Raw genomic sequence first — 576,716 nt, forward strand, 5'->3', positions numbered from 1 at the left:
TCTGGAAGCAACTGGCTTAAGTCGCTCAAGGAACACTTTGCCATTAACCAGAATCTTACCTGAGGACAGTTGGAGATTAATGTATGAAAATCAACCAAAAAGGCTTTATATTTTCAGCCTTAACCAGAAGTAATCTGCCAATTAAACTGCTGGTAGCTTCAAAGAGCTTGTGAGGTAGAATAGGAGTGACCATCATTCAGTTCTAGGTAGTCAAAATATGGTTGAGGGTGGTGTGCACAGCTTTGAAATGTCAGGGCTGGCATAGATCAGCACTCTACATGCTGCTGAGCACTGCTGGAACCAGTGTATGTCAGAACTTGCTGGGATCTCTCGGGCACTTCTCATAGGATGAGTAAATGGTGTCGCAGCCGGAGCTGCTGTAATAGCAGTGCTACTGCTGGTGTGGACCCACGGAGAGCGGGGAGTGGAGACACTGTGCCCTCCCCCCCCCCCCCCCACCGCGGTCCAACTGCCGTCAGCTCCGTGCAGGCTTTAAATGGACTGAAAATGGAACCAACGGTGGTTTTATTTATCATGGATCTATGTCCATGATTGGCAGCAGGCCATGAGGGGTTGCAGACTCTGGGGAAGCAGAGGACTAGTGGAAGGCACCAGAAAACACCACCACCACCACCCCCCCCCCCCATCATTTTGAGAAGGAGAAGCAGAGGAGATAACCCATGGGGCAGCAGGCTGTGTGGTTGTAGGCAACTGCAGTTGAGGGATTCAACACCAGGCTGCAGACTGTTGACGACTAGCTCAAAACTGGCTGAAGGGGTACCAGGTATTGGAACTGGGATGCAAGAGGGTTCCTAATTGTGTCGGAGGTTCGGATCTGGAGCTCAGGCTGCTGATGGTTTGGACCGGACTCTGTGGCTGCAGGGCTGTACCAGTGTTAATCCAAGGGTGACTCTGGGGAGATTCTCTTTCTCTGACTGTAAGAGGCACTTCAGGCAATTTCTGCTGATGAAAAATCTCTCTGCCTTACAGCAGGCAAAAGCAAATTCTGTGTAATATTGCACTGTGTTTCATTACCCGAGAATAAAGGAGGCTTGAATCTTGAGTCTTGCATCTTGAAACATCATAAATGCCTTTCTTGGTTACTTGAATGCCCATATATCAATCACAAAATGATTACTGCAGAGTTCAATTTCATAAAAATCCTCAGAATAAAATAATCATCACCAGTGACATCGGTTGCATTCTTAAGAGTGAACTGAAAGCAGGTTTAAGCCTTGGAATTTAAATGCTAGTTTCATTTTGTATTCACATAATCAGCATTGATTACGATGAGACTTTCAGTGCCATGGGAGCCAGTTATCGCCAAACACGCTGATTAATATAATCAATCTCACTTCCATCCCGTTCTGAATATCCAACCTTTACATCAGGAAAATACAACCCTTTTTAGTAACTGTGAAATGCTTTGAGGTTACAGTAATTTAAGCTCTTTTTCAAGCAGAGGGCATTTTTAATAATTTTATTTTTATCTTTCAATCTCATTTGAGATTATAGTGAACCTTCAGTCATTAGTTTTCAGTTAACTGAGAGCGTGTATGTGCTTCCATGTAAGTATATCTATGAACATGTGTATGCTTGTAGGAAATGTATATCCAATTGCTGTTATCTGTGGGTTTGTTTTAAACTGAGAAATGAATTGATTTTTAAAGTCGTTCCATTTCTTACACCTCCTCTTAGATTTGTAAATTTCCCTATTAGAACAGAAATCGTCAGCAAGCTTGACCACACCTGTAGAGAGAGAGGAGTGAGTCAGAAGTTCCTTGGAGTTCACTTAACTAGTGACCTATTATGGCCACACATCTCCTCGCTTGTCGAAAATAATTTGTACTTGAGCAAAATGCTTTCATAAATTAGATTTACTTCCAAATCAAAAATCATAAAATTAGCTTTAAGAGTCAAGAAGAACTTTACTTTCTTTAGGGCTCAAAAATTACATTTTTAATAGCTCTAATTAAAGTAAGTATCACATTAGACACTTTTACACAGCCAATGAACAGCAGGAAATTTCCAGAAAATTTTTGCACTGGTGGCCGTGTAAAAATGTTGGGGATGGAATTTCTTTATGCAAATTCCATCCCCTACACATTTTGACAGAGCGGCTGCAGTGTAAATTGACCACAGCCACTCCATAAGAAACAGGCCTAATGAATACGATGTTTCCCGTCCGATAAACTCCGCAGCACAGGAAGGCTGTGTAAAAGTGCCCCTGTGTAAACAACCACATTGGGACACACCAGAGGTAAGTATGCTAATTTTTTGGGGAATAATTCTGAAGTCTCTGTTTAAAAATGCCCAGTGACTCCACTTCCTTAGTAGATTGAAGTGGACAAGGCTACTGGCTCACCCCCCACCGCCCCCAATCCCTCAATCCCTCCCACCCCAACCCCCCCCCCCCCCCCCCCACCAATGACATGATCTACCGGGATCATTGTCTGAACAGACAGCACAAAATCGTGGAGGATGCCTTCCACCCTGCACACAGCATCTTTCAGCTATTCCCATTGGGGAAAGAGATACAGTGGGATCAGCTTTTTCCCATGGGCAGCGAGAATGCTAAACAAAGGAACTCCTCACACTGACCATCCGAGATTCTATGAAACAGCATTTATCTATTTATTTATTCATATGAATATTTGTCCTGCATATGTATTGTTTGTCTGTATGTGTTACGTCTGGCTATGTCTGAGTGTTTTGCACCGAGGATCAGAGAACGCAGTTTCATCGGGTTGTACTTGAGCAATCAGATGATAATGAAATGCAAAAGATGAGCTACGAGTTCCTGAGCTTATGACAGATTCCACTGAAGCTGATCAAGAGGCCAAAAGACACAGATAAGGCCGCAGAATTAAAGTCAGTTGAAACTGGAAACTTTCCCAGTTATTTAAATATCTTCTGCATTTTACTGTTCATTAACTTTTAAATGTGTGAACATGTAGAAAAGACTTTGTTTTAGAAAACGTTGACATTTTTGAACACAGTGGTGTAGGGCCACAAAACAAAGAGACCATGTAATGGCAGTTTGGCACAGTTCTTATTTACTGATTGTTGGATAAAGAACATCTAAGCTGGGGACAGCTTTATCTGTATTTTTATCTTTGCTATCTAAAGTACCCTATTTGACCTGCTAAGTTTCTCCAGCATTGTGGTGAAACATGAAAGTCTGTAGATGTTGTGATTGTAGTAAAAGCACACAGAAATGCTGGAGGAACTCAGCTAGTCTCGCAGTATCCATAGAAGGTAAGGATGTATTATCGACGTTTTGGGCCTGAGCCCTTCTTCAAGGTACCTGAAAAACCGGATGAGTTCCTCCAGCACTTATATGTGCTTTCCTCCAGCATTGTGTTTTTACTTCAATCATGGTGTCTGCAAACTTTCGTGTTTTACATCTCCAACAATGCAATTATTAAACTTGCTGGTGCACAGTGTTTCACACCATTAGGTGCTCCTTTGGTTGCATTTTGCTTTATTTGGAATCACACATGGGCAATAAAGATCATTATCCACTGACAAAACATTCTGGTTTAAAGGAAGCCTTTATTACCAGAAAGCAATGATCTGTCAATGTTCAATTGAGATGAATGCTGAGAAAAATGGTTGGGCAATTTATTTTCTCTCCCATCACTCCAAAATCAGGAACCATTCCAGCATGTTTAGTGACAAAGCAAAGGCATACTGATGTCAGAATGGGGTTGTGGTTGGGGGAGGGGATAGGAGTGCAAACAAAAGCCAGAGGTATACAATCCAGTGATCATTGGGAGATCAGTGGTGGAGAGAGTGAGCAAATTTAAGTTCTTGGAATTACTATCTCAGAAGATCTTTCCTGGACCCAACACTCCAATGGTATTATGAAGAAAGCACGTCTGCACCTCAACTTTCTCAGGAGTTTGTGGAGATCTGGTATGACACCAAAAACCCTGGCAAATTTCTACAGACGTGTGGTGAAAAGAGTGCATCACAGACTGGTATGGGGACTCCAAAACCCCTGAGCGTAAAGCTCTCCAAAAGGTAGTGGACACAGCCCAAGACATCACAAGCAAAACCATCCCAACTATTGAGAACATCTACAGGGAACGCTGCCATCAGAGGGCAGCAGCAATCATCAAAGACCCACAACACCTAGCACATCCTCTGTTCTCGCTGCTGCCATCAGGAAAGAGATATAGGTGGTACACCACAAGACACTCACCACCAGGTTCAGAAACAGCTGCTACCCTTGCACCACAAGACTCCTCAACAACAAACTCAGAGACTGATTTAAGTACTCTTACTTGTGCACTTTATTGATTTTCTTTTTTATACTCTGGATTCACTGTTTTCAAGAATAAGCTGTGTACAGTTTTTTTTTTGCACTATCAATTAGTGGTAATTCTGTGCACCTGCAGGAAGAAGAATCTCAGGGGTGTATGTGATGTCAAGTATGTACTCCAACAATAAATCTGAAATTTGAATCTGAACTATTTCTGGAGAAAGCTGTTGGATGAGGGTTACAGTGTCCATGGGCTCTGCCTGCTGAAGCAATGGATCTGATGGCAGTGGGAGATACAATTGTGTTATGGTGTTGAAAAACAAGGATTAAGTTTTACTTCTTGTATCACACTCCAGAAAGACGGTACCTTTCTGAATGCAGGGAACATCTTGCTGGAAAGGTTGCCCTGGTGTATACTGTAATTTCAAGTATTCAACAATTTGGAGTAGTTTATGGAACCCACATCAAATTTTGGAGTTGTAGTGATTGTGACAGAGTATTTAGAGGTGTTTTGGGAAGATTTATTAGAGCAAGTTGAACACAAACATTTTAAAACACAGAATATTTGCCGGACTTCTGCAGAGTGCTTTTTGCAAAAAGAGCAACAAAGTTGCAGCATACAGTTTGCCTGGGAGAGCATGTGATTTTTTCAGGCAGACAGAATAGTTTTGCTCTCAGAGAGGTAGGGTATGAAACAGAGAGAAAGGAGACAGAAATCAGTTCCAGAAGGACAAAGCTAGCAAACTTTTGCGTAGAGATCAGACGTGTAATCCCTGTCCTCTCCGGTCAGACTTTTAAATGCCTGTGTTTTAACCCTTTATTTTTAATTTTAAAACTTAAATTTTTAGTTTGATATTTTGGTGAGCCATTATGGCTACTAATGTAAAAAAAAACTAAGTCTCAGTTACAAAAGAAAATACAGTTTCGAAGTGCAGAAGAATTGGGGCCTAAACAACTTGGAACAGCCTCGGACCCGTTTTCTGCTATTCCCAAGCTTCAACGATCGCCAGTGGGAACAAAAGCAAAGGTAACAGTTACTCACCAGTCTCAAGACGGTGCTGGTTTGACCCGTTCTCCGGAAGGATCACGCTCCCGAGATGTCGGGCTCAAGCCTGGAGGCTTGCTACAAAGAACTCTCCCGTTGGAAGAGATGGGAGCACGGAGGAAGAAGATTCCAACGGCAGACACGCAGTCTGCAGCGACTATGTGCTTGGGTGGCACTGTTAATTACGGAGAACTCCGTAATTTTATTTAAAAATGGTCTGCAGGGGGACAGCAGTGACGACCCCCCTGAGGAAGTCAGGGGATCGTCATTGGGTGTCCAAACTCGCAGTAAAACAACTAGAATGCTACCTTTTGAAGAGCAACAAGAAGAAGACTTACCTTACTCTACTGCTGTACAGGAAATGGAAGAAGAGCTGGAAGAAAGTGTGTTACAAATTATGGAACCAGATCCTGTAACTCAAACTGCACTTCAGCCTGTCTACATGATGTTTGAAGGTATTGCTTCCTCTTTGGATGTTATTACTGGTCAATTGAACCAGGTAGTTCAAATGAATACTGATATAATTTCAGACTTAAATGTGATTAAGGCAGAAGTTAAAGAAAACAGGGAAATCTTTAAAAAATTTGAAGCTTCTCTTTCTGAATGTAAACACCAGGTACAATCCAATACAGAAATAATAGTAAAGGTGGAAAATTCAGTTAAAGATTTAGGAGCCCGGGAAAAAGAGTTAATAAAAAAAATGGACTATTTGGAAAATCAAAGCAGAAGAAATAATGTGAAAATTGTGGGTTTGCCAGAAGGTATAGAAGGTCAAGATCCCATCAAATTTTTTAAAAATTGGATTCCCAGATGTTGGGGGAAGAGTCCTTTCCTGACGTACTGGTATTGGAAAGAGCACATAGAGCTTTAAGAAGACCGCCTTTATCTGGTCAGCCGCCAAGAGCTGTGATAGTTCGTTGTTTGAATTGTTTGGATAGAGAGACAATTCTTCAACTTGCAGTTCAAAATGCAAGACAAAGGCAAGCTCCAATAATGATTCAGAATAGGAGAGTTTTCTTCTATCCTGATCTGCGTCAAGATATCATCCGATGCCGACGTGAATTTAATCCAGTTAAAGATGTTTTATGGCGTAAAGGTTATAAATTCGCTTTTCGTTATTCTGCTGTGTTGAAAGTGTTTTATGGAAATTATCAGTTTCAATTTTTGAGAGTGAGCATGAGGCAATGGTTTTTGCTAATTCATTACCGGATGTCAGAGGACAAAGAAAGAGTTCACCATTATCTCCTAAAAGAAAATCTGATAGACTTGGAAATGGACAAAATGGCAGAAATGGAAAGAACGGGAATGGAAAGAGTTCATCTACTATTGAAATGAGTTCACCATCTGGACTGGAATCTCAAGGTTGATTTTTTTTGTAATATGTTAATATTTCTGACTAGCTGGCTGGGGAGGAGGGGATTGCATTAATTTCTTTGTTTAGTCATCAGTCACTAGTGGGTAATCCACACCCAGTTTTTTTTTAGGGAGTTACTACCTTTTGGTAGTTTTTTTTGTTGTTTTATTCTCTCTTATTAACAAATATTATTTTTATTTGGAGGGCCTATATATTTTAATTTGACAGTTCTATATATAACATTTTTTTTCTTTTCCTTTTTTTTCCTTTGTTATTATTAATTTTGTGACTATTTTTGGTATCTAGCAATTGTATTAGATATGGTAAGCGAGTTTTGGCTTACCATAAAAAGATGAAGATTGATATTGCTTTTTTACAGGAGATGCATTTGAATGAAAAAGATTACATTGGAAATCTAAAGGTATAAAAAACTTGGGGAATTGTTTTAAAGGATCAATTTTTATCATTTAATCAAATGAGGGAAGATTTTGGTATTAATGAGAATTTTTTATTTGCTTATTATCAACTTCAATCTCTAGCAAAACAAATATTTGGTAGAAATATGATTTTACCTAAATTGACTAAATTTGAATCTTTTCTTGTGATTGCATCAAAGAAGGGATGTATTTTATTGATGTATCAAATATTACAGGAAAATATGGAAAAAAAGGGATGGAATAGATCTAAGATTAAATGGGAAAGGGATATCAACTTTACTTTTTCTGAGGATGATTGGTTAGATATTTGTCATGTTAGTGTTACTAGATTGATAAATGTTCGTTATGTAATGGTTAATAAGTTCCTCAACATGGTTATCCAACTGCACGAAAACCAACAAGGTCGGGTCAGATACAGCAATGAGCTCTCTGAACCCTTCTCCATTAACAATGGCGTGAAGCAAGGCTGTGTTCTCGCACCAACCCTCTTTTCAATCTTCTTCAGCATGATGCTGAACCAAGCCATGAAAGACCTCAACAATGAAGACGCTGTTTACATCCGGTACCGCACGGATGGCAGTCTCTTCAATCTGAGGCGCCTGCAAGCTCACACCAAGACACAAGAGAAACTTGTCCGTGAACTACTCTTTGCAGACGATGCCGCTTTAGTTGCCCATTCAGAGCCAGCTCTTCAGCGCTTGACGTCCTGTTTTGCGGAAACTGCCAAAATGTTTGGCCTGGAAGTCAGCCTGAAGAAAACGGAGGTCCTCCATCAGCCAGCTCCCCACCAAGACTACCAGCCCCCCCACATCTCCATCGGGCACACAAAACTCAAAACAGTCAACCAGTTTACCTATCTCGGCTGCACCATTTCATCAGATGCAAGGATCGACAACGAGATAGACAACAGACTCTCCAAGGCAAATAGCGCCTTTGGAAGACTACACAAAAGAGTCTGGAAAAACAACCAACTGAAAAACCTCACAAAGATTAGCGTATACAGAGCCGTTGTCATACTCACACTCCTGTTCGGCTCCGAATCATGGGTCCTCTACCGGCATCACCTACGGCTCCTAGAACGCTTCCACCAGCGTTGTCTCCGCTCCATCCTCAAAATTCATTGGAGCGACTTCATCCCTAACATCGAAGTACTCGAGATGGCAGAAGCCGACAGCATCGAGTCCACGCTACTGAAGATCCAGCTGCGCTGGGTGGGTCACGTCTCCAGAATGGAGGACCATCGCCTTCCCAAGATCCTGTTATATGGCGAGCTCTCCACTGGCCACCGTGACAGAGGTGCACCAAAGAAGAGGTACAAGGACTGCCTAAAGAAATCTCTTGGTGCCTGCCACATTGACCACCGCCAGTGGGCTGATATCACCTCAAACCGTGCATCTTGTCACCTCACAGTTCGGCGGGCAGCAACCTCCTTTGAAGAAGACCGCAGAGCCCACCTCACTGACAAAAGGCAAAGGAGAAAAAACCCAACACCCAACCCCAACCAACCAATTTTCCCCTGCAACCGCTGCAACCGTGTCTGCCTGTCCCGCATCGGACTTGTCAGCCACAATCGAGCCTGCAGCTGACGTGGACTTTTACCCCCTCCATAAATCTTCGTCCGCGAAGCCAAGCCAAAGAAGAATGGTTAATTACAATTTTTTACATCAATTGTATTTAACATTTGAAAAGTTTTTTAAAAAATATGGTTTTAGTGAGTCAGATTCTTGTTTTAGGTGTGGTAATTTCGTTGGAATTTTTTAAAATGCTGTTTGGTTATGTGTACATATACAATTTGTTTGGAAAGCAATTCAACTGTTTTTGGAACATTTGTATAAGATCAAAATACCTCTGGATCCGACAATACTTTTGTTGGGTGAGTTGAATCCTTTGAAAGATTTGGGATTAGATAAATTTCAGATTGCTTTTGTGTATTTAGCTTTATCTGTTGCAAAAAAATGTATAGCAAGTACATGGAAAAATGCTAAAGTGATTGATATTAATAGGTGGTATAATGAGATGAAAACTTGTTTAGTAATGGAAAAAATTACTTATGATTTACATGATAATTTTTTTTAAATAAGTGGTCTTTATATTTAGAATATTTACATTTAGATTTACCTTGATTAGATTTTAGTAAATATATTTCAGTTTTTTTTCTTTTTCTTTGGCTGAGAGGGGGAGGGTGGGGGTTCTTTTTCTTTTTCTTTTTTTTATATATATAATGAAATTTTTAAATCATTCATAATATGTATTTTTCTTATTGTATGTAATAACTTTGTTGAACGAATAAATAAAGTTATGAAAAAAAAGAAGGAGGATCATCTGGAGAACCCTGAGGGGGCAAGTTTCATCAGCAAGACTGATTGAGAAGGAATCGGGTGCGGATGTCTCTCTGAAGACCAACAAGGACCCTCCTGAGTGGCAACCATTTGCCTGTTAAGCACCAAAGACTGGTAACTTTGTTAATGTTAACTTCTGTGCACAGTACAAGAATGGCCTGCAACCAGTGAGATTGGACTGTGATCCAAAGAACTTTTCTAATCTTAAATACACATTATACACACCTGTGCTTAGTATTAGAGGGGGAATTAAGTAGGTTAGATAGGTTAATTAAGTAGGTTAAGTAATAAGTATAAAGTTTAATTCTGTTTTCTTGTTCAAATATAATTAAAAACTACTGTTGTTTAAGTAACTCTGTGTTGTGGTGCATATCTAATGCTGCTGGTTTTGGGGGTCCTCTGGACTCCGTTACAGCGATCCCTTCATATTTCAAAACAATTTACACTCTGCATTCCTCCAATTCTGGACACTTCACCATTCACACTAACCTTTACAGAATCACCAGTTTGTTGCTTGAAGCTTTGGAGTTCCTTCTCTAAATCTTCCATCTCCCTCTTCTCCCTCAAGATGCTTCCTAAAACCGAACACACTGACCAAAATATGTTCATTTTCTTTTGTATCTTGTGGCTCAGTACATTTTATTTAATGGGGCTCCATGAGCTTCCCCTGCATTATTTTACTGGGCTTTTTCCTATCTCCTGCATTTTGTCCAAGTGACCCTATACTTAAATACAGCGGGTAGTGGAATTTAAAAAGATGCTGGGTTTAGATTTCAGATTTATTTTCATAGAAAATACATGACATCACATACAACCCTGAGATTCTTTTTCCAGTGGGCATCAGAATTACCACTTAAAGCAGCAGTATGTTGAGGTACCCCACTAGAGAAGGGGCAGTGTTGGATCTACTGTTGGAGAATGAAAAAGGGCAGGTTACTGAGGTGTTTGTTGGGGAGCACTTTGGATCCAGTGATCATGGTACCATTAGTTTCAACATAATTATGGAAAAGGATAGGACTGGTCCAACAATGAAGGTTTTTGAGTGGGGGAAAGCTAGATTTGATGAAATGAGAAGGGATTTGCAGGGAGTGGTTTGGGTTGATTTGTTTTTTTTTGTGAAGGAGATAAAGGAGAATTGGAGGTCATTTAAAGGTGAGATTTTGAGGGTGCAGAATCTCTATTTTCCTGTTAGGAAAAAAGGCAGGGCCAAAAGTTCAAGAGAACCGTGGTTTTCAAGGGAGATTAGGAAGTTGGTTCGAGATAAAAGGGAGGCCTATGTTAAATACAATAAGCAAGGTATGGACGAGATGCTTGGAATATATATGGATTGTAGAAAAAAGCTTAAGAAGGAAATTAGGATAGTGAAAAGAAGGTACGAGGTGGCTATAGCGAACAGGGTGAAAGTAAATGCAAAGGGGTTTTGCAAATATGTGAATAGCATAAGGAGAGTGAAGGATAGAATTGGTCCACTTGAGAATCAGAGAGGACGAATGTGTGAGGAGTCAAATGAGATGGGGGGAGATATTGAATGAGTTCTTCTCGTCAGTATTCACTAGGGAAAAAAATATGGAATTGTGTAGGATAAGTGAGGCAAAAGGGGTAATTATGGAAAACATAGGGATTAGGAAAGAATGGGTGTTGGAACTTCTGAGGCATATAAAGGTAGATAAGTCTCCAGGTCCAGATGGGATTTTCCCCAGGACTTTGAAGGAAGTCAGGGATGAAATAGCGGGGGCTCTGACAGTGATTTTTCAACAGTCACTGGAGGAAGATGTGGTGTTGCAGGATTGGCATGTTGCAAACGTGGTTCCTCTGTTTAAAAAGGGGTACAGGTGTAGGCCCAGCAATTATTGGCCAGTAAGTTTGACGTTAGTGGTTGGTAAACTAATGGAAAGTATTCTTAGAGATAATGTATATGACTATCTAGAGGGGCAGGGATTGATCAGGGACAACCAACATGGGTTTGTGAGGGGAAGTTCATGTTTGATAAATTTTGTTGAATTTTTTGAGGAAATGACTAGAAAGGTTGATGAGGGTAGAGCAGTAGATGTAGTCTATCTAGATTTCAGTTAGGCTTTTGATAAGGTTCCACATGGAAGGTTGGTGAGGAAGGTTCAGGCACAAGGGATTAATGTCGAGATAGTCAGATGGGTTCAACGGTGGCTAAAAGATAGGCACTAGAGAGTCATGGTGGATAACTGTTTGTCAGGATGGAGGACAGTGATGAGCGGTGTGCCTCAGGGATCGGTGTTGGGTCCCTTGTTGTTTGTCTTTTACATTAATAATTTGAATAATGGAGTGGTAAATTGGGTGAGTAAGTATGCTGATGATACAAAAATAGGGGGAGTTGTGGATAGTGAGAATGGTTTTCGGGGACTGCAGAAGGATTTGGACTGCTTAAAAGAGTGGGTGGAAAGGTGGCAGATGGAGTTTAATGTAGATAAGTGTGAAGTGCTTAATTTTGGGAAGAATAATCAAAATAGGACATATGCAGTGAAGGGGAGGGGATTGAGGAATGCAGAGGAACAGAGTGATCTTGGAGTAATGGTTCATCCTTCTTTGAAAGTGGATTCTCATGTAGATAGGGTGGTGATGAAGGCTTTTGGTATGCTGGCCTTTATAAATCAAAGCATAGAATATAGGAGCTGGGAGGTGATGTTGAGACTGTTCAAGGTATGAGTGAGACCAGGTTTAGAAAATTTTGTGCAGTTCTGGTCCCCAAATTATTGGAAGGATATCAATAAGGTAGAGAGGGTGCAGATAGAGTTTGTTTTTGAGGAGTCTGATGCTGGAGGGTTAGCAGCTGTTCCTAAACCTTGTGATATGAGTTTTGTGGCACCTATACCTTTTTCCTGATGGTAGCATTGAGAACAGAGCGTGTGCTGGGTAGTGTGGATCTTTGATGATTGCTGCTGTACTCCGATGGCAGTGTAGAAATTTGCCAGGGTTTCTGGTGTCATATCAAACCTCCGAAAACTCCTGAGGAAGTAGAGACACTGATGTGCTTTCTTCATGATGCCATTGTGTGTTGTGTCCAGGAATTATCCTCCAAGATAGAAACTCCCAAGAGCTTAAATTTGCCTACCCCTCTCCACCTCTGACTCCCCAATGACTACTGGATCATACACCTCTGATTTTCCCTTCCTGAAGTCAACAATCAGCTCCTTGGGTTTGGTTCACAATTCAGCCAAGTTTTCAATCTCCCTTCTGTATGTTGACTCATCACCCATTTTATATAATCTTGTAGCATGTTATTGTCAGCCAATTTATAGATGGTTTTGTTGTACCAAGCCACACAATCCTAGGTGTACAGCGAGTAGAGCAGGGGTCTAAGAATGCATCTCTGTGGTGCTCCAGTACTGATGGAGATTGTGATGGAGATGTTCTTACTAATCCTCAGTGATTGTGGTCTGCAAGTGAGGAAATCCAAGATTCAGTTACACAGTGGAGTGTTGAATCCCAGGTCCTGGAGTTTGCTGATCAGTTTTGAGGGGAACTGTTTAAATGCCGAACTGTGGTCAATAAAGAGCATCCTGGTGTATGTTTGCTGTCCATGACTTTGTGTAGAGCCAGTGGGAGTTTATACCCTTTAATGTTAACACTGTAACCTAAACCCAGTTCCTTTGTTATTAGTGTACGGCCTACTTTATTAAGTATGGGTTGAGTTGCCTGGATAGCATGAAAAACAAAGCTTGGTTTGTACATGACAATAAATAGTTCCTTTCAATACTCAGGGCATTTTCCCATTAAAAAAAATGTCATAAATGCAAATTGTTATTGTATTACCTAATACAAACTGAGAATTTACTGATTGAATTAGCATTGAAATTTGAGCATGAAAGTAATACCTTCTGTTTGGTTTTAATGTTAATGAAGTTATTCAGGTCACATGAGGCTTTTCCCAGCAAATTTGTATTGCAGTAGGAAAACTTACTGGTGTCACAAGAACAGGATTTTTCATTTTTCATTAATGTAGATAAAAAAAAACAGTATTTTGGCAAAAATCAAATCTCATTAATGGAATAATATGGTTTTTTAAAAGAAAATCAAAGCTTACTAATTATTTCTCATTTTTCTTACCCCCTTCAGAGTCTGAGATAATGTCACCTCTATCAAATCCATGCCCATGTCTCCTGCAACTTAGAACCATGGAAATCGTAGAATATTTATGAGATAGGCCAACTTTTTTCTCTTAGTCAAACAATACCGAGTCAGTCTAATGCCACCTTCTAGTACTATATCCTTGGCCAGGCAGGTCATGGATTTTCAAATGCACAGGAAAATACCTTTAGATGAAATTAAGGTTTTTTTTTGCCTTGATCACATTTTCAGCCAATATGTTCTAGAACTCTACTGCCCTCTGAATGAATTCTTCCTCCCATCCCTCTAATTCTTTTGTCAATGAGTTTGTCTTGATGAATGACCCTGCCTGAAATATTGTCAATTCTTTTTCTCCATTTGCTGCTGCTTGACCTGTTGAACTCTTCCAGCAGATCGTGCTTTGCTCCAGATTGCAGCTTTTGCACTCTGTCTTCAGTTTAAATCTACACCTGATAGTTTTCACTCTCTCTACTGAGCGGAGTAGGTTCTTTTATTTACTCCATCTTTTTTTTTAAATTTTTCACACCATAAATCACATTAGCCATGATATACACTATTTCTTTTTCACACATATACATTGACTTTTTCTCCCCCCCCCCCTCCTCCCATATTTACTCCATCTTGACTCCTCATAATTCCAAATGGAGTATGAGAATGAAGAGATAAAGAACATTGCTGCCTTTCAAGTAACTGAAATCAAACTCTTGCATCACAATGTGTGCATCTACGATACAGCACAATGTATTTCCTTATTCCTTCCCCAATGACTATGGCAAAAGTAATTATATAATTTCTCCCCAACATCTCTCCACTTACTCACTTGGTGTGTCCTCCAGTTACTTTTATCTAATCAGTTCTAGTCTAAACATCTGTTATAAGATTGTGCTTCTCCTCTCTGAATTGTTGAGTCTGACTTCCCTTAAATTCTTCACTTGGGGTATTCTCTTCCTTATCTGAAGATTACCCATTTCATGCAATCACTTTTAAGCATGTTGTTATTATCAGCTGAGAGAGGGCATTGTTTGTCTCTGATTTTACATCAGCCTATTTAGATGTGAAACCCTTATCCATAGATCTCAACATGACTATTCTATTGCAGACAAAGCAAATTGGACACCATCCATGGTTAGAAATGGGTTTTCCTTTTTCTAACTCTTCTTCTTCCCTCCTTCATCCTTATGTGTTCTCCTTCCACCTGTTTCTTTGCCACTTCATCTTCTATCTCATCACCTCTGTGCCCTTCCCTCCCTCCGGCTATTTTCCCCCTTTATATTATGTAATATTACTTTTTGTTAATCTTCGTCTTGACAAAGTGTTCTGACTCAAAATGTTGACTCACCACGTCTATCCATGGACGCTGCCTGATCTGCTGAGTTGCTCCAGCAATTCATTGTCTCCTCGAGATTCCTGCATGTGCAGCTTTTTGTGTTTCTCTCTTGATTACCCTGTTCCACTTTTACCCAGCCACACATCCTTTACTATTTTCAAGCTAACTTATTCAATACTTACTGCTTTTCTTTTGGATCATGCTCCAAATTCTGCTCGTTCTTGTGCCCTCCATGTCCTTTAAATCCTCTAATCTAATGCCTTAATAATTCTTCTATGTAATCTCTCTTTTTAAAAATTATTTACAGCATGGTAGAAGCCAATTCCAGCCATTTAAACATGTGCTGTCTAATTACAACCAAATTAACACACAAACCTCATACATTTTTAGGGGGTGAGAGGAAATCAGGGTAAAACCTATACAAACATGGGAAGAATGTACAAAGCCCTCCCTAACAGACAGGACTGGATTCGAAACCATGTCGCTGGCACTGTAATAGAGTGTTGCACTAACTACTGTGTGCTGCCCAATTTCTACAACCTTGTCCAGCCTTGTGACCACCTACTCTTCTGAACTCTCAAGTTCTCTGAGGAACTTCACCAATGGAGGCCATACCTTCAGCTAAGAGACCACACTTTGAAATTCACTCCATAAATTCCTCTGCTTCTTTACATCTTCTCCTTTAAGAACCTTCCTTAAACCAACTCAGTGATCAGATTCTTGATCTTCCTCTCTTAATCTCTTCTCTGACTTGGCATCTGTTTTTCCTTAAACCTTTCTGTGAAGCATCTTGAAATGTTTTTCTACTTTAAATGCGATATATAGCTAAGTCATTGTTTGTTGTCGTTACATTGAATTTATATATATAAAAGTGAAATTGAGACATATGGATTGGAAGTTTACTCTGACCTGTGAAGGAAAATAAGTAACACAATATTTATAAGTGTGCACAGGTCAGCTTTAGTTCTGTGTTTTTTATTTCTTTTAGGTGAAGTGACTTGGAGCACAATATGTTCAATGTTAGACAGTGGGGGAGGCGGAACAGAGATAAGACTGCAAAAATTAAAATTGGTTATCAGATATTTCACTTCAAATTGAGCCATTTCAGTTACGTTCTGTGGTCATTGATAGATTGAAGCATGAATTGGATTCATAGTTATTTGGGCTGCTCTGAGAAATGAGGAGAAAGTCCATTTGAAAGCAGAAGAAGAGTTGACAGGAAACTGAAGTGAAATGTGTATAAATGGAAATTAACAGATTAACTGCAGTGTTCGTGAGAAATTGAATTATCTCAAAAGAAATGGCAGACCAGAGATTTCAAAAGAGAGAGGCTTGATTGTACATTGCCATAAACTCAAATATTTATATCAAAGTGTTGGATATTTAATCTTCAGTTAAAGTTAGGTGAAAGAATTACCTGCAGACCATTGTTGAATGAATTAAGAGGATATGGGTGGGTTGGGGGGAGGGGTAAAATTGCACTTGTCACCCGATGATAATGAAATTATAAACAGTTTTTAAAAATGCATTTAACATATTGTGACACACAGCTGATAGGATAACTCTTAGCCTGGTCTCCTGAGCTTTATGAGCTGCTCTTAATCTCTCCCGGATATTCCAAATTCTAGATCAGTGACCGAGCTGAACCAGTAGCAAAATCCAGGTCACTTAATAGGAGAATGTGTTGCACTCACAAATCCGATGCAGCTGATAATTGGCCACTATATACCACTCAATAACATGCCCTGAAGTGTTTGGCTTTCATCTCTTGCAAGTCTCTATTCATCCCAAAGCTACATGAATTCTTTGTTGCTAGCTGGTCAGTAAGCCAAAGAAATCCCAGGTTTAAAAATAATGAAGTAGCTGTGCATGTCAGTATAATTTTAGTGTTGCTTGGGAAAATCTTAATCAGTTTGTGTGGCACGGTTCCTGTAGTGGTTAGCACAAACCAGCAATCTGGGTTTGAATCTGGCACTGTCTGTAAGGAGTTTGTATGATCTCCCTGAGTCTGCGTAGGTTCCCTCTGGGTGTTCCGGGTTCCTTCCACCCTTCAAAATATGTGGGGTTTGTAGGTTAATTGGTGTATTTGGGTGACACGGACTCATGCGCCGGAAGGGCGCATTACTGTGCTGTTTCTGAAACGATGATTCCATTTAGGTGACTGCATTTCTGAAAAGGGAATCAGCCTCTGTAGAACAGCAGTGTATGCCTTGGCTCCACCTGCTCCATCAACATTGCTTATTAATCTTGTGCAGCATTACCTGGGCACTGTTGTCATTCCTTATCACTCAAGTCTCAACCTCTCTTGTTGCCATCTTTTGTCAAATTGCAATTAATTTGAAATTTCTCTGGACACAGCCTACTTCCAGGATCTCCAACTTCTCCAATACTTTGCTCTCCTTACTCCAATAAAACTTGGTTCAAAATTCTTCTACTTGCTGTAAAATTCACTGTGCTTTTATGAGTTCTATGGCAATTATTAGAGGGGCTATCTTACAAATAAGTAGATTAACCTGATCAGGTGAATATTAAAATCCCTTTGTCAGTAATTCTAGCGCAATAAAGCTGTTCTTCCTGTGTATGACAACAAATATCTTTCAGTGAATCTATCCAACATCAGATTTTCTTGTCATTTAACATTGTTATTGTATGGCATTATAATACTATGTTCGTTTTTTTTAAGGACACTATTATTTCCTCTTGAAGTATTCATTTATTTTGAGCCTGCACAGGTTCCCAGATGTGTAATAGAAACCACCAGCATTTGTTTACATAGGGCTCACCCATTAGTCTGTATATTTCAACATGTACAAGGGGTGTACTGTCAAAGTTGGTGACAAGAATGAAGGACCTGAGAATGCAATTGCCATCAGTGTGAATGTGTGAGCATCACCTGCTGGTATTCGCTTGATCAAAAATCCCATACATGGAATTCTTGCTGGTGTGGCAATGTCCGACCTTTAGCCCTACAATTGACAAGGAGACAATAAGTTTTCACATTTTGATCTGAATTTGACCAAGTCAATCAAAATCAAAAATGTGTTTACCCAAGCAGCAATAACATGAAACAGTGAAGATTTTGCTTCCTGAACACTTTTGGGTGTTTTTTACCATATGAATTTTTGGCTGCTTATCATGGAAATCACCTTAAAATTTTCCTACCATGTACTGTTTTTAGATATAACCTCTTTTTGTGGTTTTCTGTCATATTTTAAGCCTACTTCAAGTATGCAAAACAATGAAATGTAACGTTATTGAAAATTAATTTTCTTCATTCGCACTTGAACTTCTTCCCTGCTGATCTTGGAGCAGTCAGTGAGTGACGAAAATAGTGAAAGGCTTCACCAGGACATTGTGACCATGGAAAAGTGGTACCATGGCAACTGAAATCCATCAGTGCTAGTTGACTATTGTTGGACTGACACAAGAAGCATCAGATGAAAATCAGTGGCAAAACATTTTTAGGTCAGTTGAACTAACGTCATGAGTCAGCACCATTATGCGATTAAATATGCTAAATTCAATAAAAGTTAATTTAATATTTCCCCAACTTTCTGCATGATACAGCAAAGCTGAAATTATCTTTGCGTTCATCTTGAAATTGTCGATCATGATCTCCAATTTGTTTTTAGGAAGCAGACCTTTAGGAAAAAAATTGTTGTCTAGTGTAATCTGTTCATTCAGTGCCCTTGGATGAAAATACAACCCAAGTGTATTAGAACTCATCTGTTCATGTAACATGTTGAAGCCAAAACTGTGATTAAAATACCAAATGAAAATCAAGTTATTGTCACGTGGACATTTACCCCTCCATAAATCTTCGACCGCGAAGCCAAGCCAAAAAAAAAAAAGATTGTCACATATACTGAGGCATAATGATAAAGTTTATTTTGTGAGCAATCCATTTGGTCAACCCATAAAGTCAAGTTTATTGCCATCAAATTGTACAAGTACAACCTGAAGAAACAGTGTTCACCAGTTCTCGGTGCAAAGTATGCAGACATACAACCAGCTGAAAGATGCTGTGTACAGGGTGGAAAGTGGTCCTCATTGATTTTGTGTGCCCTCTTCAGACAATGATCCTGGTAGATCACATCGATGGGAGGGGCAGGAGACTCCAGTGATTGTCTTTGCCACTCTTATGGTCCTGGGGATTGACCTCCAATCCATTTCTCTGCATCATCTGTACCACATTGTAATGCAGCCAGCCAGGACATTCTCGATAGAGCTCCTATAGAAAGTTGACATAATGGTGGCTGGTAGCTTTGCCTGCTTCAGTCCTCTCAGGAAGTGCAGTCATTTTTGGGCCTTCCTGATGAGTGAGGAGATGTTGAGTATCCATGATTGGTCACTAATTAAGTGAACTCCAAAGAATGTAGCTCCATTCTCTCTACTACAGAGTTGTTGATGTATAGTAAAGGGTGGTCGTTCCTGGTCCTCCTGAAATCCATGATCATCTCCTTCATCTTGTCCATGTTAAGACTCAGGTTGTTACTCTCACACCATTTCACGAGATTTTCCACCTCTGTAGAGCAACTCATTGTGATTGCTAATGAGGCCAACTACTGTTGTGTCATCTGCAAACTTTATGACATTGTTGAAGATGGATCTGGCGATGCAGTTGTCAGTAAGAAGCATGAACCAGAGAGGGCTGAGCACACAGCCTTGAGGTGCAGGTGACGGTGCTCGATGTTCTGCTATCGACCCGGACAAACTGTGGATAAAGTGCAGAATTACAGAGTTGCAAAGAAAGAGGAGTTAGAACAGAGCAAAGACATTATTTTTACAATGTGACGTTCAATCTGGAGTCTGATTATAGCCTGAAAGAAAATGTTCTTGAATTTGGTGGTGCCCAAAACATAGTGGAAACAAATATGACCTCTTCCACAGAAGTTGCATAGTTGCAATAAAGCAATGAGGAGAGATCAAAACCACGAGCCTTGCATCTCAATTTCCATTTCACATCAGCACAGTATATTTCAGCCAGGAACCTTACCATTCCCCTGTCTTTTGGGGTGAAAAATTACTTGGTTCTTCTCAGTTACTTGGCCTCATTAACAATCACCTGCTGCAGGTGAGGCAGGAGACAATAATAGCTCATGTCTTTTTTTTTTATTAAGGCTTCCACGTATTTCGAATACAGAGATTCAAGGTTCCAAAGTGCCTTCATCAGGACTCCTTCCCAAGGTCTTTGAAAGTCAGTGGGGTGTAAACATCATTTAAAGGAGCTCTGTTACCCTCCTTGTAGCCCTTGCTTTATTCCCATGGGCTTCTCTTGCTATGATGGAGCTCAGAGCAGAATGACTACTTTGGGCCATCTGAATGATGTGGCCCACCCATCAAGGCTGCTTGAGTGTAATTAAAGGCTCAACACTGGGGATATTCACTAGTGTTGGTTTTCTCATTTTTCCTTGTTGATATGACACACACCCTTCTCTGTAAATCAGAATATAATGAGACCCTCCATCTTATCTTTATTTGAAACTAAAGTGATGCTTTCATAGATGTAATTATGAATGTATTAAATATGTACATCAAATGTAAAGTATTAGATTCTAGATTTTGCACATATTAGAATATGAGTTTTTCAATGTAGTAAAAACTGACTTTTTTCTTGAGATGCCAATGGAGGTTCATCTGAGTCATGAGAAAAAACAAACAGCAATTAACTGACAGGATTCCAAGTTAAATCTTAAAAATTGTTGACAGAGTTTGAAAAATCTCTTTCCAGAATCTCTCCAAATTTGGCCATTCCCAGACAATATGAATTAGAAATGCTTCAAAAATGTTGCATTTCTCACAAAAAGGATCAATGTCTGCATAAAGTAAGAAAATGTAAGTTTAGACAAATTAATTCGGTGCACCACCTTAAATTGTAATAAGCAGTGTCTTGCACAAAATGAGGAATCATTAATCAAGAAGATTGATACTTTAAATCTTCATCTGAAAAAATTATATACAAGTTTCTTTCCCAATCTGTCTTGATCCCAGCCATTAGAACTGAATTTAAGTCCACTAAATTATTATAAATATGTGCTATTAATCTACCATGAAAATAAAATCGTATGTTAAAAAGCAGATCAAGAATCTTAGAATTAGATATTTGAAGGAAAATATGAAAGCTTGGAGTGAGCAAAATGCCTAATTTGTAAATATCTAAAGAAATGCCTATTGGAAAGATTAAATTTGGCTGATAATTCTTCGAAAGATGCAAAATTATTTTGAATAAAAAGATCCTTGAAACTTTGAATACCTTTTCTTGAAACCTGCATCTAACAAAGACGGTTGAAATAGATGGTTATCTATAATTGGACTAGCCAATGGAAAACCCTTAATTCCAAATAATTTCTGGAACTGAACCTAAATGATTATTTGTTAATTTGGAAAAGGAAAATGGTAAGAAGGAACCTAAAACTGCGAACGTAGAGGAAGGGCGATTCACTGATTTATCCAAATGTAATAGTAAAAGTAAATTAATTGCCCAATGGTATAATCTAAATCTGGAAATGATAATTCTCCATTTAATGTAGTTTTGTGAAGGCAGGCTTTATTTATACACGGTTTTCCCCCTTGCCAAATATATGCAAAAATAGCCGAATCCAATGAGCTGAAAAAGAATTTGGGGATAAAAATTGATAATGCTTGAAAAAGATACAAGAACGTAGGTAAAATATTCATTTTAATCAAATTAATACATCTCATCATTGTAACAGATGAGAGAGACCAACCCGATAATGATTGTTTATTCCTATTAAACAATACCCATAAATTCTCTTTCAGTAAGTTTTAAAATTTTTTGAATTGTAATTCCTAAATATTGAAAATGTTCTTTCACGACTTTGAATGGAAAATTGGAATATCCTTCAGAAGCACCTTTTGAGGGCAAAAGGTCACTCTTGTGTAAATTTAATTTATAACCTGATAACTGAATGAAACTACAGGATTTGAAATAAAGAGCAATAAATCATCCGTATAGTGATACTTTATGTTCAATTCCTCCTCTAATTATCCCATTAAATTCTCTACACTGTCAAAGAGAAACAGTTAATAGTTTCAATACTATATCAAAAATGCAAAGGACTTAAAGGACAACCCTGCCTTGTTTCCCTATTGAGATTAAACATAGCCGATTGGTGTAGATTAGAGCGGACCGTCGCTTTGGGACTTGAATATAATGATTTAATCCATTTAATAACATCTGGACCAAAATTAAATTTACTCAATGCAGAAAATAAATAGCCAGACAAGCTATTTTATTGAAATGGAAAGGAGATGCATCTCCTACGCATATGCAGTGGTTATATGATATAATGTCGTATTTAAATTTAGAGAAAATCAGATAGAAAGGTAGAAAGTGTCAATTTATGAAGTTATGGGGCTCATTCTTAGAATTTTTTTATAATTGGAAGAGTGAATAAGTATTACACGTTCCGGTAATTCTTTGTCTGTTCTCCGGGGGTCACCAGTGATTCCACATCATTATTGATTTCTTTTTCTTTCAAAAAAGTAACCTTGATTAGGGGTAGGGGATTAGTTTAGTTTAGTCTTTTAGGTTTTTTTTCTTTTGTTTTATCCTTATTAAATTAATATAACAGCCTAATAATGGATCTGACATGGTTGCATTCATTATGTTTATTACCAGGTGGAGTTATTACAAGTAACTATTAATGAAGAAATCTCATTTCATTATTTACTCTTTTTTCTCCTCTCCCTTCTCTGAGACATTTGCTTGTATACGACTGATTCATTATGTAATTATCATTTATTATGTATGCTTATTGTGTTAAACTCAATTAAAATATATTAGAAAGAAAATACTTTTTCAGACATGCAGCATGGTAATTGTCCATTTTGGCCTGCGATCCCTTGCCGCACAAATACACCCAAAGGACCTACCTGGAGGAAACACGTGCAGACAGGGGGAGAACGTACAAACTCTATTCAGATAGGGCTGGATTCGAATCTGAGTCACTGGCGCTGTAATAGCATTGTAAGCACTAGGCTAACCATTCCGCCCCCTACACTGACTGTGCCACCCCATTTAGTTTTAGAGAGGTCTAATTTAGTGAGTGTAATTGACTTTAACACACAATAAAAATGACAACAAATCTCTTTACTTGCCGGGCTCGTGACATTCTGTCACCCATGTATTTAATACAACATAACATGGTAAAGGAAGGACTTTATATGACGCATGTCAAGTCTTTTGGTTCATAAAATGATATTTATTTATTTTGAATTTTTAATGAAATATGGATTTTGCTTGAAAGGCCAGCATTTATTTACCAAACTGTCATGTGTAACCTTGAACCACTGTATCTGCTGAAGAGACTTGCTGTTGGATTTAAACCCAAAGATGAGGTTGTGACGGCCACATATTTCCAAGTTAGCTTGTGGTGTCCCTATGTACTAGCTGCTCTTATTTAAATGGTAGAGGTAAGTTGTTCGGGAGGTGCTATCAAAGACTCCTTAGGAATAAGTGGCCACTTATTGGTAACACAAACGGCAGGCACATTGCAGTGGGGTGGAAGTAATACATGTTTGTGATGCTGGCTGGTGTACTAATCGACTGTTTTATCCTGAATGGTGCTGAGCTATCTTCATGCATTCCACCAATCTCGAGTGGCAGGCAAAATAGTGACAAGTGACTCAGGAGTTAACTCATTCACCCTAGGATACCCATCTTTTGACCTGCATAGTGTTAATGTGGCCAGTCCATTTAAATTTATGGTCACTTACTTGAAAAATTATGATGAGAATGGCCGTGATACTAATTCCATTGAATGCAAGTGATGGGGTCATTGTTGAAGAGGGTACTTATGTGGGCCAATATTGGTGACCACCTTTCACTTTGTCCTTGAAAGTTGACCAATGTCTTGCTATATGCAGGTATGGAATGTAACATTTTCTGAGGAATAACAAATGGAACATTGGGCAATCATCACCTCCATCAGTTACAAACATTGTGCTATCTTCAGTGTTACCAGGGCTCTCGAACACTCAACTCAGCTCTTTTGCCTTGCATCATGTTGGCTGATGATGGGAGTAATTATTCGGCTTGGATCTTGTTTTAGATTTTGTTGGCAAACAATTTTCTACCAAGCTAAGTTGATGGCCAATATTGTATCCTATTTTGAGGCTCACTTCAGACATCAGGTGTGGTCCCATAATCTTTGCAGGTGCTCTCTTAGCTGTTGGTTGGTACTATTTAGAGTGATAATAAAACTATAATAGGGCCTATTATAAATTAGAATAATACTGCGCCTCTCATTAACGCTTAAGTGATTTGTCAGGTGTTCACGTTGCTGTGGTCTCATCACCTGCTTCAACCTCAGTGGCAACCTCATCACCCTGCCCTGCCTCAGCTTTCCTACTGATGAAATGCTGATCCATGCTTTGCAACCTGTAGATTTTGCGATGTTAGCTCACCTCCCCTACTATACTCCTATGTTTCTTTCTTTGGCTTGGCTTCGCGGACGAAGATTTATGGAGGGGGTAAAAAGTCCACGTCAGCTGCAGACTCGTTTGTGGCTGACAAGTCCGATGCGGGACAGGCAGACACGATTGCAGCGGTTGCAGGGGAAAATTGGTTGGTTGGGGATGGGTGTTGGGTTTTTCCTCCTTTGCCTTTTGTCAGTGAGGTAGGCTCTGCGGTCTTCTTCAAAGGAGGTTGCTGCCCGCCAAACTGTGAGGCGCCAAGATGCACAGTTTGAGGCGATATCAGCCCACTGGCGGTGGTCAATGTGGCAGGCACCAAGAGATTTCTTTAGGCAGTCCTTGTACCTTTTCTTTGGTGCACCTCTGTCACGGTGGCCAGTGGAGAGCTCGCCATATAACACGATCTTGGGAAGGCGATGGTCCTCCATTCTGGAGACGTGACCCATCCAGCGCAGCTGGATCTTCAGCAGCGTGGACTCGATGCTGTCGACCTCTGCCATCTCGAGTACTTCGACGTTAGGGATGTAAGCGCTCCAATGGATGTTGAGAATGGAGCGGAGACAACGCTGGTGGAAGCGTTCTAGGAGCCGTAGGTGGTGCCGGTAGAGGACCCATGATTCGGAGCCGAACAGGAGTGTGGGTATGACAACGGCTCTGTATACGCTTATCTTTGTGAGGTTTTTCAGTTGGTTGTTTTTCCAGACTCTTTTGTGTAGTCTTCCAAAGGCGCTATTTGCCTTGGCGAGTCTGTTGTCTATCTCATTGTCGATCCTTGCATCTGATGAAATGGTGCAGCCGAGATAGGTAAACTGGTTGACCGTTTTGAGTTTTGTGTGCCCGATGGAGATGTGGGGGGGCTGGTAATCATGGTGGGGAGCTATGTACACTTATCCAAAATTGCGGTTCCTTTCCTGACACACCAATTTATCTTAACCCATCGCTCCTGTGCTTGCTGGACTCATTGGTTCCTGGTCTCGATTTTAAAATGATCATAGTTGTTTCGAATCCCTTTTGTGGTTTTAGTTCTCCCATCTCTGATTCCTACACCTCTTTATGCGCTGAGACATTTGAGGTGTTGTTCATTCCTGAATCTAATTGCTCCGTCATCGACAGAAGTGCCTTCAGCTGGAATGACATGAAAGGTCTGGAATACATCACCAAAATTTCTTATCTATCTCCTTTTTCCTTTTTTAAGATATTCCTCAATGGCTGCCTTTTTAATTAACCCTTTCATCATCTGCCTCTAATCATCTGCCCTTGCACTAAATGGTCAGAGAGATTTTGTGATCAAAATTCTTGGGTACAATCACTTCAAGTTAACATGCAGTGGAGCATGCAATCAGAAAAGCTATAATAAATAATGGGTAGAGTATGAGTCCTTAAATGAATGAGTCTGTCCTTGAGGAGTCTGATAGTTGAGAGTCTGAGAGCAACTATTCCTAAACCTGGAGGTTTGGCCTCCTGATGGCAGCAGCAAGAACAGAGATCGCCCTGGGTGGTGTAGATCCCTGATTATGGCTGCTGCTCTCTGACAGCAACGTTCCATGTAGATGTTCTGAATGGTGGGGAGCGTTTTACCTGTGGTGTTCTGGGCTATGTCTACTAACTTTTGCAGGGCTTTCCACTCAGAGGTATCTGTACCTCCATATCAGGCCACTACACACTTGCAGAAGTTTGCCAAGTTTCTGATGATATTCTGAACCTCCACAAACTCCTGAGGAGGTAAATGTTTTCTTCATGGTGGCATTAGTATGATGGGCCAGGTGTTTAAGCATATCAGCTAATCTCTGAGCAGTGACATTGGGTCTGCATAAAGACCTGGAACACCTGGACAGTAAAGATGTATACATCAGGAGGTTCTTTATTGATTACAGTTCAGCATTTAACACCATCATCCTCTCAAAACTGATCAGCAAACTCTAGGATCTGGGATTCCACTGTATAATTGGATCATGGATTTCCTCACCTCCAGACCACAATCAGTGTGGATTGTTTAGAACATCTCCTCCACAATCTCCATCGGTACCGGAACACCACAGGGCTGTGTTCTTAGCCCCTTGCTCTACTGATCTACACTTAAAAATGTGTGGTTTAGTACGACAATAAAACCAATTACAAATTTGCCAACGATACCATGGTAGTGGGTGGTATAAAGAAAGGTGATGAGTTAGCATACAGAAGGGAGATTGGAAACTTGACTGAATGGTGCACCAACAACAACCTCGGTCTCAATGTCACCAAAACTAAGGAGTTGATTGTTGAGTTCAGGAAAGGAAACCCAGGGGTATACAATGCATTGATCATTGGAGATCAGAGATGGAGAGGGTGAGCAAATTTAAGTTCTTGGGAGTCAGTACCTTGGAGGATCTTTCCTGGACTGAACGTACTAAGGGGATCATGAAGAAAACACGCCAGTGCCTGCACCTAATCAGGAGTTCGCAGAGGTTTGGCTTGACATCAGAAACCCTGGCAAATTTCTACAGATGTGTGCTGTTCGGCTGCATCACGATCTGGTATGGGGACTCCAATACCCATTAGCATAAAGCCTTGCAAAAGGTAGTGGACACAGTTCAGGACATCAAAGCAAAACCCTCTCCGCTATTGAGTACATCTACAGGGAACGCTGCCATCGGAGATCAGCAGCTATCAACGATCCACCCCACTCAGCACATGCTCTATTCTCACTTTTGCCACCAGGAAAGAGGTCTAGGTGCCACAAAACTCACAGCACCAGGTTCAGGAACAGCTGCTACCCTCCACCATCAGACCCTTCATTTAAGGGACTCATTTAAGCCCTCCTGCTTCTGCACTTTTTTGTTCTTTTATTCTCTATGTATGCACAGTCGATTTGTTTACATTCATCATCTTTTCACAGTTCTTTATTTACATGTGTACACTGAGTACAGTTTTTTTCTCTACGAGTAAGTGGTAATTTTGCCTCACCCACAGAAAAAATAATCTCAGAATGGTATGTGATGTCATATATATATATATATATATATATATATATGTATATACACTCTTGACAATTATTCTGAAATCTTGTTTGGAAACAGAAAATGTAATGTGATTTTACCAGAAGAATTTTTAATCTCTAATCCTGGAAATCTCACTGTAATGATCAAAAGGCTAATACTTCATTTTTTTTTTGTGCAATGCTTCTTGTTACCCTTGCCTCCAGTGTGGAACACCAAAAAATGTTTTCTTTCCACCAGGCCAGCAGTCATGCATTCTAAATGAAGACAGATACTATTATTGATGCCATAAATAATGTATCAGTTTTGATTTCTCACTGCTGTCGGCATCCAGCAAGTTGATGAGTGACGGTACACCATTCAACTGAGTTTTCAATCTCCCTCCTGTATGCTGTCTCATTGCTTCCCTGTCCCCCACTTTATACAGCCCACTACAACGATACCATCAGCAAATTTGTATAAGGTGTCATTGTACTGAGCCACACAGTCTGCTTCTCCAATGCTGATAGAGATTGTGGAGGAGATGTTCTTGCCAATCCACACTGACTGGGGTCTGAAACATGAGGAAATCCAGAATCCAATTGCATACTGAGGGCCATATCTTGGAGTTCGCTTATCAGTTTAGTGCTGGTGTTGAATGCTGATCTGTAGTTAAAAAAAAAGAGAAGCCTGATGAATGGATCTTTGCTGTCCAGGTGTCTACATAACCTCCATTTGTAAAGCCTAGGATCCCATTTCCTTCACCCACTCTGCCACTTCCACTGAACTGCGCACAAAACTCCTCACAACTATCGTGCTCTCGAGTTTCCATTACCTTTCCTACTTTCCTCAAAAGTGCAATGTTTTGCATTTATTGATGTCACCTGCTACTTTTCTACCTATTTCTCCATCCTACCTATATCTCCCTGAGGTCTCTTACTATCATCCTCTCAGCTTGCCATGCCTTTAAATTTTGTGTCATCTGAAAACTACCTCATGCACCCAAGTTCAAGTTATTGATATACATATAATAAGTAAATCAATAATCCCATTACCGATCCCTTGGGGATTCAACTTTATACTTCTAGCCTTAAAAACAATCTTTCACCCCTGCTCTTTTTTCCATTTTACTTTGCCAATGTTCTATCCATGCACCTACAACCCTTATTATTCCTGGTGCTTTAATCTCAATGATGACATCTTTCTGAAACTTCTTTCGGAAGTCTGTTTATACCATATCAATTCTCTCTGTCACTTCAGCAAAAAAGTTAGTTGCACACAATTTGCCTTTATTAATTTGATGGTGACCCTCTCTAATCATTTCACATTGTCCAAGTAACTGGTACTTCCCCCCCCCCCACCCCCGATGATTGTTTCTGGAACATTCCCCACCACTGAGATTAAACTGACAGCTTTGTAACTAATGTTTATTCCTCCAACCATTTTGAGCAAGGGTGCTACAGCTACAATTTCCCTTCCCTTAGGCCCTGCCCTCAATCTAATGATGCTTGGAAGATTGTAGCCAACCCTCTGAAAGTTGCCCCATACTTGCCTAGGCAATTTGAACCAGATGTTTCTTCCACTTCATCTACCTTGCTATTATCAATCTCTTACCTATCAAAATCTCAATCTATGTTTTCCTTTGTTCACACTCCAGCACCATCTTCCTCAGAAAAGACTGATGTTAAGTATTCATGTACAGTACTATCTCCACTGTGTCCTATGTAAGGCTGCGTAGCTTTTCTATTTGTTCTTTAATTAGTCATATCTCTCTGACAACTATTTCTTTCAGAATATTTTTTGATTCATCTTTACATTTTCAATAAGTTTCCCTTGTGTCTTGTGTTTAACTCCCCACTGAACTTTCTGTAATTGTCATGGCTGTCGCTTGTGTTGGTGTTTGTTAGGTGCCCTTATAATTCTCAATCTTACATTCTTATTTTTTAATTATGCAGGGCTTCCAGCTTTCACTTCTCTACTCATCTTGCTTATGGGACTGTATCCAAACTGTACATGAAACATCTCCACATTAAAGGCCTGTTTAATTACATGGGCCAGTTAAGTTCTCAATACCTTTGAAGTTGACCTTTCTCAAATTGTCTCTCTTTAGGTTATGCTTGTTCTTTCCTTGAAGCTCCCCTACCGATTGCTCCACTGGGCCTGGCTCATTTCTGTGGATCAGTCCAGCAATAGAATCCCTTATCAGGCCAAAAATACACTATTCGAGAAAATACTTCTTTAACTATTTCAGAAACTCCTCCTTGTCTCTGCTCCCGAGCTGATTTCTATTCCAATTTCTATTTGAATAGGTAAAGTCCCCTATAATGACAACTCTTCTAGTTTTTGAAAATTTTTCTTTTTCCTTGGAATATTCTCCTCAATATCATTCTCACAAATTGGCCACCTGTAGAATAGTGACAATAATATAATCCTGCCACCTTGTTTCTTGACTCTAACTAAAATCCATAGAGATCAATTTGGTGAACCTTTGTTGTACCTCCTCTACTCCAAGTATGCCTCTGCTCAGGTGGGGAGACCAAGCCAGCAAACAATGTTCAGGTGCAGTCGTAACAAGGCTCCATTTAATTAGTATGAGACATCACCCTGCATCCCAAGACACTGCACATGGAGAGGTAATGGGTGACAGTAGCAAAAAAGAGGAGGCAGGAAGGTTAGACTCTAAAGAGTGGAAGCTAACAGATTCTGTCCTTGAAAATTCCAAGACATCCTCTATCACTCTCCAGTCCTGCAACATTTCCCCAAATAAAATAACAAAAATGTAGATGCTACACACTAATATAAAAATAGAAAATGCTGGAAACACAAAAAGGCCAGGCAGCAACAATAGAGAGAAAAAGGAATTAATGTATCAGTTGAAACACTGTCAGAACTGAATATAAAACAGTTGATGTTTCAGGAACTTTTTGTTTATTTTTTCCTTAATTAATACTGCCATTCCCTTTTTTCCCTTCCCCATCTTTCCTGTACACCTTATCTCCAGAAATATTTAGAACCCATTCTTACCTTTTTTAACTCTACCTTATTGACAAGGCTTAATGGTTAGTTGCTCCTGTTTAACATTATTTAACATGCTTTTTGTGTTTACGTGCTTTGTAGACTTATCAAACAAACCTCATGTTCTCATTTTGATTTAGTCCTACCTTTAAAAAAAACTTTATTTATTCTTCTGGTGTCACAATCTCTCCCAAACATCTTTAATTATTTCTTTTCAGTGCACACTTCCTGATACCATCCTTCTGCAGAATTAGTTTCTATCTCACCTCAACCCACCGAACATTCACACTGATTCTAACTCTGCTGAGGTGCCATTTTTCCAGCTTGTGCTCATCGCACCAACCCCAGCTCTGGTTCCAATACCCTCAAAATTGTAAACAATTCCTCATAACTAGTCCTTCAACCATCTTATTAATCTAAACTTTGGTTTTACCACAGCCACGTAGAACAGGGAATAGCCTAGAGATTACTTCCTTTGAGGTCTTGCTTTTTAATCTCTTTATTCTCCCTATGCTTTTGGCACTGACTTGGACCACAACCATTATTTAACCACCATGTTGGAAGTGCCTACAGCTGCTCAATGATATCTTAACCATGGCACCAGGTGGACAACATATATTCATGGAATTATTTCTATAACCATAGAAAATGCTACTTAAACTATGGAATCCCTTATAACAAGCATCTGCTCCATTCCTGTATGATAGAGCTAACCCTGGTACTATGGCTTTGGCTCTGGCTGCCCTCCCTCATCACTTCTCAGAGGTGACTACTGGAATCATGAAAGACTCACACCTCCCAGCACATACTCTGTTCTCACTGCTGCCATCAGGAAACAGGTTTCGGTGCCACAAGACTCATCACCAAGTTCAGGAACAGCTGCTACCCCTCCACTATCAAACTCCTCAATAACAAACTCAGTCAGAGGCTCATTTAAGGACTCTTACTTGTGCACTTTATTGATTTTCTTTTTTATTCTCTTTGTATTGCACACACTTTGTTTACCTTTGTTATCTGTTTACAGTTCTTTATTTGTTTACATGTATACACTGTGTACAGTTTTTTTTTGCACTACCAATTAGTGGTAATTCTATTGCACCCGCAGGAAAAAAGAGAATCTCAGGGTTGTAAGTGATATCATGTATGTTCTCTGACAATAAATCTGAATCCAGAATCTCTTCAACAACCCAACTGTATTTTATATGGCTTATCCAGAATGGAGGGTCACAGTTTCAAATAAGGGCTGCCGTTCAAGGCTGAGATGAGAAACATTTCTTCACCCACTGGGTGGTTTGTTGCTCTCATAGTTTTAGAGAGACACAGCATCCAAATGGAATCTTTGGCCCACTGAGCATCAAATCACCCATTTACACTATTTCTACATTAGAACAGAGAACAGTATATGCCCTTCTGCCCACAATGTTATGCTGACTGATATAAACCTACTCTTCAGTTAATTTGCCCTGTCAGCATCAGTGATGGGGATCTCCCCATGGCCAACCATTTCAATTCTGTGCCCCGCTCCTTTGCTGACATGTCTGTCCATGGCCTCATGCATTGTTACAAATCAAGACCACCTGCAAATTGGAGGAACAACACCTAAGTTTCTGGCTGGGCACTCTCCTTCTGGATGGCATGAACATCAACTTCTCCAGTTTCTGCTAGCTCATTCCTCATTCTCCCTCTTTTCACCATCCCTGTGTCTTCTCTCCTCCAGCTCTCCAGCCCTCCCTTCTCTATTCACAGAACCATCTCCATTTCCCCTCGTTTGCTGATATTAACTCCCGCCCATGAGAATGTGCTCCTCCACCCCACCATTTTGTTCAGACGCCTGCCTCCATTTTGCTCATACCTTGACGAAGGGCTCAAGCGTGAAACATTGGTTATGTATCTTTATCTTTCCCATATAAAGTACACAGTTTGACCAGCTGAGTTTCTCCAGCAGTGTGTTTTTATTTTCCACAATTAATCTAACCCTTCTCTCCCTCACAGACCACAACTCACTATTTTTTCTTACATTCTATTTGCATATCTAAGAGATTTTTAAATGTCCCTATTGTATCAGCCTCAACCCCTAACCCTGGTAATGCATTGCAGGTACCATCCACTCTCTCCACCTCTGACATCTCCCCTAAACTTTCCTCAACTCATCTTAAACAGATATCCACGGGTATAGGCAATTGTTGCCCCTCACAATCTTAAACACTGATTATTCCTATTTTTTTTTCCAGTTTTCCTCACATTCTCTAATAACTCTCCAATTTCTACCATTTACGTACACACTAGGGGCCAAATCACTATTAGCCATCACTAAATCATTACTTTGGGCTGTGGGAGGAAACTGGTGCATGCAGAGGAAATCCATTGGCTCCAAGGTAGAATGTATGAATTCCACAGAGATAGAGACTAAAGTCAGGATCGAACCCATGTCTTTTGCACTGTACGATCTATTCTCAACCCAGGACAGGTATAGTAGCTCAGTCATGAAATTCAAAATAAATTTATATATAATTTTCAGATATAAATTAAATCGAGGAAGGTCAAGGAAAGTGAAATTGAGAGAATTGATCAACCATTACAGTAACTTCTGGGTAAAATCAATGGCCAATTCCTCCCAGAAATTGGTACAATTCCTTCTCCCATCTGCCACATTATGGGAATAATTTGTGTTTTGCTATCGTTCAATGGTATGGGTTATCACACAAGAGGCACTGTATAAATTAAAGTTGTTGCAGAAGCTTGCTGTGGATAGATTTAACATTGTAACCTGCACTTTTAGTTTGAGACATTTGTGACATTGCTTTTATTTTTTCACTGCCAGCTGCACTATGAATAGGCTGACTTGTCTGGATAGCATGCCAAGAAATGTTTTTCACTGGATCTCTCTACACGTGACAGTTCAACAATTCATTTCACGTTGGCTGACTCACTTGATTCTTGCTGGCTGACATGAGCTTTATGAAGAACTTAATTTGCCTTGGAACTTGTTAGTAATGGGGAAACGAATGGGTTCTTCGCTTCTCTTCGACCTATTTTCTTCGGTGCTTTCCTTTGGCTTGAGCGCGTTCATCCTGTTCCAGGATTTTGTGTGCGCAGAGTGGCGGGGTGTCCGCTGGACGGTCGACCCCTGCCTGTCATTCAGGCAGCACTGAGCCAATGGGCGCTTGGTGCCGCCTCCTGGAGGCGGTGACTGGAGTTTTGACTCCTGCCTGAGAAAGGGCTGTGAGCCTGGAGACTGAGAACTGCTCGCGTTCTGGACGGGCTCATCAACCAGCTGCTCAAACGTCCACCCCTCGTGTTACCCTGGCATTAGATGGCTCGGTGCAATGCACTGGCTACCCGTTTGGCACTGGCCCTGTGGATTACAGCCGGATGGAGCTGGGCTGGTCGCAAGCAAGAGGAATCGCTCACCACCGACAGTGTTTGCAAAGCTCGATGTACATCGCGTTGTCTGAGCCTGCACATCACTCGCCTCTCAGCTTTGTTCAAGAACTTTCAGGTAGAACAGACATCCCACCTCTTTACCCTCAAAGACATCCACACGCCCACGCATTCACAGCTCTTGAGGGCTCTTGAGGGCTTCGACACAACACGAAGTTCTGAGGAGCTTTCGCTGTGAACTAGTAGCCCTGACAGTGTACTCAGTTTATCAGGTGCTGAAGACAGGTTCAGGTATGATCTGAGTTCTCCTTCTTAACACAAACTATCGCTTAGATGGATTTGATCGGCGCCGTTTCGTTTCACTTGCTGGTTCCACAAGATTCCCAACTCAACTCAGTGAGAACCTTGCACCGTTCATGTATTAAACAGTGGAGTCGGGATTCGAAAGTTGATGGGTGGTTTTACTGGCTCGGTGCTTTTTAGTTAAATATCGAGTGTAAATTGAATTTGAGTTGAAGATGCCCGTCCTAAATCAGGTGAGCGAACCGCCACGATGTCTGAGTTCTTTCGGGGGTTCGAGACAGATTTGGGGCGTTGGGCATAAATATATTGGGGAATGTATTCTGGAAATAACTGCTGGAAATTCCATCACATCACATTGCACAGGGCCCCCCATAGAAAGCATTTTTAGTCAACACTTATCTCTGATATTGGAATTTTGATTTCCTAATATTCGCCCCATGTCGGATTCGATTTGAATTGCTCTCGTTCCGAAGGATGTGATGCAACTGTACCTGGTCTCAACATCGTGGCGGGCTCTGCTTTCTTTTCCTCTGTTCTGCAGCAAGGACAGTGGGTGGAAGTGACCTGTTTCAACGACACAAGTCGCATCTGTCGCCCTCCTCGTAACGGCGGGTTGTTCAGAACGAGGTGGGAACACAATGCGGAGGTGGGGGATTTCGAAGTGATCCGGAGCGATCAGGGTCGGCGCTTCTCACCTCGACGTTCTGTCACCTGTCGCTCCCGAAATGGAAAATAGAAACAAACAGCAAGAACTTGAATGCCAGGAAACATCCAGCGGGGGGACGGGGGGGGGGGGGGGTGGGGGGACAGGGGGGGGTGGGGGGACAGGGAGGGGACACGGCATCTGCTCACAGTGAGAGAAGGGAACTATTTTGTACGTGGGAAAGATAATATTGACCTAAAAGTCGGTCCTTTCAAATAGCGATGTCGCTAATAGGACAAGGCAAAGAAAAATAAGGACTCATTCGTCCCACTGCGTGTGTAATCCCGGTTCTTAAAGAAACTTGTGCCGCAGAAGTTTTGTCGCAGACAACAGGTTTAAAAAAGTCACTAAAAACCGACTTCGACCCTGCAAATCAATTAGCCAACGTTTAAAAAAAAAGTTAAAATCACATTTTATCTCTGAAAACCCTCGCTGATGGAGAATCTCCCCCCCATTTACACTGCTGTAATTGGGTGTGCGAGCAAAATCACCCTCGCCCGTCCCAGCTCACACACATGTAAAATGAAGCGGGCGCCGAAAATCTCCAGCAGCGTGCACCCTGTGGGACTAAAATATTATTCATTCGGTTGGGATGAAGCGAGTGTGCTTGACGTTACGAGACCCCAAAATGATAATCCGTGGAAATGTGGCAAGGTCGTGGTAGTTTTATGGAAAGCTGTGTGGTGTGCAAATTCACTTAGTGCCTTGCCTTTCCAGTATGCAGTCGCAAAACCATGACTTAGTGGAGAGGGAGTTATTTCAAATCATTGAATGGTACATCCACAGGGAGCGGCGATTCGGCTCAGCCTGATTGCAGCTCCTCCTTCCGAGCACTGTCTCCGTTTTAAAGGCTTTAATGGGTTTTGTTTGGACGCGGTTGTTATAAAAGCAGGAAAAAAACTGGAAGCACTCAGAAGGTCAGTCAGTGGATGTGGAAATAGAAGCCTCAGGTCGAAGGCAAATCCTCACAACAGTTCTGGTTCCCGTTGTCAAACTTCAGCAGTTCAGTGAGACTGGAACGAGAATCCTACATGAAATACACACACAAGAGGGAGGATGTCTTGTCATTTTACTCGGTCTGCCTTGACCAGTGTTGTGGGGGGGGGGGGGGGGGGGGGTGAAAGGAGATAAATAACGGCATGCTCACAGATTCTGGCCACCAAAGAGCCTGCAGATGCTGAAATCTGGAGCAAAATAAACCTCTGCTGGAGGATTTAGAGGATCGAGCATTTTCTGTGGTTAGGAAAGGAATTATTAATGTTTCGGTTCCAACCCCTTCATCCACTCTGATCATGGAGTCTCTTCCAAATTCACCCTTCGCGCTCCTCATCTGTACTCCATCCTTCGCCCCTTCCATCAATCCCCGAGAGTCTCACCCGTCCTCTCCACTCTCGACCCACCCACATGGACATAGCCCCCCCCCCCCCCCCCCTCCGCCGACAGCTGCAGGTTAAAGTCACGACTGACTTGCATATTGATAAGCGTCCCTCCAACGGGGTCTCAGAAAATCTTCTGCGGGGTTTTCTCGTCATTGACCCTGCACAGATCCGGAGGCAGCTTAAAGCCTACCAGAAATGCAGACTTCTGGTCACCGCGTTTATCCCCCTTCCCACCCAGCGCCGGCTCGCCCACTAAGCAGCTCGCATGCCCCCCGCTCGGCTCAGCTGGTGAAAGTTGTCCCGTGGTCTGGCAGTCTCCAACACGGAGAGACCGCCACCCACCCCGCATTCACCGCCTTCCCAGACCTCACCTTCTTCTTTACCTTTTGTAAAGAGTGGCATTTCAAGTGATTTTGGACGGAATCTAAAATAGTGAAAAAAATGTCTGAGAACTATCTTTTCAATTGCCAATAACCACAGAGTCATAAGCTGCAGGAACAATAGGCTTTAATGCACACAACTCTTTGGCTGGCCCGGATCCAGGTACAGGACTGCCAGAAAGGGGGAGTAATCCCCTTTTTTTTCGCGTCCATGGTCCTTTATGGCCAGGGCAAAAAGGGAGGAGACTTAAGGGATGAATTTTTAGTGGACGGGCCAGCCTTGGATAGACAGGAACTGGTAAGAGCTATACAATGGAGGAAAACCTATCAGTGCAAATGGGAAAGTGCAGGTTTCTGGTGGGGTGGAGTTTACTTTCCCTGAGATGAATGTCTTCTGTGAATTTGGGCAAACATCAACAGGGGAACGGGCACGACTTCGCCGGGGCGGTGAAGTGGAGGCATTGGTAGAGACGAGGAAAGAAGTTTCAAACGTTCCCCTCTGGAGGTTCAGGCACATAAATATACCCGATGGATGGGTATATTCATGAATAGACTCAATCCAATCAAAATTCAGGTGCATTCCCAAATAGTGGCCGATGCCAGAGAGGGAAAATGACCACGATAATTATGGTGCAAAGACTGTTAGTTAAGATCATCACAGAAGATGCCCAATTCAGAAGCAATGTATTTTTAATGAAGAAGGGGTTTGACAGGATGGTTGTGAAGATGTTTCGTCTTGTGGCAGCATCTAGAACTAGCGTTCACTGTTTGAAAGTAAAAAGTCACCCATTTAATAAAGTGATGAAGTGATTCTTTTTCCTCTCAGAGATGCCAGACTTTAAATATTTTAAAAATATTTTTAAAAAATAGCACGGTAACAGGCCCTTCAGCTCTGGAGCTCACCCTGCCCGATGTGACCAATGAATGACTAACCCTTTTGGAACATGAGAGGAAACCAGATCTACATCACAGTACAGTCCCTTTGGCCTCCAAAGCTGTGCTGATGACTTTCACACTGCCTACCAGTGGTTCTCAACCTTTTTCTTTCCACTCACATACCACTTTAAGTAATCCCTATGCCATCGGTGCTCTGTGATTAGAAAGGGATTACTTAAAGTGGTATGTGAGTGGGAAGGAAGGTTAAGAATCACTGCTCTAAACTCAATTGTTACTGAAATATTTTACTTGAGAAAAATTGCCATTGGCCCATTTCCTTTGGAGTTATGAAACCGTGCACATAATGAGTCAGTTAGGTACGATTAAAATAGTGGTTTTCAATCCTTTTCTTTCCATCCACATATGACTTTAAGCAATCCCTTGATAATTACAGAACACCTTTGGCCTAGGGAATACTTAAAGTGGTATGTGAGTGGAAAGCAAAATGATTGAGAACCACGAGCCTAGAGTTTTCCTACTACATATCCCTTGGTTTGAATCTGGCACTGGCTGTAAGGAGTTTGTACATTCTCCTTGTGTCTGGGTGGGTTTCCTCCATGCGCTTCGGTTTCCTCCCACCTTTCAAAATGTATAGGGGTGTAGATCAATTGGAGTATTTGGGTGGCATGGGCTCGTGGGCCACAAGAGCCTGTTACTCTTTGTCTGAATTTAAATTTAATAACCCTCCACTTTTCTCAATTCCATGTACTGATGTAATAGAACAGACAGCAGTGGTGTCGCTGGCACAGTAATACTGTTGTGCTAATCATTACACTACCAGGCTTCCCACTCAAATGGCAATGGAAATGGAGACTGAATATTTTTAAGGCAGAAATAAATAGATACTTGATCAGCAAGGCAACGAAAGGTTATTGAGGTAGTTGAGAATGGAAGTGGAATTTACAACAAGGTGAGATAGGATCCTGTAAAAACACAATGCTGTAGAAACTCAGCAGGTCAAACAGTATCTTTTATAAAGCAAAGATAAAGATACAAAACCAATGTTTCGGGCTTGAGGCCTTCATCAAAGTATGAATGATTTCCATACCTTGATGAAGGGCTTAAGCCTGAAATGTTGGTTATGTATCTTTATCTTTGCTTTATAAAGGATACTGTTTGACCTGCTGAGTTTCTTCAGCATTGTGTTATTACTTTAACCATTGTGTCTGCAGGCCTTCATTTTTACATCTTACTGAAAGAGCTCAAGAGGCTGAGTGGCCTACCCCTGAAACTAATCAATCTCTAGGCTTAACTTAGCTCTTCTCATGCAAAGGAATTTCAAGTTCAGTTATTACAAATACTGTTGGAGGGAAAAAAATATACAGAACTCAACACACGGGGAACTTTTTGGGTAAGATCAATCTTATGAAATCTCTTTGTTGATGACATGACCTTGCTTTGTATGGGCAATCTCCAGATGTAAACATTTGTTCCTGATTACCTGAGTTCTCGAAGGCAAGTGTCCTTTTTCAACAGGAGCCCATATTGTGTTGCTCTGTATACACCTGCTGAACAGGTAGTCCTCAACTTACCACCTGTGTGACTTACAGCCATCCATACATATGGCCAAAGAAAGTAAAGAAAAAATATAAAAATTACACTTTTACGGTGAAAGTCGGGACCTATCTATGGAAAATAATGCCTCTCGTGCAAGTTTGGCAGGGGTGGCCAACCTCCTGTGAGAGCTGGCCTTAGTGACCACCACGTTGTATTTGTTGAACTATAACACGGATACAGTGCAATTTCAATATACGTTCATTTCGAGATATGACCGGTTGGTCAGAATGGAACATGGACGTAAGTTGAGGAGTACCAGTAATTGTTTCATTTAATTGAATAGTTGTGCTTGCACTACCCATAATTAAGCAAATAGACTATAATGCACCCAGTCTTGAATAAATACAGTGGTTAGTATTAGTATCTTAAAAAATGCTTTAAAATGTATTGGATAAAGTCAAATTTATATATTTCATCTGTAATCTGGGGAGCCTCTGTATCATATCCGCTCTATCCAACTGTGTATTTGCTCTCTGAATTTTTTTTCCTGAAGAGGGAGCCAGATTATGATTGTAAAGTTCAACAGTTTTCTTTAAAGACAGACCATCCACTGGATCCAGGACTGTCAAGACTGTACGTTCTGCAGCAAGATGGGTTTGCTCTCGGTGCACTGAAGCCATGCAAGGAATCGCTTAAGTGCATATCTTGTTTGGTTTACCCCCAATATTAACATAAGCTCACACCTTGTAAAACTCATTTTGATAAAGCACCCTCATTAGCCTTCTGAGCAAAGTGGAAGCTCATTGGACCAAGGAGTCAGCAACATAATTAGCTAAGGATTAGCCACTTTTGGTCAAATGATACACAGTGGATTTATTCAGATTTTCGGAGTAGGATTATTTTTGCTCTTGATATGTAGGAGAATATGGGACAGAAGTTTCAGATTTACATGTGGCACAGAACTTAGAACTATTAAGTGGTGAGAAAGATAGAAATAGACACAAACAAATTGAAATTCAATTAGAAGAAGACAAGGTAATATTTTTGGTGAAAATAAGATGAATGGTATAACTTTAAATGGAATAGAAAATGACTTGTGCCTGCTGAAGAAATATTTGAAGGAGGAAGTTTTGTTAATTAACCAATTAGTAAAACTTGTTCTACCATTGTTAAAAAGGGAACATAGTGGACCTGGAGACTAATGATACAGTATATTGAAATAAAACACCACTTGGCCTTCACAATTTAGAAATGTCATGGAGGTTTCAGTTGGAGCACAGAGATTTGCTGGAAATATTCTGATGGCAAGGACTTATATGTGGATAAGTTGGGGGATATTTACACTTGGATCAAAAACAGTGAGAGGGAGAAGGAAAACATCTGACCCACTTTGCTCAACATTTCCCATTCTTACTTTTCTCTCTAATACTCCCCCTTCCTCCCAGTGGTTTCTTGTTTCTAACAAGTCTAATACTCAAATAATCTCTTAGCCCCTTCCCCCCCCCTCCACCCACTTGATATACTTGATATCACACTACTTTAATCTTGAAAAAGGATCCTGACTTGAAATGTTGACTGACCATTTCTATCCATATCCATTAATGGCCCTTTTTCCCCTGTGGTTCCATGCCCTTCCCTCCTTCCCAAGTCCTTTTATTCAGGTGGCTGTCTGCTTTTTGCTCATACCTTGAAGAAGGCCTCAGGCCTGAACTTTATAAATCTTTTTCTCCTATGGATGCCATATGACCTGTTGAGTTCTTCCAGGATTTCTGTGTTTTTACTATTCATGGGATGTTGCCTGGTTCTCTGACTTCCACCAGCTTCTCTTTGTTCCAATGGCTGAAGGTTTAATAGACCAAGGGTGGAAGATGCTTAGCAAAAGAAACAGAGATGACGTGAGGACAAACATTTTTATGGAATGAATTATTAGGATTTGGAATCCATTGCCTGAGTAAGTAATCACTTTCAGAGGGATTTACATAAATATTAGAAGGAAAATCAAAATCATAGGGAAAAGACACAGGAATTAGACAAAGTGCATTTCTTTAAAAGAGATGGTTCAAAAATCAATGGGCATCTTTTGTTTCCTTTGCTATTCTAAGATCTTAATCAAAGTTTTTTTCTCTGGGCTGCAGAGGATAATGACTTGTCATTACTGTAGTTGTCCCTCAAACACAGTCATTCAATATAATCTGGTCATTATCTCAAAGCTTCCCATTTTATATCATTTGTCTGTGGTGTTTCTTGCATTACAAAAGTGGCCACACTTCAAAAGTGCTTAATTGTTGCAAGGTACTTGGTGCTCCATGAACAATTCCTTTGTGCCTAGTTAAATTGAGGCCAGGTGCTGAACATGCATCAGCGACCCAGATTAAAAGAAAGATAATGTGTCTCAGGTCAAGTCTGGGATTCTTCCAATCCACATAATGTCTAATTTAAAAGGGCTGCAACCTCAACCAACTATTTGATTATTTTGCCTCACCAGAAGCATGATACTGGGTGGCACCAATCCAGTCAGTCCAGCCTGCTGCCTCACAATGTTAATGACCTGGGTTTAATTCTGATCTCCAATGCTGTCCCTGTGAAGATTGCAGGTATCCTTGATGCCCAAGTTTCTCAAATATCTCAGTATGTAAGGCTGTTAGATTAATTGACCATTGTAAATTGGCCCTAGTGTACAGGTGAATGGTAGAATCTGGAAGGACTTGAAAAGGAGGTGAGAAAAATAAAACAGATTAGTCTAAACGGGTGCTTGTTGTGTGCACAGACTCAGTGGGCTAAAGGGTCTGTCTCTATTCCTATTCCTTTTTGGAAATGAATTAAGATAGAGTTTATGTTGTGGATAATAAAGATGTAAATTGATCATACATTATATTTCTACCTCCAAACGTTGAACAGCCATATCACAATTGAAGATCACAAGTGAAGCAATGCATTATTATTATGCCAACTCAAAGTTTAATGCAATAATACCCCAGAGGCAGGTGGAGAAGCTGTCCTCGCTGGGTCTCGGCACCCCTCTCTGTAACTAGATTCGGGACTCCCTAATGGAAAGACCACAGCCTGCTCCTGTTCATGCGACTGACTCACGACTGCATCACCAGATCCAGCTGCGACATTGTCATCAAATTTGCAGATGACACAACAGTGGTCGGCCTCAACAGCAACAATGAGGAGTCTCAGCACAGAGAAGGGCTTGAAAATCTCATGATATGGTGTGAAAGTAACCACCCGACTCTCATGATGGTGGGCGTCAGGAGGACCCTCCACTGCACATCAATAACTGTAATGGAGAGAGTGGAGAGCACGAAGCTCTTTGGAGTTCACTTAAGGAGTGACTTATCATGGACACACACACCTCCTCACCTGTCAGGAAGGCACAAAAGCAACTGCACTGCCTGAGAGGACTGGAGTGAGCAAAGCTACCAGCCACCATCACATCACCTTTGTACAAGAGCTCTATTGAGAAAGTCCTGGCCAATTGCCTCACAGTATGGTATTGGTAGTAGCAGAGAAATGGATCGGTGGTCAATCCACAGGACCGTCAGAGTTGCTGAGTGGGTCACTGGAGTCTCCCTTCTCACCCACTCCCTATCGTCAACGTGATCTACTTGGATCATTGTCTTAAAAAAATATTGAGGACTCCTTCCACCCCGCACACACCATTTTTCAGCTGCTCCCATCGGGAAAAAGATACAGGAGTATCAGAGCCAGAACCACCAGGCTGAGGAACATCTTCCCATGGGCAGTGAGAATGCTGAATAACCAAAAGTACTGCTCATACTAACCATCTGAAAATCTCATATTCATGAAACAATATTTGTTTATTTGTATATATGAATACTTGCCCTGCACATGTATTGTTTGTCTGTATGTATGTGTGTTATGTCTGAATGTGTGTCTGTGCTTTGTACTGAGGACTGGAGAATGTTGTTTCATCAGGTTGTACTTGTGCATAAACTTGACTTGTATTCTGTCAGTAATAAAGGTGTAACATAAATATGAGTCAGATTCCAGTGTGTTAAAGATATAAATTGAGCAACTTGTGTTGAATTGCATTGAAATATATTGTTGCAAGTTCCTTTGTAACTTAAAAAGTATCATAAAAATCAGTTATATTTTTTCTTTAATTTTCTAGAAAGTAATGGTTGTTCACTACAACTCATCTAGAAAATGGTACTGATATAATTTGATAAATTATCTAAAAAATGCACTTTACTTTTGAGTAAATGATAAGGCCTTTACGTTCATCAAACAAAAGCCAACATCACACATGTGATGATCTTTCTCCTTCCTGTTGTGATAGGGTAATAAGTCTTTAGGATGTAAAAGGAAATTTAAATTAGAATTTCTTTAATTATCAATTCAACTTAATTCGTCTCCTATTTGAAAATTGAGTCTTTTGTTTCTATGTATTGATTCTTAAAGGAATAGATGTTAATTTACAAGATGGGAGAAATAAAACTTGAATTGGAAGCATTTCATTGAAGACATTTGAAGTATTCCTTAATTCCCATATGTGTGATTTTCAATAAATATGTGTGCCCCTTATTTGAATTTGGATTGTGTAGAATGCTGGTTATATCAATCAATAAACTGTAGGCATGTAAATTAATTATTTTATTGGAAAATAGGTATTATTACATCCGGTACCGCACGGATGGCAGTCTCTTCAATCTGAGGCGCCTGAAAGCTCACACCAAGACACAAGAGCAACTTGTCCGTGAACTACTCTTTGCAGACGATGCCGCTTTAGTTGCCCATTCAGAGCCAGCGTTGTCTCCGCTCCATCCTCAACATTCATTGGAGCGACTTCATCTCCAACGTCGAAGTACTCGAGATGGCAGAGGCCGACAGCATCGAATCCACGCTGCTGAAGATCCAACTGCGCTGGGTAGGTCACGTCTCCAGAATGGAGGACCATCGCCTCCCCAAGATCGTGTTATATGGCGAGCTCTCCACTGGCCATCGTGTCAGAGGTGCACCAAAGAAGAGGTACAAGGACTGCCTAAATAAATCTCTTGGTGCCTGCCACATTGACCACCGCCAGTGGGCTGATATCGCCTCAAACCGTGCATCTTGGCGCCTCAAAGTTCGGCGTGCAGCAACCTCCTTTGAAGAAGACCGCAGAGCCCACCTCACTGACAAAAGACAAAGGAGGAAAAACCCAACACCCAACCCCAACCAACCAATTTTCCCTTGCAACCGCTGCAACTGTGTCTGCCTGTCCCGCATCGGACTTGTCAGCCACAAACGAGCCTGCAGCAGACGTGGACATTTACCCCTCCATAAATCTTCATCTGCCAAGCCAAAGAACAAGGAAAGTGATGTTTTATTATTTAAGCAGAGTTTCTTATAATTGCATTTTCTTGTAGTGGAAATAAGTAATAATTTCCTCATTTGCACTGTGGACGTGCAAAATCCCATTTCTTCAAATTTGATTGTTTTGTTTCAACTGAATATTATCAAAATTGCAAATACAAATATCACCGACTTCCCAGACCCCAAATGCCCACCAACACTGATCTTCCAGAAGTGGGTTTCCAACCTGTCCCAGCCACTCACAGGCCAGCTCTCCCAATGCTTCTGATGTGGGTATCCACCTTGGCCTCGGCTGCTTGCAGGTGGAGCTCCTGATGCCTCTGACGTGGGTTTGCATCCTGGCCCCTACTGCCCACTGGCAGTATATGATGGCTTTCATCACCTCCAACATTAACCCCCATCCATGCAACCATGTGCTGGAGCCACTGTTACCTTCGCCAGTGACTCCAACTTCCAACTTACCGTAGCCACAGTGCCTCTAGTGCCTCAGCAGGGGCCAGGATGCAAACCCACGTCAGAGGCATCAGGAACTCCCAACTAACACCATTCCGGTGCCCATGCCGACTCCATCACTAGTTCCCACACCAACCTCAGCAAGAGGGAGCAAGTGAATGGGGAGGGGGGCAAGAGTGAGTGAGTGAGCAAGAGTGAGGGAAAGGGACCACAGAGAGTCAGCAAAAACCATTCCCGCTGCAGTGCACTCGTGGAATATCTTTCAGTTTAAATTTTAAAAATGTGGCCAACCTCACACCAAAAGAAATCCAAGTCTCATTGGTTGAAAATGACGTTTTGAGGCCTGATGTCTGCACTGCTGTCATCAGGCCTCAAGACCCAAGTTTGTTTTGTTGTGGTCGAGGCAACTGTTTCCTGCCATCACAGAAACACAGGGATTTAAAATCACAGTTAAAAAGTCACTGAAATAAAAGCTGTTATTACTAGTTACAGTTATTGTAACCTATTTCTTCCATGGAATTCCTACACCTTTCCGGGGAACCCAGTTTGAGGAACGCTGCAATGTTGGGAAAATCACGGAAAAAATTAGCATAATTACTGCCTGTGTGGTCATTGACATTGGGCACCTTTTTAGACTGCTAGTTCCTGATTGCAACATTCATGGTGGTTGGTCATGCAGTAGAGGGGATGACTGTCAACACATTTTTCTGGTATGATTTACACTGCAGACTTCCTCCAAAAAGCTGTAGGGGTCCTGCAGGATAAATCGCGGTGCAGAAATTGACTCAAAATTCCTGCACATTCCTTTTCAGATTGCCTGTGTAACGGCAACATTTCCTTGACATGTCTGCAGTCTGAAAACCATATTAAAGGAATAGGCTACAAGTACATGTTCTCCTTCATATTTTTCTGTTTTGGAAGTTGCTTTTAGGTGCCTTTACATTTCTCTTTCTGCCAGAACTATGCCATCTTTAGAAATTCCTTCCATTATTTTAGCTTCTAGTGATATAATTTAAATGTAGTTCTGTGAGAGATTCTGTATCTTCCAGATTCTGTATCTTCCAATACAACTTTTGACATGAGATTTGTCCTTTACTGTGGTAAACAAAGTTGCAAAAAAACTTCAATTGGGGATTGCAGTTGTAAGGTCTTTTCAATAGCAGGTCGTCAATGGTAAAGTGATAATGTCTTTTCCTCTTGAGTGAAATTATTTGTTAGGTGATGTATCCTAATTGCAAGGGCACTTAAGAGTCTTTGAATAATGTCAGATCTTTCATAAAATGTTCTGCCCTTCCTTTATGAATAATTCAGAACTCTGCTATGAAGCCCTTTTTGTTTAAAGTGATACAAGAAGTTGAACCAGAGACTGCATTGCTTGAGGCTGGAAGGTGCCATGAAAACTGTTACACTTTCCTCCTGCTGCACTTTAAACAGTAGATCTGATGGTTCAGTGTAAGCATGTTCAAGACTCTTCACAAATCTCTCACCACAGTAAAAGCAACACGACTGAATCATATCTAAGGAATGATTCTATGTAATATTGTGGGATCTAATTTGTGAATGAATGGTGTTCAAAAAGAAAGGGATGGCAATAGAAAGAGGTGCCTGGTGGTTGATAAATGACTACTTAAATGAGATTACCACTAATTAAGTTATGGTCATGTATCTTACTTCAATATTGGAGTGCCAAGAGTATTCATGTCAATTAATTAACATTGGGAAATGAATTGCTAATTTGAGGAAAACGGATGGATTAACAAGTTAATCAGGAGATTGTTGGCTGGCTCTACTAAATTGCCTCTGAGGTCCTGTTTGTCATTGGTCTTCTTTATCAGTACAATCTTGCATAATTTTCATGATTTTGGCAATCTCCTTGTGTTGAAACCAAGCCTCTTCACTCTATTTCCCACTAGTATTCATCCTTAAGAAACGTTATGGGATTTCACCTTTTTTTTCTTCATATTGGGATTTAAAATCCAAATATAACACTGTGTAAGTTAATCTAATTAGAAATGCAGCACAGTGATAGGCTTTTCCAGCTCACTAACCCGTGTCGCCCCAAATACACCCCACGTAACCAATTAATCTACTAACCCTGTATGTTGAAATGTGGAAGGAAACTGAAGTTCCCAGTGGAAATCCATCTTCTGACACTTCTTACAGACAGTTTTATATTTTGATTCTCTTTGATATTTGCTGTTTTTGTGTTCAGCTTTGGAGGCATCTGGGAGAATGGACTTTTGTGCCAAATGGCCATATTGCACAGAAACAGGCCCTTGGGCTCACTACCTGACCTAACTACATTTGCCCTCATGAGGTCCTCATTCTTCTTTTTAAAGTCCTTTAAAAAACCACTTCTTCTTTTCTCCTTTGTTTCCATACCGCACAGAAAGATGACATTTGGTCCATGCTGGCTCTCAGAGCATGCCCATTGCTCCAATTCCCCCATTTATCTCCCTGCAAACATTTTCTTTCAAAGTCATAGATTAAGTCTTGGTTCTCCTGCCACCGACCACACTTGGAGCAATTCCCCGTAGCCCACCAGCATGTTTCTGGGATACAGGAAGAGCACCTACCAAGCCACAGATGAAACAAACTCCACACCGACAGTAGCGAGATCTGGAATGAACTGGAGAACCCATGAGATAGCAGCCTCGTTCCCTGCACCACACTGGTGCCTTTAGCAACACCATACACCATCCACCAGCGTTGTCTCCGCTCCATCCTCAACATCCATTGGAGCGCTTACACCCCTAACATCGAAGTACTCGAGATGGCAGAGGTCGACAGCATCGAGTCCACGCTGCTGAAGATCCAGCTGCGCTGGATGGGTCATGTCTCCAGAACGGAGGACCATTGCCTTCCCAAGATCGTGTTATATGGCGAGCTCTCCACTGGCCACCGTGACAGAGGTGCACCAAAGAAAAGGTACAAGGACTGCCTAAAGAAATCTCTTGGTGCCTGCCACATTGACCACCGCCAGTGGGCTGATAACGCCTCAAACCGTGCATCTTGGCGCCTCACAGTTTGGCGGGCAGCAACCTCCTTTGAAGAAGACCGCAGAGCCCACCTCACTGACAAAAGGCAAAGGAGGAAAAACCCAACACCCAACCCCAACCAACCAATTTTCCCCTGCAACCGCTGCAATCGTGTCTGCCTGTCCCGCATCGGACTTGTCAGCCACAAACGAGCCTGCAGCTGACATGGACTTTTTACCCCCTCCATAAATCTTCGTCCGCGAAGCCAAGCCAAAGAAGACACTGCACCACTGCGTTGCCTCATCTTCTCTGATCATTATTTGGGATTGAGGAAGACTTAACTTCTACGCTGATTCTGCGGATTTTGAGCTGTCGGATGAGAGCAGCATGAGAGACATAAAGGCAACCACACCTGGGCAGAAGATACCTGACAGGATGGCTGGAACATGTAATTGCTTCCACTGAGTTTCAATTGCATGATCTAACTTAACCATTGGCAAACCTATTTTACCTCTCATTGTTCTCATTTTAAAGCACAATTCTTGAATTAGTGTGTCATAAAATGTAAAACTTGTGTTTTCCCTCTTGTGTGCAGTTCCTTTACTTTTAATAATCTGGTTTGATGAGCATCTGTACATGTGTAAAGAGGAATCTGAGCCTGTCATTTGCCACAACAGATTGGATTTCTGTTTTTAGCTAAGTATGCAACACTTTTCCTCTAAAATAGCAATGCTGTCATTATCCCTAGTTACCTCGGGTGTGTGTTATGTTTCCTCTCTTCAGAGAGAAGGGAAGGCGATGCCTTCTGTTACATTTTTACTGCTGTGGGAAACCTGCGTGTCCATCGTTCCTCATTCCACCCTTTTGAAAGCAGCAGGAAACCAACTGGCTAGCTCGTAGTCAGCTGAACAAATATGTTGGCCCTTTCAGCAGTAAAATGAGAGCCTGACGAGAAACCCGGTCGGTGTGCAGAGGTGAGGCAACCTATTCAGATTGTGTTCTTTTCATTTTCCTTTTGGCAAGTCATTGGATAGGCAGGACAAAAGTCCTTTTTAAAAATTGACACACAATATAAAATATAAAAAAGTAATTTATATAGGATTGTGACAAGGTTATTTTCAATTAATTATAATAAATCTTTGTCTTGGCATTAAATCATATTTAATCAAAGCAAATATTTAATGAAATCAAATATGAGCATCTTGCTCTGACAGACTTTGGATTTTTTTCCCCGATATTTGTAAGGATGATGCAAAACCTCCCAAAATAAAGCAACACTTTCATTGCAGCATTTCTCATTGATTTCTCTCTGAAATATCAGGGAAAGTGCATGGTATGGTAACGTGTTTCGTTTGTTGCCACCATCTGTCCTCTGACCTTGGGAAGCAAGATTGTCTAATTAATGACAATTTCTAATTTGTTCTTTACAATAGTATCCATGGGGAATACAGTGAGAATATTGAAGCTAATTTCATTTGTTACCCTTAGGATTCACTAGAAAGAAAAGATGCATGGCCTGTTTGCTGGTTGCATTTGAACCCAGGTCTCAGGAGGTGAAAAGTACAAGTTTCTCAATCTCTTTCATTTAAAAAAATGGGATTCTGCAGAGACACTTAAAAGAATCATCTGTCACCTTCATTGTATTGCTAATTGTAGTTTTCACAATCTCCTCACATTACAGAATATCATTTGTGACATGCTCACAAATACCGTACACTATTGTCTTATTATTGTCATCAGGTGGTTAAAAAAGCAAAGCAAAACAATTGTTGCTCAACCTCCTATCAACGTCCTTTCAGCATTTTTATCAAAACACCATAGGTTCCTTTGAAAGTCTTATTTGCTTAATACCAAATGAATGATATTTAACTGGAGAAGAGAACCTTTATTCAAGGAAAGGGCACTGGAAGCCTTTGCGTCGAGAATTTTGATTTTTTCTCTCTCTCTCATGCGTAGGAAGCTGGCACTCTAAGCAATTAAAAATGGGTAGAAGAGGCTTGATATGGTGGACAAAGCAAGATCTTGTGGAAATAATGTTCATTATTCTACAAATTAATTAAAGATTTGTCGAATACACTCAATAATGCACTGTTTGGACAGCCATATTCCAGAATATAGGAAAAAAAAACTTTACTTCCCGAAAAGAATGAAAATTTGAGCCATTCAACTTGACTAAATTTAAGCAGGAGCGAAGTCATAAAATGCCTAATGCTATTTCAGTGCTTCCCATTGTTTTGATGGTGTTAATGGAGTCCCCATTCGACACAAAACATCTTTTCTTTTCAACATGACAAATATTAGTTTGATGAGATTTGTTCTCTGCCCATTTGAGAGTGTTTACCAATTACACAGGATCAGATAAAGAAGTATTTTGCTTGCAGGAGGATGTTCTAATTGAGAGATGTGTGCATATTTGAAGTAGGCTTAAAATGGTCTCTTCAGTTTGCCCATTCATTGTTTAAAATAAAGTTAGTTTGTTAATTAACACTTATTTTATTGCAGTGTAATTCTGACACATTCACTTTTATAGGGGAGTTTAATTTCATGCCCAAGGATTTTGAAGTTTACAATTGAAAACCTCTCAGTCAATTGGCATTTTTTCACAAAGAAACTTTGGAATTATTCTGAAAAAAATTAGCATACTTACATACTGGTGTATCCTGATGTGGTCGTTTACATAGGGGCACATTTAGGGCACTTTTACACAGCCTTCCTGTGCTGTAGCGTTTATCAGAGGGGGAACATTAGACCTGTTTCTTACGGAGTGGTTGTGGTCAATTTACACTGCAGCCATTTTGTAAAAATATGCAGGGGTATGAGTGGAAAAATTATGGGATAGAATTTGCATAAAAATTCTGACCTGACATTTTTACACTGCCACCGGGAGCAGAAATTTTCCTGAAATTTTCTGCTCTCCATTGGCTATGTAAAAGCGCCAGATGTGATACATACTTTAATTAGAGCTATTAAAAATGTAATTTTTGAGTTCTTCTTGACTCTTAAAGCTAATTTTATGATTTTTGATTTGGAAGTAAATCTAATTATGAATGCATTTTTCGCAAGTACAAATCATTTTTTAAAAATTTAAAAATAGGGAAACACAACAGCTTCAGATGCTGGAATTGTGTGCAAACAAAGAAATGCTACAGGAACTCAGCAGCTCAAGCAAAAATGCTCAGTCAAAGTTTCAGGTTTGGGTCCTGACAAAGGATTCAGACCTGAAACATTGACTGACCAAAGTGGTTTTTTTATATTTTGAATCTAAGATGTATAGCTGCTCTAATTATCTCATGTTGTCAGGCTTTAAGAGTTTGTTTCATATTCTGCTTAATTATATGACTGTAGCTGGATGTCACCTTGGTTTGTGTCCCTGGGCTAGACAAGGAAACAATTAACTGTTTTCACTCTTCTGATTCCCATCCAGTGACCCCTCCATAAAAGCAAGTGTGAACATGCATGTGTGTATGAATGAGATCATGCTTGGCTATGATACTCTCCACAGCCTGCATCACTGTGCAACCTCCTGTGTGACATGCTAGGAGAGCTCTGAAACAGTGTCCTAATAAAAGACAACATCTTTGAGGTGAGAGGAATAAATTGAACATTTAAATTTGACTACTAATTCTGTACTTAATATCTACTGCAGCCATTCTGCCATCATTTGATGTAGAAATCAATCTAGACCAGAAATGTTACAAAACACAATTGAAAAAGAGAGATATTTTTCACTGTTATATTTGTCTATCACAGAGCGAGTGCAGAAATTCCACTGTATATAATTGTATTTGGTAGTCACGATTTAATTGAAACTAATAGCACTCATTAAGTGATAACAAGAAAGTCTGCTGATCCTAGTGTCGAGTACAATATACAAATGAGCCGCTCCAAGATTTTGACTTAATATTTCTGACATCTTGTGATATTAATTTGCATTTCTCCATCATGAATTTAAAGAGGTGCCACTCTGCATCTCGGGCTGTCAGTTTCAAAATAATTAACCTCAAATGTCATATTGCCTGGTAGGGTATTTATATCCACATCTAGTATGGTCAAAGCAAAGTGAAGGGTACACGTTACAGTCTGAATTATCTTTTACTGGGATGCATTCAAGTGTGCTTTGAACATTTAAATAGTTTTAGCTAATAACTGGTTATATATCGAACTGCCAATAAAGCAAATTTTTCAAAATATCTATCCAGCCTTTTATCTCTTTTATTGTTTCGTGACATGTTGTGGAATTTTAATTTATACCAGCAAACACCAGAAGGCATCTGTTTAAGGTGAGTAGAGGAAAGTTCAGGGGAGATTTCAGAGGTTCATCTATGACTCAGAGAGAGAATGGTGGGTGTCCGCAATGCGTTGCTGGAGGTGGTGGTGGTGGTTGAGGATGCTGCGAGAGCAATATTCAAAAGATTCTTAGATGGCACATGAATGTAAGAAAAATAGAGGGTTACAGGTGTGAGGAAGGTTTGTTGTGAATTAAGTTCAAGTACAGTAGGTCAGGCACCATCTGATCTGTGATCTGAAGGGCCTATTCTGTGCTGTGATGTCATGTTCTAAATATTATAGTTGGTGTATCTAACATACTTGTGTGGCTGCAGCTAGTAAGAATTTCAGAGCATAGTTACACATTACTTATGACAATAAATACTGACACTAATACAATAAATTATTTATAAGTAATAACATTTGTTTTATTTCATTGCAAAAAACTCAAAATACTTTATATCGTGAAGGAGAGCTAAGTTGCCTCCTGTGCTCTAAATTTGGGAACACCATACCAGAACTTGCAAATTACAACCTACCCATTTGCCCAAAGTTTTTGACACATACCTTTCTACGGCTCAGTGTCAAAATTCTTTGGAACATTTTACCGCATTATAAAAGCGGTAAAATGCAATTGTTCTTCAGTAGCTAGCAGTGCTTTCCACAAATATTTGGGGTTGATCTAAACTAAAAATTAAGAATTTCTAAACACATAGCAACTTGCTTATCAGCACAGAATATTGTTTGAATTTGTATATATTGTTAGCAGTTACCTCTTAAAGGAAGTTCATTTTGTCACATTTTAGCTATGTTGCTTGAAATGGTAATACTCTATCCAGGCTTCACAGGTTGATAGACACTTTACTCTGCCAGCTGTCACCTACTTGGGAACCACTACTTATGGGTTTTTAATAACTTTTGTCATGTATTGGTTGTTAGTCCTGGAGAACTAAAAGCACAAAGCTAAATGCTTCATCTGAAAAGTTATATCTCCACTTGTTTGGAATGATTCCCAAATGCATTATTACAATAAGGTAGCAAACTGTTTGGCCCATTGAGTTTACGATAGCACTCAAATTATTTCCTCATTTATAACCCTGTAACCTATTTTCTCACATATCTATCAACTTCACTCTAATTCTCCTGCCACCTCATGATATAACGGTGCAATTTACAGTGGCCAATTCAGATTCAGATTTATTGTCAGAGTTCATACATGACATCATGGACAACCCTAACATTCTTTTTCCTGTGAGCAAGGCAGAATTACTACAAATTAATAGTGCAAAAAAAAGTCTACAACGTACACACGTAAACTAGTAAATAAATGTAAATAAACTGACTGCATAATACAGAGGGAAAAAAATCAATAATTTGCAAAAGCAAGTCCTTAAAAGAGTCCCTGATTGAATTTGTTGTTAGGGAGTCTGATGGTGGAGGGTAGCAGCTGTTCCTGAACCAAGTGGTGTGATTTTTGTGGCACCAAAACCTCTTTCCTGATGGTGGCAGTGAGAACAGAGTGTGTACTGGGTGGTGTGGATCCTTGATGAATGCTGCTGCTCCCTGACGGCAGAGCTCTCTGTAGATGTTCTTGATGGTGGGGAGAGTTTTGCCTGTGATATCCTGGGCTGTGTCCACTACCTTTTGCAGGGCTTTATGGTCAGGGGTATTGGTGTCCCAATAACAGATGGTGATGCAGCTGGTCTATGCCAGGATGCATTCTAGGATGTATTTAGTATATCTTGGAGATGTGGGAGGAGTAGGGCCATGGATAAATGCACCATTAAAAATAGATCCACAGACATGATCTTTTACAAAGCATTTAAGTATGCTTTGAACATTTAAATAGTTTTAGCTAATGACTGGTTATATATCGAACTGCCAATAAAGCAAATTTTTCAAAACACCAAACATCAAACATTACCATTCAATTCAAAGCTATTTAATTCTCCTCACATTCCCAACAGCTTTCTCCTTGATCTTAAACACTCGGGGTGGTGAGGGTGCAATTGGTAGTGGTCTACTAATCTAACATCCCAAGTGATTTGGGATGTTAGAGGAGACAGGAGCAGGAATGGAAAACTTAAAGCAGCACTCATTTAGAGACTGCACAGATAACACTGGTGATCAAGACTGAATCTGAGCAGCTGGTTAAGAGGCAGAAGCTTTAACTGTGTTCCTCTGTATTGGTCTTGGCATAATTTTATGGTTGGATTAAAGTGAAAACATATAGTTCATGAAGTTATGCTTTTGGATACAATTGGTGTATATGCAGATGTATCATTATTAATACTGGCAAGGATCCAAATGACTTTCAGTTCACAGACATTCTATTTCTTCTAACTGCTGGAACAAAAGTCAGAAGTATGTTTGTTGGAGAAGGGTTTATTTAATATTTGAGAATGGGGCCCAACAATAAGATTGTTCATATGCATTTTCTGAATTGTTCACCCTTTCTCATATTTTGTTCCTTTTTTAAAAGTTTTTTTTTCGTGACATCAAATACGCACAAACTTATGTCTCAACAAAATCTATGTGAGCAAATAGCATACGTGTGTGTAATGGGTTTTGTGACAAACTTTTGTTGAATTACCGCATATGCTCTCGATACATTTACATGCCTCCCAAGAGTGGTCAGAGTTTATTCCAGCACTTAAGTAATATTTCATCACCAAATTGAATCTTTGCAGTGTAAAGCAAAATGTGTGTAAGATTAAAGAATCTCTGGAAAAAAAGATACACATTTAAAATAACACGAAGTATTTCATAAGAAACCATTGCCCAGTTTTAAACCTTCTGAGATTTGGCTCTTAATAAAATGATCTAGAGTACAGTATATTTTTGAGAGGATGGAGAGGGCGATGCTGTGATTTTATCAGTTTTGCCTCAAAATATAGCATTAATGTCTCTTTGTATGGACACATTAAAACAAAATCCTGGTATTTTAGCTGTGTTATAAATCCAAAGTAACGTACTTAGCTGTTACATTTGTGTAAAAGGTATGTATCATGAAAATCTTTTGCATTTATCACTTGAAGACTATATGATCTGAACGCTTACTGTCATGTACAATGTGCAGATGCACCAAAATTCTTACCTTCTGCTGTCACACAAGCACACCAACAACACAGTATACATTAAATTACCACAATGCACCACAAGACAAAAACAAATGAAAGATAGATAAATAACCATTCACAGTTGCATTTGGTGCAAATGAAAAGTAACGTTTCAATAATGCAGACAGATCTATTTATGGTGCTGGAGGTAGTTTGTGATTAGGGAGCGACAAGGAGGATGACGACCATTTCACAATGAATAGAAGAATAAAACATAACATTAGCCTCTGTAATCTTTAGAAGATTTAATTTTCTCACTTCTTCCACTGTCGGCTATCATTCCAAGGGTATCGACAGATGTCTGAAGTTAGTGGAGGTTATTTTTATGGGCTTAAATAGGACTTATTCATGGAATAACCATCACTGGAGTTCACCCCAGCCAAGACCAATAGTGTTTTAATCTGATATCTCTGTTTGCATTCTTAGTATCCTAAATCACTGAGTGGTAATCAGATTTTTCCCTCTCCTGAATGTTGTTGCAGTGTTTTTATAAAAACACAATTTTTCCTTCTCTCGTTTCACACAATTGTTCTTTCTCTGTTGGTTGATTTGACACCTTCCTTCCTACTTCAGGATTGCTGAGGTTAATTATGTCTGCTATGGCTCTGGGTGAACACACATCAGCTTCAAACCAAAGATTTTGCTGATCCTGTGGTTCAGCAAGAGCTGCAGGTGAACATGTCTTTTTTTAAAATTGCACTGGTCATTATATCATTGCTGAATGGTTTTAGAATTAAGGGTCATATCTCACCTCTTGTGTTCCAGATGTGCAGCCTCACTCACTGGGATCACATATTAAGGCCATTGAAGGGCGCAGGTCTCAATTTACAAGTGGCAAAATTATGAGTTCTGCCTGTTCAATGTTTTATGATATGGCTTTAGGGCAAGAGCAACACAAGGGAGGAAAAATTACTCTGCAATGTCAATGTTATCTGCAGAACATTTAGTTAGTATCTCCAGGCTACTGCTGGTATGCTGAACTTTGCAAGAACTGAACTAAAACTATTGCCTGTCCTCTGAGTAGGATGCTGTCAATCATGGAAACAATTTTCTTGCTTTGCATAATTACACCAGATTTGTCATTGATTTGGGATGCAAAGTTGTACAGGATTTAACAGCTTCTCTCCTTTTTTTTTGCAGAACAATGGATCTTTGAATTGGTGTCAAAATCACAAGCAATGTTCAAAGGTGAGTGCATGAGAAACAAAACTGTGCAAGTAATTTCCATGTTCACCCAGCTAGATACTAAAAGAAACAAAACTCACAAGCTGGGAAGATGTTTACTTGACCTAACCAGATAAGATCTGGTTAAAATCTTTCTCCTCTATGGACTATGATAGAGGCCTTCATTGCCTGCCATCTCTCAGACCCACATTAAGTGTGTGAGCATAATGATTGTTGGTAGGGCATTTGACTTCAGTAGGAAAGTACAGTCAAGTTCCACTGCTGATCTGACCCAGTATTAAAAGCCACTGCATCCGTCACAACAGTCAATTATTTTTTACATAGATTTTATGTTTTTTTATGTTCAAAATTTTTTTCCTACCCTCTGGAGTGGCCAAATGACCAAAACTCGAAATCTCCATCTCCTTATACTGAATACTGGAAGTGTGGTAAGTAAAGAGGCGGGATTTGCAAGTACGAGCTATTCATTAGCCCATTGTTGTGGACAACATGCAGCTCAGTTTAGACAGGGGTGCCACAAGTAAAATTTTGGAATGGGCATGAGTCACTCATTTCTGTTCCGATCTTTTTACACAGACTGCGTACTGTGAATTTGGGACACAGCGGCTGTGTTTAAAAAAAAACATAACTAGTTTCTGTCCATGGGTAAGAACCATTGTGATTTATAAACCCCAGCTTTACTACAGCTCACAATAATTTAATTTGAGCATGCAAGCCATTGATTTTGAGACCTTGCTGTTCTATATAATCTGCTTCCTCAACCTTTCAATTCATAGCATTTTGGTATCATTTTTTTTAAACCAATAATATATGTTATAAGATTAGTCATTGGTACTTACAGGATGTGAAAAAAGGCTTTTCAAATCAAATGATTGGAATTAATTTGCACGGTAGTAGAGACCTACATCAGATACTCTGCGTCTGGAACTTCCTCGGTAAAGTGTTTACCACCTTTTGTCCTGATCCTTGCTGACTCTTTGACCCCAATAGGTCACACAGTAACAAAGCTTGTATCTTCCTGGTCAGGTTGTGTTCAAGACTCCTGGTGAGAGGGGACAATGTGCCGGCAGTGTGCAAGGTCAGAATAACACTATAAGATGCAGGCCTGGATTGTTCCTTTCACACAGAAACAAAGGGGGATTGCCCTTCTCCAGCTTCTGAAGGTTATTTCACTCAAGTCTGTGAAGAATAAGTGAAGACAAACTGTCAGCTTTGTCTTCATATCAGTTGTGTAGCTCAGCACATCAATGACAACCGTGGCAGAAGCTGTTATTCAATTATTCACCTCTACTTTGAGGAGTTCTGGTAAAGGATTTATTATTTTATTTAGTTTATATCATATATTTGAGCTATAATTTTACTAGCTCTCTGCTCAGAAATTAGATCAACTGTTAAATTCGGCATGATCAGTTAACATGGCCTTGGAGCAAGGTGAAATGTGATAGTAAATCTGGGTGGTTTTGCATCATTTTGATTATTTGACCCAGTACTTCACAATGTTTACCATACTTTCTGTGTCAGACATTCATCAAGTTTCCAGTGCCATGCTCTTTTTGGAATGCTGCTGAGAATTACAGAACTTGTCCTGTATCCCATGTATATCTTTTAGCCACTTTGCCATCACTGCTCCTTCACTCACTCCTTTTGCCACTCCGAGCCCACTGATCTCCCATTATGTAGATTTTGAAGCCATTGGCGGCACGGATGGTGTAATGGTTAGCGTACGCTGTTACAGCGCCAGCGATCGGCACCAGGGTTTGAATCCCACACTGTCTGTAAGGAGTTTATACGTTTCCCCGTGTCTCTGTGGGTTTTCCCTGGGGGCTCCGGTTTCCTCTCACCATTTGAGACATACCGGGGGTGTAAGTTAAATGGGTGTAAATTGGGCGGCGTGGACTCATGGACTGAAATGGCCTGTTATCATGCTGTATGTTTAAATTTAAATTTAAAATTGTTCTCCATTCAGGATTCTCTTGACTCTCTAATTCAGTCAGCGACTCTCCAAACACACCCTTTCCCAGAGAGAGAACCTAGTCTCCAGCACCACCCCTCCCACCTCAACCATTTCCCTGAAAGCCAGCCGTACCCTGGGTCGCAGGACTTGGGTGCATACTTCCCCCCAGACGGCTCATTTTCATCCCCTAGAAATGTGCAGTGCTCATGCCTTGCAAGGTCATGAGGATTTTTGAAGTTTGCATTGGAGGACCCGTGTGTGTGTGTGTGTGTGTGTGTGTGTGTGTGTGTGTGTGTGTGTGTGTGTGTGTGTGAATACATGCTCACAATAATTTAATTTCAGGTACCATAACATACAATGGGAACAAAGTTTTAAAACATCTATGCATATATAACAAAAAATAATTTGCTACCATTCAGAAATTTAGCTAACCATTTGTCTGTTATGATTCAAACAGAGACATTGAAACAATGGATAATTTTATCTGTGGGCCTTATCACCAGTCTCTTTAAGTGTAAAACTACGAAGTTGCTCTTAGTGAAAATTGCGTTGAAACTATTTAGAGAGCTAGAAGAATACTACTCGTGTTTTTGGCAATTATTTTAGCATTAATTTTAATGAAAATATTTTTACTATCTCGTTACTCATTTGAGATGACAATCGCAGAAGAATGTTAATTGTTTTATGTTTATATAGAAGTCTGTGGTTTAGTTATTTCATATACATCTGAACAATTTATTTTATGCAGCATTTTGGGATTTTGTTGCTTTTTCATAAGTTTGAAACTTTAGAGCTTGAATAAATTCCTCAGATTGATTTTTTACATGCACCAATTGTATTCACATGTTGATAACACTGGTTCATCATAGAACCTGCCCTGCAGCATGAACCCAAACTAATCAGTCTGCAGCAACTTTACCTCTAGAAACAATGTCTGTTCATGCAGAGCCACCACCCTGCACTTTGAGCACTGTGGGGCTCAGTCAGTAGAACAGTTCGCAGGAAGCACCATATGTTGCTGAAGCCTTGATGAAGTAAGATTGATGTAGTGTCTGAAGCCAGAGAAGAGGTGGCAAAGATCAAGCCTTTGAGTTTGAGTTGAAGAATGCTGAAGCCCACAGGAGACCAAAGAATCCAACTTTAAGAGACTGAAAGGAGACGTTATCTTGTAAAATAGCAGAGCCACTCAAGAGTTTGCATGTCTACTGCTCCTACATCTTGTGGAGATTTTTTAAAATTAAGAAATAGATTCAGAGTACTAGAATTCCAGGTATTCCAGTTGTTGCTTGAGATGATATTGGCGTGTGATCGGCGCATGCACTTGTCACAGTGTTTGACACATTTATTTTATGTATTGTCATAGATGTAGTCAGACAGGCGATTGAAAATGTAACGTCTGAGGTAGTATGCTATTATTAAGGAAAGGATCAATCTTTCTAGACAGACAGTACAGTAACAGGCCCTTTCAGCCCATGAGCCCGTGCCGACCAATTACACCCAATTAACCTACAACCCCAGAATGGTGGGAGGAAACTGGAGCCCGTGAGGAAATGCACGCAGACATGGGGAGAACGTACTAACTCTTCACAAGCAGCGTGGGATTCGAAGCCCAGTCCTGATCTCTGGTGCTGTAAGAGCGTTGAACTGACTGTTATGCCTACGGTGCAGCCCTGTGCCGGTCTGTTGTAATGAAGAGTGTTATTTCAGTGACCTTTGACAGAACTGTGTCCTGCATTATTTTTCACACCATGTCCAATCTAACGCTTTAGTTTTGACCTAAAACTGGAGAACAGAAGTCCTGAATTCAGAAAAAATCTCTGAAGAGATCATGTTCAGTCTTTGACTAAACCACAAACAATGCCAAGTGTGCTGACCTCAGTGAGGTTGAGGTTTGCAAGCAATTCTTTAAATTACCATTTACGTTTGTAGTCAATATAAACTGCAATTCTGATAAAGCAGGAAGTAAAAACAGATACAATTCCGATGTTGAAAATATATCACTGCCTATACACAAAATTAAGTCCGATGCAAAAATAAACATAAGAATGGATTCAAATATGCTGACTGAGGAGGATTCAAGAGATCATTAGCTGCTAAGTTATAAAAGCAGAAGTGTCAGCCTGCATTTCTCATCTCCTGTTTTTCTTTGGGCTACCAGTTGACTTGCTGTGTTGATCTTCTTAGAATTTTTGATTGGAAAACATTACTTTGATATACAGTGATAGCTGAGAAGTGAAATAAATTAGTAAGGCAGTCATTAAAAAAAGTGTCAGCTCTCAAATTATACCTGCCTCAGCATTTGTGGAGAGGTGTTTTCAATGAGAAACTGACAAAGCCCTCAGCAAACAATTTAACTCTTTAGGACTGTTATGTGTAACACCTAAATCACTGCATCATTTTATTAATAGCTGCCACCTGTACATGTTTATATCTTATTAACATCTATGACATCAATATGAAAGATGCACATTAAATGTGTTGATTGTTATTTCTCGAGAGTTTTATACAGTCGTTATCAAATGACACAAGTTGTTGTTGAATTGTTTGCCCTTCGTCGTCAAAGATGACCATGACTTCAAAATCAAACGGGAGATTGGTGGCTGTGGGTCCGGAAGTGACTGACGAGACCAGTCCGTGGGCCCTGAAGGCTCGCCCACATGCGGGACACAAGTGGGTGGGTGCCGTTGTGGCAGTGGATGCTGCTCGGGCCTTGCGCGCAGGACGCTTTCTTTGTACCTCAGTGATGCACCTGACTTCAGCTGCACGGGCTCCTGTGGTGATCTTGCTGTGCCAAGCTGGGCGGTCGAGGGCAAGTGTCTCCCACGTGTTGATGTCGACACCTAGGCCTTTGAGGGACACTTTGAGGCAATCTTTGTAACGTTTCTTCTGCTCGCCCCCCCGCCCCGTCCAACTGAGCGCTTGCCCTGACACAGCTCTTCGTAAAGCAGCTGCTTATACAGTCATTATCAAATCACACAAGTAGACTGAACCTTCTGACTGAGAATTACACTCAAAGGGATTTTGTATTGAAGCATTTTAAAGCATCGTTGATTCTTCCAATTAGTTGAAAACCAATAGATTAACTGGACCTGTGCTCTTGTGTTTTTTTGAAAAATATTCTGACTTCAATGTGCATTTTAATAATCATTCCCTGAGTTAATTTATCACAGATTGCTCAACCCACTGGTCCAATTTCTGTATCGAGAACACACATTGCCATTTAGTTTAGAATATAACAGGATTATCAAACTTGAAGTCTTCTATCTTTTTCATGCTTGTGGACATTGTTAATCAAATAATTTGACAATCCCTTCTCCTACATTTCCAGCTTGACTAAACGGATCTAAACATATGCGCGATATCATTTCACTTGCCCTGGCCATGAACTCTGACTTTGACCCTTTGGTAATCACCACCACCCCTTCCCTAATCACCTTAATCAAAATGGATACCAAATATTTAAATGTTACAGCTGCACTAAACAAAATCCACAAGATTTTACCATATTCATTGCATCTGGTTGATCATTATGTTTTAAACTTGTTTGAAGAGCGGGAGTTATATTTCGGGATTACGTGTTGTTCTTACAATTTCTGTATGCTATTAAATGGCCATCATTACAAGACTAATTTTGGAAATCTCATTAAATGTCTTTAGTCTTACACATAAGCAACAGCTGGTAGGGAGCAGATTGCTGAAGTTCCAGCAATTCCTTTTTATGTTTTATCACGGTCTTGGCATCACCTTCACATCAACTTGATCCTCACAAGATTTTCCACACATCAGACATGTACCGGGTACTTTTACTTTAAATACTCCTCTGAAACCTTATGGTTCATTGGTTATCATCTCTGTTCTTCTGAGAAATTGTTGGCAGCATGAAATAGACTAAAATATACTTGGTAAAAGGGCTACCATCAGTCAACTTCAATGTCTCCAATTTGTTTGGAATGCAGAAAAGCAAAAACACGGCCAAGTGAATCCATCAGTTATGGCTGTGAAAGTCTGTCAGCATTAATCCAGTCAAGGGGCGGATTCTGAATGGCAGCTGTCTGCTTGGAGTGAGAAATGGGCAAATCACTGTCCATCTCTGTCTGTTATTTCTAGGGCAGAGGTGATTAACTGGCTTTCGATCACTGTCACACTCAAAAAATAACTCTGTTTGCAGTGAGAATTTGTAATACACAGTCCATCTGCCTTGACTTATTGACAAAATGAAAAGCTTCTCATTGCTGTGTTAAACATGCTGTCACTGATTAATTTAAAATATTGTTGAGAATGAAAACAACCAATTTGAAAATCTTTGCTAGGCAACAACATGCAACGTAGATGTCTAGATGAATAACAGCCAATGGGTGTTTAACATGATCAAGCAATGTATCTGCAAAATAGTTTAAATGCAGATGATCTGAACTTTCAAGTTTGTCATTGATATGAATGTTTTATTTATGTATATGTTTATGAATAAAAGATATGATATTCACAAGCTAATTTCTACTATTATTGCAAGAATAATGACAGATGCTTTCACTCAGAGGTACATTTCCAGACAGAGGAAGCACGGTTGGAGTATGCGCATCTTTCCTGTGTCACTCATTTTTATTTAACTATATATTCCTGGTAGAAGAACCTCTGAGAGAAGAAGGACCTGGACCCACTACAATTTGCCTATTGTCACAATCGCTCCACAGCAGATGCAGTATCACTGGCTCCCTACTACGCTCTGGATCACCTCAAAAACAGCAATTCATACCTACAGCTGCTCTTCATCGACTACAGTTCACCCTTCAATGCCATTATTCCCTCAGTGCGGGTCTACAAGCTATAGGCCTTTGTTCCCCACTCTGCAAATGGATCCTCGACTTACTCATTGGAAGACCTCAGTTAGTACTAATTGGAAACAGTGTTTCCTCCTCACTGATAATCAACACAGACGCACCCCAACGATGCATGCTTAGACCACTGCTCTACTCATTATACACCCATGACTGTGTGGTCAGGCACAATTCCAATGCTATCTACAAGTTTGCCGTTGACACCACAGTTGTGGGCAGAATCACAAATGGCAATGAGGAAGTGAACAGGAGAGAGATAGATCAGCTCGTTGAATGGTGTAACAACAACAACCTTGTGCATAATGTCAACAAAACCAAGGAGATGATTCAGGAGGAAGTCAGGGGAACATAACCCAGTCTTCATCGAGGGCTCAGTAGTGGAGAGAGTCAAGAACTTCAAATTCCTGTGTGTCAACATCTCTGAGGATCTGTCTTGGAGCCTCCGTGTTGATGCAATCACAAAGAAGGCTTGCCAGTGGCCATACTTTGTGAGGTGTCTGAGGAGATTCGTTATGTCACCGAAGACTTTCGTAAACTTCACAGGTGTTCTGTGGAGACCATTATGGCTGGTTGCATCACTGCCAGGTATGGAGGCGCCAACTCTCAGGACAAGAATAAACTCCAGAGGGTTGTTAGCTCAGCCTGCGACATCACAGGCACCAGACTTCACTTCATCGAAGACAGTTACATGAGGGGAGCCTCTATCCTCAAAGACCCCCCACCATCCAGACCATGCCCTCTTCACATCGGGAAAAAGGTATAGTAGCCTAAAGACGAATATTTAGCGACACAAGGACAGCTTCTTCCCTGAATGATCATTGAACCAAAGTCACTGCCTAACTTTTTGTGCACTATTATTTAATTATTTTTATAGTAAGGTCATAAGATGGTTATAACATGAATGTTTTCTCTATGATGCTCCCGCAAAATACCAAATTTCATGACTTGTTGATGACAATAAATCCTGATTCTGATATGGATTCCTTCGAAATATATGCTGCTAAGTATTTTGCACTTTTGCAGTTTGGTCTTTTTGAATATTTTCATTGATGAAGAGCACAAACTGAGTTTTTTTCCAAATCATGCTTTTTCATTTGACTTTCTACCGTATTTTAATTTGCTCCTTTCAACTTTGCACAAAGGTTTTCTAGTCTCATGTTTAGCCTGTTGACATTGCCTAATAACCTGGACTGATTCAACCATTACATTTTAATCCTCCAGCTACAAAATATGAGAAATACGAACAGAAATAGCCATTTTCTTTGCCATTCAGTATGATCATAGCATCCTCTATTTGAAGACTCTTTTCCAACTTGATCTTCATATGCATTGATTCCCTTATGGTACAAAATATTATTAGTATTATCCATAAACTTATCATCCATGGCCTTCTTGAGCAGAGAATTCTTAAGTTGCGCAGCCCTGTGAGTCAAATCACTTTGTCTCTTTCCAACCATAAATGGATGACCACTTTATCAACACAACTCTTTCTACACATTCTAAGTGGAGAAAACACCCTATAAACATTAAGATCTATTAATTCCTTTCACCCTTCAGTGAGCTCATCTCTCAAATTTCTCTTGACTTCCATGGCTTTAGACCCCTTTCAACTCAATTTCTAATCATAGGACAACACTGCCATCTCAATCTAAATCTTGTGAACATATTAGTGGGTCTTTGGGTAATGATAACTGCACTCAATCTTCTCAGCTAGTCTCACAGGATCGAAGATGATTTGCTTCCATTATTGTTCTTGGGTGACTAACATGCACTCAATACTTCAGTCATGATCTCACCAAAACTCTCTCCAACTGCCAGAACATCATTACTATTATGTAAAGGCCAAGATATATTTTTAATCGTTTCCCTTATCAATGAGATATTTTTCTGTATTTTGTCCTTCTGACCTTCCAGGATACACCGTTCATCTACATTTATACATCTTTTAAATAATATTCTATTTTTTCTCTTTCACCAAAATGAATAATATTTTATTAAGATGGAAGGAAGATATATAGGTCAGCAAAGAGATATAGACAGGCTAAGTTAATGCAAGAAGATGGTGGTGAGGTAGTGTGGTTAAAAGTGGCAAGTCTGCTTAATTGGCTGTTAAAATTAACAGCAACTATTTGGTGAAATACATCCACCATCTTCTTCCATTAACTTAGCCAGTCTACATCTCTTTGCTGACCTGTAATATCTTCCTTCCATCTTGATATCCTTCTCCACCCATTTGAAAGCATGGGGTCTACAATTTATTTTAACCTGGTCTTCATCAGAAAATTTTTAAAAAAAGCAGGAGTAAGTCAGATGACCTTTTTTTTAACCTGTTCTGCTATTCATCAAGATCACACCTGATTTTCCTCTCAATTCCATTTTCATTCACTATCCCTGATATCCATTCATTCCCTTAATATTCAGAATTCTATTCACCCATGTTTTGAGTTAAGTCAGTGACTAAACCTCCACAACCCACTTTGGTAGAGCATTCCAAATCTTTACTATCCACTGCATGAAGACATTTCTCCTCACTTTCTCCTCATGGGGTGATTATGACCCTCAGTTCTAGACATGTCAGTCAACAGAAGCATTCTTCCTGCATCAAACTTGTTGAACCCTGTAAGAATTTTGTAAGTTTCAATGAGATCCAATATTGTGGAAAACTCTAGAATATGCAGTGCTATTCTATTTAACCTCTCCTCATATGGAAAAGCCATCGTCACTAGAACCAGTCTAGTAATCTTCCTTGCAGTCCTTTTGAGGAAAGAATCCAAAACTGTATGCAGTACAAGACGTGTGGTCTCAGTACGGCTTTGTGTAACTGAAGCAAGACATCTTTTCTTATAATTAAATCCTTTTGTAATAAAGGGATTTTTTCAAGTGCCTTTCCAATACTTCTTTCCCCTCCATGTTGGCTTGCAGTGACTAAGAACAACAAGGTCGACCTGAACACCACATTTTAATAAAATATACCATTACTTCCTTTGCTTCTACACCAGAAAACATCCCATTTCTGCCCATCATTCTGCCATCTTTTTCCCTGCTAACTCAGCCTATGTGCATCCCTTCGGTCATTCATCTTTACATCCTCCTTCTTACTCAGAATCCCATTAGCTTTATATTATCATCAAACTTGGAAATATTGCATAAATAAATTCTAGTGTGGTAAGAAGTGGCACGTCTGTTTAATTGGCTGTTAAAATTGACAGCGACTGTTCCTAAGCTGTGGTGAAATACATCTAATATTATACCTGAACCTCATTTCTCACATGAAAAGAGGAAAAATTTCAAGAGACTTGCTTACTTTTTAATTGATTATACTCTAATTAATATACCTTCTGTAAATTATCCATCAGTTTTAAGGATTGTTCCTAGTAAGGTGGAATCAAGCCAAATATAATTGTAGAGCCTCCCTTGTTTGCAGCGAGGTTATTAATCACCTGGAATTCCTCAGGAGGAAGGAAGTGTATAAGTTTGAAAGAGCAGTTATTAAAACATTTTTTCAGATAGTACAGTTTGCAGCCTCTGACACTAAATCACAATGGGAGCCATCATGGTTTTGAACTGTCTCAATTCTGGCTTCTGAGCTGACTGATTCTTGAAAATCAAATGATTTCCAGGCAATTCAACAATCCAGTCACAATATCTCTCTGTCACTGGAGTGGCGCAGATGCAAAGGCAAGCAAGATGATGAATCTGTCTGAGAGCGGGGACTGCATTGTTTGAAATAGATTCCTTGATGATCAGAAATTGAGGCCACATTGGTGATCCAGTCTTCCAGACTGCTGTTGATAACTTGAGCAAACAAAGAGGAGCTGGAGGGACTCAGCCTCCTTGGAGAGAAATGGATAGTCAGTGTTTCAGTGCAGAACTCTTTATCTAGGAAGGGAAGAGGAGATATCAAACAAAAAAAAGGGCATTGGGTGGAGGGCTGAGGCGAGGCCAAGAGGCAATGCGATATTGGACAAATGAAGGTGGGAGAAATGGTGAAACATCAACACTTCATTCTTCTCCTTGGATGCTGTCTGACCTGCTGAGACCCTCCAACATTGTTTGCTTAGGATTCCAATATCTGCTGTTCTTGCATCGACAGCTTTCCAGTTAGCATGGTTATTAGTGCTGCACGGACTGGAGATCTCTTCCCTCTGGATTTGGCACTGTCATTTGGCCTCAGGTTGCTAGCAACAAATTTAGTTTACCTCTCTGCCCTTCTGGCCAGTCCTGGCTCAGTGACTTGGGTGCATTCTGTGCCTGTGATCTCTGTGGTACGACCTTGATTATCTCCCGAAATACTGCTATATATACGTTTTATAGTTTTATCTCGTTTTATCTCAAATATTTGTTCTAAAAATTTATACACATTTTTTCTGAATCTCAGAAATCTTCTTTAAAAGTCAAGCTGCCAAACACAATATGGAGCCCAATTTTCAAAAGTTTGGTTTGGATAAACTCTAGTAAGCATGGTACATTAGACCAAATTATGTTTGGATCATTGTCCTGGAAGACCGTCTTCTAAAACAGAACTTTCTAGTAACTGGCCTGACTGAGTCTCTGGTTATTTATTTTTTTGTCACTGTTAACAGCTGACTGTTAAAGCCTTGCAGTTGTAGAACCAAGCAGCGTGAACACAGCTTTGCAGGGAGTTCCTCTTTAAAAAAAATGTCCAAGCTTATTTTCTGACCTTTATTCCAGCAGCCAAACCAAACGAAAGTCAATCCCTCTCGTGCACCTTCCCCTTTGATTATTTTAAATGTTTGCGTAGCCCCTGTCCTGTTGGCATAAGCCAAAGATTTGCTCCTGGAACATCAATAAAATCAGCTTGATTAGAGTTGCCTATTGTCCCTCTTTCATTGAGTTTTATTACCTCTAGCGGCCTCTAAAGGACTGCAACAATCCAAGTTTTTATTTAGATTAGACTGGAGAGTGATTCATTTAATCACCGGTGGCCCAGCAATGGCATAGATTAAGGCCGCAGCATTATTAATGTCCTTTTAATATCTCTTCGGCCATCACCTAAAGCAGTCAGAGGATGTGTGATCAAATTAGTTAACTGAACAGCTGCTTCTGGGTTACTTTGTGTTTCCAGCCTCCAGAGACGTAGCTTTAGCCCCTGACCTGAGAGGAAAGGCAGAGAACTTGAGGCATCCATTAGTGAGTGCTTTGGCAAGAGTTTAGGTGCCGCTGGCCGAATTTAAATCCCCACCGATTTCCTCCAGTATCGAGTACAGAAATAGGCATAACTTTTTAGAACTGCACCTGCTGAATACGAGTCCCAGTCAGTTTGGATCCTTTCCTTTCTGTGACTATTGCTGGAAAGGGGATTGTAGTATCTTAAGAGAGTAGCCATCTCTTGACATTTTTGGGTATGTTTGTATTTCCAAATTTAGTGTTCATGTGATACAGTTTTAATTTTACACTGATGTGAAACTTATAAGGTTCTGATGTTGAACAACAAAGTGAAACTCCTTCCTCCAGGCTATCATTTGCTATGGTGTCAGATCAAAAACACTGACATTAAATTCAAACTGCATTTACAGACTGACTGCATTAGTGGTGTGCAGTGCTTCAGATCTAAGGTACATGTACTGCCATGTTAAAAGAGGATTGGAATATGCCAGAGATTCATAGGTAGAAACATGGCTCATTGCTATTTGCTGGACTTCATATTTTCAACTCTTTCATTTGTACTATTTAAATATTTAAACATCTGTGCCAAAGAGGAATCCCAACTTTGAAAATTGAGAGATACACTTAATACAGCAGTGGAGAAGAAGCTTCATGGAGAGAAGTTTAATAGTTTGCCAACCACCCTTCAGATATCTTGGAAATAAATGACCAAGGCCCAACTTTAGTGCAAACAAAAACAATATAAATTAGAGGGGCAGTTAACAATACCTGATCCTCATAAGAGTTGCTCTGAGTTCTTCTCAACAGTTTATTGTTAAAGTCAGTTATGAGATCCCCTTTGCATTCATTGGTAATGATAGTTGGTAACATATGCAGCATTTGTTACCTTTCACCTTATTTAAGTAGTTTTGTTTATCAGTCTTGGAAATATCCAGTGAAGAATATGGTATGGATAGTTCAGCCCAGCATATATTAAACATTAGACAATTGTATCCATTATCTTACATGATGGACTTCCTCCCCATCTGCCCTGACCAAATTCAAATTAAGTATCTTGCCTGAGAGGTACCTGGCAAGTTGGCTTATTTGGGAAGTTAAATAAGAACTGTTCTCATCTAGGTACATAACAATATGTTTCTTTGGCTTGGCTTCGCGGACGAAGATTTATGGAGGGGGTAAAAGTCCACGTCAGCCGCAGGCTCGTTGGTGGCTGACAAGTCCGATGCGGGACAGGCAGACACGGTTGCAGCGGTTGCAAGGGAAAATTGGTTGGTTGGGGTTGGGTGTTGGGTTTTTCCTCCTTTGCCTTTTGTCAGTGAGGTGGGCTCTGCGGTCTTCTTCAAAGGAGGTTGCTGCCCGCCGAACTGTGAGGTGCCAAGATGCACGGTTTGAGGCGATATCAGCCCACTGGCGGTGGTCAATGTGGCAGGCACCAAGAGATTTCTTTAGGCAGTCCTTGTACCTTTTCTTTGGTGCACCTCTGTCACGGTGGCCAGTGGAGAGCTCGCCATAGAACACGATCTTGGGAAGGCGATGGTCCTCCATTCTGGAGACGTGACCCATCCAGCGCAGCTGGATCTTCAGCAGCGTGGACTCGATGCTGTCGACCTCTGCCATCTCGAGTACTTCAACGTTAGGGGTGTAAGCGCTCCAATGGATGTTGAGGATGGAGCGGAGACAACGCTGGTGGAAGCGTTCTAGGAGCCGTAGGTGGTGCCGGTAGATGACCCATGATTCGGAGCCGAACAGGAGTGTGGGTATGACAACGGCTCTGTATACGCTTATCTTTGTGAGGTTTTTCAGTTGGTTGTTTTTTCAGACTCTTTTGTGTAGTCTTCCAAAGGCGCTATTTGCCTTGGCGAGTCTGTTGTCTATCTCATTGTCGATCCTTGCATCTGATGAAATGGTGCAGCCGAGATAGGTAAACTGGTTGACCGTTTTGAGTTTTGTGTGCCCGATGGAGATGTGGGGGGGCTGGTAGTCATGGTGGGGAGCTGGCTGATGGAGGACAATTTAATATTTACCTCATGGTGAAGGGAAAGAGTAATGTAAGTAAGGGGCAGCCACAGTATGTAGCAAAGTTGGCAGATTACAGTAGGTTTAGAATTGCCTGCTCCCCAAATACAAAAGAGAGGATATGTATGAAACAATTTAGTAGGAAGGTTAAGGCAAAAGGAGGTGCTGATTAGCACAAACAAAAAGAATCCTGACAGAGACTGTCAGAAACAAAGAGAATAGAATCAGTAAGAAAGAAGCTAAGACAGAAGGAGGTGTTGAGTAGAACAGAAGAATATGGATGAGAACAAAGAAATAATTAGAAATATCTGGGGTATGAATTGATTTCTGATCAAAACAACAGGATATTCTGGCCTTGAAGATTAAGATGGGAGCTCTTTTCTTTTCTTTGGCTTGGCTTCGCGGACGAAGATTTATGGAGGGGGTAAAAAGTCCACGTCAGCTGCAGGCTCGTTTGTGGCTGACAAGTCCGATGCGGGACAGGCAGACACGATTGCAGCGGTTGCAAGGGAAAATTGGTTGGTTGGGGTTGGGTGTTGGGTTTTTCCTCCTTTGCCTTTTGTCAGTGAGGTGGGCTCTGCGGTCTTCTTCAAAGGAGGTTGCTGCCCGCCAAACTGAGGCGCCAAGATGCACGGTTTGAGGCGTTATCAGCCCACTGGCGGTGGTCAATGTGGCAGGCACCAAGAGATTTCTTTAGGCAGTCCTTGTACCTTTTCTTTGGTGCACCTCTGTCATGGTGGCCAGTGGAGAGCTCGCCATATAACAGGATCTTGGGAAGGCGATGGTCCTCCATTCTGGAGACGTGACCCATCCAGCGCAGCTGGATCTTCAGCAGCGTGGACTCGATGTATGTAGAATATGTAGAATAGGTATGTGCTAAATTGGTGAAACAGAATGATGCAAATCCTGAGGACTCTATTCAACCCATGAGGTATATGCATATAAGTATTTCAGTGCGTGTGCATGTGCATGTGTGTGTGTGCACACCAAACAGTTTAACATAATTTCACATGGCTTCCATATTTTAGATCATACAATAATAGAAAACCTGTTATAGTTTTTTTTATCATATGTATGTAGTTTCTCCCTATTGCTAGTTAATTTTCTTATATTTTTGTTGTCATTACACTTTCATTTTTAAATGGTTGTTGATTCTGTTTCCCATTTAAAATGGTTGTTGGTCTGTTTCCTGTTTAAAATGGTTGTTGGTCTGTTTCCTATTTAAAATGGTTGTTGGTCTGTTTCCTGTTTAAAATGGTTGTTGGTCTGTTTCCTGTTTAAAATGGTTGTTGGTTCTGTTTGTGCTGGATTTATTTTGAAACTTCTGGCAGAATGATTTGGCTCAGCTGTAATTCAAAGCAATTGGGAACATATGGCTCAAGACTTGGAGTCAATGGTCAGGACCACAGTATTTAACACTAACCGTGGACAGTAATGTTGTGATAGACTGTAGCTAGCAATTAGGGTCACCTCCCTTGCTGATTTTAAAGAAAAAAGGGTGTGAAAGAAGAGCTATATACGATTACAATGCCTTCAGCAAACGATAAGATGCTGGAAGAACTCAGCAGGGCAGACAAAATCTATGGGCAGAAATGGTCAGTCAGTGTTTCAGGTTGGGACCCTTTATTTAGACAGTCTTATTTAAGGATCCTGACCTGAAACATTGACTGACCATTTCGGTCCATGGATGCTGCCTGCCCCATTGAGCATCTCATTGTTTGCTATTGTAATCCTATATACCTCTTCTTTCACACCCTCTTGCTTTTTAATCAGTAAGGGAAGTGGCCCTTTCTTTATAATGTTCAAGAAACCTACACAGCATAGACTTGCTTTCCAGGTTGCAGAATAATGTAGTGGTCTCCATGTTCTTTTCACTTCCAGACCACCTTTATTTCCCGCGGACCACCGATTAGGTGGCTGGCCAGCTCGCGTTTTTTTCCAGACCACCACTTGGATTTTTGGTTTGTCGAAGTGTTTTGCATTTTCTCTTGTTTTTCATCAAATTTAGAGCCTTGTTTACACATTACTTGTTTATTATATCAGCAGTAATATTTACCTTGACTGTGTCACGTGGAACTCCTATAAGAAACCAACAGACCACAGTTGAAAAATACTGATGCAGTTAGTTTTCTGCAATTGGTTTCACAAGTTATGTCATGGTGTGAAGTGTGTTAATTATTGGCACAAGTGTTGATTTTCCACACTGTGCCATTTGTTAATTTGATTTGTAAGTGTTTCCACATTTGAAGCTTGTGACCCTGTGAATGGGCCCATACTGGGCTGTATGGCCTACACTTAAACAATCAATGGATTAATTGTGAGGACAGAGATGCCAGAGACTACAGGAATGTGGACAAAAAAATGCTGCTGGAGGATTTCAGCAAATACTCAATGCTATTTGTTCCAGTTCACACTCAGATGATAGAGTGGAGTCACACAGCACAGAAAAGGAACATTTGATTCAAAGTTCAAATTTATTGTCAGAGTACACACATGACACACAACCCTGAGATTCTTTTTCCTGCAGGCCTGGCAGAATTGCTACCAACTTGCTTTGCAAAGGACTGTATTCAAGAAAAGGTACATAGACAAAAGAGAGAAATTTAGATAAAGAAAGAAACTTAAACGAACTATGCAATACATACAATAAATAAATATTCTCTAATACACAAAGTAAGAGTCCTGAAAAGAGTCTCTGTTTGAGTTTGTGGTTTAGCAGTCTGATGGTGCAGCTGTACCTGAACCTGATGGTATGAGTCTTGTGGCACCAATACCTCTTTCTTGATGGCAGCAGTGAAAACTAGGAGGTGTGAATCTTGACGATTGCTGCTGCTCTCCGATTGCAGCATTCCATGTAGATCTTCCGGATGGTAGGGATAGTTCTGCCTGCGATGTACTGGGCTGTATACTCTACCTTTTGCAGGGCTTTCCACTCAAAGGTATTGGCCCCCGTATCTACGCCTGTAGATCTATATATCTGCTATACATCTGTAGAAGTTTGCCAGTATTTTCAATGTCATACCAAACCTCCACAGACTCCAATCAAGCATCCATTTTATGTTAATCCAACACAACATTCCCATCAAGTCCAGAGTCTACCACTCAGCTATCCTCTAAGGGAAATATCTGTGGCCAATTAACCTAACAACCCTACACATGTTCTGGGATGAAACCTGAGCATCCAGAGGAAACCAATTGAGAAGGCACCAACTCTACCCCTGGACTGCACTGGAGGTCTGGAGTAAAAGCATAATGATGAAGGAACTCAGTAGGACAAACAGTGTACTTTATATAGCAAAGATAACCAACATTTTGGGCTTAAGTTCAAGGTATGAACACAATGTAGACAGATGCCTGAACAAATTGGTGGGGGGGGGGGGGGGAGGAGCACAGTCTCAGATGGAGGAGGTAATAGGTGCACTAGGGGAGGAGGGAAGGCTCTGTGAATAGAAAGGGAAGAGATTGCAGTGCTGGAAGAAAGGCAGATGGAGAATAGGCTAGCAGATACCCGAGAAGTAGATGTTATTACTATCTGGTTGGAGAGATTTCAGATTTATTGTCAGAGTACATACATGACATCACATGCAACCATGAGATTCTGAATCAATATTTATTGTCATGAACAATTCATGAAATTTGGTGTTTTGCAGCAGAATTATAGTTAAAAAATTCATAATATGAACTATCTTAGAACAATAATATATAAAAAGATTAAAGTAGTAGTGCACGAAAAATAAGGCAATGTCTTTGGTTCATTGATCATTCAGGAATCTGATGGCAGTGGGAAGTAATAAGTGGTAATTCTGCCTGGCCTGCCATCAGTTGTTTCCTGCGGGCCAGGCAAAATTACCATTAATTGGTAGTGCAAATAAAACTGTACACAATGTAAAGAAATAAACAAATGCAAATAACTGACTGTGCATTACAGAGAGGAGAAAAATAAACAATAAAATGCAGAAGTAAGTAAGAGTCCTTAAATGAGTCCCTGATTGAGTTTATTTTAATATTTTATTTATTCAATATATAATTTCAAGAATTAAAAATATTATACCATAGGAACATAATAAAATGTTAACAAATATATGCTGAAACTCTATATATGAAAACTAAAAACTAAAAAAAACTAACTACTACAAAAAACCCCTAAAAACCCATCCTCCCCTGGTTGAGTTTGTTACTGAGGAGTCCTGACCCTGGTGGTGCGAGTCTTGTGGCACCTATACCTCTTTCCTGATGGTAGCAGTGAGAAAAGAGCATGTACTAGGTTGGGTGAATCTTTGATGGTTGCTTCTGCTCTCCAACAGCAACGTTCCCTGTAGATCTTCTCGATGGTGGAAAGGGGTTTGCCTGTGATGTCCTGGGCTGGGTTAACTACCTTTTGCAGGGCTTTATACTCAGGGATATTAGTGTCCCCATACCAGACCATGATGCAGCAGTAAACCTTCCACCACACATCTGTAGAAATTTTCCAGGATTTCCAATGTAATACCAAACCTCCTGAGGAAGTAGAGACGCTGACATGCTCTCTTCAACATGCCATTCATGTGCTGGGTCCAGGAAATATCCTCTGAGATAGTGACTACCAAGAACTTAAATTTGCTCACCCTCTTCAACCCTGATCCCCCATTGATCACTGGATCATACACATCTGGTTTTCCCTTCTGAAGTCAACAATCAGCTACTTGGTTTTGGTGACATTGCCCAGATGGATAATTAAGTTTTGGTGCTCCAAATTATGAGTTTTGTAAATGGGACAGTATATGAAGCCATTGACAGATATGTCAGCACGGGAGTGGGGAGTAGAATAGAAGCAGTTGCCCACTGGAAGATCCCTGTCACTGATGCATCCAGTGTCTCCGATGTAAAGAAAGGCACACTGGGAGACCTGGATGCACTACATAAAACCCGCAGATGCACAAGTGAATTTTGGTGAGGGAGGAGGCATTGGAGTAAGTGTGGTACTTCCTGCGGCCGCAGGGGAAGTGCCAAAGAGGTGATTGGTAGGAAGGGATGAGTGGACAATGGAGTCACAGAAGGAGCAGTAAGATGGGTCTGGTGGTGGGACATCAGTAGGAGGCAGAAATTATAGAGGATAATGTGTTGGATGTAGAGGTCAAGAGTCAGGTCACTGTATCAGTCCTTGTCAAGTGTACATTATGTATTTCACAGTGCTCAACTAGCTGACAGGGCATATTGCTGTATTTTTGTCGAGTAGATGGAAACAAGTTTGAATTCTTTTGTGATGGTGGAACTGAATGTGAAGCTGTTTAGGAAACCTTACTCCTAGGGGTAACAATTTCTGCTTTTGCCAGTGCCTAACTGGCGGTATCAGTCTAGGAATCAGGGTTTGGTGTTAAACAGCACACAGCCCATGTCTCTGGGTAATCTCACACAGCATTGGCTTGACATGGGCCAGATATCTTGAAAGAGCAGGGATTTTCCCCTCCTCATTTTACAAGCACTAAAATGTCAAACATTTGGTTGGCAGCTCAGTCCAAGTGTGAAAGTTTCCTCTTCTAAATAAGGCGGCTCAAGCTCCCGCCGAGCATAATCCAGGTGATTTTAAATCTGTCGCTGCCTGGCCACAGCCCAAAATGCAGCAACTCATCTTACAGATGGTGACTACAGGGAATATTTCTGTGGGAGATCTCACAACACTTGACAAAAGCTTACCAGGGTGGCTTGCTTCATTGAGCAGTAGAAAATAGACATTCCTTTGCCAAGCCCTTTCCACGTTCTTAGTATGTACAAAGCTCATTACAACAAGTTAATATTTTCCTGGCCTATTTACTGTTGTAATATATAAATACAGCAGTCAAACTTCACAAAACTGTACTGACAATAACCACACCAGCAGTGCAAGTATAAGACAGCTTTAATAAACTAATATGTAGACTAAGAGGTCTTGTCTCTCTGCAAGATGAACCTGGAAGGTTGGACTGTAGCTCTGGACTGCTTTATATACAAGGTCATCGAGATGACCCCTGGTGACCTAGAAACATAGAAGATAGGAGCAGGAGTAGGTCATTCGGCCCTTCGAGTCTGCTCCGCCATTCAATGAGATCATGGCTGATCTTAAAGTTCAGTACCCCGTCCCCGCCTTCTCTCCGTAACCCCTAATTCCCTTATACTGAAGAAATATATCTAATTCCCTCTTAAATATATTCAATGAACCTGCCTCTACTGCTCTCTGTGGCAATGAATTCCACAGATTCACCACCCTCTGGGTAAAGAAATTCCTCCTCATCTCGGTTCTAAATGGTTTGCCTATTATCCTCAAACCATGGCCCCGGGTTCTGGACTCCCCCACCATTGGAAACATCCCTTCCGCATCCATTCTGTCCAGTCCTGCCAGAATTTTATATGTCTCTATGAGATCCCCTCTCAATCTTCTAAACTCCAGCGAGTACAATCCCAAATTGCACAATCTTTCCTCCTAAGTTATTCCTGCCATTCCAGGTATCAGCCTGGTGAATCGCCTCTGCACTCCCTCCATTGCAAAAACATACTTCCTCAGATAAGGTGACCAAAACTGCACACAATACTCCAGGTGGGGTCTCACCAAGGCTCTGTACAGCTGCAGTAAGGTATCCTTATTCCTATACTCAAACCCTCTTGATATGAAGGCCAACCTACCATTTGCCTTTTTAACCGCCTGCTGTACCTCCATGCTCGCCTTCAGTGACTGGTGCACAAGAGCCCCTAGGTCTCTCTGCACATCCCCATCTCCCAATCTATTGCCATTCAAATAGTAATCTGCCCTCCGGTTTGGATTCCCAAAGTGGATAACCTCACATTTATCCACATTGTAGGGCATTTGCCATGAATCTGCCCAGTCCCCAATTTATCCAAATCACACTGGAGCTTCCTGACCCCCTCTACAGTGCACACAACCCCTCCTAGCTTAGTGTCGTCTGCAAATTTGGAGATATTACATCCAATCCCCTCATCTAGATCATTAATGTAAATTGTGAACAGCTGGGGTCCCAGTACAGATCCCTGTGACACCTAGTGGTGTAATTACATATCACCACAAAAACAAAAGCCACAAAACGAATTATTCTGATATTGATGTAGGGACTGATTTGTTTATGGGCACTTGATAAGGAATGTTGGTTTCACATTTCCACACATTCAGTACTGTACCACTCAATGCTCCACTACAAAAGTCTTTGGAGTGGAATGAGGACCTTTTGCCTTCTGAATCAGAAATATAAACACTATCTCTGAACTACGCAAACTCCAGGATAAATATCTCACAGTATTGCCATTAGACAGTTTGAAGAGAATAGCTGTCATCTGATGATACAGCTTAGCTGTTTGAATGGAACATAGATAATGAAGCTTTCTACTATGAATTAACATCATTGCATTAGTTAGTATGTATAATTTGTTAAAATTTAGAATTATCTGCATTTAAACAGGATTAGTTCTTTCAAAAGTGCTCATGAAAGCTCAAGCAGATTCAAAATATTTTTTTAAAATCTGGAGTTCATCAGTAACTGGCATGCAGCTGCCTCACATGAGTATGTTTCACTGAAACTATCACATCATAAATTAGGCTGCTCTAAGTAACCTATTAAAATGACACTACCTTCATATTGTGCAAGCTGTGTATTTATATCAGAAAAACTACTGTACCTGACTTAGTTGTGACTTAGTTATACAGGCTTAAATTAGATAGAATATCAACTTGATGAAAGGAGTTGATAATGTGGATGGGCAGAGGATTTTTCCTGGGGCTGAAATGTATTTCCTGAAATACAGGAAAGATGCAAGACGTTTTTCCACAAAGAGGGGTGTGTGCATGGAATGCACTGCCAAGAACGATGGTGGAAAGAGGTACAATAGAATCTTTCAAGATAGGTACATGGAATTGAGAACGATGGAGGGTTATGCAGTTGGGAAATTCTAGGCAGTTGTTAGAGTAGGTTATTAGGTCGGCACAACACTGTGGGCCAAAGGGCCTGTAGATTTTGATGTTCTATGTGTACAGTGAAATTGACCACTTCTATCTGAATAGTATTCAGGCAACAACAGTTTACATAGAAATTAATGCTTATTTGAAGGCAATTGATCAAACTCGTTAGAGGTTTGATGACCTATCCTGTCTCACCATTTCCAGTCACTTTGCAATTAATGACATTCCACATGACCCCTCATTCACCATGTTTCATGCTCCAAACTAAAATCAAGATCACAAGATACAAGACCAGAACAAACTGATTCTTATTACTCAGGCCTACTCCCCTTGATGCTCTGGCTAATCAAATACCTGTCAATTTCTGTCTTAAATGCACCCAACAACCTTGCCTGTGGCAACAAGACTCATGACCCTCTAGCTCAAGAAATTTCTCTGCATTTCTGTTTGAAATTGACACCCTTTTTTCCTGAAATTGTGGTCTCTTGTCCTAGACTTCCCTACCATGGGAAACAACTTTGTCACATCTACTCCGTCCAGGCTTTTCAACATTCGCAATGTCTCTATGAGGTCCCCGCTCATCCTTCTGTACTCCAGTGAGTGCATTCCAAGAGCTGACAATGTTTCTCCTATGGCAACCCTTTCATTCCTGGAATCATTCTAGTAAATCTTCTTTGAACCCTCTCCAATGCTAGCATATCCTTTCTCAAATAAGGTATCCATTAATTGTACACAGAATTCTAATTGATGTCTCACCAGTGCCCAATAGAGTCTGATCATTACATTCCTTCTCTTGTATGTTATTCCCCTGGAAATTAATGCCAATATTGCACTCACTTTCTTCATTCCCAACTCAATCTGGAGATTAATCTTTGGGAAATTTGTATGAGGACTCCCAAACCTCTTTGCACCTCTTAATTTTGAATTTTCTCCTCATCTAAGTTATAGTCTGCCTGTCTATTTCTTGTACCAAAGTGTATGACTGTATACTTCCCAACATTGTATTACTTCTGCCATCTTTTCCCATTCTCCTAATCTATCCATCTCTCTGCAGCCTTTCCATGTCCTCAGCACCACCAGCTCTACCACCTATTTTGGTGTTATCTATCAATGTAGCCACAAAGCTATCTATTCCATTATCAAATCATTTATATACAACGTAAAAAGATGCAGACCCACCTGGACCCCTGTGGAACATCAACCAACCCGAATAGGATCCCTTTATTTCCACTGTCTGTTTCCTGTCCATTAATCAATGCTCTACCTTCCTGTAATTGCATGATCTCTCATCTTGTTAAGCAGCCTCATATATGGCACCTTATCGAAGGCCTGTTGAAAGTCCAAGTACACAACTTCTCCCCTGTCTATCTTGTATGTTATCTCCTCAAAAAATTGTAGTAGGTTTGTCAGGCGGATTTTCTTTTAAGGAAACCATGCTGACTTGGACCTATCTTGTGATGCTCCTCTAGGTACTTTATAACCTCATCTTCGACAATTGATTCCAGCATCTTCTCAACTACTGATGTCAGACTAATAGGTCTATAGTTTCCTTTCTGCTGCCTCCTTCCCTTCTTAAACAGCAGAGTGTCATTCATAATTCTCCAGCCCTCTGCAACCATGGCAGAATCCATTGATTGCTGGAAGATTATTACCAATGTCTCCATAATCTCTGCAGCAACCTCCTTCAGAACCATCCAGTCCACGAGACTTACCTACCTTTAGAACATTTAGCTTCCTAAGTGTCTTCTCTCTCGTGATCATTCAACATTCTGACAACTCTATTCTATCCTGAACCAAGTCCAGAAGAGTTGTCACAAACCTAAATTTTTGAAGTTTAAAAACCTTCTCCTTGCCCACTAGATCTTTTTTGTGTGATTTCCCATGCTTTTGCTTGTTCAATCCTAGATTTCATCAGACTCTGTGTTCCTGGGTGTCCCATTTCCCTGTGGACTATTTTTCTTACTATAACTTCAGCGATCTGCCCCATCCTTTAGAAATTAACTTACTTTGTAAGACAATGAAGGAGTCCTATTGCCCACATAGTACTGATCCCAGCAGAACAATCCCATTGGTCTATTCCTCCTCTCATTTCCCTATCGCCCTTATACTTCTCACATGTTTATCAAATCCCTTTGAAATGTTTGCCACTCACCTATAGTCAAGGTAACATATTATCTGATTAATCTGCCACCACGTGCAATGCACAAATGTGCTGGAGAAACTCAGCAGGTTATGTGGCATCCATAGGGAGTAAAGGGTAACCAATGTTCCAACCTGATGAGGGGCCCACGCTCAAAACGTTGATTACCCTTTACTTCCTATGGATGCTACGTAACCTACTGAGTTCCTCTACCACATTTTTGTATTGAACTCAACCCCAGCATTTGCAAACTTCCTTGTTCAAAACCTACCAGCAAATCTTCATTATGGGGAGGAAACCAAAGCACAGGATGAAATTTATGCAGTCACAGGGCGAACATGCAAAGTCCAGTCAAACAGCAGCCGAGGTCACGATTGAACCGTGTTCTTTGGAGCTGTGAGGTAGCAGAACTAATTGGTGTACCCAACACTAGCACCAATGCATTCACACTACCTTTACAGCTGTTTTAAAATTTCTAAGACCAGTTTTAATGTGGTTGTATTTTTTGCCACTTGCATAAGCAAGTTGGGATGTGTTTCAGCATTAAAAATACAATACAATACAAGTTGTTTTTAAAAAAAACTGTGTTTCTCCTAATAAAACAAAATGATCTTCTCTAATTATGGTAATTACAGAAATAACCCAAGGATACAACATTTGACCAACATTACTTTTGCGTTATAACATTAAATTAACTGAGTTCCATGCTTTAGATTTGATGTCAGCTTTATTCCTTATTTGAAAGATTTATGTCATTGAGAGGATTTGTCATAAGAAGAATAAAGAGGTGTGATGGGAAGTGAAGGGGTTCTTTGCTTTTTACATGCACTTACTTAAATGTGATGCTTGTTAAGACTGAATTCAAAAATTAAATTGAATCTCAGGATTTCTGCAGTAGTCAATATATCTGCACTGACATCAAAGCATGATATCAAATTATAGGGTCAATTAGTATGTTTGTTGATAGTACATCAACAACCTGAAGGACTCATTGACACATTTTAAATTGGAAGCAGTGAGAGTTTTACTTGCCCAAACATTAACCCTTTGTGGATCCGGAGTGCTCTATCCTTACTAATAAAAAGACTCATTTGTAAACCATCTGGAAAAAGTTGTTTTCTGAGACCTGTTCACTTGCACATTGTTGAAAATTTCTATAATTAGAGAGATCAAATTTGAGGTAATTGATAAAAAAGGAAATAATATTAGAAAAAGAAAAAAACCAGAAAATCAACAAATGCTGGAAGTCTGAAATTAACATGAGAGATGATCATCCAACCAGGCATCACCACTGCAGAGAGAAACAAAATGTTACTGGTCAAAATGTGGAGGTGAAAACAGATTAAATAAAAAAAATTGCAAAAGGGATTTGGGTAAGGGGTGAAACATTAAAGTCTGTAGAGGCTGTGATCGTAGTAAAACACACACAAATGCTGGAAGAGCTCAGCAGATCTCGCAGTGTCCACGAGAGGTAAAGATATATTAAGGGGATTCATTTGTGGCAAAATGAGGAAAGTGCAGAGAATGGGAAATGGAATGATTGGATGATTTGTTGGAAGCGTAGTCAAGAACACATTGGCCTAAAGGCCTCCTATTCTGCTTTGCAGTTCTATATTTGTGTAATTTTCTGTGGGACAGTGCCCACAATATTGTCTAAATTTACAGTGTAGTAGGATTTATTAGCAATGATTTATCACATTCTATGGAAGCATTGGCCAGGACTTTATTTGGTGGGCTGAATGTGTGAGTTAAAATTTTATGCATTATCACACAGGCACAGAGAAAGTGCACGATTTTATTCAGATCAAGGATGTGGGCTTGCAAGCTGAGTCAGCATTTAATTGCCCACCCCTAATTGCCCTTGAGAAGATGGTGGTGAGCTGCCTTCTTGAAATGCTGAAGTTCTTGATGGGTCCCAAGATTTTGACATAGTGACAATAAAGAAATAGCAAGATATTTCCAAGTCAGGATGGTGTGTGGCTTGGAGGGGAATTTCCAGCTGGTGGCGTTCCCATGCTTTTGCTACCCACGTTCTTCTAGCTGGGAGAGATCATAGATTTGGAAGAAGCTCTTTAAGAAATCTTGGTGAGTTGCTGCAGTACAAACTCTGCTACTGGTCCTTGGTGACAGAGTAAGTGAATGGTTGCAGATGGGGTGCCTATCAACTGGTCTACTATTACCTGTATGGTTTCAAACTTCTTTAGTGTTGTTGAAGCTGCATTCATCCAGATTATTGGACAACATTGTATTACAATAAAATACAATCTAATAACATAAACTTCATTATAATATATAGCTCTTGGCTATGGCTGGAATCACATTCTAAGTTGATTCATCCAGGTAGAATATATCACATTTGAAGACAATTAATCTAATCTAATCCAAATATATCTGATCACCTGCAGTCTCTTGTATATCTCAATGATCTAACATCTATCTGTTGAGTCATAGAGCACAGAAATAGACCCTTTGGTGCAATTTATCCTTGTTGATTCACTACTCCCATTTAGTAGCCAATCTGTGAATTCTCTGCCCGAGGAAGCAGAAGACACTGCCTCATTAAATATATTTAAGACTGAGTGAGATAGATTTTGGCATAGTAGGGGAATTAAGGGGTATGGGGGAAAGGCAGGTAGGTGGAGCTGAGTCCATGGCCAGATCATCTATGATCTTATGGAAAGTAGAGCAGACTCAAAAGATGGCTGACTCCTGCTCCTATTTCTTATGTTAAGAGACAACCTTCAACCCACTACACTCCAGGGACAAATGTCTCAACCAATCCAGTCTCTGTTGGTAACTTATGCTCTTCATTCCTTGGAACATTCTGATGAATCTTTTCTGCATCTTTTCCAGCTTATGACACCATTCCTTTAGCTGGATGAGCAGAACTGCTCACCCAGCTAATTGAATGCTCCATGTATGGTCTTACCAATGTCTTGTACAGTTGTACCATGACCTTTCAACTCTTCTACTCAGTGTTCTGACAGATAAAAGCAAGCTTGTCAAACAGTTTCTTCACCTCCCTGTCTACCAGGGTCATCACTTTCAGGGAACTATGAACTTATACCACTAGGTCCCTCAGTTCTGCAACAATCTCCGGAGCATTTACTATGTAGGTCCTGTTGACATTTAACTTTCCAAAATACAACACTTCATGCTTGTCTAAGTTAAATTTCATCTGCCATTCTTTGCCCTGCATTCCCAGTTGATCGAGATTCTGTTGTAATCGCAGATATCCTTCTTCGCTGTCCAATATACCACTGATTTTGGTGTCACCCACAAACCTAATAACCATGCCATCTACATTCACATCTAAATTGTTATAGAGATGATGAATAGCAGTGGATGCAGCACTGATTACTGTTACACACTACTGGTCGCAGGCTTCCAATCTGAAAGCAACCATCCTCTACTATCCTCTGACTCTTACCTTCAAGCCAATTTTGTATCCAGTTGACTGGTTCACCCCATATCACATGTGATTTAACCTTCTGGACCAGCCTAACATGCAGGACCTTGTCAATTGTCTTGCTAAAGTCCCTATAGACAACATCCACTGATCTGTCATTCCTTCATCAATCCTTTTGGTCACCTTTTAAAAAAAACTACATTAAATCTATGAGACATGATTTTCCAGACACAAAGTCATGCTGATAATCTGTTCTTGCCTTTGCAGATAAACCCTGACTCTCAGAATCCCCTCCAGTAACCTTCCCACCACTGATGTGAGGCTCACCAGCCTATAGTTTCCTGCCTTTTCCTTGCAGACCTTTTTAAATAAAAGTACAACATTGGCCACTATCTAGTCAGTGCAAGTACAGTTATTTCTCACATTCCTTAAGAAAACATGTCATGGATGTTATCCTTCTAAACTGAGTTTATGATCCCTATACTCATCTATCAACCACCTTGAAACCTCACCATCCTCCATTCCTTGTCACCTTTAATCTTGATAATGCTAATGCTCCTGGCCAGCATCTCATCTCTTTCTTAGATAAATAGTAGACCAGTTGTTCTTAACCAGTGGGTCTTTAAAAATGTTAGGTAAAATACTTTGTTAGATAAAGATGTATTTCTTACAGAGCTGCCTTTGACTTGAAAATATTACTCAATCTTTGCCACACGTGGGCAACTGCATATTAGTCCAGATGCCAGTTGGGCCTTAGACTGAACAAGGTTGAGAAACACTGTACTAGACTATCTAAGACATTGCAACAACATCCATCCTCCCTCCCCTTGCCTTCCTACATTGGCTGAAAGTTCTTCAACACCACACATTTAACTGTGCATTCTTGTGTTTGATTGGTTAGTGACCTAGCCTTTTCCTACCTCTGTAACTTTGTTCAGATCTACAAACACTTCCTCACATTCTCCATTTGTTTCAGCCCCAGCCACTTATGCACGTGTTCTTTGAAAAACATTCTCCAAACCTTGCTTCAAGTACGTTACTTCCATTCAAGTTTAGTGTTTGGTTTTTTAAAAATGTATTAAAATGCCATGCAAATACAGGATGTGGCAACCTAGTTCATTTTCTCAAAGTATTCTTGTTCTGTCTCATTGCATAATATCCTAACATTCTCCTGTATTTGGATCATATCTCTTTGGCAATTACACTGAGACTCAATGGGGTATTAGAAGCCTGTCTGTCTGCCTTCGGTTTTAGTGCATCTTCAACGTTGTTAATCCAAAAGATCTCTTGGGGAGACGTCTGTGCGGTCGTGCAGGAGAACGTTTAAAGGTTCCCTTAAGGCTAGCACATTGAAGCCTGATAAATTCACTTTATCTGCATCAGTGAGTGCAATGTGTGGAGTCAGGGAAATACACAGAGTTAACTCTTTTTTTTAATTCAGCTCTTTCATTGACTTTCAATTTACCCAGTCAGAAGTCATTGGTTGAAAGCAGTCTGTACTCATGGATCTGAACAAATTAATCAACGGTAAATTCTAGTCAAATGGCATGAAGCTGTTGACTAGCCAGTGCTGAAGTACCTGCCAAAACCTTTGGGATTCCTTCCCTGCACTCCCACCCATGGCTGTGAAGCTTGACAAAGAAAGCTCATTTAATGGGTACTTACAAAAATAATTATGATGTGTCTAAAACTTCCTTTCATATTCTTTTCAAAAGGTCAGAGAAGGAAAGCTCCTTCCTCCAGACTTATTAGGGACTTCAAGATCAGTCTCAGCCAAAAATGTTTATAGAATTAGTGATCACAGTTTCATAGAAACCATTTTTTGTGCAATCTCACAATGGAGCAGAAGATTTCTTTCCCAGTATGTCTTTTAATAAGAACGATACCTGAGGCTGGGGGCAGGCCATACATGGGTTCAGAGAGGGACAAAGAATCAGTCAGGGATTTTGGACTTTCCATTGGTTCCTGCTGGAAAGAAGGATTAAAAATGAGGTCAGCTTCAGAAATGAAATTGTCTGCCCAGTACGCATTGCCCGTACTCACATATGCTCGATTGTCACTGTGTTAGGTATCAATGAACAGTTGGCACATACCAGCGCCTTTAGGATTACAGAGGAAAGGAATAAATCTCTCTTTGCCTTGTGACTATTTTGCTTTTATCTGATTCTGTTTGAGGGTCACTTGCTCTCAGTATGTTTCTTCCCTTCAGTTCTTTCCTGGTGGATACTTGACCTATTTTAGAATACTTTAATTTCAAAAAGGCAGCAGCGATTAAACAAAGTAAATGCGAAACACCAGAACTGCTGATACTAGAATCTCAAGCAGACAAAGCGATGCCGGAGGAAATCAGTAGGTCAGGCAGTATCCATGTGTATCTTCGAGGTACACATGGGCATCAGCAAATGAGAACCAGCACACCAGAGGGCAAGTTTACATGGAAATACACACCCAGCTGTAGAAATGTTTTGAGGCATTTGGAAGCTTAAATTGCAGCACTTCCTAGGTTGAAATTATATTTAATTTTTAATGAAATTCTGCGTAATATTTAAATGTGTTTCAAATGGCTCTGCCCCTGTTAAATTAAGAGAAATGGAATTTCATGTGAACATGTTGACGTTCATGAAATTTGGATAACATTTCAACCCCTGTCATTTTACCTGGATTAAAATAATGTCAATTTTACGACTATGTAACTATCTTAAAGATGGCAGGATATTTTTCAGAATTCCTTAAGCTTACCTGTCTCTCCTCTGCTACTTTCTTCAAGTCCAATTCTTTAACAAATTCAACAATCATACTGCCTATTCATCCATTTTTGTTTAATTCCCTTTATCTTGAGTTACATTCTGATATGTCTTGGACTGCTTCCTTTATTCAAGGAGCTCTATGAATATAAAATGATGCTATTGGTAACACCGAAGATTTTAAAATCCTCAACATTGTCCAAACCTGGGGCATCAACCTGTTGCCTGGACTTAAGGGTCTGAGCTATAGGGAGAGGTTGAGATGGCTAGGGCTTGCAGGAGGATGAGGGATGATTTCATGAGAGCAATGGATTGGGTGAATGCACAGAGTCTTTTGCCCAGAGCAGGGGAATTGATAACAAGAAGTCATAGGTTTAAATTGAAGGGGATGGGAGAGATTTAACAGGAACCTGAGGAGTAACTTTTTTACACAGATGGTAGTGGGTGTATAGAAAGGGCTGCCGGAGGAGGCAGATAAGGCAACGATGATTGCAGTGTTTAAGAAAAAGTTGAACATGGATAAAATGGATTTAGAAGGAAATGAGCCAAACGTAGGCAGTTGGAACATTTTGGTCAATGTGGGCAAGTTGGGGGAAAAGGGCCCGTTTCTTCGCTGCATGACTCTAATTATCCTGCGGTCTCTACAAATATTGCCTGACCACCTGAGTTTCTCCAGCAATTGTTTGTTTTTGGGTGATATTTTCCAATTATTAATGTGACATGATTTGGAGGAGAAATTGTAGGAGATGGTGTTTCCATATATCTGTACCCTTTTCATGATAATGAGTTTATTGTCATAAACATTGTGCAACATACACATCAGTGGTTTTCAGACTTTCCCCCCTAAACTCACATTCCACCTTAAGTATTCCCTATGCCACTAGGTGCTCTATGATTAGTAAGGGATTGCTTAAGGTGGTATGTGAGTGGGAAGGGAAGGTTGAGAACCACTGCTCTAGACCCAATTGTAACTGAAATATTTTGCTTGAGAAAATTTGAGGAAATTGGCCCATTTCCTCTGGAGTTCTGAAACTGTGCACATAACGAGCCAATTAGGTACGATTAGAACAGTGGTTTCCAAACTTTTTCTTTCCACTTACATAACATACCACCTAAGCAATCCCTTACTAATCACAGAGCACTTATGGCATAGGGATTGGTTAAGGTGGAAGGTGAATGTAGGGGGGAAAGTTTGAAAACCACTGGTACAAATGAACCATAATTCTTACTTGTTGCAGCTAACAGACACTTTGTAAGAAAAATGACAAATGTGTACATAATTGAGTAGAAAAGGGACAATAAACAAAAATGATAGATCATAAATATTCACAGTTAAACCAGAGCAATGGTTCTCAACCTTTTTCTTTCCACTCACATCCCACCTTAAGTAATCCTTTAATAACATCCTATGAGATCAGAGCATCCTATTAATTGGTGCTCTGTGGTTAGTAAGGTGTTACTTAAGGTGGGATGTGAGTGGGAAAAAAAAGGTTGAGAACCCATGTCCTACTGCTAAAAAGGTGACTTTGTGATGTCAGACTAGTCCATGATCAGTATAACAAGAGGAAATGATTTTTAAAAATTTAGTCATGCTTCATGGTAACAGGCCCTTCCAGCCCACTAGCCTGTGCCACCCAAATACCCCAATTAACCTGCAAAAGCCATACATTTTAAAGGGTATGAGGAAACCAGAGCACTTGGAGAAAACCCACACAAATATGGGGAGAACGTACAAACTCCTTATAGACACTGCTGGATTTCAGGTTGCTGTAACACTGTAACAGTGTTATGCTATTTCTGTTAGAAATAAACAGTTCTTGAATGTAGAGGTGTTGGTCTTCAGACTTCTGTATCGTCAGCCTGAAGGTAGCAGTGAGAAGAAGCTGATAGGAATTAAAGGTTTAAGAAGCCCTGGCACTCCTTCCTTCCCATCCACCAGGGATGAAAACAACCTATCTTTCTTCACTTGTATTTCTTCCAATCCAATGTACTGCATTTAGAGTTCTTATTAGTGTTTAGGCAGGTTGATGGAGTAGATGGTAGGAAACTTCTCTCCAACACAGAAGTGTCTAAAGCAAGAGGGCATAGGTTTATGATGATGGGCTAAAAGTTTGGAGACAATCTGAGAAAGAATCTTTTCACCCAAAGTGTGGTGGAGTCTGGATCACACTTTCTGTGTAGGTGTTGGAAGCAGATACTCTCACAATAGTTAAGAAGCACTTCAATTGCCAAAACTTCAAAAGCTATAGATAAAAGAATGGATGGGTCTTTGTTGGTCAGCATTAACATGATGGGTCAAAGATCCAGTGGCTGCTGAATATCTTGCATTTTGTATTCTCTGCATTGTAATAGAAGTATTGAATGTTTAAGATGGTTCTTTTTTTAAAAAAACTTTATTTATTCATTCAAAAAACAAATAATATATGACATATACAGCAATTAAACATGAACATGAATGTTTTTTTAATATATATATAGAAAAAAAGAAAAAAAAGAAAAGAAAAGAACCCCCCCTTCAGCCAACTCTCCTAAGGAGAGCCATAAAAAAAGAAAAAATAAAGAATATTATAAAAGAGTTAAATATACATATTAAAATCTAATCAATATAAATTGAAATGTAAATATTCCAAATATAACAGCCACTTATTAATAAAAAATTATAATTATTATGCGAAACATAGGTAATTTTTTCCATTATTAAATAATATTTAATCTCATTATGCAATTTATTAATATCAATCATATTTGTATCTTTCCATGTACTAGCAAGACATTTTTTCGCTACGGATAAAGCTAAATATACAAAAGCAAGCTGGAATTTATCTAATCCCAAGCCTTTCAGAGGTTGCAAACTACCCAATAAAAAATACTGTTGGATCTAAAACTATTTTAATCTTATACAGATATTCTAAAAACAATTGAATTTTCTTCCAAAAAGTTTGTATGTGTATACATAATCAAACAGCATGAAAAAATGTTCCAACCGTATCACCACATCTAAAACACAAATCTGATTCATTAAAACCATATTTTTTAAATTTTTCAGGTGTCAAATATAATTGATGTAAAAAATTGTAATTAATCATTGCAATCTAGTTATACTATCATAACTGATATCTAACCAATCATCTTCAGAAAAAAATAAAACCAATATCCGCTTCCCATTTAATTTTAGATCTATCCCAACCCTTTTTATCCATACCATCCTGCAATATTTGATACATAGATGAAATATAACCCTTCTCTGGTACCTTCATAAGAAAAGTTTCAAATTTAGTCATTTTAGGTAAAATCATATCTCTACCAAACATACATTTTACCCAAGATAATAAAGAAATAAAGAATTCTTATCAATACCAAAATCTTCCCTCTCCTCTGATTAAAAGACAAAAACTTACCTTCTTTAAAACAATCTCCCAAATTTTTCACACCTTTAAATCTCCAATGCAATAAACTTTGATTATGTATTGAAAAAGGAATAAGTTAATTATTATACAATGGAGTCAAAGCCAATAATTTATCCCTAGAGCCTATCATTTTATTTTTCTTTATCCATAACTTCATTAAATGTTTTAGTATAGGCACATTATATTGTTGTAACAAATTTATATTCCACCTAAACAAAAATTGATGTATTTCAAATTCAGAAATACTTGCCAATTCAATTTTAGCCCAACTAGGAGGCCGTACCAAATCCATCAATGAACTAATAAATTTAAGTTGGGCTGCCTCATAATAATTTTGAAAATGTGGTAAGCATAGTCCCCCTAATTCATATTTCCAAGTTAATTTATTCAAAGCTACTCTCGAAAATTTACCCCTCCATAAAAACTCCATAACCATTTTATTTAAATCTTGAAAAAATTTTTTATCAAGTAAATACGGAATAGATTGAAACAAATATTGTATACGTGGAAAGATATTTATCTTAATTGTATTTATCCTTCCCATTAAATTAATAGGTAAATCTTTCCATTTAATCAAATAAGTTTTAATTTTTTTCATTAACGGAGCATAATTTAATTTATATAAAGATTGATAATTAACATTCAAAATTATACACAGATATTTAATTCGATCAGTCCACTTCAAATTAATAATAGTCTTATAAACTGAATAATCTCCTTCACTTACCTGTAATATTTCACTTTTTTCCCAATTAACTTTATATCCAGAAAGATGTCCATATTATATTAAATATTCCTTCAAGTGCAAAAGTGACTGAGCTGGGTTTATTAAATACACCAATACATCATCAGCAAATAAATTAATTTTATCCTTCTCATCTAAAACTTTCATACCTTGTATCTGTGTATTTTGTCTTATCAACTGTGCTAAAGGTTCAATCACTAACGCAAACAAAGCTGGTGATAAAGGACAACCTTGATGAGTTGATCGAGTTAACTTAAAAGATTCCGAAATCAAACCATTCATCAATACTCTAGCTATCGGTTTACTATATAGAGCCCTAATCCAACCAATAAAAGAAGGACCAAACTTAAATTTCTCCAAAACTTTAAACAAAACATTCCATTCAACTCTATCAAATGCTTTTTCTGCTTCTAAGGATATCACCATCAAATGATCTAAAGATTGTCGAAATCTATTAATCAAACTAATCACGCGCAAAATGTTATCTGAAGCATATCTATTCTTTATAAAACCAGTTTGATCAATATGAATCAACTTTGGTAAAAATTTAGCCAATCTATTCGCTAATATTTTAGCGAATATTTTATGATCTACATTTAACAACGAAATTGGTCTATATGAAGATACTTTCAAAGGATCTCTATCTTTTTTAGGAATTACTATAATTAAAGCACTAGAACATGACTCAGGTAATTCATAATGTTCTCCAACTTGACATAATACATCCCCAAACACTGTAGATAAATCATCATAAAAATTTTTATAAAATTCAACTGAAAATCCATCATCACCAGGCAATTTACTGTTCGGCATTTCCAGCATAGCCATTTTAATTTCCAAATCAGTAAATGGTTCTTCTAACTCCTGTATATCTCCATCCTCTAATATCGATAAATTCAACTGTGATAAAAAAGATCAATCGATCCAGTTTTCTGTTTTCCTTCCGATGTATATAACTTTTTATAAAATGAATAAAACTCATCATTAATCTCACGAGGTTTATAAGTTATAGTCTATAAGTAACAGCATTAATAGTCCTCGATATCTGTTCTTTCTTTAATTGCCACGTCAATACCTTATGTGCTTTCTCTCCCCATTTGTAATACCATTGTTTAGTCCTATTAATCACACATTTAAATTGATAAGATTGTAAAGTATTATATTTCAATTTCAGCCTAGATAATTCTATTTTCTGATCTTCTGTAGCATCTTTCTGAAATTCCTTTTCTAACTCATCGATCTATTTCTCTAATTCAAGACTCTGATTCAATCGATTCTTTTTTATTTTAGAAGTATAACTAATTATTTGTCCTCTCAAATAGGCTTTTATAGCATCCCATAATACAAACTTACTTTGAACAGAATTAAAATTTTCTTTCAAAAAAATTAATTTGTTTTTTCAAAAAATCAATAAATTCCATATATTTTAACAATATTGTATTAAATCTTCAATGATAAGCTATTTGAATTTCCTCAGAAGTCTCATATGTAAAATATATCAGATCACAGTAATTTTATATTCCGCTTGTTGTATTTTCCCTTGTAAATGTGCCGATACTAAAAATAAGTCAATCCTTGAAAACAATTCATGTCTAGATGAATAAAAGGAAAAATCTTTCTCTGTCAGATTAAGACGTCTCCAAATATCTACTAAATTAAGATCTTTCATCAACTCTTGGACCTGAATTGCCATCTTGGATTTTTTAACTTTCTTCGGAGATTTATCTAATAAAGGTTCCAAAACACAATTAAAATCACCACCAACTAAAATATTATCATTAGCCTGACTCAAACATAAAAATGCATCTGAAATAAATACTTCATCATCTGCATTTGGAGCATAAATATTAAGTAAAGTCCAAAATTTACTAAAAATCTTACAATTCAATTTAAGAATACATCCTGCCTTTTCCTCCATTGATTGTAATTCAAAAGATAAATTTTTATGTATCAAAATTGCTACACCTTTAGCTCTAGAATTAAATGAAGAAGAATATACATGCCCTACCCAGTCCCTTTTTAATTTCACACTTTCCTTCACATTCAAATCTGTTTCTTGTAAAAAGGCAATATCAATTTTCATTTTCTTAATATACGGCAAGACTCATTTACGTTTAATCGTACTATTTAATCCTCGAACATTAAAAGTAGCAAACCTCAACTTTGACATATCTACTATAATTACTAAATACCAATAATATTGTTATATAAAAACTCAAATCAATGTATATAGGCCCTCCAATAAAAAAAATCAGAAATTAAAAACTAAAAAAAAATGAAGAAAAAAAAAAGAAAATCCCTCCCCCCCAAAAAAACTACGAAAAGGTAGTAATCCCCTAAACAAAAATTGGCTGATGACTAGTAAAGAACTTAGTGCAAATCTCTCCCTCACCAGCCAAACAATCAGTAACATCCAAGTATCATAATAACAAAAGAAAAAATAAAATAAGAAAATTCTTCTTTTCATCCAAAAGACTCCAGTGTTGAAGATCCCACTTCGGAAGGAGGTGGACTCTTTCCATTCCTGTTTTTCCCATTTCTGCCATTTCTTCCATTTCCAGAGCAACCAGATTTTTCTTTAGGAGATAATGGTGGACTACGTCTTTGTCCTCTTATATCTGGCAATGAATCAGCAAAAATCATTGCTTCACAATCAGTTTCAAAAAACCAAAATTGATAGTCTCCATAAAACACCTTCAACACTGCAGGGTAGCGAAAAGCAGACTTATAATCATTACGCCACAAAACTTCTTTAACTGGATTGAATCGACGTCGACATTGAATGACCTTTTGACTCAGATCAGGATAAAAAAAGACTCTGCTATTCTGAATCAATAATGGGGTTTGTCATTGTCTCGCATTTTGTACTGCTAGTCGAAGTATTGCTTCTCTGTCCAAATAACTCAAACATTGAATTATTACCGGTCTCGGTGGTTGACCAGCTGAGGGTGTTCTTCTTAAAGCTCTATGGGCTCTTTCCAGTGCCAATCCCCCAGAGAAAAATTCTTGCCCTAATATTTGCGGAATCCAGTCTTTAAAAAACGAAGAGGATCTTGTCCTTCTATACCTTCTGGCAAAACAAGAATTTTCACATTATCCCTTCTGCTTTGATTTTCCAAATAATGCACATTTCTTGCTAGCTGCTTCTCACGTTCTCCTAATTCTATGACTGATTTTTCCACCTTCAACACATTTTTTGTGTTAGAAGTCACTTGTTGTTTACAGTCCAAAAAAGCAGTCTGAAATTTTAAAAATTCTTCATAAGACATGTGTCTTAACCATATTTAATTCTGAACTTATACCAGCATTTATATGAACCATTTCATTCATTTGAGATGTCAACAAAGGTTTTATAATAATTGCATTCAATTGCATACACTGTAAGTCAGTGAAGCTCAGCTCTGCTCTCTCTGACATAGTGGCAGAACAAGGTAACTGCAGCTCCTGCTGCAACTCAATAGAAGGCATTTTAAAAGATTTACTGAGTCTGGACTCCCAGCGACAACACCCCGACTTCCTCAGGGGGTCGCCGCTGGTCTCCCCCCGTATCTCGTTGTTTTTTCCTCAATTCACGAAGAAAAATGATTTCTTCAGATTGAAATGCTACCTGATGCATTTCCAACAATGGTGCCGTCTTCCTGCGTGCTCCCTCCGTTGAAATCGAAAGGCTTTCCAAATCGGGGTCCACTTCTTGGGAACACCCACCTTCTTCCGGAGAACGGGTAATTCCAGCGCCATCCTTCATTTGTTGAGCAATAGATCTTTGGGGTTTAGACAATGAAGAGATTGAGCCTGGGGCTGTACCAAGTCGTCTAGGCCCCAAATCTTCAGCACTTCGAAAATGTAACCTCTTATAAACTTGAGGTTTAGTCTTTTTACCATTAGTGGCCATAATAATTCCTTAATACTTTAAACTAAAATTTAAAAAGTTTAAACTTGAAAACAAAGGGTTAAAAAATGGGTATTTAAAAGTCTGGCCAGAGAGGTCGAGATTGCACGTCTAGACTCTACGCCATCTTGCCTCGCCCCCACTTAAGCTGGTTCTTGATACTTTATTCAAGTGAGCTGCATCATCCCCAGTGCTGTTGATTGTTGTTGTGGATGCCCTCAGCTAAGGGTGATTTATGGATATTCTTTCTCAGTCAAGTTTTGCTGCCCATTTCATGTTTTACACCATGGGTTTCCAAGACAGGTGAAGATTATTAATACCAGGTTGAAGGGATGAGGGGTCTTACAGAAAAGGATGAATGCAGAATTCGAGGGAGGCTGCAAGACGAATGGAGTTTGCAGGGGTGAAGAGTAAGGGTTTGATGGAATGATTGAGAGGCAAGGAAGAAGATTTTAAATTTGAGGCACTAAGCTCAGAGATGAAGGGCATCCAGTATAGATTATGAACTGGACTGGAAGGGTTGAATTATATGGAGTTATACGGAAAAGAGTGCTATTTTTCTTTTGATTTTAGAGGCTGAGGATTGACCTTCTCGAGGGGTTTAAAATCAAGAGGAGGATTAAATAAGGTGAATAGCCACAATCTTTTTCCTCAGGATAATTAAATCCAGAACTAGGGGGCGTAGGTAAGACAAGGTGGGGGTGATTTTAAAGAACTTAAGGGGCAAATCTTTCATACAGAGGGTGTGGGATATATGGAATAAGATGCCAGAGAAAGTGATAGAAGTGCAATCATGATGTTTAAAAAGACATTTGGAGAGATACAAGATTCGGAAAGGGTTAGAGAAATATGGGTCAAGTGCTGGCAAGTGTGGCTAGCTCACATGGGCAACTTGGTTGGCATGGATAAGTTGACCTGAAAGGCCTGTTTCCATGCTGCATCTCTCCATGACTCCATGACTATATGAACTGTGGTATTTTGGACAAGCTAGAGTTAATGAAGGCTAAGTAATCAGGTAAAAGCATGGTGTCTGGAGCTCAACTTTTATAAAATACTTCTAGAGATTTCCTGAAATAATAGCTACAAATAAGATAATATCAGCCCCATGGACGCTGAGTTAGTGGCGGGGCAAAGTCATTTATTTTGACAACTTGCTTAATTGTTGCATAGATATATGCTAGGATGATGTTGAATGTTGTTGGGAATACCCTCTTTCTGGTAAGAGTAATACATATACACTGCTGGGATTTCTTCTTTGATGTTCTGGTCATTTGCAGGCTTTGAGTTTGATACCTATTTTCATGGATCCACCCCAGATGTGCTGTTCGTAAGATTGGGAATTCTATATATAACAGCATCATAGAGGACTTGTTTAAGCTGAAGTGCCTGGCCTTGTGATGGAGTCCCGTGGTGAGCTCCATTAAAATTGAAGAATATTGGAAAGGATGTTTGATAGGTTGGTGTTGATTATTGAAAGCTGGATGAAATTGGCTCACCTGTATGTGAATGGAGAGAAGAAATATGATCTGGCCTTGTTACCTAAAGGACGTAGAGAACCAAAGAAAGGTCTTGTCCACAGCATGCCACTCAGAATCAGGGACAGCACGGAGGCACAGCAAGAAGAGACCTGGGTTCAATCGTGACAAATCAGAGCTTTCTGTGTGGAGTTTGCACATTATCCCTGTGACCACATAGGTTTTCTCCCGGTATTCTGGTTCTCCTCCCATATTCCAAAGATCTGCAGGCTAGTAGATTAATTTGGAAGTGTAAATTACCCTTTGTGTGATAGGTAGAATTTGGGGTGATATCTTATGTTTGTACACTGTAGAAAAGATCGTTTCACAATTTAAGGTAGTTTTTTTTTCAAAGCAATTGTATATAAATTTCATATTAAGAAAATTGATTTTTCTAATATATTTTCAGTTTTCAAATTTACTGTGAGACTACATACATGACATCACTTAAAACCCTGAGATCCTTTTTCCTGCAAACGAGGCAGAATCACCACTTACTGGTAGTGCCAACAAAAACTGCACTGAATATACACATGTAAACAAATAAAGAAATGTAAACAAATTGACTGTGCAATACAGAGAGAAAAATAAATCAATAAAGTGCAGAACTAGATTTAAAGTGGAAAATATAGATTAGAAATGCCACTTTGCATCATCCACGGTGCCATTCCTATTATTTCAGCTATTAGATATTGAAGTGGCATCTCTTCGTGATATCATTGAGATGTGCTCGGAACCAAATATTCTTCTCTGCAGCAAAATAGCCCAATGCAGTAACAGGCAGCAACGTATCTGGAAGTTTCAACACAAAGGGGAATGGACTCAACTTGCACTCCCTCCCAGAATGATGAGGCAGTTCTACTTCTGGGTGGTTTGAGTGCTGATCGGAGGCTGTGTGAATCCCAGCAGGAAGACCTGGATCAGGTTACGCTTGTTAATTTTCATTTGGTCTTGGGTTTATTGCTGGCTGATATCTGTGAGACTCATTATTCACACTCTGGGAGGTGGGCATGGGTGTAAACGGTGAACCCTGAAGACTGGAATAAAAAGTAGGGCTAGAGCTGGGGAGAATGCTCTGAGGAAAACAAAATAATTTGGAAGTTAAAGCAAAAATCCATGTGTGCTTTCTGAATGTGAAAATTGACTTGTTCTTCAGGATAAAAATAAACTGTGTGTGAAATCAAATGTTCACAAATGTTGCTTGGAGAAAAATAGAATTTTAGCATGTCTATGAATAAGGTGAAGCTTCACATAGAGAACTCGCTAAAACAGATCAGCAAGTATTTCACTTTCAAGTCAGCTAGGTGTATGTAATGAGGTATTGACCTTGACAACAATTACCATATTTGTCAATGAGCAGAAAAAAAATCTCCATTTTGAAAGCATTATGGAATATACAAATGAGATCAGAATTAATTTTATGGCACCATTTTATTGTATAATCACAAGATCCTATCATAATTGTTTATGTATGAATACTTTCTGTCATTAATTTCATTCTTGTGTGGTGCACACTAAACCACAAGTTACATTGAACTAATAGTCTTTGTAATCTGCAGATTATCTCAGAAAAAGACGATGATACTATTTGGGAACAGGTTCCTGATGAAAGCCTCAATCTTTTTTCTTTAAAATGCTGACTGGCTTTGTACTTCAAACAGATTTTGTCTGAGCTTCTGTCTTCATGTGAGAAATGTCTGCAAATTAATATGCAGTTAGCCGCTGATTTACAATCATAATTGGGACCCAAGGATTGGTCGTATCTCGGAATGGATGTAAGTCAGAATTTACCCGTGTGTGTGGAGTATCAAGGTCTTAAAGCAAAAATTTTAATTAGATGTGGTATTGGTCAAACTATAGCAAGGATGCAGAGCATGTAAGAGCCAAAATGTATGTACTTACTGTGTTAGTCAGCCTATGTCCATAGGCTGGGCATGGCCATCTTGATTCTTGCGCACATGCGCGATTCTTCCATTGGTGCATGCACGGTGGGTTCGTGTATTGGAGTTCGGTTGGTGCATGCACAAGAGTTAAGCACCCTGATGATGTTGAATTTGTGCCCTTAACTCTCGCGCATGTGCCAACCGAACTCCAATACGCGAACCCACCACACATGCACCAACTGAAAACTCGCACATGTGCACAGGAATCAAGATGGCTTTTCATTCTTGCAGAACCTTTTGCAGCCTCGCATATTTTCTCTTTGTCTTTTACATTTGTTGAAACGGTGGAATGAGACCATCTATCAGCAAGGGATAGATTTTTCCTCTTGCTTTCCATCTTTCTAGCGCACCTATAGAATGGCGAATGCGCGGCAAGCACTACATTGCACTATATTGTGCATACATGTATTTTTAAAAAAAGTTGTGGTTATATGTGTGTATGGACGTAAGTTGAGGTTCCAAAAAGTTATAAATTCAAGATTGTTAGCCCATGAATGATATCTGCAAGTACTGGAGAGATGTTTCAAGATCTTTGAATTTAGGGATGTGTGTACTGAATAAATACAGTGTTTTTTGAAGTAGGCATTTTACCAGGTAACTTTAAACATAACAATAAAAACTTTCATTGGTCTACATTCATTGGTCCCCAGTACAGCTTCAATATGTTCATCCAGATGCCTTTAAAATATTGACTTGAGTTTACCCCTCATTGTGGGGCAGGATGAAAGTTTATGTTCAAACTGAGCCAAGGGACAGATGCCTGGCAAACACCAAGGGGGTGATAACCAGAGTTTGAAGATATCATTAGCCACTGGTGTCTCAGCTGCCTGTTAACAGCAAGAATTCTGATAGCTCTATCAATTCTCTGAAACAAGTCATGTTTTATACTATTTTCCAATGTGAAATTGGCACTACATCCATGACAATGGCATGCTTCATTTACACTTCTGGCAAAGTTTACCCTGGTAAACCTAGGATTTTCAAACTGGACTCAATGCTGGCCTTTCTTTGCAAGGAGCTACATAATTTCAGCAAATAAAAAGCTGCTCCCAGCTGCAAGAGATTTAAAGACTGAATTATGCAATGAAATCTTTTAACACTTGTTAAACTCCAGAGTCAGAGTGGAATAAACACAGTCTGATTCAGTGGGGTCAACTTGGGTATGCAAATTATCTTGGCCTTTTAACTCTGCCTTATGTGCGCTGGAAACCCTACTGTCAAATTACCCAGACCATATTATTTATGGGGTGCACTTTGAACATTATTCATCATGTTTCAATAACCAATGGTGTGAAAAGATCACTTCCTTTTAAAGAAAATCATTTAAGGCAAGGCCAGCCCAGCATACACACCATCATGATCTAGATGTAGATTTACACACAGGCCAGAGCAGATAGAGGCATTTGCATCCCTGAACATAGACCAGATGGATCTTCGCAAAGGTCTTGTGGTTCATGGTCATGATTACTAACACCTTTTTAATTCCAGCGTGATGTAATTAACTGCGTTTAATTTCCCAGCTGTATTGTGGGGTTTGAGATCACATCTCCAACTCATTATCTAGAACCCAGGACTGGAAATTTATAGCTATGCTGCAATTACCCATCAAGCCTAAACAGTGGCGGATTAACCATTAGGCTGAATAGGCTGAAGTCTAGGGGCCTGGAGGTTAAGGGGTCATGAGCCCTAGGCCTCAGCCTACTCAGTAGCTTGGTCTCGATTTATCATTTCACACTTACTGCACAAGTGAAGCTGGTGACTGTGGAGTGTGGACCAAAGTCGGCGTCACACCGTTGCCGGGCTGATGTGTGTGGTGTTTGCTGGGAGCTGGCGGCAGCACCGTGGCGGCACGAAGATTTGTGGTGTGTGAGAGATCCTCCAGCTTCCCACCAAACGATTAGATTTTTAGCGTCCAATTCAGTCGGACAGACATTAAAAATCTAATCGTTTGGTGAGAAGGTGGAGGATGATTGTGGGGTGGGAGTTGAATTAAAACAGCTCACCCAGAATGCCTGGAGGCAGTTAAATAATTAGTGGTACTGTAGTGGGGCTGGTGAGTGCTGCTGGGTGATTGACTGAGAGGCCACCTCCGCCCCTCAATCAATCACCTAGCGGTGTCCACCATCCCCACCATAGTGCCACTAACTACCTATGGGCTCTCTGGGAAAGCTGCTTTAATTCAACCCCAAGAGCTTAGGAGCCCCCCCTTGATGAGCACGACACGACCAAGGCTGGTGTTCTGATTTAAAAGGCTTTGAGCTGAATGGAATTTGAATGGATGTGTGGCTTTATCTTCATTGCCTGATGCCACACTCACAGATCAAATTGGCCTTTGCCCCTGTGTCCAGTTTGAAAGGAATATCTGCTCCGTCTGCATCCACTTGTCCTGTTCAACTCTATTTACAATTGCCTGTTCAATGTCTGTTGGTTTGAAACCTTCCTGCACTAATATATCACTGAAGACAGTTTCTTCTATAGTGTGCACACTTTCACTTCTGTTTTGTTTCCCTTTGGAAAAACATTGCTTTGCATAGTGTTTCGTATTTTGCACCTGTTATGGACTTTTCCATAGGCTGTGCATTGTTTTGGTGCATGTTGAGTGTCTCATTGCTTACAATTGAATTGTTGTTTCCTATGTCTTGTTCTCTGTTAATATGTATGTTCAGACACTGTGGCTACAGCTAATCCTTAGTTTTCACTAGCCCTTGCACTCTCACTGAACTTTTTTTGTGTGCCGCAGAGCTAATTTACTGGCATGGCAAAGGTTCACAGTTCCAGCTAAGGTAAGCTCCATCTCTCGTGGCAACCTCTCTCACTTTCTTTGGAATAATTCCAAACACAATTTGATCATGGATCATTGAATCCAAAGTTCCATGTTCTTGCTTTCAATTTTGTCCATTAAAAAAGTATCAAAGCTCTCTGTCCACAGCTGTGGGTGTGAGTGAAACTGTACTTCCTGAACGTTTAATTTTCTTTGGTAAGCAGTGTTCATCAAACAGCTTAATAACCTTGTTGAACTTCCCTGGTCATCTGCCTTGGCAAAAACAAATGTATTGAAAACCTCTAATGCTGGAGGTCCCACCACAGTAAGTAGCAGTGCAATCTTCCGTGGATCCAGTTTACAATCAAGTCCAATGGCTTGTAGATACAGCATGATTCATTGTTTGAACAACTGCCACTCGTGATCAACATTCCCAGTCCAATTCAAGTGTCAGGAGGCTTTAAACATTCTATGTCTCCTGCTGATGTTTATTTTATTGTATTGAAGAAACTTGGGTTCTTTTGTATTAATTATATTTTATTAACAACTCATGACCTTGTGGGGCATCCATTTTGCATCTAACCCGAGGTGGAACATTTGTCTCTTACTCCCTCTAATGGCCAGGTGGATCACCAACTCCCAATCACCACAGGGAGAACTTCAGGAGAGGCATTGCTTGAAGAGATTTTGCAGTGGATTAGCTGAACATGAAAGTCTGCAGATGCTGTAATTGACATAAAAAACACTCCAAAATGCTGAAGGAACGTAACTTGTCCTGATAAGGAGCAAGTAACTTGGTTGAACGACCCACCGTCAATCACCCAAAATATTAATTTGTCACAGAACCACGTGGGTTCCTCTCCAAGTCACTTACTGTCCTTGAAATTATTTTGCTGTTCCTTCATCATCTCTGGGTCTGAATCTTGTGTTTCCTATTGGACATAGCCATGGCAGTACCATCACCGCAGTGATTTACTCATGAGGTCACCATTTTCTGAATCGTTGTGTTGGGAATGGGGAATAAATATTGGACTAACCAGGACAACAATTTCCCCAAAAAACAAAAAGGAACATGGGCATGAATATATCTCGTGGCCCATATGGGACACCATGTGAATTCATTTTAAAATATTGTTAGTTTGAAGTTCCTTTTGTACATTGCCTGGGTTATTTGACACTGATACTGCCTGAAAATAGCCAGCAATAGCCCAAACCCTTTCAGTAATTTCCTGGAATCAAACACAGAGTGCTTGGGTTTACATGAAGTCTTTCATGACAGATGCTTGCTTTTGAGTGCTGATCAGATAATCAAATAAATCGCTGTTTTAATGACAGCCCAACTGTACATGAGAAGATCCCGTACACAACTGAGGAATGACTAATTTGTTTTAGTAATATTTGTTGAGAGATAAATGCCAGCTCCATCTTCCTCTTGGATGTATAGTGTGACAGGATTACAATGGTCAATCCCTCACAGTAAATATATTCAGTGCATAATGTTGATGTACATCATGTATTGTTTGGTTCTGCTCAACATTGTGACATGTAAATCAGAAGTTTTTTAAAATTTCGATTGAGTGTTCCTTAAGGCAGTTAGCCTTAAGGTGGAATAAATCTGATGACCTGTTCGGTATTCTTTCAGTCAGCTAGATCATCCAGGTTTCTTGGACATAGGGAACATTAGGTAATTTGTGCAGTGTGTATGCTTTTATTTTTAATGGCTTTAAAAAAAAATCAATGGATGTAGCACTGCTTGATAAAATATTTTAAGTGTGTTGATATCAGAAACCTTGTCAGTTTCCAAAGCAAATTTCTTAAGTGGCCCCCTGCTGTGAGCTGGCAGCTGTGTCTTACAGGACATTGCATCTATTTGATTACTGCAGGGAGGTTACATGTGAACATTTTTTTTGAAGACTGTTTGTCTTTTAAATTAATTGGCTGCTAACCTTATTCCAAACTCCTGAAGATGTCTGTATTTCTGTAACTAATTTTCCTGACTTGAAAAATGCTTTAAAAATTCATGGGAGAATTTGCATAGTCGAGTTTCCCTCAGTTTAGTCTTCTGTAACCCGAAGAGCCTTCTACTTGGAGCTTAACCCTGGCCCAATTTTAGAAAAGGCAGCCTGCTCATTCGAAGAATGGATTTGAGAGCCGGCCAGCTCTTGCCTTCATAGTTACTGCTTGTAGAGGTACTGAATCTTTTATCTGAAAACCGTGCAACCACACCACTTTTGGGAAATCGGAATTTTTTGGATAATCTTTGGCTTGGCTTCGCGGACGAAGATTTATGGAGGGGGTAAAAAGTCCACGTCAGCTGCAGGCTCGTTTGTGGCTGACAAGTCCGATGCGGGACAGGCAGACACGGTTGCAGCGGTTGCAGGGGAAAATTGGTTGGTTGGGGTTGGGTGTTGGGTTTTTCCTCCTTTGCCTTTTGTCAGTGAGGTGGGCTCTGCGGTCTTCTTCAAAGGAGGTTGCTGCCCGCCAAACTGTGAGGCGCCAAGATGCACGGTTTGAGGCGTTATCAGTCCACTGGCGGTGGTCAATGTGGCAGGCACCAAGAGATTTCTTTAGGCAGTCCTTGTACCTTTTCTTTGGTGCACCTCTGTCACGGTGGCCAGTGGAGAGCTCGCCATATAACACGATCTTGGGAAGGCGATGGTCCTCCATTCTGGAGACGTGACCCATCCAGCGCAGCTGGATCTTCAATAATAGTATCAGCGGTAATTGCGCTGATTTCAGATTTGCACAAAACAAAGGCACACTCCAACTAGAAGGGTCTCTGGGTGGCAGGGAGGGGGGTGGCACTGGACAGGAGATTTTGCAACGGTGCTGGATGGGTGGGTTACGACGATGCTGGACGTAGCTGTTTGTGGCGACCATCTGAGCTCCCATCACTTGACAGTGGATCTTTGCCCCAGCAGTCCACTAACCAGGACTGGCACCCACCCATCCAAGCTCCCGGCTGTGGATCTTCACCCTGGACACCCTCCCATCTGAACCCCTGACACCCTGGCTGTCCGCTCATCTGAACTCCTGACCGCGGATCCTCACCCCAATCTACTACCCGTCCGAGCTCCTGATTCAGATACTGAAAGTTGGGGGGAGGGCATCGGGGCAGTGGGCTGTTTATGATGAATCGGGCATCTGTATACGGCAAATTGGAGATGCTGAACTCTGTTTTTCTGCTGGCACCTATAAAGATTCCCTAGTGTTCCATTAATTACCGATATGGGATATTTAGGCGCAAGTTGAATGTGGGTTTGATGCCAAACGTGAGCTTTGGTGTGCAGACGACATGCATGGAAAAAATGTTTACTTGTTGGGTTTCATAATTTCAGATAATAAAAGATTAGTATATAATATAAATGTCTTTCAGTGGTGAATGGCTTTGGTATTATATGAACATTAAAAACAATTTGGAATTTATTGAATATAAAGAGCATTTTGAAAGATCAAAATATTATTTTTGTTTAACAATTGATGTATTAAAAGATGTGCATTGAAAAATAAGTGTGTGACAAAATCATATTAAATTAAGGGCTTGGGAATCACGTAGAACATCTTAACTCAATATCGAGGATCATATGTTAGGCACTGTCGACTTCATCATTTTACCTTCGGTGGAGTTTCTGAGGGTGGCAGACCTTTGTGGACATGAATGAGACAAACTTTGGGACCTGGAAAGGTGGGAGTGAAAGAGATCATATTAGATTAATACAAGAGACTTTTTACATATATTTTGCCAATTGCAGAAATAACTCCTGGCTTGAACCTTTCATTGAGAACAAGAAACGCTTCCCATTCTTGCCTCCATAAAACAATGTTTTGTTCTTCATAATACAATGCCCAATTTTCTGTTCTCTTACTTTCAATGTGAAGAACGAGAGAATATGGTGAGCAAATGTCTCACACCATTTGTCTCTGTGTGGATATGCAACAAACCTGATGTAAACAGCACCATAACTTTCCTCAAATCAATATTCGATATATTCCTAGGGATATCCAGTGAATCCACCTGATCTTGGAGTAATGCTTAATCCTGATCTTGCCTTTGGTAGGAGAAGTGCATAGACATTAAACGGATCTCCTTTTACCGATCTGGTTGCCATCACTTGGCAACCATTGCTGCAATTAATCTGCTGACAGTCACTAATCTCATACAAGAATAGGTATTTGTCGGTGTTAAATGTGACACGTTACCTTCCTTCCAGGAAAGTCTCATGGGAGAAAACTGATGTAAAAATTTCTATTCTGTACAAAACTATCAGAATTGGTGCACAAGGATGAAACCTATCCAAGGACCTAGTCTGTGCTCCCAGGGATTGGATCACTTCAAGAAAGAGTAAGGAGTTTCTCCTTGTTATTCTGGGTGATATTTTTCTACAATAGTAACGGAGATTTTCTAATTATTATGACAGTGCTATTTGTGGGAGCTTGTTGTGCGTTAATTAATTTGTAGCCTTGTCAATATTAGACCAGTTGCTGTGCTTTGAAAGAACTTCACTAGCTGTCTTTAAAGGAGATGTGAAAGGCAATCTGTGAGTGAAGATTTTTTTTAGATCAAAGTAGTGGAACTAACAATAGCTGAATGTGAATTGCTACCTGTAGACCACTAAGCACGAGTACCCAAGAATATAACCATCCTACTGATTTTAGAGTACATTTTTGTTCATGTTACACAATCTGAGTGGACTCTCAGCATCAGATTACAACAACTATTCTGAATGCATTGACTGCTTATTCTCTACTGAAGCAGATTCTTGAATGCGATAGGAGTTCTCACCCCTCGCATCTTTGCACTTTATATTCTCGTAGTGTTTGCAGATGTGGAGACATTGCTACTTACATTAATTTAGCAGTGTATTAAGGTGCCTGACAGCCCAAGGCTGTTTTAAAAGCTTTGACTCATGATGTCTTTACACAGAAGGTCCAGGCATGATTTCAAAAATCAGCTGCAAGAAATCTCAATGGGTCATGAAATGGTGCATTCCATCCAATTCAAAATGAAGCACTTGACCTCGAATGCAGTTCAGGTATCCATGTGTGAATCACAATAACACAGCAGAATTCTGAAGCTGTTTTATAGCCAACAAAACCTCGTAGTTATAGAAGATGACTCGTTTCATCCTGAAGTACATTATGAGATCCAAGAGGACATAGAAACAAATGTGGAAAAAGCTTTGAAGTAAACTACTATTGGGAAGATGATGAAGATAAGTTCATTTAGTAGAAGTCAAATAACAGTGAATTCAAAAAGAAACAGAACAAATCGGTAATGGGAAGCATGAGAAAAAATAAGGCCAGCGGGACACAGAGCCCTTGATGAAGCTGTTTATTATTGGTGACTATACTGGAAACTCAGAAATGTGTATGTTTAAATTGTGCAGAGCTTGGCAAAAATGAGCACAGTGGATTGAGGTTCTGCTGAGAAGAAATCATTCAAGATTCAAGATTCCTTTATTGTCATGCACAGAACATATATTATACAAAATTGCCTTCAGCCTGTTGTAAGACAAAGAAACAACCATTAGTGCTGTCCGTAAAGCAGGCGAGAACAAAAGAGAGTTCCTTCAGAACCACTGATTGTCCATTGATTCGCCTCCAGGGCTCCTGCAGCTGGACAGACTCCTGTTTGATTCAATGGCAACCCGAGCTCCAGATCCAAACCTCCGATACAATCAGGAAGCCTTCAGCACCTGAGGCCCTTTGGGAAGGCATCTTGGCCTCAGCCCCTCTCGTATCCAAGTTCCAGTATCTGGTTCCCCTGAGCCAGGTGTCTGCAGCGTGTGCAAGTTCCCTGACAACCGCAAGATGCCCGCTGCTTGTGTGATTCCCTCAGCCATGGAGCCCCTTGTTGGTTTGCAGCCATAGTCACTGTCCTGTAGGGTCATCAAATCTGCTTCTCCTTCTCAATGAAGGGTGTTCTTCCCATTGCTGGTGCCTGTGCCAGTCCGATGCTCCCAGAAACCTGCAACCCCTTGAACACAAATGCCGCCAACTTCGGCACAAACCTTCACAGTTGCAGGATTTTACTTACAAATGCCATCAGCACCATTAACAGGCTGTTTAAAGCCTGTAGAGAGCTGCCAGTATTAGGAACAGGTGGTTGAACCCTTCGGACCAGTACTGTGTCTCTGCTCTCTGCTCTCCTGGTTCTGCATCAGTGGCAGCGCTGCCGATACAACACCTCCAGCAGTGCTGCCATTCTTTCTCGTGAGGTTCACTGTTCCTTTGTTAGCAAGGCCCTAAAGTCTTTGATTCAGGGTAATTCTGCAGCTTAGCAATACCAACTGAAGAATTGCAATCAGTTCTGATCATCACACTTCCAGAAGGATGTGAAGATCCAAGGAAAGCTGGTGCAGAAATGATTCACCAGAATGTTTGTTGCGAATGGAGGATTTCAGCTGCTGACACTCAGATAATTTTCTCCTTGAGGTAAAGAAGTTTGAGAGGGGATGTGATGGGGGAACGTAAGATTATGATGCCACAAGATATTTAAAGAGACGAGGAAAAGATAGAAATATGAGGAAAACAATTCTTGAGGTGACTTTGCGTTGAATTTGTGTGTGGTTATGGTATGAAAATGTCTTCCTCTAGGGTGGTAAAATCAGAATCATTCAGGGCTTTCAAAATATAATTGGATAGGCATGTGAGACTCAAAACGATGATGAATGGAATGACCCTAGAATTTTATTGTATTATTTATTGACGTGAGTCTTGTGTAGAATGGTTCATTTGCGTATTATCCAGTCAAATCAATAATAATAAAATATATCAAAATTCGGACTCGAAAGGCCAACATGGCCTGTTTCCACTCCGTAAATGGTTATATGGTTATATGGTTAAACAACAGTGCAGTTTGTTGTGTTACAATAAGATAGAGGTACAGTCCGGAGGATTCTTAGGAAAAAAAGTTTTGAAATGAGGTTTTCATAATACAATCTGCTCAGTTCAGAGATAAGCAGCACAGATTAACAATTTGGTATCAAATCCATGCTAATTCTGAGTTGCCATTTCGTTTCGATCTAATAAGGTATTGTTCATTCACTCAATGAATGGTGAAGAGATCAAGTGATATCAGAGAATGAGGAACAGGATACTGAGTTCAGATAAGAATATCACTGTAGAGGAGACCTACAATGGAAAATAAAGTGGAAAATCGCAATTGCCAGGAATTGTCCGCTTGAAACCACAATTTGGGTCCGTACAGACAAATTTAAGTGGAATTGTTAAATATTTACAATGTTCCTTGAAATATTTTAAAATTTATGAATTGGTGACACATGACAGACAAAAATAGGAACGTAAAAGTCAAAGAGCCATGTCACTCAGCATCTGCCTTCTAATCCTTTTTCATTATTGACTCAGATACTTTTTGTTAATTCAGTGAATTGCTGGCTCAAATGGTCATCCCAAAGGAATTAATTCCAGCAGTCAGTAGCGAACGATAGCAATAGATCACCATTGAAAATGTCTGGGACTGCATAAACTAGTGAAATCCGAGCCAAAGTTCATAAGATTTCCTGCAGAATCCAAAAGGAAATACATAGAAATTGGTGAGTTTTTTAATGAAAATATTTATTCGTAAATTATGGCATATATTTGAAGAGATGATTGTGGGTGAATGCACATATGAAAACAAAATCATGAGAAAAGTTTCTCTCTGATATTTTAAAAAGGATTCACTCATTTGTTTTAATTAGATTCAAAACCCAGTTTGGATTGATGAGAAAGAAATGTGCTGATGTGTCAAACATTCAGATCGGATAATTTTCAGGAGTAAGAATAGAGATGTGCAGTATTTTTGAAATTTTCATTCAATATTCATAGAAGCTTTGTTTATTTTGAATCAGCAATAATTTCATTACTTGTTTTTACTCATGAGTAATCCTTAGCCCCTTTTCCAGTAGCACCTTGTCCCAGGAATGAACTGGGACAGGGTCCAGTGGAAAAAGAAAACTGTCAGCATGCCGGCATCAAATGACACTATTTCACACCGGGAATTAACCACCGCGACCCTTACTCATATCCCTGGCATCAGCTGTCACCGGCGTGCTGATAAAACCAGTAGAACAGGGACAGCAGAAAGTCACCAGTTTCCAGTTGAAGGAAGAACACTCCAATCCCTGATGATGAGTTGTGTCCCAGTTAAGGGTGGCCCAGTGGAAATGGAACAAAAGGCTGCCTATCCCGGGACTCTGCACAACCATTTTAACTGGGATGCCAGTGGAAAAGTGGCTTTTCCTACTTCATTGGGTTCCAGCAAGCTCCATTCAAACTCCATTTTCTTCTTCCAGTGGCTCTCCATACGACAGTGCTGTCGTATTCTCCAGTCTCTGTCTACCATTCTCATTTGGACCATTGACTTCAGTTGCTGTCACATCCCACCTCCCCACTGCTCCTTCCTATAAATTTCTTCTCATTCAATTCATACATAACATATCAAATAATTGAGAAAAAAATGCTCAAAATTTACTTTGCCAATGCACTGGTTCTTCAAAAATTTTGATTGCTTTGGGAAGCAACTCGAGATGCTTACATGGAGGCAAATAAGCAGATAGAACCAGAAATACAGGAATATAATTGCTATGTCAACATCCTGGGTATCAGGAATAATGTAGGCATGTTGAATATGCTGAGAAGTGACCGTATATATTGGACAAGTACAGAATTACATTGTTCTTGGAGCTGAGAACATTCATTGTTTGTAAATAAAGACTAATTATTTTGCCACAAAAGTTGATATTTATAATTTGACAACATTGGCACAAGTACCCATCTCCAAAAATAAACCAGTGGAATGGAGGTTTAGTCAGTAACTAGGAACATGGATTGGTTTTTAAAATTTAAACATTTTAAATTTAGACATACAGCACGGTAACAGGACTTTCCAGCCCATAAGCCCATGAGCCAAATACCCAAATTAACCTACAACCCCCGTACATTTGGAAGGTGGGAGGAAACCAGAGTAAACAGAAGAAACCCACGCAGACATGGGGAGAATGATTGAACTCCTTACAGACATTTCCAGATTCGAACCCAGGTCACTGGTGCTCCAATAGTGTTGAACTATAACCACTACTCTAACTGTGCCATGACAAGACCTTCATTAACACAGAACTTCTGTTTACTCTTCAAGTTTGATAATGGACTTTTGTTGCCATCCATTTTCCTACTGGCATTCCGGTCTGGAGGACGTTGAGAGAATGCTCCAAAAACACCAAGTCCCCTGAATTCTACACACGGAGCTTTATTACTCTGCAGAACTACCTAGAAATTATGGAGCTGGAGCAGTAACATAGTGTTATCATGTTTATTGTTGGTGATAGATGGTGATCTGGAAAATTAGGGATTAAAGTTTGGCAAGCTTAATTAAAAGAATTCATTTGAGATACAGTTACTGCAATTCATCACCTTTCAATATTCTGCATATTTTTAAAGAGCTATCTTTAATTTCTGTAGAAATGTAACGGGAATTAAGTAATCTTGTTTTTAGTAAGTTTTGAACCTTGAGATGTGCTTCACATAAAATGAACTTTTTACATGATAACAAAGAAGGATTTTGTTGTACTGGATAGTCTAACTGAATAAGCAGTCAAATCTCTTGTTTTCATTTTGCCTTTTGCAGGATGAAATTTGCTGAATGACCAAACCTTTCAAACTTAATAGTGTGTGGTCAGAAACAATGAACGTTCTCAGGTCCAAGAACAATATAATACTGCACCTGCCCAATATATACAGTTACCTCTCAGCACATACAACGTGCCTACATTGATTCCTGATACTCAGGATGTCGACTCACAGCATTTATCTTCCTGCATCTTTGGTTCTATCTGCTTATTAGCTCCTTTCAAGTGAAACGTGAAATTTCCATCTGGTCCATCAAGAACAGACATTGTATTGTAAATCAATCTACAGATAAATATTGAAAGAAATCTTTTATGCCCGAAAAACCCAGGAGCTAACAGAAAAACATGCCATGTGTGGTCAATACTGTATTACACTGAGAAAACATACTGCTTTTTGTTTCTTCTATAATAACAATGATACTTCTGTAATGTATATAGCAGACATAGGAATTCCAAAAATCTAACAGTGGATAATTGAGGAATGCCACTGAGATTGTCAAGAGTTTAATCATGTTTGATATTAACTTGGCTTTGAGTTTCAGCCATGGACAATTTCTCAATGAAGCTCCAGTAATCACTCTGTGGTTGCTTATCCTGTGGTGGTCCATTATCATGTATCAAGGGCAAGAATTGCACTGACAGCTAGTTGGCATGCTGACAATTATGGCGAGCACACAATCTGTTCAGAAGTAGATCGACTGTTCCAAAATTGAACAAAATTTAATTCCATGAGGAGCAGTAGAAATGTCAGTGAGGGTTTTTAATACTCCAAACTAATATAAAGGTTGCAAGAATAGCTGGAAGCCATTGGAACAACCTAACAAAGAAGCACCAGTCATTTGGCTGGAGAAACTCAGCAGGTCACACAGCATCCAGAAGAAGTAAAGGGTAACCAACCTTTCAGGGCTGGGCCTAACTCTTTAGATGCAGTTTCAGATTTATTGTCAGGGAACATCACATACAACCCTGAGATACTTTTTACTGCAGACAAGGCAGAATCACCACTGACTGGTAGTGAAAAAAATGTACACAGCGTATACATATAAACAAATAAAGAACTGTAAACAGATAACTATTGTCAACAAACTGATTGTGCAATACGGAGAGTACATAAAGAAACTTCCTATCAATGCTGCACGATCTGCTGAATTTCTCCAGTACCTTTGTGTATTGTAAAAACCCAATGCTGGAGAAACTCACCAGGTCAAACAGTGCACTTTATCTAGCAAAGATAAAGATACAGAACTAACATTTTGGGCTTGAGCCCTTCATCAAGGTATGAAAAAAATGTGGACAGGTGCTGGAATAAAATAGTGAGGGAGGGGCAGGGGAAGGTGCAGAGGCCCACAGACAATAGGCAATAGGTGGAAAAAGGAGGGAAGACGCAGCAGCAAATTAATCTGATTAATTTCACTGTTTTTTTTTAATTAATTTAATTTTTAATGCTGAAGATATATGGATTCTATTCTCCTTTGTAAGTCTCTTCAAAAGAAAGGTAGCTGTTATAGGGGAGACCAAACTAGGAAGTTCAGTTATGTGATCCATTAGTCCAGATATCATCCATTCTGAACATGAATAAAGCTGCTTTGTTTCAAAAGCAACATGTAATCATATAATAATTACAACATGGAAACAGGCCATTACGGGCCTTCTAGTCTGTGCCGAAACTCTTACACTCTTCTCGTCCCACTGTCCTGCACTCTGCCCATAAATCTCCATACCCTTTCCATGCATATAGCTATCCAATTTTTTATTAAAAGATAATACTTCCACTGGAAGCTCGTTACACACAGACACCACTCTCTGAGTAAAGAAATTCCCTAAACTTTCAGCTCATGCCCTCTAGTTTGAATCTCCCCTATCCTCAATGGAAAAAGTCTATCCACATCTACTCTATTTATCCCCCTCAAAATTATCAAATCCCCCCTCAACCTTCTACGCTCCAAGGAATAAAGACCTAACTTATTTAACCTTTCTCTATAACTTAGGTGCTGAAACTCAGGTCTCATTCTGGTGAATCTTCTCAGTACTCTCTCAATTTTGTTCACATCCTTCCTATAATTTGGTGACCAGAACTGAACACAATATTCCAAATTTTAACATTACCTCCCAACCCTTATACTCTATGCTCTGCTTTATAAAGGCCAGACTTCCAAAGGCCTTTTTCACTCCCCTATCCACCTAAGATTCCACTTTCAGGGAACTATGTACCATTATTCCTAGATCTCTCTATCCAATTGCATTCTTTAATGTCCTACCATGTATGTCCTATTTTGATTTGTCCTACAAAAATGTAGCAACTCACATTTGTCAGCATTAAACTCCATTTGTCAACAACTTTCAGACACTTTTCTAACTTGCCCAAATCTCTTTGCAAGCTTTGAAAAACTTCTTCATTACCCACAGTGCCACCTATTTTAGTATCACCTGCATACTTACTAATCCAATTTACCAGCCCATCATCTAGATCATGAATGTATATGACACTCAACAATGGACCCAGTACAGATCCTTGAGGCACACCATTCATCACTGGCCTCCAACCCAACAAACAGTTATCCACCACCACTCTCTGGCATCTTCCATCTAGCCACTATTGAATCCATTTTATCACTTTAATATTCACACCTAACAACCTTCCATGTAGGACCTTGTCAAAGGCCTTACAGAAGTCCATATAGACAACATCCACTGCCCTATCCATGTCAATTTTCCTGGTAACTTCTACAAAACATTCAATAAGATTTGTCAAACATGACCTTCCACGCACAAATCTATGTTGACTGTTCCTAATCATACCATGTCTATCCAGATAATTATATATACCATCTGTAAGAACACTTTCCATTAGTTTTCCCACCAATGATGGCAAACTTGCAGGCTAATAATTGCCCGGTTTACTCTTTGAACCCTTTTTATAGAATGGGACAATGTGCTCAATCCGCCAATCCTCCATCACCATCAGTTCTATAACTTCCTGACTTGTTTCCCTTTCCTTACACAAATCAATATCTTTCTCCTTAGTAAATACTGAAGAAAAAAAATCATTCAAATTCTCCCCCTTGTCTTTTGTGTGCAAATATTGCTCCAGGAACTTGACTCAGCAAATAAATTTAACAAGAAAGTCTGCAAATGCTGGAGTTGAATGCAAAACACAAACCTGCTGGAGCTTAGCAGGTAACACTACATACCCTAGGAAGCAGTGGTGTAATGCTAATTTTTTTAGGTGCCAGAGCTCATAAAAATGGTGACAAGGAGGTCTCTCGAGACCTGGCCTTGGTGGCTGCCATGTTGTATTTGGTCTCGTAAAATGGAGAGCAAACAGTTGGACAAGGAAGGAAGATGTTTGTATCGATCAAGGAAGAAACAGGTTCTTTGTATGACCAGAATAGTGCTCAACAGAGTGGGGGAGGGGGGTTGGAGTGGAATGGAGTGGCCCCATGAGGTGCTGGAGTGGCGGTCCGGCAGCACTGCACCCTGTCAGAAAGTAAAAGGTAACCAACATTGCAGGGTGGGGCTTTGGCCAGGTCTACCTGATGACGGGCACAGGCCAGAAACATTGGTTACCCTTTACGTCAGCAAATCTAGTACCTATTTCAGTACTGATTTGTACATTTAATCTTTGTAAATCTAGGACCTTTACTTGGCGAACTCATGTTTTTTTTACACAGTCGCTGCATTCTGGAAAATCTTTCCCAATTTTCCAGAACACAGTCTGTGTGAAAAAATTGCAACGGGAATTCCCGTTCTGAAATTTTACCTCCACGACTCCTAGACATTTTCACAGATCACCTACACTCTAAACTGAACTGCAAGCGATCCACGAACAGCGGGCTAATGAATAGGACGTAAATACTGCACAAGGTATTTTGTCTAAACTCATGGTGTGATACGTTTATTTGGAATTTTGGTCATTCCTGTGTGAACGGCCACTCCCAGAAGGCAGAAAGACACTTCAGAACGGAAAAAAAATGTAAGTTTGATGCAAAAAAACATATATGGCTTTAAAATAGTGCTTCTTCTTGCTGCATTTGAACTTTTATGGTCTTTTATGAATGATATTCATCTCTATTTAAGAAGTGAGCCTTATAACAATGGTTTTAGTTTTCAGCATTCACGATGAATATACTGTGATTGCAATACACATTTCCGGTGACCACAAAAGAAATTGTGCATGCAGTGCAAGTAGTGTGAAGTTTAAACTCTATTTCTAGCTCTTTCTCAGTTTCCTGTAAATTTAATTAGAGTAAAATCAATTGCAGCTTTTCAGAGATGAAGTGATTGCTTTGCGAATAGAGATATAGAAGGAAAACAAGGTCAGAAGGGGCAACACAGTTGTACACAGTCTTGTCTTGTGGTACAGGACTCATTATAAGGTGATATTGGAGGACAGCCTTTACCACTTCAAGCATTAAGAAAATCTTTCATGAGTATTTAACATATATTATAAACATCAAGTTGATTATTGGAAAATTTCCCATATTTTGGCAAATGAAGCAAAAATCCTGCTGAAAGCCACACACACTTATTATTACATTCCAGAATTTGTGCAATTGAATGTAATAATTTTTTCAGTCACTGGAACATGTCCAAAATCCATGACATTATCAAAAATCAGCTTCAAGACATCACCGACCATAAGCAATCTCTCGACAGTTGTTTGGACCACACACAAATTAAAACCGTGTAGTTTCTGAAAATGATATACATATGAAAATATCGATTGCAAATGAAAGTTGGCCACTTGGCCCCCTTGAGCTTGCTACATAACTCAACTTCATTTTCCTGACTCCCTTCTCCCCCTATTTTACAGAACATAGAACAGGGCAGAACAGTATGGGTCATTTGACCTATCATGTTGTACTGACCTATACTAATCTATTCCACATTAATCTGACCATTCCTTCCCTCCGAGCAAATAACCCTTCATTTTTCTTACATCCATGTGCCCATCTAAGGTTCTTTTAAGTGCCTCTGCTTCTCCCCCTCACAATGCACCCACTACTCTCTGAGCATTAAAAAAAACCCTACCTCTGACACTTCCCCTAAACCTTTCCACCACTCACCTTAAAAGGATGTACTCTGGTATTGACCATTACTCTCTGGGAAAAATATGCTGGCTCTCCACCCATCTAGGCCCCTCATAATCTGTTACACTTCTATTAAGTTGCCTCTCATCCTCTTGTGCCAAAGAGTAAAAAGCCTAAGCTTGCTGAACATTTCTTCATTACACATTTTCCAATTAAAGGAGAATCCCAGAAAATCACTTCTGCACTCTCTCTAAAGCTCCACATTCTTCCCATAATGAGGTGATCAGAGCTCAATATGCTAAGAGTGGTCTAAGCAGAGTTTTATAGAGCTGCAACATCACCTTGCGGCTCTTGAACCCTGACCAATGAAGGCAGCACACCATGCTCCTTCAGGAGCCTATCAACTTGTAAGCAACTTTGAGGGATTTATGGACTTGGACCCCAAGATCCTTCTGTTCCTCCACACACCTAAGAACCATGTCATTAAACATGTATTCCATGTTCAAGTTCAATCTTCCAAAGTGCATCACTTCATAATTTTCTGCATCTGATGTATTCCAGTATTTTCTTTTGTTTCATGTTTCTAGCATCTGCTACATTCCAGCACATTTTTGAATCAGCCATTTCTCCACCTTTTCATGCTGTCTGTATCCTGTCAAACCCTATGACCACCTTCTACACTATCCACAACACCCCCAACCTTTGTGATATCTTCAAACTTACTGACCCACCTCTTCACTTCCTCATCCAAGTCATTTATAAAAATACTTCTAGTTACCCAACCTCTAAGCAGAATGTGCTCCATCTACTATCACCCTCTTCCTTCTTGGAAAGCCAATTCCAAACCTGTGTAGCCAAGTTTCCATGGATCCTACACCTCATGACTTTCTGAATGAATCTACCTTAGGAGACCTTGTGAATCACCCTACTAAATCCTTCTACACCACATCCAGCACCCTACTTTCACTAATTTCTTCTGTCACATCCTTGAAAAATTATTGGGCTTGTAAGACATGCCCTACCCTTCACAAAACCATATGAACAATTTTGCTTATCTAGAATCTGTCCATCAACTATGAGCTAGCTTCTTTTCCCTCAGCAGTGCCTTTTCTACAACTAAAGCAAATAGGTGTCTCCCTTTCTTTCTTACACTTGAACCTAGGGGTAATTTCACCAATCCATGCAACAAACAACCTCAAACAACTGGAAAATTCACTTACCTGGCATCTATCAATCCCTATAGGTGCCGGAGTTTTTATTTACTATGTACATAGGCATCAACATTCTTACTTGCTACAGCTGAACAGGTACTGGTGGAATGTACATATTCAATAGATTTTACCATGGCCAATTACCCAACCAACCTAAACATTTTTGGGATGTGGGAAGAAACTAGGGTACCCAGAGGATGCAATTCCAGACAATTAGCCTTGTTGTCCACTCCTAACATTAATGCAGTTTCTCTCTCCCTCCACAACTGTTGCCTGTTCTGATGGGTATTTCCAGCATTTTCTTTTGATTCAGATTTCTGGCAGGTGTGGTGTTTTGCCTCTTACAGTTCAAGCACACATTTGTTTTAATTCTCTCTCTAATTGGCCTCATTCATCTCTTTCATCTGAAAGCATTGGATTATGTGGGCAACTTTGATCATATCTGCCTGTTCTCCTCTCAGCAGCTTAGAACTCAATTGTTTTGAGCATTTTCTGGTTCTGGAGGAAGGTTGTTGACCTGCTGGGTATTTCTAGAACTTTCTGTTTTGTTTTCAGGAACCAATCTACTAAATCATCCCTGAATGACTTTTGTTGCATTTGCGTTCTTCCTTAAATAAGGAGACCAGTGCAATACACAGGACTCAGATGTGGTCTCACCAATGCGCCATTGAACTGAAACATAGCCCCACTATATTATTAATTTGATCCTCTATGAATAAATGGTAACATTTAACATGAAAACAATAGGGACCAGGACACATGCACCTTTTTACACTCTACATGTCCCAAATTGAATTCTTTTTGGACTAATGAATTAGATTTTCTTCAACAGGTAATAGGTGTTAAACTCCCAAGAAACCCAATGTTATTTCTTTTGGGGGATATATCAAGGATTGGTTCAGATTTAAAACTGGATTGGTTTCAAAAAGAATTTTTAAAGGTCGCGTTGGCAGTTTCCAGGAAATGTATAGCTGTTTCATGGAAATTGGATATGGATTTGGTATTAGATAGATGGTATAGTGAAATGTAATATTGTATACCCTTGGTATACAAATATGATAATTTTTCAAAAATTTGGTTCCCATATATGCAAAAGATTGGTGTTATAACTTTATAAGTAATTACATTATGTCAATTGGTAGAAATGTGGTGTGAACTTTGTCACTCTCTGGCTTCACCTTAATGTTTCCTATTGTATTTTATTTTATTAGATATTGCATGTGAGTGTATATATATTACACAGTAGTGTTTTATTTTACTATATACTTTATATTTTTAAAATATAATGATAGCTGTAAGTGTTAGAATAATTAGGCCGTAATTTATCCATAAGGTAATATCCAGTGTTGTTTTAAAATTAGTCTATTCTTTTTTTTCTTCCTTAATTCTTTCTTTTTTCTTCCTTCTTCTTTTCTTGTTTTGTTTGGGGGATTTCTGTGTAGGTGGGGGGGGGGGGGGAAAGAGACATTCATTTGATCTATAGAATATTTGACTCTGTATGCAATTCTGCTACATGTGCCAAGAAAATAAAATTTGAAAAAAACCCAATAGGGGTGGCATGGAGTTTGGAGTAGCGGTTAGTGCAACACTGTTTCCGCGCCAACAACTGGAATTGGAATCCAATGCTGTCTGCAAGGAGTTTGTATGTTCTCCCCGTGCCTGCGTAGGTTTCCTCCAGATGCTCTAGTTTCTTCCCACCATTCAAAAATGTACTGGGGTATAAGTCAATTGGGTGTAATTGTGCCACACAAGTTTGTGGGGCGAGAGGACCTGTTGCGGTGCTGTATGTCTAAAAAAAATTTGGATGCCTTTCCTAATTGGTTGCTGTGCATGAGTGCAAGCCTTTTGTAAATTGGGCACTAGGACACCAGATCTATCAATGTAGAGCTCCGTTGAAGTAATATACTTTTGGATGTTTCTGCCAAAATAAACAATTTCACAATTCCCTGCTTTCCCTATCTGCTTTATAGATTATGTAACAAAACCTTCATATGGGGCAAGTTGCACAATATAAGAAACTCTTTACTTGTTTGCACAAATTATATTTTAAATGACATTTCTGCCGATTTTGGACCCTTAATGTAGTGAGACTGTTTTCAGTTGTATCATTGCTAGTGAGTTGACTGTCAGTGTCTATCAAAACCAGCTGAAAATTACATTGCAGTTAAACTTGACCCAGTATGGACTTTTTAATGTCAATGTTAGTTGAATTGAACTTCTAAAGATAGTAAGGGTCTGGCACTCACTGCCTTGGAGGGTTGTGAAGATTTTAAATGATTAGTTATATATAAAGTGGAGAACTGGCAGAGAAGAGGATTGCAGGCTAGGGGTAAATAATACAGTAAATATGATAATAATGATATTCAGATTTTCAGATATATTGTCAGAATACATACATGCCATCACATACGACCCTGAGATTCCTTTTCCTGCGGATGAGGCAGAATTACCAGTAATTGGTAGTGCAAAAAATGAACGCTACACAGAGTAAAACATGTAAACAAACAAAGAACTATAAACAGATAACAAATGTAAACAAACCAACTGTGCAATACAGAGAGAACAAAAAGAAAATCAATAAAGTGCACAAGTAAGAGTCCTTAAATCAGTCTCTGACTGAGTTTGTTGTTGATGAGTCTGATGGTGGAGGGGGAGCAGCTGTTCCTGAACTTGGTGGGGCGAGTCTTGCGGCACCATAACTCTTTCTTGATGGCAGCAGTGAAAACAGAGCGTGTGCTGGGTGGTGAGGGTCTTTGATGATCTCTGCTGCTCTCTGACGGCAGCATTCCCTGTAGATGTTCTCAATACTGGTGAGAGTTTTGCCTGTGATGTCCTGGGCTATGTTGACTACCGTTTGGAGGGCTTTACATTCAGGGGTATTAGTGTTCCTGTGCCAGACTGTGCTGCAGCTGGTCAGCACTTTTCCACCATACCTCTATAAAAATTTGCCAGGGTTTCTGATGTCATACCAAACCTCCACAAACTCTTGAGGAAGTAGAGGCGCTGTTATGCTTTCTTCACAATGCCATTGGTGTGTTGGGTCCAGGAAAGATCCTCAGAGATAGGGACTCCCAAGAACTTAAATTTGCTCACCCTCTCCACCTCTGATCTCCCAATGATTTATGGATTGTATAACTTTGGCTTTCCTTTCCTGAAGTCAACAATCAGCTAGTCTGGAAAAACAACCAACTGAAAAACCTCACAAAGATTAGCGTATACAGAACCGTTGTCATACCCACACTCCTGTTCGGCTCTGAATCATGGGTCCTCTACCAGCATCACCTACGGCATCCAGAATGCTTCCACCAGCGTTGTCTCCGCTCCATCCTCAACATTCATTGGAGCGACTTCATCTCCAACATCGAAGTACTCGAGATGGCAGAGGCTGACAGCATCGAATCCACGCTGCTGAAGATCCAACTGCGCTGGGTGGGTCACATCTCCAGAATGGAGGACCATCGCCTTCCCAAGATCATGTTCTATGGTGAGCTCTCCACTGGCCACCGAGACAGAGGTGCACCAAGGACTGCCTAAAGAAATCTCTTGGTGCCTGCCACATTGACCACCACCAGTGGGCTGATCTCGCCTCCAACCGTGCATCTTGGCGCCTCACAGTTCGGCGGGCAGCAACCTCCTTTGAAGAAGACCGCAGAGCCCACCTCACTGACAAAAGACAAAGGAGGAAAAACCCAACACCCAACCCCAACCCACCAATTTTCCCTTGCAACCACTGCAACCGTGCCTGCCTGTCCCGCATCAAACTTGTCAGTCACCGACGAGCCTGCAGCAGACGTGGACTTTACCCCTCCATAAATCTTCGTCCGCGAAACCAAGCCAAAGATATACAATGCACCTACTGTAGGCACCAAAATTCTCACTTGCTGCAGACAAACAGGTATGTACTGTACAGCAACAGCAATGGTACACGTTAAATTACCCTGGTATGGAAAGAGATTATGAAGGATAGATAGATAAATAAATAAATATTCACAATTACAATTCATACTCTTGGAGTACTTTATAGCTAGGGTATTATGGGAATGTTGAAGAACCTGATAGCTGTTGGATAAAAACATGTTCTTAAAATTGGAGGTACTGGACTTCAGGCTTATGGATCTTCTTTTTTTTTAAAATTTTTTATTTTTCACACCATAAATCACGTTAGCCATGATATACACTTTTTCTTTTTCGCACATATACAGTGACTTTTTCTCCCTCCCCCCTCCCTCCTCCCAAGCCACCCCCCCACCCCCCCCCCCCTCTCATCCATTTTAGGTATACAATCTAGGTTGCATTAAGCCAGTCAGACAATGTTGTCATTCAACAAAAATACACCAGAAATTCTACTGAGTCCATTCTTTTCTTCTCTTCTCCTTCCATCAACTTAGGTAATGTTTGTTCCCGGTAGGTTTTCGCTATTGTATTTAATGTAAGGCTCCCATACTTGTTCGAATATTTCAATATTATTTCTTAAACTATATGTTATTTTTTTCTAATGGAATCCATTTATTCATTTCTATATACCATTGTTGTATTTTCAAATTATCTTCCAATTTCCAGGTTGACATAATACATTTTTTTGCTACGGCTAGGGCTATCTTAATAAATCTTTTTTGTGCATCCTCCAAGTCAATTCCAAATTCTTTATTTTTTATGTTACTTAGGAGAAAGATCTCTGGATTCTTTGGTATATTGTTTTCTGTTATTTTATTTAATATCTGATTGAGATCATCCCAAAATTTTTCTACTCTCTCACATGTCCAGATTGCATGAATTGTTGTTCCCCTTTCTTTTTTACATCGAAAACATCTATCAGATACTGTTGGGTCCCATTTATTTAACTTTTGCGGTGTAATGTATAGTCTGTGTAACCAATTATATTGTATCATACGTAGCCTCGTATTTATTGTATTTCTCATCGTTCCAGAACATAATTTCTCCCATGTTTCCTTTTTTATCTTTATATTTAAATCTTGTTCCCATTTTTGTTTAGTTTTACCATTTGTTTCCTTATTCTCCTTTTCTTGCAGTTTAATATACATATTTGTTATAAATCTTTTGATTAACATTGTATCTGTAATCACATATTCAAGGTTACTTCCCTCTGGTAAACTCAAATTGCTTCCTAATTTATCTTTCAAGTAGGATCTCAGTTGGTAATATGCCAGCGCTGTATCTCCAAGGAAAGGTTGTCTATTGTAAAAGGGAGTAGCTTATTTTGCGTCAATATTAGTTTTGGTAATTGATAATTTGTTTTATTTCTTTTTACATGAAACTTTTTCCAAATATTGAGGAGATGGTGTAATACTGGAGAAGTTCTATGTTGTACCAATTTTTCATCCCATTTATATAATATGTGTTCAGGTATCTTTTCCCCTATTTTATCTAATTCTAATCTTGTCCAGTCTGGTTTTTCCCTTGTTTGATAAAAATCTGATAGGTATCTTAATTGTGCGGCTCTATAATAATTTTTGAAGTTTGGCAGTTGTAAGCCTCCTTGTTTATACCATTCTGTTAATTTATCTAGTGCTATCCTCGGTTTCCCCCCTCTCCATAAAAATTTCCTTATTATTTTCTTTAACTCTTTGAAGAATTTTTCTGTCAGTTGTATTGGCAATGCCTGAAATAAGTATAGTATCCTTGGAAAAATGTTCATTTTAATACAGTTTATCCTTCCTATCAGTGTTAGTGGTAGCTCTTTCCAATGCTCTAAATCGTCCTGTAATTTTTTCATTAGTGGATTGTAATTGAGTTTATATAATTGGCCTAGATTTTTGTTTATTTGTACACCTAGGTATCTTATTGCCTGCATTTGCCATCTGAATGGGGATTCCTTCTTAAATTTTGAGAAATCCGCGTTATTCATAGGCATTGCTTCACTTTTATTTACGTTTATCTTGTATCCCGACACTTCTCCATATTCCTTCAATTTCTTATATAATTCTTTTATTGATAGTTCTGGTTCTGTTAAGTACACTATCACATCATCCGCAAAAAGATTGATTTTATATTCCCTGTCTTTTATTTTTATTCCTTTTATATTATTATCTATTCTTATCAATTCTGCTAGTGGTTCTATAGCTAGCGCAAACAATAACAGTGATAGTGGGCATCCCTGCCGCGTTGACCTGCTTAAGTTAAATTGCTTTGATACATGTCCATTTACTGTCACTTTCGCTAACGGTCCCTTATATAATGCTTTAATCCAATTAATATACTTCTCCAGTAAACTGAATTTTTGCAGTACTTTGAACAAATAATTCCATTCTACTCTGTCGAAGGCCTTCTCTGCGTCTAAAGCAACTGCTACTGCAGGTGCTTTATTTCCTTCTACTGCATGAATTAAGTTAATAAATTTACAAATATTGTCTGTTGTGCGTCTTTTTTTGATAAATCCAGTTTGGTCTAAATTTACCATTTTCGGTACCTGTTCTGCTAATCTGTTTGCTAATAGTTTAGCTATTATCTTATAATCTGTGTTTAGCAAAGATATTGGTCTATATGACGCTGGTGAGAGTGGATCTTTCCCTTGTTTTAGTATCACTGTAATTATTGCTGTTTTACATGAATCTGGTAAATTTTGTGTCTCATCAATCTGGTTGATTACATCCAGGAGGGGCGGTATTAATAGGTCTTTAAATGTTTTGTAGAATTCTATTGGGAGTCCATCCTCTCCTGGTGTCTTATTATTTGGTAATTTTTTTATTATCTCTTGTATTTCTACTGTTCCAAATGGTTCTGTTAATTTATTTTGTTCCTCTATTTGTAGTTTTGGTAGTTCAATTTTAGTCAAAAATTCATCTATTTTCCCTTCTTTCCCTTCGTTTTCAGTTCGGTATAAATGTTCATAGAATTCTCTGAAGTTTTCCTTAATTTCTTTCGGATTATATGTAATTTGTTTGTCTTTTTTCCTTGTTGCCAATACCATTTTCTTAGTTTGCTCTGTCTTAAGCTGCCATGCTAAGATTTTGTGTGTTTTTTCACCTAGTTCATAATATTTCTGTTTTGTCTTCATTATATTCTTCTCCACCTTATATGTTTGTAATGTTTCATATTTTATTTTTTTATCCGCCAATTCTCTTCTTTTAGTTGTATCTTCCTTCATTGCTAATTTTTTTTCTATGTTTACTATTTCCCTTTCCAACTGCTCTGTTTCTGATTGTAGTCCTTCTTCATCTTGGTTACATAACTTATTATTTGCCCTCTAATGAATGCTTTCATTGCGTCCCATAGTATAAACTTATCTTCCACTGATTCCGTATTTACTTCAAAATAAATTTTTAATTGTTTTTCAATAAATTCTCTAAAATCCTGTCTTTTATGTAGCATGGGGTTTAATCTCCATCTATACATTCTTGGAGGGATGTCCTCTAGCTTTACTGTCAGTATTAAGGGTGAATGGTCCGATAGCATTCTCGCTTTATATTCTGTTTTTCTTACTCTATCCTGCATACTAGCTGATAACAAAAATAGGTCTATTCTTGAGTATGTTTTATGTCTAGTCGAGTAGTATGAGTATTCCTTTTCTTTTGGGTTTTGTTTCCTCCATATGTCCACAAGTTTCATTTCTTGCATTGATTTAATTATAAATTTGGTTACTTTGTTCTTCCTGTTAATTTTTTTCCCCGTTTTATCCATATTTGGATCCAAATTCAGATTGAAATCCCCTCCTATTAGTATGTTCCCTTGCGTATTAGCTACCTTCAAAAAGATATCTTGCATAAACTTTTGATCTTCTTCGTTAGTAGATTCCAATGCTCCAAATATATCTGACATTTTATCATAACATATCTCCCTGCTGGATCTATTATTTCCTCTTCTATTTTAAATGGCACATTTTTGCTAATTAATATAGCCACTCTTCTTGCTTTTGAATTATACGATGCTGCTGTTACATGTCCTACCCAATCTCTCTTTAATTTCTTGTGCTCCAATTCAGTTAAGTGTGTTTCTTGGACAAATGCTATATCTATTTTTTCCTTTTTCAGTAAATTTAGTAGTTTCTTCCTTTTAATTTGGTTATGTATTCCATTAATATTTAAAGTCATATAGTTCAGCGTAGCCATTTTATATTTTGTTTATCTTCTCTTTCCGTTTTTCCATCATTACCTTTCCTCCTTTTCCATTTCTGTTTTCTTATTTTCAACTCTTTACAAGACAACATTCCTACAACATCCAACATTTTCCTTATTCTCCTATTTCTATCTTCTTTATCCCCAATCTCCCCTTCCCCTCCTGAGTTGTCCTTTATCCCTTGTCAGACAACCACATCTCCCCTCTCCATTTGGATTTGCGAATCCACTCGCAAGCGTCAACTGATTTTGCAGTGACCACTATTTTCCCCCACCCAGCCCCCCCCAGAAAAGATTTCACTTTTCATATGTCACAAAGGTCACTCTTTTAATTCCCTCCTTATTCTCTCTATTCCATTACCTTCCCTTATTAATTCTTGTCTATACTATCTATATTTTCCTCTAATTACAGATACATTCACGTATGCACATTGTCTCTATTCACTCTTATACCTCTTTACCCGCATACTTATCAATCGTGGTCATTTTTACCCTCATTACCCGTCTTCATCCCTCAGTCTATTTTTGTCTTTACCCACATACATATCAATCGTGATCATTTTTACTCTCATTACCCGTCTTCATCCCTCAGTCTATTTTTGTAATTGTTCTGCAAATTTTCGTGCTTCTTCTGGATCCGAGAACAGTCTGTTTTGTTGTCCTTGAATAAATATTTTCAATACCGCAGGATGCTTCAGTGTAAATTTATATCCTTTCTTCCATAAAATCGCCTTTGCTGTATTGAACTCTTTTCTCTTCTTTAGGAGTTCAAAACTTATATCTGGATAAATGAAGATTTTTTGCCCTTTATATTCCAGTGGTTTGTTGCCCTCTCTTACTTTTTCCATCGTCTTCTCCAGTACCTTTTCTCTTGTAGTATATCTTAGGAATTTTACTACAATAGATCTTGGTTTTTGTTGTGGTTGTGGTTTAGAGGCCAATGCTCTATGTGCCCTTTCTATTTCCATTTCTTGCTGTAGTTCTGGACATCCTAGGGTCTTAGGGATCCACTCTTTTATAAACTCCCTCATATTCTTGCCTTCTTCATCTTCCTTAAGGCCCACTATCTTTATGTTATTTCTTCTGTTATAATTTTCCATTATATCTATTTTTTGAGCTAGTAGTTCTTGTGTCTCTTTAGTTTTTTTATTAGATTCCTCCAATTTCTTTTTTAAGTCTTCTACCTCCATTTCTGCTGCTACTGCCCGCTCTTCCATCTTGTCCATTTTTTTCCCCATTTCTGTTAAGGTCATATCTATTTTATTCACTTTCTCTTCTGTGTTGTTTATTCTTCTTCTTAAATCATTGAATTCCTGTGTTTGCCATTCTTTAAATGACTCCATGTATCCTCTAACAAGAGAAAGTATATCCTTTACCTTGCCTTTCCCTTCATCTATTTCACTGTATTCTTCCTCTTCTTCTTCCTCTAGGTTGGCCATCTGTTGTTTCTTTGTTGCCCTTTCCTTCTCTTCTTTCTTGTTTCTATTGTCTTCTGTGGTCTCTTCTTGCTGCAGGTGTTCTGCAGCTGTCGTTGCCGGCTGTGGAGATCGACTCCCCAGCTGGTCCCCCCTCCCGTCGGTGTGTTTTTTTTCATGCGCGGTTGCGCACTTTTACTCGGCTCTGCGAGCCATTGTTGTAGTTCTTTTTCTACTGACCTGAGGATGCGGGCTCCTCTCTCCACAGCGGGCCTCTTCGGACAGGTAAGGCCTTCACCTTTTTCCTCCGTTGTCTTCTCTTCCTCTCTTCTTTCCGTTGATTTTGATTTTTCTTTTTTTGTCTCCATCTTCTTTCCACCTTTATACTCACTTTTCTTTAACTTTTATTTCTGTGCCTTTGTATTTTCTCTTGTTTTTCCCGACTTTTCTGGAGAGGGCTGGAGTTCTCCGTCCGGCCACTACTCCATCACGTGACTCCTCCATGGATCTTCTTCTTGAAGGCGACAGCAAGAAGAGTTTGTGACAACATTGATGGGGCCCTTTATGATGCTAGCTGCTTTCTTGAGGCAGTGCCTTATGGAGATGCTTTGAATGGCAGGGAGAACTGAGTGGTGAACACATGCTCTTATGACAGCTGAAATTGTAAGAAGCTGGAGAAAGGCAACAGAGATGGATGGAGTGATAACAGCTGGAAGGAAAATCAACCGAGACAGAAAGAGTTAGGCTAAGGTGTAGAAAAATAATAGAATTTGGCATGTGTCTAAGAATTACAGTCAAATGAAAACTGGGACATGGTGGAAAGCTGGGATAATTCTCAGCTCTGATAGAATTTTACAAAGATATTTAATCATGGTGAATTTAATAAGCACAGATAACCAGATGCTTCCAGAATGGAAAATAAAAGCCGAAAGAACAGGAAATAGTCAACAGGTCAGGCTGTATAAAAGTTAATGTTTAAAGTAAAAAAATGACTTTCCATCATAAAAATTAGAGGTAAAATGAGTTTTAAGATGCAGTAAGATGAGAAGGTTGTTTTGTTTTGGTTGTTTTTCCAGACTCTTTTATGTAGTCTTCCAAAGGCGCTATTTGCCTTGGCGAGTCAGTTGTCTATCTCGTTGTCGATCCTTGCATCTGATTAAATGGTGCAGCCATTGTCATACCCACACTCCTGTTCGGCTTCGAATCATGGGTCCTCTACCGGCATCACCTACGGCTCCTAGAATGCTTCCACCAGCCTTGTCTCCGCTCCATCCTCAACATTAATTGGAGCAACTTCATCTCCAACATTGAAGTACTCGAGATGGCAGAGGCCGACAGCATCGAATCCATGCTGCTGAAGATCCAACTGCGCTGGGTAGGTTTTGTCTCCAGAATGGAGGATCATCGCCTTCCCAAGATCATATTATATGGCAAGCTCTCCACTGGCCACCGAGACAGAGGTGCACCAAAGAAGAGGTACAAGGACTGCCAAAAGAAATCTCTTGGTGCCTGCCACATTGACCACCGACAGTGGGCTGATATCGCCTCAAACCGTGCATCTTGGCGCCTCACAGTTCGGCGGGCAGCAACCTCCTTTGAAGAAGACCGCAGAGCCCACCTCACTGACAAAAGACAAAGGAGGAAAAACCCAACACCCAACTCCAACCAACCAATTTTCCGCTGCAACCGTGTCTGCCTGTCCCGCATCGGACTTGTCAGCCACAAACGAGCCTGCAGCTGACATGGACATTTACCCCTCCATAAATCTTCGTCCGCGAAGCCAAGTCAGAGAGAGAGAGAGAAGATGAGAAGGAAGGAAGGAAGGTCTGTGAATAGACGGAGACTGGAGCGAATGAATGAAGAAAGATTGTTCGAGTCAAATGAAAGATGTTTTATTGTAGAGCTAGGAAGGTTAAATAGAAGACAAATAAAATATGAAATTGCCAGCAAAAAGTGAGAACAACTGTGAATTCTGCGAAGTGATGTACAAAAACTGATAAAGCTGATTATTTGAAACAGTGGAACTCAATGTTAAATCCAGAAAGCTGACAAAGCATGTGACATTTTCTCTGGCAACAATTAGAGGGGTGTGGAGCTAACGGAATTGTTCTCTGAAGAGCTGGAATGGACCTGTTGAGTCACATTGACTCCCACTGTGATAGTTATTGATTCTTGACCATCGAACTTCCAGCAACAGGCATTTGAATAGGCAATTTAGGTTCTTGTCCCATAATTTGTTAATGACACAAATCCCTGTCATGTTAGTCTGATAACAAATCTTGAAGCACATTATATAGCCAGTGTCTGCAGTTTTGTTAATTTTCATTTACTGTTGAATTCACTGTTACCTCTCTTCCAGGGATCCAACTGTTGTAAAGAGCTTCTCCTCTGCTCTCCATTGGGACTTCCATCTGTTCCCTTCTCTGCCCCATCTCTTTCCTATCTTTTCACCCTTTGAAAATGATCTGGTTTTTCTTCTCTTTTCCAGCTTTGGCAAAACATACTAGATCTGAAATACTAGATCTCATTCCACAGATACTGCCTGACTTGATGGGTGTTTCCAACATTTGGTGTTTTTAATGCAGATGTTATCAGTTAACACTGACAGAACCTATATATGCAATAGTGTGTGGTGTTTCTCGTCAGTAGCCCTTGGTTGCTCCCATTCATCAATCTGTCTTAAGATTTGCAAAAAAAAAAATTTGTACGCAAAAAGGCAGAAAGAACCAACTAAGGCTACATAACCAACAGATACTACGTAACTTGCAAAGATTCCTAAAACACATTTCAGGTGATCTGTGTGGTGAGTGTTGACAACATTTCACTGAGAACTCGCCTTAATCATCAACAAACTTTGGGCTTACCCTTTTCACTGATTTCTTACATTTTGAAAGCAGAATGGGCATTGATGTTTATTATCGATCACCCAGGATCTTAGGCAAAAACAAATGAGAAAGGTTCTTCAGCCATCAATTACTTTTAAAGTCACTTGTGGAGTCAGTTGAACCTAGCAACAAAAAGAAGATCATTTTGGGTATTTAAGGAGGGAGTTGGAAAATTTATTTAAAAAATTAGGGAATCGAAGGCTACAGGGAACTGGCAGAAAAAAGGAGATGAGGCCTGGGGACATTGGCTGGGATGGTATTGAATGGCAGAGCAGGTTTAAAGGGCCAAATGGCCTACTTCTCCTTATGTTCTTACTGTATGTACTCACTTGGGCCACTACTCCTCAGCAAACTCTTTGAAAGAGCTATTTAAATTAGTCCCAATATCAAGCTTTCTCTTCCTAATCCCAATGTAATTGATAAAAGGTTCATATCCAAAATGTTGACTGACCCACTGAGCTTGTTTGGTCACAGAAAAGGTAATGTGACTTTGCCAGAAGTGTTTGTAGTCTCTCATCATGGAAATCTCACAGTATGAACCAAAAGCCGATGCCTCTTTGTTTTCTTTCTCTACCAGGACAGCAGTCATGCATTCTAAATGAAGACAGATACTATTATTGATGCCGTAAATAATGTATCAGTTTTGACTTCTCACTGCTGTCGGCATCCAACAAGTCGATGAGTGAAAGTGCAAATATTTTTAACAAGTGTTTTGCATAAGCCCTTAAGGAAATAAGGAACTCATTCTATTCCTTTTTGAGTAATTTTTAAATACATATTTAACAGCTTCCAAAGTGAATTCTTGGCCATGTATATTGGCTTTGACGAACCAATCTTCAACTCATTTTGCATTCGAAGTGCTGAATGGGTAAGTGGTGTGCCCTGGCACATGCACACATGTTGGAAATCATCACCTGTTTTCTCCCTTGTGACCACTTGTTGTAAGGATTCTCATTTCAAAGAAGACGCTTATTTTCAGAACATCAGACTCCCCCTAGTGGACTCGAGTCCACGCTGCTGAAGATCCAGCTGCGCTGGATGGGTCACGTCTCCAGAATGGAGGACCATCGCCTTCCCAAGATCCTGTTATATGGCGAGCTCTCCACTGGCCACCGTGACAGAGGTGCACCAAAGAAAAGGTACAAGGACTGCCTAAAGAAATCTCTTGGTGCCTGCCACATTGACCACCGCCAGTGGGCTGATAACGCCTCAAACCGTGCATCTTGGCGCCTCACAGTTTGGCGGGCAGCAACCTTCTTTGAAGAAGACCGCAGAGCCCACCTCACTGACAAAAGGCAAAGGAGGAAAAACCCAACACCCAACCCCAACCAACCAATTTTCCCCTGCAACCGCTGCAATCGTGTCTGCCTGTCCCGCATCGGACTTGTCAGCCACAAACGAGCCTGCAGCTGACGTGGACTTTTTACCCCCTCCATAAATCTTCGTCCGCGAAGCCAAGCCAAAAGAAAGACTCCCCTAGTTTATATTTTGGCAACTGTTGAGGATCTTGCTCCTAACTGGGATTGTCGATGCCTTTGTCAGAAAAAAAAAATGTCCATTGAACTTCCAGTCAATGTTTTGATGTCACAAAGTTTAAAAAAAAACACGGTGGTTTTCTGATCAGCGAACTCATTCCTGCTGCTCTCTCTCTCTGATCCTTTTCCAATCATCTTTGCTTAGGCTTAACCGTGTAGGCTTAACAGTAGTATTCGGAAGGGTTCTGGGTTTAGGTGGGAAACAAGGTGAGCAGATGGAGGCGGAGCCGGGAAGCAGGGCCAGCCATCAGCTCAACATACTACCAGTGAATCCCAGTTCACTGCACTGTACAAAACAGAGAGAATAAAAAAATCAATAAAGTGCACAAGTAAGAGTCCTTAAGCGAGTCCCTGATTGAGTTTGTTGTTGAGTTTGATAGTGGACTGGACCTGGCGGTCGACCTGAGCCTGGTAGTGAAAGTCATACCCATACCTCTTTCCTGAAGGCAGCAATGAGAACAGAGCATGAGCTGGCTGGTGTGGATTTTTGCTGCTGCTTTCTGATGGCATCATTCGCTGTAGATGTTCTCAATAGTGGGGATGGTTTTGCCTGTGATGTCCTGGCTGTGTCCACTACCTTTGGGAGGGTTTTATGCTCAGGGGTATTGGTGCCCCCATACCAAACCATGCTGTAGCTGGTTAGCACACTTACCACCACACATCTGTAGAAATTTGCCAGGATGTCTGATTTCATACCAAACCTCTGCAAACTCCTGAGGAAGTAGAGGCGCTGAGGTGCTTTCTTCACAATGCCATTGGTGTGTTGGGTCCAGCAAAGATCCTTTGAGATAGTGACTCCCAAGAACTTACTGTTAATTGCTCACCCCGATTCCCCATCGATCACTGGATTGTAACCTCTGGTCAGCTCCATTTGATGACATTGAATGCGAAGTTGTTGTCGGTGCATCATTCAGCCAAATTTTCAATCTCCCTCCTGTGTGCTAACTCATAACCTTTCTTCATACAACCCTTTATTAAAAAAACAATTTAATTTGGACATATGGTACGGTAACAGGCCATTTCGGCCCACGAGCCCATGCCGCCTAATTACACCTAATTGATCTACAATCCGCATACGCTTTGACGGGTGGGAGTAAACTGGTGCACCCGGAGGAAACCCATGCAGAAAAGGGGAGAATGTACTAATTCCTTACAGACAGCATGGGACTTGAACCCCAATCCTGATCGTTGGCGCTGTAACAGTGTTGCCCTAACAGCTACGCTAACTATAGTGCTCTACCGTGGAATCGTTGGCAAATGTCTAGATGGCGTTATTGTCATATTGAGTCACACAGTTGAAGGTGAAAAGTCAGTCGAGCGGGAGGCTAAGAATGTAGCCCTGTGGTGCTCCTGTACTGATGGAGATTGTGGAGGGGATGTTCTTACCAATCCTAACCAATTGATTGTGGTGTGGAGGTGAGGAAATCCATGATCCAATTACACAGTGGGGTGTTGAGTCCAAGATCTTGGAGTTTGCTGATCAGTTTTGAAAGGATAATGGTGTTAAATGTTGAACTGTAGTCAATAAAGGGCATACTGATGAATGCATCTTTATTGTCCAGATGTTCCAGGGCTTTCTGTAGCCAGATCTCAATGACCCGAATGCCTGAGCTCATGAGGTTACACTTGATGATGAGTTGGACAAGACAGATAGTGAGAATCTGATTGGGTGGTTCGAACACAACAATTTTGCCCTCAATGTCACCAAGACCAAGCAGCTTATTGTTGATTTTAGGAAGCAGGGATGAGGACTATGCCTCTGTCTGCATTAATGGGAAAGTCAGAGATCTTCCCTGGAGAAAACACAATAGGCTTCTTCAGGTGTATTCTCTGCTAAGAATGCACCTGAAGAAGAGAAAGCGGCCCTTTGATTTGCCATTCAGGTGGCCAGCGCTAAAAGCGCAGCGCACATCTGAGTGCACATCTGAGTGCACTCCGGCTCCTGTCCTTTTGGCTGTCAAGTTAAGATGGACAGCCAGCGCGGGCTATCAGCGCAGGGATATCCCACGTGGAAGGTCCCCACACTGATCACTCTGTTCCCCGGTGGGGGAGAAGGGGACTGGAGTGGCCAGCGGGGGAGAAGGGGTCTGGGGCGGCCGGCGGGTGAGTACAGGGGCTGGAGCCGCCGGCGGGTGAGTACGGCGCTCGAATCGGGAACCGGCATTGTTTTGGCCAGCCCCCTTCTCCCCCGCCGGCCGCTTCAACCTCCTTCTCCCCCACCTACTGCTCTAGCCCTGCAGTCCCCACGCTGACAGCCCAGCCAATTGCCCCTGCCCCGACATCCTGCGATGGGTCCACTTTCTAAGGAGTCTGAGGAGATTTGGCATGTTGAAGAATACTCTAACAAACTTCTACTGGTGCACAGTGGAAAATATACTGTCTGGTTGCATCAAAGCCTGAAAACCAGCATCTTTATGTTCAGGAACACTTTCTTTCCAACAACTAACAGACTCTTGAAACTCCCCTCGTTGCACGAATCATAGACTTCTCCTACAGCACAAAATAACTATTTGTTCTATTGCAAGTCACTTTGTTTTGTACTTGGATTACTGTGAATATTTATTATCTCTTTTTTTAAATTACCTTTGTCAATTTAATTCAATGTGTTTACTATCATAGTTTTTCTTTACAGTACCTGTTTGGCTGCAGCAAGAAAGAATTTTGATACATCTGTACATTGTACAATGTGTATGACAATAAACTCATCATAATCAATAAATACATCAATGTATCCAACACCTTGAAATCTTATTCTATTATAGCTTCTAGTTTTGGCCTGGTTGTTGCATCTTCAAAGAAATGTAATAATATTTATTATACATGTTTTCCCACATGTAAGTTCATCTTGTCTCTGCTTAATATTGTTATCCAACTGCTACTTTAATAATGGATTGCAACAATTTTCTGATAATGGGTGTTGAGAAACTGGTCCATATTTTCCTTCTCGCACATTTCTCATACCATGGAGTTACTACATTTGTGCTTTTATAATCCCCTGGAGTCTCTCGAGAATACGGAGAACTTTGGAAGATCATAATCCAATGCATCGTTTGTCCTTAAGATTTGTGGATCCAGGTGACTTAACAACCTCTTGTTCCGCTGAAAAGGTCCTGACCTGAAACGTTGACTGTCCATTCTCTCCAGGAATTCTGCTTGGCCCACTAAGTTCCCCCAGCGTCTCAGGGTTTGCATATGTTCCATTAGTTTGCCTGGTACATTTTCCCTCGTGATAGTGATTTTTAAAGTTTTTCCCTTCCTTTTGCCCTCAGATTTTTCTTTGATATTATTTGAATGGCTTTGGTGTCTTCTTCTGTGAAGATTCAAAATATTTGTTCAAATTCTCAGTCATTTTCATGGCTAATCCTGAGTCTAATCTTCATAGGGACTTATTTACCCAAGTTTTTTTATGTAGTTGTGGCAGTTTTTCCTGTTTGGTTTTATATTTCTTAAGAGCTTGAGCTCATCATTATTTAGTTCTTTTTGATTTAGTAGTTTTACATTTTTTTAAATTTCCCAGGACACTGAAATTGCAACCCAGGAAAAAAAAAGTCACTTTAATTTCATTTTCTTTGAATAGTTTTGTCTATTGTCAAAGTATTGGAAATGGGGTGTGGGAAATTTGGTGTGTGCCCAGCAGTCAATCAGGTCCCTGTTTGTTTTCTAATTGGTGGATGAAAAATGGTGCACCATGAGGATTGACCAATAGGAAGAGTGTACTTGGAGGTGGGAATGATCCTGAGGTTGGAGCCAATGCACTTTGTTGGAATATGTTTGGAAAACATTTCACATATATCTGAAGAGGAACACAAAAGAATTGTTTAGTCCACCCACCTCCAAGAGCCACTGCTATTTGTGAGTAATTTTAAATATATATTGGATAAAAGGGCTAGAAATACCTATTCTGTAAAGACTTGACCTCTGTAGCATGTGATACTACTGTGTATTATTTTGTACATTTTGTATTCTGTTTCTGAAATCCAGTTCTATTGACTGCAGTTAGCAAGCTTGGCTCTTAACCAATTGCCATGGTGAACATGTTGTTACCCCAAGGACCCCAAAGGCCTCTATTGCTGAGCAATTATTGCCCATTCTTAATTATCCCTGAATAGAATGTCTTGTTGGGTTTTTTCAGACAATGTTTGAGATTCAACTAATGAAAGGGTCTGGAGTCACATGCAGACCAAAGTGGATAAAGACAGCAGATATTGATGCCAATTCTGGGTTGGAAGTAGAACAATTGATCATTTTACAGATTCAAACATCAACTACCAGGATTGTAGAAGACAGACTTGATGTGTTTTGCCTTTTTCAACTTGCTATTCCCATGCAAGTGTCTGCAGTGATTGAGAAAAAAAGAATCAATGATATCCAAATCTAAATTTATTTGTCAGGATGTGGACATTGCTGGCAACTGTGAAGTTAATGCCTATTCAAATTGTCTTGAGATTGAGTGGTTGTTTAGGGTGTTTTGAAGTATTGGTGGATCTGGAGGCCTGAGTGAGATAGGACAGCAAATGTCCTCTGCAGGAGTTTTTGTTGGAGCCAGTGAGGCGTTAGAAACATTCAGAGTTTACTGGTCATCATTGAACTGAATCTTTAAAAAAAACCTGGCTAACTAATTACATTTAAAGTACATTGTTGTCAAGATGAATTTCTGCATATAGTAACAACCATTACACCATCACCACACGTCAGCACCAAGTACAATTATGTGTGCTTCATTTGTAAAATCCTGAAAAGATAAGGAAGATGAACGTGTTAACTTGCATTCTTTATTTGAGGAAATTGAGGACTTTGCTCTCCCATTAAATATTTGTTTCAAGTTAATTAATGTTTTGTGTGTGTGTTCAATCATGTTTCTAATTACACCTGAGGCATGGTTCCTGGTGACTCCCAGTCCCTGCCTCCTCATTGATTTCTTAGATGGACATTGACACTTTGTTTTATTAGTGGTACCAACGATCTGATCTCATGGGAAGGGAGAACCAATTCGTCATCCAAATTCTCCAGGGTCCCTCTGCTTTTGCACTAATGTTGCAAAATTCAAAAGGCACAAAATGATTCCTAAAGGCATTTTTGGTGATTAGGAAACTGTATTTGTACTAATTCAACCAGGAACAAACACGAGAAAGATTAAATTACATATATACTGAATAAATAGAATTATTTGAAACCCATTGTGGTGCAAATGTTGACTGACCACATTGGTTCTATCACCAAGACCAAATTCTAGTATTTAAATCTTGCATCAAATTACAATAAATCTTTATTACATAATTAAATAGATGCTATTTTGGAGATTCTGACGCTCTTATTGACTTGATACTTTATAAAGACTGAGCAATGGGATTCAAGGAATATTGTTCAAGAAACCAGAAAATAGATTTAGATTTCAGAGAAGAGGTGGACCAACTTGTGAAATAGTGTGAGAATACCAACTTAGGTCTCTTCAATGACAAAGCAAAGGAGATAATTGTGGACTTCAGAAAGACCAAGGATGACCAGCCTCCACTACACATTACTAAATAGCTCAGTAGTGGAGAAAAAAGGGAGCACCATGACCCTCGGAGTCCACTTTAAGTATTGACCTATCTTGGACACATAACATATCCTCACTTGTCAGGAAGGTGCCCAATATACAAAATTTACACTTATTGTTACATTTTGCTAAGTTAGCTGACCATCCTTCATAGGTAGGAATGGAATTGAATTTTTCTAAAATTACATCTATGTTGGCTATTTTAGGTTCATTTTTGCCTTTTTGTTTTCCTGAATTAACTAAAAACCCAATTATGAGATATAGGCTGGATATGGAAAAAAAATAGGAAATTTTTTGCTTATTTGTAGTTTTTCTCTTGCCATTTCTATTGTAACAAATCATCTTTTCTAACCCTCATTGTTAGATATAGGCTTTAAGGAATGGGCATTAAAAGCTTGAATGTTCTTTTTTATTCAAGGTAATTTTACTTGAAAATCTAAAAGCAAAATTTAATCTTTTTAATAGGCACTTTTTTAGATATTTACAAATAGGTATTTTGTTCAGTCTAAGCTTTCTGATTTTCCTTGAATCTCTGAATATATTCTTGATATATTTTTTGATTTGCAATTTTCTCATGGAGGATTAATATTGAATATTTATAATAATTTAATGGATTTAAGAATGGCCTCTCTGACCAGGGTTAAGAACAATTGGGAGCATGATTTGAATAGAGTATTCTCAGGTGAGGATTGGGACACCTGTGGTGTCCCACTGCTGCAGTGAGCACGCCAACGCTCCGGGCAGTAGGTGCAATGTAAAGCCAGCAGTCTGCGCAGCACCACTGGCCCTAGCAAGTGAACCAGTGAACAAATGGCTAAAGCAGCCTAAAGGGCCAGTGACCCTAAAATGGCGGGGAAGAAGGTATTGTCATGTGTACCCACACGTGGGAAAATACACCTTTATCATACAGAATGTCAGTCAGTCATCAGGGCAAACGGAGGGAACTTGAACAATATAAAAGTCGGGCTTGAGCCCTAATAAAGCAGAGCTTAACCTGACCACACTTGTGAGTGTCGTTCTTCTGTGTAGTGTGTGGCTAATTTGATCAATGAGTCTTCATTTGTTTGCATGATATTGTTGCAATTTAAGAGGGTTCACAGAATTCATATGTATAAAGTTAAATGATCTCGTTTTTATCTGATAAGGATCCATTATGTGATCATTGTAAAATTTTTGAAGCTTCATTGATTCATATGTTTTGGGAGTGTCGCAACTTAGAACATTTTTGGAAAGAGGTTTTTCCAAACTTTATTTAAAAAATTTTAAATTATTATTATTTTTTAAAAGACTAAATTAGAACTATGTCCTCAATCCAGAAGAGAATCTTAGCTTTTGCTTCATTGATAGCTAGATGAGCAATTTTGATGAAGTGGAAAGACAATATTTCACCCACTCATATTCAATGATATTGTGTCTAAGTATGAAAAAAATAGGTATCAAATACAGACTCTGCATCTTTAATATTATAAGCTCCACAGCACTCTACCGTCCAATGTTCATCAATTAAAAATTGTTGCATGGCACTGTACTTAATCATTGTGGTAGCATCAGGATCAGAGAAGCTGCTGCAGCCACTGCCGCACCGCCATTATCTGGAAATGTACATAAAAAGGTAAGAAAAATAAGATAACAAAGTATCTTGGATTGCAGAGAGAGATGTTGTGCAGTGCAACTCATCAGTTCTAACATAAACATATAGAGGAGGATACTGGGGGAAAAAAGGATATCACTCTAAATTTAATCCCATTACCTGCATATATGGGCGTCAGATTTATTTCTTAAATTATAAGCAATTTTTTCCAAAGGAATACAACTTTGAATTTCAACATGCCACAATGGCAATATTAAAGATGTATCTGATTTCCAAGTAATTGCAATACATTTTCTCGCAACCGCTAATGCTATTTTAACAAATTTTTAATTGGTAAATTGATAATTTAAATTTAAGGACTGTACCTTCCATACTTCCTAATAAAAACAACTCCTACAATTTGTATTAATTACTTATAGACACCCAAAAAGGTTTCACATTTGGACCAGACCATGTTGAATATGTGAAAAATTCTACTTCCCCACCACATCTGAAACATTGATCTGATAAATCTGACTTCAAACTGTTCAACTTTTGTGGCGTAAGATATAATTGATGTAAAAAACTTGTATTGAACTAATCTGTACCTTACACTAATAGAATCAGTCATAGAGTCTTTACATAAATTTTCTCAAATTTGTAGATCCATCATAATATTTAGGTCTGTTTCCCATCTTTGTCTAGATCTATACAATCAAAATTTAGAATTTGTGTAAAGGATTTTTGTTAAACTCAATAAAAATATTTTAATAAGAAGGAGAGGAAGGTGAGAAACAGCCACTGCACTTCCTTGGAATGCTGAGACGGCCAAGGCTACTGGTACAGGAGCTCTATTGGGAGCATCTTGGCCAGTTGCATCATGATGTGATACGGTTTCTGTAAATTATCAGACTGGAGGCTAATCTACAGGACCATAAAAACAGCAGAGAAGATCACTGAGGTCTCCTGCATATGTGTGTAGTTGGGCGGGAACAGGAAGTGACATATGATGGGGGTTGTGGCTGGAAGTTGGTTGAAGCAGCTCAAGAAAAATAATGCCGGTTTACTGTTAGACCCATGAAAAGTTGTTCTTCTTGAAAGAACAAGCAAAACATGATGTTAGAAGTGTCTCAGTGAGTAAGAAAACACAATAGTTTATAAACATGGATCAGTTAAGTCCTCCCACACTGATGCAGTTTACCAGCAATTCTAGCTTCAAACAACGATTCAATATTTATTTAGAAGCTGGTAGAATGAAGAGTCCGATGAAAAACAGAAAGTGACTGTGCTTCTACATGTGATAAGTGAAGATGCCTTGGACATCTATAATAGTTTTCAAATTAATGAGACAACTTTCATGTTGGGCACTCTGATGACAAAATTTAAAGAGTATTTTGTTCCAAGTAAAAACATCACATTTGAGAAATTCAAGTTTTCATTTCACACACTGAGTAAGCCCTGTGAACTTGGAGATTTGAAAAATTCACTAATTAAAGACAGAATAGTTTGCGGAATCCCAGATTATGGACTCTGAGAAAGACTGTTGCATGAAAAAGATTTGACTCTGGAAAAGTCTGTGAATTTGTGTGGGGCAGCAGAGACCACACGAGCACAAGCTAAGGACCTGCACAGGATAGACGCAACATTGCATGCAATGAAAACAGAGAAACAGAGCAGCAGGAGTTTTCCAAAGCAACAAGAAGCAAACAGCAAATGCAGCAGGTGCAGAGGTAGACATATTCCAAAGACATGTCCTGCCTATGAAAAGTCCTGCTATAAATGTGGGAAGAAGAATCATTCTGCAAAGTGCTGCAAAGCAGGGGCTACCAAGAGAAAGGTGCACACAGTGGATGAGGAAATGGAGGAATTCATCAAGGATTCACTAAAGACTGTGGTTGGCAAAATGGAGTGGATCATTCCAGTGACTGTGAATGAGACAGTGATTCTATTTAAGCTCGACACTGGAGCCCAAGTGAATTTGTTATCTATGGACAATTACAAGACCCTCACCGTAAAGAGCAAGATTTATCCTGTGAAATTAAAAGTGACAGGCTACACTGGAGAGAACGTTCCAGTAAAAGGGGGTTGCATGGTGACCTTCAAACACAAAGGGTGGCATCTAAAGTCACAGCTACTGATTGTAGAAAAGAGAATGTGAATGCATGTGAAAAGCTTGACCTGGTGAAAAGAATTTCATAATGGCTTCGCAGACCAAAGATGAGCACACAACACTCATGGAAGGAAGGATAACTACATTGGAGAAGTGATACCTTAATCTACAGGGAGAATCAACCTCATTACATGACATGAATGACAAACTGGATAATGAGTTGGCAAATAAGGATGCCTTCTAATGCCAGCTATAAGACAAAAATAAACAGTAACAGGAACATCTGGAACTAGCTGAACAGAATCTGCAGCAAACAATGAAGTCATCAGAAGTAGAAGCTGAACTTGCTCAATGAATTGCATCTCTGACAAAGGCTGTAGAGCAGCATGGAAGCATAGAAGAACATTTGAAACATTTAGAGACTCAGCTTGAAGAGAAGAATCAGGATCCAAGAAAGCACATAGCAAATGGTACAAAAAAAAACCCTTCAGTTGGTGGGTGTTAATGGAGAATATGGGACAACATCCAGTGATGATTCCAGCTCAGGGGAAAGTTAATCTTCTGAATCAGAGGAGGAGTTTGAAGATCAACACAATTGTAAAGATGAAGTCAAGGTTAATTGTGATGTGTGACCAGATCGACCTAGTGGGTTTAGGTTGGAAAATGCAAGCATATGAAATCAAGAGGTTGCCAAACTGGAGAGAAATGAAAAAGAATTTGGCAAAGTGGAAATGAGAGAGAGGAACAAAATGAGTGAGAAGGTGTTGTCCGTATGTTCTGAAAAAACAGCTAAATGATCCAAAGCCAATGAGACTCTGCCCAAACAAAATCTAGCATGAATGGTTCCATCATAGTGGAGGATTACCTGACTGGATTCTAGAGATTTCACCAGAAGCCCTGAAACACGTGGTCAACATGACTGATGGAAATGGCAATACTGCCCTTCAATGTCAATGTTAACCAGCAGCGCAAAGCAGGCTACACGCCCACCCTGCTTTACAGCAGCGGAAAATGAGAAAGACATGAAAGTTGTGGATGAACTATTTAACCAAGGAGATGTGAATGCCAAAGTCAGTCAGGCTGGTTAGACAGCGCTGATGCTTGGAGTGAGCCATGATCAGTTGGATAGGGTGAAAGTCCTTCTTCTCCGTGCTGGTGATGCTGTTGAGGTGAATAAACCTGCTTCATTACTCAACAGGGAGAATCAGAGATACAAAATGCAAGTGTCAGATCTTTCTCAGCAGAATCGGGTGCTTTCGATAGAACGAGAAGATGCACAAGGAGACCATATTTAACTTGAGGTTAGTTCTGCTGACATAAGCAGTCCCTCTGAAGTGATCTCTCAGCATCTGGTAATGTTGAAGCGCTGCAACAGCAAAATCAACAGTAACTGTTGACTGTTTGTGAATTTGTTGATAAACAGGAAAAGGATAAAAACCTCCTCACGGATTTCTCAACTTCAGCTGAATCTTGCGAATGCCCTGAATGAACTTGAACAACCTCGTGAAGCCAGAAGTCATCAGATGCATCTGCAGGAAAGAGACTGACCACAGAATGTAGATAAAATTTTCTATGTAGACGTGATATGGTGTTTGTGTTTTTGTTTTACAAAGGGGAAAGATATGTTATGTGTGTAAATAAGAACTGCATTTCCCAGCATGTAATGCACATGTTTGGGAAGATACAGGAAATGACCTATGATGGGGGGGGGGGGGGTTATGGCTGGAAGTTGGTTGAAGCAGTTCAAGGAAAATAAAGTTGATTAACTGTTAAACCCATGCAAAATCATTCTTGAAATGACAAGCATAACACGTGGATGATTGTAGGACGAGGGCTCGCAAAATCTGTAAGGACCCCCCAACTACCCTGCACACAGCATCTTCCAGCTACTCCCATTGAGAAAGAAATTCAGAAATATCAGAGCCAGATTCATCAGGCTGAGGAACAGGTTCTTCCCGCAGGCCGACTGACTGTTGAACTGCTAAAACAACTCCATTTATTTGCTATTTATTAATGATATTTACTTTTTACCGCAGGATACCCAGCATTGCCCGGGAAGGGCCTGAGCACTGAGGCAGGCCTGGCTTTGCTGTTCTGTTTCCCGCTGCCTGCTCCTTGCCTGACTGGAGGCCCAAACACTGAGACGGGCGTATTGCTGCGGTTCTGTTTCCTGCTGCCTGCTCCTTGCATGCCTGGAAGCATCAACCGTGAGGCAAGATTGATGTTCCTCTGCTGTCTCTTGCTTTCTCCTTTGTCTAACTCTAGGGGCTTGTGAAGAGCTTCTGCCAATGTTGCTTCACTTTTTTGGGCCCATATTGATCTGGGTTTGGCCACTTTTTTTTATTCTGAATGTACATTGATGCACAGCACTGTAACTAAATGAGGTGTCCTTGATGCACGTTCATATTTTTTTGTTGAGCTATTGAACTTCATATGACCTTCAAGGTTGAATTCAATGTAGTCATGACATTCAGCATCAAATGTTAGCACAATTATAGTAAACAGTAATGCATGTCAGTGCTAGTAAATACTTGTATAATAAACAGCAATGCAAGTAGTATAAGCTAGTCAAAAAATAATTGAAGTTGACCTTAAAGCTTAAACTAAATGTGGTCATGACATTCAGCATCAAATGTTACCCCTACTTGGACATTTCTAGAGGGCTCCATATTGATTTGCATGGAGAGCAGACAAGCAAACAGACATACATGCACAAATATATATTAGATATATGTTTATAAGACATGAAGGACAAGTTTATGTGTGTCTGTGTATATATATATATATATAGTTTGTCTGTATGTGCCATTGGGCTGATATCGCCTCCAACCGTGCATCTTGGCGCCTCACAGTTCGGCGGGCAGCAACCTCCTTTGAAGAAGACCGCAGAGCCCACCTCACTGACAAAAGACAAAGGAGGAAAAACCCAACACCCAACCCCAACCAACCAATTTTCCCTTGCAACCGCGTCTGCCTGTCCCGCATCGGACTTCTCAGTCACCATCGAGCCTGCAGCAGACGTGGACATACCCCTGCATAAATCTTCGTCCGTGAAGCCAAGCCAAAGAAAAGAAAAAAAGCACTATGTCTGTATGTGCTTTGCACTGTTTTAGCACCATGGACTAGAGAATGCTGTTTCATCGAGTTGTACTTGTACAATCAGATGAGAAATAAACATGAACTATTGCACAAGCCAAGTAAGCATTTTACAGCTGTAGAGGGGAGGAGAGCTGATATGGTCACTAATGTTGTGTTTGTAAGACCCTGCCACTTGCTGGATACTGATTTTCATGATTAGCATGTGGAAAAACAAAGCTGACTTTTATGGCCTTGGTATTAAGTCCAACGCACTTCTGTAATTCCCCTGCCAAACAGATCTCAAGAAGGTAGCACCCAGCCTTTGTCTTGTGCTGCAGTCCTTAAGCTGAAGATACTCTCAAATGTTGCAGAAGGGTTAGGAAAACTTTAAATTTAGACATACACCCTAGTAACAGGCCATTTCGGCCCACGAGTACGTACTGGGGTGTAGGTTAATTGGGCGGCATGGACTCATGGGCCGAAATGGCTTGTTACCAGCTGTATGTCTAAATTAAAAATTAAAAGATTGTCCAACCCATAATGTAGAGCTTAGAGCCAGTAATTATGAATGTATTTCCAAGTCACTAAAGCAACACGTTATCAAAGTGAGTGTGGTAAACCTCTGTTATGTACAATTGTCTTGTCAGGCACACCTTTTGGCCAATTGTACCTGTGGCCCCTCCCCACAGGCTCCCATATAAAGGTGGCTGTCCCACAGCCCCCCTCCTCAGTGCAGGACAGTCAAACAGAATGGATGTGACCAAAAAAACTAGCTAGACCCACTGACCAATTCTCATTCCATAAACCCCCCACCCAACACCACTCCTATACATGTATTTATCTTTGAAACTCAAGATTGAATCTTCATTCACTACTTATTCCAGCTTATTCCACACTCCTACCACTCTGAGTGAAAAATTTTCCCCTATTATTCTCCTTTCAGTCTAAAGCTATGACCTCTCATATTTATCTCCCCCAATCTAAGTGGAAACATACGACTTCCATCTACTCTGTCTATAACCCTCATAATCTTATAAACCTCTATTAAGTCTCTCCTCATTCTTTTTTGTTCCAAGGAGTATAGTCCGAACTTGTTTAATCTTCCCCGGTAACTCAAATCCTGAAGACTCGGCAACATCTTAATAAATCTTCTCTGCACTTTTTCAACCTTATTGATAACTTTCCTGCTGCTGGGCGACCAGAACTGCACACAATATTCTAAGTGTTGCCTCACTAATGACTTGAATAACTTCAACATAAACATCCCAACTCCTATACTCAATACATTGATTTATAAAGGCTAAGATGCCAAAAGCTTTCTTTACAAACCTGTCCACATGCGACGCCACCTTCAGGGAACAATGTGTATATATTCAATCCTCAATCTTTGAGCTCTGGCTGGGCTGTTTTGAAGCATTCCTGCAGGCTACCTCCACCATTGTGCGAATAGAGACTGATAATCTACAAGTGCAGCACTCCTGGGTCGGCACCCTGGTGTATTCCATAATCAGGGATGCTACATCATACGATGAAAGCATGGACATACACAAAGGACAGCACCTGCGTAAGGGTTGTCTACGCCAAACACCTTCTTGTGACCTGCAAACAATGACCTGGTGAGTCCAATGCCGAATATCTGCAGGCCCTGGAAGCACTCGACAGGGGCTATGAATCCAAGGCCGTGTCCACTGCAGAGTACACAGAGGACTTGATCCGGGATGCTTACATCACGGGGATCAAGTTGAACTACAAGGGGAGCTCAGTCTGCCAAGAGCAGTCCAGCTGGCAGGTAGACTGGAGGTGGCTCTCCAGATCATGGAGATAATGTGGCTGCCTCGTGGTTACCCTGGGCGTTGGCCTCTTGGGATGCTCTGCCATCTCTTCACTCCGCTAATGACTCAACCTCGCCAGCAGTGCTCTGCAACCACCTCCTATCACTTTTGTCTGGGTCCGGTGGTGACCTGACCACAACTGTAGTGGTACTGGAGCACCCAAAGTGCAACTTCTAAGGCCCGGGGAAGCATCAGAGGAAGATTCAACTTGCTCCAGCTGTGGGTAGAAGGGACACTATGCCAAAGTGTGTAAGTCAAAACCTCTTCCTAGAAGTGCTGTGTGCGGATCTTGGAGGCCTCCATCCTGGACACAATCATCACTGGGGGACAACAGTGCCATATGCAATCTGTGGGGGCTGCCATCTTGGGCATCATTTTTGGGACCCAGCATTGCTGTGTGCGGGCTCTGGAGGCTGCCATCTTGGGTGCCATCTTCAGGATACAGCAGCGCCATATGGGCGCCCTGGGGGCTGAAATCTTTGACACCACCGTCTTCCATAGCAGTGATGTGCAGTGACCCAACACTGGCCTCCATCACACTCAACCAGGACGATGATGGATAGTCAGGTAAACGGCCATGAGACGAGTTGCTTATTTGATAGTGGGAGCACCAAGAGCTTTATACACCTGAACACAGTGCGGCGCCTTTCCCTTACAGTATTGCCGGTGAACCAGAAGGTCTGCGTGGCATCCAAGTCGCACACAGCGGACATCCGAGGATTCTGTGGATATCCTAGGCTTCTGTGTAGTGACTCTAACGGTGCGGTGTACTGAATATAAAGACTTTAGACTGAAGGTAATGCTGCAGTTCCGTGCTTCTGTGCTATTGGTCCTGGATTTTCAGTGTTACTTTAAAAACATGATGATGGAATTCAATGGGCCCCATCCATCAACTGGCAATTTTTAAACTGACCACTGCACGCCACCTGCCCTCCGCAAGCCCCCATTGTATATGGCCAATAACTCAACTGCTCACTGCCCATGACCTGTAGGCTCTCCACACTCCCTCCCCCCACCCCCCCCATCGTTATTCGCCAACCTCACTCCCGACAGTAAAGCCGTTGCCAACTAAAAATAGGCGGCATAATGCCGGGGACAGGGCCTTCATCCAGGCAGAGGGACAGCGCTTACTCAAGGAGGGGATTAGTTAAGGCAGCACCAGGCCCTGGAGAGCGCAGGTAGTGGTAGTACAGAATGGGGAAAAGAATAGGATGGTCATCGACCACAGTCAGACCATCAACAGATACACATATTTGAATGGATCCCCCCCCCACCCAACGCATTGCTGAGATGGTCAATCAAAGTGCCCAGTATTGGGTCTTTTCGACCATTGACCTGAAGTTGGCATATTACCAGCTCCCTATCTGCCCAGAGGAATTCAGTACGTGGTGCTCGAGGTGGATGGCTACCTCTACCACTTCCTGTGAGTTCCTTTCGGTGTCATAAACGGTGTCTTGGTCTTCCAGCGGGAGATGGACCCAGTACGAGTTGCGGGCCACTTTCCCATATCTCGATAATGTCACCACCTGCACCCACAACTTGCAAGACCATAACACCAATCTCCAGTAATTTCTTAAAACCGCCAAGCTCCTTAACCTTGCATATAATAAGGCCAAGTGCATGTTTTGCACAACCTGTCTGGCCATCCTTGGCTGTGTCATGGAGAATGGACCCAGACCACATACAGCTGCTCCCTTTCACACAACCTGAAGAGATGCCTTGGGCTCTTTACCTACTATGCTCAATGGGTTCCCAGTTATGTGGACAAGGCCCTCCCCTCATCAAATCCACATCCCTCCCCCTGGTGGCAGAAACTTGTGCAGCCTTCAGACACATTAAGGCAGAGACTGCCAAGGCCACAATGCATGCTGTGGACGAATCCATCCCATTTCAGGAGAAAAGTGATGCGCCAGACCACGCTGGCAGCCACCCTTAACCAGGCAGGCAGGCTTGTTGTATTTTTTTCACGCACCCTGCAGGGCCCCGAGATTTGCCATTCCTCGGTCGAGAAAGAGGCCCAAGCCATTGTCGAGGCAGTGCAGCACTGGCGCCATTACCTGGTTGGTAAGAGATTCACCCTGCTGACTGATCAACATGCAGTTACGTTCATGTTCATCAGCAGTGGGGTAAAATCAGAAATGAGAAAATACTGAGGTGGAGGATTGAACTCTCTATCTATAATTACAATATCTTGTTATGGCCGGGGAACTTAATGAGCCACAAGATGCCCTGTGCCATGAGACCTGTGCCAACTCACAGATAAACCGGCTGCAAAACCTCCACAGCAATCTCTGTCACCCCAGAGTTACCAGGTTTTTTCATTTTGTCAAAGCACGCAACCTGCCGTATTCCATCAATGAGATCAAGTCCTTGATAAAGAACCTGCTACCGGCCAGACAGGGCACAATTAATTAAACCACATGCCCCATTGAGCAATTCAGTGCTGATTTTTAAGGATCCCTGCCTTCCATCGATGAATACTTCTGTTTTCCATTTGCCACTCCCTGCACAGACTCTTCCTCTTCTCTCTGTTTGGCTTCCCTAGTTATATCCACAGTGACCGGGGGAGGGGGGGGCCTTCCTTTATGAGTGATGAACTGCACTAGTACCTTTTGGCCAGGGACATTGCCACTAGCTACAGTGGAGAGGGAGAGTGCGATGGTTCGGAAGGCAGTCCTCCTAGTCTTGCAGTCTAAGAGCCTCCCAGGTTCCCGCTGGCAGGAGGTCCTTGTGGAGGCATTCCACTCCATCAGGTCCCTGCTGTGTACTGCCACAAATGCCACACCACATGTACGTATGGTTTCCTTTCCCAGGAAATCTGCGACAGGGACCACACTACCAGCATGGCTGACATCCCCAGACCCCGTCCTATTCAGGAAGCATGTGAGGAGACAAAAGTCAGACCCCCCCCCACCCCCATCGAAAGGGCCCACCTCCTCCATGCCAACCTCCAATATGTCTAAGTGGCATACCCTGATGAATTTGAAGATACCATCTGTTAAGGTCTTAACTCCCTCAGGGGCCCTGGAGACCACTGCTGATCAGCCCACACCTCATTCACCATTGAACACACATATCAGCCCCGAGGGAAGATGCACTGGACTCATCGGTGCCTACCCACCAGCACAACACTGATGAGTACATACAGACGCCTGAGACCATCCAGGACCCCGCCGCTGCACCGTAGCCACAACTGGTACTGTGAAAGATCCAGTGAATGACCAGACCACCTGAAAGACTGAGCTTGTGACTTTGAATTGTAACCTTGTCAGTTCCACTTTATCCCGCGGGACTTTTTAAAAACAAAGGGTGAATGTGGTAAACCACTGTAATGTATAATTGTCTGGTTAGGCACACCTATTGGCTGATTGTACCTGTGGCATCTCCCCACAGGCTCCTGTGTAAAGGTGTTTGTCCTACAGCCCCCTCCTCAGTATGGATACGCTGGTGATCTTAAGTGAATAAAAGCCTATTGGCTTTTCAACACAGTCTTTCAAGTAATTGATGGTGCATCAGTGAGCCTCATGTTGATTTCTCCCAAAAGCACCTCAGTAATTGCACAATGGTAATCCATGACCCAATATTGTAGATACACACTTCCAGACAGTGAGCTAAAGGCAAATACACAAGCAGCCCAGTGGATCACCTCATTGTGCTTTCAGCATGTTGTCATATTGCTTTAATAAAGCCATGCCAGGAAGTCTGAAAATTTTTCACCATCACATCAGTGTTTCTCTGGCCTTGGGGGAAAAAGCTTGCTGTCCATGCCATCTTAGATTCTCAGCCCAGTTATTATTTGTCCAGTACACTGCTTGACCTGTTGAGTTTCTCCAGCATTGTGTTTTTATTTCATGGAGAAGAGAAGTGAAAAGGCACAATAGAGTAAAATCCCCATTATCCTGACTTCAAGCAACTGGCAAGCTCAAGCAACCGGCCAAAAAAATCATGGAATATAAATAGGTAAAAAATGTGTTTAAAACTGACGCATCTCATAATTAGTTCACCAATCACAAAACACTGGAAAGTAACTGGAAAATTCAGTTTTCCAGCATCAACCAATCCCCGTGGGTGCCGGATATTGGGGTTTTACTGCATTTAGTCCGTCTGATGTGACTCGCCAGAGTGCTAATTCTAACCGTGCCTTTGGAGAAAAGGGGGCCTGTAAGTGCGCAGCTGGTACTTCACCTTGGCACGACGAACCCATCATTCTGCTTCACTGCAGGTGTTTCTGAAAATGATACCTCCAACATTCCTACGTGAAGACACCCGCTACTGCCTTTTACTGATGTTTAGGGGTCTCAATAGTCAGTCCTCAGTCAAATGAAACAGCAGATGCTGGGCACCACATTTCCATTCACCATAGTTTCACTTGCTATGCCGTTTGCAATGGAAGGCACCAGTGTTTTCACTCGAATGGAAGAATATAATTGTAGCCCCATGAGAAGCGTACTTGGAGACAGCTGCTCCTTCTGGACCGTTGGTATATGAAGAGGCACAGATGCCTGCTGCCACGATGTATCATTTAATCTGACCATCAAACTTAATTTACATAAGGCACCATTCACATTCCTTTCAGGGAGGCGACCTCTGCATTTTGTTGTGGTGTGAAAACCAAAGTGAATAACCTCCTTTGGTTCTTACTCCTTGCTAATACAGAATTGATCTGAGATAAAAGGAGCAAATTGCGTGCTAATTGTGGACACACTCACTTGTGCCTGGTGGCATGATAAAGCATGAACTGCATTTCAGCGCATTCCAATTGAAATGTGTGGAATTAACAGACAAACCAAAGTGTCAGGGCAAATGATGCAAGTGCCTGCTTTAGACTCGAAGTGTCATCCTGCACAATGAAGGCACTGTTTTATGGTTTGTTTGCTTCATATTTACTCTGCATGCAGAAGTTTTGAAGTGTCTACAACAATGGTTCTCAACCTTTTTCTTTTCACTCACATACCACTTAAGTAATCCCTATGTCATCGGTGCTCTGTGATTAGTAAGGGATTGCTTACGGTGGGATGTGAGTGGGAAGGGAAGGTTGAGAATCATTGCTCTAGACCCAATTGTTACTGAAATATTTTGCTTGAGAAAAATTGTCAATGCCCCATTTCCTTTGGAGTTATGAAACCGTGCACATGACGAGTCAATGAGGTACGATTAAAACAATGGTTTTCAAACTTTTTCTTCCCAGCCACCTCCGAGTACTTTGGTAAATTTGTCAAACAGGACCTGCCTCGAGTCCAGAGAATTTTGTTAAATTACTACAGATATATCTCGCATAACATCCTGGGGGCGTAAGTCATTTGGGTTTAATTGGGCAGCACAAGCTTGTGGGTTGAAATGGGTTGTTACTGTACTTTATGTTTAACATTCTTTTAGAAATTAAATTAAAAAAAATTATAACTGTAGCATTTGCGAACGGCAGCATACCAAAATGAGAGACGGTGACATAGCATGAGGTGAACCAGTAACTGAACTCCATTTTCAATTACTCATGCTGCTTGAGGAGATTGCCCACTTCCTGCAAGGGGTGCACTGGCCTAATGAAGTGACGTCAGCGTGTCGCAGTGCCACTCCCCATCCAGCAGCACCAAACACAGAAGCGGTGCCATCCCCCGGGCAACGCGTGTCGAGGACCGTGGGCTTCTCCTCGGAAAGGAAAGGGGACTTGAACCATCTTGTGTCGGATGACTGGGGCGGCGATTCGGCCTGTCTAACCGCGCGGTCACTCAGCCACCTGCACCACCCCAACCTCCAGAATCGCTGTGACCCTTTAAGCAAGTTACCTTACTGCCTTTGGGCGGGTGGCCTCTGTATCTGACCTGGGGATCCGGGGTAGTCGGTCTGAGTCCAGATGCATTGCCTTGAGGCAGTCAATAGTAAACCTGTCCTGCTGCCTGCCAATGTCCAAAGTGAAAACGACACCATCATGCTGCATCACCTCGAATGAGCTTTTGTAGAAGCAAACATGGCCTGTTTCCGCTCCATATATGGTTATATGGTTATATTGTAAGGGTGTCCCTTGCTGTCCTCTGAACGAAAACAAAATTTGGTGGACTGCAGGTTTGCCAGAACAAGGCAGGGTGGAGAGCTGTGTCGGGAGAGTGGCAGAGATTTCAGTTTACCCTTTTGTTCCCTCAATTGCTGGAGGACATCTAGAGCACTGAGTTGTGGGCTGGGAGGGTTGAAATGAATGTCCACTGGGATGGTAAGTGGAGAACCGAACACCATCTCGGCTGAGGACACTGGAAGGTCTTTTGGTGGTGTGCGAATTCCTAACAGCACCCATGGGAATTTGTCCATCCAATTCAGGCCCTGTAGCTAAGATTTCAAGGTTGCTTTCAGGTGGCAGTGGAAACACTCGACACGGCCATTTGCCTGAGGATGGTAGGCCAAGGTGTGGTGTAACTGGCTGCCGCAGAACTTTGCTAGGTTGGCCCAGAGCGAGTATGTGAACTGGGCCCCTCAGTCCGAGGTGCTGTGGGTTGGGACTCCAAAGCGTGCAACCCAAATGGACAAGAAATTTCTGGTGCAAGTCTCTGTGTCACATGTGGGCAGGGGTATCGCTTCCGGCCAACGAGTAAAGCGGTCGATTACTGTGAATAAATAACACAAACCATGGCTCACATGAAGCAGGCTAACGATGTCCACGTGCATATGGTCAAAATGGTGCGGTGCCAGGTCGAAGCTCTGGAGCAGGGCTTTGGTGTGTCTGTGCACTTGGTACGTTGGCAGTCCAAACATGTCTTATCCTACAGGGTTACATCGTGGCAGAGGCTGTGCCACATGAACTTGTCAGACAGCAGGTGGACCATGGACCTTATGGAAGGATATGACAGTGTATTTGGCTGAACAACCGCCGTTGCCAGGTCGCGGGTAGGATGGGTCTGGGAAAACCTGAGGAAATGTCACACAGTAAAGTCAGGCTCCCTGGTGAAGGACAGAAATCACTAACCTTCAGGCCTGGACGTCCGCATCCTCTGCTTGGTCTTTGACTAGCTGAGCAACATCGAGCCCTCCTGAGGTAGTGACGATGGCCGGTTTGGACAGCTCGTAGGCCACCACATTGGATTTGCCTGCAATATAGTGAATGCCCATTGTATACTCCGAAATGTAGGAGAGGTGTCATCATTGCCTTGCTGACCACAGGTCCAAGACTTGCTGAAGGCATAGATGAGAGATTTATGCTCTGTGTCGGTGACAAAAGCCCTTCCTTCTAACATGGATCAGAAATGTCGTATTGCCACGTACAAGGCTAACAGTTCATGTTGAACTTGCAATACTTGAGTTCTGGTGTCTGGAGATGTTTGCTGAAGAAACCCAGGGGGCACCACTGTTCATCGACCCACTGCTCCAGCACTGCACTGACCGCTCTGTCCGATGCATCTTTTGTAAGGGCCAAAGGGGAGGAAGAGTCTGGATGGGCTAAAGATGTGGCCTTCGCTAGTGCTGCTTTGGTTGCCTGGAATGCTTTGATAGTTTCGCATGTCCACTGGAGCATCTTGTTGCCGAGTTTGATGTGGTCGAACAGGGGTTGAAAGATGGTAGCTGCTCCCAGGAGGAAATGATGATAAAAGTTCACCATCCCCAGGAATTCTTGTAGGCCCTTCTTTTGTGCTCAGCCTGGGAAAACATTGGATGGCTTCCACCTTATCCGGCAGTGGTGTGGCCCCCTCTCAGGTGATACAGTGTCCTCGGAAATAAATAGTTTCCAGGCCAAATTGGAACTTAGCCAGGTTCACCATGAGTCCAAACTCCTGCAACCTGTCGAAAAGGCAATTCAGGTGTGCCCTGTGTGCTCTGGCATCAGGGCTAGTGATGAGAATATCATCCAGGTAGACGAAGATAAAATCAAGGTCCCTGCCAACCATATCCATGAGGTGCTGAAACGTCTGGGCTGCATTTTTTAGTCTGAAAGGCATCTGAAGGAACTTGAAAAGGCCGTAAGTGTAATTATGGTCATTTTTGGGATGTCGTTGGGATACACCAATGCCTTGGAAAATATCCAGCAGCCCTGGAGACTCATGGCAAAATCCTGGATGTGTGGGATGGGGTATCTATCTGGGACAGTGATGTTGTTGAGCCGTCTGTAGTCACCACACGGGCGCCAACCTCTGGAATTCTTCTGGACCATGTGCAGTGGTGACGGCCAGGTGCTGTTTGAATGGCGGACGATATCCAACTCCTCCATGGCAGTGAACTTGGCCTTGGCTTGGAGGAGTTTGTCCTGCGAGAGGCGCTGTGCTCGTGTGTACACTGTGGGGCTCGGTGGTCTCGATGTGGTGCTCCACACCATGTACTCATTTAGCTTCGTGAAAGTTGACCACCAACGGTGACGGGTAATTAGCCAATTACGGTCCAGAGTGTGAATTCATAACGGTAGAAAAAAATGTAGTCATAGTGTAAGGGGGTATGACTGGAACGTGGTATTGTTGTATCTGTTCATGTCCACCAAGTGCTCGTGTGCCCGGAGGTAATCTGCTCCGAGTAGGGCTTGTCCCATGGATGCAATCATACACCCAGTGGAAAACCGTTTCCACGGCATGGATTGTGACCAGGCGAGTGCTGAAACTTGGAATGGAGGAAGTGTTGGCTGTCTGTAGGGGAAGGCCCTTGGAATTGTGTTTGAGTTCGAAATATGTTGGCAGAATGAGGCTTATCTCTGAACCTGTGTCGACTAGGAAATCCCTCTTTGTTCCCTGGTACCTGAGGTAGATAGGCCTTTATGTGTACCAACCGCCAGGGCCACTATTGGCGGCCATCCTGTCCATTTCTCACCACCGCACAACTTGCGTTTGGGTACGAGCATGGAAGGACACACCACCAGCAGTTATGCCCCCATCTGAAGTGGTAGAAACAGTAATCGCTCTGTTTGAGTGTTCGTTACATTGTGACTGGGCCGAGGCTACTGTGAGGGGCCTGGTGAGTGGGCTGAACTGGCAGGGCCAACGGTGTATATCAGTTGCACATGTACGGAGCTCTGTTACGAGGTGCAGAAAAGTTTGTCTGCTTCTTTGGCTACCAGGTGTGGGGTGCTGAAATCCATGTTGGATATTGCTGAGGAAACGTGCACCAGTAGCTTGTAGAGGTGTCCGTCCGCTAAGGCCACCATTTCGTGCATGAGCTCAGAGGGGGTTCCTATTGCCCAGGCCTTGCTTATTCAGGATGCGGACGGCATGTTCATGTCAGCTGAGTTCCAGGGAATCGAGGGGGAAATGCCGGAATTGTGCGTACTTGCGCTCCAGAGGAGGATTTTCCACGAAGGAGCTTACTTTTGGTGCGGTAGTCGTGTCCAGGATGTTGACGATGTGCTAGAGCTTGGTAACCTCTGAGACAATGGCTCTGATCTCGAACTGTGACTAACCAGCTGTAACTGATTCTTTGGCTGATTTGCCCAGAAGGGCGGCAAATGCATATCCACAGCATTGGTCGCAGCCGTTGCGACTGTAACGAAGGTAGCAGCCTGCATTTTGTCGCTTTCAAAGTGGGTTCCAAAGATTTTGGAACCGCTACCGAAATAAGAGACGTACACACAGCATGAGGTGAACCAGTAAATGAATTTCATTTTGAATTCCTCGTGCTGCTCGAGGAGACTGTCCACTTCCTGTGAGGGGTGTGCTGGACTAAGGAAGTGATGTCAGTGCTTCACGGCGTCATTCCCTGTCCAGTGGTGCGCAACGTGGAAGCGGCACCGCCCCCTGGGCAACGCGTGTCGCCAACTGCGGGCTTCTCCGCGGAAGGGAAGGGGGGGCCTGCATCATCTTGTGTTGGATGACTGGGACGGCAGTCTAACCGTTCATTCGCTCGGCCTGCTACGAAGCGTCCTCTGTTTTCAGTACATTTGGGATTTATTCCAATAAACAAATGATGTATCTACCTTTATCCTCACTAGTTTGCCTAGCACTACCGTTTTAATGATAACAATTTCATTGAGGACTTCACCCCTTGTTACCTTTGAAATATTAATGCTTGGCACATTATCCTATTTTCCAGTGTGTTTCAGTTTCTGCAGCATGTCATACACACCATGCCACAAGCAGCTTTTTTCACATATATACCAAGTTTCCCTTTGCATCTCCTTTAAATCTTTCCCTTCTCACCTTAAATTTATGCTGTCCAGATTTTGGCATCGTCTGTGAGTCCTCCACCCCTCATGTTTTATTTTGCTATGTAAAGTCACCCAGAGAAAATCGCCCCCAGCCTATCCAATCTCTCCTTATAGCGTAGATCCTCCAGTCTTGGTAACATCATTGTGAATCTATCTTTTCTGCACTCTTTCCAACTTAATATATCACTCCTATGACAAGATGGCCAGACGGGACACAATAATAAAGTGTGGTCTCAGGAACATCTTGTACAGTTGTAATATGATGTCCTATTTTTGAATGATGAAGGCAAGTGTGCAAATGTATCCCTGGGACGTTCTGTTCAACAATATTCTAGTGCCCTGGCATTTACTGTGCAGATCTTGCCTTGGTTAAACTTCCCAAAGTGCAACATCTTGCACTCGTCCAAGTTAAATGTCACTTTCCTCTGCTGTAATCTTCGTTAACTTTTCTCACTGCCCACCAGTTACACTAACGACACCATTTACATTCTCTTCCAAATCGTTATAACAAAAATGGGAGGGAGAGACATTCATGTTACTTCTCGACTTTTCAACTATTTTGTAGTTTGTTTGTTGCATCAACTGTGATTAACTAACCTTGAGATGACTGAGAATCAAAACTGTGGCTTTGCTGCTCATTACCAAATTGTATCCACGGCACCACTGGGATTCTACCTTGGGTACATTGTTCGGTGTCAGATTGATGGGAAACACCTCAGAGTTTCTCAGGCCATTTCTCTGATACTTGACCTCAATACAGGTGATTAGCTCCTTAAGTGTTAAAGAGACGTTAAACCTTGTCACAAACCTTGTTGATGAATGTCAACTGTTGAGCTCACCAGAGGCTTAAAAAATTGTTTTAAAATGATCCCAGGGTGCTCAGAGGAACAGTTGTTTAATGCTGGAATTCAAGTTGATTTTAGACTCATTTTTGGTTGTTGAAAATTCCTCTGTATCCATTTTTTTGGAAAGAAAGGGCAAAGTTAACTCAAACTAGTCCAAAATTTACAGCTGACTTTATATCTCAAGCAATAAGATAAGTAGCCTTCAAGTGGTATTTGTGTGTACATTTTTTATACAGACCTGTGCATTTGTGTGTGCGGGACATGTCTACTTCTGTGTGACTAGCCTGAATGAATGTGTATGGATATATACGTGGAAGAATGTATGTGGTGATCCTCTATTGTGAGTACTTCTCTGCTCTCTTAACATGCAAATTACATGGACAACCTCGTATATGTTCATAGAACAATCCAACAAAATAAAGCACATATTGAATTAAAAGTTTTGCATGATAAAAAGGACAGAATTATTCTTTACATAAAAATTGTGTAATAATTGAATAAATTGTACTTAAATATAGACAACAACATTTTGTGCAGAATTATATCTGTTCCACATCTGTGTGGGGTTAGTGCCAACTTGTACATTTAAAATTGTTTCCCTGAATAGAGTTGTAGAGAATTTAGCCATCAGCAAAATATTACCATGAAATAAAACAAGAACTTCGAGGAATTAACTTGTCAAGATGGTAGTCAACAAAAAAATCCGAACTGCCTCAGAGCAGTTGGGGAGTCTATAGTTACAGTTAACATACACATTAACATTAAAACTGACATGTTCAATTATTCCTTTATTAGTTGCTGTCAAAACAGTGGTGTCGTTGAATTGGATCCATTCGTTTTGTTTTGGACTAGAGGTGCTGTTTTCCATGTACGATTCAAGTATATACTCTAGCCTGTTAGGTTTTTTTTTAAAAAAAAGGTGCTAATTTAGCATGTTGATATTTTTGAAATGGGCATCATTTGGGAGACAACAATATAGACTGTGGAAGGGATAAACATTTTTAATATGTATATTGTAGTCAGGGATATAATAATTCACAACGTTCCACACTTCATCAATCTATGAATACTTTGAAGGGAGAAAATGTATTAGTCAAATATATTTAAAAAAAGTAGCCAAATAAAACTCAAGTTAGAGGTTCAAAAATACCTAAAATCGATTTGAAACCACAGCTTGGAAATAAAGAGTGAGTGCATTTTGAGAACCTACGAAAGATTTAGAAAGCCAGAATGAGTCATGGGATTAACATTATTTCTGTTTGGATACAGTTACAACTTTTTAAAGACCAACTTGTATGTTTTTCAAACATTTACTTAACTAATGGAACTAATTATGCATAATCCTTTGGTTATAAAATAATTTTGTAAAGAGTAAGCTTAGTTTTGTAAATGTGGGGCTCCTGGAACGATGAGATCGAGGGCTTCTGGGCTATCACTGGGCTATCACTGCTTTAGCTGCGGTTCAAAAAGCTGCCACAAGTTTTATCAAAGATTAGTAAATATCCATAGAAGCCACTGGTGGGAAATATTACTTCTCCAAAAGTCTAGACTCTAAAGCAGAGCTGGTTATGGCACTTGCTTTCTCTGAAGGAGTAGTAAAGCACTTGTTCCTGTCGTGCGCTTTGAATTCCTGAAACTGAAGTCAGATGGTGTCAGTAAAACAAAAAGTGCAAAAGATCACAAATGACAGAGGAAAGCTCCCACATCGACCCAACCCTCCCTGATTTGTTTCTTGCGTGATCTCAAAGTTTTGTTGGTCTACTAATCCATCTGAAATACCAAACCTGTTTTGTATATAAGAACATAAGAAATAGGAATAGAGTAAGCTATCCGTCCCATCAAGACTGATCTGCCATTCAATGAGATCATACCTGATCATCTCCACCTTCCTGCCTTTTCCCTATATCCCTTAATTCCCTTACGATGTAAAAATCTATTCAACCTTGCCTCTGCTGCTTCAATGGGCAGTGAATTCCACAGATTCACCACCCTCTGGGATAAGTAGTTCCTCTTCACCTCTGACCTAAGTATACTACCCTGAATCTTGAGGCTGGTCTCCCCTACCAATGGAAATCTTTTACCTACCTCTTTCTATGCCTTTCAGAACTTTATATGTTCTATAAGATCCCTTCTCATTCTTCTAAATTCCAGTCAATACAATCCCAGACGTCTCAATCCTTGTACAATTGTACAGGAAAGGATTATCTGATATTCATCCTCAAGTTAAAGATAACTTCTGTTTGATTTCATCTTTCCTTGCTCCTGGTTTAAAGTAATTGCTTTGTGAGAAAAGCCTCTGGTTTTGCCACCCTTTTGCGAGCTCAGCGACCTGACATTAGGGAACATCCCTGTGGCCCTTCTCTGAACTGTGCCCAATGTCTTCAAATGTGAATGCTGGAAACCTGAAATAAACTTAAGCGCTGAAAGATACAGCAGGACAGGTGGCATTTGTGGACAGAGAAATAGAGTGAACATTTCAGGTTAATGATCTGTCATCAGGGTTCTGATGAAATGTCATCAAGCTGAAACATGAACTCTTTCTCTCTTCACAGCTGCTGTATGATATAAAATTTTCTGTTTTTAATTTGTATGTTTGTCTTCAAGATTACATGCTGACAAAATACTCAAGGTACCATTTGGACATAAAGCTGGATATTCATTCCATATTTTATTCTGCCATTTCACAATTTAATAATCCATTGCTTATGCCCTTTGATGGTTCATTGTACATATTTGAAAGCAAATGTCTTGAGGCTCCTTAATGTACTTCAACATGTTTGCTTCACATGGTGAACTAGTCTTGAAATTACTTTCCCTTCATGAAAAAAATGGTGGCATTGCCGATGGTGCGAACCTGCACAGCCCTCCCTTGTGGGGTCCAGCCACCTAGTCTGACTGCAGTCGGCTCTGTACAGGCTTTAAGTGGCCTATTAAAGGAGCCAATAGTGGTTTATTTTAAAATCCTGTGACCAAGGAGTCTGGGCCCAGGATGGTGGCACCCATGATCGGCAGCAGCCATGTGCGGTTGCACTCTCCGGGGAAGTAGGCACCGATGCGGGGCTCCAAAAAATGGGGAGACCACCCCCTGTTTGAGAAGGAGAAGCAGAGAAGATGACCCACAGGACTGAACATAGTGGCGGACCACTGAAGTGCTCTGAGGCTGAAGAACACACGAGCGGCAGGCTGTTGGTGACTTAAGGTGAAGAACTCACACAGATTGCAGCCGCTGATGGCTGCAGTCAAATAACTCACACCAGCTACGCACTGCTGGAGACTGGCTTGAAACTGGCTGAAGGGGTATCAGGTATTGAAACCGGGACTTGAGATGGTGCCAAGAGTGCTGGAGACTTCCCGATCGTGTCAGAGGTATGCATCTGGAACTCGGGTTGCTGACGGTTAAACTGAAAGCTGTGTGGCTGTGGAAGCTGCGGGAACACTGGAGGCATAGTCATGGACATACAGTAGCTCTGGGGAGACCCTCTTTTGCTTCTCTTTCTCTGGCTGTAAGGGGTGCTAGGCAATTTCTGCTGATAGTGAATCTTTGTCTGCTTTGTGGTAGACTAAAGGAAATTTCATGTAATATCACATTTTCTGTTTTATTACATGACAATAAAATAATCTTGAAAATGATCTTGAATCTTTCTATGACCTGGTATTGACACAATCCAGGACATGGTTCTTCATGTTATTTTTGAAAACAATTAAGCATTTTTACACCCTACATAAAATAATTTAGACTGCATTGTACTATTTTATGTCTAGATTCAGTCATCTGTTGCTTTGTTACATTATGTTTGGCCAATTCTGCATTGTTCACGTTGCATATGCAGATTGAGCTTCTGAATCTCAGATACTGATGTAAATGAAAACATAGTGGCTCATTACTGATTTTAGGACATTTGTGTCAGTTCTTTGCCCATATTATATCTTCATGTGATGCCTCTAGCTCCTTTTTCCCTTTCTTTAACCAATCTCTTACCTGTACTCTATCTGCGCTGAACTAATTCCACTTCATGTGGAACTTGAAGCATTTGGTGGTTGTTCATATTTTATCAATAAGACATCATTAAAAAAAAAGCTTGTTTTTAAACTACAGACCATTTCCTCTCCATTCATAAATCCCGAAAGTAGGGTCTTTCCACTCACTGATAAAATTGCTAGCGAATCTTGATAGCATTTTGCATTCAAGATTGGCAGAGGAAGTGGTAAGAGGCAGGCAGAATTGTGACATGGAAATAGATTTTGACAGGTACAGGGGTTGGCAAGCTTTAAAGGCACATGGGCTGAATGTAGGCAAAGGGTTCTGGCTTGGGTAGACAATTTGGTTGGCATGAGCAAATTGGGCCAAATGCCCATTTTTATTCTTTAAAAATCCATGACTATTTTTAGGATTTATCAGTTTTAAAACCTTTCACATCCTTACCAAATTTATCGGAGGAATAATGCCATGTTATTCAACCCGTGCGAATAATTGGAGGAAGTCATTATTTGATATCCATTTATACTAATCCACTTACCAGCACTCAGTACATCGCCTTCTCTACCTTGCCAATTCAAGTGCTCGCCTAGATAAATGTTGCGAGAGTCCCTCTCCACTCCCACCCCACCCCCCATCTTCATTCCAACCACCAATCTGGTTCCAAAATTCTTCTTCAGTTCACATCAAAATGTTGCCATTTACCTTAAACTTTGCCCTCTAGTTTCAGCCACATCTGTTGCCTACTATCTACCATATAAATTCCTTTATAACTTTGCATACCTCTATCAGCTTTCTTCTCTGTGCCCTGGGTCCCTCTGTTACATCATGTTCCCCAGTGCCCTAATACTCATTGCGTATGCCCCATCTCTATTCTTTCTCCTGATGCTCACACCTTTTATTTTTCAGGAATAAGATACACCTGCCACTGTTCTACCCAGATCAACATAATCTTATAGCCTAAGATTGTTCTGGCTATCAACATGACTTTTGTTCTCAATTTAGCTTTCTTAAATGAGTTACTGTCTATTGTAAAGAAGTAGTAATAACTTGTACTGCAACTTCAAATAAAATTCTGTGTGAAGATGATTTTTCTTCAGGTCAGAATACAACCACATGTGGCTGATATTAATGAATAAAACTGCAGCTGGGAGGCTCCATTTACCCAAGGCAAGCTTGTACATGATAGAAGTACAGTGTGTGCCAAAGTGGATCGAAATAATGACCTATTAAATAATAAAAATCCTACAAGGAGAAATAATGATATTAATTATAAATTAAGAAAGGTGTGTCGTGTAGCTGCCTGTGCCAAAGATTGTTAGGCTTTTGACCAGGTTACTGCAGAAGCCAACGCACTTATTGTTGCACTCTTCAGTGAATATGGGATTGAAAATTATTTGTTTACACTGGAGTTCTAGGGTTTCTCAGGTGCCTGATGAGGCCAATTTTGAACCTGTTCTGTTACGGGTGGACCAAGGCTCACTGACAGGGGTTGGTGGGTCGTTTCATCTGGGAGGTGTTGTCTTTGCTGAGTTTGCGCACCACTTGGGCAGCATGGTTGGAGTAACGGTTAGCACAAAGCCTTTACAGCGCCAGCAATCGGGACAGGACCTGGGTATGAATCCTGTGCTGTCTGTAAGGAGTTTGTACGTTTTCCCCATGTCTGTGTGGGTTTTCTCCGTGGACTGTGGTTTTCTCCCACCCTTCAAAAACGCACTGGGGTATAAGTTCATGGGGTGTAAATCTGGCGACAAGGACTCAAAGGGCTAAACTGGCCTGTTACAGTGCTGTATGTCAAATTTAAAATAAAAATTAAATTAATAGTGACAAAGGGACATCAGCCCTCACCTGAAATGAATGTTTTCCAGTGTTTGTTTTTTTTCTGGGAAAAAGATTCTGACTTGCCTATCCCATCTATGCCTTTCAATATTATAAACTTTCATCAGTTCTTCCCTCAACTTTATGACTACTCATTATACACCCACGACTGTGTGGCCAGGCACAATTCCAATGCCATCTACAAGTTTGCTGATACACCACAGTTGTCGGCAAAATCACAAACGGCAATGAGGAAGCGTACAGAAGGGGGATAGATCAGCTCATTGAGTGGTGTCACATCAACAACCTTGCACTCAACATTAGGAAAACCATGTAGATGATTGTGGAGTTCAGGAGGAAGTCAGGGGAACATGACCCAGTCCACATCGAGGGTTGAGTAGATGTCAATAGAATCAAGAAGAATTTATTGTCTTTTATAAATGAAACCCCACTGAGTATCACGGTAGATGTCAAATGGAAGGTTACTGCATTCCATTCATGCACTGAAGGATTACGCAGGCAACAGTCGTGGAACTCGATCAGGTGTGAATTAATGGGAAATAACATGGCACTGTGGCGTAAGTTTTATGATGTAGCCATACTGCTTCAGATAACAGGTGTATGTAAGAAGAGCTCAGGCACTGAGATCAGTGGGTATAATACAGTAGTTCTCAACCTTTTTCTTTCCACTCACGTACCACTTGAAGTATTCCCTATACCATAGGTTCTCTGAGATTAGGAAGGGATTGCTTAAGGTGGTATGTGGGTGGAAAGAAAAAGGTTGAGAACCACTGGTCTAATGCATTGCCCACTACTTTATATTTAGAATAGGGAAGTAACTTTAATGCTGCCATTTTGTCACATAATGGTTTCTGATATAAGTTGAAGAGAACATGAAATAGTTAAAGGCAATGCAACTCAATATCATAATTTGTATTACTTGCTACATTATGAATTCCACCAATTGTTCTCATAAACTTTCCTTTAGCATCCCCCTCCCCCCCCACAAAGATAAATTGCACAAACATCTGGATGTCAGTCTGTCCATATATCCTGCAGCATACTTTCTAAAACTAGTTGTCTTCCCTGGCATGACATTTCTGTGGTCCTAGAAGCTCCAGTTCAAACACGTTCCAGACAGATTTTATGTGTCCTCTGTATATAGAACTTTCAGGATACATAAGCTCTATTTAGAACAATATTAATCAACATGGGATTAGCTGTTTCATTTGGGAATCTTTGAGTCTAGATGGAAAGGAAAAACCTTCTCATCTCAGACCTTGCCCAATGCTTGATAATTTTATACTTGTGTCCTTTAGATACACTAAAGTCCTCCAGATGAGTTTTATGAACGGCTTTAGTGCTTTACATTGTCACTTGAACCTTCCAATTTGATTTCACCATGCTAACTTGCTCAGGAATCGAATATATTCAAGGCCTGTGGCATGATCATTTGCAATCCCAGTCCAAGTATTTCTTGACTCTCAAATGTCCATGTAACTCAGTGTCAGGAATTAAAGATGCCCAGCAACAGGACAGAAATGGTTTACAATCTTATTGAGCTGTATTGATCTACTGCAATCAGACTAAATATTCACTTTATGATATTTTTTCATTTCTCTGAAGAGGCATTGGCAGCCATTTTAATACTCAATCAGTTTGACTGCAAATCTAGATAGTGAGCATTGCAAGGCTGTTTAACTATGATGACCAATCCATTCCTAATCTCAGCTATTATTTGTATACTTTCACTTTAAATTGTCACAGATTGATATACTTGTTAGGAAAATTGAATGTGCATGTTATATATCCGTGTATAATAATCAAATTTTGAGGACCAATTTTTAGGGTTGTTATTTAGGGGGCCAACTATCACATGCATACTACTTTTGACCATTTAAGCACTGGTGTCGTTTGAGGCATAGCTTGAGCTATGGTCAGGACCGAGCAGTAAGTCTGCGTTTGGGGTGCGCAGGTTCAGATGGTCAGGCAGCTGGCCAGTACCTGGTGGTAAGATTGTGTTTGGGGCATGAAGAACTTAGATGGGCAGCAGGGACCAGGTGATAAGTGCACGATCGGGTGTTGGGAGATTGGATTGTCGGGCGGGCAGCCAGGGGTGTGGGTGAGATACGGTAGTCGGGGTATCAAGAGCTCAGATGTCTGGGGCCAAAAATAGAGCAGTTGACTTTTACATTCGATATATAGAAAATACCAGATTTTTGGGCCAAAAATTGGTGGTCAACTTTTACATTGGTGGTCAACTACTGCACATGTAATATGATAATAAAGATGGAGGCTATTTGTCCAATGTCTAGTGAAACAATAGATTCTGATTGAATCCTATTCTCTAGCATGTGGAGGTCATGGCCCTTCAGCCACACATGAGGAGAGGGACTGATGCCCTCTTCTATTGTCAAGAGCAATGGAAAACTTTTAGCAGCCTGGTGAAGATCTGGAATCTAGGCTGACCTTTTTGCTTGTCTTTTTAGATAGCTTGGGGCATCTTGAGGAGAGCTGCAAAATTTGCACAGATTGTGGTGTGAAGTTTCATTGTATGACCCCCTTTGCTTGGATCTGGTTACACTTGTGGCCTGATATTTCTCACTCCTAAAGACTGCACTGTTTTTGCAGCTGTCTAATGATAGTAAATGATAAGCAGAAAATGGTGCTACCAAGATCAGTTATTTTTATCTTGTCAGAATGCAAAGTAAATCCAGACATCAGGAAGCAATAAATCATTGATTGACATTGTAAAGCAAGCTCCTTTGATAAAAATAATTTACTGTAAAATGAATCTGAGTTATTCTAGAATTATTTCCAAAGTCTTACTATTGTCACTTTGCCTTAGTTCTTGGGTTATACCTCCAAATAGATGCTGGAACTTTTGCAGATGTTTTACTTCAGAAGTTGATTGGAAGTAATCTGAATCAGAATTTATTGTTATGAACACGTCATGAAATTCGGTTTTTTGAGGGTTCATAGTGCAAACATTCATATTATAACCATCTTACAACATTATTATTAAAAAATGTAAATAATAATGCATGAAGAGTAAGTCAGTTTCTTTGGTTCATTGATTGTTCAGGAATCTGATGGCAGAGGGGAAGAACCTGTCCTTGTGCCATTGAGTTCTCTCGTCTTTAGGCTCCTGCACTTTTTTTCCTGGTGATAGCAGAGTGAAGAGGGCAAGGGCTGTGTGGTGGGGGTCTTTGAGAATAGAGGCTGCGTTTTTCAGACACTGCCTCATGTAGATGACCTCAATGGAGAAAAGACTGGTGCCTGTGATGTCACAGGCTGAGTTAACAACCCTCTGGAGTTTATTCTTGTCCCGCCTCCATAGCAGGCAGTGGTGCAACCAGCCAGAATGCTCTCCACGGTACACCTGTAGATGTTTACGAAAATCTTCGGTGATATACCAAACCTCCTCAGACGCCTCACAAAGTATAGCCGTTGGGGAGCATTCTTTGTGATTGCATCAATGTGGAGGCTCCAGGACAGATCCTCAGAGATGTAGACAACCATGAATTTGAAGTTCTTGACCCTCCCCACTACTCAACCCTCGATGTGGACTGGGTCATGTTCCCCTGACTTCCTCCTGTACTCCACAATCATCTACATGGTTTTCCTAATGTTGAGTGCAAGGTTGTTGATGTGACACCACTCAATGAGCTGATCTATCCCCCTTCTGTACGCTTCCTCATTGCCGTTTGTGATTTTGCCAACAACTGTGGTGTATCAGCAAACTTGTAGATGGCATTGGAATTGTGCCTGGCCACACAGTCATGGGTGTATAATGAGTAGAGCAGCGGGCTAAGCACACGTCGTTGGGGTGTACCCATGTTAATGATCAGTGAGAAGGAGACGTTTCCAATTAGTACTGACTGTGGTCTTCCGATGAGAAAGTCAAGGATCAAAGATCGAACCCCCTAGAGGCGTGTGATGTTATTGCATCTCTAAAACCCTGACCTATCCGGGATGTGATCACAACCACATACATGCACTTGATTCCACAGCGGTTAACTCCATATTGCCGACTAACTCACTCGAAATACTAAACAACCCCATGTTGTTTAATATTGTATGTTCTCTTTTTGTTATAGATCTTTTAAAATATATATAGATCACTTATAGGTTAAACTCTCCTCACTATTTAAATTCTCTCAAATTTTTTTCCAGTTACAGTTAAACTCCTTCTATCGGATAATGTATTCACATGTCAACCAAAGAGTCAGCATACACCTTTGCTTCATTCGGTTCCATAAAGAATCTATTTCTCCCCTCTGGGACAAAAACTTTCAAAGCAGCTGGATACCTCAAGACGAAGGCACATTTTCAGCTGCATTAAATTCTTTTCTTTTTTTTTAAACAAATCAAAACTTATATCAGGATAAAAAAAATCTTATTCCCATTATATATCAAAGGAGACTGTCTTTCATTCACCTGCTTTGCTGCCAGTTCCAGAAATCTTCTCCCGTACTTCGTAACGAAGAAATGTAGCCAAGTTCGGACGAGACCTTGGATCAGGCTGTGCCTTTGGTCTCAATGCTCGATCTGCTCTCTCAATCTCCGGGTCTCCTTGAAATTCGGCAGCAAATGATTCCGGTATCCAACATTGATGGAACTTTTTCATGTCCTGACCTTCACACCTTCTTTTAAACCAACGATCTTGATGTTATTTCTTCTACTAAAACTTTCCAAAATGTCTATTTTCTGCATTAACTGATCTTTTGTTGCAGCTGCTTCAGCTTGGACCTTTTGCCTCTGTTCTTTAATATTTTGAATCTCAAACTCATTTCCTTTGAGTTTTTTTATCTACTTTTTTTTTTGAAACTTTATTTATTAATTTTAACATATGAAGAAAGTAAGTAATTCACGTACAGAAAAAATACAAAATAAAGTTATACAAGTACAAAGTAACATAGTTAATACAATACCAATCTCGGCATCTCCCCCTAACAACTAAAAACTAAGACTAAAAAAAACTATTTTTAACCCCTAAACCCCCCCTCCCCACCCCCACGATAAAGAGTGAAGAATTGATACTATTAGTATAATAAAAAAAATATATCTTAAAAAAAGATCGATATATATATAAAATATTAATTAAATATTAATTATTAATACAAAATTTTTTTATTATATAAGAATATATATGAAAAAACAAAAACAAAAAGAACTTAAACAAAAAAACTAACTAATAATAAAAAAACTATAAAAAAAAGAAAAAAAGAAAAAAAAGAAAACATATATAGAAAAAATATATAATAAAAAAAAGTTTTTTTAAAGAAAAAATATGATTAATTCAAACTTATTTAAATTGTATATAATCAATAAATGGGGTCGACTTTAACTCATAAGAAGACATGTGCTCTCATTTCCAAAAAAGGGTTATATATCAGGTTTGTATCATATTTTGTTGGGAAGTGAAAGTAAAATAGATTGGGATAAAGATAAAATGAAATGGGAAAAAGATTTAAGTTTAACAATAACTGAAGAAGATTGGTCTGAAATCTGCCGTAATAGTGTTCGAAAATTGATTAATGCTAGATTGGTGATGATTAATTATAGTTTTATACATCAATTATATTTAACACCCGAAAAATTGAAAAAAATTGGTTTTAGTAAGTCAGATCTTTGTTTTCGTTGTGAACAGGTTTCTGGTACCTTTTTACATGCTGTTTGGTTGTGTGATCGGTTACAACAATTTTGGAAAGGTATTCAATCTGTATTTAATAATCTATATAATCTTCATATTGTATTAGACCCTGATATATTTTTATTAGGGAATATGCAACCGTTGATTGATTTAGAATTAGATAATTACCAAATCTCTTTTATTTACTTAGCGCTGGCAGTGGCCAAGAAATGTATAGCGATTACTTGGAAGAATAGAAATGTATTGTCTTTAGATAGGTGGTATTCAGAGATGGTTTTGTTTGGTTATGGAAAGAATATCTTTTTCTATACAAGATAAGATGTCTTTTTTTCATCTACTCATTCAAATCTTTTATCCACCTGCTGCATCATCTTTTCAATTTTTTCTCCATTCTCTCGAACTTTTTCCATTAATACCACCAAAGACTGTTGAAAAGTGTCCAAATAATTTTTTCATTTCAACTGTAGAATTCCTTAGCTTTTTCCTTCTTCCGCACCATAAGTCCATGTTCAAAACATAATTCTTGCTCTCCTTGCTCTTCTTCTGATCCTCCGCAGCTGGAAGCCTCTAAAACTTTTTAAAAAAACTGCCTCCGTTTTTTTTTGTGTTCTGTGCACGCGCAATTCCTCACGCATGTGCAAAGTCACAGCTTCACCCAATGTGAGCAGTCATTGTGGGGGAGACCGTGTACAGCAATGTCTAAGGTCTCCCCAGCTCCAAGTTTGTTTCCCCGGGGCAGCTCCTGGAGCCGCCTTGTTCTGCTTCTTGTATTGCTGTAACTGCTTTATCCTTCTTTGGTGACATTTTATCTTGTACTGTATAATTTTAAACACTTCTTTCTTCTATTTTAGTTAACTTTTGCAACCTTTTTTTTCAACATTTTCGAGGAGAGTAGGGATTCGTAGTCTAGTCCCATATCATCTCCTTGGTTTTGCTGACATTGAGCACAGGTTGTTGCCTTTACACTATTCAATGAGCTGATCTATCTCCCTCCTGTACGTTTCCTCATTGCCGTTTGTGATTTTGCCGACAACTGTGATGTCATCAGCAAACTTGTAGATAGCATTGGAATTATACCTGGCCCCACAGTCATGGATGTATAATGAGTAGTGCAGTGGGCTAAGTACGCATCCTCAGTGAGGAGGAGACACTTCCAATTCATACTGACTCTGATCTTCCAATGAGAAAGTCAAGGATCCAGTTACAGAGGAGGGTACAGAGGGCTAGGGTTTGTAGCTTCTCGACCAGCCCTGAGGGAATAATAGTATTAAAGGGGAGCAGCAGTTGATGAAGAGCTGCCGTATGTATGATTTGCTGTCTTCGAGGTGATCCAGAGCTGAGTGGAGAGCCAGTGATATTGCATCTGCTGTAGAGCAGATAGGTGAATTGTAGCAGGTCCAGAGCTTAGGTACGTGTTAATATTGGTCACGACCAGCCTCTCAAAGCATTTTATCACAGTAGAAGTTGGTGCTACTGGGTAGTCATTGAGGCAGCTCACACTGCTCTTCTTCAAGGATGATTGATGCCTTTTTGAAGCAGGTGGGAACCTCTGACTTCAGCAATGACAATTTGGAAATGTCCGTGAACACTCCAGCTAGTTGGTTGGCGCAGATTTTCAGTACCCTGACAGCTACGCCGTCAAGGCCTGACACCTTGCGAGGGTTCACCCTCTTGAATGATGTTCTAACGTCGCCCTCAGAGACCGATATCATAGGTTCCTCAGCCTTTTCAGGGATTCTAGTAGGCACTGTTCGGTTCTTCTCAAAGCAGGCATAGAAGGTGTTCAGCTCATCGGGTAATGAAGTATCACAGCCATCTATAGAGCTCGCCCTCGCTTTGTAGACTATAATGGCCTGCACACCCATAGCTGGTGTGTATCTATCTCTACCTTCCTCCAGAATTTCCATTTTGTTTCAGAGATGGCCTTCCACAGGTCGTATACCTGGACTTCTTGTAAAGATCCCGGTCCCCAGCTGTAAATGCCCTTGTTCTCACCCTCAGCAGATTGTGAATTCTCTGATTCATCCAGGGCTCCTGGTTAGGGAACACGCGGTATTTGCGCCTGGGCACACACTCATCCACGCAGGTCTGGATGAAGTCGGTCACACCCATTGCATATTCATTCAAGTCTATGGGTGAGTTCTTGAATACATTCCAGTCCCACCGATTCAAAGCAATCCTACAGACACTCCTCCGCCTCCCTCAACCACACCTTCGCCGTCTTTGCTACTGGTGCTGTGGCCTTCAGTTTCTGCTTGTACACTGGGAGTAGAAATATAGCCAGGTGGTCAGACTTGCCGAAGTGTGGTGGTTGTATGGCTCGGAATGCGTTCTTCATGGTGGTGTAGCAGTGGTTGAATGTGTTGTTTCCCATGGTCTCGCATGTGACGTGTTGGTGGTAGTTTATCTTCTTCAGGTTGGCCTGATTGAGATCTCCCACAATGATCAGAAAAGGCATCAGGATGTGCTGTGTCATGGCTGTGAATCCAGTAGAATGCTTTTATTTAAGATTTAAACCCCCTGCCCCCCAAGTCAATTTTCAGTTTCTATGCTTCCCTTGTTTTCTAAGGTATTTGCAAGAATAAATGGCCTTCATCCACCTGGTGGTTTATTTGTCTGTATTTGTTCAAAGATCTAACCTGTCACCAAGAATACAATCTTGGCTGTGGAGCATACACAGATGGGAAAGAGATGATAGCATATGCTTCTTTTGAGTGAAGAACAGTTACTAGGTTGCCCCACCACAAACAAGGGAACAGTCTCAATCATAGATTGCCAATGGGCTTTGGATACACAACATTGAAATTCTGCAACATAAGGTTGTTTCATTGGCATTAGCATTGCCTCTTTATTTAACTGCTTCAAGTCAAGTCAAGCCTCCTTTATTTATCGTTCATACCATGCTCGCATGGTAAAGACGAGGTAGTGTTTCTCCAGGACCACAGAGCTTATTTACATAAATATAAGTTAGAATAGAAGTTAAACACTTTAAAATATTAAGACGTATACAGTAAAAGTCCACGGTACACTATCCACATCTGTTCTGGGAATTCAGGAGCCTGATGGATTGGGGGGGAAAAACTGTTGCCCAATTTGGACGTATGGGCCCAAGTGCTATGGTGCCTCCTACCAGATGGCAGAAGGAAGAACAGTTTACATGAGGGGTGTGTGGAGTCCTTCACAATGCTTATTGCCTTTTGCCTGCATCTACCACATTCTGATTTTTGTCTTTGATTAGTATCAAATAGATGGCATTTTGGATGATATTTTAAATGTAAATGTTTTAATTTTTTGTGGAGTTTTGTTAATTGAAGAGTCAATGAAATTCTTTTATCTAAATTTCATGGTTGTTGAATAGCTCTGGGACTATTTAGTATGAATGGAACACATTCAGGGTTGGAGAAGTGTATAATACCTGTTTACCATGACTTCAAGTTAAAGATTATATTTAAAAAGCAGTAACTCCTTGGATGACTAAGAAATTTCCAACTTTTCAAAAAGCCAAACAGACATATTCCATCACATTGCAATAATTCCCATTTGATTTTAAAATTGCAGGGGTTTTAATTATTGTGTTTAAACCATTAGAATTTTTTCATGGAAAATATGTGTCGAAGAAAGTACCACTGTATCTGCAACCGTATCAGATTAAATTTGATATTTGAAATGTTCAAATATAATTTATGTGACTTTTGAAGATACCATTTAATTTGTTTAGGTAAATAGCTATTCCATTGTGTGAGAGGAAGCCAAAGGCATGGCCAGACATGGACTTTCAATTGTTCCTTTGATGTGGCTTTTGACACTAATAGACACTTTGTTCTGCTTTACAGTGCCTGGAGCCCTGCAAAGGATCCTGGAATATTCAGGAGACTCACTGTCAAAGCAAGTGTGGGGTAAGGTCTGCCCTGAGGCAATTTCATTTAGTTTTTAACCATCTTTGAAAATGATCAAATGCTGTCTCAATTTGTAGGATTATTGAACTTAAACGTTTTAGCAACAGAGAGACGGATGTAAAAACCACAGTCTAAAATTGATGATGGCATGGCAGGTTTAATAATTATAGATCAATGTCCTGTGGAGCTGCAAATGTTTAATAAAGAAAGTTCAAGCTCATATTATATCTGGTACAGTAAGAAGGGCTCTTTCATAAGTCAGGTGTGCAAAGTAAAAGAGCAAGAGCAGAACTATAGAGTACATTGTTACAGTGACAAGATCAGTTTGCAGCCAGCTGATTTGGTGAGGTTCCCTCAGGAGCCTGATGCCTATGAGGAAGAAACTGTTTATGTGTCCTGATGTGTGCGATCTCATCACTTTGAACCTTCTCCTTGACAGAAGGAGGGTGACTAAAGCGTGTCCAAGATGGGATTCGTCCTTCAGTGAGTTGGCTGCCTTTCCCAGGAAGTGACAGGTGTAGATGGAGTTATTTGTAGGGGAGGGTTGTTTTTCAGCATCTTCTGCAGCTTAAGATCACGAGAGGTATAGATAGGGTGGACAACCAGCACCTGTTTTCCAGGACAGGAATAGCAAACACCAGAGGACATATGTAAAAAATGAAGGGAGGGAAGTTTAGGGGAGACATCAGGTCTATGTTTTTTTATGCAGAGAGTTGTGGGGACCTAGAATGCTTTTCCAGAGATAGTGGTGGAGGCTGAAACTTTAGTGGCATTTAAGAGACTCTTAGACAGGTGTATAGTTGAAAGAAAAATGGAGGATTACAGGTCAGGGTGGATTTAGAACTTTTTAAAAGAAATAATGGGTCAGCACAATATCAAGGGCTGAAGGGCTTGTACAGTGCTATAGTGCTATATGTTCTATATATGTTCTGCAGACCTTGGGCAGATCTACTCCAGTACCACACTCTGATGCATCAGCTGGGATGTTTCCGATGATGACCCTGTAGAAGGGACATGGGGCTCATGCCGAACCCCATCAAGCTTTCTAAGAAAGTAGAGGCATGGGTGTGATTTCTTGACCATTGCAACACAAATGCATAATTGTAGAATTTCTCCAGCTATAGAATTTATAACCAAGTTTTATGTATTTTCTGATTCTATCGACAATTGAGAATTTTTATACAAATGAAATTCTTTTATTTTCATTCCAGTTTCTTTTTCCAAAGAAACACTACGAGTGCCTGACAAGCTGCGAGTTCCTCAAGTCCATCCAATCAGCAAAGCAGGGGGATTGTCCTGCTCCGGAGAAGGCGAATGGATTTGCTGCTGCCTGCGTTGAAAGTTGTGAGGCCGACAATGAGTGCTCTGGTCCGAAGAAATGCTGTTCCAATGGCTGCGGTCACACTTGTCAAGTACCACGCAACCTGTTTAGAGGCAAGCTCCTGTTCTTGAAAAAGGCTTATGCTGCACACCAAATGTTTTTCTTTTCCCACTGTGTGATGTAAATATTCATGGTGGCACAGCTTTAAAGTGTCAATTAGCAGTCAAATTTAAATTTGGACATACAGTATGGTAACAGCCCCTTTCGGCCCACAAGCCCATGCCGCTGAATTACACTGATTTGACCTACAACACAGGTATATTTTTGAAGGTTGAGAGGAAAGTGAAACACCCGGAAGAAACCTACATAGACATAGGAAAAATGCACAAACTGCTTATTGACAGCACCCGATTCGAATGCCGGTGGCTGCCACTGTAACAGCGTTGCGCTAATCTCTATGCTAGATGTGCCACTAACCGTGCCAAATCAAAGATTCAATTATTTTTGCCACATTATCCAGCAACTTGCTCCAGATTTTGTCACTGATCTACACAATTTACAATAGCCAGTTGACCTAACAACCTGCACATCTTTGGCATGTAGGAGGAAACTGGAGCCCACAAGGAAAACCCACACAGTCACAGGGAGGAGCTACAGGGACAGCACCTGATGATAGGATTGAACCTGGGTCACTGGTGGTGTGAAAGCAGCAGCTTTCCAGCCTGTGGCCCAATTCTTTCCTGCAAAATATAGTGTCAGCAACTTGCATTTGTATAGCACAAATAATATCCCAAGGTGTTTCATGGTGACGTTAACAAAATTTTATATTGACGTAACTAACAAAAATACCTATCTTATTATTCAAGTCACTATTGAATCTGCTGAATGGTCTGCTCTCCCAGATCTTTGTCTCCTTGTTCCTTCACTCGTTCCTTCCTTTCTCTGTGTATTTTTCCATTATGAATGTTTCCTACCAGACAGGATCCACTTTTTTACCAAGCTTTTGAATGCTGATTATCTGGAATGGCCTGAGATGATTGCTTCCTTCTGTGAGGAACTACATGTTATTGACTCTTCTCAACACCTTTCCACTGACACAGCAGCAATACCTGCTCTGTGGAATTACAGACCACAAACCTCTTATCTGTTGTTGCAAACTATATGGCAAGTTTATCAACCTACCAGACAGCATAGATTGAAGGTAATTGGTGGAAGCATTAGAGGTGAGATAAGGTATTCTTTTTCACCCGAGCATAGTGAGTGTCTCAAATTACACTTGCATCCATCACGTTGCCATCACACTTAAAGACTGCTTGGATGGATACTTAAAAAAAACCATAACCTGTAGGGCATAGTCCAGGTGCTGAAAGATGGGATCAGGCTGGAGGGTTCCTACAAGCAGCATTGATATGATGGACTGAGTTCCCTATGATTCTAGAATGTCATTAGCCAAATAATAGTGTATTTAAGGATGTTATAAGTATTGCAGGATGTTCACTAGATGTTAATCTTGAACTCCATTTTAATTTCCTATGTTGGATATATATAAATTAATAGCACAGAAACTAAGATCTTGGGTAAAAGTCTACATGGATTCTGCTGTGCAGGGCTGAGGAAATAGTGAATTACTGGAGATGCTCTATCTCTCAGGAGACATTATACATCTTCTGCACTTTCAGGTTGTACTGAAAGATCCCATTATACTATTTTATGTAAGGGCAGAGAACTCTGGAGAATATTTAATTGGCAATAATTACAATTAAAATCGATTATTTGGTTAATAACTCCTTGTTATTAGAGGGAACTTTTTGCTACACAAAGTGGCTGCGGCTCTTCCAACATAGGAACATAGGAAGTAGGAACAGGAGTAGGCCAAAAATGGCCCATCGAGCCTGCTCCGCCATTCAATACGATCATGGCTGATCTAATTTATGACCTAACTCCACCTACCTGCCTTCCCCCCATATCCCCTAATTCCTCTATCATGTAAAAATTTATCTAACCGAATTTTAAATACGTTTAATGAAGTAGCCTCAACCACTTCCCTGGTTAGAGAATTCCAAACATTCACTACTCTCTGGGAAAAACTATTTTTCCTCATCTCTGTCCTAAATCTACTCCCCCGAATCTTGAGACTGTGTCCTCTCATTTTAGTTTCCCTGGCCAGCTCCAAAAACCTTCCTACATCTATCCTATCCATACCCTTCATAATCCTATATAGGTGTATAGATGTATCTCGTCGTGTCTGTATTTCAAAAGTGGGGTTTTGAAACAAACATGGCAGAGGCCTTATAGAAACAAAACTTTTTTGTCAGTGCTTATATAACAGAAGATTAGTTTTGTAAGCTTGCAGAAAGGTGAAGAAGGCAACAACTCTGTAGCCTGATTCTCTAATCTGATGCTATCTACCTGGAACATGAAATCTCAGATTTAGACCTAGGGTACAACTATGCATTTAAACATATGAAGTCGTTGGTCATTTTGACACCAAATCCACTTTGCTGTCAGTGCACGTTTATGTAAAACAAAAAAGAGGCTTGGAAATGAAAATGAAAGTTAGGAATTTAATAAAATATTAGGGAAAAAAGCAAAATGACCCCATCTATAAGGACATTTAAAATATGACAAGGTAAATTAGTGGAAGGAACTGTCAAGATGGAACAATATTCCTTATTATCACAAAATCATTTAAAAAATATAATCTTCAAATTTTATGTACAAAATGCAATAAATATCTGGGTGTTCCCTAATAGCTTGTTTGTGTTTAGCAAGTGAATACCTGTACCACGTGATCAGAAATGATACTTCTGTCTAAGTTATTCAAGAGAACTGTAGGATTGGGACTTGGAGCCAATCATTACAAACTCTTCCTAGAAGTTCATTGACATGGACAAAGAGGTGGCACTTCCTAATACTGGAAAGATAAAAATATTAATTGTTTATAACCATTCCTACATTACACTTTCTAAAATTATATATTTTTAATAATATTTGGAAGAACTAATTTTAGGAAATAATTAAGGTGATTTCAAGGGCATTTTGTGCGATTGAGACCTGCAAAAAATGATGGATTGGAATAACTGTTTACATTTCATGGCTGAATTGAACATGATCATTTATCAATCTTCAACAGTTATTGGCGCTTCTTGCAAATGTAAATCATTTAAATGAGCTGAAATGTTTTTGGGAACTGTTCCATGTTGATATAATTAACTCTGAATGAGAAATTCCTTTCACATTTATCATAAGAAAATGGGAGAATGTGGAAAAATATACAATGTTTGCAGCTTGATTCTGAGACTCCTGCAGTATTATCTTCTCATTATGACTAATTTTTGTCACAGACATCAATCACTTTTGGTGAAACCAGAGTTGTAGCGTGTCTAATTACTTCTGTTCCTTATCCAGCAGACCAGATCTTCTTTCCTCAAGACTTAACCATTGCAATGAATAAAAATGTAATCAGTCAAAAATTGACAGAAGCAAAGAAGGGGAAAGAAGTGACTGAAGCTTGATCACAGGGATCTGGTTAATGTTATCCCTCAACTATTGGTAAAACTCATCCTTCCTTCATTGATTCTTGTGGGACTGTGCTGATAGGCTGGCACATTTTCCTACCAAATAAAAGTGACTGCACTTCTTAAAGTACTTGGGGCACCCACAAGTCAAGAAAGCCACAGGAAAGAAGTCTTGAGTCTCAGATAAGCTTGGAGAGGGCATCTGATTGGGAAGATACCAGAGAAAGTTCTACATTGGCTTGTAGGGCAGTTGGAAGCAGGATATGGTGAAAGCAGCTAAATGGCTGGTCTTAAAAGTCCACAACTTTAATATTACACAAGTAATATAGTGGACTATTGCCTTACAGTAAGCTGACAAAGTACCATATTTTTGCACTATTAATTCATATTCAATGATGCTAACTTTCAAATGGATTCAATGTCACCAAAAAGGTGAATTAAGCAGCCACATTGAATACACCGTACACCGTCAGCTTATAATGGGTGATCTGTTCATATTGAATTGAATATGGCCTTATCTTTATACATATCCCTGGGTTCCAGACTCTTTATCTCCAGGATGAACCTAGAGAAAATCCAACCTGTCAAATCCTCTCTAAACCTCCATGCTCAAGGAGATCACATCTCACTTATCTATTTTTGAAACTTCTTAAGCCATGTGGAGGTTATTTTATTGAGCTATCTTTGCGGATTACATTTATTCCAATTGTCATTGAATTTGATTATATTGAATGCGGATTACAAGAAATGTTCGTACCCTGTGTGAACTTGGAGACAACCTTTATAACCAGATAAATGACATTAGTATAGTATATAAAAGCAGAAAACACAAGGGGATACTCAGGAAGTGAGGTAGCATTTGTGGAGGTAGAACCAGAGTCGTCTAAGTGGTAGGGTCAAAGTCCTTCTGAACATCCCAGGCAATCAATGACTTCATTACATCTGGAATTCTTACCACTTAAAGGTGTCCCTAAATGACTTCCAGCCTTCTAGTTCATCATCGATTTCCACAACATTATTATTCAACTGAAATGTTAACTTTATTTTTTTCACAGTTGCTGTCTGACTTGCTTTCAACGTTGTCAGTTTTAATATCAGGTTTCCAGCATCTTTCCTTTCTGGGATTTGTGCTACATTAAGATGTTAGGAGTAGTTATAAGAAGATATGAGCAAACATTGTTTCCTTCTTGATCAAAATATTGAATCTGTTGTTGAAGTTAACAAACTTAAGTAAACTTAGATGGAGCCACAAGATTTGACACTTAAGTTTCTCCCATTACTTTTCCACATCTTGCTCCACCTTCTTCTCCAGCAGTCCCTTGGGTTTGAAGGTGACTCGTTTCCATTCCAGTTCTATAGGTTCTGAGTTGGTTGGTGGCTGGGTTTAAGGTTCCCAGTCTCTGCCGTAAATTGGACCAGGCAGTGTTTGATGGGGTGTGCAGGTGAGTGCTTTGATAGGAACACCTGCCATTTTTCTTCTTTTTAATTAAAAAAAACATTAAAGATATAGCTCATGAGCTCGTGCTGCTCAAATACCCCGATTAACCTACAACGCTCGTATGGTTTGATGGGTGGGAGCATCCAGAGGAAACCCATGCAGACACAGAAACATGTATAAACTCCTTACAGACAGTGTAAGGAGTAATGGTGTTAGTGTTGCACTAATTGCTATACTAACCACTGTCTTTATGTGCCTTCAATTAATGGTCTTGAAGTATTCAGAGTTATTTTGAATGCTCCTTATCCATTTTGAGAGATCAGGAACCCTTGTGAATTCCTGGGAATGTTGAACTTTTTCATGACTGCTTTAAGAACCTTCTTGTATTAATTCATTTATCCATCTGGTAATCTCTTGGTGTGACAGAGATCTGAGTAAGATGCTTATTTCAAGAATGTGACGTCAACCTAATTTTAGGATCCAGTATTGGTGATGTTAACTTGGAAGAGGCCCCTGATACTGGTTTTCTTATGATACAACATGGAGACAGCATGGCAGAATACCCTTCCAGCCTATTAAACTCGTAGCCACCCAATTAACCTACCATCCCCATACCTTTTGGAGGGTGGGAGGAAATAGGAACACCTGTAGAAAACTCACACAGGTCGCGTAGAGAACATACAAACTCCTTGTAGACAATGGCCGATTCGAACCCAAGTCACTGGTGTTGTGTTAGCATTGAATTAAATGTTATGTAACCGTTCCTCCCACGATGTGGCAACAGTACCAATTCCTTTGAGGCATGGAAACACCAGCTTATTCTCCTAAAGAAAATGATCATGTATAACAGCATGGCTCAAAATGAAATGCAAGATATTTGTCATTTAACCTACTGCCATTTATAATTCCCTTGTTACTTTAACAAATCTTAGCAACCTCCTGATTCTAATTGCTAAGATATAAATATCTCTTCCTCACATTACTAAGATTTCACTGACAATACCTCTTATCCACTGGCGGAAAGAGAACGTGCAACAAATTGTGCCACTGTAAAAACTTGTTAGCTTCAGATGGTATACTTCTTGAATATTTACAATCAGGAAGTTCTGGGCTATTTTTGAGATCAGTTAGTATTGATGGAGCGAGTTAATGATTCATGTTTCACTTTTCTCTCTTAAGAGAAGGTGAAAATATCTGGCATGTCTGTTTTCATTTCAGATTTACAGCCTCTGGAAAAGTGTTTTACTTTATATTTGTCAGGACTCCTTTTACAACATTAGAATCTAATGTCAGCCTTTATTTTGTGCTCCCAATGGGGTTTTTCAGAATTTTAACCAACAGCAGGGAGTCTCCGCTTCAGAAAATCTTATATGAAATATGGGCAGAAGTGGCACATGGTTTTCCCTACAGCCAGCAGAGACGAACAGTCAGCTCCAAAGAAATTAACCACGATACAATATAACTCAGCAGTGAACGGAATCCAAATTTATTTTTTCTTGAACAAGACTGTAGCATCCGCTGCTTTCTAGAAGCGTAAGTTTTGACTTTTAAAGATGAAGGGTCTTGACCCAAAAGCGTCAACTCTCCATTTCTCTCAGAGGATTTCCTCCAGCAACTTGGTTTTTGTAAAAAAAATACTGGTAGTTAAATACCAACAATGGAAAAGAAAAATCTGATGAAAAACTTCCAATAAAAATGTGCTGCTCTTTCACACGTAAAGTAGTTTAATTGCAATTAAACTTTTTATTTGAAGCTACAATTCACGTTAACAGGAAGGCTAACACAATAAAGATCAACTCAAGGCAGTTGAGTTGCTTGAAATACAGTTTATAATAGGAAATGAACCAAAGTCTATCAGACAGAAAAAGAAATGATCTGTCGAGCTAGAATATCAGCTGTTTTTGAGGATTTGTGCGGCTTGTATGCATTAATAACTGGAACTTAACCGTTGGTAAAGCACAGGATTCTGTTAACACCATGGTTAAGTGAAAAAACACACAAATGCTGGAGAAACTCAGCAGGTCAAACTGTGCCTTTATGTAGCAAAGGTGAAGATACATCACCAACGTTTCGCCCTTCATCAAAGTGGTCGCATACGAGCTTCAGTCCTTTATCTTGATGAAGGGCTCAAGCCCAAAACGTTGGTGATGTATCTTCACCTTTGCTACATAAAGGCACTGTTTGCCTACTGAATTTCTCCAGCATTTGTGTATTTTTTTGGCACTTAAACTATTTATTTGTTTGATGCTTAATATGAAGAATTGTAGCATGTTGTGAGTGAGCGCAGCGAAGGGACTGAGACAACAGGCTGTGAGCATGAGTATCACAACTGCTTTATTTTGAATTCTCTGCTGCAGCCTTTAAGCCTGTCCTCAGTCTTGCTCCTAACATCCCGGCGCATGCGTCCCAATGACGCAAGCACGACCTTCCAGTCTGGACCAGAAGAGATGGTCCAGCGATGCCATCCTTGCTGCGGCTGCTCCACCAACCGGCCAGCTCGCCGTTGCAAACGTGTGTCGCTGCAGAGGGTGAATTAGCATATCCCGAAAGGTTCTTCCAGCAGACTACAAATCGCACCATCAAGAATGGTTTCATTTTCCTGCTGAGAATGCATCATTATAATGCATGGAGGGAAATTATTCTGTGTATTAGTGGTAATGTTTTGCTCATGTAAATACCTCTAATAATTGTACATGTATGTATTCGTGTGCACTAATTTGAAATATTTGGATTACCAAAATATTAAATATTGTTGCTGACCATTCCAAATTGAACCAGATGAACTCAATTCAATTAGGTTAGTGTATTTCTCTGTTTGTTGATGAGGCTCCTGAAGTACAAATTGAAGGCAAACCTGCAAATGCTCTTCTGCTTGGCTGGTAAAGTAATGTCATGTCATCATGTCATATTCATGTCATTATCAATGGCAAAAGAAAATCAAGGAACTCCAGGTCCTGGAAACCTGATGAAAACAGAAATATTGGAAGCACTCAGCAAGCAGATCAAGTAGCACTAGTGGAAACAGGTTAGTACTTCAGGTTAAAGACCATTCATCTTGACAGCAAGATGGTAAGGCAAGGGATGTGCAGCTTAGGAGATTTATTAAGGGTATTGAACTATTTTAAATTGCCCGGCATTATCAATGGAACAACATCATGCATTGATGTATTTATTCCAAAAGGAAGAGGGAGATGAGTAGTAAATGATAGCTGGAAAAGTCTGAAGAAACCCAACAGCATCTAGAGTGGTAGAATAATAGATCTGTAGAGTTAGACAGCATGGAAATAAGCCACTGAATCAACCATCCTTTCACATTAATCCTATACCAGTCTACATTCCCATCAACTTCACATTTCACCATTAGGGGAAATTCACAGTGACCAATTATGTAGACCTCTGGGATATAGGAAGAAAACAGGTAACCCGGGGAAGCTACTGCAGTGAAAGAGGGACCATATAATGCTATTGTGCAGAGTTTTCTCCTCCAGTAATAGATGAAACTTAACATAGATGAGCTCAAATATGTGAATAAAATCAAGAGGCAGCAGAAAAAGTATGGATGAACTCTGTATCTCTTGCAACCCTATCTGCTGCTGTAAAGCAATATCAACACTGTGATATGAGTAGAATGTTTGCAAATATATTAATGCCACCTAACAACCAGCAGGGATAGGAGAGCATGATTGTTCAATTAACCTGCCTCCTTGTGCTGATTCACGGCAATCATTTTGTGAATTCATCTGGCTAGCCCTACATCATTAATGAATTCAACTGATGAAAACAGAACTGCCAGTCATCCAAAACTTTCTTTCTATAGTCCTCTATCTTGTTCCAATCCTTAAAAGGCTTCCTTAGTACCAATCTCTAAATGTGCTGCTAGCAGATTCTTGGGTGAATGCATGTTTGCTATGTTAAAAGAATGCAATGAAAACATTTGCTGCCATGTAGGTTTCTTGCAGATATTTTTCAACTGATCACTCAATATGGCTTTTACTGTCTATTCTAAATGAATGGCCTGTTTTAAGGTACTATTGTGCATTCCTACAGGTGCCTCTCATAAAGATGTGCATTCCTGCAGGAATTTGTTTATATAATTAAATATTGAGTAGATCATATGACCTTAACACATGGGCAGAACTAGGCCATGTGCCTGATGTAGTTTTGCTCTTGAGGAGAATTTTATGGAGTTGATAGCATTTTGATTTTTCTTGTTTCATATTAGAATTTTAGCAGAATCCATTTATCCATCGACGATTGCTCTCTATGTGTACGTCAATATTTTCTGTATGCAATTTCTAACGGCTCTGATGATGTTGAATGCTCATGCAGGTGTTCCTCTAAAACCGAGAAAGGAGTTACGCTTTACTGAGCTACAGACTGGGAATCTGGAGATCAAATGGTCATCGAAATTCAACATCTCAGTTGAACCTGTTATTTATGTGATGCAGCGGAGGTGGAACTATGGCATTCATCCCAGTGAGGACGATGCTTCTAACTGGCAAACCATTGCACAGGTCAGCAATATAAGAAGTTATTTATCCCTCGAATAACTGCTTTATATATTTAGCTGGTCCATCAGTTACATCCCAATGGAGAAGCAAGGTCCAGGTGTGTCTGAAGGCAACTTCCCAAATGCAGCAAATTTCTGCATCTATTGTTGAGGCAAAATGTTCCACGTGGTGGAAATCTGAAATTTAAAAAAAAGAAAATGCTGGAAATTTTCACTCGATCAGCAGAGAGTGGAGCAGAGGTTCATGTTTCAGGTTTCTGACGAGTCATTGCCCTGAGGAGAGTGAAACACAGAAGTCTGCAGACACTGTGATTGTTGTAAAAACACAGTAATGCTGCAGGAACTCAGCCAGTGTCACAGGGTCTGTAGGAGGTAAAGATATATTTCTGGGCCTGAGCCTGAAACATTGGTTAGATATCTTTACTTCCTATGGAAGCTGTGAGACCAGCTGAGTTCCTGCAGCATTTCGGTCCATCTTTACAAAGGACCTGTAACATTTACTCTTTTACTAAATGGTGCCTAAGCTTGTTGAATATTTCCAGCATTTTCTGTTTTTATTCTAGGCCTCAATTCTGAGGTTAGGCTCACTTTTTCTTAGTGTCTTCAGATGAACCCTATTCTATTTTTTATTGATTTTGAACACTTTGATTAAGTCACCCTTCTAAATTAAATTGATCATCCCTCTATACTCGAGGAATGCAGCCCCAGTTATGCAATTTAAGCTCATAATGCAACCCTTTGGAATTCCAGTGAATCTGTTTTGGATCTCTTTCATGGCCTATTGCTTGTGCAAGAACAACATTGAATGGAACCATTCTGATATGAGTTAACAAAGGTAATGTACCAGAGAATGATCCAGTCAGAATTAATCAATTCTGATTTCCAACTCCTTTGAGAGAAAACCCTTCCAATAGTCCCTCAGGTTGTGCTCTTCTGCTTTAATTGTTGAGCTGGAAAATCTTCAGTGATGTCGGGAATTTTTACATGAGGCAAGGCTGAGAAACTGCAGCTTGCCAAACTTTGCCTGACTATTTCTGGCTGTGTTAAACTGAAAGAAATTAAGAAACAGTTTTGTGTGAGAATTGCCTCTTCTTTGACTTCCAACGATTGATAGGGTCTGTTAATATAGGGTGCCAATGAGCACCTTTTATCATTTAAATTTTAATTTAAGTGTACAGCATGGCAACAGGCCGTTTCAGCCCACAAGCCTATGCCATCCATTTACACCCAAATGACATGCAATCCCTGGTATGTTTTGAAAGGTGGGAAGAAACCAGAGCCCCTGGGGAAAACACAAGCAGACACGGGGACAACATACAAACTTCTTACAGACTGTATGGGATTCAAACTCTGGACCTGATCGCTGGTGCTATAAAGGCATTGCGCTAACCGCTACGCCAACCGTGCCTCCCTTGATTGGGATTTCATTGCATTTGGTCTTTCACAGCTTTCCATTATAACAGAATACCTAGACCTGACAATATAATTCCCACTTAGTAATGTTGATATTTTTTAAGTGTTAATGTTATTTCATTCACATTTGGAATATGGTCCCAAAATGTTATTTGAATTGCAGGCACACATATGTGTATCTGCCCTGATTATTTCTCTTACAGTCATTCTATGCCCAGTGATCCATGAACCTCCATCTAGTACCTACTCTTTATGGAGCCGGAGAGTTAGTGTATATACCACAGAAACAGCTCCTTCAGCCCAATCCATCCATGTCGATCTAATTTGCCTTCCTGAGCTAGGCCCATATGTCTGCATTTTCCCCCTATCCTCTGTCCATCGAACAAATTTTACCAACTTTTTTTCTCCAACCACCGATTCTCTTCCTGATAACTCATCTGAGGCAACCTCAGTGTCACATCCGACCCTGAGATAAGTGTAAGACCTTGTATCCATGTCATTGCTGAAGTCAGTAGTTTCCCCTCTGCCAGTATCTGTAGTCTTCAACAGTGGAACCTCAATTTATTCCCAATTCTCCTGGCTGGCCTCCACATTTTGTCATCCACATATCTGAGGGCATTCAAAAACTTTGCTGCCCGTGTTCGAGTTCAAAACAAGTTTAACTCTACCTTCATCCCTTTGCTTATTAGCATCTGAATTGAAAAACTTTCAGTTCTCTCCACTTCCGTACCCTATATGCATCCCTACAACCCTCCCAATATTTGCATTCCTCCAGTTCCACTATTAATCACCCTCAGTTCCAGTTGTTCCACCACAGGGCCTTCTGCTATATAGGCCATTCAGCCAGAATTCCTTTTAAGATGGTAATTGTCTCCTTATTTCTCAGTCTTCTTTGCTCCTTAAAATGTATAACTTTGTCCAGTGAAGTAAATACAGTAAAACCCCTGGTATCCGGCACTTATGGGGTTTGATAGATGCCGGTTAAATGTAATTTCCGGTTGCTTGAGACTTACTCTTAAGTGCCTAATTAATACACCTTAAGAATAAACAGTTTAAAAGACAAAAGAAAAAAAACCCACTGTATTTACACTGAACAAATTCACTCGCATTTCACTCTATTTTTAGTCACATTCTTTGAAAACATTTAACCGTCGCTACATCTGCAAGTTCCTCCCTCTTCACAGAGCTGCTCAAAAGACGAACAATAACATAATAGATAATTAACCCCTCCCTCTCACAAATTTACAAATAAAGCCTTTGATCAGGGTGACTCTTACTAAACAGGGAGAAGGAGACACTTTAAGAGAGTCACCCCATCAACCAGCTCTTCATCCTGGGCGACGTCACTGCTGTTTCGCACAACTTTATAATAACAGCTGCTATGAGCAAAGCACGAACAAGGCACCCCACTGGCTGAATATTTGCTCCCATCTTCACCAAAGATTTATGAGTTACCTCAGAGAACATTTACTTTTACAATTTTAAACTTAAGTATTTTTTAACCAATTATTTTAATTTTTAAAATTTATTTTCCTCAATTCAAGCTGTTTCTTGAAACTGTCAGTGGCTTGAATTCTGCATACCAGGGATTTTGCTGTATTAATAATGAATGTTCATGTCATAGACTCATACAACACTGACACAGGTCCCTCTGCCCATCCATTATATCCTTTTACACTCATCACATTAGCACATTGGCTCCATGGTCTTTTACTGGTGCCTGCCACATTGACCACCGCCAGTGGGCTGAAATCGCCTCAAACCATGCATCTTGGAACCTCACAGTTCGGCGGGCAGCAAACCTCCTTTGAAGAAGACCGCAGAGCCCACCTCACTGAAAAAAGACAAAGGAGGAAAAACCCAACACCCAACCCCAACCAACCAATTTTCCCTTGCAATCGCTGCAACCGTGTCTGCCTGTCCCGCATCGGACTTGTCATTTGTACGAGCCTGCAGCTGACACGGACATTACCCCTCCATAAATCTTCGTCCGCGAAGCCAAGCCAAAGAAAGAAAGAAAGAAAGAAGAAGATTCAAATACTTGCCCAGATGCTTCTTAAATGTTGCACGAGTGTCTACCTCCACCTCCCCTTGAAGCAATGTTCTTCACCCTCTGTGTAAGCTTCCTACCTCTCAACATAAGCTACATTTTCTTCTTTTAAACAACCCCATGATGGTTAAAGATTTTTACTATTTCCCCACTCCATCCTATTGATCATTTTATGCACCTTCATCAGATCATCTCTGCCCTAGGAAAACAAAACCAGTCCTTGTAGTTTCTACTTATGACTGAAATCCACCAATCCAAGCAGCATTCTTGTTGAGACTGTTTAGCTCCGCGATAGCACTATCATTCATCTTACCGTCTTGAAATCAAGTGGAGAAAGAGGTCATCAAGTTTCTTGCCTCAGTTTACGCTGCATAGAGTCAGCATATTGAGAGAGTGTAAGATTGGGTTTAGGTTCACTGACAAATAGACTCCTGCTCCTCAGTACTTGGCTGCACAATTGATATGATAGGTTTCAGGGAAGTTAACAGTTGCCGGATTGCATTGAAGTGCCAATTATGTCCATGGAGAAAGTAAGGGGAATAAAAATATATGTCAAGTGCAGAAAGTCTGTAATTTACTGGACACAATGCTTGTAACAAAGTTATGCCATTTGGACAGATTGATTCGATTTTATTTTGGCTGGAAAACATTTGATTCTGATTGATACTTTGGGGATCATAAAACTGTTGCTCTCAAAAATAATTTCTGTGTTACCAGACCACAGAGGAGCGAGTCCAACTGGCTGACATTCGTCCCAGTAGGTGGTATCAGTTCCGAGTGGCTGCCATTAATGTTCATGGTACACGGGGATTCACGGCTCCCAGCAAACATTTCCGCTCCTCAAAAGGTTTGTATTATTTCTTACCTTCCCCACCAGCCCAGAGCTTGGCTAAAGATAAAAGCAGCCTTCATCTAGTTGTTGAAACGAAGTCTCAAAGCAGGTGGAATTCCCAGAATTAGCCAAGTACCTGAAATAACTGTGGTTTCTGTGGTACATATAGTTTATAGTCTAGCCAGAAAGGGGCATTCTTTTCAACTGTGCTCATAATCTTCAGTAATTCTACTATATACAATGAAAACCATGTGGTTCCGTTATGGTCTTTGTGAATCGCACTGTTAATCATTAACCTTTAGAGAATGAGTGAGTCCAGAAAAAATTGAGATTCCTTGTCTACTATTTTAAAAAGATTTCAGTTCATAAATGTTTGAAGCTGAAATAATAATATAAAAATAATGAAGTAGATGAATTTCAATCTATTTCAAAGATTAGTGTAATTAAGAATTTGTGACACTTGCTCAGTCTGCTTTTGAGAGCAGGTAATATTGGCTTGCATCAATATCCTTTATATTATAAATGATCTTTGCTCAGAATAAAGGATCACTTTAAATTCAATGCACCTAGCATTGCAATGAAATAAAACTTGAGTTATGATTTTTGACAGATTTGCAACACATCAAAGAACTTGGTCTGCTTAGAAAATCTGTAAAGTTTTATTTCATAATAGATGCACTGAATTCATTTTCACTGACTTGCGGGGCTCATGAATCAATATATGGAACCCAATGTTAACCCACAAGCTTAAGAACAAAGAAATATGTGCAAGAGTTGACTATTTTGCCCCTTAAACCTGCTCTGCTATTCAACATCATTTTCTTGGCCTATCCTCAAGCTATCTTCTAATATCCAAAAATATATCAAAGTTTTGATAAAATCAACAACCAACCCTCCACAGTCCTCTGGAATATAAAATTCCAAGCATTTACCAGGCTTTGAGAACAGAAATTACAGCTCCTTATTTGGAGACAGCACGCTCTTTCCAAGTTCCTAGGTCAGGAGAAACATCTCCATCTCAATCCTGTTGAACTGGGCATGAATTTGGTGTATTTCAATGAGCTCCCATTTTCCTAAACTCTACATGATAGAGAACTATTCAAATCAATCTCTCGCAGGATCCAATCTGTTTGACCATCTATAAAAAATATATCTACTGTTGGGAAAGGAGACCAAAATTTGAACACCTTCATTCATGTGTTTTCTCACCAAATAATTATGGTTTTAAAAAATTAATCATGCAATACTTTGGTCTTCAAATGACATTGCAGTAAAAGCCATTGAACCACTTGGCATGAGAGCTGCATGCTATCTTGTGGTGGTTTGTGCACATTCGTAGCTCTTCGAACATCTGCATTTCCCAATCACTAGCAATTTAATAAATACTCAGCATTTATGCTTCTGTGAAAAAGAATTTATGCAGCGAAGTGACGTCAAGGAGGCAGGGCAGCTCTTAATCCAGTCCTCATTTTGATAAATATTCAGGACTAATAAAGGCCAAAGCTGAACTTTAAGAATGAAATATTGTTACTTCAGGAGAATGCTCACATCATTCTTTTTAAATTTGAATTTCAGAAAACTCCCATTAATTAGGGGAATATTTCCTCTGAGCTTTACATATAACAAAATTGTAATTTTATAGAGAGGCATATATGATCACACAAACTGCAAAGCCAAACTTCACAACATCCTCCCACCTCCCCCATACCCTGTCCAGCTGCAAATTCCATCAATACTGTCGATCCATTCATAATATTAGGTTTCTTCTGTTTAATGTTGAATTCTGCTAGGACCTCTGTGCGGACACATGGCAGAAAAGTTAGGAAAGTTTTGAATTGAAAGGGATATGGTCGCAGGCAAGTTTGCATCTGGGGGTCCTTAAATAGCTCTGTGAAAACACTTACATTCTAGAACAGGCATTTTTGAATTTAAGTTATTCACAATGTTTCTTTTTATAACTGAGAAGACTAATAACTCTCAGCTAGTTGAAAGTCTTTATCTTGATTGCTTTTGTGCCAACTAATTACTTTCTTTTGCAGTGTACTATATGGAAATATTTTATGTAATTTAAGAACATATTATGCCAATTGTATACAGGTGTCAGAGTTTTCATACACAAATATTGAAAGATTGTTGAAAAAATTGCACATACCTGTTTGAACTCCATGTGAATCATATTACACTGTATGCTGCAGTGAATTTCACCCTAGACTAAGAACTCTTATGTACCTTACCTTGTACTCATCTTCCCTGTTTTTCATAGAAAAATTGGTTTGATGCAGTCATATATCTTCCACTGGCATCCCAGTTAATTGGCCATGCAGTGTCCCGGGTTAGGAAGCCGTTTGTGCTGTTTCCACTGGGCCACCTTTAACCAGGACACTGACTGCTTTTCCACTGAACGCAGTCATCCCCGGGGATCGAAGTGTCCTACCTTCAACCGGAAATGGGTGACTTTCTGCTGTCCTTTTTCCGCTGGTTTAATCAGCACGTCATCGTCATCTGACACCAGGGATAAGAATAGGGGTAGAGGCTGTCAATCCCCAGCGTGAAATGACATAATTTGATGCCGGCTTACTGACTGTTTTCTTTTTACACTGGACCCTGTCCCAGTTAATTCCCCGTTAATTCCTGGGACAATGACCCAGTGGAAAAGGAGCTTGTGTCACTTTTGAACTCTGATCTTTATAGTGGTACTGATGTTATTTGTGCTAATCTTGCAGATTCTCCTTCTGTTAGAGCAGCCCTCAACTTTGGGCTCATTGATGTTTACTTCTCTTGACTCTTGTGCAGTGTGTTGGCTCTTCTTCAACAATGTGCGATTCACTTCAGGAACATCTGTAATCATAAGGTCTTCTTTGTTCTTCTCCCAGTTGTGTGCTCGGAATGCACAGACTCAGCAAACTTTTCTGAAACGCTCATCAATCCTTATGTGATCATTTTTCAGAACCAGGTATCTTCTCTGTTTCCTTGATATCCATCTCTTCTCCGACCCGTGGGATGTTTCAGGATCCAAGCTCTGTGTACAGACTCAATCTCTTCTCCTCATGGCTAATGTTGTATGCTTACACACTTTCAACTGTTTTTCTTTTCTTTTACCATTCAAGTTTGCCTCATCAAGACTCGGTCGTGTTCCACATCTCCAGGGCATTGGTAATAATCCTGGAACATATCCTTTGGGGAGATTCTTGTTATTCTACAGTATAGGAGAAATGCTACAAATCAATGTCATTGATCAACTTTTCATAATCTGTTTCTTCATTACTTTTCACTAACCTTTCTGCTTCCCCAATTAAAATTAAGTGTTAAAGAAAGCTCATCATAAATTGAGAAAGTGAAATGATCTAAGCTATGGACAACAACTTAACATCCTAAACAGGTTCTTCCAAGAGGCAGTCTGCAGTAAAATCAGATGTTAATTCATAATTCCTATCTTACCTATTCTGACCTGCTGCACATGATTTATTTTAACCACTTCAAAAAGCTCTTAACTCTGAGAAGTTACCCACACCTAATTAGCGGTAAGTTATTTGCACTTGCTACTCAAGTTGTATGAACCGCTTTCACACCTGCAGTGAAGCTTTGGGAAGTTGTGTTCTGGAATGTTTTGTACATTTAGTTACTTGATCTTCTAAACTTTTGTCAAAACAAAGTGTAATGTGCGTCGAAAGAACCAAAGACTTGTTGATCCAAACCAAGGCTTTTATTAACTAAAAGACTGGAGCATATCACAAGTAGATCGACCAGTCCAGAATGACGTGGTCTGGCTAGGAGCAATCCTTTAAGACCTGCCAGTAGGTGTGGCTATGCTCTCAGCCAATCACAGTCATCCTACACTACTATCTGTACATATGTACATATACACCTTGGTGATAGAATCTGTACTATCACACAAAGTCAATAGACCTATCCCGAGTAAGCCAATCTCCTGCACGAGTTCTATGATAGTGAAGTGAATATTTCTTGTTATCGCTATTTAGGCAATCTGAGTTGGTACCTTCATTCTGCCAGCATGAAAATGCAGAATTTGTCCCTGAATAGTTAACAAAGACTCGTAGTCAGTAGCAAGGTTAGTAGTCCCAACATAAAGTGGTGAAACCTTGTAATTCCTTGTGATCAGTATGCATTTGACAAAAGCTATGGAGTTTCACTCTCTTCATAGTTAGAAACCCAGTAAGCAGTTTTTAGCGTGTGCTTAATGTAATGTATGATAAAGGACTCAGGGATGAAGCACTTTTTGCACTAATTATATGATAAAGGACTCAGGGATGTATCACTTTTTTGCACTAATTATAGGCTTTTGCTCTGTTTTCTCTGCTGCCCTTGTTTGCTTTACTTCAACTGTTGATGAAATGGGGTCAACCAACCCTGTAGTGAGGTTTGAGTAGCTTTTTGGTGCAGGATTACATCATACCTCAAAATTCTAGAACTCAATCATCTTTTTGAGATTTCTGGTCCCAATGATGGCCTTATTCTTCCCTTAAATGGGCTGTTTCCCATTTACAGACACTTACTCACTGACATAAAATCACTTCCTCCTGCATATTCTTTTTCAGCATGACATCTCCTTGACAAAGTCTTCCAACAACTCCTCAAGCATCCCAAGAAAAAGAACACCGCTTGACAATTAACATTCACAATGTCCTCCACGGTGGTTGTTTTAATTGAGACATAATTGTGATTGTACAGAGAGCATTGGACTTCTTGTAGAATCATATCCATTCAGTGCCTTAACTATTTTTTAGTGGTTAATGTAATCATCTGGTCTTTCACTACACATTCCCAAACAACTTGTTACGTGTTAATGATAAGTACTGTGATCTTCTTTCATCTCTGTTAAAATGGGCACAATGGTAAATCAAGTCTAATTTAGTAAACACCCCTGTCAATCTGGCCTATGTTCCTGAGATGCAAGACAAAGCCTTTTGTTCATCATCTGCTACTCTGCAAGAATTTTTATTCAGCTTTTTTCTGGTAGATGTACTTGCACCTCATGGAAACCATTTGATCAATTGGATCTATGGTGGGTCTCAGAACATTTCTACTCCCCACTGACATAATTTTCCCTGCAATTTTTTCTCCCTTCAATGCTCCTGGATTTTCCTACCACTCACCTACACCAGGAGAAATTTATAATAGCCATCAGCTCATGGGAGGTAGCTTGAGCACCCGTTGGAAACCCAGGTGATCACGGGAAGAACTTGCAAACTCCATAGGTGAGGTTAGAACTGAGCCTAGGTCATTGCGTTCTTGTCTGTCCTAGCTAAGACCATGAAAGGTATCTCTTAATTATTCTGTGTCACTTGAGTTATTCAAGTTTGACAGTTCAGCGCATAAGGTTTTAGATATGCAACAGGTCATTTTGGTATTTGGTTGAGTATGAATATGAGCTGGTGCCATTTCACATATAAACATGCTTTCAACTAAATGCATTTTTCTAATTCAACCTCAATGCTATAGAACTTTCCTTCCCCTAGTGGGTTTTGGCCAATTCATATAATCAGCCACAATAATCAGCTGCCTTGCCTCTATCCCATTATGGAGGATAATTTTCCATTCGTCCTAATGTTCTAAAAATCTTTCCAGGACATGTTCTCAACTTTAATGTGCTTCTCACCAATAGCATCTTCCTAAGCATCTGGCCACAATTATTCCATCTTTTAACGAAGCAGGAAGGTAAATATAAATATAAATATCTTGATTATTAATCATTTCTTTATCATTTTGAAATCACAGTTTTTATTTAATATATCACCTGTGCACTATTAAAATTCACTCCTCTGTTTTGTCAATCTCGTTCTGACCAGACAGTAATGAGGGTGCACCTCCCTTTGCTTCTGCATGTTGGATATTCACCAATTTACTGTGAAATCCTTGTTTAAAAGTTACTTCACAGGCGAATCTAACTTGTATATGCATTTGAAAGTATTTAGTCATTTTGCCTGAATATGACTTAACTTATTGGTGATCAAAGAATGCAGTATAATTACAATGCCTAATTTAAATGTTTTCAAACAATTTATGATCATTAATTTTTTTTCTTTTGTCTGATAATGGATTCCAAACTCTTAACTCTGCATTTTCCAACATTGGGTTGAAATGGCTTTGTAGACTTCCTACAACTTCATTAAATCAGACATTGATAATATAATGCATTTCAAGTAAAACTGCCAACATTGAACAAGTACCTGGCTTTAGTTCTACTGAGTCGATTGCCTTCCTGTGTAAGGGCTTATTCCAATCCGTTATCCCAATACCCTCAATTTTGACGATGCTGTTTCCCCAATAAACATTTCCATCTGTTGGATTGGTTCCTGTGCTTTGTTATAAAAACTAAAATTTCTAATTTATCTGGTCTCAGTAGTTAAGCTCCATGGTACTCAGACAGAAAACGTTGGAAACATTTAGCAAACTAGGCAGCTTCTGAGGAAGGAGAAATGATGTCAACTTTAAAGATTGAAGATCCTGTCAGCTTACATTTTTTTCCATTGATGCCCTATAAACTGCACAGATTTTCGAGCATTTTCTGTTATTGCTTCCTACATCCAGCATTTGCAGTTTTTTAAAACTTCCTGTGTTATTTTGCACTGTCTTCCACTTCAAAGACTGGGCTTGATTATTATTCACAGCAGGTATATTTTCTCAAATCTGAAATACATAAGAGTGCTGGAAGAACTCAGCAGGTCATGCAGCATCCATAGGAAGTAAAAGGCAGTTGACGTTTTGAGCCTGAGCCCTTTGTGGGAACCTTCAATGAAGGGCTCAAGCCTGAAATGGCCTTTTAATTCCCATGGATACTATGCTACATGCTGAGTCTCTCCAGTACTTTTGAGTGTTGCAGTCGACCCCAGCATCTGCAGATTTTCATGTTTATCTTTCCTCATTTTGTACCTGCTATGATCTGTACTTGTGATTAAACCTGAGCTTCTCAGGTTCATGCTAACAATATAACCATGTGCTCATTCATTCCTCTCAATGATCCCTTGGCTTTTGCCTGCTGTGATTCTTCACTGCCCTCTCTTTTTCATCAGTACAATGTATATGTAATCTGTGAGTTGTTAACTTCCAACAAATACTTCTGTACGGTGCTTAGGCTGACCTGCATGACTTCCAGCAATTTCTAAACAAGGTGCATATAATTTATTATGGTATTCTTCACAGAATGCCCACAGTACACAAATAAAATGCTACGAATGATACGGAACACATGTACAGGTTGCAGTTATAGATGATTGGAGTAATACATGTATGGGACATTGTCCAATAAAAATAAAATAAATAAGCACATTGAATACTAGATAGAGCATATTCTCATTGCTCAAGACTGTTATAGGGGCTAAATTTGTTTTCCTTAAATGTCACCTTAAATGCCCACCTACATAAGAGCAATGTTGAACTAATTGTAACCTCAATCTCACCTAACCCCTGTATCCTTTACCTCCTCACGTATCAAGAATGGGTGCCTTCAAAAAGACATGGTTTCCAATGTTGTTTGAGGAAGACTCAAGACTTCGATAGGAAAAAGAATCTCTGCCTTAAAAAAAATCTCTGCCTTTTATACTCCGATAGATACTCTCTTTCTAGATTCTTCCATTTTAACTACATCTAGACTTCTCATGATCTTACGTGTTTCAATTCAATCGCAGCTCATTCTTTCAAACTCCATTAGGTATAAACTTGTCCAGTTCAACCTGTCCTCGTAAGATTACCTGCTTATTCGAGATAATGCTTGATATAATATTCGAGATAATGCTTGATATGATTCCTCTAAATTATTTAAATATCTTTAAATTATTGCACCTTTACCTCAAAATTGGACTGGTACCATGCAATATTCTGGATGTGGCTTCCCAATGATTCAAGATGAATGAAGAATTACTCTCTTACTTTTACATTCAATTCTATGACAATAAATGTTTACTCACTACCAAGTATACAAACCACTTGTGAAAAATAACAAGTGCAGCCATATCCCTCTGCAATATCTCGCCAACCAATTGATATGATCATTTTCATTTTTTTTCTGCCAATTTCACATTTTTTGCACATGAGATTACATTTGCCAGACCTCGGGCCACTCATTTAACCTCCTTTACCTCTTCCTCAAAATTTGCTCTCCTATGTCTTTGTTGTGCCACCATCAAATTGAACAAACCTATCAGGCTCTTCATCCAAGTTATTTACGTAAATGATAGAGTTAGAGTTCCAGCATTGAACCCTTCACTATGCCAAGCATTACAAATTACCAACAAGAAAAAAAACATTTATACCTTCCTCTATTTCCTGTCAGCCAGCACTCTTCTATCCATGCCAGTTCTTAATGTAAAAAGCAAGAAAATAAACTTTAAAATCACAAGTTCTATTTCTACAATCACCCCTGTATTACAGAAAGTAGATACAGCTCATTGAAGTCATCTCTGAGGTTTGAGAGGTGCATAGTTGGGAACCTATGACAAATTACTAGAGCAGGACACTGTGCACAGTACAGCAGTCATTTTTAATAAGGCTGTAAAGATAGAGGCCTCCTGGATTGTGCTTATGGGTTGACAGATCTTACACTGCCAGAATAAGGCATGTTCTGGCAGTAGGCCATATTCATGTTAGCCCCAAACCATTTAAAATCTTATTTTTATCTGCACTTATTTTTTTAAGCCTTTATTTTTTTTTTTTGCCTTCAATAAAACCACAATGTTATTGTTAAAAGGAACGACTTTTCCCTGCCTGTCTCTGAAGTCTTGCAAACTTCTTGGAAGTTTTTGATGAGGCGACTCTATGAGATTGTTGTCAATCTAGATCAAGGATAAATGGTCTTAACCATTTGTGAGACAGTCAGAGGAAAGGAAGAATTGATGGCTTCCTGAATTCAATATATATTTAGAACTGTCATTGTTTGTTGATTCATTGTTTGCTTTGAGTGATGCACAGATTTTGGATAATATAGGATATTCTTTTTTTTCTGATTTGAATTGATCTTTCATTGAGACTGGGAAGTTTTCAAATTGAAAATACTTGCGGTGCCTAATTCTCAACTACCAGAAAGGATAATGTATTAAATGGTTAATGGATTTATTTTGTTTAAAAATATCCAGCTCAGATGTTCATCAAAGCTTCTATTCACTATAATTCAAGAAGATGTATTTGTCCAATTTTCAAATCCATTAATGTCATGGAACACTCAAAGGTTCTTTGTTAAGGCAACAGCACATTTAACAAAGAAAATAGATAAAGTAGGTTTTAATTAAATCAGATTTTTTTCTTGCAAAGGTGCTTTTTATCAGCACATGGAGCTGTGTGAAACAAAAGGTATGTTTCCCAGGCAAGAATCAGATAAACCAAAGCACTGTTGAATTTATTTTAGTTCAGAACAGGAATTTAACACAGTTAAAAAAAAACCCAGATGTTTTGGCAGCTTCAGTGTCCACAAGTTAAGTCAAAGCTTGGATGAATGATACAATGGGTTAGAATTGAGAGCTGAGACTGACAAACTAAGGTGATGTTCCCCTTAAGGGTAGTCCACAAAATAAAGGCTTACTTCAACACACCCCTCCATTCTATTACTTGAGGCTAAATTCATGATAAGATTAAGTTAATCCTCTTATTTTCTCTTCATTGAATGGATTAACAGACTCCTAAATTTCAGATCAACTCTAACACTGAATGATAGCTTGGAGGTTTTCTTCTACGCCCACTAACGATCTAAGGCTCGAAAATTTTCAGGACTTCTGCCAGTTTCCCACCAGGAAATAAGGTTGTGTCATATCTAGGAATCACGTGGTTATTTTATAAGTGGCAGAATCTCAATTTCTGACCATAGAGGTCCAGGTGTGAGTGTAGAAGTTGGCAAAGAGAAGCTGTACGCAAGGAAAAATATACTCAACAAAGAGTTTGCACAAGGCTGGAAGGAGTCCTGACATATCCGACCTCCAAGCCAGTTCATGTTCCAACTGGTTTTTATTTGGCCAAATGCTGGATTCTGACCAAAGATTCAGTTTTCATCTTAGCGAGGTCTTCACGGACATCTTCATCACTGAACAGAAATGGATTGGAGGTCAGATGTGGCAGAGAGGATCATTATAGCCTCCCCCACCCCCCCCCCTCCACACCACCAGCATCGACATGATCTATGAGGATCATTGTCTGAAAAGGACGTTAAAAATCATTAAGGACCCCCTTCCAACCTGTACACGGCATCTTTCTGTTGGGATGCAGGAGGATCAGAGCCAGCACCACCAGGCTGAGGAACAACTTCATCCCACGGGGAGTGAGAAGGCTGAATGACCAAAGGAACTGCTCACTCTAACCACCCGAGACTGTCATATCCATGTAACAATATTTATTTGTATAGATGAATACTTGTCCTGCATGTGTACTGTTTGTCTGTATTTGTTGTATGTCTCTGTGTTTTTACACTGAGGACCAGAGAACGCTGTTTCATTGGCTTGTACTTGTAGAATCAGATGACAATAAAGTTGACTTGACTTAACCTCCTTGCTCTTGGAATTGAGGAGAATACGGCATGTGTTTTGGAGGGGATTTGTGGGGTGTGAGAGGGTGAGTAGAGGGTGTTAAGTGGAAGCAGGAACTGGTCAAGCCATCTTCATTTGCAGCATATGAATATTTGAGTATTTGTTTGGATACCTGAGATACTGCCAAAGGATCCCTAGCACTTTAAATGAGAGATGTTCTCAGTGTTCCCCACAGAGGGACAATGTTGGAAGGCATCAAATGATCATGTATGTATGTAGTGCGCGACGAAAGAACCGAAGACTTGTTGATCCAAACCAAGGCTTTTATTAACTAAAAGATTGGAGCATATCACAAGTAGGTCGACCAGTCCAGAATGACCTGGTCTGGCTAGGAGCAATCCTTTAAGACCTGCCAGTAGGAGTGGCTACACTCTCAGCCAATCACAGTCATCCTACACTACCATCTGTGCATATGTACATATACACGTTGGTGTTAGAATCTGTCCTATCACAATGTAGAATCTGCTTTCCTTATGTGTGCAGATTCTCAAAACTCGAGTAATCTATTGGATTGTTATGAAGAACAATCACGGTGAAAATCCTTTTGAGGCAATCTGGAAATTCACTCTTCAGATGAGCACCTGGCCTTCTGTTTGGAGTGCTCAATGAGGGAAAATGTCCCACTCCTTGCCTTGAGATAGGACAAAACAAAAAAAATCTCAGTTTCTACTTTTCAGAGAAGCAAACACAAGGGAGATTTTTATTTTGTGACCAGATGTCAGAAGGAAATATTGAAAATCTTGGTGCGAGTTATGCATAATACACAGTGGCTGCCAACTTTATCATGTACATTATCAATTATAAAGTCAAATTATGCTTGTATTTAGTTGATAGAACATATAACCATAGCAGGAAAAGAAATTAATTGCCCTCAGTAAGCTTAAATAAGATTGCAATTATACTTTGATGTCATATGCTCTTTGGGAATTAATGGAGACTTGAAGCTAATACTGGAAGCTGGATTTTTAGAAAAAGTTGCTTCTGTGTCCCTCTGCCCACTTAAAGAAATCATACCATTGGAATCAATTGGGGTTCACTAATACCCTCTCTGCTTGGTTTCAGACCCTTCAGCTCCACCCGCCCCATCTAACGTGAGAGTCAGCAACTTTACTGCAAATAGCGATGGCACCATTACCACAAGGATCCTCTGGGATGTGTTGGAAGAGCCTGATATTCCTGTGCACCATTATAAGGTTTTTTGGAGCTGGACGGTCAACACAAAGTCAATGGTGCCAGCCAAAAAGAAAAGAAGGAAAACTATAAATGGAGTGAGTGGACTAATGATTGAAAGAAAGTACCTGTAAATGCTTTGTCTGGCAAACCAACTCCTATACAGTGAAACACAGAATGTAACAGACCTCCAGAGTGCAGCTGTTGTAAATCCAACTAACACAGGAGCCGCAGCTTACCTTGTCTGTCCTCTCTTCATATGAGCTGTGCTGAAAATGGGGAATATTATTTCACATTGTTAATTATTTGGGAAAGATGCAATTTATCATTTTTGTTTTCTTTTTACTCAACTCTGCTGTAACACTTAGCTTGAAGTTTGAAGATTCCAATTTAGTTTAGTTTGCAGATAAAGGCTGAACATATTGGGTAAAGCACAGGCATCCTGCTTTCAAATGTCGGTGTTTGAAGTTACTGCATGAATTCCAAGTAGGAAACCGATCTTGGAAGCTTGTGATATTGTATGAACATCAGTGATGTTTCCTATTCTTCACAGTCTCAAAACCATGTGGTCCTGGAGGGACTCCAGCCCAACAACAGCTATATGGTGGACCTGCAAGCTGTCGCATATTGGAGTCAAGTTCGTCTAAAAAGTGCCAAAGTCTCTCTGTATTTTGGCACCCCTCGAATACCCAGCACGAGTAAGGAAGCACGTTTTCTGTGATTATTGTAGCATTAATAGCTGTAGTGACTCCAAATGAAGTAGTTTGTAATTTAATACCCAGTGTGCTAAATGATTCAATATTTTCTTTAACTTTGTAATAACTTCAGCTTGAATCATTAAGTCAAGGCCCCATGTTGTCTAACTAGCTTCCTCTCTCTGCTACTTCAGCAAAGACGATATCCCATTTAAAATGAACCGATTGAAATATCACAGGGAGACATTTCATACAAGCCTTTCAAATGTTTTTCACGATTTCCAATTTAATTCTCATTTCCTCAAAGTGTAGACTGTATCAGATATTAATGTGTATTCTCATAGTGGAGAGATGAACGATCTCATCTTATCCTCCCTTTCCTTATATGAACTCTCCTCAGTAGGATCATTTCAATCCACTAACAATTTGGGAAAATAAGAAATTATAACTTCTACTTTTCACTCATCATTATTGTAGTTAACTCGGGGTTTCGAAGAAGCAATATTCTTTGAGACCACTGACCACTGCTCCCCATAGTTATAGGATATTAATTACACAGGACTGACCTCTGCATTTTGGAGTGGAGGAGGAACTGTGGATGTGCAGCTCAAATTTCCTGAATATCCAACAGTTGTCTGGTTGTCATTTGTCCTGGTGGGTGGGGCTTTTTAGAGTAGAAAGATACAATGGAGGAAAGTCCACCACGGAGAGGGAAAGTTCAGGAGGGAATGTGTGTAATGGTTTGAAGAAGTCACAGAGGAGCTGAAGGCAGAGAGGCAGAGGTGATAGTAGGGTAAAGTGGGATCAGAACAGATTACAGGCAGAAGGGTTCCAGGTCAGTCTCCTTAGCTTGTGCTTCCTAGTCCACAAGCAGTTCTGTAAATGCTTATGGGTTAAGTAATGTTCACTTTGTATATGATGAATCACAGACCTAGGAAACCCAGGTCATATTCAAGTTTGAAAGTTAATTTGGGTGTAATTGGGTAACATGGGTTTAAATGGCCAGAAATGGCTTCTTCCATTTTGTAAATACATTTTAAAAATTATTACATTATTTAACATCTCATAATATACCCTGCATAAAGGAAATAGAAATAACACAATTAAAATGGTATGTCCATTATTTATCAATCGATTGTAACAGTACAACCTGACGGAACAGTGTTCTCCGTCCACGGTGCAAAAATAGTGCATGCAGACAAATGGCACATATAAACAGATACATAGAACCTATAAGTTGCTTTAAAAAAATTTTTTTAGACATGCAGCACGGTTTATACGCTCTTCCGGCCACAAGCCCCTGCTGCCCAATTATACCCAATTAACCTACAACCCTGTACGTGTCTTAAATACATAAACTAGCAATAAATATTAATGAGCCATGGGGAGCTATTTCAGCATTCTTGCTGCCTGTGGGAAGAAGTTGTTCCTCAATCTGGTGGTTCCCAATGGGAGTGGCTGGAAGATTCTGTATGTGGGGTGGTAGGGGACCTCACAGATTTTGTGTGCTCTCTTTAAGCAATGATCTCAGTAAATCACTTCAATGGGTGCGTGTGTGTGTGTGTGTGTGTGTGTGTGTGTGTGTGTGTGTGTGTGTGTGTGTGTGTGTGTGTGTGTGTGTGTGTGTGTGTGGGGAGGTGGGGGGGGAAGGGAGACCTCGATTATGTTAATTACAAATGAAAGGACACATTAACATGGAAGCACACTGCCTCCTTTGAACCTAATAAGTGACTTCTGGGTGTTTACTTGCTGCCTCCAACCCCACTGGAAGAAGGTGGGTTTGATTCTTACCAGAGTCAGGCTTGGAATTTTTCAACTTTTGCCTCCTCCGACCCAAAACTATTGTTTTTGGTGATTAAAATCAACTACTGCCTGCTTCCCATTCTCCTTCCCATAACACTGACAGCAAAGGAAGAGTCTGTTTGCACTGTTTGTAACTGTAGTTTTATATGTACCCTATGCTATTTGACTTACTGAAACACTTCTACATATACTTCTTGCTCATTCTTTGATGAAGTGCTCAGGCCTGGAAAATTGGTTATTTTTACTTCCTATAGAGGCTGTGTGATCTACTGTTTCTCCAGCACTTTTATGTAGAGAACTCAACCTCCGTGTCTGCAGATTTTTTTCCTATTTAACTACATACACTGTTGTTTTATTTATTTATGTTTGTTTGTTTATTTATTTATTACTATATTTGATTACCTGCTGCATGGGCTGACTTGGCTGGATAGGAAGCAAAACAAAGCATTTTACTATATCTCAGTTCACATGACTGTAAACAATTCAATTCAAAAGGATGTCAGACCCAGCAGATTTATTCTTTACAGACGCCTGATCCCACCTTATTTTCACCACATCATCTCAATGTCTCCTTTCCTCTAAGCACATGTAACCAGCTTTTCCCTTTTGCCACTTTCCTCATTGTTCTGATCTGGCAACAATTGCTGCTTGTGGGAGCCAGTAAAAATAAGTTAATCTCAAAACATTAATTCCTTCATAACCAAATACAGCTTGCCAGGCCCAATGGGATGTGGCTGTGTGATTGTGTAGAGTTTTTGGAGGTTGGCATTTGGACTGTTCTGAGGAATAATGAGGTTCATGCTACACTCATTGCCTCACAATTTTCTCTTCTACTTGTCTCTAGTTTCCTTAAGTTACTTTTGTTGCACTTGACAGACTTTGTTAGGAAGCCAGCCAACATCTCTTCTCGCTGCTTGAAGATCAGTACCTTGAGGTTCAAGAACATTTTTTTTCCAACATCTATAAGGTTGTTGAACCTCTCCTTACTACCCTATTCATAAATTTCTCTGAAACTTCAAAAGGACCTACTTGCTCTATTGAAATGAACCTTTTTTGCAATTCTGTAATTGTGAATATTTATAATCTAGCTTTTATGTTTATTATATCTTTCTATATGATCATTTTATGCATACCATTGGTGTTTTTCTTTTACAAAGTACCTATATACCTGAAGCAAGTAAGAATGTTGGTATGTATGTACATTGTACTTACACGTTTGATAGCAAACTCATTATCTTAATAATTTATTGCCCTCTATTTTTCCTTCAGTGTTGGTTTTTGCATCTTCCCATTTTTGGACTTTCTCTTCCCTCGAAATCTCCTGTTTTTGTTTCACTTGGGTATATTGTGGCTCTGTAGGAAGGATGGAACTGACACTAACATTGGGTCTGACTGAGTTGGTTGGCCATGTGAATTGGCTCTCTGGCGAGTGTGGGTAGAGTGAGGCACAGAGGGACATGGCATCAGGTTTGACTCAAGTGGCTGTGCGGAATGAATCTCATTTAGTCTCGCAAATACCTATGGAAAGTCTTTCGTTTTCATGAAAGGTCTCGGGATAAGAAACTACAGAATTAGATAATCAAATCTGCTTAAACATTACAGATTAAACCAAATTGGATCTAAGATTCAACTTGTATAGTAACAAGCCTCTTTGATGATGAGCAGCCCAACATCACCTCTCCCATGCATTCCCAGTATGAGAAGACCTTATTCAGATTTCCCTGTTTTGACCAAAGTCATTCCGATTCAAGTTGACAAAATCTTTACAATCTGAAATAACTTATTGTAGATGATTTCATTGTATACTTCTGGCCTTTTTGAATATTTTATTTAAGAATTTTAAAACCAAATCCATATATACATATTCAATAAAGCTACAAAAGAAAGAAATTACACATGTTGTGTATATGTGTGTGATATATATCTGCAGCAGGGCTATTGTGGCACTACAACATCCAGAAGGAATCAAACCAGCTATGCATGATGACATCAATGCATGTCAGGCATGCGATTTGGGCTTTTAAAAGATTGCACAAGTTTTGAAGAGTAAATCAATTTGATTTGCTCAAAAAACGTCTTGTGTAGTTATTTCATCGTGTCCACTATGATTCCAGTGGCCACAGTTGGTGACCCCGATGAGTCCAAAAATATATTTTTGGGAAAACATGAACTCTGCAGCTGTTGCTGTGAGGCTACCACCTTTCTGGGCAGCTGAGCCTGAACTGTAGTTCCAACAGGCTGAAGCGCAATTTCACCTTTGCAAAGTTGAGTTCGACACCACTCGTTATTACCATCTCATCAGTGCCCTGGACCAGGCGACTTCCTATGGGATCCATCACGTACCAACAAGTATAATGCTTTAAAAGTACTTTTATTATGGGTATATGGCATGTCCCATAAGGAAAGGGACATGGGTTGGGAGACAGGGCCCCTTCAGAACCAATGGACAAAATGCTGTTCCTGGCATCTGGTGAAAGTCCCAATATGTTATTCGATCAGATCTCTTTGGAACGAATGTCAGATGGTATTAGGGTCTTGTTATCCAAGTGTTCATTTGAAGACCCAATGGCTGTAGTGGAGAAGGCAGACATCCTATGGCTGCCTAAAATGCACAGTGAGGAAAGACAAGTCTGCACAACCAACCGCTCCAATATAGATCCCGAGTCACACTCTAGTGCTTTTAGTACATCACTCCCTACAAGCATGTAATTCCCCAAGACAAACAAGCAGTCTGTGGACCTCGTCTTGGTGATATTATCACACCCAAGCGTTGGGGCATAAATGTCTGAAAATGCCTTCCACTTTGCCTGTTTGCGGGAAACATCCAGGCTATCTGCTAGTAAGGGCTGCGGCAATTGACAAGAAACCTGCAAGTCTACTGCATGTATGGGACCAGTTGTCCCAGTAAAAATTTCTTGTGCACGTGGGTTAAGAAATTAGTGTATCTCCACCCACTGGTTTTGATACACACTATTTTACCCTGGACCTGCAACTACGAGCAGTTAACAGTTCCCACATTCCAACCCTTGGCACCAGGAAGAAGAATGTCAAGTTCAAGAATCACCTTTACACTTGGCCATTCATTATAGTAGCAGTATCCCGACCTTTGCTTGGTGCAGATTTTCTTTGGGCTCATTCATTCCTCATCGACTTAAAAGGGCGTCGGCCAATAGATGGAACTACTCTTCAGACCATTCCTCTGGCAGACACCTCTACCCCTGCTTTGTGCCTCCAAACATTAAGTAAACTAGTGGATGAATTCTCCAAGCTGTTGGAAGATTTCCCTGAGATTACTACTCTACAATTTTCTGCCTCCACTGCAAAGCGCAGTGTTACTCACCACATTTGTACTAATGGCTCTCCTATCCATGCGAAAGTGCGCCACTTGCCTCGAGAAAAGCTGCACTTAGCTCAGGAAGAGTTTGCCAAGATGGAGGAACTAGGCATAATTCATAGGTCCGACAGCTCCTGGGCATCCCCATTACATATGGTCCCGAAACACAATGAAGGTTGGCAACCATGTGAAGATTACAGGCGGCTTAACGATGTCACCATTCTGAATCGTTATCCGATACCTCATAGTTAAGATTTTTCGGCTGATTTGCATGGAGCGAAGATCTTCTCAAAAATAAACTTGATGCGTGGCTGTCACCAAGTACCGGTAGCATTGGAAGACATTCCAAAACAGCAATAATGAGCCCGTTTGGGTTGTTCCAATTTTTACAAATGCCAATATGGATTAAAGAATGCTGCTCAGTCATTTCAAAGGGTGATGGATCCTTTAGGACATGGTATGACCAATGTCTTCATTTACCTCAATGACATGTTAGTGGCCAGTATGGCCAAGGAAGGACATCTTCGTACACTTTTTATTCATCTTCAAGAATTTGGACTGACCATCATTCCAAATAAGTGCATTTTTGGACAAGAAACAATTGATTTCTTGGGGCATGGGATTATTCCAGATGGTGTGACCCTGATGCAATCCAAAGTTGAGCCCATTTCCAAATCTCAAAACCTGCTACCATTAAAAGCCTACAGAAATTCTTGGGAATGGTAAATTTTTACTGTTGGTTTCTTCCGGGAGCTTCATATCATGAAGCCTCTTTTTAATTTCTGGAAATGCCAGAACCAATCATTGGACCGAAGAGGAAAACAATGCCTTTTTGAAGACAAAAGAATTGTTGACTCATGCCATTATGCTCAGCTACCCAGTTTTAAATGCAGCCACCACCCTTTCTACAGGTGCTCCCAGTATGGCTGTAGGAAGTGCACTTCATCAATATAGCAACAGGCAATGGAAACTGTTAGCATTCTTCAGCCGCCATCTTCATGAAGCAGAGAAGAAATACAGTGCTTTTGATAGGAACTTTGGCCATTTACTTGTCTATTTGACACTTGTGTTATTTTTTTTGGAGGGCAGAGACTTTACTATGTACACTGACCACAAGCCCTTAACATTTGCATTTCCAAGGTTACTACATTGTCAGTGCGACAGCAATGGCAATTATCATTCATTTCAGAATTTTCCAAAAATACTATATATTTCAGGAAAAGACAATGTAGTAGCTGATGCTTTGCCCTGTTTTGCTCCACTCGAGGTTTTGTCTGTAGATCAAGGTATTGCTACACAGCTTTGGCCGTGGCCCAAGAACATGACCATGAGATGAATGCTTATTGGTCTGCAATCATGAACCTGCAATTGAAGGATGTCCACATTGGATTTCTGTGATATATCAATGGGACACCCATGCCCAATAGTTCCAGCATCATGGAAACATTCAAATATTCGACTCTGTGCATGGTCTCTCACATTCATCAATTAGATCGACTGTTCGTATGGTTTCAGACAGGTTCGTGTGGCACGGTCTTAAAAAAGACATTACACAAATGGCAAGGTCCTGCATTGCTTGCTAAAAAACAGAGGTTCAGAGGCATACTGAGGCAATAGACTCTTGGTCTTTCCCAAGAGTTACTTGTCATTTTGCTCATGCCCACGTGGACATTGGTCCATTTCCTGTATCAAGAGGATGCTGTTATCCTTTTACAGTAATAGATAGGTTTATGCAATGGCCCGAGGCCGTGCCTTTGGTAGATGCTGCTGCAGACACTTGTGCTCGGGCGTTCCTCAGTTCCAGGGTGTCTCATTTTTGTTTACTGGTGCATGTTACTTTGGATAGAGGATCACAATTTACTTCCTCGCTGTGGACAGCCTTGTCTCGCTTCTCAGTACAACAATTCAGCATGCAACCACCTATCATCTCCAGGCCAATGGAAATGTGGAAAGATTTCATCAACATCTCAAGTCAGCTTTGATGGCTCGGTTAGAGGGCCTGAACTGGGCTGATGAGCTGCAATGGATATTACTGGGCATTAGAACAACTCCAAAGGAGGACCTCCAAGCTTCATCTGCTCAGCATTTAATACTATCATATCTCAAATGCTGGTGGATAAACTGTCCTTACTGGGACTCAAACTGTCCTTACTGGGACTCAATATGCCTCTCTGAATTTGAATTCTGGATTTCTTGACCAAAAAACCACAGTCAGACTGGGTTAGTAGCAAAATCACAAGTCCCATTACACTGAGCACTGGTGCTCCATTGAACTTATCACAGGAATGTGTGTTTAACCCGCGACGGTTCACGCTGCAGACTCACAACTGAACGGCCAGATTCAGTTCTAACAGAATCATCATTTGCAGATGATACAACAGTATTTGGCCTCGTTGGCAATAATACCAAACCAGCTTACAGTGAAGAGGTTAAGATGCTTGTAAAATGGTGCAAGTGCAACAATCTGAGTTTCATCGTGGACAAGAAAAAAGATGATTGGATGACTTCAGGAGGACAAAGGATGAACACTCTCCATTACACATCAACATTTCTGACATGGAGAGAGTGGAGAGCACAAAGCTCCTTGATGAGCATAAAAGAACAACCTATCCTGGATCCTCATTAGTCACGAAGGTGCAGTATTGTATACATTTCCTAAGGAGGTTGAGGAGGGCAAGGTGGCTGGCCCCCATGTTGACAACATTTTACAATAGCAGAATTGAAAGCGTCCTGCCTTGCTTCCTCATTGCGTGGTATTGTAACTGCAAAGCATCAGATTGGAAGTCAATACAGTGGATCATCAAAATGGCTGATAATGGAGGACTCCCTTTCCTCTTTTGATGATATTTACTTGGAATGTTGTTTAAATAAGGCTCAAAGAATTATAGAAGACCATTTCCATGCATCACCCAACACCTTGGACTCACTACCAGAGGAAGGAGGAACAGGAACATCAAAATCAGGACTGCCAGGCAGGGGAATAGCTGCTTCATGCAGCCTGTGAGATTAATGAATGGAGTAAATTATCTGAGTAACTGTTACTGAGTAAATTATCCTAAAATATTTATTTTAAATTATATGTTTATTACATATATTAAAATATGTGATTATTACATATTTTGTATATTTGTTTGCACCATGATCCAGAGAAACACAGTTTTATATGGTTGTATAAAGCTGCCAGATGATAATAAACTTGAACTTCAGAGTTCAACATGGTCTATGTTTGTCTGATAGCATTAGGCTGGTCGGAATTGATATACATTATTTTAAAGAGTTGTTGCTCAGGTGACAATAGCAATGCAATACAGCTGGCTTAATGAGAACATAAATATAATGTGGCCATTATTCAGAATTTCCCTTATCTAGCAGATTTGGAATCACTCTGGTCTGAAAAGAAATGAACAGGGATCATGTAATCCATTTGGATTTGATGCACTATGTTGAAGGAGTCATTTTAACATTGATGTTATTTCTTCAAAGGAGACTTTACAGCTTCAGCAACAAAATCCAGACATGGTGTTGTCAATACCCTCCCATCATCTCATGGGAAAAGAACTATACGTCTCATTGATGTCGGGGCTCCTTTCTATCAGGACAACCAACTTCAGGTTAAAGTTTACTGGAAGAAAATGGAAGGTATGCCTTACTGTATTATTCATATCTTCAAACTGAACTACTATTATTACAAGTTTACTTTCAAGGTATATTTGGATGGGGCAAGAGAAACAGTGTGCTTGTCTAATAAAATTGGCCTGCCAGAAATTGATCTTCAAATACTTGCTGATGTCTGTATTCTTATTATCTTCCTATTTTCCTAATTTTGAAACAAATTGGGTTTGAAACAATTCCTAATTATTGATAAAGCTTGAGTTGAAAGCTAAATGTGTTTTAAACACCAAAACAGATGTTTTCTTGAATTGAAGACTCCAAAACTGGGTAGCATCAGATGTATGCACTGAATGGAGGAGGAGTCACGTGATGGAGTAGTGGCCGGACGGTGAACTCCAGCCCTCTCCAGAAAAGTCGGGAAAAACAAGAGAAAATACAAAGGCACAGAAATACAAGTTAAAGAAAAGTGAGTATAAAGGTGGAAAGAAGATGGAGACAAAAGGAGAAAAATCAAAATCAACGGAAAGAAGAGAGGAAGAGAAGACAACGGAGGAAAAAGGTGAAGGCCTTACCTGTCCGAAGAGGCCCGCTGTGGAGAGAAGACCCCACTACCTCAGGTCGGTAGAAAAAGAACTACAACAATGGCTCACAGAGCCGAGTAAAAGTGCGCAACCGCGCATGCGCGAGGAGTCGCGCATGCGTGATGCGCATGAAAAAAAACACACCGACGGGAGGGGGGACCAGCTGGGGAGTCGATCTCCACAGCCGGCAACGACAGCTGCAGAACACCTGCAGCAAGAAGAGACCACAGAAGACAATGGAAACAAGAAAGAAGAGGAGGAAAGGGCAGCAAAGAAACAACAGATGGCCAACCTAGAGGAAGAAGAAGAGGAAGAATACAGTGAAATAGATAAAAGGAAAGGCAAGGTAAAGGATATACTTGCTCTTGTTAGAGGATACATGGAGTCATTTAAAGAATGGCAAACACAGGAATTCAATGATTTAAGAAGAAGAATAAACAACACAGAAAAGAAAATAAATAAAATGGATATGACCTTAACAGAAATGGGGAAAAAAATGGACAAGATGGAAGAACGGGCAATAGCAGCAGAAATGGAGGTAGAAGACTTAAAAAAGAAATTGGAGGAATCTAATAAAAAAACTAAAGAGACACAAGAATTACTAGCCCAAAAAATAGATATAATGGAAAATTATAACAGAAGAAATAACATAAAGATAGTGGGCCTTAAGGAAGATGTAGAAGGCAAGAATATGAGGGAGTTTATAAAAGAATGGATCCCTAAGGCCCTAGGATGTCCAGAACTACAGCAAGAAATGGAAATAGAAAGGGCACATAGAGCATTGGCCCCTAAACCACAACCACAACAAAAACCAAGATCTATTGTAGTAAAATTCCTAAGATATACTACAAGAGAAAAGGTGCTGGAGAAGACAATGGAAAAAGTAAGAGAGGGCAACAAACCACTGGAGTATAAAGGGCAAAAAATCTTCATTTATCCAGATATAAGCTTTGAACACCTAAAGAAGAGAAAAGAGTTCAATACAGCAAAAGCGATTTTATGGAAGAAAGGATATAAATTTACACTGAAGCATCCTGCGGTATTGAAAATATTTATTCCAGGACAACAAAACAGACTATTCTCGGATCCAGAAGAAGCACGAAAATTTGCAGAACAATTACAAAAATAGACTGAGGGATGAAGACGGGTAATGAGAGCAAAAATTATCACGATTGATATGTATGTGGGTAAAGACAAAAATAGACTGAGGGATGAAGACGGGTAAGGAGGGTAAAAATGACCACGATTGATATGTATGCGGGTAAAGAGGTATAAGAGTGAATAGAGACAATGGGCATATGTGAAAGTATCTGTAATTAGAGGAAAACATAGAGAGTATAGACAAGAATTAATAAGGGAAGGTAATGGAATAGAGAGAATAAGGAGGGAATTAAAAGAGTGACCTTTGTGACATATAAAAAGCGAAATCTTTTCTGGGGGGGGCTGGGTGGGGGAAAAGAGCGGTCACTGCAAAATCAGTTGACGCTTGCGAGTGGATTCGCAAATCCAAATGGAGAGGGGAGATGTGGTTGTCCGACAAGGGATAAAGGGCAACTCAGGAGGGGAAGGGGAGATTGGGGATAAAGAAGATAGAATTAGGAGAATAAGGAAAATGTTGGATGTTGTAGGAATGTTGTCTGGTAAAGAGTTGAAAATAAGAAAACAGAAATGGAAAAGGAGGAAAGGTAATGATGGAAAAATGGAAAGAGAAGATAAACAAAATATAAAATGGCTACGCTGAACTATATGACTCTAAATATTAATGGAATACATAACCAAATTAAAAGGAAGAAACTACTAAATTTACTGAAAAAGGAAAAAATAGATATAGCATTTGTCCAAGAAACACACTTAACTGAATTGGAGCACAAGAAATTAAAGAGAGATTGGGTAGGACATGTAACAGCAGCATCGTATAATTCAAAAGCAAGAGGAGTGGCTATATTAATTAGCAAAAATGTGCCATTTAAAATAGAAGAGGAAATAATAGATCCAGCAGGGAGATATGTTATGATAAAATGTCAGATATATTCAGAGCTTTGGAATCTACTTAATATATATTCACCTAACGAAGAAGATCAAAAGTTTATGCAAGATATCTTTTTGAAGGTAGCTAATACGCAAGGGAACATACTAATAGGAGGGGATTTCAATCTGAATTTGGATCCAAATATGGATAAAACGGGGAAAAAAATTAACAGGAAGAACAAAGTAACCAAATTTATAATTAAATCAATGCAAGAAATGAAACTTGTGGACATATGGAGGAAACAAAACCCAAAAGAAAAGGAATACTCACACTACTCGACTAGACATAAAACATACTCAAGGATAGACCTATTCCTGTTATCAGCCCACATTCAAGGGAGAGTTAGGAAAACGGAATATAAAGCTAGACTATTATCGGACCACTCACCCCTGTTATTGGCAATAGAGCTAGAGGACATCCCTCCAAGAATGTATAGATGGAGATTAAACCCCATGCTACTTAAAAGACAGGATTTTAGAGAATTTATTGAAAAACAATTAAAAATGTACTTTGAAGTAAATACGGAATCAGTGGAAGATAAGTTTATACTATGGGACGCAATGAAAGCATTCATTAGAGGGCAAATAATAAGTTATGCAATCAAGATGAAGAAGGACTATAATCAGGAAACAGAGCAGTTGGAAAGGGAAATAATAAACATAGAAAAAAAATTAGCAATAAAGGAAGATACAACCAAAAGAAGAGAATTGGCGGATAAAAAAATAAAATATGAAACATTACAAACATATAAGGTGGAGAAGAATATAATGAAGACAAAACAGAAATATTATGAACTAGGTGAAAAAACACACAAAATCTTAGCATGGCAGCTTAAGACAGAGCAAACTAAGAAAATGGTATTGGCAACAAGGAAAAAAGACAAACAAATTACATATAATCCAAAAGAAATTAAGGAAAACTTCAGAGAATTCTATGAACAATTATACCGAACTGAAAACGAAGGGAAAGAAGGGAAAATAGATGAATTTTTGACTAAAATTGAACTACCAAAACTACAAATAGAGGAACAAAATAAATTAACAGAACCATTTGGAACAGTAGAAATACAAGAGATAATAAAAAATTTACCAAATAATAAGACACCAGGAGAGGATGGACTCCCAATAGAATTCTACAAAACATTTAAAGACCTAATAATACCGCCCCTCCTGGATGTAATCAACCAGATTGATGAGACACAAAACTTACCAGATTCATGTAAAACAGCAATAATTACAGTGATACTAAAACAAGGGAAAGATCCACTCTCACCAGCGTCATATAGACCAATATCTCTGCTAAACACAGATTATAAGATAATAGCTAAACTATTAGCGAACAGATTAGCAGAACAGGTACCGAAAATGGTAAATTTAGACCAAACTGGATTTATCAAAAAAAGACGCACAACAGACAATATTTGTAAATTTATTAACTTAATTCATGCAGTAGAAGGAAATAGAGCACCAGCAGTGGCAGTTGCTTTAGACGCAGAGAAGGCCTTCGACAGAGTAGAATGGAATTACTTGTTCAAAGTATTGCAAAAATTCAGTTTACCGGAGAAGTATATTAATTGGATTAAAGCATTATATAAGGGACCGTTAGCGAAAGTGACAGTAAATGGACATGTATCAAAGCAATTTAACTTAAGCAGGTCAACGCGGCAGGGATGCCCACTATCACCATTATTGTTTGCGCTAGCTATAGAACCACTAGCAGAATCGATAAGAAGAGATAATAATATAAAAGGAATAAAAATAAAAGACAGGGAATATAAAATCAGTCTGTTTGCGGATGATGTGATAGTGTACTTAACAGAACCAGAACTATCAATAAAAGAACTATATAAGAAATTGAAGGAATATGGAGAAGTGTCGGGATACAAGATAAACGTAAATAAAAGTGAAGCAATGCCTATGAATAACGCGGATTTCTCAAAATTTAAGGAGGAATCCCCATTCAGATGGCAAACGCAGGCAATAAGATACCTAGGTGTGCAAATAAACAAAAATCTAGGCCAATTATATAAACTCAATTACAATCCACTAATGAAAAAATTACAGGACGATTTAGAGCATTGGAAAGAGCTACCACTAACACTGATAGGAAGGATAAACTGTATTAAAATGAACATTTTTCCAAGGATACTATACTTATTTCAGGCATTGCCAATACAACTGACAGAAAAATTCTTCAAAGAGTTAAAGAAAATAATAAGGAGATTTTTATGGAGAGGGGGGAAACCGAGGATAGCACTAGCTAAATTAACAGAATGGTATAAACAAGGAGGCTTACAATTGCCAAACTTCAAAAATTATTATAGAGCCGCACAATTAAGGTACCTATCAGATTTTTATCAAACAAGGGAAAAACCAGACTGGACGAGACTAGAATTAGATAAAATAGGGGAAAAGATACCTGAACACATATTATATAAATGGGACGAAAAATTGGTACAACATAGAACTTCTCCAGTATTACACCATCTCCTCAATATATGGAAGAAGATTCATGTAGAAAGAAATAAAATAAATTACCAAATACCAAAACTAATATTGACGCAAAATAAGCTACTCCCTTTTACAATAGACAACCTTGCCTTTAGAAAATGGGAAAAAAAAGGGATTAAAAGAATAGAAAATTGTTTTTCAGGAAGTAGATTCTTATCCTTTGAACAAATGAGAGATAAGTACAATATAACTGGAGATACAGCGCTGGCATATTACCAACTGAGATCCTACTTGAAAGATAAATTAGGAAGCAACTTGAGTTTACCAGAGGGAAGTAACCTTGAATATGTGATTACAGATACAATGTTAATCAAAAGATTTATAAAAAATATGTATATTAAACTGCAAGAAAAGGAGAATGAGGAAACAAATGGTAAAACTAAACAAAAATGGGAACAAGATTTAAATATAAAGATAAAAAAGGAAACATGGGAGAAGTTATGCTCTGGAACGATGAGAAATACAATAAATACGAGGCTGCGTATGATACAATATAATTGGTTACACAGACTATACATTACACCGCAAAAGTTAAATAAATGGGACCCAACAGTATCTGATAGATGTTTTCGATGTAAAAAAGAAAGGGGAACAACAATTCATGCAATCTGGACATGTGAGAGAGTAGAAAAATTTTGGGATGATCTCAATCAGATATTAAATAAAATAACAGAAAACAATATACCAAAGAATCCAGAGATCTTTCTCCTAAGTAACATAAAAAATAAAGAATTTGGAATTGACTTGGAAGATGCACAAAAAAGATTTGTCAAGATAGCCCTAGCCGTAGCAAAAAAATGTATTATGTCAACCTGGAAATTGGAAGATAATTTGAAAATACAACAATGGTATATAGAAATGAATAAATGTATTCCATTAGAAAAAATAACATATAGTTAAAGAAATAATATTGAAATATTCGAACAAGTATGGGAGCCTTACATTAAATACAATAGCGAAAACCTACCGGGAACAAACATTACCTAAGTTGATGGAAGGAGAAGAAAAGAAAAGAATGGACTCAGTAGAATTTCTGGTGTATTTTTGTTGAATGACAACATTGTCTAACTGAATTAATGCAACCTAGATTGTATACCTAAAATGGATGAGAGGGGGGGGTGGGGGGGTGGCTTTGGAGGAGGGAGGGGGGAGGGAGAAAAAGTCACTGTAAATGTGTGGAAAAGAAAAAGTGTTTATCATGGCTATTGTGATTTATGGTGTGAAAAATAAAAAAGTTAAAAAAAAAAAGATGTATGCACTGAATTTCATGGTAACACTTGATATTTTCCCCTCTTCTATAATCAAGGTAATTCAATATTATAGTTCAACCTGAGGTTTATCAGCTAAGGTGGGCAAGAGCTGGAACCGGGAAATTAATTTTGGAATGAAACTATGTGACTTTAAGGTTCACTTCAATGGTAACATTTTTCATTACCATTTATTCCCTTTCAGTACAGTAAAATTCTCAGTATCTGGCACAATCTAGGGATTGTGAATGCTGGATATATGAATTTTACAGTTGGCTGAGACACACTCTTACAATGCCTTACTAATGCATCTGCATTAGGAATAAACAGTTTAAAAGATGAAAGACAATGCAAAGTAATTTGAAAAATATTAGTATTGTTGTCCTTAATTACCATATATTCCAACATATAAGACGAGCTTCAGATAAGAAAGGTCCCCATTTTCAGCATGAATTTCATGGTTTTATCATATATTGGGCATATAAAAGGACCCATCAATTTTCTGCTTGATGCCTCAGAGCGGCTATAAGGAATGTTCCGGATGGTGTCTGGGCCTTCCAGCAACCCAAACTTTGTTACAACACCCCAATCGCCAAGTAACAAATCTGTAAATTAAACAACCAAGTGATTACAATAACAGGAAAAAAAAGTCCTTTACTTCTGGCCAGGAAGATGTCAAACGGTGCTGGTCCAAGTCTTCAGCATTGGGTGCAGCCTGATTCAGCAATGGTGACTCCATTCTCAAAATCGGGTGCGGTGCCGTCCACGTCGAAGAAGTTTTCTAGCTGTCCAAGTGTGCTCGGTGCAGGAACCACAGCTACATGTAGGCTTGGGGGGCACTGGTTTCTGGGTAGGAGCTTGAGCTCCCAGACGGGAGCAGGGACCTCGGACTCTACAGTTGTAAAGTATCTAGCTGGGTTATGCTGGGGAGGTGTCAGGACTGGCGGCGGTGGGGAGGTGTCAGGGACTGGGTGGTTGGGACTGGTCTGCATTTCTGACCAGAATTTTTTGTAGGGTGGGGTCCTTTTGGTGTTTCGAGGGTCATCTTATATGCTGAATATATATCGGGCAGTTTTTTTGAATAGAATTTAAGGTCTTGATTTTGTTTCTGGCCTATAACATGGCCCCACTTTTTTTTGTATGCATTTCGGGTGTTTCAAGGGTCATTTTATATGCTGAAATATACAGTGTGTAAAGTTCACTCTAATCAGGTAATTCCCATAATTTACAACATTTATATTTGAACCCCAGTCACTGGTGCTATGACAGCGATGTGCTAATCAATACACTAACCTTGCCATCATCGTAATTATACCCCCCCCCCCCGTTTACAGATAAAGCCTTACTAATCATACTTAATCATATACTAATAAAGATAAAGACTGTAACTTAGCAGGGATAGGGATACACTTTGGGAGAGTTGTCCCAGTGGTGAATGGCAAGGACAGGCTCTTCATCCTGGGTGAGGCTATTTAATTCAAACACAACTTTATTCAAACAGCTGCTTCGGGCAGGGAATGACTAGCTCTGCCAGCTCAACGTTTGGTCCCATCTAAACCAAAGGGTTATGTGTCGTTTTGGAGAATATTTACCTTTACAATTTAAATTTTTTATTTAAACTTTAATCTAATCTGTCTGTCTGATCATTTATTTATCTATCTATCTATCTATCTCTCCATCTATTTATTTATTTCCTCAATTTTTGGCGGTTGTTTGAATCCTGGATATCAGGAATTTTACTGCACTTGCTTTTTTAGCATGGTGACTTGTTGTTTAACAACCTAACCCAGTGGTTCTCAACCTTTTTCTTTCCACTCACATACCACTTTAAGTAATCTCTATGCTGTAAGATCTGATTGCTTAAGGTGGTATGTGAGTGGGAAAGGAAGGTTGGGAACCACTGCTCTAGACCTAATTGTTACTGAAATATTTTGCTTGAGAAAAATTTGTCATTGGCCCATTTCCTTTGGAGTTATGAAACTGTGCACATAACAAGTCAATTTGGTACAATTAAAACAGTCGTTTTCAAACTTTTTCTTTCCACCCACGTACCACCTTAAGCAATCCCTTACTAATCACAGAGCACCTATGGTATACAAATTACTTAAAATGGTATGTGATTGGAAAAAAAAGTTGAGAGCCACTGACCTAACCTTTCATCTCTGAGCTATGGGTGTATCTAAGGTGAGATCATTCCAGGTTACAAAGGTCAGATAGCCTCCTTCAAGATTGAAGCAACAAAGCAGCAACAACTTCTATTTATCTTGCACCTTCAATCTACTAAAATGTACCAGCTAATTCAGGTAGATGGAGTTTGATTCCAGACCAAATGTCAAAAGCAAAATGATGTGTGCTCTGAGATAGGCTTTAAGGAGTAATCTTAAAGGAAGATTAGATGAACTGTCTAGATAGAGCACTAAATAGAAGTATAATTTAGACAGAGAGAAAAAATTGAGAATTTAAGCTTGAAACTGACGCAATCCCCTGTCCCTCATAACCAACCATTTCATACAGGCACCTGTCTATATTTTGCTCATACCTTGATGAAGGGCTCAAGCCCAAAATGTTGGTTATTTTTCTGTATCTTTGCTACATAAAATACACTGTTTGACCTGCTGTGTTTCTCCACCATTGTCTTTTTACCAGACCAGTCAGATATTTATGTGAACACAAATGAATGCCCATGACCCTAAAAGGGTGGGTGGCTCTTCTGGCTCAACTTCATTTTCTGGACCCTTATGACCAATAATTTATGAAAAAACTAACATCAGATAAAATGTAATGAGGTCACAGAGGAGCATGATGGGAAATGTTATGATGACATTGAATAGTAAAGGCTGTATTAATCCAGATTAGGAGATTCATTTGTCAATGAGACAGTTCAAACTGAAAAGCTGGATGCTATCTTTTTTAATAAAGTCTCACATTAATGCGAATGATCTGACGGTGGTGATTAACATAGAGGAATATAATTTTGTTGTTTTTATAAAGACATAACTGAAAAGAGCAGGACTGGCAAATTTGTGGGTAAAGAATCTTTATTTTGGATAGGGAGTCAGACAGAAATGCAAAATGTGGAGCTGCAATATCAAATTAAGAATCTATTACTGTAGCCGTGGGGTACCTTGGAAGGTTCTTCAAATGAGGCCATACGCGTAGATTTCAGGAACAAAAATGGGGCAATCACTTTGCTAGCTGTATACTGCAGGTCTCCTAACAATTAGCAGGATTCAGAAGAGCAGGTATATGGAGAGTTGATTTAGTAATAGGATGGTAGAAAAGGGGCATTTCAGCTTCTCCAATGTTAAGTGAGATTTACTTCACTGTAAAAAGTGTAGAAGAGAACTTTTAAGTGCATCAGAGTTCTATGCAATATCAGATTTAATCTTTGAAAATGTAGCCAGCCAGTGGGAGCACATTCTGGAGATGGTGACCATAACTTACAGTTTTAAGGCTGTTGGCGAAGAAGGAAATTAAGCTCCAGAACTGTAGGAAGACTGATTTCATTTGATTATACATGATTTGTGAGAAGTGGACTGGGAACAGCTATTTGCTGGTAGGTTTACAGGCAGCTGGTAGGGTGCATTCAAAATGAAGAAACTGTATATGAAAGGGATAGATAGAGTAGATTTTTTAAAATTAAAAAAGATAGTCAAAAAGATCATCTCATGAGAGGGATATCAAACACAAAAGGGTGCAAGTTTATGAGGAGAGATAAACGTTTGAAAAGGTACTTGTAAGGGAAGTTCCTTTTCATTCAGAGAGTGATTGATAATGTGCTGCCAGAGGGAACAGCAAAATCTTTATGTAGCAAAGATAAAGATGCAAAACTAATGTTTCAGGCCTGAACCCTTCATCAAGGTATGATTAAAAAGCAGGTAGGCATCTGAATAAAATGATGGGGGGAAGAGCACAGGCCGTCAGGCAGGAGGTGGATATGGGTGGGAGAGGAGAAAAGAAAAAAAGCTGAAATGTGTTAGGAAGAGATGACAGCTCTCTGAATGGGGTGGGGAGCTGGAGGGAAAGAGACAGAGGGATGGCACCTGCCTGCTTTTTGCTCATACCTTGACAAAGGGCTCAGCCCCAAAATGCTTGTTATGTATACATAACTACATAAAGAATGTTGATGACTTGCTGAGTTTCTCCAGCATTATGTGTAATCTGCAATCACAGTGTCTGCAGGCTTTTTTAGTTTAACTTAAGACAGGATCTTAAATAGGCAAGGCAAAGAGGTAAATAGGTGAGGCCCTACGGGAGTAAAGTACATGTAGGGGAGGTGATTAGGATGGCAAAGAAGGTACAAAAAAAAAGGTTATGGAAATCTCAAAACATTTCATATTTAAGGCAAGATCAAAAGTCACAAGTGAAAGACAAGTCCAAATGGGACCAAGGAGTCAGTCAGTGTGTGGAGTTGGAACACAGAGGCGAGGTAATATGTGAATATTTATTATCTGTATTCAGTGTGAAGAAGAACTTTGTTGTTGGAGAATTCAGGAAGGGGGCTGGTTGAATTATAGAACTAATTACTATTGAAAAGCAAGAGATATTAAATAACTTACCAAGCTTAAAGGTGGTTAAAACCCTTGAGATATATCCCAGGCTATTGTGGGAGGTGAGGGAGGACATAACTAGGGCTTAGATGGAAATTGTTGAACCTTCTCCAGATGTCTGGAGGTCAGTAAATGCGAGATATTTATTAAAGAAGGATAAGCGAGGTAACTGCAGGCCAACAAATCCAATCCCCATCCCATTCCCTTGCTGATATGTCTGTCCATGCTCTGATGCACCACCAGACTAAAACCACCTGCAGATTGGAGGAACTACACCTTATCTTCCAACTGGGCACCCTTCAAATGGATGGCATTAATATCGACTTTCATTAAACTACCCCCCCCCCCCACTTCTTTCCCCAGCTCTGTCTCTCCCCCATTTCTCTGATAGATGATCAATTCTCACTTCTCCCCTTATCATGTCCAATCAACTCCTTTTGTTAATCTGGAATCCTCCCTCATTCTGAGATTTCCTGTTCTTTGCTTATTCAGCTTATTCCTTGAACAAGGGCTCTGGCCCAAAATGTTGGCAATATAATTTTGCCTACATGGATGCTGAAAGACGGGCTGAGTTACTCCAGCATTACAGAACATTTATCACAGCATTTGTAGGTTTTCATGTTTCATCCAACGTCAATGTTTGAGAGACTACTAGAAGAATTCTGAAGGGCGGGGTTGGTACTGGGAGAAGCGGAGATTGATCAGAAATGCTGACCAGGACTTTGCAAATGGGATGTCCCATCTGACTCATTTGATTGAATTTTTCATGAAGATGACTGAATGTGTTTATAAGGGTCACGTAGTTCATGTTGTCTGCGTGAATTTCACTTGTACCTTTGACAACACACCATATGAGAGATAGTCCCAAAGGTAAGAGCTCATGGAATCTATGGAGATTTGGTAAATTGGATGAGAAACTAGCTTTGAGTTAGAAAACAGAGACAATTGAAGGTTGTCTTTACAATTGGGAACTTACAGCCATTGATGAATGTTGTTAGTTACATTCATTAATGCATACATTAATAATCTATGGGAGTTATGATTTGTAAGTTTATGGATGGCACAAAGATAGATGGTGCTGTGGATAATGCGGAAATAGTCTTTAGCTACAGAACCATATTGGTAAGGTGGGCAGAGAAATGGAAGATGGAATTTAACTCTGAAAAATATGCACTTTTACATTTTGAAATGATGACAAAAGCTAATGATGGGACCCTGGAGGTTCTGAGGAGCAGAGGGTTCTTAGTTTACATGTCCAAAAGTCCCTGAAGGCAGCACCACAGATAAACTAAGTAGTTAAGAAGGCACACAGGATGCTTGCCAGCATAAAATGTAGAAGGCAGGTTACAGTACAACAGTGTACGACTTTAGTTAGTACTGAGTACAGTTCTGGCCATCACACTGGAGGAATGCTCATTGCATGGGAGAGGCTGCAGGGGGGATTCACCAGGACATTCCCTGGGATGAACTATCTCTCTGAGGAGACACTGGAAAGGCTAGGCTTGTTTTCTTTGAGTGGAGAAGGCTGAGAAGGGAACTGGTTGAGGTGTTCAAAGTTATGGGATGCATGGATAGGAAAGGTAATAAGAAATATTTGCTGATGGTATGTTTAAGGGTTAGGAGATTTAAAGAGGATGAGGATTTTTTTTTAATAAGCAGAGAAATGTTGAAATCTGGAACTCTGTGCAAGTGGGTGGTGAAAACAGGTGCACTCACATTTAATAAGTATTTTAGATGAGCATGGAAGCTATGGGCCTAATGCTGGGAAATCGGAATACTTGATGGCTGGTGTGGATTGGATAGGCTGAAGGTTCTCTTTCCATGTTGGATGACCCTGTAGCTCTAATATGAACCTTTAAGGGTGAAAAGAAAAATCGAACAAACCTCTGATGCAGAATTTAAAACAGTACTCTCTGTGATTTACTTACCATTCTACTCGGCCGAACAGTTTAAGCACACCTGATAAATGTTCTTTTACGGGCTATATAACATTGAATAAATGTCATTGGAAGCCTGGGAGGGAAGGTATTTAAAAAAAAAATGCCTGTTCAGAGCCCTCACTGTTGTAACAGCGTATTAGTGCTCCAGCTCATTCAGGCTGATCCGATAATTGTAGCTTCTAAGTTTGTTATCCTCCATCTCAATCATTATTCATGTTCTTTCATACCCTTGATTACAATTTAAAACTTGGAGAGCTGTGTAGAGAATGCAAATAATGGAGAGATCGAATGCACTTTGAGTGCAAATTCTTTATTGCACTTGACATAGAAGGACATTTCAAAAAACTGCATAAAATGAGAATACAATACACTGCAAATTACCTGTAGGTCCAAAGGAGAGAGAAAAAAACAAGCTTATGCTGTCAGCCTTTAAACAATACCATCTGTGGTTTTCTTACCATTGACTGAACAGTTTAAGTACATCCAATATGTTTTTTTTAGTTTATTTATATTCTAGCATGTAGTTAACATTCACCATCATCTTCTGTGACAGATGCAAAATGCCTTAACTTTGCATTATTTAGTTACAATTACAGTCATGTACATCAGAATATCCAATAAACAGTTATATGTTCACAGGTCAGATAATTGGCCATCCTGTCATAACAAAAGATGGGAATGTAATTGGCCAGATCATCTCACCATTGCAGTAACTGACTAGCTTACACCAAATGAACTTTCAATATTTCCCACATTATAATATTCACGTAAACTTCTTTTGGGATCTTGTAACAGTATTCAGTTGTACATCTTTAATGAGGGCTGCATTTATTATTTGGAAATTCCATTCCCATTAACAATATCTCCTTCCAGATGTGCCATAGATTTTGAATCAGTTCTGTGACTTCTTTTATAAGCCAAAGTAATACATTCTTAAAGCAGTTGAAAAGCAAAAAGGAACACACACACATGCAGACAATCTAAAATATACAAAACAATAACAGAAAATGTCAGTGGGATAAGCAGCAACTGTGGAGAAAAAGAATTTCAGAATGTTTCACAGAAACGTCTGTCGATTTCCTGCCAAACTAAGCAGGCAGCTTCCCTTTTTGTTTAAAACTGGAAGATGTATTTAATGCAGCTAAAGGTAGCCCTTTCGTTCACAAAAGAATGTTCAAGCCATGACTTCCCCACGTGCCCTGCCAGCACCAAATAGTGAGGCCAATGTGTTTGTTGGAACTGAGCTACAGATCTTGGCTCAGTCTCTGTCATGCGCAGGAAGAGTTTTAATTGAATTTCACCTTTGCTGGGCAAGAGTACTCGCAGATGATTTTCACCCAGTTTGGGGTTGATAACTAAGTGCAGAGAGCAGAATCCTCAGTCTGCAGATATCAAAATCAAACCAGCCTTCGAAAGAAATCATGCCCCACGGGAAATGTGACAAATCATTAACCTAACTTTTGAATCTCAGTTGTATCAATCATCATTAATAAAGTCTTCAAAATCTTGTCTGGAAATTTGGGATAAAAGCAATTACTTGTTGAGAGGGAGGTTATTATACCAGGGATTGCTGCAAACAATATTCTGCAGCAAGAGACTCACCCCCTGACTCCCAAAGCTTTCTCCCCCATCTGCTAGGTACACGTCAGGAGAGCCATGTAATATTCCCCACTTGGCTGGATGGCGGAAGCTCCAACAAGAATGAAGAGATTGGAATTCCATTCAGAACAAAACAGTCTGTTTAAATGCCACTCTATCCACCAGTCGATGTATTCACTGGGTTCCACTACCAATGCACCACGTAGTGTACCACTGACAATGCATTGTAGCAAGTCCTTCAACAGCCCCTCCCTAATACAGTGCCCCAACACATCAGCGTGGTGCGTGACCTAGAGGGGAACTCGTAAATTCCTACATTCCTTGTCCTTTTTGGTGGGAGAGACCACAGGATCAGTAGTGCTGAAGAAGCACAACAAAGCCACCACAATGCATCTTGCAGAGAGTGCAAGAACAAGGATGCACTGGAGTGAATAGTAAAGTGCATGGCTTGTTCCTGGCTGGCGTCGAGCTTCTTGAGTGCTGTTGGAGCGACACTTATCCTTGCAAGTAGCTTGTAAACAGTGCTAAGGGTTTGGGGCGCAAGGAGTGTTTATTTGTAGCTGGATATCTAAACTCTACATTTACTTTATTTGTCAATTTCCTTGGGCGTTGCATTCAGAAAGCATCAGGTCCATATCTTTTGGGCATGAATTGAAGACTATAATTAAGGGTTATGAACAACCTTGGCATTCAAAAGTCAATTGCTTGAATGGAGTACTGAACATTGTTCAAAGGATCCAGTTGAAAACTGGCAAGAATTATTATTTGTGGAAAATAATAAGGATTCAGCAGATCAGGCTGCAATGTGGAGAAAGAAACAGTGTTAATGTTTTGAGTTGGTAACCTTTCACTGGAATATCTGGGCTGGAGTACACTCAGTATTTGTTTCATTCGCCACAATAAAATCCAATAAATCCATTATAATTTTCAGTTATGACATTTTCTTAAATATGTATTTCCTTGGATTGTATTATAGCTGGCTCTCCCCCTGTGCGAATAATACCTATTCGCACAGGGGGAGAGTCAGCTATAGAATAATACCTAGTGTCGCCGAGAATATTCTCCCAGAATCACAGTGCGGCTTTCGCGCAAACAGAGGAACCACTGACATGGTCTTTGCCCTCAGACAGCTCCAAGAAAAGTGCAGAGAACAAAACAAAGGACTCTACATCACCTTTGTTGACCTCACCAAAGCCTTCGACACCGTGAGCAGGAAAGGGCTTTGGCAAATACTAGAGCGCATCGTATGTCCCCCAAAGTTCCTCAACATGATTATCCAACTGCACGAAAACCAACAAGGTCAGGTCAGATACAGCAATGAGCTCTCTGAACCCTTCTCCATTAGCAATGGCGTGAAGCAAGGCTGTGTTCTCGCACCAACCCTCTTTTCAATCTTCTTCAGCATGATGCTGAACCAAGCCATGAAAGACCCCAACAATGAAGACGCTGTTTACATCCGGTACCGCACGGATGGCAGTCTCTTCAATCTGAGGCGCCTGCAAGCTCACACCAAGACACAAGAGAAACTTGTCCGTGAACTACTCTTTGCAGATGATGCCGCTTTAGTTGCCCATACAGAGCCAGCTCTTCAGCGCTTGACGTCCTGCTTTGCGGAAACTGCCAAAATGTTTGGCCTGGAAGTCAGCCTGAAGAAAACTGAGGTCCTCCATCAGCCAGCTCCCCACCATGACTACCAGCCCCCCCACATCTCCATCGGGCACACAAAACTCAAAACGGTCAACCAGTTTACCTATCTCGGCTGCACCATTTCATCAGATGCAAGGATCGACAATGAGATAGACAACAGACTCGCCAAGGCAAATAGCGCCTTTGGAAGACTACACAAAAGAGTCTGGAAAAACAACCAACTGAAAAACCTCACAAAGATAAGCGTATACAGAGCCGTTGTCATACCCACACTCCTGTTCGGCTCCGAATCATGGGTCCTCTACCGGCACCACCTACGGCTCCTAGAATGCTTCCACCAGCGTTGTCTCCGCTCCATCCTCAACATCCATTGGAGCGCTTACACCCCTAACGTCGAAGTACTCGAGATGGCAGAGGTCGACAGCATCGAGTCCACGCTGCTGAAGATCCAGCTGCGCTGGATGGGTCACGTCTCCAGAATGGAGGACCATCGCCTTCCCAAGATCGTGTTCTATGGCGAGCTCTCCACTGGCCACCGTGACAGAGGTGCACCAAAGAAAAGGTACAAGGACTGCCTAAAGAAATCTCTTGGTGCCTGCCACATTGACCACCGCCAGTGGGCTGATAACGCCTCAAACCGTGCATCTTGGCGCCTCACAGTTTGGTGGGCAGCAACCTCCTTTGAAGAAGACCGCAGAGCCCACCTCACTGACAAAAGGCAAAGGAGGAAAAACCCAACACCCAACCCCAACCAACCAATTTTCCCCTGCAACCGCTGCAACCGTGTCTGCCTGTCCCGCATCGGACTTGTCAGCCACAAACGAGCCTGCAGCTGACGTGGACTTTTTACCCCCTCCATAAATCTTCGTCCGCGAAGCCAAGCCAAAGATTATAGCTGGCTGTGCTTAAAGTTATTCTGGTTCTAAATGGTCTGAAAAAAGGGTTTACATGCTCATCCAAAGTTAATCCTGAGCAAGAGTGGGAACAGGCAAGGACAAGTTGAATTTGACTGTTACCAATAACTTCTATTGGATTGACACCAGACTGTGTGTACAGGCAGTCACACAATCTACTGTGTCTAAAGCAGTGGTTCTCAACCTTTTTCTTTCCACTCACATACCACTTTAAGTAATCCCTATGCCATAAGTGCTCTGTGATTAGTAAGGGATTGCTTAAGGTGGTATGTGAGTGGGAAGGGAAGGTTGAGAATCACTGCTCTAGACCCAATTGTTACTGAAATATTTTGCTTGAGAAAATTTGTCATTGGCCCATTTCCTATGGAGTTATGAAACCGTGCACATAACGAGTCAATTAAGTATGATTAAAACATGGGTTTGCAAACTTTTGCTTTCCACCCACATACCATCTTAAGCACCCCCTTACTAATCACAGAGCACCTATGTTATAGGGATTACTTAAAGTGGTATGTGAGTGGAAAGATAAAGGTTGAGAACCACTGGAAAAAATAGTTGCAAACACACTTCACCACTGTTTTAGGGATTGCTTCAAACCATGACCATTTTGATTTTCATTTCTTGTCCTTACAGGCCAACATAGATATGACATCAACAGAAAAAAAAACAGAAAAGAAACTGGAATTAAAAACAAATACCACTTTAAAATTGAGGGAGAGGCATTTGTCAATTATGTTCTAAATTGAAAACACTTGTGCTGAATCTTAATTCCATTGATGAAGGACAGAAAATTGGAGTTTGGTTTCTGTCGAGAAATTAAAACTCCTAAAGCCTTGAAATGGGAATTTGCTTCATTCTTGGCTTTTCTGCTTTCCTTATTGTGGGGTGGATAATCAATTGATAGTCCTTTAAATATTGTAATGAGGCAGTCCACATTCAGTATAACAGTCCCAACTTTTTAAATAAAAACTTTATTTAAAAGATTTTTGAACAGCTTACAATCGAACAACAGAAAGAAATCAATTTTTATATATATATAAAAAAACAAAAACCCCTCCCCACCCTCCCACCTCTTCAGCCAGCCCCCTTAAAGGGAGGCAAATATAAAAATAGAACAGAGTATATACAATATTTCAAAGTATTTCCAAATTCATATATTCCAAATAGGAAGACCACATTTTAACAAAAAAGGAATAATTATCTTGAAAGTTACATTTAATTTTTTCCATAGTAATACAAGCTCTCAATTCATTATGCCAACATATTATATTAATCTCCACATTATCTTTCCAAGTACTAGCTACACATTTTCGTGCTACAGACAAGTCTAAACAAAAATGCAATTTGAAATTTATCCAACCCCAATCTCTTCAAAGAGACCATATAGCCCAACAAAAAAAAATCGATGGGTCTAATGGTAATTTAATTTTAAATAATTTTTCCAAAACCAACCTGATTCCTTCCCAAAATGGTTCTACTTTAACACAATATAATATAAGTTAAATCACTTTCCCATTTAGTCCTAGATTTCTCCCATTCTGGTTTATCCATACTTTCTCGTAACAATTGATACATATCCGAAATATAGCCTTTCTTTGGTATAGAGGAAATCAAAGATTCAAATTTCATCAACTTAGGTAAATTTATCTCTTTACCATAATTATCTTTTATCTAAGCTCTGAGTTGATAATACACAAATAAAGAATTTACAGATATATCAAATTTCTCCCTCAATTGATTAAAAGAAAGAAACGGACCTTCTTCAAAACAGTCCAGAACTATCTTTATACACTGAGAATTCCATCTCTTTAAATGATTATTGAACATTGAAAAAGGAATAAGCTGATTATGATATAATGGGGTTTGAATTGATAATTTACCCTTCGATCCTAAAACCATATTTCTTTTAACCTTTATCTTTAACAAATGTTTTAATACCGGCATATTACATTCCCGCAATAAGTTCATATTCCACTTAAATATAAACTGGTGTACATCAACTTCAGAAATACAAGCCATTTCCACCTTCGTCCAATTCAGGGGTTAGTCAATATCCATCAATCTACTGACAAATTTCAACTGAGCAGCTTCATAATAATTTTGAAAATGAGGTAACTGAAGTTCACCTAATGCATATTTCCATGTAAGTTTATGCAAAGCCTCTCGTATTAATTTTCACTTCCATAAAAATTCACGCACCACTCTGTTCAGATCCTGAAAAAACCCTTTGAAAGTAAACATGGTATTGATTGAAATAGATATTGGATTTGAGGAAAAATATTCATTTTAATACAATTTACTTGACCAATTAACATTAACGGAAATTCTTTCCATTTAATCAAATCCATTTTAATTCTTTTTAATAAAGGAAAATAATTTAATTTATATAAAGATTGATAATCTCCATTTACTATTACTCCTAGATATTTAATTCTATCTGACCATTTTTATTTTATAATATTTTTATACTTTGAATAATCTCCTTCTCCACCTGGCAGTATTTCACTCTTATCCCAGTTTACCTTATATCCAGATAACTCTCCAAATTTCAACAAACAACCTTGTAAATATTTCAAAGACTGCTCCAGGTCTGTCAAATATGCCAACACATCATCCGCAAATAAATTAATCTTATATTCATCATCCACAATTCTCATCCCTCTAATCTTATCATTCTGTCATATTGTCGGAGCTAACAGTTTAATAGCCAATGTAAACAAGGCTGGTGATAGTGGACAACCTTGCCAAGTCGATCACGTTAATTTAAATGGTAAAGAAATTTGACCATTTGTCACCACCCTAGCAATTGGATTTTTATATAAAGCCTTAACCCAACCAATAAAATAAGGGCCAAAATTAAACTTCCCTAACACCTTATATAAAAATTCCATTCAACCCTATCAAAAGCTTTTTCTGCATCCAGTGGTTGGGTTGCTGTCTCGATGCATTGACCAGTGTTATCAATCTAAGTATATTGTCAGATGCATTTCTATTCTTAATAAAACCTGTTTGATCTATATGTATCAATTGAGGTAAGTATTTAGCAAGTCTATTCGCTAACACTTTCGCTATAATTTTATAATCTACATTTAATAAAGAAATAAGTCTATACGAAGATACTTTCAATGGATCCCTGTCTTTCTTTGGAATTACAGTAATTATAGCACTCGAACAAGATTCTGGTAACAACTGATCCTCAGTTATTTGCTCCAATACATCTCCAAATATAGAAGATAAGTCTTCATAAAATACTTTATAAAATTCAGCTGAAAATCCATCATCCCCTGGCATCTCCTGTATAGCTTCTTTAATCTCAAAATCTGTAAATGGAGCTTCCAATTCCTTAACCTCCTCCTCCCCTAAAACAGGTAATTTTAATTTAGATAAATAAGATTTAATGGAAACAACATCCTGCTTTCCCTCAGAAATATAAAATGAATAAAAATGATCATTAATTTCCTGAGGTTTATAGGTAACTGTTGAATTCTTCTTAACAGCATTAATAATTTGCAATGTCTGTTCCATTTTTAATTGCCATGCTAATGCCTTCTGAGCTCTCTCACCCAGTTCATAATAATGTTGCTTAGATTGGTGTATTAAATAAGTTTGTAATGTATTATAATGTAATTTCAACTTCATTAAAGCAGCTTTTTAAAAATCTTCTGTAACATCTTTCTGAAATTCCTTTTCCCACTCAGTAATTTGTTTATCCAATGTTAAACTTACCGCCACATATTGTTTTTTAACTTTCGTAGTGTAACTAATAATTTGCCCATGCAAATATGCTTTCGAAGCATCCCACAGTACAAAATTACTATTTACTGAATTAATATTCTCAGCCAAGAATAAAGCAATCTGTTCCTTAACAAAAGTAATAAACTCTGGTTTCCTCAGTAACATTGTGTTAAACCTCCATCTATAAGACAATTGCACCACTTCTGGACTTTCACAGGAGAAAAACAACATCAAGTGATTCGATATAAACCGACTTTTATATTCAGCCTGTAGTACTTTACCTTGCAAATGTGCCGATACCAAAAAAAAATCTATTCTAGAAAATGAATCATGTTTAGATGAATGAAAAGAAAAGTCTTTCTCTGTAGGATTTACTCTCCTCCAAATATCAAACAAATTCAAATCTTTCATCAGAGCTCCTAGTTGCATTGCCGTCTTTGAGTTCCTTATATTTTTCGGAGATCTATCTAATAAAGGATGCAAACATAGTTCAAGTCTCCCCCAATCAAAATACTTTCATTGGCCTGATTTAACAGTAAAAAAGCCTCCGATATGAACCGTTCATCGTCTACATTAGGTGTGTAAATATTTAACAAGGTCCATGATTCAGCAAAAATTTTACAATTCACCATCAGAACCCTCCCAGCATTTCCTTCAAATGATTCCAATTCAAATAGTAATTTCTTATGAATTAAAATCGCTACACCTCTTGCCTCAGAATTAAAAGAAGAAGAAATCACATGACCAACCCACTCTCTCTTCAATTTCAAATGTTCTTTTTCAGTCAAATGTGTTTCTTGCAAAAAAGCAATATCAACTTTCATTTTTTAAATGTAAGCCAATACTCATTTATGCTTAAGTGGATTATTCAATCCCTGGTCATTAAAAGTTGCAAAGTTCAAATTAGACATTTCTTCAATTTAATCATATATTTCACACTACTATAAAATATTGCTCCCCTTTCTAATTCCCTTAATATTCTAAACCCTCCCCTATATAAAAATTCCAAAAAGCCAAAAAAATAGAAAAATTATACCCTCCCCCCCAACAAACTACTAGAAAGTAGTAACTCCCTCAAAATCTGGGTGTGGTAAAACCCACTAATGGGAGATGACTATAAGATCTCAGTGTCATCCAACCCCCAGTCAAATTTTCACAAAGTACTTAATCAAATATATTCAACCCAATGATTCCAGTCCCAATGATTGTTCTGGGTCCTCAATATCAAGAAGACTGTGTCAATTCAACTTTCTTTCTATTCTTTCCGTGTTTCCCATTCTTCCCATTCCCATTTCCATTTACCCTCCTTTTAGGTGACGATGATGGCAACCGTCCACTTCCTCACAAATCTGGCAATAAATTAGCAAAAATTAATGCATCATTAGTCATTTTCAAAAAATTGAGATTGAAAATTCCCATAAAAAAAACTTTCAATACATCCGGGTAACGAAAAGCGAATTTATAACCCTTTCGCCACAATACTTCTTTAGCTGAATTAAATTCTCGGCACCTTCTAATAATTTCTTGACTCAGATCTGCATCGAAAAACACTCTGTTATTTTGAACCATCATTGGAGCTTGATTTTGCTACGCCTTCTGCACTGCAACTCGTAATATAATTTCTCTCTCCTGATATTTCAAACAACGAATCAAAACTGCTCATGGTGGTTCACCTGGAAATGGTTTTTTCCTCAATACTCTCTCTATGTGCCCAGTCTAGCTCCAAACCATCTGGAAAAAATTCATTGCCCAGTACCTTAGGAATCCATTTCTTAAAAAAACTTTACTGGATCTGAACCTTCCATATCTTCTGGAAGACCCACTATTTTTACATTATTTCTTCGACCTTGATTCTCTAATGAGTCAATCTTCTTCAATAATTATTTCTTCTGAATCCACCAATCCATGAAAGAATCCTCCACTTTTTCCATTTTTTCTCTATTACGATCCACTTGGTTCTTACATTCAAAAAAAGCTTCTTCAATTTTTTTAAAGATTATCCTGTACAGTGTCTACTGTTTTTATACATCTACTAACATCACTTATGACTAGTCATATCTTTCTTCGTAGAAGTAATCTCTTCACACGTATTGTTCATTTTAGTTTTCACTTCCATGAATCCTTGATTTATCTGAGTAGATACCTGCATTGACATGTTTTCTATTTGATGAGCAATCCCTTCCAATATTGTAAACACAGAATCCAGTCCAGGTTCCATCACTTCCCCTTGAGGCCTACCTTCTCTAGTCCTAGTCCCCATATATTCTTCCTGTGTGGGTTCCAATAGTGCTGGGCTCTCTTCCTCTTCTGACACAATAATTCCTCTTCCAGTGCGGCTGCGGGTCTGGATACCCACCGACCTCATCAGCCTGCCATCTTCTGGGTTCCCCCACAGCCCACATCTTCTCTAATAATTCCCGAACTCGCGATGCACCGCGCATGCCCGGAAGAGTCACCCACCGTGCAGGTGCATCCTCCGACGCTACACTGCACATCCCTAGACCATAAGGCACTACTGCGGGTTCGCGCATCTGTCCCCGCTCGGCCGATCCACCTGGGCACACGGGGGTGCAGGTCAGGGCCAACCGAGCGCATCACAGAACTGGCGCCATCTTGCGGATGCTCAATCGCAGCCGAGCAGGGGTCCTTTGAGGTTTGGGAACTCCAGTCGACGACTCTGTGGCTTCAACTTGGTAGGTAGGCCTCAATTCTTCAACACTTTTATAGGGTAAATTCTTTTGCAACTGAGTTTTTGATTTCTTCACATTTGTAGCCATTTCAATCTTCCACTATTCCAAAGTCTGAAAATACTATTTTAACCACTTTTACAAGTTTTAAAATCAGGTATTTATAAGTCTAACTGGGGAAAGGTGGAACTGCACGTCTTCCCTCAACGCCATCTTGCCACGCCCCTAACAGTCCAATCTTTAAGTCATTCCTGCCTTACTAGCCAAACCTCAGGAAGCTGGGGAGTTGCAAGGAGGTGAGGAGGGATGATCAGCTCACTGATCAGAACAGGAATAATTATTAAAGACAATTTTTTCTTCCAACTCCTTGATCTCCCTGCTACCTATTGCCCCATCTTAACACTGCCAACAGTAGATTGCAGTCAATCACTAAAGGTCAGCTCCCTTATCTATCTTATGTTCAGCAATGCATGGCTGTGTCCATCTGACCTCAATCGTCAAGTGACTCCCCAACTTCCTTATGGTTTGTACCATTATCAGATTACCTTTTACTGACCCACCATCCATGGCTTCTATCTTACCTCTACTACCATCTGACCTCTACCTCAGTTTTTAATTCCAGATAGCCCCATCACCCCTGACTACCATAGAGACCAACTTTGAGACTGGGAATGCCCAACCAAAATTTAATCATGATATGAAATGATAGTGGTAGGTAGACCCGCCTGAAAAACTGTACCTCTTGGTTCAAAAACAATTTCTTTCCAACAGCTATCAGACTCTTGAACCTTCCCTGATTATAGACATCACCAAAGCACTGTCTGCACTATTTCTCGCTACTTTTTTGCACGAGAATTACTGTGAGGAAGTAAGAATTTTAGCACGTATATGCATCGTACAGTGTTTGACAATAAACTCATCAAATACGTAAACACAAAGCAGAGATGCACTGAAATTCTTACTTGTTGCAGAAATAACAGGTACATAAGAAACACTAATTATAAAAGTATATTAAATTATCACAGAGTGCCATGAGACAGAAAAATAGTGTAAATATAAAAGGATATAAAATAAATATTCAGAGTTGTAGTTAGTCCAAAAAAAAGTAATGTTTCAAAAGTGCAGACAGATCTCGGAATATGTTTATTTTGGGGGATAGTTCAGGGCAGTTCAAAAGCCAAATAACTGTTCAAATAAAAACCTGTTCATGAACCTAGAATTGCTGCTGTTCCAAACTAACAAGCCCTTAACGAGCTCTAAACATAGGAACAACAACGGAAATGTCACCTGAAAATGGTAAATTAAAAAAAATCTTTTAAACTATTCCTCACACAACTCTCAATAATTCTAAACAATGCTAAATTAACCCCCGCTATGCGCAAGTGTAAAGTGTGTGTGAGTACACGCGTGTGTGGTTTCAAAGTCCAGACCATTACAAGGGCTTGCTTCTGGAAATGTCAGTTTTAAAGTCCTATTTCAAATCTCTTGTCGAACCCAGGGTCTTTTCTTTAATTTATGTTCCAGCAGTTTTTATAAAGCAAGTATGGAGCATCAGTTTTTTCTTACAAACTCGCACGTCTTTCGATGAGTTGGCTTTTAGAGAGAATTCTTCTCGCTGGTGTATTCACATGCTTTCCTCTAGCTTTTTAGATAGAACAGATTTTTCTTGATGATAGAACAGCAGTCCTGCCTTCTCAGAGATTGCTGCTTTCACCCTGCCCTGCCCTTCATGAAGGTCAGGTTTTATTCAGGTTTGTTCAAATATCACTGCTTTTTACCCTGCCTTTTCACAAGGGACAGGCTTTATCCACCCTGCCTTTCACAAAGGACAGGTTTTATTCAGCTCCCTGTGCTCTGCCTCAAAAAACAATGTCCTCTAGCCTTCTTTATCCTGCCTCTCTTCCCACGTGACCTGACATAACACACCTTCAGTCTGCTTTGCAAAACTTCTCCTGTCCCAACATTTGATTTTTCAGTCTGGCATCTGTCAGTCAAATGGATCTGGGGTTTGCAGCATTGCCAGCGCAAGTCTGAATGTATCCAATACTGTTCCCTTAAAGCAAGCCTTGTCCTGACATCCATGGTGATCCATTATAATTCCATTATTGGCTTGTCTGCCATACTCGGAGTTTCCAAGCTAACATCTTCACAAGATATGATAAAGGAACGGAAGTAGGCCATTTGGCCCATCGAATCTGTTCTTGTTCTCCCTTAGTGTCATAGTGTTTGTCAAATGTGCTGTGGTGTGTGAATCCCTGTAACCAAGCCCATGACATAAGCTAAGATATTATAATTCTATGTCAACTTCAAATATTAGCAACACATCCATTACACTGCGCTTCAGGCTTCTGTACCTTCTTCCTGAAGGTGACAGTGAGAAGAGATCATGACTGGGGTGAAACTGGTTGCCTCAGGTTGATTCATCATTCACTCTTCGGTCCAGTTCCTAGTTCAAAGCAAAATTTCTCCCTCTTCCCACCACCACCAGCCCAACATCATCTGGATGCAGGACACGCTTGAAATTCTCCATCCCTACACCTGCACCCCAACTATCACCCGAAATTTCTTAATCTCACTCACCTTTTCTATAACCACCTAAAAAAACATGACTTTCTAGACTTACTATTTAAGTAGCTTCAAGCCTTTGAAGCAGCCTGAATTTGCCAGGAAGTTTGGTAGAATACAAGATCCCTGCTCTGGATGCCTCCTATCCTTAACTGTCTCTTCATTTAAAACACTTTCCCTTTGGCCAAGCCATCCTCTCTGGAATCACTATATTTCAGTCATCTTCAGACTCAATTTGGTAACACTTCTATAAAGCATCTTGGGTTGTTATACCATGATTTTGGTGCTGTACAGATCCAGCTTTTTTTTAAGGTCTTTCAGAGTTGCTTTGCTCTTGCTTCAAAGGCACATGAACAGACTTCAAAACCTCAAATGCATATTAGGTTAGTAAAAGCATTAACATTTGGTACATTTTTCCCAGCATTGGCGTAAGGCTTCCGTGCACTGCAATCCAATTATCTGGCACCATATCCTCACAAAAGTTCCAGCAAAAACATTCAATATTTTGAAAGATTGTTTATAACGATTGATCTAAGTTATTGCCAGAGAGAATCTATCATGAACTTTGTGCCCGCTGAGGATCCTATTCATAACCCTCCTCCCTCATTATGTCAATAACCAGTCCAAATGACCACAGAGATGAAAGACTGAGATGCAAATCTGCATATTTATATTCACATTTCCAGTGTCCATGTTGGAACTTAAGTGATCAGCCACAGATAATCAGCTTGAATATTCATTGCTGACATGTGAATGGAATATCAATATTCAAAGTTAACATTAGTGATATCTTGAACTAAAATATGCAAAATATGAAGTTTGAATATTATGCTTTTCACAGAAATGTACTGACTGCACCCCTCAAAAACTGATCTTGAGAGAGGAATAGGTTTATTTGCAGTAATTTTTCCAATCAAAGAGAATTATCCAAAAACGAGCATCTGCAGTCTCTTGTGTTGCCAAAGTTATCCAAATTATTGGCAACACCAGAACAAGTAATATTTCCTGTCACATCTGATTAACATGTGGTTGGCATCACCCTTTTGTTGCAGTGTGAACTATGTCAAAAGTATTTGCTGATAGTAATATGCGAGTTACATTGTCCCCAGATCCTGGTGGCATGGCAGAGCGATATCTCATCCAGTGGATGCCAGAGACTTGCGTGCACAATGACACGAAGATTTCCAGGAAAGTCATCACCCACGTAAGTGCCATTATTTCTCTTTCCTTTTTTTAAAAAAAAATAATTGATTCTGTGAACATCTTTAGCAAGCTTCTATGATAATAAGTTCAGTTGCAAGTGCTCATTTTATCCTCCACTTCAATTTTCTCTCTTTCACTGCTTTGGCAGACGCCTGGGTCTTCCAGGAGCTTGTCAAACAGTCATCAAAGCAGGAAGGAAGAGCAAATCCAATTTAGTCTTCTGGTTGCTTTAGGTAGGGTAACTTAATAGAGGGGAACTATCCTTAAGACCAGGTGTAATATTTATACCATCAATGTATAAATATCGCAATGAAGCATAAGTGATTTGAAAAGAAAAAAAGAATACTCTAATTGCAGAATGCCAGAGGAAAGTAATAAGATTTATTGGAGGCTGGCTGATGCTATATGGATTTTATTTTCAGTTACAAAGAAATCAAGCTGGATTACTTTTTACTGTTATAGTATTAAAAAATATCACGATTCAGTTGCAGCCTATCTCACAGGGGCAATTACAAGGCTAATCCAATACATTAAATTTCATGCTTTTTTTTCATAGGAAAATTACATCATCCTCCGAGGACTGATATTTTCTTGCAAATATAAAGTTGTAGTCCAACCAATGATGGCCAGGGGCCAGGGGAAGGCTGAGTCCGTGATCTTCACAACTCCTTCATGCTCATCTCCTCGAGGGAAAGGTCTAAAACATGGCAGCTGTCCCAGTCATGGGGGTGAGTGCAGCCTCAGGAAGGAATTTTTGTCTTCCACCCAGCTTGCTATTCTATTTACAATCGTGTTTCAATGACGAGTAGCATAGATCATCCCAAAAGATGAAGCAGTATGAATTTTAGCCTTTAATGAGAAAGCTGTGAAGGTTGAATATTCCGATTTCAATTCATTGTCAGACTACATGCATGACATCACATACAACCCTGAGATTCTTTTTCCCGCAGGCAAGGCAGAATTACCACTTATTGGTGGTGCAAAAATAAAACTACACAAACTGACTGCAATATAGAGAGGAAAGAAACAGACAATAAAGATCAAAAGTAAGAGTCCTTTAATGAGTCCCTGATCAAGTTTATTGTTGAGGAGTCTGAAGGTGTAGCAGTTCCTGAACCTGGTGTGAGTCTTGTGGCACCGATATCTCTTTCCTGATGGCAACAGCGAGAATAGAGTATGTGCTGGGTGGCGTGAATCCTTTGCTGCTGCCCTCCGATGGTAGAGTCCCTGTAGATGTTCTCGATGGTGGGGAGGGTTTTGACTTTAATGTCCTGGACTGTGTCCACTACCTTTTTTAGGGCTTTACATTCAGGGTATTGGTGTCCCCATACAAGACCGTGATGCAGCCGGTCAGCACGTTTTCCATTACACATCTGTAGAAATTTGCCAGTGTTTCCCATGTCATATCAAATCTCCTCAAACTCCTGATAAAGTAGAGGCGCTGATGTGCTTTCTTTCATTAGTGTGTTCGGTCCAGGAGAGATCCTCCAATTATAGTGACTCCCAAGAACTTAAATTTGCTCACCCTCTCGACCTTCGATCCCTCATTGATAACTAGATTGTACACATCTGGTTTTCCTTTCCTGCAATCTACAATCAGCTCTTTGAATGTCTGAGCTTATACTGTGTGAGGCAGGTTAGATGGGCAAGATTCTTAGATAATGGGGTCATTCCTTCTTTGCATAAATCATTGAATTTCTTGAGTTCTCGAATTCCTGAGCATCCTATCCTAGAGAATTTCTGTTCCCTTAACTTAGTTTATATGAAATAGTTTGGTTGAGAAATATTGACATACAAATCAGACTTAGCAAAATTTGGGGAAGACTAAAGTAGCAAGACCACTTGATTTCACAAAAAAAATCACAAGATCACGAGCATGTAGTAGGCCATTCACCATTCTATCATGAGCTGATCTACCCTCCCAGTCAGCCCCACTTCTTTGATGGCCTTTTCCCCATAAACCTGACTAATCAAATACCTGTCAATCTCTGCCTTAAATACAGCCAAAGATCTTGCTTCCACAGGCTCACTCCTTCTGGCTGAAGAAATTTCTCTGCATCTCTGTTTTAAATTGACACCCTTTTATCCTGAAGTTCTGCTCTCTTGTCCTAGACTCTCCTACCATGGGAAATAACTATGCCACATCTATTCTGCCCAGGCCTATTGCATTTGAAGTGTCTCTGGGGTCTCCCCTCATCTTTCTGTACTGCATTGAGTACAGTCCAAGAGCCAACAAACTTTCCTTATATGCTAACCCTTTCATTCCTGGTATCATTCTTCTCTGACCCCATCTCTAACACCAGCACATTCTTTCTCAAATAAGGAGCCAAAACTGTACACAGTACTCCAAGTGAGGTCTCACCAGTGGCCTATAGAGCCTCAACATTACTTCTCTGCTCTTAAATGCTATTCCTCTAGAAATGAATCTCAACATTGCATTCGCCTTCTTCACCACTGACTCAGCCTAGAGGTTATCCTTTCGGGCAGGGTTTCCCAAACTTTTTCTTTCCACTCACATATCACCTTAAATAATTCCTATGCTATAAATGCTCTGTGATTAGTAAGGGGTTACTTAAGGTGGTATGTGAGTGGAAAGAAAAAGTTTGAAAACCTCTGCTTTAATCATACCTAATGGACTCGTTATGTGCATGGTTTCATAACTCCAAAGGAACTGGGCCAATGACAATTTTTCTCAAGCAAAATATTTCAGTAACAATTAGGTCTAGAACAGTGATTCTCACCTTTTATTCCCACTCACATGCCACCTTAAGTTATCCCTTACTAATCACAGAGAACCTATGGTATAGGGATTATTTAAGGCGGTATGTGAGTGGAAAGAAAAAATGTTTGGGAAATCTTGCTTTAGGATGTCCCTTTACACCCTGGAATTTTGAATTTTCCACCTATCTATTTGCCCATCTATTTCTTCTACCAAAGTGTATGACGGTAAACTTTCCAATATTGTATTTCATCTGATGTCTCTTGTCTCATTCTCCTAATCTATCCAAGTCTCTCTGCAGCCTATGTGTATCCTCAGCACCATCCACCTTGCCAACTATTTTGGTATCAAGTGCAAATTTAGCTACACATTCATCAATTCTATAATCCAAATCATTTATAAACCATGTAAAAAGAAGCGGCCCCCAACACCAACCCCTGCGGGGCATCACTAGTAACAGTTAGCCAATCAGAATAGGTTCCCTTTATTTCCATTCTTTGTTTCCTGCCCATCAGCCAATGGTCTACCCACACTAGCATTCTTCTTGTAATTCCATGGGATCTCATCTTGTTAAGCAGCCTCATGTGTGACACCTTGTCGAAGACCTTTTGGAAGTCCAAATATACAATATCCTCTGTCTGTCCCCTTTGTGATCTCTTAAAAAAAAATTGCAGTAGGTTTGTCAGGCATGCTGACCTGGGCCTATTTTGTCATGTGTCTCTAGTAACCTCATCCTTGACAATCGATTCCAACAGCTTCCCAATCAGGCAAATAGATCTATAAATTTCCTTTCTGCTGCCTTTCTCCCTTCTTAAACACATTTGTGATTTTCCAGATATCTAGAACCATGCCAGAATCCATTAATTCCTTGTAGATCATATCCAAGTCAGAACCCGAGGGTGTATTCCATTCGTTCCGGAAGACTTACCTATCCTTAGCTTCCCAAGTACCCTCTCTCTCGTGATCTTGAGTCCACTCTCTTCTCTTCCCCGAGACTCTTGAGTGTTTGATAAACTATTAATGTCTTCCTCAGTGAAGACTGATCCAAAATATTCATTCAGTTCCTCTGCCATCTCCTTGTCTCCCATTACAATTTCTCCAGCATCATTTTCTATCAGTCCTATGCCTACTTTTGTCTCTCTTTTACTCTTTATATATTTAAAAAATGCTTTTAGTATCCTCTTTGATATTATTTGTGAACCTCCTTTCGTAGTTCATCTTCCTAATCACCTTCCTAGTTGCCTTCTGTACATTTTTAAAAGCTTCCCAGTTCTCTATTTACCCACTGTTTTTTGCTTCCTTGTCTGCCCTCTCTTTTGCTTTTACTTTGGCTTTAACTTCCTTCATCAGTCACAATTGCCTCAATTGTCCATTTACAAATTTCTTTCTTTTTTTTTTGCAATGTGCCTGTCCTGCACTTTCCTAATTTCTCGCAGAAACTCCAGCCATTACTGATCTGCTGCCTTCCCCATAAATGTGCTTTTCCAATTGACTCTGGCCAGTTCCTCTCTCATGCAACTGTAATTTCCTTTACTCCACTGAAATACTGACATATCAGACCTCAGCCTCTCCTTTTTGAATTTCACAGTGAACTCAATCATATTGTGATCACTGCCTTCTAAAGGTTCCTTTATCTTAAGCTCTCTAATCACACATGGCTGCATTAAATTCCATCTACCATTTTTCAGCTCATTTTTCTAGCTGGTCCAGATCCCTCTGCAAGCTTTGAAAATCTTCTTTGCTGTCCACAACGCCTTCAATCTCAGTGTCATCTGCAAACTCGCTGATCCAATTTACCACATTACCATCCAGATCATTGATATAGATAACAAACAACAATGGGCCCTGCACTGATCCCTGAGGCACATCACGAATCACAGGCCTCCAGTCTGAGAAGCAATCATCCACAACTAATCTCTGGCTTTTCCCATTCAGCCATTGTTGAATCCAGTTTGCTACTTCACCAAAGGCTTGTGGATTTGTGGAATTTGTTGCCACATACAGCTGTGGAGACTCAATCAGTGGGGGAGTTTAAGGGGGTGATTGATATGTATCTATTTAGTCAAGGTATCAAAGAATATTGGGAAAAGGCCCGAATTTGGAACAAATGTGAGAACAGTTTAGCTCAGGGTGGGTTTATGGAGCAGACTCGATGGGATGAATAGCCTACTTCTGTTCCTTTATCTTGTAATCTTGTGATCATGAATACCTAGCATCTGAACCTTCTTGACTAACCTCCCATGTGGGATCTTGTCAAAGGCCTCACTAAAGGCCATGTAGACAGCATCCACAGCCTTTCCTTCAACACCTTTTCTGATAACCACCTCTAAAAACAATAAGATTGGTTAAACAGAACCTACCACACACAAAGCCACATTGACCATGCCTAATCAGTCCATGGCTATCCAAATAATTGTATATCCGATCTTTTAGAACACCTTTCAATAAATTACCTACTACTGGCGTCAGGTTCACCGGCCTATAATTTCCAGGGTTATTTTTGGAGCTGTTTTTAAACAATGGAAAACATGAGCTACCCTCCAATTCTCTGGCACCACAACTGTGGCTAAGAACATTTTAAATATTTCTCCCAGTGCCCTTGCAATTTCTACACTAACCTCCCTCAAGGCCCGAGGGAATATCTTGTCAGAAACTGGGGATTTATCCACCCTAATTAGCTTTAAGACAGCAAGCACTTCTTCATCTTTAATCTGTATAGGTTCCATAGCCTAATTGCTTGTTTTGCTATATCCCACAACTCTGTGCACTTTTCCTGAGTGAATACTAATGGGGAAAAAAAAAACATTTAAGAGCTCTCCCATCTCTTTTGGCTCCATACAAAGCTGACCACTCTGATATTTGAGGGGACCAATTTTGTCCCTTACTATCCTTTTGCTCTTAATACACCTGTAGAAACCCTTAGGTGCCTTCCTGATTTCTTTCTCGAGGATTTTCTTGCATTTTTTTAATACTCCTCAAGTTTTCTCCAAGTTGCCTGTACCTGTTATATCTTCTTCTGAACCAGATCTCCAATATCCCTCAGAAACCAAGGTTCCCCATATCTTCTAAACCTTGCCTTTGATCCTGAAAGGAACATACAAACTCTGTACTCTCAAAATTTCACATTTGAAGGTCCGACACTTACCTCGCACATCCTTGCCTGAAAGCAACTTATCCCAATCTATGCATTCTAGATTCTTTCTCACTTCCTCATTTCCTTTAGTACATCACTCTTGTCCCTTGAGTCAGATCATCCATCGATTTATGCCCCTCTTTGGAGATTGGATCGCATAATTCTGAGGGAGAAGAGCAGTGTTGGTGATGGCACCTTTCAGATAAAGCACTTTACCTGAATAAGATCTCTCCTCTCCATGGATATAAAAATAAATTACAAAACAGTATTTGAAGAATACGTGCTGGACAATATTTATCATTTGATTAACAAAAATATAACATAACCTGTATCATTATACTCACAGATTGATGGAAAACAGTGGCTACACAAGAAAAATAAGTAATAATGTCAGAGGTACTGTAGAAGAGAATTAGGTCCTTTGCACCAATGTGACCATGAGAACTATCAAGTATCCATTCCCATTAATCCCATTTACCAACACTTAGTACGTCTTGGCGATTCATGCAGTTCAAGTGCAAGTTTATTTGTCATCCGATTGTACTAATAACAACCTGACGAAACGGTGTCCGCAGGGCAAAACATGCATATAGACATAACACACATACAGACAAACAATATACACAGTTCATAATTATATTAAAATAAATATTCTTAATTAATAGTAGAGTCACGGAGAGTTGTTTTAGCAGTCGTTCAGCAGTCTTACTGCCCATGAGAAGAAATTGTTCTTCAGTCTAATACTCCTGTATCTCCTTCTTGATGAGAGTAGCTGGAAGATGCTGTGTGTGGGCTGGTAGGGGTCCTCCCTGATTTTGTGAGCCCTCTTTAAATAAGATGGGGGTGGGGGAGGACAAACCCAGTGACCCTATCTTTCACTTTTATGGTGCTGTGGATTGACTTCCAATCCAATGCTCTACAGCAATTGTACCACACTGATCAGCTGGCCAAGATGCTCTCAATAGAGCTCCTGTAGAAAGCTAATGGTGGCCAGTAGCCTTAACCACCTCACACTTCTAAGGAAGTGCAGTCACTGTTGCACCTTCCTGACAAGAGATGTTGTGTAATCAGGATAGGTCACTATCTAAGTAGACTTTGAGGAACTTGGTGCTTTCCACTACTAATGGGTTGTGGAGGGTGGTTCTCCCTGGCCTTCCTGAAGTACACAATCATCTCCTTTGTCTTGTCCACATTGAGACTCAGATTGTTTTTCTTGGACCATTTCATGAAATTTTCCACCTCTTCTCTGTAGTGCAACTCATTGTTGTTGCTGAAGAAGCCAACCGCTGTCATGTCACCTGCAAAAGTAATGACTCTGTTAGAGCTGGATCTAGCATTGCCGTCGCCTATGAGTAGCATGAATAGGATTAGACTGAGCACACCACCATGAGGTTGCACCATTGCTTAGCGTAATGGTGCTCGACGTTCTGCTGCTAACCCAAACAGATTGTTAGGAGTTAGAAAGAGAAGTGTTGAGGGTGTTAAGGAGTATTGATTTAAATACAGAGTGCTCACTTTTCACTCTGCTAGGATGCTTCATTATTGACTGTGAAAGATCAAGTAGCTTGCCTTATTAGTTAGAAAGGGACAAATGACATGAATTTGTCAAGGAGAGAAGCTAGGTTAGAAACTTGTATAAATAGAAATGAACTAATAAAAATCACAAAGCTAGTCTAAACTTATGAAATGCAACTCAACAAGAAGTATGATTGATGAAGAATATTTCCACCCAAGATTATTTTTTCTGCTACAATAACTATCTGCAATTTTTTTTTTTCTTAACTTGTGTATACAGGCACACAAGCTAAAAAATTTGATGGCACCTGTGTGACTCATACATCATTAAGACCTCTCTAAGAATGGTATCTGGAGCTAGCAGGAACTGTTCTTTAGGTGGCAATTTTCAGATGCAGTGGAAATTGCTAACTGGCAAAACCCTAATGTACAGTTCCTTTTGTAGACCTTATTGTTGTAGATCCTTCCTAAAGCCCATTCATAATGAATGATGCACTTGATTTGTTAGGGCCTTTACCCTGGTTTCACCGGCCTATACACAAAATTCATTCCAGACCATATTAAGTTGCTGCATAAATATTTATTTCTGAATCTTCCACTTATGGAATTTTTCCAAATTATCATTGACTCTCATTTTACTGGAAATTGTCTCCATTTCAAAGGCCTGTCTGACTTTGAACAGCTCTATCAAATCCCCACTCATCTTCACTTGGCCTCTCTTTTGTGTGCATTGTAGTTAAGGCCTTGAAGGCTTGCTAACAGTGTGATACCTAGAAATGGCATAAGCCAAGCATTAACCATAATATATTTACTGGAATATTGAGATGTACGTCTTGTTATTAAAGCTGGTGAGTTGCATGCTCTTTTTAGTAGGGTGTGTACATTTATATTTAATGTAGCCTCTCTCATTGTTGTAGGATTTCTTAGCTCCTGTTTATTTTCAAACTTTTATGATCAGACATCACAGTTTTAGATGCAGTACTATTAGCTTGTGGAACTAACTGTTCCCTGAACATTGAAGGCAATATTCTTTGTTTCAAAGCCCCAGTCAATTTGTAACCACAGGAACAATTCAACAATGTCCAATTTACATATTTTTCCAATGAAAATGATCTAGAGAAAACATGTAATAACAATTGAGCTTGTTCTAAAGTGGACTGTCTGGTCAATATGGATATCTGCCAACTCTAATTGTGGGTGATATTAAGTAGCGTACAACACACACAGAATGGGCTCTGTTTCTTATATATTGGATTATCTTTCAGGAATAAGACAGCCAAGGCATAGACTATTTGTTTAGGTGGCTTCATTCATTTTTTTTCTTAGTGTAATGGCCCAAATTTGAAATTTAAACTAAGAGTACATATTTTCCTTTGGGTTAAAAATGTGGTACTGCATTACTGTGTCTGAGTAGTAAGAAAATAAGCACAATTAAGATTTATTGAAGCTTGCAAAGAAATTGTCAGCTATCTGATATTTTATTGTTAGTGACAGACAATATTTTGAAAGAATCTATGAGCACCAAAGTTTGACATTTTTGTGGACTATGCTCCTCTTTTGCAGTGACAACCATTCCAAAAGTGCTTGTCAAACCCGAGAACTTGTCGGCCTCATTCATAATTCATGCAGGGAATATTACAGGGCACTTCCACTGGAGGATATCTAAAGTAGAACTTCTTCAGCCTGTAACGGGATTTCAGGTTACTTGGGCAGAGGTGACTACAGAGAGCCGTCAAAACAGCTTACCCAACAGCATTATATCCCAGTCGCAAATATTGCCACCAGTAAGTCCATAATTTCAAACTAATTTATATTTGTCAAATATATTTATATATTTCAGGTATATTTTGCTTTAAGCTATGTTCATAATGACAGCCATCCTGTTCTAATGAGAGAGAGAGAGAGAGAGAGGGAGAGAGAGAGAGAGAGTGAGTGTATGTGTGTGTGTGTGTGTGTGTGTGTGTGTGTGTGTGTGTGTTAGTTAAGGATGGGCAGATTGAATTGGGACAACATTCCAGGCATGAGCAGTATGTAACCTGGGACAAAGCTTAGGAAGTATGATATAGAGGGAAGGTCCTTGTATCTGTATTGCCCTAGAGGATTCGGAGGAAGACCATGGTTGGGATGCTTTCACGATCAGGCCATAATCTCACGTATTGCAGTTAAAGACAAAGAACATTAAGGAATGAAGCAACGACTTTCCATTATAGTCCCTCGGATGATAAAAAAAAAATGCTGTTATCTATGACTTGTTCAAATGAATTCATACTAGAGTTGAGTTTTCCAAAGTTTATTAAACAATATTAAACATTGCTAACATTGTTATAAGTTGTTAAATGGTCAATAGAAAATGTTGGAAGAAGCTTTTACCATCCATTCTGCAGAACAAAAGAAACTAAAATCTTATCTCCCAAGTAAGCAGAGAAAACTAGTTATGACCCTGAAGCAAAAATGTTAAACACAAACCAATAAGTCGTGAGCATGAAACACATTTTAACCCTACAAAACCCACCCATAATTATTATAAAATAATAATGACCATCATAAAGAAAATCAAACGTGGTACATAATAGTGCATTATATAGGATAAAATCCAAAAGAAAATAAAAGTAAATTATCAAAACTTTCTGCCTCTTGTAAAAGACAGATATTGATAATTGGTCTGTTCAGAAAGTCACTTTTAGTCTTCTGAACTTGGTGTAGAAATCCTCTTTTGACCTGAATGGTATCCACAATCTTCATCATAAACAAGGAATTTTGAGGTGCTGAATTGCCCATGACATGTCCTGGCCTGAAATTGCACCCGATCTTAGATCATTTCTGTCATTCTTGCAACAGGGAACAGAGGAACATTTTTTTACCCACCTTTTCCAGAACATTTCCGATATAAATTGCACTTGCTCGCCTGTGGCAAAATATATTGTCTTCATTCGGAAACTGCCCTGGTGGCATTGAAAGCATAGTCTAAAGGAGTAAAGGTGGTTTGGGGGAAGTGCCTCAAGATCATTTGGATCTGTAGCGGCCTTAGTGATTGGACGACTGTTGAGGATAGCTTCAACTTCACATAAACTGTGTGAAGATGATCCTCATCGAGACTTTGCCCCTTTAGGGTGGAATTAAGAACTTTTTATACTGATGGAATTAATCATTCCCATACACTTCCATGGTGTGAACCAGCGGTGGGGGGTGGTGGAAGATCCAATTGATTCCTTTCTGGAGCAGTGTATTATGCAGTTGAACCTGATTCCAGCTGCAATTACCTCACTCAACTTGCACTGAGCTTCCACAAAATTAGTGCCATGGTTCCTTCACTTGACCACATCTGGCAATAAAATGCCAAAGAGCATTGATGAAAGAATCTGTATCAAGTGATGAGGCCACTTCGATGTGAATCGCTCTTACAGCTAAACAGGTGAAAATAATGCCATAGAGCTTCACAACACACCTTCTACACTTCTCTTCAAAAGGTCCAAAATAATCAACTCCAACACATATGAAAGAACGTTCATCGGAGAGAAATCTGCCATTTGCTGTTGTCCAGTATGAGTATTTACATGTTGATAAACAACACATTTCAACATAATTTTTCTGATTGACCCAGTGGCAGCAGGAATCCAATCTTTTTGGCATAGTTTGGATAAGATATGATTGTGACCACTATGGCCCACCTCTTTGTGAATATGCCGAAGAATCAAGTCAGAGATGTAAAGATCCTTGGCCAGTATGACAGGATGTTTCATCTCTTCTGACATTGCTGCTCTGCTCAATTGCCCACTAACTCTTAATACACCATTCTCCAGAATGGGGTTGAGTTTATGAATGTGGCTTGTCCTTTTAATATTCATTCCCTTTCTCAGACTTGAAATTTCATCTGCAAATGTCTTCCTCTGGCAAAAGCAGATGATCTCCTTCGAACCATTAACTAGTTCTTCAACTGTGAGACCATTGTTTTCTTGAGTCTCAAGATCTCCTGTCTCCTTTTGTGGTAGATCTCTTTGATGGATGTTATCTGATGATACTGAAGCAGTCTTTTAAGTCTGAGCATCCATGCTGTTGCCTTTTTCAAATGATTCCAGGATGAGAAGTAATGGGTTAAGTGGATAACTGGATCCCCTTGTTCAGACATTATCTGAACAGCATTTACAGCCATACTCCTGATTTCAGGGTCCTCTGGCAAGATTTCTTCAAATTTATCAGGATTTTGAGGCCACTCTTCCTAAGGCTGCAGAAGAAACCGTGGTCCAGACACCCACATTTCTTTCTTCAGAAAAAACTGGACTTTTGAACCTCGGGAAGCCAGTTTGGCTGGATTGTTAACTGCGCTACTAGATCTCTACTGTATTGGATGTGAAACTTTATCAATTTCAGTGATTCCGTTATCCATGCAAGTTTAAAACCTTGTGGTTTTATTGTATTTGAGCACAGAGGTGCTATCAATCCAAAATATGGAGTCTGTTCATTCCATCTGCAACTCTCTTTTCAATATTGTGTCCACTCTGCTCACCATGGTAGCAGCCGTCAACTCCATTTGAGGGATAGCAGCTGGTTTTAATGGAGCTACTCCGGCCATTCCATTTCAAATCCAGTAACAAGTAACAAACAGTTCCGTAATCATCTTCACATGTATCAGTAAAATAATGCAATTGAGTAGATATCACAGTTCCAAAGTTTGTGGGTTTGAAGGATCTGTCAATCTTGAAGTCTTCCAGGTTATGAAGATCCTGAATCCAACACGTCCATTCTTGCACAATAGAGTCTGGTATCACATCATCCCAACCAATCTTTTTCCTATACAAATCTTGTAGGATCTTCTTGGCAGTTAGGACTACTGGTGCCAATATTCCTAGAGGATCATGTATTGAACTGACTTTTGAAAGAATCCCCCATCTTGTGAGAGGTCAGCTCCATTGTACACTTAATATTAACACCCTCTCCACAGGAAGGTGGTCTAAGTCCAGATTCTTAGTTTCTTTTGCCCTCTCTGTTTCAGTTATGGCAGTCAACACATGACGACTGTTACTTATTGACTTGATAAGTAGAAAGCCTCCCTTGAAACAGATTGTTTGCAACTCATGATAAAGATCTATTGCCTCTTTTTCTGAAGCTGCAGAATTAAGACAGTCAGCCACATAGAAGCTATTCCTAATGGTGTTTATAGCTTGAGAGCTAAACTGTTTCATATTGTCCTCAGAAAATTTCCTAGGGGCCAAATTTGCACAACTTGGAGATGAAGTCACTCGAAATAGATGCCCTGTCATTCTGTATTCTACCATGTTCTGACTGTAGTCTACACCAGGCCACCAGAGGAAGTTTTCTTTTTATACTTTCACCTGATGAAACATTGCTTCAATGTCTGCAGCGATGACAGCAGGTTCTTTATGGAATCTAGTTAAGACCCCTATCAACATACTGGTCAAGTCTGCACCATGTAAGAGCTGAGAATTTAGTGAAACTCCTCTAAAGGTTGCTCCACAGTCAAACACCACTCGAAGATGTTTTCTTTTGTGAATGCAAAATCCCAAGGTGTGGTAAGTACCATATTTTTCCATCATTATGTTCCAAGATATCATCTGGTACTTTCTCTACATATATTTAAATATTATGTCAGACACGCATTTGGTGTACTCTGAATGAAAGGAAGAATCTTTCTTGAACCTTCTAAATTCAGTGTACATTGTTCGACAATGCTTCTATTATCAGGCATGTAAATTCTCTTTTCTTTAAAGGTAATCCAATGCAATAATGACCATTAACTAGCTTGGCAGATTTTGACACCAAATCCAAGAACTACTGGTCTTCCTTTGAAGGTTCTTGGTCATCCCTGAGCCATAGTCAATCTTGAACTGCTGCCAGGGTTGGCACCAGAGCGAGTATTAGTTGGGGGGGGGGGGGGTTGGGCAACCATGTGGGGGACTACTCTTCTGTTCTAAAACTGTTCAGCTTGGGGAGGGGGAGGGTGTTACAGGCAGCGGTGGAGCACAGTCTGACTGTTGTAGATTTGGTCAGCAGGGAGGGGATAATGGTGCTGGCCTACCTGCCAGGTGGACTTAAACCTCCTCCATCCCTCTGACATAGCAGCCAAAAGTTCTGCTTTTATTGTGTGGCGAGTCACTAGAGTGTGTCAAGCTGGATGCTGGTGTCACTTGACGCACACTAGTGATGTGGGTGGGGGCAGGTCTGACAGTGAGCGATGGCTGCGAGCAAATGGGGGCACAGCATCTCACAAGGAGGGCCATGCCTGTGAATGCCTTCCCTTGGCACCGACCGTGATTGCTGCTCCCAGTTTAACAATCGTTATATTGTTGGCATTTTGTCTGGTCCTGAACCTCATTTCTTCCTCCTAATGGTCCATTAATCGTCTAACCAAGCATAGTTTTGACAGTGTAAGTCCCATCTCCCACACTCCTTATCATATCTAGTAGTTTCAGAGCTTTTGATACATCTGAACTCTATCTCAGAGTTGATTTTGCGTAAACGAACATTTTTGAAATGCATTCACAGATCAATGTCGTTTTGATGTGGGATGTTTCCTTTATTCACAGGTATAGCTTTCTGAGTGTATACGCCTTGGGGGTTCACAAAAATAGTTACTATCCAGTCCAGCTCAAAATAACACTGGTTTCAATGAGTTTACCTTGACCTATAGTTCGCAATAGAATTTTGACCTTCCTCCTTGAAGATTAACCTTATTCATTAGCCCCACAGTGCAAAATGATGCAGTTCTACCTGGGTCAAGAAATACATAAGTACGCACTATTGCACTCTCCTTCTTGGCCTTGACTTGTACAGGTTCTATTAAAAGTCTGCAGTTGTCCTCACCAGCCCCAGTAAGACCCCTTGTCTGCACTGAGGCTACAGCACTGTTTGCATCTGCTATTTTTGTTGCTGTTTGTTCCTTTTCCGTGTTCTTCTTTTCCTGGAAGGTATGTAGCATATTTTCCAGGAAAAGGTGCTTTAATGGCATATGTCACTTTTTCCAGTTTTTGATGATGTGTCCTTCACTCAGGACAGCCAGAACATATTCCATTTTCCTTCAGAAAAATGATCTTCTCACTATGCATCTTTTCCAGCTTTGCACAAGCTTCCAAAGCATTTACAGAACAAACATTTCTTCACAGCAGGCAAATACTCCTTTTCCTTAGTTTCTTTATCAGTTTTTAAAAAATTTGCAACTGAAACAATGGTAGCAAATATCATTTTTTTTTTCAATTTTGGATTAGGGTGTGATTTGGACCTCTCAACATCTTTGCTCACTGTCTGAGTGTCTTTGATATTTCCGTACATTGGATCTGTGGCAATGTCCCCTTCAATTAAATTCACCAAATTCGTAAAAAGTAGCCCTTTGATTGTATTTTTTTCTGGTATTCAACAAACTAAAGTTCTCCATAGTTCTCTCATCTGTTAGGGTAATTTATTTAAAATGATTCACATATTAGTAGACATGTCAAGCACTTGTAGATAGCCAATCTCTGCCATGGAATTGCAACATCATCTTAGAAAGAGATGCAAGTTTGTAGAACTTTCGTGTCATTCAGTTTTATTGATCAACATGAAAGAACTTTCTGTATATAAGCTGAAGCAATTTTATGCTTGTTGCCAAAATGCTTCTTTAGTAAAGACTTTTAGCCCTTTTGAATCCTCAGTTCTGGGCCATATGAAGGCAACTCTTTACAAGTTCTTGTGGTTGCCTGCCCATGAACTGTTCCAAATAATATAGACAATCCTCCAATTTTTGGCTCTTACTTTTAATACTGCATTCAAAGGTTCTCTCAAATACTTGGAACTGAAGTGAGTCACCATTAAAGGCTTGAATCTCTCTCTTGGGCAGAGAAGAGAGAAACTGTAACTGGATTAACGATGCAGCTACCTCATGCCTGAGCGTACACAGATTTCTGATACTTGACTGGACCATGAAGTAATCTGTACCGAGTGATTATATTTGGCTCACATCTCTGTCCGCTGAGTTTATAGTCGGGGTTTGAGGATTGGGTACATGCACATCTTGTAACCGCGGAACAAGATGTTCTGCCTTAGTATTAAATATTTTCTTTTCCTGTTGTCTTTCCTCAGAACACGACTCCATAACATTAGATCCTTTAGATAACTTACTTCAAACATCAGATATCGTTGAAGTTGTTAGTATCTTCATTTTAACCTCAGCAACAGCAAGGATTTTTTCCAACTCCATTTCCTCCTTCGCTGCTCCTCCTGCAGCTCCTTTTTTCCTCCTTAGCTGCTCCTCCTGCTCTTCTCAGGCAAATTTATTTTGAAACAATTCTTGTTTCACAAAAAGAGCGGTAACTTCAGCCTGGGCCTTTAAACATGCAGATGCAGTACTTGAAGTACGGGAAACTCTGGAGCTTGATCTAGAAGAACTTCCTTTGCTTTTCCTGGTTCCAGCATTTGACACGTTATTTTCTGGTCGTGCTTCATCCTGTAGGTCAGATGCTGGCCTTAATATCTGACTTTATCTCCAGCTTGAATTGTCCGTCTTCATTATCGTCAACTTGTGACACACCTTCAGACATTTCCTTTTCCTTTTTAAAATATTTTTATTGAGTTTAATAAAGAACCTGTACACATGATAATGTAGTAAATGACACAAACCATATCATATACATATCGTACATAAATCGTAAATCAAAAACATAACGATAATTCCTTTCTTAACAATCTTATCCAAAACATTAAATCTAGGATTGGGTTGAATTAATATTTAACACATTCTTCACAATGTATCTAAGGATAATATTGAAAAGAAAAAGAAGAGGGAAAAAAAGATAACCCTCAGTAGGGGGGAGAGTTTAAAAAAACCCAATAAAACCTAAGACAAAAATATACTTTCTTTTAAAGTAGGGTAAGTTATAAATAATATTCCCTTACAAAAATTCCCTCAGACATTATCTTCATCTTTGTAAAATTATCAATGTTTATAATTCTCAATTAAACACACATTTATTTAATTTGCCTCTTTTTTAAAAAAGAAAAAAACTTCTGTATAATCAAAGCTCACCCTCTAAACAAGGTTAACTTGTATGAATAGTAAACATGAATCAAATGATGAGATCCAGAAACCAGACACTGCATCTCTGGAGCATCCAAACACCTTAATTCTTTAAATTGTGATAATAACCCATGAATAGGACCCATGTCTTATAAAAAATAAACTTCACAATTTTAATATTATATCTGATTTTTTTTTTTCTGAATCAGACATTTCCAAGTGGCTGCTCTTAAATTCTGTAGATGTTTATTTTTTTCAGTAATTCTGTGAGGTTTGTATTCCCAGCAGCCAAAACCTTCTCTGCTTCTCTTGCCCCTCTTAGCTTTATAAAGAGGACAGCTTTGGCTCCACTTGTATCTATGTGCCACCATTGCAATTCTTCCTCTAAATTTCCGTGACCTTCATCTCCTTGATATGTCACTCCCCAGGGGGCACAGCTTCAGCTGCAGCTGCCATTTCACCCTTATCCATTTAGCCGACTATCGTACTCGTCCGCCAAGCTTGCACAACAATAACTCCAAAACTGTCCTCAAAGGACAAGTGGCAGTAACCCAAACTGTGTTCATACTTGCAATAAAAACACAGAAAGACTCCCTAAGTAAGGCTTACCACTTCTGATGGCCTTGATTCTGCTGTTGACAATTGTGCTTCCATGAGTTCAAAATGCTCTAAACAGAACCCAATCGACCCAATCCAAATTCCAAATCCAATTTCCAACTTTCTATTGACTTAATTGTAGTAACTACTTTCCATTATAGACTCTTGGATGCTGAAAGAATGTTGTTGTCTATTACTCATTCAAACAAATTCATACTAGAGTTAAGTTGAGTTTATTAAACAATATTAAACACTGTTAACATTATAATAAGTTGTTAAATGGTCAATGGAAAATGTCAGAAGAAGCATTTACAATCCAATCTGCAGAACAAAAGAAACTAAAATCTTATCTCCTAAGCAAGCAGAAAAAACTAGTTATGACCATGAAACAAAGATATTGCTAGGAGACAACATAAACTATGTGAAACAAAAATCTACAAACAGGCAAATGGTGAGCATGAAACACATTTTAACCCCTACAAGGAGTCCATCTTCACCATCTTGAAGGAGGTTGAGCAGAGCCTTGGGACCATGAACTGCCTTCTGGTGATTGTAAAGACTTTGCAAGAGCCCAGTACTGCAGATAACAGCTACTCTGGAAAGACACCATGAGAAGTCTCCTTGCTTCAATGTGCTCTCTCTCTCTCTCTGAGCCAGCTAGAGCTCCAGTCTCTGACACATGGGAATTACTTGAGGTTTCTCAGGTCCAGGAGGAAGCAGCTTGGTGTCTTCGCCAAGCTGGGAAGTGTCACTGGAGAGTAGGTTTCCTTTCTCAGTGGAACACGAGTGGCTTGCATGCAGAGAGCTTTCAGACTGCTGCCTTGCATGAGTAGAGGGATGACACATGTCTCTTCTGAAGGAGGAATCATGCCTCCCCCATCTATTTCACTCAGCTCTTCATCCCGAGGTGACTCCAAGTAAAGAGAGAAAGTAGCAGGTGCCAGGAAACTGTTTGGTTGAGTTTAGTATCTACTGAGTGCCAGAAAATTGTTGCACTATTTCTTATGAAATTACCCGATACATAGGTCAGGGATATTATTGTCATCCCTTACCTCCCACTACTGACTCTCAGTGCCCCACAGTCCGTTGTCCCAGACCTCCTTCAGTTGGCTAGACTAGCAGCTGAAGCCAGTCCCAAAGGGGAAAGGCATATTGTGGGCATTAAGACATCTGCAGATCCACAGCTGAAGCAGTGCACCCTGACTTAAGCCAAAGAAAATTTTACTAATCGAGGCCCCTGCCTAAATTTAAATAGGCATGTAACACGGTAACAGGCCATTTCGGCCCATGAGCCTGTCCCGCCCAATTACACCCGATTAACCCCCGGTACACTTCAAAAGGTGGGAGGAAACTGGAGCCCTCAGAAGAAACACAGGGGGAGAACATACAAACTCCTTACAGACTGCATGGGATTTGAACCCTGGTCCCGATCACTGGTGCTGTAACAGTGTTGTGCTAACCGCTACACTATCCATGCCGTCCTGTTGTCTAACAATGTGGCTTCAATAGCAGATTGTGACATTTGATGTTGCTTTGTTACTAAATCTTCTCATGATATTATCACTGATTAAAAGTAGTTTCAATTTGGACAGATCACGTCATTTTGCATAGTTAAGTCATACAGCTAGTATTGGTGCACACTCTATTTAGCACAAATGTGCTTGTGCTAAATTTTTATCACAGTTGAATATTGATTTCCCCTTAAAATATTATAGGTTCGCTGTAGTGGGCTATGTGACTGTGAAATAATTAGACTCATGCCATGTTATTCTGGAATCTGACCCAAAAATGCAACATTGATGACTTGCTCAGAATTTTATCTCCTGTTTATTCTGCTGTTAAAATACTTGTTATGCCTGCTGTACCTCTGAGAAAGAATTGTGAAGGTGAGATAGAGATCACATGCTGAGAGAAAACATTGACTCTGCATTGCCCTTCTCTAGGGGCTCCACATACAGAGAATTGAACATTGCAGCATGAGAGATGCATTTATTGAAAGTTGATGGGTACGTGTTGCAATACATCGATTAGATGCAAATGCTGTGAACAGAGTGAAATGTACTGCTTCATAATAACCTGTGCAGGACCTTAATGGTCATTTAGTCTTGCAGTGCACACCCTCTCAGGATGATGAGTCGTGATTGTGTCCCAGAAACAGGGCATAAAGAAAATTCTTCTGATGTATAATGATCTCCACATTGAGGAAGTGAAAGCTGTTCCTGCACTATAAAGTTCTGGGTTATTAATGGGATCCCTTCTTCGTTTGAGTTGAATCAACAGCTGTGTGCATTTGTGGAGAAGCTACAAAACCCAGAGCCGATGATGTCACCAGTTTCTCACTAATAAATGAACTAAATTCATTGGGAACACAGCACCTTGGTCTGATGTAGCAGCCAGCAGCAGGTTAGGAGGCAAGCAGACTTGTCGTAGCTGCTTGAAAAGATCCTGTTGGTTTTGAAAGCCAGCGAGACATTGACCTTGACCTCACCAGAGAGATCAGTCGCGGCAGAAGAGCATGGGTTTGGTTTTCGACAGCTTTAGTTGAAACAGAGGCTACCAAGTGATTCTTGATTATTCCACACTGTTCTCTGCCACCATCTCTAAAGGAGCTTGCGATCCAGAGATCTGAGTTCACATCCCAGCAGGAAAATTTGTATTCAGTTAACAAAATAAATGTTAAATTGAAAGCTGTCAAGAAAGGTATACTTGGATCAAAATGTTCTTGAGGGAAATTTGCTATTGTTTATCTATTTTGGCCTCTCAGTGGCTTCAACTCCACTGTAATACTATAAAGTCTTAATTCCTCTCTGAAATGGCCAAGCAATTTTGACCGTTCAGGCCCATGAGCCCATGCCACCCAAATATCCAAATTTACCTCCAATCCTGCTATGTTTTGAAGAGTGAGAGGAAACTGGAGCACTCAGAGGAAACCCACACAGACACGGGGAGAATGTCCAAACTCCTTACAGACAGCGCTGGATTCCAACCCTAGTCGCTGGCGCTGTAATGGCATTGCACTAACAGTTCAAGATGATTTTGGCCTTGGAAATCAGTGTTAACATGGTCCAGATTGCCTGAATGAAAAAGAAAATACCAAAATACTCTTGTTTTCTTTCTCAGGACCACCATTCGCTTATTGTGCCCAATCTGAGGCCATCGACGTGCTATAGGTTGGAAGTACAACTACTGACAACAGCTGGAGAGGGGCCAGCAACTGTTAAAACATTCCAGACACCGAGCTTATCTTCATCCCTCTCACACAGTAAGCTTCAGTATCTCTACCATCCTAGCTGTAGAACAGTTGCAGGTAGCATGTTTCAATCAGGCCAAAACTTGGAACAAAAAAGGAAACGAATGCTTAAATTGTAAGATGCATGATTGACCTTAATAACATTTATATTAACTGTTCAATTGGTTAGTGCTTATTGTTGCCTGACGATTTTGTTTCTCAAACCTTTGTTTATTGATCTTGATGGGTAAAGTGGCTTGAACACCATTTCTGTTCCCTGCTTGTTGATGGATGCCCATCTCTTCTCTGCTTTACTTTAGAGGCTCCAGGCTGAAACATCATTTGCAATAGAAGCCAGAAATGGTGAATCACTGAAACAATTATAATTACATTACGGAGGTTGTTTAAGGACTGTTGATGTGAAAGCAATTCAAAAAGAATCATCTCCCTGTCTGAATAGAGAAAAGAGCAGAAGAATATCTCCCTCCAACACATCTTTTATAATTTGTTTATCAAAGCAGTGCCATAAAAACTATATGCATCAATGGTATTATCACAATATTGTGTCTTGAGAGAGTGGCTTTGAAATTGTGCTATTTATTAACCTGTTTTGTGGAATGTGCTGAATCTGATATATGCAATATTACCATTTTTTTTTCCTGTGAATACCTTTGCTTGCCAGGAGAATATGTCCAAAACCTGCATATTTTACTCAGCAGTGAGAATATGTCAGTTTATTAATCTATTGCATGTAATAAAGTTATTAAATTATAATGTAAATGTATCTCATCAGGTGTTGGCAAAGTATGGTTGCATGATAGACCTATCAGTGTTACAAATAGGCATGGTTTGTGTCTGTTCCCTCCACTGAATATATTAACATGATGCAGTTTACAGAATAATTAACAAAGTCTATACTGTATGTACAAATTATTTACTTTTTAATATTGGAATGATAATGTAGTCTGGAAATATCAGTACTGTTTTGTCCATTGGTAAACTGGCTGTAGAATTCACGTTCCACATTGCAGTCATTTTTAGAACAATATTTATTACTGTATACACCATTTTGTTTTGTCTATTTTGTGCAGCTTTGTCATATTTGGGATTACAAACCTCTTGTAAAGACATTTTGTAAAAATGGAATTTGTAAATAGTTTGTTGTAAGTTACATTATCCAATATTTTCATGTTAGACCTTGTACATATTGTCGACGTATTAAAGAGCTCCCTAAACATCCATATTGATAAAATAGCCAAAAATTGAGTTATTTGTTCCTTTTAAACTTTCCGACCTATCATATTAATTCAATTAGAATTTTGTTCAGAGAACATTGCAGATTGATATTTTGTAGCTGTGTTTTGAGCCTGTTGGCAAGATAATAATACACGTGACTCTTAATAAAATGGATGAAACAAAGGTATGGCTGGGTTTCACCAGAAGGTGGACAATTATGGGATGGTGAAGATAGTTACATTACTGGACTAACCCAGAAGACTGGATTGAATCATCAGAACACTGCAGCACAGAAACAGGCCCTGTGGCCCATCTAGTCCATTCCAAAATATTATTCTGCCTTGTCCCATTGACTTGCACCTGGAGCACAGCCCTCCATATGCCTCTCATCCATGTCCCTGCCAAATTTTTCTTAAACATCAAAATTGAGTCTGACTTCACCATTTCAGTTGGCAGCTCGATCCACACTCTCACCTGCTGGAATTCATAAATTCAACCTGAGCAAATTTATTTGCTGTGCATCAAATAATTTGTCATATTTTTCAAAGCAAACAGGATGATCATGGACTTGTAGGGTAGGAAATATGCCCCTCCTGATCTGGCCTGCTGTGACTTTAGCAACATAGCGATGTGATTGCCTTATATCTATCCACTCTGAGGCATTCCCTTGATCTAACTTTGTGATGAACAACAAATGCTGTCAAAAAAGCATATCTGGAAAGTAGTTAAAAATGAACCCCTTTTCTGGACGACTTTCACTGGGGCAAGCTTCTTTGTAACGTTCGATTAAACCAGGATCTGGCTTTTTCAAAAATGCGATATGAATGCGGCCACTTTCTTTAACCTGTGCTACGAAGACATGAATTCTACCACGTTGGTTAAAGAGAAGAGAGCCTTCAATTCATCTAAACACACAAGGTATCAATTATTACTTAAAATAGAAGCACAAAATGCTGGAAACATTCAGCAGGCAAGGTAACATCCATCAAGAGGGAGAGTTGAGATATAGATTTGATGACCTTTCATCAGCTCTTCTCATGCTGTGGAGTCATGCTTACCCAATTGCTCTCAGGCCTTCATGACTTGAGTTGGAGTAATGAGCATAAATGCAAATATTCAAAAAAGAGTTTAACGCTGTCCTCACCTAATGTTCACATACAAAAGTCATTGGAGAGTCAATTACTTTTACTTCCTTCAACCAAGGATCTGGAGGGTCGGTTTGTCTCCCTAACGTCGGCTAACTCAACACTACTGATTGAATCTACCACTTTTTGACTCTGGTCGGTTATTATAGAAAATGGAACACTTTCTGTGAACATTGAGTGATTCCACTTAGTGACAATTATCTTGCAGTTCTGTTTGCAATTTGCCAACATATATGTCATAAAATGTTAGTACTTTCCTCTTCCACTGTTTCAGAAGAATTGCAAATAGATTTTTAAAAATGTGAAGTGAGGAGCAAAAGCATTATGAGAAAAACAGAACTGAAATAATATCAGTTACTTACAAGTCATGGCATAAACAATATGCATTTTAATGCTTCACTCAAAGCCCTTAACTTCATATAAATATAACTAAATATAAGTGATCATTACTCTAAATAAAATATTTGTTTGAATTTTGAAAGTGTCATTTGAGAAGGGCAAATAACAGATTAAAAAAAGCTAGAATGGTTTCACTCACTCACTTGATAAACTCTCCTGTTACTTTTTTTGGAATATTTTGTTTAAAGTTTTCAACCACGTAATTATACAATTTATAAAAACAATGCTTAAACAAACTAAGATACATTGATTATACAGTATTTAAACCCTCCCCCCCACTCACTATTATAGAATATATAGTATTGTAGCAGCGCTATAGATAGACTACAACTCCCAGAAATCTAGCGAACTGGCACAGGACGTCATGACATGGTGTGCGTGCTTCAGTGTTTTAAAAGAATACGTGTGTGACTCGAGTAAACAAGTTCTGATTTACCTGCAACTGTTTGTGTCGTTATTTCACGTTCATCAGCCATCACTACGTTTTCAGTGGCTACAGTATGGTAAATATATACTATAATTAACTGAAAAAATAGAAAAAGAAGAGAAAATTGAAAAAAAATAGAAAAATAAAGTATCTCTCTGGATTTCACAGAGAGTTGGCTCACATGCTGGAATCTCACAGTGTTTATATATATATATAACTTTTAGGGAAGAAGTTAAGAAGTTTAATACAGGACTTAGGAGGCCATAAGTACTTTTTTTACATATTTATTTTTAACCTTTGCATATGCAGGTTCCAAATCTGCACAAAAAATGAATATTTCTTAAATTATCAGTAATTTTCTCTAAAGGAAGACAACTTTGTATCTCTGAGTGCCATCTTTCCATATCTGAATTCACATCTGATTTCCAGGTCACTGCTATACCCTTTTTCGCCACAGCTAGAGCAATTTTAACTTGATGAATTGATATATTCAGTTTAGGTCTTGTTCCTTCAATATTCCCTAACAGAAATAGATCTTGACTTTGTGGAAAGACCAGTAATTTGTCCCAAAAATTGTTACTTCTCTTAATAAAATGAAATAAATAAGTAGAATTTCCCATTGTTTGAAAGTTTGACCTATCCTTAGAGGAACTATTATTACATCAAGCTATTTGTTATCAGTAAATTTAGTGATCAATGAGAATGAACTTTTGTTGTGTTTCACTTGCTAATTTAAGGCACTATTTGACTCAGTGAGATATAGACACCATGCATTGTTATGATTATACTAAGTCCCATACTAAATTTTAAAAATGTTTTTTAATATTTTATTTAAATTTCATCATATATAATATCTAAATACAAAATTGTCTTTCATTCATCTCTAAACAATAATACATAGTATTTATACCCTCCCAACCCCTCCAACATCCTCTGCCCAAATAATAACCCCAAAACATAAAAAGAGAGAAATATAGAAAAATAAAGAAAAAAAATACACAAAGAAAGAGTAAAAAGAAAGAAAAATACATCTGGTTACTAAAGTTACATTAAATTTAATCAAATTTTGCCTCTATTAAACATATAATGACAAGGCTTTGAAGTTTAGGGGATAATTTCATAATTTAATGCTGTAATGGTATTAATGGTGACAAATAAATTTATATCTGATAAATTATACATCAATTTTTCAAGAGGTATACAAATATGCATTTCTGCAGGCCATCCATCTATTCCCAAATTTGAATCTGATTCCATGACTCTGCTGTGCATTTTCTTGCAATTGCCAACACAATTTTCACAAAATCCTTTGGAAACATATTAAATTTTAATTTTGACCTAATCCCAAATACATTACCTAATAAGAAAAGCATTGGATCTTGAGGAAATTTAACTTTAGTGACCTGTCCTAAAAATGCTCCTAGCTCCATCCAAAATGGTCTCAATTTGAACATGACCAAGTGGATGTAAAAAAAAGTGCCTATCTCTTGATTACACCTAAAACATTTATCTGATAAATCTGATTTCAGTCTATTTTAATTTCTACGGGGTAAGATATAATTAATGAAAGAAGTTCTATTGAACCAATCTGTTTCTGACATTTATTGTATTTGGTCACACTATCATAACATAACCGATTTTTCTCCCCAATACTATTATTTAAATCAGTTTCTCATCTCTGTCTAGATCTATGGATTCCTTGTTTTTGTATTTGCTTTTGTAATCATGAATACATAGCTGAAATAGATTTATTTATAGATTTATTACAAATCAAGCTTTCTATTTTGCTCCTTTCAAGCACTAGCATTGTTGGATCCAATATATCCCATAAATATTGTATTATTTTGTATCCCATATTTATATTTCAATTGGTCAAATACCCTCCCTTCAAAGCCATCCACTATTCTCCTAATTCCTTTACTAGACCAATTACTAAAAAGTCAATTATTCATTGTAAAAGGAATAACCTTATTTTGAATCAGTGGCATTTTAGGTATCTCATAATTCCTCATTCCCAGTTCAACATTTACCTTATTCCATATATTGATCAAATGTTTCAACAATGGACTTTCCCTATCTCCAAACTTTAATCTATTATCCCATTTATATGTAAAATCTTCAGATATTGTCTCCCCTATTTGATCCATCTCTATCTTAATTCATGTTGGGTTCCCCCCCTCCTCAAAAAAAGAAGAAAGAAATTTCAGTTGTGCTGCACTCTAATCATTTTTAAAGTCTAGAAGTTGTAAACCTCCCTACCAACTCTTAAACCTTTAATGTCAAAATCAGACCTAATCAATTCTACCAATGGTTGTATTGCCAAAATAAACAAGGCTGGTGACAATGGCCACCCTTGCCTACTAGATCTAGTTAATTGAAAAAAGTCAGACTTGCCCATTTGTCACTATCTTAGCTCTTGGTCCATTAATAAATGTCTGTCCCAATCTACACTTGTCAAGGAATTTCAATAAAAAATCCCATCTAGTCTATCAAATGCCTTTTCCAGATCTAACTCCACTGCTACACTCAAAACTTCTCTTTTCTGTGCCAGATGTATTATACTCATCAATCTAGTCACATTATCTGTTGACTTTCTTTTTTGTAACAAATCCAGTTTGACCCATATTAATTCACTTTGGTAAATATTTTTCCAACCTATTTGCTAATATTTTTGCAACTATTATATAGGTAAAGAATTCCCATAGGATTCAGAGTTGTACCTGATGGACTTAAGACTTACAATTTCAAATTCAATTTGATATGATCGCATTGGTGGCAGCCAAGAAGTGCATAGCAGTTGCCTTTAATTCTGACTCCTACCTGAGCATTAAATGGTGGAATATCGAAATGCAGAGCTGTATTTCCCTGGAGAAAATTGCCTATAACCTAAGCCCTTTTTTTGAAGGTTTGGCAGCCCTAAATAAACTATATAGGGGCACCATTGTAGTGTGAATCACCGTGCCTCACTGCCCTACCCTCCCCTACTAATCTAACGCTCAATTGGTGAGGGAGCAGAGGGGGTCCATCCCATTCTAACCAGGAAAGCCACGGAAGAAAGAAAGCAGCCTATGCGCTGGCCGCCACAATGCGACAGACCCATCATCCCCCAAATATAAGTTTCATGCCTTTGTGGTGAGTGTTTTGGTTATTGTGTGCAAGTGTAATTAGTTGGTGTTAAGTGTTCAATATTGGGGGGGATGGGCATAAAAAGAACTTAAACTCCATGAGAAGATTGTATGGAATTAACAAGTATGAAATATAAATAATGTTGATAACAATATGTATGAATGATATTGACAATTGTTGGAGTGGAAAAACTATAAATAAAATATTTTTAAAAAGTTGCAACTATTTTACAGTCTGCATTTAACAAAAAGGATAGGTCGATATGAAGATGGCTTTAAAGGATCCTTTTTTTAATCACTATTATTTTTGCTGTTTTAAAGGATTCCAGCAGTGTATGTGTTTCATCCACCTGATCTTCTTTGGCTTGGCTTCGCGGACGAAGATTTATGGAGGGGGTAAAAGTCCACGTCAGCTGCAGGCTCGATTGTGGCTGACAAGTCCGATGCGGGACAGGCAGACACGGTTGCAGCGGTTGCAGGGGAAAATTGGTGGGTTGGGGTTGGGTGTTGGGTTTTTCCTTCTTTGACTTTTGTCAGTGAGGTGGGCTCTGCGGTCTTCTTCAAAGGAGGTTGCTGCCCGCCGAACTGTGAGGCACCAAGATGCACGGTTTGAGGCGAGATCAGCCCACTGGCGGTGGTCAATGTGGCAGGCACCAAGAGATTTCTTTAGGCAGTCCTTGTACCTCTTCTTTGGCGCACCTCTGTCACGGTGGCCAGTGGAGAGCTCGCCATAGAACACGATCTTGGGAAGGCGATGGTCCTCCATTCTGGAGACGTGACCCACCCAGCGCAGCTGGATCTTCAGCAGCGTGGACTCGATGCTGATCTAATACTTCCATAAATGGACAAATTAATATTTCTTTAAACACTTTGTAAAATTCAAGTGCAAAACTATCCTCTCCCAGTGACTTATTATTTTTTAAAGAACTTAATGCTTCCCTAATCTCAGTCAATGTGAGGACAGATCACCGAGGGATCAGCTGAGCAGCAACTGATCACCACAGTTTATTCAAAAAAGCCCTCAGTGAACCAATTTAAGATTTTACATGCGCAAGAAGTATCCAAAAGATAAGCGGGCAGTGTTTAAGGAGCAAATATTAACCAGAAATGAAGAGTGAATCCTTGCATTACCATTGACTTTGGTAAAATAAAGTATATTTTGTTGGTCTGAAGGTTTTGCAGAAATGGAAAGGGCAGCATTTGCCTTCATACCTGATAGAACAAGTACTTTAACATGGCTTACTAACTTCATGCCATCTATCAAACCTCTTTTTTTAAAACACAAATTCTGCATTTTCCCCACATTCCCATTGAAGCGGACTTCAACAGGGATTTCATCTGAGGGTTGCACCTGGTAATTAGAGTTAGGTGACTCAGGCAGTTGGATTTGAAAAGGTGGAGATCAGCAGGAAGCTGATTGGGAAATAGAGATCAGGTGATCCAGGGAACTTGTGACACAGTGGTATTAATTCACTTCAACTTAAAAGTCCAGAGAGATGGTACTTTTTGGTTAGAGTTCCACACAGTGAGTAGGAAATTTACAACTAACTAGTTTTTTAAAAAAAAATCTAGGCCATAAACTTGGGCAGTACAGTTAGTGTAGTGGTTTGTGCAACATTATCACAGCACCAGTGACTGTATGTGTTTCATCCACCTGATCTTCTTTGGCTTGGCTTTGCGGACGAAGATTTATGGAGGGGGTAAAAGTCCACGTCAGCTGCAGGCTCGATTGTGGCTGACAAGTCCGATGCGGGACAGGCAGACGCGGTTGCAGGTTTAAATCTGGTGCTGTCTGTAAGCGGTTTGTATGTTCTTCCCATAACTGCATGGGTTTTTTATGTTTCCTTCCACCCTCCAAAATGAATGGGGTTGTGGGCTAATTTGGCTGTAATTGAATGGTATGGGTTCAAATGGCTTAATTTATACCATTGTGTAAGTAAAGTTTAAAAAGTTAAATTTAAATTTCACATTCAAACTTCTCCCAGATTCTACTACTGACCTATGGGCAATTCACAATAGCCAATTAACTTGTCAACCCAGACATCTTTGGGATATGGAAAGAAATCAAATCTCCCAGAGGAAATCATGTATTTACAGGATGAACAAACTCCACATAGACAATACTAAGAGTTCAGAATTCAACCAAAGTAATTGCATCTATGAAGTACCAGCTCTTCAAACTTCACTACTTTGACATTGTTACTTCCCAGCACTTACACTCCAAGTTTGGGGAAAGGTTGCGATTCTGTTTTGGCTTGATTTGCTATATGATTATCCTGTTTTACGAAAACAACTATAATATCAACTCACATGGACTTGTAATCCAAGAACCATTTTGTCACTTACAAATTATGAGTCTTTTATTAAGGCCAAGTTGATATGTTAATCTAACTCCTGTCTCAAGAATTGACTATTAAAGTCACAGAGCTCTACAGCATAGAAACAGGCCCTTCAGCCCAAATCGTTCCTGCTATTCATGTATTTGGCCAATATCCCTCTGAAACATTCCTATCCATGAAATTGTCTATTGATCTCATGATCATTCTACAGTAATTGACCTAATTTCTACCACTTACTCTAGTACAGTAGTTCTCAACCTTTTTTCTTTCCACTCACATGCCACTTTAAGTAAGCCCTATGCCATCGGTGCTCTGTGATTAGTAAGGGATTACTTAAGGTGGTATAGGAGTGGGAAGGGAAGGTTGAGAATCACTGGCCTAGACCCAATTGTTACTGAAATATTTTGCTTGAGAAAAATTGTCATTGCTCCATTTCCTTTGGAGTTATGATACCATGCATATAATCAGTCAATGAGGTACAATTAAAACAGTAATTTTCAAACGTTTTCTTTCCAAACACATGCCAGCTTAAGCAATCCCTTACTAATCACAGAGCACCTATGGCATAGGGAATACTTAAAGTGGTATGCGAGTGGAAAGAAAAACGTTGAGAACCACTGATCCAAACTAAACAATAACCTGGATGGCATTTATGAAAATACCCCTTCAACAACTGAGTTCTATTAATCATAATAATGTGCCAATAAACTGGAGGACAGTGAGACTTAGCTGAATATTCATGGAATGCTGTAATTAGAGACCAGTCAAGCAAACATTTCTAGAGGATAGCCGTTTACAAGATGCTATCAGTGTTCATCTGATGTGTGAGAAGCCACAAGGAAAAGAGTTTTCAGATCAATAGGTCATGCCTCATTAATTTACTGGGATTCCTCAAGAAAGTAACAGAACGGTAAAAAAGAGCCATAAAGTAGATAATTTACTTGAATTACAGAAATATAAGATTTAAAAATTTGTGTGGAACCTCTGTGAACCGCGTTGCAGCTGATGAAACAGCAAATTAAACGGATACACTGAAAATCTATGTAGAGGGAGAATATATATCAAATATGATTTATGGAGTGTTTCAGTAATCTGAGTTTATTTATAGATGTTGAGGACTGTTGATCAGTTAATCTCATACTAATTGTGCCTAAATTCTAAGCATAGAGTTTCTGGAGGCAACACCTATTACTTTTTACTGATATAAGTGACCCTATACATTGGGTTTCTCGACAATTTCTGTTGGGAGAGATGCTGAATGTAAAAGTAGTTAATCCCAAGAGTGATGGCAGTTAATCCCGAAAAGTCCAGAAAAATCTGCTAAGGGAAGAATATACTTAACTATGTGGACTTTTAAAGCAACAAGGACTCCATTAAGAAGGCAAGGTGGTGAAAATATATTTTCAGAAGGCTTATTCAGAAGATTTGTTTCAACAGTCTCTTGCACTCAAACAATAAACCACATGATTTTATAAAGCATATTGTTATAGAAAAAGACCCAAGGTGCAGTCCTATATGAGATGAAAAGAATGGGGAGCAGAGTACATGATTGGGAGCATAATGATTAGATTCTGCTAGGCGTGGTTGTAAATCTTAAAGAGGAAGGGAAGGCAAGTGGAACTCTCGTTTCGGAAGCAGGATTCATCCTTGAGTCATGACCAAAATGACTAAGAAATATGCTATGCTGGCGGAAAATATTCAAAATGAATAAACCGTGAAAAGAGTTATATTGAGGTGCTTTGTAAAAATAGTTTTAAATTATTAATAATATTTTCAGTTTGTCTGCATTCACTCCCTCTCAGCCAGCGACTCCCAATGGGATTTGGTACGACTGGGCAATTCTTCCTTATAACTTCACATCAAAGACATCCACAGCAAAGACAGGAGAGAGAAACAAAAAATTGGGAGGTTCCTCCTCTTCCGTTTAGATTCATCTCCTGTTTAGAGTTTTAAATAAGTTTTACATTTCTCCTCAGTAAGAGCAAAGGAATAAATTTGGTTGCAACTGAATGGTCATTGGTAACCAAAGGAAGATTTGCCAAAAAGGCCATAAACCATCTTTATGGAATTGTAGGTTATAAGAGCTGAAAAGGAGGGAGAAGACATTTTCAAGGTGAACACTTGATACAGTGCAGCAGAGCCAATTTTCAAAACGTGCTCGTAACTTTCATCTCAGTTATAAAATCTTACTCATCTGTGGACCCAGATGGATTCAACCTGTTGCCCAGCATGAGTGCAATTTATATCCATAAATTTGATTCAGGCTTTAACCTGAGGCTATTCTTTTGTTTATTTTTGCCTATTTTAAAATACTAAGTTAAATCATTGAAAACAAATAATTACTGTTAATTACTGAAATAATTACTGTTACAATGTCTGTTAAAGCTCATATCCAGGAACGAAGTAAAGTGAAGACAGCTGCACAACAGAAATCTTGAAGATCTGAGCAGCAAGTCGTGAGCAAATGCACAGATTTTTAGTGTTCCAAGGTAAACTTCATAAAATGATTCCATGATCCATTTTGTGTTAATTGATAGTATTTAATGAGTCACCTTTTTGAATTCCTTGTTAATTGGAATATTTTGGAAGAGCTACGATTTAAATCCTCTTTTGAAATATAGCTGATATCACAAGGTTTATTTAATTTGTATCTTTTCTCACACTGTGGTAAGTGATAGCCAAACAGAATTAAAGTTGGCTTCTGCAAATGTTAACAGTTTTTAGAGTGAGTGATCCCACTCTATTAAAACTTACCTTAGCAGCAGCCTAGCTCCAAGTGAAATGAAGTGTATTAAAAGTGCTGCCGCAGAGTTAAAAGAAATCAATCGCAAGAATAAGTTGTATACATTGGTCTTATGCGCCTTAGACTATAGAAGATTAAGATGTTTAAGATTACTAGCAACATTGAAGTATTTTCTCTGGTGTGGGAATGCCAGAACCATGGGTATATTTATGAAGAGGGACCCATTCATGGGTGATATAAGTGAACAGTTTGTTACACAATGTCAAAGTTCAAAATCAAAGTTCAGATTTATTGTCAGAGTACTGACACAGTGTCAGTGCTGTGCAATTGCCTAGCAAAAGGAGGAGTAAGGTGATCCTTCTGCCCAATAGTCTATAGGTCACCCTTGGGCAAGGTGTAGTACCTGTTTAGCCTTCCAGTCAGGGTCACATCAATCCACAGATTGTAACTGGTGGATGGTTTTTACAAGCAGGTTCTTCAAATTTGGATTTATGGTTGTAAAACTAAAAACACTGGGCAAATGAATCTGCTGATCTATGGCCAGGTTTATCAGTCCAGTATGGACATTGCAACTGAAGAAGGCAACAGGAAACCATTTCAGTCTTGCATAATCATGAACTCAACATCGACCAGGGTCTCAGCTCAAAGATGAAGCCTTCCCTGAAGGAGAACAGGGGAAGCAATAATTACTATTCAGAGGGTCAGAGATTGTAATGGATGGAGAGACATGATTGCCCACACTGAAGGGCAAGGCATCTGAATGTTGATGACTGACATCACATCACATACAATACTGAGATTCTTTTTCCTGCAGGCCAGTCAGAATTTTTACTTAAACTGTAAATTGTACTGAACAAAAAAAGTATATAGACAAAAGAGAGAATGTATACAAAGAAAGAAATGTAAACAAACTGACTGCAATACCAAAAAAAATCAGTAATAAACAATATGCAGAGTGAGAGTCTTTAAATTAGTCTATTGTTTAAGAGTTTGATGGTGGAGGGGTAGCAGCTGTTTAAGAGTTTGATGGTGGAGGGGTAGCAACTGTTTAAGAGTTTGATGGTGGAGGGGTAGCAGCTGTTTAAGAGTTTGATGGTGGAGGGGTAGCAACTGTTTAAGAGTTTGATGGTGGAGGGGTAGCAACTGTTTAAGAGTTTGATGGTGGAGGGGTAGCAGCTGTTTAAGAGTTTGATGGTGGAGGGGTAGCAACTGTTTAAGAGTTTGATGGTGGAGGGGTAGCAGCTGTTTAAGAGTTTGATGGTGGAGGGGTAGCAGCTGTTTAAGAGTTTGATGGTGGAGGGGTAGCAGCTGTTTAAGAGTTTGATGGTGGAGGGGTAGCAGCTGTTTAAGAGTTTGATGGTGGAGGGGTAGCAGCTGTTTAAGAGTTTGATGGTGGAGGGGTAGCAACTGTTCCTGAACCTGGTGCTTCACATCTTGTGGCATCTATTCCTCTTTCCTGATGGCTACAAAGTGAACAGAGAATGTTTTGGGTGCTTGATGATTGCTGCTGCTCAGAGATATTAGTGCCCCCCTATTAGGCCGTGATGCAGTCGGTCACTACACATCTGTAGAAGTTTGCCAAGGTTTCCGATGACATACTAAAACTCTGCAAACTCCCGAGGAAGTAGAAGCGCTGACATGCTTTCTACACAATAGCATTAATATGATGGATCCAGGAAAGTTCCTCCAAGATAGTGACTCCCAGGAATTTAACATGTCCTTCGGCTCAACCCTTCCTTGCTGACCTTGCTAATTCCATTTTTGTCTGCATTCAGCCTAAATCCATCTAAAATTTTCCTATACATGGACTTGGCACTGTCTAAATGCTTCTGAATCCTACAATTGCCCCCACTGCTCTCGCTTCCTCTGGTAGCTAGTTCAATACAGTTTGTGGGTGAGTGCTTGTGCATGTGGGTGCGCATGTGTTTTATTCCTAAACCTCTTTTTTGAACACTGGCCAAGGCTGGTAATTCACGATGCAAGTCCTGCCCTGCCTTAACCTACCAAAGTCCTCACACTTGGAGTTAAACATTAGTCTTCAAACTGAGCACCACCCTTTGATTCCTAGCATCAAGCCAATCCTGTATCCTACTCACACTGGATCCCATCCAATCAGACCTCTGGGCTAGCCTACCATGCGGGACCTTCCCAAAAGCCTCACTAAACTCCATTGATGAATGGATAAAACTCTGGTTGGATCACACTAAGAAAATTGTGTTCAATTCTGGCCACCTCATCACTGGAAGGATGTGGAAGCTTTAGTGATGATCCAGAAAATCTTGAAGAAGGCCTCAGGCCTAAAATGTTAGTTAGATACAGTATCTTTACCTCTTATTACCACTGCAAAACCAGCTGAGTTCCTCCAGCATTTCTGTATTTTTACTGCAATCACAGGATCTTCAGACTTACATGTTTCACTGCAGAGGGGATTTACCAGAGTATTACCTGAATTGGAGAACATGTCTTATAGAGAAGGGATGAGCTAAGGATTTTCTCTTTGGTGCGACGGAGGATGAGGCAACTTAATAGAAGTATATAATATCATGAGGAGTATAGATAGTGTGGACAGCCAGCACCTTTTTTTTTAACAGGGTGACAATGGAAAATCCAGATAACGTTTGTTAAAGGTGAGTGAAGACTCTTAGATAGGCACATGGATGTAAGAAAAATAGAGGGGTATGGGCTGTGAAGTCGGGACAGATTATATTAGCGATTCTCAACCTTTTTTTTTAACTACTCACATACTATCGTAAGTAATCCCTCACTAACTACAGAGCACCTATGATATGTGAATGGAAAAAAAGGTTGAGAACTATTAGATTAGATTGAATGTAGAATAGGTCTACATAGGTTGGCACAACATCGTGAGCTGAAGACTCTGTTCTGTACTCAAATATTCTATGTTCTAAGTATATCCTGAACCTTGTGGGTATTTAAATTAAATTTTAAAATTCAGACACACAACAGGCCATTTCAGCCCAAAAGCCCATGCCACCTAATAACAACCAATTAATCAACAACCCCCTGGTAGTTTGGGAAGAAGTTGCAGGATCCCGGGCAGAGATATTTGCAACAATTAGACACAGCTGAGGATCTTGAAGACTGGAGGATGGCTAATGTGGTACCTTAATTTTAAAAAGGCTGTTAGACAAAGGCTGGTGATCTTAACATCAGCCATGGATAAATTACTGGAGGGAATTTCAAGAGAGAGAGGAACTACATGCTTTTGGAAATGAAAGGAATGATTTGGGACAGTCAGCATATTTAATTGAATTTTTAAAGAGGTGATCAAGAAGACTGATGAAGGCAGGACAGTAGGCATTGTCTTCATGGAATTTAGCAAGGATTTTGATAAGGTCCAACATGGAAGGATAGACCACATTGGATCCAGGATGATCTGGCCAATTAGATTCAGAATTGGCTTGATAGAGGAAGATTGTTATTCAGGTTGGAGGTGTGTAACCAGTGATCACTATTGTTTGTCTTCTATATTAACGACTTGGATGACAATGTAATTAGTATGGCTAAATCAGTGCTGCAGTGGACAGTAAAGAAGGTTATCTAAAATTACAACAGGATCTAGATGAAATGGGAAAGTGATCCAAAAAAATGGTAGATGGAATTTAACTGAGACAATTGTGAGGTGTTGCAATTTGATAGGTTAAACCAGGGGTAGGAGTTGCATGGTGAAAGGTAAAGCCCTGGGGAATGTTGTAGAACAGGGACATACAACTTCATAGTTCCATGAAAGTGGTGAGACGGGTGGACAGGGTAGTGAAGAAAGTGTTTCACATGGCACTGTATAAAGCTGTGGTGAGACAGTAAAGAAGAGGTTGGCCAACTCAGATATTTTTGTCTGGAGCAGTGGTTTTCAAACTCCACCCCCCAAGCTCACATTCCACCTTAAGCAATCCCTATGCCATAAGTGCTCTGTGATTAGTAAGGGATTCTTTATGGTAGTATGTGAGTGGAACGAAAAAAGTTTTAAAACCACTGTTTTAATCGTACCTAATTGATTCAGTGCATGGTTCATAACTCCAAAGGAAATGGGCTAATGACCATTTTTCTCAAGCAAAATATTTCAGTAACAATTGGGTCTAGAGTAGTGATTCTCAACCTTCCCTTCCCACCCACATACCACCCTCCAATCCCAGAGCAACTATGGCATAGGGATCACTTAAGGTGGAATGTGAGGTGGGGGGGGGGGCAATTTGAAAATCACTGGTCTGGAGCATCAGAAGCTAAGGAAAGACCTGAGCATTGTCTGTAGAAGAATGTAAAAATTAGAAATAGGAGATAGAGTCTCTTTCCCAGTTTGCAAATATCAAATCCAAGGTGAGGTGAGAAGAGCAGATATGAGAGCAATGCACAGAATCACAGACAGATTATAATATGAAGACAACCAATGCATGCATTGAGGTTATGCAAGAGGAATCCATTAGTCCCAGGGCTTGACCCTCTCCCAAACCTTTCCTTGTTTTAACCAATTCCTTTTGAAATATCACTATTAAATCTGCCTCCACTGGAAATGATTTCCTGACCCTATCCATTCGTTCTGTAAAAATCATCCTCAAATTACTTTTTGTTCTTTGGGATGAAGAGGAAACATGCTTCTTGTGTGTTGATGGTTGTAGTGATAGCTTGGCTGTTTAGTTTCACGCATGGAGACATCAGGAGAAACCCTAAAAGGTTACAACGCTGAAACCAACAAATTACCACATCAAATTGGTGAGGTTTTTTTTAAACCTCGTTCACAATTCATTTAATCTCACTTTTGGACGTGCTCCCCCTATCCTTCAGCTACCTCATTTGTTTCCTTCAGTCTTGCTTCAACATCCTATCTCTTAATTTTAACTCTCCTAGAGGGCTTTGGAGGTGCTAATAAATTGGATGTGATGAACTCAGCCACTGCTCTTCAAGCTAAATTGAACTTGTAATTGTGGTAACAAGGACACTAGCCCTACGCTGACATCATCCTTGGTATAATGTTGATTAAACTCTGATTTTATCTCATGAGGAGGACAGGGGGACAGAGAACAGAAAGGAAACTATGACTCTCGCCCCCCCCCCACCATCTCCTTCATAATTTGGAGTACAGTGTGCAGTTTTGGGCCCCTTATCTTAGAAAGGATGTGATGTTGTTGGAGAGGAGATTTACTAGGATGATTCCCAGAATGCAAGGGGTAATGAATGAGGAGCATTTGGCAGCTCTTGGGTTGTATTCATTGGAGTATAGGAGAATGAGAGGAGATCTCATAGAGGCATTTTGTATTTTGAAAGGTTTAGATAGGGTGGATGCAGGTAAGATAGTGGGTGAATCGAGGACAAGGGGTCATGGCCTGAAAATTAGAGGTTATATATATATAAAACAAAGATTGGAAGAACTTCTTTAGCCAGAGGTTTAGTGGAGCTCACTGCCGTGTAGAGCAGTGGAAGCCAGATCACTGGGAGTATTTAAATAAGAAATAGACAAATATCTCATTAGTGAGGGCATCAAGGGATATGGGGAAAAGGCCAGAAATTGGAACTAGTGTAGAGTAGCTTAGTGTAGATTTACAGAACAGACTCGATGGGCCTAGTGGCCACCTTCTGTTCCTTTGTCTTGTGATCTTGTGAACAGGAATCACAGGATAAGTGGGACTTCATCAGTTGTCAGAGAGAGCAATGGAAAGGGACAAACTTGAGGCAGGAAAGTGAGCAATTGGGCCCATAGTGACCATAATTTGGTGGCCAATGTTTTTATTTCCTTTCTTATGAACTTACTCAGAATGAAAGAGGTGGCAGTTTTATTACTGGGGATGAAATCACAGATGTACAGAGATAATTTAAAAAAGTGCTTATGGGCTAACTACAGTAATAAATGTTTTCATTCCGACACGATGATTGGAAGCAGTCCCAGGTCAAACACATAGCCTGAAGAATCAAAAAGTGTGGTAGATATTTTCATTTATGAGGCTTTGAACCAATATCAGGAATGCAATATTTTCTCGCTCAGCTGAGTGTTCACTGTAAGTGAACTCGAACCTGCTGCCTCCTCCACTTTATCAAACTGTCAGTCAGCACTGCTCAATCAATGGGCTTATGAAATAGTAAAGCTTCTAACCTCGTAAAACATTGTCACGGCAAATAATAATTCACTGCTTAAGAATTTCAAATAAATTCCACCAACTCTTAGATGTGAAAGTTAGTGTTTTACAGAACGCCTTGTATATCTGTTGAAAAAATGGCAATGCTTCAGTACCTTAACCACAGCCACGTTTAATCATTCCCAGCAAAGTGTTTGTATTCCATTTCCATCAGTGTCATTTTTCACCTTGATAGGTTAAAAAATCACAGTAGGTAAGAGAATACAGAGGCTTTTTGCCACTTGAATATGCAGTGGGCATAGCTGAGAACAATGATTTAATCTCTGCCATGCATCAGACTTTAACCTTTGATTTCAAACCTTCTGAAATTTATTACACTTTTTGATTAATGGCTTTATTTAAAGTTTCACTGTTCATTAAAATTTTAAATGCACAGGTGTCACTGGTAATGATCCTGCAGTTACAGCTGTGGATTTGCTGAAAGTGTTGTTATTGGTAAACATGTTTATATATAATATATATATATATTTTTTTTTCTTCTTTGGCTTGGCTTCGCGGACGAATATTTATGGAGGGGTAAAGTCCACGTCAGCTGCAGGCTCGTTTGTGGCTGACAAGTCCGATGCGGGACAGGCAGACACGGTTGCAGCGGTTGCAAGGGAAAATTGGCGGGTTGGGTGTTGGGTTTTTTCTCCTTTGTCTTTTGACAGTGAGGTGGGCTCTGCAGTCTTCTTCCAAGGAGGTTGCTGCCCGCCAAACTGTGAGGCGCCAAGATGCACGGTTGGAGGCGAGATCTGCCCACTGGCGGTGGTCAATGTGGCAGGCACCAAGAGCTTTCTTTAGGCAGTCCTTGTACCTCTTCTTTGGTGCACCTCTGTCACGGTGGCCAGTGGAGAGCTCGCCATATAACAGGATCTTGGGAAGGCGATGGTCCTCCATTCTGGAGACGTGACCTACCCAGCGCAGTTTGATCTTCAGCAGCGTGGATTCGATGCTGTCGGCCTCTGCCATCTCGACTACTTCGATGTTGGAGATGAAGTCGCTCCAATGAATGTTGAGGATGGTATATATATATATATAATATATATATACATATATATATATTTCACTGACAGTAAAATATCTCAACTGCATCTAATTTTTACTGAGATTTTCCTACTTTATACCTTCCTTCCTGAAGTCAGAAACATCTACAGCATTGTGACCATGAGTCTTATAGCTCTTTAATGACGGGCTCAAATGATCATTTTTTTATCTCCATGCTCGATTCAGAATTTAATGTTGCGTTCTTTGATTTCCATTCCCCTTCAAAACTAGTTATTCTATTCTATTCATGCCTTTTAGTTTATGGTCTATAACACCAGCAGCAAACTTCTTTATGTTAGGATTTATACATTCTGCCTTAGATTTAGAATATATTCTTCATCTTTACATAGCGGTCGAGTATTAAAGCCAGATTCAAGGCCTTAAAACACTGCAGTGTTGAAAGAAAAATAAGAATTCAGTGCTTCATGAATCACAGATTTGCACAGAGCAGGTGAGAAGTGGCTGGTGGAAGATGTTTGGTTACAACTTTCTTCATAATTAAAGATATTAGTTATTTTAAATACTAAGTATATCCAAAAAAAAAACTGCAGACTTTGAAAACAGAAAGCACAGGAAGTACTCAGCTGGTCAGATAGCATCTCTGGGAAGAGAACCGGAACTTTAGGTTGAGAGAGTCATGGAGTCAGAAGGCATGGAAACAGGCTCTTTGGCCCATCTTGCCCATGCCAAGCAGAATCTCCCATCCACACTAACTCACTTGTCTGTGTTTGGCCCATATCCCTTTAAACCTATTCTATTCATGTATCCATCCAATTTTTTCTTCAACATTGCAACAGTACCTGCCTCAAGCACCTCCTCCAGCAGTTAATTCCATACATTCACCATCCTCTGTGTTTAAAAAAAAAAAAGTTACCTCTCAGGTTCACTTGGACATATCTGATCAGGCTCTGGAGATACTTCTACTTTCATATGCATCAGGAACTTCCACACCTCCTCAACTACCATTAACTGATCCAAGTCCTCAGGTTGTTCTCCACAGAGAAAACAGAGTCGAAAATACTAGATAAGAATCTTCCCCACCTCCTGTGACTCCACACAGAGTTTAATGCATTGATTCCTGATGGGTGCCATTTTTTCCCTTACTTACTTTATGTACTTACTTCCCTTACTTACTTTGTGTACTTAAAAAAAAATCTCTTTGGTTTATCCATAATATTATCTGCCTGTTCCTTTTTTTGCCCTCCTGATTTCCTTTTTTAGCTTGTGCTTCAGTTCTTGAAACTCTTCTGGATATACACTTGATCCCAGATGCTTATACATGCTTCTCGCCCTTGACCAGTGCCTCAGTTTCTCTCATAATCCAAGCTTCACTACACTTCTATGATTAATCCTTCAGTCTGGAACAGGAATGTGCATGCCCTTGACTCCTGTCAACAAAAAAATATAAATTTTCCTAACATTCCATTTCCTTTAAACAACCTCTTCCAATTAACTTGAGCTAGTTCTTGCCCTTATACCTCCAAAGTTGGCTTTTCCCCATGTTTGAATTTTCACAAGATCATAAGATCACAAGATAAAGGAACAGAAGCAGGCCACTAGGCCCATCAGGTCTGTTCCATGGCTATGCACTAAGCTAAACTAAATTCACCCCTAGTTCCAATTTCCAGCCTTTTCCCCATATCCCTTGATAATGAGATACATCCATTTCCTGTTTAAATACTCCCAGTGATCTGGCCTCCACTGCTTTGTGCGTCAGTGAGTTCCACAGATCCACGACCCTTTGACTATAGAAGTTCTTCCTCCTCTCTGTTTTAATTGGATTACTTCTAATTTTAAGACTATTATCCCTTGTCCTTGATTTGCCCATCAAGGGGAGCATCTTGTCCATATTCACTCTGTCAAAACCTTTCAATATTCAAAATGTCTCTATGAGATCCCCTCCCCCCACTCTCCTATACTCTAACTAGTCCAATCCTAGAGCTGCCAATGTTCCCCATACTCCACCCTCTGCATTCCAGGAATCATCCTGGTAAATCTCCTCTGCACCCTCTCCAACAACATCACATCTTTTCTGAGATAGGGGGCCCAAAACTGTACACAGTACTCGCCAGTCTCACCAGTGTCCCACAGAGCCTCATTAACACCTCTCTACTCTTAAACACTATACCTCTCGAAATGAATGCTAGCATAGCATTCGTCTTCTTCACTACCAATCCCACCTGGGCATTAACTTTTAGATGACTCTGCACAAGGATGCCTAGGTCTCTTTGCACCTCCGAGGATTGAATTTTCTCCCCATCCAGATAGTTCTCTGCCTGTTTAACTCATGATTTTCCCTGTCTCTCTCCATGACTTTCTAAATCTAATATGACAATAGTCTCTGGTCCCCAAAGACTCAACCACAAACATTCATCCACTTGCCCTTCCTAATTTCCCAAGACTAGATCAGGCAGAGGATTTTAATTTTTCAAATATTGACCAGAAAAGACATTGTGCAAACAGTATGGGGTGGAATTTGTCAAATGTGTTCAGTTAAGTTTCCTCTGGCAATGTACAGAGTATAAGGTGCGACCTGATAGAGGTGTACAAGATGATGAGAGGCATTGATCATGTGGATGGCCAGAGGCATTTTCCCAGGGCCGAAATAGCTAACACAAGGGACCATCGTCTAAAGGTGCTTGGATGTAAGTACAAGCATAAGGTTAGTTGTTCACATAGAGTGGTGCATGCATGGAATGCACTGCTGGCAATGGGGGTGGAGGCAGGTACAATAGGATCTCTTAAGAGATCATAAGGTAGGTGCATGTAACTGAGAAAAATGAAGGGTTATTCAGTAGGGAATTCTAGGCAGTGGCTAGAGTAGGTTGTGAGGTCAGCACAACACTGTGGGCCAAAGGGTCTGTACTGTGCTGTAGATTTCCATATACTCTGCTCTATCCCTATTGCTAACTAATAGCATGAATACAGTAAAAACACAAAAATGCTGGAGAAACTCAGCAGGTCAAACTATGTCCCTTATGTAGCAAAGGTAAAGGTGCATAACCGACGTTTCGGTCTTGAGCCCTTCATCAAAATATGTGAAAATGCCAGAACGCACAGTGTGAGAAAATGCCAAAATATACAGTATTTGGACAAGCTTTTTTAAGCACAAATTGCAAAATCAACCTCCTTTCACTCCATCATCTTTCCATGAGTTAAGATGTGAAATTTGGAAAGTGTAAGAGACTAGCTGAAGGAACATCTGAAAGTTGATTTACTGATTCCTCCGTTTATTGCTTTAATAATGCTTGTGTCTTTGTTATATATCATACTCTCGTTTGAGAGAAAACTCCAAACCCACCAAAGTGGTTTGTCTTTGAACTGCCTCCTCAGTTCAAGGACAATTAGCGATGGATATTAAATGACAGCCTGTTAAATGTATTCACATCCCACATGTATATAAATAATACATCACCGCCAGATAAATGGTAACATTCTTGTTTCTGAGGCAAGGCTTGCGGAGATACAAGACCATATATTCTTGCTGACTTTTCAGCACAGATCCTAAAGCTGTTGGAGATACTGCCATACAGATAAGAAATTAAGCTCCAGACTGAGCTGCCTTCTCAGGTTGTTGGACCTCAGAGCATTGTGAAGAACAGTTAACGAACCATCCTAGCCAACACACAATTCCTAATACTGACAGATAACAAATCGAGTCTTCATTGTAGGAGTTCATCATCCAGATTTGAATGACGCACTTCAGATTTCAGATTTATTATCAGAATACATACATGACATCATATACGTCGTTGGGATTCTTTTTCCCGCAGGTGAGGCAGAATCACCACTTACTGGTACTGGGGAAAAAAAATGTATAGCACATACATATGTAAACAAATAAAGAAATGTAAATAAACTGACTATGCAATACAAAGAAAAGGGTAAAAAAGGGACTTGGGGTGTGACATGCCCTGAGGAAGGCAAACACGTTCAAATTGAATGTCCCACGTCCCACATTTCAATTCCGCGCCCCACTCCCACATGACATGTTTGTCTATGGCCTCAAGCACTGTCAAACTGAGGCTACATGTGTGATGCACTATCGAGCCGAAAGCAGACACAAAACATAAAGTCTGTTCAAACAGGCTCTATTCCACACAAACTTCCACAGAGCTGGCTGTGAGAGTAGCTGTGCTTGCTCTGAGACTGACCTTGAGGGGCCAGATCTAGCTTATATCCCAGAAGGTGACTGGCAGCCGACCACGTGGGGCTTGGTCCATTCAGGTCGGCTGATTGACAGCCAGCTAGATGTTTGCCTTGACTTCCAGTGCTCTTCTGCAGGTACACAGGTTGCCCCCTGCAGTAGGCTAGTGGCGTATCACCATATTATGCAAACTGTAGGAACAACAGCTAATATTCCACCTGGGCACTCTCCAACCTGGGGGCATTAAAATCAACTTCTTTGATTTTCATTAGGCCCCTTCCCTTTCTTTCCTTATCCTTCTGTCTCCTTTCTTCCAGATCTCCATCCCCTTCTCTCCCCATTCAGAGAGCAATCCCCTCCACCCATCACTTTTCAGTTTTTTTATCTTCTGCCTTCCCACCCATATCCACCTATGACCTTTTGCCCTGTGCTCCTCCCCCTGACCCCTTCCTCCACCTTTTTCTTCAGGTGTCTGTCTGCTTTTTTTGCTCATACCTTGACAAGTTGGTTTCTTTTGTGTCTTTTCTACATGAAGAATGCTGTGTGACCTGCTGAGTTTATCCAGAACTTTTGTGTATTGAACTATAATCACAGGGTCAGCAGACTCTCTTGTTTAACTCCACGTTGCTTGATAAAGTGTGATCATGCATTAGAGGTTCAGTAAAGAGCACTGCTGCCCCACAGAGCTGAGATCAGGTTCATTGGTGAGAGGCACCATGATGGAGCAAGAAGAGCAGCTGCCTTACAGCTTCAGGGATCTAGGTTCAATTCTGGCCTTGGGTGTGATCAGTGCGGAGGTCTTCCAGTGGATGCACAAGATCCCTTCCACCTCCCAAAGACTTCTGGGTCAATAGTTTAACTGGTCACTGGAAATACTTTCTGGTGTGTGGAGACGTTTGCTGACAACAGTGCGAGGAGAAAATGTTGGATGGGTGTAAATTTGTTGTTCGACGTGGTGTGATGGAAGGCGGTATCTCTCCATGATATCATGGCACAGCTGCAGTGACACAGGTTTAATCCTCACTCTGGGTGCTGTCTGTGTAAAATTGCATAGTCTCCTTGTGCTCTTGGATGCTCTGGTTTCCTCTCACTTCCCAAAGGTCACACTCTTTGGTAGGTTAGTTGGTTATTACTGCTAATTATCCCAAGCATTCAGTACATCGATGGCAGGAGAACAGAAAAGACTTCATGGACATGAGAGAGAAAATTGCTTGGAGGGAAATGTAGAGGAAAGAGATTGATTGGAATGTCAGCATAAACTCAGTGGCCCAAATGACACCCTTGTATGTCATAAAATATGAGATTTTATTCACCTTCAACTGAAGTAGGGGTTAATTATTTATTCTATTCCAAAACTTAAAATATTTACTGGATTCTCAAACATCTGTCGATGCTTTGCAGCTATTTTTTCTTATGATACTGATGGTGCCAAAATTTTGTTTCTCTCAAATTGATGCCAATGTAATCTTGCTGCCTCTGAGGTTTTGCCAGTATATCTGCCACAGGCACTTGATTCACACTGAAGTTAACATTGAGCAATTCAGCAAAGTTTCATGCTTTTGGATGAGCATCTTCACGAAACGCCACATTGCATGCCAGAAGGCATAACGGATTACAGCCTGTTGTTCTCTCCACTGAGAGTGACTGATAATAGTGAGAAAGAACTCAAGGAAATGATTCCAATTAATCCATTTCAACTGCATTGCATCATCCTCCCTTTTCCCTGCACTCAATTTCATAGATTGAAGATCAGTGCTCCTTAAGCAGTATCGCTTAAATTGTCTTGCCCTCTTTCCCCTTCCCTTCCAATTGAGACATCATACCTTGTTGTATGAGCTACAAAACCTTTACATTTATTTCTTAATAATTGGAGTTTGATATTTTCTGAATAGTTTTGACCGTGCCTTAAATTTTTTAAGATTACAAACTTCCCAAAACAGAACAAGTAAGAGGCAAAGAATAGTCAGAGTTGAAGTCAGAAAGGGCCACCCTATTCGAGCAACAAAAAAAATTGAGCAGGTAGGCACAGGTAAGGGCAGATATCATACATCATATACCTTCATCTTTTGTACATCTAGTCAAAGACAGTGGGAATGGCAGCCATGGCAGGAGAATGCCCCTCTTGCAAAACTTGGGTCATCAGGGAAGCCAGAAGGATCCCTTATGACTTCATCTGCGAGAAGTGTAGATCCTGACAAACTGAGTTAAGGAATTGGAGTTGGATGAACTCTGGATCATTTGGGAGGCAGAGAGGGGTGATAGAAGGAGTTACAGGGACACTATAACACCCAGGAGGCAGGAGGAGAGTAGATGGGTGACAATCAGGAGAGGGAAATGGAACAGGAAAGCAGTGCAGGGCATCCCCCCCTTCAATAACAAGTAGACCATTTTGGATACTGTTGGGGAGGGGGAACAGCCTATGAGGGACAAGCCATGGAGATCATGTCTCTGGCATGGACTCATCCTGTGCCTAAGAAGGGAAGAGAGCAGAAGAGTAGTGATAGGGGATTCCATAGTTAGGAGACACATAAGAGGTTCTTTGGAAGAGATCGAGTATCCCGGATGGTATGTTGCCTCTCTGGTGCCAGGGCCCAAGATATCTCAGATCATATTCATGGCACTCTCAGGAGGGCAGGTGAGCAGTAAGATGTTGTGATCCACGTAGGGACCAATGATGTGGGTAGGAAAGGGGAGGAGGTCCTGAAAGGAGAGTTCAGGCACTAGGTTGAAAGTTAGGACCTCTAGGGTAGTTATCGCATGATTTCTACCCATGCGAGTGAGGTTAGAAACAAGAGGATAATGCAGCTTAAGAAGCGGCTAAAGCCATGGTATAGGAGGGAGGGGTTCAGGTTTCTGAATCATGGGCTCTCTTCCAGAGAAGGTGGGACCTGTTCCAATGGGACGGTTTGCATCTGAATTGGAAGGGGACTATTATCCTTGTGGGAAAGTTTGGTAGTACTCCTCCAGTGTTTTAAAACTAGATTTGCAGGGGGATGTGAACCAGAGGGCCAGAACAGATAGAGGAGTGGAGGAGAGAAAAGATGATGTACCATTAGAATGACGATGTACAATTTTATTCATCAGTATTCACTCAGGAAAAGGGCACAGTGTGGTGGGAAGTAAGGAAAACATGCAGTGAGTAATGGAACCTATACAGATTAAAGAGGGGAAAGTTCTTGCTGTCTTAAAGCAAATAAGGGTGGATAAATCTCCAGGGCTTGACAAGATATTCCCTCTGATTTTGAGGGATGTTAGTATAGAAATTGCAAGGGCTCTGGCAGAAATATTTATAATGTCCTTAGCCATGGGTGTGGTTTCGGAGGATTGGAGGGTAACTCACATTGTTCTGTTATTTAAAAAAGGCACCAAAAGTAACCCTGGAATTTATAGGCTGGTGAGCCTGTCATCAGTAGTAGGTAAATTATTGGAAGGAGTTCTAAGAGAATGGATATACAATTATTTGGATATCCATGGACTGATAAGGGATAGTCAGCGTGGCTTTGTGCATGGTAGGTCACGTTTAACCAATCTTATAGAGTTTTTCAATGAGATTACCAGGAATGTTGACTACATGGATTTTCATAAGGTTTTTGACATGGTCCTGCATGGGAAGTTAGTCAGGAAGGTTCAAACACTAGGTATTCATGGTGAAGTAGTGGACTAGCTTCGACAATGGCTGGATGGGAGAAGCCAAAGAGTAGTGCTGGTTAATTGCTTGTCAGACTGGAGGCCTGTGACTAGAGTTGTGCCTCAGGGATGGTGCTGGGACCATTGTTGTTTGTCATCTATATTAATGATCTGGATGATAATGTGGTAAATTGGTTCATCAAGTTTGCAGATGACACCAAGATTGGAGGTGTTGTGGACAGCGAAGAAGGTTTTCAAAGCTTGCAGAGGGATCTGGACCAGCTGGAAAAATTGACTGAAAAATGGCAAATGGAATTTAATGCAGACATGTGTGAGGTGTTGTACTTTGGAAGGACAAACCAAAAAATAGTCTGCATGGTAAATGGTAGGGCACTGAGGAGTGTGGTAGAACAGAGGGATTGAGAATACAGATATATAATTCCCTGAAAGTGGTGTTACAGGTGAATAGGGATTTCTTAAGGTGGTATCTGGGTGGGAAGGGAAGGTTGAGAATCACTGCTGTAGACCCAATTGTTACTGAAATATTTTGCTTGAGAAAAATTGTCATTGGTTCCTTTCCTTTGGAGATAAGAAACCATGCACGTAACGAGTCAATTAGGTATGATCAAAATAGTGGTTTTCAAACATTTTTTTCCATTCACATACCACCTTAAGCCATCCCTTACTAATCACAGAACACCTATGTATGGCATAAGGAATACTTAAAGTGGTATGTGAGTGGAAAGAAAAAGATTGAGAATGACTGGGATAGAGGTATTTAAAATTATGAGGGGGGTAGACAGAGTAATTGTAGATAGCCTTTATCTACTGAGGAGAGGAGAGATACAAACCAGAGGACAGGGTTAAAGGTGAAAGGGGAAAAGTTGATGGGGATCATGAGGGAGAACTTCTTCATACAGAGAGTGGTGGGGGTATGGAACAAACTTCCAACTGAAGTGGTGAATGTTGACTCAATTTTAACATTTAAGAGGAATTTGGGCAGGTACATGGTTGGTAGAGGTATGGAGGGCTATGGATTAGATGCAGGCCAGTGGGACTAGGCAAAAAAAAATTGTTCAGAACAGACTAGCAGGGCTGAAGAGGCCTGTTTCTGTGCTGTAGTTTTTATGGTTCTAAAAAAGTAAACATTGTTTGTGGGGACAGGAGAATCCTAAGATGAAGCTGGACAATTTTAATACGGTAAAAGCCCCAGGTATCCAGCATCTCCGGGGGATTGGTAGATAAGCAAATTTTCTCATTGCTTGAGACTCACGTTTACAATGCCTAACTAAAACACTTACATTAAAATTAAACAGTTTAAAGAACAAAAATACTATACTATACTTACACTGAAAAAATTTCACTTGCATGAATATATAAATATAAAAGCATTTTACTTTATTTTCAGTCATAGTCTTTGAAAACATTTAACCATTGCTGCATCTGCAGGTACCTCCCCCTCATGGAGCTGTCTGAAAGACGAAGTGTTACATTATCTATCTGGGTGGCCAGTCCATGGCTTGCAAACTGCATTGTGGCTCTTTGACACATAATATGTGGCTGGTGGAAATATGTTGGCTGAGGCATGAAATGTACAAGCTGGTGCTCACAAAGGTAGTTTTAGTGGGTGTGCCTTACAAGTGCCTTATTGCAGCTCTCAATCATCTGAAGTTTATTGTATGTAGAGTTCTTACATTAGAGTAAGCAAGTTTGGCCATCCCTGTTATGGATAATTAACCACCCCTCCTCAAGTTTACAGATAAAGCCTTACTAATATACTTAATAATATACTAATAAAGTTTCTTACTGAGAAGGGATTAGGAGATACTTTAAGAGAATCACCCCAATTGTGAATGGCATCAACCAGCTCTTCATTCTGGGTGACACTAATGCTGTTTCACACATCTTTATTCAAATAGGTGCTACAAGCAAAGCACGACCAAGGCACTCCACTGGCTGAATATTTGCTCCCATCTTCACCAAGTGTTTATGTAACATAACCATATAAATAGGCCATCTCAGCCCCTCTAGCCCATACCGATTTAAGTGATCTCCTCTTGTCCCACTTGCCTGCACCCTGCCCATAACCCTCTAATCCCTTCACATCCATGCACCTATCCAACTTTTATTTACATTTTTATTTATTCCTAATTTTTTTATTTTTTAAAAATATATTTATTTTCCTTGATTTTTTTTTCCCCTGTTGCTTAAGGTTGCCAGTTCCTTGAATTCTGGATAAAAGGGGTTTTACTGTAATTTGAAAAATATAAAAATAAATTTGATTATATTTGTTCATCAAATTTGTTTGCTTTGATTGGAGAAACACAAAAAATGCAGATGCTGAAATCGCGAATAAACAATGAGATGCTGGAGGGACTCGGGTCAGGCAGCATCCATGGGGCGAAATGATCAGTCAATGTATTTCAGGTCGGGACCTGTTACAAGATTAAGGTTGGAAGGGTTAACATCAAGTATATCAAGGGAGAAAGAATTGAGGAGGGGGAAAAGCTGGAAAGGGGCTAAGAAGTAACAGGATATTGGACAGGTCGGGAAGATGGAGAGATAGAGGGAGAGACCACTGGGAAGGTGGGGTGAGAATTAGAGCAAAAGCAAGAACAGTAAAAAAAAGAGACGAAACAGTGGGAATGGATAAAGGTAGGGAGTTATCTAAAATTAGAAAAATCAACATTCATGCTATTGAGGTTAAGGCTGTCCAGAAGGAATTTTTAATATTGTTCTTCATTATCAGAAAGGACTCAGGCCTGTCGGTAATATTTCTCTACCTCCTATGAACGCTGCTAGATCAGCTAAGTTCCTCTAGCATCTTGGTGCTTTTATTACAATCACAGCATCTGCGGACCTTTGTGCTCTCCTCTTCTTTATTATCCCTCCTTATCGCCATCTTCATTATCTATATCACCATGGATGCTCAGTTAATCTGGTGCTACCTTATTCAATGAAGCTGTAATGATCTTCAACTAAATCATATCCTCACAGTGATCTGCATGGGCTTGTCCTAGACTAGATACTTTCCCAATGGGAACAATTAAGTTGATATGTCTTTAGTAAGGAAGTTCTCCCCGCATTGTCTGAATACTAGCAGTGAAACATTTTCATTGTGCCCACAGTGAAATCTTCATGGAAGCATTTCCCATTGTAGTAGGTGAAAGCAAGCGACCTTTCACAGATTTTACTTTAACAATGTTTAACTATACTTTTATGAGTTAAATTGATCTTTCATCAATTAATGATATAACTGTTACCTTTCACTTCTGGCAGCACAAAATGAGAATGAATCACTCTCCACTCTAACATTCCATCACATTTATAAATCATTGCTTCCCATAAAATTAGAGAACACAAAATTGTTGGAACAATAGTTTCCATGATTTTTTGAAACAATCTGCAATCTGTTAGATAACCCTTGCCAAGAAAGCAAGCTTGTGAAGCTAACAGGACAGCAGCTGTCTGAGGACCATTATTATAAACTCAAATATCAGGTTGGGGGGAATAAAAATGAAGGGAATAAAATTTCTTGCATGATATATGGAGCAGATTTTATGTTTTGCTCTAAATGAGAGCTAGCCCATTTTCTGTTAGTCCAGTGGCCTGTCAGATCACTTAGAGACCTATAACTGCACACAATAAAGAAAATATGAGTCAGCTGCTTGTTCCCTATATCAAAGGAGGAGACCCAGGAGCAATATCGAATAGAGGTCATGTGCATGCTAGAGCTAAATTGTTTGACAGTTTGTGGAAGACTTTTGAGGGGGTGACCAAGCAAATTGATGAAGTTTGAGTGATAGATGTGGCGTATATGAAATTTTGTAAAGTGTTTGACATGGTAGGCTCATTCAGGAGATCATTACGCATGGGATCTGTGGAAACCTGGCTGTTTGGATTCAGAATTGGCTAGGCCACAGAAGGCAGAGAGTAGTAGTCTGAGTGGAAAGTCCTGCAAAAGGGTAATGGACTCAGCCCAGTACAATACAGGCAAAACTCTCGCCAACATCAAGAACATCTGCATGGTATCATACGTAACCTAGTGTTTATTGTATTTCTCATAGTTCTGGAGCATAGTTTTTCCCATGTTTCATTCTTTATCTTTATGTTTAGATCTTGTTCCCATTTTTGTTTGGGTTTACAGCTTGTTTCCTCGTTTTCTTTCTCTTGCAGTTTGATGTACATGTTTGTTATAAATCTTTTAATTATCATTGTGTCTGTAATCACATATTCAAAATTGCTTCCTTCTGGTAACCTCAGTCTGCTTCCCAATTTGTCCTTCAAGTAGATTTTCAGTTGGTGGTATGCAAACATTGTACCATGAATTATACCATATTTGTCCTTCATTTGTTCGAAAGATAATAATTTATTTCTTGAAAAACAATTTTCTATTCTTTTGATCCCTTTTCTCTTCCATTCTCTAAAGGAAAAGTTATCTATTGTGAAAGGGATACAATATAATTGGTTATACAGGCTATACACCACGCCCCAAAAGTTAAATAAATGGGACCCAACAGTATCAGATAGATGTTTTCGCTGTAAGAAGGAAACGGGAACAACAGTACATGCAATTTGGGCATGTGAGAAAGTGGAAAAGTTTTGGGAAGATCTAAACCAGGGATTAAATAAAATCACAAAAAGCAACAAACCAAAAAATCCAGAGATCTTTCTTCTAAGTAATATAAGAAGTAAAGAACTTGGACTCGATCTGGATGGAGCACAAAAAAGATTTATTATGATAGCCTTAGCTGTAGCAAAAAAATGTATTATGTCAACCAGGAAATTAGAAGATAGCTTGAGAATACAGCAATGGTACATAGAAATGAATAAATGTATTCCATTGGAAAAAAATAACATATAATTTAAGAAATAACATCACAGTATTCGAACAAATTTGGGAACCGTACATGGAATACAACAGAGAAGTCCTACTGTGGAGCTCCACCACCTAAAATGACAGGAGAAGAAGACGAAATGAACTGACCCAGTGTGTAAAAGTAGATGACACAAATTTCTTGTTTATTTTCATTGTGTGATGACATTGTTTAATGGGTTTAATGTATCATATATGTTGAATGTTGAGTGGGTGGGGAGGGGGGTGAAGGAGGGAGGGAAGGGAGGGGGGGGAAAAAGGGGAGAAAATGACACTGTATATTCAAGAGGGAAATATTTGTATGTATTTTGGTTAGTATGGTTCATAGTGTGAAAAATAAAAATTAAAAAAAAAGAACATCTGCATGGAACGCTGTCATCGGAAAGCAGCAGCAATCATCAAGGATTTACACCACCTGGGACATGCTCTGTTCTTACTACTGCGATCAGGAACAACTGCTACTCCTAAACAACAGCCTCAATCACAAACTATGCACATTATTTATTACTGAAATTTGGGTTCACTATATAATTTATTATCTCACTGAGTGGCAATAAAAGAAAAATTGAATTGAATTTATGATGAGCATTTAATATAATAGCATTCAATGGTTTAGGAAATCTGCTAGTCAGGCAGCTCCAAATTCCAAGCATACAAGATTGAAGAGATTTTACATGAATAGATACTGTTTATTTGGGAGAAACTCTTGAAGGAGCTTTGTCAAGTGTCTACAATGCTTTTTTAGATGGTGCACCATGTAACCGTCATCTCCTAATGCTGATGTGTGCCTAAGCAAAATCCTTGTGGAATTATAAACGGATTGATAGTTGCTAGAAATTTAAACTTGCAAGTTCTTCGATTTCCCCCTGATCATTTCTGAAACCTCAGTGCAAGATTAGCAAAATCTGTTGAAGTTGCAGCTACGGGACTGAAGAAACTCATGGAGATTTTCCTGCATTAGATTTCTGTGTATCAAGATAGCATGGTCATTACCTGCAGAACAACTCCACAGGCTGCATTTAAGAAAGATAGATCTTTGAACAAGCAATGAGTGACAAGATACTTGATGCACATACTTCCACCATTCCCCGCCCCCCCACCCCAAATCACTTGTAAGAGACCTGGAGGCTGTAAACACAGGTCAAATCCTGTTCCCCTCCATCGAGGGAAGATTCAGCCTTTGAGCTCACTGCTATCATTGGAACCCTGAAGGAACCTCACTTTGTAGACCCTAGTGACCCAACACAAGCCTGCTGGGATTGGCAGGATCAGCCTCTGATTTATATACCTCTGCAGTCCTCCAGTTTAATCATCCCTGATATAATTTGCAAAAGCATCACTAAACCCACTGATAGTAGAGGCAGCCAGATGTTTCAGCATCTGCCTTCCCGTTTGTCACTGACTGGAGTTTCAATGCATAGACACAGATGAGCTGAACTGTGACTGTGGTACTTCTTAGAATGCTAGCTAAAGGCGAACAAACCGGGATAATTACTTTTCTCACAGAAACATTTGGTTTCATAAATAAAAACTAACCATGCATGCAGTAGTAAAATTTTGATTTTAAAGAGAGATTGAACAGAACTAAAGCTATTTTATTCAACCAACAACAGTTTATTAACCTTAGTGGACAAATTGGGCTAGTCCTTGCTTGCCAAGTCTCCGTCATCTCAGATCATACTGATTATCTCTCCTGTTTCTCCCTAGATCAGATGCAGACAACTTACCTTACTGCTTCAGTCAATCCAGGGTTCCACTCTGAAAATTTGCACCACTATGGAAATTAAGGCTGGGACAACCCTGATTTCCACTTTGCTCACTATAAAAGCTGCAGGGGTATTGTTTCCAAATTTCCTTCAAACATAGTAGGTCTGCCATTTGTTGCACGGGGTCTATGCACAGGTCAACCCCAATCCCTCACCCACTTTGCAATGCACTTCATCCTCTACTGATCCATGTGTTCAACCTATCGTGTATTGTACTTGACCCAAGCATCTGTATATTTTCTTGTTTAATCCTCAAACACTTTCCCCATATTCCCATTACTCCCCACAAGTCCTGCCAACCAGATGGGCTGTTTATCTTGGCTAGTTAACCAACTAGTCCTCATGTTTTTGAGATATGGGAAGAAACTGGAATGTTCCAGGAGAGTGGCACACACTCACTGGGAAAACATGCCTCAAAGGGTTGCAGAGGGAGACCACCTATTTGGAAAGCAGAGAAGATGACCCATGGATGTCAACCATGGCGGTGGACCAGCGAGGAGCTCTGAGGCTGAAGAACACACTCATACTGGCGGCGGTATGTCGATGACTCAAGGTGAGGAACTCACGCAGGCTGCGGGCAGCTGGCAACAGTGCTAAGGATCTCATACAAGGCTATGGAGACTTGCTCAAGTCTGGCTGAACTGATACAAAGTATTGGAACCGAGATGCAAGAGGGTGCAGAAGGCTTCCTAATTGTATCAGAGGTTCAGTTTTGGATCTCAGTTTGCCAATGGTTTGGACTGAAGTCTGTTTGGCTGCAGAGACTCTGAGAGCACTGGAGATGAATCCATGGACACTCAGTGATGCTAGGGGGACTCTCTTTTGCTTTTCTTTCTCTGACTGTAAGGGGCTCCGGGCAATTTGTGTTGATGGCTAATCTTTGTCATTCTTACAGTAGACTAAAGGACATTTCATGTACTATCACATTTTTTTGTTTTATTAGATGTCTTCAGGGATTTGATATGACATCAGAAACCCTGGCAAACTTCTACTGATGTGTGGTGATTAGGGAGGTGATCAGCTGCATCATGGTAATGGGCGACAGCTCAGGACATCACAGGTAAAACCCTCCCCACCATCATGAAAATCTGCAGGGAATGCTGCTGGCAGAGAGCAGCAGCAATGATCAAGGATCCACACCACCCAGCACATGCTCTTCCATCAGGAAAGAGACATAAGTGCCACAAAACTCACACCAGTAGATTCAGGAACAGCTGGTATCCCTCCACCATCTGACTCCTCAAGAACAAACTTACATAAAGACACTTACTTTGGCACTTTATTTTTTTTCTCTCTCATTGTATTGCACAGTCGGTTTATTTAGATTTCTTTATTTGTTTTCATGTGTACGTTGTGGACAGATTTTTTTTTCACAGCCTTGCCCTTAGGAAAAAGAATCACAGGACAGGTCACGTTGTAGGTCAGCCATATGCCAACTCACGGGACAACCCCAAACCCTCACAGATTTTGCAATACGTAAATACTCTCCTGCATTTCCTCGTCTGATGGATCCATTCATGACAACACATAAAATGGAGAAAGATTGAATAGACTGGGACTTTATTCATTGGAGCATAGAAGGTTGAGAGGGGATTTAATGGAAGTATTTAAAATTATGAAGGGAATAGATAAAGTAGTTGTGAATAAGCTCTTTTCCCTGAGGGTAGGGGAGATTGGATCAAGGGGTCATAAGTTAAGGGTTAGGGGGCAAAGCTTTAGGAGTAATATAAGAGGATGCTTCTTCACTCAGAGAGTAGTGGCTGAGTGGAATGATCCTCTGGAAGAGGTAGTTGTGCCAGGGTCAATTCTGATGTGAGGGGGTTGGAGGGTTATGGGCAGGGAGTGGAACTAGTGGAGCTTCACGTAAATCGGTGTGGACTAGAAGGGCCAATATGGCCTGTTTCCGTACTGTGAATGGTTATATGATTATATGATTATATATCACACATATATATCTGACAATAAAGAAATCTTGAATCTTGACTTCAAACAAATAACACCAGAGGTCATGATTAGACTTTGTTGGCCCAGGACGTGAGGCGGCAGAGCCATTAGCCGTGCCACAGGGCCAACCCAAGCTGATGGGGTAAGTTGTCCTGACCAGTGCCAGGTCAAAAGTACTCTGTTTCATGGTGCCTCTGCACTCCACAGTTGAACTCGACACTTTAAAAACTCCACTCATCTAACTCTCAAGCTGGGAAATGTGCATGCTGAGCTTATGCCGGGTTCAGCTGGCACAAATAAGCAGAATCATGCAATATAAAGACAGCTAGTAGAATTTTTCATTTTATTTAATTCAGCTGCTTCAAATTTACTTTGATATTTCAAGGGATTTTAGTGTTTCAATATTTTCTGAAGAAACCTATTAATGTTTTATTAATAGGATCAAATGTTTTAGATTGTTTGTGGGGAAAAAAAACATTCAAAAAATTAGCAGCTATGATGGCTGGTGAGCCTGGGGATCTAATTCGCTGTTGTAGCCAATCACAATATGGGGGAGGTCGTGTGCTACTAGTGGGATGGGGGTCTCCCTGGTGGGTGGGAGTCTTGGGGGGTGGGGTCTATTGAGGGATAGGGGCAGATATCCAGGTGGGGTGAATGATGAGGCAATCTCTCTGGTGGGAAATTAGGCAGTCAACCTGCAGTGTCTGGGGGCACTTACTGGGGGAGTTAGAGGGGCTGGGGGGGCAGTCTCTCTGGGGGAGCTAGTGGTATGAATTGGGGGGTGGGGTGGCTAAGGGCCCATCTCCTTAGTGGCCATGAAGTTCCCTGGGGTCTTGGGGCCAGCCTCACTGGTGGCTGGGCTTTTCTTGGGGTTGGGGCAGTCTCCATGTAGGCACCCTCCCAGGAGGGCTGGGATCTCCCTGGTGGTCTGGGGCCATCCTCCTGGGCAGCTGGACATCTCTGGGCGGCTTAGCCCTACGGTCTCTCTGGGGGAACCCCCTGTGCAGCTGGGGTTCCCTGGGGGAGGGGGGGAGTCAAGATGCAGTCTCCCTGAGGGCTGGGGATCTCCCAGATGGACTGGGGTCTCCTTTGTGGGCCATGTTCTCCCGGGGTGTTATGACAGCCACTCTGTGAACAATTCCAAGGGCCCCACAGGAAGAAGCAGTAGAATTCACGAGCAGACAGCCAATGCTCATGTGACCATTGGAACACCCAACTCTGTGGCATTTAAATGCATCATAATTCATGGTCACACCACGCTAACAGACCTTTCCAACCATGTGCCTGCACCCATGTGACCAATTAGCCTTCTAACCTCATACGTCTTTGGAACACGGGAGGAAACAGAGCATTTGGAGGAAACCCACGCGGACATGCGGAGAACATAAACTCCTTACAGAGAGTAGTTGCTGGCACTACTGTAGTGTTGCCCTAATCGTTATGCTAACTGTGCCGTCAATTCAGAGGTGTTGGGAGGGATAAGATGCAAGATTGAGTGGAGGAATTTCCAAGTGTGGCTAAATATTTTCCAAACATTCGAGGTGAAATTTTATTTAACTATAACAGTGAATCAGGCCAACCTTGTCAGTAAATTTTAAAATTTAGACATGCAGTATGATAACAGGCCCATCCTGTGCCTCCCAATTACACCCAATTGACCACCAACACCCACACATTTTGAAGAGTGGGAGGAAACTGGAGTGGCCGGAAGAAACCCACGCAGACACGGGGAGAACGTACTAACTCTATACAAATAGCGCCGGATTCGAACCAGAGTTTGTTGATGCTGTAACAGAGAGGTGCTAACTGTGCCACCCTTAGTAGTAGGCATGTTGTGTAGAAGCCTCTTTAGTGAGCTCATCGAACTTGGAGCCATACGACATACGAACAGGCCCATGCCTCGGTGCCAAACATGATATCCAAATGAAACTAAAACTCTGATAGATTTCCCCCCATTCCCAACCATTTTATTATATTATTGTGAATATTCAGAGCCTCTTAAAGACTGCTATAGGATTAACCATCTATCATGGCCCCTGTTTACATAAGTATGGCCGGTACTCACCTCCCTGACAATCTACCTCCAATGCCCTGACCAGTCCTACTTTGCTCTGAGCTATTGCATCGCTCTTCATTTGACTCTAAGTGCCACCATATTTCCACTGCTCCATCATGTGTTACAGAAACACTCCCACAGCAGGCGGCTATTTCCATTCTCAGACCTTTTTCTCACACAAGCAATAATGACGATGTCTGGACCTTCATATTTTTGCCATCATATAAATCTTTCAGGGCCACAAAGTTTTCTGTTCCAGCTGGTGAACTCCCAATCAAATCCATTTCTCATATCTGGAGGTCAATCAAAATGCAGTAATATTGCCAACCTAAATAATATTCATTTGGCCCTGCAAGCTGAATTGTTATTTCTTATGGAAAATCCTTGCAACTGTTTCCAAGTAATATAGACTAATGAGTATATGTATTGCATGAAAGTGAAGTGTGTTTTGTATGTGGTGATGGAAGCATCAATAACAATATTCTGTCCTATTCCTATCCCTTTACCAGCAGCTGGTTTTCAAACAATTTATTCCGGAAAAACGTTGAATACTGAGATTTCAGAATCAAATGCAAAATCAGTTTTATTATCATGAACGGGTGTTACAAAATTTGTGGTTTTGCGGCAGCAGTTTTGTGGATCACAGGTGCAAAAACTGCTATAATTTAGTGCAAAAGAAGAGAACAAAGTGAGATAGTGGGAAAAGGAAAAAAAAGCTGTTTTTGTGCCACTGGGTATTCATCTTCAGGCTCCCGTACCTCCTTCCAGATGGTAGCAGTGAGAAGAGGGCATGACTTGGGTGGCGAGGATCCTTGATGATAGAGGCTGCTTTCATGAGACACCGCCTCTGAAAGATGTCCTTAATGGAGTGAAGCTAATGCTTATGTGATGGCACTGGCCAAGTTCATGACCCTCTGTAGCCTTTTCCCGTCCTATGCATTGGCACCTCCTTTTATTAGATACTGTGCAACCAGTCAGTATGCTCCACACAGTATATCTGCAGAAATTGGCAAGAATATTTGGTGACATACCAAATCTCCTCCAACTCCTGACGAAATATAGCTGCTGGCGAGCCTTCAACATGATGGGCCTAGGATAGATCTTCAGAGATAGTGACACCCAGGAATTTTATGTTGCTTTGCCCTTCCCACTGCCTGATGAGGACTCATTTGTGTTTCCCCTTCCTGAAGTCCACAATCACTTCCTTAGTTTCGCCAATGTTAAATGCAAGGTTATTGTGACCCCCACAGCACAGCTTGTCACACCTAAGACATATGCCAACACAATATTCCAGTGTTAATTCTGAATCTATTAGGCATAAGCAATACCATTAGAACTTATTGACATGTATGATCAAAGAGAAGGTGGAGGTACTCACCAGGTCAGGCAGCATCCATAGATAGTCAATGGAACAAAGGGTCAGTCAATGTTTTGGATCAGGGCCCTTTATCAAGGCTAATGTAGGAATGAGTGACATCAAATATAATGGGGGAGGGGGGAGAAGAGGGAAAGAGGCTGAGATGATCAAGCATTGGACAGTAGGTGGAAGACATAGAGAGGCAGGTAGTGGGAGAGACTGCTGGTGGGGATGGGGAGGGTGAGAGTAAAGAGATAAGTAAGAATGGGAGGAGGGAAAGAAGATATGGAACCACCTAGAAGTAGAGATTACCTGAAATTGGAAGAATCAGTTTTAGCATGTCCAGGAGGAATATGATGTGTTGTCCCTCAAGTTTACATTTAGCAAACCACTGTATATATGTTTGGATGTGCTAGGACACACCCCTTGCTGACTGTACCTGAAGTTCCTCCCACTGATCCCTGAATAAAAGCGACCATGGCGCAGCCCCCTCCTCAGTCCAGGACAGTTGACCTGTTGTGAATAAAAGCCTATCAATTTCTCTGTAACTTCCAGTCTTTGAAGTTATTGATGGCACATCAAGTTTTACCCTGGCAATGGTTAAAGCAAAGGACAGACATGTCTGTGTGGGAATGGTTAATAGAATTAAAATGGTGTTCTAGCCTGGATCTACAGGCAAAATGGAGGTGCTCAGCAAAGTGGTCATCCAACCTTGGTGTACTGTCACTGACATAGAGGAGGCCACACTGAGTACATTGAATGCAGTAGGTTAGTTTGGGTCATGTACATATAAAACTCTGGCCTACCTGGAAGATCTAACAATCTCTTCCCTTGGCAAAACTTGTCCTTACCCTTCACAAATTCTTTGACTCATCCCATTTCCTCTAGAGACAAGTTGTAACCTTGGGCACACACATGGTCCCCAGCTCTGCCTGTCTTTTTGTCAGATATGTGGAGCAGTCCCTGTTCCAATCCTACTTAGAGACAACTCACTGACTCTCCCCCTACCTGGGCACTACCTCTCATACCTGTGCAAAACATGCCAATTTCATTAACTTGGCTGCCAACTTCCATTCAGCTCGTTAAATTCGCTAGTATTGTTTCTAACTCTGCTCTCCCCTTTCTAGACCTCTCTGTCCACCTCAGATGAAAAAATATCCACAGACATCTATTAAACACTCTAACTCTCAAAGTTACCTGGATTAATCTGTTCCAACACTGCCTTCCGTAAGGACGCTAGCTGTTTCCCCCAATTTCTCTACATTAGAGGCCTTCCAATCCACAGCATCCATAATGTCCACTTTCTTTCATAAATATGGCTGCCCTCCTGCTGTTATTGACAAAGCCCTTACTTGCACTTTCCCAATTTCTTGTACTTCTGCTTTTACCCCCACCCTCCCACCTCATTCTCCCATCCCCAAACAGAACAATGGCAAAAACACAGTAAATGCTCAAGGAACTCAGTCGGTCTCGCAGCATCTGTAGGAGGTAAAAAGATATAACCAACCTTTCAGGCCTGATTCTTCAGATTATATCTTTACCTCCTATGGACACTGCGAGACCGACTTGAGTTCCTCCAGCATTTCTGTGTTTTTACTCCAACCACAGCTTCTCCAGACTTCTGTTTCTCAGAACTGGTCCTCATTTTCCACCCCACCAGCCTCCTCATCTGACACATTATCCTCTAACACTTCTATCAACTTGAAAGTGATCCCTCCGCCAGCCACATCTTCCTCTCCCCATCCCATCCACTTTTCTCAGGATCAGTCGCTCAGAGACTCCCTGGTCCGCTCTTCCGTCCCCACCCCACCATTCCACCCTTTGGGGCACGTCCTGTGGTAATTACAGAAAGCATAAAACTCATCCCTCCGTCTCCTCCCTCACCTGCATCCAGGGCCACAAACAGACTTAACAGGTGAGGCACCTGCAGTTTCGGTGTTTCTTTATTGCCATATGTTTTCCTCAGTTTTAGGGACAGAATTATTAATATTCATGTGATTAATCTGATCTTAAAAACAAACAAATTTTGAATGGATCAGATTTTAATTACCTCAAGCCTTGTGTTTTCATTCGTAGACAACTGGAATTCAATAGCATTAGAAGTGTAACATCAAAACCCGCAAGTCTAGTAATAAACAATGGAATTGGATGATCCAAAACCACTTCCTGCAACATCAGACAACTGAATGTCTTGAGTTCAAATCTAAATGCAAAGTTTAGCAATCCAATTGATTTCGGGTTTATTTAATTGAAGTAATAAAAATCGAATGAGACAAAAATATTACTTGATTCAGTCATTCTTAATTTTTGTAGTATCAGCAGGTATAAAATAGGGACAAATCTGCACTGTCCAGCATTTTAATGAGCACAGAAATGAAAGTGAATAGTTAAGCATACAAAAATGATCTGCTTATTTACTTAGGATGCGTCTTTTGTTATGTTAAGAAAAAAAATGAAGTACTTAACATTTATTTAATCAAAAGCAGATTATTTTTCTTTCAACTACCTCAGATGTTACTGACAATTTGATTGAGGAAAGCAATGGCATTGGTCCCAGTTCTCTGAATGAATTTAAAACAAAAACAAAACGTAAAGGACAATGGTTTAAACTCTACAATATGCATGGTTTATTGATAAAACGTTTGTCTGCAAGTTGCTGCACTCATCAGCTCTCGAAAAGATTTCACACATTTAAAATAACAATCCTCCTCCATAATCAATGCTGTTATTCAATGCAGTCTTAAGTATTGTTGAAATTAATCAGAACCAGGAGGTCATTTTCCCCGATAACTTCCACGGGGAACCTGGACATGTTTAAAATACCAACTGTGGTGTTGTTATTATAGATGAAGCATTTATGTCAGTGGCAGCTGTTTAGTATTAACAGTTATACTAATGTTTCACAGATGTAGATTCTTTGAAATTCATATCTGGAAGATTTTGCTCCAACAATATCTAATTATTAAAACTTACAACTCTACTTTGTCTCTCCAGCTCCTCTTCTGGCACCATTTACATTTTTTCTCTCTATGCTTAACTAATCTTAAAGTTGGTAACCCATTCTGGCCTACAAATCCACGAGCCTTAATCCACAATATCCTAGCTCTTCCAAAGTGACTGCATTTTTAGTTCCAAGTGAACACTGCAGGGGCTGCAAAATTTGGCAGTGGGAGGAAGGGGAAGGCTTGGGAAATGACAATTCTGTACCAATCTCACCTTCACCCTCTGTAGTCACCTTCCAACATGAGCCACTGGTCCACAGTAATAGAGGAGTTTACTTTTTTTTGTTTCAAACCAGAGGATGAGCCATCTCCACCTTCACCCTACCCTCTGTGGTCGCCTTCCAACATGAGTCAATAGTCCACAGTAACAGAAGAAGCTTTCTCTTTGTTCTATACCAGCGTATGGGCCATCTGGTTATGGGATCCAGATTTGATACTCTGTTGAGATCTACAAGCAAGAGGGAAAGGTAGAAGCTGAGTTCTTTGTGCGTGCACACACGCGCGCACACACACACACAAACTTTTTGTTAATCAATAACAATATTTTCAACTCTACAGTTTATACATAAATAACTCAGATGGTGCCAAGCATCATATGGGGCTCCCATAACATTTGATTAAATTCTTCAGGTGGGGAAACTAATTGGTGGAGATTTGGTTTTGGGTGATGGTTTAAAACTGGCGGCTCAATTTATATCCTTCACAGCTTTCATTCCCACTGAGGTAAATGGAAATAAATATTGTTGAAGATGAAACACAGGCTGCCAATTTGCTGTCACATGTTCCACATTACTGCACAATGTCAAAATCAACTCTATTGTATTGATATAATGAACAATTTCTTTAAATAAAACGGGCCTAGCTGCTCTAATTTATTGAAACCTTTGGAGTCCTTTTGAAGCAGTTCTTTAAACCCCTGTCTGACATTTGCAGTGCACTTTCCCTGCAAGATGTACGACAGCATAAATGCTACACTCTCGTGGTGACTAAATATCATCTGCTTTTAATATGGATACAGCACCGTGCAGCTGGACTCAAGGTTGTCCACTGCAGTACATAAATCTCGTCAGCTCCAAATGTTTTTAAAAATTATTTTAATTTCCTCAACAAAAAACAGCTGAAGGCAACCTGTGGCGACTTGCTAAAACCTGACCTGCGTTAACTGTGGTGCAGATGCAATAATTCTCCTTTTATTTTTAACCACTGCATCCCACTTCAGAAAAATATAATTCTTGGATCCATACAAGCACCTGTTAGACATTCACCCACATCTGCAGTGCGGGAGTTCATTAAAAACCAATTAAACATTCCCATGGCCTATTGTTGGATCTACTGGTCAAATAAGAAACATTTGGAAATTATTGACATAAAAAAAAAGAGAGAAAAACACACATCTAAGGAGTAACCAGAATAATTAGCGCTGACTTCATGTCAGAATGATTGTGGTGATGTGATGGATGGCCACATTTTTCCATGCGATGATCTCCTGGAAAGGACGGCTGCAATTGTTTAGAGCAATTTGTACGCTGCTCCATCATCTAGTACTTTGGACACTGCTCTTAATAATGTAGCATTGGAGGTTTGCACATTATTTTCTGGAAACCATTTGGATAATGTGCTTAAAGAACATGGCCCCCACCTGCTGATGGATAAATATGTGCACACTCAATCTACAAACACAAGCCATCATCTTGTATTGTATTTGTTCTGGAAATCATCAGGTTTGCAGATTGAGAAAATTGGTCACAGTTTGAAAGCACTGACACAAATGGGACAGTTACATAAACAAGAAGGACTCCCTCTTTTTCTCATTGTAAACACTGCAAGCAGATATATCATAGCGAAGGGGCATTGAGTGAGGGGGGGGTGGGGTGGGTGGGAGAGGGTGACTCATTCAGTTAACTGCAGCTGTCAACACGCAATAAGGCTGAGGAGGGGAAAAAAAAGATAAAACATCCTTCACCTCAAACGTTTGCAAAAGAATCTCCAAGCTTAGAGAGGAAGTTGAATCTCAGATAAACAACTGGGTTAGTGGAAGTGTTGGAATGTTTACGGAAAGAAATTACTTCATGCTACTTGAAGTTATGGCCTGACAATATCAGTATAAAAGATGTTGGTTGTGTCTGGGAGACACAAATTTGGATTCCAGATATGAAAGACATTTCTCACTACAGTGAGCTCACCATTTTCACTTGGCCATATTGGGAGGTGGGAGGGAATGAAGGCTGGAATTATATTTTAATAACATATGACTTCATCTTTCAGAGATTACTCTAAGCACATATGGATTACATAGAACATAAAGCAAAGAAACATGCTGGCATTTATGCCCCATATCAGTCCTTCCCACAACACTTCATTTGACCTCATCAGCATTGTCCATCTATCTCATTTCTCTCCATTTTCTCCTTCTGAGATCCCAGGTGGTAGCATATTCCATATTCTAGTCACACTCTGCATAAAACATTCCTTCTGAGTTTATCGCATGATTTTGATCACTCTCACTAGTAGAAACCACTTTGCGTGACACGGTGATGTAGATGTTTTACAGCTCTGAAATCTGGCTTCAGTCCTGATCTGGGGTGCTGACTGCACGGGGGTTTGCATGCTCTCCCTGTGATTGTATGAGAATCCTTTGGATACACTGGTTTCCTCCCATATCCTAAAAATGTGCAGGTTGGCTGGTAAATGGGCCACTGGAAATGGTCACTATTATGTATACCTATCATAAATAATGAAGGACTCAGATCAAAAATGTAAACTGCCAGTTTCTTTCCGTGGACATTGCTTGACCTGCCGAGTTTCTGCAGACATTTATGTATTACACCAGTTACCCAACATCTGCAGGCTTCTTATTTACTCACTATGTCATTGAAGCAAAGACACTGCCTTACTTTGATGTTTATAAGGTGATTTATATTAATAGTTGCACTATTGACGCTTCTACAAAACAACAAATTTTGTGACTTGTTCATGACAATAAATTCTTATTCTGATTCTCTGCAGGGTATAGAGTCTAGAGGGAGTTGATAAAACGTAGAGAGTATTTAATGTAGGATTAATACAAATAGGTAGTTGTTCGTTGACATAGACTCATTTGGGTCTTACCATTTTGCAACTCTCCATGATCCTACGAGCACTTTTTATTATCTGTACCTCAAACTATCTCACAATTTTAAAGCCCTTTGTCACATCACTACTCAACTTCTCCTTTCTATAAAGTACCCCACCTGTTTAATGATTCCCAAATTATATCTTATATCATCTGTGCAAATCTTTTTTGCATGTTCTCTAGATACGTTTGAAATGAGAAGATCAGAGCTGAGAACGGAGTTCCAATCAATGTTCAAACACAAGGATAATGTAATATTTCATATATAATTTACAATCATGTGGACAGGTGGTGCATGGGCCCAGTAAGTGGCACATCTCCAAACACATTTAGTGCAGAGAAGTGTCCAAAAATTACACTGCACAGAAGTGTTATCAAACAACATTTGACAATAAGCCGCATAAAGAAATGTTCAGGACAGCAAAGGTTGTCAAGGACTTAGGTTTTAAAGAATGTTCTTAGAGAGGAAATACAAGTTAGGAAGCTTAAGGAGGGAGTTCCAAAGGTTACAGCCCAGATCGCTGAAAGAATGGCCATCAACTGAAAAGACTGGCAAGAGCTCAGAATTGGAAGAGCTGAGAAATTCTTGATTTCACAACCCAAGTTAAGAGGTGAACTCCCAAAATGAGTGAAAATACATAATCTTATTGGAATTTTTTTGGGGAGCAATATTGCTCTTGCTAAACCTATGATGCCAAACCAATTATGATCTTTTTACTATAAAGTCAAGTATGGATGATTCTATGGTGGCGTCTGCACCTGGTGTTCTCCAGGTGAATGCGTGAGATTCCTCAGGTTTTGTCCCACATCCCAAAGATCACAAGATCACAAGTTAAAGGACAGAAGCAGGTCACTAGGCCCATCAAATCTGTTCTGTAACTCCACACAAAGCTGAATTATGCTCACACCTAGTTCCAGTTTCCAGTCTTTTCCCTTACTAATGGGATACTTATCTATTTCCTGTTTAAGTACTCCCGGTGATCTGGCCTCCGTTGCTTTGTGCGGCAGTGAGTTCCACAGATCCACCACCCGCTGAATAAAGAAGTTCTTCCTTCTTTCTGTTTAAATTGGATAACTTCTAATTTTAAGACTATGACCCCCTTGTCCTCGATTCACCCATCAAGGGAAACATCTTATCCGCATTCACTTTGTTAAAACTTCTGCAGTTTTGTTGATAAAATGGCCATTGGAAATGGTGTTTACTATGTAAAGTATACTTATAATACCTGATGAGGTGCTCAGGCCCAAAACATCTTTCTTTTCATGGGTGTTGCTTGACCTGCTGAGTTTCTGCAGTGCTTTTTTGTACTGCACAAGTTCCCCAGCATCCTCACCTTTGACTGATGACTGAAGCATCCAATGCTCTTATCTGTACTTTCTGACCTGCATTTGATATTCTCTTGGCAAAGTTTCAGTACAGGTAGTCTGCGACTTACGAATGTAATGGGGACCAATGAATCAGCTGCATCTCAGAATTGACGTAAGTCAGAATTGTGCTCGTGCACAGAGTACCAAAGTCTTAAAGCAAACTTTATAATTAAATCGTTTTATTCATCATACAACTTAAGGCTTCCAGGATTTGTCAATCAACCTTGGCAAATCTTTTCACATTCTTACCTTGTTAGTCGACGTTCTGGGGTCCCAGGGCTAGGCACGGCCATCTTGATTCCTGTGTGCGTGGGCGAGTCTTGGGTTGGCGCATGCGCGAGGATTAAGCGCCCTAATGATATTAAAATGGCATCCTTAACTCTTGTGCATGCACCAACCAAACTCCAATACGTAAACCCACCACACATGCACCAACTGAAAACTCACCCATTCGCACAGGAATCAAGATGGCCTCACCCAGCCCCAGGACCCTGGAACATCAACGAACAAGGTAAGAATGTGGAAAGATTTTCCAAGGTTGATTGACAAATTCTGGAAGCCTTAAGTTGTATGATGAATAAAACAATTTAATTATAAAGTTTGCTTTAAGACTTTGGTACTCTATGCACACGGCCACAATCCTGACTTGCGTCAATTCTGAGATACGACTGATTCATTGGTAGCTCTAATATGCCCTGTGTCCTTGTTATAGTTTGCGCAATACAACATAAACTGCATAAGTTTTTTTTATATTTATATATATAGGTCGTGTGTGCAAATGGTTGTAAGTCTGGGACGACATGTATAAAAGGTTTCCAAGACCTCTCATCCCGGATTCCCTTCACCTTCTTTCAATCTGTCACTCCTCACTCTAGAAGCCCCATCAGATGTAAAACCGTCCAAAGTTATGTGCTCCTCCACAGCTGTTCCACTTGCATTTCCTCCACTTTCATCGTTCCACTTTTGGAAGCCATGCTTTCTGCTGTCCACAATCTAAAGTATGGGATTTTCTTCCCTAGCCCTGTGGTCAATTTACTTCTTGCTTATGATACTCTCTAAAATATATCTCTTATGCAGCTTGGTACTGAACTGTGGAGCACACAATAATTACATCAACGTGATGGAGTGATTAAAAACGCTTCAATTACCAAATACCTGGTGATGTGGCAACATGGAGCACATACTGTACTTTATTACATATATACATTGTTCATAGTGTCCATGACAGGTTCAGCCTGTCAGGTGGTCTCGTGATCCTCTATGACCTCTGAGGTGCTGGGCGAGGCCCCTGTTGTTCCTGCGTCGAGCTCGTGGGTACACAGTGTGGGTGGAATTTGGGTTACAGAGCCCTTCGCTGCCTGTTGGTGTGGGCCCCTTGCTGGTAAGATCTCTGTGGGATTGACTGCGACCGGTGCTTGACTGGTGACTGGTGCTGGGGAGGGGTGGGGGGGTTATACGGTTATCTGGGAGGGGTGGGAATACGTCAAAACCCTGGGACGTGGATGGGCGCTGTGTCGATTGACCGTTTGGTTCTTCTGGGGTCACCTGATCAGTATTAGTGTACCCTATGATGCCAAAGGTGGTATGTGGGGGGAAAGAAAAAGTTTGAAAACCACTGTTTTAATCATTGCAAATTGATTCATTCTGTGCACAGTTTCATAACTCGAAAAGAAATGGGCCAATGACAATTTTTCTCAAGCAAAATATTTCAATAATAATTGGGTCTAGAGTAGTGATTCCCTTCCCTTCCTACTCACATACCACCTTAAGCAATCACTTACTAATCACAGAAAATTTATGGCATAGGGAATACTTAAAGTGGTATGAGAGTGGAAAGTAAAAGGTTGGGAACCACTGATGATTGTGAAGAAGTATCAACCCCGGTGTCGACAGCCAGACTGGCATAGTGGTACCAGATGCCGATCTCCTGGGAAAAGAAAAGATTCTCTCATGGGGGTGACATTCGTAGCCGTGCACAGTAGGGACCTGGTAGCATGCATCTGGTAGTACCTTTTACCACTGGAAGTCAGGCATCCCTTTTGATGTGAGGGCCAACAGGATTGCTCTCCATATTGTACAATTCTCCTTCTCCACTTGCCCATTCCCATGGAGATTGTGGCTAGTAGTTCTGCTCGTGAGTATCCCCACCACCTGTGGTACTGTCGCAGCTCCTGACTCATGCAGGAGGAACCCCTGTTACTGTGTATGAAGCTGGGGTATCTAAACATAGTGAATATGAGCTGGAGTGCTTTGATGACCATGGCTGCAGTCATGTTCGGACAAGGGATAACAAACGGGAACCGGGAGTACTCATCCACTACATTCAGGAAGTAGAGATTTCTGTTATTGGATGGGAGGGGACCCTTGAAGTCCATACTAAGACATTCGAAAGGACAGGTTGCCTTAATCAGATGGGCTCTATCCGGTCTGTAAAAATGCAGCTTGCATTCGGCACAGACCGAGCAGTTACGGCAGTTCCCGAATCTCCTCAACTGAGTTGGGTAACTTTCTAGCTCTCACAAAGTGATTCAGCCTTGTGACCCTGGGGTGGTAGAGCTTGTCATGAAGGAACTTCAGATGATCCGCTTGTGCGCTGGCACATAATCCCCAGGACAGACCATCGAGTGGCTCATTAAGCTTCCTGGGCCACTATAGGATCCCATAATTGTACATGGAGAGTTCGATCTCCACCGCATGATCTTATCATTTTTTATTTTACCCCACTGTTTGATGTTCGATGTCCCTTTGGTCTGTCAGCAGGGTAAATGGCCTATCAGCCAAATAATGCCTCCAATGGCACACAGCTTCCACTCTAGCCTGGGCCTGGGCCTCTTTCTCATTTGCCGAGTGCCTGAGTTCTGGGCCCTGGAGTGTTCTAGAGAAAAATGCCACTGGCCTGCCTTGCTGATTCCATGTGGCTGCTGGGGCAACATCAGAGGTATCACTTTCCACTTGGAATGGGATAGATTCATCAATGGCCTGCATCGCCGCCTTGGCAATCTCATCCTTGATGCCCTCGAAGGCTTTACGAGCTTCCGCTGATGGGGAAAAGTCTGTTGTCTCCATTAATGGCCGGGCCTTGTCTGTGTAACTGGTGACCCACTGGGCATAATAAGAAAAGGACCCAAGGTTCTTTTCAGAGCTTTCAGGTTCTAGGGCAATGGTAGTTCCCTAAGGGGGCGCATTCTCTCAGGGTCCAGGGACACGATCCCTCCCTCCACCAGGTACCCTAGTATCGACAGCCATGAAGTGCGGAACGCGCACTTCTTCTGATTATAAGTCAGGTTTAGGGTTTTGCTGTGGCGAGGAATTCTCTTAGATTCGTATTGTGTTCATCCATGTTATGGCCACATATGGTGATGTTATCCAAATGCGGGAACATTGCTCGTATTGTGATCACTCACCATGCAGTCCACCTCCCTCTGGAACACCGATACCCATCTGTCAGACCAAATGGCACCCTGCAGAACCAATACAGTCAGCCGTGAGCTTCAAAAGCTGTGAAGGACCTGTCCTCTGGGCGGGTTGGGATCTGATGGTATGGTGACTTAAGGTCTATGATGGAGAAGGCTCTATTTTGGGCTATCTCATTCACCATGTCGGCAATTTGGGGTGGGGTGTAGGCATCCAGTAACGTAAATCTATTCACAGTCTGGCTGTAGTCTATTACCATCCAGTTCTTCTCCCCTCCTCCCCTTTTACCACCAACACCTGAGCTTGCCAGGGGCTGTTGCTGGGCTCGATGATGCCTTCAGCCAACAACCTCTGGACTTCGGTTTTAATGAAACGTCTGTCCTCTGGGCTATATATCCTGCTTTTGGTGGCTATAGGTGTGCAATTCTCCGATAAATGCTCAAATAGCGGAGGTGGAGGGACCAGAAGTGTGGACAGCTCACACCTACTGCCCACTTTACTCTCATTGGCTGAGCTGAATTCCTCATTCTGCACTGTGATCGGGGGGGGGGGGTGCGTACCATCAAACTGCGTCGATACACTTTCCAGCTGACACTGGAAGTCTAACCCCAGGATAACCGGCGCAGAGTTTGGGCATTATCATGATTTTATAATCCCTGTACTCCCTGCCCCACACCCTTAAGTCTACCCGACTGTATCCACACTTCTCTGTGGGCTGGGCTTTAGATTCCAGAGATTACTTCCTGTGCCATGTGATAGTGAGGGCAAGAATAGAATCAGGTGGAGGATTAATGCATAGCTGAAGAGGTGGAGTAAGGGGCAGGGATTTGAGTTCTTGGATCACTGAGACCTTTTTTGGGGGATGTGGGACCTGACCGAATGGATGGGTTGCATCAGAATCCCAGAGAGACCAGGATCCTGGCGGGGGAAAACTAAGGAGGTTTTAAACTAGTATGGTTGGGGGAAGGGGTCCATATAAAGGAGAACAGCAAAGAGAAGGTTTGTCCGCAAATAGAGAATGCTTGTAGACAAAGTTTGAGGACGGAAAGACAGGCGATCGACAAGGAAAATGATCGGTGCTGTGATGGAGGGGGGGATGATGGTAATAAATAATAGAGTTGTCAGTAAAGATAGAGACAAGCAGAAGGAAAGATGTGGAAAATCTCTGAAATGCATTTACTTTAATGCTAGGAGTATTGTAAGAAAGGTGGACGAGTTGAAGGTGTGGGAAGGCACGGCAGTATGACATGGTGGCACTTAGTGAGACGTGGTTGCAGGAGGGTGTGACTGGCAGCTAAATATTTCGGGATTTTGCTGCTTCAGGTGTGATAGAATTGGAGGGGTAAGGGGGAGGGTGTGGCATTGCTTGTCAGGGAAAATATTACAGTGGTACTAACGTGAGATAAATTGGAGGGCTCATCAAGGGAGGCGGTGTGGGTGGAATTAAAAAAATGGAAAAGGATCAGTTAGATTTATAGACCTCCTAGTGGGGAGCAAGAAATAAAGGAGCAAATGTGTAAGGAAATAGTAGAGATTTGGAATAAGCACAGGGTTATATTAGTGGGGAATTTTAATTTTCCTAATATAGATTGGGAAACACATTCTCTTAAGGGGTTGGATGGATTATAATTTGTAAAATGTGTGCAGGATAGTTTTTTGCAGCAATACATTGAGGTACCCACTAGAGAAGGGGCAGTGTTGGATCTACTGTTGGGGAATGAGATAGGGCAGGTGATTGAGGTGTGTGTTGGGGAACACTTCGAATCCAGTGATCGTGGTACTATTAGTTTCAACATAATTATGGAGAGGGATAGGCCTTGTCCAAAGATTAAGGTTTTTGAGAAGGGGAGAACTAGATTTGAAGAAATGAGAAGGGATTTGGAAGGAGTGGTTTGGGCTGATTTGTTTTATGGGAAGGAGGTAGAGGAGAATTGGAGGTCTTTTAAAAGTGAGATTTTATCCTGTTAGGATAAAAAACAGAGCCAAAAATTTGAGAGAGCCATGGTTTTCAAGGGAGATTAGGAAGTTGGTTCGAGATAAAAGGGAGGGCTACATTAAATATAAGAAACAAGGTGTAGGCGAGATGTTTGGAAAATACATGGATTGTAAAAAGAAGCTTAAGAAAGAAATTAGGAAAGCGAAAAGAAGGTACGAGGTGGCTGTAGCGAACAAGGTGAATCCAAAGGGTTTTTACAAATATGTAAATAGCAAAAAGAAAGTGAAGGATAAAATTGGGTCCTTGGAGAATCAGAGCAGACAAAGGTGTGTGGAGTCGAATGAGATGGGGGAGATATTGAATGAGTTCTTCTCTTCTTTTTTTGAGAACTTTATTTATAATTTTAAAATACATATATAAAAACAAAACAAATCCACCTAGCCACCAATCCTCCCTCCCCCACCCACAACTAACCCCCAAGGGGAAAATAAACATATCAGTTAATTACATATGGTGTGTGATATGTCAAAACGACAATAAAAAAGTTAAGATATTTGCAAACCCAAAACTTTCAAATAGGGTGACTACCATCTGAACAAAGAAAGAATAATGATCATACAAATTATACGTTATTTTCTCCATATAAATACAGGATCTTAACTCATTATGCCATTGAGCTATATTCAATTCCATATTGTCTTTCCATGTTGTCGCAATACATTTCCGCTAATGCCAAACGAACAAATGCCATCTGAAACTTATAACCATATAACAATTACAGCACGGAAACAGGCCAATTTGGCCCTTCTAGTCTGCACTGATCCAAGTACCCTCCTCTAATCCCACTTACCAGCACTCTGCTCATATCCCGCCATCACCCTCCCACCCATATACTTATCCAACTCTTTCTTAAATGACAAAATTGACCCTGCCTCCACCACCTTTCCTGGAAGCCCATTCCACACAGTAACCACTCTCTGAGTAAAGAAGTTCCCCCCTTGTGTTACTCCTAAACCTTTGCCCGTTGACTCTCAATCCATGACCTCTTGTATCCATCTCTCCTACTCTCAATGGGAAAAGCCTTTCCACATCAACTCTATCTATCCCTTTCATTATCTTAAACACCTCTATCAAATCCCCTCTCAGCCTTCTACATTCCAAGGAATAAAGACCTAATTTGTTCATTCTTTCCTTGTATTCCAGATGCTGAAACCCAGGCAACATTTTTGTAAATCTTCTCTGCACTCTCTCTATCTTGTTAATATCCTTCCTATAAATCGATGACCAGAACTGCACACAGTACTCTAAATTTGGCCTCACCAATGCCTTGTACAGTTTCATCATTACTTCCTAACTCCTATATTCTGTGCACTGATTTATATAGGCAAGCATACTAAAGGCCTTCTTCACCATCCTATCCACATGCGCTTCTACCTTCAGGGAACAATGCACCTTTATTCCTAGATCTTTCTGCTCCACTGCATTCTTCAATGCCCTCCCATTTACCACATATGTCTTGCTTTGATTATTCTTTCCAAAATGAAGAACCTCACACTTATCAGCATTAAACTCCATCTGTCATCTTTCTGCCCACTCCTCTAAGCAGTTTAAATCCCTCTGCAATTTTTGAAAACCATCTTCATCATCCACAATTCCCCCTATTTTAGTATCTTCTGCATATTTACTAATCCAATAACTGCCCCATCCTCCAGATCATTAATATATATGACAAACAGCAATGGTCCCATTATCAAACCCTGAGGTACACTACCTCCATCCTGACAAACAATTATCTACTACTACTCACTGGCACCTTCCTTCCAGCCACTGTTGAATCCATTTGACTATCTCCAAATTAATACCCAAGGACTTAACCTTCCTAACTAACCTCCCATGCGGAACCTTATCGAAGGCCTTACTGAAGTCCATATAGACAACATCCACCACTCTACCCTCATCAACATTCCTTGTCACCTCTTCAAAAAATTCAACAAGATTGGTCAAACATGACCTTCCACTCACAAATCTGTGTTAAGTGTCCATGATCAGACACTGTCCCTCCATATACTTATATATACTATCTCTAAGAATGTTTTCCATCAATTTACCTACCACAGACATCAAACTTACAGGCTGATAATTGCCAGCAGTTAAAGATACAGTATATGGTATAACCCAACAAAAAAATTAATGGATCTAATGGTAATTTAATCTTAAATAATTCTTCCAAAAAGTTTTTAATTTTTTTCCAAAATGGGTGAACTTTATCACATGACCAAACTGTGTGTAAAAACTTTCCAGTATGAATTCCACATCTAAAACACAAATCTGAATCACTAAAACCATATATTTTTAACTTTTCAGGAATCAAATATAACTGATGTAAAAAATTATAAGTAACTAAGCTATATCTTACATTAATTAATTTAGTCACACTATCTTGACACATAACTTCCCATTCCTCCTGAGAAATATCAACAAATAAATCTTCCCATTTAATTCTAGATTTGCTTAAATCTGGTTTATTTATCTTATCTTGTAACAAAGCATACATTTCTAAAATAAATCCCTTTTTTGATGCATCCAAAACTAAAGTCTCAAACTTTGTTAATTGATGCAGCATAATTTCTCTTCCAACGTTGTCTATCACCAAAGCTCGCACCTGATAATATACAAATAGAGAATTAGATGGTATCCCAAACTTCTCCCTAAGCTTGGTAAAAGAAATAAACTGCCCATCTTCAAAACAATCATTTACTACCTTAATACCCTTAGAATTCCAAATCCTTAAATACGGGTTATTCATTGAGAAAGAAATAACTTAATTTGATATAAGGAGGTTTGGGCCGTGATTTTACCCCTAAAACCTATATTATCCTTTTTAGTCCAAATCTCTAATAAATGTTTTAAAACCGGCATATTATACCCCTGCAACAAATGAAGAGTCCACTTAAACATAAGTTGATGAACTTGAGACTCAGAAATACAAGCTAATTCTACTTTAGGCCACCCAGGAGATTGAGTAACATCAAACATCCTATTAATAAATTTTAATTGAGCAGCCTCATAATAATTCTGAAAATGAGGCAGTTGAAGTCCACCTAAGACATACTTCCAAGGCAGTTGAGCTAATTTACCTTTCCACAAGAACGTTCTCACAGCAATATTCAATTCCTGAAAAAATACTGAAGATAAAAAAGCACCTTTGACCAAATTGAGACTTCATTATAATACATTACAAATGTATCCATATAAAAGATTAATACAGAGATCTAAACAATGCTATTATGAATTAGGGGATAGAACCCATAAAGTGTTGGCTTGGCAGTTGAAGGTGGAGCAGGCTTCGAGAACAATTAATGCTGTAAAAAAGAATTTGACAGTTACTTATAAACCTCAGGAAATTAATGATCAATTTCGTTCATTTTACCAAAAGCTGTATACTTCTGAAGGGATTCAAGGAAATGGTTCTATTGAGTCTTTTTTTAAAATCTGCTTTAAATGTGCCGGTTTTAAAGGATGAGGATGTGAAGGAATTGGAGGCCCCATTTACAGATTTTAAAATTAAGGAAGCTATATAGACTATGCCAAATGGGAAATCTCCTGGAGATGATGGGTTTACAGCAGAGTTTTATAAGGAATTTTATGAAGTTTTGTCTCCTGTATTTATGGATGTGCTTAAGCAAGCAACAGATGAGGAATCATTATCAGATTATTTTTCGAGAGCAATAATTACAGTAATTCCAAAGAAAGATAGAGATCCTTTGAAAGTAGCTTCATATCGACCAATTTCTTTATTGAATGTAGATGACAAAATATTAGCTAAAGTATTAGCAAATAGTCTTGCTAAATATTTATCACAATTGGTACATATTGATCAAGCAGGCTTTATTAAGAATAGATATACCTCAGATAATATGCTTTATTAAGCATTGATCAAAGATTGATTACCTTGATCAATGCTTCGAGACAGCAACCCAACCAACCAATGATAGTTGCACTTGATGTGGAAAAAACCTTTGACCGAGTGGAATGGCATTTTTTATTTAAAGTACTGGAAAAATTTAAATTTGGGCCACTTTTCACTTTTTTGTTTAAGGCACTATATAAAAATCCAGTTGCTAGGGTGGTGACGAATGGTCAAACTTCTATTAGACAAAATAGTAATATTAAAGGTATAAAAATTGCAGAAGATGAGTACAAGATCAATTTATTTGCAGATGATGTGTTGATATATTTAACACATCCTGAACAATCGTTGAGACATTTGCAAGAGTGTCTAGAGCACTATGGAGTAATGTCTGGGAACAAAGTTAATTGGGATAAAAGTGAAATATTGCCAATTTCAGATAATGATTATACTAATTGTAATCAGGTTACAAGGTTGAGATGGTCCAATAAAATCAAATATTTAGGGGTAACTATTGATGTAAATTAACAATCTTTATATAAATTAAAGTATGTGCCGTTATTAAAAAATTAAGGCAGACTTGAATAAGTGGAAAGATCTTCCTATAAGATTGATAGGCCATGTGAATTGTATTAAAATGAATATTTTTCCATGTATTCAATATCTTTTTCAGTCAATTTCATGTGTACTTCCAAAGGCAGGTTTTGAGTTCTTCTCTTTGTTATTCACTAGGGAAAAGGATATGGAATCGTACTGGATAAGAGAAGCAAAAGGGGTGATTATGGAAAATGTAGGGATTAGGAAAGAGAGAGTATTGGAACTTTTGAGGCATATAAAGGTGGATAAGTCTTTGGGTCCTGACAGAATTTTCCCCAGGACCTTGAAGGAAGTCAGGGAGGAAATAGCGGAGGCTCTGACAGTGATTTTTCAAATGTCACTAGATAGGAGCATGGTTCCGCAGGATTGGCATATCACAAATGTGGTTCCTCTCTTTAAAAAGGGCTCCAGGTGTAGGCCCAGCAATTATAGGCCAGTAAGTTTGACATCAGAGGTCAGTAAACTAATGGAAAGTATTCTCAGAGATAATATGTATAAGTATCTAGAGAGGCAGGGACTGATCAGGGACACCCAACATGGGTTTGTATGTGGAAGGTCGTGCTTGACAAATCTTGTTGAATTTTTTGAGGAAGTGACTAGGAAGGTTGATGAGGGTAGAGCAGTAGATGTAGTCTATCTGGATTTCAGTAAGGCCTTCGATAAGGTTCCACATGGAAGGTTGGTAGGGAAGGTTCAGGTGCTAGGTATTAATGTTGAGATAGTCAGATGGGTTCAATGGTGGCTAGAAGGTAGATGCCAGAGAGTCATGGTGGACAACTCTCTGTCAGGATGGAGGCCAGTAGCGAGCAGTGTGCCTCAGGGATTGCTGTTTGTTGTTTGTCATTTACATTAATGATTTGGATGATGGAGTAGTAAATTGGGTTAGTAAATATGAGGACGATACAAAAATAAAGGGTGCTGTTGGTAGTGAAGATGTGCTTCAGAGACTACAGAAGGATTTGGATGGCTTCGAAGAGTGGGCTGAAAGGTGGCAGATGGAGTTTAATGTAGATAAGTGTGAAGTGCTTCATTTTGGGAAGAATAATCAAAACAGGACGTATCCAGTGAAGGGGAACTTTTTCAAATGTTTTTGTTGTTTGTTGTTTGTCATTTACATTAATGATTTGGATGATGGAGTGGTAAATTGGGTTAGTAAATATGAGGATGATACAAAAATAAAGGGTGCTGTTGGTAGTGAAGATGTGCTTCAGAGACTACAGAAGGATTTGGATGGCTTCGAAGAGTGGGCTGAAAGGTGGCAGATGGAGTTTAATGTAGATAAGTGTGAAGTGCTTCATTTTGGGAAGAATAATCAAAACAGGACGTATCCAGTGAAGGGGAACTTTTTCAAATGTTTTTGTTGTTTTCCCACTCCATTTCTCCCTTGGCCACCCAGTCAACCAACCCAAAGGATCCATCCTACCTTCACCCTCAACCCACATCCTACTGCTCTTTTCCTCCTGCTGCTGCTTAATATCACATTGGGGTCCCTTGGCCCTCAGGTCCAACCATCCTTCCGGATCAATACATAAAAGAGCTGGAGGAATTCAGCAGGCCATGCTGCATCCATGGAAAGGAATAGGCAGTCGAAATTTGGGGTCCTCTGGGCTCGATACACCACTCCACTTCCTGCCTCCTTTTTACTCAGGTGTCCGTCTGATTTTTGACACTTATGGTGATAGCCTCAGGCCTGAAATTTTGACTGCCTTTTACTTCCTGCTGAGTTTCACCAGTATGTTTGTGTACTGCACTTGCAGTACAAAAGGGCTGGAGCACTTGCATTTTTCTCTTGTTTATCTTTTTCTACTACCTTGAAAGAGTCACTATAAGCATTGCCCAGCACCCCTAACAATAGGAGAGTGAGAGTCAAAAGAGAGTCTCTTCAGAGTCATTGATTGTCCGTGGATTCACCTCCAGCACTCCCACAGCCTCTGCAGCCACACAGACCACTGTCGGATCCATTGGCAACCCGAGCTCCAGATCCAAACCTCAGGTACAATCAGGAAGTTTTCAGTGCCCGAGGGCCCTTCAATTCCTGCTTCATTCACTTCTTCACTCATTCCTTTAAATGGGAAGGTTCCTCAATCTCTTTGCCTGAGCCTCCGCATCTCCCTGGATTCAGAGACTCCTGAGGAATTGAGTTTGGAATGATCTTTCAAGACCTATGACTCCATGCATAAGATTGAACTTTTATATTTCAGTGCTGCTCGATCAGATGAGAGTTCATGAAGCTTCTGTGAGGTTACAATGTTACAGGGTACAACTAGCCATATTGGAATTACTACTGATTCAACGGAAAACTGATTGGAATCTCTCTGGTAACTTCATCCCAGTTTATCTGAAGTGGGCTTAGGATTTGTCAAGTCAACAAATGTGCCTTCTTTGTCTTAAGGAAATGCAGGGAGAATATCTGGTAGCATTTCTATTTGCACAATTTTAATGGGGGTTTTTGGAGGAAATTTATTCTTAAATAACTCATAACCCATTATTTTATAAATGGAGTTGAGATACCATTGCATCTAACATCCAGGAAGAATCAATCCCAAACATGACAAAATAAAGAACAGAAAATGCTGGAAATTCTCTCCAGGAGAGAGACCATACTGAGTTTTTCAAGCATTTTCTTTATTCCCTGCATCAGCTGTTCTTTCATGTTCCACTTCGCATTATGAAAACTTTGGCAATGTTTGGTAGATATACAGTATGTTACAATCATGCATTTTGAAATGGGCGGCACAGTTGGTGTAGCGGTTAGCGCATTGTATTTACAGCACCAGCTATCGGGTCCGGACTAGAGTTTGAATCCCGCACTGTCTGTAAGGAGTTTGCAGTTTCTCCCCATGTCTGCATGGGTTTTCCCCGGAGGCTCCGGTTCCCTCCCACTGTTCGAAACGTAACAGGGTTGTAGGTTATTGGGGTGTTAATTGGCTGGCATGGACTCGTTGGCCGAAATGGCCCATTACCATCCTGTATGTCTAAATTTAAATTTAAACTCAACAAATCATTCAACGTTCTTTATACAGCAAAGATATATAACCAACATATTGGACCTGAAGGGCTCAGGCCCAAAATGTTGGTTACATATCTTTATCTTTGCGACACAAAGAACGTTGCGTGACTTGTTGAGTTGCTCCAGCCTTTTTGTGTAAACTACAATTAGAGTGTCTGCAAATTTTCTTGTTTAACCCCATTTGTGCATTTACCTCACTAAGTACAGACTGTTGACTTTATTCTTTAATTCCTCATATCACAATAAACAATTATTTTTAGGAATGATTAATGCACATCTGGTCCAAATGAATCAATTCCTTTTCCAAGAATCTGATCCGCACAACCATCTTCTGAACGATTTTTATCAATCACTTCCCTCTGTAGAAATGGATTTTGATACAAGCTTCTCCAAAATAGTCCTTCCTTGACACTCCTATTCCTTTATGAACCCTTCCACCTCAACCTTCCTTCTGTTCCATTTCATTCCGAAGACAATGCCTTATTGCAGTTAAGGAACCATTCCAGCCCTCCTTTCTGTCCTGTTGTTGCTTGACTCCACTCTTGGCTCATTACTTACGGCAAGAGGAACTCCAGCAATAGCTTCTTTTCTCACTTCTATAGAGCCGTCTCTGAAATCTCCCCAAAATTCAAATAATTGATTTAAAACTCCAACTGCTATACTGCTAGCAAATGTTATAAATGCCATTAATTAATCATAGACCTGATATATGCATGAATTAAATAATAGCCAGTTTGTCACTGGATAGTTAACATTCTTAGAAGTGTAACGCGTCTTTAAAGAGGAAGAACAACGATGTTTATAAGGAAATGTATGAATGCAGCATCAACAATAACATTACATCAGATACCTCTCCTTGTTAATGAAAACAAGCACTAATTTTCTTTGTTCTTATGTTTTTCCTTAAATCTTCCACCACTTCACTACAAAGTTGCTGAGATACAAGGGCTTTGGGCTCACCTGGTGCATAAAGCCAAGCAACTTCAAAATTCAATGCACACACTGCACACAGGACCCCCTCCCCCAACCCCCACCCCAGGGCTGCGTGCTGTTCCCTCTGCTGACCTGTACAGCAAAACACAGCTCGAACTACATCATCAAGTTCGCTGACGACATGACCGAGGTGGGCCTGATTAGTACGAATGACAAGACAGCGTATAGAGATGAGGTGCAGTCGCTAACAGGCTGGTGTGGAACCAACAACCTGTATTTGAATGTCAAAAAGCAAAAGAGATGGCTGTTGACTTCAGGAGGGACCATGTTCTGCTGACCATTGACGGCTCCATCATTGAGGATGTCAAGAGAATCAAGTTCCTTGGAGTGCACTTGGTGGAGAACCTCACATGGTCCCTTAACATCAGTTCTGTAGCCAAGAAAGCCCAGCAGCACCTCTACTTTCAGTGAAGGCTGAGGAAAGCTCATCTCCCACCCTCCATCCTCACTACATTCTACAGAGGATGTATCGAGAGCATCCTATGCAACTGCATCACCCCTTGGCTTGGAAACTGTACCTCCTCGAACAGCAAGACCCTGCAGAGGATAATGAAGTCAGCAGAAAAGATCATGAAGGACATCTTGTAGAGTAGATAAAAGCTCACACTCGACTGGAGGGACAACTAATGCTTTTATTAGCTTACAACACAGATAGGGTTCATGAACAGGCTTCAAAGGGGTTTAGGGTTTAGGCAGGAAACTAGGGTTATATATGGGCTCCCAGGGGGAGGGGCCGGGAGGGGGGGACCAGTCATCAGTACAGAACAGTTCTAGTGAATCCCAGTTCACTACATTCACCCCTTCCTTCAGAATTAAAGGTCTGTGGATGAAGAGAACAAGGATCCGAAGCCAGTAATAGACACAGAAGAGAAATATTTACAATACTATTTACAGATTCAGGTGGTCCAGGGGTCTGGAGATCCTGGTGGAACACCTTGGCACCAGGGGGCCTTGGGCTCCTAGAGTCTCCTGGTCCACCTGTGATGGAAGGGTAGTGGGCTGGGCCTCTGGCTCTACGATTGACGGGGGCGGCGGGTGCTAGGTCCCTGATGGAGATGGTGTACTCCCTGAAATCCGGGTACTGGATGTAGCCATACGTGGAGTTGGCATAGACCAATTTCACTCTTTCCACCAGGGGGTCAGTCTTGCATCTCATCACGTGCTTCTTGAGAAGGACTGGACCAGGACTAGAGAACCAAGCTGGAAGTGTAGTCCCTGATGCCAACCTTCTATTGAATATAAACATGAGCTCATGAGGAATAGCATTGGTCACAGTGCAGAGTAGCAACTGAATTGAGTGGAGCGTGATGGGGAGGACATCCTGCCAGCACGAGTCTGCAAGGCCTTTTTGGTTCAGGGCAAGTTTGACGGCCTTCCAGATCGTGGCGTTCTCTTTTCAACCTGTCTGTTCCCCAGGGGTTGTTACTGGTAGACCTTCTGGATGCGATGCCCCTAACGCAGCTCGTCGCTAATGAAGGCTGAGCCCCAATCGCCAGGATACCCAGACAGGATGAAAATAGAGTCTAGGGCCTTCATAATGGATGAGGTGGACGTGTCTGGGCATGGGATGGTGAACGGGAAGCAGGAGTACTCGTTGATGACCGAGAGAAAGTAGGTGTTCCCATTCATGGAGGGGAGAGGTCCCTTAAAATTGATGCTGAGGCATTCGAAGGACCTGGATGATTTAATTAGGTGCACTTTCATGGGGCAAAGAAAGTGCAACTTGCACTCAGCACAGACCTGCCATGACCTGGTCATTTCCCTGATGTCCTCTATAGAGTAGGGCAAATTGCGGGACTTGACAAAATGAACCATGCAGGTGACCCCTGGATGTCATAACTCATTGTGTATGGTCCGCAATTGACCAGTGTGTGCGGAGGCACAGAATCCCCTGGATAATGCATCTAGAAGGTCATTAAGGGCCTCTGGCCTGTAGGCGATGTTAAAACTATAGGTGGAGAGTTCAATCCTCCACCTAGCAATTTTGTTATTCTTGATTTTTCCCCTCTTGGCATTGCTGAATATGAATGTGACAGAGTGCTGGTCAGTGAGGAGCGTAAATCTTCTACCAGCCAGATAGTGCCTCCAGTGCCTTACGGCTTCTACAATGGCCTGAGCCTCCTTTTCCACAGACAGGTTCTGAAGTTTGTGGCATTGAAGCATCCATGAGAAAAAGGCAACCAGCTAGCCTGATTGAGAATAACAGCCAAGCTACATCCTAAGTGTTATTTTCCACTTGGAAAGGTACATTTTCTTCTACCGCGTGCATGGCAGCTTTCACAATGTAACTTCAGAGGTAATCAAAAGCTGTCTGTGCTTCGGCCGAAAGGGGGAAAGTGGTGGCCTTTAAGAGGGGACGAATTATTTCGGCATATAGAGGGACCCACTGGGCATAATATGAGGAAAAACCCCAGACATCTCCTTTGTGGTTCTGGGGAGGGGAAGCTCTAACAGGAGGCACATCCTATCAGGTTGGGGCAAATTATGCCATTCTCCACCACATAGCCAAGGAAAGCCAGTCGTGTAGTCCTGAATACACACTTGTCAGAATTGTATGGCCTCTCGCCGCATGGAGAAAGTTCTGAAGATTGACATCATGGCCTTCCATGGTGTGGCCACAGATGGTGACATTGTCGAGGTGGGAGAAGGTAGGCTTCAACCTGTACTCATCCACCATCCTGTCCAACTGCCACTGGAAAATAGCAAAAGGGACCCTCCGGAAATGATAGAGTTGATCGTTAGCTTCAAATGCTGTGTATGGGTGGTCCTTGGAACGGATTGGCTGCTAGTGATAGGCAGCTTTTAGGTCGATTGTTAAATAGAACCGATTCTGCGTGATATTGTTCATCATATCCGAAATGTGAGGGGGGGGGGGTGGTATGTGTCTAGGAGTGTGTATCTGTTAATTGTTTGGCTATAATCAATCACTAACCTGGACTAGTTTTCCCCTTTACTACCATCACTTGTAATTTCCACAGGGAGGTGCTGGGTTTGATGATCCCCTCCTCCGTCTTTATAAACTCCTTTTCTGCCGCACTGTACCTCCTGCTCTTGGTGGCGTTGGGCTTACAGTCAGCAGACAGGCTTGGGAACAGGGGCAGGGTTTGATGTTCAGCGTGGAGAGGCTGCAAGTGGGTTCTGGTTTGAGGGCCCTCCGTTCTGAACCATTACAGGGGAAGGTAGCCAGAAAACTCCAAGGTCACGCTTATAAGGTGACACAGGAAGTCCAGACCCAACAATACTGGAGTACACAATTCATCTAAAATTTTCAAAATTTTCCCCCTCCTTTCGCCAATTCTCTTCTTTTTGTTGTATCTTCCCTTGTTGCTAATTCTTTTTCTGTACTTGCTATTTCCCTTTCCAGCTGTTCTATTTCCCGATTGTAGTCCTTCTTCATCTTAGTTACATAACTGCCCTCTGATGAAAGCTTTCATTGCATCCCATAATATAAATTTATCTTTCACTGATTCCGTATTTATTTCAAAGTACGTTTTAATTTGACGCTCAATGAAATCTCTAAAATCCTGTCTTTTAAATAGCATGGAGTTTAATCTTCATCCATACGTTCTCGGTAGGATGTCCTCCAGCCCTATTGCTAATAACAGGGGTGAGTGATCCGATAACAATCTCGTTTTATATTCCGTTTTCCTAACTCTCCCTTGGATATGGGCTGACAACAGGAACAGGTCAATCCTTGAGTATGTTTTATGTCTACTCGAATAATATGAGTATTCCTTCTCCTTTAATCCATAAGTTCCATTTCCTGCATTGATTTAACCATAAATTTGGCTACTTTGTTCTTTCTGCTAGTCTTTTGTCCAATTTCATCCATCTTTGAATCCAAATTAAGGTTAAAGTCCCCTCCTATCAATATATTCCCCTGCGTATCTACAATCTTCAAAAAGATATCTTGCATAAACTTTTGATCCTCTTCATTAGGTGCATATATATAGACCAAATTCCAAAATTCTGAATATATCTGACACTTTATCATTACATACCTCCCTGCTGGATCTATTATTTCCTCCTCTATTTTGATTGGTACATTTTTATTGATTAATATAGCTACTCCTCTGGCTTTTGAATTATATGATGCTGCCATTACGTGCCCTACCCAGTCTCTCTTTAATTTCTTGTGTTCCACTTAGATGCATTTCCTGCACGAATGCTATATCAATTTTTTCTTTTTTCAGTAAATTTAATAGCCTCTTCTTTTTGATTTGATTATGTATTCCGTTAATATTTATAGTCATATAGTTCAACATGGCCATTTCATACTTTATTTAAATCTCATTTCCGCCTCCTCACCACCACCCTTTTCCCCATTTCCATTTTTTAGTTTTCTTTTTTTGAACACATTGTATGACAACACTTCTAAAACATAAAATATTTCAACCATCCCTACATCTAAAATTCCCTTAACCCCAAGTGTCTCCCCCCCCCCCCCTCTGAGTTATCCCTTGTCCCTTTGCTGGGCAACCACAACTCCCCTCTCCATTTGGACTGCGAACTCGTTCGCAAGTGTCAACTGATTTCGCTGTGACTGTTATTCTCTCCCACCCAACCCCCTCCAGAAAAGACTTTTATCTTCCCATTACATCAAAGCTCCCCCTCATTTCTTCTCTTTTTCTTTTTATGTTTTATTTATGTATTATTAATTTTATTATTTATATTTTTTTAACCCCTTCTCTTTTTTTCCCCCTTCTCCCTTACTTTCCTTTTCTTCCCTCCTTTAGTTCTTATACATTATTTTACATCTTGATATGTAGTTTGTCATCATTCTTTGTTCTTGTTACATCTCTTCATCTCTCTTTCTGTCTTGCAGGCGTTCTGCAAATTCTCATGCTTTCTCCGGATCCGAGAACAGTCTGTTTTGCTGCCCCGGGATAACTATTTTAAGCACCACTGGATATCTTAACATAAATTTATAGTCTTTCTTCCATAGGATCGATTTTGCTGCGTTAAACTCCTTCCTCTTCTTCAGGAGCGCAAAACTTATGTCTGGGTAGAAAAAAATTTTTTGACCTTTGTATTCCAGTGGTTTTTTGTCTTCTCTAATTTTCTTCATTGCCTTCTCCAATATATTTTCTCTTGTTGTATATCTCAGGAATTTTACTAAAACGGATCTTGGTTTTTGTTGTGACTGTGGTTTCGGGGTTAATGTTCTGTGTGCCTTTCTATTTCCATTCCTTCCTGCATTTCTGGCATTCCCAGGACTTTTGGGATCCATTCTTTTATAAATTATTTCATATCTTTGCCTTCTTCATCTATCTTTATATTGTTTCTCCTACTTTTCCATGAGCTAACAGCTCATGTGTTTCTTCAACTTTTTTGTCACTTTCTTCCAATTTTCTTTTTAAATCGTTCACTTCCGTATCTACCGCCATTACTCGTTCTTCCACATTTTCTAATCTTTTCCCTACATCTGTTATGACCAGCTCTATTCTACTCACTTTTTTTTCTATACTTTTCATTTTTCTTTTTATTTCACAAATTCTAGTGTCAACCATTCTCTTAATGCTTTCATATGTTCTTGAAATTTTAAAAAAATCTATATACTGTCCATTCATTTTACCTCCTATTCCTCTGTGCAGAGCTTGGTCTTCTTCTTCTTCTTCTGTGTCTGCTCTTGGATTTGTGTCCTCTATTTCTCTTCCTTGTATCTGTGTCTCTTCTGACTTTCTTGTTGAGGTGCTTGTTTCAGTTTGTTGGGTATTTTTATTTCCATGGTGTCTTGATGTTGATCCTCTTCTTCTGGGCTGGTTATCTGTTGTGCCTCTAGTTTCCTTTTTTCATTCTCACCCCTCCCATTCCCATTGTTTTCTTTATCTTCCAGCTGGGAGCCCTGCTGTCGGGCCTCTCTCAGCTGTTCGTGCTGTGGAGCTTCACTCTACAGCTGGTCCCCCCTCCCGTTAGTGTTGACTTTGTCATGCGTGGTTGTGCACTTCTGTTTGGCTCTGTGAGCCATCTTTGCAGTCCTGCGGTCAGTGGGTCGCGACCCTGCGGGGTCTCTACTAACCTCGGGGAGCGGGCTCCTCTGTCCATGGCGGGTCCCTGCTTTTCCGTGCAGGTAAGGCCTTCTCCTTTTTCTTCCGGCATCTTTCCTTCTTTTCTTCCCATTGTTTTTGGCTTTTCTTTCTTAGGAGCCATTTTCTCCACACCTTTATTTTTTATTTGCTGTGATTTGTGTGTCTGGGGCTTTGTTTTTTCTTCACTTTTTTCCTTCTTTTCTGGAGAGGGCTGGTATTCTCCTACCGGCCACTATTCCATCATGTGACTCCTCCCCCTCTTCTTTCAAATGACAGATGAACTATACAATGTTTCTGTTCACGCGCCAAATGGGACTGGGATGCTAGGAAGATTTGGTAGTTAGAGGATACATTTTTAAGTTATATTTTTGCACAGTCTGTGAGTCTATGAAACTTTCTGTGGAGCCTGTATCAATCAGGCACTTAGTCGAATGTCCGTTTACCTTCACCATCACCATTGAGTTGCTGAGCTGGTGAGGTCTAATCTAATTGAGGACCAGCGATGCCAGGTTGCTGGAGATGCCATGTTCTACCCTCAAGTGGCCCACTTCATCCTGAGTCAACCTGTGCAGGCAAGATGGCCGCCCTCCTTCCTCCTCTGACGATGATGATGATGTTGAATTCAAAATCGGGCGACTGCAAGACGGCCACCGAGCCTTTTCGCGCCATTTCCGTAGGCAGCAGGTTGCACAGCAGGTGATCTTTGATTAGTCCGGGGCAGATGGCTTGGGACTGGAATCAGATCCAGGAGTGGTACAGCCCATGGACTTCCCCGGACCTCCCTTCACACAGCAGACCCTAGCCCAATGTCCCTTCTTCCTACAGCTGGAGCACACCAATTCTTTGGCCAGTCAGCGGGCATGGGGGTGCTGACCTTTGCTGCATGAAAAGCACTCCCAGGCTCGGGAAGCAACAGCCGTTAGAGCGGGGACTGCCGGTCCTTGGAGATGCTCATCCGAGAGCAAGAGTTCACTGGCCTCAAGGTTTTTGTTCTCAAGACTGGCTTGTTCCAGTGATTTGGCCAGCTCGACATGGCTAGCGAGGTCCTTCCTTCCCGACTTGAGTAGTCTCTGCCTCACATACCTCGAGCAGACTTCTGCGACTAGAGCGGATCTGTTCATCTTCCTGGATGCAGCCCTAAGTGGCCTCATACCTGCACTTCTTAGCCAGCGTCCACAGATCCAGCAGGTAGTCAACAATCAACTCTCCAGGCCGTTCGCAGTGTAAGGCAAGCCAGTACCTTGCTGGGACCTCGTTTGGTGCCTTTGTGTATCAGGTCTTCAGTGAACCGATGGCAGCCTCGATGGTGGCCTCATACATCGGGCAGTCTCGGATGACTACCCTTAAGATGGATGCCGACATCTGGAGTTCGTCTGTATGGAAGACGTCCCTGGTCACGTTCAGGTAGGCCTGGAAGCAATCTAGCCAATATGCAAACTGCTCCTCTGTGTCGGGGGACTGGGAGACTATTAAGAGCATACTGGACTTGAGTAACACCTTTATCTTTGTTTGTAAGCTAATAAAATTGTAGCATAGATAAAAGCTCACACTCGACTGGAGGGAGAACTAATACTTATTAGCTTACAGCACAGGTAGGGTTCATGAACGGGCTTCATAGGGGTTCTGGGTTTAGAAAGGAAACCAGGGTTACATATGGGTCCCCAGGGGAGGGTGCGGAAGGCGGGACCATTCATCAGTACAGGACACTTCTAGTGAATCCCAGTTCACTACACAGCTACAACACTCAATGCAGGTGAAAGGCAATAAACATTGTGAAGAACTCCTCATGTAAACTCTTCTCCCTTCTGCCATCTGGTAGGAGGTACCTTGGCACTCGGGCCCTTACGTCCAGGTTGGGCAACAGTTTTTTTCTCCCAAGGCATCAGGCTCCTGAATTCCCAAACCATATGTGGATAGGGTACAGTGGACCTTTACTGTATACATCTTAAGATTTTAATATTTTAATGTGTTTAATTCTATTCTAACTTGTATTTATGTAAATATGCTCCATGGTTCTCCATAGAACGCTATCTTGTCTTTACCATGCGAGCATGGTATGAACGATGAATAAACAAAGAGACTTGACTTTATATTCTCTAATCTTGACATCATCCATTTCAGATTTGCTGACAGGTTAGTTTGGAGTAAATGGAAGATTATGGTGGCCTTGATGCCACTTGAAACCATAATACATGACGACCACTTCAAATGGCTACATGTCATATGGACTTGCTTGCTTGCCTGTATAGTTATCATCTTTCAGATAAACTGTATCCTCAGGCTGTAGTGGCATTGATCTAAATGTCATGTATTTCTCAGTGATTGTTTTCATGCTGTTTCCCTTGGCTTCATGCAATAGGATATCATTATCTCACGAAACAGATGATGCTACAGAGCAAAATGTGCAGATCGTGTATTTTTTTCCCTATGCTTCCATCAGTTGCTGGTAATAACATTTCACAACAGCTCCGCATTCTTGCCTGCCATAGCATTTTGAGAATTTTGTTTTTATTTATGTAATCTTTCATCCCAAATCTTGTCATTGCCCCTTCAAATGAACAAAGTAAATTTTCCAACCAAATGGCATAGAGTCTGATGCGATGGCAGGTTGAATGCTGTGGCCAACTCAACAGTACACAGATGTGGTGTAGGAAAGCAGGATAAACTGAACATTATTATTTAGTTAAACATAAGCTATCAACACCAGTTAGCTGGCAGAGATTGATTAGGCGCAAGAATGTGACGCTTCCCCAGAAGTTCGATGTTCAAGTTCAAATTTAAATTCAAGTTTATATTCATCCAATTTTCAAGTGCAATCCACTGAAACAATGTTCTCAGGTCCTCAGGGGAAAAACATGTAAACACAAAATCGGACATAATATACAGACAGACAAATGATACATATACATATACCCTAACCCTAATCCTAACCCTTAACCTTTAACCCTAACACACACACACACACACACACACACACACACACACACACACACACACACACACACACACACACACACACACACACACACACACACAGCAGTCTGCGTGTGTGTACATAAATATTATTTAATAAAGAGTACAGTTTCCAAGAGTTTGTATGGACATTTCATTCAGTCATTCTGAAGTCTGTGGAAAGAAGCTGTTTCTCAGCTTGGTGGTTCTGGCTCTGATACTCCTCTTCCTCTTTCCAGAAGGGAATAGCTGAAAGATGCTGTGTGCGGGGTCGCAAGAGTATTCATCAATTTTTGACCCCTCTTCAAACAACAATCACGGTAGATCAGATTTAAGGAGGTTGGGGGGAGGTTGCAAGGGAGACCCCAGTGATCCTTTTTGCTGATCTTATGATCCTGTGGATTGACATCCAATCCAATGCTCTACAGCAACTATACAACACTGTGATGCAGCCAGCCAGGATGCGCTCAATAGTGCTTGAGTAGAAAGTTAACAGGATGGTGGCCAGTAGTAGCCTTGTCCACTTCAGGAACTCCAATCACTGTTGTGCCTTCCTAGCAAGTGAGATGTTGTGTGTCCAGGATGGGTCACTTCATAAGTGAATTCCAAGAAACTTGGTACATGTCTGACTGAATTTTAAATTTTGACATAAAATGGAGCTGCAAGATATCCCATGGAGTTACTTAATTAAAAATGAGTAGCACGTACGCGCGCGCGCGCGCGCACACACACACAAACACACACAAAATTTTCAAACAAGACTGCAACTACATTTTAGAACATAGAATATAACAGCACAGTACAGGCCATGTACTGTGGGGCCAATCCAAATAAACCTAATGCACAACAATTTGATTTTTCCCAACCTCACACCCATAACCCTCACTTGTCCTCATTGCCAGTGTAAACACTGGCAGTCATTTGTTTTAAATGTAGACATACAGCATGGTAACAGGCCCTTTTAGCCCATGAGCCCGTGCCATCCAATTACACCCAATTGACAGGCAACCCCCATACGTTTTGAAGGGTGGGAGGAAACTGGAGCACCCTGAGGAAACCTACGCAGACAAGGGGAGAACATCCAAACTCCTTACAGACAGTACCAGATTCTAACCCTGGAAGCTGGTGCTGTAATAGTGTTGTGCTAGCCCTACACTAACCATGCTGTCCTCTACACTAACTGTGCTGTCCTCTACACTGACCATCCTGTCCTCTACACTAACTGTGCCACCCTCTACACCACACATGTCAAACTCTGGCCCGCGGTCCAAATTTGGCTGGTGATATAATTATATTTGGCCTGCAAGATCATATTAAATATATATTAGAGTTGGCCCGCTGGCCGCCGCGCCAGTATAGTGCATGCACACTGAAGGTGAAAATGAAGACGCCGGAGGTGTGGAGGGATCTCAGAGTCCCGAATCCCGGGGATCGGAGCGCCGCACTCAGCCCGCCCGACTCCCGGACACACAGACGTGGCTGGAGTTGGGGATCATCCTCGCTGGGTCTGCGCTTCAGCGGCGATGCCGGACCGAACGTCTCGTTGGCGATGCCTTCTCCCTCGCTCCGTGCGCAGCGGACCCTGCCTCTCGCTCCTTTTGTTGGAGACGAGCCCAGCGCCGTGAGATCGCAGTTTATTTTAATCCCTCTCCAACCATGGGAGGGGGGTGGGAGCAACGCGTTCTTCTCAGCCAATTCCTCCACCGCCCCGGACGCCAGCATTTCAACGGGGGGTTCGGGTGCCTTCGTCAGGCGACCGACCTGTTGGTCCAAGACAAGGGGAGAGCGTACAAACTCCACACAGACAGCACCTGAACTCGGGTGAACGTGGAGCTGCGACCCCACATTCCACATCAGGACTGTGTGTAAGATTGGGAGCAGTGAGACGGAAGCTTATTTTGTTCCTGTGATGTAAGCCTTTCTTGGGGTGGTGGGGGGGGTCCTTCTCTGACCACTTGCCTAACAATTAACCTAATCAGATGTGGAGTTACCACAATACAACAGTTCTCAACCTTTTTCTTTCCACTCGTGTCCCTGTGCCATTGGTGCTCTGTGATTAGTAAGGGATTGCTTAAGGTGGTCTGTGGGTGGGAAGAAAAAGTTTGAAGACCACTGCTTTAATCATCCCTCATTGACTCGTCATGTGCATGGTTTCAGAACGCTAAAGGAAATGGGCCAATGACAATTTTTCTCAAGCAAAATATTTCAGTAACAATTGGGTCTAGAGCAGTGATTCTCACCCTTTCCTTCCCACTCACATCCCACCTTAAGCAATCCCTTACTAATTACAGAGTTCCGATGGCATAGGGCACACATGTCAAACTCTGGCCCGTGGGCCAAATTTGGCCCGCGATTTAATTATATTTGGCCCGCAAGATCATTTAAAAAATGTATTAGAGGTGGTCCGCTGGCCGCCGTGCCAGTATAGCGCATGCACAGTAATAAAACAAATCCCAGAATGCATTGGCGTCAGCCTGCTAATCGCCCCCACCTCCTCTGTTTACGTTGCAGGGTCTCACCGTGGACTCTGGTTTTGGGGCCTGGCCGGTGTCAGGGGAAGCCAAGGCCGCTTCCCAGCGCCCAGAACCGGAGGCCTCGGGCCTGACCTCGCCAGGAAGGTTGCCCACTCCCGTTCCCTGCCACAGGCCGACCCGCGACTCACGGTGACGGGGCCGCTGATCCGCCGAGATGCCGCCCTGCAGCGAGAGCCGATGCCCCCGCACTGTCGTTGTCCAACCCGATCGCCCGCAAACCCCGCCCTCCCGCACACAGGCCTGAGTAAGGATTATGAACTTTAATCTCAGGATAAAATGATCTTCCAATAGTTTCATGTCACAGTGATAAATATATTCCTGGTTAAAAATGGTCCTGCACCTGGATAAACTTGAAAAGTGTGTAAATCAAAGGATATCTGTACCAATGGAAAAAGGGCATGGCAAATAACCCTGCTAGAGTTCATGCCCACAATCAGTCACCCATTTGATTGTTTCAGGAATCATGTTATTCTCAATAGCCCTCAGATTTTACTATTCGACAGCACACTAGCAAAATTTGACAAATCCTCTATAGAGAAATATTATTTATTGAATATTTTATTTCTCATTTGTTAATGCTTCTGGAAAGAGTTTATCCAAAACTATTATTAAACATTTATTTTAATAAGAAAAAGTTTAACATTACATATGTTGAAAGAAGAGAAAACATGCAGATGTTGTTGAAAATTTTCAATAAATATTTAGTTCGGCCCTTGACTTAGTCCAAGTTTTTAATTTTGGCCCTCCGTGAATTTGAGTTTGACACCCCTGCTCTACACCAACCATGCTGTCCTCTACACTGACCATGCTGTCCTCTACACTAACCGTGCCACCCTCCACACTAACTGTGCCATCCTCTACACCAACCGTGCTGTCCTCTACACTAACCGTGCCACCCTCTACACTAACTGTGCTGCCCTCTACACCAACAGTGCTGTCCTCTACACTAACCATGCCGCCCTCTACACTAACCGTGCTGTCCTCTACACCAACCGTGCCACCCTTTACTCTAACTGTGCCGCCCTCTACACTAACCGTGCTGTCCTCTACACTAACCATGCTGTCCTCTACACCAACCGTGCCACCCTTTACACTAACTGTGCCGCCCTCTACACTAACCGTGCTGTCCTCTACACTAACTGTGCCATCCTCTACACCAACCATGCTGTCCTCTACACCAACCGTGCTGTCCTCTACACTAACCGTGCCACCCTCTACACTAACTGTGCCGCCCTCTACACTAACCGTGCTGTCCTCTACACCAACCGTGCCACCCTTTACACTAACTGTGCCGTCCTCTACACTAACCGTGCCATCCCCTACATTAACTGTGCCGCCCTCTGCCCTAAATGTTCCGCCCTTCACATTTTTGATTGTTTACGTAAGATCACTAAGTACATCATAAACAATGTCTGCTTCATTAATACCCAAGATTCTGAAGAACTCAAAACAATATTCAGGAGCTTAAAAAGAAAATGAATAAGGTGTGCTTAACAGGGGAACATATTAACAGAGAAAAATAATAATGATAACATAACAACAAAACAACACTATGCCAATATCAGCCACAGATGTTAACACAGCTTTATTGTAAGCAATAATCTTAGTGAAACATGAAAGTCTGCAGACACTGTGAACTGCTGGAGGAACTCGGCCGGTCTTTTCACCATCTATAGGAGACAAAGATATATTGCTGATGTTTTGGCCTGAGCCCTTCTTCGAGGAATAAGCAGAATAAGATGGAAGCAGGAAATCTCAGAAAATCTCAGAATTCAGACAATGCTGGTTGGGGGAGGAATGCAGACCAACAAAAAGTGTTAATTGGTTATGAGAAGGGACGAGGTAAGAATTTATGATGTTTATGCGAAAGGAGATGGAATAGTGAGCCAGACTTAGGGAAAGCAATAGGGGAAGAAGGGAGTGAGGGTTAACAAAAGCCAGAGAAGTTGATATTAACACCATCCAATTGGAGGGTGCCCAGTCAGAAGATGAAGAGTTGTTCCTCCATTTTAAGGGTGGTCTCAGTCCATGGACAGATATGTCAGTAAGAGAATGGGTCGGAGAATTGAAATTGGTGGTCTCTGGGAAATCCACAGTATTGTGGTGGACAGAGCCGAGGTGCTCATCGAAGTGATCTCCCAGTCTGTGTCCAGTCTCTCTGATGTAGAGGAGACCATAATAGGAGCACCAGATGCAGTAGATGACCCCTGCAGATTCATAAGTGAAATGCTGCTTCACTTGGAAGGACTGTTTGGGTCCCTGAATGGTGTTGAGGGAGGAGATGTGGGCGCAACTGGACATCTCCTGAGTTCACAGGGGTAGGTCCCAAGGGGACGATTGGTGAGGAGTGGACAAGGGAGTCACAGAGGAAGTGATCCCTGTGGAAGGCAAAGAGAGGAGGAGAGGGGAATATGTATCTAGTGGTGGGATCACGTACATCTGATACAATTCACACGCATTCCATCACTTCAAAAACCTGAACTTGATCGCCTCATGTTTATCATGGATATCCAATACCAACACACCTCCATTTCCCCATACTGAAGGACTCAAAGCCCTTTATTTCTTTCTGGACAATAGACCCAACTATTCCCCCTCCTCCACCACCCTCTTCTGGTGGCATAACTTGACCTCACCCTCAATAATTTCTCCTTTGACTCATCCCACTTTCTCCAGGTTAAAGGGGTAGCCATGGGTATCTGCATGGGTCCCAGCTATGCCTGCCTTTTTGTTGGCTACATGGAGTAATCCATGCTACAAGCCAACAGAGGCAAGGCCCCTCAACTCTTCTTCCACTACATCAGTGACTACTTTGGTCCTTCCTCATGTACTCATGATGAACTTATTGACTTCATCAACTTTTCTGCCAACTTCCACCCCGACCTCAAATTCACTTGGTCCATCTCTAGCAACACTCTCTCTTTCCTAGATCTCTTTGTTTCCATCTCAGGAGACAAACTCTCAACAGACATCTTCTACAAACCCACCAAACACCCACAGCTACCTGACTACACCTCTTCCCACCCTGTCTCCTGTAAGGATTCCATTCCATTCTCTCAATTCCTCCATCTCTATCGCATCAGCACCCAGGATGAGGACTTCAATGCCAGATCATCAGGTATGTCCTCCTTCTTCAAACAACGTGGCTTTCCCTCTACCATCATCAACTCATTCAGCATTCACCTGCATATCCTCCATTACCTACATATCTGCCCTGGCTCCCTCAGCCCCTATGTGCAACAAGGGCAGGATTCCTCTTTCCTGACCTACCACCCCATCAGCCTCTGCATTCAGCACATTCTCCTCCACCATTTCCACCACCTACTGTGTGATCCCACCACTAGACCCTCTCCATATTCCTCAGGGGCTGCTCCCCCATGATTCCCTTGTCCACTCCTCCCTCCCCACCAATTGTCCCCTTGGGACCTACCACTGTGACCACAGGAGATGCTCCACTTGCGCCCATACCTCCTCCCTCGACACTATTCTGGGCTCCAAACAGAAGAAGCTGAACGCCGACTGGGAGATCACTTTGTTGAGCACCTTGGCTCTGTCTGCCACAATAGCATGGATCTCCCAGTGGCTGCCCATTTCAATTCTCCATCCCATTCCCTTGCTGACATGCCTGTCCATGGTCTCATGCACTGCCAGACTGATATCACCTGGAAATTGGAGGAACAACTCCTCATCTTCTGACTAGGCACTCTCCAAATGGACTTCACTTGCTTTCATAAAACCCTCTCCCCCCCCACCCCCCTCCATCATCTTCCCCTTGCTCTGACTCTCTATTTGCACAAACATGCTAAATTCTTACCTCATATCTTATCGTATCCGATTAACGCCTTTTGTTGGTCTGGATCCCTCCCCCAGCCAGCATTGTGTGAATTCTGAGATTTCCTGCTTCCATCATATTCTGCTTATTCCTTGAAGAAGGGCTCAGTCCAGAAACATCAGCAATATATCTTTACCTCTATAAATGCTGAAAAGACCGGCTGAGTTCCTCCAGCTTTTCGGTGTGTTTTTTAACACTAATCTTGTCCAGCTCCATCTTTTTAGCATGTTTACGGCATCAGTTGTGCTCGGAGTTTATTGCAACGTTCAACCCTGGATGAGTATCAGTTTCTTTTGGGTATATAAAAGCCATCATCTTTAGCCCCTTCATAAACTCAATATCCTTGTGCTGATTCCATCTCCTTCCAAGCCAGAACATCAAAGATTATTCACAAGCTTGGTGTTCTATTTCATTCTGACCTGAACTTCTGACCTCACATCATCAAAAAAGGGACTTCTTTCGATGTTTATAACATCATGAGTTTTGCATATTCTACACCATAACAATAACTGCATTCAGAGGTAATTCATTGGTTGTAAAGATTTTATAACTCCTGAGTTAATAAAAGGCATGTTATTATTGCAAGCTCTAATTATTATAATTGATATTGTATACAAACATATAAATTCAAGAACTTTCTATTATGGTCACTTTAATAAAAATATTTGAATAAAAGAGCCTTATTACCACACTGAATTAGTTTATTTTTCCTTGTTTTTGTGAAGCCTTCATTGATCGACACATTGATCAACAGTTTAATATAGGACTAAAGAAGCAAACGTTGCAGGAGATAATTGGAAGTTAACTTTCAGTTACTTGGGGCTTAACGAAAGAATGAGGGTTTGCAATTAAATGAGACAACAATGAAAGCAGCAGTTGGAATTAATTTTCTGCTCTTTGCAAAGGCTCCGTTTGATATTATTGGACTAGATGAGCAATGTGAAACAAGGTTGAATCGTTGAAGTAGATTTTGAGGAGAGATTAAAATATAAAGCTCTATTTGAAAACCTGCACAGAATGGGAACATTCATCAGCGATGTCTCAGCTTTAGTCAATCCCTGGGGAACGTCATGTCTGTTCTATTCTTCTCAAGTTAATCAAAGCCGCAAAATATCAATGCACTATCCTTTTCTCCATCTTTCAATTATTTCCATAGCGGAATTCCCTCCAGATCACATCACCTCCCAAGCATTGTTGCATCGTGTTTCCTTACCCATTCTTACTCACAGAAACTCAAATTTCATTCTTTATCCAATCTCCAAGAACTGTGTTTTATAAAAATATTCAATATAATCTTGACTCCTTTTGCTGGGAGTGTCAACTGGGAAGAAGGGGTGGAGGGAAGAAACAACAGAAATTAAATGTAATAAAATGGATGGAACAGGAATGGAATAAGAGGAAAATATAACCAGAAGAAAGAAGAGACGTGTCTGCATTTAAATCGAGCTTCATAATCACGATGTTGAGGAATCATATTGATGGCCATTGAGAATCCCATTGTGATGCCTTTGCTGGGCTATTGGTTGTAACATATTCTACATTAACTTAATTTCCATGTAGGCGTACCATTATGTTTTCACTATCAGTGCTTTAATGTCATTACTCAACACATAAAAGCACTAAGCTCCCTTGCTACACAATGCACTATACTCACAGCTACAAGACAAACTGCTGAACACTCTAAATGAGATTGACCAAGGATTATTTTTCTTTCAATTTTTAAAAATAAAATATGTGATATAGCAGAACCCTATCCTTTTTACAATACCTGATTTTGATGGGAAAACAGAGACATTGTCATGCAGCAAATCCCCTGTGTCAACACTTCTTTGAACACATGGAAACATCCAAGGAGTCAAAAAGATAGATGTGATTGTCCTCTTACCTAACGAAGGAGCTTTGTGTCAATTACAACAAATGTTTGGTTCTGCTTTATGTCAATCAACACAACAGCCTGTGGAAAAATTTCTCTCACAGAATAAGCTCATCCGCAAGAAACTAGTTGTTCTCATGTAAGGAAGTATTGCTTGGAACGGACACAAATTCAATGTAAAGAGAGCAACAACTAACAATTGCCCTTCTTGGATTTGCCATTGATCTCAATAAACCAATTAACTGAATTGACTTGTTTCCTCTAAAGCACTCTGGCATCCGTCAAAAGCTGTTGCAGATAGTTGGGCTACTATATTACAACTCAAACAGATTAGTCTTTGAGAGTGACCACCCCACAGTAATCCCAAATTACATAAATGGCGTCCTTCAGGAAGATCCTTTGCCCCCATTCATTGGCTGATTATATCATATCAGAATCAGGATTTATTGTCGTGAACAAGTCATGAAATTCAGTGTTTTGCCACAGCATCAGAGTGCAAACCTTCCTATTATAGCCATCTTACGACATTACTCTTAAAAATAAATAAAATAATAGTGCACAAAAGTAAGGCAGAGTCTTTGCTTCACTGATTATTCAGGAATCTGATGGTAGCCGGGAAGAAGCTGTCCTTGTGCCGCTAAGTGTTCGTCTTTAGGCTACCTTTTCCCCAATGGTAGCAGAGTGAAGAGGGTCAGGCCTGGGTGGTGGGGGTCTTTTGAGGATAGAGGCTGCTTTTTTAAGACTCCACCTCTTGTAGATGACCTTGATGGAGTGAAGTCTGGTGTCTGTGATGTCACAGGCTGAGTTAACATCCCTCTGGAGTTTATTCTTGTCCTGAGAGTTAGCACCTCCATACCAGGCAGTGATGCAACCAGTCAGAATGATCTCCACAATACACCTGTAGAAGTTTACTAGAGTCTTTGGTGACGTACTGAATATCTTCAGACACCTCACAAAGTATAGCCGCTGGTGAGCCTTCTTCGAGATTGCATCAGCGTGGAGGCCCCAGGACAGATCCTCGGAGATGTTGACACCCAAGAATTTGAAGTTCTTGACCCTTTCTACTACTGAGCTCTCGATGAGACTCGGTCACATTCCCCGACTTCCTCCTGAAGTCCACAATCATCTCCTTGGTTTTGCTGACATTTAGCGCAAGGCTGTTGTTGTTTCATCATTCAACGAGCTGATCAATCTCCCTCCTGTACACTTCCTCATTGCCATCTGTGATTCTGCCAACAACTGTGGTGTCATCGGCAAACCTGTTGATGGCATTGAAATTGTGGCTGGCCACACAGTCGTGGGTGTTTAACGAATAAAGCAGTAGGCTAAGCCCACATCCTTGGGGTGCACCTGTGTTGATGATCAGCGAGGAGGGGACATTGTTTCCAATTCATACTGACTGTGATCTTCCAATATATAATTACAGATCTTCCAATATATAATTTAGACTTCAACACTGACTTTACTTCAACATGTGGATATAGAAAAATAACATATTCAGCAAACAATGCCCTTTAGAATTAATTTAAATCTATATTTACCAGGAAGTGAAATTTCAGTATAACCAGAAGGTGTGGAAAAAAGTCTTTAAGAATTTCAAATGCAAGATTCCTTCACGTTCATGTTTTGTTAAAATTACCAATTTATATACAGTAATCAAATATGTATCGACATAACAACACTGTCACTTCCCAATATTGCACTGTCTTCTTTGGCTTGGCTTCGCGGACGAAGATTTATAAAGGGGGTAAATGTCCACGTCAGCTGCAGGCTCGTTTGTGGCTGACAAGTCTGATGCGGGACAGGCAGACACGGTTGCAGCGGTGACAAGTATTATGTCTGTAGCAGTTCAGTCTCTCCCTAATGTCGAGATTGTAGTCAGATGGAAATGTTGCAGTTATTTCATAAATTATTGAATGCAATAATTTTCGACCCGTTGCAAATGGCACTTGGTTCAAATGACCATTTGCTTCCAATAATCTTAAAATGTGAGTCAACAGGCCACCCCAAGCTATAGATTCTTTTTTTTTTTTGATGCAGCGTGCTTGAAATGCTCAACTGAAGAATCTTGTCTGTTTTTGGTTAGCTCCTACTTGTCCACTGTTTTATAAGAGTGACAAAACATCTCCACCAAAATGGCCGTTGTTATTGTCGTGAGGAATCAACAGTAAAAGTAACCCAGGCATCATTGCTGTCAGAATCAGAATTTATTGTCATGTCACGAAATTCATTGTTTTTTGCAGCAACATCAGAAGTGCCAATATTGCTAAAAATTAAATTAGATCAAAAGAATAGAAATTGAGGCAGTGTCGATGGTTCATTGACCATCTATAAAATCTCATTGACGTGATGATTAGCCCAAGGAGTAAATGTTTGAAAGTTAGAGTTTTTTCTGTTTCTTTCATAATTCTTTAGCAATATGATGTTAAAATAAAACTCTGCTTTTGGACATGACAGTATCAATTTATTCTTTGGATGTACTCCTGTGAATCCATTTTGATCGTTGCTCCATGCATTCAACATGCTTTAAAATGATAACAGTTGGGTGTGAAGGGTAAGGGGTGAGATAGCGTGGAGGACTGTGGGGGAGCAAGTGGTTCCCAAATAGTTTGGCTGTTAACTTGTTCTGCAGGCAACATCTGTTTCTTGCTTCTGAGTCCTTGCCAATGGATTCTAGCTGTGATTATTAACGTAAAGCAGCCATGAAGTATTTTCGGCTTTGCGCAAGACAGCAGATGTTTGTATAATCTAATACATGCAGGAAGAATTAGGCACCAACATATTGCAAATCAGCTTTGTCAGGATTGCTTGGACTCAGCAAGCTTCAGTCACGGGTTTCTTCTGTTCCACAGCACAAGTCTCCAGATATAATTCCTTGCAAACCGTTCAGTGAATTGGCAGAACCAGCCCAGTATGTTCAAGTCCAGCCCACTAGATTCTTGCAGAAACTGCTATCAGGTTAGGAAACATGTATGGACTCATTGAAATAATATTTAACCTATAGGCAGACAGACCAAAATATAAAAGGACCCTATAGGAACTATAATGGATTTGGACAGCTAAAAATAACTTAATCTTGTCTGATTTACATTTCTCCAAGATGGATGCCTTTTAGTACAACTTAAATTATATTTTAATTTGCAACAGCATGTAACTTGCAATCAGAAAATGACTTCTGACAAGGAAACAACCCTCTGTTGATCAATTAGTTCAGCTAAGCTCTATTTCTTTGCATGGGTGGCTATGCTTCAATCTATATCCTGTTGACTCACCAGTAACTCTACACCCATGACTGTGTGGCCAGGCACAATTCATATGCTCTCTACAAATTTGCCAATGACACCACAATTGTCGGCAGAACCACAGATGGCAATGAAGAAGTGTACAGGAAGGAGAGAGATCAGCTCGTCGACTGGTATCACAACAATAACCTTGCACTCAACATTAGCAAAACTAAGGAACTGATTATGGACTTCAGAAAGGGGAAACCAGGAGAACACAAACCAGTCCTCATCGAGGGGGTCAACAGTGATGAGGATAAGAAGCTTCACATTCCTGGGTGTCAGCATCTCTGAAGATCTATCCTGGAGCCATCACGTCGATGCAATCATGAAAAAGGCCAGCTAGTTGTTATATGTTGTTAAGAGTTTGAGGAGATTTGGTATATCACCAAAAAATCTTGCAAATTTCTACAGGTGGACCATGACAAGTTGCATCATTGTCTTGTATGGAGATTTCAATGCACAGGTCAGGAAAAGGCGACAGAGGGTTGTAAATAGGCATTAGTCGTCATAGGCATTAGTCTTCACTCCATTAAAGACAATAGACAATGTCTCAAGAAAGCAGCCTCTATCATCAAGGATCCTCACCACCCAGGCCATGCCATCTTCATGCTGCTACCATTAGGGAGGAGGTACAGGAGCGTGAAGACAAACACCCAATGTTACAAAAACAACTTCTTCCCCTCTGCCATCAGATTTTTGAACAGACAATGAATCACAATGCTACCTTTTGCACTAATTATTGAATTTTAAATAATATATTGACAGAAATTAATTCATAGCATTTTTTGCACCTGTAATGAACAGGAATGCTGTCGCAAAACAACAAATTTCATGGCATGTGTTCATGTCAATAAACCTAATTCTGATTCTGAGAATTGTTCAGCGTTTGGGTCTTGCTGATTGTACAGCAAATATTACTCTTCCCTAATTAGCTTTGAGAAGGTTTTGGTAAATCATACTTTTAGGAAGGAAGTTTCAAGTTTAGATACACTGACCATGAAAGACCGTGTGTTACTTGGAAGGGAACCTCTAGATAGTTATCTTCCCAAATGCTCACTCTCTTGGTCTTTCTTGATGGTAGCATTCATGGGTAGGCATGTACTGTTGGAAAACCCTGGATGAATAATTGATCTGCTTATTATACTGTGCATCTGGTGGAAGGAATGCATGTTTAGGGTAGTGGATGGAAAGGTTAAAAATTATAACAATTTTATGCCCCATATGCTAAAATATCTTACAAAGTACTTTGTAAACATAATTTTTTGCATTACAATTGGTGAGGGAGATGACATCATTTCAGTTAGCATGTCTGGCAGTTTTATTGTTGCCAAATAAATGATAGGAAATCAAAAACACTCCAACATGCTCAACATTTTGTAGCAAATTAAACTTCATAACCAGGAGAAAAGTTATTTACAATAGAGAGTAATAAAAGCAAGATATTGAAACCAATCCAAAAAATCTAGTCTGAAATCTGTTCTGAATAAATTAACCTAGCTAACCAACGGGAAGAGAATGAGAGGAAAACTTTGGGAAAGTTGAGATAGGGCAGATGCTTCTTAGGGAGATAATAACTTGATTCCTGAGCAAACTGATGGGTAGAATATAGAACTCAGAACAGTACAGGCCAAGCCCTTCGTCCTGTGATATTGTGCCAACCTATTGTGTTGGGAGGGGTTGTGGCTGTCATGTGACAGCATTGCCCCCTACCTAGTCAGAAGACACACCAGCTGCCAATCAAGGTTTGGTTCCGTCCACCCATTAGTGCACATCTTGCTGTTGGCTCCATTCTTTGGATGTACTCCTGTGAATCCATTTTGATAGTTGCTCCATGCATTCAACATGTTTTAAAATGATAACAGTTGGGTGTGAAGGGTAAGGGGTGAGATAGCATGGAGGACTGTGGGGGAGTAAGTGGTTCCCAAATAGTTTGGCTGTTAACTTGTTCTGCAGGCAACTTCTGTTTCTTGCTTCTGAGTCCTTGCCAATGGATTCTAGCTGTGATTATTAATGTAAAGCAGCCATGAAGTATTACCTAGACTGCACTCTCCAGCCTGCCTGTACTTGGCCTTGGGACATTGGCTGTTGTAATTAGATTAACCCTCCTGTCACTGAGCTATTGGCCCCCAGTAAATGATATGGGCTGGACCAGCACTATAAAGGTGCCATGTTCTCTTTGTTCTCTCTCTTTGCCAGCTTGGGACCACCTTGCTTCACTCCAGGCCTAGAACTGTGGAAGGGTGCTGCAGAAAATGTTGGTAAGATGTGCACTGTTTATAAGGGTTGGGAGCATTTAATTAGTGTCCCTTGTAGCATAGCGCTGGGCCTGCATTGAGTCAAAGGGTGGTGGGCCATTGTGAATTTTCCCTGATCATTGTATGTACCAGTTCATTGTGTGCACGCACTCTGCATCAGTTGCCATTTTTCCACACTTGCCTTCTGTAAATAAAATCCTTCCCTACATCAAAACTGTGTTCAGAGTCCTTGCCTTTGAGACCTACCAACCCTGTTTCCTCAATCACAACAGCTAATATTATCCCACTAAACTCTTCCTATCTCATAACCCTTTGTTTTTCTTTTATCCAAGTGCCTGGCAGGGAGTCGCTTAAATGCCCCTAACATTTCAGCCTCCTCCACCACCCCTGGCAAGGCATTCCAGGCACACACAACTCTGTGTAAAAGACTTACCCCTGATATCTCCCCTAAACTTTCCTCCCTTCATTTTGCACATATAACCTCTAATGTTTGTTAATCCTGCCCTGGGGATGAGAAGCACCTTATCTATGCCTCTTAGAATCTTGTAGGCCTCTATTAAGTCACCTCTCATTCTTCTTCGCTCCAAAGAGAAAAAGTCCTAGCTCTGCTAACCTTGCCTCATAAGACTTATTTTCCAATCCAGGCAACAACCTGGTAAATCTCCTCTGCACCCTCTCCATAGCTTCCACATCCTTCCTTTTATGAGGTAACCAGAACTGAACACAATATTCTAAAGTGTAGTCTCACCAGAGATTTGTAGAGTTAAAACATGACCACTCGACTCTTGAACTCAATCCTCTATTAATGAATCCCAGCATCCTATAGGCCTTCTTAACTATCTGATCTATCTGCGTGGCAACCTTGGGAGATGTATGGATTTGGAGCACAAAATCTGTCTTTTCCTCCACACTGTTAAGTATCGACCATTAACCCATGCAACTTTTCAGGGTCTTGAGGTTATGGGGGAGTGGGCCACATACACTCAATGACTCCATCCTCCACCTTGCACCCTAGTATAGTCAGACGTGAAGTGGAGAACATGCATTTCCTCTGGTTATATGAGAGATTTAGGGTTTTAGATGTTTGGAGGAACTTTTGGAGGTCTTGCAAGTTATGACCATGGATGGTCACATTGTCCAGGTAGGGAGAACATGGCTTTCAGTTGGTGGTTATCCACCATTCAGTCCATCTTCCTCTGGAAGACCAAAACTCCATTTGTGATTCCAAAGGGGACCTTGAGGTAATGGTAGAGACAGTCATCCAACTCAAACGTCGTGTATGGGCTGTCTTCCAGGTGGATCGAGACCTGGTGATAGGTCGACTTGAGGTTGATGGTGGAGAAAAATCTGGTACTGGGCAAACTCATTCATCATGTCGGCTATGCAGGGGAAGGGTAAGTGCCCAAGAGGATGAACGGTTGATGTCTGGCTGTAGTCTATGACCATCCTGTGCTTCTCTCTGCTCTTCGGCACCACTACCTGCACTCTCCAAGGGCTAGTGCTGAGATCTATGATGCCCTCTGCCATGAGTCTCTTTACCTCAGCCTTGATAAAAGCTGTATTGCCTGCTCTTAGTTGCTACAGGCTTACAGTCAGGAGTGAGATTTATGTACAAGGAGGTGGTGGGACCTAGTGGGGTGGACAGACCAAAGATCGTGAGCAGTGGGCGGTGTTCGGGTCACTGATTGGCTGTGTTCAGGGAGATGGGCAGGTGGTTTAAAGATTGGTTATCATGGACTGTGGGTGTGGGGTGAGGCCCATCATATTCCATCAAAACACTTTTAAGTTGGCACTGCAAGTCCAGCCCCAGGATGACCAGTGCACAGAGTTGTGGCATTGCAAGTAATTTAAAATTCTTGTACTTGGTGCCACCCATGGTTAGGGTGACTGTGATTTCAATCGAATGGGACTTGGAGACCAATGAGATTTTACACTGGACTGGGGCAATGTGAGGGAGCAGTGCTGTAACGGGCCCTGGTGTATGAAGCTTTCAGTGCTTCCCGTTTTGAACAAGCAGGTCATAGTGCAGGGATATACCTCAATGTCCATGGTGGACCTTGCTAATTGATGAGGGCTGCTCTGTGCCAGTATCAGTTCATTGTCTGACTTGCTGCCACTGTATGGGTTCATCGGCGATCTCCAAGATATCCCACCCAAAAATGGCTGCCCCCATGGTTCTCACACAGTCGCTGCCGGAAGAGAAGCTGGAAGTGACTCTGACCCTGGTCCTCGTGCCTGGGTCCCCGCCGTGCTGTTCTCCGCGACCGGAAGTGGAGATGGAATTAACACAGTCCCCAATGGCAACAGCTACTTTTTCCATATGATGCTGCAAGGGGAAGGTCTGGGCCTACATACCCTTTCATAGTTGGAGCAGGTCGTGCTTCTGGCAGGACAGTTCTTCCGTGGGTGCTTTGTCTGGCCACAGTAATGGTATTTTGGGTGCTCAGCGATAGCGGCTGCTGTTTGCGACCCCGCGTCCTCACGTGGTGGCTGGATTGCTGGTGGAGTAAGTCTCTGTTGGGCCATCTCTAGTGCCTTGGCACAATCGACCACATCCTGCAGGGTCCAATTGCCCTTCTCTAAGAGTCTTTGCCTGATATGATCAGACCTGAGACTGGCCACACAGGTGTCGCTGATCAGCTCCTCCTGGTAGATGGCTGCGGTAATGTCGGTGCAGCCACAGGTCCAAATGTATTCATCAGAGGACTCACCAGGTGCTCGTTGATGGCTGCCCAGGAGATATTTTGCATAGATTACATTCTTCGGGGCCTGGTAGCTCTTGCAGGAGCCCCATGGTGACAGATTAAGTGTCACAGTCCCTGATCATCTGGAAAATGCAGTGGCCAACCTGTGCAAACAGCAGGTCTTTCTTATCAACCTCTTCGTGAATATCGTGCCACCTCATAAAGGCATTAAGGATGTGCAGCCTCTGGTTGAAATTTACGGAGGCCTCTGGATCTCTAGGGTCAGTGTCCAGCTTCTCCACTCAAATAGTCTTATCCATGGCATGTAGGTATAGCGATTAATTTGTAGCGTTATCAGTTAGACCTGACAAACTAGATCAAGATTAATAGGCTTTAATCATTATAAACTTACAGGCATATCTTACATGATGTTGGCCCAATTCTAAGGCAGTACTGAGGGAGGGGATGGGGCAGTATTGCCTTTATTAGGAATCCTGGAGGGGGAGGAGTTACAGTATCAGAGGCGGACCAACCTGTCACAATGGCTGTAATACAATGATCCACCAGAGCAAGAAAGAAATCTCTTCTTATAGATGTGCTCCCTTGAACTTCCATCCATTTTTTAAGACACTTGACTGCATTATGTTCAGATTCGTATCTCAGTATGTAATAGTTCATGTAGATTTATGTCACAATCTGTCTTTGTAGAGTTCAAGAGAGCAATTGAGTAATTCTGTGTCTAACGATGCTGTATGGAAAATTGTTCCACTTTGGTTCTTATTTTTTAAAGGAATGTAATTTAATAGTTGCACAACATACACTAGTTTGTTATTAAATTCATTTAATGTTCATTTTTTTTCTGGAACACAATTAATCTGCATACTTCTGGTTTTCCTCTGAGTTTCTGTCCTGCTCTGACAGTTATCACAAGATATAGGAGCAGAGGTAGGCCAAGCAGCCCATCGCATCTGCTCCACCATTCTAATCATGAGCTGATCCATCCGCCCCTCAGACCCAGTCCTGGCTCTCTACCAGCAACCTTGGATGCCCTGTCTAATCACCTACCTGTCAATCTTTGCCTTAAATGCACCCAGCGACCTCGGTTCCACAGGATTATCCATCATGTATGTGCGTGATGGTTCTCTGGGACATTTGTCAGTTAACCTATGAAAACAATAACTTGTTGCAAATTTGCTTGAAACATAAGATATTTATTCAAGGCAGCTATAGGTCAACCACACTGAAAGGTATCATTGTGAATTGTCCTCTGATTCGGAATTGCAAAGTGTGTGAAGTGAGTAATCTTGACCTTTTTAATCCATCAGTTTTCATGTAGCTAAGCACTGTGTAAGCTCGGAATGAGCCTTTTTACAATGTTGAGAGACAGAGGGAGTGACTCAAGATTTTTAAAAAAATCTACATATCTTTGTCCTCATAATTTTACATCATGTGTTTCCTTTGCAAGCAACACTAAAGAATTAAGATGGACAAGAAATGGTTAGATTGAGTCAGTAAAGTACTACTAAACAGCTGCAGATAACTGCAGGAGCACCAGAAACAGTTGTAAGAATGCAATTTAAATCCAGATGGGGCCGATGAGGCAGTGGCAACTCCAAATAAATAAAATTGCAATAATTCTTTGGGAGGGTTAGTTTGGTAACACATCTGCTTCCCCTCATTTTCTTACCATAGCAACATTTTCCTCTGAAATCTGTTTACCTTTTGTTGTGTTATTGTTTTCTTTTGGATCAACTTTGGTTTGCTTCAGTCTTTGAATTGTCTGCAGAGTTTGTAGTCAAGAACACGTGACCTTTGCACTTGGCAACCAATTTAATCAACTGATGTATATTGGAGTAGTCAACATAGGCAAAGCATAAATCTATTACTCTTCAAATTGATTAGTTCTAACTCTGTGGGCTGGCCTGTGTGAGCAATCCCCTGTCATGACTCTTGTCTGCTGGGGCAAGGCACTGCTGAGATCATCGGCTATTCAGGGCAGAAGATATTTAAAGACGTAACATTGCTTTGCCTAGTTCCAATACGGTCACCGGTCTAAGCTGACTCAGTACGGAACCTGCAGCAGGCATTCAGTAGCTTCTGCAAGATTCACACCACCTGGATCAATAGAACAAGCACCCCAAGCTATCAGCTTCTGGAAGGCTAGACCATACATGTGTGCTGCTGGTCAAACGCAGAGCTGCAAAAGGCAAGTTCATCAATTCCAAAGGAAAATCCACAATGAATCAATAAAAACACTCGCTATAGATAGGTGAAGTATAGAAGCATAAGAAAATTACAGAACAAAATATAATTAAGCCATCTCTTCCACATTAATGATTAAAATAACAAGGATTATATTCAATTTGGTAGCAAACTACCAGAATTATCTTACCATCTAAAATAATTTTTTGCAAATATAGCAATAGTGTTTCAAGGCAAAGTATATCACTTTTATAGATTCCTGTCATGGAGAGAGAGTGAGAGAGATTTGTGATGTCATCAACTGCTGCCTTTGGCATTTTATCCCCAAGTTGAGCATTTTACTCTTTGTAATTGTACTGGACACAAATGTAAGTAAACAGAGCAGAAGGGACAGCATCCTGTCTCGAGGTGCTGAAAAGACCGGCTGAGTTTCTCCAGCATTTTGGTTTGTTTTTACTATAATCACAGCATCTGCAGACATTGGTGTTTCGCGCTGGATTCCATGTTCACTCTGAACAAATGACTGCGGTACTCATCACGGTGCAGCTTATATCATTTGTTGTCTGCACTTTATAGCATAGAATGGTGCAGCACAGAAGGAGATTATTTGATTAACTGCACTTGCTCCTGAGAGAATAATCTACTTTGTCCAATTCCCTGCTCTTCCTTTCCATATTTGAACAAAACATTATTTTTCAAATGTATTCATGTTCCTTTTAAAATCTATTATGTGGTTTGCACTTGCATCTGTTTCTGGGGGAAAATCTACTTGTCTGCATCCCTCTGAACAATAAAATTATCACCTTTCAATTTCACCTCAAATCCTTATTGGTTAATTTTCACAATTTACCAAATGAAAACTTCATAATTTTGAGCAAATCTATCAAATAACTTTCATGTTCCTGTGATCAGAACCCAGTTTTCTCTTATCTCCTCAGAAACAAAGTTTAGTGCATTTACAGACAAATTAAGATTCTATCACCCTTTGTGATTTTTTTGTGCCACACAGTCTTCTTCACCTTTAATTCATCCTGTGTTCCAGCTGCAACATCACCAGCCCGATGAATGAAATGGTCTTGTGTTTATGATGTGGCTTTCACAACTGTAGGGGACTTTGGAACCAGTGAAATCTTTTAGAGGTAGACTCATGGAAGCAACATCAGTAACGCAACAACTAATTTGATCTGACAAAAGGAGCCAAGTTCAAGGTTCAAGGTTTATTATCATGTATACAAAAAAAAATTCCTTTGTTTGCCCTACAAAGGCAAACAAAGATTCCTGTGCCATTATTAAAACAAGAAAGAGAAGCAAAAGAGAGAGTCCCTGCAGAATGGCAGTGGATATGACTTGCTCTCAGTGTTGTCATTGGCTTGTCTGCCTTCCGCACACCAACACCAATCCCCCCCCACACACACCATAACATCCACAGCTATATGGCTTGTTGTGCAGGAGTAAAACATGAAAGTCTGCAGACACCATGATTAAAGTAAAAACACAATGCTGGAGAAACTCAGCAGGTCAAATAGTGTTGGACTTGTGACCTTCATCAAAGTATGGCTTGTTGTTCAGCTGTGATGTATCTAAATCATACCTCCTTGACTCTCAGTTCTGAATTACCCATGTGTTAGGAAGCTTTGGGTGGCCGAGGCTTTTCAGGAGGCCTGCTTACTATCACACATTCCTGGTTCCAGTGTGAGGCCTTTGATCACTGAGCCCAATCTAGAGCATTTAGTTCCACAAAGTTACCCGGTGGGACTGACAAGCCTCCTGGATATATTCCACAAGGCACAAGGGCAGAAATAGGTTATTCAGCCCATCCAGTCTGCCCTGTCATTCAACCATGAGCTGATCCATTTTCATACTCAGCCCCACTGCCCTACCTTCTCCTCAGAACCTTTGATGCCCTGCCTAATCAAGAACCTATTGATCTCTGCCCTAAATAGACCCAACCACATGTGGAAATCTATTCCACAAATTTACCACTCTCTGGCTAAAGACATTCCCCTGCATCTCTGTTTTAAGTGGAGGTAATTCAATCCTGAATTTGTGCCCTCTTGTCCTAGATTCTCGACCATGGAGAATAACTTTTCCTAATTTCCCTCTTCATGCCTTTCAACATTTAAAATATTTCAATAAGATTCCCCCCCTTCTTTCTCCTAAATGCCAATGAGTACAGGCCAAGAGCAGTCAAATGCTCCTCATATAATAACCCTTTCATTCCCAGAATCATCCTTGTGAACCTCCTCTCAACCCTCTCCAACATCAGCACATCCCTTCTTAAATGGGGAGCTCAAAACTGCTCACAATACTCTTCGTGAGGTCTCATCAGTGCCTTGTAGAGCCTCAACATCACATCCCTGGCCTTACATTCTACTCCTCTTGAAACAGGTTTCAGCTTTGCATATGGCTTCTTAATTTCTGACTCAACCTGCAAGTTTATCTTCAGGCTATCCTGTACAAAGACTCCCAGATTCCTTTTCAATTTTCTCCCTATTTAGAAAATAGTGTGCTGGTTTAATTTTTTCTACCAAAGTGCATGTCTGTACACTTTCCAACATTGTATTTAATTTGCCTCTTCTCTACCCATTCTCCTCATCTGTCTAAGTCCTTGTCCATTGCTGTGGGTTTCCTTTTCTGTTGTGTTCCATTCATAGCTCCTCCTTCCAGGCAGGGAGATGCACTCCCATTCCAAAAGCCCGCTCCGATCTGCTATTTTCTCTGTCCCAGCAGTTCTCAATGTCTGGCTGCTGAACATGTGCACTTACACCTTGAATATGAACCTCAGAGAATCTCTGATGTGAAAGCCCCATTCTCCAGGCATTCAAACCTGAACTGAATCCTACTTAGGACCCTGCAGATTAGCTCTGAAAGGCCATGGCATCATTTCTCCCATGTTATAGGAGGAGCAGCAGCACTGCCAAGTGTAACTCCAGATACAGCCAGTCAGCTGAAACAGGGATAAATACTAGCTAAAGATCCATTTGGTTTCTTTAAATAGTGTCATGAATCTCTTTACATCTCGGAGGGTGCATTATATGATGTCTGATTGTGCACAGAAGTGTCAGCCTAGGTTTCTGTTCTCGAGTCACTGGCGTAGAGTTTTAACATGTGTTCTCTCAAATTAGCTCCAGATGATTTATCACTTAATTAGTTTGAAAATCAACACCTCACTTTACTTTTTTATGCCCTCCTACAAAATGCGAGTCTGCCAAAGTTGCTCTTTGGATTTGGTTGCAACAACAATTTTGACAAATGATCTGTTTGTTTTCCATTTTCCATTGTGTTTACCTGATATTCTAAAATTACACTGCCTTGTAAACTGAATTCCCTCTTTAATAACCCTCATGAATAACCCCCTTTAATATTTAACAATGAATATTGATCCTCATTTTATTTAATCATGTGGTGAATATCCAGAATGATAAAGGATTCTGGGCTCGTGGTTTGAACAAAACCTGGGTCATTGCAAAAATAAAGATTGTTGCACTTTTTCCATGACACTGGACTATTGTTGCATTAACAAGACTGCTAACTATTCCAACAACGGCTTGCACCTTTTACACATTTATTAGGAAATTTTGAGATCAAGAAAGATGTGGTGTAGGGTCTTTTGAGGTGTATTAAGGTGAATAAATCTCCTAGGCTTGAAGGAACATATCCTGGGTTATTGAATGAAGCGATTGCTGAGGCCTAGACAAAGATCTTTGCATAATCACTTGTGACAGGAGAGGTCCCAGAGATTTGGAGAGTAGCTAATGATGTACCTTTGTTCAAGAAGGGAGAAAACGAATAATCCAGGAAATTATAGGCCAATGAGCCTGATCCACAGAGGAGAAATTTGGAAAGTGTAGAGCGCGTCAAAAGAATTAAAAGCTTGTTGATCCAAACCAAGGCCTTTATTGACTAGAAGACTGGAGCGTATCACATGTAGGTCGACCAGTCCAGAATGACCTGGTCTGGCTAGGAGCAACCCTTTAAGACCTGCCAGTAGGTGTGGCTACACTCTCAGCCAATTACAGTCATCCTACACTACAATCTGTACATATACACATTGGTAATAGAATTTGTACTATCACAGAAAGGATACTTCATGTTAGGATTTATGCACATTTGGAAAGTCATGGTCAGATTAAGGACAGTCAACATGGCTTTATGAGAGGTTGGTCATCTATTAGCAGTTGGTGGAGTTGTGGACAATGTACTGGGTTAGCAAAGAATACAATAGGACATTTACCAGTTACCTATATGGGCAGAGAAATGGCAGATGGAGTTTAATCTAGACGTGTGAAGTGTTGCACTTTGGGAAGCCAATTTTTTAATGGGAAAGTATATAGTGAATGACAAGCAAGAGGCATAGAAGGGTTCAGGTCCAGAGTTCATTGAAAGCAGCCATGCAAGTAGATAATGTTGTAAAGAAGATGTACGGTATGCTTGGCTTCATTGGGTGAGTCACTGAGTATAAAAGTAAGGAGGTCACATGGCAGCCACATTAAACATTGGTTAGGCCGCACTTACGTGTGCAATTCTGGTCATCACATTACAGGAAACATCTGGAGGCTTTAGAAAGGTTACAGAAGAAGTTAACCAGTGTGTTGCCTGGTTTAGAGGGTATGATTAATAGAGAAAGTTTGGACAAACTTGTGCTGTTTTCTCAAGAGCAAAAGAGGCCAAGGGAAGACCTGATAGAGGTTTATAAAATCTTGAGGGCATTGATATGGTAGAAAATCAGAATCTTTATCGCAGAGTTAAAGCATCACACACAAGAGGACATGCATTTAAGTTGAAGGGAGGGAGAAGTTTAAAGGAGATATTTTACACAGAAAATAGTAGGTGCACAGACAGACTGCTGGGATAATGGTGCAAGCAGATAGTGGCATTTAAGCAGCTTCAAGATAGACAAAACTCAAAACTCAAAACGGTCAACCAGTTTACCTATCTCGGCTGCACCATTTCATTGGATGCAAGGATCGACAAAGAGATAGACAACAGACTCGCCAAGGCAAATAGCGCCTTTGGAAGACTACACAAAAGAGTCTGGAAAAACAACCAACTGAAAAACCTCACAAAGATTAGCGTATACAGAGCTGTTGTCATACCCACACTCCTGTTTGGCTCTGAATCATGGGTCCTTTACCGGCATCACCTACGGCTCCTAGAACACTTCCACCAGCGTTGTCTCCGCTCCATCCTCAACATTCATTGGAGCGACTTCATCTCCAACGTCGAAGTACTCGAGATGTCAGAGGCCGACAGCATCAAATCCACGCTGCTGAAGATCCAACTGCGCTGGGTAGGTCACGTCTCCAGAATGGAGGACCATTGCCTTCCCAAGATCGTGTTCTATGGCGAGCTCTCCTCTGGCCACCGAGACAGAGGTGCATCAAAGTAGAGGTACAAGGACTGCCTAAAGAAAGCTCTTGGTCCCTGCCACATTGACCACCGCCAGTGGGCTGATCTCACCTCAAACCGTGCATCTTGGCGCCTCACAGTTCGGCGGGCAGCAACCTCCTTTGAAGAAGATCTCAGAGCCCACCTCACTGTCAAAAGACAAAGGAGGAAAAACCCAACACCCAACCCCAACCAACCAATTTTCCCTTGCAACCGCTGCAACCGTGTCTGCCTGTCCCGCATTGGACTTGTCAGCCACAAACAAGCCTGCAGCTGATGTGAACATTACCCCTCCATAAATCTTTGTCCGCGAAGCCAAGCCAAAGAAGAAGAAAAGATAGACACATATATATAAAGGGAATGAAGGGACATGGATCAAGGGCAAGTATTTGAATTTAGTTTGATTTAGACATCATGGTTGGTACAGACATGTGGGCCAAAGGGCCTGTTCTTCTGCTGTACTATTCTACTTCATACCTAAAATAACTATAATCTTTAACATATTTAAGACATTAACAATGGAACCAATACATCCAAGGGTCTTTGTTCGATGTACAAAGTTTGCTTTACAGCAACAGTTTTCTCTTTTGACTCTCAATTGGGTTTGCTTGATTGCTTATTTGAAACGAATGCTCCTTCCATTCTCTTGACACAAAAAAAACTGCAAAAAAAAAGAACCATGTCCAACAAATTGCCTCAATTTGCTTTTTGTGACCATTTGATTTTGAAGATTTAAAACATGATGCTGCTCCTGCTACTATTTTCTGGAGGGGCAAAGGTAACCGTTTTGTTTACCACTGTTCTCTTGATCCTATTGTACATGGAAAATGTATACATCACGCTTGAGCTATTTTTGATTAATACTCAATGCAGAGAAATCTGTTATCTGTTGAATTGTGGAAACAGGAACAATTCAAAAAAGACAAATTAAGAACATACATTCAGAGTGCAATAACTCATAGTGACTGAAGAATGCCACCAGATTTGTTTTCATTTACAAGAAAGCTCTTCACACACAATACCCTAGCAACACCCAAAAGACTCCAAAATGCTTCTACAATAAATGCACGACAGGACTATTGTAACTGACCTTGTACACAAAATAGCCTGGGAAAAACACATCTCTGTCAAAGTAACATTTTAAAACAATTTAAACGAGTGCATTTCCCTCAGAGCTGTGACAAGCATCAAAGTTACTTTTTAAAAAAAAAATTAGCAGACTGGTTTTCTGGCAAGATTCATTTAAACATTTCACCCCAAAAGGTTTTATTCTTCCTTTGGCTGGCTGAATTTGGTGTCTCTTTTGGTGGGATAGAAGAGAAACAGGCTGCTCTCCTTGTGCAGAATAGAAGCAGGAAGGAAGTTTACATGTTCAGTCTTCCCTTGCCTGATGGACAATAATGAATGGAATTAATTGCAGTTGAATGGAAGCTTGTTGTCAAGACTGTTCAGTCCCCCTCAAGGAAGATTCAAGCGAGCAAGTATTCTGGAAGCCAGACATTGTGCAGAAGAAAGAAAATGTATAACCTAATGACACAGTGATGCAACAAGCCTCCGATCACCGGAGGCTTGGGTTTGATCCTGACCTCCGGTGCTTTCTCTGGAATTTGCTCCTTTTCCCTGTGACAATCACATTGATTTCTTCCTGAAGCTCTGGTTTCCTCCTACAACCCAACAACATTTGGGCTGGTAGGTGATGTGAGTTGGAGAGTCTGGGGGAGTTGGTGAGAATGAGGGATAATTTAAAAAAAAAAAGGATTGATATAATATGGCTGCCATGAACAGTAGTAAGCCAAAGGGCCTGTTTCCATGCTGTATCTCCCTATATTCCTTTGATTCTGTTTCATTTTCTTGTTCAGTCAAATAATCTGATAAAATAAGACCTTGTTTAGCCTTCTACTAAATACTCAGAATGTTGTGGGATGGGATAGATACATTGATCAGCCCATTTTAACTTGGAACATTACAGGACAGTACAAGGCCTTCATTTCCCAAGATGTTCACAAATTATATGACCTGATGAGCTCTATTGCCAATTAGACATCCTTCGCCCTTTTGTCTGTCAGTCAGGGCCTTCATGACCTTAATCACAAGCTCTCTGCTGTCAGGACAGTGGCTTTACAGAATCGTATGGCCCTGGATTTTCTTTTAGCAAAACAGGGTGGCACATGTGCTGTTGTCGATTCTGAATATTGCTCGTATGTTCCCGATGTATCCACTAATGTATCTGATATTGTTCAGCATGTTTCAAAATCTGTTTGTGAGCTTCAGCGTCTGGGTTTGTGGCCCACAAGGATAGTTTGAGCCTTGGTTGGAATCCTTTTTCATGGTTAACTGGTACATTTGGGGGATTGGGCCACAATATTCTCCGTTGGTTGATCGCATTATCGCTTATTTTTGTGATTATCATAGTTTTAGTTTCTCTTTTTCGCTCCTTCTGTTCTCAAATGCTTGTAAGGTCTCGTAAGTGACAGGCTGCGACCAAGGGGTGGAATGTAATGGAGGATTTAGACCAGCTTATGCAAGAAGGGATGGAGTTGCATCAGAAGACATACAGCCTTCGGGTGCGGTTTAAACTAATTTGGCAGGGGGGTGGGAACCCGTATGATAGGGCAAAGGACAGAAAAGGTAAAACAGGAAAAGTTAGGTTAGGCAGCAAAAGTAAAAAATCAGAAAGAGCAAGGAGGGTGAAAAAAGCAAATCTGAAGGCTTTATATCTTAATGCAAGAAGCATTCGGAACAAGGTAGATGAATTAGCTGTGGAAATTGAGATAAATATGATTTGATTGGGATTACAGAAACATGGCTGCAGGGTGGTCAAGCCTGGGAACTTAACATGTTCACAATTTACATTAATGATCTAGATGAGGGATTGGATGTAATATCTCCAAATTTGCAGATGACACTAAGCTAGGAGGGGTTGTGTGCACGGAAGAGGGGGTCAGGAAGCTCCAGTGTGATTTGGATAAATTGAGGGACTGGGCAGATACATGGCAAATGCACTACAATGTGGATAAATGTGAGGTTATCCACTTTGGTAATGCAAACCGGAGGGCAGATTACTATCTGAATGGCAATAGATTAAGAGATGGGGAAGTGCAGAGAGACCTAGGGGTATTTGTACATCAGTCTCTGAAGGCGAGCATGCAGGTACAGGAGGCGGTTAAAAAGGCAAATGGTATGCTGGCCTTCATATCAAGAGGGTTTGAGTATAGGAACAAGGATACCTTACTGCAGCTGTACAGGGCCTTGGTGAGACCCCACCTGGAGTATTGTGTGCAGTTTTGGTCACCTTATCTAAGGAAGGACGTTCTTTCAATGGAGGGAGTGCAGAGGCGATTCACCAGGCTGATACCTGGAATGGCAGGAATGACTTAGGAGGAAAGATTGCGCAAATTGGGATTGTACTCACTGGAGTTTAGAAGATTGAGAGGGGATCTCATAGAGACCTATAAAATTCTGGCAGGACTGGACAGAATGGATGCAGATGGGATGTTTCCAAGGATGGGAAAATCCAGAACCCGGGGCCATGGTTTGAGGATAATAGGCAAACCATTTAGGACCGAGATGAGGAGGGATTTCTTGACCCAGAGAGTGGTGAATCTGTGGAATTCATTGCCACAGAGGCAGTAGAGGCAGGTTCATTAAATATATTTAAGAGGGAATTAGATATATTTCTTCAGTATAAGGGTATTAAAGGTTACGGAGAGAAGGCGGGGACGGGGTACTGAACTTTAAGATCAGCCATGATCTCGTTGAATGGCGGAGCAGGCTCGAAGGGTCGAATGGCCTACTGCTGCTCCTATCTTATATGTTTCTATGTTTCTATCTAATTTCCACCATGAGGCCCAGGATGCATATGAATCAGTAGAAATTATCTAATTTCCACCATGAGGCCCAGAGATGCAGTTGTCTTTTGTTGGTCGCAGACTGTCAGGAGACCTTGAAGATAATTAAATCATTTATTCAAAGAGATAACCTATGAGTAAACAATTTTTTGGGTAATATAAGCCATGGTCCCACTGCTTAAGTTTGAGACTCTCCAAGAGGTGGCAACATCTCTCAGAAAGAAGAAGAAATTTTAGACTCCAACCAATGTCCCGGTCAGGGGAGGTGGAGAAGCTGCTACCGGCGCCCAGACAACCTACTACAAGTGTGCAATCGTTGCCTCGCTTCGGTAGTTGGGTCCAGTCCAGGCATTGATAAGTATAATTGGAAAGGGCTTGCATATTATAGTTTGAATTCTGCTTTAGATTTAGTTATAAAGATTTGTATAAACTGAAGTGCTCTCAGTGTGAGTGTCTGTTTTCTTTCGGTAGCTCAAACACTGTGACCAATCTAAAACGAACAAAATGAGAGGTACAAGTTTACCCAGGACAATTCTGACCCACCACTAGTCCTTTTGTAATAGTCCGAATTCCAAATGCAAATCCCCCTTGGCTAGTATTAAGGGCCGTACTGGCCAACATATTGATACCTAGGATACACTCGTCAGTGGCAGCCAGCAGGGCATGTAACCATACATGGGAAGGGCCATCACCCACCGTGGCGCGGACTTTTATTTCCTTAGCCAGGGTGATCGCTCCTCCCATCCCCTCTATTCGAAATGTTGGTCCAGTCCAGAGGTCGGGGTTACCATGAATCACCGAGTGCTCTGCACCAGTATCAACCAAGGCTAAATATTGGTGGTCATTACCCCAACCCCAATGGATTGTTAACGGTGTGTAGGGCCGCGGGTCTCCGTATATCCGCCGTATCCCGCCTGCACCCTCATGCCTTAGTAGGGTTCGGGGGCTTCCAGGACCACATGCTACTATTATCCATAAGAGCCTTTTTAACCAATTGTTGTATCTCATCACGGGTAACTGGAGCAAGAGAAGCTAGCTCGATAGGAGCAGCAGTGGAAGCAGAAGGCACAGTTGGGCCAGGAAGACTCAACAGCTGGGGATGATGTTCCCCTGCTTATAAAGGGCATAAAGGATCGTGGTAGGTTTCCCATCAATATCACTTTTAGGTACGCCTAACTTTAAAAAGGTTAGAAAAAGGTCCTTTCTTGTCGGTCCGTTATTAGCAGCAGGCCCTCTCTTTTCATCTTGCTTGTCTGATTTAACCTGGGTTGTACGTGAGTGGATTTTACCTCCCAACTCTAATTCTCTAAGCCCAGATAAGGCATGCACCGCCTCAGACACAGGGTGCCCAATTAACGGACTAGTTACGGACAGAACCAGTCCCCGTACAGTGGGTTGGGCGGAACGAACCAATCGGGTATGCATTCCGGCCGTGAATATCTCTTCGTCAGGGCTCCCCCCATGTACCCACAGCCTCAAACGCCCTGCATACAAGGCAGAGGCCAGGGCCAGTTGACGAATTACTGCTATGCCCTCCTCTGGGGTGCCCCAATTGTTCTGCAAATGTAAATCCCAATCTACTGGTGATGGGTATACTCATAACAGAGCATCCCCTAGAGTGGCAAGTAAGTAATCCACCCCTCTCCTTCTACCATGTAGCTCAGCAGTGACCCGGATATCAGTAGTCAATGTTCCTAATCCCAACGATTCCTCAGGGGTTAAATATATATTACTCTCTCCTTGTTCCCAAACACGCAGGAGCCAGGCCGCCAGAGTTTCTCCCGTCTTTTGCCTAAATCGATCTCCAATGGTGGCCAGCTCTTTTATAGAGAAGTCACGTATCGTTGACTGCTCCCAACCCCTTCCCACTTTGGGCCACAGGGTCCTCTGCCCAGTGGACAGGAGGATGCCCAAGCCATCCCTTAGATGGGGGGGCATTGAGAACAAGCAGGGGTTCGGGTACCTTCCCCTGAATCCGCTTGGGAGGCCAGGACATCATCTATCCCTTCATTCTCTCCATTTACATCATCCCCCCTTCTATCTTTGTTTGTTTGGAAAGTCCACTACCTTACGGGGCAGGTGTGAACAGCGGGTGGAGAGGGGAGTATGTCAGGCACATGCTGAGGAGTATCTGCATTATTACCATGGTCATCATTCCAGATATTCCCATCCCATTCATCAATTACATCAGGATCGTCGCCATTCCTTATCATGGCACGAATACGATGTGGGTCGGGTTCTACCCCTTGCTTTTCCTTACCTGCACAGAGCTGCTGCCGGAGTTTAATATTACGGCAAATTGTTTGGACATGCTTATCCTCCCATTCTTTGGCTCGGTCCTGACTGGTGCCAACATTCTCGCTCATCATGGAACAGTGTTGTCACGTGGCTTCTATCTCCTCCTCTAGTTGCTCTCTCTTGTGCTGGGATTCTACTTCTCGCTGTACAGATTCTGCTTCACGCTGAACAGCGCGGCGTAAGGCTGTGGCCAGCAGCCAAAAACCATCCGTCAGCGTCCCCATTTTAACAGGAAATTTACTTTCTCGAAGGAGAGTGGCAACCTGCTCTCCCAGAAGTGCACTTGATGGATCTAACCTTTCATCCCAACTAATGGGTGGTCAACATGCCAAACCCATCGTCTTTAGAAGTCCATCCGGGAATCAAGAACTGCGCAGGGCTCACCTCAAGAAACATCTTGAGACCAATCCTGCCAACTATACCAATTGTCCTGGGTAAACTTGTACCTCTCACTTTGTTCATTTTAGATTCATCACAGTGTTTGAGCTACCGAAAGAAAACAGACATACACACCAAGAGCACCTCAGTTTATACAAATCTTTATAACTAAATCTAAAGCTGAATTCAAACTACAATATGCAAACCCTTCCCAATTATACTCATCAACGCCTAGACTGGTCCCAACTGCCAAAGCGAGGCAATGACCACACACTTGTAGTAGGTTGTCTGGGTGCCGGTAGCAGCTTCTCCACCTCCCCCAACCGGGACGTTGGTTGGAGTCTAGAAGTTCTTCTTCTTTCTGAGAGATGTTGCCACCTCTTGGAGAGTCTCAAAATTCAGCAGTGGGACCATGGCTTATATTACCCAAAAATTGTTTACTCATAGCTTATCTCTTTGAATAAATGATTTAATTATCTTCAAGGTCTCCTGACAGTCTGCGACCAACAAAAGACAACTGCATCTCTGGGCCTCATGGTGGAAATTAGATAATGTCTACTGATGCAACTGCATCCCTTCTTGCATAAGCTGGTCTAAATCCTCCATTACAGATAGACACATTGATCAGCCCATTTTAACATGGAACATTACAGGACAGTACAGGGCCTTCAGCCCATGATGTTGTGCTGACCAATGTAAACCAATTCAAAAAATGAAACTTCCTCTACCCCATAACTTTCTATTTTTCTTTCATCCATGTGCCTATCTAGGAGTTTTTTTTTAAATGTCCCTTTTATACCAACCTCCACCACCACCCTTGGAAAGACACTCCTGCCACCCACTACTCTCTGACTACTCTCTGTGGGGGGGAAAAAAAACTTACCCCTGACTTCTCCCCTAAACTTTCCTCACCTCACCTTGCACAGATGTCCTCTCGTGTTCACTACTCTCACCCTGGGAAGAAGGTGTGGGCTGTCCCCTCTATCTATGCCTCTCATAATCCTACATCTGAACTACTGTGGGTTAAAACAAGCAGTACCTGCCACCCCCTTCCACAAAGTACAGGTGCAGTTCACAGACTAAAGAACCTATCTAGCTACAGATTGGGGGTGGCATGGTGAGTGTAGCAATTAGCACAATGCTTTTACAGTGCCAGCGACCCAGGTTCAAATCTGGTGCTGTCTGTAAGGAGTTTGCGCATTCTCCCTGTGTCTCCATCAGTTTTCTCCCCACCCTCCAAAAAACATGTGCAGTTTGTAGGTTAATTGGTGTATTTGGGCAGCAGAGAGGCTATGGGCTGGAAGGCCTGTTATCGCACTGCATGTCTAAATTTTAAAATTATTTTGTTTTTAACATACAAGTTAAACAGGGTGAACCACAATGATTCACTCAGGTATGTCACAGACCGACTCCCCCTACCCATTATGTACACACTTCACAAAAGGTTCCCCAACACAGCCAGAAATGGGTTCAGGATAATGAGACAAGTAAATTAGCACACAAGGCGAGAGACTGGCTTAGGTATTAACTAAAAGTGAGGGGGATGACCATTTTCAAGATGACTTAGTTTGAGGTATTATATCACATCTTTAAAGCAGAAGATGACCAATTGGGACGGGGTGGAGGGGGAGGGAGTTGTAAGCAGGGGTAGTCTATAGGGAGGTTTGATGTTGATTGACAAGAAGTCACCTACAACCTTTCAGACCAGGGAGGTAATGCACCATGTTACAGAGTTCTATGCAAAGAACCATTTTCATTTCAAGAACTTATCCACTGGAGAGTATTGACAACAACTGGATCTCAACCCAAGCATCCCTATGGTATTAAAGTCAACCATGATTTTTGTCATTTTCTACTTCGAGAAAAATGGATTTAACAGATCAGGCTGCCTACCTTTGGAACAAAACACAAATTTATGAACAATTCCAAATAGGTCATTCAACTTAGCAACAAATTGTCAAGGAAAATGTGAGAATCTTTTTTTTGTTAAATGACTGAGTGCTTTGAACATCATTTTATGCATCTATAACAATCATGTTATTTAAGTGAATCATCCATTAATTTCTGACCAGGTTTAAACCAATATATCTTTGACCGCCAACATGATATGAATGAGCTCATTTCTTCCCTCCCAATAGGATTGGACAATGAAGATTTTGCTACCTGAACACTTTTGGGTATGCTTTATGGATTTTGGGCTACTGATCATGAAAATCACCTTAAAGTTTCCTATCACATACCGTTGTTTCAATACAACCTATTTTTGTGATTTCTTGTCATATTTTAAGTCTACTTTAAGCGTACAAAACCATGACCACGAACATACAAAACAAAAAAGGTGTCACTGAAAATTCATTTTCTGCATTCGCACTTGGACTTCTTCCCTGCTGATCTTGGTGCAGTCAGTGAAGAAAATGGTGAAAGGTTTCACCAGGACATTGTGACCATGGAAAAGCAGTATCAGGGCGACTGGAATCCATCGATGCTGGTCGACTATTGTGGGACACTGACACAAGAGGCATCAGAGTATAAATTAAAATCAGCTGCAAAACATTTTAGGTCAGTTGAACTAGCGCAATGTGTCAGCGTCATTGTGCAATTGAACATGCTAAATTCAATACAAGTTAATTTAATGATGGTCCAACTTTCTATGTGATACAGCAAATCTGAAAATATCTTTGCGTTCACTTGAAGCTGTCTATCATAATCTCCAATTTTTTTTTCAGGAAAAAAAATTGTTGTCCAGTGTAATCAATTCCATTGAAGTCAATGCAATTGCTTATCAGGAAGGTAGTTCAATGGGCATACAGAGCTATAGAACTCAGAACACATTTGTGGAGCAGTAGAGGGACAGATAACAGTGAAGGAAAGTACCATTGGAAGGACACGGAGCTGTGGTAGCGTTGTATGGGTGAGAATGTGGTCCGAGAGCAGGAGCGCAGTGGAGGTCAGAGAGGGGGAGCAGTGAGAGAATTTCTCACAGAACTCCCTTGGGACAACATGGCAGCAATGACAATTACCAAAGAAGCAGCATGTGGGATATCAAGGTCGGAGACAAAAACAACAAGATGTGGAGCAGGTTCTTATCATGACGGGAGATTTGAGATACATTTAAATAATTCTAAAATGCAGGGAATTTCAAATGCTTCTTCTAGAGCAGGGGTGTCAAACTCAAATTCACGGAGGTCCAAAATTAAAAACTTGGACTAAGTCGAGGGCCGAACTAAATATTTATTGAAAATTTTCAACAACATCTGCATGTTTTCTCTTCTTTCAACATATGCAATGTTAAACTTTTTCTTATTAAAATAAATGTTTAATAATAGTTTTGGATAAACTCTTTCCAGAAGCATTAACAAATGAGAAATAAAATATTCAATAAATAATATTTCTCTATAGAGGATTTGTCAAATGTTGCTAGTGTGCTGTCAAATAGTAAAATCTGAGGGCTATTGAGAATGTGGGAGAATAACATGATTCCTGAAACAATCAAATGGGTGACTGATTGTGGGCATGAACTCTAGCAGGGTTATTTGCCATGCCCTTTTTCCATTGGTACAGATATCCTTTGATTTACACACTTTTCAAGTTTTATGCCTAATGAACTTGTATCCAGGTGCAGGACCATTTTTAACCAGGAATATATTTATCACTGTGACATGAAACTATTGGAAGATCATTTTATCCTGAGATTAAAGTTCATAATCCTTACTCAGGCCTGTGTGCGAGAGGGCGGGATTTGCGGGCGATCGGGTTGGACAACGACAATGCGGGGGCATCGGCTCTCGCAGCAGGGCGGCATCTCGGCGGATCAGCGGCCCCGTCACCGTGAGTCGCGGATCGGCCTGTGGCAGGGAGGGGGAGTGGGCAACGGTCCTGGCGAGGTCAGGCCCGAGGCCTCTGGTTCCGGGCGCTGGGAAGCGGCCTTGGCTTCCCCTGACACCGGCCAGGCCCCAAAACCAGAGTCCACGGTGAGACCCTGCAACGTAAACAGAGGAGGTGGGGGCGATTAGCAGGCTGACGCCAATGCATTCTGGGATTTGTTGTATTAAATTTGGCCTGCGGGCCAGAGTTTGACATGTGTGTTCTAGAGATTTTAGGTGTCCTCAGAATATTCATGTTAGTGCAAAAACCCCACGGAATAGCATGCCTTTAATTTCCTTTCATCAGCCTGCCATGATGTAAAGCACAATATAAGAATAGAGTCGATTTCAACAATACTCAAGCAGTCCCAGAAGGCCAACAATCCTGCAGGTATCTTCTAAATGCCTCATTAGTTCTGTCCTTGGCTTTTTGACAAGGTGCCTGCCTGTGGCGCAACAGTGCACTGCAGTCTTTTAAACAAATGGCAGTGCAGCTCAGAGGTCTGCTGGGGGCAGGGCATAAATGTGAAGATGTCTGAGACTTTCACCTGCAATTATTGTCGTTCATAGCCACTCAAGGAGTACAAAAACTGCCCTATGACCTGCGAGATCACCGCTCTTTCTCTAACACAGCAGATTATGTTTAATCTCCATTGGTTTTATTGACTTTTCTCTTCTGTGTGGATCGAGTCACACAGTATAGAAACAGACTCCTTGAGGCATCATAATTGTTTATTTGGGAATTCTTCAACCTCACCTTTGGACCTTCCCTTCCTCATTAAACTCCAATTTTAATCAGTTTTAAACTTGTCCAGTAGATGTATGCATAATTTGAGAGATTGAATCGTCAGGGACTGTACTCACTGGAATTTAGAAAAAGGAGAGAGGATCTTATAGAAACATATAAAATTATGAAAGGCATAGATAAGATAGAGTATGCAAGTTGTTTCCATTGGTGGGGGAGAATAGAACTAGGGGAAATAGTCTCAAGATTCAGGGTAGTCGATTTAGGATGGAGATGAGGAGGAACTGCTTTTCCCAGAGGGTGGTGGAGCTGTGGAATTTGCTGTCCATTGAAGCAGTGGAGGCTACGTCAGTAAATATATTTACAGCCACAAACGAGCCTGCAGCTGACGTGGACTTTTACCCCCTCCTTAAATCTTCGTCCGCGAAGCCAAGCCAAAGAAGAAATATATTTAAGACAAGGTTGATAGATTTTCACATAGTAGGGGAATTAAGGGATATGGGCAAAAAACACAGATAGGTGGAGATGAACCTATTATCAGATCAGTTATGATCTCATTGAGTGGCAGAGCAGGCTTGATGGGCTGGATGGCCTACTCCTGCTCTATTTCTTTATGTCCTTATCCCCAATAAAGACAGACTTGCTTAAAATCACCAGGCCAAAAAGGGGACATCTGGTGGAAATTTACTTCAGTGCAATTGAGAGGGTAACTTTTGTGCGTAGCTTTGTGCCCAACATTGCACTTGTAAAAATTCTGAATTACCAGTCTTTTGCATTGTTACACACTTCAAATGTCTGTATTTCTTTTTTACAAGATGAGCGTAAACAAGATATGTGCCATGTGTCAATGTGTTGGGGGATAGAGCTCACATTGCGTGAAATGTGGAGGTAAAATGGTCTGGGAAGTCCAAGGCCAGACATGGGGGTGTTGACCCCTCTCCCACCTCTCCAAAAATTGGACCGGGGGTTTCATTAGGCAGAGGTAAAAATTGCAGTGCTTGGGGCTTCTCCACCAAAAAGGCAAATGGAAGCACTCACCTGAACCCATTCATATCCTACATTTCTGAGAAGGCAAATTTTATTTCTTTAAGGAGACCTAAGAGATCCTGTGATTTTTTTTTTCTTTCAATTAGAGCTTATTCTCCTGTTGATGGCCCCTTCATTGTGCATGCACGGTCCCATTTTATAGCAGTATCATCAAATCTATATTGACATACTGTTGCAAGTTCACCATCGTTGTGTATGGTGGTGCCAGGCACAGACGGACGGACAATTGTGTTATGAGCTGAGCCGAGCACAAAGCCCTGATTTAATACAGCGATTAATTGTGCACCTCAATTGCATCCTGCTAAGCATAAAAGCCACACAGGCGAATAAATTAAAATAATGTAAAACTTTGACCTTCACAATCAGTGGACTTGGATGAATGCTCCCACGTTAAGGACATTTTTTCAAGTTGTATCATCTTGTATAATGTACAAATTCTATGAAATAAATATGGATATTAAAACGTACAGATTGTAACGTAAAGTGACGGTCCACTTAGCCACTAATTGAACACAGCAAGAGTCAATGTATCAAGAGAAATGAATGATCACTGAGGAGCAAAGTTCGTTAAAGGGTCCAGAAAAAAGGGGCTGGGGGGGGTGGGGGGGATCTCATTCAAATGTTTTTGAAAATATGTCAACCTTCAGTTCTGAACACCCATTACCACCGTTGCTTATCATGTCCTGGTGAAGACTCCATGTACTACTCATGATAATGTAGTGCTATCATAATAATGAGAGTGGAGCAAATTACAACCTGCTGGAGGAGCATCAGAGGGAAACATCTAGGTTTTGGGCTGGAATCCTTCATCGGGACAGGGAATGCAGAGTGGGAGGGATCGGACAGGGGTTGGGGGGGGGGCGGGGGGTGGAATTCATGAAGCAGGTAGATGAAGCAGAAGATTACCCCACCTGCCTCCCCTCTGCACTTTCAGTCTTGAGGATGGGTTCCAGGCCGAAACATTGACAATTCATTTCCTCCCACTGATGTTTCTTGACCTGCTGGGTTCCTTTGGCAGATTGTGATTTGTTCCAGATTCCACCATCTGCAGTCTCCTGTGTGTCTCCAGTGATAGAGCAAATGTGTGAGTAACTTGAACTCCGTGAACTAGCTGTGCTTGGATAAGGTGGGATGTGAAATCTCAAACCTCAACCAGGCTTGGTCATAATAATGCTCAAGTTTCTAATTATATCCACAAGTATAATGTACACATGCATCAAATTTGTATTTGTTGTGCCAAACAGGTATTGATATTTTTTTTAAAAAAATTACAATAGTTTACATTTCATTGCCCCAGTACACAAAGAGATAATAAATTTGAAATATAGATCATAAATATTCATAGCTACAGTTAGTGCAAGAAAAAGCAGCTCAGGAAATGAAATAATTGCAAAAATGCAGATAGGACTTTTTGTGACATGAACTTTCTCAGAAATTCTGAGATACTGGGACAATTTTACTCCTTGTGAGAGAATCCAGGACAAGGTCTAGAGTAAAGAACAAGACAGAAGAGCTGGAGGTCAGTAGGTCTAACAGCATCCATGGAAAGCATCAGGCAGCGGATTTGGGCCCGAGCCCTTCTTCAGGGATGCCAACTTTGGACAAATGCCTGAATAAGGTGGGGGAGGGAGGGAAGGAGCACAGGTGCATAGATGGAAGAAAGGAAATGAGTTAGGATGTGATATAGGGAGAGGGCTGAGAGAGGTGATCTCTGAAAGGAGGAAAGAAGGGAAGAGGAGCTGGAGGGAGGAAGGTGTAGGAGACAGACAAAGGAAAGAGAAGGAATTAAATGGAGTCAGATTCTATATCTCATTTCCATATTGGAATGTCCATAGCCTTATATAAATTGGAGGATAACTCCTTATATTCCATCTTGGCAGTCTCCAACAAGACACTATCTATACTGACCTCCAAACCCACCCTCCACTTTCTCTTTTTTACTTCCCCCTCACTTTCTGTAATCCCTCTCCTTCCCTTTCCCCTGCTCATCACTTACCTTTTCCTTCCTTCTAACACAGAGCACCATTCTCAGCCTGTTGACCCCCTCCCCATCACCTCCCAGCTCCTTTGCTTTGTTCCCCTCCTTCCAGCATACACCTATCACCTCTAGACCAGCACTCCTTTCCTTCCTTCCCCCAGCTTCTTATTCAGGCATCAGGCCAATCTTTGTATCCCCGAGGAAGGGCTCAGGCCTGAAACATTGAGTACATATTTTGCTTTCTATGGTAGCTGTGTGACCTGCTGGGTTTATCTTGTACTGACAATAACCACACCAGCAGTGCGAGTATAATGTAATAAACTAATATGTACACTAAGAGGTCTTGTCTCTCTGCAAGACGAACCCGGAAGGCTAGACTGTAGATCTGGACGGCTTTATAGACAAGGTCACCGGGAGGACCCCTGGTGACCTAGTGGTGTGATTACATATCACCACATATCCAGCATCTTTTTTTGTATTGTCCTAGTTCACCAGCATCTGCAGACTTTGTTTATTCATTTAAGATGGTGACAAGGAGGAATTTACTCTCTTAAATGATTATGAATCTTTAACTCCAGATTTAAAGGCCAATACAGGTTGATTTTTTTGAGCAAAAATAGGAATATGAAGAAGATAGAGTAGAACAGAGTTGAGAGCAGGCTTCACCATATTAAAGGCAGAGTGAGCGTCAGGATGCATCTCTTATGCCTGGTCCTGACTCGTCTGTTCTTAGCCCGTCAGCTTCTGGTTCCAGCAGAGACTGGCCAGATGGGCACTTGCAAGTAGTGGAGGCAGCGAGCTCAACGAACTACTTTAATGACGCTGCATAAGCCAGATGCTATCTCTCTTTCTGCCTGACCTTTAGTAACCCAGTGCCGAAAGGGAGAGTTATTTCTGTGGAGTGCAGGTGGGGAGCAGGCTTGCATCTTCTAAGCTGCTTTGCTGCCCCAACCCACAATTACTAACATTCCTCTCACAGACCAGTGAACTTATCCTCTCACCCTTTCAGACAACTCCCAGCATATTCAACCTTCAACACACTAGGCTGATCACTTCAGGGCTGAGAATTATAGGGTTCCCACAAGCAGCCTAGCCTCTCCATCAAGCTGATGACTAGAAAGAGAAGCCACTATTAATTAAACCCACAACACACAATGGGTAGTTAAATTTTCATAATGCTTGGTGAGCTGTGGCTATCCTAACAAAAATTCCTCCTAACCCATTAAATATCAGATCATTATCTCCCACACCATATAAAATATTAGCCTGCTGCTTAGGTTGGACTGTATTGGTGTTTTAAGAAGCTTATATTTCCTTAGGACATAACTTCTTACACAATACATTCCACAAAGTATGACTGAGATCACACATAGCTGTAGTTACATCAAGTTTCTTTAGAAAATCTTCAAATATTGCATTTCCTAACTTTTACATCTCATTGCAGGGTGCTCATTGAATCTTTTTCTTCTCAGCTGAATCTTTTAGCAGTTGATCAGGATTCACAAAATCCTGCTCGTATTTGGAGCGGAATGTGTTATTACTCCGAAGTTTAGAGAGCTGCAGTGCCTACATTTTTATTGCCGTTACTCCACCTCTAATAAAAAATAAAGTACTAAACACATGGTTGAAGCAAACAGTTAGAAGCTGGAAGTCCTCAGTGGTCAACACCGCTAGGTAGAAATGGCAGTCAATGTTTCGGGTTGTGACCCTTTATTGAGACTCGAAAGGGTCACGACCCGAAACACATTAACTCTCTCCTTGGATGTTGCCTCATTTGCTGAATCTTTCCAGCCTCTTTCAATGTTTCGGCCCCAAACTTTGACAATTCTTTTTCACCAACAGTTGCTGCTTGACCTGCTCAGTTCCTCCAGCAGATTGTGCGTTGCTCCAGATTCCAACATTTGCTGTCTCTCGTGTGTCATTCCCCAGGTTCTCATCGTTTACTCGAGCTTCCAGCATCTTCAGGTTTTGTACTTCTCATGCTTATTGCAGTTTGGCTAATTACTGTTGGAGCTGGAGACTTGGTCATATGATTTTTGGAAATCTGGTTGGCACCATTGGCAGTTAGCGCAATGCCTTTACAGTGCCAGCGATTAGGACCGGGTTCGAATCTCACGCTGTCTGTAAGGAGCTTGTACGTTCTTCCTGTGTCTCCATGGGTTTTCCCTGAAAGGCTTTGGTTTCCTCCCACTGTTCAAAGCATACTGGCAGTGTATGTTAATTGGGTGTAAATTGGGCAGCAAGGACTCGTGGGCCAAAATGGCCTGTAATCGTGCTGTATGTCTAAATTTAAAAAAAATTAAAACATTTAAAAATTTAATGTTGTTAAGGTGGTGAGAAGAGATGTTAGTTTTTAAGGCTTGCTCATTCCCACTTGATGAACTTATGAAAGTAAATTACATCCTGGTCTTTCTGCTTCCAGGATTCAGTTGTGGGGTGTGATTAATGCATTCTCCTTAAGGCTTTAGATTCCAAATACTACCAAATAACATTTTGTAACAACAATGTATGATTTAGACATTCTTTGATAATCCTATCAGTTTAAGTGAATCATAACCTTTACTTCAGCATGTCTTCGAGTTTGCAATTTTTGTGATCTTCTAATTGGATTTTGGTAATGTGTTTATACTATCCTTGAATGGGGAAAGTGATGGACATCTCTTGATACTATGTTTCTGAATAAAATGTTATTTACTCTGGAAACTGAAGACTGAATGGAATATATTCTGTTACGTTCAAATTCTTTCACAATATATGCCAACAACAACTCATCATTCTTTAATTGCTTGGTGTAGCCCCAAGTTCTTGTGATTGATGTAAGATGAGGCCCAAATCCCCATGAACACCAGCACCCCTCCGTCACTCACTGTTTAAAAATACACATCTGACATCTTCCTATATCTTTATTCCTCACTTCATGTTCGGGGCATTTTATGAGTTCTCAATCAAGCACCAGGCCTTCTCATTTGTCATACTACTTGTATTTTTCTAATTTCTCTTTGCATTACCCCTTCACCCGCAATTCCACCTCTCCCAGATTACTCACAATTTGCCAAGGATAGGATGATCTAACTTCCTCATGAATTGAACTTTCTTTCATGTGCCCCTGACTTTCTACTGCTAGCCTGGGCAATTATTCTGTTATTTACCCTTCGCCATCCTTCTATGAGGTTGAGGACAATCAGGTGACCACATATTGTGAAGGGGAACTTGAATAACATCCTATCACTTTCTTCCAGAGCAACTTAAAGCCCATGGGGTGAATGCTAAATTTTCCAACTCCAGGTAACCGGCACCCTTGACCTATGTCCTTTATCTGTTCCCAACATGTGGCTACTGATCAGCCACATTAGACCAAGAGTTGTGATTAATTGGCTTTAATCATTTTAAGACATCATCACATCTCACATTTTGCTGCCCCGGTTCCAAGGCAGGTACTGAGGGAGGAGTTTGGGTGTAACTGTCTTTATAGGGATTTTCAGGAGGGAGGGGTTACAGGTTCAGGTAGCGGGCTAGCTCATACAATACATACAATACAGTGGTTGCTCCACACATATCCCCACCCCCTCCAGGGTGGTTTCCTTTCCTAACTGTCTCACCCCTCCACATCTCTCACCTTCATTTGTCCAATATCCTATGATCTCTTGGCCCCCTTTGCAGCCTTCCCTTTTCCTTTATTGTTAATTTGAAATTTGACATACAGCACAGGCCCACGAGCCTGTGCTGCCAAATAACACAGAATTGACCTACAATCCCAGTGCTTTTTGAAGGGTAGGAGGAGCACCCGGAGGAAACTCACGCCGACACGGGGAGAACGCATAAACTCATTACAGACAGTGCAGGATCCGAACTCCTGTCCTGATTGCTGGCACTGTAACAGAGTTGCATAAATTGCTACACTAACTGTGCTGCCCCACGGTTTTACATTTGCTATTTGCCCTTTCCACTTTCGTCTCAAAAGGGGAGTCTCTACCTGACGCAGTGACTGTCCCTGGATGCTGCTGACCTTCAGCTTCTCTTTGTGTGATCAAGATTCCAGCATTTGCACTTATATTTTTCTCTGAACATTACACTGCTGCATCTGTCATTGATATCCCCCCTCCCCACCTCCCCACCTCCCCCCCCCATTGATAGCAACACTAGAATTTCAATTGTACTGTGCTGCAGCGTTTAGTCACATCACAAGAGGAGTTACATTTCAACAATAATTTGTTGGATGTTGGTTCCTTTGACTTTATGATACTTTTGCAGAACTGCCACAAAGCAAGGATTTAATATAAGGCTATTTTTCACATTAAAAATGCTTAGAGATCTTTACCACATGTTTTTGACATTCTCACCAGCGGGTGATAAATCTAGTTCCCATCTTTGACAAATCCACTGCTCTTGGTGAACATGTAATATAATAGTTTGCATGGCATTGCTTCTCATTTTCCATTGCACTGATTATGGGAATAGATGGAATCAATGGATTATGGGTTGAATTATGTGTGATGGCTTGAGCCACATTTACAACCCTCTGCAACTTCCTGTGGTCTTGGGCTGAGCAACTCCCGTACCACGCAATGATGCACCCGGATTGGATGCTTTCAATGCTACACATGTAGAAGTTGTTAAAGAACATAATGAGATGTCAAATTTCCTCATGCTTCTTCAGAAGTAGGAGCGCTGATGTACTTACTTGATCAGCAAACTCCAAGCCCTGAACCTCAATATCCCACTGGGTAATTGGATCCTGGATTCCTTCACCTCCAGACCACAATCAATGAGGATTGGTAAGAACATCTCCTCCACAATCTCCATCAGTACTGGATCACTAGATGGCTGCATTCTTAGCCCTCTGCTCTTCTCACTTTATACCTATGACTGTGTGGCTTGATACGTCAATAATAACCTCTAGAGATAGTCCTCGATTGAGTGATAGGTTGTTTTTCTGGTATCAAGCACTAGTCTCTCCTTCACTTTTCTGTATTTCACCTCATGGCTGTTAGAGCTCCAGTCCATGATGATGGTGTCATCTACAACTTTATAGATGAAGTTGGAGAGGTGTTTGGCCACGCAGTCATGGGCATAATATAGATGGCTGAGTATACAGCCTTGTGATGCCTTGATGTTGAAGGCGATCACAGAGGAGGTGCTGACACCAATCGTGATTGATTGCATCTGTGGGGTAGAGGAGCAAGAATCCAATTGTAGGAAGTGATGCAGGGCCAGGGTCACGTAGTTCGGGGATGAGTTTGGGTTCTACTTTGTTGCAAGTGGAGCTACTGTCAATTATGTTTTCAGAATAACAGAAAACTTACAATCTGTGCAGATGAAGGGTATTTGGGTTCAACTGTGATAGCAGCATTTTTCTGTTGGTAGTGGGTAGGCAGTTCTGTTGGTCAGCAGACCGGCTACATCATGATCTGGTATGGGAACACCAATGTCCCTGAGCATAAAGCTCTGCAAAAGGTAGTGGACAAAGCCCAGGACATTACAGCCAGAACCCTCCCCACTATGGAGAGCATCTATGAAGAATGCTGCCATCAGAGGGAAGCAGCAATCATCAAGGATCCATACCACAAGCAAACTTCTGTTCCTACTGCAGCCATCAAGAAAAAGGTACCAGTGCCACAAGACTTCCACCACCAAGTTCAAGAACAGCTGCTCCCCCTCCACCATCAGACTCCTCAACAACAAACTCAATCAGGGAACTCATTTACTTTTGTACTTTATTGCTTTTTTTTTAACCTCTGTATTGCACAGTCAGTTTGTTTACATTTCTTGATTTGTTTACATGTGTAACTTGTGTACAGTCTTTTTTTGCACTGCCAATAAGTGATCATTCTGCCTCCCCCGCAGGAAACAGAATTTCAGGGTTTTATGTGCTGAGAGCCAGATTGCAGGCATTTAAGTCTGGAATCCAGATCAGTACAGCAGGAGCAGGTATGACCAGTGTGAAGCTATTTCCCGGTCAAAGCGCAGATCCTGGAAACTGAAAACAATGAGAGACACCCGACAGCGGTTACAAATTTGGTGACGTAGCAGAAGGCAAAGCTTCTCTCCCAGAGGAACTTAATGCCTTCGACGCCTGATTTGATGACAGTGACATTGAAGAATGACCCCTCCACACCCCCACGTCCCTTGATGATCCTATCCTGTTTGTATCTGAGGACGACGTGCGTGCTGCCTTCAGGAGAGTGAATCCAAGGAAAGCATCGAGCCAGGACAGAGTATCTGGCCGAGTGTTAAAGGTATGTGGTGACCAACTTACCAAGGTATTCACGGATATCTTCAATATCTCACTCCAGCATGGCATGGCACCCATCTGTTTCAAACAGACATCAATCATACCAGTGCCTAAGAAGAGTGCAGTAACCTGCCCAAATGACAATCAGCCAGTAGCACTTTCATCAATAGTGATGAAGTGTTTTGAAAGGCTGGCGTTGAAGCAGATCAGCTCCTGTCTGAGCAGTGACTTGGATCCATTCCAGTTCGCCTATCGCAGTAACTGTTCTACGGTGGATGCCATCACATTGGCTCTACTCGAAGCCATGGAGTATCTGGACAGCAAAGATGCATACATCAGGATGCTCTTAATCAACTGTACCTTTTTTTATTACTAAATAGCTGCTCATATAAAAGATCAATGCAAACAAATATTGATTGTTTATGTAGTAGGAAGCTGAGATATAGCAGGGTGATCTTACCAAATGGAAAAATTAGGAAAATACCATATACACACAAGTTGCATAGATTTCTTTTGTAACTCTAAAAATGGCCCTTTGGCACGGGGATCACATTTCCCTTCAAGCGAGTCTTTGTGAAGTAAAACATTGCAGCCCACTGGACAAATAAATCAAGTCACATCAGCTCTCAATTTAAATTTGGAACATTTTCATGAAATTTGGATAACTACTGTCATTTCTTTCACTGATACTGCTCAAATATTTTCTTGGGGCATTTTTTAATTTTGTACAGCTTCATCGCCTCAGATAAATCTTTGATAAAGCCAACTTCAATCATTTTAGACAATACACTATGGATTTTGCATTAAAGTAACTACTCTACCAGTTATTTAGTTCTCTTTTTGATTAGAGTTGTACGTTAGTGATGCAAACATTCACATGATGGTGTCAGTGAAGGTTGAAGTTTTGTGTCCACAAGATCTTAGCCTAGTATCAGCTTTTAATAGTCATTTCTCATTGGAGATATATGTCCAATTCCATCTCATTGGAGATATATGTCCAATTCCATCCCACGAAAAAAGAAACAAGAAATTTTCAGCAGGTTAATGACCTCATCGTGCCAGCCACTCATTATACCCGATTGAGTGATTTGAAGGAGTGATTATCTTTCAGAATGTTCTTAATCTGAGAATGAAATTATAATCAAACAATATCTTAGATTCTGTTTCTTTTCCTGATAATCAAAACTAATTTTCAACAAGTATCCCATTTTTAACCTTTTACGTTCTACCAAAAGGTATTCCCTCACATAAATCTCGTTACCTCCTCAATACTTATGGACAAATGAAGGTCTACTCAATCCCTTCTGAGTGTTGTTCCTGTACATCAGAGTAAAAATAAATTCTATTGGCTGAACTTTCAGAAGAAAATATGAGATCACGGCAAGAGTTTAGAAGAGATTCACCAGGATATTAATTGTGAGGAATGGCTTTAGTTATGACATCTGGGGGGCCTTTCCACCAGTGCTCTTTACTTGCCTGGATGAGTGTAGCTCCAACAGTGCTGAAGCAACTAGATACCAGCAAGGACAAAGCAAACTATTCTATCTTAAATGTTCACTCCCTCTACTGCTGATGTATTGTGGCTACAATTAAAAAATGCAATGCAGTTGCTAACAAAGGACTATGTTCATGAAGGCACATAAGGGCCATATCAAACTTTGGTTGAGCTGCACTTGGAATATTGGGCGCAATGCTGATTGCCCTGTTACAGGAAGGATGCAGAGGCTTTGGAAAGCTTACATAAGAGGTTTACCAGGATGTTGATTGTTTAGCGTGTATGTTATGGGGAGAGATTGGACAAATTTACATTGTTTTCTCTGCACCATAGGAGGCTCGGAAAGACCTTATAGAGATGTGTATAGTCATTAAAGATTTTAATAAAGTGGACAGTTAGAATCTTTTTCCAAGGCCAAAGTGTCACACATCGGAGGACATGCATTTAAGGAGAGAGAGCCTAGAACAAGCTGCCAGGAGCAGTGGTAGAAGAGATGCAGTAGTAGCATTTAAGATGCTTCAGCACTTGACGTCCTGTTTTGCGGAAACTGCCAAAATGTTTGGCCTGGAAGTCACCCTGAAGAAAACGGAGGTCCTCCATCAGCCAGCTCCCCACCATGACAACCAGCCCCCCCCCCCCACATCTCCATCGGGCACACAAAACTCAAAACGGTCAACCAGTTTACCTATCTCGGCTGCACCATTTCATCCGATGCAAGGATCGACAACGAGATAGACAACAGACTCGCCAAGACAAATAGCGCCTTTGGAAGACTACACAAAAGAGTCTGGAAAAACAACCAACTGAAAAACCTCACAAAGATTAGCGTATACAGAGCCGTTGCATTACCCACACTCCTGTTCGGCTCCGAATCATGGGTCCTCTACCGGCATCACCTACGGCTCCTAGAACGCTTCCACCAGCGTTGTCTCCGCTCCATCCTCAAAATTCATTGGAGCGACTTCATCCCTAACATCGAAGTACTCAAGATGGCAGAGGCCGACAGCATCGAGTCCACGCTGCTGAAGATCCAGCTGCGCTGGGTGGGTCACGTCTCCAGAATGGAGGACCATCGCCTTCCCAAGATCGTGTTATTTGGCGAGCTCTCCACTGGCCACCATGACAGAGGTGCACCAAAGAAGAGGTACAAGGACTGCCTAAAGAAATCTCTTGGTGCCTGCCACATTGACCACCGCCAGTGGGCTGATATCGCCTCAAACCGTGCATCTTGGCGCCTCACAGTTCGGCGGGCAGCAACCTCCTTTGAAGAAGACCGCAGAGCCCACCTCACTGACAAAAGACAAAGGAGGAAAAACCCAACACCCAACCCCAACCAACCAATTTTCCCCTGCAACCGCTGCAACCGTATCTGCCTGTCCCGCATCGGACTTGTCAGCCACAATCGTGCCTGCAGCTGACGTGGACTTTTACCCCCTCCATAAATCTTCGTCCGCGAAGCCAAGCCAAAGATACACACATGAAAGTGAAGGGGTTGGAGGGATTTGCAAAGAGAAGAGTTTTAGTTATTTGGGACATCATGTTTGGCATGGGCAAATGGGATGAATGGCTTGTTCCAGTGCTGCACTGTTCTGTATTATCCAGTTAGAACCTCCTGAGTCCGCAACGTCCATCATAATGTTTACTATCACAATCTAGAGGTCCTTCACCAACTTGGAAATACTTTCATGTCTGAGGTGAAACTCCGGAATTGCTCACCCATTCACGCTGTGGGAATATATTACAGAAGGTCTGCAATGATCGATGTAAATTGCTATCTGATTAGGAAATAAATAATGACGGCAACACCAATATACGTATAATGAAAATAGATATGCAAAGATGTGGGAAGCGGTGAGAGGTTTTGAAAAGTTAATTGGGAACAGTGATCCATGAGGGATGACTTCATATTAATTACCAAGAGAGTGCAGGAAAGACTTGGGATTAAATTGATGGAGAGCTCTCTTATAGCATATTAACCCCTATCCACAATACCATCCAAGAATAATATCTGAAGCTCCTGGTCATGTAAATAGTTTGATTACACTGGACAACAAAAATTTTGCTTCCTGAATATTTTTGGGTGTATCTTATAGATTTTGGGCTGCTGATCACAAAAATCATCTCAAAGTTTTCCCCACACATTTTGTTTTTTAGATATAACCTTTTTTTAATAATTTCCATCATCTTTTATGACTACTAGTGTAATACTCACAAAGCAAGCTGAATGTGTCATTGAAAATTCATTTATTGCATTCGCACTTGGTCGGTGAAGAACATGGTGAAAGGTTTCACCAGGACATTGCAACCATGGAAAAGCAGTATCAGGGCAACTGGAACCTATCAGTGCTGGCTGAACTCTATTGTTGAACACTGGCTCAAGGGGCATCAGATGCTAAGGACAGATGAAAATCAATGGCAAACATTTTTAGGTCAGTTGAACTAACACAATTTGTCAGCATTATTATGCAACATGCTAAATTCAATAAAAGTTAACTTAATATTTTTCCAACTTCCTATGTGAAGCGTGAACTTCCTACAGAACATCTAAAATTACCTTTGTGTCTATAACCATATACAACACAGAAACAGGCCAGTTTGGCCCTACTAACCCATGCCGAACATCTTCTCCTACTATTTATCACAGGGCTTCCAAAACCTTTTAGCTCACGGAACCCTTTTGGAGGGCGCTTGGGAATCACGGAACCCCAATCGTCAATTACAGTTTAAAAGACCTGGTATATACACAAGCTTTTCTCTTTTAAATATTTTTTATTGAGATTAAAATATAAACTTACATACACAATTTTAAGAAAAAACACGTAACAAGTGATCTCATTTTGATACAAGTATAGTACACAATAAAAAGATGGAACTACATTAAACAGTTCATTAATTCACATGCGAAACAAGTTATGAATTAATCTATGATAACCATGTTAAACCCATGTTTACCAAATTAATTCAAATAAAAAAATTAACCATGTCTGTTCATTGCTTGGTTTGGTTTTTCACATGAGCCAGATATACCTCTGACTGCAACTCAGGAGAAAGTGTTAGCCTTTACCATGCTGATAGCCAAATGAGCAATTTTTTTGAAATGGAAAGATGACTCTTCATCTACCCATACACAATGGTTATGTGATGTAATGTCCTATTTAAGCTTGGAGAAAATTAGATTCAACATTAAAGATGGTACATTTCAATTTGTAAAGATGTGGGGCCCATTCATACCACACCATCATGATGGGAAGATTCAAAAATCTTGAACGTTTTGGAGATCCTCTGTCCAATATATGGAGGTGGTTATCCATACCATAAGTTCCCTTTTCTTTTACAAGGCTACCTTGATTAGAGGGAGGGGGTAAATTAGATTTAGTTTTTAGGATTTATACACAAGCATAGCAAGAAAGTAAATAAACTCATCAGTAGCAGATTGATTCCCACCCGGGCCCTAGGCTGAGCTTTAGTAAGGTCCCCCTGACCTTGCCCCACCACAGGCCCAAGCTACCCTTGGTGCCCCTCATTCCCCGCAACAGGCCCGGGCTACTCCAAATGCCTCTTTCTCCCTGCCACAGGTCTGGCCACACCCACCACCCCTTGCTCCTCACCGAGGCCCACTCTCCCTGTCTTGGTCCAGGATGCCCCCGCTGCCCCTCTCTCCCTGCCGTGGTCTGGGCTGCCCCAACTGCCCCTTGCTCCCCATCATGGGCCCAGGATACCCCTAGTGCCCCTCGCTCCCCACCGTAGACTCGGCTACCACAGCAAACCCCTTGCTCCCCACTTCAGCTTGACCGCCCCTGCCATCCCTTGCTCTCCACTGAAGCCCTGGCCAGCCCCACTGCCCATTGCTCCCCACTGTGGTCCAGGCCCCCCTAACCACCCCTCATTCCCACTGCAGTCCGGGCCACACCCCCGCCCCCCCCCCCAGCATCAGACACCTCCAGCTGCACACCCCTCCCATTGTTCACTTACCTCAGGTGACAGGCTGGACACCAGTATTTCAGACCCCGATCCTCACTCATGCCACAAATCGCCATGCCGCCGCTGCTAGCTCCCAGAAACTATTGCGTTCATCACCTCGGCAATGGTGCAGTTCCGACTCTGGCCCAACGTCACCGGCTTCACCCATGCAGATTGCTATTACTCCCTGTGATTTCTTCTACGGAATCCTTTGCCTTTCCACAGAACCCAGTTTGGGAAACGTTGGTCTATCGTAATCTCCAATTTGCTTTTAAGGAAGCAAACCTTTTGAAGAATATCGTTATCTTGTATAATATGACTTTTGAAATATGATTTCAGATTTATTGCCTGAGTACATACATGACATCACATTCAACCTTAGATTCCTTTTCCTGCTTATTGGCGGTGTAAAAAAAATCAGGCTCAATGTCACAAGTAAACCAATAAAGAAATGTCACCAAACTGACTGTGCAATTTCAACATGTTAAACTCATTTATGCTGCACAGGTGCCATCTGATATCTCTAGCATTAAATATATTTCTTTAAACTGAAGTGAAAATAATAGTAAAACTACATCTTTATGAATTGTATGAAATGCATACCGACCATGTATTTTCAAAGAATTTAAACCAAACCTCTGTGTTTTGCAGTCTGATGTGAGGGAGCACGTTTGATGTTACAGCTGTGTTGTGTGATATTTCACTGCTGAGTTTTATTATACTGAATTTATTAAAATTTTCTATGAGGACTGCATAAACTGAAAACTGCAGACCTGTCCTTGACAAGAGTTTCTTCTGCGTGACATGTTGATAGATACTTGTTTCCTTTGGTTGCATTGTGATATTACTTTTTGAATCATGTGTTATTGACCAGAACCCAGACTGAAAAATGTGCTGTTGGCACTTTTAGGAGAATCCAACGTTTTAATGCCCTTTTGATTCACAGCATCAAAGAAAACGTTCTTTAAACCAGAACCTATACTTTGTGGAATGTAAGGTATGAAGGCTGAATCATCAGGAATCAATAATACTCCAATGTAATTAGTGAGCTTTCAGACATAGGACATTGATATTATGAATTTCTTTGGACTTATTTTTTTATTATTTTATTACTTTACGAGTTAACTCCTTCAATGTACAAGGACTTGTAATGTAGCTGCGTTCCTAATATAGCAACTGGCTTCACTTCTGTATTTTGTATATACCTGCTTTCCTATATGTGACTTAATGCTAACATAGTTGGTGAGGTTTTACACCATTGCACCTGAAGCAAAAGAATATAAAGTCTGTTGCCAACACCTCTTAAAATGCAGCCACTTGTCTTAAAGCTGTATTGATGGTGTGTGGTAGAAACAGCTGTGATAAGCTAAGAATCACGAAAAGGCAGAGTGGGGTGCCTTTTGTCGGGAGAAAATGGGTAGAAGTTTGGTCCTTTTTCTCTCAGAATTGAAGACGATTTATTTCTGAAATGTAGCACAAAAGAAAGTCTAAATGAAGACAAGGCTAATCCAGGTCTTGGGAATAAAGCATACAACAGCATAGCACAGTACAGTGCAGGCCCTTTGGCCCATAATGTTGTGTTGACCTTTAGACCCTGCCTTCCACTTTAAATTCCTCCATATGGTTGAAATTCATCAATGTACCTGCCTCCATCACTGACCCATACACCAACCACCCTCTGAGTTAAAAAAAAACCCTTCCTCTAATATCTCTCTTGAACTTTCCACCATTAGCTTAAAGCCATGCCCTCTTGTATTGAACAGTGGTGCCCTGGGAAGGAGGCACTGGCATCAACTCTATCTATTCGTTGTATATCTCTACAGAGGTATATCTTGTATACCTCTATTATGTCTCCTCTCATCCTCCTTCTCTCCAAAGAGTAAAGCCCTAGCTCCCTTAATCTCTGCTCATAATTCATACTCTCTAAACCAGCTATCATCCTGGTAAATCTCTGTACCCTTTCCAAAGCTTCCAAGTCTTTCCTATAATGAGGCGATCAGAACTGGACATAGTACTCCAAGTGTGGTCTAACCAGAGTTTTGAAGACCTGCATCATTACTTCTAGAGGGGCAAATTTGCCACTTTCTGAAATTTTGTCAAGTTAGCTGATGTTGCCAGGTAGCTTGATTTGACTATTACCTTACAATGAACCTTAACTATGCTGATGGTTTAGGTACAGCACCTCAGATGAAGCTCACCCTCACCAACATTCTAAATCCATGGGCTTAGCCACTTTTGGCACTATGTTGTGGCAACTCAGCCACAAGTGAAAGGTGACCAGGGATAAATCCCTTGTACACACATGTCCACTGTTAATGTACTCAAGTAAAACAATGGAAATTGGAAACTGAATTGTAACAAATTGGAAACCCGATCCCCAACAGTATCTTCAGTGAGAAAGAAGACAACATTCCTTGGAGCAGAAAATTAAGAGAAGGAGAAAAACTTTGGTAAATATTTGGTCAGGAAAGCATGAAACAAAATAAATACATATGGCAATAAAGAAAATTAAAAACTGTAGATGCTGGGTATTTTAATTAAAAAAAAAAGATTGACTTACAGCATGGTAACAGGCCCCTTTCCTCAAACTTGTGCTGGGTATCTTGTAACAGGCCAGGAAGCCACAGATTGGCAGGTCTGACTGGGAGAGGGGTAGAGGTTTAAAGTGGTGAGAAGGTCAAGGTGAACCCTGCAGACCAAATGCAGGTGCTCCACAAAGCAAACACACAAGCTGTGTTTGGTTATTCCTATGTAGAGGAGATGATTATAGTGGTAATTTAACAGCATGGATAAAGGTGAGGGTGAGGGATTAAAACTGGCAGGAATATGAGCACATTAGGGGCTTAATCTGTCACTTCCACACTTCCACAGAAGCAGGATCATGTTAATATATGCCCAGCACTGAATTAAAGATATATTTCAACATGCATTTGCAAGCTTCCCATTCTTCCTGATACTAGCTTGTACAACTGAAGCAGTTGTGGGGGTTGAGTAAAGCTCAGTGAAATACATTCTTAAATATTCAGAATTGTTTTGCCCAATTCCTCCATGTTTCATGACTGCACATTAGGTGTGCAAATGCTTAAATACTCACAGCTGTTTCCTTATCACGGTATTTTTGTTGCTGATTACCTTCGACACGTTAAAATCTATTAAAATCAAATTATGATGGATGATCCAGGTCTTGTTTCAGATTGACCTTGGATGAGGACTAATATAGAAAGTATGAAACCTGAAAGTCAGCAGACACTGTGGTTTCAGTCTTTCAGTGGCCATATATCTTTGTCTTTTATGGATGCTGAAAGACTGACTGAGTTCCTGCAGCATTTTGCTGTGCTTTTACTAATATCAAAAGCGTTAGCTCCAAAGAGAAGGAGCTGAGGCAGAGGGAGCAACAGAAGGAGGAGTTGAGAGGGAGGGAACAAAGAGAGTAGCTGAGAGATGGAGCAGAGAACTGATTCAATTTGCAAGAAGAATTACCTACAGCACAGTGCCATACAAGCCAGGTTTCCTTGATAAGGTGGAACTGCCTGGTGGCCCAGATGGTGCTCGACACCTGCATCCACCTGGGAGGTTTGCTTCTCACCGAGGCTGGTGGCTCAGTTTCATCAAAAAGACAACTGCCCTCAAATTCTGAATTTTTCTGGACAAGACAGGTTGTCTGCTGGACCCTACTGATGGTCCCTTTCTGAAACTGATGGGTGATGCTTGCTGTCCTTGACCAGGGAAACAACTGCATCCAGCACACTTCCAGAAAACTAGAGTATATGTAACCTGCAAGGGTTTCCTGTTCATCTTCTGCCTCACTCAAATTCGGAATGATCCATGGAAAATATAAACTGTGCTCCCAATTCCTCTTGCAGTTCCAAGTCTCGTGACTGCACATTAGGTGTGCAAATGCTTCATGTTTACTGTGTCAACGTGTGATAATTACATAGGAGCAGTAATGATCATTTAACCTGCAGCAGTCCATACTCTCAATGCATTTGGATGTTTAAGCCTAAATGAAGGATGCCTTCTTGAAAAGAAATGGTATTGATATAAAATTTAAGTATCCCCATCAATGATGATCATTTTTTGACCAAAGTACCAGATTTTGAAGCCCATTAGAGGAGAGGTGAATGTGTAAGTGTGTTACTTTTCCTGAATTGGTTAATGCATTAGAGAATTTCTGCTGTCAATCCATAAGCATGTGAACTGCTGGGCCTCTAGGCACATTTTTTTTAATGAGTCCTGCTGCTGATGGGGCAGCGAATCTTTCTCTAGCTCCTCACTTATCCTATTTAGACATCGAAGGATCATTAACCTGGGTTCAAATCTGCTGTTGTCTGTAGGGTGTTTATACGTTCTCTCCGTGTCTGCGTGGGTTTCCTCTGGGAGCTCCGGTTTCCTCCCACATTAAGACATATTGGGTTAGTAGATTAACTGGTCACATGGGTGTATTTGGCCAGAAAGGCCTGATACTGTACAGTATCTCTAAATTTAAAAAAAAATTCTTGAACCAAACTTCCTTTTTATTCTGCTTCCATTCCGCAATGCCTTCAAGCATCATGACTAGATTACTTAAACTACAGAGTTGAGATAGCATTCCTACTGCCATTCATTTGTTGCCACATCCAGAAGTAGAATGATATTGAAAGATGGGGGTGGTACCTGGGGTGGGAAGTGGGGGTGTGTGTTAAAGTACTACAAACAGATGTGTAGAAATTTCTTTCAAATTTCCCAGGGAATATCATACTGCTCCTACTACAAATGTACCTCTAATGCATTACATTATTAGAGTGAATGAACAGAACATCCTGATCAGATTAAAGGAGCCATTGGTCCAGAATTTCTCAGGAAGGAAGCATATTATTCCATTTCATATCATTTCCATTCTAATTCTCCTGCATGTTTTCCACTGTGAATAACTTGCAATGCAAGTGGGCAAAGCCACAGGGTATCTGAGACATGAGTGACTGACAGGGCCAGCAGTTCTTGACCAGTGACATTTTAAAATGAGGAAAGCAGCATACAAAGAGTAGAAAATGGTCATGAAGAAGAGACGTCGGGGACAGAAAAAGATAGAATAAATCAGAAAAGAAGAAAGTTAAAGTTTTCTCGTGAGGTATTCATGACCATATAACCATTTACGGAGCGGAAACAGGCCATGTCGGCCTTTTGAGTCCGCACCGGTTCACTAGAACTCCACTAGCTCAAATCTCCTGCTCACTGCCAATAACCCTTCAATCCCCTCACCTTAATGTACACATCCAACCTTCTCTTAAATTACAGAAGGGACCCTGACACAACTATCTCATTCGGAACTTCATTCCATTCTGCCACCACTCGCTGAGTGAAAAAGTCACCTCTAATATTTCTCCTAAAGTGTTGCCCCCTTACCCTTAACTCGTGGTCTCTTGTTCCAACCTCCATATGAGAATAAGACAATGGTTTAAGTAATTCATTTCCTGAACAAAATGGTTGGCTGGCTTGTATTAACAAAACTAAGATTTAAATTTGTCACTTCACCCATGAGTTCTAAAATCTTGCCACAAAGTTCCAAAGTGGCTGTTTTGCGTGAAGCAAATAATGGAGTGGTGAAAATGGATTGGCAAAGTCTGACTTTTTGCTTGGCACTGCCGACTCATCTTCACCCGAATCTGCCAACAAAGGCACACAGGTCTTTTGAACCACTCCGGATGTGAACAGCCTGAAGGGCGTAGCTGGGAAAAGGATCAAAAACATGGAAATACTGCAAATTGGTTATGGAATTAAAATGTGACATTTAAAGTTGTTTAAGTCAATATTCATGCAACTGATGTGCATTTCCAACTCTGTATACTTTTGGTTCAAACTTATATGAGGTGTCCTGGGTCAGAGCCCTCTTTTCCCATTGGTTGGAAAAGGTCTTTTCCTTCTATTCCACGGCAAGAATGTACCAGGCAAACTGCATATGAAGTCAGGTCTATCTCCATTTCCTCCGCTCCTCCTCATTATTCTCCAGAACCAGCAGAAATTGAGATATCCCGAGGTTCTGCTTAAGCAGACCTCACTGATGGGCATTAATATTCACCATCTCTGCTCCAGATGAGCAAACCCCTCTTTAATCCCAACTATTGTTATCAGAATCAGAATTGTTGTCAGCAATGACCTATTATGAATTATTAATATAAATTCCTTGCCACACAGGAGTTTTCTTAGTAGGATTTGGTCTCAGGAAATGACTATAAAGAACAACTACCTTTTCTTGATCTCTGTGACAGAATTTAATGAGCTGGAAAGTCTATCCAGCTTGCTCGCCCTCACCTCCACCATCCAATCTATTGATACACTAGGAATAATGGAGAAATTGATCTCTACCAGTGGCAAAGATATGGGTGGAAGGAAGTTACTCCAGGGAAGTGAGACGCTGAACTACATGAAAGCAAGTTCCATTGAGGTGGAATGTGAGGTACCTTACTGCCCTAATAAGTGCCATTAACTGAATGTTTACAGCCTATTTCTGTTAGAGTTCAATTTATAAGAGTGATTGCAGTCAAGATCACCCATGTTATAGCATTGAGGCAGTGTTATTCTTAAACTGAGGTCTGTTACACTGATTTGTTTTCAGACTGTGGGATATTCTCAAGAAAATGACGAGCAAAGGCTTTTCCTTGTTATCTGTGCAAGTGGGGTATCCAGTTGGAAAAATGAAGTTCATAGTTCTGCAAGAATGACAGTGTGACTAATAAACTTACTAAAGTATCCTTCCATTCCCAGAAATTGTCTGACACATGACACCTTTTGGACTTTGGCAATGGAGTCACAGTTATTATGTTTCAAGAGATTTGTAAAAAAAATGACTTGAGGATAAACAAAAGGGCTGATAATCCAATCTCAACTTCATGATATTAGGAGGAGTTTTCATTGGATGATGACTTGCCTATAGGGCAAGGCCTGGTAATGCATGGCCAGTAAATTTAAAGAAATTCTGTATGCTTTTAATGCTTAGCACATGATGCACAGTGAGTGTATTAAAGAGGGGGCCAGAAAGGGATATGCTCACTTCAAAAAGTAGCATCAGCAGGAAAATCTTGTACTTTTAAAAAGGTTATACTTCTGTCGACATTTCGTACTTTTTAATCATCATTAAGAGTTGTCAATATTTGTCAGACTGCATTGAAGACAGAGGCAAAACAGCCTGATTTCAAAACATGATTACCTCTGGGTGAGTAATGGAGTCCTGCAAAATCTCTGCAGACATTGTGTTGGAATGAGTGGGAGACCCAATCTGAAGATGTAGCGTATCCAATGGAGAGAGAATACTGGTTAAGGAAAGGGTGCAACAACTTCTGCAACAGGGAATAGAGGTGGATTAAAGAAGTTGTCAAGAAAAAGATCATCCAATTTTCCTCTAAATACCAAGCCTTAATACAACGTTAATGTTTCTCCCCTGAATTGCATAAATACTCCTAATTCATCAGGCATCATAGTCAGGTTTCAAAAAGGAAATCTCCATATTCACATCTATGCAATAAATTCTCATTATTCAAATACACAAAAGTAAAAATTTGCAGTTTCTGGAAATCTGAAATGAATGCAGGCTTCTTGACAAACTCAGCAGGTCCAGTAATGTCTGCAGAGAGAGTAAAACAGGGTTAAATTTTCAGGTTAATGACGCTTCAAGAGGCTTGCAAAATAAATATAATCACATATGGACATTAAGGATGGTCAGCAGACAGGGAGAGTACAGCCAACATTGGTGCTTACGGTAGGACAGTGGCATCAGGCAGCTGCGCTCAGTTATTCAGTGGGAAAGGAACTGAAAGGTAAGGCATGCTGTCGATTGCTTCAGCCATGTGTTGCAGCTGCTCAGTGGATATCACAGCCCTGGCCAACAATGTATTAACGGAAGGTAGGTCTATCCCTCTGTTCCATCTTACCTGCAGGTGTACTTGCTCCAGATGGCACCTGGTGCCCTGCTGAAGTCCCAGCGAGATCATGCATATTTCTTTGCCAAGGCCTGCATATGAAAAACTGTGTCTGAAGACCACCACTCTCTTAAGGACTGCAGCCGACCAAACCTTTCCTGAAGTAAGTCTTAAAAATTCATATGCCAGTAAGTGAAGAAATAATAAGACTAACAGTGCAACTTTTGGAAACAATCAAAACACATTTTTGCCAGTTCAGGAACTCCTCAACCTTCCTTGCTCCTTTCCCAGTAGGACAATGTTGTGACACAATGTGCTGTTTAAAATATTATCAAGTGAAAACTTGTCCATCAACAAAGCTTGCTAGCACCTGTCCTTTCAACACCATCGGGATAGAGGGAAAGAGACACCTCACACTGTACAAAGGTTTGTAGAGATCCGGAACTATTATCATTTACATTAGGCCCTGACAAACTGGCATGTAAAATGGGGTCAACTGGACAATTTTCACGGTTAGCGACCCAGGTACATGGCAATTTGAAGGGGTCCAACTGGGTCAACCAGGCCAGAACCCAACTAGATCTCTGACCTACCTCACAGGTGGTCAGGGAACCCTTACCCAGGCATCCTGGTCCAGCGTTTAGAAAAGGAAAATGGCCGACCCAGTTACTCAGGTGATGTCAGCGATTGTGTGAGTGCGTCACAGGGAAACTGCTGGCTGAAATGCCACTGCTGTGATCAGAGGGGAGAGAAGTCACTGCCGCAATTGAGGGGAGAGAGGTCACTGCCACGATCGGTGGGAGATTGATCACTGCCACATTCGCGGGAGACAGGTCACTGCCGCGAACGGGTGAGTCCTCTGACACAAATGGGGGAGAGAGGCCACTGGCACGAATTGGGGAGAGAGTGACTACTGCCGTGATCAGGGGGAGAGAGTGGACGCTGCCACAATTGGGGGAGAGGTCGCTCCTGCGATCAGGGTGGAGGGTTGGCCGCCATGTGCCACTGCTGCGTACGCCACTGATGGCAGAGCGGTTCCAGTGGCGTGAGGGATTATGGGTGAGGAAGACAGACATTCCTGCATTGAGCATGTCATGGGAGCAAACACTCCACCCTGTTCACAGTAGCGGCACGTTGCTGGGGGAGGGGACACTGAAGGAAGTGGCGGAGACTGATGGAGGAGCGATTGACGGTGGTGCATGACTGATGGGGTGGCTACTGATGGCCGATGGGAGGGGGGGCACTGACAGCGGATATCTCTGGTGAGCTGGTGAGTGCGTGATGAGTCACCCACCATGTCATCGCGGGGTGGGATCCCCCTTAAATTGCTGGGTGGACAATTTATTAAGCTAGGTCTGGCTGCGATTTGAAAGGTGCATCCTACACTCACAACCCAGTAATCACATCCTGGTCCCAGGATGGCTCCCCAGGTGCTGTAATTTGTAAGCACCTATTGCTTCCACTGGGTTGACTACATAAAAGTGGATTATGTAACAGAATATTTATTGTGTTCTTCTCGCAGATGTCCCCCCTGCATTATTTTCAGTTTTATTCTATTATCGGTACAGTTGACCAAGCATTAAAGAGAAAGAGGATGGCAGAAATCTTGAAATGAATCAGTGCACCAGGTAGCAAGGCTGGGGCTGAGTGCCCAAGATGTCTGTGCCGCTGGAGTGTAAGAGCCTTGTTAGAGTTTTTAAAAGGTGTTAATGAGACCAGGGCTTCCCTTCACCCCATGATCTCCTGTGTGCCCCAGACACGTGATGGAGTTGCTGATTGACAGTACAAACTAAACTAATTTACAAAGTAACTTACTGATGCATGGCAGAGATTGTTTCAAATTTCAAAGTTCTAAGTTTAAATTTATTGTCAGAATACATACATGACATCATGGTGAAGTGGCACATCTGGTGGCTTTCTGAATGAAAGCAAACTTCACCAGTTTGCCGTTCTGCTCTGCTTTTGTACCAATTCCTATTTTTATGGCTCTGTCACTGACAGCCAGGCCTTCAGCTACCAAATTCCCTCTCTAAATCTTTCCTCCTTCTTATATCTTCTTGTTCTTTAACTAAAGGATTAACAGCTGAATACAAGTACAAGCTATTGTAGTGATTTCAAGGTGTGCCAACTAATGAAGGTGTGGTGCGCTGTTAGCCGGAATCAGACACACACAAAGGTAAAGACTGTACAACATGCTTTAATCCACAAAGACTTCCACAGAGCCAGGCTGGCTGTGGCTGCAGCAACTCTGAGTGAGGCCTCGGGAAGCCAGAGCAGGCTTATATCGCGGAGGGTGATTGACACTCAACCGGGTGGGGCTTGAACCATTCAGGCCGACTGATTGACAGCCGGCCAGGTGTTGTCCTGTCCCCTTACACTCCTGCGGGTACAGAGGTTGCCCCCTGCAGTAGGCCGGTGGTGTACCACCACAGAGGTTATGGCGAATCTGACTGTTGAGGATCAGACTATCTTTATCAGTCCTGGATTTCTGAGTTGAGCTGTGCATATGTGTTCTTCATAATTTCATGCAACATTGAACAGCACAGTGACAGGCCCAGGAAATCTGTGCTGACCATTGGGTCAAATTAAACAAATTCATCTGCCTACACATGATCAATATCCCTCTATTCATGATTCTACCTAAATGCTTCTTTAATGCTGCTAATGTATCTGCTTTCAATATTTCCCCACCCGTACCAAACACCTACCACTCTACCAAAAATACTTACCTCAAATCTTGTTTAAATTTTCCATTCTCACCTTAAAACTATGCCCTGCAGTATTTGAATTTGATATTTCCAATCTGGATAAGATTTCTTAATCATATCCTATATCAATGCCTCTCGTAATTTTATAAACCCTCGGACTCCAGCATGCAGAGAAAATGGTCCATTTATCCACGCCCTCCCAGTAGCAACACTCTGCAATCCAGGCTCCTCTGCAGCCTCTCCAAAGCCTCTGCATCCTTCCTGTAATACAGTGACACTACTTTGGATATGGTCTGGCTAAATTTTAATACAACTGCAATATGACCTCCCAAGGTTTATACTCATTCACCCAACCAATGAAGCCAAGCATGCAGTATTGTAATACACAAAAGTGCTGGAGAAACTCAGCACATTATGCAGTATCCATAGGAAGCAAAGGATTATGGACCACCATTTGGTGCCTGAGTCTTTCATCAAGACATAAGCAAAAAGCAGACAGGCAGCTATTAAAGAAGTGGCGGGGGTGGGGGGTGGGGAGAGAAGGATGGGTGGAGGAAGAGCACAGGCCAACAGGCAGGTTATAGTTGGATATGGGTGAGAGGGCAGAAGAGAAAAAAGCTGAGAAGTGATAGCAGGAGGCAATAGCTCTCCAAATGGAGAGGCAAGCAGGTGGGGGCTGGAGGAAAGGAGACAGAGGATAGGGAAAGAGAGAGGGTGAGAGAGAGGAGAGAAGTTAATGTCAGGCTGGAAGTCATAGGGAGGCTTGGTTTTTGAGGAATATTGGAAATTTGGTTAGGAGAAAAAGGGAGGTGTACAAGAGGTATAAAGAGCAGGGAGCTGAGAAGTTGAAGGAGGACTACAAGGAGTGTAGAAGGAATCTTAAGAAAGAAATTAGAAAGGCCAAAAAAAGGCATGAAGAGGCTTTGGCTGACAGAGTAAAAATAAATCCAAAGGGTTTCTATAAGTACATTAAAAGTAAAAGATTAGTGAGAGATAAAATTGGACCCCTTGTAGATAGCGAGGGTAGACATGAGAAGCAAAAATCTACAGATGTTAGAAATCTGGAAAAAGCCAGCAGGGTCAGGAAGCATCTGTGGAAAAACAAATTATTAGCATTTCAGATCCAGGAACCTCCGTCGGAACCATTTCTCTTTTCACAGATTCTGCCTGACCTGCTGAGTGTTTCCAACATTTTCAGCTTTTATTATTTACATTGGGAAGCTGCTGTCGTTCTTCCAAGGCTCAAGGACCAAGGGGGCACAGGTTTAAAACTTTGGGCAAGAGATTAAAGTGATGGTCGGGGAGGAAGGATTGTTTCCACATGGATGGTTGTTCTGATGTGGAACACATGGCCTGTAAAAGAGTTGGAATGGAATCGTCCAGGCCTTTCATGAGGGAATTGGATAGCCACTTGAGAGAAAAAAATTTGGGGCTCAATGGGAAAAGAGCAAGAAAATGTAATTTCCCAGATTGCCTTAATTAAAATCCAGCACAGATTCAAAGAACTGGAACCACTCTATAATTCTCTCTTTACTTACACACTGGAATTTAGAACTAGAGGTAATCATATCGAAACAAGAACCTGAAAAGGTTGGCTGGGTAGATGTTGATAGGGAGATCCTTCATTGCCTCTAAGTATTACTCTGAAGTTGTGAAAGGTATTGCATAAATGTCAGCTCCAACTTTTTCCTGCTCATTTATCATCCTTTGCATGGCCATTTCGCTGCTGAGAATGTTATTGAGAGCAGGATAGCGGAATTATCAACTTACATAACCTTTTCAATGTTGCCCAACATTGTGGACTCTTCAGCCAAGAGACTGGAACTGGGAGGATGTGGTCTCAGGATGAGGGATCAGTCTTTTAGGATTGTAATGAATTGTCACTTCAGTTGTAAACCTTTGGAATTCTCTACCCCAGGCAGATGTAGATGCCCAGTCTTTGAGAAAAGTCAAGGCAAAGATCAATAGAACTCCAAACAAAATCAAGCAGGAAAGTGCAACTTGAAGCTCAGTAATAATCTCATTAAATTACAGAGTGAACACAAGGAGCTGTTTGACCTGATCCTGCTTCTGCTTTTATATGGTTTTACATTCAACTGCCACTTAAGACAAAACAGTATCTGATGGTTCTTTACATATTCTTGTAGAAAATCTTGGAAATCTGAAAATAAAGGGTGAAGTAGAAACCCTTTTTTAGAAATGTAATGAACCCAGTGAAAAATCTGAATCATGGCTGAAAGGAAATATTATGAAATGCATATTGTGACAAGGTATAGACAGAACTTATAGAATTCTGATAGAACAATTCAGTAACATTATGAATATTTAGTAGGTGATTTATAATGGTCATGGAGTTATAGTACATGCTAAAAGACCCTTTGGCCTAACTCATTCATGCAGCCAAATTACCAACCTCAGCTCATTCTACATACTTCTAAACCTTTCCCATCCATATACCTGTCTAAATGTCTTTTAAATGTTGTCATTGCACTTGCGTCTACCACTTATTCTAGCAGCTAAATCTTCATACTTACTACCTCCAGTGTGAAAAGGCTCCTTTTCAATCTTTCTATGCTTACCTTGAACCAAATGCCCTCTAGATTTAGACGTAATGTCTATGCCTCTCACAATTTTCCAAACCTTAAGGTCACTCCTCACTCCAGAGAAAAAAGCCCCAGCCTATCCAATCTCTCCTTATTTCTTGTGCCCTCAGTGCTGGTGACATCCTTGTGAATTTTTTCTACACCCTTTTCATCTTAATTACATCCTGCCTGTAGCTTGGTGACTGGAGCTATATGCAATACTCCAAGTTGGGCTCAACAGCCAATATTCCAATTCTTCAACTCAATGCCCTAATGATGAAGGCAAGTATGCCTTAAAAACGTTATGCAAAGTGATAAAAACATTGTGTATTCTTTATAATTATGTTCTCAAAGAAATGACAATGCAGAAGATGGAAGAGCTAAAAACAATGGATCTTCTGAAAGGAATCAAAAATTGCAGGATCTTGGTGTGAGGCTGGGGAAGTGTGACCAATTGGAACACTTTTACATTGAGGCAGTAGAGAGTTAAAGGACCAACTGGTCTGCCATGCCATCACCATTCTATAATGTCCGGATACGTGGCAATCAATTTGCGCATACCAGCACCAAATACTGTATATTAATGGCCAAACCTGCAGATTGTAATGAAGGGATAAACATCCTCACAGAGCATGAAGGTAAGATCTTAGCTGACCTTGAAATTGTGTCATTGGAATCTGGACAGGGCCTGGTTAGATTATAAATGGACAAGTATCACATCACTCTTCCACACTGAAATGGCACATGGAAATCACTGGATTTTCACTTATGTTTGCTGGTACTGTAAGAGAACAATAATGATCCTGAAAGTCTTTTAGAGAGGTGCAAGAAGGAAAATTAATCTAAGTATAATGTTCAGATTTTAAAATAAAAGTTAATGCAACCATTAACCCATGCGAACTGGGACCCCAGCTGTTCACAATTTACATTAACGATCTGGATGAGGGGATTCGATGTAATATCTCCAAATTTGCAGACGACACTAAGCTAGGAGGGGTTGTGTGCACTGTAGAGGGGGTCAGAAAGCTCCAGTGTGATTTGGATAAATTGGGGGACTGGGCAGATTCATGGCAAATGCCCTACAATGTGGATAAATGTGAGGTTATCCACTTTGGGAATCCAAACCGGAGGGCAGATTACTATTTGAATGGCAATAGATTGGGAGATGGGGAAGTGCAGAGAGACTTAGGGGTTCTCGTGCACCAGTCACTGAAGGTAAGCATGCAGGTACAGCAGGCGATTAAAAAGGCAAATGGTAGGTTGGCCTTCATATCAAGAGGGTTTGAGTATAGGAATAAGGATACCTTACTGCAGCTGTACAGAGTCTTGGTGAGACCCCATCTGGAGTATTGTGTGCAGTTTTGGTTGCCTTATCTGAGGAAGGATGTTCTTGCAATGGAGGGAGTGCAGAGGAGATTCACCAGGCTGATACCTGGAATGGCAGGAATAACTTAGGAGGAAAGATTGTGCAATTTGGGATTGTAATCGCTAGAGTTTAGAAGATTGAGAGAGGATCTCATAAAATTCTGGCAGGACTGGACAGAATGGATGCGGAAGGGATGTTTCCAATGGTGGGGGAGTCCAGAACCCGGGGCCATGGTTCGAGGATAATAGACAAACCATTTAGAACCGAGATAAGGAGGAATTTCTTGACCCAGAGGGTGGTGAATCTGTGGAATTCCTTGCCACAGAGAGCAGTAGAGGCAGGTTCATTGAATATATTTAAGAGGGAATTAGATCTTTTTCTTCAGTATAAGGGAATTAGGGGTTACGGAGAGAAGGCGGGGACGGGGTACTGAACTTTAAGATCAGCCATGATCTCATTGAATGGTGGAGCAGGCTCGAAGGGCCGAATGACCTACTCCTGCTCCTATCTTCTATGTTTCTATGTTTAAACCCACATCTTGGCAGTGGTGCAGCAATTAGTGCTACTGATGCATTGTTTCAGTGACCTGAGTTCAAGTTCGACATTGGATGCTGTCTGAATCTCAGATTAGGTGAGTAGTTAGAACATTGATGGCATGTGAGAGGGTATAGACAACACAGAATTAAGTGTGGGTATAATAGGTCTGATTAGAAGATTCTGAGAGCTGGCACAGGCTCAATGGGCTGAATGGCATCCCTCTATATTTTATGAAAATACAAGATTTATGAAACAATGGGTTGGGTATGCTTCAAAGTAATCATGGAAAAAGAAAAGGCCCCAAACTGGGCGAAGACAGCTTCCAAAAGCATAAGACAGGACCTGGTGGAAATAGATTGGGAGCAGCTACTCAAGAGGCAAACCACATCCTGACCAAGGTCTCAGGCCTTTTATGTTCCATGAATGCTGTGCAGCTTGCTGAGTTTCTCGAGCACTGTTAGGGACTGCTTTGATCTAGTAAACATTTAGAGTAAGCATGAACCTTCAGAACAAGAAATAAAGATAGTAAAATCAGGGCACCTTTGATAACAAAGTTATATTGAAAGTTTGATCAGGGAAAATCGAGATGTAGGAAATTGGTATAGACTGAGAGCTTTGAGGATTACAGGAGATATAGGGGAAAGGAAGAAAAAAGTTAGGATGGCAAAAAGAGGACTATGAATTCATCTTGGAAAGTAGGATAACTCTGGTATCTAATAACCAAAAACAAAATGGCCAAGGAAGGAATAGATCTCCTTGAAGACTAGAGAGCAATTTATGTGTGGGGCCATGGAGCATGAGTGACATCATAAATAAATACTTTTCATCAGTACTCACCAGGAAGAAGGATATGGAGGTGAGACTGTTAAAGAGTGGCGTGCTGACATTGTAGAGCACATTGATGAAAATATTGTATCAGGAAGGAGGCGGTGCTGGAAGTGTTGGCACATGTTAGGGTGTATAAATCCCATAGATTAAAATGGGATCTATCTCAGGATGCTAAAGGAAGCAAGGGAAGGGATTGCTGAGGCTCAGATGGAAATTGTTAGCTATGGGCAAAGAGCCAGAAGTCTGGAGGATAACTAATATTATTCAATAAGAGCGCAGAAACTACTGGCTGGAGAGACTTACATCCATGGAGAAGATTCTAAGGGACAGGAAACCCTTAGAATCCCTTAGGCTTTGTTCAGAGGTCATGCCTCATAAATGCAGTATATTTATCATTAAAATCTAATTGAGTATTTTGAGAATATGACTAAGAACACTGATGTAGGCAGAATAGTAGATGTGGACCAGTGAGGCTTTCAACAAGGTCCACATGATAGGTTGGTTGAGAAGATTAAAGCACAGGGGATCTGAGGGATATGGGCAAACTGGTGAAATGAGGCAGAGGGGAGGAGTGGATGGGCATTTCTCGTTTCTCTGTTTGGAAATCTATAACAAATGTTGCACCACAGGGATCAGTACTGGGAGAGTTGTTATTTATAATATGTATAAATGCCTTGAAAAATTATTTAGGTGGTCCACAGTTCTGGTTGCCTCACTACAGAAAAGGTGTGATAGCAATAGAAAGAACAGAAGAGATTCATCAGTATGTTGCCTGGCTGTTGTTAGAAGATTGGATAAGTTGGGTTTATTATCACTTGAATATAGGAGGCTGAGAGGTGAATCTTAGAGGTTTACAAAATTATAGGATAGCCAGAATCTTTTTCCCAATGCAAGTGAGTCTAAAATTAGAGGGCACATGCCTAAGATGAGAGCAAAGAGATTTAAAGGCGATCTGAGGGGTAAGTTTTTCATGCAGGAAATGTGGTTATTTGGGAAGAGATGACAGAGAAGGTGGTAGAGGCAGCTGAAATTACAATGTCTGAAATCCATTTGAACAGGCACTTTGTTAGGGACAGCTTAGAGGGATATCGACCTGGTACAGGAAAATGGGATTAGGGTAGCTAGATAGCACGGTCAGCATGGACTAAGTGGACCAACATGTCCCATTTCTCTGCTACATGTTTGTAAAATAATATGAAAATGTTAATATAAATGCAGAAAAGTGTCCCAGATGGAGCGCTATATACGGTTTGAAGAGAAGAACAGGATGAGGTAAAAAAAAAGCTCAATGTCTCCCTGATGATGAATCAGCCCCCTGCATAGCTGCGTCTGAGGTGAGGGGAATCCTATCCAAGGTGAACCCACACAAGGCAGCGGGACCAGACAACAAACCTGGTTGGGTACTGAAGGGCTGTGCAGACCAATTGACAAAGATGTTCATGGGCATCTTCAACACCTCACTTCAGCAGTCCATTGTACAGACAGTGAAAAGACTGATGAACAAGGCAAAAGACAGTGGAATGGACTTCTACCAGAGCATGCTGGTATACCGCATCATGCCGCTCGAGTGTGATATGTCACCAGCACAACCCCTTATGGGACGTAGGTTAAGATCTAACCTACCCATAAAGGAGAACCTCCTAAAAACAAAAGAAGGGGAAAAAGTGAGGAAGTTCAAAGAACAACAGAAAGAAAAGCAAAAGTATTACTTTGACAGAGGAACAAAAAACCTACTGGAACTCCACACTGATGACCAAGTAAGGCTAAAAGACAAAACAAACATGGTCTCAGAAAGGAACTGTCTTTAGTGAAGTCCAACCAAGATCATACATCATTCAGATGGATGAAGGTGCTGTTCTGCAAAGAAATCGTCGAGACCTTCAAATGGGACCAGCCACAGTAGATGGAAAAGCTGAGAAGACATCATCTAAGGCAACAACTCAGATTCAAGGACAATTAATCCAGAGATTTTCAAGACACGTGAATCCTCTTAAGAGTCTCATTGAGCAAATTTAAAGACTCCCGTTAGTGCTATCTTACTCACTCTTCAATGTGAACACATGAAACAAGTTTAAAAACTGTTAACAATGTTGATAATAATGAAAATATAATTTTCTGGTGTTAAAGTTAAAATTGCAGAGTTATACAAAGAAAACATGTTAATTAAAAGTAAGATACTTTTGTTTTAAGAAAGGGAGGTGTAATGATAGTGATCATGGTTGCATGGCAACTAGCAAGGCCTTACTGTTTGATGAGACTTGGCTGCCAGCAGGGGGCTGACACACAGTATGCAGATCTGTAATGGAGACTTGCATGGTGATGTTTACAACAACTTTAAAGTAAAGAACCTTTTCCTTCATCCATGTGTTGTCTAAGAACTCACACATACAAGTACAAGAGTAACAACTTGAGTCTCAACATGGACAAGACAAAGGAGATGATAGTGGACTTCAGGAGGATGAGGAATGACTACCTTCCACTCCACATCAACAACTCTGCAGTGGAGAAAGTAGAATACATCAAGACATCAAAACATCATTGTATTCCACTTAACTGGTGACCTATCATGGACACACACATCTACTTACATGTCAGGAAGGCACAACAGCATCTGCACTTCCTGAGAAGACTGAAGTGGGCAAGCCTACCAGCCACCATTCTTTCAACCTTCTACAAGACCTCTACTGAGACCATCCTGGTTGGCTGCATCACAGTATGGTACAATTTCTGCAGAGCAATGGATCAAGGTCAATCCACTGGACCATATAAGTGGTAGAGAGGATCACTGGAGTCTCCCTCTTCCTCTCCTGGAAGATCTACTGGGATCATAATCTGGAGGGCACCCCTTCCACCCTGCACACAGCATCTTTCAACTGCCCCCATCAGGAAAGAGATATTGGAGTATCAGAGCCAGCATCGAGGAATAGCTTCTTCCCACAGGCAGTAGGAATTCTGAACTACCAAAGGAACTGCTCACACTAACCATCCGAGGCCCTCATATTCATAAAACAATTTATTTATTCATTCGTATGAATACTTGTACTGTATATGTATTGTTGTCTGTATGTGTGCTATGTTGGTTTTGTGTCTGCTGGTCTTGCACTGAGGATCAGAGAACACTATTTTGTCGGGTTGTACTTGTACAATCAGATGGCAATAAACTTGACTATAATAACAGACAGCTAGGTTTATCAGAATCGTGTCAAGGATAGTGAATTATAATTCTGAGACTGGAGATACTTGGATTATTTTATTAATTTCCCTGGAGTACCTAAGAAGATAGAAGAAGAATTGATAACACTGAAGCATTTTGAAGGAGTAGAGACAAATATTTACTCAGGGTGGAGAGTGATTTTAGACTGCATTGTCAGCAAAATCACTGAAAAAAATCAACGTAATTACTGCCTGTGTGATCATTCACACTGGGTGCCTTTCGAATTGAGTTCAACAGTCCCGGTGGTAGGACACACAGTAGAGTGGATGACCAACAATGAATTTTTCCTGTACGATTTACACTGCAAGCTTCCTCCAAAAAGTTGTAGGGTCCAGCAGAATAAATCGCGGTGCAGGAATTGACTCAAAATTCCTGCACATTCCTTTTTAGCCCGTGTAGCATCAAAATTCCTTGATCGTGCCGTTACACGCCTGAAGTCTAAAACCCATAATTGACAAAGGAAAGGAGAAGAGAGAAGCTTCATTTCAAAATTATTGCCAATAGAATGAAAGCAATAATTAGTGGAAATTTATTTCACCAAGGGATCCCAGATTAATTGAATATATTAGTAGAAGGAACAACTGAGGCTGGAAAGTTGCATCTTTTAAAGGAAGATTAATTAAATATTTGAGGCAGAGGTAAGTATGTGGATGAGCAGGTGGATTATTGGGAGTGCTTAGATGGTGGAGTGGGGGCTAAGGATGTGGTGAACTGGTGGAAGGGAAGGACTTGATGTAGGGTGAGGGGGCTAGGGCAAGTAGACTGCAACAAAAGGAGAATGGTCGAGTGGAGTTACTTTAGAATTGGCCTTACAATGGATCAGCATGGACACATTCAGTTGTGGAAGTGCCTTTTAATTTTAAGCTTTCTATGGATTTCACTCCCACAGCAGAGAACAACACCTGACCAGAGTTAACAAATCTTTAATGACCTATTCTATCAATAGTCCTGTGGCCCATCTCTATCAGCAAAGAAGCAACCATTACAGCTAGTAGCAGGATCAAGAATTAAACCTACCAGTTAGAGCGGCAATTGAATGTACCGATTCTTTCTTTTTTAGCCTTGATGCTTGCTCCGTTTTCAATTGCCAAGCTCAAACCTTATGTACTCGTTCTCCCAACTCATAATATTTTAGTTTAGTTCTATCAATTAATTTCTCAGTCCTTTGTCTGAATTGAATTATAATGCATTTTTTCTTTATCAATTCTAACCTCTTTTTTTCCAGATGGGGTTTTTTTGTAATTTTTTTCCAAAATCATAATTTCCTTCTCTAATTCATCTACTGACTTAAGATCATTTTCCTTAATTTTAGATGAACAACTTATTATTTGACCTCTCAAATAATCTTTTAATGCATCCCATAAAACAAATTTATTATCAACTGAATTAAAATTTGTATTTAAATATATCTGTATTTGAATTCTCATAAAATCACAAAATTCTGCAATTCTTAAGAGTGATGAATTAAACCTCCATCTATCGATTCTTGAGTGCTATTAAGGTAAAGTTGTTCATCAGCACCGTTGGTACAGATTCTATCACCAATGTGTATATGTACAGATGGTAGTGTAGGATGACTGTGATTGGCTGAGAGTGTAGCCACACCTACAGGCAGGTCTTAAAGGATTGCTCCAAGCCAGACCAGGTCATTCTGGACTGGTCGACCTACTTGTGATATACTCCAGTCTTTTAGTTAATAAAAGCCTTGGTTTGGATCAACAAGTCTTTGGTTCTTTCGACGCGCACTACACTCCTGTTCTAAAAAATATGGATAAAACACTTTATGGAGGGGAATACACAAATAGGAGATGAATGCTGGCACGTTTCTGTCATGCTATTACATGACATGAAGTAGGATTTCAGTCACTAATAAATGATTGCTATTTCCTGCATGTGAAGCATAATTATCATAACCAAGTCGCAAACTGGTGCCAGTTTCTTTCTTATTTCATCAATACCAGTGACATTCCATCAGAATGGTGTCAACCTGACCAAACATAGCCTGCAAAATGATGCTGCTGCTCATATCTGCCAGCGAATAAGTCTCAAGTTATTCTACCTCCAAAACAACTACTTGTTGCCTCATCACTTGAAACTAATTGTTGAATTACTGCCTCCCCCTTTGTCCTTGGATCCAGTGTCACTCCAGCCTGGGTCTTTTTTTTTCATTTTTAAAAGTTACTGCCTTAATAGCTTCCAGATGTTGACTTGTCCACCATGTCCCACATTTCAAACTACTTTCACACATGAGAAAAGATGATTTCATGCAAAGCCTGGGTTGAAGGGGCTTGTCAAGCCATCTGCAGGTCTTGAATTATCGTCTATGGATATTTCTATACCTTTCACCTCTCATAATACCTCCACATGCCTTTAATGCTCTGCTAAGGGCCACATGTCAAAAGTTCAATAAAACTCCACTTGTTTAAAAGTTACAATGCTTAAGTTGAAGTCCTCCCCGGCAATATTTCATTGCCACAAACACTGTAATATCATCCACAACTTGACTAGCTTTTGCCCTCCATCCTTCTGGAGCTGTCAAACAGTTCAATCAGTCCTTTGATCACCCTTTGATGCCCTGTGCCCAGTATAACTCATGCTCTCTCCTCCTCTCTCCATTCCCTCTGGTTTTGTATCCATCGAGACTCGGGGCTAAGTTTGAACCTACACGGCACCTGTAAATGTTCAGTGTTAGTCATTACATTTGTGATTAATTGTACAAATTTATTGCGGACCACAATGGCTGCTTTCTCTATCCTCACCTGGGTCACACTCAGGGCTACATCTATTGTCCTTAAATAGGAAATGCGCGTGTTGTTCTTAAAATCAAAATGGAAAGTTATTAGAGAATAAAAATTCCTCTCCACTGTACTCTGCCTAAACTTTTTACCATTACAGTATGATCCTGGAGTACAGAAACACCTCTCATTTTCTTTTCTCTGCTGTTAATTGTCACCTCAAACACTATGATTCTCATTCAAACCTTTGTCACATCCAGACGTGAATATCCCAGTGCTCTCTCCTCACTAAAAGTTCAGATCATTCGAAAGGTTGTCACACATCTTCTGGTGTATCGCAAGACAAGGCAACGTCCAGGAGTTCATCAAGAAAGCCTGCAGGAGCAGGCATTGTAGTTTAATGCACAAAAGTGCTGGAGAAACTCAGCAGGTCACGAAGCATCCATAGGAAGCAGGGACCTGAGCCCTTTGTCGAGGTAGATCCAGGAGCTCGATTGGATCCTTGTGCTCCAGCAGCCTCAACATAACTTCATCATCCAATTGTTTAAAGTTCTTTTTGATCAGATGCAAAGAGTACATAATCTTCTACAGCTTTACGTACTGTGGCGTTCTTCTATTTCTGGTCTCAAATGCATCCTTATTTTGTCCCACCATTATAGTTCTCAGAATCAGCATCAGGAGTTTATCGTCATGACAATAAATGGCAATAAAAGTGGCAATTCCGGAGGAAGCTGGAGACAGAGACAGAGACATGCCATCTATGGCAGGGAGTGCAGGCCATTACAGCCTACAAAACGAAGGCGAATACTATAGGTGCCTGTGATGTCACAGGACGCATTAACAACCCTCTGGAGTTTATTCTTGTCCTTCGCCTCCATACCAGACAGTGATGCAACCAGCTAGAATACTCTTCATGTAAAACCTGTAGAAGTTTACGAGAGTTTTCGATGACATACCAAATCTCTTCAGGCACCTCACAAAGTATAGCTGCTGGCGAGCCTTCTTAGCGCTTGTGCTCTGTCTTCAGCTATGTACATTCTCAAGTTTACAATTACCTTCCCAAATCCTTTGATTTTCCACCTCCCCCAACACCCTTTAAATTCCTCAGGAGATAAAGTCCGTTATGTGAAAGACCCTTGGGATATTTTCCTATGGTAAAACAGTGAATAAATTCCATTTCCTACATTTCGAATGTCTGATCTTGTTTTAATTTCACATTTCAGAATTTCTTTTTCATTTTCTTTAGTTGGAGTCTCATGTTGAAAGATATTTTGGAAAGGCTACTCTAAAGTTCTTGACACTTAAATTGAGCCTCTGTCATTTAAATGTTTTCCCCATCGATTAATTAGAATAAGTGATGGCAGTCATTCAGTGTGAGTTTCTGCCGCATAATAGCCCCTTCTGTTTATTGGAGAAGACTGATTTCACATCTGATAATTCTGATTAATTTGTTTATCCACAAATCAATGTTGCTTTCAAGTGATTGGTTAGTCATTGCTATCAAACCAGATTTGGTGTGTGGGCTGCAATTAGAAATCCAGAGAAAGATACGCAGTTCTTTTCTACCAAAAGTTTGTGGCAAATTCTGGGAACGTAGCATGTCTTGGAAACACAATGGGAGCAGTTTTATTGCTGCTCCCAAGGTGAGTATAACTGAGGGGCTTTGAGGGCACAGTTAAATGATCCTTGGCAAGCCCACCACAACCACTTTCTTTTGAAATAAGGAAATTTTTTTAAAAACCTGTAAATTCCAGATGAAGAATCAGTAGGAAATGTTGAAAACAGTAGTAAGTCAGGCAGCATCTGTAAAAGAGAAGTAGAATTCACAGTTTATGGTCAAAGACCCTTAATTCATTCTGATAAATCGAGGAAACAATCTTGTTTTAAGTCACAGAGAAAGTGAGGGATAGGATGAAGGGAATATCTCCGGTGGGGTAAAGTCGGGTTGCCATAGTGATAAATTGCTGATGAACCATTTAGTTCACAGGTTCATGAGAGAGGGAAGAAGGAGGGGGAATAGGAAGAAGAAGGAGAGAAGGAAGAGGGGGAGATGGAAGAGGGAATATGAATAGAGAAGGAGAGGGTAGAGGGACAAAACATTTAATAGCCTGCAGAGAGCCTCAGGGTTCTACTGCCCAGCCCTACTACCGCCGGCTCCATACAGGCTTTAAATGGCTATCGCGGCAGACCAGTGAGGGGCTTTGCAGGTGAATGACTCACACTTGGAGGCAGACTGCTGGAGACTGGGTCGAGATTGGCTGAAGGGGTACCAGGTATTGGAAACAGAATGTGAGAGGGTGCCAAGGGCACCCTTGAAGGCTTCCTGATTGAGTCGGAGGTTTGGATCTGGAGTGTGAATTACCAATGGTTTGGACTGGAATCTGTGTGTCTGCGGAGGCTGCAGGAGCACTGGAGATGAATCCACAGACACTCAGTGATTCTGTAGGGACTCTCTTTTTCTTCTCTTTCTCTGACTCTAAGGGAAATTTTGGCTGATGGCTCTGTGTTACAGCAGACTAAAGCAAATTTCATGTAATAATACATCCGTTTTATCATATGACAACAAAGGAATATTGAAATGTTGCTGAGAGTTGCAGCAAATGCTCAAATGATCAGTCAGTGGAGGAAGAAGAACTGTGCACTTTTTCAGATGGATAATGTACAACAGAACTGGTCAGTTCTGATACAGAGGAGAGGAGTTATCTAAAATTGTTACATTTGATTGTGAGTCTGAAAGTGCCCAAGAAAAAGATATTGTGCTTCAGGCTTAGGTGAGAATGGGAATGGGAGAATTACACCCCACCATTGGAAGCTCCTGCAAACTGAATGCAAGTGCTCTGTAAAGAGGTGAACGCAAGTGTTCTGCAAAATGGACTCTGAATCTGCATTTGGCTTCTCTAATATTAAGGAGAGCACATTGTGAACACCAACAACAGTAAACTTCACTAAAAGAAGTGTAAGTGAATCACTGCTTCACTTCAAAGGACTGTTTTTGGATCTCTGGGTGGTGGGATAGGAAGAGGTAAAAGGGCAGGTGTTGCATCTCCTGCAGTTACATAGGAAGTTGCCATGAGAAGAAGAGTGGAAGGGAGAACCAGGGATAGGGAAGGGAATGGAATGCTGAAAGGAGAGGTGAAAGGAAGATGCCTCTGGTCGTGAAATCTCATTGATGGTAGCAGAAAGTGCAAAGGATTATTCATTTTCTTTGAATATTTTAAATAAATTTTAAACCACAATAATTACATTACATTCCAGAAATTATTTCAAAAAATTATACATGTGGTATATATCGTCCCACCCCACCCTTGGAAAAAAAAGAAAAACAGGAGAAGGCCAAGAAAATAAAATATTTATACTATAAAATCTATTGGAGGTTACCAAGAAGTGAGGTCTACAGAGAGCCTATTAAACATGCAAACTCAAAGTTTATATATATATAGGTGCTGTATTTTCAAAAAAACATGATATTTATCTCAGAAATTATGTAATCTTCTCTAATGGTATACAACCGTGAAGTTCTGCATGCCATCTTTCCATACCTAAATCTATTTCTGACTTCCATGATACTGCTATACATTTCTTAGAGACTACTAAAGCAATGAACACAAATAAAGTTTGATAAATATTTAATTTTAATTTTGGCCTTATAGCCTCAATATTATTCAATAAAAATAACATTGGATCCTGTGGGAATTTGACCTCCATAATTTGGTCCAAAAAATTACCTACCCCTAACCAAAATTTATAACATTTGAATGAATGAGGGAAAAACTTAATGTAGCTAAAAATACTTTATTTTGTTATTATCAAGTTGAAGCTTTTTAATCTTGTAAAATAGGTCCTACTTTGACATTACCTAATCAAAATGAATTAGAATTACTGATTTGTAATACTACTGTAAATAAATTTATTTCAGTAATGTATATCTTACATCAAACTAAGTCCCAAAAAATTGGAGTGCATAAATCAAGATTGAGATGGGAAGTAGATTTACAGACACAAGTAAATGAAAAGGACTGGATGCTTTTATGTAAGAACAATATGACTAAAATTATAAATGTAAGATATAGGTTAGTCCAATATAATTTTTTACATCAATTACATTTGATTCCACAAAAATTAAATAGATTAAATCCTGCCATATCAGATTTATGTTTTAGGTGTAGATCTGAATTTGAACTTTTTTTTGCATTCAACTTGGCAATGTCCTAAATTTAGACAATTTTGGTTAGGGGTAGGCACAGGATTATTCTTGTTTTTGATGGATTCAGAACATTGCCTAAGAGAGGATGCTCCATGAATATAGTATTCATGCTCTGAACTTGGAAAATCCAGTATCCAAATGAAATTGTGAACACCTGGATCCAGGAGGTAGGTGCACTTAATGGTCAGCAACTATCCCCTCAATCAAACCTGCTCCTGCTCTTAGCATCTCCCCTTCCAGACAATGTATGAAATCCTATTCCTTCCCATTTTCTGCCCAACTCCCACTTACCAACCTTGCAATGTCTCCCATTCCCCATTCTTCCAAATCTAGCTGGCTAGCAGAAAGAAATCACTGTGTAATATTTAGGCTTGGCTGTTTAATTCTCAGGACCACTGCATCCCTGGCCTTTCCAAGTATTCTCCCTGAAGCAAGATCTCATACTCTTTCCAAACACCAGGTCCCTGTTTCATGGGGTTTTGATTTATTTAGCTGTTAGTTGGACCGATTTTTTTAATGCTCAGTTTCCAGGCAGACAATGTCATTGTACTGAGTTCATTTGAAAGAAAAATTTATTATATTATGAGGAATACACACAGACTTATGGTAGTAAAGGAGAATTTATTTTTTGAAATTTGACTCATTAATGTAATATGATGTAGGGGCATTCGCTGCAACTGATCTCCAACTGATCTTTTAAATGTCAAAAAATAAATATCCCTCTGTAAATGTCACCGAGCACCAGACTTGTATGTATCTGAAAATGCCAAAAATTCAATTGACAGCAATTGCAGTAAATTGTGGAATCGCAAACATAATGCACATTACAAGTCAAATGGGCAAGACCATGACTTTTTCTATTACGATCAGTTACCATTATCTAATATTGAAAAGAGAACTCAAGTAGACCCCCAACTCCAGCTTATAAAGAGATATGGGCTATCTCTTATGTCAAGTAAGTAGCCTCAACAATCACACACATCTTGTGTGCAATGAACACTGTGTCCCACATTAGATAAAATTGTGCAAATTTGTCTTTTAAGCCTTTAATTAGATTTGACCTTTGTAGGTCCAAGTTTTATATGTTCAGAATAAGGACAATTTGATCCTGTTTTTATGGACCTCTTTTAAACATTAACTCCCCCCTCTGCGCAATTGGGATGCCCTCTCACCAATCCATCAAAGCAGAAGACCCTGAAAATGTCCAACAGACAAGAATGCAAAGAAACTCAGAACAGGAGTGGGCTTTCTGCCTTCTGAAGCCCCACCATTCATGGTCAATGGCCAGACAGACTTTTCAACTAAAATATCAACTCTCTTTCACTACAGATGTAACTTAACCTGTTGATTGTTTCCAGCATTTCCTGCTTTTATATCAGATTCCCCGCATCTGCAGATTTTTGACTTTCCCCAGTGGAGATCATTGTTTGTGGAATACAAGCCATTCTGATGCACAGTGTTATTCTTGGTTGATAGATCAGTCAAATTTCACCAGTGCATTGTTGCTATAGAATTGTGAAGGAGTGGAGTTGGTGAAGATTTATTTTTAAGCCTTTTCATTTCCTATTACTCAATTGACCAATCTTGTCCACTTTAGAGGTAGGTCTTACATTTTATTCTTCTAATATTTTAGAAACACATGTTCAAGAAAGAACTTAACAATGTATTGTACAAAATCAGATATTAATAACTGAAAGCAGCCTTTGTTTGGGTGGTGTAGAGGGAATAGAGGGCAGCAGTATTTTAGAAATATTCAGTTGTTGAACAGATGGAGAACAGAGCTGGTTTTGCCCTTCCAACTTCCATCTGGTATCAGTACCAGGGAGTCATTCATCATTTGTAAGCTATAATAAATTTTAACTGTCCCCAGCACTGATTCAACATCAAGCAAAATAAATCCCAGTCTCAGAAAGGCACCTTTGCTTAAACCAGGTGAAGCCTTCATTCTTCATATTCCGTATTCTTTAGAACCTGGTGGTCTGACAAATTAGAAATGATTGAACTTCAAACATATCATGTACTCAACATGCCTATCAGTTCTCTTTGGGCTTTATATAATCTCTGAGGGACAAATACTGAACTATAGCCCTCCAAATTGTTCACTTTTCAGAGGTCTGTTCCCAGAAACCTTTGTCCCTATACCCAGAAATCTTCGTCCTTTATCACAGAAACTTCTCTCCTCCATTCTCCTTACAAAGTACCACCCAAACTGCACCCTCTCTTTCATCTCCAAAGTCCTTCAATGCTTTTTTCTCCATCCAGATCCAAACATATCTCCTTTGTCTCATTTTCTGAGTGCCCCAGCAACTTTTCATTCCTTCCCCAACCAAGTCATGAATGACATTCCCTCTGACTGCCAGCAATGCAAAATCTCCCTCGTGTCCTGCAACTATTTACATGGTTGACCATCCCCCATTCAATAACTCTCTCCACTCCCCTCTGCTCTGTGACATTGTTCTTTGTTGGCTCCAATTTTACTTTTACAAAATCTCCCTTCACTGAAATCCACTCTTTAGCACAACATCCACTTGAACCAGAACGACTTATGCCTTCAGCCAGCTTGATCTCAACCTTTTTCCCTAAATCATATCAACATTCTCTTTTTTTGTTTTGACTCTCCTTCAACACCAAAAACGTCTGGTCTGTCCTTCAACATCAATTTTCTTCCTACTTTTCTGATGAGTACATTGAAATATCCATAGAAGATATCTACGTGAGGCACTGCCTCAAGAAGACCGCCAACATCATGAAGGATCCACTTCACCCTGGTCACAACCTCTTCTTGCTGCTACCTTCAGAAAGAAGGTCTGCGTCCAGAACCTCTAGATTCAAGAACAGTTTTCTTTCTGATGTAAAGCAGGATCTTGAAACCCCCCGCCCCCTATCCACCCTTACTCCCCTCATCATAAACAACCACACCACATAAAGAACTGGTCTGCAATGGTGCAATGCTGCTTTTTTCTTGCACTAACTGTTACGTTGAATATTTATTAACTATCTCTTTCTGTACTGGGGTAATTTAATGTATACTTTTGGGGAGTTGAAGAATGTGTCTAGTGAATAATAAGAGAACTTCATGGCGTTCTGAAAGAAGTGAGTGAGTGTAGTCTTTATTTGTTTGTAAACTGTGGTGATTCAGTGCCGTTACATGTTGTGACCCCGTGAGTTCACAATACCTTCTAATTTAAAATTTAGAATGGATGGTGATGAGGAGAAACCTCTTACAGGAGTTGGGGAGGTCAAACTGAAGATCCCCCCCCCTTTTTGTTAATAATGCACCAACGTGATTCACGATCTTCGAGGCATTCTCCTCTGCCCTCAGTGTGACGAGTCAGAAGGCAAAGTATGGTTTACTTGTGAACTGTCCCTTGAGTATCGTGAACCAGTGGACCAGAGCCTGTGAAAAGGACAATGTCTTAGTGGATCCGGATGGTAATCTCCCATACGATATACTTAAAGTGGCTATTCTGCGGCGTACATAGCCATCTAGGGAGACTCGTATTGCCCAATTCCTAGCTGATGATTGCCTAGGTGATAGGCAACCGTTACAGATGTTGAGGAGGTGGTGCAGGCTAGCTGGAACAGACCCTGTCGAAGGCAATTTTTGGAAACAGAGGTTCCTTCGATGCTTTCCTTGCCATGTTCAAGACCATTTGGTGAGTGTTTTTCAAATGTCCAACCTCATTTAGTTGGTGGATCATGCCAACCTTGTTATGTCCATGACCTCCACATGGAAGATGGAAAAATTAGCTTCTTCCCTTAGTTAACAGGAGCAAATGGAACTGTAACAACTGCTTACTGTGCCTTGTGAAGCACCAGCATGTCTATTACCCTGTACTGAACTACAAAAAGGATCCAATAAGTCCGTGTCCAAAAGACCATTAACATTGGGAGACGATGCCATGCGTGCTTTCAACGACGTGAAGACTTTGCTTATGAATGCCTTGACGCTTGTACATCAAAAGCCCAAAGCCTTGCTCTCTCTTACCACAGATGCATCTGTCAGTGCTGTGGGAACAGTGTTAGAACAATGAGTCCGTGGGTTATTGGAATATCTGCCCTTTTTTTCAGCCAAGCTGTCACCAGCTCAGGCAAAGTATAGTACTTTTGGTTGAGTACTCTTGGCAATCCATCTCGTAGTGAAATATTTCTGCTTTTTATTGGAAGGTCGTCCTTTCACCATTTTAACAGACTGCCAGCCTCCTACGCATTCTGCGATATAACCACACACCTCTACTAGCCTAGAGAGATTCTGCACTTGATCTTCATCTTACAATTTTCATCAGATATACGGCACATCTGAGGAAAAGTGAATTGGCGATGCCCAGTCTAGGCGTGATATTGATGCTTTACATACACCTACTGCCATCAGTTTCACCACCATGGCTCGTGCACAACTCACTGATCACGATCTCATCTGGTATTGCCAGATCAACTCTGGATGAATCAGGCGAAAAGTTAGTCTACGATTCTTCCACAGAAAGGCCTAAACCCTTTGTGCTGGCGGCTATGAGGTGGGAGATATTTGAGTCTCTTCACCATCTATTGCATTCTGGAAAAAGAGCATCAATCAAACTAGTTATGGAACATTTTACCTCGCCTCATGTTAAATGGGATGTTGGATTATGGGCAAGGATCTGCTTGCTGGTCAATGCTCTAAAGTCTCCAGACACACAAAATCCAAGCTGGGGGCTTTTATTGTTCTGGATTTCAGTTTACAGCATGTGCACGTGTACTTGGTAGGCCCACTTCCACCATTTCAGGGATATATTTATCTGTTCACATGTGAAGACCAGACTACTAGGAGGCAGAAGGCCATTCCTATCACTGACATCTTTGTAGAGACGGTCGCTAGGGCTTTCATGGATCATTCTATTCTGTCTTTTTGTGTTCCATTCACTAATACAATGGATCGAGGGTCTCAGTTTGAGTCGGTATTGTTCCAAGCTCTAACTGATCTTTTGGTCACTACCCGTATTCACACTACAGCTTACCATCTGCAGGCCAACGGCCTTGTTGAATGTTTCCATTGACAATTGAAGACAGCATTAACAGCAGGTGGTGATGTATCTATGTGGAAAGAACATTTACCTATGGTTCTCCTTGGCATGCGTACTCCTGTTAAGGCAGATATTAGATATTCAGTGCCAGATCTAGATTATAGCACTACGTTAATCTTGCCAGGCAAGTTTGTGCATCCGAGTCCAAGCGCACCACTCTATGTTCCAGCTAATTACGTTGATCGTCTTCAGGAAAACATGAGATTACTCCATCCTACTCCTTCAAGGCAGGCGTTACCTGCAGTGTATGTGTCGAATTATTTACATTGCTGAACTCATGTCATGGTGCTGTTTGGAAAGTGGAGCACTTGCACCCTTGCCAGTTGGACCATGCATCGTCTGTCTTGCACTATCGTTTGAGGTCGAGTCGAACTGACAGCCCTCTGGACTGTTACATAGTGGAGAGTTCCAACCAGTCACCTCCTTGGATAGCTCAGAGGCTGAGGTGGTGGTGGCGGGTGGAGCAGTTGAAACCGCGTACTTACCTTTGTCGGGAGTGGTGCCATACACCACTGATGATGTAAGTGATGTGATGCACAGGAGTAAATGCACAGGTCTGTGAAGCATCAGTATATGGGTGTTGAATCTCAAGGCCTTTTTATGGTGAAATCCTGCATTATAGCCGGCTCAAGTAAAAAATAAAGGCAATTTATAAGGTGAATCTCGTGGTCCCTTAACGCACAGCTGAGTTGGGAGCCATCTTCCTGAGCCGAAGGAAGCAGGGCAAATGGTGCAGTTGCACTGCCCGTCACCATGACATCAAACTTATGCACTGAAAAGGGCAAGCACTGAAATTGTGCCCCAACCCTTGTTAAAACTTTCTTATTTCCAGGGGTGCAGTGCTGCCAGAGCGCCGCTCCAGCACCTCACCGGGCTATTCTGGCACCTCATCGGGCCACTTTGGGGCTGCTCCGTCACCTCGTGGTGACTCAATGTGGGAGCAATGGCCATCTTCATTACCCATAATCCCCCAGGCATCTTGATCTGTTCTGTCGGTGCCAGCACCAGCGCCAGGGAAATGCAGAGCATTTATGGGGAAAAAGGCAGCCATTGATCTCACATTAAAACAAAAAGATTCTCTATTATAAAATCTGAGGTTCCTTCTTCCAGTTCTTCTGCTCGGCGCTGACCCTCTGGCGCACCCAGCTCAGCTCTTTATTCCCTTCTTTTGTCCATCAGACACCCCACCTCTGCTTCTCTGTGTCCACTCCTCAACAGCCCGAGGCTCACCCTGCCAGGTTCTGCCACTCCCAGCTCGGCTGCCATTAACCTGCTTCCCAGCATCTGGTCCCTGGGTCTTGGTGGGCTGCTTCTAATCATCTGGTCCCAGTCGGGCTGCCAGGGGGCTTCCCATCACCTGGACCCTCTGCACTGGCTCAGTTGCTGGGGGTGGGGGGGGGGGGAGATTTCCCATGACCTGATCTGCTGGCCCCAGAGTTGGGGGGGTGCATCCTCTGTCAGGCCTGGCTCTTGCTGCTGCTTCGGTTCAGCCACTCCCCGGTGTCCCCTTGGCTTCTCTCCCTCTGACACCCCCTTCTCCTCAGCGCTGGCTCACTTCTCTCTTCCTTCCTCCTGAGCCATGGAGCCCAGCACTCAGGTCCATTCACCCTCTGTTCCCAGCGGCTCAGTGGGCTCCTACTTTCCTTGCCTCCACACTCTGGCAGAACTCTCTCCACTCCCCTCACCTTGCATGTCCATTTCCACTTTCTCTGGCTCCTCGCTGCCTACTTGCTCCTCAACCTCAGCAGGCCATGGTGAAGGAGCGAGGGGATCGAATATGAAGAAAAATAGATCAACTCTCCAGTGTGCCATTTATTCTTGGATAACAGCATTTTAAAAATCATAATTAGCACATTCTTTAAGTATTTTTTACTTGAAATTAGTATTTTCACTTTTGTAATCGATTTGATTTCTGTTGTTTGTGGTATTTAATATGCTCTTAGCCATTTGATCAACACTGGAATCAAGACCGAGCTCCGCGGTGGGACCAACACGTGATGGCCCTCAGCCCCTCCATAATCATCATCATGCTGGGCTTTGGGACCCCAAGCCATGCCCAGCACCAGTCACCATGGGACTCCTGGGTGGTGGCTCCTGGGTTGTGGGCTGACGGCGTCATCGTGCTGTTATCAGCCCCCCCCAGTTTGTAGCTGCTTTCAGCGGCATTCATTTTATGGAGGTGGTGGACCTCTGAGTGTACCCTCTAGATGGATTCGAGTTCGCCTGCTGAATCTGCCCTCAGAGCTTATATGAAAGTAAGTGAAGTGATGTAAAGGCAGAAAATATCCACCTTTACATTCGCTTTGTTTTCACTGTAAAAAGGCCTTCAGATGCAGGAGGACGAGGGTGAGAATGTCAGGATCACCGGTGTGGCAGTGAGCCAATGAGAAGGTCAGAGGAGTTTAGCCAGTGCAGAGGGACCAGGTGATGGGGAGTTGAAGAATGCAATGTTGTGTCTCATGAATAATAAAAGAAGGTCAACTTCATGGTATGCTGAAAGAAATGAGTGAGTGTATTCTTTATTTGTTTGTAAGATCTGGTGAATCAATGCTGTTTCATGCCACTGCAATTGTTTTTTTTTAATAAAAGTACCTATATGCTACAGTAAGTAAGAATAACAGTGCGTGTTTACCTTGTGCTTAGGACAATAAACTCATGATCATATTTTAACAATTAAAAGTTTCCAGAGAAACTCAAGATACTATTGAGTCATATTGCCCCATTGGGCCACCACGTCTGTGCCAAAAATCAACCATTGTAAATGGAATCCTATATTAATCCCTTTATCTTCACATTCTCAACTCCCACCAGATTCACCTACACACAAGCGGCAATTTACAGTGGCCAATTAACCCACCAACCCCCATGCCTGTGGAACGTGGGAGAAAACTGGAGCCCCTGAAGGAAGCCCATCCAATCACTAAGTGAATGTGTGAACTTCACTCAAACAGCATTCGAGGTTAGGATTGAACCCAGGACTCTACTGTGTGAGGCAGTGGTTTGACTAAATGTGTCATAATGCCACTCTTACACTGTTCTATTCACTGATTTGATTTTTACTCTCAATTATGGTTCTTAGACTTCAGGCATGTAACGCCACAATCAAGGAATTTTGCCGCTACATAGGCAGTCTAAAAAGGAATGTGCAGGAATTTTGAGTCAATTCCTGCATGGCAATTTAACCTGTAGGACCCCTACAACTTTTTGAAGGGAGCCTTCAATCGTACAGGAAAAATTCATTGACACTCATCCACTTTACTGCACGTTCAACCACCGGGACTGTTGCACTCAGGTACTTGCAGTCTAAAAAGGCCTCCAGTGTGAATGACCACAGAGTAATTATGCAAATCTTTTCAGCGATTTTCCCAACAATGCAATCTAAAAACCATATATTTGTTGTTTATTCTTTGCATATTTTAAGATTATCATTAATTATTTCTTGCCTATATTTAGTTTAGCATTATGAACAAGCAATATTTATTCTCATTTCAAACAAAATGTGAATTGTAACAAAAAAACAAACTGTTGGAGGATCTCAATGTGTCAAGCAACCTCTGTGGAGAGAAAGAAATTGTCGAGGTTTCAGGTGGAGACCTGCCTCAGGATTGAGAGAGGGAAGATGATCAGTGTAAAGAGGAGAGGAGAAGGGGTGAGACACGGGTCAGTAGGTGATAGGTGGCCTAAAGACAGGTGCAGGATGACAGGGAGATGAAGGTGTGGGATGGATTTTGGACTCAGGCAGATGGGTGGAAGCAGGCAAGGAAAAAACAGCAGATGGAGCCAGCTGCATGAAGGGAAGGGTCAAATTGGAGTCTAATAAACAGCGACATAAAGGCTGCAGGTTCTGGATCCCAATAAGAAGGTGACAATGGGGGCCATTAATGGAGAGATGGAAACAGATGGGGGAAGGGATCTGATGGGTGAAATATGTGGCGGATGGAAGCTGGAAGGGAGAGGGATAAAAATGGGTGATGGGAGGACAGGGGAGGCACAGGAAAGGAAACAAAAAAAGGGAGGAATGGAAGTGGATCAGAAGGAGCGAGAGAGGGAAACACAGGCTGTCGGGATTAGCTGAAATGGTGAAATTCCAAGTCCATACCATTAGGTTGTAGACAACTCAAGTGGAAGATGATGTGTTGTTGTCAAGTAAATTGCCATTTCTTGAAGAAAAATTGAGAAACTGTCATGGTTTAAATGCATATTGAAATCCACTTCCAAAGTTCATCTAATTGGAGCTGAATTTCTGAAGCCAAGTCTTCTGAGCATAAATTACTTTATTGCGGATTTAACACAGTCTAGAGGATGAACCTGTCATTGGGTTAATTGAATAATTCCACCCCCCCCCCACCCCCCGTACTGGGTGGGACTGCTGTAAATAGTGTGGAAAGTTTAAAGTAAGAATGGCTCAATATGTGGCTTTAATTTTTGTGGTAAACTCCTCTAACTAAGCTGGACAAATTTAAAAATAAAATTATATGAAAGATACGACTTTTATTCCACATTTAGTTTTATCTTCGCTGAAGAGAAAAATACATTGCTTAGCTTGAACTAAGAGCACTAAACTGTCTGCATCAATGCATTCAGTTTTACAAGGATGCGGGACAAATGAATTCCTGCTTTTATTAAGAATGAGCTAAAGCCAAGGAACAAAGGCTGAAATAATGGTCCCTTGGGAAATATTTCTTATTTATGACTTTTCTTTTACCTCATCTGTAATTGCACATCATTTAAAAATGAAGGTCACTTCATTCTGGAAAAATGATTTAGCTGAGCCCATATTGAAGAGTTGGTAGGCTGGTCTTTATCGGTGTGATGGAGCAGGGGTGGAGAGGACAGGGATGTGTTTATGGTTTAGAAAGGCACCTGCAAACACAAAGGAGGGAAGACATTGCACAGAATCTTTTTGATTTAGCTTTTCTTTTGGGTTGGATTTTCCAAGTCATCTCAGTTACAAGATTTAGTAGCTTAGGTTCAAGACAGAGTTCTGGATTTGTCACGGGGTATATAGGTTTTATTATGTGCTTTTCTCATCTTTTTGGGTGCTCATAAAACAGAAAATATGCATTAACTAGAGGGAAAAGTCACCCAATCCAGGTTAAACTAATGTAAAACATAATCTAATCATTTCAATCATTTCAACATCTAAAAATACTGACCCATGTTGTTTAACGTTACACAGGAGGCAATACATTGGATGTAGTACATAAAATGAAGGATAAAAGATCCCATTCATTTATTACCTGAAACTTCTTATTGAACCTCAAAATTTGATGGCACATCTGTTTTGGTAAAAGCAGGCAGGTGCCACGGCATTGCCTGAAACCAGTCGAGTACTGAGTTCTCTTGTAATCCTTTATATAAAACTGTGCAGCATGTGGTCCATTGTTGGTTGTATTACAATTGCACGACAATTAGAGCATCTGCAGACTTTCCTGTTGAACTCCATTGTCAGGCTGTGTTATGCGGTTCATCTCCATTGTTCAAGATTGTTCTGAACCTCAGCTTAATTGCCTTCCCAGGACCATCCTGATTTCCCTCCCACACATCCCTCCCTCCCTTTCCTTCTTTTCCTGATTCCCTTGCATTTTCTGTTCATCCCTGTACACATCTCCTCCCAGCCATTTCTCTGGACCAATCATTTTCCTCCTTCATCTGACTGCTCACTCTCTTCTATTCCCTTTTCTATTATCCTGATCACCCTTCCTGATCCTGTCACTTGTTCTCCTGATTACTCCGTCCACCCCAATTGTTTCCATCTCTTTTTCAGTGCACAAATCTGACATTCATGTCAGTGATGAACTGCCTGGGTAGGACAGGACTGGCAAGCAATCTCATGTAGAGGTCCAAGAAACTTAACATCAGGAGTGTCTTGAGCCCTCAGAGACATACACAGATTATTCAGGTCACTTGTAGTGCAGGAGGTCAAAACAGCGTACTTCTGAGTTGTTTAAATTAGTTTGTGTCAGGTCTTCATTGTTAATATTATTGCAGATTTAAAAGCCAACTATTTTGTGACAACATTATTTGAATAAGAAATGTAGTCTCATAAACATCTTGGTACATTTCACATCGCTATGACATGATGTGGTTTTCATTCACACAAATGCTACAACCTTGTTCAGATCAGAAGCAAATATAAGGTAGCACAGTTGGCGTAGCAGTTTGTGCAACACCTTTACAGTGGGATCAGACCTGGGTTTGAATCCTGTGCTGTCTGTAAGGAGTTTGCTGTTATCCCCATGTTAGCATGGCTTTTCTCTGGTTTCCTCCCACTGTTCAAAAATATACTGGGGATGAAATTCAATTGGATGTAAATAGGATGACATGGACTCATGGGCCGAAATGGCCCCTTACCATGCTGTGTGTCTTAAAAAATTAAAAATTGGAAGACTCTCTTGGACTTGTTACGTACCAGACAGCAGCAATGGAAATTTGCCCAGACAGTGCTATTTTTAAAATATGCTGGTCACATGGTCTCTGCACCTCGAATTTCTTGAGCTTCTCATTCTGCAAATGTATCCAATTTTTGGAACATGCTTTTCACAGACACTCCAAAAACCTGCAGGGCTGCACATAATTTATTCTCTTAAAGGGTCAGTAAATAAAATGAACTGAAAAATGGAAGTCTGAGCTAATTGGACAAAAATTGCTCTTTGTCCAAAACTAGTGTTTTTAAAAGTGCTTACATTTTAAAAGAAAACAAATTGTGGAAACGTGATTTTGTGTGGAAAGCTGTATATGGATTCTTCATTGGAAATAAATATCTTGTGAGGTGGCTGTCACTACTGCGAGCGACTGAAGTTGAATTTCCATTAACCTATCAGTGGGTGAGACTGAAATTCTGCTTTTACTTTGAAAGGCAGCAAAGTGCACATTGGAAAACAAGTGTATTGCATGTTGTATTTTCACTATATTCTTCCATAATTGTGGAGGCCATAGGTGATGCATTTGGAGGTTATTTAGAAAACCTTGCAGTAAATTTCTTTAGGACTGAAGCTACAGTTACAAATTTGGCAATGGAGTAAAAACACAAACTGCTGGAGAAACTCAGCAGGTCAAACAGTCTCCTTTATGTAGCAAAGGTAAAAATACAGAGCCGACGTTTCAGGCTTGAGTCTGCCGGCATTCTCTCATACCTTGATGAAGGGCTCAAGCCTGAAATGCCGGCTCTGTATTTTCACCTCTGCTACATAGAGGAGACTGTTTGACCTGTTGAGCTTCTCCAGCAGTTTGTGTTTTTACTTCTATAGATTTTCATGATATATCACTTGGCGATGGATGTCCCAGATTCTGTATGTGAGCAAGTATGCACTGTACTCTTCAGATCTCAACAGCCACACTGACATGGGTGCTTCTAATTGCAATACCTGGCATCTCAAGGAAGAAAGTAAAGAACCTCAAGAATGGCAGACGGCTGCTTGTCACATACCTCTAACAATAGGAGGCAGGGATAAATGCAATGGTAAAAACACAGAAATGCTGGGGGAGCTCAGCTCGCTGGTTCATAGGAGGTGAAGAAATGTAACTGGCATTTTGGGCCTGAGCTCTTCTTCAAGGTATGAGCAAAAAGCAGACAGGCACCTGAATTAAAAGGCTGGGGAAAAGGGAAGATAGGCAGGGAGAGGAGCACAGATCAAAGGCAAAATGCATTAATTGGATATAGATAGGAAGGTAGGAGAGAGGAAAGACGAGAAGTGATTGGGGGAGGGTGGTTTGACTCAGTTAGTGCAGAGCTGGGGGAAAGGAGACAGAGGGGAAAGGGAAAGGAGACATAGGGATTGATGGGGGGTGGGGGGGGAAACGACGCAGCTAAACGGAAACCAATGTTAATGCCATCCAGTTGGAGGGTGCCCAGACATTCAGTCATGAGATGTTGCTTCCTCCACATTGTGAGTGGTTTCAGCCTAGAAGTGTATGAGACCCTGGACAATGTGAGTTCCTCCAGCATTTCTGTGTTTTTAATAGAATCACGGTGTCCGCAGAATTTCGTGTTGAGTGGTTCAGATCTCACAAGGTCTTCCAGACTTGGAAAGCCAACATTTTATTGCTGAGAGTTCCATCAGTCTTTGATCTACCTGCACCTTTGCAGAGCAGACTCAGATACTTGAACCTGAGGCAGCATGCAGGATATTAACTGAGGTAGGGAAGGAGAGGAAGTGGATCAGGGGAAACTTTTTTTTTCACCTCCTTTCTTGCCATTAGATTTCTTTGCCCTAATGTACTGCTTTGACGTTGATCACTAGAACTCCATGCACTCAGTAGGTTGTTGTATTTGATCCTCTTTGCAGGTGTCTCTATTGTACAGGCGATGGTGTTGGGCAGACCAGATCCCATACCACACAATGATGCAACCTAACAGTTTTCTTTCAACTATGCATCTGCAGATGTTACGTAGTCATACTACATTTCCTCGGGCTTCTGCGGAAGCCGAGGTGTTGGTCAAATTTCTTGGCCTTCTAGTCGATGTAGTTTGGCCAGGGCAGGCTTTGGGAGATGTTAACTTCTAGGAACCTAAAGCTGCTTACTGGCTCAACCTTGCAACTCTTCATGAGAACTGGGGCGGTGGGGGTGGGGGTGGTGGAGGGGTTGTGCTCCACTTCTCTTCTGAAAGAGATGACCAGCTCTGTGGTCTTGTTCACACTGAGGGAGAGGAAATAATCCTGGCACCGAGAAACTGGTCCCTCTAACTCCGTTCTAAATTCCACACAGACCTGTCTCTCCTCAGCCTCAACTGCATTCACAACAATAAACACATTTATGTGTTAAACTACATGTTTCACTCGATCCCTAACACTGTAAGAAATAAAATGAGGCAAGTTCCTTCAGCCCATCTTCTCCCCATATATAAATTCTCTTTCATGTCTAATCTACCAAAGCTCCTCGATGGTATACCCCCCAAATATTTTAAGCTCAGTGACAGCTTTTCCTTTAACCTTAACTTTAACTGTATGGAAGTAAATTTCCTCATAAAAAAACAGCATGGATCTTTCGAATGACAAAGGCATTGCATGTGCCTTTAGAAATTATTCTGAATCCATTTTTCTACCAACCATTATTAATGGCCCTGTGGGGAGTGTTGCTTTTTGAGATTAAGCTCCATTTTCAAGCATTAATTTGACTCTGCCACAGTATAGATGAACAATTACAATAAAATTATGCATTAAGTCAGAAACCCTTTGGGTGTGCAATGAGTAGGAGATAATCGTGCTGCTTATTTCATAAATTTTATTGTTCGGGACCCGCAGATGATTTTTTTTTCCCACTGTCATTCTGTTCTATTTTTTTCCATCAAGAATATTAGTAATATATTGTGACAGAGATATGCCAGTCAAGTAGCTGAGAACAGAAATTATATGACAGGGGGAAAATGAGCCTTCATCTACAAATATATCATTCAGAGGGAAATCATTGAAAGTCTATGTTGGGAACAAGTTCAACAGGAAAAGGCCAACCAGTACATTCAGCCTATGCAGATGGGCAGTAGCATCGCTAGTAAAACTGCTACTTCAGAGCTCCAGAGACCTATCTTTTTTTTTAATTTTTTATTTTTCACACCATAAATCACAATAGCCATGATATACACTTTTTCTTTTTCACACATTTACAGTGACTTTTTCTTCCCCCCCCCCCTCCTCCCAAGCCACCCCCCCACACCCCCCCCCTCATCCATTTTAGGTATACAATCTAGGTTGCATTAATTCAGTCAGACAATGTTGTCATTCAACAAAAATACACCAGAAATTCTACAGAGTTCATTCTTTTCTTTCCTTCTCCTTCCATCAACTTAGGTAATGTTTGTCCCCGGTAGGTTTTCGCTATTGTATTTAATGTAAGGCTCCCATACTTGTTCGAATATTTCAATATTATTTCTTAAACTATATGTTATTAGAAAAAATAACATATAGCTCCAGAGACCTATCTTTGGGGAGCTTGCATGTTCTTGCGACGATGTGAATTTCCTCCAGTGCTTCAATTTCCTACAAAGTCGTTGGTAAGTTCATTTGTCACAGTAAATTATGTGTTGGTGAGTGGTAAAATCTTGGGAGAGAGGGGGACAGAATTGTTGAGTATGTGGGGGAAATAAGGAACAACAAAAATCTAGCAAAGGGATGAAATTGTTTTGTAAGGCTCCATCAGGTCTCCTGTGCCATAAGGAAATGCATGAAATAAACATTCCTGCAACAAATAACTGTTAGGTTCTCCAACTAATTTTGAGTAGTGACAGCAAAACCTAAGGGAAATGGTTTAAAGTAAATGGAATTGTAGAGCTCTTTTTTTTACCTGATCAGTAAAGTTCAGGAGATTACCATGGTGATCCAGTACATCATCCCAAATCCAACCTTTTTTGTATAGAAATATGTTGATTTCAGCAAATAACTCATTCAACTCTTTCCTACATTTGCACACTGGTGTTTTGTAGAAATTCTATTCATCATTAGTATTCTGACTTGTGAATGACTTATAAATCTGCAGGGAGGCAAGTTGAAGGTAGTTGCAGATAGGATGGGATTTAAACTTAGCAGAGAATGGAAATCAGGGAAGTGGGGAAATTTAACATAGGATTGGCTATAGTTTTCTTTAGACAGTGTGCAGAGAAGCTGAGTATGAGGAATCAAGAATAGAGGAGAAAATGGCATGTCTGAGGACTTCAGGGACAAATATGCTAAACCAGCAATAGCAATATTGAGGAGGTAAAAGTTGTTGATGTTCAAAAAGTGGAAGTTATATTGGAGAGAAATTCAACTCACCAGCATAAAATAGATTTCTGAATTTCCTCCTTTGCTCCATAAATACCAGATGCTATAAAGAATGAAACAAAGGTTAAGTGAATTAATTATATTGAAGTCTAGTGCTGGAGATTGAAAACTCGGCTGAATGGTGCGCCACAACAACCTTGAACTCAATGTCACCAAAACTAAGGAGCTGATTGTTGACTTCAGGAAAGGAAAGCCAGAGGTAGACAATCCAGTGATCGTTGGGGGATCAAAGGTGGAGAGGGTGAGCAAATTTAAGTTCTTGGGAATAATTATCTCAGAGGATCTTTCCTAGACCCAACACACCAATAGCATCATGAAGAAAGCACGTCAGCAACTCTACTTCGATGGTGGCACAGCACAGCTGAGCAGCCACTCCCTACCAGTGAGTATTCTATTTTGTTTTTATTATGTTGCAAGCTTAATAAGTTTTAGTAAGTAAGTAGCTAATAAGATATTTTAAGAAAATTAGACACATGGTTAGGAAGTAAGATTTAGATAGCCTCTTTAGATTGAAAAGGAAAGTAACTTACCTTCCCAAAGCCCTGAAGAAGGAACTGCATGACATGGGACTGTTCCGTGGACTAGGCCTTAAGGCCACGGGCTCCAGAAGGTTGCAGAGCCAACAGGGAGTCTCTGGAGTGCGGAGCCAACAGGATGGGAGCCAATGGAGGGGAACGGAAGGTAGGGTCCCGAGCCTGATTCGTGGACTAAGCTGAAAAGCCTCATCCTCGTGTTGCTCGTGGAGCTGACATGGAGCTTTGAGAGCGTAAAGCCCTCAGAAGCCACCAAGGGGAGCTGAAGGGAGCAACCAGCAGGGAGTTGATACTAGCTGTAGGAGGCAGGGCAAGGGGAGCATTTGGAAGAGGAGGCAATGCGAGGAAGTGTGGCAAGTGAGCAGGGGAATGTGCCAGGCTGAGAGAAAACCCCTATCGACATGCTCTCCCATCCATCTTACTTACCATTGTGTGCTCCCCGGACAACAAGATGGACTACATCTGTCTCCAGAGATCTTCACAGCGTGAGTACAGGAACTACTGCATTCTTGTCTTCACCGAAATCTGGCTCTGCCATTCAGCTGGACGGGCTTGCTTTGTTTTGGGAGGACCGGGATGCTGCACTGTGTAGCAAAGCCTGCGGCAGGCGATTGTGCATTTACATCACTAGAGAATGGTGTAAGGATGCCATTATGGTCACCAGTCACTGTTCACCACTCATGGAACTTGTGGCTATCAGATGCAGACCATTCCATCTACCGCGGGAATTTACCGTAGTCCATATAGTCAGCATATACATCCCTCCAGCACAAATGCCAAAGAAGCGCTCACTGAACTATATGGGGCCATTAATAATCTACAGAATGCACACCCTGATGGTCTGCTCATCGCAGCTGCAGATTTCAACCATGCAAACCTCAAAACCATGCTGCCAAAATTCCAGGAGTATGTGTACTTTGCGACAAGAGGGACGAGTGCGCTGGAATTTGTGTACAAGAACATCCCCGATGCGTATCGGGCAGAGCCCCGCCCCCACCTCGGCTACTCAGGCCACATCTCTGTATTGCTAATCCCAGCATACAGGCCACTCATCAGACACCAGACCAGCCACAAAGCAGGTAAAGACCTGGCCAGCAGGAGCCATCTCTGCCCTTCAGGGCTGCTTCAAGAGCACTGACTGGCACATGTTTAAGGAGGCAGCAATGGAGCGTATCAAGTTAGAGGAGTACACAGCGTCAGTGATCAGCTCTATTAGCAAGTACACTAATAATGTCACCGGACCCAAAACCATCATTACTCACCCCAACCAGAAGCCATGGATGGCTGCAGAGGTGCGGGTGCTGTTGAGGAACCGCGACTCTGCCTTCAGAGTGGGCGACAAGGCAGTCTTGGCCAACACAAGAGCCAAGTTGTCCAAGGCCATCAGTGCGGCAATGAGTGCTCATGCCCGGAGGGTTCAGTGTCACTTCCAGGACAGTGGTGACACACAGCGCATGTGGGAGGGCATCCGTGCCATTACCAACCGCAAAGCTGCACCAGCTGCCTGTTCCAGGAATGCCTCCCTCCCAGACACTGAATAACTTCTGTGCGTGCTTCGAAGTGAAAAATGATGTGGTGTCGAGGAAGTCCACACCTCCCCCATACAAACAGGCTCTGCATCACATGGGGGCTGAAGTGAGAAAGTGCTCCTCAAGGTCAACCCTCGTAAGGCTGCGGGACCAGATAACATCACTGGCAGGGTACTCAGAGGATGTACGGACCAACTAGCTGACATCCTCACAGACATCTTCAATATCTCCCTGAGCACCACCGTTGTACCAATGTGCTTCAAGGTGGTCACTATCATCCCTGTGCAGAAGAAGGCCTCAGTGACCTGTCTCAACGACTACTGCTCTGTTGTACTTGCGTCCACCATCATAAAGAGCTTCGAGAGGTTAGTCATGGAGCACATCAAGACTCAGCCGCCCCTCTTCACTCGACCCCTGCAGTTTGCGTAGCATCCCAACTGATCTACAGAAGATGCCATTGTCTCCACACTCCAGCTAGCCCCCACCCACCTGGAAAATGCTCACTCGTATGTTAAAATGCTGTTCATAGACTTTAGCTCAGCATTCAACACAATCATACCACTGCACCTGATTAGGAAGTTGAACCTGTTGGGCCTAAACACCTTCCTCTGTAACTGGATCCTCGACTTCCTGACTGGAAGACCTCAGTCAGTCCGGATCAGAAACAGCATGTCCAACACCATCACAATGAGCACGGGAGCCACGCAGGGCTGTGTGCTCAACTCACTGCTGTTTACCATGCTGACCCACGACTGTGCAACAAGATACAGTTCTAATGACATCATCAAGTTCACGGATGACACGACCGTGGTGGGGCTCATCAGCAAGAATGCTGAGTCAGCTTACAGAGAGGAGGAACACTAATGGACTGATGCAGAGATAACAACCTACACCTGAACATCAACAAAACAAAGGAGATAGTGATTGACTTCAGGAGAGCCCAGGGGGACCACTCTCTGCTGACCATCAATGGCTTCACTGTCAAGGTAGTCAAGAGCACCAAATTCCTTGGTGTGCACCTGGTGGAGAATCTCTCCTGTCCCCCAAAAAGAAGGCCCAACAATGTCTTTACTTACTGTGGAAGTTGAGGAAAGTCCAGCTTCTACCCTCCACCCTCATTACATTCTACAGGGGATGCATTGTGAGCATCCTATGTAACTGCATCATTGCCTGGTAAGGGAACTGTACCATCTCAGAATGCAAATCCCTTCAGCGCATAGTAAAAGGGATTATTGGGGTCTCTCTCCCTGCCATGATAGGCATTTATATCGCCGTTGTTTGTGGAAAGCCATAAATATCATGAAGGACTCCACAGACCCCCTCCTGCAATCTGTTCTCCCTCCTGCCATCCGGGAAGAGGTACTGAAGCGTTCAAGACCATGACCGAATTCCAAAACAGTTTTTCCCACAAGCCATGAGGCATCTGAACTCCAGGGACACAGGGCTAGCATATGTAACATGATATTTATAAGTGATATGTTATTTATTAAAAAGTTTTTGATGTAAATAACCAGCTCCACGGTCTGGAGAAATGCACTGTACATGCAATGGTTATCGTATGAATGAAAAATAAACATCACTTGACTTGGCTATTTCTTCAGGAGTTTGCCGAGGTCTGGTATAACACCAGAAACCCTGGCAAATTTCTACAAATATGTGGTGGAAAGTGTGCTGACCGGCTGCATCATGGTTTGGTAAGGGAACACCAATACCCGAGCGTAAAGCCCTCCAAAAGGTACTTGACACAGTCCAGGACATTACAAGCAAAACCCTCCCCACTATTGAGTACATGTACATGGGATGCTGTCATTGGAGAGGAGCAGCAATCATCAAAGATCCACACAATCCAACACAAGCCCTGTTCTCGCTGCTGCCAGCAGAAAAGAGGTGTAGGTGCCACAAGACTTGCACCACCAGGTTCAGGAACAGCTGCTACTCCTCCACCATCAGACTCCTCAATCAGAGACTCATTTAAGGACTCGTGCACTTTATTGATTTTCTTTTTTGTTGTCTCTCTATGTCACAGTTTGTTTACATTCATTATCTGTTTCCAGTTCTTTATTATTTACATGTGTACACTGTATACATGTATTTACATGTGTATGCTGCATACATTTTGTTTTACACTACATGTAGTGGTTCTGCCATGCCCGCCGGATAAAGAATCTCAAGATTATATGTGATGTCATATATGTACTCTGACAATAAATCGAAATCTGAAATCTGGTTGCTGAAACCCAATGTGGAATTCGAGAGAACTGCATTTGTGCCACCATTTCCTAACCAATATTTCATTTTTTAAATTAATTTTGACCCAGGAAAAAAACTGTAAGTCTTGGATTCACATCCAAACTTCAAACCTATAGTATTTCTTTCAATTCCCACTATCATTTCATCTACATAGCCATCTCTACAAATCTTGAGATGTACATGTAGCAATCAAATAATTTTACACCACCTCTCCTTACCAGCCAACAGGATGAGCACTTGGCGCTTGCAAAGCTGAACTGAGTTCAGTTTTGATGGGCCTTCTGTTGAGATAACTCAGTGGCCAGCGACATCACTCTGCTACAACTGTCTCCATTTGATGTAAGATTGAATTGTTTGGCCATTGGATCAGAAATTCAGATTAAGGTCAGATAAAATATGACAGCAGAGAAAAATCTGGTTACCTGGTTCACACTGACACAGAAACTGTGTAGGGCGATGCAGCTAATGATCAGGATGGGAAGTTCATGTTGGGGGGGCTAATTCGTTAGACTTCCCCATATTTATCTAGAGGAAACTCTAACTCAAACAAGGCTGAACAAAGAATGCAGAGGCAGCAAAGAGGATAGGAGAGCTGGTAGTCATGTAGACCTGCATGTCACCAAGTGGAATTTGACCGCACACCCAGTTATGTGATTGAGGACCACCATACAGATGAGGGACAATAGACTCCTAGATTGGAGGCCAGAGAAGGGAATGTAAGAGCACTGTCACAATAACGCATGCAAAGGTGCAGAAATCTTTTTTTTTCTGCTGTATCCACTAAACAGACAACATTAATATATATAGAACAAACAGAAAATGCTGGAAAAATTTAGAGGGTCAGCTGGAATCTGCAGAAAGAGAAACAGAGTTAACATTTTAGGTCTGTTTGTCAAAAGACATTTTCTTGATGGTCTACAACTGGAAATAGGTTCATCTTCAGGTTTCATCAACAATTTATCATCATGGCAAACTTGTCCTCTCTCAGAGTTATTTGTAGCCTATTCTCTCTGTAATTTAAGGCTAATTTGGACCCAGTTTTTGAGAGGCAGTCTTGGCCCTGAAGCATCAATTCTGTTTATCTTTCCACATATGCTGTCTGACCTACTGAGTGTTCAATAATTTTCTTTCAGATTTCCAGCATCTGATATTTAGCTTTGCTTTTGGTCAAATGAAATTAATGGAACTGAATTTAAGAAACAAACTCAAACTCATACTGCAGAAGATATGTGTGCTTGAAATCACAAACCTCCGGATTCAAGTATAGTTACTTTCCTGCTACTATCAGATTTTTAAATAGATCTTTCACTGGGTAAAGACAAGGCATTATTTTTTAACAAAATTTCCCTCTATACCCAGCACTATTTGACTTATTGTAACACTGCTCCCCATACTATGTCTAATTTATTTGTGAACTTATTTGGTTATTTATTATTACATTACCCACTGTTTGAGTTGGTTTGCTTGCATAGCATGCCAAACAAAAAAATTTAAAAATATATCTTGGTACAGATCACAATAAAACAATTCAATTCAATTGTACATTCACTGCATGCCACTGGAGATGAATTTCTATCCTTTGACTTAGATTAGAGCTGCTTTGGTGATGAGTAACGAGAGCTTAATGTCATGTACAAAAGCACAATATACAGACGCATCGAAATTCTTACACAATAGCCAAATTGCCTCGCAAGACACTGACAATATTACACGTTAAATTACCACATTATGCCAAGATTTTAAAAAAATAATAAATATTGGAGGAGAGATAGATAGATAGATATTCTCATTTGCAGTAAGTACAATAAAAAAAATGGACGTTTTAATAGTGCAAACAGATCTCGTCTTTTGATGGTTCAGGATGAAAACTTGACACAAACCAGAAGAAGTGGAATCAGCAATGTCAAATTTACCACATATTTCAATTGAATCTGAGGTTATTCACCTATATTTTAAATGATAATTATGAAAACAAATGTAATATGTTCTATTATGTTATAATGGTTTACGTAACGTAAGGTAAAACATCATGAGATGGGAATGTGTAGGGAGTTACCCTGTACAGGGCAGTAACAAGAAGGGGAGGTGTCCTTGTACTCCTGTTAGGTAAAACATCATGAGATGGGACCGGAGAAGGAGTCACCCAGTACTAAGGAGTAACAGAATGCATCCTTGTACTTACAAGATAAGAGAGACATTGATGGATTGAGAGGCAGGAAGCTAGCAGGGAAAGGATAGCAACAGTTTTAGTCATTGGACAAGTAATGATATGATGATGTTCTAAGCACGTATCCAAGGGTATAAAAAATCACCATTTTGCTGATAACGGCAGAATGCATTCTCCGACTAACTTTGTTAGTCGCAAGTGTTACAATCCGGTAATAAAGAACAAAGAACCCTGATTTCGACTCAGTCTGGTGTTTGTCTCACTCATTCATGAACAATGCAGACCTAACAGTAACTATTTATGAAAGTATATTTCAAAGGAGCTCTTCAAAATTCCTGATTTTATCATATTAGCTTAAGGGTTCATTCTGAGAAATAAACAGCCAATAAATTTCAACTGATACATTGCAAATCAACTCAGCAAGTAAATTGATATCTATTAATCCTGACGTACAAACAAATATTTGCTTGTGACTTATTAAGTTTCAAGATACAGAAATCAAATCAATAGTATTGATTTTGTTTTTCTATTTAAAGAGTTCAACAGAATTTTAGAGAAGAGTGTATCTTTGCTACCAAGTCTGAATGGTCATGACTTTAACCTCGCCGTGAAACTTAAGATCTAGTGAGAATATGAAACATGGTCCAAATTCTGGACCAGCGCGCACTTCTCTTCAGTTCTAAAGTTTGCAAAAATCCATGACTTCGTAACCCTCAGCATCATATCGATAAAACCTGACACAAGCACCTGATGCAGGATATGAAGCAACTAAATTTTTAAAATATGATTACAGAAATAAGAGGATTGAGAAAGACAAAGAATGGCATGTATTTTGATGTACTGCAATAGATTGAGTTAAAATAGTGATCTTTTTCTCATTTTAGGAAGGAAGCGTAGAGAGGTTGAGGGATGATACATTTGTGCCTTCATAACAGCAGCAGGCTAGTTAGTCAATGACCATATCGTTCAAACACAGTATAAATACAAGAGATAAAACCACAAACTAAAATATTACAGGAGATTGATTCGAAGATACTTTAATCAGGACCTTAAAATATTAAGACTTTGTTTCAGAAATCTCAGTAATTCCTCCATAAGCATTGTTGGTGCAGAATGTCAATCACAATCCATGTCTTCAAAGCACTTCTGGTCTAGGATTTCCAAAGCATTCAAAAGATACTCATTTGTCTCACCTGCCCAAACCCTGCTGTAAAAGCAGAATTTACCTGCACCTGGACATCATAACTGCAATAATAGTGACAGAAGGGTAGGTTTGTAGTGTCTCTCCTTTTTAAAGCAAAATAAAGCTGTTTCTTTGAAGAAAGGACAACTTGTATCAATTTCCAGGAGCTCTCATTAAATGTTTTTTTTCTGTTCTGACATTCTTGCCACCAGACCCCTTTCCCACCACCAGCACCAATGAATGAGAAAGACAGATAGAGTGAAGTTGGTAGAAGGGTGGAGAGAGGGGGAGGGAACTGGCTAGGGGAAGCACTGGCAGCTCAGCTGAACCCCACTATGACATTAGTAAAAATGCAATGGTGGAGAAATTCAGCAGGTCAAACAGTGGACTTTATGTAGCAAAGATAAAGATACATAACCAACGTTTTGGGCTTGAGCCCTTCATCAAAGTGTGGAAAACATCTGCACACTATGACATTATCATATTTTTCTATTTCCCATCTAGCCAGGTTGCAAACTGGTACGTTTCCTCAGTGTCTACCTCTGTCACCACAGGAGATGCTTCACATGCGGCCACACCTCCTCTCTCACCACCATTTAGGGCCCCTGCGCAGTCCTTCCAAGTGAAGCAACATTTGTGAATCTGCAGGCATCATCTACTGCATCCAGTGCTCCCATTGTGGTCTCCTCTACATCGGAGAGACAGGGCGTAGACTGGGAGATCACTTTGTTGAGCACCTCTGCTCGGTCCACTGCAATAGCGTGGATCTCCCAAAAGCCACCCATTTCAATTGCCCGTCCAATTCCCTTGCTGACATGTCTGTCCATGGTCTCATGTATGGCCAAACTGAGGAACAACAACACCTCATCTTCCATCTGACCACACTCCAACCAGATGGCATTAACATAGTTTTCAGTTAAACCTTCCCCCCCCGCCACCTTCTTCTCCCTGTCACCTTTCCCCCAGCTCTGTCCCCCCCCCCCTCTCTCTCTCTCTCTCTCTCTCTCTCTCTCTCTCTCTCTCTCTCTTCCATTTTTCCTCTGTCTCCTTTCACGGACCCTAAATCAATTCTTACCTTTGTTCCTATTTGGCTATTAGGTCTGGAGTCCTCCCCCTTCCATTCTTCCTCCTTAATTTCTCTTTAATTAAAATGCCTGCCTGCTTTTTACATGTACCTTGAAGAAGGGCACAGGCTCAAAATGTCAGTAATCTATCCTTACCTCCTATGGACGCTGTGAAACTGGCTGAGTTCCTCCAGCATTTACTGTGCATTTTCATTATAAATTGGTTGTATATGAAATGGAAAAGTCAATGGCTGAATGGTTGGGACAGCCCTTGACAGTCCATGGATGTTAGCTGGTGATTGGTACTTGGGCAGAAGGGCTGGGAGAGATGAAGCTTGCCTGCAGAGGGGCTATGCTAGAGGAAGAGATTTCACACAATAAATCACCAGACAAAGCGAAGCAAGCTGATGGAACTGTTGGGGTGCAGGTTGTGGTGAGAGGTGAGGTTATTGGTTGCTACACAATGTCTTCAGGAATGCCTTAAGATGTTAATTATACATCCAAAGAGATTGAGATCTATTTATAAGAACACAAATGATGTTTTCAGTCTCTAAGCCATGGGTCCCCCAACCTTTTAGAACATCGACCCCTTCAGCGACTACATGATCTCTCATCGAGCCCCAGGCATGGAATCCCAGTACTGGATGGGGGAGTTAGGTGTGGCTGTGGTGGATGCGGGGTGTGGCGGTGCTGGATGGGGGTGGTGGGTGGTGGCTGTGGTGGACAGGAGGGTGTCAGGAGGGTGGTGGCACTGAATGGAGGGGTGATAGTGCTGGACAGGGGGTTGTGGTGCTTGACAGGGGGATTGTGGTGCTGGACGGAGGTTAGTGATGGCACTGGATAGGGTATGTAGCTGTGCCGGATGGGGGAGTGGAGGGGGGTGAAGGCATTGGACTGGGGTGGTGGTACCATTGGATGAAAGGTGGAGGAAGTGTGGTGGCACTGGACAGGAGTGGTGGCAGTGCTGGTCAGGGAGTGGTGCCAGCACTAGATGGGGGTAGAGTGGGGTGGCGGTGCTAGATGAAAGGTTAGTGATGGTGCTGGATGTGGGCTGGTGGTGGCGCTAGATGGGAGAGTGGTGGAGGGAACTATAGATACTTGTTGTGTGGAAAATTGTATCGCATGAATTCCACTGAGATTTTTGAAGAGGTGACCAGAGTGTTGATGAGAACAATGTGATGAATGTGTGTTGCCTCAGTGGACTTTATCAAGGTCTTTGATACATTCACACATGGTAGGCAAGTTCAGATGGTGGGATCACTTATGATCCACAATGAATTAGACAATTGCATACACAATTGGTGTGGTGGTCAGAGTCCGGGGCTGCAGAGGCTGCAGGAGTGCTGGAGATAAATCCACAGATACTCAGTGACTCTGAAGGAACTTTATTTTGCTTCTCTTTTTCCTATTGTTAGGGGCACTGGGTAATGTTCATGGCAACACTTTGTTTGCCTTACAGCAGTCAAAAGTTGAAGTGTGTCAAGTATTTTACATTTTTATGTATTATTACTTAACGATAAAATGAACTTTTGAGCATTTTTCAGGTTGGAAACTTGTGACCAATGCAGTGCCCAAAGGTTGGTGCTGGGTGTATTCTTTTTAGTCAATTATATTAATGAATTTGTTGTAGTACATTTTCAGATAATACCAAAATTGGTGATATAGTGGATAGTGAGATAGGTTATGTTATATTAGAGCACCTGGGAAAATAGACATAGAATAACATATAGAATTTAATTTGGATGTGTGTAGATTGATGCATTTTGATCATTTGAGCCAGGGCAAGACTTACACAGTAAATGGCAGAGCCCCAAAGATTCCAACAGAATAGAGAGACTTAGGGGTACATGTACAGAGTTCCCTGAAAATGGTGACATGGTGAAGAAGGCAATTTTCACTCTGGCCTTAATTGGCCAGGACATTGAGTTTGAGAATTGAGGGATGTGGAATTGTGTCAGATGTGGAAAGCTGCAATACAGCTGGATAAGATGTTGGTGACACCACATTTGATTGATGTGCAGCTCTAGTCACCTCACTATAGGATGAATGTTATTAAGCTGGAAAGTGTGCAAAAGAGATCACAAGAATGTTACCAGTTAATAAAGTCAAACTGAATTGGCTAGAGCATTTTTTTTTCGGAGCATTGGGCATAAAATAAATCTCAAGGGACAAGGATGAGATTAATTATCATAGACTTTTCCCAGGGATAGGGTCTAAAACTAGAGGGCATGTTTAAGGCAAGAGGGGAAATATTTAAAAAAATAAGGGAAACTTTTTCACATCAAAAGTAGCAGCGTTATAAAATAAGCTCCCAGAAGAAGCGGTAAGATGTTTAAGATATTTGGACATGCATTTGGATAGGAAAGGTTTCGAAAGGTATGGACCAAATGCAGGCAAGTAGGACCAGGAGACAACTTGCTCGGCATGGATAAGTTGGGCCAAAATGTCTGTTTCAGAGTTGTATAAATCTATGACTCTATGAAAGAAGAATTGTCCAGCTCATGCGCCAGCTGGCTTGAAGTGGGTTTCTAAACTAGTTTTGTTATAAGAATCTGATGGTGGAATGTTTACTTTAGAAGCCTAATGTATGGTATCAAGAAATGGTGCTAACACTTCCCACAGAACTGACTGAGGCTTAGAAAATAATAAAGAATCAATATTGTGATCATCTGGCCAAATAACTTCAACTAGATAGATTGGGGAAGATAATGATAATTAGTTTATTGCCATACCCATGTCTACATATGCACCAAAATTCTTACTTGCTGCAGCTTTGAAAAAAACCCCAATTATAATAGTATACATTAAATTTCTGTACAGAAAGATACAATAAATATAAAAGATAGATAAATAATAAATATTCACACTTACAGCAATGCAAGAATAAAAGGGTGGTGTCTCAATAGTGTAGACGGGACAGTTTGGGGTGCCGGAATTGTTTATGATTAAGGGAGGAAGGAGAGGTTCTGGGGCCTGATAGCCAATGGAAAAAAATCTGTCTTGAATCTAGAGGTGTGGACAAGAGGAGGTTGAAATCAGGCTGATGGGATGTTGCCTGATTTCTTGAGGCAGTGCCTCACAAAGATGTCTGTAGTGAATAGTAATTCAGAGCCAGTGATGCACATGGCTATGTTTGCTCTCTTCTGCAGCCTTCTGTCTTCTTCAATGCTTGAATTACCAAACAAGGCCATCATGTAACCAGTTAAAATACTTTCCACCGTGCATATGTGGAAGTTTGATAGAATATTTGATAACATCACCTCAGGTTTCTTATAAAGTCAAGGAGCTGGTGTGCCTTCCTCACAGTTGCTTCGATGTGCTGCTTCTAGGAGAGATCCTCCCATATTTGGACTTCCTGGAATTTGAAGGCACTAACTCTCTCCACCTCTATCCCATCAATGCATGGTTCCTTGGCCTCTCCTTCCTAAAGTCCACAATGAGCTCCTTGGTCTTATTTTTATTTCTTAGTTTATTATTTATTTCCAGCACTGTAGTAGCCATTTCCGGCTATTTAAACCTGCTCCGCTTAATTACACCCAAATTAAATTACAACTTCGTGTGTTTTGGAAGGTGTGAGGAAACTGAAGCACCTGGGGAAAAAAACAGACAGATAGGGAGAGATCATACAAACGCCTTAGACACAGTGCTGGATTCGAACCTCGTTCACTTGTACTGTAATAGCTTTGCACTAACTGCTACCCTAACCATGCCATCCTATGCTAACTAAGCCACCCATCTTGTTGCTTTGAGAGCAAGATTATTGTTATGCCACCACCCATCCAGATTCTCAATCTCCATCCAGTAATCTGACTCATCATTTCCCACTCTTCAGTCTACAACAGAGATGTCATCAGTAAATTTATAGATTGTGTTGGAGCTGAACTTGGCTACACAGTCATAACTGTACAAGGGACAGAGCAGAGTTATGGTGATATACTAGTACCCAAGGCATGTGTGTTAAAGAAGATCTCAACACCTTGGGTTTCAGGGAGTGGAGGAAACTAACAGGAGCTCCTAACTTAGGTAGAAAAGCTTCCACGGTTGACGAGCAGGTGAAGATTTTTGTACGGACTTCCACGTTTACAAATAGCACTTTCAAGAGCAGGGAAGGACCACTCTCTCACACAATTTAAAATAGTCCATAGGGCTCACATGTCGAAAGAAACTATCTCATTTTTATGCGAATCGATCTCCTCGTTGGGATAAATGCGACAGTGGAGATGCTTCATTAATTCATATGTTTTGGACATGTCAAAGTCTTGAGAAATATTGGAACAAAGTATTTCAAACTTTCTCTGCACATATAAAAGTTAATTTTAAACTTAATTCCTTAACTGCCTTATTTGGTATTGTTGGGGAGAATGGCACAATTTTAGCGACATCTGATCTACATGTATTGGCTTTGGGGGCGTGGCAAGATGGCGTGTGATTTCATCTCCTCTGGCCGGACTTTTAAGTACCCTTTTTTAACCCTTTGTTTTTAAGTTTAAACTTTTAAAATTTTAGTTTAAAGTATTAAGGAACTGATATGGCCATTAATGGTAGATTAAACCTCAAGTGCAGAAGAAGTTACATTTTCGAAGTGTTGAAGATTTGGGGCCTAAACAACTTGCTACAGCTTCAGGTTTAACTTCCTTAGTGTCTAAACCACAAAGACTGCCTGTGGGAGCGGAAAAAAAAATGTCTACTACTCACCAAGTGAAGGACAGCGCTGAAATTACCCATTCTTTGGAGGAAGGTGCATGTTCCCAAGAAGAGGATCCTGATTTTAGCAGCCTGCCGATTTTAATGGAGGGAGCACGCAGGAAGACAACTCCATTGCCTGAAATGCCTCAGGAAGTACTCCAACCTGAAAATCTCGATTTCCTCCATGATTTTTTGAAACAACAGTGAGCTGAGGGGGGAGACCAGCGTCAACCCCCTGAGGAAGTCGGGGTGTTGTCGCTGGGAGTCCAGACCTGCAGTATAACCGTTAAAATGCCTTTTGTTGAGTTGCAGCAGGAGCTGCAGTTACCTGGTTCTGCCACTACGTTAGAGAAAGCAGGGCTGAGCTTTTCTGATCTACAATGTAAACAGTTAAATGCTGTCATTCAGCCGATAATGCAAGAGCTGGCTCAAATGATAAGTTTAGAATTGAATACAGTTAAAGCATGTGTGGAAGCATCTTGTGAAGATTTTTAAAAATTTCAGTCTGATTTTTTGGAATGTAAACAGCAAGTGGCTTCTAATACAGAAAAAGTGTTGAAGGTTGAAAAATCCATTATAGAATTGCGAGAACGTGAGAAGGAGTTAGAGAGAAAAATAGACTACTTGGAGAATCAAAGCAGAAGGAATAATGTGAAAATTGTTGGTTTGCCAGAAGGTATGGAAGGACAAGATCCTCTTCGTTTTTTTAAAGACTGGATCTCACAAGTACTAGGACAAGAATTTTTTCTAGAGGCTTGGTATTGGAAAGAGCTCATAGAACTTTAAGAAGAACACCTTTACCTGGTCAACCACTGAGACCTGTAATAATTCAATGTTTGAATTATTTGGACAGAGAAGCAATTCTTCGTCTAGCAGTGCAAAATGTGAGACAATGACAAACTCCGTTATTGATTTAGAATAGCAGAGTTTTTTTTTAATCCCGATTTGAGTCAAGAGGTCATTCAACGTCGACGTCGATTTAATCCAGTTAAAGAAGTTTTGTGGCGTAAAGGCTATAAGTGTACTTTTCGCTATTCGGCAGTGTTGAAGGTGTTTTATGGACACTATCAATCTCGGTTTTTTTGAGAATGATCGTGAAGCAATGATTTTTGCTGATTCATTGCCAGATGTAAGAGGACAAAGACGTAGTCCACCATTGTCTCCTAAAGAAAAATCTGGTTGTTCTGAAAATGGAAGAAATGGCAGAAATGGGAGAAATGGGAATGGAAAGAGTCCAACTTCTCTTGAAATGGGGTCTCCGAGTTTGGAATCTCTTGGATGAAGAGAAGAATTTTCTATTCCTATTTTATTTTTTATGTTATTATGATATTTTGATGTTATTCTTGGGAGTCTCCAGGTGGCGCTCATGGAGTGAACACGTTTTGGTTTTTGCTCCATAAAATATACTATTTTTAACCTGTATCCACCTTTGAACTAACTTCACAGAAGTCAGAAAGATCTTTATTATTTCTCTAATTATACTTGAGTCTGAAAATTTTGAAGAAATGACTGAAGGAAAAGCTACACGAGCTAAAACCCGGGCAGAAGAAGGTGACGGCCAAGAGAAGAAACAACCAGACATTAAACTAAGTGAGATGTTATTCTTTGTTCGGCTGGGGAGGGAGAGATTTGCTCTAAGTTCTATTAGTCATCAACCACTGGTGGGTGATCCACACCCAAATTTTGTTTAGGGATTACTACCTTTTGGTAGTTTTTTTTTGGGGGGGTGTTTCTTCTTTTTCTTTTTTTGATTTTTAAAAAATTATTTTCTTTTTTTTTAATTTTCATTTTATTTCGTCTTTAATTTGTGATTTTTTTCCCCCTCCTATTGGAGGGCCTATTTACATTGATTTGAGTTTTCATTTAAAGATATTATTAGTTCTTAGTTATATTAGTAGATATGTCAAAGTTGAGGTTTGCTACTTTTAATGTTCGAGGTTTAAACAGTCTGATTAAGCGTAAGCGCATTTTGGTGTATTTTAAGAAAATGAAAATTGATGTTGCTTTTTTACAAGAAACATATTTGAATGTCAAAGAAAGTACAAAATTGAAGAGGGACTGGGTTGGGCAAGTATATTCTTCTTCATTTAACTCCAGGGCTTAAGGTGTAGCAATTTTGATACATAAGAATTAATCTTTTGAATTACAATCAATGGACAAAAAGGCAGGATGTATTCTTAAATTAAACTGTAAGATTTTCAGTGAATTTTGGACATTTTTATCTTTTAAACAGATGAGGGACAGTTATGGTATTAATAAAAACTCTTTGTTTCTTTATTATCAAATTCGATCTTTGGTAAAACGTGTTTGGTAGAGATATGATTTTACCTGAAATGACTAAATTTGAGACATTTCTTATGAAGGTACCTGAGAAGGGTTATATTTCTTTTATGTATCAAATATTACAGGATGGTATGGATATAAAGGGTTGGGATAAATCCAAAGGTAAATGGGAAGTGAATATCGGTTTTATTTTTTCCGAGGATGATTGGTCAGATATTTGTTTTGATAGTGTAACTAGACTGATAAATGCATGTTATGCGATGATTAATTATAATTTTTTTACATCAATTATACTTAACACCTGAAAAACTAAAAAAAGTATGGTTTTCATGAATCAGATTTGTGTTTTAGATGTGGTAACTCTGTTGGAACTTTTTTTCATGCTGTTCGGTCATGTATACAATCTTTTTGGAAGAAAATTCAATTGTTTTTAGAATACCTGTATAAGATTAAAATACCTTTAGATCCAACAGTATTTTTATTGGGTAGTTTGCAACCTCTGAAAGGTTTGGGATTAGATAAATTCCAACTTGCTTTTGTATATTTAGCTTTATCCATAGCGAAAAAATGTATTGCTAGTACGTGGAAAGATATAAATATGATTGATATTAATAGATGGCATAATGAGATTAAATATTGTTTAATAATGGAAAAAATTATGTATGTTTCGCGTGATAACTAGAGTTTTTTTATTAGTAAGTGGTTGTTATATTCAGAATATTTACATTTTGATTTAAGTTGATTAGATCTTAATATGTATGTTTAATTTTTTCTTAATTTTTTTTCTTTATGGCTCTCCTTAGGAGAGTTGGCTGAAGGGGGGGGGGTCTTTTATTTTCTTTCTTTTCTTTTATATATATATATAAAACATAACGTTCATGTTTATGGTTCATTGTTGTGTATGTTATTTACTATCTGTATTTTGAACGAATAAATAAAATTTTACATGTATTGGCTTTTATTTCTCTTATGGCAGTGTTACTCAGGTGGAGGGATGCTGCTCCACCTTCTCATGCTCAATGGCTACGTGACATCATGTCATGTTTAAATTTAGAGTAGAAGCTTAATTTCCGATTTGAATTCAAATTTTCAAACACTGTGGGGGCCCTTTTTTGAATTACTTTTGTAATCTTTGACTTGATCTGAAGGTAGAAGTGTTGACTGGTGAGGCAATTTATTACTGATAAGAATTCTATCTTCCTTTTTTTTGGCTGAAGAGCTTTATTGGTAGTGGGTTTAGATCTTTTTAAAAAAAATAAGGTATATATACAATGTAATTTGATTGAAATGTGGGGTACCTTGGATGAACTGGTATGATTTAAGTGTAATGCATCTTTTTGACTTTTAACATATCCTTATGTTTCTTCTTTGGCTTGGCTTCGCGGACGAAGATTTATGGAGGGGGTAAAAAGTCCACGTCAGCTGCAGGCTCTTTTGTGGCTGACAAGTCCGATGCGGGACAGGCAGACACGATTGCAGCGGTTGCAGGGGAAAATTGGTTGGTTGGGGTTGGGTGTTGGGTTTTTCCTCCTTTGCCTTTTGTCAGTGAGGTGGGCTCTGCGGTCTTCTTCAAAGGAGGTTGCTGCCCGCCAAACTGTGAGGCGCCAAGATGCACGGTTTGAGGCGTTATCAGCCCACTGGCGGTGGTCAATGTGGCAGGCACCAAGAGATTTCTTTAGGCAGTCCTTGACCCTTTTCTTTGGTGCACCTCTGTCACGGTGGCCAGTGGAGAGCTCGCCATATCCTTATGTACCCTGTATTTTTTATGTAAAAGTTCAATGTTAATAAAAATATTAAAAAAGAAAGAGCAGGAAAGGAAAAGAGTGAGAAAAAAATATTTTGAAAATCTAGTGTCAGCTTATTATTAATGCCTGGAGCAATGTTAAGAGGTCCTGTGTCCTATCAAGGAACAGATCTGCTGTTGAGGCAAAAATGAGTGTCAGATTACTGACTGAGAGGATTCACTAATGACTCCACTTGACAATAGGCCGTCATCTTCACAGATCAGAGGGACCATTAGTGTGAAGTTTTCTGACACAGAACTACACCAATCATTTTGGGAATGAGCAAAGTGAAGTTGTCACTTCAAGCAGGCTACTGAAATGTGACTGAAGAGATAAGGTGTCAGGTTTTTTATTGCACCTAATCAGTCTCCACATAATACAGCATTGAAGGTGGTGTGTCCTGCAGCATCAGAGACACCTTTGAGAGCAGAATGTTACTTTATGATACACTGCATGATAAAGATGACATTGGTCAAGTTTGGAACATCAAAGGAGAAATTGGATAGGCTGTTAGATCTCCATGGAACAAGGAAAGCTTGGGGTAAGGTGGGGGTTGGGGAATCCTGACAGATAAACAGAATTATGAGGGGATAGATAGCGTTAGATGGTAGGTATCTTTCAAGATTACTTTAAACAGATATGATATTACATGAAATTTGCTTTAGTCTGCCATAAGGCAGACAGATTTGCTATCAGCAGAAATTGCTCTCTGCTTCTTATAGTCAGATATGTTTTTTAGATAGACTTTGCATGATTTTATCGGTCTGAAGAACGTCTGACATCCAGGCATTGGACATTCACACACAAATGACCAAAACTCCAAATCTGCATTTCCTGACGTGTGTTTGGACAGCATACCGGAAGTGGGGTAAGTAAAGAGGCGGGACTTGCAACGCCACTGAGGTGGTGTCCTATTTATTATCCCATTTTTCACGGAATGCTTGCAGTTCACTTTAGACTGCAGGTGTTCCGGGAAATTAACAAGGGGTCTAGAAGGTAAAATGTTTGAACCGGAATGGTACCCTCATTCCCATTCTGATCTTTGTACAAACCATGCATTCCGGTAAAATGGAAATAATTTTCTGGAACACAGCGGCTGTGTAAAAAAACATAAGAGAAAGAGAAACAAAAGAGAGTCTCCCCAGTGACATTGAGTGTCTGTGGATTAGTTTCCAGCACTCCCCTAAGCCGCTAGAGCCACACATAAGTCTCCAGTTCAAACTATCGGCAACCCGAGCTCCAGATCACAACCTGGCACGATCAGGAAGCCTTGAACACCTTCATCACCCTCTCACATCCTGGTTCTGATATCTGCTACTCCTTGAGCCAGTCACCAGCAGTCTGGTGTGAGTCCTTTGACCACAGTCGCCAGCAGCCCCGAAGTTGGCATAGGATTCTCGCCTCGAGTCGCCCACAGCCTGCCATCTGTGTATTTCCCTCATCCCTCATGGGAGTACTTAAAACAAAAGGGCAAAGATTTCAGGTGAGGGGTATATAATCTGAGAAGTATCTAGAGAGGTTTATCTTCCTATGGAGGTATAAAGTCTGTTTCTTTATTTTTTGTTACATTGGGTTACCAGGATCTATTTGTAGCTATGGATTTGCATGTTAAGTATGAGAATCCGAGATGGTACCTGCAATCCCTTGGGGGGCACTTCCTTCGAGCATTTTTTCCTTCCAGAACTGCTGGTGTAGATAAAGACTGAAAAATTCAGGGCTGGAACATGCTGCTTGAGGAGATGGTGGAGACAGATTCTTGCAACATTTAAGAAGAATCCAAACAAACCCTTGAATTGCCAAGGCATCAAAGGCTATTGACCAAATATGGGGAAATGGGACTTGTTTCAACAAGGGTAATGGTCAGCGTGGATATTGTGGACCATAGGACATCTTTTCGTGCTTTCGGGTTCCATTATTCTGCACTTTATCAGAAGGGCACGTTCCTATAAATAAACAAGATTATCTGAATACCAAAAAACAATGAAGACGCTGTTTACATCCGGTACCGCACGGATGGCAGTCTCTTCAATGAGAAACTTGTCCGTGAACTACTCTTTGCAGACGATGCCGCTTTAGTTGCCCATTCAGAGCCAGCTCTTCAGCGCTTGACGTCCTGTTTTGCGGAAACTGCCAAAATGTTTGGCCTGGAAGTCAGCCTGAAGAAAACTGTGGTCCTCCATCAGCCAGCTCCCCATCATGACTACCAGACCCCCACATCTCCATCGGGCACACAAAACTCAAAACGGTCAAGCAGTTTACCTATCTCGGCTGCACCATTTCATCAGATGCAAGGATCGACAATGAGATAGACAACAGATTCGCCAAGGCAAATAGTGCCTTTGGAAGAGTACACAAAAGAGTCTGGAAAAACAACCAACTGAAAAACCTCACAAAGATAAGCGTATACAGAGCCGTTGTCATACCCACACTCCTGTTCGGCTCCGAATCATGGGTCCTCTACCGGCATCACCTACGGCTCCTAGAACGCTTCCACCAGCGTTGTCTCCGCTCCATCCTCAACATTCATTGGAGCGCTTTCATCCCTAACGTCGAAGTACTCGAGATGGCAGAGGTCGACAGCATCGAGTCCACGCTGCTGAAGATCCAGCTGCGCTGGGTGGGTCACGTCTCCAGAATGGAGGACCATCGCCTTCCCAAGACCGTGTTATATGGCGAGCTCTCCACTGGCCACCGTGACAGAGGTGCACCAAAGAAAAGGTACAAGGACTGCCTAAAGAAATCTCTTGGTGCCTGCCACATTGACCACCGCCAGTGGGCTGATATCGCCTCAAACCGTGCATCTTGGCGCCTCACAGTTTGTCGGGCAGCAACCTCCTTTGAAGAAGACTGCAGAGTCCACCTCACTGACAAAAGGCAAAGGAGGAAAAACCCAACACCCAACCCCAACCAACCAATTTTCCCCTGCAACCGCTGCAACCGTGTCTACCTGTCCCGCATCGGACTTGTCAGCCACAAACGAGCCTGCAGCTGACGTGGACATTTACCCCCTCCATAAATCTTCGTCCGCGAAGCCAAGCCAAAGAAAAGAAAGAAATGGGATACAAATAGTGTTGAGCTCAGCTCCTTACTCTATGCATGTGAATTAATCAAATGTTAACTCAAAGCTATAAAATTATTTTAAAACTGTTTTGTGAATGAGGCTGGAAAAGAAATGTTTAAATTTGCTAAACTGTACAGATAGCTGGCTTGAAAAGATCAGACTCCTGTGAGCATAGACCTGTATATTGTTCTATACTGTTCTTGCTACTGAATTTTAAATAGGTTCTCATTCATTCTTCCATTGCAAAGTTTATTAAATTGAATTCCTTTTCCATGTACCCAGTCATCTTGAAACTTGTGATTTTGGAAGGACAGTCAAAATATCTAGTTGCATATCAATCTTTTGCTAACATCTTTTGAACTACTGATGGCGTTTCACAGAAAAATTGGGGTCTCTATAACAGGGAGCCTGAGCATTTATTTTCTACCAGGATCTATTTAGAGGGATGGATTTTATGTGTGCTGCACATGGGATTTGAGTGATGGATACAATATCTTGGGCACTGCTCCCTGCAAGCATCTCTTCCTTCTGGAATTACTAGTGTAGAATAAATGGTGAAATCTATAACTGTGGTCTTTGCCCTCAGACAGCTCCAAGAAAAGTGCAGAGAACAAAACAAAGGACTCTACATCACCTTTGTTGTCCTCACCAAAGCCTTTGACACCGTGAGCAGGAAAGGGCTTTGGCAAATAGTAGAGCGCCTCGGATGCCCCCCCAAGTTCCTCAACATGGTTATCCAACTGCACGAAAACCAACAAGGTCGGGTCAGATACAGAAATGAGCTCTCCAAACCCTTCTCCATTGACAACGGCGTGAAGCAAGGCTGCGTCCTCGCACCAACCCTCTTTACTATCTTCTTCAGCATGATGCGGAAACAAGCCAATAAAGACCTCAACAATGAAGACGCTGTTTACATCCGATACCGCACGGATGGCAGTCTCTTCAATCTGAGGCGCCTGCAAGCTCACACCAAGACACAAGCAACTTGTCCATGAACTACTCTTTGCAGACGAGGCCGCTTTAGTTGCCCATTCCGAGCCAGCTCTCCAGCGCATGATGTCCTGTTTTGCGGAAACTGCCAAAATGTTTGGTCTGGAAGTCAGCCTGAAGAAAACTGAGGTCCTCCATCAGCCAGCTCCCCACCATGACCACCAGTCCCCCACATCTCCATCGGGCACACTGAACTCCAAACGGTCAACCAATTTACCTACTTCGGCTGCACCATTTCATCTGATGCAAAGATCGACAAAGAGATAGACAGCAGACTCGCCAAGGCAAATAGCGCCTTTGGAAGACTACACAAAAGAGTCTGGAAAAACAACCACCTGAAAAACACACAAAGATCAGCGTGTACAGAGCCGTTGTCATACCCACGCTCCTGTTCGGCTCGAATCATGGGTCCTCAACCGGCATCACCTACGGCTCCTAGAATGCTTCCATCAGCGCTGTCTCCGTTCCATCCTCAACATTCATTGGAATGACTTCATCACCAACATCGAAGTACTCGAGCTGGCAGAGTCCACAAGCATCAAATCCATGCTGCTGAAGACCCAACTGCGCTGGGTGGGTCACATCTCCAGAATGGAGGACCATCGCCTTCCCAAGATTGTGTTCTATGGTGAGCTCTCCACTGGCCACTGAAGCAGAGGTGCACCAAAGAAGAGGTACAAGGACTGCTTAAAGAAATCTCTTGGTCCCTGCCACATTGACCACCACCAGTGGGCTGATATCACTTCCAACCGTGCATCTTGGCGCCTCACAGTTCGGCGGGCAGCAACCTCCTTTGAAGAAGACCGCAGAGCCCACCTCACTGACAAAAGACAAAGGAGGAAAAACCCAACACCCAACCCCAACCCACCAATTTTCCCTTGCAACCGCTGCAACCTTGCCTGTCTGTCCCGCATCGGACTTGTCAGTCACCAACGAGCCTGCAGCAGACGTGGACATATCCCTCCATAAATCTTCGTCCGTGAAGCCAAGCCAAAGAAGAAGAAGAAAGAAAGAAGAGTCTGCCAAATCCAGGGGTATTCCCACTGTCGAACAGGTAGTCATGTTGTTAAGGCTGCTTGGCCTCCAGTGTGGAATGGGTAGAAGAGAATTTGCAGAGGATCAGGCAACCAGGAGATTTGGTGAGGGGAGACCATCAGGATGAAGTAAGCCATCATTGAGATGAGGACATAATTGGCCATAGGAGGAGCAGGTGGGAGGAGATGGGTAAAGATTGTGCAAGATGGGAAATGAATCAGCATGCCTCTGGAGCTAAAGAACATCATTCCCATTCTCCATCACTGCCACATCTCCTTGGAGATTGTTCAATGGTCCTCACTAACAAATTCTCAATAGGAGTTCTTTATCAGATATAACAGCTAAAACATAAGAGCAGAATTATGCCATTTGGCTCATCAAGTTCACTCTGGATTCAAATCACAGCTGATGTGTTTTTCCTCTCAATCTCATTCTCATGCCTTCTTCCCATAAGTTTTAACACCTTTCCTAATAAAGAACTTATCAACCTTTGTTTTAAATATACTCAGTAGGTTTGCCCCCTCAGCCATCTGTGGCAACGAATTCCACAGATTCATCACCCTTTGGCTAGGTCTTTAATTTGCAAGAAATCTGAGGAAACCTCATTAATCCTGAAAATTATTTGGAACCTGCAGTACACTGCTGAATGGTTTGGTCCAAGCAGCCTGTCTCAATGTTCAAGAAATATCTAGACTTGCACATGGATGGCCAAGGCAGAGAGTGCTAAGGACCAAGTCCTGGAATAAGGGATTGGTGTAGATGGTCAGCAAGGATAAGTTGGGCTGAAAGGCCTGTTTCTGTGCACATGACCCAATGACTTTTTAGATCTTCCCTTGCTGTTCTCTTTGTATAAACATTTCTTCCAGATGAAACTTGTATGTATTTATTCCAACTTACTTTATTATAATTCATGATGTGGGCTCTTCAACACTGGGGAGACAAAAACCAGAATAGAATGTTTAATGCAGCATTTTATTTACTCTACCAGGGTGACCTTAAGCTTCTTGTTGTCTGTCACTTCAATTCTCTCTCCTATTCTCATCTCTCTCCTATTTCTATTTCTCTCTCTTTCCTCTCTCTCTTTGTCTCCCTCTGTCTCTCTGTGTCCCTCTCTGTATGTCTGCCTGCCTGTCTCTCTCTCTCTCTCTCTCTCTCTCTCTCTCTCTCATAAACAAGAAACAGCACGTTATCTTTGGCTGAGGCATTTTACAACCTCTGGTCTCAATACCAATCTCAGTATTTTCTCGTAATGATTCTGCTGTTTGTGCTTTTACCTTCTTTTCATTTCTTTCCCTTTATCATCTCTTTTACAATTCAGTCTCTTGCTGTCTTCTACTCAGTAAGAGACTGTAGCGGCCCACTAACCAGGACGTGACCTGTTACTCAAGATGGCCGGCGACCGCTCAGACTCCTCGAGGGCCAATGATCTTCGTCCCAGGTGGTAACTGGCACAGTGGGAATCAACGAGCAACGGCGGGAATGCCAACCAATCTGAGGCTGGCGCCACTATGATGTCACCCCTGTCGTCAGCAGCAGGGAGAGAATATAGGCAGAGCTGCCAGTGCAATCAATCAGTCTTCGACGTTGACTTCTTGGGTGTGTGTCCTTCTGTCCACATTTTGTGGTAGCACACACGCTACAAGACCTTCCTTTTGTTTCTTTCCTTCCATCTTTTTCCCTGTCTATATATTTTTTTAAATTTCTTTCTTTTTTTCTTCAATTCTGATGGCAGGTCATTGACCAGAAATGCTAACTTTGATTTTCTCTTCATGATAGAGTCCACTGCTAAATTTGCCATCATTTTCTATTTCTATTCCAGATGCCAAGAGAAAAAATTGGCAGCTGCAACTTAGAGCTGGAGAGACACATGTGTTACAGTTAGATGATGCCTTTTTAATGTTTTAGAAACCTTGTATTGCTTTTGGAATTTATGGCACATTTACTGTGGGTTAGTGACTAAATCTCAGTGCCCAGAAATCAAGATTTGGGTGTACAGTTCCTTTTAGTGCTACATGGTCCAAAATTGCTTATACCCAAAGTAAATTGCATTAGGAATCATTTCCAGATAAAATTTTGCCAGTTGCACAATTAACAGGGAATTTTCAAGCATCAAATGCACACCCAATGATGCCAATTCATTTGCAAGCCACATTCTGACAGAAATGGGAACTCCCAGATACTGAAAATGAGTGTAATAGAATAGAGACGAAGGAACAAGCAACACAATGGTTCTTCATGTGGGCACCAGACACTTACATACTAGCTCCAAAACTCATGGGAAATTGTTCATAATTCCAGTGCTGTCGAGGAGAGAAGCCACCAAAATTCAGAATTATGAACACCATTACCCCAGCAGCATCCTTACCAGATGGAGATGCCATTAGATCCATTGACTCTATACCACTGCTTAGAACCATAATGCTTCCACACTTATTTAGACAGATCAGGAAGTGGCAAATGAAATATAATGTCGGAAAGTGTAAGGTCATGCACTTTGGTAGAAAGTATAAATGGGCAGACCATGTCTTAAAATGGGGAAAAAAATTGAAAATACACAGATGCAAAGGGACCTGGGACTTTCAGGATAGCCTGTAAGTAGAGTTGCAGGTTGACTCGGGACCCAGGTCACACAAGGGAAACTCATACTCTCACAGGGAGAATGTACAAATTCGACATGGACAGCACTGGGGTCAGAATTTAACCCAATTTGTTGTGAACAACTGATGTCTGATTGCATGGTGGCCATGCCTTTGAGTTCTGTGAGGTAAAGAGGCAATAGCAATGAGAGTGCTCTAGTGAAGTCTGGGATTCTCTGCAGCTTTTGAAGTGTGTGTTGGTGGGAGGAGCGGAGAGGAATAAAATTAACATTGCTTGCAGTTCTTTGGGTAAGATAACATACCCTATTTGTTGCAAATGCTACAGTTAATGATGCTCTGGGAGATCAAATTCCCAGAAGCACAAAAGTCCCCACAGATTAATATCCACTTTATAAAGGGGCATTGTAGTCAAGTCACAATTTACAATAGAAGTTCGAACTCTCTTTACCATGGGCCTGATGCACCAGACCTACCCTGCATGTCAAAGTCAGAGTCTTGCAGCTTCGGCCGAATTTGTCCTTGCTGGCCAAACTGCTATTCTGGAGTACTCCCATTTGCCCAGATTTGGTCCATATCCTTCTAAGCCCCCCTATCCATACCTATTGGCTCTTGGGAACCACATCTTATTGGAGGCTGCTTCTATTGAGATTCTTGTTCAGAAAATAGGGCTGAAAGCTAGAGTTTACACTAGTGGAGATGCATCGTATTTGGTACATCCTAGCATTTAATGGGGCCAGGACTGCAAGTTGAACCATGGGTAGAAAACTCTCTAATCTGCTAAAATGTGAGAGTATTAGTGGAGGGCAGTGTTGAACTCTGATCTTGTTTGCCTGCAGGTGCAATACACAAAAGTGCTGGAGAAACTCAGTGTCTAGAGGAAGTAAAAGGTAATCAACATTTCAGGCCTGAGCCCTTCGGCAGTACTCAAGAAAAATAGGTAGATGCCTGAATATACATGTGGGGAGAGGGGGGAGGAGAGGAGGGAGGAAGGAAAAGGGTGAGGAGAGCAGGCGAACATAAGAGGTTATAGGTGGAGACAAGTGGGATGGTAAAAGAGAAGAAAGCTGGGAAGAGATGCGGGGAGGGCAGAGAGCTCGATGATAGGAGAAGGAAAGGAACGGGTAGGAAGTTGGAGTAAAAGAGACAGGGGTGGGGAAAGAGAGACGGTGGGGGTTGAAGGAAAACGAAGAAGTTAATATTAATGCCGTCTGGTTGGAGATTGCAGGTGTTTCTGGTGCAGATGGCAATGCTCTGCATCTGGCATCCTGCTGACCCACAGGAAGAAGAAGCAGCTGCCTGCAATCACTGACACTGTTCCTATGCCAAACCTTGCACATATGGCCTGAGCCCAGTAGATCTCTCTGGCTTTATTCTTGAAATGTTTATCACCTTTTTACAGTTCAGTAGTTGGGTGATAAACATTTGTTAAGCATGTTCAGCATACATTGAAGATAAGTGTGTGAAGGAACATAAATACTAATCCCTTCAATATTTTAAGAAATTTTTAAAACTAAAATATCAATAACTTGAGAGAAAATCAATATTTGCAGCAATTATATGAGAACACGCAAAATCTACCACAGGCATTGCAAATAAAAATAAAATTTCTACCACTGTAGTCATATGTGGTACAAGTCTGGAACAAATTATTGATCATTGTACACAGCATTCTTGGCAAAAGCTGTTCTTGTAAAACTTTGGGTCCTTGGGCCATCAGAAGAACTTCCACGGGGTAGTACAGTTGACGTAATGGTTAGCACAACACCTTTACAGCGCCAGCGATCGGTACAGGAGTTCAAATCTCATGCTGTCTGTAAAGAGTTTGTATGTCCGCCTCATGTCTGCATGGGTTTTCCCCGGGGCTCTGGTTTTCTCCCACCATTCAAAGCTTACCAGGAGTTTAGGTTAATGGGGTGTAAATTGGGCGGCATGGACTCATAGCCCGAAATGGCCTGTTGCCATGCTGTATGTCTAAAAAAAAATTGCATTATCCTGTGCATCAGAGAAAAGTGAGCCTTGGGCTGCCCTCTGAGGTAACCTTATGAATGACTGCACATCGTGTTATCGTTTTAACTCTGCACAGCAGTGAACCATTAGCTCCACAGTTCATTCAAGGTCACTGTCTGCTTCCAACATTGCTTGATACAAGGTAAAGGGAACTCACTTGTAAACAAAGAATCCCAATCTCTAATTCTTCCTGATAAAGTTACCAACATGCTGTCAGTCATTGGGATTAAGCATAAACGTCCCAAGCTTCTTTACCAAGGTACATGGCAGGAAAATAGGTTCATATTAAATAGCTTGGATTTGGAATTAGTAATGCAGCTGAGTAACCTTTCATCAGGAATCATTGGGACCGGAATCGGAATGCCATTGTTCAGAATTCTTCTGCATTTTGGAATCATTTTAAAATGGCATTCCCTTTCAGCAAATGCGATATTTCAAAATCACGCAAAATCGCCCAAAACTGGGGGCGCATAAGACCATAATATCACAAGCATGTTTTTATTATTTTCAAGTAAAACTTCAAAATAAAACTGGCTCAGACATTGCAGACATCTCAAACAGTGCAAATGTCGTAAACGCACATTATACCTCAAACATCGCATCAGAATGAACTCTTTAAAGATTTTTTCCAGTGTCGTCTGTTTAATTAAAAGAGGCTTCTGTCTAAACAATCTCTCTTTAATTGAATAAACAGCCATAACCTCATGCTCACTGATAAATGAACGTCGTTCCATCCCACCAATTAACTGATCGACCTTGTTTCATTACAAGCAGACCAGTCTGTGGCATGCATTAATTCTTCATTGGCACACACACTCAATAAGCAGTCAGTCAATATCTCCATTTTTTTGCCCTATGCAAATTTTTCCTTTTATTGATCAGTCTGTGGTCATCACTGTCACTGTAAAACTTAAACAACCATTCTGTTTACTCAAATCTTATATGGTGGATGATCCCTCACCATAATCTTCCATTAGATGACGCCAAGATACGCTACTATCAAGCTTCTGCAATAACTCCACTTTCTGTGTAATCGCTAATGAACAAAGTTTTCTTTTCTGTATCTCACTAGGCTTTTTCAGGTGCATTTTACGCTAAGAATGCACCTGAAGAAGCAGAAGCGGCCCTTTAAATTGCCGTTCAGGTGGCAGTGTTTAAAGTGCCACGCTGGCCACCTGAAGGACACAGCTGCACAGGATGTGGCTCTGAGCACACTCCAGCTCCTGCCCAGTGTAGCCTGACCCTTTAACATCTGCTTTCAGACAGCTGCATTCAGGTGGCTGGGGGAGCCACTGAGCTGAGCTGATTATCCCTCTCGGAGGAGGGTTATATAGCTTGCCTCAAGAGTGCCTCCTGCACATTCAGGTGGCCTCAAAGCAGCCGCATATTGCCTAAACATGCGGCTTTACATGTGGGGCAATTGGCCACCTGAAAGTGCCTACTGCAACTCATAGGGGACTTCGCAGCTCTCTCTGCCATATTCTGACTGGTAGAGTCAACTGTATGGATGGGAGACGATAACGCTCGAAAGGGAGTTGCTCTTATAAACTGATAATCGCACAAGTTAACGGTGGAACGCCCCATGAAGGGCTACTTATTACATGATGATACAGCAAATTATCGATGCGCAAGGTGACAGGATACATTGGGAGTTGAGCAAGGGTCGCCTCAGGTCATGTTTGGTGCCAGACTCCAATCTTTAATCAAAAAAGTGCCAGTTTTTGGAGGTTACTAATTTTCAGAATTCCAGATAAAAGTTTAGGCATCTGCAGTACTACCACGAGCCTCTCAATGGAGAGGGAACCAGGAGGAAAGGAGACAGAGGGATAGGTCAGTAGAGAGACTCAGGGGATGGGCTTAAAGGATACTGGAGAAGTTGATGTTAAAATCATTTGGATGGAGAGCACCCAGATGGACTATCTGGTGTTGCATGACCCAAAAGAGGTGGAGAAATTCAGTAGGTATGGCAGCATCTATAGGAAGCAGAGGGATAGAACCAACAATGTGGACCTAAGCCCTTTGCCAAGGTATGAGCAAAATGCAGTTGAATAAAAAGGTGGGGGGACGAGATGAAGAAATAAGGGACAGAGGGAGGAGCACTGGCTAACAGGCAAGAGGTGGATGTGGGTGGGAGGGTAGATGAGAAAATAGTTGAGGATTGATGGGAAGGGGGGAGCTCTCTGAATAGAGAGAAAAGGGGGTTTGGAGCTGGGGGAAAGGAGAAAGAGAAAGAGAGAGAATTAGCACTTCCTAGGTGAGTGCACTGTACATTAAAAAGCTGAGCCATGCCTATGGGGTTAGTGCTCTGCTCAAGTTGCCAGATGTGGGAGCCATGGGTGACCTCCACCCTCCCAAATGACCATATCTGTGCCAGGTGCAAAGAGGTGGGGTTCCTTAGGGGCCGAGTTGATGAACTGGAGCTCCAGCTTGATGACCTTAGGCTCGCAAGAGAGAGTGAGGAGGTAAGCGACAGGACCTTAAATCTTCCCACAGGACATACCTGCAGGGGATGTAATGAGGCACAAGCATTAAAAAATAAAATTAAAGAAATGGAGTTGCAGCTTGATGATCTGAGGCTTATCAGGGAGAGTGAAGAATTTATAGATACAACGCTCAGGGAAGTGCTTACCCCTGGATTGGGGGGGTCAGGTAAGTGGACTACTGTCAGGGGAGGGGGAAAGTTGCTAGCTCTGTGGTGAGCACCCGGGTGGCTACTGCTCTTAGCAACAAATATAGTGTATTGGATGTAGTTGGGGAAGATAACCTGCCAGAGGTTGCACCAAGGGAACCGGTGGTGCGGAAAGGAAGGAAGGGGAACAAGGTGGTCATTGGGGACTCCATCGTCAGGGAACAGACAAAAGATTCTGCGAACCTGACAAGTGTTCACGTATGGTGTGTGCCTCCCAGGAGCCAGGGTGTGAGACGTCTCGGATAGGGTTCAGAGTATCCTGGGGGGGGAAGGTGAACGGCCAGAAGTCCTGATACACGTGGGTCCAAATGACGTGGATAAGATGAAGGAGGAGAACCTGAAGAGGGACTACCGTGAGCTCGGAAGGAGGTTAAGAAGCAGAACCTCCAGGATTGTAATCTCGGGGCTGCTACCTGTACTGTACATGGGTGGGGGCAAAAATAATAAACTCAGGAGGTTAAATGTGTGGCTGGAGGAATGGTGCAGAGTGCAGGGATTGACCATTGGGATCTCTTCTGGGGAAGACAAGACCTCTACAGGAGGGATGGTTTACACCTGAATGCAATGGGGGTCAATATACTGGCAGTTAGGTTTAAAAATGCTGTCAGATTTGATTTAAACTAATTTGGCAGGGGGAAGGGAACAGGACTGATAGGGAAGCAGATAGGAGAGTGAATATAGGGGTGGTTCCGTTAGACGGTGAAACAATAAGGAAAAAGGAAACTAAAAAGAATAGGAGAGTAGGGGCAAGTGCATCGAGAACAAAGGTGGAGGGAGAAAGGAGATATGGTATCAAGGTATTGTGTATGAATGAACGGAGTGTAAGGAATAAAATGGATGAGTTTGAGGCACAAATGGCAATGGGAGGTTATGATATTGTCGGAGTAACGGAGACATGGCTGCGGGAAGGGCAGGATTGGGAAATAAATGTTCCCGGGTACACGTCCTATAGAAAAGACAGAAAGTTAGGAAGAGGAGGTGGGGTAGCTCTGTTGGTAAGAAATGAAATTCAGGCGTTTGAAAGGAAAGACATTGAAACAGGTGGGGTAGAGTCTGTTTGGATAGAATTAAGAAATGGTAAAGGCATGAGGACCATAATGGGGGTCATTTACAGGCCTCCGAAAAGTAGCTTAGATATCAGTAGAAGTATAAATCAGGAATTAAGAGTGGCATGTCAAACTGGTAGCAATACAGTAGTTATGGGGGACTTTAACATGAAGGTGGACTGGGATAATCAGACGGGGGCAGGAGCACAAGAGACTGAGTTTATTGAATGTCTACGAGATACTTTCTTGGAGCAGCTAGTGGAGGAACCTACCAGGGGGAAGTCGATTCTGGACTTGGTGCTGTGCAGTGACGCAGAGTTAATAAGTGACCTCGATGTAGGGGAGCCATTAGGGAATAGTGACCATGGTATGGTTACTTTTGAGCTGCAATTAGAAAGGAAAAAAGAAAGGAAGTCGAAAGCATCTGTACTGCAGTTAAATAAAGGGGATTATGCAGCTATGAGGGAGGAGCTAGCCAAAATAAAATGGAAAGATACACTAGCTGGGAGGACAACTGGGGAAAAATGGCAGGTATTTTTGGACATTTTTCACAGGTTTCAGGACAAATTTATTCCAAAGTGGAGGAAAGGCTCTCGGAGATGCAAATGGCAGCCGTGGCTAACTAATGAAATCAAGTGTAATATCAAATCCAAAGGGAGTAAGTATAGGACAGCGAAGCCGAGTGGGAAGTTAGAGGATTGGGAAACCTTCAAAGAGCATCAGAGGGTAACTAAGAAAGTCATAAGAGAGGGGAAAATGAAGTACGAGAGGAAATTAGCAAATAATATAATGGAGGATAGCAAAAGCTTTTTTAAATATGTGAAGAGGAAGAAATTGGTTCGGTCTAAAATTGGTCCATTAAAAATGGAAAAGGGTGAAATTATTACCGGAAACAAGGAGATGGCTGAGAAATTTAACAAATACTTTGCAACTGTCTTCACCAAGGAGGATATAGGTTATGGTCAGTTAGTGGATGGTGGTCATGCGGTATCAAGAAACTTGGGGAACTTTCCTGGGGAAGTAGGGGATCTAATGGATATCCGGATCCAGAAACAGGAGGTTGTGAGTAAATTGTTGGGACTGAGGGCTGATAAATCCCCAGGGCGTGATGGGCTGCATCCCAGGGTGCTTAAAGAAGTTGCTATGGAAATTGTGGAAGCACTGGTCGACATTTTCCAAAGTTCCATAGATTTGGGGGAGGTCCCTGAGGATTGGAGAGTGGCTGATGTGGTGCCGATTTTTAAGAAGGGAGGGAGGGAGAAAATGGGAAATTATAGACCGGTCAGCCTGACGTCGGTGGTGGGGAAGATATTGGAGTCTATCGTAAAAGGAGTAATAGCAGAACACTTAGGCAGAAATAATAGTATAAGGGCTAGTCAGCATGGATTCCTTAAGGGTAAGTCATGCTTGACTAACCTTCTGGAATTTTTCGAGGATGTGACAAAGAGGGTGGACTTGGGAGAGCCAGTGGATGTGGTGTATTTGGACTTCCAGAAGGCCTTTGATAAGGTACCGCACGGGAGACTAGTGGGCAAGATCAGGGAGCATGGTATTGGAGGTAAGGTGCTGACATGGATAGGAAATTGGTTAAGAAATAGGAAACAAAGGGTTGGGGTAAGCGGGTCTTTTTTCAGGATGGCAGGATGTGACGAGTGGAGTGCCGCAGGGATTGGTATTGGGTCCTCAGTTGTTTGTAATTTATGTAAATGGTTTGGATGAGGGGATTATTAATAACTTGAGCAAATTTGCAGATGACACAAAACTGGGTAGCGGTGTGGGGTGTGAGGAGGATGTCAGGAAAATGCAGAGGGACTTGGACAGGTTGGGGGAGTGGGCTGCTGAATGAATGGAAGATGACGTTCAATGTAAGCAAATGTGAGGTTATCCATTTTGGGGGCAATAATAGGAAAGCTGAGTATTATTTAAATGGAGACAAGCTAGGGAGTGGGGAGGAGCAAATGGATCTGGGAGTATTTGTTCACCGGTCACTGAAGACTAGCATGCAGGTTCAGAAAGCTGTGAAGAAGGCAAATGGCATGTTGGCTTTCATAAAGAGGGGATTGGAGTATAGGAACAGAGACGCCCTTCTGCAGTTGTACAGGGCCCTGGTGAGACCCCACCTGGAGTATTGCGTCCAGTTCTGGTCTCCAATTTTGAGGAAGGACATACTAGCTATAGAGGATGTGCAGCGCAGATTTACAAGGTTAGTTCCAGGGATGGCGGGGTTGACATATGCTGAAAGGCTAGAAAAACTGGACTTGTATCCGATGGAGTTTAGAAGGATGAGGGGGGACATGATTGAGGTATACAAAATTATCAGGGGATAGACAGGGTGAAGTCGGATTACTTGTTCCCAATGATGGGGGAGACGAGGACTAGAGGGCATAGTTTAAGAATACAGGGTAGGCCCTTTAGGACGGAGATGAGAAAACATTTTTTTACCCAGAGAAGTGTGAATCTTTGGAATGCTCTGCCACAGAGGGTGGTAGAGGCAGATTCGCTGATTATGTTCAAAAGAGAGTTAGATAAGACTCTAGTGGGCAAAGAAGTTAAGGGTTATGGGGATAAGGCTGGAAAGGGGTACTGATGGTAGTGATCAGCCATGATCTGTAAAATGGTGGTGCTGGCTCAAAGGGCCGAAGGGCCTACTCCAGCTCCTATTGTCTATTGTCTATTGTCTATTGAGAGAGAGAGGATCCAATGGAAACTGGAGAAGTCAATGTAATCCCATCTAGTAGGAAAGTGCCCAGATGGAATATTAAGTGTTGTTCAGGTGGAATCAGTTTGGCAGAGCATGGAGGCCATGGACAGACATGTCAGTGTGGAAATAAAATGGTTGGCCACTGGGAAGTCCCTGTCATTGCAGTGACAGAGTGAAGGTGCTCAACAAAATAACCTCCCATTCTGCATCCAGTCTCTTTGATGTTGAGGAGACCTTGACAGGAGCAGATTATGCAATAGATGACCCCTGCAAATTCACAAGTGAAGGGTTGCTTCATTCAGAAGAGCTGTTTGAGGCCCCAAATGGTGGTGAGGGAGAAGGTGTGAGCGCAAGTGGAACATTTCTTGCAGTCATAGGATTATCAAGGGGTGATTAGTGGGAAGGGATGAATGAATGAGGGAGGGAGTCCTGGAGGGAGTAATCCTTGCAGAAAGAAGAGAGGGGAGGAGAGGGAAACATATGTCTGCTGGTGGGATCATAGTGTAGATGATGGAGGAAGATAACTTGGACATGCAGTCTGGTGGAGTGGTAGGTGAAGACAAAGGGAATCTTATATCTTGCTGCATCCAGGGCAGATGTGCGTGAAATGGAGAAGATGCAGGTCGGGGCCGTCTTGATGGCAGTAGAGAGGAAGCTATGTTTTTATGGAGTACATTACAGATGTTCTGGAATGAAAAGAGCTCATCGTGGAAGTGGATCTGGTGCGCAGATCGAGGAATTAGAACCTTTACAAGGGATTTGGTGTGAAGAGATGTAGCGGAGGTAACTGTGGGAGTTAGTAGGTTTATGGAAAATATCTGTATAGAGTTTGTCTCATGAAATGGAGGTGAAAAGATCGAGAAAGGCGAGAGTGTTCCCAGAGATGGACTAAGTGAATTTGAGATCAGGGTGAAAGCTGGAGGAAATTCAGTTGGTTTATTCAGCATCTATAGGAGATGACTCAACTCCTTCAGTGCTGCCTCATGTACCCATGATGAGCTTGGTGACTTCACCCATTTTGCTGCCAACTTCCACTCCGATCTCACATTCAGTTGGTCCATCTCTAGCAATACTCCCCCCTTTCCTTGATCTCTCTGTCTCCAGAGAAGCTGTGCTTAGCTAAGAAAGGATTTGCCAAGATGGAGGAACTAGGCATAATTCATAGTTCTGACTGCCCCTGAGCATCCCCATTACATATGGTCCTAAAAGACAATGGAAGTTGGTGACCATGTGGAGATGCCCCCATTCTGGAATCATTATCTGGTACCTCATATTCAGGATTTCTTGGCTAACTTGCATGGAGCGAAGATCTTCTCCATAATAGACTTGGTGTGTGGCTATCACCATGTACTAGTAGAACCAGAAGAAATTCCAAAATAGCAATAATGACCCCATTTGGGTTATTCAAATTTTTAGATGCTTGATGTTTTAGGATGTGGTATGACCAATGTGTTAATTTACATCGACGACATGTTAGTGGCCAGTGTGACCAAGGAGGAACATTTGGAACATCTTCATACACTTTTTATTCGTCTTCAAGAATTTGGACTGATCATCAATCCAGATAAATGCATTTTTGTACAAGAAAAGATTGATTTCTTTTTTTTTAATTTTTTAAATTTTTCACACTATGAACCATATTAATCAAAATACACACAAACATTTCCCTCTTGAATATACACAGTGTCATTTTCTCCCCTTTTTCCCCCCTCCCTTCCCTCCTTCCTTCCCACCCCCCTCCAGACCCATTAAACGTTCAACATATATAATACAATAAAACCATTAAACAATGTCATCACACAATGAAAATAAACAAGAAAATTTTGTTTTCTATTTTTACACACTGGATCAGTTCATTTCATCTTCTTCTCATTCTATCATTTTAGGGGGTGGAGGTTCGCGGTAGGCCCTCTCGGTTGTGTTCCATGTACGGTTCCCAAATTTGTTCAAATAATGTGACTTTATTTTTTTTATTATATGTTATTTTTTCCAATGGAATACATTTATTCATTTCTATGTACCATTGCTGTACTCTCAGGCTTTCTTCTGATTTCTAAGTTGACATTACATGAAAAGATTGATTTCTTGAGGCATAGGATTACTCAGGAAGGCGTGACTCCACTGCCATCCAAAGTTGAGGCCATTACCAAGTACTCAAGTCCTGCTACAGTTAAAAGTCTACAGAAATCCTTAGGAATGGTAAATTTTTACCATCGGTTTCTTCTGGGAGCAACTCATATCATGAAGCCTCTTTACGATTTACTGTCCAAAAATGCCAAACTATCCATTGGACTGGAGAGGGAAACAATGCCTTCTTAAAGATGACACTTTCATTATTTTTTGGAGGGCAGAGATTTTACTATGTGTACTGACAACAAACCCTTAATTTTTGTGTTTTCCAAGGTCGTAGAGCCCTGGTCAATGCGACAACAATGGCAATTATCATTCATTTCAGAATTCTCTCCAAATTACTACATATTTCTGGAAAAGACAATGTAGTAGCTGATGCTCTGTCCTGTTCTGCTCCACTTGAGGTTTCATCTGTAGATCAAGGTATTGACTACACAGCTTTGGCCACGGCCCAAGAACATGACAATGAGACGAATGCTTATCGGACTACAATCACAAACCGCAATTGAAGGATGCCCAGTTTGGAGTTCATGGAAAACTACTCCTCTGTGATATATCAATGGTGCACCCACGCCCAGTAGTTCCAGCATCATGGAAACGTCAAGAATTCAACTCTGGGCATGGTCTCTCACATCCGTCAATTAGATCGACCATTCGTATGGTTTCTGACAGGTTTGTGTGGCACGGTCTAAAAAAAAGACATTACACATTGATGACCACGTGGATATTGTTTGTCCGCTTCCTGTTTCAAGAGGATACTGTTATCTTTTTACAGTAATAGACAGGATATGCGATGGCCCGAGGCCTTGCCTATGGTAGATGCTACTGCAGACACTTGTGCTCGAGGGTTCCTCAGTTCCTGGGTGCCTTGTTTTGGTTTACTGGTGCATGTTACTTCAGATATAGGACCACAATTTACTTCCTCACTGTGGACAGCCTTGTCTCGCTTCTCAGTATATCAATTCATCATACAAATGCCTAGCATTCCCAGGCTAATGGAATGGTGGAAAGATTTCATTGACATCTCAAGTCAGCCTTGATGGCTCAGTTAGATGGCCTGAAATGGGCTGATGATCTGCCTGGGTATTACTGGACATTAGAACAACTCCAAAGGAAGACCTCCAAACTGGATCTGGAGAGCTTATGTATGGCGCACCGTTGGTGCTTCCAGGGGAGTTCATCCCCTGCCACTCCAACACCAGCGATGATCCTAAGGAACTGTTGACCAGGCTAAGGGAGACTGTAAGAAAATTGACCTCTATGCCACCATCATCACATGAAGAACATTCTTCCTTTGTTCCCAAGGACCTCAAAAACTGTGAATACGTCTTTCTCCATAGGGGAACACTTGGTCAACCTTTGCAGACGCCCTACAAAAGACTTAATAAGATACTCAGGCAAACTAGGTCAACCTGTATTTTGGACATTAGAGAGAAGCTACAGTCTTTCACTATTGACAAGCTTAAACTAGCTTATGTGGACAAGTCTTCCCCACTGCAGCAGCCAACAGTTCGTCACAGAGGTTGACCACCTAAAATACAGACAAACCTTTCTGCTGGTTCTTGGGGGGGAGGGGGTGGGGGTGAGGCTGTAGCGGCATTATGGAGGCCCTACAACTCCCAGAAAGCATTGAACCAGCTATGTGACATCAGTGCGTGATGATGTCAGCAGGTGTCAGGCGCGTGATTCGGGCTTTAAAAGGTTGCGCAGGTATTGAAGAGTAAATTCATTTGATTCACTCTAAAGATGCCTTGCGTGGTTATCTCATCATGTCCACTGTGATTCCAGTGGCCACAGGCAGTTATTTTCAGCCATAAAGTATTATTGCTTCTCTCCATCTCAGATTTCAAGGCACAAGTTACAAGGTTCCTTTTATTGTCATGTAGTAATACATAAAATGTAATATACATGATATACTTCAACCTTTGTCTGCCATTAAGGCAAACGGAGGCAGTAATCATTGCCCGACAATGAGAAAGAGAAGCAAAAGAGAATCCCTTCGGAGACATTGAAGGTTCTTGGATTCATTTCCAGTGCTCCCATAGCCTCTGCAGCCACACCATTGACAGCCCGAGGTCCAGACCAACCTCCAATATTATCAGGAAACCTTCAGTAACCTAAGCCCTTAGGGAGCTCTTCTTGCCCTCAAAGCCCTCTCAAATTCCAGTTCTGATCCCTGGTTCCCGTGAGCCAGTCTCCAGAAACCTGGTGTGAGTCCTTCGACAGTAAGTCGCCAACAGCCCACAGCCTATGTGGGTCCTTCAGCTGCTGAGCCCCTCCCTGGTCCACTGTTACAGTCACATTCTCTACAGGGTCATATCCCATGCTTCTCCTCGTCGAACAGAGGCTGTTCTCCCCATTCCTGGTGCTCTGCGCCAGGCTGCTACTCCCTCAGATCCTGCAACCCCTCGTAGTCTGCTGCCCAGCGCAGACACAGTCATCTTGGGCACAGACTTCCATGGCTGCAGGATTAAAAATAAATATCATTAGCTGCTTAAAGCCTGTACAAAGGCTTCTTCAATTAAATGGGGCAGTAGGACCCTGCAGAGCAGCACTCTGTTTCCTCTCCCTGCTTTCCCGGGTGTGTACTAGTGTACTAGTGAGGCACTGCCCCAACTGCTGTAACAGCAGCCGCTGTCACATATTTTTCAATGGCATATCCTCAAATCTGTATCTTGCCACTTGTGAGTCATTCCTTCTTCTCAGTGTCTCTGGTACAGCAGTAAGACAGGTCACCACTTTGTTATGTAACAGCACTGATTTACCGCAGTTTACAAACAAATAAAGAATGCACTCACTCATTTCTTTCAGGGTACCATGATGTCGACTTTCTTCTATTATTCACTAGACACAACATTGCATTCTTCAACTCCCCCAACACCACCCGGCTAAACTCCTCTGACCTTCTCATTGGCTCACTGCTACAGGGGTGATCCTAACACTCTCACCCTCCTCCTGGTGACTCAGATAACTGAGATTTTTTGGTTAAGTAGTTTTCAGATAATCAGAAAGGTACTCTATATCCCCGAGATGGTGGAAGCGAGCCTACCAAGTCTAGGTGCACGTGCTGGAAACGGGAATCCGGAACAATAAAATATCCCCAGCTTGGATTTCGTGTGTCTGGAGACTTTAGAGCATTGACACAGCAAGCAGGTCGTTGCCCATAATCCAACATCCTCTTCAACACGAGGCCGGGTAAAACGTCCTATAACTAGTTTGATTGATGCTCTTCTTCCAGGATGCGATAGATTGTGAAGAGACTCAAAAATCTCCCACCTCGTAGCCACCGGCACAAAAGGCCTGGCCTAGGCCTTCCCATGGAAAATTCACAACTAACCTTTCACCCAATTCATCCAAGGTCACATCTTGAAGATGGAGACCAGAGTTGATCCGTAAATACCGGATGAGATCAGGATTGGTGTGTTGTTCATGAGCCGTGGCGATGAAATTGGTCAATGACATGCCTGAACAAAGCGTCAGCTACGGCATTCGCTTTTCTTCAGATGTCTGATGAAAATTGTAAGATGAAGTCCAAGTGCCAAATCTCTCTGGGTGAGTAGAGATTTGTGTTTATGTGTGTATTAAGCTGGTGGTCTGTACAAATGATGAAAGGATGACCTTCCAATAGAAACCAGAAATGTTTCACTGCGAGATGGATGGCCAAGAATTCTCAACTAAACATACTATACTTTGCCTGAGCTGGTAACAGCTTGGCTGAAAAAAACACCAGAGGTTCGAAATGCCTACTGACTCATTGTTCTAACACTGTTTCCACAGCACTGACAGATGCATCTGTGGTAAAAGAAAGCAAGGCTTTGGGCTTTTGATATACAGGCATCGTGGAATTCACAAGCACAGTCTTCATATTGTTGAAAACATGATAGGTATCATCACCATCGCGGGCACCACCCCACCCTCTCCAATACAGCCGCCAGCCCACCTGCTCTGACATGACCGCCACTCTGCCTGCTCCAATGTAGCCACCACCCTGCCCACTCTGACACAGCCGCCGCCCCGCCCACTCCAATGTAGTCATCACCCTCCCACTCTGACATGGCCGCAACCCCCTGCTCCGACGCAGTCACTACCCCGCTTACTCTGACACGGCTACCAACCCCCCCTTCAATGTAGCCGCTCCCCCACCTGAACCGATGTGACCACCACCCCATTTGCTCCGATGCAGGCACCACCCCCTCTGACACAGCTGCCACCCCGCCTACTCTGATGCGGTCACCACCCTCCCACTCTGACATGGCTGCCAACCCTCCTGCTCTGACACAGTCACCACCCTCCTGCTCTGACACAGTCACCACCCTCCCGCTCTGACACAGCTGCCATCCCGCCTGCTCTGATGCGGGCGCCACCCCCCCCCAACGTGGCCGCCACCCCACCCATTCTGACGTGGCCGCCACCTCGCCTGCTCCGACACAGTCACTACTCCACTCGATCTGTCTCAGTCCCTCCCCCACTTACTCCAACACGGCCACAAACCCCCCCCCCCCCGCTCCATGGTGGTAGTCCCAACACCCCCCCCAACTCGCTCTAACATGCCCGCCACCCACCCCCCCTCCCACTGGATTGAATAACTTCTGAATCAGATGGAAAAAGTGGCTCCAGTTTTCCAAGTTGTAAATCACCAAATAAAACCCTTATCTGCTAATTTTGGTAGCTACACCTTTATGAGAGATGAAAACTTGTACTCCAAAACTAACATTGTTAAAATTCAAAATGATAGCATTTGCTGATGGGTGTTGAATTTTAAATGTTTTCCTCGTGGTTTTCTTCTACTACCCGTTTGCCATTCTAAGAATTCTAGCTGCCATCTAGTATCTTCCAAGGGTTCACTTCTCCTGTTGATCCTCAGATTTTTTTTTCAATATAGTGAATACTAAACAGAATATGATCCATATCGACTCCCTCCCCCACCCCATTACCAAAGTAATCTTTATACAGAGGCTTCCAGCACTTACTGACATATGAAGTGGGCGCTGAATTGCCAATAACACTGATGTGATTTGTTGTTTTTACTTTATGACATTGATATGTTCGTCAATAACTGGCTATAGAACTCTAATCTGTTTTGCTTAGAGTCAATCTTAGATTTGCTTATGTACAGTACTGCATTATTATGTATTGTATTATTATGTTTAAGATGTTTTAGTGTTTGGAAGTGTTTTATATGTATTGAATGGTTAAATATATGCTAAATATATGATATAATAAGATAAATATTTGCCTAACTGACGCAATGACTCTATGTACTTGTTCCGACTAAAATACAAATTCGAGTTAAAGACAGACCTAGCTAAGGGAACTCGTATTTAACTAGGGGGTTGCCTGTTTGCCCAACTCTTACCTGTGATTGAATTCGATTTTGCGATTTTAAGATGGTCCGGGGGTAATCTACGAGCCCACGCTACCACCAGAGGACCCAGTGTCTATATATAGTGGGCTACTGTATGTTTAACGGCTGTGTGATGATACAACGAGGTCACTAGTTGACGGAAACACTTGAGCAAGGCTCAGAATGGGCAGGAGCCAGGTTGAAGCCTTGTCAGGCAGACGATGACGTTGGAGGGTCGACAGATGCAGATCACTTGCATAGAAGAGCTGTGGTCCACCGCACAGCGATTTTTAAAATCCATCAACAAAGAAAAATGTGACAAGATTTCTGCTCCCAAAATAGAGTTTTCCATGTTTGGAACCGTGAAAATCCACTGAAAAGGTTTCTTGAGACCAAACTCCAATGTGAGTGACCTCTGGCCGTACATTTGAATATGAAAATCATTCATGGCTGAAAGAACACATGACATATTGGGGTGTCTGCATTCCTCCATGGTTGGAGAGACCACTGAAATCTCTGCACCAGAATCAAAAAGAAATTGAACACCTGAGAGAGGGTCTTTGAGCAAAAGATGGTGGCCAACGTCCCCTTGGGCAGCAGTTGTCTCTACTGCTGGGCCTGGTCATTTCCCGGCTGCCATTTGTAGACATTGCAAGGTAGCTGACAGGACCAGACAGCAGCACAAAATCTCCGTTGCTTCCAACAAATACACTATCCACCGGGCTTTACAATGTCCTCAACCACCACAATTCCAACCAGGTCAATGGAATGAATTCTGTTGCTGGTCCAAAGCCTGGACCCATATAGTCAGTGCTGCCTTTTGCTGCTCCAACTCAGTTATCTTCAATTGATAAGGTGCTGGTGCTACCTTCACAAGGCGCAGTCAGCAGTAGTTCCAGTTCTATTCACTCCTGTTGCCAAAGGGGAAGAAGTCAATCCTTCTATCTTCCATGTGGAGGTCTTGCACATAAAAAAGTCAGCATGATCCGCCAACTGATCGAGGGTGGACATTTGAAAGATACTGACAAAATGCTCTTAAAAATGATGAGGTAAACATTAAAGGAGCTTCTTTTTCCAAAAATCACCTTTGACAGGGTCTGTTCCAACTAGCCTGCGCCACTTCCTCAACATCTGCAACGGTTCCTTTCACCTAGGCTGTCATCAGCTAGTAATTGGGCAATACAAATCTCCTTAGATGGCTGAATACATCACCTTTAGCATGTCGTATGGGAGATTACCATCCAGATCCACTAAGATATCCTCCACTTCACAGGCAATCTGCTCTGGAAGACTCCACAAGTAAACCGTACTTGGTCTTCTGACTCACCACACTAAGGGTGGAAAAGCACACTTTGAGGATCGTGAATCACGTTGGTCCATTATTAATAAAAAGGTGGGTCGGGGGCGGAATCTTCAGTTTGACCTCCCCAACTGCTCCTGTCAGGGGTTGATCTTCATCATTTAAATTAGAAGGTACGGTGAACTCATAGAGTCACCACTTGTAACAGCACTGATTTAACATTCCTTACAAACAAATAAAGTAAAGACTCACTCATTTCCTTCAGCACGCCATGAATTCCACTTTCTTTTCATTATTCACTAGACACAGCATTGCATTCTTCAACTCCCCAAACACCACCCAGCTAAACTCCTCTGACCTTCTCACTGGCTAACTGGTGATCCTGACACTCTCACCTCCTGACGAAGGTAAGTACGCGACTGCAACTGTTATTTCGCATTTACCTTAAGTATAAAGGATTAAGAGATCTCTACTGTGTACAATTTTGGAGAATGAAGTGATTGGAATAGATAGGAGCTATATCCTTGGCATAGAAATCCTGATTCAGGTGCTCTGCCACTCAAGAAGCTCTTTTTTACTTCAGTGAACATCCAAACTAAAATATGTTGAGGTGTGCTCTTTTCAAAATGTTAAGATTGATATATCTGTGTTTAGAACAATAGGCGAGTTACAGATTAAAAGTGAGTAGATCAGGCGTAATCTAATCGAATGACAGTAAAGCTGAAAGGCGTACTTGTGGCCCAGTTTTCAACACCAAGGTAGCCACTACTCTTTATCCACAGTACTTCAGGACTTGAGAAGGGAATCCTCTCAAACAACCTCTAACCCATCATCAAAAAGATCTTATCAGTCACTTCAAAGAACTGCTGGTAGAAGTACTGGTGGTTTTGCCCTAAGCTGTTGTTGCAGGACATCAATGCATTGGTTTGTTTGCACTGATATACTGTGGTTTATGAATACTTGCTGCTATTGCCGAAGAACACTTTAAAAAAAAGTTATAAAGTATAGTTAATCGATTCACAAACATCAATGGTTGACGCTCACTTCCTGCCTTGGTTTAATAATTTACTATTCCACGTACGTAACAAAAAAGAAATTGATCCCAGCTGAAAATACCTGGGAAGCTGCAGTTTGTCAATTATTTGAAGCTGCAAGTGATTCTACAAATACAATGTAGTGGGCTTATGAATTTAATAATAGGTAATGATTAAAGCCCACTAACCAGGCTAAGTCTTTACCCAGAGGCAAACATATCTGCAAAGCTAATTGAGCTCCTTATGCCTGTCCCTCCAAGCAACTCAGGCACGCAAATTTCAAAGATCAGGAATCAGGTTCGAAGAAGCCGGCAGCGGCAAACATTCAGATGTGCCCCTCGCACAACCTTGAAAAAAATATCACTGCATTATTTTCATGGCATTTGTTTCACAATGCAGCCATATTTGTGATTAGACTAGATTATCCTGGAAAAAATGCATGGTACTCAGAACCATAGAGCACTCCTACACAGAAACAGGCACTTCAGCCTACATAATAAGTGCTGAACTAAATTTCTGCTTAGTCCCATGGACCTACATCTGGGCCATAATCTTCCATGCATCTTTCATTCAGGTGCCTATCCAAATTTCTCTTAAATGTAAAAATCGAACTGCATCCACCACTTCTGCTGACAGCTCATTCCACACAATTACCACCCTCTAAGTGAAGAAGTTACCCTCACTGTTCCCCTTAAACATTTCACCTTTCATCCTTAACCCATGTCCTCTTGTTCTCGTCTCACCCAACCTCACTGGAAAAAAGTTTGCTTGCATTTACCCTATCTATACACCTCATAATTTTGTATACCTCCATCAAATCTCCCCCTATTCTCGGACGCTCCGGGGAATAATGTCATAACCAATTCAACATGTTCTGGCTCTCTGTAACTCTAGTTTAAATCCCCTGGAGCAAAACTAGAAAACCTTCCCCCTAAGGATATTGGTTCCCCTCCAATTCAAATGTAAATCATTCCACTGGTAGGTGCAGGAGAAGGCAATGATCCAAAAATCTGGTTGTCCCTCCTGCACCATCTCCTTTACCATGTATTAAGTTGCGTAATCTTCCTATTTCTGGCTCACTAGCACATGGCATGGGTAGCAATCATGAGATTACAACCCTGAAGTCCTGTTCTTCAACTTGGTATTTCACTCCCAGAATTTATGTTACAGGACCCCGTAACCCTTTCAATTAACATCATTAGTCCCAATGTGGACAATGACAACTGGCTGCTTACCCTTCTGTCTTTATATCTTTAAATGTCGGCATACAGCATGGTAACAAGTCCATTCCGCCTAATTTACATCCAATTAACCCCCCCCCCGGAACGTTTCAAATGGTGGGAGGAAATCAGAACCCCCGAGGAAAACCAATGCAGGCACAGGGAGAACATACAAACTCCTTACAGACATCGTAGGATTCGAACCCCGGTCCTGATCACTGGTGCTGTAAAGGCATTGAATGCGCTATCAACCATGCTGCTCCAATATGTTTTGATAATTTTCCTAAATAGAGAAGGTCCTTACATTTTCTGTCCTTTGTTAACTATGGTAATTACGAGGCAATGAGAAACAGGATTCAGCGAGAGTTTAAGAAATAGCCAAAAGGGATGAAAGCCATGTGATGTGCTTTAACTTTATCTCACCAATCAACAGGTCTAAATTGCTCTTGTGGGGTTCATAATGCTCAACTCAATGTGAAAGAAAAATTACATCTTGTAACCTTCTAAGATAATGGCCATGTTAGAAAGTCAGTGTGAGAGAGAATAAAATAATTTGGAGTGTCTGGAGTGCAAGAAGAATGTGTGTAATTTAAAGGGTCTGGTTTGAATATGGTGCATGTGGCAGACAAGTGCTTGTTCCCTTTGAAGTTGTACCCTGCATACTGTATATCTTAAAGTAAATCATCCAATTGTAATGCTGAATATTCCAATGAAAACTGATCGAAAGTGAAAGGGATGATTACTCACCTTTTTAAGAAGGAAGGTTGGAACATGCCACTGTTAAAATTTTACCTTCAAACATATTGATACTTGTCAATATGTTACTGAAATCACATTACTTTTCAGCAAAAAAATCCTGAAGTTTAATAATTATTACTCTTAGAAAATAAAAAGCATTTTCAACTTATTCCAGAGTTTAATCCAGATAAGTGTGAGGTGTTGCACTTTGGAAGGTCAAATATAAGAAGAATGCATACAATTAATGGCAGGCTCTTTAAATGAATGATACGCACATGGATTTAGGGACAAGTGTTTATGATGGGCTTTCAGGAGATTTACGCCAGGCTGCAGAATGCTGGAGACCGGCTCAAACTGGCTGGAGGGGTACCAGGTAACGGAACCAGGATGCGAGGAGGTGCCGAGGGCGCCAAAGTGTTCCTGACCATGTTGAAGATTTGGATCTGGAGCTCGGATTGCCATTGGTTTGGACTGGACTCTGTGTGGCTGTAGAGGCTGCGTAAGTCAGTGACTCTGGGGGGACTCTCTTTTACATATCTTTCTCTCTCTCGGACTGAAAGCCTGTCTGGAGGTCTGACTGTAAGACTGTAACAGGTGCTTAGGTAACTTCTGCCAGTGGTGAATCTGTCTGCCTTGCAGCTGGCAAATAGATATTTCATGTAATATGACACTGTTTTACTATGATAATAAATCAAATCTTAAATTTTGAATACATTAAAAAAGGGTAATCAGGAATACATTGGCATGGTTCAGGTAAAAGAAACTGGTTTATTGAGAATGATCAGTACATCCAGGAGCTGGTTAACTACAAACACACAATGCTTCAAGATTAGAAGCTCCACTATTGCTCAAGGGAAAAGAAGGAATTGTTTCATAAGTGAAGCAACCTAGTCTTGGCATTTTCTCTTCCTGAAACTGCTGAAGTTATTAATCAGTTCAATTATTTCCTCTCCTTTCCTTGTTTCCAGCAAAAAAACTGTTTCCCATCATCTTTGCTTCATCAATATTAAGGGATAGTTGGCCTGACCATTCACAACTAGAATTCTTGGCCATTCTGTTGTGCCAGTCTTCTCTCTCCACTATTAAACCTGCTCCTTGTTTCACCACTCTCCCAGAAACCATAGTCCTTGATTACTTTTTTTCACTGCTAATTCCCTCGTGAGCCTCTTTGCAATATTTCCAACAATCTTGAGGAGTTCATGAACTACTTTAGATCTGATTTCCTGTGGTCAACAATCCTTGGTCAACAATCCTTATCTATACCAAGGCTCCAACTACTACAACATTCTGCTTCCTCAGCATTTAGACAACCAGTCTCGCGGCTCATTTGACACCACGCCCATGCTGATTTCTTCATAATACTTCTGTACCGTAACATATCTCCTGATGTTGTTTCATCATCTCTGCTCAGATCTCTCATCCCTTCAGAATCATGGTCATCTACTCCTTCCTCAAAAATGATGGTACTTCTTCCTGTGGTCTTGCAAACTACTATCCTTTCTTTTAATAATTCTTGGGTGATTTCCAGTTTTCTCCACTTCATCACAGAAAGGGCAATTTAATTTTCTTTAGTCTCAGGTACAAAACTCTGCTCCCCGAATTTCACACTGCACTTATCACTGCCGTCTGACCATCATTATTTCCTGATTCCTCAGCGTCATAACTACTTTTAAATTTCTTCCTTCCTGCCCCAGCCTATTTTTCCAGATTCATATTCTCCCACTGCCTCTTCTTCTCTCCCAGGCATGAGAGTTCTGTTCTTCCCTTTTCCTCTGTCTCCTTTCACCCAGCTCCACTTCCACCAGTCAATCCTCACCATTCCTCTCTCATGTGTCCCATTATATATCCAGTGAATACCTTTCGTCTGTGGGTCTGTACTCCTCCTCCTGCCCATTCTTTTCTCTTCCCCCGCCTTTTAATTCAGTCACCTACCTGCTTTTTACTTGTACCTTGAAGAAGGGCTCAGCCCCAAAAATGCTGTGACACCTGCTGAGTTCCTCCAGTACTTCTGTGTTTTTTACAGTTGTGTTTTGTCCAGTCACTTTGTTCAGCCTTGGCTTCATCTTCATCAACATAGCAACCAATTTTATCTGTTTTTGCTTGGCTGTAAGTTTTTGTTTGGTCAAAATTCTTTATTTCAATCTTTAAGATTAAGCAAGTTAGCTGCAATTAGAATCTTGCCCCAAACCTAACTCAACGCACATGTTTCAAGGCTCAGCTATTGTCCATAACATTGAAGAAGGAACCAAACTATTTCACGTCACTGCCAGAGTGACTGCTTTATCACTAATTGGTGGTGGGAGTGATTACTAATAATTCGAGTATGCTCATTTCTATTCTAAATTGATCAGATATTAATGTTGTCCATGTCTGTATGTTGTAAGACCTGAACAATATCCAGGCTTGGGAAATAGTCAGGCGATGATAAAAATCAACTAATATTTGGAACCCTGTAGTGAGGAGTGCATATAAATGGATAGCCTGACCACATTTCCTTTGTATCTAGTAGTTTGACCATCATTGAATTCCCATCCCATTAATATTCTGCAGGCCTTCTTATCTAGAAGCTCAATTGACTCAACAATAAATATTCTGGCTACTAGGGAAAGGTTCGTGAATTGGTGGTTCACCTCCACTCTGAGATCAAGTCAAATACTAGGTATTCTAAAATTAGATATTCAGAAAAGGCCTCTCTTCTATCCACATGGCAGATGGAATGTTCCCAGATTGCATGAATGGATACAACGGCTCCAATACTCAGCTCTTCATCCAAAACAAAATGCCTCCTTGATTTGAACTCCAACCAGCAACTTAAGGCCCTTTTTTGGTGAGATTCTCAAAATGGTAACCTCCAGCACTCAGAAGGACTTGAACAGCAGATATATGAAAGCATCTACCATTCCATGCTCCCTTCTAAATAACAATTCATCCTGATGTGATCATCTATCCACACTTCTTGCTACTACTTACTACATTGCATTTTCATCTTACAGACTGCATTAATATAAGAGGACCCTTCACTGCCATCGCATGGTCATCTCAAGTTTCTGTGAAACTAATGTCAAGAGGATATAAAACAAACAGGTACGTGCTACAGGTTGGTTGATAGTTACTCAAACCCTTAATAAGCTGTAAATGTTTTCAAGAAGATTATCATGGATTCAAAGCCTCTGCATTATTATTTATTTTTTAAGACTAGGGCTTTGGCATTTCTTTTTTTGACAAGGCATCTGGTTATCTCACCTGCTATCTTTTTATTCAGGTCATTGTCTCATTTTGGCAAACCTCAGAGAAAGAGAGAGAGAGTTAGGAAATAAGAAAGAAAGATAGCAAGCGCAAGAGACAGAATGAGTGAGAGAGGGAATTAAAGTACGAGACAGAATGAGATAAAGAGAATGAATGCGAGAGGGAATTAAAGTACGAGAGACAGAATGAGATGGAGAGGGAAAAACAAAATGAGAACTAGATAAAAGAAAGGCCAAATCAGGATGTTTAAGGTACATGGGAATGAAGATTCCCACCCTCCACAACTGTCGTGGAGAGAATGGATATCACCAAGTTCCTCAGTCTTCTAGTGACCAATCCTGGACGCACAACATCTCCTCACTTGTCAGGAAGGAGCAACAGTAACTATTCCTGAGGAGACTGGTGGGCAAGGCTACCAGCCACCATCATGTCATCTTTTTACAGAAGCTCTTTCAAGACCATTCTGGACAGCTGCATCACAGTGTGGTACAGTTGCTGCAAAGAAATGGTTCGGAGGTTAATCCACAGGACCATAAGAGTGGCAGAGAGGATCACTAATGTCTCCCCCACCCAATTGACATGATTAACCAGGATCTTTGCCTGAAGAGGGTGCGCAAAATAATTGAGGACCCCTTCCACTCTGTACACTGCATTTTTCAGCTATTCCCATTGGGAAAGAGATACAGGAGTATCAGAGTATAGGCTGAGAAATGGTTTCTTTCCATGGGCAGTGAGACTGCTGAACAACTAATGAACTGCTCACACTAACCCTCAGAGACTCGACTATTTATGAAACAATATATATTTTTTATATATATGTATCTTTATCCTGCATATGTCTCACACATATTGCTTGAATGTGTGTTACATCTCGTTGTCTCTGAGGACCAGGGAACGCTGGCCATGTTGAAGATTACTTGTGCAATTGGATGATAAATAAACTTGAACTCGAGGAAGAAAAAGCAAAGTATATTTATTTCTAAATGTATTTCATTAAAAAAATATATTTTACACATAAAAGTTTTAAAATTAGAAACCTCTAAAACCTCTTACAAATCCTCACACATATTAGGTGGAGATAAAGCTCTGGCTCAGCTTCCCTCCTGTCCGGACATCGCGATGTGAGGAGGGTGGGGGATGGGTGTGGGCAGCCCTTCCAAGCATTAACTTGATGTGACAATTCGGTGCCCTTTGAAACAATGCAGTTAAGTCCAACTCATGAAATAAGAACCAAATAAAGATCTTTTACATACAGCCAACCCTCAGTGCAGTGAAGCATGAAAATGTTAGTCTAAATTAACATTTACCACAGCACTTAAGATTTTAATATTCTATCATGGAGGCAAAATGTTTTTAACCTGACACTTCGTCAAGAAACTTTATGAAAACTGCGGTCAGGTAGAATAGGTTTAATCTAATTATCATTATGAAAACAATCCTAACACCGACACTGACAGAATGAATCGCTGGGTATATATTGTATCCTGTGTTAGCTATGGCTCAGCTGTAATATTCTTGCTGTTTGAGAAAGAACGTTAGGGTTTTGAACCTCACTCTAGAGGCTTGAACATTAAAAGTCCAAGATTTTTTCAGCTCAGTAAGCTGTCAGGGCCCTCTGTCAGAGCAGAGAGACCTAGAGGTATAAGTTTATACTTCCCTGAAAGTAGATTAGGACGGGCCACTAAGTACATTAATGGGACTGTATTATAGCCAGCTCCCCACCATGACTACCAGCCCTCCTCACATCTCCATCGGGCACACAAAACTCAAAACGGTCAACCAGTTTACCTATCTCGGCTGCACCATTTCATCAGATGCAAGGATCGACAACGAGATAGACAACAGACTCGCCAAGGCAAATAGCGCCTTTGGAAGACTACACAAAAGAGTCTGGAAAAACAACCAACTGAAAAACCTCACAAAGATAAGCGTATACAGAGCCGTTGTCATACCCACACTCCTGTTCGGCTCCGAATCATGGGTCCTCTACCGGCATCACCTACGGCTCCTAGAACGCTTCCACCAGCGTTGTCTCCGCTCCATCCTCAACATTCATTGGAGCGCTTTCATCCCTAACGTCGAAGTACTCGAGATGGCAGAGGTCGACAGCATCGAGTCCACGCTGCTGAAGATCCAGCTGCGCTGGGTGGGTCACGTCTCCAGAATGGAGGACCATCGCCTTCCCAAGATCGTGTTATATGGCGAGCTCTCCACTGGCCACCGTGACAGAGGTGCACCAAAGAAAAGGTACAAGGACTGCCTAAAGAAATCTATTGGTGCCTGCCACATTGACCACTGCCAGTGTGCTGATCTCGCCTCAAACCGTGCATCTTGGCGCCTCACAGTTCGGCGGGCAGCAACCTCCTTTGAAGAAGACCGCAGAGCCCACCTCACTGACAAAAGGCAAAGGAGGAAAAACCCAACACCCAACCCCAACCAACCAATTTTCCCCTGCAACCGCTGCAACCGTGTCTGCCTGTCCCGCATCGGACTTGTCAGCCACCAACGAGCCTGCAGCTGACGTGGACATTTACCCCCTCCATAAATCTTCGTCCGCGAAGCCAAGCCAAAGAAAGAAAGAAAGAAATTATAGATCACCAAAATGGCTGAGGGAATTAGAGGTACAAATCTGTAAGGAGATTGTGTATATGTGTAATAAACACAAGGTGGTAGATTTCAACTTTCCAAACATTAACTGGGACGCCCATACAGTAAGTCAGGTGACCGAGGTTTGTGTTGAGGAACACTTTGGGTCTAGTGATCAAATTACTATTAGATTCAGGCTAGTAATGGAAAAGAATAGAGGTGGGCCAAAGGTTGAGATTTTTGATTGGAAGAAAGCAAATTTTGAGGGGATGAGAAAACATTTGGAGGGTGTTGATTGGGATAAGGTAGTTTCTGGGAAGGATGTAGCAGATAAATGGAGGATATTCGAAGGTGAAGTTCTGAGAGTGCAGAGTTGGTACGTCCCCGTGAGGATTAAAGGAAAGGTTAGAAACTGAAGGGAGCATTGGTTTTCAAAAGATATTGGGAACTTGGTTGGAGGAAGAGGGATGTGTACAACAGGTATAAACAGCAGGGAATGGATGAACTGTTTGAGGTATATAAGGAGTGGAAAAAAAACCTTAAAAAAGAAATTAGAAAGGCTAAAAGGAGATATGAAGTTGCTTTGGCAGGCAAAGTAAAAATAAATCCAAAGGGTTTCTATAGGTACATTAAAAGTAAAAGAATAGTGAGTGATAAAATTGGCCCCTTGAAGATCAGGGGGGCAGCCTCTGTGAGAAGCCAGAGGAGATGGGAGAAATTTTTAATGATTTTTTTTTCTTCAGTATTCACTATGGAAAAGTTAACCACCCTGTCTACATGGGAATCCACCTTCAGTGAACTCTGTACCATAATCCCCAGGTCCCTTTGCTCCTCTGCATGCCTCAATGCCCTCCCCTTAACTGTATATGTCCTATTCTGGTTATTTTTACAGAAATGCAACACTTCACACGTGTCTACATTGAATTCCATCTGCCATCTTTCAGCCCACTCTTCCAAACAAACCAAATCCTTCTATAATCCAAGAAAATGCACCTCACTATCCACCACTCCCCCTATTTTTATATCATCTTCATATTTGCAAGAGTTTTAAACAAGCCAAAAGAAATAAATGATACATTTAGCAAGTTCTATAAAGATCTGTATAAATTAGAAGAATCGGGGGGACCCTGCCAAAATAGATGATTTCTTGCTTTCATTGGAACTACCAAATTTGGATACATCCAGCTGCAGGTCCTGAAAAACCAAGTTAAGGAGTTGGAGCTGGAATTGGATGAACTTTGGATCAGTCGGGAGGCAGAGGGGGTAATATACAGGAGTTGCAGGGACACTATCACACCCAGGAGACAGGAGGAGGAAAATGGGTAACAGACAGGTGAGGGAAAGGGCACAGGGCACCCCTGTGGCTGTTCCCCTCAATAGCAAGTAGACCATTTCCCTGCACAGCATATTTCTACCTTCTACCCAAGATACACAAACTCAACCATCCACATAGACCCATTGTTTCTTCTTACTTTATCTTTACTCCCCTGGTCCAATCCCTCACCATCTACATTAGACTCGATACCATTTGGATACTGTTGTGGGGGGGGGGGGGGGGGGGAATTGGCTACCAGGCACAAGCCAAGATGATCAGATCTCTGGCATAGAATCTGGTCCAATGGCTAAGAAGGGAAGGGAGGAGAAGAGGCAAGCTGTAGTGACAGGGGATTCCATTGTTAGACAGATAAAAGATTATGTGGAAGAGGCCGAGTATTCAAGATGGCATGTTGCCTCCCTGGTGCCAGGGTCTGAGATATCTCAGATATCATTTGCAGGAGGAAAGATAAGCAGCTAGATGTCGTGGTCCATGAAGTGACCAATGACTTGGGTAGGGAAGGTGAGGTGATCCTACAAGGAGTGTTCAGGGAGTTAGGTGCTAGTGAGGTTAAAAATAGGAGGATAATGTAGCTTAACACATGACTAAACTCATGGTGTAGGAGAGAGGGCTTCAGGTTTCTGAATCATTGTGCTCTCTTCCAGGGAAGGCAAGACATGTTCCGACAGAACAGTTTGCTTGCAGGAAAATTTGCTGGTGTTGCTCCGCTGAGTTTAAAATGGATTTGCAGGGGGAGGGGAACCAGAGGGCCAGAGCAGATAGAAGAGTGGAGGAGGGAAAAGATGATGTGAAAATTATATGCACCATTGGAGTTGCACATGGTGGAAATTTTCTAAAGTGCATATATAATGCAAGAAGTATTATTGAAAAGGCAAACAAGTTTATAGCATGGAATGGCATGCGGAATTATGACATTGTGGCCATCAGTGAAACTTAGTTGTAAGAAGGGCAGGACTGGCAACTCAGTGTTCCAGGTTTCTGTTGCTTTTGATGTGATAGAACAGGGAGAGGAGTGACATTGTTCATCAGGAGAAAATATTACAGCTGTGCTGAGGCAGGACGGACACAGGGCTCATCTACTGAGGCTATATGGGTCAAGTCAAGTCAAGTCAAATTTATTTATCGTTCATACCATGCTTGCACAGTAGGATGAGATAGTGTTTTTTCAGGACCATGGAGCATATTTTAATAGATATGTTAGGAAAGCAGTTAACACATTAAAGTATTAAGGTATTAACACTGTAAGTCCACAGCACACTATGCATATCTGTACTGGGAGTTCAGGAGCATGATGGCATGGGGGAAAAAGCAATTTCCCATTCTGGACATAAGGGCCTGAGCGCTTCAGTACCTGCTGCCAGATGGCAGAAGGGAGAACATTTTACGTACAGCATGTGTGGAGTCTTTCACAATGTTTATTGCTGTCCGCCTGCATCAAGTATAGTAGATGTCCTCCATGCTAGGAAGAGGTTCCCCACTGGTCCTTTCTGCTGACTTCACTATCTTCTGCAGAGTCTTGCAGGCTGGAGCTTAAGAATGAGAAAGGTACGACCACACTTATGCAGTTGTATTATAGACCCTCCAGTAGTCAATAAGAATTGGAAGAGCAAATCTGTAGAGAGATAGCAGACAACTGCAGGAAATGTAAGGTTGTGATAGGGGATTTTAATTTTCCATATATTGACTGGGACTCCCAGACTGTAAAAGGGCTAAATGGCTTGGAGTTTGTCAAATATGTTCAGGAAAGTTTTCTTTATTCATAGATGTAAAACCTGAAGAAATCTGTTGAGACATAGCCTGGAATTGTTGTGCAAAATAATCTTTATATTTAGCTGTAGGCCTACCATAAGGTGGAGATATTTCTTCTTCAACTTCCTCCTCCTCACTAAACTCCAGTTCTTCTTCAGGGCCTTCAGTTCAGTAACTCCAGCCCGCAGGTCTTCTGCCTCCACCAGTTTAACCTGTCTTCCTTTCTCCCCATGGGCCCTAGGTTGGCCCTCCACTGACCCCGGGTCAGCGAACGCCAGCCCCACTCACAGGGAGAAAAATACTCGGGATAGTCTGCATGCACATAGAGGTGCACGTGCTCACCACCTCTCCAGTCTCCATGGAGGAACGTCTCTTGACATCGGCGCCATCTTGCCTGGAGCTCCGCGGCACTGGCACTGATGTCACTTTTGCAACAGCTGCCTGTCGTGGCTGGGGGCGAGGAGGAGCACCACCCGAGTCTCCAGACTCCAACTTCAAGGTCGGCCGCACTTCTTTCAGACTTACCAGGGGAGGGTATTGAGGCACGCAGAGGAGCAAAGGGACCTGTGGGTTATGGTACAGAGTTCATTGAAGGTGGATTCTCATGTTGACAGGGTGGTTAAGAAGACATATGGTACGCTGGCCTTCATAAATCATAGTATAGAGTATAGGAGCTGGGAGGTGATGCTGCAGCTTTTTAAGGCATTGGTGAGGCCAGGTTTGGAGTACTGTGCTCAGTTCTGGTCTTCAAATTATAGAAAGGATATAGATAAGGTGCAGAGAAGGTTTACAAGGATGTTGCCTGGATTACAGGGAGAGATTAAGGAGACTGGGACTTTATTCATTGGAACTTAGACAACTGAGAGGGACTTGATAGAGGTATTTAAAATTATGAAAGGAATAGATAGACTAGACATAAATAGACTCTTTCCCCTGAGGGCAGGGAAGGTTGGAACAAGAGACTATGAGTTAAAGGTAAGGGGGCAACACTTTAGGGGAAATATTAGAGGTGGCTCTTTCACTCAGTGAGTGGAGGCAGAATGGAATGAACTTCCGAATGAGATAGTTGCGTCAGGGTCCCTTCTGTCATTTAAGAGAAGGTTGGATGTGTACATGGAGGTGAGGGGGTTGGAGGGTTATTGGTGGTGAGCAGGAGGTTTGAGCTAGTGAAGTTGTTCTAGTGAACTGGTGCAGACTCGAAAGGCCGACATGGCCTGTTTCCGCTCCGTAAATGGTTATATGGTTACCAACTATTTTAAAATCGGTTTCTTTGTTGTTTGAGTTCAAGTTTTCTTCATATTTATTTCTTATTTCTTCTCATAGACTTTTAGAAAACTTTTATACTGTTAGAAAGTTATTTTAAAAATTGACTTTTCTTTAATCTGTTGGGAGAGATGTTTTCCCTTGTCCCTCACCTATGTCATCAGTCCACGAACACCCCCTCCCCCGCCCCCGAAAGTTTTCTTAATCAATATATAGAGATACCACTGAGAGAAGATGCAATACTTAATCTCCTAAAAGGAAACCAGACAGGTCAGGTGACAGAACGTTTTGAGTCTAGTGACCATAATGTCATTAGTTTCAAATTAATTATGGATAAGGATGGGTCTGGTCCTTGAGCTGAGATTCTAAATTGGAGAAAGGCCAATTTTGTGGAAATGAGAAAGAATCTAGGAACAGTGGACTGGGATAAGTTGTTTTCTGGCAAGGATCTATTCAGTAAGTGGAAGGCCCTTAAAGACCAAATTTTGAGAGTGCAGGGTTTTCATGTTCTTATCAGGATTAAAGGCAAAGTTAACAGGCCTAGGGAACCTTGGTTTTCAGAGGTTATTAGAAATCTGGTAAAGAGGAGGAGAGAAGTGTATAGCAGGTATAGGCAACAAGAAGCAAATGAGGCACTAGGAAGGTATAGAAAATGTAAATTGGGAAGGCAAAAAGAAGACATGAGGTTTATTTGGCAGATAATGTGAAGGTAAATCCGAAGGGGTTTAATAAGTATATTGAGTAAAAGGATAGTAAGGGACAAAATTGGTTCCCTAGTATATCAGAGTGGTTATCTAGGTGTGGAACCTAATGAGGTGGGGGAGATTTTAAACAGTTTTTTTTTGCATCCATATTCACTCAGAAAACTGGCATAATACATAAAGAAGGAAGGGAAACAAGCAGGAGTGGCAGGGAACAATTTAGAGATTAAAGAGGAGGAGGAGGTGCTTGCTGCCTTACAGTGAACAAAGATAGATAAATCCCCTGACCTGACATGATATTCCCTTCGACCTTGAGGGAGACTAGTGTAGAAATTGCAGGGGCCCTGGCAGAAATATTTAACATAACAATTACAGCACGGAAACAGGCTATTAGGCTCTTCTAGTCCGCACCTAACCAAACACCCCTCTCTAGTCCCACCTCCCTGCACAATGCCCATAACCCTCCATCTTCTTCTCATCCATATACCTGTCCAACCTTTTCTTAAATAATACAATTCACTCCGCCGCCACTATTTCTCCCGGAAGCTCATTCCACACGGCTACCACTCTCTGAGTAAAGAAGTACCCCCTCATGTTACCTCTAAACCTCTGCCCCTTAATTCTTAACTCATGTCCTCTTGTTTTAATCTTTCCTCCTCTTAACGGAAATAGTCTATCCACATCCACTCTGTCTATCCCTTTCATAATCTTAAATACTTCTATCAAATCCCTTCTCAACCTTCTACGCTCCAAAGAATAAAGACCTAATCTGTCCAATCTCTCCCTATATTCTAGATGCTTAAACCCAGGTAACATTCTGGTAAACCTTCTCTGCACTCTCTCCAATCTGTTTATATCCTTCCTATAATTAGGCGACCAGAACTGCACACAAAACTCCAAATTAGGCCGCACCAACGTCTTATACAATCTCAACATCACCTCCCAGCTCCTATATTCCATGCAATGATTGATAAAGGCCAGCATACTAAAAGCCTTCTTCACCACCCTATTCACGTGAGTTTCTACCTTCAGGGAACGATGTACCGTTACTCCTAAATCTTTCTGCTCTTCTGTATTCATCAATGCTCTCCCATTTACCACGTATGTCCTATTCTGATTCTTCTTACCAAAATGAAGCACCTCACACTTATTTAAAATGTCCTTAGCCACGGGTGAGGAGCCAGAGGATTGGAGGGCAACTCACATTGTTCTGTTGTTTAAAAAAGGCTCCAAAAATAAACCAAGAAATTTACAGGCCAATCAGCCTATTGGAGGGTGTTCTGAGAGATCAGATCTACAAGTATTTGGACAGCCAAGGACTGATTAGGGATAGTCAGCGTGGCTTTGTGCAGGGTACGTTGTGTGTAATGAATATTATAGTTTTTCGAGGAGGTTACCAAGAAAGTAAATGAAGGAAGGTCAGTGGATGTTGTCTACATGGACTTTAGTAAGGTCTTTGACAAGGTCCCACATAGGAGGCTAGTTCAGAAGATTCAGATACTAGGTATCCATGGAGAGGTTGTAAACTGGATTCGAAATTGGCTGAATATGAGAAGACAGAGAGTAGTGGTGGATGACTGTTTCTGAGACTGGAGACCTGTGATGAATGGTGGGCCTCAGGGATTGGTGCTGGGACCATTGCTGTTTGTTGTCTATATCAATGATCTGAATGATAATGTAGGAAATTGGATAATCACTGATGACACTAAGTTTGGAGGCATTATGGACAGTGAGGAAGATTTTCAAAGCTTGCGGAGGGTTCTGGAACAAATGGAAAAATGGGACAGAAAGTGGCAGGTGGAATTTAATGCAGACAAATGTGAGGTTTTGCATTTTGGAAGGACAAACCATGGTAGAACATATACAGTAAATGGTAGGTCACTGTGGACGAACAAAGGGATCTGGGAATACAGATAAATAATTCCTTGACAGTGGTGTCACAGATAGACAGGATTGTAAAGAAAGCTTTTGGCACCTTGGCCTTCATAAGTCAAAATATTGAGTATAGAAGTTGTAATGTTATGGTGAGGTTGTATAAGACCTTGGTGAGGCCAAATTTGGAATATTGTGTGCATTTCTCGTCACCTAACTACTAGAAGGATATCAATAAGATAGAAAGAATGCAGAGAAGATTTGCTAGAATGTTTCTGGATCTTCAGGAGTTGAGTTACAGGGAAAGGTTAAACAGTTTAGGACTTTATTCCTTTGAGCATAGAAGAATGAGGGGAGATTTGATAGAGGTTTGCAAAATTATGAGGGGTCTAGACAAAGTAAATGCGAGTAGGCTCTTTCCACTTAGATTAGGAGAGATAAATACAAGAGGACATGGCTTTAGGGTGAAAGGGGAAAGATTTAGGGGAAACATTAGGGGGAAGTTCTTCACTCCAAGAGTGATGGGAGTGTGGAACAAACTGCCACCTGATGTGGTAAATGCAGGATCTCTCTTAAGTTTTAAGAATAAATTGGATAGATATATGGATGGGAGAGGTTTGGAGGGTTATGGACTGGGTGCACGTGGAAGGGACTAACCGAATGATATTTTGGCATGGACTAGAAGGGCCAAATGTGCTGGTTCTATGATTAGGTTGATATATGAGAAGAAAGATGTGAATGGCCTCATTCTGTTCCTACATCTTATGGTCTTGTGAGGCTAGAGAGGGTTCTGGGTTCTGATTACAAGGGGAGAATAGATAGGATGAGATTATTTTCCCTTGAGCGAAGGAGATTGAGGGGTGGCAATACGGGGTATAAAATCATGAAGGGCATAAGTAAGACAGATTTGCCAAGGGCAGGGAAGTCTAAAACTAGGGGAAATAGGTTTAAGGCAAGAGGGAAAAGGCTTGTAAGGGAGCTGAAAGGCAAGGTCTTTAAAAAATGTGTGTGATGGGCCTGTGGAACAAACTTACAATGAATATGGCATAGGTGGATACAATAATAATATTTAAAATAGATTTGGTGGGGAGGGTGGGTGCTTGATGTAAAAGGTTTAGAGGGATTTCGGCCACCTGCAGGCAAATGGAACTAGCTCAGCATGGCACCATGGTGGACAGGGACAAGTTCGGACTTCGGGCCCGCTTCCCTGCTGTACAGCTCCATGACTCTGTGAAAGTTTAAAGCATGGATACTCTACCCATTGCCGGAATGGCTAATTATCAACCCTCAGCCAACATCATCAAAAAATATTACCTGATCTTTCTTAGGATCTTTCTGTGCCAACATTTGCAATCCCACTACATACATAACAATTCAAAAATACTGTGTTGTCCTTAAAGTAACTGAAAGCATTGAACGTTACAGCACACTATTGGCCTTTCTGCCCACTATGTTGTGCTGACCTATGTAAACCTGTTCTGTAACATTATGTTTTTACTACCTTACACGTATTACCCTCTGTTTTTCTTACAAGTCTCAAACTGTGAAAAGTGCTTTGCCAGCACAAATCTCAGTGCTGGGGACATATCACAAATCAAGCAGTGCCCATGAAAAGAGAAACAGAGTTCACATTTCCTCAGAAATGGAAGAGTGAGTGTTTTAAATTAAAGGGAGGAGTTCTTGAGGTGGTGGGGTGGGGGAGATGGGGGGGGGGGGTGGTGGTGGATAGGAGTTGATGGAGGCCAAGGTTGTTCAAGTTACACAGTTGCCTTCAGTACTTTCCAGTTAATCATGGCCCAATTGTAGAGGGAAATGTAGGAGGGCAATTAGAGAACAAGCCGAAACAGTGATTCATGCATCTCCCATACAATGCTGTGATGCATCCAGCAAACATGCTTTTTCAAGATTCAAGATTCCTTTATTGTCATAGTATACAATATGTGATATTACACAGAAGTGCCTTCTGCCCGCCGTAAGTCAGACAAAGAGTCACCATTAGTGTCACCCAGTGCTCCTTACAATAAGAAAGATGGAGAAGCAAAAGAGAGTTCCTTCAGAGTCACTGGGTATCCGTGGATTCACCTCCAGCACTCCCGCAGCCTTTGCAGCCATACAGACCCCTGTTCTATCCATTGGCAACCTGAGCTTCAGACCCAGAGCTCTAATGTGATCAGGAAACCTTCTGTACCCAAAGCCCTTCAGGAACACTTCTTGCCCTCAGCACCCTCTCAAGTCCCAGCTCCAATACCAGGATCCCATGAGCCAGTGTCCAGCAGCCCAGAGCCCATGCGGATCCACCGACTGCAAGTCGTCCACAGCGTGTGTGGGTCCCTCAGCCATTGAGCCATTGAGCCTCTCTCTGGTCTACTGCCATGGTCAGCGCCCTGTAGGGCCACCTCCTCTGCTTCTCCTTTACAATGGGGTTGGGGTTGTTCTCTCAGTTTCTGGTGCCCTGCGCCAGTCAGAGTCTGCAACCCCTCGTGGCCACTGCTGAGCCATCTTGGGCACAGACCTCCGCGGTTGCAGGATTTTACTTATAAACAGCATTAGCTCTTTTACAGGCTGCTTAAAGGCTGTATGGAGCCATCGGCATTAGAATCATGTGTGTCTCCGCATTCTGCTCTCCTGGATCCATACCAATAATAGCGCTGCCATTCAGTGGTCCACCTGTAGATGTTGTTGGGGAAACAGGAGAAATATGCTGAACTTCCTTATTCTTCTCAGTAAGTAGAGGCATTAGTGTACTTTTTTGATCACCTTGTCAATCCCAGGTCTGGTCATTGGAGATATTTATGCTGAAGAATTTGAAGCTATCTACTTTTTCCACTTCAGCACCATTAATGTGGACCAATGGTTTTCAAACCCACATTCCACCTAAGTAATCCCTTACTTATCACAGAGCACATAGCATAGGGATTGCTTTAGGTGGAATGTGAGTTTAGGGGTGCAGTTTGAAAACCACTGATGTGGACACAATTTGGACTCTGCTCTTCCTTCTGAAGTCAAAGATCATTTTCTTAATTTTCTTGACATTGAGAGAGAGGTTGTTATCTTGGCTCCATGTCATTCGACACATCATTATTTAATACCCAACCCATTAGAGTGGTGTCATCTGCAAATTTGAAGATGGAGTTGGAGCAGTATTTAGCTATACAGTTGTGGGTATGGAGGGAGGACAGTAGGAAACTAAGGTTTTTAGCCAATGTTCTTAGACTATGGTTCTTACCCAATGTTTCTATTGTTATATTTGGCAGAGTTTCCAATGGCACCCATTCCACTTCCTCACATTGGCTCTCATCTCCTTTTCTCCCAGCCAGACCTTGTTCTCACTTTTCACCTTACTGGATTTCCAGCATTTATGCCATCCTCGATGCCATTCCACCATCCGACACCTCTTCCCTCCTCACTCCACTCCTTTGTTTCCACTCCAAAGGGGCTGTTCCTTCTCTAATTCCCTAACTCGTGCTTCCATCTTTACCAATCATTCCCCTTCTCTCTACATTTTCTCGTGCAACTGAATTAAATGGAGCTGCATCAAAGGGGATCATTGAGAGTGAGCCATGTAAAGCCTACAGGAAAAAGTAAGACTGGCTGCACCTGTGGGATATGCAGTGTGGACCCACTGTAAATGGGCGCTAGTTAGCTCAGGATGGCCATTTTGGGAGAAGGCCTGTGAGATGCTGTGGAACTCAAAATGTAGGCTTTGTTTACCATTGGGCTTCAGCGAGGAAGATGAGGCAATGTATGAGGTGATATGACCACTAGCCTACCGCAGGGGCGATCTCTGTACCTGCAGAAGGACCACCTGGGGGCTGACTCCACCTGGCCAGCTGTCAATTAGCCGACCTGAATATAAGCCTGAGCTGGCCCCACCTGAGCCAATCACTTGGGAGCCACCACAGCTGAAATGGGTGTGTACAGAGTTTTAGCAGAATAAAGACTGTAGCACAGACTTTTGTGTTTTGTGTCTGCTTGCTGCTACCACAATAGGTCACAACATGTATATTTCCCTTTGGTATCTTTCTTGGCAGATGGGTCTAATATACTCTAGACGATTATGAAATCTCGGGGTTGTTGCTCCTGCTGCATGTGAGAGATCATGGACATATCCAGTGTCCTTGGTGATGGTACCTGCAGTAGGTTATTCTGGATGAAGCTCCTGTCAGAGCTGTTGGAGCTGTAGGTGGATTCTCTGTAGAATATATAGGGTACAAAACAAAGTGGTAAATAGTCTGCTTGCTGAGTTGGTCATGCCTCAGGCAGTGCAGTGGATTTGTAAACAAAAGTCCCTCAAGATCCTCCTTGTTCAATGAAGATTCTTGTGCTTCTCCCATTGGCTTCAGTTTCTGGTACCTATGGAGATTGGTGTACTGACAATAACCACACCAGCAGTGCGAGTATAATTTAATAAACTAATATGTACACTAAGAAGTCTTGTCTCTCTGCAAGATGAACCTGGAAGGCTAGACTGTAGCTCTGGACGGCTTTATAGACAAGGTCACTGGGATGACCCCTGGTGACCTAGTGGTGTAATTACATATCACAACAATTGGTAGTGAACTTTCTGGTTGCTTGAGATTGTGCGTGGTTTGATTGGTGAACTAATGGTGAGGTGAGCCAATTTAAAACCTGCATTTTTTAACCTATTTATTTTCAGTGGTTTTTTTTGCCAGTTGCTTGAGGCTGCTGGTTTCTTAAATTCCAGATAACAGGGGTTTTGCTGTAGTTTGCTGTGAATTCTCATCAAAGTATGCCTGCTCTGGGGAAGATTTCCTATGTTTGACTGGCAGTCCAACAGGAGTTTGGTGAAGTTTTCTCTCTCTGCTCCTCCCCTGCACTTCCAGCTACTTTCTGGCTACCTGATCACATTCTCACCAAGTCTTAACACCTTTGCCCAACCCCAGTGGTACCTTCCCCTACCTCACTCTCCACCTCTCCTACCTTCATTTGTCCAGTATCTATTATCTCCTGGCTCATTCCCAGCCCTTCCCCCTCCCCTTTTTATGCTGGATATTTCCCCTTTCCATCCTAGTTTCAAAGGTGTCATTTAAGGACTTGAAGCCCAAAACATTGGTTGTGCATTTTTAATCTTTGCTACATGAACTGCACTGTTTGACCTGCTGAGTTTCTTCAGTATCGTGTTTTTACTTCAATCACGAAGTCTGCAGCTTTTTGTGTTTTACTCTTATCATTTCTCTCTGTGCATCCTTACAGTTTTATTTCAGATTTTCCACTACTTGCAGTTTTTTGCTTTACTTTTCATTCTTTCTTCAATGTCCACTGTTTTGATAATGATAATGACTTTATTGTTTTCTACAGCATTCAATATACATGTGCACTGAAATTCTTATGCACCTGTAGCTGTTTCTACGTTTACATCAGTGATTGAATATTTATGATTCTTGAACATGGACCTTTTTCTTATTTTTGTGAAGGAGCTAAGATAATTCTTCAGTTAAGAATGAAGTGGCATTACCTTGCAAGGAATAAATGAATTTAAAATTCATTATACTTGAGTATCAACACAGAGGAGCAAAGCATATTTGGGAAAATCACTTAAATGCCAATGCTAACACTGGAAACATCAGAATATGTAGCATGTTCTTCAAAAACAAATGTGGCTTTAAAAGGAATTTTTTTTTTCCAGCTCCCGTGGCTAAGTAATTATACTAAGGACTATGACAGAAATGATGTTGAGAAACACAAAAGTCTGCAGACGCTGTGATTGTAGTTAAAAAAAAACATAGAAATGCTGAGAGAATTCAGCAGGTCTCACAGTATCCATAGGAGGTAAAGATGTATTTTCTTTGGCTTGGCTTTGCGGACGAAGATTTATGGAGGGGGTATGTCCACATCTGCTGCAGGTTCGTTGGTGATTGACAAGTCCGATGCGGGACAGGTAAAGATGTATAACCAACGTTTAGGGCCTGAGCCCTTCTACAATATATGAGCAAAAAGCAGGCAAGTGTCTCAATTAAAAGGTTGGGGAGAAGGGAAGTGTAGGCAGGGGGAGGAGAACAAGCCAACAGACAAAAGGTGTTAATTGGATATGGATGGGAGAGAGAGGAAAGGTGAGAATTGATTCAGGGAGGAGGATCTTTTTTGCCTCTGTGGAAGCAGAGTTGTGTGAAAGGAGACAAAGGGAAAGGGAAGAGAGAGAGAGAGAGAGAGAGAGAGAGAGAGAGAGAGTGAGAGAGAGAGAGAGAGAGAGAGAGACAGACAGACAGACAGATAGACAGACAGACACACAGATAGACACATAGATAAAGACAGAGAGCTAGAAGTAAGACCTAATGGAAACTGAAGGTCAATATTAATGCCATCCTGTTGGAGGGTGCCCAGACAGAATATAAGGTATTGTTCCTCCAATTTGCAGATGGTCTCAGTCTGGGAATGCATGAGACCATGGACAGACATGTCAGCAACTGAATGGGGTGGGGAATTGAAATGGGTACCCACTGGGAAATTCTCACTATTGCATCAAACTGAGCCGAAGTGCTCAACGAAGCGATCTCCCAGTCTGCATCCAATCTTTCCGAGGTAGAGAACACCACATCAGCAGCACCAATGCAGTAGATAACCCCTGCAGATTCACACTTGTTGGTTCACTTGGAAGGATTGTTTGGGGCCCAAAATGGTGGCGAGTGAGGAAGTGTGGGCGCAAGTGGAGAACCTCATGCAGTAACAGGGGTAGGGCCAAGGAAGCAATGGTAAGAAGGGAGGAGTGAACAAGGGAGTTTTGGAGGGAAGTCCCTGTGGAAGGTGGAGAGGGGAGGAAAAGGGAAGGTGTGTCTGATGGTGGGATTACAAAGTTGGTGGCTGAATTAGCGGAGGATGATATGTTGGATGCAGAGACTTGTGAGGTAGAAAGTAAGGACAAAGGGAATTTTATCCATGCTATATGAAGGGGTGGAAGGGCAGATGTGTGTGGTAATGTAGGATATGTGGGTGAAGGGCAAGTTGATGGTGGTCGAGGAGAAGCTATGTTTTTAAAAGAAGGAGGACTTTTCAGATGATCTGACATGGAAGGCCTCATCCTGGGAACAGATGCAATGGAGACAAAGGAATTGAGAGCAAGGAATGGAATCTTTACAGGGTTCAACATAGAACATAGAATACTACAGCACAGTACAGGCAATTCAACCCTCGATATGGTGGTGACCCATATACTCCTTAAAAAAATAGTAAACCCTCCATATCCCGTAACCCTTTTTTTTCTTCCATCTATGTGCCTGTCTAAGAGGCTCTTAAAATGTCCCTAATATATCTGCCTCCACCACCATCCCTGGTAAGGCATTCTAGACATCCATAACACTCTGTGTAATAAACTTACCCCTGATGCCTCTCCTAAACTTCCCCTCCCTCACTTTGTAAATATATCCTCTAATGTTTGCTATTCCTGTCCTGAGAAAAAAGCACTGGCTGTCCACCCTATGCATCTTCAATCTTATAGACCTCCATGAAGGTTCCTCTCATTCTTCTACACTCCAAAGAGAAAAGTCTCAGCTCTGCTAAATTGCCTCTTAAGACTTATTTTCTAGTCTAGGCAACATCCTGATAAATCTCCTCTGCACCCTCTCCATAGTTTCCACATCCTTCCGTAATGAGGTGCCTTGAACTGAACACAATATTCCAAGTGTGGTCTCACCAGAGATTTGTAGAGTTGCAACATGAAATCTAGACTCTTGAACTCAATCTTCCTATTAATGAAGCCCAACATCCTATAGGCCTACTTAACTATCCTATCAACCTGCATGGTGACCTTGAGGGATGTTTGGATTTGGACCCCAAGATCCCTCTGTTCATCCACACCCCTAAGTAACCGATCCTCTGATTTGTCATTCCTCAGACTTTTCCGGATTGAAGTCCATCTGCCACTTTTCTGCCCAATTATGCATCCTCTCTTTTTTTAATGTGTGACAACCTTCAGCTCCATCCACAACTCCTCATAACTCTGTATCATCTGCAAACTTACTGACACATCTTTTCACCTCTTCATCAAGGTCATTTATAAAGATCACAAAGAGGAGGGGTCCCAGAACAGATCCTTGCAGAACTCCACTAGTCATTGACCTCCAGGCAGAAAACTTTCCTTCCACTAATATTCTCTGCTTTCTATATCCAAGCCAATATTTTATCCACTCAAGCAAAGTTCCATGGATACCATGCCTCATGACTTTCTGAACAAGTCTCTCATGGAGGACCTTGTCAAATGCCTTACTAAAATCCATATACATAGACCACATCTACTGCCCTACCCTCATCAATTTCCTTCGTTACCTCCTTAAAATACTCTAAGCTTGTGAGGCACAATCTTCTGTTCACAAAGCAATGCTGACTTTCCTTGCGTAGACTGTACTTCTCCAAATGCTCATAGACAGGGGCCACGAGTTCGTTCTTCACTGGGGCCTCATTTCTGTGAGGGGCGCTGGGCAAAGTGGCGACTCTCTGTCTTCCTTTCTGTAGATAAAGTTAAAAAAATTCATGTATGTTACATTGTAAATGTAGCAACATGTGACAATAATGGAACCTTTACCTTTACCTTAAGAATGCTCTCCAATAGTTTGCACACCACTGACGTAAGACTCACCGGTCTATAACTCCCAAGATTCTCCCTATTACCTTTTTTTAAACAAGGGGACCACATTTGCCATTCTCCAATCCTTCAGAATCTCCCCTGTGGCCAAATAGGATTCAAAGATCATAGCCAATGCCCCACGTATCTCTTCTCACACTTCCCACAGCCACATGGGATATATCACATCCAGCCCTGGGGACTTATCAATCTTGATGTTTTTAAAAAGATCCAACACTTCCTTTTCCTTAATCTCAACATTGTCCAGCACACAAGCTTGTTCTATTCTGACCTCACACTAATTCAGGCCCATTTCTCTTGTGAAGAGGTCTTATGAAGAGATGCAAGATAGGTGGAGTTAAGGTAGCTGTGGGAGTTGGTGGGTTTGTAGAAGATGTCTGTCAAGACTTTGTCTCCTTGCTTGCTTTTTACTCATACCTTAAAGAAAGCTTCAGCCTAAAATGTTGGTTATATAATCTTTATTTTCTAAGGATGCTGCGAAATCTGTTAAGTTCCTTCTGCATTTCTGTGTTTTTACAGAAATAATGTTGCCTATGTCCCAGGTTTTTAAAATGGTAGACAGAGCGGCAAGATGAAGGAATAGTTTATTATGCTCTTGTTGGTGTTTGACTACAATTGGAAGAATTCCTGAAAGATATTCTTCATATTTTTTGTTTTAAATTATAACATTGCATAGGGACATGAATACTTTGGTTTTAACAGAAAACAAAATTGTAAAAAATGCCCAGCAGCCCTTGTCTTGGAAAGTAATTTACTTTCAGCAATAAAGCTCTGTGTTGGCGATAAATATCAACCATGCACAACGCACAATTTCATTCATTTTGGTTTACTGCCTCTTGTGGGATTCCGGTTGCCAATTGACCATTCCCACTTGTCCATGGAATGCTCTGAGAGTTTGAGTGTGAAAAGGGGTTTAAACAAATGGATGAGTGGAAAAAGAAAAGAGCTTGTTGAAATTAATTCAGACTAAAACTCTGCTTGTCTGCATTTGTTACTATGACCTGTTTCTATTTATAGCAACAGACCTTCACAGAAGTGATTTTAGTGGCAAAATAATGTGCAGAACTCTCTAATGAAGTCAAGAAAACACTCCTTAAATGAATCAAAGGTATTAAAAATAATCCAAGGCTTTAAACAATCTATGATTTATATTAAATGCCTCATCAGAAGAAGGGTTTGCGATATCCCTTTAGAAGTAAGTGCTTCAAAGACTATTTTACATTCAAGGGCATCCACATCGCAGGACTATAAAACAAGAAGATGTGACTGATGTGAATTCAGACGTGATGAAACCAAAGCCTTTCATTTTTATATTACAGATAATTTGATAGAAAAATAGACACTAAGGAAAACCCATCGATAATTGCTGCTTTACGTCCAGAATGATTGGACTTCAATTGATGATAATTAAAAGTGATGGCAGTTGTTCAGAATATATTTGGATAAAATTGCTTCCTTCCCCAACAAATTTCAACTTTCCATCACCAAAGAGAGAAGTTAGATGAGATCACATTCCAATTAGCATGAACACAATTTGAACAAAGGATTAATTTACCAGGACTTAGACTGATTGATTCTAACTGGCCTCTTTTACACAGGGTACAAATTCTATGTAAGAATGAGTGACATGCAAACTGAGTTTCTATAAACTTACCTCTTCAAGAAGAGCAAACATAAGGAGCTTGCAGCTGGACCGCAACACAATAGAACAGAGGTAGTTTGGCACATTTCACTATGCTTCCTGCCATATAATTTTTATCTAATTTTTTACTGCATGGCATAAAGAATAAAATGAAAGTTATAAAGTCGATAAAATATAGTGTACCTCTTAAAGGGGAAATTCATATCCACAAATGCCAACAAAAGAATGTAAATCTTAGGTAAGAACATACAGAGCAGAAGTAGGCCATTTGGCCCATCAAGCCCGCTCTGCCATTCAATGAGATCATGACTGATCTGATTATAGGCTCATCTCCACCTACATATCTTTCCTCCATGTCCCTTAATTCTATTACTATGTAAAAATCTATCAAACCTTGTCTTAGATATATTTATTGAGATAGATTCCACTGCTTCAATGGGCAGCGAATTTCACAGATTCATCACACTCTGAGAAAAACGGTTCCTCCTCATCTCCATCCTAAATCTACTACCCTGAATTTTGAGGCAATGTTTCCTAGTTCTCATCTCCCTCACCAATGGAAACAACTTACCTATGCTTTTAATAATGCTATATGTTTCTATAAGATGCCCTCTTATTCTTCTAAATTACAGCAAGTACCATCCCAGATGACTCAATCTCTCCTCACAACCTAACCCCCTCATCTCTGGAATCAACCTGGTGAATCTCCTCTGCATTGCCTCCAAAGCCAGCACATCCTTCCTCAAGTAAGGAGACCAGAGTAATAATTCCAAATTGGTCTTCTACACTGTAAGAAGTGGGATCTGCACAGTCAATTCAAGCTGGTAGTTTGTTGACACTTGGATTCAGTGGTGATCTCAATGAAAGTTGCCACAAAATGAAACAATATCTCAAGTTTTAATTCCCCTCTTTTGAGGTGACCTCCACTGGCACTCTGTTCATGGGTTGTGTAGTGGTCAGGAATGTTGATTCATAGTAGTTTGTGCAGCCAAGAAGAGGTAAACATAAAAAAACAGAAACAAGGTGGTCATGCAATCCTTCTATCCTGATCTAACATTCAAGATGATTCACTTTCTTGCCCAGACTCCAAATTCTTTGATTTCCTCGATCTCTCAAAATCCATCCACCTCAGCCTTTGATCTCATTGTTAACGGTGCATAACACAACTGTTTGATTTAACGATTTCCTTGCTCTTTAAAGGTCAGTGGACTGACACACCAAATAGAGATGCTGTCTCATAGTGCCAGTGACCCAGACTTCTGGCGCTGCCTGGGTGTTTATAAAGGTTTCCAGCAGGGAATCTAGCTTTTTTCCCCAACTATGCTAGTTGGTAAATTAATTAAGAGAAATGCAGTAGGCTGCAGACGCAGTGATTGTAGTAAAACCAAAATGCTGGAGGAACTCAGCTGGTCTTCTCAGCATCTGTAGGATTCAAAGATATATTGCCGATGTTTCAGGCCTGAGCCCTTCCTTCTTCAAGGAAAAATCAGAAAAGGCAGAAATGGGATGTATCGGAAAGTCTCAGAATTCAAACAATGGGGGAGGAATCTGGACCAACAAAAGGTGTTAATTGGATGTGATAAGTGATTAGGTAGAATTTTTCATGTCTGTGCGAAAGGAGATAGGGAATGGAGAGACGACAGCGGGAGTGGGGGGGGGGGGGAAGGGAGGAGGAAGCAAAGGGGTGATGAGAGAGGGCTTTAATGAAAGCCAGTGAAGTCAAAATTAATGCCATCCAGTGAGAGGTTGCCCAGTCTGAATATGAGGTGTTGTTCCTCCAGTTTACAGGTCTGGCAGTACATGAGACCATGGAGAGACATGTCAGCAAGGGAATGGGATGGAGAATTGAAATGAGTGGCAACTGGGAGATCCACACTATTGAGGTGGACAGAGCCGAGGTGCTCAACAAAGTGATCTCCCAGTTGGCATCCAGTCTCTCCAATGTTGAGACTGAACACTCCAAACTACTTCTAGTGTAGGTGGATGGTAGAATCTTGGGAAAGTAGGGAGAATAGGTTGTGAGGAAAATTAGTAGGGTAATTGGATTGCACTGAGAACCAAAATGGAGCACAAAATCATTTCCTATGTCAAAAGGAAGTATGAAAAGTTAAAGAAATTCCTCCTCAACTCAGTCCCACATGGCTAGTTGATTATCCTAAGACCACGCCCTCAAAAATTGGACACTGCATGAGTAGAAATGGCCTTTTAGCATCTACCCTCCTTTCTCTTTCAGAATTTTCTAAGTCTTCATGGCATCACATTTCATTTGTCTAATCTCCAGTACATTTTGTCCAAACTTCCTTTATCATTCTTTTTGGGTCAATCTCTTGATTCCAGAAATCAGAATTCCTGTAGACCTACACCACACCTACTCCTCACCTGACATTCCATACCACAGGTTCAGTGAACAAGTATGCACATGGTACTTAAATTGTAATCTCACCAAAGTCAGCACAATCTCAACCGGACTTTCATAGTTTTACAATGCAATTCCTTGCAACAAAGAGCAACATTCTATTTTACTTTCTAACTGCCTGGAAGCTTCAGCTTCTGAGCAGCAAACCAGATTGTTCTGTACGCAGATGTTGACTAGTTTCTCGGCATTTTCATAGAAAGTGATTGTGATGGTAATAACAAGTTCGAAAGGTCCAAAACTGACAAGCCACAGTTTAACCACAAAGAAAGGTATCTTTATTTACACGCAGGGGAAGTTGCAATAGGGATCACACACACACACACACACACACACACACACACACACACACACACACACACACAGACATTACACACAATTCATGTGGATCGGACTCTGGTTAATCACTGATAATCACACCACCTGATAAATCACTGATAATTGCATCTCCCAATTGTGAAACAAGGGTTATACAAACAGTACCCACCACCCACAAGCTGGTATCCCACTTAACTACAGAATCAATTCATGCTGATTACAAGAAAAAAGCACAACAGTCCTTTCTAGGTATGCACCTCTACAGCCCCAACTCTGTTCTGGTACATACCTTACAAATGACTCTCCAGCTCATTTCGTAGAGCTAGAGTTCATTCTCAGTGGGGAAAAAAGAGAGAGCTGCTCCACGTGGTGGGCTTATACTGCAGTCGGCCGGAGGGGCCAACTCAGGTATCCCCAAGAGAGGCTAGGTATTCAAGGCATCCAATGATAAGGTGTGCCCACACTTGTGGGTGGGCAAACATTGACTGACATGGGGAAATGACTTTCAGCCTGCCTCCTGTCTGGCTGATCAGATGGTCCTCCAGGGCAATCCAGTTCAAAAGTTGAAGACAAAGGGGGGAGCAGTAATTGTCGGAGTGGGCTGAGTTAGAGTGGTAAGGCTTCAGCGAGGACAGCAAGGGATAGTTTGAGTTGAAGTCAGAAATGGCCACCCTATTTGAGGAACAAAATGTATTCAGCAGGTAGGCACAGGTAAGGGCAGGGTTTTTAGATATCATATATCATATACCTTTACCTTTTGTACATCTAGCCATAGACAGTAGGAATGGCAGCCAAGACAGGGGATGCCTCTCTTGCAAAATGTGGATCATCAGGGAAGCCAGCAGTATTCCTGATTACTTCACCTGCGAGAAGTGCATCCAGCTGCAGCTCCTGACAAACCGAGTTAAGGAATTGTATCTAAAGTTGGATGAACTCCGGATCATTCAGGAGGTAGAAGGGGTGATGGACAGGAGTTATAGGGACACTATCACACTTAGAAGGCAGGAGGAGGGTAGATGGGAGACAGTCAGGAGAGGGAAAGTGAGCAGTCAGGCAGTACAGGTCACCCCTGTGGCCATCCCCAATAACAAGTAGACCATTTAGGATACTGTTGGGGAAGGGAGGAGAAGAGGTGAGTGGTAGTGATAGGGGATCTAGGGGGACAAATAAGATGTTCTGTGGAAGAGATTGAATATCCCACATGGAATGTTGCCTCCCTGGAAACAGTGTCCAAGGAAGCTTAGATCAGGAGGGAGGATGAACAGCCAATGTAGTGACCAATGACTTGGGTAGGAAGGGTGAGGAAGTCCTACAAAGAATGTTCAGGGAGTTAGGCGCTAGGATGAAGGACAGGTCCTCCAAGGTAGTGATCTCAGGATTGATACCCAGGCCACATGCTGGTGAGGTTAAAAATAGGAGAATAATTTAGCTTAACACATGGCTAAACATGTATAGGAGATAGGGCTTCAGTTCTCTGGAGCATTGGGCTCTCTTCCAGGGAAGGAGGGACATGTTCCGACGGGACAGTTTGCACCTGAACTGGAAGGGGAATTAATATCCTTGTGGGCAGGTTTGCTAGTGCTGCTCTGCTGAGTTTAAACTAGATTTGCAGGGGAAGGGGAACCAGAAGGCCAAAGCAGATAGAAGAGTGGAGGAGGGAAAAGATTATGTTAAAATTGCATGCAGTGTTAGAAATCAACGGGTTGAATGTGGTGGAAATGTCTCAAGTGCATTTATTTCAATGCAAGGAGTATTGTAGGAAAAGGCAGATGAGCTTAGAGTGTGGTTTGGCGCGTGGAATTACGACATTGTGGTCATTAGTGAAACTTAATTGCAGGAGGGGCAGGACTGGCAGCTCAATTTTCCGGACTTCTGTTGCTTTAGACATGATAGAAAGGGGGGATAAAAGTGAGAGGAGTGGCATTGCTCACCAGGGAAAATATCACAGCTGTGGCTCAGGCAAGACAGACCAGAGAGCTCATCTACTAAGGTTATATGGGTGGAGCTGAGGAATGAGAAAAGTATGACCACACTTATGGGAATGTATTATAAACCACCCAATCATCACCGAGAATGGGAGGTACAAATCTGTCGAGAGATAGCAGACAGCGCATGAAACATAAGGTTGTGATGGTCAGAGATTTTAACTTTCAACATATTGTCTGGGAGTCTCACATGGATGGCTTGGAGTTTGTCAAATAAGTTCAGAAGAGTTTTCTAAATCAATATATAGAGATATCAACTAGAGATAGGGCAATACTCGATCTCCTATTAGGGAACAAGACAGAACAGGTGACAGAAGTATGTGTAGGGGAGCACTTTGAGTCCAGTGACCATAATGCCATTAGTTTCAAGCTAATTATGGAGTTGGATAAGTCTGAGCCTCAGGTTGAGATTCTAATTTGGAGAAAGGTGAATTTTAAGGAAATGAGAAAGGACTTACATTGCGTGGATTGGGATAAATTGTTTTCAGGCAAGGATGTGAGAGGTAAATGGAGGATCTTCAAAGGTGATATTTTGAGAGTACAGAGTTTGTATGTTCCTGTCAGGATCAAAGGCAAGGATAGAAGGCACAGGGAACCTTGGTTTTCGAGAGATATTGAGGATCTGGTTTGGAAGAAGAGAGAAGTGTTTCACAGGTATAGGTGACATGGAGCAAATGAAGAGTATAAAAAATGCTAGAAAAAACTTTAAGAAAGAAGTCAGGAAGGCTAAAAATAGGTATGACGTTGCTTTGGCAGATAATGTGAAGGAAAGCCCTCAGGGTTTCTACAGGTATATTAAGAGCAAAAAGATGGTAAGGGACAAAATTGGTCCCCTTGAAGCATTGAATGGAGCCGAAGAGATGGGTGAGGTCTTAAAAAAATTTTTCATTGCTATTCACTCAGGAAAAGGGCACTGAGTCGTTGGAAGTAAGGAAAACAAACAGTGAGGACATGGAACCTATACAGATTAAAGAAGCGGAAGTGCTTGTTATCCTAAAGCAAATAAATCTCCAGGGCCTGACAAGATAATCCCTCAGACATTGAAGGAAGTTAGTATAGAAATTGCAGGGGCTCTGGCAGAAATATTTAAAATGTCCTTAGCCACAGATGTGGTGCCAAAGGATTGGAGGGTAGCTCACGTTGTTCCGTTGTTTAAAAAAGGATCAAAAAGTAACCTTGGAGATTATAGGCCGGTGAACCTGACTTCAGTGGTAGGTAAATTATTGGAAGGTTTTCTAAGAGGTCAGATATATAATTATTTAGATAGCTGTGGACTGATTAGAGATGATCAACATGGCTTTGTGCATGGTAGGTCATGTTTAACCAATCATATAGAGTTTTTCAAGGAGGTTACCAAGAAAGTTGACAAAATAACGGCTATGAATGTTGTCTACAAGGACCTTAGTAAGGCCTTTGACATGGTTAACATGAGAGGTAAGTCAGAAAAGTTCATACACTAGGTATTCATGGTGAAGTAGTGAACTGGATTCAACAATGGTTGAACAGGAGAAGCCAGAGAGTGGTGGTAGATGATTGCTTCTCAAACTGGAGGCCTGTGACTAGAGTTGTGCCTCAGGGATCGGTACTGAGACCATTGTTATTTGTCATCTATATCAATGATCTTGACGATAATGTGGTAAATTGGATAAGTAAATTTGCAGATGACACTAAGATTGAAGGTGCTGTGGATAGCGAAGATTTTCAAAGCTTGCAGAGGGATCTGGTCCAGCTGGGAAAATGGACTGAAAAATAGCAGATGGAATTTAAGGCAGACAAGTGTGAGATGTTGCATTTTGGAAGGACAAACCAAGAAAGGTCAAACACGATAAATGGTCGGGCACTGAGGAGTGCAGTAGAACAGAGAGATCTGGGAATATAGATATATAATTCCCTGAAAGCATTGCCACAGGTAAATAGGGTTGTAAAAAGGAGTGCAGTGGTAAATTTGTAGGTGCCACAGCTCATCAAAACGATGCTAGGCCTAGCCTTGGGGGCTGCCATATTTTATTTGCCGCCGTATAATTGATCATGACCTGTAGAAGAACAAAGTAGAATGACCGGCCATGAAATAATCAGGTTTGTCGAGACTTGATAACGGTGGGGTGGGGGGGGGGGAAGGTGGGCAAGAACAGGGAGGGAGGCTGAGGGAGGGGTGCTGCTGCCTCCACTATGTGCTGGAGCATTTGGTAGCAGTCTTGTAGCGGCCCAATGAGATGCCGGAGTGACATGGTGAGGTGCTGGAGTGGCACTCCAGTGAGATCCTGCAGCACTGCACCCCTGGCTGTAAAGAGAACTTTTAGCATATTGACCTTCATAAATCAAAGTACTGAGTACAGGAGTTGGGATGTTATGGTAAAGTTGTATAAAGCATTGGTGAGGCCAAATTTGTTTTGGTCATCTAACTACAGAATAAGTTAGAAAGAGTGCAGAGAAGATTTACTAGGATGTTGCCCAGATTTCAGGAAATGAGTTATAGGGAAAGGTTAAACAGATTAGGACTTTATTCCCTGGAGCGTAGAAAAATATGGAGGTATTTAAAATTGTGAGGGGGATAGACAGAGTAAATGTAGATAGTCTTTTTCCACTGAGGGTAGGTGAGATACAAACCAGAGGACATGGGTTAAGAATAAAAGAGGAAAAGTTTAGAGGGGACATGAGGGGGAATTTCTTCAAACAGCTGAAGTGGTGAATGCAGGGTCAATTTTAACATTTAAGAGGAATTTGGTCAGGGACTTGGATTGGGAGAAGTTTGGAAGGATATGGACAGGGTGCAGGTCAGTGGGACTAGCCAAAAAAAAAAGATTTGACACAGACTAGAAGGGCCAAAGAGCCTGTTTCTGTGCTGCAATGTTCTATGGTTCTTCAGTACATGGAAATTCCTTTGTTTGGACCAGTTTCCTGTCCAAACTGTTGGATAATCCTCTGGTTAACAGTAATTAACAGTATTCATTTTCATAGAAAGTGAAATGAAGCCTGGGAAATTGACATAAGACAATGATAGGAGAGGGGATGAAATTTGAGAATATAAAGCATTGATTGTTGTTCTTTTAGAAATCTAGGGAATTTGTAACAGCATACAAGGTGCAGGAGGAACTCAGTAGGTCAGACAGTGTCCATGGAAAGCAAAATACACTCCCCATTCGTTTTGCTCCAGTGTTCCAGTAGCTGTAGATTTCTTGTTTACCTGGGGAATGTATAGAACTGTTTGCCACCCAGAATTACAGTAATTATTACAGTAATAATATAATTATTATGCCTCAACAAAAAAACTCATTCAAAAAGTTCAAGTTTATTATTTCAGGTATCATTCAATTGTATAAGTACAACGATGAAACAGTGTTTTTTGGTCCTCGGCGTGGAAACATGCGAACACACACACACACACACACACACACACACACACACACACACACACACACACACACACACACACACACACACACACACACACACACATATAGAATTAGCAGACATATTTTTAAAAGCGATTTACATGCAGTACATATAAAAAATAAATAGATATTTTTAAATTAGCAGCAGAGTCTCGGAGGGATTGTACGAGCAATTCATCAGTCATTGCACAGACTCACTACCCATGGGAAGAACCTGTTTCTCAGCCTGGTGGTTATGGTTCTGTATCTCTTTCCCAACGGGAATACCTGGAAGATGTAGTGTGTGGTGTGGTAGGGGCCCTCATCATTTTCGGAGCCCTCTTCAGACAATGATCCTAGTAGATCATGTCGATGGGGTGGTGGGGGGGGGGGATAGGGAAACCCCAATGTTCATTTCCGCTGCTCTTATGGTCCTGTGGATTGACATTCGATCCAATGCTCTACAGCAACTGTACCACACTGTGATGCAACCAGCCAAGAGCTCCTGTAGAAAGTTGAGAGGATGGTGGCTGGTAGCCTTGACTGCCTCAATCTTCTCAGGAAATGCAGTTGCAGTTGCGCTTTCCTGACAAGTGAGGAGATGTTGTGTGTCCAGAATAGGACACTACTTAAGTGGATGCCCAGGAACCTGGTGCTCTCTATTCTCTCCACTACAGAATTATTGATGTGTGGTGGAGAGTGGTCATCCGTAGTCCTCCTGAAGTCCACAATCTTCTCCTTTGTCTTGACTGCATTGAGGCTCAGGTTGTTAATCTTGCACCATAACATGAGATTTTCAACCTCTTCTCTGTAAGCGACTCATTGTTGCTGCTAAATGCACCCAACAAAAAGTTTAACGTTTTTGGGTTTCTTTTTACAGGAAGCATAGCAGTGAAAAGTAAGAAGTTAAAGTTGATGTTGTTACTGATTTTCTGTGATTGCTGTGAATGTTGCAACAATGTACTTGTGAGAGGAGCAGAGTGTCACGGGCAATAACTGTTAGGCATCAAAAGTTGCACAGGGATGTAGGCAAGTGCTTATCTTTACAACTGCACATTCTGCAATAATTTCACCAGAAGCTGATTTAAATAATCATCGTCTTTATAAAAAGAATTTGAAAAACTGTTCTTGCTTGTTGGTAAACACACAATGAATGCAAATTAGAAATGTAAAATTACAGCACCAAAGTAAATATCATTGTCTATTACTGTGAGTTTTTATGAGTTTGAAAATTATAATGAGTGTATTAACATACACATTGTACACTAAATTCTTACTTGCTGCAACCAGACAGGTATTTATAAAGAAATCTGATAATAGTAAACTAATTGAATTAAATTAAAGGAGACTATTGTTACGGGGTAAATTATATTTTATATTAAATGTTAATGTCTTTCAAAGAGATAGATTGTGGGGGGTTACTGTGTAGGTCACTTCATCAACAGAGTAAAACTTTACAAAAGAGTTCTCATTTGAAATGCAAGAGCTATGCATAAGGGAAGATTTCATGTCCACAGTGACTTTACAGAAACTTTGAAGAATGCCTATGGAGACTTCACAAATAGGTGTTAATTGAACTGATGCTATGGAGTGATGGGTTATTGTCTTTAAACCAATAGATGAACAAGCTCAGAAGCTGATTCCAGTGCCAGATATCTGTCTGATATCAGTTTGCTGTTCTAAGAGGGGTGTGACAGGGAGATAAATTGGGAAAGCTTTGTTGGAGTAGGTCACATACAAACATTTTAAAACAGATCTTTTTTTGAAATACTGGAGCTCTGCTAATGCTAGACATATCGGCCCTACAGCTTTTGCAAGAGCTTTGGAGAGTGCACAAGAGTCTTCACTAATGGTTGTTGTTTACAAAAGGCCACAGATGAAAGATCTTGTCGGGGTCACTTTCTGTCTGGAAGGGTGCCTGCTGTTCTAAGAAGGTCATGTGGTTTTGCAAGCAGAGAGAGTCAAACAGGCTTTTTTTTCTAAGAGAGAGAGACAGACAGACAGATAAACAGACAGAGATCACTTCTGCATTGTTACAGCCAGTAACAGAAGCTGGGACTGGAATAGGACAAGCTGGAAAGCTTGTGGAAAGTCCCATTTGGAAGATGGCCTGCTCAAAGCCTTTGTGGTTCATTAAGAAGAGAAGACTGGCTGTCAAATGTTTCACTTGGAATAAGAGTGATGACCTGAAAGAAATAGGTTATCATCTGGAGAACCCTGAAGGTGCAAGTTTTGTCAGCAAGACACTGGAGTGGCAGGTAGAAGTACATCAGTTGTGGATGTCCTGGAATAACAATTCTCTCTCTGAAAATCATCAAAAACCTTCCTGAGCGGTAACCATTTACCTTTTGAGCACCAAGGCCTGGTGAACTTTATAAACAATAAATTCTGTGCACAGTATAAGAATTGCCTACAACCAGTGAACTTGGAGGAATGAGAAGTGAAATTGGACTATGAACCAAAGAACTTTTCTGAACTTACACACAAACATTACATAGACGTGCACTTAGAATTAGAAGGGGGTTAAGTTAGGTTAGTTAAATTAAAGTGTGATTCTGTTTTCATATTTAAAGACAATTAAAAGCAACTTTTGTTTAAATAACCATTTGTCCTGGTGAATATCTATTGCTGCTGGGTTTTGGGGTCCTCTGGGCTTGCAACATGGGTCATGTGGTTTTGCAAGCAGAAAGAGAGGGAAAAACAAACAGGATTCTTAGAGAGAGAGAGAGAGAGAGAGAGACAGAGAGACAGAGAGACAGAGAGACAGAGAGAGAGAGAGAGAGAGAGAGAGAGAGAGAGAGAGAACTGAGTTCTGCAGACATGGCAAGCTGGAAGCTTGTTGAAACCCCATTTTGAAGATGGGTTGTGACTTCTGAGTTCAGCCTGTTCACAACCCTTGTAGTCCTTACAAGAGGAAATGGCTGGCTAGAGCGTTTCTCCTGAAATAAGGGAAACAAGAGGAACTCCGTGGTGGCCTGGAAGAAGAGGTTATCATTTGGAAAACCCATGATGGGGCAAGTTTCTTTGGCAAAACACTGAAGTGTCTGATTGTGGGAAATCAGTTTGTGTGTGTCCATCTAACAACAAATCTCTCTCCGAAACAAACTAGAATCTTCCTGAGTGCTAACCTGAAAGCACCAGAGCCTGGTGAAAAATCATAAATGTTAAATTCTATGCACAGTATACAAATTGCCTGATACTAGTGAACTTGGAGGAGTGAGAAGTGAGATTGGACTGTAAATCAAAGAACCTTCCTGGAGATATACACATGACACACACGTGCACTTAGAATTAGAAGGGGGTTAAGTTAAGTTAATAGTAATAAGTTAAAGTTTGATCTTGTTTTTCTGTTTAAAGAAAATTAAAAGCAACTTTTGTTTAAGTATCCATTTGTCTTGGTGAATTTATATTGTTGCTGGGTTTTGGGGTCCTCTGGACTCGTAACACTACAAATACATAAATAATAAATATTCACAGTTATCCTGGTACAAAAAAAAATGACTTTCAAAAGTGCAAACAATCCATGATTAGTGAACCAAAGGGAGGTTCACAAATCTGCTAGCTATTGGAAAGAAACTATTTTTGAACTGAGAGGTGCTGTTATTCAGGCTGTTGTATTGCCCAAAGGTAGTCATGAGTGGAGGGGTGACCAGAGAGATGGGGATCCTTTATGATATTGCCTGCCTTCTTGAGGCAGCACCTCAAATGGATTGGAGGTCAGAGCCTGTGATGGACCTGGCTACCTCATGCAGCCTTCTGCATTCCTGGGCACTTATATTGTCAAACCAGGCTGTAATGTAACCACTTTCTATGGTGACTACAGATGCTTGATAGAGTATCCAACAACGTGTCAAATGATGAGAGGCTGGAAAACATAGACTGTTTCCCGCATCTTGGGAGCCACTCACAGGAATGAAAACAAATATTGATGGTGAATTCCACTGTCACTTCCAGAGCATCAACCCCACCTTTGGTGAAGAATAAAACCTCAAACCATCACAAAGCTCATGGGCTACTGGGTAACAGTGATCTCCATCCTCAAATACTTTTCTGTGGCATGGTCCACAGAGAGCAGGCAACTCAACCTTTCAAGAGAAAACTCAACAATGCTGGCTCCAAACAATCCTCCATGTCCACTGTCAGGGCAAGCAAACTAAATTCATTGTCCTTTCCCAGGCCCATATCCCCAGTGTTGAACTGTAATTGTGCTTGGGCAACCCCTATGAGCAGGCACATTATACACAATGAGTCTCCTAAACAGATACTCTACTCTGAGCTCTGTCATGGGAGGGCAATATGTTCTTGCAGTCGCTTTACAAATGTGTAAGCTTCTCTCAGACACTTGTGAATCCCAAAATGGAGGAAGAGCATTTGGAGAAACTTGAGTCACTTTGTTGGCAGCACATAAAAGCTTGGGGTAAATCGCACCTCCTCCAAACAACTCACTTGCTGGCCCAATCAGCACTTCCTCCCCCAGCAGTAGTAAAAACCACAGATCTATCATTGGTCTCAAAAACCAGGGAACTTGAACCATCCTCAAACTTGAAAGATTTCCTATTATCATGATTCATGGTTGACTGAAGCTTTTAGACATTTGTCTAATTGATCATCCCCCAGTGAGGCAGATCTTCCCAGAGTGAGGAGGCTGATCTCTCCCCAGTGAGCTGTCTGATTTTCCCCAAATGAAGCAGATCTTCCCCCGAGAAGCAGATCTTCCCACAGTGAGGAGGCAGATCTCTTCCCAGTGAGCAGGCTGATCTTCCCCCAGTGAAGCAGATCTTCCCACAGTGAGGAGGCTGATCTCTTCCCAGTGAGCACTGATCTTCCCCAAGTGAAGCAGATCTTCCCCCAGTGAAGCAGATCTTCCCACAGTGAAGCAGATCTTCCCACAGTGAGGAGGCTGATCTCTCCCCAGTGAGCACTGATCTCTCCCCAGTGAAGCAGATCTTCCCACAGTGAAGAGGTTGACCTTCCCTCACTGAGGAGGCTGATCTTCCCCCAGTGAGGTGATCTCTCCCCAGTAAGGAGGGTGATCTCTCCCCAGTGAGCAGTTTGATCTTCCCCCCCAGTGAAGCAGATCTTCCCCCAGTGAGGAGGCTGCTCTTCCCCTAGTGAGGAGGGTGATCTTCCCCCAGTGACAATGTTGTTATTTTCTTCAATCACAGGAATTCTGAAATGCTGGGCTTTGAGAATTGCCCCTTCACTCTTGCCAACCATTTGTACACCAATTTGTTTTCAAACCTAAAATGGCTATCATCTGCCCTCAATTGTATCTGACCTGAGGATGAAGTTAAGAATTAGTTGATGGTTCCAGATTCATATTGTGTCCAGATCATGCAAGGTCAGCATGTACCATTTTCTGAATCTCATTGGCAAACAAGATGGCTTAAATGTTTTATATTTAGCATTGTATTAGTGGCAGCAGTAAATTGCATGAAGTATGTGTTTAATGTCATGTTAGAGCTGCATCAATTATCTCTAGTGTCTCCTTAAAAGTCAAAATTAAACTAAATCTTCCTTGGTTGAAAATCCAAAGACACCCAGAGGATTGAACCTGGGAAGGTCATCTGAGACTTGATGGAGTTTTAACCAAGAATATGAAATTCTCATGCACATCATCCTGCTGGTGTGTTTTGCAGGTCACATCTGTGCAGCAGTTGCTTGTGGCACAGGAACCATCACTCATCAGTCTTGCAGAAAGTAACAGTTTGTGAAAGCATAGGATCTTCAACACAACCTCCCTCCATCTGTTTCATTGCAAAATCAGGCTAATTACTAAAGGGCCAAAGCAATCAACCTCGTAGATGACAGCAATATGGGGTCCATCAGGGAATAGCTTTTTTTTGTTAAACCTGTTTTTTAAATTTAAAAAAAAATTTAAATCTTTAAATTTAAATTTAGATATACAGAACGGTAACAGGCCATGAGTCCATGCTGCCCAATTCACACCCAATTAACCTACACCTATGGTATATTTCGAATGGTGAGAGGAAATCGGAGCCCCCGGGGAAAACCCACACAAACACGGGGAGAACGTACAAACTCCTTACAGACAGCGTGGGATTCAAACCCCCATCTCGATTGTTGGCACTGTAAAAGCGTAACGCTAATCACTGTGTGAACCACGCCGCCCCTGTTGCTTTTGTTTTAAAGCTCAGTTTGTCTTGGGCTATATCTTTGGTTAGACATTCAGCACGGTAACAGGCCCTTTCAACCCATGAGCCTGTGCCGCCCAATTACACCCGATAGACCTACACCCCTGGAATGTTTTGAAGGTACGTGTTTTGAAATTTCAAAAATTTAGATACAATAACAAGCCATTTCAACCCACGAGTCCATGCTGCCCAATTTACACCCAATTAACCAGCACCCCCGGTATGTTTTGAATGGTGGGAGGAAACCAGAGAGCCCCCGGAGAAAACCCATGTAGACACGGGGAGAACGTACAAACTCCTTACCGACAGCATAAACTGACATGGGTAGTTGAACAATGGAAATTCGCCCTTACTAAAATTAAATCACCACCAAAAAATTTGGTCTTGGAAAATAAATAAATATGGAAAACTGCTTACAAGTTTACCAAGGGCAATTATTATAGGCTGCCAGTTCAGGGGGGCCCTTAAAGGATTTGCTTTGGAACATGAGAAGGCATTCTCTTTTATTGACACTTGTAATGAATAATCTGTTCTCTTATGCCCACAATTCAATCAGAATTCCCTTGCATATGGACCTATAGAATATACGGGGAGATTGCTCTTGAGAGAAAATCTTACTGTAGGAATGTATCCCCCCTTCTCATTTGGCATTCAATGGGAAAGGGAGGGTTTGCATACCGGACAATTGCAATATCAATTGATTTCCAGGAACACAGCTCCTTTGTAATGTGGTGGTACACAGTATCAGATGATTTGCATCTAATAAGTAGTTTCATCAGCTGGTGTTAACTAGGAGACATATTAATTTATATATTTAAATACTGCTTCTGAAATTGAGACAACGTCACAGTGTAATCATATTTTGTAAGTTGTCTAATGTCATGAAACAAAGGTGAAGTCACCAGCCTCAGTGTGTCCCATTCATTCACATTTCAGGCCCTGGCATTTTGTGCTCTGTGGAGGATGGTTTAGAAATGGGATGTGTGCTGGGCATCAGATGGCAGCAGACAAGGCCTGAGCTCAGAAGTTAAAATTGCTCTCAAATTCAACCCCAGAGGATGCTCATGGCAACTCTGATGGGGCAGTATACAGACAAATGCTGTGGGGCACACATAATAAAATATCTATTGTGTTGGCTGGCCCATTTGAAAGCATATATCAAATGCCAAGAAGCTCTGAGCACCTTCAATTTTTGGTCAAATTTGGTTGTGCCCATCTTGATCAGAATGAAGAACCATCCACTTCCATTTTGACACTTGGGGACCCAAAGAGCAAGCATATTTCTGAGTCTTCAAAGTGAATTCCATGTCATTGCAGGCCAATGAGGTCAGGCTCCAGTACTGAGCATGTGACCCGCAAGGTGGAGGGGCTGCCTGTTACCTGATAGCAATAATAGAAGGTGCTAAGTTGGAACCTATGGTCTTAAGGTTTACAGGGTCATCTCATTACAAAAACATCCCAGGTCTGCTATTAGATTTGGGCTCCAGCTTCTTCCCAAGAGGTTAACTGCAGCATTCATACCTCTTGTTTGGAAGGTGGGTGGACTTAAAGACCAGTCTTAGGAAGAGTGAAGCAATTTAGGTGCTAGAAAATGCTAAATTGTTGGATGTGTCTTCTTTAAGATGGAATGTCAAAATAAGGCCCGGTCTACTCTCTTGTTGATGTTAATAATCAATGGCACCATTTGAAAAATAGCTAGAGTTCTAGAAATTTAGATTTCAGAGTTCAGATTTCAGATTTATTGTCAGGGAACATGCATGACATCACATACAACTCTGAGATTCTTTTTTCTTGCAGGCGCAGCTGAATGAACACTAATTGGTAGTGCAAAAATTAATTGCACACAGTGTGAACATGCAAACAATCAAACGAACGGTAAATTGGTAATGAATGCAAACAAACTGACAGTGTAATTCAGGGAGAGCAAAGAAAAATCAATAAAGTGCACAAGTAAGAGTCCTTAAATTAGTCCCTGATTGAGTTTGTTGTTGAGGAGTCTAGTGGTAGAGGGGTAACAGCTGTTGTTAAACCTAGTGGTATGAGTCTTGTGGCATCTATACTTCTTTCCTGATAGCAGCAGCGAGAATAGAGCTTGTGCTGGATTGTGTGGGTCTTTGATGATTGCTGCTGCTCTCCGATGGCAGCATTCCCTATAGAAGTACAGGGTTTTGCCTGTAATGTTCTGGACTGTGTCCAGTACATTTTGGAGGGCTTTATGCTCAGGGTGTTGGTGTACCCATACTAGACTGTGATGCATTCGGTCAGCACATATTCCACCACACTTCTGTAGACATTTTCCAGGGTTTCCGATGTCATACCAAACCTCCAGGAACTCCTGAGGAAGGAGAGGCGCTGTCATCCTTTCTTCACAATGCCATTGGTGTGTTGGATCCTCCAAGATAGTGTCTCCTAACAACCTAAATGAGCTCTTCCTTTCCACCTCTGATCCCCCAATGATCATTGGATTGTATATCTCTGGCTTTCCTTTCCTGAAGTCAATAAGCAACTCCTTAGTTTTGGTGACAGTGAGTGCAAGGTTGTTGTTGGTGCCCCATTCAGCCAGGTTTTCAGTTTCTATCCTGTATGCTGACTCATTCCCTCCTTTATACAACCCACTACTGTTGTATCAAATTTTTAGATGATGTTCTTGTCATTCCGAACTACAGAGTTGTAGGTGTAAAGTGAGTAGAGCAGGGGGCTACCAGAGCCCTGAGGTGCTCTGGTACTGATAGAGATTGTGGAGGAGACTTTTTTTTACCAATCTTCACTGATTGTGGTCTGGAGGTGATGAAATCTATGATCCAATTAGGTAGAGAATGTTAACTCCCAAGTCTTGGAACTTGCTGATCAGTTTTGACGGGATGATGGTGTTAAATGCTGAACTGTAGTCGATGAAGAGCATCCTACCATATGCATCTTTGCTGTCCAGGGCTTTGTGTAAAGCCAGTGAGATGGCATCCACTATAGACCTGTTTCTACGATAGGCGAACTGGAATGGATCCATGTCACTGCTCAGACAGGAGCTGATACGCTTCATCGCCAGTCTTTCAAAACACTTCATCACTGTTGATGAAAATGCTACTGGCTGATAGTCATTGAGGCAGGTTACTGCACTCTTCTTGGGCATCGATATAATTGTTTAAAAAAAATGATTTAAAAAATGGCAGGATTTCTAGAAATTTAATTGCATAGAATAACATGCATTAAAAGTGATGTTTCCCTGCATGGAAATTGATATTAATGCCTTTATGCACCATTCCAGAAATTTGAATAAGTACTATCTGTTCTGAATAGCATTTCCATAGATCAGTCAGTGTTTGTGCTGGGTGCAGGTGAATTAGAGTTAATTGGGATTTTTTGCAGACTGCTTGAAAAACTGTAAAATTTGAACTCTTATACAGTACTTTACTGGAAGCACCACTTGCAAAAATGGTCTATTGTCAATTGGGAATGAAAAGTTGGTCAATATTACTAGAAATCTATGTGTATATTATGCTAGTACAAGGGTGGGCAACGTATGCGGGCTGGATCCAAATTTATCTGGCTCAGTGTGCGGCTGCCACCCCCCCCCCCCCCACCCGTGTGCGGTTCCCACCTTCACAGTGATGTCGTTTTCCCCTCCAACGGTGTCGTTCTCCCCCTCTCATTATCCCACTGTCTGTAAGAGCCTTCTCCTCTGCGTGAGACCCATCTCTTCTGTGTCTCACCCGTGTCTGTGAGAATCCACCTCTCAGCAACAGCATCTCTGGAGCACTCTTTCAACTTATCAGTGTGTAGTACTGCTATCTCTCTAACACACGCACACACACACACACACACACACACACACACACACACACACACACACATTCTGTTTCTGTGTTTATATGACACCTTCTCTGTGTGTGACCCCTCATCTCTCTGCAATCATCTTACTCTCTGAGTTTGACTCTCTCTCAGAGTGTTGCACTTCATCTTCCAGGGCTGGATCCTCTCTCTGTGCTTGAATCCCTCTCTTTGTGTCTGGCTCCCCCTATCTGGGTGAAAGTCCATCTCTCTCTCTCTCTCTCTCTCTCTCTCTCTCTCTCTCTCTCACACACTCTCTCTCTCTCTCTCTCTCTCTGTCACTCCCCCTCTCCGCGTGTGACTCATCCTCTCTTTGTGACATGCCTCTCTCGTGTGAAAGTCCCCTCTCTTTGTGTCTGGCTCCCCCTATCTGGGTGAAAGTCCATCTCTCTCTCTCTCTCTCTCTCTCTCTCTCTCTCTCTCTCTCTCTCACTCTCTCTCTCTCTCTCTGTCACTCCCCCTCTCCACATGTGACTCATCCTCTCTTTGTGACATGCCTCTCTCTGTGTGAAAGTCCCCTCTCTTTGTGTGAGACTCTCCCTCTCTTGGTAGAGCATTCCCCCTCTCCATTGTGACATTATCCCCACCCCCACCCCACCCCCTCACTGCTGTCTGTTTTAGAGTTAGTTATTTTGTTTGCATTGTGACTAATTTTACTCCTTTTTTACTTTTACACTTTTATTAATTGTGTCATTTTAAGGACTAACTTGTGATTTTTTGTGCATTTTCATAGTTGAAGATGCCTTCCCTGATCTGAAATGCATCATCGTATTCACCTCATTTATTTATTTATTTGTTTCATTTAGGGTGGCATGAGTGTCGGTGGTTGAATGGCGGGCCGCCAGTCTGTCCCATCTGGCCCACGCATGGTTAAAGGTTGCCCTCCCCTGTTCTAGTATAACCTTTGAAATAATTCAGCTGACATCCAATTCAAACATCCATCTGGGGATTCTAAGGACCAAATTATATCAGTTACTCATGAGAACCCTTAAAGATAAATTTCCATATGCTTTGGACACGAACAGGATGGCCATGGGAATGACCTGGGTTAAATTGTTTTAGTTCAAAAATCCACCTCTAAATGAACAAAAGGGCAAATTGACATAATCTTCTTCTTATTTGTGGATAATAATGCTTAAATCAACCTTTGCCATGCCAGCTCAGATCAATATTCGACCTGGATCAGATTGAGGTTCAGGTTGCCTGTCAACAAATTTCTTTCCGGAAGGAACCAATTGGAATCAGCCATTTCGTCTAAGCAGAACCAGTATGAGCCTTTTAAACAAAGCTTGAATGTATAGAGATGTTGTTTGAACAATGTACTGCTATCTCTGGCTGCAGTTTAAAGCTGTAAAGTTTTGTTGATGATTGAGGATTATTATGTACCATGTTCATAATTTTGGTTGTCCATTAAGACAGGGCAGGTAGCTTCTGTGGAGCTATTATGGATTCTACTTCTACCACTTTTGGTCTTTGCATAAAATATTTCTCTTAACCTTTCTTTTTACAAATTCAGTGGTGATCTTTTGGATGGCAACATGAGCAGCTGGTGGAGCTACAGATTCACAGCAGCAGAGATTTGGGGCCTGTCTGTGATTATGGAATCGTGAAGAAAGCAAGTCAGCGCCTCGACTTTCTCCGGAGTTTGCGGAGGTTTGGTACATCAGAAACCCTGGCAAATTTCTACAGATGTACTGGCTGGCTGCATCATGGTCTGGTATATATTTACCAATACCCCTGAGAATAAATCCCTGCAAATATAGTGGACACAACCTTAGACATAACAGGCAAAACTCTCCCTGCCATCGAGAACGTCCACAGGGAACACCACTGTTGAAGAGCAGCACCAATCATCAAGGATCTACATCATCCAGCATGTTCTCTTTGCTATCATCAGGAAAGAGGTATGGGTACCACAAGACTCACCGCATCAGGTTCAAGAACAGCTGACCATCAGACTCCTAAACAACAAACTCAATCTGGGACTCAATTAAGGTCTCTTACTTTTGCACTTCATTGATTTTTTTTCTCTCTGAATTGCAAAGTCAATTTGTTTACATTTCTTTATTTGTTTTATTATGAGATTCCATTTCATTTAGTGTATCACTTTAAGGGCAAGTACAGACTATAACCATTCACAGATTTGGAGAGACTGAGTGGCAACAGTTAGTACCAGCTGTACCCAAATTTGCTACTTTGGAGAGGATAAAGAACATTGGTTGTTTTTTTCAGGGACACAGGTGGTGAGAGAGTCATGTGTATGGAAAACTGAAGGAAACAGCACATTATTTGACCAGGTTTCTTACAATAGTGGCAACAGGGACCCAAAAGTTTTTGCTTTACTTTCTTCCCTTTTTCTTTGCACTACTTCCCGATTTATTTTCTAACTTACTTGGATAGTCCATATTACCCTTTTGGAAGGTTCAACTTGGTAAAAATTAACCTTGTTGTTTAAAGTGTACTCTTCAATAATTTAGCAAATTCCTGCCAAGTTTCCACTCCCTTTTCATCTAAATATGCTTTTATGTCATTAGGAATGGATCTTTTAATTTCCTCAACTAATACCAGCTCTCAGTCTGTTATAATCATCATTTATTTTTTTGATGTTCACCTTCGGTCAAAGCAGACAGCTTTGTCATATGTAAAATCCATATAATACTGGTTTACTGCTTTCCTCAAATTCCTGAATATTTGCCTATAAGCTTCTGGAACCAATTCATAAGCTTTAAGCATAGCTTGCTTTTCATTCTCGTAGTCAGCAGGTTGTTTGGTTGTAAGGGCAGGATATGCCTCCTGCGTTTTTCCTTTAATCAAGCTTTGTAACATGAAGGACCAATGGTCTTATGGCAACTTTCTCGAAATGCTGGAAGCATTTATCAGTCTCAGCCTTATCAAATGGAGGAACTGACTTCACCTTCCTACTGGTAACAAACCTCTCATGAGGACCAGAAGGTGAAGCTCCCTTCCTCATCTTCTCTCTCTCAACCTGCCTTTGCTTCTCTCCTTCCTCTGCCTCATATCAACATTGTTCTAAATCTAACTCAATTACACATAGCTCAAACTGCCTTTGTCCTTTCTCAATCTGTTATCTCTCTGCCACAAATCTACATTTTTCTAACTCAATCTGATCCAACAGTAACTGCTGCTCAAGGGATTTGCTCTCAGGGAACTGTTCTAACTCCTCCTCTCCAAACTTCCCGCTGCTATATAAGTTTTTAATATAATTCTCCAGGTCTTTTTCATAGATGGTTTTATTGCAACAAGTCCCAACTTTTGAGCAATATCTACTAACCTTTTGCCCTCTGTAAATCCACAGAGGATGGTGATTTCAAAACCTCAACAATATCCATTGTTGCTGTTTTCCCACACATCCATAAGCCTTTTAATTGACTTTCAAACAGGAATTTAAACAATCAAATCAAAAATCAATTGATCATAAGCTCCAATTTTGGTCAAATCCCAGACGATCCCCCAATTTGTCATGCTGCAGACCAGCAACAATGAAAATTCACCTAGGCAGTGTTATTTGTTTTCTTTTAAAACATTATATATAAATAACTATTAATAATATAACCTGTTCAACTTTTCTTTCCCCTCCCCCTTTTTTGTCCTTCCAGTTCTTCCACACACCCAGCAATCCCTCTCCCCCTCATTGCCTGCTGTCCCCTCCCTCCTTTTATCACCTAGCATCTCCTGTCTTTACTACCCCTTTCCCCATCCTCAACCCCACTCTTTTGTTTGGATACCTGCTGGCATTTTCTCATCCATTGATGAGAATTCTCAAGCCCGAAACGTCGGTTATGTCTCTTTCCCTTTGCAGCATAAAGGACCCTGCTTAACCTGCTGAGCTTCTCCAACATTTTGTGTTTTTACTAATAATATAACAAACCAAATCAAAATCAAATCAAACCCAACTATGCATCAATCTACTTGTGTGTGTGGGATGCGCAAACCATTTCAGCTTAGGCACAATTCTGGAAAGTCATTCCAAAGTTCAGTCTTAGAAATCCATTGTTGAAATGCCGACTTTGGAACTGATGCATAGAATTAATCACAAAGAAAATGGGAGAGACTGAGTGACCGGACTCCCAAAAACTCATGAATCCTCATTGAGTTTCTTCCAGAGTAATATCCTTTCATCACAACTCCCATTTTCTTTGAGTAGGGGAAATTAAATGCACGACTTCCACGATGCGTCCAACATCCAGGTACGGGTCAATCGAAATGACCCATACTTTAGTCATGATCCGATGCAGAAATTCTCCTTTTCCTTTGGTCACATGATAGCAAATTGTTCCGTGCTGAGAAAAAAGAGAGAAAAGGAGGCAGCGCCAGATGCATGTATTCAAAGAGATGAAAAACATAGAAATCAAAAGGTTCCAGTCCTGCTGGTAATATTAGGGATGAATTCAAATATTTTGTCAGAGGGTTTGGTTTCGGTAAAGGAAGGGTCACCACAAGTGACAGTGAAAATCCTTAATGATACTGAGGTCACCCAGTCACTGTGTTGGACAGTGATTTGGAGTTTGGCAATGAGCCTGCCACAGATGAAATAAATTTCATTCACGGTCTGGGCAGTGGTCCGGAGTCGATACCTCTGCATAAATTAGTGTTGAAAGCAGCATTAGTTGATGAGCCTGTTACAATAGGGATCCATACAAGTTTAGCAATGGACGGAGTTTCATTAGGAAATGACCTTACAGAGGGTAAAGTTGTTCCTGCGGTGCGGTTGACAGCTAAGCCAGTCATTGATGAGACAAAGACAGATTCTCATATATGTCCAGCCTGCGCAGTGACTCAGGCTATGGCAAAATACTTGGCAGTGCAGATGGTCCTGTGCAGACTGATTTCACAGCACTCAGGTTGTAATGACCTGCCAAAGACTTTATTTACTTCATTATTGGTCCGTAGCTCTGGCGTTAAACCCAAATGTAAAGATTTGTCATTATCCCAAAAAGAATTTATAGCGGTGCAGAACAGAAATGCTGATCTTACTGAAGTAAGAGATGAGGGTCTCTCTGATGATGAAATTAAGAAAGTGCCAGTTTCAAGGATGGTGTGTTGAAGAGGAAGTGAAGACCACCTGATAGCCCTACCAGTGAAGAATGGGCAATTGTTCACCAGGATGTAGTTCCTAAACCTTATAGGAATAAAATTTTAACCTTGACCCATAGCGCACCCTTGGGTGGTCATCTTGGAGTAAAGAAAACTATGTATAAGATTATGAAGCCATTCTAAAGGCCTAGTTTAAGAAAAGATGTTGTAACATTTTGCCATTCATGTCACACTTGTCAAGATGGGGGGAAACCCAATCAGGGTCCCCCAGTGGCTCCATTACAACCCATTCCTGCTTTTGAAAAAACTTTTTCTAAAGTTATTGTGGATTGTGTTGACTCATTGCCCAAGACAAAAGCTGGGAATCAGTATTTGTTAACTGTCATGTGTCAGAAGCTCTGATAACATTTTTCACTTTAGTCAGTTTTCCTAAAGAGATTCAATCAGACCAGGGAAGTAATTTTATTTCGGGGCTGTGCATATCATTCAGAATCTCAAGGGGCCTTGGAGAAATTCCATTCAACCCTCAAAAACATGATGAGGACCTATTTTGAGAATGAGAAGGACTGGGTTAAGGGTGTCCATTTGCTTTTGTTTGCAGTGAGAGAGTCTGTACAAGAACCGTTAGGCTTTAGTCCTTTTGTGCTGGTGTTTGGACACCATGTTAGAGGACGTTTAGTCTTGTTGAAGAAACAATGGGTTAATGAGGATGTACAGATGGAGGACCATCGCCTTCCCAAGATCGTATTATATGGCGAGCTCTCCACTGGCCACCGTGACAGAGGTGCACCAAAGAAAAGGTACAAGGACTGCCTAAAGAAATCTCTTGGTGCCTGCCACATTGACCACCGCCAGTGGGCTGATAACGCCTCAAACCGTGCATCTTGGCGCCTCACAGTTTGGCGGGCAGCAGCCTCCTTTGAAGAAGACCGCAGAGCCCACCTCACTGACAAAAGGCAAAGGAGGAAAAACCCAACACCCAACCCCAACCAACCAATTTTCCCTTGCAACCGCTGCAATCGTGTCTGCCTGTCCCGCATCGGACTGGTCAGCCACAAACGAGCCTGCAGCTGACGTGGACTTTTTACCCCCTCCATAAATCTTCGTCCGCGAAGCCAAGCCAAAGAAGAAAAGACAGATGAGTTTGTTAGATTGTATTTCAAAGTTTAAAGATCATTTGCAGAATGCCCGTAAATTAGCTCAAGAGAATTTGAAAACGGCTCATAGCAAAATGAAGGTCTAGTATGATAAAAAGGCTAGAGTGAGAACTTTTAAACCAGAGGATAAAATGTTAATCCTTTTCCCAACAAATATCAATCCCCTTAGGGCCAAATTTTCAGTTATGTAATTGGAACACATGATCAGAGACATAAAATGCAGAGTTGCCATGTCAACATGTTAAAATCTTATTTTGAGAACTTGGCTTTTGGCAAGGAACAGCCTTCACTAGCAGAATTGGTTGTCGATAGAACTAAGGAGTCTAGGGACCATGAGATGGTACAAGCTGACTATTGTGAGGATCACTTCAAACAAAACATTGTCGCAGTTCAACTGTTTAATTCAATTGTTTTGCAGAATTTGGATGCTAAGTTGGCTCATCCTCAGCCCCAGGAAAAGGAGCAAATAAAAAAAAACTACATTTAAAATTTAGCAACTTGTTTCCAGATGTGCCTAAGAGAACCTCAATAACTTGTCATGAGGTTGATGTTGGAGATGCAAAACCTATCAAACAACATCCATATCGAATGAATGCAGACTGGTAGATCAAGAAGTTGAATGCATGGTAAAGAATTATATTATTAGACGTACTACTTATGACTGGAGTTCATCTTGTGTCCTGGTGCCTAAATCAGTGGGATGGTTAGATTTTGCACTGATTATAGAAAATTTAATGCAGTAACAAAGACAGATGCTTATCCTATCCTGAGGGTGGATGATTGTGTGGTCAGGATTGAAAGACCTACGTTTCTTATGAAGATGAACTTATTAAAGGTGTGTTCGTTTACAGACAGAGGTAGGGACATTTCTGCATTTGTGACCTTGCAGGGTTTATATGAATACTATGTTTTACCATTAGGAATAAAAATGTTCTGGAGACATTCCAAAGAATGATTAATTCTGTGATTCAAGGTTTAGAGCATACGGATGCTTATATTTGGTGATTTGGTTATGGGGAATGACACCTGGGATGCACATCCCTCTGAGTTAGAAAATTGTTTGACAAAATTTCAAAAACAAACCTTACTATTAATTTAGCAAAAAGTGAATTTGGCCATGCTACTGTGACTTATCTTGTTTATGTTGTTGGTCAAGACAAGTTAGTGCCTGTTCAGGCAAAAGTTCAGATGCTTTCTGAGTTTCCTTTTCCCACAGATAAGAAAGCTGTTAGGAGGTTTTTGGGAATAGTAGGTTTGTAAAAATGTTGCTGATATTGCCCTTCCTTTGACTAAACTTCTGAAGAAGGGTAAAAAATTTGTTTGGACAGAACTTTGTCAGGAAGCATTTGATAAACTGAAAGCCACTTTATGTCAGTAGCCTGTGCTTAAGTCACCTGACTTTGAGAAGCCATTTTCTTTAGCAGTAGATGCAGGTGATGAAGCTGCAGGAGCAGTGCTATTACAAAAGAAGAGTTGTGATGACATTGGCTTACTCATCCAAGAAATTCAATGAATGTTAAAAGAATTATTCTACTATAGAGAAAGAATTATTATGACTTGTACTGGCTTTGCAGCATTTCAATGTTTAGATCTGCACCAATCAGGGACCATTTGTTGTGTTTACTGCCCATAATCCCTTAGTGTTCTTGAGTAAAATGAAAAACAAAAATATATGATTGTTAAACTGGAATCTAATTCTGAAGGAAGATGATTTAATGATAACTCATATTAGATGCAATGATAATGTAATTGCTGATTGCCTTTCAAAACGTTATGATTGCAATGTTTCTCAGCAAAATGAAACTTATTATTTGTATTCGCTACTAAAAATGTTATATTTTTCTGTATTGTATCATGTAACAATAGTGAATGTATTATTTCAAACATTGTAGGTTGCAGTTAAAATGTTGCTCTTAAAAATCAAAATTTTCTTTGTTGGGGGAGGTATTACAAGTTCCCATTTCAGATAGTGAGAGTATCACTGTAAGGGCTAGTACAGGCTACAGCCATTCATACCTTTGGAGAAACTGGGTGGAAACAGCTAGTATAGGCTACTTTGGAGAGGAGAAAGAACATTTGTAGCCTTTTACAGGGACACAGGTGGTGAAAGAGTCATGTGTATGTTCTTCTTTGGCTTGGCTTCGCGGACGAAGATTTATGGAGGGGGTAAAAAGTCCACGTCAGCTGCAGGCTCGTTTGTGGCTGACCAGTCCGATGCGGGACAGGCAGACACGATTGCAGCGGTTGCAAGGGAAAATTGGTTGGTTGGGGTTGGGTGTTGGGTTTTTCCTCCTTTGCCTTTTGTCAGTGAGGTGGGCTCTGCGGTCTTCTTCAAAGGAGGCTGCTGCCCGCCAAACTGTGAGGCGCCAAGATGCACGGTTTGAGGCGTTATCAGCCCACTGGCGGTGGTCAATGTGGCAGGCACCAAGAGATTTCTTTAGGCAGTCCTTGTACCTTTTCTTTGGTGCACCTCTGTCACGGTGGCCAGTGGAGAGCTCGCCATATAATACGATCTTGGGAAGGCGATGGTCCTCCATTCTGGAGACGTGACCCATCCAGCGCAGCTGGATCTTCAGCAGCGTGGACTCGATGCTGTCGACCTCTGCCATCTCGAGTACCTCGACGTTAGGGGTGTGAGCGCTCCAATGGATGTTGAGGATGGAGCGGAGACAACGCTGGTGGAAGCGTTCTAGGAGCCGTAGGTGGTGCCGGTAGAGGACCCATGATTCGGAGCCGAACAGGAGTGTGGGTATGACAACGGCTCTGTATACGCTTATCTTTGTGAGGTTTTTCAGTTGGTTGTTTTTCCAGACTCTTTTGTGTAGTCTTCCAAAGGCGCTATTTGCCTTGGCGAGTCTGTTGTCTATCTCATTGTCGATCCTTGCATCTGATGAAATGGTGCAGCCGAGATAGGTAAACTGGTTGACCGTTTTGAGTTTTGTGTGCCCGATGGAGATGTGGGGGGGCTGGTAGTCATGGTGGGGAGCTGGCTGATGGAGGACCTCAGTGTATGTAACACCGAAGGAAACAGCACATCATTTGACCAGCGCCTATCTCATCGAACATGGAGCAGGAATGACTCTGTGTGATAATGGACAATTTGGATGATTCACTCAGTCAGGGGAATTATTGAATCCCCACTGTGATGAAAGGAAAGAAGAATTTCTGCATTGGACCAAGGTAATGATCATTTCAATTGATCTGTACCTGGGTTTTGGAAGCATCGTGGAAGTCACGTGTTTCGTTTCCCCTACACAAAGAAAATGGGAGTTGTGACAATCGTTCATACAAAAGGATATTTCCCTGGATGAAACTCAGAGGATTTCTGAGTTTTTGGCATTCTGGTCACTCAATCTCTCCCATCTCCTTCGTGATTACTTCTGTGCATCAGTTTAAAAGTCTGCATTTCAACAATGACTAAGACTGAACTTTGGAATGACTTTCTAGAATTGTGCCTAAGCTGTAATGGTTTGGCAATCACACACACACACACACACACACACACACACACACACACACACACACACACACACACACACACACACACACACACACACACAATACATTCATGCATAGTTGGATTTGATTTGACTAATGTGTTATATTATTAATAGTTATTAATAAAGATAGTGTATTAAAAGAAAAAAACAATAACATTGCCTTGGTGAATTTCAATTGCTGCTTGTCTGCAACATAACAGATTATATGGGTGCATTGAGTACTCTTTTTTTGCACTACCAATTAGTGATAATTCTACCTCACCTTCAGGAAAAAGGAATCTCAGGGTGGTATGTCATGCCATGTACATATTCTGACATTAAATCTGAAATCTGTATGCATGTCCTCCATTTTCCTCTCATTCCCAAGATGGTGAGTGGGGGTTGGTCATTGTCAATTATCTCTTGTGTGGAGGTGAGTGGTAGAATCTGAGGTGGTCGGGGGGTGAATAGTTGAGAATATAAGAATAAAAAAATTGAATTAATGTAAATGGGTGGTTGAATGTCAATGGGGAAATTGTGAAGCAGAGGGCCTGTTTCCATTTTATTTCTCTCTATGACTTGATGACCATTATTGAACTCAAATGAAAATGTAATGTTTCAATCAAATGTTCTTCTGTCGAGTGAATTGCTGATGTTGTTCTGCACTTTTTAAAACATGAATCACATCTTTAATGGTAAAAAATGTGACCAGCTGTTTCACTTGAATTTTGATCATTGTTCCTGAATGTAATTGATAAAAAATACGATCAAGCCTCACATCAGGGACCATCTGCCCTCGGGCAAACTTCATTACACTTTTTACATTTGTCATATGCAGCAAAAGATAGCAAGAATGAGATCAGGCTGTGGAATTCTTTGCTGAATTTGCCTATGACTTCCAAATGACATTGAGCCAGAAAACTTTATAAACTGTAAAAGTATTGTGCCTTAGGGATTATTTAATGGACCTGAATAAATCCAAGGATGTCTTAAAAGCACAAGTAACCTGCAAATGAAACAGAGCAGTATAATGGGAGAGGAATTCAATTTAATCATTTTCTCCAGGGGTATCTTGCTAATATTACTTATCAGTAATCAAGATATGAATTTATAATTTATATTAGCCTTCCACAACTCTCCCCATATCTACTTTCAGGAAGGGTAGAACATAGGAACATCAAGAAAACACAATGGCCATTAATTTAAACGTGCAAGATTAATAGAAAAAGCTTTTGGATTGAAATAAGATCTATGTTCCAATATTCTATGGTTCCATGTGTTTACTGATTTTTAATCATAATTCATCACACCAGGAGAAAATATAAGAGCCATGAATACACGACTAACTTCATTGATTTGTCAGTAATCCTCTTGTCTTTGAGTCAGAAACATATTGGTTCAGATTCCACCAGGACATAATCGGCATTAATACTTTAGTCGAGAATAGGACGAGAATGTAACCTCCTTGTAAGAACTGTGTTTTATATGTGGTATGGATGTATATGATTGAAGAATAAGAGTTGTTTCAGCGTTTCAGACAACTTTTCTTTCTCAATTATCACCACAAAATATATTTTTTTCTTAATTCTCCACATAAGAAATAAAACACCACACCCATGAAATTACCATAAATTTTCAGGGAACTGGCAAGGGAAAACCGAGACGTATTACTGCACACAAATTAGCTGGCATAATGACAGTTTCTACCTTCCAAAGATAACTCAATGCTTGCACGAAGCTTTTGAAAATTCCATAGATCAGTTATTCTCAACATGGGCCCTATTCCCGCCTCCCCCACCCCCCCACCCCCACACACATTTCTTTTTACCTCTCATAGCATAATTTTTTGAAATGTTTTTCATATAGTTGATAAGAGAGACGTTTGGATGAAACCAAAACATCACAGCAAAGGGGACCCATAAAATTTCATGGGAAGGAAATTGGCTAGATGAGGCCATAGTCGAAAAAGGGTTGAGAATGGCTGCCATCGATGCAAAAGAATTATATAAATTGTAATGTAATCAAATAAGTTAACTTTATTTCCCATGTTTTAATATTAAGTTGACAACTTTACTGGGGTGATTTGACATGTGGTGTTTTAAATAGGATCTTTTTTTTAAAAGTGGGACATTGCAACCTGATTTGTTTTTTTAAAAAAAGGAGAAGCCACAACCACTACAAATATGGAATAAATCTGACAGTTTCTGCGGCATTCACATATCTAGATAAATATGAAAAGGCAGAAATGACTGTTCCTTTTGTCTTTTAAATCCAGAAACTGTGCTCGTCTAGAGCTTTCCTTGTAGCCTCAAAGTTAAAATGCATAGAGAGCATGAAGTTGTGTGCACTCACTGGAGGCTTTAGAAACATGACAGCAAAAGTTTAGAGTTGGGGCATTCTAGAGCAAATAAAATCTTAGTTAACATCTTAATAACTGCCAATCCATTTCTCTCATCCTGAAATTTTAATTTTATGAGTTTGCTGTTTAATATATTAAATATTTTATTTTAAATTTGAAAATTAAGAAAAATCACAATTAATTTATATTCAATTTTCTTTCATTTAAACTATTTTATTTAATTTTCTCTTTCTCTTCACTTCATTTTTGACATGTGATTTTACATTCATTGACCTTCTGGTTTAGCATGACTCAATGAAGATTCTTCAAAATAGCGAACTGAAAAGATGCTTTGCCTTAAATGTCCTGGAGAGGAATTTGTGCAATGAATTACCTCAGTGGCCACTGTATAAACATTGAACACACTCTTGGGAGTTTCTCCCTCAACAAATATTTTTGATAGAATGGAAGGCTTTTCCTTTGTATCCTCTGTCAAGTCAGAGCATGGGAAGCAAATTGGCAAGATTCAAATTCTTGAGTTGATGACTGAAGTATACTTGGACATTTCTTTATGCAAATTTTATATTCATATATATTCAATGTTTTAACAAAAGTTTTATTTAGAAATGAATAAAACTGTGGGCTGGAGACTGGCTCATGGGAACCAGGTATCAGAACCAGGATTCGAGAGGGTGCTGAACGCAAGAAGGGTTCTCAGGCTTCCGAAGGCATGGATCTGGAGCTCATGTTGTCACCGGATAGAACCGGGATCTGTGCGGCTGCAGAGGCTGCGGGAGTGCTGGAGGTGAATCTATGGACACTCAGTGACTCTGAAAGTACTCTCATTTGCTTCTCTCTCTGATACTGTAAAGAGCGACGGGCAAAACTCATGCCAACGCTTTGTCTGCCTTAGGGCAGGCTAATGGGAATTTTGTGTAATATCACATTTTCTGTTTTATTACATGACAAAAAAGAATCTTGATTCATAAATAAACAGAAGTTATTTTTTTTAGTTTTGACAACCACAAATATTCTAAATTAAGAAGTCTGATGAACAGCATTATAATTGCTCCCCAAAGTATAAATCTTATTTTGGTAATACACACACTTAATTGTGTTAATCCATAACCCCCCACTATTATGTATTTGGCAAATTGGAATTTTCTTCTCCACAGCTTCAACAATTCAGTATGTTTGGTTTAGTGTTTCAGGTCAAGTAGCAGGATAGATAAAAATCTGAGGCTTAACATTCCCGGTATGCATTATGCTATTGGGAAAACATAATCACTCATCGTATTGAAGCTTAAAGCCCATAGAAGTACCATGTACCTTGTATCCTCTTGGGATCTGCGAAGTTCACTGGGCAGGCATTGCAGGCATTGTACTTTAAAGGAACTGCTCTTTGTTTCTTTTCATGCACAATATGCTTTTGTGATTTTGCTTAATGCAAATCAATTAGTCCCCACAAACAACTTGCTTTATTCTTCTGATGAAGATTTTAAACAGCATGGAACTAATGTTAGGTCAAAGTTATGTGGATGTTGTGCTCTGTTCAATTATTATGCTACAAATAGTCCTGAAGCAAAAACGAGTCCGAATCTCAGTCATATTACATGCCTCTTAGATATACCACAAACTGGTATTTTACTCTGGCATATAATAGTTGAAGCTTCCTTTAGTTCACGTTATGCATGAAAGGAAGGCGTCTGAATGAGCAAGTGTGGCAAAAATATTCTTTGCACCCTTCCAGATCTCAATAGATAGTCCAGTTGGTATTTAGTAACCACAGAGATCCTGACAATCTGCATCACAGTGTGGTATGGTTGTTGCAGAGAAATAGATCAGAAATCAATCCACAGGCCTGTAATAGTGGCAGAGAAGATCACAAGAGTCTTCCTCCATGCTTCCCCCCCCCCCCCCCCCATCAACACTATCTACTGGGATCGTTGACTGAAGAGGCCATTCAAAAACATTGAGGACTCCTTCCACATCACACACTGCATCTTTCAGCTTCTCCCATCAGGAAAGAGATACAGGATTATCAGAGCCAGCCAGTGGCATCACTAGGATTGGTCTCACCCAGTGAGGTAACTCATGGTGTCACCTCTCCCCATCCCCCATGGACCTCCTCCCATACCAGACCATACAGAATCCTTAGTAATGTTTTTGAACTAACATTATTCATATTTTGTAATTCCCGTACATCACTGAATGTAATGGCAATAGTAGTGAAATAAACAACTAGCAAAATTAAGATTACACCTTTAACTTACAATATCATATGCAAAGCTTAAATATATTTACATTTACATAGTTTCATGTGGTTAAAGTGAAAATTCGGTAAGAAAACAATAGAATTCAAAATAAAAATAAAATATAAAATAATATGTGATAAATATAGTTGTAAATTACTTAAACGTAATATTTCATAGATTATATGAATACAAACCGTGCATCTTGGCGCCTCACAGTTCAGCGGGCAGCAACCTCCTTTGAAGAAGACCGCAGAGCCCACCTCACTGACAAAAGACAAAGGAGGAAAAACCCAACACCCAACCCCAACCAACCGCTGCAACCGTGTCTGCCTGTCCCGCATCGGACTTGTCAGCCACCAACGAGCCTGCAGCTGACGTGGACATTACCCCTCCATAAATCTTCGTCCATGAAGCCAAGCCAAAGAAAAAGATATGAATACAGTACTAACAACAAAATTGTTTTGTAAAATCTTTTTACATTGAATTGCAAGATTATTTGTTACATTCATTAGTAACTGAGTGGAAGCCTTTTTTTGATTTTTCTCCTTTTCCTTTAATTACTATTTAATTCTCAAAAAATTTATTGATATAGGTTCACAAATACTAATTACCACAATATTGCAGCTAAAACATCAGAAAATTTGTCAAAAGCAGAGACTATTAAAGTACCAGCAGCAATTAAAACAACAGCGCGTGCAGACGAAACCACGTGATTTGCAGTGTCATTGTAATTGAGTAATAATGACAGCTCTGACTGGACAGAGCATATTAGAAGCTTCAGAAAGTAAATTAACATAGAGATTTAGCTTTGTGGGTATATTGATACATGTAAGCTGGGCTTACGAAAAATGTTTTTGATGTTATAACTAACTACAGTGATGTTTTTATAAATATAACACATTTCTGCTGAAACACTGCACAAACATTTTATAGACAGTCACTTTGGTGTCACCAACCCCTCTGATGGTGGCATTGTTCTTTCAGCCACAGGGCCCCTTCACTGGTCCGCCACCATGGTCATCACCTCTGCTTCTCCTTCTCAGACAGGGGATGGTCTCCCTGTTTTCTGGTGCCCTGTGCCAGTCCTCCATTCCCCTGGAGTCATGTGGCTGCTACCGATCATAGACACCACCATTTTGGGTACCAACCCCATGGTCGCTGGATTTTAAATAAAACTACCGTTGGCTCCTTTAATGGGCTGTTCAAAGCCTTGCAGAGCTGAGAGCTGTTGACTGGATGATTGGACCTCTCAGGAGCACTGCATCTCCGTTCCTTGTTCCCCTTGGGTCAGCACCAGCGGCAGTGCTGCTGTTACAGCGGCTCTGGCAGCGCCGCCATTTTCAAAATCATGGCGTTACCTTTGCCACCCTCTAATCTGCAAAAACTATTCAATAATCCATAGAATTCTGGAAAATGATAACCAATTTATCAACTATTTCCATGGCTGCCTTCTTTAGTTCTCTGGGATGCAAATGATCAAGCCTTGGGATTTATCAGCTTTAAATGCCTTATAACGAAGCTTTCTTATTTAGATTTAGATCCTAGTATTGAACTATAATATTACATTTCATCTTAATGAATAATCCTTTCATATTTTGTTCACTCTTCCCCCATATATTGCACACACGATTAGTTATTCCTTCATATTGTACAATTCCCACTATAAAATAGTTTGATCCCTAGTTTCAATCACAGTTCAGATTGCAGATTTCAAATTTTAGATTTATTGAACACATGACATCACATGCAACTCTGTGATTGTCTTTGAGGGTGAAGCAGAATTACCACTTATTGGTAGTGAACAAAAAAACTGTACTCAGTGTACACATGTAATCAAATAAAGAAATTTAAACAAACAGTGTGCAATACAAAGAGAAAAAAATCCATAAATTGCAAAAGTAGGAGCCCTTAAATGAGTCCACTGATTGGCTTTGTTGATGAGGTGGAGGGGTAGCAACTGTTTCTGAACCTGGTGGCATGAGTCTTGTGGCCCCTATACCTGTTTCCTGATGGTAGCAGTGAGAACAGAGCGTACACTGGGTGGTGTGGATCCTTAATGATTGCTGCTGTTCTCCAAATGGCAGCACTCCCTATAGATGTTCTTGATAGTTGGGAGGGTTTTGCCTGTGAAGGCTTATGTCCACTATCTTTTGCAGAGCTTAATGATCAGGTGTATTGGTGTCCCCGTACCAGACCATGATGCAGCCGGTCAGCACACGTTCCACCACACTTTTGTAGAAACTTGCCAGGGTTTCCAATGACAGTTCCTGAGCACTCTAAATGGATTTATAATCAATATATCACTTTCAAAGTCAATAAAACTAAATGTATGAAGATAATCACAACCAGAAGATGAAATTCTCCCATGGGTTTGATACTGGTGAAAAAATTTGAGTTCTCCAACATTCTGTTTATAGGTGATGCTAATTGAGAGATAAATCTTTGACAGGATACCAGGTACATCATTTGTACTTCCTGTATACAAGGGCAGATGCGACATCAATTGAACACCTCTAGCGACAGATAGCACTCACCTCTGGAATGGCAAAGCAAACGTTCGTGCTTCATCCTCTGGAGCAGGCCTTAAGCCAACACTACTTTGGCCAGATAATATGTCGATAATAAACATTCCCGTTCTTTGTATATGCATGCCACTTGGGAGGATGTCCAGTTACAGGATCAACACATCAACCACCCACAGAATATGTGTCAATGGATTAAGATTAATTCCCACATTTTAACAAGGCAGATCTGAAACACGAGATGAACCATTAGATGGATATTTTACCCTTCTGTAGCAACATTTCATATTTCTGCAGTATGATGTGATCCAAGAGTTAGATTCAGGCATACCCTGCATAATACGGTTTCGAAAAGCATGGGTTTGAAATTTCTGCCCTGCAGTTTTAAAATTTGCAACGTTAAAGTTTTATTGTTGCTGCTATTTAAACCACCTCATGAGACTCGAGTTTAAAATATTTGAAATATAGGCATTGAGCTGCGGAATCGAAGGAGTTAAGTGGCTGTGCTCAAAGTTATTTCTGTCTCTGCTGCGATCGGGCTCCCTGAACTATCCCACAGCACGCTGCCTTACGCTAATGGGAATCTACTTTATTTCATCTCTGCTCTGATGTGGCAGACCAACGAATTTCCAACCACTGTACAATGCCAGTTTGAATGGAGGGGAACCCCTGGAATTTGCTGTGGAATAGACAGGGTTAGGTGGCTGTGTTGAAAGTTATTGCTGTCCCCCCTGTGACTGGGCTCCCTTCACTACCCTTTGGTGGTACCGATCTAACTTGGATGAAAGTCTTGTGTGAGCAATTTGACTCAAATCTACATTAGGCAAATATTTTCTTAAATAAACGATGTTCACTTATTTTGAATAAAGATCTATTGGCAATAAAGATTAGTTTTATAGGATTTGGAATGTATTACATTAAAGTGCATTGTAGTAATACTTAGAACAGTGCAGTTTTCCATAGCACTGAACTTGGTTGGAACGTATTAACGATGTTATACAGGGTATGCCTATATATCCCATTCAAAGGTATGTCAGCAATAGAGGTTGTAACTATTCACTTTATCCATAATTATAAGCTGTGGTACTAGATCTCTATATTTGCTGAAGCCTTGATGTAAAATCTAGAGACTTGTTTGTTGCCTGCACATATCAAACAAGTTGAGAGTCATCAATAAAGGTCTCAGAAGTTCTCCCTGATTGTACATCATAATTTCAGTTAAAAATCCATAAAAATCACAGAAAACTGGCAAAAGGAATATTTTTTTAGATATTGCCTGAATATTAATTATAGATGATTTAAATCATGAAATATTTATAATTCATAATTCTGCAGGGAACGATGGGGTTAGTAAGCAGTGGCAGAAAGATGCATATATTTCAGATAATTCTATTACCTTAGCTTTGAACTGCTCAAGAAAACATACTTCATTACAGATGTAGGGAGGATCTCAATAAAAAATTCTGCACACTGTTCATTCATGACTTGCACGTAAAAAAAAGTTGAGTGTATCTCTTGTGGTATAAAGATAAAGCAGGAATAGGGTATCGAAAATGCCTGATCAGCCCATTCGAAGTGCTAAATGGCCTACTCTTAGCAGTGGGGAGGAAAAGAGGTATTTTGAAGTCCAAGCCCATAGATCCCTCAAAGTTGCTACATTACTTTATAAGATGGTTAAGAAGGCATATGGTGTGTTGGTCAGAGATTGAGTTGCAGCTCTATAAAATTCTGGTGTGAAAGGATATGGAAACTTTAGAGAGGGTGTAAACGAGATTTACTGGCATGTTTCCTGGATTAGAGAGCTTATCTTATGAACTAGCTAAGGTATTTCCTTTTGGAGAAACATAGGATGAAAGGTGACATAATAGAGGTGATAAAATTATGACAGGCATAGATAGGGTGGACAGCCATCACCTTTTTCACAGCATGGTGACATTTAATACCAGAAGACATCTGTTTAAGGTGAGTGGAGGAAAGTTCAGGGGAGATGTCAGAGGTATGCTTTGACACAGAGAGCGATGGATATCTGAAATGCACTGCTGGGAGTGGTGGTTGAAACTGATACAATAGGGACCTATAAGTTATTTTCTGACAGGCACATGGATGTAAGAAATGGAGGGCTATGGATTGTGAGGGAGGGAAATATTAGATTGTTGTGGAGTATGTTTAGAGAGGTTAGCACAGTATCGTGGGCCCAAGGACCTGTACTGTGCTGCACTGTTACATGCTGTGCTGCACTACACCTATTCTCTAGGGTTCCATGAATCTATGAAAAATAAGTTGTGGATTTGAAGCCTTGCCTGTATTGATGAAGTAATATTTCAACCGTATTCAGAAACAAAAAAGAAGCTCGCAGCTAGAAAGGGAGCATGCATGAGACCGTGCTAAATGTTTTAGTCTCTCCCATCATATCTGGCTCATACTGTCATTTCGATAGATATTTATTAGTGACTTGCAATGCTTAACTACAATCCTCAAGATAATCATACCAATTTAAATCATCATCAGGTAACTGGAATCTAAAATAACGGTAATCTTATAGCCCTAGGCGCTTCTTCTCAGAGATTATCTGCTATAATTTGAAACCCTTCTATTTTCAACTCCATGGAGACTTTAAATCTTTTGAATACTCTCCAAAAGCTTAAAATGATATCATCTGCAGAACCAGTTCCTTGGAAATAATTATCTCTTGGAAGTTGACCTTTTGTGCATCAAACTAACTTCAAATTAACCTCATAATTCATGGTAATTATTATGGTAACAACACTCGGGCATGAGCCTTATTACTGTCCTTTCGTTACACCTTCTGATTTTGACACACTAAAAGCTTTGAATTACATCTATTGAAGTCATGCATTGACCTAGTGTATCATTATTAGTTCCAACTTGGCCAACTTAATTGAACGTATTGCACAAATGATTTTCAATAATGACTGCTGCAAGGTGATTTCAAACAATTCAAGCTTATGTTGGATCTTGCACACAAGAAGTATCTGATCTGATGTGTGTGCTGTCTTGGATATCAATAAACGACTGGAAAGAGAAATGCAGTTGATAATCAGGTTTCAAAAGAAAAGATATATATATGGTCATAGTAGGCAATTTATTGAGTTTTTCAGATTTCAGGTTTATTGTCAGAGTATGTACATGCAACCCTGAGATTTTTTTTACTGCAGGTAAGGCAGAATTACCATTTCTTTGTTGTCCAACAAAAGGTCTGTACACAACACATATGTAAACAAATAAAGAACTTCAAACAGTTAACAGATGTAATCAGAGAGAATTTTTAAAAATCAATAAATTGCAAAAGTTAGAGTCCTTAAATGAATCCCTGATTGAGTTTGTTGTTGAGGGGTCTGATGGTGGAGGGTAGCAGCTGTTCCTGAACCTGGTGGGGCGAGTCTTGTGGCACCTACACCTCTTTCCTGATGGCAACAGCGAGAACAGAGCGTGTACTGGGTGGGGTGGATCATTGATGATTGTTGCTGCTCTCCGATGGCAGTGTTCCCTGTAGATGTTCTCGATAGTGGGGAGGGTCTGTCTGTGATGTGCTAGACTGTATCCACTACCTTTTGTTTCTTTCTTTTCAAAATGATTTTATTGAGTGTAACATATAATTCCTACATACAAAGTCATCTAATAAAACAAACCACAAGTCATATCATATGCATATCACAGACTAAATATAAATGTAAATTGAAAACCTATTTGTTTATTTAACAATATTTATTTAAAATATCAAATTCTGTCAATATGGTAATTAACCATTTATCTCTTTATCATAATATATTCTAATATAGTACTGGATAGAAAATAAATAAGATTAAATTAAATAATCCCTTTATCTCAACCAATGATTCTCAAACTTTTTCTTTCCACCCACACACCACCTTAAGCAATCCCTTACTAATCACAGAGCACCTATGCCATAGGGAATACTTAAAGTGGCATGTGAGTGGAAAGAAAAAGGTTGAGAACCACTGATCTAAACAAAGGGTAGATTCTGTCTTAATTAATGAAATGATCCATAACAACCATATTTAAACCTATGTTTAACCTGTTAATCTAAAATAAAGGTTAAAAAAACAAAAAAATAGCTAAAACTAATCTAACCCCTTCCCTCTAATCAAGGTTAAAAATTATAAAAAATATGAATCGAATAGCGACCTCCAGACACTAGAAAGAGAATCTCCAGTACAACCTTTTGGAGGGCTTTATACTCAGAAGTATTGGTGTTCCCATACCAGACCATGATGCAGCCGGTCAGCACACTTTCCACTGCACTGCTGTAGAAGTTTGCCAGGGTTTCTGGTGTCACCAGACCTCCACAAATTCCAGAGGAAGTAAAGGTGTTGATGAGCTTTCTTCACGTTGCCAATGTGTTGTGTCCAGGAAAGATCTTCTGAGATAGTGACTTCCATGAACTTAAATTTGCTCACCCTTGGTTTTGGTGTCATTGAATGCAAGATTGTTGTTGGTACACCATTCAGCCAAGTTTTCAATCTCCTTCCTATGGTATTGTTGGCAAATTTATAGATATTTGAACAAGAGGAAAGAAAAATGTAACTTTCTCTCCTTAAAAGGTGAAAAGTTTGACTGTCTGAAGTTATTAATTGTTACTTCATGAAAAACATTATAAAATTAATATCTGTTGTATCTAATTGAGTAGCAAGTAATAGTCAGTCGCAAAACGTTGGTAATACATTTTTACCTTCTATGGACACTGTGAGATCTGCTGAGTTCCTCCAGCATTTCTATGTGTTTCCACTATAGTCAAATGAAAGCAAAGTTTCACCACTACTTGATACATGCTTGATTACGTAAGATCCATGTAAATGTAACTCACCATTTCTAATGACACCAGCATCACTGCACAGTTCTACTGCCTGATTGCAACTCTAAATTACAAATCCATGGAACAATTGCAGCTTCTGGCTTGGTGATGAGTTGTAATTCTTGTAATAGAAAGAAAATGGAAAGTGGTTCAGTCAGAAGACAAAATCATCATACTTTCCCTGCCATAAATTGCTTTAATCTATACTTAGTCAGGAACAGTGAAGGTGACTGAAGTTCTCACCTCCCACACTGCAGACATCTCCAGTGATTATGTTGACAGTAGACAAGCTGGGATGTGTAGGTATATCTCTATTTTGGAAATGAAAACATCAATTTATGTAGTTCTCCATGGGTTTAGGATACAGCTACACATCAATCTAACTCTAAACTACTTAAAATAGAAAAGAAAGCAATTCAGTGAATGTGCATTTGATTAAATGGATATCTGAATGAAAATAATTTCTATTTCAGTTTTTTTGCAACCCACAGAAAATAAGTTCTAACAATCTAATTGACAGTAGATTTGAGAAATTAGCCAATATGTAATCACCTAATAGTATGGTAAAATTCAATTTGTGCATGAAGAATGCTGGTGTTTCATGAAAGGAGATGGATGTTAACTTCAACCTTGCACTTTCATGTTACAAGGAATTGTAATTGTTACAAATATATTCCCCTTTCTAAATGAAGCCCTCTTTGGGGAATACTATGAACAATATATTTTGTATTTATTGAGTCAAATATGTTGATTGTGGCTGGCAATCAGCCACTGTACTGAAATAAGCCTTGCTCATACGCAGACCCACCATTAATCTGGGACTTAATGAATGACAGATGACACCACTGGGGTTTCTACTTCCATAACATTGTACAAGGTCAGACTAGTATAAGATCAGAATCGCCATTCACAGAACATTAAGTTATATAATGTATTTGTTTCATTTGAATTTAATTTTTAAATGACATTTGAGTCACTTTATTCATTTTAATTAAATTTGTTTTAGAATGATAATCAGAATTTATTGTCACAAAATTTGTTTTGCAAAATATTGCTTTAAATTACATATTTTAAAATAAATAAATTAGTGCAGGTCGGCCCTGTGGTTCATTGTTCATTCAGAAATCCGATGGCAGAGGGGAAGAAGCTGTTTTTGTACCATTGGATGTTCGTTTTCAGCCATCCCGATGGTAATGGAATGAAGGGGACATGTCCCGGGTGGTGAGGGTACTTGAGGATAGAGGCTGCTTCCTTAAGACACTGCCTCTTGTAGATGTCATTAATGGTGTGAAGACTGATGGCCATGATGGTGCTGGCTGATTTCACAACCATCTGTAATTTTTTCCTGTCCTGTGCATTGGCACCTCCTTTACCTTCAGCTCCCTTATCAACTCTGGTTCATTACACAGACTTTGACTGTGTGTGATACAGGAAGTGGTAACAAGTCAGGAGAAGCTTGTTAGAACTGAAACAGAAGTTCCAGAATGGCAGATGGCTGGAAGTGCTATCTGTCTGATGTTTCTCTTGGAATAAGGGGAACAGAAAGTAATTCTGTGATAGCCTGAAATTAAGAGGTTATCATCTGGAGAACCCTGATGGGGCAAGTTTCATCAGTTAGACATTGACATGACTAATGGTGGTACCTCAGTTGTGGAAATCCTGGAACAACACATCTCTCTCTGCAAACCTACATACTGAGCAGTAAACTTTTACCTTTCGAGCACCAAAGCCTGGTGAACTTTATACATGTCAAATTCTGTGCACAGTGTAAGAATTGCCTGCAACCAGAGAACTTGGAAGAATGAGAAGTGAGATTGAACTGTGAACCAAAGAACTTTCTTAAATTTACACACACATTACATACACGTGCACTTAGAATTAGAAGGGGGTTAAGTTGGGTTTGTTAAGTTAATAATGATAAGTTAAAGTTTGATTATGTTTTCATGTTTAAAGATAATTAGAAACAACTTTTGTTTAAGTAACTACTTGTCGTGGTGAATATCTATTGCTGCTGGGTTTTGGGGTCCTTTGGGCTCGTAACACTATCAAAGAGTCTTTTAAATGTCCCCATTGTATCAGCCTCCACTACCACTCACCACCTGCCAATATATTGCAGACATAAAACACAAAAATCTGCAGAAACCATGATTGAAGTAAAAACACAATGTTGGAGAAACTCAGCAGGTCAAACAGCGTATTTTATATAGCAAAGGTAAAGATACAAAACCAATATTTCAGGTTTGAGCCATTCGCCAAGGTTCGAGAAAAAAGTGGGCAGGTGCCTGAACAAAATGATGAGGAGGGAAGCGGTAAGGGGAGGAACACAGTCTCACTGGCAGAAGTTAATAGGTGGATAAGGGAGGGAGGACACACCAGCAAACAGGAGAGGTGGAATGGCTCTGAGAAAGGAAAGGGAAAGGGGGTGGAGGAAAGAAGATAGGGGATGGGGAAGAGAGAGAGAGAGAGAGAGAGAGAACAGGGAGTAGGCTAGAAGAAACCAGAGAAGTCGATATTAATGCCATCTGTTTGGAGAGTGTCCAGACGAAAACGTAGGTGTTTCTCCTCTAATTTCTGGGTGGCCTTGGTTGATAGTACATGAGGCCATGGACAGACATATCACCAGGAGAGTGGGGCACAGAAATTAAATAGTTGGCCACTGGGAGATACCTGCCATTGATACAGACAGAGCGAAGGTGCTCAGCAAAGCAATGTCCCAGTCTGCGTCCAATCTCTCCGATGTAGAGTAGGCCACAATGGGAGCACTGAATGCAGTAGATAAATCCTGCAGATTCACAAGTGAAGTTTTGCTTCACCAGGAAGGACTGAATGGTGTGAGGGAGGAGGTGTGAGCAAGGGGGCGATTAATGGGAATGGATGAGTGGATGAGGGAGTCTCAAAGGGTGTGGTCCCTACAGAAGGCAGAGAGGGGAAGAGAGAGGAGTATATGTCTGGTGGCGAGATCATATTGCAGGTGACAGAAATTACAGAGGATAATGTGTTGAATGTGAAGGCTGGTGGGGTGGTAGGTGAAGACATAAGAAATCCAGTTTTTGTTGTGCCTGGAATCGGGGGGGGGGGGGGGGCTAGGGAAAATGAGCAGAAAATGAGCAGGTGAAGGGCCAAGTTGATGGTGGTAGAGGGGAAGCCACATTTTTGGAAGAAGGAGGACATCTTGGTTGATCTTGACTAGAAGCACTCATCTTGGGAGCAGATATGATGGAGTCAGAGGAATTGAGAGAAAGGAATAGAATCTTTGCAGGGGATTGGGTGTGAAAATGTGCAGTCAAGATAGTTGTGGGTGTTGGTAGGTTTGCAAAAAATGTCTGGAGAAAGCTTGTCTCCCAAGATGGAGACAGAGAGATCACTAAAAGGGGGAAATGTTGCTGGAGATGGACTGAGTAAAATTGAGGTCAGGGTGAAAGTTAGCAGCAAAGTGAATAAAGTTGACGAGCTCATCATGGGTGCATGAGGCAATGTAATGGAGGAAGTGTAGTGGAAGAAAGGTTGAGGGGCCTTGCCTGTGTAGGCAATGTAATGGAGGAAGTGTAGTGGAAGAAAGGTTGAGGGGCCTTGCCTGTGTAGGCAATGTAATGGAGGAAGTGTAGTGGAAGAAAGGTTGAGGGGCCTTGCCTGTGTAGGCAATGTAATGGAGGAAGTGTAGTGGAAGAAAGGTTGAGGGGCCTTGCCTGTGTAGGCAATGTAATGGAGGAAGTGTAGTGGAAGAAAGGTTGAGGGGCCTTGCCTGTGTAGGCAATGTAATGGAGGAAGTGTAGTGGAAGAAAGGTTGAGGGGCCTTGCCTGTGTAGGCAATGTAATGGAGGAAGTGTAGTGGAAGAAAGGTTGAGGGGCCTTGCCTGTGTAGGCAATGTAATGGAGGAAGTGTAGTGGAAGAAAGGTTGAGGGGCCTTGCCTATGTAGGCTTGCAGCATGGATTGCTCCACAAAGCCAACAAAAAGACAGGCATAGCTGGGACCAAGCTACAAAATAAAATGTATTCATTTTAATATATTTGGAGGCATCCACCACTCTAAACAGATGTCCTCTGGTATTTGTTATTGTCAACCCGGGAAAAAGGTATTAGCTGTCCACCCTATTGATGTCTCTTATAATCTTAATTATAATTAATAGTTTTGTGATAAATAAGACAGGAGACTTGAAGGTCAGCTCCAGTCACACCAATGCTTTGTGCAGTCTGGCCTAACAAGTGCCACAGAGAAAGATGGACTTGAATTTATTGCGGGTCACACTAAGTAAATGCATATGTCTACAGAATATGAGCTGAATGGTCACACCCATTATTAGGTGAAATTACAAGTTGCAGTTTGGAGTTGGAAAGTGTAATTTTAATCTTGCCCTTTAATCTGGGGAAATCATAGAATTTTTTTTATGTGAGCAGGACAGAGCAAGAACCAATTGACTCATGTCATTTTTTTTGCTGTCCGACCTAATTCATCTCACACATGCTCCTTCCCCACCTCCCTGCAATGTTTTTCTCCTTCAATTATTGATTCAATTGTAGTCTATGAACAGCTCACTATCATACTGTACACTCCAGCTCCGAATTAATTGTTGAGTAAAGAGGTGATTCTTCATATTTTCTCTGATACCGTGGAGAGTATTCTGACTGGTTGCATCACCATCTGGTAGAGAGATGCCAATTCATAGGACAGGAACAGGCATCAGAGGGTTGTAAACTCAGCCAGTGCCATCATGGGCAGTAGTGTTCACCCGTTTAAGGGCATTCTTAATAGCCAGTTCCTCATCAAAGTAGGTCATGCCCTTTTCCCTTTGTTTTCTGGCATTAGGAAGGAGCTACAGGAGCCTGTAAACACACACTCAGATTTATAACAATAGATTCTTCCCCTCTGTCATTAGATATTTGAACAGACAATGAACCTTTGGGCAATACCTCATTTTTCCTCTTTCTTTCACTAGTTATTTTATTTTTACCTTGTATTTTCAGAATTGTAATTTAAAATAATTTTGCACCTTGTCCTGCACAATACCTTTGCTGACAAACAACAAATTTTCTGACACATGCTCATGACAAAATACCTAATTCTGATTCTTTAGCTAATTACCTTATGTAAATCCACTGCTGTTATTGGTACTAACCTTTATAACAGTGGCATTAAGAATTTACTCGTGTAGAGCTCAGTTTTTCTCTGTTGTGTAGTCAAAATAAAATGCAAAATGAACCATTTACTGGAATTAACACTTCTGAGAATACAAAGCACACAAAATTAAACTGCATGTGTAACACATCCATGAACCTAGACTTTTGCATAGACTCATTTCTGCGCCCCACACCCACGTTGACATGTCTGTCCAGGCCTCACTTATGGTCAAACCAAGACTACCTGTATATTGGAGGAGCAACACTGAATTTTCCAACTGGATGGCATTCACATCAACTTCTCCAGTTTCTGCTAGCCTACTCTTTGTACTTCCTCCTTTCCAATTCCCTCTATCTTTTTTCCTCCAACTTTCTATCCTCTTCCCTCTCCATTCACAGAGCCATCTCCCTCCCCCGTTTGCTGGTGTGCCCTCCCTCCTCTTTCCTCCTACCTGTGGGGCTGTGCTTCTCCCCTTCCCCTTCAGCCCACCATTTTGTTCAGATGTTTGGCTTCATTTTCTCATACCGTGATTAAGGCCTCAAGCCTGAAATGTTGGTTTTGTATCTTTATCTTTGCTATATAAAGGACACTTTTTGACCTGTTGAGTTTCTCCAGCATTGAGTTTTTACTTAAGTGAACATCGATTGTGGGGCACACCGAAATAACTTGCCCAAGGTCCCTTTTGCTAAGTTGAAGCATGCATATTGTGTTAAGAGACATAATGGGCCTTAACCCGGAAAGCAGGCAGTACCATAGGAAGGAAATTTCTCTGAACATAACTTAACTGCTGCTGTGGAGTCTATCTTGGAAAACAACCATGGATTTTTCCTGATGGGTAAATCTTTTGCAGGCAGGACCTCCAAGTTTCTAGAGAGGAGCATTCGACTTCTTGCTGCGTTACCATTTCTTTCACCAATTCAGCATTGGAGAAACCAAGTACCCATTCCCTGTCCCTTTTACTGTTCCTAACATAAGGCCAGCTCAATCAGTCCCACTATATTTAACAGTGGTTCCTGTTGAGAACCATTGCTATAAGAGCTCTTGCCATGACAACAGATGACATAAGTACTTTCATATTTTTGGAAAAAATTGGCTCTGTTGCTCTTGTTTGGTGTATTTTAGTGATTAGCTTTTATGCTTGAGAGAATTTCTAGCCAGTATTTTTTTTAATGTACGAAGGAGGTCATTCTGAATTGAATCTATTGAATAGCTCCTAGAGGAACAATCCCATTGGAGGCATACCCGCATTTTTTTCCCCTCATAACTCTGGAACCTCCTCTTTCACCATTGCTCATCTCTGTTTGAATGTCTGGAGAGCTCGATCCACCTGACTCACAAAAGTGAGAATTCTCTCAACCGAACCGGCGCTGATGCTGTGAGGAGATACACTAGCCTCCGGAATCATGTCAGTGTTACTCAGCAGGAACAGCTTGGTTCTCTGCATGTATCTAAAAGGTTTATCTTTTTAATTCCTAATGCAACTGCATGTGCCTGATCAATGTGCATTGCTTGAAATATGATAGGGTGAGCTGGGAGGGTGTTCGTGTATGGTTGGGATACGTTTCAGTCTATCAGTCTAAAGCTGGATTTACCAGAATAGGGATATCGGAATGTATATGAAGCTCACCAGTAATGGGAGAGACAGATGTGGAGCACTTTTTCTCACCATTCCCTAACCCTGCATAGGGAAATGTGGTCTGTATTGGAAGGCACCAAAATTGGTGCCACAGGTCACGGGTGACATCCTTTTTCACAGTCTGCCATTAAAGTGGTAATTAGGATGGTGTGGAATGTTTAATGTGCATTTTGGAGAGCACATAATGATTTAAGTTTATACATGATTGCTTTTAGGAAATCAGAATAAGATTCAGAATCACGATTTATTGTCATGAACAAGTCATGAAATTTTGTGTCTTGAGGAAGCATCACAGTGCAAGCATACATATTATAATCATCTTACAACATTACTAAAAAAATAAAGTGAAATAATAATAAATAGCAATAACAGGGCACAAAAAGTAAGGCAGTGTCTTTGGTTCATTGATTATTCAGGAATCTGATGGCAGCGGGGAAGAAGCTGTCCTTGTGCCATTGTGTGCTCGTCTTTAAGCTCCTGTATCTTTTTCTCCAATGGTTGCAGAGTGAAGAGGGCATGGCTTGGGTGGGGTTTGATGATAAAAGCTGCTTTTTTAAGATACCGTCTCATGTAGATGTCGTCGATGGGGTGAAGTGCCTGTGATGTCGCAGGCTGAGTTAACAACCCTCTGGATTTTTTTATTGTCCTGAGAGTTGGCGCCTGAGTGATGCAACCAGCCAGAAGGGTCTCCGCGGTACACCTATAGAAGTTTACAAGAGTCTTCGGTGACATACCGAACCAGTGTGAATGAATAGGTCACCTCAAGCAAATCAAATGGATAATCTGTGTTAATGAAGTGAAACACAAAAGTCTGCAGACATCGAGATTTAGAAAAAAAACACACAGAAATGCTGGAGGAACTTAGCTCGTCTCACATTGTCCGTAGGAGGTAAAGATATGTTAGAGATGTTTTGGGCCTGAGCTCTTCTTCAAGGTATCAGCAAAGAACAGGAAGGCATCAGAATAAAGAAGTCTGACAGGGGGAGGAGTCCAGACCATGTTAAGAGTTATTTTATTCATTCAGTTAATAATATTTGACTACTTTTAAAAGTATGAATAATTATGACCTCACCAGTTGAAAGCCCGCTATTGGCACTTTTTGTTGTACCGTAGCTTTAATGGAGAACCTCCTGCTGTCCAACCTTTGGACTTTAATTAGACATGACACTAGTAGCAGCTTGATTTATTACAGCAATGTGTTTTGCATTCCAAAAGTGTAATGACTAAAATAAAAGGCTTATGATGAGAAGACAGGTCTTTCAAATGGAAAGATTAATGCTTTAATGTTTCCCAGAGGATCTACAGAGTTATATAAACATAAGAGGACAGGCATATCAGATATAAGGGATACTATACAATGGTCTGAAGAGAAGGAGTGTCAAGAGCTTTGACAACCTTGCCAAAGAAGGAAGAAAAGTTTGCTGATATCAGAGTTAGGTCCTGGTTTGGATTATATGAGCATGGTAATATGGTAACAGTCTGTTCAATGGACATTACATGCAGGAGGTGGTGAATTATGGATAATAAGGCATTAAGTGTAATTTGGATTAGTTCACAAGTTCTAACGAAATAAGTTCTGAGACATAAGATGCTCTGTTTTTTTATATCAAGTGCATTATATTTGGGAGGGTAGTACACAAATGGTGAAGAGGAGGGAATGGCTTGCAGTTGTTTTATTAAAGAAGATTATCAAATGAAATATAGGTTAGAAATCTGGAGATGATCATGAAGGTGGTCTTATAGCAATAATAATCCGCATATTGGGAAAAGTGATACTGATGAATAATACAGATTATTTTTCAAGCATCTGCACAATTACTTCACAGATTAAAAAGCAGTGAACCAAAGTAACACTCTCTGGGAAACTGGTTTTGTTTTGGGAAAGTAAATAATTGCATCAATCTAATAGCAGGTGCGAATGAATGAATGAATTAATTCCACTGGTATCAAAGCAACAATTCTCCCTTCATAAATAACTGGGAATATTTGGTTGCTATGTATCCAACAGCTGCCTCCCAAGCCCATCTTTTGAATACCCAGAAGGACAGGTGCCTGGAACATCATTACCGCAGATTCCTTCCCAGTCACAGTCCAACTTGATGTGGAAATGTGTGAAGCTAGTCCTTCACTGTAGCTGGGTCTAAATCCTGGAAGTCCCCACTCAACAACTTTGGAAGCACCATTCCTCAAATTTTGCCAGTGTTTGGGAAGGTAGCTCACCACCAACTTCTCAAATAAACTGAAGAACAAGCAATAAATCCTGATTCTGCCTGAGAACCTGCCTTAATCAAATTGGATCAAAAAGACTTGGAAGGAACTTTGAGAGAGTAAATGTGCCAAGGCACATAGTAGGAACAATTTTCAACAACATTTAAAAACTCATGATTTTTTTAAAAACTGCTAAACTGGTTGTTGAATTCATCCTCTGGATTATTAGTGCATCCCTCAAGATCACCTGTACAGTGAAGAGGGGAAATGTCTACTTTGATATCATGGTACAATGAACAGAGAGTGAGTATGGCATATTAAGTATACTGAACAATTACTACTGAGACGTATTCACAAAGGAGTACCAGAGCAAAATACGTGACAAGCTAAAAGAAAGTTAAACAAATAAATCTCCAAAGATCGATAGTATCTCCGAGAACTGAGATATCAGAAGGTTTGTGAAGCAATGAAATGTAAGAGCAAACATTTTCTTTCTCCACAGAGAGTTTTGAGAACAACTGAACAAAAGAAAAAGAAATCTCTAAGTTGTTTGTTTCACATTCTGAGGAAGCAAATGGAAGCTGGAAAAAGGAGGCTGAGGTGTTAATTGTATTCAAAACTAGGGTTAAAGCAAAAACAGTCAACAACAGCATATTAGTCTTTATTTTCACGGAAAACAAAATGTTTAACAAGGAAGAGACAAGGCTTTAGCTTTGCATGCATACATACATACAAGTTTATAAACATATAAATTGGGAGCAGAAATATCTGTAAGTCCTTCTGCCCTTCAAATTTGTTCCATCTTTCAAGAAGATGAAGATATATAACCATATCTTCTTTGGCTTGGCTTCGCGAATGAAGATTTATGGAGAGGGTAAAAGTCCACGTCAGCTGCAGGCTCGTTTGTGGCTGACAAGTCCGATGCGGGACAGGCAGACACGGTTGCAGCGGTTGCAGGGGAAAATTGGTTGGTTGGGGTTGGGTGTTGGGTTTTTCCTCCTTTGTCTTTTGTCAATATAACCATCCCCTGTCCCGACATAACCATATAACAGTACGGAAACAGGCCATATCGGCCCTTCTAGTCCGTACCGATTTAAGTGAAACTCCACTAGTTCCCCCTACCCACTCCCTGCCCATAACCCTCCAACCCCCTCACATCCACATACTCATCCAACCTCCTCTTAAATGACAAAATTGACCCTGCTGCAACCCCTTCTTCCAGAAGGTCATTCCACTCAGCCACCACTCTCTGAGTGAAAAAGCTTCCTCTTATGTTACTTCTAAAGTTTTGCCCCCTAACCCTTAACTTATGACCCCTCGTTTCAATCTCCCCTGCCCTCAAGGGGAAGAGCCTATTCATATCTATCTATCTATCTATTCCCTTCATAATTTTATATACCTCTATCAAATCCCCTCTCAATCTTCTACGCTCCAATGAATAAAGACCCAGTCTACTTAATCTTTCTCCGTATTCTAGATACTGTAATCCAGGCAACATTTTAGTAAATCTTCTCTGCACCCTCTCCACCTTATTGATATTCTTCCTATAATTTGGAGACCAGAACTGCACACAATATTCCAACCCTCCTTTTTCATCATTCCTTTTCCTTATTTATCAAGAATCTATATTCTTCTGCTATAAAAATAATCAGACTCTTCTTCCAATGGAAAGATATTGCCAATGACTTATGGCCTTCTGAAAGAAAAGAAAAACTATTCTCTGTCTCAAATGAACGAGCTTTTATGTTACATAGTGACCTCTATTCTAGATTCTCCCACAATGAGAAATATCTTTTCCACATCTAGACCCCTCAGGATCATATGCTTTAGTCAAGAAACCCCTACCCTTCTAAACATAAGCTCATGGGATAACCAATCCCATTCCAGGTTTGTAAATCTTTTCTGAATTGGTTCCATGCAAAATAAGGCCACATTTGAAGCATGACCATGAAGATCTTCCATGCTTTGCACAATTCTTCAGAAGTGGTTTCAGCAATGTCCTAAACAAATGAACTATAACCTCACTTTAATTCCTGTAGCAACTCTTAATTACTTGCTCTTCTACTTTATTACTTTTTTGCAATGATCGCAAGATCACAAGATACAGAAGCAGAAGTAGGTCCATTGGCCCATCGAGTCTGCTCCACCATGATGCATTGTGACATCCAGGTCCCTGTGCATCCCAGGGCTCTACAATTTCTTACCAATTAGATAATATGATTCTTTTATATTTTTTCATATTTCACATTTTTTCCACATGTTACTCCAAGGGAAATATCCACCCTCATTTTCAAGAAGTAAGATTCAAGGTTGTAAATGTAAATGTTAGACTGTAGAGGTTTTGAAAATAATCCACCTTGAAGATTATTAACTAAACTCAAAGCTATATGGGTTAAAATAAATTTGGCATGAACAAGGAATTGTAAGCATTGGTTATTGATCAGTGCAGTGACCCCAGAAACAGAGGATTCACCGTGTGCCACAGTGATCAGATTGTACCTCTCAAATAGCCCTTGAAGTAGCCTGAGACTATACTCACTGGAATTCAGAGGAGCAAGAGATGATCTTGTAGAAACATACTGTATAAAATTATGAAAGGGATGGGTAAATTAGGGGCAGGGAAGTTGTTTCCACTGATAGGTGAGACTGGAACTGGTTTAGGATTTGGGCAGTGGATTTAGGACAGGATTAAGGAGGAACTGCTTTTCCTTGTGTGTAGTGAATCTGTGAAACTCCCAGGCCAAGGAAGCAGCAGAGAATACCTCATTAAATATAATTAAGACAAAATTGGATGGATTTTTGGATCATAGGGAGATTCAATGTTATGGCAAATAGGCAGGTAGGTGGAATTGCATCCACTGCCAGAGCAGCCATGATCTTATTGAATGGTAGACCAGGCTAGAGGGGCCAAATGGCCTACTCCTGCTCCTATTTTTTATGGCTGACAGACAAAGAAAACCCTCCTTTCAGTAAACATGCCATGATTTTGATTGATATTCCTTTGTGATTCATCCTAAAGGGAGAAAATTAAATTTGATCTCTATTCCAGAAATATAAAAGACAATTATAATGTCTGTCATGAGCATAAGGTGAGAACTGCTAAGTTTGTTCAAGGAGCAGTGACTGCTATCCCTCTATAGAATTGACATGATTCCACCAAATAACATTTAGTTTGAGATAAAGAAATAAACGCTCCATTAGGGGAACATGTGAAGCATTTTTCCTGAATCCTGAAGCTGACAGTGAGTCTTGAGTGCAGTTTGACCCTCTGAGTTCCTCCAGCAGATTGTTTGTTACTCTTGGGTATTCATCTATCCGAATTGGAGAGTGTGAATGAAAATGCTTGCCTTGCATGGTTTAAGTTAAATCTTGTCAATTTTAATATTGAACATTGGAGCTTCCTCAGCCCTGCGCTGTTGTGAGTTATTTAAATCACTCAGTAGCCCATTTTTCAACAGAGCTCTTCTCAAACACATCTAAAAATACTGAAGTGTGCTTGAATAAATGGCATATGATCCCCTGCAATAAAATATAATGTAATGTAATATCTCTCTGGATCACCTAATTCTTCTTTTCTGTGAAACTATCTTGAGAAGATGTACAATTTCATGTTACATGAAGGGATTTTGTTTCACAGAGTCAATAAAACGGGGTCTTTATATTCCCATTGAAGTTTTTTTTTAAAGTTAGACATACAGCGTGACAACAAGCCCTTCTGGCCCACGAGCCTGCGCCGCCCAATTGACTTACATTTTGAAGGATGGGAGGAAACTGAGTACCTGGAGGAAACCCATTCAGGCACAAGGAGAATGTACAAACTCCTTACAGACAGCACTGGATTCGAACCCAGGTTGCTGGCACTGTAACAACGTTGCGCTAACCGCTACGCTATCCCTTCTTTCTGGATTCTTGCTCATTTAATAAAAGAATTTATGATTCTGTTCCCTCCTTTCCTCATGCAAATGACAATCGAATGATGCCCAATCATTTTTCTCTGCAGACTGAAGGCAGACGGTTGAAACAATTTGTAAAACTAATACCATGTGCAGCAATATACTGGAAGGGTGAATGTAAAAATCAACCTCGATATCAGGAATTTTTAGGGGCAAAGTGCAGTGATTACTTTCACAAGAAATCAACAGTGAAAGTTGTGAACAATATGTATCTGGCAATGATTAAATAACAATCATGTGCTCTGAGGATGCAGATGGTGTCAACTTAAGGCCCTGCTATCTATACTTTCTAAAACATACATTGAAAATTACCTGGATTTTATTTAGTTTTGGCCCCATTTGTGTCTTGAGTAGTTCTCATCAACATACTTCATGCTGTGTTAAGTGGCCACATGGAAGATAGTTTGAATCATTCTCACAAGAAATAATCTGAAATCAAGTTGGTGATTTGACTCACCTAAGAGGTAGCAGATCTATTCATTAATAGACAACTTTAAATCATGTAGCAGGTTTCTCATCCATCAAAACCAAACAACTGGTTCATATTATATCACAACTGTTACAGAAAATGAAATATTAAATTAAACAGGAAAACACATGCTTAGCAACTTTCTAGCAGTTTAGGGCAACAGATGATTCCCTCTGGTGAAGTAAAAATATTCGGCAGAAGGAAAAGATGTAGCAGCAGGAAGTTTGGCAAGTCTTTCATTGCAATGTGTCTCACAACCCTAGGACAGGTCTGTATTCTGATTGTGTCAAGTCTATGTTGTAAGATTACAGTAGGGGACATAGCACATTAAACACTACTCTATCTCTCTTCCTGCCTAGAACATCAATAACATGTCATCTTCTGCATTCCATCCCTTTTTATATTATGAACAATGAATGACAAATTATAACATTAACCTTGTAAGCTCACTTTTTGCTGTGTGCCTTTCGCAACGTTGCCATTTAGTAACACTTCAACTGCTTGGCGAACAGAGGGGTCTGAGGAGCTAATTAGGCTTCTTGAGTTCAGCATCTGCCTCATTTGCCTTAAAGACAGGCACATCTGGGGGTGGAGAGTGTTTTGCTATGTCGATGTAGGCACGAACTTGAGGAACTAGTGTTAAAATGGAACTATTAAAATTAGTTTCAATGGATTTAATTGATGTATTACGTTGAGACTTAGTTACATTCACGTGCTCCAGAATTTCATCATGACCAAAATTTGCATGAAAGGCAGATGACTGTATTTATCCATAACAAATCAAAAATGAGAGATGGCACTGAATGGGAGCATCAGCTCTTCTTACATTCAGCCGAAGAAATAAATGGCAGGGGAGGATGGGTAAGCTACTCCCAGAAGACCCTCTCCTGACATTTATTACAGATGTTCTACTATTCTCTTGTATCTCTCCTCCAAAACGATCAATATTACTCATGGACTTTCTCTCAGTAACCCTATACTCTGTAGTTTTATTTTATTTTGCACAACCTGCCATACTTAAGTATGGGTCAACTTGCCTGGAGAGGACGCAAAACAAAGTATTTCACTGTATCGCAGTACATTAGCGATACGCTCTATCAATGATTCCAAAGCCGCAGAGCAAGGAATGAAAGGCTTTATTACACATTAGACTTGTAGCTGGCCCGATTCCAAGAGCTCGACTGAGGACAGGGAGAGGGAGGTCGACCTTTATTCCAGGGTCACAAAGGGAGGAGCTACCAGGGAGCGAGTCAGCAGTGGGGGACGGGCCAGCTACCCGTCGACAGACACATCTACACATACTCGCGTCAGCACATTCACCCCCTCATTTAAAATGAAACCCCGCCAGGTTAAAAGTCCTAGAGACTCAGCTGGTCGGGTGGTCTCCCTTGCCTCGGCCACTGGCGCAATTCCGCCAGTGGTACAATGGTCGGCTCCATTGCTGGTCGTGTGTTTTGAGGCTGGGGAGGGAGGGCTGGCTCCATAGGAGCTGGGGCTTGGCTATATGTGGAGGCAGCCATGGTGGCCAGAGAAGCTGGACCAGGGTCCAGGGTTTATGACATGGTGAGTGGGGGTGGATGGCTAACCTGCACCAAGTCCCTGAGGGGGGCAGTATGGGTATAGGTAGGGTCTGGGTTGAAGTGGGTGGGGAGTGGCTATGGGTCTCTGGCATGCGCCAGGTCCCGGACACGGACCATGTCCTCATGGCCATCTGGGTACTCCACATAGGCATACAAGGGTTGGTGTGCAGAAGTTGCACCTCTTCCACGAACTGGTCAGATTTATGACCCATCACATGTTTCCACAGCAGGACAGGTCCCAGGAATGAGAGCCAGGGTGGTAGTATGTTTCTGGTCACTGACTTCCTGGGGAAGGAAAACATGCGTTCATGTGGGTTTGTGTTAGTAGCGGTGCATAGCAGAGATCAGATGGCATGGAGTGCTTCCAGCAGGACTTCCTGTCAATGGGACACTGCCAGGCCCTTGGATTTGAGAGCCAGGAGGACAGCTTTCCAAACTGTGGCATTTGCTCTCTCTACCTGGCCGCTCCCCCAGGGGTTGTAACTGGTCGTCTTACTAATGACTATGCCTCTAGCCAACAGGTACTGCCACAGTTCGTCACTCATTAAAGAGGACCCCCGATCATTGTGGATACAATTCAGTTTCCTGAAGAGGTTAATTATGCTGTGGAGCACCTTTATGATGGGGACTGAGATCATGTTGGGACAGGGGATGGCGAAAGGGAACCCGGAGTACTCATCAGTGAAGTTCAGGAAATATACGTTCCGGTTGGGCAAAGGCAGGGGCCCCTTGAAATCGATACTGAGTCATTCAAAGGGGTGTGTGGCCTTTATGAGGTGCGACTTGTCAGGCCAGAAGAACTGTGGTTTGCATTCCGCACAGACCCAACAGTGTCTGGTCAATGACCTGACATCCTTAGTGAAGTAGGGAAGGTTCTGTCCTTTCACGAAGTGGAACAATCTTGTGACTTTGGGGTGGAAAAGGTCATCTTGGAGGGATTGGAGGCAGCTTAGATGTGCACTAGTGCACATCCCCCAGGATAGGGCTTCTGGAGGGTCACTGAGCTTGCCTGGCCAGTATAGGATGTCACGGTAGAGAGCTCGATTCTGCACCTCAGGATTTTGTCGTTTTTGGTATTGAGCATGAAAGCAATGGTTCATTGATCCATTAACAGGGTAAATCCTTTCCCAGCCAGGTAATAATACCAATGGCGTACTGCCTCAACGATGGCCTGCACCTCCTTCTTGACGGAGGAGTGCCGTGACTCAGGATTGTGAAAGGTACGAGAAAAAAATTGCTACTGGCTTGCCTGCCTGGTAGAGAGTGGCGGGCAGTGCAAAGTCAGAGGCATCGCTTTCCACCTGGAACGGGATGGATTTGTCCATGACATGCATCGTGGCTTTAGCGATGTATCCTTTGATCTGGATGAAGGCTGCCCGGGCTTCTGCCAATAAGGGGAAGGTTGTAGATCTTACCAGGGGGTGGACTAGTTGGGCACCCATTGGGTGTAATAGGAAAAGAACCCCAGGCACATTTTTAGTGCCTTGAGATTAGGCAGGATAGGGAATTCCATAAGGGGACGCATGCGGTCTGGGTCAGAGTTGATGACACCATGTGTCACGATACATCCGAGGAGGGCCAGGCGAGTTGTGCTAAACACACACTTGTCCTCGTTGTAGGTCAAATTGAGGGACTTGGCAGTGTGGAGGAATTTGGCAAGGTTTGCATTGTGGTCCTGCAGATGGTGACATTGTCAAGGTAGTGGAATGTGGCCATCAATTTGTGTTTGTCCACCATCCGATCCATTTCTCACTGAAATACGGAGACACCATTGGTGACTCTGAAGGGTACCCAGAAAAAGTGGTAGATCCTTCTATCCGCTTTGAATGTGGTATACTGGTGGTCTCCTGGGTGAAGGGGAAGTTTGTCGTATGACGGCTTTAGGTCAGTGGTGGAATAGACCCTATACTGGGTGAACTTATTGGCCATGTTGGAAATCTGGGGAAGGGGATATGCATCCAGCTGCATGATGCAGTTGATCATTTGGCTATAGTCGATCACCATGAAGTTGACTACTTCCGTCCTGACCACCACAATTTGGGGTCTCCATAGGCTGGAGCTGTGCACTATGACCCCCTCCGCCAGAAGTCACTACACCTCGGACTATGAATGCCCTGTCCTCAGCACTGTAGTGTCTGCTCTTAATGGCTATGAGCTTACAGTCAGGTTCTCAAACAATGATCATGAGGGTATGTGGAGGGTAGAGAGATCACATGCAGGGGCTGGGGGTGTTCGTGGCACTACTGAACTGGCTCTAGAAGTCCAGCCCTAGAAGGAATTGATGCATTAAGAGTAAATGGAAATTGTCATAATGTTCACCCCGCACCATTAATGTCACAATACAATATCCATGGATCTCGGCAGATTGGTCCTTTGCGGCCATTGACATTGTGCCGTTCGTTGGTCTGAAAGGGAGAGAGAGTTTGTGAGCAGTGTCTGGGTGGATGAAACTTTCAGTGTTTCTACTGTTGAATAGGCAGTTAGTTCGTTTCCCATTTACCTCCATCTCCATCATCGAGTGGGTGATTGGGTGAGGGCTGCCTTGATCCAAGATGATGGGCGGCAGTACCAGGTTGCAATTGCTGTCGGAGGGGGAGCTGGTTTGGTAAGGTGGCGGCCCCCTGTTGAGGTGGATGAAGACAGTGGAAGTGAAGTTGTCCACGATAGTGCAAGTGGAGTCAAGTAAGATGGTGACCCCCAGGTCACGCATGCGGTCAAGTCATTCGAGACCAGAAGTGACATAGTCACTGCAGGAGGAAATGAAGTCGGGTTCGATGGCTGACCCCCAGGGGTGCATGCTTTGACTTACACATTCTCTTATACTGTCCCTTCTTCCCGCATCCCAAGCAGGTAGCTTCTCTCGCTGGGCAGCATTGCCAGGTGTGCTTCTGCTGGCCACAGAAGTAGCACATCAGGTGCTCAGCTGTGGGGGCGGCAGTGATGGTCTGTGACATTGTGTCCCAAAATGGCTGTGCCCGCAGCCCACATGTGGAGGGCTCATTGCTGGCAGTGATGGAGTGAGCTGAATCTAGAGTCTTAGCGAGCTGGAGGGCTCTCTGCTACGGCAGCCTGTCTTCCTCTATTATTCACTGGTGGATGTAGTCGGGCCTCACCCCAGCCACGCCGGCGCCCCTGATCAGCTCTTCCACATACTGATCTGCCAATACTGGGGCAAGGATTTTGCCCCTGCATTCTTGCCCCAGATCATGCAGGGCCCGAAAGAAATTATCCAGATACTCACCATGTTGCTGTTTCTTAAGGCCAGGGGGTACCCATGGTCTGTAGAGGTTGCGGAGCTCAGTCACGGCAGCAGGGTAAGTCTTGCAGTCCCTGATCATCAGTTTCTTCTCGTCTGAATCCATGAGGTCCTCAGAAGCTTCCAAGAAGTCTGTGAAGAACTCGATCCATTGCTCGTACAGCTCTGGGGCTCCAGGTTTCTGAGGGTCGTGGTCTAGCCTGTCAGGTCCCAGCAGTTTGTCCATCCCATGTGGAAGATTTAAAGTATAATAAATAGATAGCCTCTATCAATAACTCCAAAGCCATAGATCGGCTTTATTACACTTTAGACTTGTAGCTGGCCAGATTCCAAGTGCTCGACTGAGGACAGGGAGAGGAAGTCGACCATTATTCCAAGGTCACAAGGGGAGGAGTTACCAGGGAGCAAGTCACCAGTGGGGGACGGGCCAGCTACCCATTGACAGTCACATCTACACATATTTGTATCACCACAATTAATAACAATTCCTTTTGGAGATATGTAGCGTTTTTATTGCTGTCAAAACCAGGTGTCACATGTTTCTCTGTTACAGATAAACTGTGCAATTTACAAATGTTACTTTTTTTTACTAATTGTTTGCAAGATCTGATCATTCCTTTAAGTTTTATTGTTTATGTCTAATTCTCCTTGGACTGAGAAGGAACAACGGAGTTAATGGCTCTGGAGTCACATATAGGTGAGACCAGGGATTCTTTCCCTGAAGGTCATTAATTATGTTAGTGAAATATCCCTACATGCCTATTGGAAATTAAAACCATCTTTCTGGACCACTAATATAGGTCTCAAGATACTAGTCCAATATGTTATCCTCTAGACCTTTTTTTGCCAATGGCCCCTTAAGACTCTGCTCAAAGTTTATGGGCCTCTTCCCTGTGAATCAGTCTTCCGTGGTTTCTTCCATACTTCCTCTTCCCAACTACATAAAGAAAACATTAAAAATATTTATGTTAGTGAAAAGAAGGCTTTTACTTAAGTGTGTTTGTCCCTTTGAGGTCGGTCGAGCCCTGCTGAAAATCAGTGCTTTTGACTATAGTAGGTTTCTTCCTATCTGCCATCATTTACAAGGGGCTAGTCATTGTATGTTCATTCTTCCTGCAGTGATTACTGCATGCACATACTTAAATGCATACTAAATTAAAGAAAGACTGGATGACAATACACAAATGTGTTGGAGAAACTCTGCAGGTCACATAGCACCTAAAGTGGGGTTGGCCAAACTTGCTTAACGTAAGTGCCACATACAATAAACTTCAGATGTTTGAGAGCCACAAGTCATGAAAAATTTACATACATGTTTTTACCCTTACATATACATTTTGTTACAAAAACTTTATATAAATATTAAGACATGCATATACATAATAATATTTATTATTTATTTCAATAATCAAAAGGTACACATTCCGTATATCCTCATGTTATAGTCAAATTTTGTGGGCCAATTTTTAATGGTAGAATTTAGGGAGTCGACCATTTCACACATACTCATTTTGACGGCGATAAGTACCTGTATCGCTCGTGACGTTGGGAGCATGGATGGGCGAGCGGCTGGGGCTTAAGTGAGAGTCTGCGGTCACGGTATTGGGAACTTCAGAGGGCAGGTGGGCAGCCAGAGCCAAAAATAGGGAGGCTGACTTTTACACGTGTATGTACGGTATACATACCAAATATTTTCAATCGCAAGCCACGCCCACTAACACTACCATTGTACAGCTCGTACAATTCCTGTCTCAGCCAACATATTTCCGCAAGCCACACATCATTTGTCAAAGAGCCACATGTGGCTCATGAGCCCTGGTTTGACCACCTCTGATCTATAGGATCCAATGTTTCAGTCTGAGCCCTTTGTCAAGGTATGAGTAAACATGATTACCAGCTCCTTTTCCAGGCCTCCCACTTTGGCCCCCACAAGGATCTCAGGCGCCCTCGCTGCATTCACTGTTGCCCTCTTGAATTCCACTGACCACCCTCACCACCACGTGCAGCATAGGGACCACCAGTCCCAGCATTTACTGACTTTCTTGTTTAACTGAAGACAAGTTGAGAAGTTCAAAGATGTAGTTAATTAGATTTGGGTCAAAGAATGACAGTAGCCTTTGCTTTTGAATTTATTTTTGAATTGTTTTCATCTATCAATTACTTGGCTGAACAATAGTATGAGGAACAATTTTATCTATCCTGAATCAGCAGAAAGTTAAATAAAAAGCACAGCAGTCGGTAAAGCTTTACAGGAATTCACTGCCTGTAGCAATTTGGATAATAGTCAGACAATTCTATGCCCGCTGCACATTTCAGTGCAAAAATACACATTCCTACTAAAATGACCAAAATACAAACTTGTGAACATTCGTATTAGAAGCAGGACTAAGTCACTCAGAAGTTTAGGTCTGCTAAGCTATTCACTGAGATCATGATGAATCTGGTTTTCCCCTCACACCATATTCCTACCTATTCCCAGAAACCTTTGTCTCCTTGCTTGTCAAGAATTAATCCAGCTCTGCTATTAAAAAAGTTCTAAAACCACTTCCATTGCCCTGTTAAGAAGTGTCTATGAGAGGTAAAGAGGAACACTTTATTTTAAAGAGTGACTCTAATTCCAGATCCTCCCACAAGGGGATATTTCCTCTTTACAATCATCCTGTCAAAATTCCTCAGGATCTTGAGTTTCAACTGTTATACTGTTAGCTATTATTTTTACAGTATCCTCTCAGTAAATTCATCTGCTCATAGTTTATTTTCAAGTATGCCTCATTCAGGAGGCAAAGACAGGATCTTTGATCTTTTTTGATGGAGATGTTCCCATTACTGTGGTAGAGGGGGAAAAAAAACAGAGGGAAAGACCTGTAGTCCAATGAGTAGCTTATTTTAAATGATGGTAGTTAGGGAGAGACTCCAATCCTACAAGCCTGGTTAATGCACTAGACTAGTATTTTGAGACCTCTTTCACTGATCAAGAAAGATAGTTTGAATTCCCATATTAAAAAAAGGCATATAAAATCATAATGTGTGTGTGTGTGTGTGTGTGTGTGTGTGTGTGTGTGTGTGTGTGTGTGCGTGTGTGCGTGCGTGCGTGCGTGCGTGCGTGCGTGTGTGTGTTGTGTGTGTGTGTGTGTGTGAGTTTTGTAGAAAAAATGAAAAGCACAGAACTTGAAACTGCTAAATTTTTATTTTAAATTGCAAAAGTAAGTATATCAATCTTTGATTATCTTTCTCAGTAAAGGATATTTTATTGCCAATGTTAATTCCTTATTTGTCTTAGTGAGGTGCAGTGCATGAGTGCCATGAGGGTGGTTTGTTGCTGTTTACAAGAATGCCATGACAGTGATTAGTATGAAGTTTTCACTGTATCGTCTTCACTTTGGGAAGTGCCCTGCACCAAGGATTATTTACTTCTGCTCTGGTTCTGAAGGTACTGAGGTTGCTCCACAATTAATATCAGATTAGTGTAAATGGATGTTAGATGTTTGCCACAAACCTTTTAGGCAAGTGACTCTCAACCTTTTTCTTTCCACTCACGTACCACTTTAAGTTTTCCTATGCCATAAGTGCTCTGTGATTAGTAAGGAATTGCCTAAAGTGGCATGTGGGTGGAAAGAAAAAGTTTGAAAACCACTGTTTTAATTGTACCTAATTGACTCGTTTCATAATTCCAAAGGAAATGGGCCAGTGACAATTTTTCTCAAGCAAAATATTTCAGTAACAATTGGGTCTAGAGCAGTGATTCTCAACCTTCCCTTCCCACTCACCTACCACCTTAAGTAATCCCTTACTAATCACAGAGCACCTATGGTATAGGGATTACTTAAAGTGGTATGCGAGTGGAAAGAAAAAGGTTGACAACCGTTGTGTTAGGCAGATGGCCCTGTTTACATGCTATATTATTCTTTTGTATCAGAGATTATGGGCACAGCTTAGATTGAGTCACTGAGGGACCGTTTGTTTGAGAGGACGATTGCAAAGAGACCCAGCAATCAGTCATGCTTCAGAAGACCTAGTGATACCTGAACATAGTTTCCTGAACGTGGTGATACAGGTAAGCAAGAAGGCATATGGTACACACCTTCATCGGACAGGGCATTGAATACAAGAGTTTGGACATCATGTTCCAATTATACAAGACTTGATGAGATCACACCTGGAATGCCCTGTGCACCTCTGGTCATTATATAATGGGAAGAGGATTTTAACCACAGTAAAGAGGGTGAACAAGGATTGGAGCGTTTCAGTTATAAGGAGAGTCTGAATTGACTGAAAATGTTTTCACTGGAGTCAAGGAGACCTTGTAAGGGCTAATAAAATCATGAGGGCTACGGATAAAGTGGATGTTGATAATAATTTTTAACAAGGGTTCTGCAACCCACAGTAAGTCGTCATGGGTTGCTGGTGGCATCATAGAAACCCTAGCAAATTTTTACAGATTTGTGGTGAAAAGTGTGCTGACCAGCTGCATCACAGTCTGGTATAGGGAGACCAATACCCCTGAGCGTAAAGCCCTCCAAAAGGTAGGGGACATAGCCCAGGACAACACAGGCGAAACACTCCCCTCAGTTGAGAACGTCTACAATTGTTCAGTTGTCTGCAGCTAGAATCGGACACATACTTATTTCACTGTAGGGCAAAGTACTCACTTTGCTTAAAAAAACTACATACTTTGATATGTTGGTGCTTGCTGTATTTGTAACAATTTCCACAAATGTAGCAGACACAAACCAAATTTTTATTTCAGTACCGAGCTTTTGTTCTTAATACTGTATGCTGCTTGGCTGAAATCCTGTTCTCCTCTCCCAGCATCTCCTCGTGTGGTTCATTGTTAAATTTGTGAAGTGTGATGAATGGCTAACTTCCTGTTGCTCTAGAAATGCTATTCAGGAGCAAATAATCTTTTCTCTTTCAAGAACTCTCTCATTCAGAGTGTAAGATAAGCAATGGCCGAGAAAGTGCGCAATGCAGTGAGAACCCTCCCACTTATTTTCATCTCTGTTTTTTGCCATCTTGAAAAGTCTCCTGAGAGAGGATGGTTCATGGATTCCACATGTTCTGCTTGTGTTCTGTTAACTTAACAGGTGGATTCAGATTCCCTTGGAAAATGAAAAACGTGCAGGAATGGATGGTGTTCTACATCTGAAATTCAAAACTCTTTCTTGGAGAACTGACCCTTCTATAAAATTCCCCCTGCAACTAAGAATTATGAGGTGATGTCAGACACTTAGACAACATTGGACAATGGTGACAGAGTGCTTTCCACTACAAAGCCAATATCAATCTATCCAGAAAGCCACTGAGCACTCTGTGGTACTGAATACTTTCCAGACACACCTGCCTTCTCTTACTTAGCCATCCGATCCCAATCTACAATTTTATGGCAATTTTTATTCCTTTTTTTAAACCTTTACCGTTCATGAAATGATATGACCTTCCTTTCTGATCAAACAATTGTCCAATGGAATTTATCTTCTTGATGAATAGGTTATCTTTCTTCTCTCTTGAGTAAAGAAGACAGACACTTAACCTAGTCAAAGTCATTAAAATTATGTCAAGTTATTTGATATTACAGACATCAAGAGAATGTTTTCAGTTGTGGCAAAGAGAATAATCTAGAAGCCGTCAATGTCAAATTGTCATTAAAAAATCCAGCCAGATTCGACCCCTTTAAATAAAGGGTTGAGAACCAGGAATGCAAGCCCTCAAGAAGCAGTTAAACTGAAGTATGGATACATTCCAGAAGGAGATGGAGAGGTACGTGAGGGAGAAGTGAACAGAGGGGCTACACTAACAGGTTTGGTGAGAAAATCAGGAGGTGCTCAAATAGAACGTAAACAGCAGTAAATGAGCAGTTCGGCCAAATAGCCTGAATTCATTCCATAATATTGTGCTATCAATCATTTCTGTATTATGCAAAATTTGCAGTAAGACTGAAGACAATTTGAACTCACCATTGTGATTTAGGAAATCAGGTAGCAAGCACAGTTAATGCTGTAATCCAGGTGTTGCTTGCTCCTCCACAGTATATAGATCCAGTAAGCGTAAATATGTGAAACCATTACAGCTGGGGTTTTTTGTAATAGTTGGAAACCAAAGTTCTTAAATATTTCTGAAATAGTCACAGTGGTTTAACAACTATACAGCTATCCAAACTTGGTGTGGCTTTGCCAGCTGTCAAAGTTGTTTTATAATTTTCAACAGATGGCTACAAGCCTCGGCAAGACTTGGTTTTGAGAGCACATGGAGTGAGAATGCTGAATGACCAAAGAAACTACTCAGACTAACCAGCCATGACTCTCATATTATGAAACAACGTTTATTTATTTGTATATATGAAATCTTGTCCTGCATATGTAGTTTGTCTGTATGTGTGTTGTGTCTGGTTGTGTGTCTGCATGTTTTGCACCAAGGACCAGAGAACGCTATTTCATTGGGATGTATTTGTGCAATCAGGTGACAATAAACTTGACTTGAAACATTAACCTGGGACATGTGTGGATGGGACTTGCTGACTACATTCCCCCCTCCTCCCCATCAGCTGTGAGCTTGTCTGACTACAAATTCCAGGCCATTAGTTCAAAGTTAAATCTTTCTGATTTCCTATGCTGTTACCTGTGAGAATTCTCTGATGTACTGGGACTGTTCAACCAGTTTGTTGCTGGTTCTGGATGCCATCAAGTCTGCTCATGTTTACATCAGAATCAAAGTGACATCAGGTAAGGGAGCATTGCTAGATCTTTTTTTAAAAACTTTATTTATTCATTCAAAAAACAAATAATATATGACATATACAGCAATTAAACATGAAAATGAACATATTTTATATATATATATATGAAAAAAGAAAAAATAAGAAAAGATCCCTCCCCCCCCTCAGCCAACTCTCTGAAGGAGAGTCATAAAAAAAGAAAAAAGAAAGAATATTTAAAAAAAATTAAATATACATATTAAAATCTAATCAATATAAATTGAAATGTAAATATTCCGAGTATAACAACCACTTATTAATAAAAAAAATTATAATTATCATGCAAAACATATGTAATTTTTTCCATTATTAAACAATATTTCATCTCATTATCCCATCTATTAATATCAATCATATTTGTATCTTTCCACGTACTAGCAATACATTTTTTTCGCTACGGATAAAACCAAATATACAAAAGCAAGCTGAAACTTATCTAATCTCAAGCCTTTCAGAGGTTGCAAACTACCCAATAAAAATATTGTTGGATCTAAAACTATTTTAATCTTATACAGATATTCTAAAAACGATTGAATTTTCTACCTAAAAGATTGTATACATGACCAAACAGCATGAAAAAAAGTTCCAACCATATCACCACATCTAAAACACAAATCTGATTCATTAAAACCATATTTTTTAAATTTTTCAGGTGTCAAATATAATTGATGTAAAAAATTGTAATTAATCATTGCACAATGTACATTTATCAATCTAGTTACACTATCACAACAGATATCTAACCAATCTTCAGAAAAAGTAAAACCAATATCCACTTCCCATTTAATTTTAGATCTATCTCAATCCTTTTTATCCATACCATCCTGTAATATTTGATGTTTCTTGTAAAAAGGCAATATCAATTTTCATTTTCTTAATATATGCCAAGACTCGCTCGCATTTAATCAGACTATTTAATCCTCGAACATTAAAAGTAGCAAACCTCAACTTCGACATATCTAGTATTATTACTAAATACCAATAATATCTTTATATAAAAACTCAAATCAACGTATGTAGGCCCTCCAATAAAAAAAATCACAAATTAAAATCTAAGAAAAAAGTAAAAAAATTTTTTTTTTAAAAATCCCCCCAAAATAAACTACCAAAAGGTAGTAATCCCCTAAACAAAAATTGGGTATGGGTCACCCATACTAGTAAAGAACTTAGTGCAAATCTCCCCCTCACCAGCCAAATGATCAGTAACATTCAAATATCATAATAACAAAAGAAAAAATAAAATAAGAAAATTCTTCTTTTCATCCAAAAGACTCCAGTGTTGAAGATCCCATTTCAGAAGGAGGTAGACTCTTTCCATTCCCATTTTTCCCATTTCTGCCATTTCTTCCGTTTCCAAAGCTACCAAATTTTTCTTTAGGAGACAATGGTGGACGACATCTTTGTCCTCTTATATCCGGCAATGAGTCAGCAAAAATCATTGCTTCACAATCAGTTTCAAAAAACTGAAATTGATAGTCTCCGTAAAACACCTTCAACACTGCAGGGTAATGAAAAGTAGACTTATAACCTTTAAGCCACAAAACTTCTTTAACTGGATTAAATCGACGTCGACGTTGAATGACCTCTTGACTCAGATCAGAATAAAAAAAGACTCTACTATTCTGAATCAATAATGGGGGTTGTCGTTGTCTCGCATTTTGTACTGCAAGTCGAAGTATTGCTTCTCTATCCAAATAACTCAGACATCGAATTATTACCGGTCTCTGGGTTGACCAGCTGAGGGTGTTCTTCTTAAAGCTCTATGGGCTCTTTCCAGTGCCAATCCCCCAGAGAAAAATTCTTGCCCTAATATTTGCGGAATCCAGTCTTTAAAGAAACGAAGAGGGTCTTGTCCTTCTATACCTTCTGGCAAACCAACAATTTTCACATTATTCCTTCTGCTTTGATTTTCCAAATAATCTATTTTTCTTTCTAGCTCCTTTTCATGATCTCCTAATTCTATGACTGATTTTTCCACCTTCAACACTTTTTCTGTGTTAGAAGTCACTTGTTGTTTACAGTCCAAAAAAGCAGTCTGAAAATTTTTTGATTCTTCAAAAGATGCATCCACACGTGTCTTAACCATATTTAATTCTGAACTTACACCAGCGTTCATTTGAACCATCTCATTCATTGGAGATGTCAACATAGGTTGAATAACTGCATTTAGTTGCATACATTGTGAATCCGTAAATCTCAGCTCTGCTCTCTCTGACATGGTGGCAGAACAAGGTAACTGCAGCTCCTGCTGCAATTCAACAAAAGGCATTTTAAAAGATTTACTGCGGGTCTGGACTCCCAGCAACGGCATCCCGACTTCTTCAGGGAGTCGCTGCTGGTCTCCCCCCGCATCTTGTTGTCTTCTCATCCATTCGCGAAGAAAAACGATTTCTTCAGATTGTAATGCTGCCTGATGCATTTCCTTTTCAGCCTCCACAGGCGATCCTTGGGATTTAGGCAATGAAGAAATTGAGCCTGGGGCTGCTTCAAGTCGTCTTGGCCCCAAATCTTCAGCACTTCGAAAATGTATTTTCTTTTGAACTTGAGATTTAGTCTTTTTACCATTAGTGGCTATAATAATTCTTTAATACTTCAAACTAAAATTTAAAAAATTTAAACTTGGAAGCAAAGGGTTAAAAAACGGGTATTTAAAAGTCTGGCCAGAGAGGTCAAGATTGCACATCTAGACTCTACGCCATCTTGCCACGCCCCCCCGCCCACCCCCGCATTGCTGGATCTTTACAGAAATTTTCTATTTGAGGCTGGCAAATCAAGCCATCCTTTCAACATCAAGCACAAACTTTGGCTCATTTGGTGAGCATTAAAAGAGGGCAACAACAAGAACAATGAATCATTTGTCCTCAGGAAAATTAAGCATCATTCATTGGTTCTCACTGTTGAGTATAAGAGTAGAAACAGAGTTTCTTCCTGCTTTAGGTGGCATAGTTAGCGTCGTAGTTAGTGCCACATTGTTACAGTGCCAGCAACCCGAATACGGATCCGGCACTGTCTGTAAGGGGTTTATACATTCTCCCCGTGTCTTCATGGGTTTCCTCCAGATGCTCCGGTTTCCTCCCACCATTCAAAACGCATCAAGGATGTAGGTCAATTTGGTGTAATTGGACGGCAAGGGCTCATGGGCCGAAAGAACCTGTTATCGTGCTGCATGTCTAAATTTAAAGACATTTCTCATATCATCTGTTTGTATCAATTTTAAGGTTTTTTTTTCAAATTTGTATTAAAACTTAAATGGCTAAAGAATCTTGATTAATCCATTCCAAAACACAAAAGAATAATTTAAATCTCACATACATATTGTGTAGTTTAGAACTGGATGTTTTAAAGAGCATTATAACTGACTGTTTTCATTTGTTAACATGTCGGGGGAGCTGCATACTGCAGATAGCAATGGGAAACAGAGCAGTTCCAGCTGCATGGGGGATTATGGGTAACGAAGCCAGTCAATGATCCCACATTGAGCCAGCCTTTAGTTGTCACCACCTCCAAAGTAAGATTTGTTTTAACAAAATGTGTAAGTAAATTTTAACAGGGGAGGGGAGGGGAGGGGGCAATTTCAGTGTAAGTACAAAATGTGTCAGTAAGTTTTAATAGGGAAGAGGGAGTGCAATTTCAGTGCTTGCCATAGACACTATGTTCCCTAGATACGCCACTGGTAATCACTGATCTGAGAAAGCTAGCATCAATTTGTTAAGAATAATTAAGACTATTTCAAACTTACCAAAACAGGCATGCAGGGCCAGCATCAGAAACTCTCTCTGGGCAGTGTGGGTTGTGGGGGGCGGGGGGGTGGGGGGGTGGTTGGTGGTCGCAGTCAAACTTATCCCTCATTGCGATGTGCCAGCCAGCACTTCATGCACTGCCGTCACACTTGCCCCCTCACCACGCGTGCGCCAGCCAGCACAATTTAGGCCCACTTTAAAATAAATGCTACAGGCCCCGCAATACTTTAATCCAGCACTGTGTATGGTCCCCTTGTGTCTGCATGGGTTTCCTCTGGATGCTCTGGAGGATTTTAACCCCAACAGTTCATTCCCATTAATAGCAATGACCAGATTGTTGTTCTTCAAAGCTGATGAGTGACAGAGAAGCAATAGCTTATTTAATAGTTTAATAAGTAATATTGAACAAACCTACCCTACTTTTCTTTGCAATAAAATCATGGAACCCTTTGAGTCTATTTGAAATTGTATTCCACTGAGCCATAGCTGATTCTAAAGGGACATATTTAAATTTCCACATGGTGTCGTACTCTTGCCTTTGAGGCAGGAAGCCCAAAAGCACAAACCTGAGCAGAGAAGATCAGGCGGGCAGGCAAGTGTGGTGCTGAAGGAGAGCTGCATATCAGCTGTTTGTGAACTGAAATTCACTCTTGTTATCTCTGACTCAACATTTCTCAAGGAGAGTTTGTGGTTAAATGTCACATCATCCAGTTTTATGTCTGGTGAAACACATTGCTAAGTTTTTTCTACAAGAAACTGGATGGACAAGTGAGGGCCAGGAGGAGACGACTCAGCTTCTCAAATTGCTCCATCATCGAATAAGGCCATGGCTGATCTGATTCCCACCTCCGTTCTCTGCTTTCCCATGTATCTCAAAGTTCAAAGTTCTAATTAATTGTTAGAGTATATAAATGACATCACATACAACCCTGAGATTCTTTTTCCTGTGGACCAGGCAGAATTTCTAATTACTCTAAACTGTACTCAAGAAGAAATGTAAACAAAATAACTGCAAATACAGAAAATAAAATTTCAAAAATAAATAATGAGGTAAGTAAGAGTCTTTAAATGAGTCTCTGATTGAGTCCATTGTTCAGGAGTCTGATGGTTGAGGAGTAGCAACTATTCCTACACCTAGTGGTGCAAGCCTTGTTCCTGATAGGAGCAGCAAGAAAGAGAACATCTTGTGGGATGTGGATCCTTGATGATTATTGTTGCTCTCTGATGTAGGTGTTCTAGATGGTGGGGAGAGCTTTGCATATAATCTACTGGAATGTTTCCACTACCTTTTGCAGAGGTATTGATTCCCCCACACCAGACCATGATGCAGCCGGTCAGCACACTTTCTGCTACACATCTAATGGGTTTCCAATGACATACTGAACATCTGCAAACCCATGAGAAAGTAGCGGTACTGGCGTGCTTCCTTCACATTGTATAATGGGTCCAGGAAAGGCCCTTTGAACTACTGATTCCCAGGACTTTAAATTTGCTCCCCTTCTCAACCTCTGGTTTCCCAATGATCACTGGATCATACACCTCTGTTTTTCCTTTCCTAAAGTTTACAATCAGCTCTTTTTTTCTTGGTGACATTGAGGGTGAGGCTGTTAACAAACAATTCAGCTAAGTTTTCAATCTCCATCATGAATGCTGACTCATTGCCCACTAAGGCGGTAGCGTGAACAAATTTGTAGTTGCCATTGTGGTCGTACAGAGCCACACAGATATAGGTGTAGAGCAAGTAAAGCAGGGGGCTAAGTGCACAACATGGTGGTGCTCCAGTGTTGAGCACAATTGTGGAGGAGATGTCCTTACCAATCCTCACTGATTGGGGTCTGGAGGTGAGGAAAACCAGAATCTAATTACACAGTCGGGTATTGAGGCCCACGTCTCAGTTTGCTGATCATTTTTGAGAGGATGATGGTGTTGAATGCTGAACTGTAGTCAATAAAGAGCATCTTGGTGAATGCATCTTTGCTGACCAGGTGATTCACAGTTTTGTGTAGAGCCAGTGAGATGGCGTATGCTGTAGACCTGTTGCTGTGGTAGGCAAATTGAAATGGATCCATGTCAGCACTCAGACAAGAACTATTATGCTTCAACATCACCTTTCAAAATATATTATCATTGTGGGTGTGGGTTGTTTAGGCAGGATACCACACTCTTCTTGGGCACTGGAATGATTGAGGCCTCTTTGAAGCAGGTGTGTACCATGCATCTTCGGAGTGAGATGCTGAAAATACACTAGCCCGTGAATACACTAGCCCGTTGATTGGCACACGTTTTCAGTACATGGCCAGGAACTCCTTCCGGACCAGATGCTTCCTTGGATTCACTCTTCTGAAGGCAGCCCACACGATATCATCACAGACAGTAGAAGATCACCAAGGGATGTGGTGGTGAGCAGCAGTTCTTCCTTGTCCTGGTAGTCAAATCAGGCAGAAAAGGTATTGAGATCATCTAAGAGTGAATCTTTGCTGTCTCCTACTGCACTGGGTTTGGTTATGTCACTTGGGCCCTGCCACAGCTGTCAAGTATCCTTTATTGATTCATGTCCAGAATCTCCACTTCACCCAGGTATGACTTTCCATCAGTCATGCCTGCTCCTCATTTAAGTTTCTTGGTCTCTGGACATAAATGCCCATGATCTGGCTCTCAGTAGGTTCTGGATTTCATTGTTCATCCTGGACTTTCAGTTGGAGAAAACCCTGAATATGCTAGGGAAACACTTGGGCCACAGCTGTTCTGATAAAGTCTGTAACAGCCCAGATGTAATCATTTAGATCCTCAGTTGTATTAGTATATCACTTCCTTGCTTATCAGTTCCTGATCTCCCAATCTTAAATAAAAGGTTGCACTTCCACCACTTTTCAGAGAGGTCCAAAGACCTGTAGCTGTCTGAGAGAAAAAAAATGAATTGATTTCTATATTTAATGTGTGATCCTTATTTTTAAACATTAACTCTAAGAACTAGATTATCCTTCAAAACCTCACTGTCAACACCCCTCAGGGTCCTTCATGTATCTGCCATTACTCTTCTAGACTCCAGCAGGTACAAGCCTAGACTATGTCACTTTTCCTCCAAAAACCATTTTGCCCTTCTAGGTGTTAGTACAATGTACTCACATGCTCCTTTAACGAATGAGACCCTATATTATACACAGTATTCCATACATCATCTCGCTGCTCTAACTTAAGTATAGCTTCCTTACTTCTGTATTTACTTCTCCAAACATTATACAATGAAGGAAATAATCAACCTCTCAATCTCCATTTCTATTTGCATCCTTCCTTCCTGCCAGACCCTTTACTGTGAAAGCACAAGAAGGAATTGGAAGAGTAGGGAGGAAAGAGAAAGGAAGAGGAAAGAAGGAAGCAGTCAGGATGGTGACCAATTGGGAAGACAACCGAATAGAAGTCAGGAATTTTACAAGGAATGCAAAGTAGATGAACAACAACGAGTGATTCATATGAGAACGATCAATAATATTTTATCACAGAACAACAATTTCAAAAATACAATCTTTGAAATAGAATGTGATTTTGTTTTGCAAAAGTGAGTGATAGTGGTTCACATTTTAAATGATGGTGCAAGTTTATTTAAGTGCTAGATAGCATATGCTTGGTTAAATTATAGTGCAGAATAATATTAAAGGCAAACAGATGCAGAACCTGCTCCATTTTTCACAACTGGTCTACAAAAACCCTGCTGGCGACTTTAGAATTGGTATTATTGGAGAGGAGGACAAAACACAAGTTCCAAATATCATCAGTTACAATGAACAATGACCCTTATTCCTCCATAAGCCCCAGTGCTAACTATAGAGTGGAAGGGAGTTTAACAATAACTGTCTGCTGGGATTCTCCTGGAATTGTTTCATCATCTAGCCCTGAACGGCTATAGAAACTGTTCACATAGAACAATGGGTAGTAAATCACCAAGAGCTCTGAATCTTGGGTGTTCCAAAAGCATGGTGAGAGGTTAGACATCCCCATAATCAAGCAGGTCATGACAACCCATTCAACCAGATGTTGGTCAAAATTGCTCCTGCATTTGGTTGGGAAACTCCTGCATGGCGATGTCCTCTGACATCTCATCAAGTTGGTGATTCCACCCGCATCAACCCCCCCCCCCAACCAAAGAAGATTCCTACTCAAATACAACCAAGTTTTAGCACTTTTCCAAAAAGATCCCAAGACTGGTGCAACCTTTATTCACCTATCATCCACTAATACGATGCTTCATCTTGAAGGCTTGATACTGAAACTTAGAATTATTGCCCTCTTTGAAGGACAATGATCAGCAATTGCTGGTTACATGTCCATTTGGGCAAAAAGGTTAACATCTCTGGTTATTTAGTAACGAACGAAAATCATGCGTCTGCAATGTCTGCACGACTGATACCTCATCATCATGTCGATGACAACTCTAATCCACATTGTCAAAAATCACGGCAGATGTGAAAATCGAAACCACACCATAGTGTCCCCAGACAGATGATGAGACAGATAATAACTCAATCATCCATCCACAAACATGAAGAAGGCAATACAGTGACATGATCCACATCCTCTGATGTAATCATTTGGCTTATACATCCTGTTATAAAATAGTAGTTGATATGAGAAACATGTCAGTTTTTATTGGGATTGTTTTCTTATGACAAACACTTTCAGCTGCACCCAATGGAGCTGCACCAAAATAATGTTAATAATATTTGGAGGAAAGAGAGGGGGCAAGAGCCTGAAGCAGGGCAACTGACCATCAGTGTCCCATTATTAGTGAGAATTAATTGCAGAAATGTGGTCATTGAGGACATGTGTGGTGCTGATGGGGGTAGGTGAGCAAAAGGAAAAGAGCTGGTCAGGGGCCATGGATTATCAGGGCAGACAAAAGAGGATTTCATATTTGGAGACTAAATTCAAAAGGAGCACTTTATAGGATCCAGTGTTTGTGAAGGAATGTGACAGCTATTGTAATAACTAATTTTATGCATGATTCAATATTATTGGAGAGAACAACAGGACCAGTCAACATCACTAAATGGAAGGTCTGTCATCAACCCCTGGTGCCAGCAGTGGAGTAGGAAGGAATTTAACCACCTAGGAGACCAGATTAATGAAGAGGCTCTGCTTTTCAGCTAGAAGTGGATATTGGGAAAACTGCAAATATAAGGTTAATACTTTGCAGTTAAAATATGGCCTCCATTTAACCTGAACAGCAGAAAAATGTGCCACCTGGTGGTCTGAGCCTGAACTCCAGGCTGACTCAACCCAGAAAGTGAACAGCAAGGTGGCAAATTGAGTGTGGAAGGAGAGAGGCTAGAAATTAGAGCAAGGATGGGCTGGTGAAAAGAACCTCAGCCTACAAGGGTAGATAAAAATGGCAACTACCTTGACGTGCTGGCAGTTATCAGGAATCTCAAGGCTTGAGGTTTTCTGTCAAGTTTTCCCTTTGCTCATCTACCCCCATCCAGCGCCACACTTGTCCTCGACGACCACATTTCTGCTTTGACGTAGAAACAGAAAGTGTCAGAGGTATTCTGCAATCCAATCAGCATCCGGGGAGAGAGAAAAACAAAGGCAGCTCCCTAGTCCAATGACATTTCATCAGAACCAAGACTGTTTTTAGATGATCATTACTTTCCCATCTGCCCTTTAAGGGAGTCACATCTGTTGGTTGATTCTTGGCTTTTTAAATTAAATGAGAATGGTATTGTAACACAATCTGGTTTCTTTTGTAAATACCCCTCCTGCCCAACCCTTTTACCCTACCACCCCCCCCCCCCCAATTATCCCAACAATCTCCTTTCTCGCCTGCTTGGATGTTTGTAAAGTATCCTCAAAAATTCAAACAAATAAAATTATAAAATGCTGCCCAATGTAGCTTCAGTAATCTTGAGTAACACCAAGACATACCCATAAAACATAGTACATACCTAACAGCTCCATTGGAATTAACTGCAGAGAGTTTCATCTATTGATTAGTGTCAGATTATTAACTTTTAATCTCAGGTCAGTCAGATCTAGTGCATCAATGGATCATAACTGCCACTGGCACATGTTTAAAGCACTTGCTGTGAGTCCTGGCTCAGAAAATGTTAAATCAGCATTTTTCAGAAGTTATTCGCCTCATCACTGGCATGGCAACATCACCCGGGTAATGCAGCTCATAGAACAAAAGAACCTAAACACACAAAAGGGTCATTATTTGAGTTGGCTATAAGTACAAATGCAGGAAATTGTTCATTGAATTGCATTTCACGATTCGTCTCCAATGGGAATGTTTACATTCAGTGGATACTTAATGATGAAGATCAAAAATATCCAGTTACTGGAAACCTGAAATAAATGTAAAAAAGTCTGGAAACGTTCAGCAGGTCAGACCAATTGTGTGGAAGGGAAACAGAATTAATATTGCAGATTGAAGACCTTTCTCCAACATATTTTTTTAAAATTTAAACATGCCACAGTCTAACAGGTCCTTTCAGCCCACGAGCCCATGCCACCCAAATACACCCAACTGACCTACACCCCCAGTGTGTTTTTGAACAGTGGGAGGAAACCACAGCATCCAGAAGAAACCCAAGCAGACATGGGGAGAACATACAAATTCCTTCAGGTGGCATCGGATTCGAATCCAAATCCCACTGGCATGGCTAACCGTGTTGCCTTGTTAACTCTTCTCCCCACACACACATCCTCACCCCCAGCCCCCCCACCCCCGCCACCCCAGAAATGCTGCCAGATCTGCTGAGAGTTTTCAGAATCCACCTGCTCTGCAAGAAGATAATAGTTTCCCATGCCCAACACATTCAAGTTGTTCTAATTCAGGGGTTTTGCCCATTTTTGCTCGAATGTTGTAATTTTTCTTTAATTTCCATCTTCTTACAATATTAATTGACTTCTTATTTAATTGATTTCTACATAATCTGTTTTTATTTGGCAGTGTTAAATTAATCCTGCTAAGGTGAAAATAACTGCAATCTTCTGAACCAATAGCAGATCCAAAATATCTTTATTAATTTGCAATCTTGTGCAATTAATAATATGGGGTAAGGACGACAGGAACATAATGTGTTCCCAATAATTATTCAGCATGTTAAGGTAAAGCATGCTGTATAACTTGTGTCTGTTTATTGTCCCAAATCAAAGCAATCAAATTTAAATCCCATAGCAAAACCTTGAATCAGAGCAAATTGGATTTCTGTCTGAGATAAAAAAAAGGAAGGTAATGTTTACGTCAGAAAAGCCATTCTATCTGATATGGTGTGATATACAAATATATATTTCTTTTCAGCTTGACCCATTAGATGTAAACCTATTCTTTTGGAATAAATTGGAAACAGAATTTATTTAAAATTGATTGTTTCACCACAATAACTCAGAGTGAATGAAATGGAAACAAAGATTAAGATTCCATCTTAATTGGACACTCCAGCAGTTTGTTCTTGGGATATGGAGGGTGCCGTATCATCGCAAAAGATCAATCTAGTCTTCAAGGGAAGTTCAGGATGCACGAGTTTAAATTAGTCATGAAACCAATAAAAAATAATAAATTAAGTTGCTGAACAACTCTGGTCTTCGTGTTGAAAAGTGGCAACTATAGACTCCAAAGGTTATCAAAAGCTAAATAGCAAGTCTAGCTCTCTTATACCTGCACCAATGAAGCAATTATACTTGAGTACTCACAAACATCTGTGAAGCCATAGGTCCCAAACATGACAGTGCCCTGAAATGAAAGGACCATGAATAAAAAGTGGTGTAATTTCTTCATGGTCAAACCAAAATGTATAGAAATAAATGAATAAAATCTGGAATGTGCACTTTATTACATGCAAATTGTTTTTAATTTTTAAAAATTTTTTACTCTATGAACCATACTGACCAAAACACACACAAACATTTCCCTCTTGAATATACACAGTGTCATTTTCTCCCCTTTACCCCACTCCCTTCCCTCCCTCCTTCACCCCCCCCCCACCCACTCAACCCATTCAACAATGTCCTCACACAATGAAAGTAAACAAGAAAATTGCGTCATCCACTCCCACACACCGGGTCAGTTCATTTTGTCTTCTTCTCCTTCTGTCGTTTTAGGCGGTGGAGGTCCACGGTAGGACTTCTCTGTGTGTTCCATGTACGGTTCCCAAATTTGTTAGAATACTGTGATGTTATTTCTTAAATTAGATGTTATTTTTTCCAATGGAATACATTTATTCATTTCTATGTACCATTGCTGTACTCTCAGGCTATCTTCTGATTTCCAGGTTGACATAATACATTTTTTTGCTACAGCTAAGGCTATCATTTAATTTATTTAATGAATATTATTTAAAGGGTGAAAAACTACAGCATGCTGCTGTGCAGAGGGACTTGGGAGTGTTTGTGCATGAATCGCAAAAAGTTAGGTTGCAGGTGCAGCAGGTTATTAAGAAGGCAAATGGAATGTTGGCCTTCATCGCTAGAGGAATTGAATTCAGGAGTAGGGAGGTAATGTTGCAACTGTATAAGGTACTGGTGAGACCGCTCCTGGAGTATTGTGTCCAGTTCTGGTCTCCATATTTGAGGAAGGATATACTGGCTTTGGAGACGGTCCAGAGGAGGTTTACTAGGTTGATCCCGGGGATGAAGGGGTTGACTTATGATGAAAGATGAAATCATCTAGGATTGTATTCGCTCGAGTTCAGAAGAATGAGAGGAGATCTTATAGAAACATATAGGATTATGAAGGGTATGGATAGGATAGATGTAGGAAGGTTTTTTGAGCTAGCCAGGGAAACTAAAACGAGAGGACACAGTCTCAAGATTCGGGGGAGTAGATTTAGGACAGAGATGAAGAAAAATAGTTTTTCCCAGAGAGTAGTGAATGATAGGAATTCTCTAACCAGGGAAGTGGTTGAGGCTGCCTTATTAAACATATTTAAAATTCGGTTAGATAAATTTTTACATGATAGAGGAATTAGGGGATATGGGGAGAAGGCAGGTAGGTGGAGTTAGGTCATAAATTAGATCAGCCATGATCTTATTGAATGGTGGAGCAAGCTCGATGGGCCATTTTTGGCCTACTCCTGTTCCTACTTCCTATGTTCCTATGTTCCTATCATAATAAATCTTTTTTGTGCTCCATCCAAATCGAGTCCAAGTTCTTATATTACTTAGAAGAAAGATCGCTGGATTTTTTAGTATGTTACTTTTTGTGATTTTATTTAATTCCTGATTTAGATCTTTCCAAAATTTTTCCACTTTCTCACATGCCCAAATTGCTTGTACTATTGTTCCCGTTTCCTTCTTACAGCGAAAACATCTATCTGATAATGTTGGGTCCCATTTATTTAACTTTTGGGGCGTGATATATAACCTGTGTAACCAATTATATTGTATCATGCATAACCTCATGTTTATTGTATTTCTCATAGTTCTAGAGCATAGCTTTTCCCATGTTTCATTCTTTATCTTTATGTTTAGATCTTGTTCCTATTTTTGTTTGGGTTTACAGCTTGTTTCCTCGTTCTCCTTCTCTTGCAGTTTGATGTACATGTTTGTTATAAATCTTTTAATTATCATTGTGTCACATGCGAATTGTTTGATTACAAATTTAAAACTGTGGAGCACAGGGGGAAATAAGGGAAAAAAAAATATCTTTGTCCCAAACATTATGGAGGGCACTGTCCGTGATTCACCTTTTCCAAACATCTGTTGCACAATTAATGTTTCACCTGTTATTGAAATAAATTGAATCTTTTGTGCAAACAGTGATCTTTGTTGGAATATTTTCAGGGTTCATCAGTGGGGTGATCATCCAAGATTTGCTCTGGGCAATGATATCTTGAACAATATCTGCCTGTTCCAGTTTTCTATGGATGGGATGATAGAAACAATATTACTCCTAGTTCCTCCCTGCTCTTTACATACCTTTTTGCTTCGGTGCATATTGTGATCAGCATATAGTGATTGTTGATCGCAGCATCATGAGATCACTCAAGACGCCAGACTAAAACATGGTCTCAGAATCTCACATGAAATGCAGAGACATACAGGAGAAAACTATCTTCTCCTTCCCAACAACATGCTTTTGTTTTTAACCTGCCCGGCCCTGTTTAGTTTTGGATGTCTGCACAGCAGTCAATTCCAAAATGATGCACCAAAACTTTTGTGCAACTCCAAATGAGAAACAAGTTCTGTTTTGATACATTGATCTATTTGCAACACACCAGAGCACTGTCTCAGTGTAATTTTGCCCATGAATTTTGGGAACGATCTGAATGGGCATAAAATTGAAACAAAGTGTGCTTAATACATTGGTGATATCTATTTTCTAGCCAGATACATTTTTGAAATGGTTAAAATCTAGAAAACAGTGGCGGTCTGCAAGATTCCTAGGATTTCACAGACATTGATAATTAAGATGTTGTGGACGGGTAGAGAAAAAAATTAAATAAAAGATAAACAGAATTCTAGTCTTGATTACCTAAACAATTATAATTTGGAGTCTGAACAATGCAAAGGCCAGACACAATACTTTCAGCATTTCCATCCACCTTAAAGGAAAATGCAGTACTGTACATCTTTACCAAATTGACACCAGAATTCTGAAGGTTTAATCAAGAGGACCACACAAAATAAGGTTGTGTTTCATAACATTTGCAAGGGTAAGGAGTGCCTTGATCAGAGTTTGAATGATTCCAGTGCATTTGTACATTGTACCTATGTATCGGACAATAAACTCGTGTTGATGATTGTGAAGAAAATGGTAGGGTAGATAGAGACAAGCTGACTCATTAAAATATTTATCTAAAATTAATATTCAAATCTTTTGAAAGCAAAGTTTTGGGCTCCGCAGAAAAAGCATAGTCTTTGGCTTGGCTTCGCGAACGAAGATTTATGGAGGGGGTAAATGTCCACGTCAGCTGCAGGCTCGTTTGTGGCTGACAAGTCCGATGCGGGACAGGCAGACACGGTTGCAGCGGTTGCAGGGGAAAATTGGTTGGTTGGGGTTGGGTGTTGGGTTTTTCCTCCTTTGTCTTTTGTCAGTGAGGTGGGCTCTGCGGTCTTCTTCAAAGGAGGTTGCTGCCCGCCGAACTGTGAGGCGCCAAGATGCACGGTTTGAGGCGATATCAGCCCACTGTCGGTGGTCAATGTGGCAGGCACCAAGAGATTTCTTTAGGCAGTCCTTGTACCTTTTCTTTGGTGCACCTCTGTCACGGTGGCCAGTGGAGAGCTCGCCATATAACACGATCTTGGGAAGGCGATGGTCCTCCATTCTAGAGACGTGACCCACCCAGCGCAGCTGGATCTTCAGCAGCGTGGACTCGATGCTGTCGACCTCTGCCATCTCGAGTACTTCGACGTTAGGGATGAAAGTGCTCCGATGAATGTTGAGGATGGAGCGGAGACAACGCTGATGGAAGCGTTCTAGGAGCCGTAGGTGATGCCGGTAGAGGACCCATGATTCGGAGCCGAACAGGAGTGTGGGTATGACAACGGCTCTGTATACGCTTATCTTTGTGAGGTTTTTCAGTTGGTTGTTTTTCCAGACTCTCTAGGCGCTATTTGCCTTGGCGAGTCTGTTGTCTATCTCGTTGTCGATCCTTGCATCCGATGAAATGGTGCAGCCGAGATAGGTAAACTGGTTGACCGTTTTGAGTTTTGTGTGCCCGATCGAGATGTGGGGGGGGGGGGGGTGCTGGTAGTCATGGTGGGGAGCTGGCTGATGGAGGACCTCAGTTTTCTTCAGGCTGACTTCCAGGCCAAACATTTTGGCAGTTTCCGCAAAGCAGGACGTCAAGCGCTGAAGAGCTGGCTCTGAATGGGCAACTAAAGCGGCATCGTCTGCAAAGAATAGTTCACGGACAAGTTTCTCTTGTGTCTTGGTGTGAGCTTGCAGGCGCCTCAGATTGAAGAGACTGCCATCCGTGCGGTACCGGATGTAAACAGCGTCTTCATTGTTTAGGTGTTTTATGGCTTGGTTCAGCATCATGCTGAAGAAGATTGAAAAGAGGGTTGGTGCGAGAACACAGCCTTGCTTCACGCCATTGTTAATGGAGAAGGGTTCAGAGAGTTCATTGCTGTATCTGACCCGACCTTGTTGGTTTTCGTGCAGTTGGATAACCATGTGCTCATTGCTGTATCTGACCCGACCTTGTTGGTTTTCGTGCAGTTGGATAACCATGCGCTCTAGTATTTGCCAAAGCCCTTTCCTGCTCACGGTGTCGAAGGCATTGGTGAGGTCAACAAAGGTGATGTAGAGTCCTTTGTTTTGTTCTCTGCACTTTTCTTGGAGCTGTCTGAGGGCAAAGACCATGTCAGTAGTTCCTCTGTTTGCGCGAAAGCCGCACTGTGATTCTGGGAGAATATTCTCGGCGACGCTAGGTGTGGAAATTTATTCCATTTCAATTGTTCCTTTTAAAACGGGGTTTGACAGTTTTTTTTAAATCAAGTTGGAGGACAGAGAGACAATGAATGAGTTTGTTCATTCTAAGCTGTTTTTAAAAATGGAAAATGGTTAGTTTTCCATTATCATTGAATTATTAACATTTTAAAATGCTTTATGTTAATGATCCGGGTGATGATAGGATTATCGTTCAAGAACCATTTGATGGCTCTAGGCCTATACTTGCAGGAGTTTAGAAGGATGAGGGGTATCTCACTGAAATCTACCCAATATTTAAAGGTTATGGAGAAGATATTTCTGGTAGTGAGAAAGTCCAGGAGCACTTCAGACGAAAAGAATGTACTTCTAGAGCAGCGATGAGGAAAACATATTTCAACCAGAGGGTGGTAAATCTGTGGATTTCATTGCCACAGATAGCTATAGAGCCAAGTCATTGGGCATATTTAAAGTATAGATTCTTGATTAAGGGTGTCAAAGATTATGGGGAGAGGGCAGGAGATTGGGGTTGAGAGGATAAATATATCAGCCATGATTTGAATGGCAGAGCAGACTCAATGGGCTGATCTTATGCCTTATGATCATAAAATGCCCTACCATTATGAGTTTTACAAGAAATCACAGGACTTTTCAGCCATTGAAGCTCTTTTGAATTATAGTTACTGCAATTCTGTAGGAAATACAGAATTTATTCTGTAGGAAATACAGAATTTATTCTGTAGGAAATACAGAATTTATTGTGTAGGAAATACAGAATTTATTGTGTAGGAAATACAGAATTTATTGTGTAGGAAATACAGAATTTATTGTGTAGGAAATACAGAATTTATTGTGTAGGAAATACAGAATTTATTGTGTAGGAAATACAGAATTTATTGGGTAGGAACTACTGAATTTATTCTGTAGGAACTACAGAATTTATTGTGTAGGAACTACAGAATTTATTGTGTAGGAAATACAGAATTTATTCTGTAGGAAATACAGAATTTATTATGTAGGAAATAGAGAATTTATTCTGTAGCTGGCATTTGTGTCATCTTTAATTCATCATGGTGCAAAAGCCTGATGGTTATGTCCCAGCCCTGCTCCCCTGACTTGTAATATCTGCTGATCAAGTAGAGCCCATTCGACCTGCCAAGGGAGTTCATTGCCATCATGTTGGTCGCAGTGTGTATTCCATTCCAGGCTAACGTCAGGATTGCACTGGAGGGACTGAACCCTGTGCTTAGCAGCCACAACACAGCAAATCCTGATGCCTTCCCGATCATTGTAAGGGACCTCAATCAGGCCAACCTGAAGAAGACTCTAATAAACTACTACCAATACGTCACTTGCAAGACCAGAGGAGCCAACACATTCAACCACCATGAAGAATGCCGACCGAGCCATACCACAACTGCACTTCAGAAAGTCTGATATCCTGGCTGTTCTTCCACTCCTGGCATACAAGCAGAGACTGAGGACCACAATGAAGCTAGCAAAAGGAACAACTGAAATGGAATAAATTTCCACAGAAGGAAAGAGATTTCACTTTTTACTACTATGCTTTTTCTGCGGAGCCCAAAACTTTGCTTTCAAAAGATTTGAATATTAATTTTAGATAAATATTTTAATGAGTCAGCTTGTCTCTATCTACCCTACCATTTTCTTCACAATCATCAACACGAGTTTATTGTCCGATACATAGGTACATTGTACAAATGCCCTGGAATCATTCAAACTCTGATCAAGGCACCCCTTACCCTTGCAAATGTTATGAAACACAACCTTATTTTGTGTGGTCCTCTTGATTAAACCTTCAGAATTCTGGTGTTAATCTGGTAAAGATGTACAGTACTGCATTTTCCTTTCTTTGGCTTGGCTTCGCGGATGAAGATTTATGGAGGGGTAATGTCCACGTCAGCTGCAGGCTCGTTTGTGACTGACAAGTCCGACGCGGGACAGGCAGACACGGTCGCAGCGGTTGCAAGGGAAAATTGGTTGGTTGGGGTTGGGTGTTGGGCTTTTCCTCCTTTGTCTTTTGTCAGTGAGGTGGGCTCTGCGGTCTTCTTCAAAGGAGGTTGCTGCCCGCCGAACTGTGAGGTGCCAAGATGCACGGCTTGAGGCGATATCAGCCCACTAGCGGTGGTCAATGTGGCAGGTACCAAGAGATTTCTTTAGGCAGTCCTTGTACCTTTTCTTTGGTGCACCTCTGTCTCGGTGGCCAGTGGAGAGCTCGCCATATAACACGATCTTGGGAAGGCGATGGTCCTCCATTCTGGAGACGTGACCTACCCAGCGCAGTTTGATCTTCAGCAGGGTGGATTCGATGCTGTCGGCCTCTGCCATCTCGAGTACTTCGATGTTGGAGACGAAGTCGCTCCAATGAATATTGAGGATGGAGCAGAGACAACGCTGGTGGAAGCGTTCTAGGAGCCGTAGGTGATGCCGGTAGAGGACCCATGATTCGGATCCGAACAGGAGCATGGGTATGACAACGGCTCTGTATATGCTAATCTTTGTGAGGTTTTTCCAGACTCTTTTGTGTAGTCTTACAAAGGTGCTATTTGCCTTGGCGAGTCTGTTGTCTATCTCGTTGTCTATCCTTGCATCCGATGAAATGGTGCAGCCGAGATAGGTAAACTGGTTGACCGTTCTGAGTTTTGTGTGCCCGATGGAGATGTGGGGGGGCGTTGGTAGTCATGGTGGGGAGCTGGCTGATGGAGGACCTCAGTTTTCTTCAGGCTGACTTCCAGGCCAAACATTTTGGCAGTTTCCGCAAAACAGGACGTCAAGCGCTGAAGAGCTGGCTCTGAATGGGCAACTAAAGTGGCATCGTCTGCAAAGAGTAGTTCACGGACAAATTGCTCTTGTGTCTTGGTGTGAGCTTGCAGGCGCCTCAGATTTTAGAGACTGCCATCCGTGCAGTACCGGATGTAAACAGCGTCTTCATTGTTGAGGTCTTTCATGGCTTGTTTCAGCATCATGCTGAAGAAGATTGAAAAGAGGGTTGGTGTGAGAACACAGCCTTGCTTCACACCATTATTAATGGAGAAGGGTTCAGAGAGCTCATTGCTGTATCTGACCCGACCTTGTTGGTTTTCGTGCAGTTGGATAACCATGCTGAGGAACTCTAGTATTTGCCAAAGCCCTTTCCTACTCACGGTGTCGAAGGCTTTGGTGAGGTCCACAAAGGTGATGTAGAGTGTTTTGTTCTCTGCACTTTTCTTGGAGCTGTCTGAGGGCAAAGACCACGTCAGTAGTTCCTCTGTTTGCGCGAAAGCCGCACTGTGATTCTGGGAGAACATTTTCGGCAACACTAGGTATTATTCTATTTAGGAGAATCCTAGCGAAGATTTTGCTTGCAATGGAGAGCAGCATGATTCCCTTGTAGTTTGAGCAGTCTGATTTCTCGCCTTTGTTTTTGTACAGGGTGATGATGATGGCATCACGAAGGTCCTTGGTCCCAACAATGCTTGAAAAACTCATGCAGTTTGGCATGCAGAGTTTTGCCGGCATCCTTCCAGACCTCTGGGGGGATTCCATCCATACCTGCTGCTTTGCCACTTTTCAGTTGTTCAATTGCCTTATATGTCTCTTCCCGGGTGAGGACCTCATCCAGCTCTAGCCTTAAGGGCTGTTGAGGGAGCTGGAGCAGGGCAGATTCTTGGACTGAGCGGTTGGCACTGAAAAGAGATTGGAAGTGTTCTGACCATCGGTTGAGGATGGAGATCTGTCGCTGAGGAGGACTTTGCCATCTGAGCAGCGCAGCAGGCTTTGGACTTGGGGTGAGGAGCCGTACACAGCCTTTAGAGCCTCGTAAAAAACCCTGAAGTCGCCAATGTCCGCGCTGAGCTGGGTTCGTTTGGCGAGGCTAGTCCACCACTCATTTTGGATCTCCTGGAGTTTGCGCTGAAGATGGCTGCATGGGCGACGGAAGGCTCATTTCTTCTCTGGCCAGGACGGCTTTGCAAGGTGAGCCTGGTGGGCAGATCACTTCTTAACCAGCAGCTCCTGGATTTCCTGGTTGTTTTTGTCGAACCAGTCCTTGTTTTTCCTGGAGGAGAAGCCCAGTACCTCTTCAGTGGATTGCAGTATGGCAGTCTTCAGCTGATCCCAGAGGGTTTCAGGGTATGAGTCTGTGAGGCGGATTGCATCCTGGAGCTTTGCTTTGAGGTTTGTCTGGAAGTTTCCTCTCACTTCGTCTGAATGCAAGTTTCCAACATTGAACCTCTTTCTGGGGGCTTTACTGTTCCTGGACTTTGGCTTGAAGTGAAGGTTGAGCTTGCTGCGAACCAGCCAGTTGTCAGTGTGGTATTCCGCGCTGGTCATGACCCTGGTGTGGAGCACATCTCGTTTGTCTCTTTCTTGCACCAGGATGTAGTCCAGGAGGTGCCAGTGTTTGGATCAGGGATGCATCCAGGTAGTCTTCAGGCTGTCCCTCTGCTGAAAAAGGGTGTTTGTAATGACAAGCCGCTGTTCTGCGCAGAGGTCCAACAGGAGGCTCCCGTTGTTGTTGCACTTGCCGACACCATGCTTGCCCAGGATTCCTGGCCAGGTTTCTGAGTCTTTGCCGACACGAGCGTTGAAGTCGCCAAGGAAGACAACCTTGTCGACTGTAGGGGGAGTCGCATGGACATGATCCGGTCCGAGTGGCCTGTCAGGAGGTTTTTGAGTTTGGAGGCAATGGAGTTTTTGACCATGAAGCCTACACCAGATAGGCGTCGTTCATCCATAGGCTTGCCAGACCAGTAGAGTGTACAGTACTGCATTTTCCTTTAAGGTGGATGGAAATGCTGAAAGTATTGTGTCTGGCCTTTGCATTGTTCAGTCTCCAAATTATAATTGTTTAGGTAATCATGACTAGAATTCTGTTAATCTTTTATTTAATATTTTCTCTACCCGTCCACAACATCTTAATTATCAATGTCTGTGAAATCCTAGGAATCTTGCAGACCGCCACTGTTTTCTAGATTTTAACCATTTCAAAAATGTATCTGGCTAGAAAATAGATATCACCAATGTATTAAGCACACTTTGTTTCAATTTTATGCCCCTTCAGATCGTTCCCAAAATTCATGGGCAAAATTACACTGAGACAGTGCTCTGGTGTGTTGCAAATAGATCAATGTATCAAAACTGAACTCGTTTCTCATTTGGAGTTGCACAAAAATTTTGGTGCATCATTTTGGAATTGACTTCATTGACACACTTGTCCACGCAGGTCTTAAAGTGTGTACCCACGCGTACATACCAGGTGTTCCCCAACTAGAAGCCTAGGATGAATCAGAAAATTTGCAACCTGCTGAGGGTGAGATCAAGGGCATTTAAGGACAAGGATCCAGATCTCTATAAAAAGTCCAGGAACAGCCTGCGCAACGAAGTGGCAATTCCAGAAACAGATACACGCCAGTTAGGCAGGGCAGGCCATTACATTCTACAAGGTGAGGGCACATAGATGGCTGTGATGCTTCATTACCCAATGAGGTGAACACTTTGAGAAGGAGAACTCAGCCGCATCTACGAGAATCCCTGAAGACCCTGTGACATCTGTCTCTGAGCCTGAGATCAGAACATCATTCAAGAGGGTGATCCCTCCCAAGGCGTCAAGCCCTGATGGCATATCTGGCGGGACACTGAAGATCTGTGCCAACCAACTAACTTTTTAAAAAAAAAATTATTTAGTATTTTTTCAATAAGAATAATCAGACTTTTACAGAATAAGTAATCTAATAATAAAACAGTAAAACAAACCCACTCCCTCCCCCCTCCCACAACAGATCCCTAAAGGGAAGCATTAAAAATAAACAAAAAACATACAGTAATTTACAATATTACTAAATTCATATTCTTCATATACGGTGTCCACATCTTAACAAAAAAAATCATAATTATTATGTAAATTATATGTTATTTTCTCCATATAGATACATGACTTCAACTCATGATGCCATCGAACTACATTTAACTCCGCTTCATCTTTCCAAGATAAGGCAATACATTTACGAGAAACCGTCAATGTTAGACGAATAAACGCTGTCTGAAACTTATCCAACCCCAAGTCCACTAATGGAGTAAAATAACCTAACAAATTTTTTTTTGGATCTACCAACCAACTAACTGAACATTTTCCATCTCATTGCTGCAGTCAGAGGTTCCCACCTGATTCAAAAGGGCATCAGTCATCCGAGTGCCCGAGAAGAGTAGTGTGAGCTGCCTCAACAACTATTGCCCAGTAGTATGAATATCGACTGTGATGAAATGCTTTGAGAAGTTGGTCATGTCCGTAATTAACTCATACCTAAGCAAAGGACTGGACCCACTGCAATTCGCCTATCGTCACAATCGCTTCACAATCACTCAGCTCTGGACGATCTTGAAAACAGCTACTCATACATACAGCTGCTCTTCATCAACTACAGCTCAGCCTACAACACCATTATTCCCTCACTGCTGGTCAACAAGGACCAAATCCTGGGACTCTGAAACCCCCTCTGCAACTGGGTTCTTAACTTCTTCATCAGAAGACCACAGTTTTGTGGTCAAGAATAGATTCAATGGGTTCAAAGAGAATCAAGGCTGGACTCGTGTTATCAACAAATAGTGGGCTTTATTTATGCACAGGGGATTCACAAAAGAGCACACACTCACACAGGCCAACCTGAATATTACACATCGGATGCAAGCATATCGCTGCTAAATATTCTGAACTTCCAATGAGAATGCAAGGGTTAAACACACAATACCCATCCACCCACAGGCAGAGCACATCAATCAACAGTAAGTTAATTACTACTAACAAGTATGTCAAATTAACCTAGTTTCCAGCAAGAACCAGAGCACAGGATCCAGGATGGGCTCATTGCAATTGGCCCTCTGATGCCCACCCATGGCCAACAACCTGGACTTCAGTGCTAGTCTTGAGGCGACAGCAAAAAAATGGACCAAATAGGCTCCATGCATGTACTTTCAATGGCGGGCCTGATCACGTGACCTACTCAGACCAATCATGTGTCAGCCTCACCCTGTGGGCAGATCTAACAATTGATTGGCAGGTGAGGTCACTTCCAATCTCAGGCTCATTGGAGAGGTCACATGACCCTCCATAATCCATACTACACACAGTCAGTACGAATTGGAAACAATGTCTTCTCCTCACTGAATATCCACACAGGTATACCTCAAGAATGCATGCTTTTCCCACTGCTCTACTCACTATACACTCATGACTGTGTGGCCAGGCACAATTCCAAAGCTATCTACAAATTTGCCAATGACACCACAGTTTTTGGCAATGAGGAAGCATACAGGAGGGAGATAGATCAGCTTGTTGAGTGGTGTCACCCAGTCCTCATCGAGGGCTCAGTAGTGGGCAGGGTCAAGAACTTCAAATTACTGCTGCCAAAATCTTTGAGGATCTGACCTGGAGACTCCATGTCGATAACCTCTACACTGTTACTGTGGAGAGCATTCTGGCTGGTTGCATGACTGTTTGGTATAAAGCTGCCAATGCTCAGGACAAGAAAAAAATCATTCTGTGACATCATGGGCATCGGGGACATCGACAAGAGGCAATGTCTTAAAAAAATCAGCCTCCATCTCAAGGATCCCCACCACCCAGGTCATGCCCTCTTCACTTTGCTACCGTCGGGAAAAGGTGCAGGAGCCTGAAGACGAGCACTCAGTGGCACAAGGACAGCTTCTTCCCCTCTGCCATCAGATTCCTTTGACTTTTCATACACTATTTTTATAAGGTGGTTTATATGAATGTTTGCACTGTGACGCTGCCTCAAAATGAAAAAATTCTTGACTTGTTAATGACAATTAATTCTGATTCTGATTCTGAAATGCAAAAATTCACTCACAGCAAGGTCCCATAATTATAACCCTCTTGTGTTATTGAACAGCGGAAAGGACACTGATCTGAAAAATGTCTCTTCCTTCACAAATGCTCCCTTATTAACAGCATTTCACACCTGCAATATCTTCCTTCTATGGTAATCACTGGCTATGTGTTTTATTGCTGATGGGTGAGGGCTATCTATCACCTCAGGCACCAAGAATAAATCCAAGATGCATCCAATTTTTATCCTGGAAAGTGAACCCTGGCTCTTCTTTCCAGATACTGCCTGCTCAACTGACTATTGCATCAGGGATAAGTTCCTATGTCATTTGAAACGGAACCAGGAGTGCACTTCCTTTTGGAGAGTGCAAAATCAATGGGAAAATTGTGGTGTTCTTTAGCCATCTATCCCTTGGAGAACTGTAATGTTGCTCCAATGCACCTGCTCACATACTCCGGACAATCTTCATGAAGTCCGAGATTTGACGATGGTGTCTGCCCACAACAAACCATTGATCTTAAATAGGGCATCTAGCGTGGCCATTTGCTTAAAGAGGGCTGCCACTTTCCACAGAAAGATCAGTGATTGTGAGTGGCTTATTTGAAAGTTTATTTTAATTAACATTAATGGTTTAATTGATTGACATGGCTTCAAGTTAAGATTCCAGTTTATAATTGTGGATCTTTTCACTATTTTTCACCTGTTGTACATGTGTTCAATTACATAGCCCTTACTCAGCACTACCCAGTGTGCACTCAGTCCAGAGACTCTGGAGTGAGCTTATCTTCACATATAACTATTTCAAAAGCAAGACTGCTACCCACTACCCATGGTTTCTGTCTTCATTGGAGTGCTGACCGCTAGTAGAAAATTATAAATGAGAGGGTATGAAAATGGAGAGAAAAAAAACAAATGAATGTAATTTCTTTATTTATTTAAAGACCTGGGGTCCACCTGAACATGAAACATGAAGTGCTAATTCACCAGTTCCAGAAGGAATCCTCAACTAATCCTCTATTTTTCTCTCTTGATAACTAATTACATTTTCTCTTTGGCTTGGCTTCGCGGACGAAGATTTATGGAGGGGGTAAAAGTCCACGTCAGCTGCAGGCTCGTTTGTGGCTGACAAGTCCGATGCGGGACAGGCAGACACGGTTGCAGCGGCTGCAGGGGAAAAATGGTTGGTTGGGGTTGGGTGTTGGGTTTTTCCTCCTTTGCCTTTTGTCAGTGAGGTGGGCTCTGCGGTCTTCTTCAAAGGAGGTTGCTGCCCGCCAAACTGTGAGGCGCCAAGATGCACGGTTTGAGGCGATATCAGCCCACTGGCGGTGTTCAATGTGGCAGGCACCAAGAGATTGGTGGGGGGTGGGGGGTGGGGACTCCCTTTTGCTTTCCTTTCTCTGAATGTAAGAGGCGCTTCAAGCAGCTTCTGCCAATGGCGAATCTGCTTGCCTTACAGCAGACTAAGGCATATTCTGTCCAATAGCGGTCTGTTTTTATTACACGACAATAAAAAGAATCTTGAATTTAGTTATACTGCACAGGTAAGAAGAGCTCAGAACCCAATGGATAAATACATGTCTCAGGCTGGCATTTGAAATTCAATACGTAATCTCAAATTATGTCCACTTCAATGGGGCAGGTTTAAGTGAAATCTACTACATCACATTCTGGAAATTACATACTGCACTCCAGGATGCTGGCTCAAATGAAAGTTGAAATGGAGAGTGACATGCTCAATAAATAAACTAAACTCTGCTTAGCATTATGAGCCTTTTCAAGTATTTTGTTTTATTTTCGTGGAGCGTTGCCATGCTGCATCCAAACATCATCAGTTCATGAATGAAATTTTGCAAGTTGTTTTTGATAGCCCTGGATAATGCTTAAGGCAATGCATTGTCATCTCTAAGGAGATAAAGAATAGGCCTGGGCAATCAGATAACAGCCTTGAAATGCAGGCATTTCACTTTGAAAGAGAGCTTGACTTTACTCTGTAAGACAGATAAGAAAGGACCATGAGAAATGACATCTGGTGCATTCTGTCTCATGGTAAAACTACAGAGATTAAGAATCATTATTAGTTATCAGTCAATATGTTTGTACTGACAATAACCACACCAGAAGTGTGAGTATAAGACAGCTTTAATAAACTAATATGTACACTAAGAGGCCTTGTCTCTCTGCAAGACGAACCTGGAAGGCTAGACTGTAGCTCTGGACTGCTTTATAGACAAGGTCACCGGGATGACCCCTGGTGACCTAGTGGTGTAATTACACATCACCACAATGTAATTAGGCACCAAGTTACTGAGTGTCCGTGGATTCACCTCCAGTGCTCCTGCAGTCCCCACAGACAACAGAGTCCAGTACAAACCATCAGTAGCCCGAGCTCCAGATCCAAATCTCTGACAATGATCAGGAAACCTTTAGTGCCCTCGGCACTCTCTCCCGTCCCGGTTCCAATACCTGGTACCCCTTCCCCCTTCAGTCAGTCTCAAGCCAGTCTCCAGCAGTCCACAGCCTGGTGCAAATCCCAGTCACCAGAAGCCTGCATGCTTCCTCGCCTTGAGTCGCTAACAGCCCGCCCCTTTGTGTGTTCTTCAGCTGCAGAACCCCTCACTGGTCTGCCGCTATAGTCACTGTCCCGAGGGCCGTCTCCTCTGCTTCTCCAACAGTGTTCTCCTCATTTTCTGGTGCCCTGCATCAGTCCTCTGCTTCTGCGGAGTCTGCAACCCTCATGGGCTGCTGCCGATCATAAGCACCGCCATCTTGGGCCAGACCAAGTGGCCACCGGAATTTCAAATAAAACCACCGTCGGCTCCATTAACCGGCCTCCATCAAAGCCTTCTTGGAGCTGATGGCCATCGGCAGGACAGCTGGACCCCGCAGGAGCACTGTCATTCCAATTTTGTGCAATGAACTGTTAATCTAGATGAGAGGTTTAAAGCAACATGAATATATGGTTCAAATGGAAGAAAGTTACATCATTGTTAGGATTCACATAATATTCTTGTCATGAAATATTAAAAAGAATGAATGAGAATGTACCAGAAATGTTTAATCGTCAAAGGAAGCACAATGGGCTGATGTTAAAACTTTTTCTCTGTTTGGAAAATCTTGGATGAGAGGCCTGATCCCACTTAAGACTAAGAGAAGGAGGGTTTTCTTTTCCCAAAGTCTTGAGAATTCTTGGAATTTTCCAAATCAGTCAGATATAAAGACCAAGTTATTAAGCATGTTCAAGACCGAGGCAATCTTAACATGAAAGATAGACCTCTCGGATCTGAACTTCTCCAGGTGCATCACTGAAAGCATACTTACTGGATACATAACAGTGTGGTATGAGCGGAAGAAACTACAGGAGGTGGAGAATGCAGATCAGAACATAATGTAAACTTCTCTCCCCTCCATGGACTCCATCTACATCACTCTCTGCCGAGGAAAGGCAGCCAACAAATTGAAGGGCCGATCACACCCTGGAGACACTCTCTACTCCATCCTCCCATTGAGCAGAAGACTTAAAAGTATGAAAGTCTGCACCAACAGGCTGCAGTGAACTGGGATTCACTGGTAGTTCGTTGTGCTGATGGCTGGCTCCACCTCCCGGGTCCGACCCATCTACTCATTTATAACCCTGGTGTTCTGCCTAAACTTAGAACCCTTCTGAAGACTACTGTGAGACCCTACCCTTAGTTATAAGCTAATAAAAGTGTTTGTTCTCTCTCTAGTTATGAGAGTTTTTATTCACACTACACAGGCTTAATTACTATTAATCTTCCTTTTTATTGGATTCTAAAATTCTAAATTATACTTTAAACATTATTCGTAATGCTGGAGATAATCAGTTAGACTATTTGCAGAAGAACCCTTCTCATTGTACTAGATATCTCGTGAAAAGTAAACTTAAACTTAAAATCTAAACTTAAGAGAATTGCCAAGACATAGTAGGCTCTGGCCTAATGCAAATCATTGGGATTATCATAGATATGGTGTGTTGAAGGGCCTGTTTCTGTGCTGCCTGTGATGAAGCATTGGAATCCTCTGGCCTGTAAGGTTGTAGAGGATTAACATTTGACTTTATTCGAAACAATGATCAATTGAATTTGTATTTAAATGATTCAATCAAATTGGGAATGGAGCAGGAAAATTGTGTTGGGAGAGAAGATCGGCATGACCTTGGGAAATGAGGGAACAGCTGGAGGGGATGATTGGCCTAGTTCTGCTCTTATTTGTGGCCTTCTCTACATCAGAGAGACTGGGCGCAGACTGCGAGATCATTTCACTGAGCACCTTCACCCTGTCCGCATCATCACAGTGGCCAAGCTTTTCAATTCTGCGCTCCACTCCCATGCTGACATGTCTGTCCATGGCCTCCTGCACTGTCAAACCAAGAGGAGGAGCATCACCTAATTATCCATCTGGGCATTCGGCAATCAGATGGCATTAACGTCCAACTTCATTGGCTTCTGCTCACCTACTTCCTGTTCTTCCTCTCTTCCCATCCCTCTGTCTTCTTTCCTCCACCTCTCTACCCCTTTCCCTCTCCATTCACTGAGCATCCCCCCTCTCCCTGTTTGCTGGTGTGTCCTCCCTCCCTTATTCATTTATTACCTCCTGTCTGTGAGACTGTGCTCCTCCCCTCTCCTTCCCCCCCCCCCCCACCATGTTGTTCAGACACCTGCCGAAATTTTTCTCATATCTTGATGAAGGGCTTAAGCCCAAAATGCTGCTTATGTATCTATCTTTTCTACATAAAGTACACTCCAGCAACGTGTTTTTACTTTTCTTATTTCTTGTGTTCAGGTGTAGATAGATCTCTGGACTTCAGGGGACTCAAGGCACATGAAGAGCAG

At 41.0% G+C, this 576,716-nt stretch overlaps 1 protein-coding gene across 1 annotated transcript; it reads left to right on the top strand.

Moving 5' to 3' along the window:
* Positions 1-33,521: 33,521 nt before the first annotated feature.
* LOC138739523 (anosmin-1) lies at positions 33,522-254,552 on the top strand. The gene is made up of 13 exons (XM_069891769.1): positions 33,522-33,776; positions 56,135-56,182; positions 170,724-170,786; positions 171,998-172,220; positions 181,393-181,577; positions 185,754-185,883; positions 197,457-197,662; positions 198,118-198,262; positions 206,880-207,035; positions 234,122-234,216; positions 234,772-234,943; positions 243,146-243,366; positions 254,304-254,552. The coding sequence occupies exons 1-13, from the start codon at positions 33,591-33,593 to the stop codon at positions 254,550-254,552; spliced, it is 2,079 nt and encodes a 692-aa protein (XP_069747870.1). The 5' UTR covers positions 33,522-33,590.
* The last annotated feature ends 322,164 nt before the right edge of the window (positions 254,553-576,716 follow it).

Source organism: Narcine bancroftii, chromosome 7, assembly GCF_036971445.1.
Source record: "Narcine bancroftii isolate sNarBan1 chromosome 7, sNarBan1.hap1, whole genome shotgun sequence".
NCBI classification, from domain to species: Eukaryota; Metazoa; Chordata; class Chondrichthyes; order Torpediniformes; family Narcinidae; genus Narcine; species Narcine bancroftii.

Bases quoted from the DNA above. Each gene is read 5' to 3' on its own strand.
- LOC138739523 (XM_069891769.1), top strand. From the start codon at position 33,591: ATGGCTCGGTGCAATGCACTGGCTACCCGTTTGGCACTGGCCCTGTGG. The intron at 181,578-185,753 runs GTCAGCAATATA...CTGTGTTACCAG, and splicing joins ACTGGCAAACCATTGCACAG to ACCACAGAGGAGCGAGTCCA. The intron at 243,367-254,303 runs GTAAGTCCATAA...TTTCTTTCTCAG, and splicing joins AGTCGCAAATATTGCCACCA to GACCACCATTCGCTTATTGT.